The sequence below is a fragment of the Sarcophilus harrisii genome, chromosome 1 (genome assembly GCF_902635505.1).
Source record: "Sarcophilus harrisii chromosome 1, mSarHar1.11, whole genome shotgun sequence".
NCBI lineage: Eukaryota > Metazoa > Chordata > Mammalia > Dasyuromorphia > Dasyuridae > Sarcophilus > Sarcophilus harrisii.
This window is the reverse complement of record NC_045426.1, coordinates 124,655,299-125,232,014: the sequence shown is the minus strand read 5'-3', so window position 1 is coordinate 125,232,014 and position 576,716 is coordinate 124,655,299. Positions and strand designations below refer to the sequence as shown.

General features: G+C 35.9%; 5 protein-coding genes, 1 long non-coding RNA gene and 1 other non-coding gene across 21 annotated transcripts; 5 read left to right on the top strand and 2 right to left on the bottom strand.

The window, feature by feature from the left end:
• Nucleotides 1–72,779: 72,779 nt before the first annotated feature.
• Nucleotides 72,780–77,707, bottom strand: LOC116420743. Its single transcript, XR_004231163.1, has 3 exons — nucleotides 77,601–77,707; nucleotides 74,761–74,837; nucleotides 72,780–73,252 (listed from the first exon to the last, which is right to left on the bottom strand). It is a non-coding gene; the product is annotated as an uncharacterized LOC116420743 (long non-coding RNA).
• A 34,053-nt stretch (nucleotides 77,708–111,760) lies between these two features.
• On the bottom strand, nucleotides 111,761–111,862 carry LOC111719393. The gene has a single exon (XR_002769552.1). It is a non-coding gene; the product is annotated as a U6 spliceosomal RNA (small nuclear RNA).
• An 8,354-nt stretch (nucleotides 111,863–120,216) lies between these two features.
• On the top strand, nucleotides 120,217–147,049 carry C1QTNF3 (C1q and TNF related 3). 2 transcript variants are annotated; one of them, XM_012543296.3, is made up of 6 exons: nucleotides 120,217–120,384; nucleotides 125,405–125,516; nucleotides 132,003–132,157; nucleotides 135,543–135,672; nucleotides 139,447–139,546; nucleotides 142,848–147,049. In XM_012543296.3, exons 1-6 carry the CDS (start codon nucleotides 120,301–120,303, stop codon nucleotides 143,005–143,007), a joined length of 741 nt encoding a protein of 246 aa, XP_012398750.1. In that variant the 5' UTR covers nucleotides 120,217–120,300; the 3' UTR covers nucleotides 143,008–147,049. The 2 variants fall into 2 exon arrangements, with proteins under 2 accessions (XP_012398750.1, XP_003762098.1); XM_003762050.3 differs by having other exon boundaries at nucleotides 120,217–120,591.
• An 8,308-nt stretch (nucleotides 147,050–155,357) lies between these two features.
• AMACR (alpha-methylacyl-CoA racemase) lies at nucleotides 155,358–169,805 on the top strand. Its single transcript, XM_031963897.1, has 6 exons — nucleotides 155,358–155,450; nucleotides 155,900–156,173; nucleotides 157,627–157,770; nucleotides 159,890–160,050; nucleotides 163,361–163,547; nucleotides 168,608–169,805. Exons 1-6 carry the CDS (start codon nucleotides 155,379–155,381, stop codon nucleotides 169,015–169,017), a joined length of 1,248 nt encoding a protein of 415 aa, XP_031819757.1. The 5' UTR covers nucleotides 155,358–155,378; the 3' UTR covers nucleotides 169,018–169,805.
• A 123-nt stretch (nucleotides 169,806–169,928) lies between these two features.
• Nucleotides 169,929–237,768, top strand: SLC45A2 (solute carrier family 45 member 2). The gene is made up of 7 exons (XM_012543295.3): nucleotides 169,929–171,216; nucleotides 172,033–172,212; nucleotides 201,317–201,657; nucleotides 214,463–214,606; nucleotides 225,014–225,137; nucleotides 231,368–231,573; nucleotides 236,820–237,768. The coding sequence occupies exons 1-7, from the start codon at nucleotides 170,832–170,834 to the stop codon at nucleotides 237,039–237,041; spliced, it is 1,602 nt and encodes a 533-aa protein (XP_012398749.1). The 5' UTR covers nucleotides 169,929–170,831; the 3' UTR covers nucleotides 237,042–237,768.
• Nucleotides 237,769–268,155: 30,387 nt separating this feature from the next.
• Nucleotides 268,156–511,551, top strand: LOC100913752 (ATP-binding cassette sub-family A member 3). Of its 13 annotated transcripts, XM_031963806.1 has the most exons (34): nucleotides 268,156–268,420; nucleotides 273,554–273,609; nucleotides 280,757–280,937; nucleotides 283,423–283,503; nucleotides 283,917–284,178; nucleotides 296,753–296,862; nucleotides 298,670–298,832; nucleotides 333,453–333,712; nucleotides 349,344–349,460; nucleotides 359,338–359,458; nucleotides 365,334–365,507; nucleotides 388,508–388,686; nucleotides 405,338–405,394; nucleotides 413,125–413,265; nucleotides 425,564–425,693; nucleotides 433,982–434,136; nucleotides 434,371–434,526; nucleotides 434,993–435,203; nucleotides 442,653–442,803; nucleotides 447,789–447,887; nucleotides 457,929–458,091; nucleotides 459,551–459,854; nucleotides 470,983–471,256; nucleotides 474,090–474,294; nucleotides 474,924–475,143; nucleotides 481,814–481,972; nucleotides 485,032–485,201; nucleotides 488,716–488,844; nucleotides 489,078–489,275; nucleotides 500,827–501,014; nucleotides 509,086–509,256; nucleotides 509,632–509,831; nucleotides 510,248–510,321; nucleotides 511,264–511,551. In XM_031963806.1, exons 4-34 carry the CDS (start codon nucleotides 283,450–283,452, stop codon nucleotides 511,387–511,389), a joined length of 5,121 nt encoding a protein of 1,706 aa, XP_031819666.1. In that variant the 5' UTR covers nucleotides 268,156–268,420; nucleotides 273,554–273,609; nucleotides 280,757–280,937; nucleotides 283,423–283,449; the 3' UTR covers nucleotides 511,390–511,551. The 13 variants fall into 13 exon arrangements, with proteins under 13 accessions (XP_031819666.1, XP_031819676.1, XP_031819659.1 ...); XM_031963816.1 differs by lacking the exon at nucleotides 273,554–273,609 and having other exon boundaries at nucleotides 268,156–268,315; XM_031963799.1 differs by lacking the exon at nucleotides 273,554–273,609.
• A 16,019-nt stretch (nucleotides 511,552–527,570) lies between these two features.
• CCNF (cyclin F) lies at nucleotides 527,571–562,393 on the top strand. 2 transcript variants are annotated; one of them, XM_031963790.1, is made up of 17 exons: nucleotides 527,571–527,663; nucleotides 531,569–531,723; nucleotides 535,555–535,661; nucleotides 537,082–537,149; nucleotides 537,505–537,698; nucleotides 540,191–540,244; nucleotides 541,738–541,842; nucleotides 542,375–542,452; nucleotides 543,515–543,666; nucleotides 544,802–544,966; nucleotides 551,219–551,342; nucleotides 552,475–552,655; nucleotides 554,710–554,797; nucleotides 555,650–555,749; nucleotides 555,952–556,079; nucleotides 558,347–558,513; nucleotides 559,397–562,393. In XM_031963790.1, the coding sequence occupies exons 1-17, from the start codon at nucleotides 527,645–527,647 to the stop codon at nucleotides 559,852–559,854; spliced, it is 2,343 nt and encodes a 780-aa protein (XP_031819650.1). In that variant the 5' UTR covers nucleotides 527,571–527,644; the 3' UTR covers nucleotides 559,855–562,393. The 2 variants fall into 2 exon arrangements, with proteins under 2 accessions (XP_031819650.1, XP_031819641.1); XM_031963781.1 differs by having other exon boundaries at nucleotides 558,344–558,513.
• Nucleotides 562,394–576,716: the final 14,323 nt, after the last annotated feature.

Sequence of the window (576,716 nt, the reverse complement as noted above, 5' to 3'; positions counted from 1 at the left end):
ATACAAGTCTTCTTAACCTGTCTCACAGTGTCTAAGGGATATGGATTTTTAAAAATATCTTTAGAATTAGATTTCAATACAATTAATTTCCTTTAGATTCCTATGTATTTTTTTCTTTTATTCATTTCAAAACATTCTTCTGAGAAGGATCTCTCATTGATGCCAAATTGCCAAATGGGTCTATGACACCAAAAAGTTTAACATCTTCTGATCTAATGGCATGCCTGTGCCTACAGATAATATTTTGCAGATGCCATTGATTAATTCTCTGATAGATATTTGAATGAATGTTATATCAGGAGCTAGGGGACTTGAGTTTAAATTCTCCTTTACATACTATACCTATATAATCTTCAGCAAATCAGTTTATTTCTCTGGGTCTTAGATTGCCCATCTTTAAAATACAAACACATGATAGTCTCAAATCTCCCTTCTACCTCTAAATCTATGGTTCTAGAGTCCTATAAACTGGTTTAAAATATTTTTAAAGCAAAGGATTAAATTTTAGGACTGTACAGTATTCTTTAAACATATTAAGCCTTAAACACATTAAGCAGGTACCTAATTCATTTTTTTGGGAGATGAGTCAATTAAGGTTAAGTGACACACCCAGGGTCACACAGCTAGTAAGTATGCCCTGGGTCATCTGCCTTCCCCTACTTTATAAATTTTTAAACAAATTAAATTGGGGCAAGGCAATTCTTTTTTTACAGGTAGCCATTCTCAATTCTAATAGGGAGGGAAGAGTGTACTTTAAGGGCCCAGTCCAGAAAAGTCAATAAAAGAACTCTTAGTATAACAATTTCCAACTTAATGCTGCACTGGGCCATCACAGACTTTAATTCTTTCTTTCAACAGATGACCATTCTTTTTTTTTTCAGACTTACAAGAAAGCAACATCTTAAAAATCTAAAGTAGTGACTAGAAATGCAACTTCCTTTCTAGAGATTTCTTTGGCAAATATCTATTTTGAGCTCCACATATATGGTTGCTAACACCTGCAATCCTATTTCTCTCCATCCCACTCACAGATGGCTTTCATGGGTGATCCATATGGTAAGAATCAATTTCCCTTGCTTTCCTGAGAAAGTAGGAAATATTTTTAAAAAACAGATAGATAGATAGATGATAGAGAGACAGAGATGGATGGGTAGATAGGTAGCTAAGTGAATCGATAGGTAAATAGGCAGATAGATATGTAGGTAAGTGATTGACATTCAGATAGGTTATGTAGAGAGATAGATATATGGGTGGATAGATAGGCAAATAAATATATGGATAGATAGTCAATTATATAGATAGATACATAGAAAGATAGATGGATAGATATGTAGATAGGTAGGTAGAATGTGAGGCAGGAATTGTCTTTTGTCATTCTTGATATGTGGCACTTAGCATAGTACCTGATACCTAGCAGGTGCTTAATAAATATTCATTGAGTATTGACTTACTGAGAAACATTCCTATTGCCCTTTGGGATAATTAAGCTTCTAATACTTCATTTAATACTTCAATATTACATTCCACAATTTATAGATAGAGAACTTCAATGAGAGAATATTGGTGTTTAAAAAATTGGGTTTCATGAAAAGTTTGTTTACTAATGAAGGTGAAGTAGTCAGAAAAATAATATATACAATGGCTACAAAATATAAATGGAAAAAAGGAGGGTAAGGGGTAACTAAGTGCTGTAAAATTATTATTACTTCTCTCCTTCCTTTGCAAAGATGGGCGAGTATAGGTGTGAAACATTGCATAATTCTACATAATTGATACAACAGTTCATTTGGTTGAAATTATATTTTTCTTTTTCTTTTAATCTTTATTATATTGGATAAATTTCTAAAGAAGGGAGGGAAGAGAATATATTTAGAAATAAAGTTGCTATAATAACAAAATATGTAAATAAAAATAGATTTGGGAGGGTAAGAGTCGGAAGGGTTAGGGTTAGAGTCAGAAGGGTTAGGGTTAGAGTTGGGTTATGGACAATTTAATATCATTGAAAGTACAATGCATTTTCTAAAATTTGAATCAACTATCTTACTACCTCTAATTCAATTTGGGGCCCAATTTATTGTTCTTCTGTTAGAATAAGAGACATTCAATTCAACTATATTAACCACTTACTTTTTGCCAGGCATTGTGTGAGGTGCTGGGATTTCAAAGACAAAAATCAAACAGTCCTTTCCCTTCTGAGAAAACAAAAATTCTACACATAAATCAACACAGAACTATATGAAGTAAACACAAAATAATTTGTGGAGGTGGAGAATAGAACTAAAGCTGGGTAGATGAAAAAAAGAGTCTCATGTAGGAGGTAACAGTTGAAAAGAGCTATAAAGTCTAAGAGGGATAGGTGAGGAGTGAGATTATTTCATGTACATATTCCAATACAAAGTTGGGGAGACACAAAAGGGAATGTCAAGTCTAGGAATGAGCAAGTCTGTATATTAGTGCAGCTAAAACATAGACTAGATGAGAGGGAATAGCTTGCAATAGACCAGGAAAGAGAAACTTGGGTCAGAATATGAAGGCCTTTAAATGTCACACTGAGAAATTTGCATTTTATTACAAAGACAGTAGGGAGAGTCTGGAACTAATTTTTGAGGAGACTGATATGGTTAGATAGTCCCATGCTTTAAGAAGATATATATGGTAGCTAAGTGGTGAATAAACTGCAAAGAAGAAAGACTTGAAGAAGAAAGACTGATGTGGAGACTATTGCTCGTTGCTGAGGGCCTGCACTGGAATGATAGTTGTATGGGTAGAGATAAAAAGATGGATGTGAAAAATGCTGAGGAGGTAGATTTGATAAGATTTTGAACCTCAGTAGATGGTATAGAGGAGACAAAGGAAGACATCAGGATGATTCTGGAGTTGTGAACCTTGGTGAACTGAAAGATGGTGATACCTTTAACAGAAATAGGAAAAGTGGGTTACAGAAGAAAGGTAACGAGTTCTGTCATGGATATATTGAGTTTTTGATGTCTTGGGGACATCCAAGTAGAGAAATCTCTATCAATTAATGATACAAAATTATTGGTTAGGGAAAAAATGAAGGATGGCTGAGTAGAGCTGAGAGTCATTTGCATGGAGCTACATGAGGCAATTAGGTGACATAGTAGATTGAGTGCTGGAGCTGAAGTCAGAAAGACCTGAATTCAAATTCAAATTTTACTGTTTGTGTGATCTTGGACATGTTACTTAACCTCTGACTGCCTCAGTTTCCTCATCTCTAAAATGGGGATGATAATAATCTCTAACCTTTCAAGATTACTATGAGAATACAATGAGAATATTTTTATGATGCTTTTCAAACTTTAAATCTAGATGCTATGAGAATAATTGCTATTGTTTTGAAAATAAAAATAATAATTATTATCATAAATGATAATTGAACTTAATGAGTTGATGAGGTCATTGAGAGTGTGGAGACAGAAGACCCAGGAGAGACATGACTAAATCACTGAACAAACTGTCCTTTCAGTAACCTGTCACAATCTGGGCAGCAAGCATTCTTCACTGATTCGGTTTTTGTATGTGGCTTGCTAGACTGATGATGTAAGTCACTGTGGGTCTTGTTAAATAGGCATTGTAGCATTCTAGAGTTCAAAGTAATCAGCACCAAGTTGCCCACAAACAGAATTATCTGCATAATCTCACCATCTACAGCTAATCCCTCTTTTTCTCTGGTCTCAGCATAGGATATTTTCTGGTCTGGTTAAAACCCTTGACAAACATATCTTCCCTGTGTTTGATAACTAGGTGATAGTGATCAGGGATCCTTAAATAAAATTATCTTTATGATTGTATTTATTGTAGACTTTTTGTAATATACACCTTTCTGGAGAAGAACCTTTTAAGTCTGTGTTTTCCTATTCTACAACAAACAGGTTTGGGGGGCTTTTGTTTTTTGTTTGGCTTTTTTGTGGTTGTTTTTGTTGTGGTTGTTGTTTTCGTAATAAGCAAAAAAAAACAAAAAAAAACATATTAGGTTCTTGTAGGCTTTAAACATAGTTGCCAATTATGTGACTCTGAGTCTCTTTTGAATCATCCACAAGAAAATGCTTGCTCACTTCACATGTCTGAATCAACAACACCTTCAATGAACCCATTTTCTATAAGGACTTCATAGAACTGAGTTTAGTAAAGGTATATAGATTGGTAATTAGTAATGACTTCTTGGTCACTTCCATTCTTTTGGAATCTTAAACTTGGAGACATCTGGAAAATTGATCCTGGACTGCCTTTAAAATGTATTGTTCCTTATTTCTAGGAAGGTAATTGTAGATTCTTCATTTTCAAAGAGGATCAATGTCATCATGGGGCGATATCTTGATTTGCCTGTGAATTGGATTTAAGTGAAGCAGATTTACACAAAGTCAACAGCCTTCCTCTCTTTTTCTAAGTCATAGAAGTTCAGTGGTAGGACAAAAGTCACAACTTTTGCCCGGGGTGTTGTAAATGAAATTGGTGTCTTCAATGTCTGACCAAGCTGTTAAGTGTTCCACAGTACCTGCTTCAGCTGACTTCATGGCTGTTGGAACAAATTGTTCTCATCCACCCATTCCAGCCAAGGAAAGTCATCACATGCTTAGAGTAGATGCTCCCCTAACTCACCAATAGGTTTGAGGTCCATAGAGATATAGATCAGGAGAAACTGTAATTTAAAACTCTAAATCTGAATTCCAGCTCTGTTGCTTATTGTCAACTCTGAGTCTCCAATTTATTTTTCTCTATTTAATAGTATTTTATTTTTTTCAATTACACATAAGGACAGTTTTCAACATTTACTTTTATAAGATTTTAATTTACATTTTTCTCCTTCCTTCTCTTTCTTCCTCCTACTCCAAGATGGCAAACCATCTGATACAGGTTATAAATGTGCAATCATATTAAACATATGTCCACATTAGTTTTGTTGTGAAAAAAGAATCAGAGCAAAAGGGGAAAAGCCACAAGAAAGAAAAAAAAATGAAAACAGTATACTTTAATCTGCATTCAGATTTCATTGTTTTTTCTGGCCATAGGTAGCATTTTCCATCATGAGTCTTTTAGAGTTGCCTTAGATTATTGCTGAGAAGAGCTAAGTCCATTAAAGTTGATCACTGCAGAGTGCTGTGTTCCAATGTTCTTTTGGTTCTGCTCTCTTCACTCAGCATAAGTTCATGTAAGTCTTTCCAGGTTTTTCTGAAATTTGCCTGCTCAGCATTTTTTATAGCACAATAGTATTCCACTACATTCATATACGACAACTTGTTCAGGTGATTCCCCAGTTGATAGTCATTTCCTCAATTTCCAGTTTGTTGCTACCACAAAAAAAGCTACTGGCATTTATGATCATATATAAAATGAAGGTCTTGGATTAGATGATCTCTGTTTCATCTTACATGAAAACTCATCTAATTGTCCCCGTGACAGATGATATTTGTACTTTTATCAAGTTTCCGAACCTTTCCTATGTCAAGATGAAATAGAATCTATGAAGAATTCAGAAAGTTCCTCCAAATTAAATTAGCACAGTTCTTGTTATGTGGTAATCTGAATGTGAAGGTTGGCACAAGGAAGGTGAAAAATTAGGAAAGGTGATCGGACAAAACTAAATGACATTGAGTAGAATCAATAGATCATAAATTTGGAGCTGTAAGGCCCACAGAGACTATCAGATCTGAGACTTTCATAGGTTCAGCTGCCTAATGCCTATTGGAACAAATTCTTCTTATCCACCCATTCTGACCAGGGGAAGACTTCTTATCCTCCATGACAATGGCCAACATCTTTGACCAACATGTACAGAGATAAACATAAAAGAGAAGATAATAAAAATATATGGTATAGATAATAATTGTTATGTGGGAGTGGTCATGAAGGAGAAAGATCTGGGTCATTTGAATCAACAAAGAAAAGGCTCACACTGAAGGTGCTGATAAACCATGGTTTGTATGGAGTTGGATGACTAAGACGCTGAAGTGACACAGGTTGAAAGTGGAAGAGTAAAACACCTGTATACCAAAAGTGTAAAAAACACTCTAATAACATGTATGGCCAGAAAAGGAGAAGCGTTGGTCATCAAATAATCATAGAAGATAACTTATGGATAGTCTGAAAGTATTCATAAGGTAGTAAGTCACCCAGAGGAATGTTTCCAGCATCTTAGGTTGATATTCTAGGAAGAATGTAGTAACTTGTATTGGGGAGGGAAAGGCATTGGGTGATTTCATTGACAGGAGGGACTCTCAGTAAAGAGATTCATTTATAAATAGGTATTCATTAAATGCCTATTATGTGTTGGGCAATATTCTAATCCTCTGGGGATATTTTTTTAAAAGAAAATTATCTCTGTTCTCAAGAAACTGACGACTAGTGGGAGAAACAACATGCAAATAATGCATTACATTCAATATGTATACCATGTAAATGGAAGGCAATCTCAAAGGAGAAGACAATAGCAGCTAGGAGTTACAGAAAGGACTTCCTGTAGAAGGTGGGTTTTAAACTGAATATTCAAAAAAGTGTGGGATATTAAGAGAGGAAAATGAGGGAACAGAAAGTTTTAGGCCTGGGGATAGGACAAATTTTTATAATTTATAGTTTTAAAGAGTCACTTCAGGGCACTGAGAGGTTAAGGAATTTGTCCAGGACCACAAAGTCAATATGCATCAGAAGTGGAACTGGACCAGAGTTCTAATACTCCATATACCCATTCTCATGGAGGATTCATGAATGAGAATCACATAGGAGGAGGAATACAGCCTCCGGTATTCTGAGACAGGAGAGGAAATATTCATAAGCATGTTACTGCAAATCCACCAATATGTTTTACATTGGTCTCTGACAATTTCATATATGTAATTCTTATCTCTCCTATTAGTCTCAGATTTCAATTTCAGTCAAGGATTGTTTTATGTATTTTAAATAAATACTTGTTGAATTGAATTGAGTAAATTTTCCAATCTGATCAGTTAGTATTTTAAAAATGAAAAATAACCCACAACCTAAATTATTATAATCCCTGATTTTTTTTGTTGTTATACCATAGGCTCTTACATGATTTCTGTCTAAAGAGCACCCCCAGGAGTATTTTGGGAAATCCCAAAATTACTGATGCCATATGATTTTTGCTAGTGGCCCCTCTTACATAGTACTGGAATGTTCAGTCAACACACATTCCAGAATTCCGTGCCTACACACTCTGGCTCCATTTCAGAATGGCTGGCGTACTTGAAGATGGGTGTGCTGGTAAATAGCCTCATTTTCAAGTCTTTATATAACCAGCTTATTGTAGGATTTTCTTTTCTCCACCCACCTAAAGCTCACTGCTGTCTCAGTTTCCAGCATGTGCTAACACGAGCTCTGGCTCAATATCTTTGAGAACTTCAGTGTCTTTTGAATCTCTTCTGAATAGTAAATTTGCTGTCTCCCCCAAGGTCTTGGGCCACTTCTGGGGTCCCTGTTTGTTCAGAAATATGACATGTGGTATCATTTCCTTGGCTACAGATGGAGGAAAGCAAAATAAAACCAACTCAGTCATTTTTTACAAGAGCAATACACTGTATTCAATCTACATGCTGTGTGTTTGCATGTGTGTAAAAAGAGGGGGAGAAACTCTAGGTTTCGGGTTTCAGTTCAAATGTGAAATTCAGTTCCAGTTTATCCAAAGGTTTCCTGAGGTTTATAAGTCTGTCCAAGAAATCTGGCCCCAGTTTATTACTTCATACTGAAATCATGCAAAACTCATGATCTCATGAGCTTGGATGTGAAACCAGGTGAAACTTAAATAGCTTAGAGTGCACTTTTCATAGAAGTTGGGGTCATCTAATCTTGACTTGGGGAACATGGAGCAACCAATGTAACTGGTAACCAAACTGAAGATTCTGGGGAAACCTGTGCGCAAGGACTTGCAGAAAAGTGAAATGGCTCATTTTCTCTCCATTTTCTTAATGCTGTGCTTTGAAGAATGCTTTAGGAAGCTCTTGAGGATCTCTCCTTACCTTTTCCTGGCTGAAGCAATTACCAATTAATTTTTTGCAATTGTAGTCATTTACTGAGGTCACCAAACATAAATAAATACTGTTTAAATTAATTTTCCTTGCCTGTGATATTGTACCCAGGTCCTGATCTGTGTTCTTACTGTATTGTCATCAGAAAGTACTCTTGGACATACATTTTTTTTTTTTAAATCTGGTACTGCATGAAAGGACTCTGTTCTTTAGGACAAGGGTACCACGTCAGGAGATCAGGACCTATGGATAGATCCCAAACTATTACCCAGTGGCCATTGTCCCACTCCTTTATTTACTCAGGGACTTTGTTGTCAACTGTCCACTGATCTCAGCCCTGCCATTGTCAGACTTTCAAAATCAAAAACAATTCATCTAACACTCCAACCTCAAACTGTGGCCTCTGGGTCTAATAATTTATAGATAAGTTAGACTAGATTCCACCAGGATTCTTAACTTTTCCTATGTCACAGACCATTTTGATAGTCAAATGAAACCTATGGAGTCTTTCTCAGAATGTTTTTCAAATAAACAAAATAATAGGATTACAAAGGAAACCACTCTTTATCTATCTATCATCTCATTGTGTCTATCTTTTGCTGAGAGTCTCTATGTATCTATCTTTCTATCAAATAAGTTCATTTACCCCAGATTTAACTCCTGGATTGCTTTCTAGGCAACTCCCTACACTGGTCTTGATATGCAAAGGTTAAGGATGAGTAGCTTAAGCCTACTCCCAAGATATAATGTTATCCAGTTTGTGCTTGATAAGAAAGCAGCAGAATCAACAATCCTAATTTCTTTGGCTCTTTGTCTGAGCTTGCTACCCATCCTGTATCTGGTCAAGTATTTGTTTCCTATATCCTTTATCCTGTCCAGCATGGTAATCTCTTATTCTACAATTCAATCCTTCTTTTTCCTAGAAAGCAACCTTTTCTACCAGACATGTCTGTTTGAACTCTAGGACCAAGATGTATACATTTGTTTCTAGCAGATCTAAATGTGTATATGTTAATCTTTATATATAGCTACATCTAGACACATTTCTTCTTCCCTTGTCTCTTCTTTTTAATCATACTCCCCTCCATGAATGTATTCTCTTATTTCTGTTCTTTCTTTCCTCTGTATACATTTCCTCCTTATACCTTTTTATCCATCCTGATTATAAAGAACAATGTAGTTTGCTCAATGCTCATCTTGCTCTGCCAGAGATGTTTCAAATAGACACAGGGAGACCCATATGTGGAAGAAAGGGGGAGCTGAATTTCTGAGTAACCAGGAACCTATTTTCTCTTCTTATCATGAGCAGCTAGCTAAGAGAGCATGAAAAATATCCCCACATTTCACTGAAGAACAGGTTCTAATGAATTCTGAGACGTGTCAGCAGCTACTTTCAACTTTCAACTCTGTTCTTTTGGAATGACCTTATCTTCTCACAGGTCATGAAAGGTAGGCAGAATTATGATGGGAGCAAAGTTCTTGGTTGGTGCTCTCTTCTACTTCTTTGTTTGGTAGTAGCAGTATTCTTTTTAGCATTTCCCATTTCCCTCTCTCTCCCATCTTTCCTTTTTCAGAATTTCTTTTTCTTCAGAACCTCTTCTTAGATAGCCCAATGGCCAGGTCAGTTCCCCACACTTTCAGTTACTTCCTATCCCTCTTCTTGACCCCTTCTCTCACCCTCATAAAAATTACTGGATTTGTTTCCCTCTCCCTTTGAATCCTGCTTTCAACTAGATTGTCAAGGGTACAATTCTCTGCTTTTGTATTATCAAACTAATAGGTCATCCCCTCCTAAGTAAATCAACACCTTAATCTATTTCAAAAGTAAACAGTAGGAATTTCAAAACTGATGGCAAGTCAGTGGGGAAAAATTTTTCTTGTTAAGTTAGTCATTCAAGAACCTCCTATCATACTATCTCTGATTATCTACTGTTCCTACAATGTAATTCTGACTATTCTTCCCTAAACATCTTTTTTCCCCCAAAGATAATGGAGTCTCTAGGTTAGCTGGACGCCAAGAAGTCAGGCTCTTAGAAGGACTACATCATCCATTCATTGTTCACTCCCCAATCTTCGCCACCCACTGGATGCTTGCTTTCCCATTTTCCATTTCCCAGGCCTAGCAAGTTTCACCTGAAACAGGACAATAACTCTTTCAGGCCAACGGGGAATTGAGACACAGCTGCAGATTTCAGATGTTTTCATTATCTGAGGGTCAAGGAAGGAGACTAAAGTCCGAAGAGACTCAAAGCTATTCAGGATTTTTAAAAGGTAAATTGGGGAAAGGACCTGTGAGAGATGGTTGGCTTCCTACAACAAGGTCACCTTGTGTTTATAAAGTACTTCCTCAAGGCTTAAATTGTAACTCCATGTGTTTACTCTTTCTAGAGTTGTTCAAACTGAGGTTCCTAACAAAGAGGATCTGAGTATTTATGTAAGAAGAAATGATTAAAGGAGAAGTCATTTCATCTCTGTGAGCTAACTTAATTTTCTCATTTGAAAAAGGGTATGATAATTTCAACAGCAGAGTTGTTGTGAGGCCCAAGGGGAAAATGTAATTAAATGTCAGTTATTAACAATAATAATAAATAATAGGAAATGGTTTCCTTGTACATACAGAGACTCGCTAAAATGCATCCCCTCAGATAGCAATCGAGCCCAATCTGTGGCTTTTAAAAAAATTTCATCAATTTTTTAATAGCTTCAATAATTTAATTGTTTTTATAATAAAGCAAAAGAAAAGTGATGCTTAAAACTGATTACTTGGCCTATTCTCACCTCCTTTTGGCTTACATCTCTTGACAGGCAGCATCTCTTTGATCGACAGTTGGGTTTAATAAACCTTCTTTTATGATCTTGGTCTTTCCCCTTTAATTGGCTTTGTAGGATGGCTGCTGTCCCTTTGCTTCCCATCACAGGACCTTTTCTCTCAAGTATCCATGAGTTGTTTTTCTTGTTTTACTGAAGCACTTTTCGAGTCTGGTTCTTGCCACTGTATCTTCAGTTGGTTCCACAGATTTGGGGACCATTCTTCCTGTTGGTGGTAGCATTACCAGCAAGAAGAGCCCGGGCTCCTCTTCTGATCAGTCATGTAACAATGTTGATCGATTAAAAGTCACAGTGTTGAACTAGATGTGGAGACTTACAAAGGAAATATTCTCTGTCATCTAGGACATGGAATTCAGTATCTACAACTAGAACAGACTTCTGAGCCATCTAATCCAATCCCCACCACCATTTTACAGTGGAAGAAACTGAGACCTAGAGAGTTAACATGACCTAGAGAGCTCAGGATCAAAGTTCAAAAAGTTAGGATTCAAATCCTGTTCATCCAACATTCCAAACATCCAAATCCAACATTCTCTTTTAAGCCTCCACTGGAGTATGATTCTGTATCATCAGGTGTTGTTGTTGTTGTTTTAAATATCCTAGGCTAGGCATGTTTAAATGAGGACTTCTCCAATCTTTTTATAATAGTATTTTATTTTCTCAAATACATGCAAAGATAGTTCTCAACATTAATCTCTGCAAAATGTTGTGTTCCAGATTTTTCTCCCTTCCTCCCCCCAACTCTTCCCATAGACAGCAACCAATACACTAGAGATTAAACATGTAATTCATGTAATTTGTATTTCCATATTCATCATGTTGCTCAAGAAAAATTGGATTAAAAAGGGAAAATACAAAAAAAAAAAAAAAACCCAAGCAAACAAACAACAGCAACAGCAACAACAAAAATAAAAATGCTCTGTTGTAATGTAGAATTCAGTTTCCATTGTTCTCTCTTTGGATGCAATGGCACTTTCTATTACAAGTCTATTGGAAATGCCTTGAATCACTTCATTGTTGAAAAGAGCCAAGACTTCCCTAACCATAACTCTCAAACCCTTACCTCTTCTGAACTTTCTTTTTACTGTTGAAGGTATTATCATCCACCCAGTCACCCTCAACTCACTATATACATACAACTTTTTGTCAAAAGTGATATAACTTTCAGCTTTCACAATGGGACAGCTAGCTGGTACAACAGATAAAAGGATCTAAAGTCAGAAAGATGTCTTTTCCTGAGTTCAAATATAGTCTCAGACACTACTAGCTGGGCAAGTCATTTTGCTTTGTTGGCCTTCATTTTCTCATTTATAGAATGAGCTGGAGAAGGAAATGACAAACCACTTCAGTATTTCTGCTAAGAAAACCTCAAAGGGGGTCATGAAGAGTCAGAAACTACTGAACAAGAAAAATCTTCATAACGGCTTTCCTATGTGTCCCTTTCTCTCTACTTATATAGCCACCATTTTGGTTCAGGATCTCATCACCTTTTACCTAGGTTATTGGGAAAATCTCCTTACTGGTCTCCCCACCTCAGGCTTCCTATTCCAATGCATTTAAGACATGGCTATTAAAGTAATTTTCCTAAAACGTAGATCTGACCATATCAACCCCTTACTCAGTAAACTCAAGTGGCTTTTTATGACTCCCAGGATTAAAAATAAACTCCTTCATGGCATTTAATACTATTCATAAATTTGTTTCTTTTTACCTTTAAAATCTTTTTACGCTTGACTCCCTCCTACCTCATGATCCAGCTATGTTGGTTGGTCCAATTTTCATTGCTTGCATGCAACCCTCCATCCCTCATCTCTGGGCTTTTGCTCTGTCTCTAATGTCTGGAATGTTCTCCGCTATCCCTCTTTGTTTCCCTGACTTTTCAAAAGTTTCTTCTTAAATTCTACCTCTTGTAGGAAACCTTTTCCCAATTCAAAATATTTATAACTCTGATAGGTGATATTTTCAGAGTACGAAATAAGACCTATTTCTTTTTTGGAAGGGACAAAGCCAAAGTGGGAATTTGGTTTGCTTTACTTTAAATGCTTGTAATAGGGGTTTTGTTTTTCTTTCTTACTCATTTTTGGAGTGGGAGGATGAGAAGATGAACTTAAAAATAAAAATTTAATTTAAAAAGGAATGCACTAATGTACTTGATCACAGGAAATACTATTACCTTTCTTCATATACCCAGAATTTAGTAGCATAGTATCTGGAACATGGTGTTAATAAATATTTTTTTGGAAGATTGATTAAATAATCTCTCACATTTATTCAGTGTTGTTTCACCTATCATATCTCACGGGACATCCAGAAGGAACCTTCAAGATTTGTAGGAAAGGACAGGGATTAGTTTACAGGTGAAGAAACCGAATCTTGATGATCAGCTACAATAGATATGTCAAAAATACAGAATCATAGATGATAACATTAAGATCTGGGATGGAACTAATCTAGAATTCTTATTTTTACAGGAAGACTATGAGATCCAGAGAAGTGATGTTCAAGTAAAATGAAAAGTATATGTGACAGGGAAGTGAGAGATTGTAGTGAGAACAGGCCAGTTCTTGTAGTCAAAATACTCAGATTATTAAACTGTTTTGTACCTCTAGAGAGGCTCCTCTATAGAAAATGTTTTTTCTTTTATGGAAAACACATAAAAATAATTGCACTCAGACACCACTAGGTGGCAGAGCGGATAGAGCCCAGTCCCTGGAGCCAAGAGGACCAAAATTCAAATTTGACCTCAGACAGTTACTGATTGCATGATCCTGGGCAAGTCATTTAAATCTGATTGCCTCCTCCCTAATAATATAATATTATAAAATTATAATTTCATTATAATTATATATAATATGTAACATATTATATATTATTGTATATAATATATAATTATAATTTATTATAATTATATAATAATAATAATTGCATTCCCTTTCTTACAGCAGAGTTCTGAGAAAATTGATTCTTGAATCTGAAAGCCTCCTAGAAATGTGTATTATTATATATAATACAGTGCTTTTTGATCCAGAGCTGGAATTTTCTTCATTAATGCTGATTGACAACTATTTTGCAATTTATAGTCTTAAAAAGTTGCCTAGAGCACTGAACAATTCATAATAATAATAGCTAACATTTATATAGTGCTTACTATGTGTCACAGACGGTGCTAATAGCTTTATAAATATCTTATTTAATAATAATAACAGCTAACATTTACATAGGACTCACTATGTGTCACCGACTGTGCTTAGAGCTTTGCAATTATTTACTCACTTTATTCTCACAAAGTCCTGGGAGACAGGATAATAATATCCCCATTTTACTGGTGAAGAAAAAAGGCAGAGGTTAAATGACTTGACTAGGATCATACAGCTAGGAAATGTCAGAGGTGAGACTTAAAGACCTGCCTCGCTTTCCATTCATGATGCCACTTTGTCTTTCATTGTACAGCTATACATATATAGTATATATGTATAAAGCACATACAAGGCTTAAAAAAAGAAAGAAAAGAAAAGAAGCTTGTTTCTGGCACTGTAACTTAAAAGTCACAAAGGTAATGACAACTTTGACACTTTTGGAAAAAAGTTATTATAAATTACCATAGGAGCTGAAGAAAATAAGAAAAATGTGTTATTTTATGACTCAGAGCAATTAACTATAGAATTCTGGGAAAAGAAAAACTGAAATAAACTTCTAGTATTGATGTCTCTGCTGCTTACTATCTGTGTGAGCTTTGATAAATCACTGAATTTCTCTGAGTCTTAAGGTCCTCCTCATATGTAACCTAGAAGGTCCCTTCCAACTCTCAGTTCATAATTTTGGATTGGTAAACATATAATCTGTCCTCATATTACCAAATTTGAATTGACTACTCATCTGAACATGTTCAGAACTAAAAGAAATGACAGGCAGGATAATACAAGTTATATTTTGTAATAAAATCAAAAGAAGGAAAATGTATATGAGTATGAGTTTTTTGAGAAATTACTGGGTAATGGGTAGAAATTACTGAAAGGCACATTTAGGGTTGTGGTAAGGAAGAACTTCCTAACAATAATCATTATTGTTGGTTTCGGTCATATCTGACTCTGGCACTGACCCAATTTGGGGCTTTCTTGGCAAAGATACTAAAGTGCTTTGCCATTTCCTTTTCCCCATTCATTTTATTTTTTTTTTTATTTTATTTTTTATTTAATAGCCTTTTATTTACAGGATATATACATGGGTAACTTTACAGCATTAACAATTGCCAAACCTCTTGTTCCAATTTTTCACCTCTTACCCCCCCACCCCCTCCCCTAGATGGCAGGATGACCAGTAGATGTTAAATATATTAAAATATAAATTAGATACACAATAAGTATACATGACCAAAACGTTATTTTGCTGTACAAAAAGAATCAGACTCTGAAATATTGTACAATTAGCTTGTGAAGGAAATCAAAAATGCAGGTGTGCATAAATATAGGGATTGGGAATTCAATGTAATGGTTTTTAGTCATCTCCCAGAGTTCTTTTTCTGGGCATAGCTAGTTCAGTTCATTACTGCTCCATTAGAAATGATTTGGTTGATCTCGTTGCTGAGGATGGCCTGGTCCATCAGAACTGGTCATCATATAGTATTGTTGTTGAAGTATATAATGATCTCCTGGTCCTGCTCATTTCACTCAGCATCAGTTCGTGTAAGTCTCTCCAGGCCTTTCTGAAATCATCCTGTTGGTCATTTCTTACAGAACAGTAATATTCCATAATTTTCATATACCACAATTTATTCAGCCATTCTCCAACTGATGGACATCCATTCAGTTTCCAGTTTCTAGCCACTACAAAAAGGGCTGCCACAAACATTCGTGCACATACAGGTCCCTTTCCCTTCTTTATAATCTCTTTGGGATATAATCCCAGTAGTAACACTGCTGGATCAAAGGGTATGCACAGTTTGATAACTTTTTGAGCATAGTTCCAAACTACTCTCCAAAATGGTTGGATTCGTTCACAACTCCACCAACAATGCATCAATGTCCCAGTTTTCCCACATTCCCCTCCAACAATCATCATTATTTTTTCCTGTCATCTTAGCCAATCTGACAGGTGTGTAGTGGTATCTTAGAGTTGTCTTAATTTGCATTTCTCTGATTAATAATGACTTGGAGCATCTTTTCATATGACTAGAAATAGTTTCAATTTCTTCATCTGAGAATTGTCTGTTCATATCCTTTGACCATTTTTCAATTGGAGAATGGCTTGATTTTTTATAAATTAGAGTTAATTCTCTATATATTTTGGAAATGAGGCCTTTATCAGAACCTTTGACTGTAAAAATATTTTCCCAGTTTATTGCTTCCCTTCTAATCTTATCTGCATTAGTTTTGTTTGTACAAAAACTTTTCAGTTTGGTATAATCGAAATTTTCTATTTTGTGATCAGTAATGATCTCTAGTTCTGCTTTGGTCATAAAGACCTTCCCCTTCCACAGGTCTGAGAGGTAAACTATCCTATGTTCCTCTAATTTATTAATAATTTCATTCTTTATGCCTAGGTCATGAACCCATTTTGACCTTATCTTGGTGTATGGTGTTAAGTATGGATCAATGCCTAGTTTCCATTCATTTTAGAGATGAGGAAACTGAGGCAAGGAGGGTTAAGGGATTGTCCAAAATCACATGGTTAGCAAGTACCTGAGTTTGAATTTGAACTCAGGAAAATGAGCCTTCCTGATTCCAGGTCTGGTGCTCTGTGCACTGGGGACTATCCAAAATTGGAAGGCACTGCCTTGAGGAGTAGTTAGTCCCCTTCTCCTCTACCTTTTTAAGATTTTTAAGAAGAACAGGTATGACCAAAGCAGATTCTTGTTCTGATTGAAGTTGAACTCTAGAGACTGCCAAGATCATTTCTATCTCTGACAATCTTGGATTCAATGATGCCCAACACTGCCCTAAATATGATTTTGGGCCAAGTTCTTCCCATCTTTGGGACTTAGTTCCCTTACTTTCTTTCCTATAAAACAAGGGAATTAGTCTCAATAATCCAGTGGACTGAACATTGACACTCGAGTTGGAAGCCCTGGGTTCAAATCTTGTTTCTCTTACTTTGTATTTGATGTTGGGCAAATCAAATTATGGTCTTCAATTTCCTTGCGTATAAAATAAGGAAGCTGAACTAGTTATTTCTGAGGCCCTTTCTATCTCTTGATCTTTTATGATCTTAGGACTTCTAAAATTGCTTTCAGCCCTGAAATAATTATGAGATTATTATTTTTGTTATATATTGTATAATATTATAATGTAATTATATAATATTACATGTTAATATTATATTATGAGTGGCTAGGCAGTACAGTGGATAAATATAGTGCAAGGTCTGGAATCAACTTTTTGAATTCAAATTGGGCCCCAGACATTTATTAACTGTACGACCCTGGGCAAGTCACTTAACTCTGCTTCAGTTTCCTCATCTGTAAAATGAGCTGCAGAAAGAAATGGCAAACCATTCCAGGAGCTTTGCCAAGAAAATCCCAACTGAGGTCACAGAGTCAGAAAAGACTGACCCACAGTAGATGTTATATGCTATATAAAATATATATAAATTTTACATGTTGCATAATATATTATCATGTTATTTTGATCAGAAATGATTATTATCTTTGTTCACAAAGTCCCTTAATAATAATCATCAAATCACAGGATCCTAAACCAGAGGTCATCCTGTCTAACTCCTTCCTTTTACAGATGAGTATATTGAAGCTTTGGGAAGTTAATTGAGTTGCTTTAAGTAAATGCACACCATGCTTCTCTCTTCACTAGGTCTGTGCCAGGGAAGGTTGTCTCAAGAGGCTTTCAACAATTTAGAAACTTGTGAAAGGGTCTAGGGCATGTCATGGCATTTCACTATAATATTTTTTCTTATCGAGTTTAAAGGTTGGGTGTGGGAGAGGTGGAGGCTAGAAGAGGCTGATTCACCCCACTCATATTTCTAATTGCTATGTAAAGTGCTACTTCCCTTGCCTCTCTAGGTTTTAGCCAGGGTGATAAAACTCCTTGTGTGTGAAACACTGACAAATCATTCCAGAAATATGGATGGATGTTTAAAAATTGAATGCAGGCTCCAAGCAAGTTGTGTCCAGTTCCAACTGTCTGTGAGTCTGAAAGTACCCACTCCCCCATTTCTGGCCACAATTTTCATTCTATGTGCAGCCAGCACTGGGCATAATGAGCTTCATAAATACTTAAGCACAAAAACCAGAGCTAGACTTTAATGTTTGTATAATACTTGAGTCCATTCCAAAATGCTTTCACATATGTTCTCTAACTGAGGGCTATGAATGAATCCTCTCCATCAGCCCTAGGGAGGAAGGGAAGTATGTCCCTGATTAGAATCTTCTACCTTTCTCACACTGCCTAAGGTTGCCTTGCCCAGCTTCAAGCTTTGATGAATGATTGGAAGGGCAGAACATAAAGAATTGTTTTAAAGTTCATTGTTAATAAACAAAGAAAACCCCCACTATATTATATTATGAAAAAAGCAATTGCCCAGCTTCAAGTTTTGGTGAATGATTGGAAGGGCAGAACATAAAGCATTGTTTTAAAAGTTCATTGTTAAAAACCTCACTATACTATATGAAAAGTAGTTACCCAGTTTCAAGCTTTGATGAATGATTGGAAGAGCAAAACATAAAGAATTGTTTTAAAGTTCAGTGTTAATAAACAAAGTAAAACCCTACTATATTATATTACATGAAAAGCAATTGCCCAGCTTCAATCTTTGGTGAATGATTGGAAGGGCAGAACATAAAGCATTGTTTTAAAAGTTCATTGTTAAAAAAAAAAAAAAAAGCAGTTATACCAGCTTTGGTGAATGATTGGAAAAGAAAAACATAAAGCATTGTTTTAAAGCTCATTGTGAAAAACAAAGCAAAATCCCGCCATTCTATGTGAAAAGTAGTTGGCCAGCTGGTGTTGGAGTAGACTCTAGACTTCTACCCTCTGGGAGGGAATCTTGGTTAGAAACCCCATTGCCAGAAATTATTGCAGGAGTGACGTTGAGTGTCTAAGGTATTTTAGAGAAATATGTCACAAAGTGTAAATTCCTAGATGCTCTAAGAAAAGCCGAGCACTAATGGCTTGAATCATCATAACTCCTGGGTCGATCCGTGACATGGTTTTTACATTTTCTGTCTGATGGTAATTATTTTGGACAAATTATACCATAGAAGCAGGCCTCCAGGCAAAAATCTGAAACCGGAATGGGAACAGGACCCTGCAGAAGGTACACTCTCCTGCAATGAGGGCTGGTCCATGTGCTTGACAGATGTTTAAGGCTCATCTAGACCCATGATCTCCATCTAGCGGATCATACTAGCTCACGCCTGGACTTGGCTAAAAATAAAGTGACTGCAGCCTGTACCTTTCATTGCTTTTGCTGCTTCTGAGGAGCCCCTTTGTCTTACTCTAGCTGAGTGTGACTGGTTTTCTGTTCCAATTATGTCCTTTAAAAAATTCAGTTGAATACTGCATTTGATATAACTAATCTTATTTTTTCTCATGAATACTTGCGATGGTCTCTCTGTCCTAAAAGGGACAACTTTGGCCACATACAGCAAGTGACCTTTCATCTCCTAAGACCCAGACCTCAAAACCTCCCCATCTCCCAGCCCATTTTTAGAGAGACCTTGCTGTCTAGCTAGAGGCATAATAATCACCAGCTACTCCATGGCTGTGTTTCCAAGGGCAGAATTCCTACTATCTTGGGTCATTTAAAAATCCTCCTCCTCAGACACCAACCTAATAGTGATCTAGGGCCATAGAAGAAAGGTCGATTTCTTCTGTTCCCACCACAGTCAGCACAGAGGTCGTTAATAAATGCTTCATGTTGTAAATGAGAAGTCAAAGCCTTTCCTGGAAGGAAGTTGTATTTTCTTAAAATGTATCCCAACACTTGTTTAAAAAAAAAAAAATCCAGGATTTATTAAAATAAGGTCAGGTGCAAAGTCAGCCTGGAAGAACTTTTGGATTCTTCATGAGGATGACCTGTCTCTAGAGCCATGAGTTTCTAGAGGGTGCCCTACACTCCTCTTTTTGTTTTAGTAATTACCACCAATTTATGGGGAAGTTGGGTAGTATAGCAGATAGAGCACTGGATCCAGAATCAGGAAGGCCTGAATTCAAATCTGATGTGAGATACTTATTATCTGGGCAAGTCACTTTACCTCATTTGTAAAATGATACTAAGTGATACTTAGTAGTACAATGCTAAGTGATACAGTAGATAAATTACCTAGCCTGGAGTCAGGAAGAATCGTCTTCCTGAGTTCATGTCTTACCTCTCTGAGGTACCTAGCTGTGTGAACGTGGGCAAGTCACTTAACCCTGTTTACCTCAGTTTCCTCATCTGTAAAATGATCTGGAGAAAGAAATGGCAAACCAATCTAGTATCTTTGCCAAGAAAAACTCAAATGAAGTCACAAAAAGTTGGACATGACTGAAACTACTCAACAACAACAAAATGGAATAATAATAGCACTTACCTCCCATGAGTTGTTGTGAGGGTAAAATAAGATAATATATGTAAAGTTCTTAGCACAGTGCCTGGCAAATAATAGGTACTATATAAATGTTATTATTGTTATTTTAAAATAATTAGGTGACTTCAGCTTGTACACTTAGTTCAACCTTGATATAAGTGATCTTTAAGTAGTTTCAGAAAGACCTTAAAAATCATTGAGATGATTGTAGATTCTCATTGGGAATCAGTTCTATGTCTTTGAATCTTCACCATAAGGACTTTTTCTAGTTCTGATCTGAAGTAGCTTAATAGATATTTCTTCACTTTCAAGTTCTTTTTTATAACTCCTCTAATTAAACTGGGACATACTTTCTTGAATGATTTTATTTTTTTATGTTGTCTTATCCTCTAATTGGAAAATGGTCATTTTCATTTCCACAGGTATCATGGTGATGTCTTTGAATGCCATGGTTCCAGTGTGACTTTCTAATTGACTTTTCTCAATGAAAATGAACAGAGCTGACCAAGGAGGAGGAACAACAGGAAATACTGGCTCCATGAGGTGGCAAAGATGGAACCTTGTCCAAAGATCCATCACTGTCTTTTCATCAGTCTGCAGAAAGTTTCATAAAACATGACTGGGAAATCAATATGGATAGCACCCTAAAATTGCCTCCATAAGCCAAATCCAGTGATGTGTCTGTATGCTGGAGAGCTTGGGGTACAAGCAAGGCTTTTAGTCCTTCAAGGTTGGAGATAGCAGTGAGACCAAACCCTCAAAAAATAAAAGTACCCATAAGACTTTTTTAAGTTTAATATACAGTACTGTTGTGCCACAGTTCTCTTTTATTGTCCTGACTCAGTTTCCCTAAATTGGTTCTGCCTCAGTTTCCTAATTGTTCTGCCTCAATCCCTTAGTTGCAACCCCCCCCCCTCTGATTCACAAAGACTGATATAATTCAGGGCTATTTGCTCTAAGGTTATAAATTGTCAATGTATAAACTCAAAAAGAGAGAATCTAGACTTTCTGTCTGTAGTCAGACACTTTCTTAACCCCCAGCTTGTTAGAATTTTTGTCCTACCCCCCAACCTGTCAGAGCCAAGTTGATGTTCCTGCCTGGAGATTCCTTCTTACCAAAGTTTGGACTACCCCCCTTCTTCCCCCCCCCACCTCCCCACCCCCAGTCTTTGTTTAGCTATTGTGTATAAATATGTCATTGAGAACTCACATTGGCCGCTGGATACTAGCTGGATGTTGGATGCTGGTTGAATGCTGGCTGGATGCTGGCTGGATGTTGGATTCTTGGACATGATAGTCTTATTCAGCCCTGGGACTAAACCATGGATCCATTTGGTCCCAGTAAATCTCTCCCTTTCAGATAAATTATTAAATACTCTCTAATCTCTATCTTGCCTCAGTTTCTCTGGCATTACAGTATTAACATTTTCTCCCTCACTTTCTCAAGTTTAGAAAATCAACAAGACAATAAATCAAGCCCTGATTTGTAACATTTGCTGATCCTAAGCTATAAAACTAACACTGAAAGTTTAATAATCAGCTCTTAAGAGCTGACTCCATCATGCCCTTAGCTTTCTCTCTGGGTTCTAGGGGAACATTCAACAAGTTGATATGTCTTTGTGTAACACTGTCAGCTCAAGCCTCTATTCCAGTGTGTTCTCCCCCAAATCATTTGCCAATTATTATTTTCTCTCTTATATCATTGATACTGTTGAGGTTGGGAAGGGGGGACCCCAAAAATCCCAGACTGGTGTTACGAAGTGTCTCAAAAGAATTTCCAGGCTTGAACACATTTCTTAGTCAAGGGGTGAAGTTTTATTGAAAGTAATGTACGCCATTACAAAGCAGACTGAATTCTAAGGGAATACAGTAAAGAAACAGAATCAAGGAGAGTCATTTTATCCAGTTTCTACCATAGATATACTAATTCTATGGCTTACGGGCTAGGGAGTCTATCATCGGCATGTTAATTCTACAGTCAAGGGTAGGGCTGGAGAGTAATCTCCAGATGAATTAAGGGTGGTCTCTGAAATTTGATTATCACTGACCAGATCATCAGTCAGCAATGAACTAAGTAGTCTGTTCAAAACTAAGTAGGTGTAGGAGTTTCCTGAGGCAGACTCCAAAACCAAAAGTTTTAGGGTTTCCTATTACATCAATAACTTTGTTGATTATCACTCCAGTATCATTTAACCAATTAACATCAATGAGCTCTTTAAAAGGATATTTACTTAGAAAATATAACCAAAAAAGTAGTATAATTATTTCTCCATACCCAGGACATTATCTCTTATACTATCTCACTCCCTGGGGACACTGGACTCATCCTTAATATGATTGCTACAAGGACATTACCCTGCCAAATTCACTTCTGAATACATCATGAACAAAGGACAGACTCAATTCCTTATTTGTGGGACTCAGCATCATTGGTTTGGGGACTTATCCCCTGCTGGGCGGAGTCCCAGGGCTGTCCTGGCATATTTGGCTTGACTTTCTGAAGATTCTAGCATAGACTCACAGCACTAGATCTCTGGCAGCTTGCTCTGCTAACCTTTTGAAGCTCACAAAGTTGTATCCTGGCCCTTATGTATTCAACATTTGCTCAACTCTCTCAGAAATAGCAGCACTTGACTTAGGCTTCCATGCTTGCTTTGGGCAAAAGAATACCAAAAGATCACCTTACCTGGACATCACAACAGCTTGAGAGACAGAAAAGTCCCTGTAGAAGTCTCCTCTTTGGGTTTTTAGGTCTGACTTAACAGTCAAACAACAGTTATAGTACAACTATACATACTCTGAAGTGGAGAGGAGGGCCCCTCATTGGATGTCATTGTGAATGTCCTTAAGCAGGCTCACCAAGACTTCCCAAGTAGTTCAGCAACGAGCAGAGTATGCTATACACATCCTCTAAGGATAGGGTCTTTATTGCCTAGTGATCTGTTAAAATTATATATAGAGATAAATAAAAATATAGATAGATACACATATATAAATATATGACAAAACAAAAAAACCCTCAAACAGGTTCATGATGAAACAGACAAGGCTGAGAGAGACAACAAACAATGCTGGACTTTGGAGACTTTCTTTTCTAACTGGACCTGTATTTTCATTCCTGTAGATAGGAATCTCTCTGTTAAAAATTCTTTTACCAATATGGATCAATACATTCTCTACAACTCAGAGTCTTAGAAAATTATCTGGTCATCCACTCTAATGGACATGTCTCTCTTCAACATTGAGATGATTCAGACCAGTTCCAATGATCTTGTGATGAAGAGAGCCATCTACACCCAGAGAGAGGGCTATGGGAACTGAGTGTGATTCACAACATAGCATTTTCACTCTTTTTGTTGTTGTTTGCTTGCATTTTGTTTTCTTTTTTCTTTTTTCCTGTTTGATTTGATTTTTCTTGTGCAGCAAGATCATTGTATAAATATGTATTGATATATTGGATTTAACATATTTCTATCATGTTTAACATATATTAGATTACTTGCCATTTAGGGGAGGGGATGGGGGAAGGAGAGGGAAAATTGAAACACAATGTTTTGCAAGGGTTGATGTTGAAAAATTATCCATGCATATGTTTTGAAAATAAAAAAGTTTTAATAAAATAAAAAGAAAGAAAGTTATCTGGGACTCTGAAAGATTAAGTGACCTGTCTAGTCAGGGTCATATAGTCAATATATGTCAAAGATGAGACTTGAATCCAGGCTTTCCTGACTCTGAAACCAACTCTTTATCTATTATATCACAGTTACTACCTCTTCATAAAGACAAAAATGAAACAATCTCTACCTTTAAAGAATTTATAGTCTATTAAATTCAACCAATTTGATTAATGATATTTGATGTCTTTCCCTATCTCTAGGAAGTTCTGTCTCCACACCTCTATTGTGGAATAAGATTTTTTAGTTCTTTTTTGGGGGAGGGGAAGAAGCGAGGCAATGAGGGCTATGACTAGCCCAGAGTCACATAATTAGTGATTGTTTGAGACTGGATTTGAATGCAGGTCCTTCCTGATTCCAGAATGGGCACTCTGTCCACTGTGCCATTTAACTGCCCAAGATTTCCTTAGCTCTAAAGCATTTGGCAATCCTTAGGTAATGTGCCAAGAGCAATACTCCTAAGTGCAACCTGAAACAGATTTTTAAAATGCTGTTGGGAAATATTTAATAAAGTAAATAAAAATACAGTAGAACATAGATAATGTTAAAATGTGGTTTTCTAAATCAATATGTGAACTTGCAGGAATCCTTATATGTGGTTTAGTGATTGTTTCTATTTGAGTTTGGCACTACTGCCCTAAAGCACATATTTTCCCTATTATCACACACAAAAAAAGAGTTCTTTCAACAGCCATACTCAAGGGCACAAGAATTCTTGTTCCTGGCATTGTTTTCATTCTTCAACTTGACCCAAAATATTGTTTCTGGGATGAAATTTCATGATCCCTGTTCAGCCAAGGAATGCATTTTTTCTAAGGAATTTGAAAAACAAACCATCTTATCATTTCTACATTCTTAGAGAGTGGCCCAAAATGGAAGTAGATGCTTTATCATGATGACTGCTGTTTAGTTAGTGTGCATGTCAGTGCCACTTTTTAATCAATACAAGACAAAAAGAAGCACTGCAATCCCTGGCAATCCATTTAGATGCAAAGAAATGCATTTAAAATTAGCTATTAATTTAGTGTTAAAGTCTCCTAGACATGTACACATACACACTACCAACCAAAACGGGACAAATTTTTAAAAGGCAAAATTTTAAATGCCTACATATTATTCTTATTTGCAGATGTAGGGGGCTGTAAGTAAAGAACACTATAATAATGCTCTTGGTTGATATTTTAGTTAGTTTTATTGTATACATACGTAGAGGAAAATAGTTCAATAAAACAAAATATATACATATATAAACATATATACATACACATATATATATATATATATATATACACTATCGTATGAGAGGACCTCTTTTGAGAAGAGGATTTATGTTGAAGAATGAAAATGATAGAACAAAAGACAATAATTAAAAATAAAATGCATGCATGATGTTTGAAAATACTCATAAAACACTATTAATAATAGTATTTATACAAAGAATATTCATATAATAGGCTGGCAAAGCACTTTACATACATTATCTCATTTTATGTATCATAAAATGTTGATGTGGTTTGGCTCCTTAAATGAAGCTATTTCTGCACACTGGGAAACTTGAGAGAAAAATCCCATCATTGTGCATTACAGTGAAGAGACTACTGAACAATCAGAAGACCCGGGTGTGGGACTTGACTCTACCAGTTCACTACCTGCATGATCCCTGACAAATCACTCAAGCAATCTGATCCCCAGTTTCTTCATCTGTAACAGAGCAATAGCTATATTTGTATTATTTATCTCACAAGACTATCGTGAGAAAAGTGCCTTATAAAATTTGCAAGTGTTACAAAAATGAAAACTATTATTAGCAATATCACCATTGTCTATGTTATTGCACATAGAAATATGTTTAACTTGGATATGATTTAAATGTTGCACCAACTTTAATAATTTCTTTGGTCCCCACTAAGGTCAAGCCTTCATTTGCACTTCAAACACCCTGAAGCCCTGGCACAGGGGGCAACAGTAAGTTGTAGTTGCTGGGTAGTAATCTCTAGGAAAGATCAAACAATCAAAAAATACATTCCAGAAAACTTGACCAAACCAGAAACCTCCAGCCTCCTTGAGACAACAGACTCCCTAAGGCTCCCCTTTGATATATTCTGAGCACCCATTAGATTGGTGATCATGCAGATTTCTCTGTTAATCAGCAGTCCCAACCTGGCTTCCCTGACTCCAGTGAGACTGACCCTGAACCCACACAGGTTTGAAAGGCAACCTCAGGTGATTCCTTTTTTTTCCCTGGTTCTATAAGATGATGCTTCTGCAATTCAATAGGCATCAAACCCTCCACACTCTGCTGGATCTGCTGCAAACGAGCCTCAGCAGGAAAATAGCCTCTGCTTTGACTGAGAGATCAGTGAAGGATTTCAGGAGCAAACTGCACATTCATTTCTGAATTTGATCTTCTAGTTTTACATGTTTTTCTACCAATATAGATTGGCCCTGATTCTCCAGCTTATCTTTTTAGAGAACTGCCTGGGGTGTGTAGATGGGAATTGAACGGGCATGAGTCAGATGCATTACTGAATCCAAGGTCAGTCCTTTGAACACATTATGATGCTTCCTTGCAGCCCATTCATGCTGTAAACCAAAGAGTACAGATATTATCCTATTGCCTGAGTTAATGAACATATTTTTTCAAGTGTGTTTGTTTTATATTATTTTATTTTTATCATTATTATAAGAAAGGGAAACAAGAGGCTGGTAGATGGCACAGTAGATAGAACAACTGGCTTTGGAGTTAGGAGGATCCACATTTTAATCTGGCTTTAGATACTATGTGACCTTGGTCAAGTCCCTTAACTCTGCCTCCAAAAAGGAAATGGAAACAAAGAGAACACTACTTGTAAGAAACTTTTTGTAGCATTTGCATGTGGAAATTCTCTTCTATGTAGAAATCTTTTTCTATTTCTAGAATAGAAAAATATTCTATTTTTCTATAGAGCATAAAAGTTCATACACATACAAAGTATGTGTGTGCTTTTTGGACACACAGACACACACATACACAGAGTCTGTGAAGCCTGTGCCATTCACTATGTTGAGCATTGGCTGATCTCTCCAGGGATTCTGGAGAGCTTAGGCCAAGGAGCTGACAAAGGTGAGTTTGAAGTGTTTTTTTGGGCTTTAACTTTTTTCTTTTTTCTTTTTCTTTTTCTTTTTTTTTTTTTTGACGATTGACACCAAACCAGAAACTTACATTTTACTTTTTAGAACAAAGGATAATTTCTGCTTTAATTTAACCAGGTGAGACCTCATGAAAGTAAGTGGTGGCCATTCAACTTGTGAGGAGCCAAATGCACCGTCTCCTTTCTAAGGTTACCTAAAGTGAACAGCTCAGGGTCTGGAAAGAAGGCTCAGTCTAGATGCTCCTGAATAGAGCAACACCTGATCACAGATGAAGCGTTGGAAGAGAATTCAACGGTCTAACCCCTTCGTTTCATTTGACTGTTGTACAGTCATTGTCCAACTCTTCACGACCCCATTTGGGGTTCTCTCAGCAAAGATACTGATGTGAACTATCTTCCCCTGTCAGGAAGAAGCCCATCTGGCTATTATCAGATATAACCAATTCCAGTAACAATATCCTGTTTGAATAGAGTGACTGTGATCTATCCCTCAAACCTCTGCAAGTCTTTAAACAACTTTTGAGATAATGATTAGCATAATTTTAGACAAGACTGGGGGTTGCCAGGGGCATCCATCTAGCTCTTTGACCCTCCCTCTTGAGTTCTTGCCTTTATACCTGGGATACCCTAAGGCAGTGGTTCTCAAACTTTTGTTCTCAGTATGTTCATGTTGTTAAAAAAAAAAAAAAAACTATCAAGGATCTCTTCAAAGAGTTTTTGTTCACATGGGTTATATTTATAGCTATTTACTATATTAGAAATAAAAAATAATTTTGAATTTGTAGACCCTCTGAAAGGGTTTCAGAGACCCCAACAATTCTTTGGACTATACTTTGAGGATCACTGCCCTAAGGCTATATTTCCCCTAGGAAAGATCTGGTTAAGATGAAGATTTTTGATAAATTCTTTTCAGGACTAAGCCCGCTTTCTCTCCCTTCTCATGGTGCCTTATCCTTGCTAGTCTGCCAAACTTCTCTATGGATTTAACCTGCTAGTCAATGGCTTACTCCCACTACATGGGGTATTTCCTTTATCCTGGATAATTGTGAGTTCCCCCAGGGAACTTACTAACTATATGCTCTCCAACTTTATTTTATATTTGCTACTCCTGGTGCCTATTTTACCTTATTTTTGTCTGTAACCTTTTCCCCTAAATAAACCTGCCTTTTGCCAAAGAGAATGGCCACTGTGAATCTGTCACATGGTTATTTCAACCTAAGAATTGCTACCCCAAATCCATCAGATACTGGAATGGTTTCCATACCCTTCTCCAATTATTTTACAAATGAAGAAACTAGACAAACAGGGTTAAGTGACCTGCCCAGGATCACACAGTTAATGCCTGAGGTCATATTTGAATTCAGGTCTTCCTGCCTCCAGATCTGGCACTCTAATTACTGCTTCACATAGCTGCCCTGCTTATTTTATAAATGAAGAAATTTGAGGTACCTGACTTGCTCAAGGTCATATGTGGAATAAATGGGGGGGGGGGGAGAAATGGGATTTTAAACCAGGACCTATTCTTGCAGATCTAGTGCAGGTGCTGGTAGCTCCTTTTCATGGAATCAAAAGCTCTATATTAGTGTCCATTTTAATATTTAGGATCCATATGACCTGTGAGCAAGTCTTTTCTGACCTTCAGTTTCCTTATCTGCAAAGTGGGAATAATAATACTGTATAACCTGTAGATTATAAATGCTTTGTAAACTTTCAAATGCTATTTAAGTGAACAATTATTATCTCAATAATCTGAGCTTAATTAGCTTAAATGCAATTCTGTTTCTCTCCCCCTGCCCCCAGAAAGTAAAATAAAAGGGGGGAAGCAGAGGGATAATTATGTGTCTCTAGGAGAGACATGTGTCCTACAACCTCAGAGTCAGAAGGGAACTCAAGGTTCTAATCCATCCTATTACTTGGACTGGAATCTTCCCAATATGGCCATCAAGGCCCCCTTTGAAGATCTCCTGGAATGAGAAACTCATTGCTTCCAAAAGCCAGTCACTCAACTCTGGGACAATTTTAATTATTAGGAAGCTTCCCCTTACACCTAGTTGAAATTCTGCCCATTGTTTTTAGTTTGGTCTTCTGAACCCAGCAAGCAAATTTAATCTCTCTTCCTTATGTCATATTTTTTAATATTTGAAAATAGATATCTGTCTTTTCTTCTCCAAACTAAACATTCCCAATTCCTTCAACTGATTCCTCTTGGTACAGTTTCTAATCTCCTCATCACCTCGGTAGTCCTGGCCCAGATGTTTTGATCCCCTTTGTTGTTCCCATAATGTGATCGCCAGAATTCAATACAAGATCCCAGAAGTATCCTGTCCTGGAAAGAGGACAACCAGAACACCTTCCTCATTCTGGACATTGGACTCATATTAACATAGTCTTGGAAACTGGGCATTGGAAATAAAGTATAAAACGTAGCCAGAACAACAAGGGCATGGGAAGCTGAGAAGGGATGCTTTGGTTCCCTCAGGAAAAAAAAAATTTGGTTCCAGGGGCCACATCCTTAACCACAGGGACTGCAGTACTTGGAATGAAGAATCAAACAATTTTTAGAATTCCCCTTTTTAATTTGAAGAGAGGAAAAAAAGACAAAAATCTAATCATTTGACTCCCCCCTAAGGTTTCTAAGCTACCACCCTCTTCCAGGAACAGATGGTTCAAATTCGTTTTGGATCAGTAGGGCAGATCCTTCTGCGATGGTCACCAAGACCACAGTGACCTTCTCTGAGCCTTTCCTTCAGCCAAGTTGTATGTTTGTGTATTTATTTGAGTTATGCCAAGAGATAGGGGCTTTCAGGCAACATCTGGTTCCCAAAGAGTTTTTGATTGTTATCCTCAGCTGAATCATTTCAATCATATGTTTGAAATACAAAATAACCTTTCTTACCTTTTACATTTGTTAAAAAACATATATAAAAATACATTCTATTTTTCAAAATTCTTTCATGTACCTGAATGCATCTTAGCTTCACCCCAATACTATAAGGGACATTTTGCAGATCATCATTTTGGAGGATACAAATACTAAATGATTTCCCTAACATCCCATAGATAGAGCTCTAGCTAGGGCAGAGTCACAGGAGTTGGGATCTAAAGCATTAACCTTTTAGAGGATCAGAATTCAAGGAAGTGAGGGAAAAGACAAATGTGAGGTTTTAGGAATGTTGGTTATTGAGGGTTTTTCTATTAGGAAGATGCTTTAGCTTTCTTCAGACATTGATAAGGAACAGTAAAGAAAAAAGTTCAGGTTCCAGAGACTTCTGGAGCCAACAGGTTGCCTCACTCCCTTCTTATTTCACTTTATCCCATAAAGAAATCTCCAATGTCCTGCATCCCTTTCCCTCCCCAAAGCTTTCTTTTCCACAGCCTCTTTCCTACCCTTGTTCCCATGATACATCATAGGATCCCTTGTCTTGAACTATGTCTGGCCGGTGGACTCCAATTACCCTGGAAGAGACTTTCCACAGCTCTGCCTCACTTTAAATCCAATTCACTTGCAAGTCAATACATCATCCAACTGATGTCATTTGTCCTTTTTGTGAATAAAGGAACAAATAACAGATCTGGAGAACAGATTAAACAGAGAAAACATACTTGAAAGTTAGGATCAAAAAAAGAATTTTGACACAATAATACAAGAAATAATTAAAGAAAAATTTCCTGAAGTGATAGAACAAGAAAGGAAAGTAAAAAGAGAAAAAAAAAGCCACCAATCACCATCTCATAGAGATCCTACAGGAGCATTATTACTAAGTTTCAAAACCCCCAGGATCAGCTATGTGGTTCAGGTGCTAGACCCCCTTCCCCAAATTAGCTAATCAGAGACATCTTCAGGTACAAAGAAAAAGCATTTATTTAACTAATCAGAGACATCTTCAAGTACAAAGAGAAAGCATTTATTTAATCCCTGCAGGGAGAGGCCCAAGCACACCTGGGAGCCATCCCAATTCTGCCATGTGCTCCTGAACCTGGCCAGCTTCTGGCTTGTCCAGGACTTAAAAGCAAAAGACCCAAGTCTTCTCATTGGATAGACTAAAAGGATGTAACCATCCTTGACCAATGGTCACCAATGTTGTCTGCTTCCTGTGGGTCATGTCACTTCTTGCAACTTCACTAACTTCCTGCATTCCAGGATTCAAGGTCTGGGAATAGGGATGATGTGACTTCCTGAAACCCAAGGCTCAGCTGGGTATAGGGATCATGTGACTTAGACTTGAGAAATTTCCACCTGGTCCCATTCAAAGAGAAAATTTTACCAGCTGTAAGAATAGCAAATTCAAATATGCTGGAGCTACAATTAGAATTTCACAGAACCTATCAATGGCTACAATAAAAGGCCATGATCCTGGAATACTATATACTGACAATCAAAAGGACTAGGGTTAAGTTGAAAATATATACGGCAAAATTAAGTATAATATTGAATGAAAAATGGACATTCAACACACTGCCAGATTTTCAGGATTTTATCAGAAACTAACCTGAACTCAATAGAAAATTTAATGTAGAGGAGCCACAGTCAAAGACTAATTTTAAGGAACTCAATAAGGAAATTTGAAAACTGTTTTTATTCTATATGTTGAAATGTATTGGGTAGTCCAGAAAAAAGATTGGAGTAGAGCTGAGTATGATGGGACTTTGAAAAGCAAAATCATGCAAGAAAATGGAAAAAAACAATAATCATGAGATTCATTAATAATGAAGTTTATTTTTCAAAACATATGCATGGATAATTCTGCAATATTAGCCCTTGCAAAACCTTGTGCCCAGTTTTTATCCCCCTTCTTCCACTCCTTTCTCCTAGATGGCAAGTAGTCCAATATATGTTAAACATGGTAGAAATATATGTTAAATCCAATATATGTATATATATTTATACTATTATCTTGCTGTACAAGAAAAATCAAATCAAACCAGAAAAGAAAATGATGAAGAACATAAAATGCAAGCAAACGACAACAAAAAGAGTGAGAATGCAATATTGTGAATCACAGTCAGTTCCCACAGTCCTCTCTCTGGGTGTAGATGGGTCTTTCTAGGGTATTAGATTTTATCAAATGCTTTTTCTGCATCTATTGAGATAATCATATGGTTTTTGTTAGTTTGGTTATTGATATAGTCAATTATGCTAATAGTTTTCCTAATATTATACCAGCCCTGCATTCCTGGCATAAATTCCATTTGGTCATGCTATATTATCTTGGGGATGACTTTCTGTAATCTTTTTGCAAATATTTTGTTTAAGATTTTTACATCTATATTCATTAGGGAAATTGGTCTATAATTTTATTTCTCTGTTTTCATCTACCTGGTTTAATTATCAGTACATGTCTATGTCATAAAAGGAATTTGGTAGGAGTCCTTCTTTCCCTATTTTTTCAAATAGTTTGTGTAGTATTGGAGTTAATTGTTCTTTAAATGTTTGATAGAATTCACATGTAAATCCATCTGGTCCTGGAGATTTTTTCTTAGGGAGTTGATTTATTTGTTAGTTTTTTCATAAAATCAACTCAGCTTTATTTATTAATTCAATTTTTTTAATTTTCAATTTTATTAATCTCCCCTTTTATTTCAAGTTTGGTATTTAACTGGGGGGTTTTAAGTTTATTTTTTTTCCCTAGCTTTTTTAGTTGCAAGCCCAATTCATTGATCTTCTCTTTTTCTATTTTATGCAAGTACACATCTAGAGAAACAAAATTTCCCCTAATAACTGCTTTGGCTACATCCCACAAATTCTTGTACGTTGTCTCATTATCGTCATTCTCTTGTATGAAATTATTGTGTCTATGATTTGTTGTTTCACCCATTCATTCTTTAGGAATAGTTTATTTAGTTCCCAATTGATTTTTGGTCTATTTTTTCCTGGACTTTCCTGTATAGGTTCCATATTTTCTCCAAAGATCTATCATACCTAACTTTTCTGGTATTCTATTTACTTTTTTAACTTCTTTCTTATTTATTTTGTGGTTCAATTTACCTAGTTCTGAAATAGCAAAGTTGAGATCCTCCACTATTATAGTTTTGCTATTTATTTCATCTTGCAGCTCTCTTAACTTCTTTCTTAGAAATTTAGATGCTATGCCACTTGGTGCTTATATGTTTAGTATTGATATTTCATTATTTATGGTATCCTTTAGCAAGATAAAGTTTCCTTTCTTATTTCTTTTAATTAGTTCTATTTTTGCTTTTGCTTGATCTGAAATTATGATGGCTACCCCTGCTTTTTCTTATTTTGCCTGAAGCATAATAGATTCTGCTCCAGCTTTTTAGTTTATGCTATATGTATCACTCTGCTTTAAATGTGTTTCTTGTAAACAACATATTGCAGGATTCTGGCTTTTAATCCAGTCTGCTATCTACTTCCATTTTATGGGAGAATTTACCCCATTCACATTCACAAGTTAAAACGACTAATTCTGTATTTCTCACCATCTTATTTACTCCAAATTATGCTTTTCTCTTTCCTTTCTCCCTTTCCTTCCTCCCCAGTATTTTGCTTATGGGCTCCATTTGCCTCAAGGAGTTCTCCCCCTTTATAGTCCCTCCTCCTTTCTTACATCTTTCCCCTACTATTTCTCTTTTCCCTTCTATTAGCCTCCCCCTTTCTTTTTCTTTTCCCCTTCCAATTTCCTTATAAGGTGAGAGAAATTTCTCTGTGAAACCAAATATGTCTGATGAGAATAAATTCACACAATGTTCATTCCCCTCCCTTCTTTCCTTCAGTTACAATAGTTTGTTTTTTTTGTTTTTTTTTTGCCTCTTCGTGAGATCTAATTTCCCTCATTTACCCTTCCTTTCCCCTTTCCACCTCATTTTTTATATTATAATAGTAAAATCAAATTATACATGCACTCTCTATGTATACCCATAACAGAGATATAGTTTTCAAGAGTTCTTTTCTTTTTACCTTTTTGTGTTTCTCTTGAGTTCTATGCTTGGAGGTCAAATATTTTGTTCAGCTCTAGTCTTTTCATTAAAAATATATGAAATTCACCTGTTTCATTAAATGTCCATCTTCTTCCCTGAAAGAAAATTCTCAGTTTAGAGGGGTACTTTATTCTTGGCTGCATTCCAAGTTCCTTTGCCTTTCAGAATATCAGATTCCAGGCCCTTCTATCCTCTAAGGTGGAAGCTGCTAGGTCCTAGATAATCCTTATTGTGGCTCCTTGGCATTTGAATGGTTTCTTTCTGGCTGTTTGTAATATTTTTTCCTTGGTCCAATAGTTCTGAAATTTAGCCACAATATTTCTTGGTTTGAGTTCTCTTTCAGGAGGTTATTGGTGAATTTGATTATTTTACCTTCTGATTCTAAGACATTGGGGCAGTTCTCTTTGATGATTTCCTGTAAGATAATGTCTAGGTTCTTTTTTTCATTATGGTTTTCAGGAAATTCAATACTTAGATTTTCTCTCCTAGATCTATTTTCCAGATCAGTTGTTTTCCCAAATAGATATTTTACATTTCTTCTATTTTTTTTATATTTTTTTGTTTTGTTTGACTGATGCTTGATATCTCATTGAGTCATTCATTTCCATTGTTCAGTTCTGATTTTTAGTGAATTATTTTCTTCATTTGCCTTTTTAAATTCTTTTTGTATTTGGCCAATGAATTTTTAGATAAGTTGTTTTGTTCAATAAATTTTTTCCCCCATTTCACAAATTCTGTTTTTCAGGGAATTTTGTTGTTGTTGTTGTTGTTGTTCCATTTCACAAATTCTGTTTTTCAGGGAATTGTTTTCTCTTTCCATTTCCATTTTCCAATAGTCAAATCTATTTTGTAAGGTGTTATATGGGTTTTTCCCATTTCAATAAATCTATTTTGTAAGGAGTTTTCTTCAGATAATTTCTGTGTTTCCTTTTCCAAACCATCTTGCAAAGTTCTCATTTATTTTCCTCATTTTTCTTCTAGCTGTCTTTTAAGATCCTTTTTAATTTCTTCCAAGAGAGCCTTGTGAGATGAGGACTGATTTATATCACCCTTTGGGGCTTCATTTGGAGACAATTTCCTTTCAGTGACCTCAGAGTTTGAAATCTGTTCTTCTCTTTCACCATAAAAAACTATCTATGGTCAGAGTTCTTTTTTGCTCATTTTTAAAAAATGTTGAAGTCTGCTTTTAGGGCAAAAGAGAGATTGTCTAAGCTTCCTTTACAATTAGCAGTGGCTGCACTGAGTCAGTGCTGACTGACTTCCGGTGCATGGCCAGGATCCATGAAATTCTGGTGTTTTGGAGTTCACTATTTACCCTTTGTGTTTGTGTTGGATGTTTTATAACTTCTCTTCTGATCTACTGCTAGCAACCAGGGCAGAGTAACCAACACTGCTGTAGATTCTTTCCTGTAGATTCTCCAGCATGTGGAGCCCACACCACCCTGGATTATGAGCTGTCTACACTCAGTGTATGTGCTCAGTGTGCTTGCACTTGGTCAGTCTCCCTCCATGCCTGATTGAAACAGACCTTTTCTGGACATCTTCAAAATTATCTTCTTCTGATAATTTGTTACACTCCCCAAATTTGTGGGTTCTGTTAGTCCAGAAGTAATCCAGAGGCTGGATTTGCTAGTTAGTCTGAGTGTCATGAGAAGAGCTTAGAAAAAGACATATGTCCTCTCTACCATCTTGGCCCTGCCTCCGCTAATATCTCTAGTATTGTTTTCTGTATTATTGTGTTAAGATTCACTTTTTAGTCACAACTAGGTTTTTTTTTCCTTTTCTAGGTCTTTAGTAACTGAGGTTTCTGAAGAGAATATAGAGATAATAATACTATGGTCTAGTTCTTTAACTCAGTTTCCTCATTTGTCAAATGATCTGGAGAAGGAAATGGCAGACCATTCCAGTAGTTATGCAAAGGAAACTCCAAATGATGTCAAAAAGAGTTGAACATAACTGAAAATGACTGAACAAAAAAAAGTAATTGGGATAAGAACTCTGTTTAATAAAGATAGTTGGGAAAACTGAAAAGCAGTCTAGCAGAAAACAGGTTTAGATTAGTAACTCATGCCATAGACTAAGGTAAACTCCAAAGAGCTATTTGGCAGCTTTGAAAGGCCATATCATAGACATATTAGAAGAACAAAGAAATATCTTTTACAACTATGGATAGGAAAGAATACATGAACAAAAAAGAAACAGATAACAAATAATAATAGAGGTGATTTTAATAACTCAAATTTAAAACATTTTGTACAAATAAAATCAAGGCAATTAAAATTAGAAGGGAAAAGATTAATTTGAAAAAAATATTTGTGGTAAATTTCTCCCCCAAAGATTTGATATCCAAGATATTTAAATTCATAATAATAAAAATTATTCCCCAATAGATAAATAGTAAAAGAATATGACCAGAAAGCTCTCAAAAGAAGACATACAAATTATCAACAGCCATATGAAAATACTGTCAAATCACAAACAATTAGAGAAATTCAAATTAAAATAATTTTGAGGCTCCCTTTTATTTCTATTAGATTTTTAAAGACTAAAGGAGAGGAAAATGACATTTGCTGGAGATGAGGGAAAACCTGCATACTAATACACTGTTGATAGAGTTGTGAATTTCTTCAATCATTCTGAAAGTTTCTAAATTCACCAAACTGTATATATCCTTTAACTCAGTAAAAATGTTACTATTCCTATGTCCCAAGGAAATCAAAAAGAGAAGAAAGAGACCCATGCTTACAAGAGTATTTGAAATTATTCTTTTTGTTATAGCAAAGGACTGAAGACTAAGAGTTGCCCATCAGTTGGGGTGGGGATGGGGGTGGTGGTGGTGGCTGAATAGGTTTGGAAACGAATGTAAGGAGATAATGGATCTAACTATTGTATTCTAAGAAATAATGAAATGAGTGGGTTTAAAGAAACCTTGAAGAATCTATGTGAGCTACTACAAAGTGAAATGATTAGAGCAAGCATAACAATTTACATAATAAGAACATTTCAAATAAAAACAACTTTGAAAGATTTAAAGAACTATGTTCTATGTAGTGAACAGCCTTGATCCATTCCAAAAGACTGATCCTATAGATTCAAAATGAAAAAATGAAATACATTTTTAGACATGGACAATGTGGGAAGTTTATTTTTCCCAATTTTATATATATATATATATATATATATATATATATATATATATTTAGAGGGTTTTTTTTTTTCAAATTTGGAAGAGGAGTTGAAGGGAGAAGGGTGAGTGATAGTATTGTTTCTTCACCAAAAAGGAGGAAGAAGAAGAAGAGGAGGAGGATGAAGAGGAAGACAAAGAGAAGAAAAAGGAGGAGGGAGAGGAGGAGGAGGAAGAGAAGAAGAAAAAGAAAGAAGAAGAAGAAGAAGAAGAAGAAGAAGAAGAAGAAGAAGAAGAAGAAGAAGAAGAAGAAGAAGAAGAAGAAGAAAGAGAAGAAGAAGAAGAAAGAGAAGAAGAAGAAGAAGAAGAAGAAGAAGAAAGAGAAGAAGAAGAAGAAAGAGAAGAAGAAGAATAAAGAGAAGAAGAAAGAGAAAAAGGGAAAGGTTATCAAAGCACCTTTTCAAAAATGTATAGAACAGAAGGAAGACAGAAGAAAACAGAGAAAGATGATTGTTTTACAAATCACATGTGGAATTTGTATAGATTCTGAAAGAAAACTAAGCTGCTCTTAACACAGATTTGTGGTTTCATAAGCACTTCTTTTGTTTTTGTTCTGGTTTATATATGGAATTGACTGAATGAATGAATGAAAGTACACTTACTAAGGATTTATTACATGCCAAGTACTGTAAGGGTGCTGGGATACAAATAGAAAAAAGCAAGACAGTTTCTGCTCTCAAGGATCTCACTTGTATGTGGTTTTAGCTACAAGTCATGATCCTTAGAATATATTGGCAAAGCAGATGGTAATGATTCTCTTTTAATGTAATTTCCAGTGTCAGATTATATCCATTTTTAAAATAGTTTTTTATTTTTCTAAAATCTGGTTTTCAACATTCACCTTTGCAAAGATAGTTTTCAACATTCACCTTTGCAAAACCTTGAGGTCCGAATTTTTCTTGAATACAAATGAGAATAGAAAGAAAAAAGAAATTACCATATACATAGAAAATCATAAATTTCCATTTCAAGAAAACCTGTATAAAAATACTACACAGTGTTTTCAAAGCTTCTCAGCTTTTCTTTGTTTCCATATTGGTTTTCTTTCATTCTCTGCTGTGCAGTTTTTACTTTATTCCCTCCCCCCAATCCCACTGCCATCCTGAGAAAGGCTATAATTAAAATGGATAAGTAGACATAAATATTGATATTTATAAAAAATACACATATGCATTCATATACATATGTAGAATGGAACTGTGCTGTATTTCCTCCTATCTGTTTCTATGAAGGTAGATAACATCTTCCTTCATAAATTCAAGTCTTTCCATATTTTTCTAAATGAATCAGCTCATTATTTCCTATGCTACAGCAATATCCCAACTCGATCACATTCTATCTGAGAGTTTATCTATGAAAGTTTTCCCCTCAATTTTCTGCATTCCTTCTATTCTTTGGCTATATAGGTTTTATTTATACATATATTTATTTAAAATAATTGAAATTATCCTTTTTACACTTCAATAATGCTCTCACCTTATATTATAAAGTCTGATACTCTTGAATGTATTTCCTTTTTATTTTTCTCCCAGTTTCTTTGACGTTCTTGACCTTTTGTTTTTCCAAATGAACTTTGTTATTATTTTTCCTAACTCAATAAAATAATTTATAACCTGACTTCTTAAAATGCATAGATACTTCTGAGAATTTCATGATTACCCAATAAAAAAGATGTTTTGAACCAAATCACATAGATTTCTTCATCCAAAACAAAAGGAAACAAAACCCAAGCAAGCATTACATATAAGAGGGCAAAAAGATTAAAATGGCTATTTTTTGGTACATATTATAAAAAACTCTCAGAGATTATTTGTCAATAAGAATCCAATGGCTAATCTAAAATTTGAATCTAGCTCCAGAGGCCTTATTCATTTCACAATAAAGTCTCCCTAACTATTTCCTCATATAATTATTTATAAAAACACTTTTTTTCTAGATTGACTACAAGAAGAAGCTTTTTTTTTTACTTTAAAAGAAAACAGGACTTGGGAGCTAGAGAATCTGAGCTTCAGTTTTGTTACTTATTAACTATGTGATCGTGAGCAAATCACTTTACTTCTCTGGTTCTCAATTTCTCATCTGTAAAATAAGGTCATTGAAGGTTTTGAACATGGGAGGCAAAAGGAGTAGTGGGATATAGTTAGAAAAAGCAAAGTTTGAAGAATGAGCTGATTTAGGGAAAAGATAAAGTGATTTGAAACCACATTGAATTTGAGGTGCTAATGAACATCTAGATACAAGTGTCCTGTAGACAGCTGGTAGTAGCTCTGTACCTTAGAATGGTAGGGCCACCTAGGTGGCACAGAAGTTAGAGCATTGAGCTAGGAATCAGTAAGACTTGTCTTCCTGAGTTAAAGATCCTGTATCAGACACAGCTGGATGACCCTGGGCAAGCACTTAACTCTGCCTCAGTTTCCTCATCTGTAAAATGAGCTGGAGAAGGAAATGGTAAACCACTCTAATAAAAATCCCAAATGGGGTCATGAAGAGTTGGCCATGACTGAAATGATTGAACAAAACCAAAATTGATAAAAAATTAGACTAGAAATGAGGGTGGAGACATAGATTTGGTAGTCATTCACTAGAGGTGAGAGGAATTGGGAAAAGGTACTTATCATTCCCAGTGGACTGAGTCAAAAAAGAAAAAGGAGATTAGTCAAGGATTAGAATTTTAGGAAATAGCCATTTCAAGAAATTGGGAAGAATGAGGAGCCAAAGGAAGACACAGAGAAGGGCTATTTGAAAGGCAATAGGATAATTAAGAGAGTATGGTTCCCGTGAAGCTAAAGGACATTTTTTTTGGTTGCCATCTACAAGTAAAATTCATTTGCTTTCATCTATGGGTCAACGGGAAGAGTGCTAAATTTGGAGTCAGAGAACCTGGCTCAGCCACTTACTTCTGTGTTCTTGGCAAGTCATCTTATCTCCTTAGAAATTGGTTTTCACGTTGTAAAATGATAGGATTGGACCAGAAAGAGAAAGTTTCCTTCCAGTTCTAAATATATGATCTTAGCATCTCCTAAATTCCTCATGTGTATAAGCCATCTTTATTGGTAATTTCATTTTTTTGGCATCTTATCTTAGAATAGACATTAATTCAAAGTGTTAATTCTTTATAAACTTAATGATCTGATTCCTTAATCTTATAAGCAAGAAAGTTGAGATTTGAGGAAAATTCAGTAGATGTTCTAAACACAGCAAAAACAATATAGGGTCTCCATAAATGTTAAATAATTGAAATGTTTCCCTTTGGAAATATAATTTTTTTCTATCATACTAAGTTTTTTGATGAAATAGTGCTATGTGAATTACATAGAGAGATAAATATTTTTTCAACATTTCTGTGGAAATGAGATCCCACTGATATAGGCACTCCCTCTGCTGGTAGAGATTACAATCTGTTCACACCTCCTCCCATGTGATTTCTTCTTCAAAGATCTAACAAACATGTTGGCAGGACTGTTCCTTAGATATTTAAATAATTTGTGCATGTGTTGGGCATAGTTTACCCATCTTTGACCTCTTATTCTCCTTTTAAACTCATACATTTCCTGATTTGCCTTATTTGACTCAGTCAGTAAATATTTATTAAACACCTAATATATGCTAGTATATACTAAGTTCTGGAGACACAAAAGAAAGCAAAAAATAGTCCCTGATCTTAAGAAAATAATAGTCTAATGTCAGAGACCATAAGCAAACAAATATATACAAACAAGTTATAGAGATGATAAATTGGAAATAACTAAAAGAGGGAAAGCACTAGAATTAAGAAGGGTTGGATATGGCTTCCTGTAAAGACTCGAGACTTTAGCTGAGACTTTAGGAAGTCAGGGAAGCTAAGAGGAAGAAATGAGTAAAAGTATTCCAGATTTGGGAACAGCCTGAAAAAATGCCTTTGTGCTACTTCTCGCAAATGTGTTGTCATTGGAGATATATAATATACAATTTTCTTTCAAATACACCATTTCCATTGAAATCCACATGCATTTATTGATATCTATCCTGTCTTCCACAACATACTTTATGCATTGGTATATGAAGACAACAATGAAAATTGTCTTGCTTTAAGAGAGTCTACAATTCTTCTGGAGCAAACTAATATATGGATGTATAGAAATATATCTTTGAAACATATTTTTAAAAATAGATTTTAAAATTTACATTTAAAATAGAAAATTCAAAAATGTATTTAAATATATTTTAAAACCAATATATGTATATATAAGTATATCTTTAAATTTATATTTTAAAACATAAAAATTTTAAATTAACATATAAAATATAAATTTATATTTAACATATTTTTAAAAAAACAAATCTATTTGAGCTTGGCCTGGGGAGAATTATAACACCTGGAGTTCAGAAAACGCAAACAGAAACGGCAAAGGAGATGACATACAGGCATTTTGAAGGAAGCTAAGGATCTGAAAGATAGAGGTGAAGAGGAAAAGCATTTCTAATAAGCACACAGTTACAGATATGAGACAGGGAATGCTATGTACAGAGAACAATCAACTGGTCAGTTTGTCTGGAACATAGATTATATGAAGGAGAGTAATGTCCAACAAGCTTGGAAAAGTAGACTGGAGACAGATTATGAAGGGATTTAAATGTCAGGGAGAACAATTTCACTGTAGATAATAGGGAGCGAAGGCAGTCACTTTCAAAATGGATGGTCAGATCTTTGTTTCAAAAAGGTTATTTGGAGGCAGGATATCAATTAGGAATCTGTTGTAATAATCCAGGTGAGAGTTCCTGTACAAGGTTAAGGACGATGATAATAGAGGGAAAGGAAGGCTCTAGAGATCCTTGAAGATGGAATTAAAAGGATTTTAGCAACTAATTGTGCATGGAGTTGGGTGGTAGTGGTACTTTGAGAACAAAAACAACCCAGGATGATTCTCATGTTTCAAAGCTGGAAAGCTAGAGCATTCAATAGAATTAGGGAGGTACATATTGTGGTGGAAGTTATTGAGTTTCTTTTTGGACGTGTTGAATTTAAGATGCCCATAGACATCCAGGAAGAAATTTCTAACAATCAATTGGTACTATAGGACTAGAGCCCAGAAGAGAGAGATGAGGACTGGATCCGGAGGTATGGGAATTATCCGCACAGTAATGAGTGAAGAGAAAGGACCACATATAGAGCCCTGGAATACGGTTCAACAAAGCAATCTGGGACATGCTTATAAACCAGAAAAAGAATGTGAAAAGTAGTAGTCACAAATGAAGAGAGAACCAAAAGAAGCCAGTGCTATAAAAATCAAGAGATTCTCTAGGAGGAGAATATTGGATTGCCAACATTGTCAAAGGCTGAAGAGAGATCAAGAATACTTAGGACTAAGAAAACAATATCATTTTTTCAGAGATTATTGATAATCTTAGAGAGGGCAGTTTCAGCTGAGTGATATGGTTGGAAGCCAGAATGATGTGGGAAAATGGAACTTTTGAAGACAGAAAGATTTTTCCAGGACTTTGATGTCAGGGAACGACTGAATGGAAAAAATAAAATCTTATTGCAATCTTTTATAATATTTATATATACATATAAATAAAATCTTTTGTTTTGACATAGCCTAAATTTCCTCTTGTATCCCTTCCAGAGCTCTATCCCACATAAAAAAATTTTTTTTGAGGGAAAGAAGTTATCAATTCAATTAATAAAATGGAATAAAATCTGACAGTATAAGGAAATAATTACTTGTTAAGTGGCTACTATGTACTGCACCTTGTGCTAAGTGCTAATATTTTAAAAATATTATTTCATTTCATCCTCACAAAACTCTCAGAGTTTTATTATTAATCCCCATTTTACATATTATTATCCCCATTTTACATATGAAGGAACTGAGACAGACAGAGGTTAAGTGAGAAGCATCACATAGCTAGTGTCTGAGGCTATATTTGACCTTCCTGACTCTAAGTCCACTGCTTTATCCACTGTTCAACCTAGCTATCTCTATGTTCTATCTATCTATCTATCTATTATCTATATAATCTGTCTATCTATACACAATCACATATATAATACATACATGCCATTATATATGTACACATATTCGATCATAGGCATATATACACATATATGCATATGTACATTTAATATTCTACACATGTGGACATGCCCACATAAACAACTCTACAATGGAGTGGGGAGAGGTAGCTTCTCATACTCATCTTTGGCACCATGCTATCCCTTTATAGTTTTGTAATCTCCATTATAAAAAAAATTTTTTGGTAGTTTTTTTCATTGTGTAGTTTCATTATATATTTTATATTTTATTTTCCTGAATTCGGCTTTTTTATTTTACATCAGTAATCATTATGATTTTCAGTGTATCACAATATAATAATATTCCACTACATTCAAGTAACACAATTTGTTTAACCATTCCCCAGTTTTTGGACTTCATTTACAATTTTTTGCTACCATAAAAGTACCATCACAAATATTTTGTCATGTAAGAGGCCTTTTTTTTTTTTTTTTTTTTTTTAGTGACCTTCTTAGGATCAAAAGTAGAATCTCTGGGTCAAAGGGCATGATATTTTAGGTACTTTATTTGCATAATTACAAATCATTTTCCAATATTATTGTGCTAATTCACAGCACCAGAATGCATTAGTGTGTCTATCTTTCCATAATTCTTCCAATGTTGACTGTTCCTGCTTTTCTTCCTTTATCTTTGCCAATTCTGGCACAGATGTATATGTCCCCAAACATAACTTTATCTGGGTGTAAGGTAAGATTTCAAGCTTATCTTGCTTTGTATTTCTTATTATTAGCAACTTGGAACATTCTTTCATATGGTAGTTAATAACTGCAGTTTTTAGAGAACTAATTATTCACATCCTTTGACTACTTACTTTCTATTGATCTTAAATATTTCTGTTAGTCATCTACATATCTTGATGTAAAATTCTTTTCAGAGGAATTTGATACAGAAAGAAAAGCATTTATTTACACTTAGTAAATATGAAACATTGAGAATACAGACACAAAACCAGAGATGTCTTTGTCTTCAAGAAGCTTATACTCTAATAGGAAGAAACAAAACATTTTGGGGGAATAGAGGCCAGAGAAGAGAATTTTGGTTTAGGAGGTCACAGAATAGGTAAGTGGAACAAAAGGAGAGTAGATTAACATATATCTTCTGATAATAATTGACAGTGTTGATTTCTAAAGAAAGGGAACATCTAAGATGTTGGGACATGGGTTTTTCTAATAAAGTTTTTAAAATGTAAAATAAATAAAATGTAAGAAAGGAAGGAGGTAATCCTTCCCATGATCCTTCCCAACTCTGCTGCTATTCTATTTTGACTTCTCTCTAACTTAAAAATCTCTGGAGCCCTGATCTTAGCTTAATAAACTGAAACGAGTTATCTCCAGGTTTAGGAAAGCTTCCCTTCCACCCAACAATGCCTGGCTCTGAGGTTTGACTGGAAGACTTGCTTGTAAAGTCCTTCCACATGCTCCACCACCCTTTGAAAGCTGAGCTCTGCTCCCCATGGGGTGCCTGGCCAGCAGCTAAATTAGATTGCCTTTCTGATCATCTCTGAACTGGCTATTGCAAATACCCGTTAGTTCAACGAACCACAAATGAATCTGACATCACAGACCATCTGTGCCACAGGCCTACTTCTCCCATAGACAAAGCATGCCTTTAAATCATTTGAAAAATGCTGCTGAACAGCACCACTGAGACCCCAACCAAATGATTTGTTTTTCTATTGATCTTTAGTCAATTTTGCCTTTTCTCAAAGAATGACCTAGTGAAATCATACTCCACCCCCCCGGATGCTTTCCAGAATCAGAAAACCTTTGCTGCTATCCAAGAAATGTATATGGAACGCCTTCCTGTGCATTAAGAGGTTGGGGGCCAGCAAGCAACAATTAAGAACTAGTTACTGGAACTTCTGAAGATCAGACCTTTCTTTGTTGCCAGACTTTTCTGTTCTTCCTGGTCCCCACACTTAAGGTACTGATGAAGTATTTTCCTATCTGTCCCAACTTATACTGAAAGTTTTTTTTTTTTTTAATTATGTTTCAGGATCACATGGTAGTTTACCAAATTTTCTGCCTAGATAGGAAGTGGCCTGTGAATCCAGAGGACAGTAGTCTGGTGGAAGTTCTTCCCCCTAAAACCATCTTCTGATTTCCCTGTTTCAACCAAGGCTAATCGTACCAGTCAAACTGGTCTTTTCCTTCTGCCTCACACATGGGACACCATCTCTCCTTCTCCTCATAGACCTTTTAGTCAATGACTTCTTACTTACTCTTTTTTACTTACACCCCCTTACTTCCTTCAAGCTCAAGCTCCACTTCCTATATAATGCCATTTTGATCTCTCCAACCACTGGTACCAACCCTGCTTAAATACTATATTGTTAAGGGTCTGGATGTCTCACCATGGATAGAATATTTATGCTAATTGGTTCCACTTAAAAAAGAGTCCTTCTAGATGACCTTACATATTTGATCACACATACATAACATATTTGTTTAAAAACAAAAACTATACCAACATAACATGTGGCTCAAAGGTTATTTGCATAAAACTGTCTTCATTAATAGAGATTGTTTATTGAATGATTCATGTGTGGAGAGGGGGAGAGTTAGTGAGTGTCTGGTCTTCTTGCTTTCAGCTTCTAGAGAGAAGGCATAATGTTCCAGCAAGAAGTCAATATGTAGAGGAGTTGGAATCTTCTCTGAATTGTGCCTTGTTATTAACTTGGATGAATATATTTGTTCACAATTTACTATGTGTGGTCCTTATGGAACTGGCATTTGGAATGTAGGGAGTCAAACTCGAGTTCTCCTTGTTTATTAAAGGATTAAAGGATGAATTTAAAAATAATTTCTCCTAGACTAGTAATATTTAAAGGAGTAAATATAATACTACCCTCTCTGTGAGGAGAGCAAAGTAGACAGTCTCTGGCCACAATCTTCTATTTACTTACCTTTCTGGAATCAAAGTCTCTCTTGGAAAAGCATGGAGGAAGATTCTTTATAGATATCCATTCATTCCTCCTCATAAGCCACATCTAAGTCTCATGTGAACACACGTAATCTACATGGAGAAGAATATAACAAACACACCCTTTACACTATTAAAACCTTTTGGTCCTGTAACCACAGCTTCTGATTTTGTGCAAAGTAAACACAACATTCAAAAAATAAAGAAAAGGGTACAATGTCAAGTAATATAATAAACGAGTACTCAGTGTTCCCATAATTAAATAATATGGCAAAGTGGAAAGACACAAAAAATCAGGATAGAACTGGGCCACACAACATTTATTGTGAATAGATTCACAGTCTATTATGTGAATAGATGCCATCTTTCTCTTCTTATAAAAAGGTAGATTACCTCTGCCAGTATATCAGTATATATGTGGCACGGCACCAACAGTTGCTGTTGGGGATGTATGCTGCACTAGGTAATGAAGAGCACCTGCCAACTTGAGTCTAAATCAATGCTAAATGAGTTGTTGGCATCTTGGGTAGTACGGGTACTGAGATTCTTCCAGTGACCCACACTTGAACTCTTGAAGTAATTTTTGACTCTCCTTTACAAATCTTGGCAATTCTTCTGCCATTTTTCTTGGCTCTTCTCTTTCCTTTCTATTTACAATGCTACTTTCCTAATCTAGGATTATAATGCTTGGCAAATTTTCCTGCCTCTAATCTAGCCTGCTTCTTTGCAGATATAACTTTTAACCTTTAAACAATATAGTTGCCAAATTAATCTTCATATCAATTCTCTGTTCATCATTAATTGCTTGTCCTTCATTCTAAAATGGGATATAACATTAGGAAGATGATGTCATGACTTGCAAATGACATCCCTACTCTCTCTTCTGGAGTCACCTGGATCTGTCCAGTGTCAAGATATAAATGAGGACAACTAGAGATGTAAGATGCAGTGGGAGACCTTGGCCTATTTAAGGTAAGATCTTTCCCAAATTTCAGTTTGTCTTAGTCACTTTATGATGTTAAAGTGACTGAGATTGGATAAGAAATAAAGTAAGGAATGGCCTATTTGATCTAGTCAAAAAAATTTAATCTGGGGGAAGGGAAAACCCTTAGGGTTTCTGGCCCAAACAGAAACAATTGCTATTTACATTCACTCTAAGCCATCAGAGCCCAAACAATTACTAAAAGACTTTTGATGACTCTACCTTATTTACTAAATGAAGTCAAAACTTGTCTGCATGAATTCATGGTTTTATAGAATCATAAAATCTCAGAAGTAAATTGGATTTAGAGATAATTTAACTTAACTATGTACGATTAAAAATCTTCCCTATAATATTCCCAACAAATAGCCATTTAGTCATCAAAGGAAGGTCATTTCAATTTTGATCAGCTCTAAATGTTAGGCAGTTTTTCCTTATATCAATAAGGTTATGTTTGAGGATATGTACAGAGCTGTCCTCATGTTTCTGGCCATGTGTGACTCAATACTTGGGATCACTGAGAATGAGCCCCTTACTAATTTTGACCATATACGAAAAGCTTACTTTTTCAAGAAAGAGTTTAACTTCTCCATTTAGAAGCCAACTCTTCCACTTTGAGGCAGTTCCCTCAGGGCTGAACATGGTCCAAACTTGTGTGGGTCCAGAACTGAGAGATGCCAAATAATAGAGGAGAGGATGAATAGTTCAATGCCTTCTATTCCAGTGGTAATTATATTGTCACAGATGTATCTGTGCTCTAGAATTGAGAGATACATAGTTCTAGTTTCTTCCATATTTCTTTTTCTTCTTATTCCATATTTCTTATGTGTAATGGTCTCATGTATCAACCTCTTACTGAACCATTTGCCATTTCATCTCTCTTGTATCCAGGGGCTTTTCCAGTCTTCTCTCCACAGGGCCTGGTGTCCATTATTTTGAAGTTTTTTAGCTACCAGAAATTTTACTTGACACAACTGGTTGTCTCTCCAGTGGTTCTACCTCTGTCTCATATCAGGGTAAGTAAGACCAACAGATTGATGTCTGGCAGCCAGTTATCCATAGAACTATAGTACTGATGAGGTCCAGTGGCCTCAGGGCCATTATCCCATCATTCCCACCTCAAGCAGTCCAGACCCAAATTCATCTGGGACAAAGGGACGAAGGTCTCATCTTCCGGAGCTGCTTTAAGCTGATAAGGGGTGTAGAGCAGGCTCTGCCTAGTGGGTCCAGACTGAGGAGGGGAGACAAGTGATTTGTAGGTGGTTGCTGAATGTCAGAATCAGGTATCATCAGGTGATTTCAGATTGACCAAGCAGTTGGAATTTCTCAGCTCGGAATCTGGAAGAAACAATTCTTACAAGTAGATCAAAAATTCAAGAGCCAAATATGAGCAAAATAAATAAATGAATGAAGAAAAATGGAATTAGTATGGAGGTTACTAGGGACAGTAACCAGGAACCCACCCAAAAGAAGACTGGGAGGAAGGTTATCATGAATGACTCTCATCCAGACAGCTTTTCCTAGAATAAATACCAAAGAACGTTTCCTCCAAATTCCTGCTTTTGTTTCCTCAAAGGAGATGGGGTGATGGGTGGAACAGTGTGGCCTTAAGTGAGTAGGCTTTCCTTTAGCAAAATGTCTTGAGCTTTTTCAATCTTACAAGGGCAGGCTTTTACCTAATTAGTAAGGCGTCAACAAAAACCAAAAGCAGTTTGAAGCCCCTGCCAGGGAGCAAAATCCATTTGCCAATCCTTCCTTGAGTATGTACCCTCCTCCAGATAGGCCTTTTTAACAGTCCTTTCAGAATATACTTGGGCAAAAACTGAGCAGACCTGACATATCTGTTTAATTGGTTCTCCCAGCTTGTGACCAGGAAAAATAGGTTTCTCAAGGGTTTGGAGTAGCTTGATGTAGGCCAAATAGAAGTTTCCGCTGGTTGGTCTCTAGGATTAGAAGTTGACTTGAATGTGTTTGAAACTATTCAGAAGGAAAAAGGGTGTACCCCTTTTCTTTCCATATAACCCCCTGAGTATGCAAAACATGAAAGGTATATTTGGAGTCAATATGGATATTCATTTTCATTCCTTTCCCCAATTCTAAAGCCCTGGTATAGGCAAAAATGCTTTGAATCTAATGGGGAATTAAAATCTCCAATGACTGACCTAGGATGAACTTAGAGGCTTCCTCAGTTAGAAAGCCTAGGGCAGCCATTGCTCTGGGAAGGAGGGTCACCCCAAAGACATATTTGAGAAATAAGCAAGAAGTCTGGGACTGGGTCCCAGGGACTGAATCAAGACCCCTAGGAACTGGCCCTACCTTTTATTAACACACAAAGTAAAAGGTTTTAGGAGAGGTCAATTTAGTTTGCAAGATCTTAAAAAGCCTTGGTCTGATCAGGATGTGATAAGATTGTCTGCTTCATCTGCAGTAAGCAAAAGGAAGGTGGGAATTAATTCATGATCCAAATACTTAAGGGACTGGTAGGCAAAGTGAGCCTTCAAACAAAGAAACTCTCATCCCAGGAAGCCAGAAAGTTAAGGGTTTTTTTTTATGACGGTAGCCAGAGAAGCCACCATGCTCTAATTACAGAAATTTGCTGTAAGAGGAACAAGCAAGGATATGATTGTAATAGTGTCAAAACTGATTCTTCAAGACCTCAGTCCAAGAGCACATGCATGACAGTAACATCATGTAGTAACAATTCCACCTATAGCCAGACTCAGGAATAATCAGATGGGAAACAAAGAAACAGAACTGGAAAACTAAGTCAGAATGATCTCACCTTAAGCAGAGGTTAAGGTTGTCCTCCCAGCTCTTGCCCAGATAAAACATCCACCTGTAACAGTTCAGGAAGGCATCCCTCTGAGTAACTTAGGGCATTTCTTTCAAATGGTGGGTTACTGACTTAATGATCCATCAAACAATCATATCCAGATTTGAAACTCAAAACAATATTGGTAGTAGTCCCAAAAGATTTCATCTCAATAGCAAATTTTACCATCAGATTTTATATCCTAAACTATCTATCCCATGTGTCGGTAGAGCACAGCCAAAGCTAGATTGTCAGGATGGAATCCTGCTCTAAGTACTTCAAGAAAGCTATAGATAATATTTGTTATCATATTCATTAAACAAGGAGACCATTATGCACTTAAATAAATATTAAATAATTTGTTTAAGACAGATGGAAACCTTGGTAGAAATAATCATTTTCAGAGAATTTGCAGTTCTAACAAACCTCTTAAAAGTTTTTTGCATTGCTAAGCAGTATAATCTAGGATACAGCATCAAAAATGCTTCATGCAAATAACTAGTATGTCATTTTCTTCTTCTGGCAAAAAAAGAAGTTCCTTCCACTAAAGAACTAAATTGTTCTAACAATCTGTTTGTCAATGACCCTAAAGTCCCCTAACCTAAGGAATATTAAAGTCCTAGAAACTTTTCTGACTGCCAGATAACAATCTGTTGGTCAGAGATAATAGGGTTTCTGAGACAAATGGTGAGGTGCATACCAGACTACTCCTCAGTAGCATGTCAGTGATATGAAGAACAGATCTCTCTATCTTTTCTTATAAATTTATCTTCTTGCTCCTGTTCTTTGCTAAGTCCTTTTGGAACTTAATCTGCTTTAAATGATGTTACAATTATAATAAACTTTGTCCCTTGACTTGAAGATAGGTTCAAGCTTTGTGACACTGGTCTGAAACCCAGAGATCTCCTTTTGAACCTCAACACTGGCCTTATTAACAAAATGATTAAATTACTCAGAACCTATACCTTTTTTTGGCTTTTTATTGACAGAACACAAGCATGGATAATTTCTCAACATTGACCCTTGCAAGCACTTTTGATCCAACTTTTCCCTTCCTTCCTTCCACCCCCTCCCCTAGAAATGGCATAGTCCCATAAATGTTAAATGTGTAAAAGGATATCTTAAATTCAATATATGTGTGCATATTTATACAGTTCTCTTGTTGCAGAAAAAAATTGGATTTAGAAAGGTAAAAATAAGCTGGGAAGAAAAACAAAAATGCAAGCAAACAACAACAGAAAGACTGTAAATGCTATGTTGTGCTCCACACTCATTTCTCAGTGTTCTTTCACTGGATATAGCTGATTCTAGAACCTATATCTTTTGAACCTTTTTAATTATCACATTGGTAACATCTCTTCCACTTATATCATTATTCCTAAAAAACTATTACTGTCTCTTCCCACCCTACCCCACACGCTCTTTTTGTTGCCTCATCCTCCACATAGCTTCTCTTTTTAATTAGTGACTTGAAAATGGATTTCTAGCACACTGGCTTGTAATTAAGAATATAGTGGTGTAATTTGGAATTTCCTTATTATTAGGTCAGAGAGTTGTGTAGGACTGACCTTCAAATCAGCTTCAGACAAGGGCAAATTTACTCTTAATCTATGTGTAGGGGCTTACAGATATAGTCATGGAAAAATATTTTAGTCATTGAATCTTTGCATGTAGAAACAAGAGTTTTGAAGATGGCCCTAATGAGCAGAAACCTAGAAGATGGTAAGCAGAGAGTAGTTTTGTGACCAGAAAAGAAATGGAAATGTCCAGTAGACAATGGAGATACAATAGCCAGTAGACTACTAAGTGCTCAGCAATAGATAGAACAATGGAGTCAGAGGAGAATGTCAGTAATTCTGCCTCATCAGAGGTATAAGTTTCTCCAGCTGACCATGCAACCTGGCCACATATGTTCCTGATGTGTATCTTCCATTTGTCTGGATATTTGGCTTCCTGACATATGCTCCTTCATCCAGTTGTCCTGGCCATATTTGATTTACATGTATCAAGCCTCCATGTGTCTTTTCTGGTCTGGTCTTATATGTTCTTTATGTGTCCTTATTCACTAGGTATATGAAAACTTATGGAAGATTACAATCTATGAATATATAAACGGTCTTTTCTTATCACTTTGTTTGATATTATTGTTGATTAAATATATTGTGTAATGTTCTTTGGCTGTGTTCTTTGGCTAATATGCTCTTTGGCTGACTGGTAAAAATAAACATATCAGAGCTTTTGAACTATGTATGGCTGTGATTAAGATTGAAAAGAGGTGGCAAGAATACATAAAAGAACTATACAAGAAAGATCTTAGCATTACTGATAACCAGTGTGTAATTACTGATATAGAGCCAACATCCTAGAGAATGAAGTCATATGGACCATAAAAAGCATTATATTAAAAGCAAAGATAGTGGAAGCAATAAGATTCCAGCTGAGCTATCTAAAATCCTAAAATATGCTGCTGCTAAAGTACTGTGCTCCAATTGCCAAAAAATTTGGAAGACATAACAGTGGTCACTGGTTTGGAAAAGATCCATTTATGTCCCAATCTTATAAAGGGACAATGCCAAATAATTCCAAATTACTGAACAATTGTGCTCATTTTACATGGCAGCAAGGTTATGCTTGATATCCTGCAAGTCTGGCGACAGCATTTTGTGAAATAAAAATTTCCAGGAGAGAGAGAAGGCTGATTTTTTAAGAAGCAGAAGAACTAGAAACCAAATTGCCAGCATTCAACTGGAATATAAAGAAAACAAGGAATATACTCTGCTTAGGAAGTATCACAACCTTATTCACCGCTATCTGTGCCATCACACAAAATGATATCAAAAAAATCTTAGCCTTTTCCACATCCAGCCAACTTGGTCTAATAATGGTAGCACTAGGCCTAACTCTAAATTGGGGAAAAATCTACTTTAGCTTCATTGTCTATGCTAAAGCCTTGAATTATATGGATCCTACAAAATATTGCAAATTGTTAAAGAGATTGCAGTACTGAATAATTTTACCTGTCTTCTGAGGAATTTGTATGTGATCCAAGAAGCATGGAATAATTAATTGGTTTAAGATTAGAAAAGGAGTATAGAGGGATGATTCTGGGAAAATAAAAGAGTAGATTAGAAAATTCCAAGCATTTCAGATTTCTCCCACAAACAAAACAAAATTGCACCTCAGGGCAAACATAGACCAATGAAAAACAAATAAGACTTGGACTAGAATAGGGATTCTACTAGAACAACCAGATTGAAGAAAGATTCCAGGTCTGGGATTTAACCAGTATGAAGTGTAAACACCTCCAAGCTAACTCCACACAAACATTTTTGCTCATGTGGGTCCTCTGCCATCCTTTAAAATTTCTTTGGGATATAAGCCCAGTAGAAACATTGCTGGATCAAAGAGTATGCACAATTTGATAACTCTTTGGGCATAGTTCCAAATTGCTCTCCAGAATGGTTGGATCCATTCACAATTTCACCAACAATGTATTAGTGTCCTAATTTTCCCACATCCTCTCCAACATTCATCATTATCTTTTGCCGTCATCATAGCCAATTGAAGGGGTATGTAGTGGTATCTCAGAGTTGTCTTAATTTGCATTTCTCTGATCAATAACGATTTAAAGCACTTTTTCATATGACTGGAAATGGTTTTAATTTCTTCATCTAGAAGTTGTTCATAACCTTTGACCATTTATCAATTGGAGAATGGCTTGAATTCTTATAAATTTAAGTCAGCTCTCTATATATTTTAGAAATGAAGCCTTTATTAGTACTCTTGAATGAAAAATGTTTTTTCCAGTTTATTGCTTCCCTTGTAATCTTGTTTGCATTAGTTTTGTTTGTACAAAAACTTTTCAACTTAATACAATCAAAATGATCTATTTTGTATTCAATAATGCTCTCCAGTTCTTCTTTGGTCACAAATTCCTTCCTTCTCCACAGATCTGCGAAGTAAGGTATCCTACATTCTTCTAGTTTGCTTATATCACTTCTTATGTCTAAATCATGAACCCATTTTGACCTTGTCTTGGTATATGATGTTAGGGATGGGTCAATTCCTAGTTTCTGCCATACTAGTTTCCAATTTTTCCAGCAGTTTTTGTCAAGTAGTAAGTTCTTATCCCAAAAGCTGGGGTCTTTGGGTTTGTCAAACATTAGTTTACTATAGCCATTGACTTCTTTGTCCTGTGAACCTAACCTACTCCACTGATTGACAACTCTATTTCTTAGCCAATACAAAATAGTTTTGATGACTGCTGCTTCATAATATAGTTTTCAATTTGGTATAGCTAAGCAACCTTCATTAGCATTTTTTCATTAATTTCCTTGAAATTCTTGATCTGTTGTTATTCTAGAAGAATTTTGTTATTTTTTCTAGATCTGTAGAATAATTTCTTGGGAGTTTGATTGTTATGGCACTGAATAGATTATTTTGGGTAGTATTGTCATTTTTATTATATTGTCTTGGCTTACTCAAGAGCACTTGCTATTTTTCCAATTGATTAGATCTGACTTTATTTATATGGAAAGTGTTTTGTAATTGTAATTACAATTTTGTAATTGTATTTGTCATAAAGCTCCTGACTTTGCCTTGGCAGGTAGACTCCCAAATATTTTATATTGTCTATAGTTTTAAAATAACTGTAGATTTCTCTTTGTATCTCTTGTAGCTGGGTTTTTTTTTGGCAATTTATAAAAATGCTGATGATTTATGTGAACTTAATTTGTATCCTAAAACTTTGCTAAACTTGTGAATTGTTTCTAGTAATTTTTTAGTGGATTCTCCAGAATTTTCTAAGCATACTATCATATCTTCTGCAAAAAAAGTGATAATTTGGTTTCCTCATTACCTACTCTATTCCTTTAATCTCTTTTTCTTCTCTTATTGCCAAAGTTAACATTTCTAATGCAATTCTAAATAGTAATGGTGATAGTGGGCAACCTTGTTTCATGCCTGATCTTATTGGTAATGGTTCTTGTTTATCCCCATTACATAATGGTTTTAAATAGATGTTACTGATCATTTTAAGGAAAATTCAATTTATTCCTATACTCTCCAATGTTTTTAATGGGAATGGGTGTTGGATTTTATCAAATGCTCTTTCTGTATCTATTGAGATAATCATGATTTTTCTAAGTTTGCCTATTGATATAGACAATTATGCTAATAATTTTCCTTATATTGAATCAGCCCTGCATTCCTAGTATAAATCCTACTTGGTCATGATATATTATCCTGGGTATAACTTTCTGTAATCTCTTTGCTAATATTTTATTTAAGATTTTTGTATTAATATTCATTAGGAAAATTGGTCTATGATTTTCTTTCTCTGTTTTGACCCTACCTGGTTTCAGTATCAATACCTTATCTTTTCATAATAGGAATTTTGTAGGACTCCTCCTTTCCCTATTTTTCAAAATAGTTTGCATAGTAGTGGAGTTAATTGTTCTTTAAATGTTTGGTACAATTCACATTAAATCCATCTGGCCCTGGAGATTTTTTTTAGGGAGTTATTTAATAGCTTGTTCCATTTCTTTTTCTAAAATGGAACTGTTTAAGTAATTTATTTCCTCTTCTGTTAATCTGGGCAATCTATATTTTTGTAAGTATTACTCCTTTTCACATAGATTATCAGATTTATTGCCATATAGGTAAGCAAAATAATTGCTCATTATTGCTCTAATTCTCTCTTCATTGGTGGAAAGTCCCTTTTCATTTTTGATACCAACAATCTGATTTTCCTTTTTCCTTTTTCCTAATCAAATTAACTAAAGGTTTATCTATTTTGTTGGTTTTTTCATAAAACCAACTCCTACTTTTGTTTATTAATTCAATAGTTTTCTTACTTTCAATTTTATTAATTTCTCTTTTTATTTTCAGAATTAAAAATCTGGTATATAATTGGGGGGCTTTTAATTTTTTTTCTAGCTTTTTTAGTTGCATGCTCAATTCATTGATCTTTTTTTCCCTATCTTATGCAAGTAAGCATCTAGAAATACTAAACTTCCCCTAAGAACATCTTTGGGTACATGCTATAAATTTTGGTATGTTGTCTCATTGTTGTCATTTTCTTGGATGAAATTATCAATTGTGTCCATGATTTATTGTTTCACCCACTCATTATTTAGGATCAGATTATGTAGTTTCCAATTAATTTTTGTTTTATTTTCCCCTGGGCTTTTATTGCAAGTAATTTTTATTGCATCATGATTTGGAAAAAAAAATGCATTTACTATTTCTCCTTTGCCACATTTGATTTTCAGGTTTTTATCCCCTAATACATAGTCAATTTTTTTATAGGTTCCATGTAGTGCTGATAAAAATAAATTATTCCTGCCTGTCTTCATTCAATTTTCTCCAAAGGTCTATCATACCTAACTTTTCTAGAATTCTAGTTACCTCCTTAGCTTCTTATTTCTTTTGTGGTTCAATTATCTAGTTCTGAGAGAGCAAGATTGAGATCCCCCATTATTATAATTTTGCTAATTCTTCTTGTAGCTCTCTTAATTTCTTCTCTAAGAATTGGATGCTATACCATTTGATGCATATATGTTTAGTATTGATTTTACTTCATTATCTATGGTACCCTTTAGCAAGATGCAGCTTCCTTCCTTATATTTTTAATTAGATCTAATTTTTGCTTTTGTTTGATATGAAATCAGGATTGCTGAATTTCAACTGAAACATAATAGATTCTGTTCCAGCCTTTTACCTTTACTCTGAATGTATCATTGTGCTTTAAATGTGTTTCTTGTAAACAACATATTGTAGGATTCTGGCTTTTAATCCAGTTTTCTATCCATTTCCATTCATCCCATTCACATTCACAGTTAAAATAACTAATTCTGTATTTCCTGCCACCTTATTTTTTTTCAAGTTATACTTTTCTTTTTCTTTTCCCCCTTTCCTTCCTTCCTAGTATTTTGCTTCTGACCAGCACTTCCCTCAAACAGCCCTTATCTTTTACAGCTCCTCCCCCTTTCTTATACTATTTTTGTTTTCCCTTCTATTAGCTTCCTCCTTTCCTTTCCTCTTTCCCCTCTTACTTCCCCATAAGGGGAGAGAAATTTCTCTATGAAGCTAAGTATGTCTAATATTTTCTCTTTGAGCCAAATTTGATGAGAGTAAGATTCATTCAATGTTCATCCCCTTCCCTTCTTTCCCTCATTTATAATAAGTCTTTTTTGCTTCTTCATAAGATGTAATTTATCTCATTTTACCTCCATTTTCCTCTTCTTCCAGTGTAATCCCCTTTTCACCTTTAGTTTCTTTTTTTATCGCCACAATAAAATCAAATTATACCTGCACCCTCTAAGTATATCCATAACAGAGATACAGTTCTCAAGAGTTTTTTCCTTTTTACCTTTCCTATGCTTCTCCTGAGTTCTGTATTTGGACATCAAATTTTCTGTTCAACTCTGGTCTTTTCATAAGAATTAAATGAAATTCACCTGTATCATTGAATGTCTATCTTCTTCCCTGAAATATAATACTCAATTTTGCTGGATAGTTGATTGTTGTCTGCAATCCAAGTTCCTTTGTGTTTTGGAATATCATCTTCCAGGCCCTTTCATCCTTTAAAGTGGATGATAAATGCTAGGTCCTGGGTAATCCTGATTGTGGTTCCTCGATATTTGAATTGTTTCTTTTTGGCTGCTTGCAGCATTTTCTCCTTGATTTGATAATTCTGAAATTTAGCTATGAGATTCCTTGGTGTTTTCATTTTGGGATCTCTTTCAGGAGGTAGTCAGTGAATTCTTTTAATGGCTATTTTACTCTCTGTTTCCAAGACATCAGGGTACTTTTCCTTGATGATTTCTGGAAAGATGATGTCTAGGCTCTTTTTTTCATCATGGTTTTCAATAATTAATAGATTATCTCTCCTAGATCTATTTTCCAGGTCAGTTGTTTTTCCAGTGAGGTATTTTACATTTTCTTCTATTTTTTCTTTTTTTTTTTGTTTTGTTTGACTGATTCTTGAAGTCTCATTATGTCATTCACTTCCATTTGTTCAATTCTGATTTTTACTGAATTATTTTCTTCAGTTACCTTATTTATTTCCTTTTGCATTTGGCCAATTGAACTTGTAATTGAGATGTTTTGTTCATTGGGTTTTTTTTCCTTTTAACAAATTGTGTTTTTCAAGGAGTTTTCTTTTTCCATTTCATTAAATCTATTTTGTAAGGAGTTATATACTTTTCTATTTCCTCAAATCTGTTTTGTAAGATGTTATATGATTTTTCCATTTTACTAAATTTATTTTTAAGGAGTTTTCTTTAGATAATTTCTATCTTTCTTTTTTCAAACTCTCTTGCATAGTTCTCATTTCCTTTCCCTATTTTTCTTCTAACTCTCTTTTAACATTCTTTTTGAATTCTTCAAAGAGAGCCTTGTGAGATGGGGACCAATTCATGTCACCCTTTGGGGCTTCATTGAGAGATGATTTTCTGTTAAGATCCTCAGAGTTTGAGGTATGTTTTTCTCCTTCTCCATAAAAACAACCTATGGTCCAAGTTCTTTTTGATTTTTTGCTCATTTTTTTAAAGGTTAAGGTTTGATATTAGGGCAAAGGGGAAATTGTCCCAATTTTCCTTTATAGGCTACAGCTATGTTAAGCTGGGCCAGTGCTGACTGACGTCTGGTGCTGGAGGGGTGTGGCCTGGTTCTGTGTTATTCTGGGGTTCTGAGGCTCACTATTTTCCTTTTGTATTTGTGTTGGATGTTTCACAGCTAATCTGCTGATCCCCTGGCTTGTAACCAGGACAGAATATCCGATGCTGCTGTATTTTGACTAAGAGCCTCTGAATGAATTCCTCAGACCATGGATATTACATCACCCTGGCTCCTTGCACTGGCCTTGTGCTAGGCTGCCTCCCCACGTGCCTGATTTTAATAGACCTTTTCTGAAGTTCTTCCAAAGTATCTTCTGCTGGAAATTTGTTGTACTCCAAATATTTATAGGTTCGGTCACTCCAAAACCAGTTCAGAAGCTTGATCTATTGTTGATCTGAGGGATGCCAGAAAGAGCCCAGATAAAGACCTGTGTAGTCTCCGCCATCTTGACTCCATCCCCTTGAGTTACAGAGTCTTAAAGAAAATAATTCTTTGAAAATTAAAATTGGTCCCTTTCCCTTCTTTATAATCTCTTTGGGATATAATCCCAGTAGTAACACTGCTGGATCAAAGGGTATGCACAGTTTGATAACTTTTTGAGCATAGTTCCAAACTACTCTCCAAAATGGTTGGATTCTTTCACAACTCCACCAACAATGCATCAATGTCCCAGTTTTCCCGCATCCCCTCCAACAATCATCATTATTTTTTCCTGTCATCTTAGCCAATCTGACAGGTGTGTAGTGGTATCTTAGAGTTGTCTTAATTTGCATTTCTCGATTAATAATGACTTGGAGCATCTTTTCATATGACTAGAAATAGTTTCAATTTCTTCATCTGAGAATTGTCTGTTCATATGCTTTGACCATTTTTCAATTGGAGAATGGCTTGATTTTTTATAAATTAGAGTTAATTCTCTATATGTATGTGCACGAATGTTTGTGGCAGCCCTTTTTGTAGTGGCTAAAAACTGAAAACTGAATGGATGTCCATCAGTTGGAGAATGGCTGAATAAATTGTGGTATATGAATATTATGGAATATTACTGTTCTGTAAGAAATGACCAACAGGATGATTTCAGAAAGGCCTGGAGAGACTTACATGAACTGATGCTGAGTGAAATGAGCAGGACCAGGAGATCATTATATACTTCAACAACAATACTATATGATGACCAGTTCTGATGGACCAGGACATCCTCAGCAACGAGATCAACCAAATCATTTCCAATGGAGCAGTAATGAACTGAACCAGCTATGCCCAGAAAAAGAACTCTGGGAGATGACTAAAAACCACTACATTGAATTCCCAATCCCTATATTTATGCACACCTGCATTTTTGATTTCCTTCAGAAGCTAATTGTACAATATTTCAGAGTCTGATTCTTTTTGTACAGCAAAATAACATTTTGGTCATGTATACTTATTGTGTATCTAATTTATATTTTAATATATTTAATATCTACTGATCATCCTGCCATCTAGGGGAGGGGGGGGGGTAAGAGGTAAAAAATTGGAACAAGAGGTTTGGCAATTGTTAATGCTGTAAAGTTACCCATGCATATATCCTGTAAATAAAAGGCTATTAAATAAAAAAAAATAAAGAAAAAAAAAAAGAAAATTAAAATTGGTCAAGGAGAAATCAGTAAAGCAATAAGAGACCAAGAAATAACAAAACAAAATATAAAGATTGTAAAACTAGAAGAGAATGTGAAATATCTTATAAGAAAAATATCAGACCTGGAGAACAGATTAAGAAGAGGAAACATAAGAATAATTGGACTACCTGAAAGCTGTGACCAAAAAAAAAAAAAAGAACCTTGATACTGTAATAGAAGAAATAATAAAAGAAAAATGTCTTGAAGTAATAAAACAAAAGAGGAAAAGAAAAAAAAGAAAAAATCCACCAATTACCACCTCAAAGAAATCTTACAAGGAAAATGTATAAGAATATTACTGCTAAATTTCAAAAAGCCCAGATCAAAGAGAAAATTCTATAAGAAGCAAATAAAAAAAATTCAAATATGCTGAAGCTACAATTAGAATTGTACAGGATTTATCATTAGCTATAATAAAAATAACTTCAGGTCTTGGAAGAATATATATATATATATATATATATATATATATATATGTATATATATAAAATCTAAAAAACTAAACCTACAACCCAGACTATCATATTCAGCAAACTAACCATAATATTGAATAACAAAAAATGGACATTCAGCAAACTTGCAGATTTAACTTCATTAAACTTGAACTATAGAAAATTTAACATATAAGAGCCAACATAAAATATTAATTTCAAGGGACTCAAAAAGGACAAACTGTATTTTTACATGGAAATGTAAACCATATGTTTAAGATTGGCATCAGTAATTGGGTAGTTCAAAAGAAAGATTGGGACAGAGCTGAATATGATCTGACTCTAAAAAGCAACACTTTCTGGGAAAAGATAAAATAGTAGTTGTTATACAAATGAAATGCAGAGGAAAAAATCAACACAGAAGCATTAGAGAGGGAAGTAGTTATGAAAATGGAACAATATATATATATATATATATACATACACATATATGCCCCCCATACAAATATATTATATACATACACACACATCAGATACATGTACATATATAGATATAGATATATACCATAAAGAATATAGCATCCTCCAAAATCTATAAAGAAATTAGCATGGGAGAAATAAAAAAGGTGGGATATAGGGAGGTGTGCAGGATTTATGACAGTGGAACAAGATGTATAGATTAATGGGAAAGAAATAAAGAGGGAGGGAAAGGGTAACATGGATTAAAGTAGAGTATAGAAGGGTGTTTAAATTAATGGAATGGGGAAAATGTGTAGATGAATAGGAATGGGATAAAGAAAGAGGGAAAAGTTGGAGGAGAAGATAAGGGAGGGATCCATAGGTGAAGTTATAACAAGGCAAATTAAAGAGTAGAATTAAAGTAGAAGAGTTAGAAGGGATAGGAAATAAGAGATGTACACAAACAATATAACAAGAATCAGGACTATATTTTATTAAAAAAGAAGAGTGTGGCTAGTAATTATTGCTCTTAGACAAAGTCAAACTTTAAGATTCAATCAAGAGAGAAATCTACATTATATATCAGCCATTTTAATATCATTTTAGATGCATGTCTACATGTGTATAAACATGTGTGCATATGTGTGTATGCCTGTAAATGTGCACATGTGTGTATATAGTTATAAATTATATGAGTGTGAATATATATCCATATATACATGTGGGGGGAGTGGTCCATCCTTGGAAAAGGTAGGGGGGATGAAAGGGGAGAAAATAAAATTAAAAAGTGCACAGCAGAGAAGAAAACTACAAGGAAGCAAAGAAAGGATGGACAGACAAGAATATATTTTCTCCTATTATTATATATGTTTTCTTGAAATGGAAATTTATTATTACATATTTTTAATCTTCCTTAATATTCTTCTGGGCACATGACAATGTTTTGTTTTGTATTATTATTTTCCTTTTCTGTCTTTCTTTTTCTATTTTGTTTTTTCTTATTTGGTATTTAGTTTTATATAAATATTAAAAAAAAAAAGGAAAAGGAGTGTGAAAATAATGTATATTATAATTTTATTTATTTAACTTATATGCAGAATACATCATACAAAATGTCAAGCTGGATGAATCAAAACCCAGAATTAAGGTTGTCAGAAGACGCAACATGCAGATATTACTCTGAAGGTAGAAAGTGAAGAAGAATTAGCAAGCTTCTTGATGAGAGTGAAAAGGGGGAGTATAAAAACTGACTTGAAGCTCTCTCTCTGTCTCTACACACACACACACACACACACACACACACACACACACGAATAAAACAAAACTGAAATGTTGGCAACTGGTTCCATCACTTCCTGGTAAATAGAGAGAGAAGAAATGGAAAGTGTGTCACATTTTATATTCTGGAACTCAAAGATCACTGCAGTTGGCAGCTACAGCCATGAAATTAAAAGATATTTGTTCACTGGAAGGAGAGTTATGGCAAATCTGGATAGCATACTAAAAAACAGAGATATCACTGAAAAAGGTTCATATAGTCAAAGCTATGTTTTCTCCATTAGTAATGTATGGTTGTAAGAACTATAAGGAAAGTTGATCTCCACAGAATTGAATTATGGTTCTGAAGAAGATTTTTGAGAGATCCTTGGACAACAAGGAGATCAAATCAGTTAATACATGGTAAAATTAATTCAGATTAATCACTGAAAGGTCAACTATTCAGGCTGAAGTTATAATACTTCGGCTACATAATGAAAGGATGAGACTGATGCTGGGAAAAATTGAATACAAAAAAGAAGAACAATAGCATGAAATAGATAGGTAGTGTCATAGAAGCAACAAACTTGAGCTTGTTCAGACTTTAGAGACAGTGGAGGTAGAAGGGGCTGGGGAGCTATGTGCATGGAGTCATGAATAGTCAGGAATGACTGAATGAATGAACAACAAACAGCAAAATTGTTTTAAATGGGATAATTTTTCTGAGAATTGAGAGGCAGGAGCTGTATTAACAGCTAGACAAATGATTGAGATATTAACAACTACTGACATATATCTATTTGGTCATTTTTATGAGAATAATTTATACTTGTGAAAGGTATCCTTGATGACATTGATGAAACAATAAAATGGAATGAGACATTCTTTTTCATTATTTTACTTTTCTATGTGTATCCTCAGCTCTTAGCATAGTGCTTTTCACATAGCAAATTCTTAATATGTACTTTTCCTCTTATTAATTCACTTACTCATCCTTTTACTCTCATATCCTTTTACTAATCTCACAGAGGCTATCCTGAGCAAGATCTAAATGAAATAAGAATACCAAATAGTGAGGTCCTTTAGTTTCTCCTTTTTTGCAATTGATATAATTATTCCATCAAGCCCCAAAAGATTACACTCTTCCTTGAAATTTGTTATTATTTAAAAGGGATTAGCCTAATGATCCATATAAAGAAATCCTAAAAACCATATGAAGATGTCCACTGGTCACACAATGCTATACAATTGGCAGTCCAGTACACTGAATTAGCACATCAGTATATAGAGAATATATCAGGGATAGACATTACATAGGAACATTATTGAATAGGAAGAGGAAAGTTGGGTGAATTGTATTTTAGAAATTGCATTTGTATTTATATATGTACATGTATATTTATATATACACACATAATATATATACACATGTAAACATATTTATGGATATGCATGTATATATATACACACACACATGGTTTTGTGCTAGGGAACAATTTAGTATTGTTAAAAATACTGTGATCTTCTATATTATATTCATGTATATATTCTTTATATAGATATTGGTCTCGAGTTTTGTGCTATGGAACACAGTATAGGGTTTTTTATATTTGCAGATCTTAAAACAGTACAGTTTCTGAACAATCACTGTTTCATGTGATCCAAAATATGACAGAGAGGTGCATGGCAGGTGCAAATTTGCTGCAACATATTTTCAATGAGAAACTGAAAGAAGTAAAGTAAAGCATAAGTAAAGTGGCCCAATCATGGAGTAAAAGTAAAAAGAGGCCCTAGATAAACAATTCTAGTACTGCATTCCTCAAGAAAGGTGGAAAAACCTAGAAAAGCTCTAGCACTTAGGGAAGATCCTCTCTGAAGGATCTATGTAGAGCTTGGACAAGAATTGCATAGACCTTAAAGTCTGGGATGGGTTATGATTTTTGCCAGTTGAGGAAATGTCTATATTGTTGAGATCATTCATCTATTGGACTATTGAAATATAGCTAAATTCAAATTGACCAATCTATTATGCTGGAGACTATTGAAAAGATCCAGGAGACTTGGTTTACTCTCATGGCTGTCTTAAGAGAAGTATATATGGGATTCTATCAATCAATATTAGTGCTAGTGTTAGACAAAAAATTCTAATGTAGGTATATTTCATGGCTCAAGGCCCTCCCTTTCCCCATGGACTTTGTATGAGTTTTTGGCCCCAGATATTTTTTGGAAAATGTTTTTGTGACTTTCTGTACCATATCAGCAGATATTTTTGCTAAAATATAGTCTGATTTTTTGTTAGTGGGAAGTACATCCCTGGGACTGACATTAAAAACTATGGGTTACCCATAGTATCCTAAAAGTAACAGTCTGCTATTGCATAGTCTGTTAGTGGATAAAAAGTCCCAGAGAGAGAGCCACAATTAGAAGGAGAAGCATATAAGGTAGGAGAATATCCATGAGCTGAGGAAGGATTGTTGATGTAGCAAAAAATGGGATTCTGCCTTTTACTACTTGTCTTGAACTTCAGCAAATTATCTCACCTCTCAAGTCTTATTTCAGTTATCTGTAAAAATGAAGTTGTCTTAAAAGATCTTTTAAATTCCCCTTAAAATCATCCCGATAATTTAATCCTCCTGATACTGAGGGGAAAAGATGCTAACCAAATTATATATAATTCATTATCCTTTACCACAAGATGGCAGTATTTTAAAACACTCAAGTGGTTTCCAAACTTTCCCCTTCGGAGACAATCCATCTTAACCAGTTGAATTCAGATCTCCTTTTAGAGCGCATTCTTGGGTTTCTACTATAGAGACATTTCTTAGTTCCTCTTAGTCAATAAAAAAGATTCATATCATGTACAAATCCCTATGCCAGTTGTTCGGGGACCTCCTATAATTTATAGTCTAATTAAGGAGATAAGCTAGAGTCATAATAACATAATCAACAATTTTTTTTACATAAATTACAGAACATAAATATATTAAATTTATTCTTCATTGCTACTAAGACCAGTACCTGATTCACAATTTTTTGTTTTAGAGTTGCCTGAAGCCACTGAGAGCTTAAGTGATTTGCCTAGGTCAAATAACCAGGATGTGTCAGGGGCAAGAGTTGAACCCATTTTCTCTTAATTTCCTTTTGGAGCTATTAGACTATGTGAGTATGGTACTGGAGAAAATGGGAAGAAGGAAAAAGTAAGAAGACAGAGGCAGATGAGAGTAAACTTTTCTTTGTAGGATTCCTCAGCATCTGACTCATCTTCTGATTAGATTAGAAACTGGCACTGGGGCCCCATTGGGGCGAAGGGAAGGAGACATTGCTTTTTGGTGATTTTTTTGTTGGTTGGTTTTTTGGTTTTCCAGAAGTCACAGTGGAGAAAGTCAGGTCTAGTTTTGGCTAATGATCTTTTTTTTTTGAATCTGTAATTGTGAAGGAATAAAAAGAGGCAGGAACTATTCCATGACATCCAGAACTATGACACTATGAGTTAGCCATATAACCTTGGGCTAATCACTGTCTTCAACTCAGTGTCTTCAGCTGTAAAATAGATCCTTATTTTAAGAAATCAAAAGATAATTAGAATAACAGTCAAGTTTGACCTTGTAATACAGAAGGAAGCGGGGCAGACTCTAATGGAGTTTTATCAAGATAATTCACTGGTTATGGCAAACACTCTTTTTCAACAATCTAAGAGATGATTCTATTGTTGTTTAGTCATTTCAGTCATGTTCAACTCTTCATGACCCCATATGGCATTTTCTTGGCAAACATGCTAGAGTGCTTTGCCATTTCCTTCTCCAGCTCATTTTACATATGATGAAACTGAGGCGAACAGGATTAAGTGGGCTCAGGGTCCAACAGGGTCTGGAAAGAATACTAAAAAGCAGAGACATCACTTTGCTGACAAAGATCCATCCAGTCAAAGCAATGGTTTTTCTAATAGTAACATTTTCCTGTGAGAATTGGACTATATGGAAAGCTGAGTGCCCCAGAATCAAGGCTTTAGAATTATAGTGCTGGAGAATTATGGATTTTTGACAGTCCCTTGGACAGCAAGGTGATTAAAGACTAAAGCTAGAACAAGTATTTTAACTACATAATAAGAATACAGGACTTGTTGGAAAAGACTGATGCTGGGAAATATTGAAGATAATAAGAAAAGGGAATGACAGAGGATGAAATGATTAGATAATGTCATGGAAGCAACAAACATGAATTTGAACAGACTTTGAGAGATAGTGGAAAATAGAAGGGCTTGCTATACTATGGGTCACAAAGAGTCATACAAGACTGAATGAACGAACAACACCTGTAGCCATAGCTGTGTAGATGACACTGGGAAAATTCCCTGACCTTCCAGAATTTCTACCTTCTGCCTCCCAGATTACTTTATGGCTATGGCAGAAATCTCTCCCTCCCTCCCCCCCCGCCCCCCGCCCCATTAAGCATGATCTATGCTCCATTGCAGAAAATAATGAGCAAGACCTCTCCTTTTCCTCCCCTCACCTTTTTGCTTTGGGAGAGTCAGATGAACAGACATGGATACGTTATGATTATTATATTATCTTTCCCTGCAAACCCATCCTTCTTCCAAACCTCTCTCCTACTGTTGAGGGAAATGCCAAGTTTTTTGTCATCTAGGTTTCAAAACCATAGGGTTGCCTCTGAGTCCTTACTCCATCACCCAACACATTCAATCATTTTCCAAATCTTATTTTTCTAACTAATACCACATCTGTCAATCAGTTCCCTTCTTTTTACTTATGTAGCCACTAGTATAATTCATGCTTTCATGATATGATTGGATTATTGAAATCTTATTAATTAAGTCTCCCTGATTCAAGTGACTTCCACTCCAATTCTTTTAGCTTCCAAAGTGTAGGTCCAATCACATAATTTCCTTGCAGAGTGAACTTTAGTAACTCCCTCCCTATCAATTCTATGATTATATATTCTCTCATCTTTATCTCTTCCGTCTTTAATTTATATTCTTACATATCTAACATATGTAACTATTAACATAATAGTAAATGTAAATTATTTATCAATAAATACAGACACATATTTAGTGTGTGCTAATTATTTTTTCCAATAGGAGTGCATGATCAAAAAGGTTTGGAGGCCACTATATATCTTGTTCCCCAAGGTATAATTCTTTGAATGCAAGTCAAAAGCCACAAAACTGCATGACTGAAAACAAATATAAAATTCCCTTTCATTCCATTTAAGGGAATGCATTGTACTTGACAAAAATGACATGACTGTGCCATGTGCAGTGGGACATACACTTTGATTCATCTTTGTACTGAGCTGACCTCACTCTTTTGCCAGCTTTGTGGGTTAAGAAGCTATAATTTGAAGCTCTGGAAGTTCATTGACCTGTACCAGGACTCCAGGGCCCCAGGTCCTATTGGCAAATACTTTCAGCTTCAGCATTGCCATCTATTTTGCCCCCATTAAATCAAGAGCAAGCAGAGATTCTCCAAGTGGAAATAGATACTCCAGTACAATAAAAGCTATTTTCCTTTGCTCACTTAAGAAAGAAATGGGGAAAGTCAATTTTGAAATCAAAGAGGAAGTTTAGCTGAACTTTCATGTGTTATGGAGTGAATGGTTCTGCACAGGATCAGAGTTGTGGGGGTGTAGGGCAAGCCCTGACCCCTAAGGTACTCCTTCTGGTGCATCATTGTGCTCTGGGACAGAATGCCATTCCTAGAGAGTGATCAGAACAACACGCTTTGTTCCTATGGGCAGATTTTGTGTTTTGCTTATTGTGTGGGCCCTAAATGCTTGCTGATCAATGGGCCACTGTCTGGCAACTACTAGTTGACCAGAAAGGACCTGGGCAAAGTTGGCCTGAGAAAACAAGGTTTTGCTAAGAACATGAAAGTGAGCTTCCCTTTCGGAATGTGGACCAGCCTGTTCTCAGGCATGTCTGAAGAATCCAGTATTCTGCTTGGCCAAACAAACAATTGTTGGAGGCTTTCTTCTTTCTGATCTAATTCCTCTATTTACCCCACCACCCCAACCCCATTGATCTCTCCAAAAAGCAATGGAAATGAGAGAGTAGGTAGACTGCTCTCAAATTACTGATCTGTAGACCTTGACTATATATACAAAGTGCCCAGAAGAGAGGGAACAAAAGTAATCAGGATAGTCTGGAAAAGAGCTATACTTTTTTTGATTTTCAACCTTAAATACAAATTGTCCCCTTAATAGCACCAACATAAGAGATGGTAGTGAATCAAGGAAATAGAAAGAGCATAGGTAAGCTTAAAGCACCACCCCAGCATGCTTTGGAGGCATTTAAAAAGTAGCAAGAAGTAAGTTAGATCCTCAGCATTCTCTCACCCTGATTATGCCTTCACTCCAAAAGTCCTGAGTCTCTACCATCTCATGAAATACCAGATTCCTTCACTCCTGGCTTCATTTTTCATTTTCTGGATGTCTTTATTTCCTCCTTCTCCATTCTCCATTCAGTGCCCTTTTTTTGTACAATCTTCCCCTATTAAAATGGAGATTCTCTGAGGAAAGGGACTGTTTTTTGGTTTATATTTTTATTCCCAGTGCTAAGTCATATCTCTCTCTCTCTCTCTCTCTCTCTCTCTCTCTCTCTCTCTCTCTCGTCTCAGAAGTTATAATAGGGCATCTGATATATCATTTTCTTTCCTCCCAGTATCAGCTAGACTTAGCAGTCACAAACTGCTTCTCAGCTTAGACTGTGTCTGGAGAGGAAGCCTGGGGGGAAAAGGAACTTTTTAAATTAAAATGTCAGCTTCAGTAATTCTTTTCTTCTACAAAGTGTACAATGTAGATCAGTACAAATCTCAAAGTCAGTTGATTGTGCATCTTGAATAATTATGACTTCCATTTGAACCAGTCAATTCAACAAACATTTGTTAAGAACATAACATTTGTAGGGCAATGAGAATATGAATATCAAGATGAAATAATCTTTATCCTCAAGGAACTTATCTTCTACTGAAGAGATACAGAGTTTGCAAAAATAAACACAGGACAAAAATTGAGGAGGTAAAGAGCTCTTATACCTGGAGTGACCAGAGTAGTCTTTCCAAAGGACTCTCAATAAGCTATGTCTTGATTCTGAGTGATGCTGACAAAAAGAAAGCACATTTCAGGTATGAGAAAATTGCTTGTGAAAATACTTGGATATGGGATTAGAAGTAAGTTCAAGGAAGAGCTTAATAGTTTGGCTGGAATGTAGAGATCATGAAAGGAAGAAGGAATCAAGTTTAGAAAGATAGATAGAAGCCAGACTATGAAAGGTCTGATATGCCAACTTGAGAAGTTTGCATTTTATATTAGTGGATGTAGCTTTTGAGTGAAGAGTAACAAATCCAGATCTGTACATTAGGAAGATTACCTCAGCAGCTGTATAGAATGTAGACTGGAAAGGGCAGAGGCTGGAGGCGTGAAATCCAATGATGAAGCTATTGCAATGTTCCAGGCAAACAGTGATGAGAGCCTAAACTATTGCAATATATGTGACAGAATCGGGTACATCCAAGAGATGCAGAAATGGGATCAGCAAGACAAAAACTGATTGGTTAAATAAAGCAGTGTTACAAAACTTCTTCTGAAAATATACAGCATTTTTTAGGCTAAGAAAATAATGTAAATGATGATGGCTATCCATGAGAATTGGCAGGGTATAGAGGTAAGACAAAGGAATGGGCCGCTGAAGGTGGATGACAATTGAATTTCTTCATTTTAGGGTCAAGAAATTAAAGGGGGAAAGTGAGATCAACCAATCAGTCCTGAAGGAAAGAAAGCATACAATGACTAGAAGTTGTGGTGCTGACAAAGATAGCTTTGGGAATAGTGGAGCAGAAACAGAAATTGAGGGGAGGAAATTGAGATCAAAGAAGGTAATTTCAAAATTCAAAATTCTGGAGGCAACAGTTATGAATGATGATGAGAGCTAAATGATGACTAGCCCTACCAATGATTGAAGTAGAATAAAGTTTTAGGTCATGGAAATTAAGGAAGTTGATGAATTGAGAGGTTGTCTTGTTTAAGAGAAATCCCAGAGTATGAAAGCAAGTTTTGAATTGGGCAGAAAGTCTATGAGTCAACCCCTGAACTTCTTTGGAAAAGAGAGAGACAAACTTAGAAGTTGTCAGGTGTATCATCTGTAACAAGTATCTGGAACAGGTGGTATGCATGGGTGAGTGAAATTCAAAGGAGAAGAGATTGCTAAATGATGGTGGCAAATGTGGCACTGGGGAGCAAGAGACAGTCAATTCATCCTGGTCCTGTGTAGGTGCTCAGCATGACAAGCTAAACTGAAGATAGCCAATGATGTACCATCTTCAGGAGAGAGACAAGATTCTGTGAGTAAAGAAAGATAAAAGAGTATGAAAAGTAGAGGATAAGAATAAAGGAAATATCCTAAGGATTGAGTAGGCTTTTTGAAATGACACTGGAAAGGAAGAGTCCAGGATGAAAGGAGTAGAGAAAAATTGTTTTGAGGTAGATGGAAATGAGAATATGAAGAGAGGGAGCAAGGGAAGATATTCCTCTTCCGAGGTAATTCTTTTTTTTTAAAGCTTTTTATTTTCAAAACACATGCATAGTTTTCACCATTCACCCTTGCAAAACCTTGTGTTCCAAATTTTTTTCTCCTTCCCTTTCTCCTACCCTCTCCCTTAGGTGCCAAGTAATCTAATATATGTTAAATATGTGCAATACTTCTATACATATTTACATAATGATCATGCTGAACAAAAAAATCAGATCAAAAAGGGGAAAAATGAGAAAGAAAATAAAATGCAAGCAAACAGCAAAAATAGTGAAAATACTATGTTGTGATCCAAACTCAGTCCCCACAGTCCTCTCTCTAGGTGCAGATGGCTCTCTCCATCACAAAATCATTGGAAATGGCCCAAATAACCTCACTGTTGAAAAGAGCCATGTCCATAAGAACTAATCGTCATATTATCTTGTTGTTGCTGTATACAAGGTTCACTTAACTTAGCATCAGTTTGTGCAAGTCTCTCAAGTCCTTTCTGAATCCATCTTGCTGATTATTTCTTATAGAACAATAATGCTCCATAATATTCATATACCAGGTAAAGTGCCAGGTAGTTGGGGCTTCTACCTCCCAAGGTTTTGTGATGATGATGGATGGCATTAGTATGGAGTTCCATCTCTAAACACTGGGGAACCAGCATTGGCAATGGTGGAGAGTTTAGTAGATTGTCTTAGTTTCTTAAGGGCTACACTAAACTCACACATGGTATGAGCTCAGTAATTACAGCTCAAGATGACTGGTTATAAGATACATCCATATGACATCCCATTTGTCTAACACACAATTAGCTCTGTGTGAGGTCCAACATCCAAAGATCCCTGATCTTGATTATCTCTGCAATCAAGACTGCAATCATTATAGTCTGAGACTCTAAATCAAGTGGTATAAGACCTTCGAGACCTCACAGAATTGAATTGTGGTACTGGAGAAGACTTTTGATCGACCCTGGACAGCAAGGAGATCAGTCAATACTTGGTGAAATTAATACTTTGGCCACATAATGAGATTATGAGACTCACTGGAAAAGCCCCAATGTTGAATGTAAAAAGAAAAGGAGACACCAAAGGATGAGATGGATAAATAGTATCATGGAAACAAATGAACTTGGACAGACTTAGTAGAGGATAGAAGATCTTGAGGGCTATGGTCCATGGGGTCATGAAGAGTTGGACATAACTGAACAACAACAAATTTACTGACTATATAGAGCAAGGACAAAAGTTCCACAAACTAAGGACAGTAGTCCCCTGTATATGTGAGGGAAGTAGAAGACCCTTACCCAAAATGACGACTCAGAGATCACTCAGTAAAAAGCAGAAAGGTTGTTTATTAAAACCTCCAGAGGATGAGCCGTCCCATCTTATCTCATGATAAGAAAGAGAAAACTCGTGGTAGGAGGGCTAAAGACGTAGTAAAGATACATAGCTTTTATACAAGAAATTACATCACAAGTAAGAGAGCATTGAGAAGGGGAGAGGAAGGCATCTAATTGGGTGTTGCTATTTGGAGAGATTGGAATGGAAGGTTTCTGTTTCCCCAAAATCACCTGATTTCTAGGAAGCAGAAAATCAGGCCTTCAGGCTTAGTCAAGCAGATAGTGGTCAAACTAATAGAGTACATATTGATAAATGTCAAATACTGATAAATGTCATCAGCTCAGGTTAAATAAATATGTTTATAGCTGGCCAATGCTCAAGTAAATATGGGCCTGCACATATTATGCAAGTCATAGGGGAAACACAGAAATAATGAAAATAAAATACAGAAAAAGAATTCATACATTTCTGTAAGTTCTTCACCTTATCTCTCTATTCCACATATATAGATACTTGATACCTAGAGATAATGGTTTCAGACATTACACACATCCTAAACTTGGGTAGTGCTCTCTCCTTCACTCACCCTTGAGGCAGAAAATATTGAAACATACATTTGGGGAATATAGTTTACTGAAGCATAACTCTTGCCAATGGGAATCCTTTTCTGCCTTTGCAAAGTACTCATCAAGTTCACTCTGTGCCAACTGGGCATAGCATAGCTGATGGACAAGTTTCTCCCAACAATAGCTTAGCTGCCAGGATGATTCACAATGGGCTGAATCAAGGAGATTCCTCCTCATGAATTCAGCTACTACTGCCATTCAGTTAGGGGACCTTTGATGGCATTTCCAACATTCTGAAGCTCATGAAACCAAATCCACTTCATCTTTGATACTTATTCACCTATTATCAGGAAAGAATAAACACAAAGAAATAAAAGAAACAGAAATGTCAGATATTCATAATCACAGCAATGGCCAAGGGAGGAGTTCTTCCACCTGGAAGCTCACTGCCAACAGTTCTATTCACTTGAAGACAGCCAGAGAGAGATTATAAACTCAAACCATTTATATACATATTCATTTCTGATTCAGCAACAAATTAAAAGACTTTATCAACACTTTATATATTGTCTTCCTTCCAGCTTTATCTATATTTTATTTTTGAAGTGATTTGGTTTAGTTGCATCTCACACCCAGCATTTTTGAAGATTCGTTTTCCATTTTCTCCTTCACTGCTTTTTGTTATTTATGAAGCTTTACTATATTCCTACTGGGCTTTTTTGGTGGGATGCTTCTCTGAGTATGTACAAGCTTCTAGTTGCCTTTTTTGTTAAGGTGTTTACAAGAGATTCTATTTGGATTCCTTTATCATCACTCATGTGAGAGCTGGGCTCCTAAGCAACCATTCACAGGGTTGTCTTAACAAGAAGTGCTACTTTTTAAAAAATATTCTGTTTATACTATTACTCCCCTGCACATACCAAACACTCCAGATACACTGAATTACTTGTGACTCTACTTCTGTGCCTTGGATCAAGTTATATCCTATATGTAGAAAGTGTATCTTCCCTTTGTTCACTCTTTGAATTCCTGCTGTTTTTCAGTCATGTCAGGCTCTTCTGTTCACCACTATCATCCAAAAAGAAAACTGAGGCAGAGTGAGTTTAAATGACTGACTCAGAGTTACAGAGCTAGAAAATATTTGAAGGTAGATTTGAACTCGGATCATCCAGTGCTCTATCCATTGTTCAATAATAAGAAATGACATTAAAGTAAATTGTCTCTGTGATCCCTTCCAATTCAGGGTCTGTTATACTGTGACTAGATGTTCTCTAACAACTTTTATTGCTCTAATATTTGGTGACTCTCTACAATTTTGTGATTTATGGATATAAGAGTAGCTTTTATCCCTTCAGCAGTCTTAAAATGTCTCAAGCAAGGAGACAGATATGCCTGAAATATTTCATGTTCTCTATCCATCAAGGAAGAACAGATGTTCTTGGACTTGACACAAAGGGTGAGGAATCATTTGGAAAATATGAAATATTTACCCAATAGATCATTAATATTCTTGATCTTCAATTCTAAATACAGGCTTAACTCATTCTATTGGGAGTTTATCCAACAGCAGAACTGCATATTGGAGTCAAGGATTTTATTGAATAAAATATTTGCCAATATACCATTAATATTCTTGATTTTCAGTTCTAAATGCAGGCTTAACTCATTCTATTGGGAGTTTGTCCAATAGCAGAACTGCATATTGGAGTCAAGGATTTTATTCAATAAAAAGAAAATTTGTGCAAATAGATTGTACAGTAATCATGGAAACAACTTCATTTTCTAAGATTCAATGAACTCACTTATCACGAGCTACTATGTAGATTATAGGAAAGATAATTCTCTCACCGCATGTCATTGTCAGACTTGATTGATGTGAGCACTGGTTTTGCTGAATTGCTTCCTCCTTCCCCCTTTTTAAAAATCTTTATTCCAAGTAAAAGAAGTAGAGGACAATGAATACATTTGTAAATGAAGGTGATCCAACAACAAAAAGGTAATAACAAATTATATTTTTTATTTTTATTTTTTTTATTTTTTTTATTTTTTTATTTTTACCAATTTATTTTCACAAATTTATTGTCACCAATAAGAGTTTCTGTAAATTTTTTTTATACATATAGATATTTTATTAATTAATTAATTAATTTTTATCTCTTTGGGTAGAGACCTAGTAGTGATATTGCTAGGTACAAGAGTATATGTGTGGTTTCGTAGCCTTTTGGGTAGAATTCCAAATTACTTTTCAGAATGTTTGAATCCCGTTTCCAACTTCAACAATAAGGCATATTGTCACCAATATTTTCATCAAAAGTGCTTGAAACGTCTCAATTTCATTGAATAGTCACTTTTCCTCCTCAAGGTTTATACTCAGTTTTACTGAATAGCTTATTTTTGATTGTAATATGACCTCCTTTATTCTTCATAATACTTTCAAAGCTTTGCAGTCTTTTACGGTAGAAAATTCTAAGTCTTGTCCTATCCTGATTATGACTCCACAATTCTTTTTTTTTTTTTTTTAAATTTAATAGCCTTTTATTTACAGGATATATACATGGGTAACTTTACAGCATTAACAACTGCCAAACCTCTTGTTCCAATTTTTCACCTCTTACCCCCACCCTCTCCCTAAATGGCAGGATGACAGTAGATGTTAAATATATTAAATATAACTTAGATACATAATAAGTATACATGACCAAAACATTATTTTGCTGTACAAAAAGAATCAGACTCTGAATTATTGTACAATTAGCTTGTGAAGGAAATCAAAAATGCAGGTGTGCATAAATATAGGGATTGGGAATTCAATGTAATGGTTTTTAGTCATCTCCCAGAGTTCTTTTTCTGGGTATAGCTAGTTCAGTTCATTACTGCTCCATTAGAAATGATTTGGTTGATCTCGTTGCTGAGGATGGCCTGATCCATCAGAACTGGTCATCATCTAGTATTGTTGTTGAAGTATATAATGATCTCCTGGTCCTGCTCATTTCACTCAGCATCAGTTCGTGTAAGTCTCTCCAGGCCTTTCTGAAATCGTCCTATTGGTCATTTCTTACAGAACAGTAATATTCCATAATTTTCATATACCACAATTTATTCAGCCATTCTCCAACTGATGGACATCCATTCAGTTTCCAGTTTCTAGCCACTACAAAAAGGGCTGCCACAAACATTTGTGCACTTACAGGTCCCTTTCCCTTCTTTATAATCTCTTTGGGATATAATCCCAGTAGTAACACTGCTGGATCAAAGGGTATGCACAGTTGATAACTTTTGAGCATAGTTCCAAACTACTCTCCAAAATGGTTGGATTCGTTCACAACTCCACCAACAATGAATCAATGTCCCAGTTTTCCCACATCCCTCCAACAATCATCATTATTTTTCCTGTCACCTTAGCCAATCTGACAGGTGTAGTGGTATCTTAGAGTTGTCTTAATTTGCATTTCTCTGATTAATAATGACTTGGAGCATCTTTTCATATGACTAGAAATAGTTTCAATTTCTTCATCTGAGAATTGTCTGTTCATATCCTTTGACCATTTTTCAATTGGAGAATGGCTTGATTTTTTATAAATTAGAGTTAATTTCTATATATTTTGGAAATGAGGCCTTTATCAGAACCTTTGACTGTAAAAATATTTTCCCAGTTTATTGCTTCCTTCTAATCTTGTCTGCATTAGTTTTGTTTGTACAAAACTTTTCAGTTTGGTATAATCGAAATTTTCTATTTTGTGATCAGTAATGATCTCTAGTTCTGCTTTGGTCATAAAGACCTTCCCTTCCACAGGTCTGAGAGGTAAACTATCCTATGTTCTCTAATTTATTAATAATTTCATTCTTTATGCCTAGGTCATAAACCCATTTTGACCTTATCTTGGTGTACGGCGTTAGTATGGATCAATGCCTAGTTCTGCCATATTAGTTTCCAATTTTCCCAGCAATTTTTATCAAACAGTAAGTTCTTATCCAAAAGCTGGGATCTTTTGGGTTTGTCAAAGACTAGGTTGCTATATTTGTTGACTGTTTTATCCCTTTGAACCCAATCTATTCCACTGATCAACTAATCTATTCTTAGCAATACAAATAGTTTTGGTAACTGCTGCTCTATAATATAATTTTAGATCTGGTACAGCTAAGCCACCATCATTTGATTTTTTTTCATTAATTCCTTGAAATTTTGACCTTTTTGTTTTTCCATATGAACTTTGTTGTTATTTTTTCTAGGTCATTAAAATAGTTTTTTGGGAGTCTGATTGGTATAGTGCTAAATAAATAGATTAGTTTAGGTAATATTGTCATCTTTATTATATTTGCTCGCCCTATCCAAGAGCATTTGATTTAGGTCTACTGTAAAGAAAACCAGGTCCAGCGTAGGGTGGGTCTGCTTTTGATGGAAGAGAGAAGTTATTAAATAGAAACCTCCAAGTGGATGTCCACTTATCTGGAATTTTACAGAGGCATTATTTTCATTTATGACTCAGGTTCCACAGCCTCTGCAGTCCGATCTCATGCTCAGATTTTGTGATTCTGAACTACTCCTAACCATGTCAAGCCCAAGATGTAATCAAAGTAGGGGGCTTCCTGAAAGAGTGTACCATTAGCCTCATGTAATCTAAAATATCCCCTGCATTTGACAAGTCAAATCCGAAAGCAGATGGATAGAAGCTAATTATAGGACTGACCTTAAGGGAAATTGTAGATCAGGTGAAATTTGTCTTCAGCATCCCCTCCATCGAAGCAACTTCCATTTGAGAAGCTATTAGGGAATTAGGGAGATTCATCTTCATGAGTTCAAAGTCAATGTCAAGTACTTACTATCTGTATGACTCTGGCAAAGTCACTTTACCCTGCTTGCCTCAGTTTCTCATCTGTAAAAATGAGCTGGAGAAGGAAATAGCACACCATTTTTGTATATTAGCCAAGAAAATCTCAAAACTGGGTCAGAAAGACATGACTGAACAACAACAATCTCATAGAGTTGCTATAAAGAGAAAATAAGATACATGTTAAGTTTAAAGCTGATCTAGAGGAACAGAAAAAAAAAAGAGAAAACTGATGCTGGTTTTAAATAGAAGCACCAGAGGGCACTCTCACCATTCTGAAAGAGCAGAAGTCTTTGTAATACCTAAAAATATTTGCATTTTGGAGATTGTTTTATCTTGATTTTTTTTAAATCTAGACATATTTTTAAACTATCTTAAAAAAAAACTATTCTTTAGTTTTTTTTAAAGTATCCATCTTTTTGAGCTCTCCTAGTTTAGCTTTTTGACCAGCTGAGATGCAGATGTTTGTTTAGGAGCAGACTCTAGTTGAGCATGTACTATATAAATGTGCTAATTCCACATCTTGGCTGATCATACTGAATCCAACAGGGCTTGATTATTTGTTGCTGCAGACAATACATGTGGTTCCTATTTCCAGCAGACTAAATCTGTAAGCTTATAGAAAGATGAAAGAGAAAAATGTGTATGGAACTGGGGGGTTGAAAAATAGAAGAGAGAAGGGGGGAGAGGAGTGGTTAAGTAAAAACTATCTCCATTGGGTTAACAGCTATAATCCCTACTACCTGGAAGCTGAGTTTGACAAATCTCTTGAGTTTGGGAAGTCTTGAGACAAACAGACATATGCACTAAGTTTAGAATTGATAAAATGAGCTGCTGATAGCCTGTAGCCATGGAGCTACTTAACAGGACACAAACCTGTTTAGGTCAAAAGTAGAATAAGTAGGTAAAGCTTTCCTGCATGTGTGGGACACTGACCTTTACCCAAATTAAAATCAGAGACCCTCAAGTTAAAAACAAAACATATTTATTAGAATCTCTATCCCGACAAGGTGTCCTCAGTAGAGCAGAGCAAAACACAAGGTGCAAACACAGGATTATATAGACCCTAACCCAGAAGCCCTCATATCCCTTTCTGACTTTTCTCCCATTGATTGAGGAGTTCAGGTTTACATCCTAATGGGGAAATATACCTAGATACTAAAAATCTACCCCAAAAACAAATACTAGCCAATGGCATGATCTTTATCATAATAGGAATTTAATGCTAATGAAAAGGTCAGTTTTTAGCTATAGTTCAAATTGTTATTGCAAAATCTCAAATCACAATTAGGGTATATTCTTATGAGAGGTCTCCACTCAGTTTATCCCATTCATGCTGATCAATATTGGGGCTGAGTCTGTGAAGGTGACTTCCATAGATAGGGAGATCTAGTCTCAAAAACAAAAACAATTTTACTGAGCCAATTCTTTTCCCCAGCCCGTTTTCTTTCCCCTTTCCACACTAAATAAGCCTGAAGGGGAATTTAGAAATGACTTACTGAAATGGTGTCTTCTAAATTCCCCAAAAATGAATTGAAAAGGAGAATATATCTCAGAGTCATTTTTTTATCTTAAAAATTTCCATTTACATAGCACTGAGTCTCCAGTATGATGGACATCGAATGAACTAATTCATTGTGTAGGCAGTGTGAAACTCAATGTTGATCAAAGTTTCCACTTTCACCTCAATTCTATACAATCCCCTCATTTTTCCTCCTCAGTTAAAATTCCTTTTACATGTATCCCTAGACACAAGCCTCATTGCAACTATAGCCAAAACCAATGTTTTCATTCCAACTTTAGATAAAAAGGCTTATACTGAGGCAGTGAAACTTTTCCCTTTGGTCTTTGAATTGCTGCATTAGAGTCTAAATTAATTTACCTTCTTCTCTCATCCCCAGGGTGTATCTAACCATAGAGTAAGGAGCCTATAGTGGTAAGATTAAGAATTTCTAAAAAGGTTTCCTCTCTCTTGAATATATTTTCCCAAACCTGTCTAAATTTTTTTATTTCTCTTTTTTAGAAATTTAAACCTTTACCAATTTGGAATTCACAAATATCCCCTTTTAAAATGTAAACAAAATTTCAGGGAACTAAGGATGATCAGTTATCTGCATCTAAGTCTAAATTAGTTTAATCAGTTGAGGGAGTTGGAGTTTGAGAAAATCAATGAGTAGGAAGGGAAAGGAAGCAATTTTGAATCATTAGACTTTGGGGATTAGAGAACAGGTGGAGGGACTCAGTGGTTAGCTTTGAACAACCAAATGGCTGATTAAAGGCATTGAGTACCTGGAAGATGAAAGTGAAAGGTAACAGAAAGGAAATGAGAAAGGTTTGAAGAAAAAATAACAAAAACCATAAACAAAAACATGTGAAATGTAACATTAACTGCTTGGAATTGTATTTCTAAATGACCTTTAGAAAGCCCTTCACCCTCCCTACACCCCACCTTTTAAAAATTTAACATTTTATTTTCCCTTCAATTACAGATAAAAATTTTAACATTTGTTTAAAAAAAATTTGAGTTCCAAAGTGTCCCCCTTATTCATTGAGAAGGCAAGCAATTTGATGTAGTTCTTATATATGTGCAGTCATGCAAAATATAATTCTGAGGAGACTATTTCTAAGAGACTATTTCTAAGAACCAAGTTGGTAGAGTAAGCAGTGAATTGCTGTAAATCTCCTATGTTTACTTTCAGGCAGCCAAAAAATAATGTCCCAAGATAGTCCTGGAACAGCAGAACCAGCAAGAAGATGATATAAAACAATGTTAGCCCAAGAAACTTTGGAGATCAAGAATGAGGGCTTTGTCTCACTTTGGTAAAGGGGAGGATAAAATCCAGGACAGGAAGCTTCCCAGTGAACCAGCAACAAGCCCCACCACAACAAACAGGAAATACTGAGTTTCACTAGTGTGAGAAGGCTTACACTAATACCAGATTCTCCCATGTGCCTTAGCATAGCCAGGGAGTCAGTGAACTCCAGCTCTGGAAATCAATACATGCTTCTGTGTATTCTAGAGCAAACAGGGAATCTCCAGAGGCCAGGAAGGCACATGCTTCATTGTAGTGCCCCTATTCTAACAAGGGGAAATGCAGAAATGCCCACCAGGTCTCAGACATGCCAGATATGACCACTAGGACCCAAATTCAGTACCAAGTAAGCTGCCAGATATCCCTACAGCCTCCAGCAGCTCCAACTACCTCCTCACACCCTCAGCTCAACACCAGACCTGAGTGTCTCTCATGAGTCTTAGGACCACATCAGTTCAGCACCAAGTAAACAGCCAGGTTCTGCAGCCATTGGCACAAGAACCCTGAAACAGTCCTCCTTCCCTGGGAGCAGAGCTCAAATTTTAAATAAAGGGAAAGGGGGAAAAAAGGGGAGAAGATGAGCAGAAAACATGAAAAAAAAAAAAAAGAAAAGAATGTGATCATAGAAAGTTATTACGGTGACAGAGAAGATCAAGACACAAACTCAGAAGATAACCATGTCAAAGAACCTATGGACAAAACCCTAAAGAGAAATTGGAAGTGGACTCAACCACAAAAAGAACTCATGGAAGAGTTCAAAAAAGGAGCTTAAATCATATAAAGAGAAGTAGAAGACAAATTAGAAAGAGAGAATTATGAGAAAAAAAAAAGAGTTAGTGGCTTGGAAAGCTGCTTAAAAAATAGACTTGGCCAAATGGAAAAAGAGATATGAAAATCCATTGAAGAAAACAATTCTTTAAAAGTTAGAATTGGGCACGTGAGAGCTAATAATTCTATAAGGCAACAAGAATTAATCAAATTCAAAAGAATGAAAAAATTGAAGAAAATGTAAAATGCCTCATGGGAAAAACAACTGATGAGGAGAGATAGTATCAGAATCATTGGACAATCTAAAAGTCAAAATCAAAAGAATGACCTGTACAACTTCTTTAAAGAAATTATCAGGGAAAATTGTCCTGAGGTCCTAGAACCAGAAGGGGAAATAGACATTGAAACATTAAAGGAATGGAGTCATGGAACATGATATTCTGAAAGGCAAAGGAGCTAGAACTACAACAACACTAATCATTTGCCTAACCAAATTTAGCATAATACTTTAAGAGAAAAAAATGGGCATTTGTTGAAATAGAAGGATTTCAAGAATACATAAGGAGAAGACAAGAACTAAACCAAAAAATTTGACCTCCAATATCAAAGACCCAAGAGAAACAAAAACTGGTAAAAAGGGGACAATCAATAAGGGATTCAATAGAGTTAAACTGTTTATAGCTCTACCATACTTGCAGTTCTTAAAAATTATGTCACTAATAGTTCAGTTAGAAGGAATATACATAGATATAGGGTACTTTTTTTTTTTTTTACAGCAAATGTCTCTGATAAAAATGTCATTTCTCAAATCTCTAAAAGCCTGAGTCAAATTTATAATACAAGATATCCACCAATTGATAAATAGCCAAATGATATGAACAGGCAGTTTTGAGATGCAGAAATCAAATGTATAGCCATATGAAGAAGTGTTCTAAATCCTAGTTTCTTAAACTATGGTTTGTGACCTCCATATGGGGTCTCATAATGGAATGTGAGGGCTGTAAAATTGTGGTGTATTATCAGTAAATGTTTGATTTGTATACCTATTTTATATACCTATATCCAGGTTCACATAAAAATTTCTTGGGCAAAAAGTAAGAGTGGAAAAAATTTAAGAAGTCCTGCTCTCAATCACTTTTGATTAAAGAAATGCAAATTAAAACAACTATGGGATAGCACTTCATACATCTCAGATTGGCTAATATGATAAAAAGAAGCGTGATCAATGCTGGAGGGATGTGAGAAAATTGGGATACTAATGAATTACTGGTGGCGTTGTGAACTGATCTAACCATTCTGGATACCAATTTGAGACTATGCCTAAAGAGCATATCTTTTGATCCTGCAATACTATTAGGTCTGTATCCCAAAGAGATCATAAAAAAGGGAAAAGGACCTATATGGGCAAAAATATTTATAGCAGCCATTTTCATGGTAGACAAATATTAGAAACAGAGAGGATGCCTATAAATTGGAGAATGGAGTCACAACTGTGACTAATATGAAAATCGGTTTTTTACATGATAGCATATATAATATATTAAACTGTTTACCATTTTCAAAAGAAAGAAGGGAAGAAAGAGAGGAAGAAAAATTTGGAATTCAAAATCTTGTAAAAATTAATGCTAAATTTTCTTGACAAATAATTGGGAAAAAATAAAATACTAATAAGAAGTAAACACACACATATTTCCATATTAGTCATGCTGTGAAAGAAAACAAAATACAAAAATAAACCAAAAAATAATAATAATAAGCATAAAGAAAAAGTATGCTTTGATCTACATTGAGACTCCATTTGTTCTTTCTCTGGAAAGAAAAATGTTGGAGATGGATAGAATTTTCATCACAAGTCCTTCAAAATTGTTTTAGCTCATCATATTGCTGAGAATAGTTAAGTACTTCACAGTTGATCCTCATACAATATTGCTTTTACTATATACAGTGTTCTCCTGATTCTGCTCATTTCACTTTGCATTAGTTCATGTAAGTTAAAGTCCTTTCTTCATAACAACCAATGAGGTGCAAGAACTATTATTCCCATTTTATAGATAAAATTTGCCCAGTTTAAATTTAAACAACAACAAAAACTTTAGCTACTTTACAAAATGCCCTGTGTCAGCCTGGGCTGTGGTGGTGAATGCCTAAAATTCCTGCTACCAGGGAGGCTGCAGCTGCATGATCTTTTGAGTTCTGGAGTTCTGAGCTACAGATGACTGACCAGATAGGATATCTGCAATGGGGGCTGGCATCAATGTGATAAGCTCCCAGATCAAGCTGACCATAAGACTGCTTACAGAAGAGGTACATTGTTCCACGTCAAAAGCAGAAGAGGCCAAATGTCTGATGCAGATCAGTAGTAGGATCAGTTTGTGAGTAGAAACTGTACTTCCAAAGTAAGCAAGACAAAGAGATGTAATCTTATAGAAAAAAACACTCTGTGCTCAAGAAAGAAGTCATGAAATTTCTTTCTACCTTGGAGTTCACTCCAGTCCCTACTTCTGTTGCTGTTCCATTCCAGACTTCATTGCTCTAATCCTTCCCACAGCTTCTTGAAATGAATACTTGGACTGTGAGTTCTTACTTTGATTCATTTGACTAATGGTACAAAATGCCAAGCAAACTCAATTTATTGGCTCTCTATCACTAAAGACGCAGCTTTGGCTCTCCAAATCATTCCTCTTCTTAGATACCCTCTTTGAGATTACCACAGCATAAGCATGGAAGTGACCTAAACAGTTAAAAACACAACCTGCTACTGAATGAGGTTAACAGCATCGCAGCCATGGATGATTTGAATGAGCTTTCTTAAATGCAGAAGAAGAGGAAATTAGGGACCAGCTGTTGTGCTTTGTCAGGCTCTCAACTATCAAGAAATATTCTTTGGGTAAATCATACCCATCTCTATTATCAGAAGTATGACAGACTTAAGATTTTGTCATAGGTCCAGACCAAATGAGACTTCAAACGCCATTTAGTTTAACCACTTCACTTTACAGATGAAGAAATTGAAGTCTAGAGAGATGAAATTATTCTCCCAAGATCATGTAGTTATGAGATAACCAAACTGAATTTATATCTGCTGTTTGATTGTCCTATCCAGATAGAGAGTCCCAATAGAGAGTTTTAGATAGAGAAATGGAGGGAGAAAAAAGGCCCCAAGGAAAAGATCCAAAGATTGAAAGTATGACATTATTAAAAGTGATGATAAAAATTTTCCTTCTGTTTAAATTTTAATAAAATAGAGCAATGGGTCAGATGTGTTGCTAGAGTCATTAGCTCTTTGTGTTAAATTTTAGATAAGTTAGTATCAACTAGTATATAACTGGCAGGATATTCCTGCTGGCCACCAAAGGATGGTAGTTCTCCTAATAAGCCCAGATGATGTCATAAAAGGCCTGTAGCTTTGACTAGAGGACATAACAAAAGAAAACTGCATGTGGAGACATGAAAGACAAGAATAAAGAGGAAGAAAATTCTCAGCCCATACTAGAGCAAGGTTCATAGTTCATAGTCTAGTTCTGTGCATTCAGAAGTGACCTGGGGGCAGGTTGATGAACCATGAAGTGCCCAGAGTGGGAGAAAGCTGAGATGCTTTGAGAGCTAGCACCCAAGAAAAACACAAAGAAGAAAGAGTCAGAAAGTGAATGATAAAGAAAAAAGTGGGGGTATTTTAGGAAGAAGAAAACTCAAAGACCTTGAAAATAAGCTGATAAGTCAACAGGAAAAAAACAGAAAGAAATAAGGGCTCCATATCTAATAAACAAGTTCAAGCCTTTATGAATGCATACAGCAAAACAAAGAAAAATGACCCCACACTTGAGCAAACAGAGGGCCCTGTGGGATGTGAGACACGGAACCACAACAAACTTTCCTGAGTGTTTTAAAAGAGAAATGAAAATTGTGAGAGCAGAATTTATGTCTTGCCCAATGAAAATAATGACAGAATAGAATAACAAAATCTCAAGAGTAAGTCTCACCAAAACATGTAAACACCTTGGGACTTCCTTCTATTAGTATCCCTGGTGCTTAGCACAGAGTAAGTACTTAATAAACACTTGTTCCATTTTTACATTCAAAGGTTCTGATAAAGGCCTCTTTTCTAAAATATATAGAAAATCGACTCAAATTTATAAGAATTCAAGCCACTCTCCAATTGATAAATGTCAAAGGATATGAACAATTTTTAGATGAAGAAATTAAAACCATTAAGTGCCCCAAATCATTATTGATCAGAGAAATACAAATTAAGACAATTCTGAGATACCACTACACACCTCTCAGATTGGCAAAGATGAGAGGAAAAGATAATGACAAATGTTGAAGGGGATGCTGGAAAATTGGACACTGATACATTGTTGGAGTTGTGAAGTGATCCAACCATTCTGGAAAGCAATTTGGATCTATGCCCAAAGGACTATAAAACTGTGCATACCCTTTGATCCAGCAGTGTTTCTACTGGGCCTATATCCCAAAGAAATCTTAAAGAAGGGAAAAGGACCCACATGTGCAAGAATATTTGTGGCAGCCCTTTCTGTAGTGGCCAGAAACTGGAAACCAAATGGATGCCCATTAGTTGAAGAATGGCTGAATAAGTGATGGTATATGAATGTTATGGAATATTATTGTTCTGTAAGAAATGATCAGCAGGATGATTTCAGAGAGACCTGGAGAGATTTACATGAACTGATGCTGAGTGAAATGAGCAGAACCAGGAGATCATTATACATAGCAACAAGACCATACAATGATCAATTTGGATAGATGTGACCTTTTTCAATAATGAGATGATTGATGGCAGTTCCAATGGTCTTGTGATGAAGAGATACATCTGCACCCAGAGAGAGGACTGTGGGAACTGAGTATGAACCACAACATAGCATCTTTACTCTTTTTGTTGTTGTTTGCTTACATTTTGTTTTCTTTCTCATTTGTTTCCTTTTTGGTTTGATTTTTCTTGTGTAGTAAGATAATTGCTCAATATATATATGCATATAGAGGCAGCTAGGTGGTGCAGTGGATAGAGCACCAGCCCTGAAGTCAGGAGGACCTGAGTTCAAATCTCACCTCAGATACTTAACACTTCCTAGCTGTGTGAACCTGGGAAAGTCACTTAATCCCAATTGCCTGAACAACAACAACAAAATATATATATGCATATATTAGATTTAACATATATTTTAACATGTTTAACATATTGGATTACTTGCCATCTAGGGGAGAGAGTGAGGGGAAGGGAGAAAAATTGGAAGAAAAGGTTTTGTAAGGATTAATACTGAAAAATTATCCATGCATATGTTTTGAAAATTAAGAACCTTTAATAAAATAAATAAGTAAATGCTTGTTCTTTTCCTTTCTCCTTCCATATAAGAATTTTTCTCTCTTTGCCTCTAAACTAGATCATTGCAACAGTTTCTGAGATAGTATTCCTGCCTTAAGCCTCTTCTCTTCCTATATATTGCTTACCAGAAAGATTTTCCTTCAACATAGATATGACGTATGTCAGGGTATGTCTATGAGAGTATGTCTACCCTCAATCAATTTCAAAGCCTCTCTATTGCTTGAAAGATAAAATACAATTTTACTTTTTGCCTTTACCTTTCACAACCTGGCACTAAGGAACTTTGTTGATAGTTGCTGAATATGTGCCACTCTTTGATTTTCTTTCTTTTTTTACAAGTTTCTTTGATATATCATATAATGCTTGCAAGTATAGTATTGACTCTAGTATGCTAAGCTATCCAATTAATTTTTCCAGGTTTCTGGGTGGGGGCTTAAGCTAGGAGTATGTACAAAGACACACTCCTTCCACCCCTCTTAAGTGGACTTTTTAAACTTTTCCCACTCACTATCCCTTTTTGCCCAAGAAATTTTCATGCAACCCCACGTATATAGGTATAAAAAATAGGCACATATACAAATCAAACATTTACTAATAATGAATCATAATTTCACAACCCCCACATTCAGTTACACAATCCCATATGGGGTCACAACCTACAGTTTATGAAACTGCTCTGCAAAATATAACATAATGTTCTCCTATCAGAATCTCTGACATTACCAAGTTTTTGAATAAGGAAGTCTCTTGATGTAGCACCTGTTCAGATAGAGTCAGCTGGTAATGAGGTTCAGTTCAGATTGAAAAGGGAAGAGAAGGGAGACATGGAGAAGAATATTAGAAGTTCCTGTGGTCAATGAAGTCCTAGTCTAGGATAATGACAATAAAGCTGGAAAAGAAAGGGTAAATAGGCAGCACATTTTAAAGAACAAATCTAGGTATCTCTTTCCTACATTTAATACTGCAGCATGCAAACAAATAATGAAAGAAGGTCAGGTATAGGAAGTTAATCTATGGATTTCAGAAATGTCCTAAGGTTCTCAGACTTTCCTAACCTAGCGGTAGTGTGCATAGTAGACAGAGCACTTGGCTTGTAGTCAGGCAGAAGGAAGGAATGCCAAATCTGCTGTCAGACACTATCTTTGTAGCTCTGGGAAAATCACTTAACTTCTCCAGATCTCAGTTTCCTCATCTGTTAAAATAAAGGAGTTGGACTTGCCCTCTAAGGCTTATTTTAGTTATAAATATATGCTCCTTTGGGAACACCTGTTAGCCTTCTAGGAAAGGTAGTTTATTTACTCAGAATGACAGCTTGTTGACCATCATTCTTCCAAGACCCATCTGTGCTTGTTATTCAATATCCCTTTCCAGTAAAACATGTTGTTTTGTTAAAAATTAATAGAAAAAATTGGCTATCGGTCCTTATCCTAGAGTGGGCAGATGGTGCTGATCAAACTATCTCTACCCGGAGCCATTCCAGACTGAGCTTCTCAGCTGATGGGAGCAGCTGTGTGATGTGCTACAGCTGGAACATTTCTTTTTCTGTATGCGAAGGAAGGGTCTTGTCCCCAGGACAAGGCAGATATGGGAGCCAAGTGGTTTTTATGGAATCTTAGGGATCATATACGGTCACAGATGGTGCCCTGGAACTTAGTAAAGACTCTCCCAAAGGTCTATATTTCTCTTTTCCCTTTCCCATCCAGGGAAAGATTCTAAATTCTCGATGGCTCCCCTAAGATGGTGAGAATTTCCAATTCCTAGGAAAAGGACAAATTGAGGAAGAATGAATAGTAGTATGTATGAGTGTTATTTGAAAGTCTGCCTTCTATTTATTACAAAGCAAATAGATCACTGCTAAGAAAAGAAGGGAAGAAGGAGGGAAGTTATCTGCAATTCAAGAACTAATTGCACATATATGTACACATATAAATGCATACACACTTATACACAAATATGTCACATATATGTATATGTATATCTATTTGTTCATACACACATACACACATCTGGGTAGGAAAAAATCAGACAAGATAAATAGTTGTTTATCCTTTTCTTGGAAAGGGATAAGAGTAGACTTATATACCCTTCTTTAATTACTTGGAAAAGGGGTTTGTATCCCTGTCAGCTCAAAATCCTTCCTGATGTTCAATTGCTATCTTCTTTAATTTCAGTTCATTTCCTCTTGCCCAGTCTTCCATGGACAATTCTTCATCAACATCCTCATAAAAACTTTTCCTGACATAGGGACAGGAAGTAGACAGTCTGTTTGGTTATTTGAAAATCAGTTTCCTATTGCTAGTGGATCCAGCTGCAAAATGATTTGTCTTACATTAGCAAGTAGAAGCCAACTCCCTCACCCAATGGAAAGTCTCAAATTTCTAGCAAGTAACCCAGTATGCTGCATATTTGCCCTTTATGTGTGCAAGGCAAAATGATTTTTCCAGATGCTTCTGCAAAAGCTGGAGTCGTCTCAAAGCAAGTGGTTCTCTGAAATGGACAACAGAGTTTTTAGGTACTGAAAACTCACATGCTAATTAGCTATGATCAATCACTCAACAAACATTTAGTAAGTACCTACTATGTGCTAGGCACTGAGCTAGGTTCTCGAGGATTCAAAGACAAAGAAAAAAATTCAATCCCTACCTTCAAGGAGCTATGAGGGAGCCTGAGGGAATAGCTAGGTATAAGTAGAGATGCCCCAAAATTAAACTCAGAAAAATCATACTTCTGGCTATAATTCAAGAGTTTTGGCCATTAGCATGTCACCTTAATTCAACTGAATAAAAAGAGTTTAATTCCATTGAATTCCCACATGGCTGGGACCTAGAACCATATTGTGGCTCATTCAGAAAATCATATTTTATAATTCCACTGAGCAAATGTTATATACGGCATAGTGCTTGGAGTGGGTGTACAAAGAAAAAAAATAAAAACATGGTCCCCACCTTCAAGGAAAGCTCCTGTAGGAGTTTATATGTAATTGAAGAATATAGTATGTATACAAATAAGTAGGCTACAAGGCAAATTGAAGCAGTAATGAGTAGGTGGGGGGCAAAGGCATGATAATAAAAAACTGAGATGAGAGAGGAGTCTTTTTTTTTTTGAGGCAATCAGGAACTTGTGCATGTTTGAACAAATACCTGAGGTCACATTTGAACTCAGTCCTCTTGACTTCAGAGCACTACTTAGCTGACTTGAGAAAGGAATAAATTTTCAGGCAGAGGTGATGCCTTTGGGGAAGGCATAGAGGCAGGGAATTTATGGAGCCAGAGACTTGAAGCTAGAATGGCAAAGCTATAAAGAGGAATAGTACAAAAAAAGCTGGAAAGATAGGTGGGCCAGATTGTAACTAGTTCATTGTAGTCTTTGATCTTAGCATTTTTATTTTTTACAAAAAATTTACAACCTTACTGATTTCACTGTCTACCATCCATCCTGAGTCACAGAATTACCTACTGGGAACACAGAATCTCTTACTGAGAATAACCATGAAATGGACTATGACTCTTGACACCTATTTTAATATTTTTTCTTATCCTTTAGGAATTTTTTGAATGACCTAGATTATAAGCACCATCTCTTATATGTGGTACTAAAAGATGGATTGGCTTTGTCAAACAATCCTTTTATAAGATTCCTAACACATATATCTAGAGCTTAAAGATGAATGAACAAGAATTTATTAAGGGTGTACTATGCACTAGAAACTGTGATAAGTGTTAGAAGAGTCACTCTAATCTTATTTCTTCATTTTTTAAAGCTTAAGAAACTGACCCAAAGAGATTGAATGGAATGGAAAAATCAAGTATATGGTATCAAAAGCAGAATTTTAAATTAGACCTCTAATTCCAGATCCATTGTTCTTTCTATTGTGTAGCACGGCCTTACTATACAATAATTTGAAGTTGCATGAAAATTCCATTCCTAAAGAATAAAATGGATGCATTAGGTCAAGACCTGCATCTGAATAGCTAGATACAATGATCACTAATCCTATGGAGTACCAGTAAACTGCAGAGACAGTTTAGACAATTCCTACCAACTGTTCAGATCCACTAAATAGATTGCCTTATTATAGCATGTCTTTAGCTAAAACAGCTTAGACAATTCCCACCAACTGCTCAGATCCACTGAATAGATTGCCTTGTTATATCAGGTCTTTGGCTGGGAAAAAACCCTTAATCATCAATTCCTACCCTTTCTTCATCCATCCCATGGTAGTGTCTGAAATATTTCAGTTGCAGTAAATTATCCCATGTGTGTGAACAACTGCAAGGACAAGAAACAGCTGGAAGCAGCAATGATAAATCTTTATGTTTGAATTATTCGATTTGAGAAGCTCTGTGTTTCTCAGGAATTAAATCATAAACCTGTATAGCATCCCACAGCCTTTGTCAATAAAATGCCAAACCAAACCACAAAACCCATTAGGTTGACTTAAAACAACCAACAACTAGAGCAATTCAACAACAATAATGAAATCAGGTAATCTTGCTAAGTATTGTAATGATATAATATGTAATTGCTTAACTCCATTTCTTATTTCTCAATGTAGTATCATTTATTATCTCAGAGACTATAGGATCACAGATTTAAAATTGGAAAGAGGACCAGAAAGGCTATATAATTCAACCCTTTCATTTTATAAGTGAGTAAACTGAAGCCCTTGACCAAGTACAAAGGTAATAGATGGCAGTCAGGATTTACACCCAAATCCCCTGATTTCAAATACAATGCTCTTTTTATTATACTATGAAGTGTTTTTTTTTTTTTTTTTTACATAAAAGTAGTATACAATAGATGTGCAGGTATGGTTCACACTCACACTGATAAGAGGGTTAGGTCTTTGTTATCTATTCACCCAGGAGGTCAGGTCTTCAATACATATGAAGGGTACAGGCTGTCGTTTCCCTATCCCAATTTTTTATTGTTACCAGAGTCCATACTGTTGAGGATGGGAGACAAATAGGAGACCTTGCTCCTCTCATAGTTTCAAAGAGACATTGTCATGTGGTGAAAAGAGAGAGGGTTTTTGAGTCAGAAATCTGAGGATAGAGTAAAGAATCTTGCCTCTTTATCAGATGGTGACTTTTTAAACGTTAATTCACTTCTCTGGGACTATTTCCTCATTCTTAAAATGGTGGAGTTGGACTAATGTCTTCAAAGGTCTTTTCCAGCTGTAAATTTATCATCCTATGACTCCTGTGGAGCAATAGAAACCACAGCAAACTGGAAATCAAAAGATCCAAATTCTTGCCTTAGTGGATCACAGTTGGAATGGATCTCAAATGTCATCCCTTCCAACCTATGCCTGAAATGGAAAAAAAAAACAATTTTTTAAATAGCTGAGCAAAACAAATTCATCATAACTATCACATCTGTCAGGATATTCAGCATTTCACATCCATAATCCCTTACCACTGCAATAGAAAATGTAATTTTAGAAACCTTTTAAAAATAAAGATTATTAAGTATATTTTTAAAATTCTGGGAGAATGTTGGTTAAACAGATGTCTCAGATAAATCATGAGAATTGTGATTGTAAAGGATTCTTCTTAATCTCCTAAGTACAATTTTGATTACTTTGATTTGGGTAGACAAACTTAAGTGACAACCTTGATAAGGAGAAGACTTAAGAAAAACATGAAGGCAGGAAGAAGTTTACTAGTTTTGCAAAATGAGGATCAATAAGTGAAAGTTGCTGAAAAATTTCTATTTAGTGGAAATTTGTTAATGATTTGTGCTATCCAAAAAAATGGAATGATCTACCCTGAGAGGTCATAGGGTTTTCAAAATTGAACAGATTGAAAGATGGAGAAAAATTGAAGATGGAAAAAACAAACAAAAATACAGGAGCAAAAGCCACCTTTTATATAATACCACCACCTCCAAATCTGGCAGGATACACAATATTCTGCATCTATAATCCTTCTGCTTCTGCAATGCAAAGTACAGTTTTTTAAAGCCTCTTAACAATACAGATTACCTCATTTTTCTATTTTAAAATATTATTCAATATTTTATTTTTCCAAATTACATGTAAAAATAAATTTTAACATTCATTTTTAAAATTTGAGTTCCAAGTTCTATTCCTTCCTTTCTCCCCTCCCACTTAATTGAGAAAGCAAGCAATTTGACATAGGTTATGCATGTGCAATCTTACAAAACATTTCCATATTACTCATGTTATGAAAGAAAACAAAAAACAAGAAAAATAAATTTTTTTAAAAAGTATTTTCTTTGCTATTTACTTTTTTGTGTTTTTCTTGAGTCTTGTATTTGGAAATCAAATTTTCTATTCAACTCTGGTCTTTTTATCAAGAATGCTTGAAAGTTTCTCTTTCATTGAATATCTATTTTTTCCTCTGAAAGATTACACTCAGCTGTGCTGGATAGGTAATTCTAGATTATAATCCTAAACTCTTTGCCCTCCATAAACATATGCAAAGCCCTTTGATTGTTTAATGAAGAAGCTATTAAATCTTTTGCTATCCTGACTATGAATCCCATGATATATGGATTGTTTCTTTCTGGCTATTTTACATTTCTAGTAGCTCTGGAATTTGGCTATAATATTCTTTGGAATTTTTACTTGGGAATCTCTTTTACGAGGTGATGAGTAGATTTTTAAAATTTCTATTTTACCCTCTTGTTCTAGATTATCAGGGCAGTTTTCCATGATAATTTCTTGAAAGATAATGTCTAGTTCTTTTTTTCTTTAATCATGCCTTCCAGGTCATCTAATAATTTTTAAATTACCTTTCCTGGCTCTATTTTCCAGATCAATTGTTTTTCCAGTGAGATATTTTACATTTTCTTCTATGATTTTCATTCTTTTGATCTGATTTGATTGCTTTTCAATATTTTACAGAATCATTAGCTTCCACTCACCCAGTTCTAATTTTTTTAATTTTAGTTTCTTTATTTTTCTTGCTTTTTTGTTTTCTTTTACAATATTACTAATAAGGAAATGTATTTTCTTTTTAATTTTTTTATTATAACTTTTTATTGACAGAACATATGCATGGGTAATTTTTTACAACATTATCCCTTGCACTCACTTCTATTCCAACTTTTCCCCTCCCTCCCTCCACCACCTCCCCCAGATGGCAGGCAGTCTTATACATGTTAAATATGTCACAGTATATCCTAGACACAATATTTGTGTGGAGAACCGTACAGTTCTCTTGTTGCACAGGAAGACTTGGATTCAGAAGGTAAAAATAACCTGGAAAGAAAAACAAAAATGCAAACAATTTACTCATTTCCCAGTATTCCTTCTCTGGGTGTATCTGATTCTGTCCATCATTGATCAATTGGAACTGAGTTAAATCTTCTCTTTGTGGAAGATATCCACTTCCATCAGAATACATCCTCATACAGTATTGTTGTTGAAGTATATAATGATCTCCTGGTTCTGCTCATTTCACTTAGCATCAGTTTATGTAAGTCTCTCCAGGCCTTTCTAAAATCATCCTGCTGGTCATTTCTTAGAACAATAATATTCCATAATATTCATATACCACAATTTACCCAACCATCCTCCAATTAATGGGCATCATTCATTTTCCAGTTTCTGGCCACTACAATAAGGGCTGCCACAAACATTTTGGCACATATAGGTCCCTTTCCCTTCTTATCTCGGGATATAAGCCCAGTAGTGACTTTGCTGGATATCAAAGGGAATGCACAGTGTGATACCAGTTCTAATTTTTAAAGAATATTTATTAATTAAGCTTTTATACCTCCTTTTCCATTTGACCAATTCTACTTTTTAAGGAATTTTTTTCTTCACTAAGCTTTTATGCCTTTTTCCATCTAGCCAATTCTTCTTAGTGAGTTCTCTTCATTGGACTTTTGTAACTCTACCATTTTATCTGTTCTGTTTTTTAGCATTTTTTCTCTGTTTTCTTTATTTTTTTAAGCTTTTTTAACCTCCTTTACCAAGCTGTTGACTTTTTTCCCCACTGACTTCCTTGCCTCACTGTCTTTTTTTCCCCAATTTTTTCCTCCACTTCCTTCCTTTGATTTTTTAAAATCCTTTTTGAGCCCTTCCAGGACCTGAAATTATTTTACATTTTTCTTTGGAGTTTTGGATATAACAGTTTTGAGTTTGTTGTCTTCTGAGTTTGTGTATTGATCTTCCCTGTCACCACAGTAACTTTTTTTTTTTGTTACTGTTGCTAATTTTCCCACTCTATTTCTTGATTTTAACTTTATGTTAAGGTTTGGCTCTGTTTCTGAGGGAAGGGGGCACTGTCCCAAACTTAAAGGATTTTTTTTTGTGAAGCTGTTTTCAGAGCTAGTTCTGAGAGTGTGTAAGCTTTCAGTTCTCCAGAATAGTGTAATCTAAAAAGAGATGTGTTTATTACTATCCTGGCCTATGTTCTAGTCTGTGAGTAACCACAAGCTCTCTTTATCATCCTGAAACTGTAATTAGGATCCCTGCTCCCTTAAAGCCACAAGCTCTGATGTATTAATGCTCTTTCTTGCATTGGGATTATAACCCAGGACTGTTTCCCTAATCTGAGTATAGATAATACAGCAGGGTTCTGTACCCAGTGCCAGGAAAAAACACACACACACACACAAAAAAAAACCCTTCTGAGCATTTCTCTATCCACTTTACTATCTGTGGGATGAAATCTCCAGGAGCAGTTACTGTCCCAGCCACCACCGATCCACTTGTCCCCAAGGCCCACTGCTGTTTCATGGCCAGTACTGGACCATTCCTGGTCAGGAATCAATTCCAGTGAGTCCTTTACAAGAATTTTCAGCATCAGGTTTAATATTCTCTCTGACAAAAGTCACATCTGTTAAGATGTGCAGCATGCATCGCAGGGCTGTCCCTCCCAACCTCATTTGAGTTAGAGCTGAGTTACATTAAAATCATGAAAGATTTCACAACCTGTAATAGAGTATGCTCCACTTTCACCCCCGTGCAACAGACCTTTTCTGCTGATCTTTAATTATCTTGGGATGGAAAACTTTTTCATTCTGTCCTTTTATGGATTCTTTCACTCCAGAATTTGTTTTGAGGCATTGTTTAAAGTCGTTTGGGGGGGATTTTGGAGTCCTTGTTTTTCTCCACCATCTTGTCTCTGTCCCTAAAGATTATCTTATTAACTGCATTTTCAAAACTCTGGAAACATATTGATGTCAAAGTGTGTATTCTATAACAACAAACAGCTTGAGGTCATTAAAAGAATTACCCTATTTCTCAAATTCTAAGTAGATTACTTTCTACTTCCAATTCAGTTCCTATTCAGCCCACTGTCCAACTGCAGTGCTAGTCCATGTATATAGTTACTGATGACCTAATTCATGGGCTCTCAGTTTAACTACATGTCACAATCATGTGGTGGGTTTTCTGTATCCACTGTCCCACCCACCCTGTGTTTGAAAAAAAAAATTTGGTGGCCTTAGAGTTAAATTAAGAAGGTCCTATTGTTTTCTGAAGCTTGAAAAAATCAACACTATGATTTCTAAACAGGGGGAATCTGTTGAAACTCACTCAGTGCTGATGCTTTCTTATATTTGACCTCTGTCTAGGACAACCTCCATGATACTGACAAGTACCTTTTGTGAGCTTATATCTCCTTATTTTATGCTTAATGTTGATGCTCATTGGGCCATTTAAGAAAGTTATTTCTGGGGTCCCATTGGTGGTGAAATCTTTCATGATTTTAGTGTAACTCAGCTCTGACTGAAGTGAGGTCGGGGAGGGACAGCACTACGATGTATGCTGCACATATTAATGGATGTGACTTTTGTCAGAGAGCATATTTAACCTGATGCTGTAAACTCTTGTAAGGGACTCACTAGAATTGATTCCTGACACATTGAAATAAACACATGAAAAAAGGGCTTTAGGAAGTGATATAGAGAAAAGAAAACTTTAAATGACAGTTACACGTGGGAAGGCCAATTCCATTTTGTCCTTGGATTTGCTTGAAAAATCTCTGAGGAAGATTATTTTCTCTCTCCTTGGTTGAGCTGGAGTCTTATTCCACTTCTTGTTAACTCATTATTCTGTTTTTTAATTTGTAGAACACTTTTTTGCTTGCTATTTTGCTTTGATAAATGAATTCGCTGACTAATTATTGTTTGTGATGGTCTTTTGTGTAACCAACATTAGGTAAATCCACCTCTTCTTCCCCTTGAATAAAGTAAAAATCCTTTAGGAAAGATGGGAATTCATTTTTGCCCTGGATCTGATTGTTCCATTGATGAGGCACTGGTTCAAGTTTATAGCCAAATTACATGCTTGAGTTATGTCCTTGAACTTGTCCATCACAAAAAGAATTTGGATGGAGAGGAAAGTAGCTGGAAATGAGAGGGAAAGGAAGGAGACAAGGGGAAGGATAAGCAAAGGGATGGGGAGAGGAAGAACTTGTTTCCCTGGATAGAGAAGACTGTGTCTCTACCATAGTCATTATGGAGGATTGTTATATATCAAGAAACTGATGCTGGATGAAGACATTCCCTAAGTCCTGGAAGACAGGTACTATTATTGTCTCTAATTTATATATGAGGAAATTCAAGATGGTTTCCCAGCACTGCACAACTACTGTCTGAAATAAGATTCAATTTCTCTCCCACTTTCTCTTTCTTTGAAAGTTTTAATTCTCTTTCTGTGTATTTCTTATATCATATTGCTTCTGTACTTTATATTTTGTTAGCCTAAATGCTTGCCTGGTAGCTAAGGGCTATTTTATATATTGGGTTTTTTGTTTATATATTGGGTTTTGTGAGGCAATTGGGGTTAACTGACTTGCCCCAAGCCACACAGCTAGGAAGTGTTAATGTCAATTCCTCCTGATTCTGGGGTCAGTGCTCAATACACAGCATCATCTAGCTACATATTCTTCTTTAAAAAAATATGAACTATATCCTAATATTCTCAAAGGAGAACACAAGTGGGGGCCTGCTTGAAACATGGGTTACACTGAAATGACTCCCGCAGCAATAACCAGCAATGTTTCTTAGGAAAAAGCAAAAGTTTTTATGTTATTGAATAACTTCCAGTTTACTAAATTTTTTTTCCTGAAGCAATTGAGGTTTAGTGACTTGCCCCGGGCCACACAGTTAGGAAGTGTTAAGTGTCTGAGGCCAAAATTGAACTCAGGTCCTCCTGACTTCAGAGCTGGTGCTCTACCCCCTGCACCACCTAGCTGCCCCCCCAAGCTTACTTCTTTACAACCACATTCATGACATGAAATAGTGAGGAACTGAGATTTCTGAAGTTTTCAATCTTCAGTCTCTCACTTCTTGATTCTGAAGCACATTTTTCCATACAGTTTTAAATCCCATTGATTCTTTTCCTACCTCTATACACATGTGCATGCATATACATACACAGATAAACACATAGAAATACACAGAGAGACATCAACATCCACATTGAAGATATTATTGATTAATGAAAGAGATAAAAATTAAAAATAAAATATATTGTTATAGAATGCCCTTAAGTTGAATAATGTCTTAAGAAAAATTTAATATATATCATTCCGCCACTAAAAGGTGGCCACTATTTTTATGCCCAAGACTGAAGCATTCATTCCTAGACCCCTTTCTCTGACCCAAATGTTGTGGTTGTGGTAGAATTAGAAACAACTGAATGTGCAGAGTAGAGTAGGCTAATAGAGCTAGCTATCTGAAGCAAAGCCAAATAATAAATATCTGCCAAAGTCCCCATTATTAAGCGCTACAGGGTCCCTCTGCAAAAAAAGGAGTGGTGACCTTGTTCTCAGCCATATAAAAGATTTGTCAACATATTATCTTTGTGAGCTCTTTTGCTGAGGAAATAGACCCTAAATCCCTTCTACTTTTTTTTTAAATAGTGTAGCCAGTCAGGCAATGAAAATTTAGTCTTCTAGACAGTTGTCTTGTACACATTTTTATGTCTCTCCTTTAATTTCCTGGCAGAAAAAGAATTGAGAACAGTGCTTGGCTGGAAGGGTGTGTCTAATATGGAGACTGTGAGCTACAGAAAGGCAGAGCGCATGCTGTGGTTGCTGTGGTTTCTTCAGTGGGTTATGAAAGTTTGTACTTTCTAAAGTTAAACTCACTCTCTCAGACTTTAAGTTGGACCAATATAATGGGGGGTTTGGGGAGGTGGGCCAGGAAGTCAGCTTGCTTGCCAGGTGAGATTTCCAGCTTCTCACTGCTCTAGTATGCATTTATGACCAGTCAAGCCTCATTGCCTCTCCTCATCCCTTTCATTTTGTAGACTTTTTTCTTAAGTTGTAATGTACTAAATTCTACCAAAAATGTTATTTGAGTTCCATTTGGGGTTTGGAAATTTACTTAGGGTAGGCTGTAAAGACAAGATGGGCCATAAAGACTTGGCCTTAGCCCCTTATGGAATAAAATGGGTAGATGTTTCTCTCCTTCCCCTCCTCTCTAATAGTAATGTCCAAAATTGACAGATTCCAAGTACAGAGAGCAACAAGATCTTACAATGTTTCTGAGAAGAGGAATGATGGACTTAAAATTAAGAGGGAAAACAACAAATGTTGAGCTGAAGGAAACACCAAACAGTGTCTAACAGGGAAAGTAATATTATGGGAAACAAAAATCAGAGGCAATCCAGAGTAAAACATAGACAACACTTTCTCTGTGCTCTAATAGCAGGCCTAACTGCACAAGGTTCTACATTCAAGAAAACTGGACACATGCATAGAACAGTCCAAGTCACTCAAATTCAGCTTCATATCTGGCTCAGATTCAGTGCTTGCAGGCCAGAACAGAAGGTGAGAACAGGAAGCTTAAAGAGAGGTAGGAGGAGGGAAGATTACTGGAGTCTTTTCACAGAAGCAGCTAATGCTTTTGCCCAAAGAACCTTAAACTAAAAGCCACCATCAACACTGTCTTGTGTGGAAAGAGAAGGACTATTCTGGTTGTAGTTAGGTAAGTGGGGAAATCCCCATGGGCAGCAGGCACTACTTGCCCCTAATGAGCCAGTTTCCTAAGGACAGTGATAGCTTGGTGTCTGGTAGTTCCTAAACTGAACAGTGATACTTGCCTTGCTAAGTGTTATAATCTGTTGATAAACCTCCCACCCCCTGCTAAAAAACATCTTCAATTCTTCTGAACAAAATTTTTTAAAATAATATTTTATTTCTTCCCAAATATATGTAAAGATAATTTTAAATGTTCTTTTTTTTTAATTTTGAGTTCCAAATTTTCTCACTCTCTCCTTCATGTTTATTTTCCCTAAAATGATAGCAATTTGATATAGGTTATAGACATGTGCAATCATATAAAACATATTTCCAAATTAGTCATAGTTGAACAAAACTTTTCTAGAAAATTATTGTTCTTTAAAGAAAATCATTTTTGCCATCAGGATACCACTTTGTGAACTGATTTACTGAGCAAGTCAAGTCTTTTTTAGGAGGATGTGTAGATACAATCTTGAATTCACTACTGTTGCTAAACTTTTATGATTTTATCTCTTTCTTCCCCCCCCCCAAATTTTATTTTTTCTTCAGATAATTAGAAGACCTTTTTCCAGAATAGTCATATCATTCCCCTCATAGGTCACCTCCAGTCTGAGAATCAATAACATTCTTTTTATGAGCTCTGCTTTTTTGCTTTGCTCCATAAAAGATGAGACACAATTACATCTTGAGAGGTTGGAACCAAGAACCCTGTTCATTCTAATCCTGATTCCTCTACCCTCTATCCATTTTTGAGGAGACGGTGTGTGAGGTACCAAGAAGAAACGCACATAAGAATGATAATCAAGCACTTTCTTATTCATAAACATACAAGTGTGCAGCTTGCTGTCCCGTCAGTTCTACAGGAAACGACAGGGCAGTGGTAGTGGTGCTGGCATATGGTGAGATATGTGTTTGATAGAAATGACAGAGCTTTGAGTTTTTGTCCATTGTTGTTACTTGGTATTTTCACAAAGACTTAGGAGGAGGCAGTCAATAATTGGGTGGTCTGGGCTGCAAACTTACCAATCACAAGAACAATATGATTTAGAAAGTTTGCTAATGTTGCATCCATGAGATGAAGTTTACTAAACTAATTATAACCAGGAGGTCCTGATTTGAATTCCTTGCCTAAATAAAGTTGACTAAACCATTTATGGAATACATAGGAACTTTTTGTTCAACTTTGTTATACAGAGGCAGGTCAATCAGTGCTCAAATATGGACTCACTTCTGTCAGCTAGGAAGTAGAAATAAGTTAATCTTTATATTATTCCTGTTGTGCAATCTTTCTGGCATTTCATAATCAATTTCCTTTAAATAGCTTTTAATAAGTCAGTGTTATTGTTAAGGAACAGAGAAAAGAATTGGATGAAGAAGACCCTTCTTCCCTGATAATTTCTAGGTTTCAAAGAACCCTAAGAAAGAAAAAAGTAGCAAGAGTAAGTATCAGTAAACCATGCCCTGGCCTGCTTGGTAGAAAAACAATGGTGTCATGAGATGAACTGACTAAAACCACAGGTATTACTTATTAATAATATCAATTGACAAAAATTTATTATGTACTTATTCTTTACCAGACATTGTAAAAATGAAGTCAAAAATGAAGTAATTTCTGAACATAAAAAATTTATATTCTAAATACTACTTCAAATCTTCAAAAGATCAGTGATGTCATTTACATGGGCATTTCTTCCACCAATGCAGATTGTCATTGCCTTGTTTTAGTAAACTGTCTCATGAACTTCAGTGGCCAAAAAGTCATCTGGTGACCAACCTCCTTATGATGAGTTTCTCCAGACATTGTCAGTCTGGTCCTTGTGGAATAGGCATGAATCTGTCTATGGGTATGTCTATGTCATTCTTGCTATGACATCCCTAGTTCAGTTCCCTCCCTGGTTGGAGCTGTTGAGCTATTTGTATAATTTAAATTTGTGTGTGTGTATGTGTGTGTGTGTGTGTGTGTGTGTGTGTGTGTGTCTGTCTGTCTGTCTATGGATCCTGTTGAGTCATGTCTATCTTCTACTTCATGGAGTTGCATAAAGTTTTGTACTTGCTATACTAGTCCTTTGAGTGTCTGTATGGGAAGCAGAGAACCTCCTCTTCCTTCTCCCACTTTTTACTCACATCTGAGAAATCTTAAACTCTCTACATATATGCTAGATGAGTTTCCTAGAGAAGTTTCAGATGGGTTTACAAGTCAAAAACAAAAGCTGATCCTCTTAGTCTGTCCTCATGATTGAATCCTATATAGCCCTGAATCTTTGGGGAGGAGGTAAATTGAGCCACTGGTTACATTTATGGCGTGCAAAGTACTGTACTAGGTACTGGAGGAGATACAAAGATAAATATGATCTCCTGTAGAGCAAAAAAAAAATATGAAACTTGACAGATGAACCTTCAAAGTCAATAAATGAGTTAATTTTCAAAATACTTTCTCCATTTACCCACACAATAGCATCATGAAAAGGATAGATATTACTAACCTTAGTTATTACATTATAAAACTCAGAAACAAAGGGGTTGATTATCGAAAGCCATACAGATAATTAATAATAGACCAAGGATTACAACTCAGACCTCTTGCCACCTAAATTAGTTTTCTTGCTGGGAAATAATATACCTTACTGAAAATGGAGTGAAAGGGAAAAAGCATATTGGGCCCCTTTTGATTTTTTTCAGTTGTAGCTGGATGCCAATAAAATACTTTTCAATTCTTATGGTATTCTGAAAATTTTAAAAGAAAAAACTTCTTAAATTCTCATGACCATAATGATTGGGCCATGATGATTACACCATGGTCTAGGAACTACCCCACTATTGTCAGAGGAAGAAGGAATGATAAGTATGGTCCTGGTTGTTCATGGAGCAGTGCACATAACCATCAGGGCTTTGCAGCTGTTGTCCAGCTGCTATGGTTCAGGGGTGAGAAAATATTTATGTAGTGTTGACTTCATAAGTGATTACACTTGGGAAATATGAGATTTTTGTGGAGATTATTGCCAGGGAGCTACATCTGCAATAGGAGCTTCCTAGCTCAGGCTATCTATCATAGTAGAGGTGTGGGTTACTATCAAAGGATTAAGAAATAGTTCTAAGCCCTTTCATACGAGATTGAGAGTCCTTTCCCAGTCAAGGAACATGAAAGAAAGAGGGAAAGAAGGAAAGAAAGAAGGAAGGAAGGAGGAAGAAAGGGAGGGAAGAAAGTAAGGAAGAAAGAAGGAGGGAAGTAGAGAGGGAGAAAAAGAGGAAGGAGGGAGGGAGAGAAGGAGGAGGAAGATAAGGCGAAAGGAGGGAAGAAAGAAAATAAGGAAAGAAAGAAGGAAAAAAGAAAGGAAGAAGAGAGGGAGGGAGAGAGGAAAGGATGGAGGGAGGGAAGGAAGGAGGAGAGAAAGAAGGAAGAACAAAAGAGGGAGGGAGGGAGGAAGGAAGTTATGAGCACTGGAGGGAAGGCTTGAGAGATGGGCAAAATCTTCATTCAGGAAATATAACAGAGAATAGCCCATTTAGAGTGAATCCCTTGCCAATCAATTAAACAATAACTTAACACTATTTGTAGAGCACTGTTAGGTATTAGTGATACAAAGATGGTGTAGAGTAATTTGATTCTAATCACACATATATAATAAAGATGTGGATAGGGGCAACTAAGTGGTGCAGTGAATAGAGCACCAGCCTTGAAGTCAGGAGGACCTGAGGTCAAATCTGGCCTCAGACACTTAACCCTTCCTAGCTATGTGACCCTGGGGAAGTCACTTAACCCCTATTGCCTCAGGTGGGGGAAAAGATGTGGCTAAGCAAGTAGAAGATAATGACCTTATTTCTTGGATTTAGCATTTATTTCTGTGTTTTTTCCTTTCATCTTCATTTGCATTGGAAACCTGAAGATATTGGGAGGTGAAAAAATTGTGGGAATCCAGAACCAGAGAATTCTTAGCAGTTATTGAAAAAAACATATTCGAAACTACTACTTAATAGATACACTTGATGTGAAACTAAGCAAGGACCCCAAGAAATTTTTAATCCTTAATCAAAGGCAAGTTTCTGGCAGACACCAAGACTTAGTGAGCAAGAAGAGATTAGAAAAATGTTTAAGCCTGTCGGCACTAGCTACCTAGCAGAGTTTTAGATGCCAAAGAATTTTGCACCCAAAGATTTCATTTTGGAAAGGAAATGCCTTTTTTCAGACAAGGTTCTGAAAGGCAGGCTTTCTTTGGCGACTGATGTGAACAACTGTTAAGTGTCAGCACCATACTATGTGCTTTCATCTTCTCTAATTTGAACCTCACAACAATCCTGTGTGGCAAGTATTGTTATTATTATTATTCCCATTTTATAGCTGAGGAAACTGAGGCAAAGATCATATTAACAAACAAATCAATTAACATTTGTTAAGCAACACTATGTGCCAGGATAAATTGGCTAAATTTTTTTTAACAAATTATCTCATTTGATCCTCATAACAATTGTGGGAGATATTACTTGCATTTTCCATTTGGAGAAATTGAAGCAAACAGAAATTAAGTCAATTAACCAATAAACATTTATCAAGCAATTACTATGTCCTAAGCATTGTGCTAATTTGATTCTCACAACAAACCTGTGAGGTAGGTGCTATCATCAGTTCCATTTTACAGTTGAGAAAACTGAAGCAGACAGAGATTAAGGGATTTGTCCAGCACCACACAGCTAGGAAATGTTCAAGCCTAGATTTGAGTTCACATCTTCTTCATTCCATGTTATGGACCAGAACTCTGTACATGAAACAAGGATTCTTACAAGGTGCTAACTCAGTGGAACTGATAAGACAATGGTTATCTAATTTAGCCTGGTGATTAATAGTGCTCTAGTTCAATATGATTGATTTAATCTTATCACAAATAATGGTTCTCTAGTGATATAATGATTGGTTTATACTCAGTATATTGTAAATATCTAATTATAATAGAGCATATAAACTGGGACAAACTCAGCCAGGGTCAGACTCAGAGAGACAGAGGAGTGGAGGTGAGAGTTCAAGCTCTCAGAGCCAAGGAGAAAGATTCATTCCATCTCACACCACCTGGTGACTGGCCTGTCCTGCATTTCCTCCACTGAGACCAAGCTAGCCAGCCTCAGGCAAGAAGACAATAAAGTATTTGGACTTTATCCCTTGCTATTCTCATGGTGATTATTCTACTGAAAAGAAGGTTGGTCCAGAGACCTCCAGAAAACCAACTGGAACATTACAATTCCAGGCCTAGAACTCTATCTACAATGCCACCTAGATGCTTCAAAGCTGACTATAGCTAATCTGTAGGTTTTAAGCCAAAAGAGAAATAGCAAATTCCATTCTTCTGGGTAAAATGTGGGACTTCCACTGATGTGTGAGCTCTTCTACATATGTATTCTCTTCACACATACTTCCTTTATGTATTCTCTATTTCCAATCATAGTATAGGAATTTCTGGAAGAATATGGTCCAAGTTTAAGAGGGAAGATATTTTACTACAGGGTGATGCCATAGTGCATAGAGTGCCAGGGCTAGAGATAGGAAGACTCATTTTCCTGAGTTCAAATCTAACCTCAGACATTTACTAGCTGTGTGACTCTGGGCAATTCACTTCATCTTATCTGCCTCAGTTTCCTCAACTGTAAAATGAGCTTAAGGAATTGGCAAACCATTCCAATATCTTTGCCAAGAAAATCTCAAATAGAGTCATGAAGACTTGGACATGACTGAACAATTTTATTGATACTTTTCCAATTATAGTATTTAATTCAATGATTACTGTGAATTAATGAGAAAAAAATAAACCCATCAGTGGAAGCTTATGAACTGTTGTTTTGAGAGGCTACAGATATACAGAATGAACACCCCTACAAGTGTAAATGTAAGTAAAAGCAAAGTCTTTGAGCACAAGGTCTATCTCCCTTTGAATTTGCATCCCCACTCTTTAGCATATTGACTGACACATAGTAAATACTCAGTAATGGTGACTGGTTGGAGTACCCCAAGTGCTAGAACCAAAAATCAAGTCTCGGCCCCCAGGGTTACTCCATTCATCCATTTAGAACTTGGACCCAGTCTTAAGTCCTGACTGTCTCTTCTTACCCTTCTGACTATGAACTCTCTGAGGCTTACTTTTCTTATCTTTAAAATGGGCTTAGTACCATTCATTGTATCTCCCTAATGAGTTTGTTGGGAAGAGGGCACTCTGCCATTCTTAAAGCACACCAGAGCTGAAAGTTATTAATTCGTCTTTCCTCCGACATTCTCTGGCTGTGTAACCTTGAGCAAGTCACTCAAATTGTCAATTCCCTAGGGAACCCTTAAAGACTACAAGAAAAGATGAATTGCTAATCAGCATTGATGAGGAAGAGATCACATCCAGGAGCTCTCCATAGTGATGAAATTATTTAAAAGGGCCCCTGGGGCAGCTAGGTGGTACAGTGGATAGCATACCAGCTCCAAAGTTAGGAGGACCTGAGTTCAAATGTGGTTTCAGACACTTAACACTTCCTAGCTGGGCAAGTCATCTAATCCCAATTGCCTCAGCAAAAGAACAAAAAAGAAAGAAAAAAAGAAAGGCCCGTGATTACTTCTCCTTCCCAGTTTCTTTCACAAGATAATGGATGTTGGTTAATTGTTTATAATTCTTTTAAGCATAATACAATTTCCCTTTTGACATTGGGAATTTCTAATTTTGCTTTGTTCTTTAACATGATTGTAATTCTTGTGTTTTTTTTTTTCAGATTCACTTGATGCAAAGTAAATTTCTAGCCTCTGATTTTCCATCAGTCATTAAGTTTTTCAATCATGTCTGACTTTTCATAATCTCGTTTAGGATTTTCTTGGCAAAGACACTGGAGTAGTTTGTCATTACCTTCTTCAGCCTAAAGAGGAGGCTTCTGAAACAAAAAGGATTAAATGACTTGCACAGGATCACACAGCTTGTTAAGTGTTTGAGCCCAGATGTGAATTCAGAAAGATGAGTCTTTCTGACTCCAGGTCACCACCTAGCTGCACCTTTCTTTCTGTATGTATTTTTTAGAAGCACTGCATATTGACGGTTCATAATTTAGGGGAAAGGTTACTAGTCTTTGAGTTAAGAAATCTGGGTTCTAAAATGTCAAGAATTTCAAGGGAATTAATGAAAAAAAAAAAAAAAGCAAATGAAGATAGCCTAGCTGTACCAAATCTAAAACCATATTATAAAGCAGTGGTCATTAAAACCATTTGATACCGGGTAAGAAATAGATTAGTTGATTGTAGTATTTTCTTCTCTAAATTATAATGTTCTCTATGAGTAGGTTTCTTGGGGGGCTTCTGGGAGCAGCCTTTATTTCAGTTCAGCATAATAATCACCTCAAATGCAGCCAGGAATTAAAGTCCAGATCCTTTATTTTCTCTTTCAAAATATCCCGGTTAGCTTTCTTAGAGGCCTATCTCTCTCCTTGGTTCCGATAGCTCTTGCTGCTAGTCCTTTGGCTCTTCCAGCTTCAGCCTCTAGCTCCCTCAGAATCCAAAGCCTCTAGCCAGCACAAAGGTGGAAAATGGAATAAATTGACTCTGCCTTCAAGAGAGTGGGCTTGTGGGCTTCTGATGTGTGAATCTCCTGAAGTCAATCCTAGTTGAGGCTCCTAGCTTATATATGCTCTCTAAAGGTGTGAACTCTAGTGTGTGAACTAATGTGTGAACTCCCTTAAAAGTGTGAACTAAGTACATAAGCATTGTCTCTATCGATTCCAGTGACTTAGCACCTTATTTCAAGTTCTGGCCCATAACAGTTGATCAGTGGAATAGGTTAGGTTCACAGGGCAAAATAATCAATGACTACAGTAATCTAGTGTTTGACAAACCCAAAGACCCCAGTTTTGGGGATAGGAATTCACTATTTAACAAAAACTGCTGGGAAAATTGGAAACTAGTATGGCAGAAACTAGGCATTGACTCACACCTAACACTATACACCAAGATAAGGTAGAAATAGGTTCATGATTTAAACATAATGATATTATAAACAAATTAGAAGAACATAGGATAGTTTACCTCTCAGATTTGTGGAAGAGGAAGGAATTTGTGACCAAAGAAGAACTAGAGATTGTTATTGATCACAAAAGAGATATTTTTGATTATATTAAGTTAAAAAGTTTTTGTACAAACAAAACTAATGCAGACAAGTTTAGAAGGGAAGCAAAAAACTAGGAAAACATTTTTTACATTCAAAGGTTCTGATAAAGACCTCTTTTCTAAAATATATAGAGAATTGACTCAAATTTATAAGAATTCAAGTCATTCTCCAATTGATACATGATCAAAGAATATGAACAGAAAATTTTAAGATGAAGAAATTGAAACTATTTGTAGTCATATGAAAAGGTGCTCCAAATCACTAATGATCATAGAAATGCAAATTAAGACAGCTCTGAGATACCACTACACACCTCTCAAATTAGCTAAGATGATAGGAAAAGATAATGATCAATATTGGAGGGGATATGGGGAAACTGGGACACTGATACATTATTGATGGAACTGTGAACAAATCCAACCATTCTGGAGAGCAATTTGGAACTATGTTCAAAAAGTTATGAAATGGGCATTCCCTTTGACCCAGCAGTGTTTCTACTGGGATTATATCCCAAAGAGATCTTAAAGAAGGGAAAGGAACCCATATGTGTAAAAATGTTTATGGCAGCCCTTTTTGTATTGGCAAGAAACTGGAAACTGAGTGGATGCCCATCAATTGGAGAATGGCTGAATAAATTATGGTATATGACTGTTATGGAATAGTATTGTTCTGTAAGAAGTGATCAGCAGGGTGATTTCAAAGATGCCTGGAGAGACTTACATGAACTGATACTAGGGGAAATGATCAGAACCAGAAGATCATTATACATGACAACAACAAGACCATACAATGATACAATGATCAATTCTGATGGATGTGGCTCTCTTCAACAATGAGATGATTCAAACCAATTCCAATTGTTCAGTGATGAAGAGAGCTATCCTCACCCAGAGAAAGAACTGTGGGAACTGAATGTGGCTCTTTTCTTCTTCTTCTTTCTTCTTTTTTTCTTCTTCCTTCTTCTTCTTCTTTTTCTGTTTCTTTTTCTTCCTTCTTCTTCTTCTTTTTACTGGTTTGATTTGATTTTTCTTGTGCAGCACAATTGTATAAATATATATGCATATATTGGATTTAACATATTTCTACCATTTTTAACATATATTGGACTACTTGCCATCTAGGGGAGAGAGTGGGAGGAAAGGAGAGAAAATTGGAACACAAAGTTTTGCAAGGGCTAATGTTAAAGATTTGTCCATGCATATGTTTTGAAAAATAAAAAGCTTTAATAAAAAAAAAAGAAATCTCAGTTCTAAGACGAGCTCTGCTGTGTGCTCTAGAGCAACTCACTTAAACTCATGTGACTTCAGTCTTGTCATCTTTCAAATGAAAGGTATTGTGGGCAAGGGTAGTAGTAGCACTGGAATAGTCACCAACTCTCCCCATCAATTAAACACACACACACACACACATACACTTTTATACCACCAGCCAAAACTATTGTGAGAAATCATAGTGCAGACCTACGGTAGGTTAAGTTAACTTTGTTACTACTTATATTAGTCTAGGTCTTAGCACTGTCCTTTGAGCAAAAAGAGACTTTGGTAGGGAGCTCCTGAAACTCTATCTGACCTCCATAGGAGCTTTTATCATCCTTGTCAGGGGACATTTGTTTTTTAGTTTTTTTTTTTTAACTATTTTGAGAATTTCTTCTACCTGAGGGTACCAAAATAAAACAATCTATTTAAACCAGGGATTCTTATCTTGGGGTCAATGGCTAGATTTCAGTGGTTCCAGGAGCTTAGATAAGAAAAAAAATTTTTTGGACCCACACTTAACACCGTATACCAAGATAAAATCAAAATGGGTCCATGATTTAGGCATAAAGAACGAGATTGTAAATAAATTAGAAAAACATAGGACAGTTTATCTCTCAGACCTGTGGAGGAGGAAGAAATTTGTTGCCAAAGATGAACTAGTGACCATTATTGATCACAAAATAGAACATTTTGATTACATTAAATTAAAAAGCCTTTATACAAACAAAACTAATGCAAACAAGATTAGAAGGGAAGCAACAAACTGGGAAAACATCTTCACAGTTAAAGGTTCTGATAAAGGCCTCATTTCTAAAATATATAGAGAATTGACTCTAATTTATAAGAAATCGAGCCATTCTCGAATTGATAAATGGTCAAAGGATATGAACAGACAATTTTCAGATGATAAAATTGAAACTATTACCACCCATATGAAAGAGTGTTCCAAATCATTCTTAATCAGAGAAATGCAAATTAAGACAACTCTGAGATACCACTACACACCTGTCAGATTGGCTAAGATGACAGGAAAAAATAATGATGAATGTTGGAGGGGATGCGGGAAAACTGGGACATTGATGCATTGTTGGTGGAGTTGGGAATGAATCCAACCATTCTGGAGAGCAATCTGGAATTATGCCCAAAAAGTTATCAAACTGTGCATACCCTTTGACCTAGCAGTGCTACTATTGGGCTTATACCCCAAAGAGATACTAAAGAAGGGAAAGGGACCTGTATGTGCCAAAATGTTTGTGGCAGCCCTGTTTGTAGTGGCTAGAAACTGGAAAATGAATGGATGCCCATCAATTGGAGAATGGTTGGGTAAATTGTGGTATATGAATGTTATGGAATATTATTGTTCTATAAGAAATGACCAGCAGGATGAATACAGAGAGGCTTGACGAGACTTACATGAACTGATACTGAGTGAAATGAGCAGAACCAGGAGATCATTATATACTTCAACAACGATACTGTATGAAGATGTATTCTGATGGAAATGGATTTCTTTGACAAAGAGACCTAACTTAGTTTCAATTGATCAGTGATGGACAGAAGCAGCTACACCCAAAGAAAGAACACTGGGAAATGAATGTAAACTGTTTGCATTTTTGTTCTTCTTTCCAGGTTATTTTTATCTTCTGAATCCAATTCTTCCTGTGCAACAAGAGAACTGTTTGGTTCTGCACACATATATTGTATCTAGGATATACTGTGACATATTTAACATATATAGGACTGCTTGCCATCTAGGGGAGGAGGTGGAGGGAGAGAGGGGAAAAATCGGAACAGAAGTGAGTGCAAGGGATAATGTTGTAAAAAAATTATGCTGGCATGGGTTCTGTCAATAAAAAGTTATTATAATAAAAAAAATTTTCACTAACCTCTAAATGAAAGTTAGCATTTTATCAATTATGAGTTTTTAAAAATTATTCTGTGAAGAAGTTCATAGTTCTCACCAGATTGTCACAAAACATAAAAAGCTTAAAAACTCCTGGTTTCAATCTTCAAGGTTTGAGAGATGGATTGAATCAGATGAGAGTAAGACAAGGGGATTGAAGGAAATGATTACATGTTCCCTTCCAGCTTTGATATTCTATGATTTTACAAAGGAAGTGTCTTCCCTCTCTTCATAAATCCCTATTCAGTTCCTAGAATTTCTGGGAAATTTTCTTTCCCAGAATGGAAGCATTTTATCCTAATGATTCCTGGTGTGGCTCTTCCCCTTAGACTTCTTTGATCCATGATTGTTATACTTAGAAGTTGTCCTTGCTTAGAGCAGATGATGCTTCCACCATACACCATTTCAAACAGACAAATCAACCAATAGAATCCCAGTGGAATAAACTGAAGAAGGGCATGAAGAATCCTTCCTAAACTGAACTGCCATGGAATACAGTGCCTTATTTTCCTTGCTTTGAAGTTCCAAAATGAATACTTTTCTTTTGAGAATTAGCTTTAAACTTTATGAAAAAAGGTTGAGTGGGGAGCAACCCCCTTCCCACTCTGCCCTCCTTGTGTGGTTTTGGGCAAGGAGCCCTGAATCAGCATTACTCATGTGGAAACATTTTGTTCCTTAAGTTTTCAAGCACCCCCTGGAACAGACTGTGGCAAACCATGAAAGCAGGCATGGAAGCTGGAAAGGTCAAGTCTGTCCTCCAATTTGCTGAATCAAATGGTTAAGTTGCATGAGGGATAGTTTTTCAAGGAGCCACTCCTAAGCTTAAAGACTCCAACAGCTCCAAGATGTTCTTCTGGGGTTTTTTCTTTTTTGAAAAAAAAATATATATCACTTCAAAAATCTTCATGCCATGCTAGCAGAGGCCATGCTCATTTCTGTGATGTTCTCATTTTAGTATTTATGCTTCTGAAATAAGCACAAGCTGCTTTGATATCAGGGCACTTTATCTCTGATATTAAAAAACATTATGAGACAACAATAATATATAAAAGTTGAAGGAAAGAAAAGGATGGAAATAGCACATTTTCTCACTGACTCATGTAGAGGGAGAAAAGTTGTTTTTCATTCACTTGGAAACGATATATTGAAAATATCTACTACTAATTTTGTACAATAATTAATGGCAAGGAATGTGGGAGATTTTGGGGTAACCAGTTATTCTCTTCCATCTCAGGAAGCTTTGGGGGACAAGGAGAAAAGTAAAAAAGAATTAAACACTTTTTTGGCACAGTGAATAAGATGCCAGACTTAGAGTCAGATAGAATAAAATCCAAATCCTGCCTCAGCTATTTACTAACCATATAATCTTAATTTACCTTGATCTCCTTTTCCTCATCTGCAAAATGAAGGAATTGAACTCAATGGCCTCTCATTTCTGTAACTTCAACTCTAAATCTGTAATTCTAAGATTGTCATCCCTTTGGAGCAGCCAGGTAGTGCAGTGGATGGAATGCCAGGCCTGGAGTCAAGAAAACTCCGCTTTCTGAGTTCAAATCCAGACTCAAATACTCATCAGTTGTGTGATTCCAGAAGTCACTTAACCCTGTTTATCTCAGTTTCCTTATCTGTAAAATGAGCTGGAGAAGGGAATAGCAAACCACCTCAGTATCTTTGCCAAGAAAACCTCAAACAAGTGTCACAGAGTTGCACATGATTGAAAAACAACTAAATGATCCCTTTCTCCTCTCTCCTTCCTCTTGTCTTCTGGTATCAGTCTCATTGAGCTCAGGCTAGAATCATTCAATGATCAAAACATCTATTCATTCACCCAAAGAATGATTGACTGATTGACCAAGTGTCACTGACCACTTTTCAAGTAATTTACACCTTCAAGTAACTGTACTAAATCAATGGAGTATACAAAGCGGTATAACATAGCACTTGTCCCCAAGGAGTTAACAATCTAGTATGATGGTGTGGTTGCCAGTTTAGGGGATTTTAAACAACAAAATCAAAGTTTCACATTATGTTCATCTAATTGCAGGTTTTGTGGAGAGCATATAAACAGATTTAATAGACATACTTACCATACAAAAAAAAGATAAAAGATATGTATATCCTTCACCTATTTGACAACCTTTGCATGGGAGGGGGTATGAAGATGTAGAGAGTTTGCTGGTTTAATCTTTTAAAACCAGCTTGGTCCAGGCAACCAAGTAGTTCTGATCCTCAAGTATTAGAGCTATGAAGTTTTATATTGGGTAACCAAAGAAAGATAGATCCTCTAATGTCTGGTGAGAAAATTCTAGCTGGCTTTGAATGTTTTAAATCCTGAATAGGTCAGATTAACCTTAGAGAAAGAGTGAGTAAAATTCCCCTGGAGTAGGAGTTTTTGCTTTTGTGGACATTACTTAATCATCCCAGTTATTTTTGTTCTTTAGGTAAAAAGGATGATCTAATGGATTCATCGGGCAGGTTGGATTTGTACATATGAAAAGTAATGATATGATTAAGTAGACCATGCCAAGTATCAAAAAGGAAACTTAAGTATCAAGAAGTGCCCTAGGGGAGCTAGGTAGTGCAGTAGATAGAGTACCAGCCCTGAACTCAGGAGGACCTGAGTTCAAATGAGACCTCAGACACTTAACACTTCTTGGGTGTGTGACCCTGGGAAAGTCACTTAACCCCAATTGCCTCAGGAAAAAAAAAAGTGCCCCAGGGGTTCAGAAGAAAATGTGATTACTTAATCCTGTAATGATCTGATAAGGAAGGCTTGTGAAACAGGAAGTAGGTAGGTGTTTATTTCAACGTGTCAAATCTGAAGTATTTATATCACTGACAAACAGTACCACATAGGTAATACAATTTTCAATGGAGGGAGAAATATAATTTTCAAACCTTTCCTAAAGGGGAAAGTCTTGTGTGGTTTCTGCACCAAAATTCTCTGTTATATAGTAGTAGAGATCATTTGATATCCTCATGTAAAATAATTTTTCTATATTAACTTTATGAACACCATTTTATTAAAACAGGTGTCAGAATCTGCATGCTCAAACTAAGACATTAATTATAGTCCTAATGCTATTTGATTGATTCCTGTTATATCTCTGCAAAATTCCTTTTATCAATTTTAGTCCTGATGTTTGTTGATCAGTTTAGTAGTTTGCCTGATACAGATCTTTCTCTATTCTGTCGGTCCTTTGATATAGAAATCTTTATTTTCCCATTTTCTATTCTGTTAAAATTCCAATTGTATCTACCTGCCTTATTCTATGTAAGGTTTTTGAAAATGTTACTTGTTGCCTATTTGGTTTTTGTGTATCATATTCCAAGCACATAATAAACTGGTTATTATAATGTCTTTGTATGTTGATAAATATGATTGGTAGCTGTACTATCAATCTTGTCTTTGAATATTTTATATTATTTTTTACTTTTCAGTTTTGCCACTTGAAAAAAATGGGAATGAGCATAACTGGTCCACTACTGAACTACAAATTCCTTTTTAAATTCCTCTGTTGTCCTCCTTATCCCCCCAAATCACTTATTAGACTCATATTCCCATTCTCCTTTCTTCCTTGCAAAATTTGCTTGACTCAGGAACCAAGAAGTTTACTTTCAGGATAAATTCTCTCTGCTTTAGTTTCCTTATTGGAAAACTAAGAAGTGCACTAGATAACCCCTTCAATAAACATTTTAAGAGGCTGTGACCTTCACAACAAACTTTAGTCAGAGGATTTAGTTTAGAATCCTCCCTTCTGATGCTTACTATTTGTATAACATTGGGAAATTCATTTTATTTTCCTAAGCCTCAGTTTCCTCACCTGTAGAATGAGGGGATTGGACTCATTGACCCAGAGATCCCTTCTTTTTTTTTTTTTTTTTTTTTTAATACATGACCAAAACATTATTTTGCTGTACAAAAAGAATCAGACTCTGAATTATTGTACAATTAGCTTGTGAAGGAAATCAAAGATGCAGGTGTGCATAAATATAGGGACTGGGAATTCAATGTAATGGTTTTAGTCATCTCCCAGAGTTCTTTTTCTGGGTATAGCTAGTTCAGTTCATTACTGCTCCATTAGAAATGATTTGGTTGATCTCGTTGCTGAGGATGGCCTGATCCATCAGGACTGGTCATCATCTAGTATTGTTGTTGAAGTATATAATGATCTCCTGGTCCTGCTCATTTCACTCAGCATCAGTTCGTGTAAGTCTCTCCAGGCCTTTCTGAAATCATCCTGTTGGTCATTTCTTACAGAACAGTAATATTCCATAATTTTCATATACCACAATTTATTCAGCCATTCTCCAACTGATGGACAGCCATTCAGTTTCCAGTTTCTAGCCACTACAAAAAGGGCTGCCACAAACATTCGTGCACATACAGGTCCCTTTCCCTTCTTTATAATCTCTTTGGGATATAATCCCAGTAGTAACACTGCTGGATCAAAGGGTATGCACAGTTTGATAACTTTTTGAGCATAGTTCCAAACTACTCTCCAAAATGGTTGGATTCGTTCACAACTCCACCAACAATGAATCAATGTCCCAGTTTTCCCACATCCCCTCCAACAATCATCATTATTTTTTCCTGTCATCTTAGCCAATCTGACAGGTGTGTAGTGATATCTTAGAGTTGTCTTAATTTGCATTTCCCAGAGATCCCTTCTAAACTGAGATCTATGATCTTATAATTAATCTAGAGTCAAGTAGGGAGAGTGATAGATATGGAGTCAAAAAGATCCAAATTCAAATACAGTCTCAAATATTTAGCTGTGTAATGCTAGTGTACAAGTGAATTTATGATAGAGTTACCCAAGTATTTGGATAACCAAGAAGAACTGACTATATTAACTAAGATGGGGCTTGATATACCAATAATCCTTTGAGGTGACTGAGAGTAAACCCTTCTAGAAAATCAACAACTCTGAAGCCAATTAAGCTTATACCAGCCTTGATGGTTTATGAACCTTCAAGAGACATCTTTACTTCAGAACTGCCCTTAACTTGGGTTATAGGGCTCTCTGACATATCCCTCTTTTATGATTTTTGAAGATATCCCCTTATCTTATTGTTTGTACTCAAGGCTTGAACTGCCAGATCTGTTTATCAACAGGAATACCTTCTGATTTATGTATCAAAAGATCACAGCTCTAACACCTGGAATTCCTCCCTTCTGGGAATTCCCACTTTTATATATATATGTATACATACACACACACACATATATACACATACACACATATGTATATATACATACACACACACACACACACACACACACACACATTTTTCCCCCATATACTCCAGATCCATTACTGGGGTAGGCTGCTTAACATAGGCTGTCAGATCCCATGCACATGTTCTACTTCCCTGTTTGATAAAAATCTTCTTTAATTTCACAGTATTATCTTCCTCTGGTTTTCTTCCTTTTGGGGAAAAAAGGGCATTTAGATCTTGAGAATTGCCCTTTGCATTATTCAGGTATCTTCCTCCTCTGAGAAAAAAAGAGATCTAAATTCCCTAAAGAGAGCTTATGCCTCAGTTTACACTGGGCTAGTCATTTAACTTCTATCTACCTCAGTTGGATCATAATATCTACTTGCCAGGATTGCTCTGAGGATTAAATGAAATAATATTTGTAAAGTACTTAGCATAATGCCTGACATATAGTAGATGCTTAATAAATATTTATTTCTTTTCTCAGATGCTACAGATCTGCCAATGTCTTCTGGTGATATTATTCATTTCTCCAAGTGAATTATCTGTCAGATTCTTGCCCCGTGTGTACATTATTTCCACTGGACACTGCTGCTGAAGTTTTTTCTGGCTGCTGTGGATATGTGATAGTGGAACTCTTCCTTATTTTCAGCTTCAATCACAGTTCTTATCTATAGTATTATATTGTGAGAACAGTGAGTTTTATCCATCTTTTTCATTTTAAAGTTCTGAGCATTTTAGAAAAAACAGCAATCTCTGCATTCAGCCAAAAGATTAGAAAATTCCTCTCTAGACAACAGGATGGGTCTTGCCTTAGAGCTGATTTATTGACTGTTTTCTAAAGGGCTTGATGTCTAAGACAAAGAATTTGTTGGAGAAAAAAAAGCCTCTCCTAGTGAGTTTCTGAAAAAAAAAAAAAAAAAAGACTATTTTAGGGGTAAAGAGAGTTGGAGGGAGAAAGCCAGGAAAGTTTTCTTCAAACCAGTCATATATTGGCTTTTGAAGGGGAAAAAAAAAATGTATGGTATAGAGAAGATTTTTTTTCTCCAGTATGGGCTGGAGTAGGTAGCTTCTAAGGTTAATTTTACAGAATAAAAGAATGAAGAACTGAAAAGAAGGAGACATCTAGTTCAACCCATCCTCATCCCAAAGGAATCCTCGCTGTAAGATACTAGACCAGTTGTCATCCATCCTCTGCTTGCGAATCTATGAGGGAAGGGACTCCACTCCCTTCCCACCATGCTTTGCAACTTCCCCATTAGTCCTGATTCTGCTTTCTGGAACTAACAAGAATAAGTCTAATCCTTTCTTCATAGGAGAGTTCTTCAAATTCTTAAAGAATAGTTATCATTTCTCCCCCTGAGTCTTATATTCTTCAAGCTAAACATACCCTATTCCTTCAAACAATCCTTATATGACCACTCAATTCGAACATTATTTTTAAAAACTATTTTTAAAGATTAGGTTTCTCTAAATGAAGTGCCAGGTCTGCCTGATTCCAAATTTGGTCTCTACTACTTACTAGTTGTGTGATCCTGGGCAAGTCCCTTAACCCTGCTTGCCTCAGTTTCCTCATCCATAAAAAGAACTGGAGAAAGAAATGGCAAACCACTTGGGTATCTTTGCCAAGAAAACCCCAAATGAGAGCATGGAGAGTCAGACATGACTGAAAAAAATGACTGAATTGAATCCTCTGTCTTCTTACCCAGACTGGGAAATACAGTGGTCACTTTGCTCCCTTTCTGACCTGAGCTGATTTTTTTTATTCTCACAAAACCTGGTGTCTCCCTTCTTCTAGAGGCTCATCATATTCATTCCAATCAGCTTAGCTCATAAGTCAAGTCTCCTCAGTAACAGGAATTATAGGCATGTACTACCACACACAATTGAATAAGCATTAAGCATCTACTTTGTGTGGCACTTACTAGGCAATGGGAAATCAAAGACAAAACTGAAATCATCTGGGTACTCGAGGAATTTCCATTTTCCTGAAAGAGCTTGCCTCATTTGGTAATCTCAATAGCTCCCATAATGATTTTCATATCTATATATCCACCCTAACTTGTTTCCTCATCTTTATGGTCCAGAACCAATAACTGCCTTTTGGTCCATTCCAACTGGTATCTCATAGGCATCTCAAATTTAATGTGTCCATAACAGAATGCACTATTTTAAAAACCTCGCCTTTTAAACCTCTCCCCGTGCTAACTGCAGTGTTATTGTCATAGTGTTATCGCCATTCTCCCAGTTACCCAGGTTGACAACTTTGGTATCATTCTGGACTCTACCCTTTTACTCATCCCACATATCCAACCCATTGTCAAATGTTTTCATTTCTATCTTTATACCTCTCATATATATATTGCCTTTTCCTCATGCAGGTAGCCACAATTTACTTGTCCCTCTTCTCCATTTATCTGGATTATTAAAATAACCTTCTAAGTAAGTGATCTCTCTTATAATACACTCAATTCACCACTCAATACATGTGCCAAAATGATTTTTTCTACCTTTGTTGTTAAGTTGCATTTCAGTCATGTCTTACTCTTTGTGACTCCATTTGGGGTTTTCTTGGCAGAGATACTGGTATAGTCTATCATTTCCTTCTCCAATCCAATTTATAAATGAGGAACTGAGGCAGACAGAGCTAAGTGACTGATCTAGGATCATACAGATAGTAAGTATCTGAAGCCAGATTTAAACTCAAAAGATGATCCTTTCTGACCTTTAGGCCCAATCAATGCTCTACTCACTGTACCATCTATTGGCCCCTTTCCTACATTTATTTAGAGCTATGTCACTTTCCTGCTTAATGAATTTGAATAGTTTTCTATTACTTTTATTATAAAAACATAAGACTCCTATATGATTTTTAGAGCTCTTCATAGTCGGCTCCTTCCCTACTTTTACTGTCTTCTTGAACAGTTCACTCCCCTCCAGAAAATCTATGAACCAGCAATGTTGACTTATTTTCAATTCATTCTGATTCTCTTAGCTGAAGTGCTTTGTTCCCTCCCTGGTTTTGCTTAAGATTTAACTCAAATCTTAGCTTTTACAGAAGGCTTTTTCCCAGTCCTCCCAGGTATGAATACTTTTCCTTCTCAGATTCTTTCAATTCTGTAGATATCTTGATTATTTAGATGTTATCCCCCATCATTAGAACGCGAGCCCTTGAAAACTGGAGCTATTTTTTACCTTTCTTTACATCCCAGCATTTAGTATAACACCTGGCACATGGTAAAAACACTTAGCAAACACTGGTTTACTGATTCAGTACGGGATTCTACGCCAGGAACACCTTCTGAGCAAAAAGAGCTCTCTTTTCATCTTTTCCCCTGATTTCTGTTAAACATATTTAACAGGTTAAGAAGGCAGATTTTTTTCAGAAAGCAGCATGGCTCTGTGCCTTCATTTGGCAGTTAGAGAGTGTCAGTTTGGGCTTGGCCTAGAAATCTGGAAATCTGTGAGGGAAAGAGAAAAAAACCAGACTGTGTCTGTCATAGAAAAACTGACACTGAACACAGAGGCTCAGCCCGAGTCTGAATTCGTCAGTGTTTAGCTCCTGCCTGCCATTGCTGGGGTCTAGAGAAGGAAGATGAAATTCTCACAAAGGGTGGAAAGTGTAATAGAACTTGAGGTGGAGTCAGGACTCTGCCCAGGCCAAAGCTTCCTTAGATTTCTGTTACTGGATTGCTCTTGGTGCAATCCCCTTCTTTCTGATTGAATCGACACAGTTGTGTCTGATTTTCCTGGCAAGGAACTGGGTGGCTTTTTCCAAAAGATGTTTCAGACAGTTAATTCTCAGACTCTCCGTGTCTAATCAAGGAAAGCAATCCATTAGATACGTATTCTCCATTTCCAGCCTGGCTCTGTGTGTGTACGTGTGTGTTTTCACACTTACATTGAACCACATACTCAAGAATGAGAGCTGTATGTACAAATCCCTTCTGCCAGCCTGTGTGGGAAAGTAATGAATGGGGGCCGTTCTGTGTCAGGAGGCATGACCGATGCTGGAGGAAGGATGCTGTCACTCTGGCATCCTCGCAGCTTTATTTACGATACGCCAAAGTATAAAACCACAGGGCTGGCTGGAGCCTGGCTCTCCAGCCTAGGATCGCTTGCAGGGACCACGCAAACTGAAACCTCCAGAGAGGTCGTCTTCTCAAGAGTGCTTGGGCTCTAATTTTGAGAACTATGACAGGGAAAGACCTCCTCCATTGGCACCTGCTGGCTTTATTTCTCCTCCCTTTTTGCCTGGGTCAAGATGAATACATGGAGGTGAGCGGAAGAGCTAATAAAGCGGTGGCAAGAATAGTGCAAAGCCACCACCAGACTGGCAGGAGGGAAAAAGTGAGAGAGCGGAGCCATCCTATAGCGGGGACTGTGGATAATAACACGTCTCCAGATCCAAAGTCCCTGAGGCCAGAGGTTCTGTCGCACCCCGAGTTAAATGACCTGGCCCAGATCACCTCATACAGGGTCCAGGTACTCTGAATTCCTCTTCTAAAGCCTAACTTTGAAGCTTAATGAGGTTAATAATTTTATGTTAATAACTTTAATATCTTTTTTAAAAATATGTATTATTTTAGCAGAGGCTGCTAGGTATTCTAATTTTAAAAGTGTTTTCTAAACTGCTTATGGGGACTCAGTGGGGAGGCGGGCATCTATTAGAGCACCAGCAAGGTGATAATGATGTGGTTTGATAAGAAGGGGACAAATGGATTATTCACTGGGATGGGAAGAATTTAATACAGAAGAGCCTCCTTTAGTAGAAAGTGTCCAGCTCTTAATTCTGTAGTTTCTGTTTATCTATCTATCTATCTATCTATTTATCTACCTTTGCCTAGCTAATCTCTCTGTCCCTCTGTCTCTATCTGTGTCTCTCTGTGTCTCTATCTGTCTGTCTCTGTTTCTGTCTGTCTGTCTCTCTCTCTCTCTCTCTCTTTCCACCTTCCCCCCCCCCACTTTCTCTCTCTCTTCTCCCATCAGTCCTGTATCTGATCTGGTTGTTTGTGTAGGAAAGGGGTGTTGTCAATACCTGCAAATAGATAAAATATTCAAGATAATTCTAAGAAAGTAATGAGGGAAAACTCTCCTCTTTGAGTTTATTAAAAAATGAGGGCATGTAATACCATGGATCTCATAGTGACTATTTTTCTAGGTAACTTGATATGTATGCAGATCACTAAAACCTCAGTGCTTGTTTGGAAAGCACCAAATTTAAAATGAGGGCTAGTAATGTCCATGTCCCAAGTACAGCCTTAGAGATCTGAGGTGGTATCTGACTCAGTCTTTTAATTAAGGAGGACTTCTCTTTTTTAGAATCCCTGCCCCTCAGAAAACTGCATGTTGCCTCTCTGTTTGGGGATAGAACTTCAGTAGATGGGACCAGGTGACACTGCCAATGTAATTTAGAACCTAGATGACAGGAATAACGATTTTTGAATTAACTGGGAAATGTATTATTTTCATTAAAGAAAAACTAGTCATTGCCTCTTTTTATATTCTCAGTGCTTAGCTAGTGTTTTTTGTTTGGTTTTTGTTTTTAGTGTCTGACACATAGTAGGTATTTTTAAGAGCATTTTTTATTGATTTATTACAGGTAGTAGGTTATGGTATGAGGGCTGAGGATTAAAGGTCAAGAGTAAGTATTCCCATTTATGAGACATTTTAAACAAAACAGCTAGCTAACTTTACTAGAAAAATGTCCTGTTTCTATTCATTTAATAGCATCAGATAGGAAGAAAATACAAATTTATTAAGCACCTGCTATGTACCAGGCATTATATTAAGAGCTTTACACATTTCTCATTTGATCTTCATCACAAAGTAGGGAGGATAGAGGAGAGGATTATAGTTATTTTTGGTCTTTAAATTCAGGGATAAGAGAGACTACTGCTTACTAACCTGTCTCCAGTTATGAAATTAGCTATGTATGCTCCAGATCTCCAGGATTATATAGTACAGTAAAACAGAACTGGATTTGAGATTTTATCAACCTAACTTGTTGCAGTTTGTTATATAGTAATTAGAGTTGTCAACCCACATCTGCCTCACTCTGTCTCTGGAAGCTCATGTATTGTTGACAAACCAGAACTAATAGAGAGGACCCTGTCACCTCAAGGGCAAAGTCTGCATCAAGTCACTGAGAAAGGGGGAAGTGGATTAGGCAATAATTAAAAAAATAGAACTAGCAGATGTTAAATGTCAGAGATAAAATTTTAGTTCTCTGTATTCTTGGCAGATTATATATAACACAGAAAGCTCTGGGTTTGAAAGTCATGAGATTATACAAATAGAGTTGAGAGGAAAGCTTAGAGGGCTTTCTAGTTCAACCCTTTGACTCATCAAATGAGGAAATTCAGGTTTGGCTGGGTTAAATGACTATGTCACATAGGTAGTAAGTATCAGAAGATATTATATTTTGACTCCCAAACCAATAATCTTTCAATTACTGGGAGAATCTAGATTTGATTACCACTTTTTACAATTGGGGTGGTTTAGGCATGTGGCTTCATTTGGGACTCCATTTTCCTCACTTGTAAAATGAAAGGGTAGAACTAGATGATCTTTGAGATTTCTTCAAATCCCATTATTCATGTGGCTAAGCTATTGTAGTTAATTAGCAGGAAAATCCCGTATTTTCCTGAATGATCCAAAAAAGTAGCCAGAAAAGACTTAAAAATAAGTGTAGTGATTGAAAATGTGAATTTCTGGTTCTTCCCTCTCTAGGTTCTAGGAATAAAGTTGTTACTATTTATTTTACATTTATTTTTAAAATTTTGAGTTCCATATTCCCATGTGGGAATTTAATCTTAAAGGGTTGATTTGTAATTCTGGACATATAATCCATACTTCTCTGCCTGAAGCAGTTAGACTGAAGCCTACTGGAAAGTCCATGCTTAGACCAGCTAGATCTCCTGAAATTCCATTTAGCTCTATGGGTCATTCAAAAGTCCCTTAAAGGCTTTTGTAATTAGCCAGAATCTTGAAAGAAAAGACTACCAAGAAGAAAGCTTTTGCATGCGAATGGCATAAGATCATAGGTTTAAAGCTGAAGGAGAGAGTAGAGCAATTGAGTCCAACCTCCTCATTTTACAGATGAGGAGACTGAGGGCTATTTAAGACCTAGATACAACGTCACACAAATATTAAGTGTCAGGGGAAAAATTTGAACACAACTCCTCTTATCCTAAATCCAGTATTTCTTCCTTGAGTCATTCCCACAAGGTTGTGTTTCAAAACTATAACAAAACTATGTTGACCTGCTTAGCCTGTTTTCTCAGTATAATGCTGTTCCCATTACTCCTGCTTTGTGGGACAACTCTTGTCATTCCTGGGTCTGGGTACATTTAAAATGCCTCCAGTTTATTACCTGAGGCTCATTTAAAACTTTTGTACATGTATCTCTCTCTTCCTCTACAATTTATTTTTGACACAAACCTGAATTACTGATGGCTAAGAAAGCTGGTAAAATCCCACCAGGGAAATCTGGATAATAACTTTTCAAATTACAGTAAGCTTTGTCCTCACATGTGGGATGACTTAGTTGACATCTTTGGCTCCCTAAGCTGCCCAAAATCTCCCTACTGCTCCTTAACCAATCGAGTGGGGCTAATTCTTTTCCCACTGACTTGACAACTGGGGCCTGGCAGGTGGCCACCTCTACACAGGGTTGATGCTGGCTGGAATAGTAGAAATTTTCTCTGGCTGCTGCAGGGCCTGGAAATAATGTTCTATTCTCTCTTGGGGCAGCTTAATAACAATCTTTAAAGCAACAGGGGGAAAAAGATGAAGGAGATAGGAAAAGTTTATCTCCATTTCTGAATAAAGGCATGATGAAATTAAAGACACTAAATGGCCTTCACTTTTATTTCTAGCTCAGAATGCTTTTCTGAAGCATCTTTAGCTATCATAAGGAAAAAGGCTATGAGAAATTTTGAGCTCAATCTCAATGGAAAGATGACTTTCTTTTTGTTATTCTTGATAAGAAATCCCTTAGCAACAAACATTATTTTAGAGAAACCATTGTATTATTAAAACACATGTAGGAAGTTTTTCATATAGAGTTGATATGGATTTGGGGAGCCTTCCTAATGATTTGGCAAGGAGCACTAAGCCTCCAGCTGTTCAAATGTCTTCTTGGATTCACTCTACTCATTTGTAAATCAAAATAGAGAGATGGAAAGGATCACAGGGTGGTCAGCCCTTCAAGATCATCTGTCTCATCCAGTCCATTTATTACTACTAGAAAAAAACTGAACCTCAGAGAGGGAAGAGTCTCTTCCAAAGAGAATATCCCAGCTCATTGGATTAAGACTGACATTTATAAGAAAAATTACCAAACAAAATTAGAAAGCCAAAGTGGTCTCAATGTGAAATTAAAATTGTTTTAGAATTTTTATTTTATTCATTTTTATTTTCTTCCCTTGGAGAAATAAATGCTATTTATTTAGTGTGGGACAGCTGTTACAAAACAGGTATTTTTGTTATCATTGGGCAGTTTATTCCAAATAGCTAAGATGTAACCAAGGAGGTGTTTCTATAACTGAATGATATTTTGATAAGCTCTGTTGATATTAATGGCTCTTTCATCCAGGAGAGTCATTTTTTCAGGTTGGTTGACCTTTGGGGAAGGGAAGATCCTAGGAGTCTAGACGTAAGTATGGAAAGGACAGCTAGTTCAAACCCCCCTCCCACTTCATTTTAGAGATGAGGAAAATGAAACTCAACCAGAGAGATTGTCACTTGCCAAGATCACGTATTTAGCAAGCAACAAGGCTAAAATTTGAATTCAGGTCTTCTGCTTCAAATTCAATGCTCTTAAGGATCTCATCAGACTTTAACTATGCAAAATTATTTCCTGTTATTGCTGATATCAATAGCAAAAGGAATACTTTTTCCTGGAGTGTATTCCCAGCTACTTTTTTATGGGTTCCTTTATAGGATCACAGGATGTAGAGCTAGAAGAGACCTAAAAGGTTATCATATAGATAAGGCAGAGAATATGACTTGCAAACCACACCCTCCCCCCAAAAAAACCTAAACTAGTAAATAACCAAGTTGGAATTCAGTCTCAGATCTCTGACTTAAAATCCAGTTCTCTTTCCTCTACGTATTGGTTATCTTGTTCACTTTTGTCTTCTTGGGGCCACAGAGTCACTAAAATTGCTGCCTCCTTCCCATTTGCTTTATTAACCTAGAATTAGACTTCAAAACATTTAGATGCCAAGGCCAGATAGAAATCAAGAATGAATAAGCAACTTCAACTGAAGTTCTGTTCTGTGTCTTTTTAAAGACATCTCAAACTGGAGCACTCCCACCTGACTGCAGCAAGTGTTGTCATGGAGATTTTGGTTACCGAGGCTATCAAGGCCCTCCTGGACCACCTGGCCCCCCTGGAATCCCAGGTAAGGATAAAAAATGGAAAGCACTGTGTTTTATGAGTCTCATCACTGCCAGAGATAGAGGCTGAAACCTACCCTTTGTTCTAAGAGGTGTAGAAGTTAAAAAGTACAGTAGAAAATAGGTTGGGCAGAAGGAATTGCATTTAAAGTGGAGAAAACTGCAGCCCCTACTATTATTACTATCCCTGTGCCACTTATAATAATTTTTTTTGACTAATCGTATATGTGGGTTATTTCCTCACTTACATGAGATGATTTTAGAAGAGACCACATCTTATGTTCATTTTTTCTTCTAGAATTTTTAGCAATATGCCTTCTGTATAGCAGATGCCGAATGAATAGATTAATTTTTTTTATTTTTAAAATAATTTTTATTGACATTTTATTTTTATATAACATTTTGCTCTATCACTCATTTATACTTAGTCCAGAGAGCCATGCCTTGTGACAAAAATTAAAAAGAAAAAAAAAGCAGTTCTATAAAATCAAGCTTTACAACTTCTGTGCCTAATAAGAGTAGCCAGCATTTATAAAGCACTTTACAAATATAATCTCATTTTATCCTCACAATAATCCTGGAAAATAGGTGCTATTAGTGTTCCCCTTTTACAGATAAGGAAACTAAGGCAGATAGTGCTTAATATGGGTCTAGTGGTTCTCAGAGGTCTTTCAGACTCAGTCGAGTGTTCTATTCACTGTGCCACCTTGTTGCCTCTAATAGCTGCCTTCTAGTAAGTTTCATATCCAGAGTCCTTAGCACATTGACTTCTCATTTCTTGCCAGCTTCTACATACTATTTGTGTGATCTTGTACAAGTCATCTCCTCCCCTCTCGATCTGAGTTTCCTCATTTGAAATGAAGAGTGGACTAGATAATCTCTTAGGTCTTTCTATCTCCAACATTTTCCATCTCCATCCTGGGTTTAAAATTAACCCACTCATCCTTTTTTTAAAATTTTTTTATTTTCAAAATATATGCATAGTTAATTTTCAACATTCACCCTTGCACAACCTTGTATTTCAAATTTTTCTCCTTCCCTTACTCTTCCCTCCTGCCCTAGACAGCAAGTAATCTAATATATGTTAAATATGTGCAATTGTTTTATACATATTTCCACAATTATTATGATGCACAAGAAAAATCAGATTAAAAAGGAGTTGTGATCCACATTCAGTCCCCATAGCTCTCTTTCTGAATGCAGATGGCTCTCCATCACAAGTCTATTGCAACCGGCCTGAATTACCTCATTGTTGAAGAGAGCCACATCCATCAGAATTGATCATCATTTAATCTTGTTGTTGTTGTGTACTCACCTCACTTAGTATCAGTTCATTTAAGTCTCTCCAGGCCTCCCTGAAATCATCCTGCTGATCATTTCTATAATGTCCAGGCTATCTCTCTGGAGGGCCTCAGGATCAGTCAGAGTCAGGATCAGTGAAAGTCTTTGGTCTTTAGGAGGAGAAGTGAAGGAGGCAGGCAAGCTGCCACGTGGCTCATTAAAGATGAATCCTGGAGTCTGGAGTCTAGAGCCTGAAGTCTTCCCTCCTCAGTGTGGTGGGGTAGAGAGACTCTGACCCTCTCCCTGAGCCCTCCAAAACTTGCCTCTGATTACCTCACCACACCACATTCAGCAAGCCAATTATGAGGAGAGCCATTACATCACCATATCATCTAAATATATGCTTATAGAACCATTATCTCGAATTGAATAGGTACTTAGCCTTAAATACTCTGCTGTCTCAGATTCAAATACACCTTTTCAGAGTTCCACCCCTCTACAGTTTCTTATAGAACAATAATATTCCATAACATTCATATATCACAGTTTATTCAGCTATTCTCCAATTGATGGGCATCCACTCAATTTCCAGTTTCTGGACACTACAAAAAGGGCTGCCACAAATATTTTTGCACATGTGGGTCCTGTTCCCTTTTAATGATCTCTTTGGCATACAAGCCCAGTAGAGACACTGTTGGATCAAAAGGCACACACAGTTTGATAGCCCTTTGGACATAGATCCCAACTGTTCTCCAGAATGGTTGGATCAGTTCACAACTCCACCAACAATGTATTAGGGTCCCAGTTTTCCCACATTCCCTCCAACATTTATCATTATATTTCTTCCTGTCATCTTAGTTAATCTGAGAGGTGTATAGTTAACCCACTTGTCCCAATCATGCAGGAGAGTATCACCACTTAGGACATCAAAGCTACAAGACAGTGACTCATTCGAAAGCTGAAGCACCATCTAGATCTGTGATTACCTTACATGCACACTGTGCTCAGAATGGAATAATTTAAGTGTGTCAATAATATCTAATCAATATTTATTAAGTGCTTAGCATATTCCAAGGACTGCGCTAAACACTGGGAATGCAATTAATAAAAAAGAAAGAAAGTCTCTGCCCATGAGGAGCTTTCAATCTAGTGGGGGAGTGAACATACAAAGAGTTAGGAAAGGAAATGGTTAAATGAGATAAGAACTCCAGGACAATATCTTTTTGTTTTTTTTAGAGCTAAAACCAGGCTGGGCAGCAGATACCGAGAAGAGTGGTACTATTTAAAGGATTGCATTTCCTTAACATTTGAGAATACTCTTTTAGTGTATGTTCTTGTCTAGACACTGGTTATCTGGAGATTTCAGTCTATTGCATGAGCTACATAGGTTCTGTGCTACCTTGGATATTTAATGTATTACTTACTGTTAGATCCCTGTGCTTTTAAATGTTTCTCCCACCAAAGGGAAAGAGGGTTGAAATTTCTTAATCAAAAAGACATTGGGGGTAGGGGTGGAAGTTGGGAGGCTTTTTTCAAGAGGCTGCCATTAAAAGAGATAGCCCTTGAGAGGTCAGATATCATCAACCAACACTTTGTAGGCTTTGAGAACTGCAAGATTTTTGAGCTGAAAAAGACCTTAGAAGTCATTTTAGTCCAGCTCCATTACTCAGCTAGGTTAGGATAAGAGCATGGGTCTTAGAATCAGGAAGATCTGAATTCAAATCCAGTCTCACACAATTAACTAGCTGTGTGATTCCAGACAAGTCTTTAACCACTCTCATCTTTGTTTTACTCATCTGTAAAATGGGGATAATGATATACCTACCTCTCAGGTTGTAAACCTTAAAATACTATATAAATGTTGATTGTAATTATCATTATTATTATATCTACATAAAATACACATAATGCAGGTTTTCTGATGCCAGTTTCAGTAACCAGTCTACTATAACAAATATCCCAAGTTGTTTAATTGGGTCTGACTCTTCATGACCCCATTTGGATTTTCTTGGCAAAGAATATGGGAAGAGTTTTCAAATTATTCAGGGAACAGATTAATTAGAAGAAAATAGAGGCAAAAGAAGCCTGAATATATAATGTATACTGAAGATATACTTTAGTGTGTCATGGGCAAGATTCAACTCAGCTCCTCCAGAGCTATACCATATTGACTTCTCTAGGCCTTTTCCAGCTTTAACATTCTATGTTTCTATGATGTACCAAGAATGGGATATTCAAAGATTATAAACAGTATAGTCCCTACAGAGAGTTTACAATCCAATAGACAATAAGCATGCTACAAATAGCTAAACTTAGGCAGAATGGGAGTAATATTTAAGAAAAGTTCAAAATGTCTTAATACTTGAGAAGAGAAAGAAATCATTGAGAGCTGAAAATAATATTCACATTTCCATTACATTTTAAGAGTCCTAAAGTGCTTTCCTCTTAACAATTATTCAATGAAATAGGTCTTACAAGAATTCTTATTCTATTTCAGTGCCTATCACAATGTTTGGCACAGTTACTAAGTTACTTAAAGCAGTTACTAAGTATTTGATTGACACCCACTTTACAGATAAGGAAACTGAGGCTCAAATAGATTAAATGATCTGCCCAGAGTCCCACAATGAATAAATGTTAAAGACATATCTTCTGACTCCAAATATAGAACTTTTGACTAAAATAAAATTCTTTTTTTCTCTAGGTATATGTAAAATAATTTTAACATTCATTTTTAAAACTTTAAGTTCAAATTCTTTCCCTTCCTCCCTCCCTACCCCACGTCTGAGAATGCAAGGAATTCAATATAGATTATACACTTATAGTCATGCAAAACATTTTCATAATAGTCATGTGTGAAAACAAACTAAAAAAAAACCCTTCACCAAAAATAAAGAATATAAATACAAAAAATATGGATAGCATTTTTCATCATAAATCTTTCAAAGTTGTATTAGATCATTATATTGCTGAGAATAGTTATATCTTTTATACCTGATCATCTTACAATATTACTGCTACTTTGTACATAGTACATTTTCCTTTGCATAAGCTCATAGAAGTCTTTCCAGGTTTTCCCAAGAGCATCCTGCTCATCATTTCTTATTGCACAGTAGTATTCCATCACAATTACATATCACACATTGTTGGTGGAATTGTGAATACATCCAGCCATTCTGGAGAGCAATTTGGAACTATGCTCAAAAAGTTATCGAACTGTGCATACCCTTTGATCCAGCAGTGTTACTACTGGGCTTATATCCCAAAGAGATCTTAAAGATGGGAAAGGGACCCGGATGTGCAAGAATGTTTGTGGCAGCCCTCTTTTATAGTGGCCAGAAACTGGAAACTGAGTGGATGCCTCTCAATTGGAGAATGGCTGAATAAATTGTGGTATATGAATATTATGGAATATTATTGTTCTGTAAGAAATGACCAACAGGATGAATACAGAGAGGCTTGGAGAGAATTACATGAACTGATGCTAAGTGAAATGAGCAGGACCAGGAGATCATTATACACTTCAACAACAATACTATATGATGACCAATTCTGATGGACCTGGCCATCCTCAGCAATGAGATGAACCAAATCAGTTCCAATGGAGCAGTAATGAACTGAACCAGCTACATCCAGGGAAAGAACTCTGGGAGATAACTATGAAGCACTACATAGAATTCCCAATCCCTCTATTTTTGTCCGCCTGCATTTTTGATTTCCTTCACAGGCTAATAGTACACTATTTCAAAGTCCAACTCTTTTTATATAGCAAAATAACTGTTTGGACATGTATACATATATTGTATTTAACTTATACCTTAACATATTTAACATATATTAGTCAACCTCCCATCTGGGGGAAGGGGTGGGAAGAAGGAGGGAAGAAGTTGGAACAAAAGGATTTGCAACTGTCAATGCTGAAAAATTACCTATGCATATATCTTGTAAATAAAAAGGTATAATAAAAAATAAATTAAAAAAATTACATATCACAACATATTTGGCCATTTCTCAGTTGACGGACATCCCCTCAATTTTCAATTCTTTACCCTCATAAATATAAATATGCTTGGTGATATAGATCCTTTTCCTTTTTGTTTTATCTCTTTGGGGGTACATAGAGATCCAGAAGCGGTTTTTCTATGTCAAAAATGTATGAATAGTTTTATAGTCCTTTGAGCACAACTCCAGATTACTCTATAGAATGGCTGAATCAGTTCATAACTCCAACAAAAGTACATTAATATCTTATTTTTCCCACATCTCCTCCAACATTTGTCATTTTCCTTTTTCTGTCCTATTAGCCAATTTAATAGGTATCTAGTAGTACTTTTGATTTCTTTTAATTTGCATTTCTCCAATTAAAAATAAGTTAGAGAATTTTTTCATATGGCTATAGATAGCTATGATTACTTCATCTGAAAACTATTCTTATCTTTTAATCATTTATCAATTAGGAAATGACTTTTTTTTTTTTTTACAAATTTGACTCAATTCTCTTTATGTTTGAGAAATGAGGCCTTTCTCAGAGAAACTTACTTCAACCCTTTTTCCCCCAGTTATTCTTGCTGGCTATATTTTCCCCTGTTCATTCTATTCTCTCTCTCCTTTTACCTTATACCTCCTCAAAAGTGTTTTGCTTCTGAGTACCTCTTCCCTCAATCTGCCTTCCCTTCCATCACATACTTCCCACCTCATTTATCCCTTCCCCTCCTATTATCCTGTAGGGTAAGATATATTTCTATACCAAATTAAAACAAAATTCTTAGTATAGAAAATACAATCCATATTAAATTGTTACTGTGTCTCTAAGTGGAATGAAGCAGAGATCACAAGCAATTTTATAAACTTGTTTTTAGAGATTGTGTGAACTCTTGGATGACTGTTCATAGTGTTTGATTTTTTTTCCTCAACAGTAAACTCAATTCTTAGCCCCGATGGCTTTTAAACATTTTAGTACTTGGTGAGGTCTAGGCAACACAGAATTGAAGGGGAACAACATTTGTAATAGGAAGATCTATTTTAAGATATTAGCATGATCTTCATAGAGATGTTTTGATTATCTCTTGGTAGTTTCAATTTCTGACATTTTGGTGAAAAAGTTTCACCTTGCCTGTTGGTTTCAGTAAGGAAAGAAAACTCGGGAGCCTGAAAATGAGTGCCAACTTGGCAAGTACAAATGTTCTCAAAAGCCTTCTGGTTATTTTAAGGAAATCATGGAAACAATGGCAACAATGGAGCCACTGGGCATGATGGAGCCAAAGGTGAGAAAGGAGACAAGGGAGATCTAGGCCCCCGAGGAGAGAGAGGACAGCATGGTCCTAAAGGAGAGAAGGGGTATCCTGGCATTCCTCCTGAACTGCAGGTAGGTGGCTTGTAAGAACTATTCAGTCTAGGGGAAGAATACTAGAGGAGACTCTCTCATTTGGTCTACCCTATTTTTCAGGAAGCTGGGTACATGGGACTTTTCTTCTTCAAGGGTCAAAACTTTTCTGAGATTCTGCTTCATATGTCTATAGTGTGCACTTAATAAATGCTTGTTGATTGAGTTATTAATGTAATATGGCTCCCAGGACAAAATACTCAAAATGTGCTTCCCCTTTTTAATGCAAATTATTACATAAGTTTTTTATTATTATTGTGTCTCACTCTTAATTCATATTGAGTTTGTGATGCATTATAAACTGAGGCTAGATGACAAGTCAAAGAAGATAATATTTTATGGGAATACAGGCAAAATCAAGCACAACTTTGAAAACTCATCTGGTCGGGTAGAGGATAGAGAAGATATGGAAATATGTTAACCAGCTGGTAAAGCTGGATGAGAATTAACAATGCCCTTCTTGAGTTCTGGATTCTGCTGAGGAGTCCATGGTGGGAAATGATTTAGAACCCATTTAGAAGCATGCTAAGTTGGTAATTTTCAACTCATCTTATTAGCCAACGAGCCAGGGGTGGAGTTGGAGGGAAAAGTTGAGGGAAGAAAGGAAGACACCACTGGGGGTGACAGAGTAGGGGACATGGAGCAGAAACAGCTGTGGAAACCTGGCTGGGAGTGGGGGGGAGGGTGGGGTGGGGCAGGCACAGCTGTGTAGAATGGAGCTGATGTGGCACTGTTGAGTAGCCCAAGACACTGTTTTCTCTTTCCAGGCTATGGGGAAAGAAAGGTAGTCAAAATGAGGGGAAAGGCTAAAGAGGTAATGGCAAAGCCAGCAATTTGTAATCTCCCCAGCAGCTCGGTGCCAATTGTATTCTTTCTACACATGTTTATTCTGCTGTAAATTGTGCTATGGAACTAGTTTTACTTCTTGAACTTCTAGAGAAATCCAGACATGTGTATTTCCTTATTTCCATTAGTGTGTTGCGTGTGTGTTCAGGGGACAGATCTGGAAACAACAAGGAAAGTCATAACTTTTCCTAGTACAGGGCTGAGATCCCAAATTTTGTTAGATCCAAGCCAGTCTTTTGTTAGAGAATTTCTTCTAACTAGGAGCATAATTAGGAACCACATTTGCTTCATGGCTATAGTCCCAAGGACAGAATATGAACCCAGACCTTTAAAGGACTCCATAGTGACAATTAGCATTAGAGTTGCATTAAGAAAGGCAACATTTTTAGAACGTAGGTGGTGACAGTCCTGCTCTACTCTCCATCGCATTCTATACCTCTGGTTAATAGATTATTGCTTATAAGTCTATATAGATAGAGTTATTATCATAAGCACAAATACAGTATACAATCTGCAATTCACTATACAGTTCATTCTTCCTCCTTCCCTCCCTTCCTTCTTTCCCCCCTCCCTTCCTCCCTTCTTCCCTTCTTTCCTTGTGATGGATACTTTAGAATCAGCTAGAGTCAGGATAAGCAAAAGTCCTTGATCTTTATTCTTTGTGGATGTGAATGGAATGGCAATATGAAGTGAGAGCAATCGCCACACGGATCCTTCCAGGAGTGACTCTGCTTTCTCACTCCACCCCCTCACTCGTCTAACCCCACCCAATCTCCTATACAACAGATCAAGCTTGCACAACGTAGTGGGCAGGGCCATTACAAACAAAAACTGATATGTTATTCTATGATTTGCATTGGTAGGAGTGACCACTGATGAAATCAGTGCTAAGGGTTGGAGACACAAAGATAAAAAAGACACATCCTACATCAAGGAGCTTCTAATTCTTTTTATGTTTGTATAAAGTTTTAAAATTTTCAAGGGGCTTTCTTATATATTATTACATTTGGCTCTTAAAACAACCCCCTGCTATAGAAAGGGTAGATATTATTCACATTTTATATATGGAAAAACTGAGATTGAGCAAGAATAACTTGTCTATAATCACACAGCTAGCTAGTGTTGGAGTCAGGTTTTGAAACTAGTTCTCTTGCATCCAAAGTTAGGGTTCTTTTCATAATACCATACTCAGAAGATCTTGAATATCTTTCTTACCTGCCATCCCTTCTCTCTTCCCATTGCTACCACTCTAGCAAAAGAAGTCATCATGATCTACTTATATTCCCTCAATGGTTTTCTAACAGTTCTTTACACAGATTGTCTCCTTGCTCCCATCTATCATTCCTATTGTTAACATACCAATTTTTATGCACAGATCTGATTACATTATTCCACTGCTCAAAAATCATCATTGGCTCCCTGTCACCCCAGACAGCTCTCTAATATTATTTGGGACATAGTTGCCAAACTATGTCCTGGGAAGAGAGTTATTATTTGTCTGTTAAATTCCGTGTTGTTGTTTTTCAGCTGTGTCTAACTTTTGCATCCCATTTGGGGTTTTCTTGGGTAAGGTACCAAAGTGATTTGCCATTTCCTTCTCCAGCTCATTTTACAGATGAGAACACTGAGATAGAGTAAAGTGACTTGCCCAGCCTCTTGAGCTACACAACTATTGAATATCTGAGGCCAGATTTGAATTTAGGAATTTCTCACTCTAGGCCTACCACGCTATGTATTCTGGCACTATCTAGTAGTCCTGTTAAATTCCTACCCATCTTTTAAATCCCAACTCTGATCTTGATTTCCCTTTGTGAAGTTTCCTTATTTTTCCTCCCCTGCCCTAGTGGTAACCTCTCAGACCTCATGCAATGTTTTGTTCCTTTCTGATGTACTACTAATCATGCATTATTTCACATCAAAGTTATCATGATGTTGGTATTATAGCTCTTGATAAACCCTGATCTCCCTGAAAGAAATTGTTTCTAAATTTTGTATTTCCCCCAGAGTCAAGCCTGGCTTCTAACTAGACTATATATAAAGAGAAGGCATTAGTAATTGGTAAGAAAAAAAAATACTGAATTTTCCTCTTAAACTTGGAATCACTGAAACTGGGTTCAATTTCAGACCATATCATTCACTTCTTATATAATCTTAGATAAATTGTGTAACTTCTCTGGGCTCCAATCTTCTCATTTGTCAGATGAGGGCATTAGACTCGAGGCAGCATGGGCTATAGAATATAATGTTCAAAATGGAATAAAAAGCCCTAGTTTTAAATTCTATATAAGCACTTCATTAGCTATGTCTGTCCCTGGGCAAGATACTTAATTGCTCTGTGCCTCAGTTGCTTCTTCTGTACAATTCAGAGATTTGGAATCCAAGGTCTCTAAGTTCTCCTGATTCTAAATATATGACCTTCTTAACTGAATAGAAGAAGAGAAGAATTGAGATAAGGTTGGGCACCCAGGCTTCTTTTCATGTTCCTCCTTTACCCTTTCTTTGACTAAGGCTATTTTCACAGATTGCCTTCATGGCATCCATGGCTACTCACTTCAGCAACCAAAACAGTGGAATAATCTTCAGCAGTGTGGAAACCAACATTGGAAACTTCTTTGATGTCATGACTGGGAGATTTGGGGCCCCAGTGACAGGTGAGTAGATTCTGTTTGTTTTTTAAGGAAAGAATTCTTTGTCTCAAACTTACAAAAAAGAAAAAAAGAGCGGTTTATTAATGACTTTTTGATGGGTCTCAACATAGAGGAATTTGAAGCTGACATTAAATCACAGAATCAATCACAGAATGAGTGGGGAAAAAGAACATTTAAGGGGACATATAAGCCAACCTATGACCAAAAAGAATATCCTATACTATAGCAGAGGTGTATATATACACCTAGCACTCCTGAGCCTGGTAGAATCAGATTAAATTGTAATTGAGAAATAGTAACAAAATAAATAAAAATACAATAGAACATAGATAATATTAATAAATGGTTTAAGTCAATATGCGGCTTTCAGAGGTCCCTATACAGTTTAGCAGCCCTGATTCTATTTGAGTTTGATACAGTAGTCTAGTCCAGAGATTTTTCCACTCACAAATCCTTTTCACCCAAGAAATTTTTATGTAACCCCAGGTATATAAGTATATAAAATAGGTATAAAAGTCAAACATTTACTGATAATAAATTTTAATTTCATGACCATCACATTCAATTACAAGACACTAGATGGAGTTGCTACCCACAGTTTAAGAAGCTGGGATCTAGTCTATAGCATCTCTGACAAGTAAATGGCTATCCAGTCTCTGCTTTAAATCCTCTAATGAGGGGGAATCTGTTATCTCCCGAGGAGGTCCATTATAAAGATATCCAGTCCTCATCTTTTCTCATAAAGAGAAGTCCTCCTTCCACCAAAGAGATGAGAAGCCAGTGATAGGCAGCCTTTAATTTCCTCCAAACCTATCACATTTTTTTTTCTCTCTCCCTTTAAACTACCCTCACTTGCCCATATTTTTTTCCTTCCAGAGAATGAAGTTTTGCTTTTCTATTTAAAAACTTTCTTTTTTTTTCTATTTAAAAACTTTCAACAATTCCTCATCATCTGCTTAATTAATCCTAAAATCCCTAGCTTACCTTACTTTATACCTTTAGATCTCTGTTAGCTCATTTGGAAAATGAAAGGGATATATGGATGATCCCTGGGATACTTTACAGTTCTAACATTGTCTATCTTTCTTGATCTGCCACTTAATATGTGATATTGGGTCCAATTTGTTCCTTGTTAAATAGCATACAAATACCTACATCCCCTTTCTCATGGAGTTATGACAAACAGAAGTGTAACCAGACAAAGATAGGAGCTTTATTCCCAGGACAGAAAATTGAAAAGCTAGCATAAAGTACCATCCCAGAAAATGTTTAACGGGTTTGGTGCAGTAGACAGAGTAGTAGGCCTAGAATTAAAAATGATCTTGGACTTTTGCTATCTGAGTGATCCTGGGCAAGTTACTTAATCTCTGCCTGTCTTAATTTTCCCATCTATAAAATGGATGTAATAGCACCTACTCCTCCTCCCTAATTATTGTGAAGATAAATGCTAGTTATTATCCTCTTCTTCCCCTGCTTCTGGAGTGACTGTGGAAGCCTTAATTTAGGGTACACATCCTTCCTGAAGCAAATTTCCATTTCTCACCCAAGGTAAGCTTAATATTCCTGTCTATCCATTTTTCCTTTTGTCCCAGACACAAAAAATATCTACGAATGGCAGAAATCAGGAGAAATTCAATTAAATTACACTAAAGAAACATTACTAAATGTCATTATCAAATCATATAGCCACCATCACTCTTTCACTTTTATTCAATCCTTTAAAAAGCCTGTGAAACTATCCACCACCTTTTCAGATGTGTGCTTACCCTCTTACAAAGCCATCCAATACACTCCAGTCTGCTAATGTGACATTGGTAATCTTGGACTGTGGCTGATTCAAAAATGCTTCTCTCTTTTCCTTACCCCACCCCAGCCCATGCATTGATTTACATAAGATTTTCTCCTTAACCTCAAAGCTATGCTGTTATTTTCTTCTTCTTCTTAGTTCACTGGAAGGATTTTATTGTCCAGCTCTTAAAATTTTTCTGTTCATTTTTAATGACATGGAATTAAAGATAGCCCTAGACTTTTTGAAGAAAAATCAGTCCTTTGGTACATTTTTAGCCCTTTTTGAAAAGACATTAATCTAGTTTTGAAACTGTTTTTAGTTAAGTTGTGTCTTAACTCTTTATGACCCCATTTGAGGTTTTCTTGGCAGAGATACTAAAGTGGGTTTGCCCCTTCTTTCTCATTTTATAGATGAGAGAACTAAAGCAAACAGGGTTTAGTAACTTGCCCAGGATCACATGGCTAGAAAGTGTGTGAGACAAGATTTGAACTCAGGAAGGTGAGTTTTTCTGACTTCAAGTCTATCACTGTGTCATTCAATTATCCAGATTTTAAGTAATAAGAATTCCTATGGTTGGATGTACTGTGAGTACTTCATTGATGGTATATAGTTTCATGCCTTTCCAAAACAGAACAAAATAATTACCAAAAATCTTTCTTGTAAGATGTTTATAAATTGTTTGGACTAAAGGGGATTTTAGAACCTATATGGTACAACCTCCTCATTTTCCAAATGAAGAAACTTAGGTCCAAGATGATGATTTGCCTACATATTTCATTGTATCAGAACTATAACAGCTCCTTTTCCAGTCTAAGACTTATAGAGCCTTAATTCAACCAGTCCTTAATTATCAAGCAATTTCTAGCTGCTTGTCAGACAATAAGGCTTCTATTGCCAAGCTTAAGCCAGTTCACTTTGCTCACCTTAAGAAAGACTCAGTTCGTGCCCAAAGGGCTAGAAAACTGTGCATACTCTTTGATCCAGCAGTGTTTCTACTGGGCTTACATCCCAACAAGATCTTAAAAGTAGGAAAAGGGACTCACATGTACAAAAATGTTCATGGCAACCCTTTTTATAATGGCAAGAACTGGAAACTGAATGGATGCCCATCACTTGGAGAATGGCTAAATAAGTTATGGTATATGAATGTTATGGAATATTATTGTTCTATAAGAAACAATCAGCAGGATGGTTTCAGAGAGGCTTGGAAAGACTTACATAAACTGATGCTGAGTGAAATGAGCAGAACCAGGAAATCATTGTATACAGCAAGAACAAGATTATCCAAAGATCAATTCTGATGGACAAGGCTCTCGTCAACAATGAGATGAAGAGGCAAGTTCCAAAGATCTTGTGACGAAGAGAGCCATCTACACTCAGAGAGAGGACTGTGGGAACTGAATATGAATCACAACAGAGCATTTTCACTTTTTTTGTTATTGTTCATATTCATTTTGTTTTCTCTTTTTTTCCTTTTTCATCTGATTTTTCTTGGGCAGCAAGGTAATTGTACAAATATGTATTCATATATTGGATTTAACATATATTTTAACATGTTTAGCATATTGGATTACTTGACACCTAGGGAAGGGGATGAAGGGAAAGGGGGGAAAATTTAGAACACAAGGTATTGTAAGGGTCAATATTGAAAAATTATTCATGCATTAAAAAAAAGAAAGAGTTCATAAGAAACATCAGTTCTGCAAAAGATGCTAGGGTAGGAGTTTGTCTGTGAATGCAAACATTTAACTTGTAATGAGTATAGCAGCATAATAAAGAAAATGCCATGGTCACTATGGTCCACTAGACTGCGAAGAGGCAAACATAACCAAACAATATTATATTTAACAAGATAGTAATAAAATCGCCCTATTTGTCTCCCCTTTTGAACTTTTTGTTTTCTTCTGTGTATTTTTTTTAAATCTTTGATTGTTTTTTCTTTCTTTTTTTTTAATCATCTCAATCATTTTCTGTGCCACCTTCTCCAGGGGTCTATTTCTTTACCTTTAGCATGATGAAACATGAAGATGTGGAAGAAGTGTATGTGTATCTGATGCACAACGGCAATACAGTCTTCAGCATGTACAGGTACTCTGGCTTTTCTATTAAAGTTCTCGAATGTATTCCTTTTTGAGGGCTTCTGAAGAGTTTGTCTTGTCAAGATCTGGTTTCTCTTTTCCCAGAACTTCTGCTTCATAGACTTATGTAGATACTCCTATGTTTATAGAGACTTAAACCTTTTGAGAATTGCCCCATTTAAAATCATAAGCAGCTTGAACTGCTCACAAGAATCAGTTAAATTTTCAATGTAAGGACTTATTCCTTGGAAACCAACAAACATTGCAAATCAAGGTTTGATTTGTTTTGTTGATTGTCCAAATTTAAAAAAAATCATGGAAAATGTGTAAATAATACAGATTAAAATCTAAAGTGTAATCATTGGACATTTCTCCACCCCCACTCGACCCTGCTGATTGTTAAATGTTACCAGCATATTCCTGGTTTTGAGGTAAAGAATCCATTGAACTTAAGCAGATTTTGGCAGCCACTACTAATGGCACCATGACTAATTGGCAGATGGAGATTTACTAGTTAATGGTGACACATTCTGTCATTAAAAATATTGCATTTAAAAAGAGATAATGAGAAACTGGTTGCAAGTCCCAACCTTGTCACATGTGAGCAGTGTGACTGTGGACAAGTTATTTCATCTCTATCTGCCTTTGTTCCTCTCTCTATTAGAGTTAATACTATTAAAATTATTTGATAATCCACTTGCAAAAAAAAAAAGACAAGCATAAATGTTAGATAAATTAATTATTGCAATTTTTTACTTTATGTACCTTTCTCAGTCTTCACTTTCTCTTCTTTCACTTTCTTGTTCCCTTTATCTATTGAAAAACATTTGTTCATTTTCCTTCCTCCATTTCTTTTCCTTATCCCTTGGCCAAATCATAGCATTTTCAGTCTGCACCCCACCACACTCTTGGTTGACACCCAAAGGTAAAGTGGTTTCTGGGTCCAGAATTGGAAGGTGATGGGTTTCAAAATTAGGTCCCCTCCATGACAGCTCCACTGTTGTAATGGGCAATGTAGTAACAGGCTCTCAGAGGGACCTACAAGTCTCAGAATAAACTGGGTGCCACGTGATAAGGACCAACAACTTGGTCCAGGATGATTGCCTTAATCCTCCTAACCTGGTTCTAGAGAAATTCCAGGTTTCCAAGAAAATTGATAAGTGTTTTCTTTGAAGTTAAATCTAGGAAACATTTATTGAAGTCTACTATATGCCAAGTACAATATTAAGCAATTGAGGCACAAATGCCAAAAGCGAAACACCAACGTTGCCTTCCTTAATGGAATCTCACATTCAACTGATATAAGACATATGTAGTAAAGCATAACTCAAGGTAATTTGAGGAGGGAAGGAGGGATAGAAGAGATGAATGGGGAAAGGGATTCAGGAATGCTGTAGCCCCTAAGCAAAGGCTAACAGGAACATAAAGATTCTGAAAGGTAGAGAGAGGGGGAGGTCCAAGTGTTCAGGGCTGAAATGTTCCATTCAGTGAAGGCATACTTAAGACTACTTAAAATGGACCAAGTTTCCTAGACAGGTATTTTGCTTCTGTTTCCTAGGTATGCATGGGCTTTCTTGTAGCATCTAGGTGACACACAGTGAATAGAGTACTGGGTCTGGAGTTAGGAAGATCCAAATTCAAATTTGAATTCAGATATTAGCTCTGTTACTTTGGAAAAATCATTTGACCTCTGTATGTCTCAATTTCACCAACTATAAAATGATAGTTCCTCCTTACAGAACTGTTGTGAGGATGAACTAAGGTAATTTTTGCAAAATGCTTAATAAGTGGTTATTTCCCTTCCTTCTTGAAATAAAGCATACATTTTCAGGGCCAGATTTTAAGAAAATCTGCTTCCGAGGATTCCTTTATTACCTTCATCCCATCCATAAAATTAGATGTTAAGTCTTGTCAATTTTATCTCCATAGCATTTCTCACATTCATCCCCTTCTTCTCCTCACATATCTTCTATTCCAGTTAAGAGCTGAATCACCTTTCAATCTTACTTTTAATAGCTCCCAACTGGTTTTCCTATTTCAAATCTCTACCGTCTCTAATATTTTATCTGTATAGCTTTCAGATTGATTTTCCTAAAGTAGAGATCTGTCCATGTCACTTCACTGTTCAATAAATTCTGGTGACTTCCTGTTATCTCCAGTATTCAGTACAAATTCCTCTGACATTTAAAACTCTTTACTCCAAACTACACATCTAGATTTATTTTATAGTATTTATTCTCCTTAACACACTCTTTGGTACATTCAGCTTAGCCTTCTAGGCTGTTCGTCTCCCATCTCCATACCTCTGCATAGGCTGTCTCGCTATCTAGAATGCCCTTTCTTTTTATCTCCAGCCCTCAGAATTCTTAATTTTTTTCAAAGTATGGCTAATTTTTTTCCCTCTTAACTATTTGCTAATCTCTCCCTTGCTAAGGAACCTCTCCCCAATTACTTTGTATTTATTTCACATATATTTTGCACATATTATTTTTAAATGTGCACATTCTTCCTCCCTCTTTAGGTTGTAAGTGTATTGCAGGAAAGGGCTTTTTCATTATGTCATTGTTTCATCTGTTTCTCACAGTAGATACTTATAATTAATATATGTTTTCTTATTTTTTTTATTATTGGTATAGGACGGGGCATTTTAAACTTTTTCCACTCACAACCCCTTTTCATACAAGAAACTTTTACATAACTCTGAGTATATAGATACATAAAATAAATATACAGATCAAACATTTATTGATAATAAAATTTCCTAACTCCTACATTCAATTGTAAGACCCCATATGGAATCACAACCCACAGTTTAAGAAGCTGGGCTACTCTGAGCCTCTGGCACTTCTTTAGACACTAAGACTACTCCTTTGTTAGCATCTTTGTGTTACTGCATTAGCAGGGGATACATGTCTAAGAGGGAGCACTGAGATTTTGATGTTTCTATGCAAATTCCCCTCAAAATATATCTTAAACAAGCCAGTGCCAAGTATTATTCATTCTTTTCTCTGTCAAAGAATAAAACAAATTAATACACACTTATGCTTTCTCCTATTAAAAAAACATTCCAATTATTTCTGATACAAAATCGAAATAACTATATTCCTACAATTCAGAAGCCCAAACTCTTTCTGTAAATTCAAGGACTAAAAAGTTATAGCATAGGACAATTTTCTGACTATATTTTGTATTTTGCCCCCCACTTCAACTGATATCTTAAGAAAACTGACAGGTTTTTCTTCTAAATTGGTCTAAATGGGTTACTTTTTGAAATGTCAATTGACAGTAAGATCTTACCTTTTTCTCTGTAGCTATGAATCAAAAGGAAAATCAGATACATCAAGCAATACTGCAGTGCTGAAACTGGCCAAGGGGGATGAGGTTTGGCTACGGATGGGGAATGGGGCACTACATGGAGATCACCAGCGCTTCTCTACATTTGCAGGCTTCCTGCTCTTTGAAACTAAGTAAAAAAAAAAAGAAGAAGAAGAAGAAGAAGAAACAGAAGAAGAAGAAGAAGAAAAAGAAAAAGAAAAAAAAGCATCTGCATTGGGGGGTGGGGAAGTTTCATTTTCCATGGGTGATAATTCTTATGATATTTCTTATGGTCTAAGGAAGATTTGAGAATTGTGGAATAACATGTCAGGATCAACAGAACTAGTTCTGATGCTTTACACAGACAAGCATCGTCACAGGCAGGCAACCCTTTGGGGGGCCATTATAGATTTAGAGACTCAGGATGATAAAGCCTGCCTATAAAAGTCACCAAAGACTTTAGCCTAGGCTAAAATGCTCAGTATCTTAAATCATATTCCACCAAACACCTGAAAGGGAATTCATTTTGGCCAGGGATGAGGGGTGGGGGGCAGAGAGGACTGTTTAAAAGTTTTTTGGCAAGAGTTTTAAGGATCATTCCATATCATCTGAGGCCTTCACACTGATCATTTCAATATAAGCCAATGCTTGCCACAGCCATATACAGATACTTGCCTAGACAAACTGGTCCTAAGTAAGCTCCTGGTGAAAGGACAGAGAAATCAGAAAGTCCCTAAGGATTAGCTCCTTGGAAGATTCAACATCAAGGTATAAGTTGCTCTTGTGAGAGCCCATACAGACTGTGAATTCAGCTTGAAATCATTTCAGAGCACAGCAGGTTTCTCTTAAGAATTAATCAATCAATAACCATACTATGTGCCAGGCATTGTGCTCAGTGATACAAAGAAAAAATGAAGCAATTATGGAAAAATGAATTTAAATGTAAATTAAGGAAGAAATGGCAAGAGCTTTAGGGTTCTGTTGAAGATGGGGCCCAGCTCTTCAAAGGTCCAGGTCCTGGCACATGGAAGCTCAACCATCCATTCTCATGAAACAATAGCATAGTCTAACACTGAAGAGAGAAATCTTTATGATCTAGCATTTATACAAGAGTTGGGGGTACAAGTGCTGAGGAAGAGATTTGTCATGTTCCAGTGACTTCTAGAAACAGAGTCCAGGAAGTTGTTTGAGTTACTGAAAGTCTAGATTCCATATCATCCCTTGACTTTTTTAAAGGTCTAAGGTGAGATAGAAGATGGCAACAACGGAAATGAAACTGTGTGAGAACAAACGATTCAATTGTAGAAGAAAGAGCAGGAGCTTGGTATTGATGGGGGTTGGAGCTAAATAGGAAGCACCAAGGTTCTCAGGACCTACATGCCAGGCCATTTGGCAGATTCAGGGAAGGTCCATCAGGAAGTGACTTTCTGATCTTGTGGACTGCAAATCAATGAATATAGCACAGTTGTTTAAGAGTCTTAAACTTTTTTAACCTTACATTCTTCATTTGTAACACAAGGGGATTGAAATGGATGGCATTTGGAATCCCTTCTAGCCCTATAGCTACAATTCTAAGAAGATAATTTAAGGTAGCTTTTATTGGACTCTTAATGTAGCAATATTCTTCTAAAATATTCTCAAGGCCTCATAATTATTCAATTTCTATCTTGTCTTTAAATATGTTTTTCTTTACATTTTTATTGATATCTTTTGTTTTAACTTCCTTTATTTCCAACTAGATATCTCCCTCTTCTTCCACACATTGAGCCAAATTTTATAACAAAAAAAGAGAAAAAGTTGATCAAAACTAACCCAATTTCCCTTTAAAAATTAAAAAAGTACAAAGAACATTTTCTAGGCCAAAATTATGCTTCTCTATTGGGTTGTAATTTTTAAAAAGGATCTTTACATGATCCAAACTTAGGTCCATCATATAATATTTCTGATGTTTGATTCTTTAGTCTTAGTGCTGGGGTTTGGAATCCTTCCAAAGAAATTTTTTGAGGGTTAAGAATAGACACTAGGTGATTCTAGTCTAAGGAGTCACATGAAAGAAGCAAGATTCCAAACATCCAATCTCTAGATACCGTAGGTAACAAATAATACTCAAATTTTTTTTTTCTTCTTACAAAATCACTCTGATAACCACTGCCAATTTATATCCCTTCCAAACAATTATTCCAGGGTCTTTAAGCACATAAAATGAAACTAAACAAGTTAGCCTAATAAAACCTAATTTCAATTGCATTTTAGATGAAAAGGAAAATGAAATATGACTGTAAGATAGAGAAACAATTAAAGAACAAAACAAAACAAAGACCTCACTTTACCAGAACCATAAATGTATGGAATGCTTTGGGGAGACCTTCTACTGATTACAACAATGCCTCCAGAGATCACATAATTTCTGTATCTTCTTTGTAGAACTTGTTTTAAGAGAGAGTTTATGAGAAATCAATTAACCTTCCCATTTTATAATCAAGGCTAGATTTCTTTTTAACCTTAGAAGGATATTCCCTACCTTTCTATTACCCAGCTTGATTCCCTATTTCTTTTCATTAAATTGGACACCAAATGGCTTTTGTATTCTGGAAATCATACATCTACAATGAAAGTATTTCTATCTGCTTTCAAGAGTATTCAAGAAATTGTCACAGATTTTAAAAGCAATGTCTAAGAGATTCTCTGATGATCTGAGGAAGAGCAGCATAGAACTGGGTTTAAAAGGGACTATTTTGAAAGGAGTAATTGTTATTTACATTTACAAGTTCTGGTTTTTTTAAGTCAATCACATAAAGTAGCAGTCATAACTTGTGCTGTGAATGCTTTAAAACAACTAATGGGCTGGGCATAATGATGTATCCCTGATGCTAGGGAGGCAGAGGCTTCTTCATCGCTTGAACTCAGGAATTCTGAGTTACAGTGGGCTAAGCCAATAAGATGTCTAAATTAAATTTCATACCAATATGGTGAGTCTCCAGGCTACCAAAGGAATGGTAAACAAGTCAAGGTAAAAAAAAATAGGTCAAAGCTCTTAGGTCATCAAGATTGGTACTGGGATTTGAGTGGCCACAACACTTCTAGCCTTGATTATATATGGAGATTTAGCCTAACAAATAATAATAATGAGGAAAAAAATTTTTAGGGATCAGAAGGAAGGAATGGATAGATGAGTACTACGGAAATACAGCATCACAGAATTTGAGTTGGAAGGGGCCTTAGCAGCCACCTAGTTGAATCTGTACCAGAAAGGGAATCCTCCCACTACAGTAACCAAGATAAAACCTGGAAGGATGGTTTGAAAACTGTCCTCTAGTAAACACACACATATTTGAGTTACCTCATAATTATTCTTCAGGCTTGGTCATAGTATACAATTGCTACCCCACTGAGCTCATTCCAAGAATTGTCAACAAAGAGAATAATAGCAATTCTCCTCTTGTTCCTCATTTCACTTGATATATATATTCTTGAAAATCTCCACATAAATGAGTTGTCAAATTGAATAGAAATTTAAATTCATTAGAAATCTTAGGAGTCATTGAGTGAATGAATTTCTTTTTAAAGTGAAAAACCAGAACTGGATTTTTTTTTTTTAAATCAGAATGTGCTTTTATTCCCTACTGGGAGGAACCAAAGTTGGATTTCCCAAGATGTGGCTTTGAAACCAATAGCTCCATGAACATGCTATCTAGGACCAGAGGACCACATCAAGACTATCCTAGTAAACTTCCTAATATCATTTTCTATGTTATGCCCTTTGAGTTTCCAGATAGACTTACTAAAATGCTTTTTAAATCTTTCCTTTGACGCATAAAAATGTGCATGCTCTTTTTTCATCTATATATGGTGATTTTAAAAGTGAAGCCATACTAGCCATAATATACTTGACATAATATTTTTGTGAATTTTTCTATACCAATATTATAGAAAAATTTCTTGTGAATTTATTGTCAATGAGTAGTGAGAAGCTCTACAGAGCTCCAACGAAATTTCACAGCCACAAAGTATATTGCATTATGAATAAAATGTCTTACTGGCATTTCAAGTTGCCTCCAAAAAAACCTCTGAAGCACATTCATGATAAATTTGGGCTACAAATGTTATGAGTCAATAATATATAGCAATGCATGTCAAGTAAATATGTATCACTGTTTCATTTTTGTTAAATGTACTATTTCTTGATATTCTAAATAAATATGCAGTTATAAAACTTGGTGACTATAGCACTGTTTTCTTTACATTAAAATAACCTAAGTATAAGACATAGCCAAGTATCATAGAATGTACCTACATAAGTATACAAACAGGTCTTAGGAATTGGGTTCCTAACCCAAACTATCAACAGATCACTATATTGTTTTAGCACATAGTTGAAACCTAATAAATGTTGTTGTTTTTAAAAAATGTAACTTCATTCTTGCATTTGTAAGTTTATTGACTTTTAAGAAGGAATAAAGTCAATCCTCAACTTTTGAGGGGATGATGTTCCTAGAAAACTATGCAAAAGTAAAAAATGCAAATGTTGATCCATTGAGTCTATGAGGAATAGGAAGTTAGGTTCCTGCAACTACCAAAAACTGTTATTTTTCACTAGAGATTTCAGAAAATACACCTTTCTGCCTATAATTCTTTATAATAAAATATTTTGACAATATTTACTTTTCCCTCACAGTAATCATGAAATAATCTATAAAATGTAGTACAGAAAATTTTCTTACAATTCCCTAGAATTGTATTCCCTAGAATTCCCTAGAATTTTATGACCTTTTGTGCTAACATTTCAATAAAAAATAATGTTCTCAAACAATATTTACTTTTCATAACATACGAAATCTATAATAATCATAAATAATGTATAGAAAATAAAACTATTTTTTCACCACATCAGATGAGGATACGAAGACTATATATCATAGTGTTGTAAATGCCCTTCAAAAACTTAGGAAGAGATTGCTGGGTCTTAGTTGCTATTGTTAGAAGACACTTGAGACTGATGAGGTCTTAACATCACCTCCTACACTCTGTCCTTTATGGCATTTGTGAAGGATGCACAACCTTGATCAGATCAACAGAGGCATAACTGCAAAATAAAACTTAAGTTTGAAAGGCAAATATTCAACAAACATAAGAGTTCTTTGTTATATAATGGTAAGGTGAACAAGACCAGTCAGTGAAGTCTTTAGGAACATACAAACTACTTCAAAAACTTGAGTAAATTGTGGCTTTAATTTCCCCTCCACTTCTCTGTGCATAGCTATGGATGTGTGCAATTAATTGCCCATGCAAAAATGAAAATGAAGTTACTAATAAAATCACACATATCCTTGAAATCAAAAAAGTTAAAACATGTGAACATTGAGGATTGAATGTACTTATATCAACATGGAATGTGGGGAAATGAGAGACACTATTGAGAAGAGTGAATCCTTGTTAGAAGAGAAGAAAGGAATAGGATGGGGTGGTGGCTTTGGAAAAAGAGGAGGAGGTGTTGAAAAGGAGAAGAAAGGTTATTGATCACAGGCTTAACTTTCTATGTTTAACAATTTTTCATGGGGTCAGCCTGTTCAATCAGCAAGCAATTTTAAAGCATCTATTATGTGCCAAGCACTGAGTTTGGTGCTGGTGATACTAAGCAAGTCTGCCTTAATGAAGTTTACATGACAAAGTTTAGAGATCCTAGATCTGGAAAAAAAATACTAATTAATTGTATAATAACTCTAGGTATGTTTCTGCTTCAATGTAATTTTCTCCTGATGCAATATCATAGACATTCACCTTTTGCGACAGCATTAAACATTGTAATAGGAATGTCCTATATGGAAGGAAGGCCCAAAGTTTTTTGTTTTTGCTTTTTTTTTTTTAAACTAGGTTCTAGGAGAATTCTCCCCACCTTCCAAACCAACTAATCAGAGAGCTAGGTTGAAAAATAAAATGCACCACCATACTGCCACCTAGTGCAAATTTCATTAAGAAGTTGAGAAAGGGGCAAGAGCAACCTTTTTGAACAAACTTTTTGTTGAATTCCAAATGTGGATCACAGTTGCTAACTGTACAGGCTGACCAGTACAATGCTTGGACTTTATCAAATTGGGGGCGGGGGGTTTGGCAAATATGGGCCAGGGGAGGGGATAATTGAAAGTTGTTACCAAGACACCGTTTTTCCAAATATCTACCCTCAACAAAAATCATAATAATTTTACTTATATTTATATTATATATATATATATATGTATATATACATATATATATATACTACATGTGTACATATATACACATATGTACACACATGCAGTATGTATTTATTCTAAGTGGCACAGTGGCTATATATTTGTGTGTGTGTGTGTGTGTATATATATATATATATATATACACATCTAGACATGCACACATCATAAGAAAATATAAGTATAATATAAATTTTCAGATGATGAATTTAAAGCCATTTCTAATTATATGAAAAAATACTCTAAATCACTATTGATTAGAGATATGAAATTTAAGATAACTCTGAGGTACTACTTCACACCTCTCAGATTGGCTAAGATGACTGGAAAGGATAATGATAAATGTTGGAGGAGATGTGGGAAAACTGGGCCGCTAATGCGTTGTTAGTGGAGTTGTGAAATAATCCAACCACTCTGAAGAACAATCTGGGAACTATGCCCAAAGGGTTATAAAACTGTGCATACCCTTTGACCCAGCAGTGCCATTACTGGGTCTGTATCTCAAGGAGGGAAAAGGACCCACATGTGCAAAAATATTTGTAGCAGCTCTTTTTGTGACGACAAAGAATTGGAAAGGAAATAAATGCTCATCATTTGGGGAATGGCTGAACAAGTTGTGGTATATAAAGGTTATGGAATATTATTGTTCTATAAAAAATTATGAACAAGCTAATTTTAGAAAGACCTGAAAAGATTTACATGAACTGATGTTGGCGAAACAAGCACTGTCACACAATAACAGCAAGAATGTGTGATGATCAATTAAGAAAGCCATGGTTCTTCTCAGTGGTTCGGTGATCCAAAGCAATCCCAATAGACTTTGGACAGAAAATGCCATCTGTAACCAGAGAAAGAACTAAGGAGACTGAATGTAAATCAACATGCACTATGTTCACTTCTTTTTTCTATTTTTATCTCTTCCATAGTTTTTCCCTTTTGCTCTGATTTTTCTCTCCCAATATAATTCATAAAATAATGTGTATTAAAAATAAACTTTAAAAAATGGGGTCCAGTCAGGATAAGTGACTTGACCAAAGTGACACAGACAGTGTCAAAGGCAGGATCATTCATTCATTTACTAACAACATTCATTTCTGAAATTTTGAGTTCCAAATTATCTCTCTACAGACTTTCTCTATTCCTTGAGAAGGCAAAAAATATATCTATTATACAAGTGAAGTCATGTAAAACATTTCAATATTAGCCATGATGGAAAAAACAAAAACAAGGAAAACAAAGAAAATGGGGTAAAAGTACAGGTATACCTTAACAATATTGCAGGTTTAGTTCTAGAATACTGCAATAAAGTGAGTATCACAATAAAGTGAGACCCACAAATTTTTTTCCAATACATATAAAAGTATATGTTTACACTATCCTATAGTCTATTAAAGTATACAATAACATTATATCTAAACAAATGTATATACAATTTAATTTAAAATATTTTATTGATAAAAATGCTAATCATCATCTGATCTTTCAGTGAATCAATCTTTTTACAGGTGCTTCAACATTAATGCCTGCTTATGAATAGGGTGATGGCTGTTAAAGGTTGGGATGGCTTTGGCAATTTATTAAAATAATATAACAATGAAGTCTGCTGCAATGATTGACTTTTCCTTTTTCCTGAATATGGAAGCAGTTGTAATATTTTAATTGGCCTAATTTCAATTGTTGCCTCTCAGAGAAGTCCAGAAGACAGAAAAAGAGACTAGGAACATTAGGTTCCCATTACCCTTTCTGTGGAGCAGTGTCAGAACATAGACAACATTTATCTATTAAGTTCACCGTCTTATATGGGCACAGTTTGTAGTTAATATCAAGGATCATTGATCCCAGATCACCATAACAGATATAATAATAATGAAAAAGTTTGAAACATTGAGAGAATTACCAGCATATGACACAGAGACCGAATGTGAACACATGTTGCAAAAAAACTCGTTTGATGTAGGATTGTCACAAACCTTCAATTTGTAAAAAAACCCAAAACTATCTTTGAAGCATAATAAAATGAAGTGCAATAAAATGAAATGTGTCCCTATGTTTTAGTCTGCACTTAGAGACCATCAGTTATAGCTCCCTGGAGGTGGACAACATTTTTCATCACCCCATGATGAAACTGTCTTGTATCATTTTGGAATTGTCTTGTATCATTTTATTGATTAGAATAGCTAAAGCTTGCCCAGTCTATCATCATTATGATACTGCTATTATTGTATACAATGAAGTTCTGGTTCTTTCTGCTTTACTTTGTATCAATTCAAGTAAGTCTTCTCAGGTTTTTTTCTGAAACCATCCCCTTCATTTTTTATAGCACAACAGTATTCTATCACAATCACCTACCACACCTTGTTTACTATTCTTTCCATTTCTTTGCAAAGGGAGGGTTACATTTTACTTTCTGTTTCACTAATTTTTGGATTTAACATTTACCCATTTCATGTCTATATGTAGGCATGAAATCTTCCAACTACACTGTAAATTTCTTTGAAGGGCAATATCTCTGAATTAAACCCATGCATTCCAGAGCATGTCTAGCACAGTGCCAGTACACAGTTAGTTCTTAAGTCCTGCTATGGTCCCAAAGAAAGAGAAGCAGGTGAAGAGTCTGAGGTTCCTGATCCACTTATTACCATCATGGCCTAGAACAAATCACTCCATCTCTCCAGGCCATTATTTCCATTTCCATAAAATGAGGGAGTTATGCTAACTGGCTTTTAAGGTCCTTTCCTGCTTTGAATTCAGGTTCTTATGAATTATGCCAACAACCTATGTTCCCCCTCTGCCAATAAACCAGCTGTGACTTAGTCTCAATAAGCCTCAGTAACTACATAAGATGAAAGTATTTATTAGATGATCCCTGGAATGTCTACCATGAAATCTTACATCTTTCCTCCTATGATTTAGTGGAAAGAGTTCTGGATCTGGAGTTATAGGCCTGGGTTCAAATCCCTCCTATGATAATACCTGAGTGACCTTTAGTAAAGAACTTTATATCCCAGGGTCTGTTTCCTTAAAAATGAAACAGGGAAGGATAGACTCTGAGATCCTTTTTAGCTCTAGATAAGTAATAGTTCTATTTTTTTAGCCTCTTTCCTACACCCTCCTTGTAGGATCAGATAGAAGTTGATTTAAAATTTTGTCTAATCTTAGCTCTTATGTCACATAACCATTTTATATATCTAGAATGGTAAAATAAAGGAGTATCTTGCACAGTCTTGATTGTGGTTTTGCTTATATAATTCTGAGAACAAACTTAGTCAGGGAGGTCTATTTTGTTGGCAGTTTAAAAAAAAAAAAGTGAAACCTGAACCTTTTGACTTTAAGATTAAAGTCCCTGAGAGTAGTTATAAAGGGGCCGTGTACTTGGGGAGGAGCCACTAATGCTTCTGCACAAAGCAACTGAATTCCAGCATAAATTTTGGATCACAACTGCTATGAGGACTCAATCATCTTCTCTTGGAAGAAAAAGATCTCTTTGGGCTTGTATCTGCTGAAGATAACTTAAGAGGTAACAAGGTAATGCTAATTGGGCCTAGGTCATATTTGTTGTTAAATAAAATCTTTTTTAACTTCCAAAATAATAGTATAAGGGTCAAGAGGGATTCTCACAAATTAACCTGCAGATTTTACATGTCTTGTTAGACTTGAATGCAAGGGGAAAAAAACTAACTCTGATGAGAAGCTTTTCTAAAATTAATACTTTAAGAAATTTATATGACATATGGGAATGTATTCCTTAATCCTTTGCACAGTTAGATCATAGATGTGGAATGTTGTTATTTGTTGCCATGTACCATTGATAATTTGGTTTCACTGAGTTGCTTTTATTCTCTTTTTAAATTTTGTGACAAGGGAGGACTCTGAATAGAAGGAAGAGGTATATATTCAGAAATTAGTGATACAATAACAAAGATAACCTCTATCAGATTGTTTACTATCTTGGAGAGGAGGGAGATGATAGAGGAAAGAAAAATTTGGAACACAAAATCTTATAAAAATGAGTGCTGAAAACTATCTTTACATGTATTTGAAAAAAACAAAAACTATTAAGGGAAAAAAGAAAAAATTGACAAGGTCAGTGAGAGGGTATGTGTTTTTGGTCTTAGAATCAATAAATATGGGGTCATGATATCAATATAAAAAAAAGAGAGACAAGAAGGAGAGAGAAAGACACATACAAAGACAGACACAGAGCCAACAACAGAGAAAGATAGAGAGGTAAGACAGACAGAAAATGTATTAAACATTTACTATATGCCAGGCACTGTCCTAAGTACTGAGGATACCAAAAGAATACAATTCTTAGAAAAAGAATACAATACTATTCTCCAGGAATTTACATTATGGAGACAACACACATAAGGAGAAGATGGGAAGGACTGGGAAGAAGGAGCAGAAAAGGGAGAAGGAGGTGAGGTGAAAAGGGAAAACAAACTTCTCAAGATATAGTAAGCCCAGACAGGGGATATTAGTCAGTGAGTAGGCCCCAGGGCAGAATTGTTTCATTCAATAATCGTTTACAAAAATAAATAGCACTTCCTTCTAGGAGCTTCCTTACTATCTAATGGAAACTGCAAGTATGACATACACTGGTTTTACCAGTTCAAGCAAGGAATGTGTTTGTAGTCTCAAGAGCAGTAAAATCAGAGGTATAACGTGTATGAATAATAAACAAGCAAAAGCAACCGGGATAGAGCGGGGGATGAAAGGCAGAGGGAGAGGCAGAAACAGAGACAAAGTTTGGAACTTGTCCTTTCTGATCAAATATTTAACCTCTCTGCACTGTGCCTTGATATCTGACATTTGGGTTATTATGCTGTCTTTTGCTCTGATTTCATAGGATTTCACAAACCAATCTATAAGAAAATTTGGGAAAGCCAATGGTTCTTCCTATAGGAAGAGGCTTAGTTCTAGAGTCAGAGCACCTGGGTTTATATTCCTGTTCTTAGTAGAATCAATATTTAAGATGTGACCTTGAACAAATAATTTAATTCTTCTAAGCCTTAGTTCCCCAACATATAAAATGATCTCTATATAAAACATGCATAATATATAAAACCATCTAATTTGGATTAGATGAACTCTAAGGTCCCATCTACCTACCAACATGCTAAAAATATTTAAGTCTATGAAAAAATCACATATATAACTATGACACACTTTTAAGTATTATGTGCATTAACATTTTTCAACGTTCCTAAATCTAGACAATCCACAAAACAATAACTCAATTAGTAGCCTTTGTGGTTTTTCTGAGATGCAAATGCTCATCTGGAAAATTCAACAATCAAGACCATATTAGCTAACTCCAACATAGCTATACTTCCACCTCCACCATAAATCCTCTACCTGCATTCACAAACTGCTATAGAAATAGGGATTTTCATCTCTATTTTGGGGAAAACATGAGAGTTGGGGAAGACATCTGAGTAAAATGGATCACAGAGTAGATCTCTTTGAATTTTCTTCCCATTTCCCTAAATTCTCCCTTGCCAACTTCCAAATATTTCCAAGTAATTTGTTATTTGCTATCTGCCAATTAAGAGATCCAGTCGAGGTGTTATTTATCTATGGTAAAAAGAACTTGCACTGACTATAAAGTCAAAAGAACCGAGATCCAACCTTACTCTGAAGCTTTCCTATCTTTGTGACCTTAGCAAGTCATTAAACCTCTGTCACTGATAAAATGAAAGGGAAAAATATCTAAGGATCTTTCTAGCTCTCAAACTCTATGAGATTCTGTCCCAGTCCTATTCTTATGCTCCACTGAGTTGGAGTATCTATGATTTATCTGTGCTCTGGCAAGTCCTGCCAATCTGAAGGCCCAGAGGCTTGGGACCATGACGTAACTGTGCTAATAAGGATGCTGAAACTCACATTTTTTTTTTTTTAATTTTAATTTTTGCCCATAGCCTTATGACTCATGAAGCCTTGTTGAGGTTTTGTGTTGAAGTTTGTTTAGCACATCCAAATAAAATCGGCGATCTTTTGGAGGGTAGGCTGCTGGGCAATAGAGTACAAAGTGGTCTCCTGGATTTGGGTTCTTGCCTCCGACATATGTGACCCGGAGCAGTTTACTCAACCTTTCGCCCTCAGTTTTCTCACCTGTACAATGAGGACAGTCAAAGCATTTACTCCACAGAGATGAATGAGATCTTTTGTTTATGCAAACCTTAATGTTCTGTATAAATGATTATAGTTCCCGATAGGGACGGACCTGTGATCTCATCGGTACCTGGAGCTTCGGGTGACGCAGATTGGCACCTCCTCTGCCACTAGAAAGCTGTTTAGATGGAGGGGAGTGGAAGGGAGGAGAAGGGGCGGAGAAGAAGAGGCGGGGAAGAGGAAAAAAGGAAAAGAGAGGTGAGTGGAAGGCGGAGAGGTGGAGGAAGGAAAGGAGGGGGGGGGGTAAGGGAAAAGGGAGGGATGAGAAAGGAGGAAGAGAAGGGAAGGTGAAAAGGGGGAGCACAGGGAGGAGAAGGAAGGAGAGACGGGGAGGGGGTGAAGAGGGAGGAGGAGCAGACGAAGAGAGGAAGAGAGGGAGGAAGGGAGAGGTGAAGAAGGCAAGGGAAAGGAAGGGAGGGGAGGGGTTAAAGAATAATCCTACTCCATCTCTACAGAACTGCACCTCGCTCTATTTAAGGACGTTAGACTTCACTTTGGCCACTGCGCAGGCGCTCCCCCCAACCCCGCGCAGGCGCCCCCCCCACCCCGCTCAGGCGCCCCCCCCAACCCCGCGCAGGCGCACTAAGGGAACAGCTTTGGCTCCATGCCTCTCTCAGGGGTTATTTAATGGCTGTCCCTCCCGTCAGGAGGCGCCCTCAGACCTGGAAAGGTCAACTATGGCTCTCCAAGGGGTCCGCGTGCTGGAGTTGGCCGGCCTGGCCCCAGGCCCCCACTGCGGCATGATCCTGGCCGATTTCGGGGCTCAGGTGATACGTCTCGACCGGCTGGGCCACCAGGGCAAGACATGGATGGCCCGAGGCAAGCGGTCCTTGGCCTTGGACTTGAAGCGGCCCGAGGGGGTGTCCGTAATGCGTCGGCTCTGCAAGCGGATGGACGTGGTGATGGAGCCCTTCCGACCCGGTGAGCGCGAGAGCCGTCCACGCCCTGATCCGCCCTCCTTCCCCTCCCCCCCCGCCAGGCTCGCCCCCTCCCCCAGCTTTTCTCCTGCCGAGGGCGCCTCCCTGCGCCCTGGCGCACTCCCTCCCCACTTCCCCCTTTCTGCCGTCCTCTGGGTCCCCTCCTCCCCCTCTCCCCAGCGTCCTCCTTCCGCCCGGCCCCTCTGCTCTTCTCCTCGTGCCCATTCCTTCCCCTTCTCCCTCCGCCCCGCTCCCTCGCCTCTCCCCAACCTCTCTGTCCCCCCCTCCCTCCCCCCTGCCCCTCCCCACTTCCTTTGCCCGAGGGTGGGTCGGCTTTGTCCGACAGCCGACAAAGGACCCCCACCCTCCTTATCTGAACCCCATGAAGTGCTGGAAAGAGCCTTAAAAAGATCAGCTAGTCCACTTGGCTTGGGGAAGCTTAGGGACGGACCTCAACTTTCCCCCTTTCTCTAAATGACTAGAGATTAGAGAATGTTTCATTTACGGCTTTGTACCCCCAACACCCTGTATATCCAGCGGGGGGCGCTGTACTTGTCAAAAGATTCTTTGTGAGAGGCAGGGGTCTTAGGAGTCAGAAAGACTGATTTAAATAGGTGAAACTCCCAATATATATATTTTGTGAGGGATAGAAATCCTATCCGAAAATGACTACTCAGAGACCTCTCGAAGTAAAAAGCAGAGAAGTTGTTTATTTAATTAATTCTCGTGAGAATGAGCGATTCCACCGCGAGGAGGGAAAGAGAGCGAGCTCACGGTAGAAGGGCTGAAGAAGGAGATGCAGTTTTTATAGGTTTTAGTTACAAAGGATTAAGATTACATCATGAGTTGGAGAACATTAAGAAATAGGTGCCCCGCTCGCCTCCAATAATTGGGTGTTATTTGTGCCCAAAACAGCAGATTCCTACTTCCAGGAGGAACCATACATCAGGCAACTAATTGTCCAGATGTCGGTAACTTGAACAGCGATAAAGGTCATCATTCGAGTTTAAAAACAAATGTCTAAAATCTAAGTATATATTGGTTACCGCTCAACATACTTACGCAGGTCACAGAGACCTAGAGAAACTGCAAATACAGAGGAGGAAGTTAAACGTCCTTGGAAGTTAAGCTGCTGGAAGTTCTTCACCTTATCTCTACTATACATACACAGTATCATATATAATTGGAAAAAATATAACTTTTCAGATTTCTACTCTTTGAACCCATCTAGATATGCTGACATTAAAATGCATTTCTCTCTCTAAGCAAAATATATTGCTAGTCAGGTTTCGCAACTACCTCTTTGAAAAGACAATGATTTTTTTAGTTCCTAGGACTGTTCAAGCCAAACTTGAGTAAACATAAATAATCGTGTTTTTTTTTTCATAGCTTCTTAATGTAGTTAAACAAAAAAAAAAAAAAAAAAATGTGATTTGAAATGTTTTTATTCTACTTAGGTGTCATGGAGAAATTTGGACTTGGTCCAGAAATTCTGCTAAAGGATAATCCAAGACTTATCTATGCCAGATTGAGTGGATTTGGTCAGTTGGGAAGATTGTCTAAAGTAGCAGGTCATGATATCAATTTTTTGGCCTTGTCAGGTATGTTGGGGAATATAATTCAGTTTTGATTTTTACATTTTATTTACACCCACCCAAGGTCAAAGGTTTAATTCAGTTCAACAAGAAATTAGAAATATGATGATCAAGTATTTAATCTTCAACAGTCTTAGAGAAATATTTGTTCAACAAGGGACCAGTACAGAAAGACCCAGAAATTATAAACCGGCATTTTGTCTCTTTGTTGATCAAAGAGAAATGACTACTCAGTGGCAACATGATTTTAGAGTATGTTACTTTTTTTTTTTTTTAACATTTTTTTCCCCTTAGTTAAATGTAAAAACAATTTTTAACATTTGGGGTTTTGTTTTTAGTTTTGTTTTTTTTGCTTTTTAGTTCCAAATCCTATCTTTCCTTTCCTTCCCCTCTCCCTTCCCTAAGACAGTAACCAATCTGATATAGATTATAATCATGTACATTTCCACGTAAATCATTTTGTGCAAGAAGATTGAACAAAAAAAAAAAAAGGTGAAAAAAAATGCTTCAGTCTGTATTCAGATAACATCAATTCTTTCTCTGGAGGCAAATATTTTTCATCATGAGCCCTTTGGGATTGTCTTGGACCAGTTTTTCATTATATAATATTGTTACTCTATACAGCATTCTCCAGATTCTGCTCAATTCATCGTATCACTTCATGTCTTTCCAGATTTTTTTGAAATTGTCCTGCTTATTATTTCTTGTATTACAATAATATTACATTACAATCTCATACCATAACTTGTTTAGCAATTTCTTGATCCAAGTTTATACCACAAAAAGAGCTGCTGTAAATATTTTTGTATAGATAAGTTCTTCTCCTCATTGTCTCTGTCTCCTTTCTTTTATGTTCTCTCATTTATATAGCACTGGTATTTTTGAATTAAAGGTTATGCACTATTTTATAACCCTTTGGGCATAGTTTCAACTTGATCTCCAGAATGGTTGAACCAGTTCACCAGTCCACCAACAGTGTTTTAATGTCTCAGTTTTCCCACATCCCCTCCAACATTTATCTTTTTTTTTGCCATACATAATATTACTTTTGAACATCTGGGAGAAGATATTGGAAAACTTCAAGCAGTCTTGATTGCTTCATAAAAGCTGTTGAAGATACAATCATTTTTCTATGAATTCAACATAGGATTCAGCTAAACCAATCTTCCAATATTTCAAGGATGTATAATTTCATTGATGTAGTATCTACTAATGGATACTGAATTTTTTTCACAAAATCTTTCTTTGATTTAATGGACAGTCTTTGAGTTGCCATTGCTTAAAAATTCATCACTTTGTTTTGCCATGTGATTATAGCATATTGCCAAATGATGAAAAGTAGAATAAAAAACTTGATTGAAGTTATAGATGATTAAAAAGGGAAGTGGACCTATTTAAGATTGAGGGATCACAGTGGGACACCTTGAGTGCCTCCCAGGTGTCCATGATGTATTAAATGAATCAAAAGAAGTCTGAAAGTACTTTGTCTCAGTCCTCTGAAGGGGGAAAGGGAAGGTACAAACATTAAGTGTCTAGTCTACTACATGCCCATTACTATTCCAAGCGATTCATATCTTATTTGATTCTCAGAACAACTCTGTGAGATAGCTGCTATTTTTTACCCATTTTACAATTGAGGAAATGGAAGCATATGGAGGCTGCATTGCAAAAATTGAATAGGAGAAGTAGAATTGTGGAAAGAGTCCCTGAACCTGTAAAATTGTCAAGTTTAATTACATTTGATCTTACCCCAGATGAGCCAATCAGATAAAGTAATGCTTTATATGAGAAATTTTTTTTTTACTGTAATATGGAATAATAATGTTTATTAATGTCCTGAACTCTGTTAGTAAAAATATAAAAGATGGTACCACAAGCAACTGGATTAGGATTTGAGAAAACACAGGTTGATTTATAAGAAATATTGAGAAAACTGTCCTTTATTTATTTGTCTTTACAAATGAAAGAGAAGGCTGTCTTCTAGATTTAAAAAAAAAAACACTTATTTTTGAAAGGCTAAAATACTTTTGATTTTGAAAAGCTCAGATTTTGATTTGAAATAGGCTTAAATTCACAGGGTAATTTATCTCAGTTGCCTGACTTAACTTTCTTTTTAAATGTATAGGTGTGCTGTCGAAATTAGGGAGGAGTAATGAGACTCCTTATGCACCCTTAAATCTTCTGGCTGACTTTGGTGGTGGTAGTTTGACATGTGCATTGGGTATTGTGCTGGCTCTTTATGAACGTACACAGTCTGACAAAGGTCAGGTCATTGATGCAAATATGGTAAGTTTCCATGTATTTGATGTAAATTAGGTATCATAACTACTAGCTTCAAATGGAAAATAGCAATGGCTTAAGCAAACTATTTTTTTTCTAATTAGTGGAAAAAATAATCATGGATGTTATATTGGTACATTAGGATTCTGAGACCATCTAGTCCAACAGTCTCATCAATTGCTTGCTCTTATTCTACCATTTCTTTTTGCTTTGTCATAAGATGATTGGGATGCAAAAGGTAAAGAGAGATCATCATGGAAGTTTCCTAGTTAATAAGAAATGTCATCAAGGCTGAGTAAGTTTGTTCTACTTATTAGCTAACAGGCAGTTAAAGATCTTATAGAGAAAGCTCAAAGGCTGATGGGAGCATTTTTTTTTCCTGAGGCAATTGGGGTTAAGTGACTTGCCCAGAGTCACACAGCTAGAAAATGTTAAGTATCTTGAGGTCACATTTGAACTCAGGTTCTCCTAACTTCAGGACTGGTGCTTTATCCATTCTGCCACCTAGCTAGATACCCCAGAAGCATTTCTTTAAAAAAAAAAAAAAATTAGTTTTGAAACTGAAAAGCTTATCTAGACCATAGATAAAACTCTAGAACTCTTCAAGTTATATCACAGATATTTCCTAATATATATGACTCTTCCCAACCAAAGAGCCCTTCCTTGTAACAGCAAAAAAAACCCAAAAACCAAAAAACACAAAGTTGCCTGAACTATGGTGTCTATCGATATATGCAACATTATACACACCTTGACCACCACTTCTCCATAGAAAGGGAGGTGCATTTTGTTATTCTCTATATCAAAGACTCACCATTACAATTATTTAATTCCTTTCCTTGTAATACTCTTATTACTGTATCCTGTTTTATGGGAGCAATCTATGAAACGTGAATACAAAATTTGACTCAATTCCTTTTCTGCTTCTATAAGTGAAAAGTGGATGAATTCTGAGAATTCTAAAGTTTTTAGATTTCCTAGAAATTTTAATCTAACTATTGATATTCATGATATAATAGGAAATGTGTTGTATTTGACTTCAGAGGACCTTTGTTTGAATTCTAGCTCTACCTTGTGCTATGTATATAATGTCTAGTCATTCACTTCCCTTTTCTAGCCCATGTGTTATGGGCCAGAACTCTGAACTTAAAACGATTCTTACAAGGTGTTAAGCCAGTGGAATTGACCCATTGGCCCATAATGCCCATGTTTTCCTCATCTATCAAGTGAAGTAGTTGGACCTGACATCTCTAAATCCATGATCTTAGAAGATGATTACATGACTCTTTTGAAGGAAATGATAAAGCCAAAATAGAGAATACTGAGAGCAGAGCCTTGGAGAATGCCTACATTCATGCCAGGGAAGAGTTTAAAAAAAAATCAGTAGAGATAAAAAAGAAAAATTAAAAACAGGTTGGAGAAGGATGAGAGTCCAAAGGAGTAGAAATTCTCAACAATAACAACTCATATTTCTCTAACACTCTAAGGACAACAAAACATTTTTAAAATACGTTGTTTCATTTAATTCTTACAACACTAGGAAGTCGGCACTATGAACAACTCTCCTCATTTTATATATCAGTTATTTGTCCAAAGTCACAAAGCCTAGTGAATGTCTGAAACTGAATTAGAACTCTAGTGTTCTTAACTCCATTATGCCACAAAAGAAATAGGGAGACAAAGTGGAGCAAAGACTTGGAAAAGACTATTTAATTTGGTAGTTGGTAATCTTTGAGACAGTAGTTTTGAGAGAATGTCAGGGACTGAAACCAGATTGCAAGAATTTGAGTGAGTAGGTGATGAAGGTAGTAGAAGCAATATATATATATATTCTTTGTCAAGAAATTTAGCCAACAGCAAAAAAGGAGGAGATGGTAGTTGGAGAGTATAGTAGGGCTTAGAAATAATTTTGGGGGACAGCTAAGTGGCGCAGTGGATGGAGTACCAGCCCTGAAATCAGGAGGACCCAAATTCAAATCTGCCTTCAGACACTTAACACTTCCTAGCTGTGTGACTCTGGACAAGTCACTTAACCCCAATTGCCTCTGCAAAAAAAAAAAAAAGAAAAAAGAACTCATTTCTGCTTTTTAGAGTAGGAGCAAGCAGAGGAAGAGAAGATGACAGAGAGGGTTCGATCAATAGAACAAGGCTCCATGGAAAAAGAGATGGAATATAATCATTGGCACAGATAGAGATGTTAACCTTTGCAAGGAGAAATACGTCCTCTGAGAGATGAATGAAAGCATGGAAAAGTTTGGAGGTGTTGAAGGACATTGAAAAAATGCCTTTTGGATGGTCTTGAATAAAATAAGAGGCAAATTATCTGCTGAGAATATGAAGGCCAGAAGTTATCCATTGTTTGCATAAAGCTTCCTAGAGTGACTATTGTAGAAAAACTTGTAGAAAAACAGAATTTTACTATACAATTTATGGGAAATTTAGATACTGAAGTCATAACAACCAAAAACAAAGAAATGGTTAGGTCATGTGTAGACAGCCTTTAGGGCATGGAGCATGGAATGAAATAATTCCCTGCTGGACTAATCACAGCTTCCTGATTCAATAAGGAGGAGATCCTGCTGGGTAGATAGCATGGGGAAATGAGTAGGCACGTGGCCAAGATTTGAAGCACACTTTGGACTCATCCTAGCTATGAGATCTTGAGCAAGTCACTTAATGTTTCTCAACCTTAATTTCTTCATTTGTAATATAAGGGAATTAGGCTTGATGACCTTTTAGGCCCCTTCTAGCTCAGAATATATTTAAATTCCCTTAAAAACAAGTCCTGTTCAGAAGCAACTACACCCAAAGAAAGAGCACTGGGAAATGAATGTAAACTGTTCGCATTTTTGTTTTTCTTCCTGGATTATTTCTATCTTCTGAATCCAATTCTCCCTGTGCAACAAGAGAACTGATAGGTTCTGTACACATATGTTGTATCTAGGATATATTGCAACATATTTAACATATATAGGACTGCTTGCCATCTAGGGGAGAGGGTGGAGGGAAAGAGGGGAAAAATCGGAACAGAAGTGAGTGCAAGGGATAATGTTGTAAAAAATTACCCTGGCATGGGTACTGTCAATAAAAAGTCATTATAATTAAAAATAAATAAATAAATAAATTTGGATCAAGGGGGAAAAAAAGTCCTGTTTTTCTAATGTGGAAAATATTTCCCTACCAATTCTTAGAGGAGCTCCCCTTCTGTCCCTCAAACAACCCAATCTAATGAAGCTAATTGTGTTTTTCACAATGTGAACAATCTATATCATCTATTTCATTTAGAAACAAAATGACACATATTCTTTTTTTCTAGGTGGAAGGAACAGCATATCTAAGTTCTTTTCTGTGGCATTCAAAAAATTTAGTATTCTGGAACCAGCCTCGGGGAAAGAATATATTAGATAGTGGAGCACCTTTCTATGAAACTTATAGGACTTCAGATGGGAAATTCATGGCTGTTGGTGCCATAGAACCTCAATTCTATGCATTGCTGATTAAAGGTAATGAGTTTTGGGAAATCCTTGCTTGTTTGTTTGTTTTATGTAAAAGTATATTGGCAATGTAGCTGAGAGCTTCTTTTGAGTCTTACATTATTTTGAAATTTGCATTTAAACTGTTGGTTTCCTGTGAGTTTATATTCTGAATAACCAACATATATTATAATTTACTTTAAAATTTAATTTTAAAGCTCATATTTTTCCCAATTTAAATTTACTCTTACTTCTTGAATTTTGAAGAATATCTGAGTTACTATTAAAGACCCTTTTAGGTACTTAAAATATCTTTCATTTAATTCAACATATATTTATTTATTACTGTACTAATGCTGCAGGATAAAAATACAACCTTGTTGTAGTGACTTCTTATACCCAATAGAAGCCCTTACTCTTGCTTTATAACTCACTCACTTCTTCAAATACTTTTAAACAAATCCTGATTTTATTTCGGTAAATACTCTCTCTACCAACACGTATCCAAACTCTTCTTCCATGCCTTAGTGAATCATAACTGTAACCAAAAAGAAAAATCATCACCTAGTGAGCAAACTTTTGGTGGTCAAACTATCTGAATTTAGCTAGATTGCTACTCAGATAATGGGCACACAGCTTGTCATTTCATGCTAGTACTTGCCAGAAATTGTACTCTGCTGACATTGGAATAGTATTTAAAAGATGAAGTCATCTACTCATCCTGTTCTTTTATAGACCCCAGAACTATTTATAAGTTGGGTGATTCATCAATTTATAATCCATATAGAATCACAGCAACAATGATTCCCCCAAGCTGTTCCCTACAACTGGAATATATCTTTTTAATGCTGATATTCTGTAGCAGCTGATCCTGGAACACCACAGTCTCAGAAGAATAATAATCACAGATGATCCACAGGACAATGGGAAATATAAGTGGTCAGGAGTGTAAAAGAAAGAAAAATGTTTCTTTATTTTAATATAAAAGATTCTTAAATTAATAACTTTTATTTTTATTAAATAAAAATAAATAAATAAAAAATTAATAATGGTATATGTCATTGTACTATTCTTAATACATTTCCCATATCCTCACATTAGTAAGCCTGCTCTTCAAATTTTGCTCACTAACTGAATAATTGTGCTAAAGGTTATTTCATTCATCTATGTTAGAATCTTTCTAAGTTAAATCTTCTTTCAGAGATAAATCAATTAAGATGTGTTTAAAAGAACTAATATTATACAGTATAAATAAGGTAAGCTCTTTTTAGCATAATATATTTGTCTATTTTAAATGTATGACCTTAATGTTACCTTATATTGGTACAGCTAGATGGCACATTGTATAGATTGCAGGCTTGGAGTCAGAAAGAGTTGAATTTCAAATCCAGCCTCAGAAGCTAAATAGTTGTGTGACACTGGGCAAATCATTTAATCCTGTTTGCCTCATTTTCCTCATCTGTAAAATGAGCAATAACAACATTGCATTAAATAGTTTTAATCAAAGCTATTAGCTTATAATATGAGGTATGCTTATTTGCCAAGGATCATAAAAAAATCTTTAAAATAGTTGGTATTGATACTAATTTGACCAACTTCTAAGTGAGAAATGCAAAAAGAAATATAGTGATTGATCTAAACAGTCTAAGTTCTCTTTCTTTCTTTCTTTTTTTGCTGAGGCAATTGGGGTTGTGACTTGCCCAGGGTCACACAGCTAGGAAGTATAAGTCCCTTTCCATATCACTAACATGGAAGCCAAAAAAGCTAATATGATAGCAGGGGTAAGTGTGTGTGACTGCGTTAGAACCATACTCCCACAGTTCTCTGATTTGGTGACACTGTAGTTGATGTGCATTGTGTTCTAAGTGCCACATTTTAGGAAGGACACCTGTAGGCTGGGATAGTGTCCACAGGAGGGTGATCAGACCTTAAGGATCATGCCATACAAAGACCTGAATAGGTTTGGCTTTAAGAAGAGAAGACTGAGGTTGGGGAAGGAAAGTATCTTCAAGGATGTGAAAGATTGTGATGTGAAAGAGGACAGATCTGTTTAGTCTGGCCTCAGAGAGCAGAATTAGGATAGTATATAGAAGCTGCAAAGAGATTTGAACTCACTGTTCAAATCTGATGTCAGTGTTGTAAGGGCTACCTCAGAAAGTGGTATGGGCCCTTCTCATTCACTAAAGGTTTTCAATAAATGGTTAGAGTGGAAGGGATTCTTATTCAGATATAGGTTGAACTAGATGGACTCTGAGGTCCCATCCCATGCTATGTTTTTTGAGTCTAGAATTTGTAAGCATGTAAATGAAATAGATGACCAAACAAAACAGTTTTGCTGGTAGTATTTTATATGCTGAAGCAATTCGTGCATTTGCTATAATCAATATTTTGGGTATCTAACCAATACCTTAATCTTTTTTTTTTGAAGAATAATTGATTGGAAGGATGAGTAATAGATTAATTTATATTACCGTTTCCTGAACAATGTGTCTAAAAGCTATCCATTTTGAAATAATCCCTAGTGCATTGTTATAATATATTGAGTTTCTTTGTGCTTATTTTGAGGCAGTTTTTTTTAACCTAAATATAGCAATTTTGATAAATAGGATTAGAGAAATAAGGAGAGATAGATATGTAGGTGTATATTTATATATGTGAATATTGTATGTGTGACATGCTTATGAAATAATGGAAAAAAATTGTAACACATATCAGAATTAAACCAAATGAATTTTGTAGCTTTCATATTAGAATGCCACTTAATATCATTGAACCTGTCTTTGATCAAAATATTTTGGAACTCTTCAAAGCTGTCTTTTCAGAATCTCTTGAGTATTCTCAGTTGTGGCAAATCTTTGTCCTTTAAGGATGTCCTCATTTTATAGATTAGAAAATTTAGACCCACTGAGATTATTTGTCTAAAATCACATGGGAGTAATAATACTTACATTAGTTTCACCTCGGATTCTTTGTATAAAGATCAGTTATGGTAACATAGGTCAAAGTGTTCTGAATCTGCAAATACATTTGAAAGTAAGGTAAATACTTACTATCAAATTACTCTTTGCATATTCTCCCATAGTCATCCTATCATAGCTCTCATGTTTATTTAAATAAAATCTTTCAAATGAATGAGAGAAAAGCAAAATGGTTTACCACAAATGGGAGATTCTTACTCTGCCTAGTGCTGCTAAGATAATTTGGATGGCTTTGTAGGTCTAAAAAATCTTCCTATTCCCAGATATGGGCAATGCAAAATTAAATTTCTGGGTTTTTTTCCAAAATTAAATTTCTCTGAAATTCTGCAGATAATTTATTTTCTTATAGTTACATGATTGTATTTTATCCATGAATATGGTGATTCTACTTTGAAACCATTATGTGTATACTTTTATTCCTTTAAAACTAAGATTGTTAGGGATAAAGTTGTCTGTCATATATTTTACAAGATTTATTCTAATTTTAAAGAAAATACTGTCATTAAAAAAATAGTTTATATATATGTACATACATCTATATCATCAAAATTACTCTTCAACTCCCTTCCCAGAGAGCCATCTCTTAAAACAAAGAAGTTTAGAAAAAATCAAAAAAAAAAAAAAAAAAAGAGAGAGAATAAGAAAAAAAAAACCTTACAATATATGCACATTTCACACCTGCGGATATAACCACCCTTCCCATACATATTCCACCCTCCCCCCTGCAAAAAAGAGCAAGGTGAGGATGCAGGCAGGTGGTATCTACTCACATGTTTTCTTTGGAGCAAGTTTTTTCTTTGTAATTTTCCAGCTTTTTTTTTTTTTTTTTTTTTTTTTTTTTTTTTTTTTTTTTTTTTTTTTTTTTTTTTTTTTTGCTAAGGCAATTGGGGTTAAGTGACTTACCCACAGTCACAGAGCTAGGAAGTGTTAAGTGTCTGACATCAAATTTGAACTCAGATCCTCCTGACTTCAGGGCTGGTAGTCTAATCCACTGCGCCACCTAGCTGCCCCCAGCATTTATTTTTGATAATTTTATGGTGATTCTTTTTATTTACATTATTATCATTGGGTATATTATTTTCTTGTCTCTTCTTCAGTTTCCATCACATCATACTTTTTTCCCTATGTTTTTCAGTTTTGGCAATATCCATCTTTTTTTATAAATTATATTTTATTTTCCCCAGTTATAATTTTTTTACATTTGCTTTTAAAACTTTGAGTTCCAGTTTTTTTCTTCCTCTCTTATATAAAACATTTCCATAAAAGCCATATTGCAAAAGAAAACTTAAATTCCGCCCCCCCCAAAAAAAAACCCTCAAGAAAAATAAACTAAAAAAAGAAGTATGCTTCAGTCTGTATTCAGATACAATCATTTCTTTCTCTGATTATGGATAGTATTTTTTACCATAAGTCTTTCAGAGTAGTCTTGGATCATTGTATTGCTGAAAATAGCAAAGTCATTCACAGCTGATCATTCCATGTTTCTATTATTTTTCTGAAAGCATTTTGGTCATCAATTCTTATAGAACTGTAGTATTCACATAATTTCACATACCCCAATTTATTCCGCCATTCCTCAATTGATGAGCATCCCCTTAATTTCCAATTCTTTTCCCCAAGAAAAGAGCTGCTATAATTATTTTTGTGGATAAAGGTCCTTTTCCTTTATTTTTTTTTTTTTTTTAGTCTCTTGGGATACATAGTTAGTAGATGTATTGTTAGATCAATGGATATGCATGTAAATCATATAGTTTTAATTATAAATATCAAATTATAAGTATTGTAACTTTAGAGAATTATAATCATAGAGAATTGTCCTGTTATGAACAATTTTTAAAAAATTAACATTTAGGATAACATTGTACTTCTGCAAACAAAGAGAAAACTAAACTCAGATTGGCTGTAGACTATTTTTTTTAAACAAGACATAATCATATAATATATGCAGTTGGCCCTCTTGTCGTGTAGTACGCACCTAACACAATATACATATATATTGAATCTTTTTTGGGTTGGTGACAGTCAACTTACAGCTCATTATAATTAATGGTATGGCTTAATCAGTACCAAAGCACGGTCAGTAAATAAGATTGTCATATTTTTTCTCATCAGGACTGGGATTAAATTGTGATGAACTTCCAAATCAGTTGAGTATTTCTGATTGGGAAGAAACAAAGAAGAAATTTGCAGATGCTTTTGCAAAGAAGACACAGGCAGAATGGTGTAACATCTTTGATGGTACAGATGCTTGTGTGACTCCCATTCTGAGTTTGGAAGAAGCTGCTCTTAATGAACATAACCAAGAACGAGGCACTTTTTTCACTGACGAACATCATAATGTGAGCCCCAGACCTGCTCCTTTGCTCTCAAGAACACCAGCTATTCCTTCTACCAAAAGGGATCCAATGGAAGGAGAACACACCAAAGAGATACTTCAAGAATTTGGGTTTAGCGAGGATGAGATTAATCAGCTTGATTCAGATAAAATTATTGAAACAAGTACACCAAAAGCTAATCTGTAAACTCATAATTATAAAGCTTAGTAGATTTGAAGAATGAACTTCTGATGCAAGGTGATAATTAAAACTTTATACATGGAAATAGGAAATTATGATATTATATTTGTTGTTATAGTCTAATCAGAATAACTAATAACTGAAAAATTATTTGAGTTGTACAATTATGCTAAAATTCATTACAGATTTTTCCATAGGAACTTTTGGCTTAAGACTGTTGTATTTTTAGGGTAATGCTCACACCAGATGCTTGGATATAAAAGATGTTTTTTAACTCATTTTTTGAATGTTTTTGCTAATGTTGAGAACATGGAAGTGCCTTTAATGTTTTCAAATGAATTAAAAGTCATTTTGTAAAACATAAAAATCTTATTTAATAAGGTTCAGTGATGCCTTAAGACAAAAATAGGAAAAATCCAGTGGTCTTCATCAAGTCTAATTTGTACCTGGAGCACCTTCCCTCTTTGAGAAGCAACTGAACAACAACAAAAAAAAAACCTACTTCATAAATATGCAAAAAAGAATTTAAAGGTTTTCCTTAGCACCCTCCACCATAATCTACCTAACTGCGTATTATAGAGACATTTCCCTAACACCCTCAGGTGTTCTCCACTACTTCCATTGATTCTTTCAAAAGCAATGAAAATCCTCCCCTCTGCTTGTTTCCTTGTGTTTCTGACTAGTGAATCACTTTCCTTCATGTCTTCCTGCCCCCATCTACTTTTGCTTTTTTTAGACTGCTCTTCCAACTTCCCCACTGATCTCTACTCAATAAAGGTTGAAAACACAATTGAGCCATATGCCATCCTTCTATCTTGAACTGGAAAAAGCCTTGAGCTAAAGACTGATGGTGTTCATTGCCATGAGAAAAACTTTTGGAGAAAGCACTTCACCAAACACAAAAATTTAGTTCTCCAGCCATAATTCAGTGGTTGTCATGGAGATTATGGAAGAAGGTGATGGATTTTAGGGAATACCATCTACTTTATTTTTATTGTTAGTTATCTCTGCTGACCTTTGTTATTAGGAAGTACCTATTTTCTAATGTTTCCCCAACATTTAGTCAATTTACCATAACCATAACTTTGAAGCCAGTTGGGGTAAACAGAAACCCTACATCTTGATACTGGGCATCATGATGCTGCTGAATATGACATTGTACCTCAGCAGAGATGTTGTTGTTTCAGGTAAGTGAACTTCATGATCTAGCCAGGCAAAAATAACTTTGTGAAATGGTAATAATTTGTTTTATCCTTTAAATGGGTTTTGATCGAAACAGATCACATCTCCCAGGCTATGAGAAAGCTGGTATTTGGGAGTGACAAGTTCTAGAACTTTGATAGTTCTTAATAATGTTTAATATATTAGGAAACTCTGAAGTTAGGAAAACTAATCCACTGTTTTTTTTTTAGGGTCTCTTTAGCATAAAGATAGCTTTAGAAAAAATCTTTTTTTAGTTGGGGGGAGGTTTCTGCATTTTGAGCAATGTTTTTTTTTTCTTTTTAAATTGAGAAATGACTAGGAAAATTAAAGAAAACCTTTCTCAGACTGTTCAAACATTCCAAGGGGGGGGTGGGGGAGAGGGAGAACTCATTGCTGCTAATCTCCGTCATGCTTTCCCACTCTCCCTCCCTTCTTCCTTGATCATAACTTGTGATCTTGGAGGCATGAAAGAATTTGAGCCCTTCCCCCCTCCTGAGCATCTCCTCCTCCTACTTCCTAGCCAGCCAGGACCCATGTCAAAAAGGGTCTGTTGTGCAAAACTTTGAGCTACTCCCAAGAGGTGGTGGTATTGTAGTGAGGAACTTTACTTTCCAGGCATGAGTGACAGCAATGGTCAGACTAGGATTCAAAAGTACACATCCCTAGCTAAATTTGGCGTCTTTAACTACACTGAACTCCCTAGAAGATCTACAGGCAGACTTATCATGCATAGCATGGCTATGTTTGGCAGGGAATTTTGCTATGCTGTAGAAGCTGCTTATGTGACCCCAGTGCTGCTCAGTGTGGGCCTGCCCAAAAGTCTGTATAGTATGGTTTGGCTCATTAGTCCCATCTTAGGCTTCATGCTGCAACCAGTAGTGGGATCAGTCAGTGACCACTCTAAATCCAGTTGGGGCAAACGGAGGCCCTACATCTTGACACTGGGCATCATGATGCTGTTGGGCATGGCATTGTACCTCAACGGGGATGCTGTCATTTCAGGTAAGTGAACTTTATGATCTAATTAGGTAAAAATAAGTTTGTATCTTATTGTGAAATGGTAATAATTTGTTTTATCCTTTAAATGGGTTTTGTTCAGAACAGATCACATCTCCCAGGCTATGAAAAAACTTGTTTAGGATGACAAGTTCTAGAACTTTGAAAGTTCTTGATAGTGTTAAATGCATCAGGAAATTTCCATTTAGAAAATTATGTGGATAAATCCTAAATAGAATTATAAATTGAGTTTTCCTTTGAACTTAAATACCCATCTAAATAATTGAATCAAATACGTATTTTCAACCAACCATTATAAACACAAAATTAATAACCACTGTCATTTAAATTAGAGACAATTTGACAAAGCTGGCAAAGTATCAAAATGTCAATCCAAGGAGGAATTTTTACAAAGTCAAACTTCTACAATAGGTCTATTTCCTTTGCCCTAATCATTAAGATGCAGTTTGAAATGTATTTTGTTAAATGTTTCATACAATGTTAAAAATGAAAGGAACCTTACAGGTCTAGTCCACCCCCTCACTTTAAAGGGAAATAGTTGGAGATTAGAGTAGTACAAGTCCAAGACCACACACTAGCAGAACTGAGATTCAATAGTGGATAAAAAATTTCATAAAGAAAGGATTGAAAGATGATAAAACAGGATATATCACTGCAGCTACTATTCTCTTCAGCTAGATGACAGGTTGCCTCAGTAGATATTTTAAATGAAAATAAGACCATGGCAATCCTGGATGGATTGTGTAAAATATCCTTTGCTGAAACTAAATGGTTGGAGAGATATTTTTGTTTCTTTTTCAGCTATGATTTCAAAGCCAAGCAAAAAACTGACCAACTGGGCCATAACCATCACCATGCTGGGTGTAGTGCTCTTTGACTTTGCAGCTGACTTTATTGATGGCCCCATCAAAGCTTATTTGTTTGATGTTTGCTCCCATCAGGATAAAGAGAAGGGTCTCCATTACCACGCACTTTTCACAGGTATGGCATAAAAGTGCTTTCCTTTTTTTTTTTCTTTTATTCTTCCATAAAGGGGAGGAGTTTTGTGGGAGAAGAAAATAAAGTGTGGTTGCAGTTTTCTTTCTTGGCTTTGTTCATCTTTTTGAATGAATAGATCAGTTGATCTGGTGCCACTATCACGAGGGCCTTGTTTTTAGATCCATTTTTCTGGAGAAGGTCAACTTGTGACTGGGGCTGTCAGATTTTCCGGAAGGAGAATGATATAAGGAAATCCATAAATCATATTTTTGATGAAATGAACAAAAACCTTCAGCTTTTTATATATGTTGCATACAAGTATAATGTTTTCAGATTTCTATTTGGATAAACAGTATGCAAAACTTCCATACTCTAAGAAGAACATGGGCATATAACCTGCTTATTTGAAATCTAGAACTGTTCTTCCTTCTGGGAGATGGATAGTATCTTTGCTCTCCTCTTTTCCTCAGTTCTGGGTCATGGAAAATAGAAAACTTTATGTAAAATATTCTGGTCACATCACTCATCTCAGTTATACTTCTTTTGTACTAGACAGTAATGAAAGGTTGAGAAATAATCATTTTGTAAGGAAGACATGTTCAGTTTTGTCTTTAGGTTTAATGACCTGAAAAGTTGTAAAAACATTGACAAAGATTCCAATATATATTAATTGTATGCCATTATTTTTTACCAGCCTCTGCTGATCAGGAAAAATGTACCAATGGTAATAATAATCAAGAAGCATTTATTAAAGAGCTTGTTGTATGAGGTTGAGGTAGAGATAGTAATAGGGAGCAGATATAGAGGAACCCGGGCAGAAATATAAGATAGTCCATGCCTGCAAGGAATTTATAGTCTAGTTAAGGAGATTAAATTCAATTAAACAAGCTTTTATGAAATGATTACTTTGTTCTAGGCACTGCTGATTTATGACATTCATACATGACATAGTTAAATCACACTATTTTGTCCTTTTCTGTTGTGTCCAAGTATTCATGAACCCATTTGGGGTTTTCTTGGCAAAGATACTGGGGTGGTTTGCCATTTCCTTCTTCAGATAATTTTACATATGAGGAAACTGAGGCAGTCAAGGTTAAATGACTTGCCCAGAATCATATAGCTAGTAAGTGTCTGTGGTCATATTTGAATTCAAGAACATGGGTCTTCTCAACTCCAAACAGAACATTCTGTTTTTGAATTAACTAAAAATTTAATGTCCTGGTGGTTAATCTAGTAATCAAAGAGTCAAAACTAATTCAGAGCTTTGCTTGAGGGATTGAGGAAGGAACGAAGCTGGAAAAACGGCTGGAGTTGGTATACTGGGCCTAGCTTCCAGGTCATTTTGATCTACAAAGAGATAATAATTAAGTCCTTTCCAGCAAAGAGAAATTACAGAAAGAAAACAGAAGAGGGTTCAAGGCAGAATTCTGATAAGTCCATGTTTAGAAGCCAGAAAGAAAAGGATGACTCAGAATGGAGACTAAGAATATAAAAATGGGGAGAAAGACAGTTTCTAGAAGGAGGGACTGGTCAGCAAAGTCAAATACTGAAGAAAGCTCAATAGGATGAGAACTGAGAAAAAGGTCATTGGACTTAGCAGTGAGGAAAGATTTCCCTGATAACCTTAGCTAGAACAGTTTCAATCTGAAGCCAGATTATAAGGATTTAAGAAGAAAGAAGAAGAAAAAACAATGAATTCAATGTTTTTTTTTCTTTTTCATTTAATTTTTTTCAATTAACATTTATTTTATCATCTTCCTTTTTCTCTATCCCAATTGGGCAAAAACAAAACAATAAACAACCCTTATAACAAATATGTATAGACAAGCAAATTCCCACATTGGACATGCACACAAATGTATGTCTCAATCTGCATCTTAAATCTCTCATCTTTCTGTCAGGAGGTAGATAATCTGTTCAGCCTTAAAGATTAGAAAATTTGGGTAGGGAAGGAACAAATTGTTAAAGAAGCAACTTCTTCAGAGGAAATGGGATGTAATAAGTCAAAAGCACAAGTAAAATAGTTGACTTTGGTCAGAAGGATTCTTCTGAAACTGAAAGAAGAAGAGAAAATGTGGGACAACATTCAAGAAATTCAAATTATAGAATTATGAAAAAGGGAATTTATGATGATTCATCGCAACTTTCTCTGTTCTCTATAAAGTGAGGTCCTCCGAGATTAGAGTGGGAAAGAAGATGGTAGTATTGCTTTGGGAACAGAAGAGGTATGGAACAGAAACTGAACGAAGTGTGACAAATAGTCTATCAGGAAAGTGTAAAATCAGTTGGTTTGCATCAGTGAGGGCCAAGTTGAGATAATAAACATTTTTAATGGACTAGGCATGGGAGTTTCCTCCAGCATCAGGAGAATAAGAATAAAAAGATGGCCAATGGGAATAATCCAAGGTTGAAATTTTTAAGGGAATGACTAGTGATGGGATAGGGGGGCAAAGGATTTGAAAGTCAATAACACCGTAAAATTGAAGTATATGATTATAGCATCAAAATAGAAGAGAAAGGAAAGTGAGATCAAACAGGGAAGGATATTAATTGAAGATTGTGATGAGGATGAAAAATAGGTTTGGAAGAGATAAATTGCAGCACAGATGGAATAATAGGAGATTATGGTTAGAGAAATTTGTGAGTTCTGGATTTTTTGAGACTAAAAATTTGGTGATGATGAAGTCAAATGTATTCTCATATATATATGCCCATGGCTCTAGTCACAGTGATCAGATTAGTGGTAGTAATGAGGAGGTATGAGAATTGGGGTGGGAAATTCCCTCTGGTCAGATCTGGGCTCAGATCCTATGCAAAAGAATTCAAACCTGAAATCTGTGTGGCAAAAAAGGATTCATTGGCACTGAGAAGCCAGCGTACTGGGAAGACAGACTTAGTGGGCAAAAGATCATGTCTTTTGTCCTGTTAGGAAGATAACAAATGTTAAAACTAAAAAGAGAATATCTTTACCAGTGGGCAAAGTTAAGACATCTGTTAAGATGTCTGCAAAGATATCTGGGCATGTAGCCCTAGATATATTGGGGCTTACTTTGATCTTTGGCCTGGAGATGGGGGCCAACTCCTGAGAAATTCATTTTCAATTCAATTTAAAATTGAATGAGTTCACTTAACTGAGGTTGTTGTTTGTGGCAATTCAATGGAGGATGATTGACTAAGATCTCCAATTGAATGAAACCACTTAACTGGCAGTTTGCAGGCTTCTGGGCCCCCCAGAAGATCTCAGTTTATGTCATCCCCCCAAGCAGCCCCCCAATTCATTTGGGGTAATGGGATGAAAGTCTCATTTTCTGAAATTGCTTCAAGCTGGACAAGGGGTGTAGAGTTGTCCCTAAGTTCACTGGAGGTTCAAACCAGGAGGGAAGTGCAAGATCTGAAGACAGCAGCAGTTAAGAGGTGTTGTGTGTCCCAGTCAGTCATCCCATGAGCTCCGGGCTGAAGGAATAGTTAGAAGTTCATAGCTTGAAGCCTAGAAGAAACAAATCTCAGGAGCAGATTAAAAGTGGAGTGTTATCCAGGGTAGAGATGGTGATATTTGGGAATGGGGCTTTTGCCAAAAAAAAAAAAAAAATGCATCAGGTCCCATCTGTGGGCCACCTGGAGGATGCTGATGGTCCAACCAACAATTCTGAAGCCCCCACTGCCACAAAGCTCCCTAGCTGAAAGGCTAAGAAGGTGTTAAATACTAGCAGGGACATCTAGAAAAGCTAGAAAAGAGAAAATGCTAGGAGTAAAGTTCTCATCATTGGAGTGAGAAAAAAGATAGAAGAGTGAGAGAAAGAAGGATGCAGACAATTTCACCCTCTTTCTCTAGTGTGTTCTGAGAAGTAAAAACTGGACTATTTGTTGCTCTATAAGGAGCTAGGTAGGCCAAAATGAGGTATGATTTCTTTTAGCAAGCACTTTGATACCTCCTGAGCCTTCTCAGTTCTACTGGGAAAAGCTTCTACCTAGTTAGTAAAGGTGTTAACAAATCCAAAAGCCTATTTGCATAAAGGCTATTTGCCCATCTTTCCTTGGGTATGTGCTTCTTATCTGAACAGGCTTCAGGAGAGGGAGAGGTTTAACAGCTTCTTCAGTATTTACTTGGGCACAAATTGGGCAGACCTGCCTATTTCTCCCAGCTTGTGACCAGTGAAAATGTGTTTCAACTAGGCATTGAAGAGTATTTCTTCCCAGGTGTGTAGCCTGATGAAGACCAAAGATCAGTTTCCACTAACTTGCCTCTGGGATTAAGAGTTGGTTTGAGGGTGTTTGAAACCAGCCAGAAAGAGAAAGTAGAGTATATTCCCTTTCTTCTGCAAGGGTTTTTTTCCTATGAACTATAGGAGGGGTATAAAAAGCAGGGATCTGGGAAATTAAAGGTGCTATAGTCAGGGGTAACTGGGCAGCAATTTTAGCAGCTGAATCTGCAAACCTATTCCCCTTGGCCTGAAGCGAATCTCCCTTCTGGTGTTCTTTACGAAATATGACTGAAACCTCTCTGGGTTTGTAGACAGCTTGCATTAGCTGTAGGATTTCTCCTGCATATTTAATGGGAGAATTTTTTGATGTCAAAAGACCCCTCTCTCTCCATCTTAGCCCTGTAAGCATGCAAAAGAGGAAAAGCATATTTGGAGTCAGTATAGATGTTCACTCTCATTCCTTTCCCCAGTTCCAAAGCCTTGCTTAGGGCAATGAGTTCAGCCTTCTGGGCAGAAGTCCCAGGAAGCAATAGCTTAGGTTCTAGGGTGCCATTGAGAGACACCACAGAATATCCTGCCTTTCCCCATTTTCAAGAAAGCTCGCTCCATTTGTAAATCATTCACTGTCTTGGTTGTCAAGAGGAATGTCCCTCAAGTCAAGTCGACTGGAGTAGACAGCATCTAAAACTTCCTCACAATTATGAATGATGTCCCCCCACCGGGTGGTATCAGGGAGCAAAGTGGCAGGATTAAGAGTATGGCACACCTAGAGAGTCAGATCAGGGGTGTCCAGCAGGAGAGCCTGATAGCTATTAAGCCCCCCACCAGCAAGCCACTGATGCCCTTTGGCTTCTAAAATGCTCTGAACCTGGTGTGTATGGGATTAAAACCTCTAATGGCTGTCCTAGGGTGAGTTTTGAGGCTTCTTCAATTAGAAGGTCCATAGCAGCCACTGCTCTGAAATAGGAGGGCCATTCTAGGGAAACCAAGTCCAGTTTCTTTAAGAAGTAAGTGATGGGTCTGGGGTCAGGTCCCAGAGCCTGAGTTAAGACACCTAAAGTCTGACCTTGCCTTTCATCCACATACAGAATGAAAGACTTCTAAATTGGGTAGGGTCAAGGCAGGGGCGGAGGTCAGTTTGGCTTTCAGGGTTTTAAAAGCCTTGGCTTGATCAGGTCTCCATTCAAGGGGAAGATTATCAGGGCCTTGAATAGAATCATAGAGAGGCTTGGCAATAATCCCAAAATTAGGAATCCAGATCCTGCAGAAACCAGCCATGCCCAGGAAAATGTGTAGCTGCTTCTTTGAGGCAGGGTCTGGAAGGGATAAAATGGTCTGTTTTCTCTTCTTAGTCAGAGAGCGAGAGGAGATTGTGGCCCAAATATTTGACAGACTGGTGGACAATGTGGGCTTTGGGTAAGGAGACCCTGTAGCCTCTCAAGGCTAGAAAATTTAGGGTTTTCATGGCAGCACTTAGGGACTCCTCTTTGGTGGAATTGCAGATGAAAATATCCACATATTGGATGAAACTGCTGCTAAGCAGCTCCAATTCCATTAAATCTTTAGCTAGTGCCTGATGTGTGAGCCATCTTGGAAACCTTGGGGCAAAACTCCAAATTAGTTGGTGGGGAAATTCTCCTGGCTTAGTCCATTTAAAAGCAAAGAGGAATTGTGAGCCTTTATGCAAATGAAAGCATCTTTAAGGTCTAGGGTGCAGAACCATTTTGTGTCCCCTGAAATCTGAGTAAGGATTGTATAAGGATTAGGCACTATGGAGTGAATTGGAATGGTAGCTTCATTAATTGCTCTGAGGTCCTGTACCACGCAAAACTCTCCATTAGATTTTCTAAGAGAAAGAATTCAAATATTGCAGGGAGACTCACAGGGAACTAGAAGCTTATACTTAAGAAATTTCTCAATCAGAGGTTAAAATTCCTCCCTAGTCTCTGGCTTTATTGGCTATTGACATTTATGGGGAAATACATTGTAGTCCTACAGCTTAATTAAGGCTGGGGTGATGTGCGTGGCCTTCCCAGGAATTCCCTGATCCCAGACAGAAGAGTCTATTTTCTCCCAGATTTTAGAGGAAATATAGGAGAGTTTGGGGAGCAGCACAAAAAGGTCACCTGGAGATCTGAGAAGAGAAAATTGGGTGCCCAATTTCACCACTAAATCACGACCCAATAAGGGAGCAGGATAGGAGGGAATAATAAGAACCAAGCGTTTAAATGATAGGTCACCAAGCTGGCAAGGCAGAGGAGAGGAATTAAGACAGTTCTTAAATTCCCCTGCAATCCTCTCTTTTTTGGGGGGAGGGGTAAAAGAGACCAGAGTTCCAAATCGAGAATAAAGAAGCCCCCTTCATAGCAAAAAAGAAATGCAATTGCCATTCCAGCCATATTTGGGGATAGCCAGGGTTCCGATATTGTGGTGGAGCGAGGGGGAGCTTGACCAAGCCCCAAACTCCTGCTGGACAGCAGAGCATTGGTGGGGCAGCTTGTCTCCTATAAGCAGTTCCTCCTCCAGTGCCCCTCCTGCTGGAATTCAGGACAAGGACTGGGGAGTTTCCTCGGACAGTTTCCATGATACTTAGAGCACAAAATCTCTATGGTTCCTGGAAATGTCAGCAGCCAAGAGTAGGGACTTTTCTCCAAATCTCGCTTTAAATCTGTTGTCTCTCTCCTCGGCTGCAGTGTGATCCCTATCATTAAAGACTCCAGCAGCTGTTTGTAACAGCAGAGGTGGAGAAGTTTGAGGGCCCATATCTGGCTTCTGCAGCTTCTTCCGTATATCTGGGACAGATTGTTTAATATTAATATCTCCCCAGGACAGATCAAGGCCTTGGACTCCTCAAAAAGTTGGGTGGGGTCTGGGAGAGATTTGACATTGAAAGAGGCACCTCTACTCTGACTGTCTCTCCCTGAGAGTCTGCTGCTTCTCCCAGGGGGCAGAGGTTAAAATCAGTATCCTGAGGAGGAGAAAAAAGGCTGGGTCTCAGGATCTGGTTCAGTGAGGGAGATAGAGTTAAAAAGATATTATTAGACATAAGGTCCTGTTCTGGAAAGGATTCAGAAGCCTCCTGATAAGGATTGCATAGGGGTCTTAGAGGAGTAGGAAGGAGGGAGTTTGAGTTCTATCTAGCAAATTTAAGCAAAATTAAATCCTGCAATGCTGTTTTAATTTTTTAGTTTTGAGATATTTCAAACTGAATTTGTCTCTGTTTTTTAAAGAAGGATCCTTAGAAACAGAGGTGTTCTGTCCCACTTTGTCACAAGACTTAGTTTCCCTTATTCTAGAGCTCCTTGTCCTTCTTTAGGTGCCCCTAGAGATGGAGAGATGACAAAGTGCTCCCTAATTAAGGGGACTTTTGTCAGAGAATGCAGGAATTCATTTCAGGCATCCCTGAAAGAGTTCTGCTTGAGCTTGGAGCTCTAACAACTCAAATCTTCCCAGGTATTTGAGTGTCCTAGCTATAGAATAGACAGCAAAAAAAGGCTTTATCACTTCCAGATTCTCTGGGATTTCTGGTCAGGAAACCAAAATGATGATGTTAGTGGTAGTAGTGAGGAGGTGCAAGAATTGAGGAGGGAAATTCCCTCTAGTCGGAGGCGCAGGTCCAATGTGAAAGAATTTGAAAACCCAAAATCTGTGGCAAAAAAGGATTTATTGGCACTGAGAAGCCAGCTTGCTAGGAAGACAGACTTAGTGGACAAAAGGTCCTGTTAGGAAGATAGCAAAGGTTAACACTGAGAAGAGAATATTTTCACCAGTGGAAAAAAGTCTGTTAAGCCATCTGCAAAGATATCTGGGCATGTAGTCCTAGATATATTGGGGCTTGCTTTGATCTTTGGCCTGGAGATGGGGGCCTGCTCCTGAGAGACTGATTTTCAATTTAACTTAAAATTGAATGAGATCACTTAATTGGGATTTTGAGCCACTGAGAGTTGTTTGTGGCAATTCAATGGAGGGTGATTGACCAAGATCTCCAATTGAATGAAACCACTTAATTGGGAGTTTCCCTTAACTATTCACTCCTCTGGGCTGCCTTCCATATTATCAATTTGCTGAGGTATGAGAAATGAAGTGAGAGATTCCCAGACTGGTGGGAATTTTTGCTAAAGGTTTTTTTTGCTAAAGAATTTGCAGTCCTGGTCTGCAGACAAGGTTTGTGGCAAAATGTAAATGTTCTCTTCTGGGGTTTTCTTGGGGTCTCTGGGAGCAGCCTTCAGTTCAGTTCAGTAATCACCACACAAGTAGCCAGAGGTTAAAGTTCAAACCCTTTATTATCTCTTTCAAGGTCTTGTCTCCTTTCCTGAGGCCATTTAGCTTTCTTAGAAGCCTATCTCTCTCCTTGGTTCTGAGAACTTGAGCTCCAGCCTGTCTTCTCTGCCCTCTGAATCTCTCCGAATGAATCCTGGCTGAGGCTCCTAATTTATATGCTCTACACTGAGTATAAATCAATCATTATATCACTAGGAAATCATTATATGTTGTAGGATTAAATCAATGCTAAACTAGATTTAACCATTGTCTCCTCAATTCTGTTTAGTATCTTGTAAGCATCCTTTGTTTCAAGTTCAGAGTTCTGACCCATAACAGCAAAAAATGGGTTTATTACACTGAGAAACAACTTCTCAGGTGGGCTCTTCCAAAAGGAATTTATCAAAGGTAGTTTTTAGCAAAGATGGGTTTACAGTGAGAAATAACTTCCTCAGTGGGCTAAATCCTGAAAGGAATTTTAGCCAAGGTTTGGGATTCACTCATTTTTTATTAGCCTTCTATAGTTTGAGGCTAGGGAGATTAAGGGCTAATTTTCAAATCAATAAAGGATGGTGATTGTTTCCCAGACCAAAGTGATTATCAGATCAATTGGGAGTGGGAGATTCCTATGGGAACCAGATAACTTTCCCAAGGGAGATTCTGGTAGGTAGGGTTCATTTTTAGGAATTTCCCCAGGCCAGGTGGCCCACCCTCACAAAGATTGGGGAGACACAGAGTCCTTATTACATCAAGTTGATATGTGTTCAGAAGATACAGATTTGTTTTAATATCAAATTAGGCCAACAGAATAAGAAAGCTCTGTTATAATCTTATGAGTTCCGTCCAAAATCACTCTTTTTACCTTGCAGGTTTGTTGAGGGGATCAAATGAGGTGTAAGGTATGAGAAAATGTTTTGAAAACTGTAAAATGCTATATAAATGTAAGATTTTAATATTAGCAAAATTTATATCTATATCTATATATACATACATATATAATAGGTTTTTTACATGCAAAGATAGTTTTCATCATTCATCCTTGCAAAATCTTGTGTTCCAAATTTTTCTCTCTGCCTCCTCACCTCCCCTTTTCCCTAGAAAGCAAGTAATCCAACATAGATTAAACATGTGCAATTCTTCTAAATGTATTTCCGCATTTACCTCATGTTAGCAGTAGTTTCTAAGAATAAAAGCCTCAGGAAAAATGCTTTAGCAACTGCTCTAAACTGCTTTACATTAGTAAATCTCAGTTACATTAGTAAATTCTCAAATCTTGAGGTTAGCACTATATAGAAGAGTTCTCACAGATCATAGTTACAAATTTTTCTTTGGACTTCATAGCAGCTCTCTGTGCATCACTGCCTGGATGAAATTGTTGTCGAGTCATTTGAACTGCATCCTACCCTTCATGACCCCATTTGTGGTTTTTCTTGGTAAAGATACTGGAGTGTTTCACCACTTCCTTCATCAGCTCATTTTACTATTGGAATCCTTACAAAGTGTAAAGTCATTAGCTTTGATAGAGACAATAATTATCTAATTTAACATGGTTCAGTACGATTGATTTGATCTTAAATTTTACAGATGGGGAAACTGAGGCAACAGGATTAAGTGACTTGTCCACCATCACATACCTAGTCTGTGTCTAAGGCCAGATTTAAATTTGGGAAGATGAGTTCTTCTGAGTCCATCCCTAGAGCTCTGTGCACTATGGCGCCACCCAGCTTCCCTGGGATGAAATTAAACAGAAATTATTACATAATTCAGTGGACCATGGGAACATTGAGTTCAAACCTTAGCTTCAATTTAATTCACCCTTCCTCCCATTTTATAGATGAGGAAAGTGAGATCCAGGGAGGTGAGGTAACTTTCTAAAAGTCACAGAGGTAGTATAGTGTCAGAGCTGGGATTCAAATCCACATATTCAATCCAATGCTTTTTTCACTGTATCATGTTGTCTCCTACTAAATCTTGAACTGATCTTTCCTTCTCTGGTATATTCTTCCTCAACAAATTTATTCAAGGCAAATGAATATCAATCTTGTTTTTGAGAACTTTTAGGGAAAGAAAAGGCAGCTGGGTGGCACAGTGGGTAGAATGTTGGGCAGGGAGACAGGAAGATTCATTTTCCCAAATTCAGATCTGGTTTTAGATACTTAGTAGTTGTACAACACTGGACAAGCATCCTGTTTACCTCAGTTTCCTCAGTTAAGAAAACTCCAAATGAGGTCACAAAGAATTGGACAAGTTTGAAATACCGAACAACAAAAAGGAAAGAGATCCCTTTACTCCCTTTGGTAAGCCATGGATTGTATTGAATTAAATCTTGTCTGTTCCATCTTTGTATGCCATGTCTCTTGTACAACTGCTCATTAGTAAAACATTGCAACCTATTCACATTCATCTCTTTGTTGCCCTTTAGTTAACCCATAATATAATTTTTCAGAGGCAAGTATTCCATGAATCAATGATATCACATCTTTGGAAGACTGTGTTAAAAACTGGAACTTTCAAGGAAGAACTTGAGATAATTAAAAGCATTGTAAAATTTCCCAAAGAAAATCCAGCCTCTTTCTTCCTTTTGTTCTATTCTAAGTCTAACTTATGCATCATAATGTTTGCCAAAGATACATGTACTTAATGAGGAGCTCTATGCATTGTCCATCTAACCACATACCATAGCTTGGAAAATAGTATTTCTTCATCCACATGGTTTTTTCTGTGTAGATAGACTGAATTCTTATGAATGACTGTGGATTTTATATAGAGGATTTTACAATGTTCTGGAACTTGAAGCAGATCATATAACATGCAAACACAAACATGTAAAAGGCTCGACTATTTGTAATATGTGGACTCTATACTCTACTTCTTCTAAAAATGTAGTGAAGACATTTGGTGAGTATATGATGAATTCAATGCTTGCTATTATTAATTTTTTATTTTCATTATTATTAATTATATTATACAATTATAATTAATAATTAATTAATGATAATATTTATTATTTAATTATTATTAATCATTAAAGTTAACTTGGAGTTTCTTCTTTCAAAGAACCTTGTATGTTTTTATCTATGTAAAGGAGACATTTTATTTTATTTATAAAGCTTTTTTTTATTTTTAAAAAAATATATAAAGATAGTTTTCAACATTCACCCTTGCAAAGTCTTGTGTTCTAAATTTTTCTCCCTTCCCTCCCCCCATCCCTCTCCTAGACAGCAAATAATCCAATTTAGGTTAAATATTTGCAATTCTTCTATACATATTTTCACATTTATCATGCTGCACAAGAAAAATAGGATCAAAAAAGAAAAAATGGAAAAAAAAAGGTGAAAATATTATGTTGTGAACTACACTCAATCCCCATACTCCTCACTCTGGGTGCAGATGGTTCTCTCCATCATAAGTGTATTGGAATTGTCCTGAATCACCTTAATGTTGAAAAGAGCCATGTGTATCAGAGGTGATCATCAAATAATCTTATTGTTGCTTTGTACAATGTTCTCTTGGTTCTACTTACTTCACTTAGTATCACTTCATGCAAGTCTCTCCAGACCTCCTACTGACCATTTCTTACAGAATATTTCATTATATTCATATGTCATAACTTATTCTCCAACTGATTGGCATCCACTTAGTTTCCAGTTCCTTGTCACTACAAAAAGGGTTACTATAAATATTTTTGCACATATGGGTCCTTTTCCATCTTTTATGATCACTTTGGGATACAGGCCCAGTAAAGACACTGCTGAATCAAAGGGTATAGTTTGGGCATAGTTCCAAATTGCTCTCCAGAATGGTTGGATCAATTCACAACTCCACCAATAACGTATTAGTGTGTCCCAGTTTTCTCACATCCCCTCCAATATTTATCATTATCTTGTCCTGTAATTTTATTCAGTCTGAGAGATGTGTAATGGTACCTCATTTCTCTAATCAATAGTGATTTAAAGTATTTTTCCATATGACCACAAATGGTTTAAATTTCTTTATCTAAAAATTGTTCACATCCTTTGATGATTTATAATTGGAGAATGGTTGTATTCTTATAAATTTGTATCAATTCTCTATATGTTTTAGAAATGAGGCCTTTATCAGAACCCTTACATGTAAATTTTTTACCCCAGTTTTCTGCTAGAGAGACATTTTATTGAAGAAGAGAGCTTGTCCCACAATCATTTTCCCAGAGTACTATATTGACACATGTTCTGAATGTCAATGAATGTTAGAAGCAGAATAATTTTAGATTTGAAGGGGAAATAGACAAAAATCCTTTTTTGTTGTTGTTTTTACAACACATCTCCAGGTTATTTATGTTTTTTTTTTGGTTTTTTAAAGAAGAACACTTAACATTTGGGAGTCTCAGTTTCCTCAGATGAAAAATGGGGATAATAATAGTATATACCTCACGAGTTGTTCTGAGGCTCACATGAGATAATGTATGCAAAGCTCTTTGCAAATCTTAAAACACTATATAAATAATCCTAGTAGTAGTAGTAGTAGTAGGGGTGGTGATAGCAGTGGTAGTGATGGTGGTGGTGGTGGTAAAAGTAGAAGTAGTAGTAGTAGTAGTAGTAGTAGTAGTAGTAATGAAAGAGATATAAAGAAAAGGATAAAGAAAAGGGAAACAGCATGAGGGTGTGTATGTTGTGGGGGGAAGGATTGAATTTTAATTCTCTGATGGTCCAGGCTGATCTATAATTACTCATATTGATTAACCAGAAAAAACTTTAACACATTTGGTCCAAATGACAAAATCCATATTATCTCCCCAGAAACTCTTTAATTTGCTAACTTAGATTCAGGTCTGCTTTTCTGTTATCTCAGTTTTAACTCCCTATCCCAGTTCAGTACCTCCTCACATTGAATGGAAATATTCCAGCTCTTATTTTCTAGTGTGGAGGTTCAAAAATAGACCCCAAAAGATTGGGGTCACAGACCAGGTCAAGAAGTATCTCAAAAGAATTTGCACACTTGAACCCCTCTCCAAGTCAAGGGGCAAAGTTTATTGTAAATGTAATGCCAATTGAAGCAGGCTAAGTTCCACAAGAATTTAGCAAAGAACAAGGAGCAAGAAGAAAAATTTATAAGAAAAGACAGAGATCTGGTTCTTCATGTCACAATATGCTAATTTTATGGCTTAAAGGTAGAACTGAGGAGTGGTCTATTATGCATCTCAATATTGAATTTTATGGTTTAGAGGTGGGATGGAAGAGTTGTCTGGTATGCATGTCGTCATTTGTCTCAGAAACCCTGTTATCATTGACCAACAGATTGTTATCTGGCAGTAAGCAATATTTCTGAGACTATGTTGTAGTATTCTTAGAGCCAGAAGACTTTAGGATCATTGATAAACAGATTGTTAGAACAATAGCACTCCAAAGGTCTGGGGGCCTCAGAATCATTGCTTCTAGAAGCTGCACCCCATCTCTAGCATCATAAACTAGTTGTTGGCTTTTTTTAACTTGAAAGTTAAATTGTTAACAAGTAACAATGCAACTTGTGTGCATTGACACAAGTGCAATTTTGTGTCAGTCATGGTTTTCACTAATAATCCATGGATTTCATTATTTCTTGATTATTGCCTGCATTCCTGAGACCAGGTTACTTCTCTGTTATCAATTCAATTTAATAAGCATTCATTAAGTGCTTATGATAAGCAAGGTAATGTGATTAGTGTTGAGTACAAAGAGATTAAAAATGTCAAAGAGTTTATGACTTGATAAATGCATTCTGGTATTGATATTGTATAGGACAGTATTAACTACAAAAACAATCAGAGATTCTCAGAGTAAGAAAAAGCAAAAAGGGATTTATTATGATCTTTCAAGAAAGGTCATGTCCCATCTGAAAAAAAACCAAAAACCTGTCAGTAAAAGGAGCTCAATGTAAAAACTGTAGAACATAAGATTAAATACCCTAAATGCAGAACCCCCTCACCCCACCTGGCCTTTGCTCATTGTTTGGGGGAGTCCAGACTTACATTCTAATCACAGAAATCTAACCCAGAAATAAAAGAATAAGTTGCCTTTAAAAGAGGTACTTAAATGCTAATTAAGAGGTGGTGGGAAACAGGAAAGAACAAACACCTGCAACTTTTTAGCTATAGCTCTATTTGCTATTATAAAGTATCAAGTTACAATTAAGATATAGTTTAAGGCTATATTCCCATGAGTGTCATCATTTAGTTAATTTTACACAGTATTATTGCATCTGGTGTTATGGCAAGCCATACACCCCTTTTGCTAAGTCATTTAACCTCTTGGACTCTGTTTTCCAATTTTTAAAATGAGTAGATTGGACTAGATAAACTTTGAAGTTCTTTTAAATTCTAACATTTATATATTTGTATTTTTGCAAGCAAGTATTAAGAATATAATAAAAATTTTAACTAAGAAATAAATAAGAACTTAAAAGAAGAGCCTTAAATCTGAGGTCTAGAGATTGATTGCTTTGACCAGTAAATGAAAAAGAGACTATTGAATCCTTAGGTATCTTAAGTCAGTTAAATAATTCTTTACGCTTTGTGGATACTTTCATTTTATAATCTTAATCTCTTTCAGGTTTTTGCGGAGAATATTACTTTTTATTTTCCCTACTCTGAAGCACTTCTAAGAGGATGTGGGTAGAAAAGAAACCCCCCCCCCAAAAAAAAAAGGAAGGAAAAGAAAAAAGGAAAGACTTGCTTCCTTTCTGACTGACCCTAGGCATTATGCTTAATTTCTTCAAGGCTTCATTCTTTTCTTACTCAAATGACTCCCTTATAGAACTTTGGAGCTCCTCAGAGATCAATCATCTAGTCTGCTGTTCATTTTATAAATTGGAAAACTAAGACCCACAGAGATTTGCCTAAAACCAAGCAGTAAGTTTATAAGAGAACCAGTCAAATGTTAGATTGCAAAGTCGTTTTTCATATTGATATCCTCATTACCCAAGATAATAGCTTTATACATGGGGACTAGTCCTTTGATTTCACTAGTATAAGGAACTCTGAGTAACAAATTGTTTTATAATTTAGAGTCATAGAGAATTGCTTGCCAGTATTGAACGTTAACTGACTTTCCCAGGTCATATAGCAAGTATCAGAGACAGGTCTTGAAAACAGGTCTTCTTGATTCTAAAGGCAGCCTCTATCTCCTAATGCCATATTACCTCCTTGCAAACTAGAGCAAGATGTAGGAGGCAGGTTTTATTTTTATTGCAAAGTGGTTACCTAGACAGAAAGCAAGTACTTGAAAACTGATTCCTGGTTTGATGTTCTTTCTTCTATAACACCTTGCTTTTCATGTTCCCAGGGACATCATGAGCGTTAAAAGTTTTTTGTTTTTTTTTCATTCATGATGATAAGCATTTTCAGCTCTTGATGAAATGTGAGGCTCCAATGCAAAACAAAAGTTTCTATTAATCCTATTTACTAGAAGGGAATTAAATCATAGGCAATCACATACTATCCTGGAAACAAATCTAAACAAAACTAATAAGAAAAGGAAGCTCACTTTCCTTCTTCTATTCCCTCTTCCTCTTCTTCCTCTGACTTCTCTTCCTCTTCTTTCTCTTCCTCTTTTTCTCTTCTTTCTCTTCCTCTTTTTCCTCTTCTTTCTCCTCCCCTTTCTCTTCTTATTCTTCCTCCTCCTCCTCCTCTTCTTTTTTTCTCTCTTTCTGGCTGGCTCGCTCTCTCTCCCTCTCTCTCTCTTTTTCCCTCCCTCCCTTTTAGCAAGTATTCAAATATCTTTTATTTGGTTCTTATTTATTTGATACAATATATGAAGAGGATTCTGGGAAGATGATGGAGTTGGTCAGAAAATTCCAAGCTCTCTAGATTTTCCCTACAAAGGACACGAAATACCCCTTCAAGGTGAATGTAGACTGCTTAAAAATAAACAAGAATTGGAACAGAACAGTAATCTTCCTGGCACAATAGAAGATGATCCTAAGAAAGATACCAGGGCAAGGTTTGGCTCAAGTGAAGAGTAAACCACTCCAAGTAGCCCCTCTGAAACAGCAAGCAGGTTGCTCTGGGGCAAACTGGGTTGGGGAGTAGCTTCGCTCAGCCACAGGAATTTTTGCCTCCTGGACAGCAGATAATATGTCGAATCCAGGGTATATATCCAGGAAGATTGGGAACCTGTGCTGATAAGAGACACCAGGCCCAGCTGTGCTGCCAAGATGAGGTCTTCGACAAAAAGGAACCAGTACATGCCCAATGAGGAAAGAATTCTTGCTTTTGATTGTACGCCAGAGAGGAAAACCGAAAAAGGACCATCCCCCACACCCCAGAACTAGAGGTGATTATACTAATAAGCTCCTATAAATAAAATTTTTTAAATGAGCAGATAAGAAAGAAAGAACTCAACCACAGAAAGTTTCTGTGGGAATAGAAAAGGCCAGTGTTCATCTTCAGAGGAAGATATAAAGTTTTTAAAAAAAGCCCTTCCTACCCCAAAGAGTAATGTCAAATGGTCATCTATTTGTGAGGAATGTAGAAGACCCTTACCCAAAATGACTACTCAGAGATCATTCAGTAGAAGGCAGAAAAATTGTTTATTGAAAACCTCTAGGGGATGAGCTGTCCAATCTCAAGATAAGAAGGAGAAAGCTGGAGGTAGGAGGGCTAAAGAAGTAGTAAAGATACATAGCTTTTATACAAAAAATTACATCACAAGTAAGAGCATTGAGAAGGGGAAGGGGAAGCATCTAATTGGTTCTTGCTATTTGGAGAGATTGGAATGGAAGGTTTCTGTTTCCCTGAAATCTCCTGATTTCTGGCAAACAGAAAATCAGGCCTTCAAACTTAATCAAACAGACAGTGGTTCAGCTAATAGACTAAATATTGATAAATGTCATCAGCTGAGGTTAAGTAAATATGTTTCTAATTGGCCAAGGCTCAAGTAGATATGAGCCTGCACATATTATACAGGTCATAGGGGAAACACAAAATAATGAAAATAAAATACAGAAAAAGAATTCATACATTCCTGTAAGTTCTTCACCTTATCTCTCTCTATTCCATACATATCCAAAAAGAATTCATTGAAGAACTAAAAAAAAAGAGTTTAAAAAGTCAAATGAGAAAGAAGAAGAAAAAGTTTAAAAAAAAAAAAAAAAGAGCATTAGGAACAGAAAGTTTACCAATTAGGAAAAAAGATCCAGAATCTAAAGGAAAAAAATAACTCCTTGAAAACTAGAATTGGAAAAGGGAAAGCCAGGGAATTTTAAGAAACCAACAAGTAATAAAAAAAATATATAAAGAATGATGTGTGGGACAGTAGTGACCACAAAAACAATCAGAGACTCTGGAGTTCAGAAAAAACAAAAAGGGATTTATTACAATCTTGTGAGAAAGGGCAGCTTCTAATAGACAAGGTATTGTCAGTGAAGGAGTGCAAAGTACAAACTGCAAAACAACAAGATTAAATAGACCAAAAGTCCCCACCCACACTCACTCTTCCCACCTCTCCCACTGCCATCCTTTTCTCCCATTGACTGGGGGAGTCCAGGCTTACTCTCTAACACTGAAGTCTATCCCAGAAATAAAAGAATATTAGTAAAGAGCAAACTCTTAATTCAAATTTCCTTAGAGAACTGCTATAACAAACAGATATTCTTGAATGAAAGATATCAGTTACCTGAACTCCCAAAGCCCTCATCACCTTTAAAAGAAGTACTTAAATGCTAATGAAGAAGTGGTGGGAAACAGGAGGGGAAATATTCCTCCAAGACAATTGAACACCAGCAGCTTTTTTAAAGATATATCTCAACTTGTTATTGTAAAGTCTCAAGGTCATATTCTCATGAAGTTGTTCACTCAGTTTATCCCATACAATAACAAATAGAAAAGAATGTGAAATATCTCATAAAAAAAACAACCAATCTGAAGAACAGATCAAGATGAGAAAACATTAAAAAAAAAAGAATCTTGAGACAATACTATTAGAAATAATAAAAGAAAATTGTCCTGAAATATTAGAACAAGAGGGAAAAGTAGAAATAGAAAAAATTCCCTGATCGCTACCTGAAAGAGGAAAACCCACAGGAACATCATAGCCAAATTTCATAACCCCTAGGTCAAGGAAAATTTTTTTATGAGCAATAAGAAAAAAAAATTAAATATGGTAGAGTCACAATTAGGATCACATGAGGACTAGCAACTACGTGTATATTTTGAAACACTGTATATTGAAGAGCAAAAGAACTGGCACTACTGCCAAAAATATCATACAAAGCAAAGTTAAGCATAATCCTGAATGGAAAAAAAAGGATATTCAATGAATTGCCAGGCTTTCAGAATTTTCTTGCAAAAAGACCTGAACTTTATAGAATATTTTATATATAAGGTGCAAGAAAAATATGAGGTAAACCTCAAAGACTAATTATAAGGGACTCAATAAGGGCATTTTATGTTTTATACGTGGAAATGTAAAGTGTGTTTAAGATTATCATTAGTAATTGGATAGTTCAAAAGCAAGATTGAAGGATGGCTGAGTGTGATGTGATTCTAAAAGGTAACAGGGATTTGTTGGGGAAGAAGGGAATGGTAGTTCTGGAACCCTACTCTTATTGGGAATGAGTTAAAAAGGGAACAATATATATATATATATATATATTTTGAAGGGTATAAAAGTCTTCTAAATTCAAAAAGTAATAAGAGAATAAGAGAGTAGGGAGGTGGAGAGGACAAGAGAGGGATTTTTTAGAGGGGGTTAACTCTGCTCAAATCAGATTGGGGTTAAAGAGAATAACACATCCAGAAGGGAATAAAAGTTTTCTGATTTCATAAAGAAATAAGAATGTAGGGGAATAAGATGGGGGAGGTATAGAAGGGTGTGGAGATTAACAGGAATGGAATGAGGTATATAGGTTAATGGGAATGGAATAAGGGTGAGAATGTTGAAGTTTGAGAAATGAGGAGTAAAGAATACCCAAGCAGCAATGGGGTCCCCAGGCTAGTGTCACAGGGTTTTTTTTTGCGAAAGAATTCACAGTCCCGAACTGCAGGCAAGGTTTTTTGGGGGGAAAAAGGGGGTTTATTACACTGAAAAACAAGTTCTCAGTGGGCCAGATACAGAAAGGAATTAGTAAAGGTTTGGGGTACAGATTTTGATTATATTGGGTTTTTATGGCCCAGGGTTAGGGAGTGATTTCCAGATGAATTTGAGGGACTAATTTCCTTTTCTATTTTTTTTTTTTAATTATAGCTTTTTATTTACAAGACATATGCATGGGTAATTTTTCAGCATTGACCCTTGCAAAATCTTCTGTTCCAACTTTTCCCTTCCTTCCTCCCACCCCCTCCCCTAAGTGGCAGGTAGACCAATACATGTTAAATATGTTAAAGTATATGTTAAATGCAATATATGTATACATATTAATAAAGTTATCTTGCTGCACAGGAAAAATTGGATTTAGAAATAAGGTAAAAATAACCCAAGAAGGAAAACAAAAATGCAAGCGGACAATAACAGAAGGAGTGAAAATGCTTTGTTGTGGTCCACACTCATTTCCCATAGTTCTTTTGCTGGTTCTCTTCATTACTGAACAATTGGAACTGATTTGGTTCATCTCATTGTTGAAGAGAGCCCCATCCATCAGAGTTGATCATCATATAGTATTGTTGTTGAAGTGTATAATGATCTTCTGGCCCTGCTCATTTCACTCAGCATCAGTTCATGTAAGTCTCTCCAGGCCTTTCTGAAATCATCCTGCTGGCCATTTCTTACCGAACAATAATATTCCATAACATTCATATACCACAATTTATTCAGCTGTTCTCCAATTCATGGGCATCCATTCATCTTCCAGTTTCTAGCCACCACAAACAGGGCTGCCACAAACATTCTTGCACATACAGGTCCCTTTCCCTCCTTTAAGATCTCTTTGGGATATAAGCCCATAGAAACACTGCTGGGACAAAGGGTATGCACAGTTTGATAACTTTTTAGCATAGTTCCAAATTGCTCTTCAGAATGGTTGGATGCATTCACAACTCCACCAAAATTTATCAGTGTGAGGAACTAATTTTCTATTCAGTAAAGGGTAGTGATTGTTTCCCAGACCAAAGTGATTATCAGAGCAATTGGGAATGGAAGATTCTGATGGGAACTAGATAGCTTTCCTAAGGGAGATTCATTTTTAGACATTTTCCCAGGCCAGGTAGTCTACCCCTCACAAAGATCTGGGAGACACAGAGTCCTTATTATATCAAGGAGACAGGATGAAAGAGGGATCCTGGGGTGGGGGGTAATTTAAGCAATAGGAGGACAATGTAGTGGGTAGAAGTAAAAAAGAGGAGTCAGAAGGGATAGGGAAAAAATCACACATAGTATAATAATAAAGATCAGGAATAAAATTTATTAGGTTAAAAAAGCAAGGTCAGGAATTATGATTTCAAGCAAAGTTAAAGGTAAAATAAATTTAATCTAAAGAGAAAAAATAGGAACTATATGTCAGCCATATTAATCAATATTGTTCATCCACATTAATCAATATTGACTTAGATGATTTAAAATAACTAGACAATATAAGTTTGGAATATTGCTATGATATAAAAAATGATGAGCTGGTGGATTTAGACAAATATGAAAAGACTTGGACTTATGAGAGAAGGTGCTATCCACCAGCAGAGAAATAGGACAAATAAGCATAGTACAGTCATACAGAGATGTATATGAATATGAATATATATGTATGATTATAGATAACTATATATATGTATGAGTATATATGGATATATGTATTATATACATGTGTCTATGTAGAAATATATATGTATATATGTCTATATATATATATCCATGCTTAATTGTCGTGTGAGACAGCGGAGAGAAGAATAAAGCAAAAAGTGCACAACAGAGAACAAAAAAAAACCTACAGGGAAGCAAAGAAAATTTGGATAGCACTGAACACAATGTGTACTACTGATGTGGGCTGTGGTCCCTTTAAGAAACTAGATTGATTTATTCCTTTCTGATTCCCAACCCCATAATATCAATTCAGGAAGCTAGGACCTTTGATTCACAAATCCTGGTCAAAATCATCCTTTGAATCCCAATAGAAGATCTGGGCCTGTCCCAGCCTCCACCCGGATCTGAGCCAACTTGGGCTGTCCCAGGCCCCATTCTAATGATCTGCTCAGGTTTCCCAACCCCCACCAAGCAAATTCTAGCCCTCAGGAAATCCAGTTGCTCCAGTGAGGAGCCAATTTGGGACTCCACCCACGGTCCCCTTTAGCTAAATCTCTCATTATAAAAGAGTCAAGCTGGAGCCCTCTCCTTGCAGAGGGTCGAAACATGTCAGCACCCTGGCTGGCACTAAGGACCCTCTGTCCGCTGGAATCCTATTTCTGGTGTCCTCTTATCTCTTTATCCTCACCTATTTCCTTAACTAGACTTTAACCTTTCTTTCTTTTTCTTTTTTTTAATTAGGTTCTTTTTTTTTTAATAGCCTTTTATTTACAGGTTATATGTATGGGTAACTTTACAGCATTAACAATTGCCAAACCTCTTGTTCCAATTTTTCCCCTCCTTCTCCTCACCTTCTCCCCCAGATGGCAGGATGACCAGTAGATGTTAAATATATTAAAATATAAATTAGATACACAATAAGTATACGTGTCCAAACTGTTATTTTGCTGTACAAAAAGAATCAGACTCTGAAATATTGTACAATTAGCCTGTGAAGGAAATAAAAAATGCAGGTGGGCATAAATATAGGGATTGGGAATTCAATGTAATGGTTCTTAGTCATCTCCCAGAGTTCTTTCTCTGGGTGTAGCTGGTTCAGTTCATTACTGCTCCATTGGAACTGATTTGGTTGATCTTATTGCTGAGGATGGCCAGGTCCATCAGAACTGGTCATCATATAATATTGTTGTTGAAGTATATAATGATCTCCTGGTCCTGCTCATTTCACTCAGCATCAGTTCGTGTAAGTCTCTCCAGGCCTTTCTGAAATCATCCTGTTGGTCATTTCTTACAGAACAATAATATTCCATAACATTTATATACCACAGTTTATTCAGCCATTCTCCAATTGATGGGCATCCACTCAGTTTCCAGTTTCTGGCCACTACAAAGAGGGCTGCTACAAACATTCTTGCACATACAGGCCCCTTTCCCTTCTTTATAATCTCTTTGGGATATAAGCCCAGTAGTAACACTGCTGGATCAAAGGGTATGCACAGTTTGATAACTTTTTGAGCATAGTTCCAAATTGCTCTCCAGAATGGTTGCATGTATTCACAATTCCACCAACAATATATTAGTGTCCCTGTTTTCCCACATCCCCTCCAACATTCCGCATTATCTTTCCCTGTCATTCTAGCCAATCTAACAGGTGTTTAGTGGTATCTCAGAGTTGTCTTAATTTGCATTTCTCTGATTAATAATGACTTGGAGCATCTTTTCATATGGCTAGGAATAGTTTCAATTTCTTCATCTAAGAATTGTCTGTTCATATCCTTTGACCATTTATCAATTGGAGAATGGCATGATTTCTTATAAATTAGAATCAATTCTCTATATATTTTGGAAATGAGGCCTTTATCAGAACCTTTGACTGTAAAAATATTTTCCCAGTTTATTGCTTCCCTTCTAATCTTGTCTGCATTAGTTTTGTTTATACAAAAACTTTTCAGTTTGGTATAGTCAAAATTTTCTATTTTGTGATCAGTAATGATCTTTAGTTCTTCTTTGGTCATAAATTCCTTCCTCTTCTACAGGTCTGAGAGGTAAACTATCCTGTGTTCCTCTGATTTATTTATAATCTCATTCTTTATGCCTAGGTCATGAACCCATTTTGACCTTATCTTGGTTTACGGTGTTAAGTGTGGATCAATGCCTAGTTTCTGCCATATTAGTTTCCAATTTTCCCAGAAATTTTTGTCAAACAGTAAGTTCTTATCCCAAAAGCTGGGGTCTTTGGGTTTGTCAAACACTACTTTAACCTTACTTTCAAACACCATAATAAACCTCTTTTATCAATCTAGGTTTTCGGATCTGTAAATTCCTTTACATGCGACTCTTGCGCCACTACCAGACTTCATTTAACTCTCTACCCTTGCGCCGAATCCAAAGGGATTGCAGGGGAGCTCTATTTGACTCCCTGTACCCCAAACCAGTCACTAGACTTCAATTAAACCCTAATGTCATTTAGGTACCCTATATCTAGACCTCATCAGTATTTATTATGCAGGGTTTCTTAAAAGAGAAATTTATTGTGTTATATTTTGAATCATCTCTCATGTGTAGCTGCTGTACACATGGAAATTTTTTTTTCTTTTTCTATTGTGTATTTAAGTTTTAAATAAATTAATTTTTAAGAAGAAAAGGGAAAAAAGGTATAGGAAAGGACTTTATGAGTTTTATAAAACATCAAATATAAATAATCTGTAACTGTAACAATATACAAGAACTTTCTGATGCTGACATATCAGATAGTAAAAACTGAAAAATTAAGTAAATTAATATTATTCACAGTAATGTACATAATACCAGTTGATATTTTAAAGTGAATTTCAACCCATTCAAGCATCTTTAAATCCATCTCAGTTTAGTTGAAGATGTGAAAAATAATTAAATCTGAACTAAAATATTTTTCTTACCCAGAAAGCCTCATTTACCTTCAAAAAGCATATCAGTTTAGGGTAGTAAAAACCCCGAAGTTCAACTAAGAATAGCATTTATTATTAATGCAATTATTATTTAATTTAATAATTAATTAATAATTATTAATTATTTAATATTTATGCAAATACTTTAATTAGAAAAATGACTTCTGGGGAAAAGCACAGGATCTATGAGAAGAACACATGCAATGTACTCCTTGGCACTATTTATTGCATTAGGCAGATCAGACGAGCCCCTATTATATCCAATTCAGTTCAAGCATTTATTAAGCACCTATTGTATGTCCAAGACACTTTGCCCAGAATATGAGGATAAAAGTAAGGGGAGTCTTGACCATCAAAGTGTCTTGCATTGTCCTGGGGTGTTAAACAACAGGTACACATATAAATAAATAGAAATGCATGCAAAGTAATTTTGACATGGGCAATGAGAAGAAGAATAATTAAAGGGATCAGGAAAGGTTTCATATAAGAAATGCTACTAAGCTGAGACTTGAATGAAAGTAGGGATTTCAAGAGGCAGAAGTGAAATAGAGGTGAGAAAGAAGATGGGGAGAGAAAGGAGAGAAGGAGACAGAGACAGAGGGGAGGGGAGAGAGAGAGGAAGGAAGAGGAGAGGAAAGGGGAAGACAGAGAGAGAGACAAAGACAGACAGAAAATATTTCCATATTCATCATGCTGTGCAAGAAAAATCAGATCAAAAGGGAAAAAAAAACCATGAGAAAGAAAAAAAAAAAAACCCAAATAAACAAACAACAACAAAGTGAAAATACTATACTTTGACCCACATTCAATCTCTCTCTTTTTTTTTTTTTTTTTAATTTAATAGCCTTTTATTTACAGGATATATACATGGGTAACTTTACAGCATTAACAATTGCCAAACCTCTTGTTCCAATTTTTCACCTCTTACCCCCCCACCCCCTCCCCTAGATGGCAGGATGACCAGTAGATGTTAAATATATTAAAATATAAATTAGATACACAATAAGTATACATGACCAAAACGTTATTTTGCTGTACAAAAAGAATCAGACTCTGAAATATTGTACAATTAGCTTGTGAAGGAAATCAAAAATGCAGGTGTGCATAAATATAGGGATTGGGAATTCAATGTAATGGTTTTTAGTCATCTCCCAGAGTTCTTTTTCTGGGTATAGCTAGTTCAGTTCATTACTGCTCCATTAGAAATGATTTGGTTGATCTCGTTGCTGAGGATGGCCTGATCCATCAGAACTGGTCATCATCTAGTATTGTTGTTGAAGTATATAATGATCTCCTGGTCCTGCTCATTTCACTCAGCATCAGTTCGTGTAAGTCTCTCCAGGCCTTTCTGAAATCATCCTGTTGGTCATTTCTTACAGAACAGTAATATTCCATAATTTTCATATACCACAATTTATTCAGCCATTCTCCAACTGATGGACATCCATTCAGTTTCCAGTTTCTAGCCACTACAAAAAGGGCTGCCACAAACATTCGTGCACATACAGGTCCCTTTCCCTTCTTTATAATCTCTTTGGGATATAATCCCAGTAGTAACACTGCTGGATCAAAGGGTATGCACAGTTTGATAACTTTTTGAGCATAGTTCCAAACTACTCTCCAAAATGGTTGGATTCGTTCACAACTCCACCAACAATGAATCAATGTCCCAGTTTTCCCACATCCCCTCCAACAATCATCATTATTTTTTCCTGTCATCTTAGCCAATCTGACAGGTGTGTAGGACCCACATTCAATCTCAATAGTTCTTTCCCTGGAGGCAGATGGCTCTTTCTATCACAAGTCTATTGGAATTTGCCTTAAATCTCCTCATTGTTGAGCAAGTCAATCACAATTGATCATCACATAATCTTGTTGCTGTATACAATGTTATCTTGGTTCTGCTCACTTCCCTTAGCATCCTTTTTGAAATCGGCCTGCTCATCATTTCTTATGGAACAATAATATTCCATGACATTCATATACCATAGCTTATTCAGTCATTTCCCAACTAATGGGCATCTACTCAATTTCTAATTCTTTACCACTACAAAAAAGGCTGCTACAAACATTTTTGCATATGTGGATCCTTTTCCCTCTTTTATGATCTCTTTGGAATACAGACCCCGGAAAGACACTACTAGATCAAAGGGTATAGTTTGAGCATAGTTCTAAATTGCTCTTCAGAATTGTTGAATCATTTCACAACTCCTCCAAAATGCTTTAGTGCCCCAGTTTTCTCACATCCTCTCCAATATTTATTATTATCTTTTCCTGTCATTTTAGCCAATCTCAGAGGTGTGAAGTGGTACCTCAGGGTTGTCTTAAATTTCACCTCTCTAATCAATAGTGTGATTTAGAGCATTTTTTTCATATGACTAGAAATGGCTTTAAGTTCTTTATCTGAATATTGTCTATTCAGATCCTTTTACCATTTACCATGACCATTGGATAATGACTTGCAGTCTTATAAATTTGAGTTAATTCTTTATATATTTTAGGAATGAGGCTTTTATTAGAAATACTGGCTGTTAAAAAAATTTTTCCCACTTTTCTGCTTCTCTTTTAATCTTGGATGCATTGGTTTTGTTTGTGCAAAACTTTTAAAATTTGATCATATAGCTTCTTAGTGCTGAAGCCTGGACTATGATATGGCTCATCTCTCAATTTTCAGTCCAATATTCTTTCTGTTCTTTCAGAGTGAACAACAACAAAAAAAAGTTATCACAGACTTAAGGCTAGATTATACTATGAACTCAGTATAGATAGGTATAGATAGATAGTTTTTTATGTTCAGGAAGCATTTATTCAGTGTGTGCTATGTGGTAGGCACTGGGAATGCAAAAACCAAAAATGAAACAATCTCTCCCTTTAAAGAGCTTTCATTCTGTCATGAACACATACAACTATATTAAAAATACATGCAGAATAAATAGATATAGAAAAGATCCCATTCCTTCCAATTTAGGAAAATGGAAGTACTTCTTAAAGATTTTTGAACCAGATTCTGACTACCAATGACAATTTCAACACAGAACAATTAGAGTATCATGGAGGCCATTACACCTGGATCCAAGAAAAAGGAAAACTGAACTGCTGGTCTGCTTTACTCCATGAATAGTGGTTCTCAGCTCTACAGCTAATGTTTTTAGCGTGCTTAGACTGATATTCACAGCTGATTCCATCAGCCATAAAGGAACCACTGATGTTAGTAGAGGAAATAAAGATTGTTTAGGTGCAGAGAAAAGAAAAGGAAAAGCTGTTAACTGGTGGATTGTGGCCAGGACAATAGCCATTCTCTAAGGAAATCTGTGCTTTGTTAAAGGGTTACAAAGAAAAGATCTCTGTGAACTTGAGTCTGTAACATGGAGCACCTAGAAATGTGCCACAAAAGGGTTGGTTGAGAAAAATCAAAGTTTGGGAAGGTTAATTATTTCTTGTGTATAAATGGGTTGTAAACAGGGCTACAAATTCTTACAGTAGGATCTCAGAGGATCAATAATGAGGAATGAATTAGCTAAGCAAATTAAATAAGATAATTAGTTAATAAATTGAGATGGTGAAACACTAATAACTATAAAAAACATGTGGCTGTAAGTTACTATTGATTTCAATTCCAAGTAATAGTACTATCTAAGAGACTGAATTAGTTTGACAGTCAATAATCCTAAATTCTGTTTTTGGCCCTATCAGTGAGCTGCTTCAGCTGCTATATTCAAACAGTGGCTGTTATCACATACTCACTCTATACTATGGAGAATTATTGTGAGATTCACGACTTTAGAAGTAAATATGAATATGCTTTTTAAAATGAAACAGTTCTTCTCTTTTGGGAAGGGTTCTTCCAAAAAATAATAAATTAATACTTTGTTGACTTAAATTAATACTCTTGAGCCTGGAAAAATATTAAATTTTCAGTGTAAGCATTTATACTAGAGAAATCAGCAAATGGTATAAATTGAGCCCTGACTCATTGTTTTACTATTTAGTCTTAAGAAAGTGATAAAGAAAATGTTAATAATCAAGATTTGGAGCAAATGTTAATAATTTAGATTAAACATAAAAATGTGTGTTCTGTATATATCTTTTCACAGAGAGCCAGTTGTTAAATCAATACAACCCTGCCTATAAACCACCGCCTTTCTATCAATAGGATACAATGCTCAAGGAATGAGCTTGGAGCACGTAATACTTGATCATAGTTATTTAGACTATAATGGTTAGTCTTGTATTGATCTTCCACTTGTTTTGTGCTTGCTCTTTTGATTTTGCTCCAGAGTATCTGCATCTTGAAGGAGATTCAGAAACAATTTTAGATAGATAGATAAAAAAGATAGGCAAGTAGTGTATTTATTATGCATTTAATATATGTTAGGTCCTATACTAATTGCAGGGTATATCACTATAAACTCAGAGAGCTTAAATTCTGATAGAGAGAAGACAATGCAGAAAAAGATACTAGAAATGTTTGAGAGGAATCTATCCATAAGAGAATGGTAAGGAGTCAGTACAAGTTTGAGGTAGGGTAGAAATGGCTAAAAAATAGGAGTTATGGTGAAAAGATTGTTTTCTTTTAGCATATTTACTGGGCATATATTTGGTCCTCAATAAATATTTGCTAGAATTGAATTAATGCTAAGCAATCGATATAATCACTAAAATCAGAACTTGAGTTGATCTTGCAGGTTGTCTTATCACAATTTGTGATAAGATTCTTGTCTTATCACACAGAATCCTAGGCAGGAAATGAACTTGAGAATTGATCTGGTACCTCTCCCACATTTTACAAATTAGGAAATGAAGGCTCAGGAATGGACAGTGCCTTGCTCAAGGTCACAAAGCTACTTAATGAGAGAGTTGTTATTAGAACTCAAGACTTGGGGCTCCCCACTACAATTCTTTACATGTTTAAACCACTATTAATTACTACTCTAAATGAATGTTAATATAATGGAGGGATGAATAAAGTATAATGGAAAATGAATACAGATGTATTATTAATATCATCATGATATGTCTTCTTTTTCTTCTCCAGGTTTTGGAGGTGCTCTTGGTTACCTTTTGGGTGCTATAGACTGGAGTAATTTGGAACTGGGAAGATTACTGGGCACAGAATTTCAGGTCATGTTCTTCTTCTCGGCTCTGGTGTTTACCACTTGTCTCATCATACACTTGTGTAGCATCCCTGAAGCACCACTCTGTGATAACCAAGAAGTCAACACGCTACAGGACAACCCACAGGATCCTCTGCTGATGCAGAATGGAAGCTGTCCTTATGGTTCTCTAGAAAAAGTCAGAAATGCTTATATGAAAACAGAGCAAACTGAACTAGCCACAGTAAAACTGGAAGAAGCCAGGGAAAATAATGAAGAGCAGGTGAGGATGGAAGTCCTTTTGTTTTTGTTTTGCTCTAAACTGTTTTTCCCCCTTCTGGCCTTTCTATCTTTTCTCTCTAAATGTTAAAAAAGCTTATAAAGTCAAATGGGAACCTACAACTTCTTGTTATTTATCATGAAATACCAGCTAAAACTAGTCTTCTCCTGAGTGCTAGATTAAAAATTCCTCAATTAAGCAAAAATAATGGCAATTTCTCAGTGGCCATCATATTTCTTTCCTGCTTTAACACTATTAGAACACTATGATTTTGGGGGCAACAAAAAAGATGATAACTTTGAATGGCCAGATCAGGATGTTGTCTGCATGGCTTATAAGAGAGAAAGAAGAGGACAAGTTTATATTAAGTGTCTATCTCATTTGATACTTAAACAATCTTGGGAGATGGGTACCATTGTTATCTCTATTTTGCAGTTGAAGAAACTGAAACAGAGAAAATAACAGACAAGATCTAATAAGTGTTTGAGAACAGCTTTGAACTCGTAACTTTATGACTTCAGGTCTAGTGTTTTTTGTTCTAAGTGTCTAAAAATAAATACAAGATAGTTTGAAAAGGGAACTAGAGTTGTACCCTGAAAAGAATAGAGGAACTAAACTATATTCTAGCCTTTGTCATCTCTTGCTTGAACTATTGCAGTAACCTAATGGAGTTCTAAGAATACATCCTCTATAATGTATGGAATACTACATGGTTCCCAAATCTAGTCACAGATTTGGTGATTTCACCCTCCTGCTCAAGGAATGTTAGTGGCCATCTGATGCTTCTAAGATAAAACACTAACTCCTCTGCCAGTTCAAATTTGGCTTCAGACACTTACTAACTGTGGGACCCTGAGCAAGTCACTTAACTGCTCTCTGCCCCAGTTTCCTCATCTGTCAAATAAGGATAAATAAAAAAAAAATAGCTACTATCTCCTAGGATTATTGTGAGGAAAAAAACAAAATAATACTTTTAAAATGTTTTGTTCTCCTCAATCTGGTTCCAGTCTTTCTCAGATGATTACTCATTATTTCATATTATTTACTCTTTCTTTTAAAAAAGAAATAAATAACTATTGAATTTTTAAAAAAATAAACAACAATCACGAATTTCTCAAGCCATGAAGAACTGATAATATCATACGAGAAAAGAATTTTAACTTCACCTGTTAGAATCCTAGTGATAACTCAATGGAGTTGATAGAAACAATGCTTAAGTTAACATCTTTGAGAGTTCACACATTAGCTCACACATTAGTTCACACGTTTGGGAGATTTCAGGGTTCAGTTTGAGATATCCAAATTCACACCTCCCATAATCCCACTCTCAGAGGAGGAGTCAACCTTTGAGTTTACACCTCTAAAAGAGCATAAAAACATCTGAGCTCAGTCAGAAGAGTTCAGTTGAAAAGATTGAGAGGGGAACGTCAGTTGGAGATTGAGAAGCCACGAGTTGGAGTTGAGTTAGAGGCAGAAGCTGGAAGAACTAAAAGACAAGCTGCAAGAGCTCTTGGAACCAAGGAGGGAGATAGGCCTCTAAGAAAGCAAACTGAGCCCAAGGAAAGAGACAAGACTTGGAAGGAGAAAATAAACATTTGGATTTTAACAGCTGGCTGCATTTGAGGTGATTATTACTTTGAACTGAAATTAAGGCTGCCTCCAGAAAACCTCCCCAAGAAACCTGCTCTTCCAGAGAGAACGATCATATAAAAAAGAAGAGAATGCCACATTCACCATATGCCATACTTTGTTTAAATATGTTAGTGTGTATATATATGTAGCGAGATATTTATATCTTTTTTTTTTTTTGAGCTCAATGATTTTATTTATTTATTTATTTTAAATAGCCTTTTATTTACAGGTTATATGTATGGGCAACTTTACAGCATTGACAATTGCCAAACCTCTTGTTCCAATTTTTCCCTTCCTTCCCCCCATCCTCTCCCCCAGATGGCAGGATGACCAGTAGACGTTAAATATATTAAAATGTAAATTAGATACACAATAAGTATACATGGCCAAACTGTTATTTTGCTGTACAAAAAGAATCAGACTCTGAAATATTATAAAATTAGCCTGTGAAGGAAATCAAAAATGCAGGTGGGCAAAAATATAGGGATTGGGAATTCAATGTAATGGTTTTTAGTCATCTCCCAGAGTTCTTTCTCTGGGCATAGCTGGTTCAGTTCATTACTGCTCCATTGGAACAGATTTGGTTGATCTCATTGCTGAGGATGGCCAGGTCCATCAGAACTGGTCATCATATAATATTGTTGTTGAAGTATATAATGATCTCCTGGCCCTGCTCGTTTCACTCGGCATCAGTTAGTGTAAGTCTCTCCAGGCCTTTCTGAAATCATCCTGTTGGTCATTTCTTACAGAACAATAATATTCCATAATATTCATATACCACAATTTATTCAGCCATTCTCCAATTGATGGGCATCCACTCAGTTTCCAGTTTCTGGCCACTACAAACAGGGCTGCCACAAACAGTCTTGCACATACAGGTCCCTTTCCCTTCTTTATGATCTCTTTGGGATATAAGCCCAGTAGTAACACTGCTGGATCAAAGGGTATGCACATATGTTTATCTTTATATATATACACACATACCCATACACATAAATAAATATACATATACATACATGCATATACATTATCTGGGGATAAGATATTGCTCTATTTTTAATCCCTCACTTGAGTAGTGCAGGGACTATGGGCCTGGCGTCAGGAAAACCTGAATTCAAATTTGGCCTCAGACACTTACTTGCTGTGGTCTGTGCAAGTGACTTAATCCTGTATGCTTCCGTTTCCTTTTGTACAAAATGGGGATAATAATAGTACCTACCTCAAAGAATTATTGTGAGAATGAAAAGAGATAATTTTTTTATTATTAAAGCTTTTTATTTTCAAAATATATGCATAGATAATTTTCAGTATTCACCCCTGCAAAAACCTTGTGTTCCAAATATTTTCCCTCCCCTCCTTTCACTCCCTCTCCTAGATGGCAAGCAATCCAATTTTTTATAAACATGGGCAATTCTTCCATACATATTTCTGTATTTATTATGCTGCACAACAAAAACCAGATCAAAAAGGAAAAAAAAAATGAGAAAGAAAACAAAATGCAAAAAAACAACAACAAAAAGAGAGAAAATACTCTGTTGTGGCCCACATTCAGTCCCCACAGTACTCTCTGGGTGTAGATGGCCTCCCTCATCACAAAACCATTGGAATTGGCCTGAATCATCCAAATGAGATAATATTTATAAAGCACTTAACTAAATGGTACATAACAAGCACTATATAAATGTTTATCCCCTTCTTTTCCTTTTTTTCTTCCTTTATATATAGCATTCATAAACAATTCCACACTCCTGTCTCCCCAAGTAGAATTAAAAATATATACAGTTAGCAGCTAGGTAGCAAAATGAATAGATTACAGGACCTGGAGTCAGGAAAAACAAATTCAAATAGAACTTTAGACATTTACTAGCTGTGGAATTTTAGGCAAATCACTTATCTGCTTTCTATCTCGGTTTCTTCATCTGTAAAATGGAGATATGATAGCAAGTACCTTCCAAGATTGTTTTAAGGTTAAAATGAGATCATACTTTGAAAAATTCTCCAAAAATTGTAAAGTATACTATAAATGCTAGCTATTATTAGCAAGGGCAGCTAGGTCGCATGGTAACTAAAGTGCTGGGTCTGGAGTCAGTCAGGTATGAATTCAAATTTGGCTTCAAACACTTACTGGATGTGTGACCATAGGCAAGTCATTTAACCCTATTTGCCTTATTTCTTCATCAGTAAAATGGGGACATAATAGAAGTAGAAATGACAAAACATTCCAGCATCTTTGCCAAAAAGATTAAAACAACAATGACAATTATCATTATTGCTGTTATTATTAGCCAAATAAATCGAGATCAGTCATCATGTAGGAAGATGCATCTTGATACTATACCTCTAGCCCATCACCTCTCAATCAAAAGCACATATTCTCTACTTTTCAGAAGAGCTGACATTCATAAAGAAAAAAGAAAAAAAAGAATCTTCAGTGGGTCTATACTGCTTCTGTAATCAAATATAAGTCTTCAGCTTAGCCTCAAAGGCCCTTTACAATGTTGTGCCAGCCTTGTTTATCAGATTTATTTCCCAATACTACCCTTTATATATCCATGTTCCAACCAAATTGGCTTCCTTGGTATTTACTAATAACAATGATGTCAAACTCAAAAAGAAACCTGAACCACTAATCTATACATTAGAATCACTGCAGGCAGCATATTGATTTAATTTTAAACTATGATGTCATCTATATTCCATTGTATTTTATTTATTTTTGTTAAATATTTCTCATTTGTATTCTTATTAGGCCAGGCCACATTTGGTAGTGTTGTGGTAGTGTCTTGGATGGCTCGGTTATATGCGCCTTGCCATTCCTTGGCTCCATGCTTTTAAAGAGACCATTTCCCATGCTTGGAACATTCTCCACTTCTACCGTTGGAACCCTTATCAACCTTCAAAGCTCAGTATATGTGGCAGTCCAGATTCTCCTGGTTGCTAGCACTCTGTACATAAGGATCCCTATGTGTTCTGTTTTATATCTATTTTGTTAAAATTTCCTTATTTATATGGAAACTGGGCCCAGGCTCACTCCCTCCCCCATTACTTTGCAGTTCTTTTGTATATCTTGTGTGCTTATCTATATATATGTTGTTTGTATCCTCTGCAGTAATACAAGAGCACAACTCCATTGGGTTGGCCACATTGTTCAAATGTCAAAATGTGCGCTTGCCAAAAAGATTATTTTATGGAGGGATCACACAGGACAAGTGCTCAGAAGCCGTCAAAAAAAGTGATATAGGATACTCTCAAGGTCCCTTTTAAGAACTTGTTATATGACATGGGAGACACAGGCACAGGACCGCCCAGCATGGAGTGCCCTCATCAGAAAAGGTTCTGTGCTCTATGAGCAAAGCAGCAGTGAATTAGCTCAGAAGAAATGTGAGCTGTGCAAAGTTAGACAATCCACCCCAAATGTTCACAGGGACTATTTGTGTCTGACCTGTGGCAGAGCACTCTGAGCTCATATTGATCTGATCAGCCATAGTCTGACACACTGTAACTTGACTCTTACATGGTGATGCCATTTTGATCTTCAAGAACAAAGAACAACAACCAGTCGATTGATAGCCTTGGATCAAATCCACCAACAATGTATTAGTGTCCCAGTTTTCCCACATCCCCGCCAACATTTATCATTATATTTTCTTGTCATCTTAGCCAAGGTGTGTTCCACTGAAGATTCTTGAGAAGGAATGTGAAATGATAAGACCTGTGAATTCCAAGAAAAGTATTTGAACAGGTGTTGAGAAGATACTTTGGAGAGGAGAGAGCCTGGAAACAGACCAAATAAAGTGTTCATTGAGAAGTTATAGGTGCCCTGACTAAGGTAGTGACTATGTATATAGGGGAAAAAGCTGTCTGTTGAGGGAGGAATTAGCAGATGATTAGATGCATGATGTAAAGAAGAGAAAAGATAGGTGAGTGACTCTAAGACAGTGAACTTCTACAAGAACCAGTAAGTTTGAAGGAAGGAGTGGGCTTGGTCTGAGGAGATCATGGATATATTGAATTTGAGGTGGTCAATATCCAGGTGGCCATTTGCAGGCAGTTAGTAATTCAGGACCAGAATTTAAGAGATAGACTAGAGTTAGATATATTATATTTTATGAATAACAACAGCATTTATAAGCATTTGAAAAATTTTGTTGTTGTTCAATCTCAGTCCAATTCTTTGTGACCCAATTTATGTTTTCTTGGCAAAGATACTGGAATGGTTTGTCATTTCCTTCTCCAGTGGATTAAAGCAAAGATTAAGTTGACTTGCCCAGAATCACATAGATAATGTGTGTCTGAGACCACATTTGAACTCAGATCTTCCTGGCTCCAGGCCCAATGCTCTATCTATCCACTGAGCAAACTAGCTATCCATACAGCCTACCCAAGGTGTATTTGCCTTTTTTTTTTATTGTGCTATGCCAAAGTATACATTTTGTTAGAGCTAAATGAGGCTTAAAAAGACAATGTTGATGTTCAAAGAATTTGGGGACTCTAGCATTCCAAGCCTGTCCCAGTGAACAGAGAAAGAACTACCACTAGTCTAACACACTGGAGTTTTGGTAATGAAACAGTTATGTGGTATTATATAGATCAGTCTTCATATATTGACATCATATATTAACTAACTTTTTTCAAGACTAAATGCCAAAAAAAATATAAAAATTAAGTTAAGATACAAGAAGATCAGAGAGAAGAGAACAGAGATATCACTGGGAAATATGTGGCTTTGAAGCAAATACAATGAGGAAAAAAAACCTCATAAAGGTGTGAGCTGGAGGAAGGGAAGTTTGTGCTGAATTAGTGAAGAGAATGAATTACAAGATATATTGCTTCACTAAATGTGGTGTCATTGCTGCTACTACTAGTGACAGAAACAAAAAGGACAGCATTTCTGAGTACAGGTTCTGCTGTGACAAGCTTTGATCATTGTAATAGGGCCATAAGATTGTAGGTGTAAAGTTGGTAATGGATCTTAGAGATAATTTAATAAAACCCTCTCTTTTGTCAAGATGACCTTGAAGCCCAAACTTGTCGGAGGTCACAAGGCAGGAGATAGCATAAAGTCAGGATTTCAACTCGGGTCTGATGATTTCAAATCAAGTGCTCTTTCTGATACTATCCCCCTTAGTTTAAGCTTTCTCCTACCAGAATAAACCTGCCCAAGTCCTTTAATCAAATTGTCATCTGGATACTATAGGCAGGTCTATAATCCTGTTTGCCTCAGTTTCCTTATCTGTGAAATGAGCCTGACATGGAAATAGCAAACTGCTCTGGCATTTTTTGTCAAGAAAATCCCAAAAGGGGAAGGGAGAACATGTAGAGTCTGAAAAGACCTGGCTCCTGAGATGCTAGAGTCCCCAAATTCTTTGAACACAAACATTGTCTTTTAAAGCCTCATTTAGCTCTAACAAAATGTATACTCTGGCATAGTACAATAAAACAAACAAACAGACAATGTCTGTCCTAAACTGTTGTGGCCAGACACAGGGACTCAGATGTGCTCTGACTGGAGCAGTCTTGTTCAGTCTTTTCATACTCTTCATGCTCTCCCTTCCCCTTTTGGGATTTTCTTGACAAAAATGCCAGCGAAGTTTGTTATTTCCATCTCCAGCTCATTTTACAGATAAGGAAATTGAGGCAAACAGTGTTATAGACCTGTCTAGAGTTATACAGCTAGTAAACGTCTGAGGGCAGATTTGAACTCAGAAAGATAAGTCTTGCTGGCTCCAAGCCCTACACTATACATCTTTATTCCTTCTTTATCCCTAGAAGATTCTTTGACTGCATTAGCTTTGTTGCTTGTTACATTGTCTCACATTAAGATGGCAGGCCATTAACCATCTTTTTTATTTGTTCTCATTAAAACACTTTTATTGGTGGGAAAAAGTATTTTTTATACAACCAAAGTAGACTGTTCTGAATAGCTTGAATATACTGCATTTCTTTAAGATGCACTCTTGTAGGAAAATGGGCATTTCTCTTTGAAAATGGGCTTTTCTCTTTGGCATCTATTAAGGTTTTTGGCCAGACTATTAATCACTAATGCCATCCTCTCTCTCCCTACCCCAGCTGTCACATCTTTTTGAATAAATTGTTGTGCATCGATGCCTCTTCCATATTACACTAGGGAAATTGTGTTTTTAAATCTAAATGTAACATTTCATACATTGTAGCATAGTAGATAGAGCACTAAACTTGAAATCAAGAAGACCTGAATTCAAATTCTACCTTACACATGTACAAACTCTATGATCCTAAGCAAATCTATTAACTTCTCTCAGCCTCTATTTCCTCATCTGTAACATGGTGATAATAATAGCACCTTCCACATAGGGTTATGAAGATCAAATGGGATCACACAGGTAACATGCTTTTCAATTCTTAAAGTATTCTTTAAATGCTGCCTATTCTTATTTATTTCCATTGAATTTCATCTTTATCATTAGAATCCAATGTTCTGTAGCCTTTCAGGATCATTTTGAATCCTTTCTTTGTCATCTAATAATTTTTGTTCTCCACTTTGCATTATCTACAAATTTGATAAACATGTCATCCATGCCTTTACCCAAATTAAGGCTAAAAATGTTTTTTGTTGTTGTTGTTGTTGTTTGTTGTTGTTTTTTTTTTCTTTTTGCTGAGGCATTTGGGGTTAAGTGACTTGCCCAGTGTCACACAGCTAGGAAGTGTTGAATGTCTGAGACCAGACTTGAACTCTGCTCCTCCTGAGTTTAGGACTAGTGCTTTATCCACTATATCAACTAGCTGCCCCTAAAAATGTTAAACAGCATAGATTCAAGTTTGGATTCCTCAGGCTTTCCTTCCAACAGACATAGAACCTTACATGACTATTCCTTGTATCTAGTCATTTATTTAAATCTCCATTTGTCTGAATTTCACCTAATGGTACCATTGTCTACCACACATTTTCCTATCTCTTCTACAAAACTGTAAAGAAAACAAAACAAACCCTACCAAATACTTTGATAACATCTGAGTAAATTATATCTGCCTAATTTCTCAATGTAGTAACCTGTCAAAAAAAAAAAAAAAACAAAAAGCAATTTCCTCCTAGATGCAGCTAGATTGGACAGTGGATAGAGTACCAGGCTTGAAGCCAGGATTCATCCTCCTGAGTTCAAATCCAGCCTCAAACACTTACTAGTTCTGTGGCCTCAGTTTCCTCATTTGTAAAGTGAGCTAGAGAAGGAAATGGCATACTATTCCAGATATTTTTGCCAAGAAAATCCCAAATGAGCCATGGACTCAAGAGCAACTATTTTTAAAGCAGTAATTTTTTCACAATGAAAATGTCTGTGTCATTTGAAAATCAGTCATGATCCCTTGCATTATAATGGAGCTCTGAATTTTTGAAGGTTTATGTTGGATACGATTAAACCTCATCTTCAATCCTCAATATCCTTATCTAGCCCAGCCATTTCAGTGGGTATAAGTATGTGATTGTGTGTGCTACTTTTCCTTTTACTCTTGATTACCCTGATTACTTAATGTAGCCATTGCATCCTTCATCAAACAGTGATTAGCGGACTCTGTGAGACTTTACGATGCACTGGAAACCATTGTAAAATCTCTTGTGACTTTATCAGGGAAATTAGGGAACTAGGGAGAAAAGGGTAATTTAATTTTCATTTTCATTTTTAAAACCCAAGGTAAAGCTGAGAATTTTCATGCCTGACTCTTAGTAAAATAACAAGTCTAATCTGAAAGCTCATGTGGATTTAAAAACAAAAGCAGAAATGGGTTTGAGAGAAAGCAAGGAAATGAGCTGAATAAGATGCAGGAAGCAGAGACCCAAATTAATGAGTTAAGCAAAGGGGAACATCTATTTTCCAGTTTTAATTTTTAAAGTGTGCATTAATTGAGGAAAAGAGCTGGTTGCCTCTCATTTCCTCTGCTTGATTCTTATGCATCTTCTAAAGTTCTACTCAGATATCATCTCCTTCACGGGCCTTTTTGGATCTATCCCCTTAATAATGAACTTCACCCTTAAATCTCAGATAGCACTTTACATTGCACTTCTTTAATGTGCTTAATCATGTGATATTTTCCTTTTATTACCCATTTTTTTTCATTTCCCCATACTACACCATTAATTCCATGAAGGCAGAAAGTATCTTATCCAAATCTTGTATTTCCTCATAGGGTTACTAGCATTGTAGTCTGCTCAAAGTAAGCTCAGGATACAAGCTAGATGAAGGAGTTTATGAGTAGAGAAGGATTAATTGGAAGCTTAGTGTCCAGGCTTTTCTTTCTCAGTCTGAGAGCCTCTTTGAACTTCAGTTTTCTTTTTTATAAAATGAACCAAGATAATTTCTGAGTTTCCAGCTCTCGCATTTTGTGATTGATTATTATCTATTATTATCTATTTTTATTTTCCCTTCTCTTTTTCCACTGAATATGGATTTATTCTGCAGCTTATAAATATAAATATGTTAATGTGTGGAACAACTTGATAGTAGCCAGAAAGATAATTATAACTTTTCATTAACATACTGACTCAAGATCTTCTCTAGCATGCAAAAGTCTGACGGGAGGGTCCCAGTAGGGCAGGGTACAATCTGGTTCTTGAAACTAAAAAATTAAGAATGCCTATAGATGATACTTGTGGGCTACTAGTTATGTGAACTGGAACTTAATTAAATTTCTGAGGATTAGTTCAATCATCTAAAAATAGAGATTAAAATAATGTACTACCAATCTTACAGTGTTGTCAGAATATGGAAAAATGTTTTATAAACTTTAAAGAGTAATATCATCAGGCTTCTAGGTAGTACTGTATATATAATGCTGAGCTTGAAGTCAGGAAATTTTATCTTCCTGAGTTCAAATCTAGTCCCAGACACTAGCTGTGTGACCCTGAACAAGTTACTTAACCCTGTTTAACCTAGTTTCCTTAACTGTAAAATCAACTGAAGAAAGAAATGGCAAATCACTCCAGTATCTTTGCCACGAAAACTGAAAATGGAAGTTATAAAGAGTTGGACATGACTGAAAAGGACTGAATAACAAATTGACATCATCATCACCATCATCAGTCAGGGTTAGGAAGAGTTGGTGTGATATGCTGGCCAGATACACTGACAACCAACAGATTCATGTACTGAAAGGAGTTTACATACTTTTCAAACATTTATGGCACCTTTAAAAAATTAAATTGTGTTGGGATAAAAACTTTACCAAAAGTTCAGAAAGTCAGAAATATTTAATATACCATAATGTTCTGATCACAGGACAATAAAAATATGTTCAGTGAAGGATCTTTGAAGAAGGAGTTATAAATCCATTGGAGACTAAATAACTTAGGCCCCCAAAATAAAAAGAATAATAAAAAATTCTATTAGAGAAAACGACAATAGTAAGACAATATACTCAAACTTATGGGATTCAGCTAAAGCAGTCTTTATGGAGAAATACATATATCTAAAATGATTTCATTAACAAAAGAGAAAAAGAATCAATAATTGGGCATAGAACAAAAAAACTCTCCAAATTATGTGTTCCCCTGCAATACCAACAATACTAGTAGAAGTGCTTACAGGGACCTGCTACAAAATAGGTGATATGAAGTCACTTTTGTATTCATTGTTATTATGTTTTCATAATAACAATATATAACATTTTATAGGGCTTTAAGATTTGTACAAAGTATTTTTCAGACATTATCTTATTTGAGCCTAACAACAATTCTGCAAGATATATACTACCAACTTAATTATCTATATTTTGAGGATTAGCTGCTAAGGCACAAAGTGTATGGGAGAAACAGGCATGAAAAGTACAGAGACAAGACACAGAAAAAAATTATAGTAGCAAATGATGTTGGGACAGGAGATGGTGTGGTGATGGAAAGCAGGCAGAATAGAAAAGGAAGAAGAAAATGGGAAGGGAATGAATTGATAGCCTGATGGTGGATTAGAGTTCATAGAACTGAAGCAGCATGGACCCTTGGTAGATGGAAAAGTGCTCAGAGGATAAGAGTTTGAGGTCTCATTTTATAGATTTTTCAGGAGTAACACACTAATGCTTATCTGTGTGATCTGAAGCTTCATTAACATATTCAAATCATCTCATATTCATTGGTAAGACTAAAGTTAACAGCCATCTCATCTCTGAGTTGTCAGCATCATTTGATATTCTGCTGGTCTTATTTCAGGTATCTGAAACTTATGTGAGATTTTCATATCATGGAACCAAAGTCCTTGACAGCAGAACCTAGGTGGCTTCCCCTGATTCAGAACATGTTATCAGGATGTGATTTTTAGTTAATATAGGATATAATTTGTAAATTATGCTCCTTTGATCTTTGGGATGGTTTGTCCATGACTTAGAGATTCTTCTTTGCAATCTTACTCCCTAATATTGCTCCTTTTATACTGGCTATTTATAAATTTACTTATTATGCCAATTGAAGGTGGCATAAGGTAGTCAAGGGAACCAAATCAAGATATAATTTTACCACAAGACAATGAGGAAACTGAGGTTCAGAAACTGATCTCTGATCATATCACTAGTAAAAACCAGAGGTGGGATCTCAACCTGTGTCTAAGTTCAGTGTTTTGCTCACTATCTTATCTTGTCTCTCCTAACACTTGTGTGTAGGAAGGAGTCTTAGTCATCTTATGTAAAACTTCAGCTCTAACTTTTGGGATTTAAGGAGGCTTTTTTTTGGAGGGGATAGGTTCATTTTATAAATGATTAAACTAAGGTTTAAAGAAATTAAGTGACTTGTCCAGAATCATACAGCTAATGTCTCAAAAAGGATTTGAAACTTCCCGACTTCAAACCCAGCATACGATATCCATTATGCCATGTATCCTTTTAAGGAAATTTCATAGATATAATAAGTTAATTAGGTGATGATTAATGGCCAGGTGAAATACCTCTCATTAGAGTTATTACTAGTACTTTCAATATACAGTATCTAAGCCCTGAGTACATAGGATTTCTAAGGAACAATGTAGCACAGTGGAATGAGTTCTCAATTTGAACTCACTCACATAACTTGGTTTGAATAACTCTCTGTGTGAACTTGCATCTCAGTTTTCTCATATGTGGAATGATGGGATTGGCTATGTAATCCTTAAGATCCCTTTCAGTTTAAAATTGATGATGCTATGATCTTATAAAGACCTTACCTTTGCTTCTTGTTTTGTCCTAGACTCAGAGCAAGATGACCATGAAGTCTTTGCTGAAGGCTATTTTGAGTATGCCTTCTCACTACCACTATCTCTATATCAGCCACCTCATTGGATGGACAGCTTTCCTTTCCAATATGCTCTTCTTCACGGATTTCATGGGACAGGTAACACTGATATCCACTCACATAAACCAATCAATCAGCAAGTAATTGTTGAATTCTTACAATGCTATATTTTATTGTGGATATAAAACAACAACAAGGCATAAGTCTTCAAACAAATCAGGAACACTCTATGGTACAGTAAACATTAAATTCAGTTTGAGATTAGGTGTAAAGTTCAAATAACTTTATGTAACCAGGAATGCATCCAGGATGTAGAGCATCCAGCAATGAGCTTGAATTAATGAAAGAATAAATGAATGGAAAAGCATGTATTAAGTACTTGCAATGTTCCATATACTGTATGAAGTGTTGAGTACACAAAAACAAGCTATTAGGACAGTTTGTGCCCTCAAGGAGCTTAAATTCTAATGGGGAAAAGACAATATATATTGGTGGCTGAGGCGCAATATTTTGAACAGGAATATCACAAAAAATGATGCTTTCAGTCATAGGATAATTGATTGACATACCTTTCAGGTATGATAGTATTCAAATTCTGTCTCAGAACTAAAGTTAAAAAATTAAGGGAAAGGCAGGAGAGAAGGGTACATGTTTATCATCATTGCATGATGGATACGTGGTGGTTCTAAATCTGAGACAGGTATGATGAACACTTACCAATTAGAAATTAAGAGGATGGAAGCTCGACTTCTAGGTCAGAGGTGGAGGTTGGAGCACAGGAATATGGTAGGTTGAAAATGTCTAAGAAATAGCCAAAGTATCTATGTGCAATTCATCACATTCTATGTGCTCAGTGTGCCTGGGCCCTCTATGTGTTTTTTCTACCTCCTTGTTTTCCCAAATTAGTTTCAGGGGCTGACAGATCCCAGTCTCTTCCAGATTTTCCTACATGCAAAGCAGCTAAATATGAATGACGATCCCCATTTGTCTCCACAGGGTCTTTCTTAGGTTTTTGTAATGGGCTGAGGCTTGAGTATCTGATGCACTGAGGTCCCAAGCATGTGAGGCTAAATAGTAATTGGACTATACTCTATTAATATATGCTTGGAGAAAGAATGGTCCCCACCCACTCTCTGTGCAAGTCCTGATGTGTTGTATAGGAAATGACGATTTTGGTGGGTGGAGGCACAGGGGCAGGAAGAGAGACGGGAGAGATTGCTGGCTGGGTTTGGTTCTGATGGCTGCTGGTCTCGTGGCTTCTGGTCTGGCTAGCTTCTTGACTCAGCTGCTGACATTGCTATTGCCAATTCCCTTCTACCTCCCATCTTTCTTCATCTCTGCTAAGAATAAAGATTGACGATTTTCCCCTAACCTGAATTCCTGACTCCGGCTGATTTTAAAATACGCGGTCATCACAGGTTTTGTAGAGCAGCAACAGGGAAAACTCCCCACCAACTACATAGTGTAAATAAACATGGTGATTGAGTTGCCAGATTTTCTTATCTGAGAAATATCCTTCCCAGTAAGTATTAGAGATAGCCCCAATGCCTTTATGAGTTTGAAATTTCTTTGATCAATGTGGGTATGCTCACTAATGACTTTTTAAGAAGACAAAGATAAATCCTAATTTCTTTTAAGAAATTATAGCCATCCTGAAAGTGATCAACATTTGGGCACTTAGTAGGCTGGATTCTGCTTAGAGGTAGCACATCTATATGTGAAAATAAGGCTGCTTTTGATGCGGGAAAGATTCCAATCTTTGATTCCCAACCCCCCCTAGTTAATGTAAATTACCCTTTGACTCACAAATCCTGGTCCCTTTGAATTCCAATAGAAGATCGGGACCTGTCCCAGCCCCACCCGGATCTGAGCCAACTTTGGGGCTACACCCAAAAGCCCCTCGAGCTAAGTCTCCTACTATAAAAGGGCCACGCTGGGAACCCCTCTTTGCAGAGATTCCAAACAAGGTAGCCATGTGAAGACCCTCTGTCCACTGGACCCTCTGTCCAGTGCCCTCCTTGTCTCTACCTTCACCTATCTCCTAATAAACCTCTTATCAATCTAGCTCTCCCGCTAATAAATGCTTTTTCACGCAGCTACTAGACTTCATTTACCGCCGTATCCTTGCGCCGAATCCAAGGGGGTTGCAGAGGAGCTTGACTCCCTGTACTCCAAACCTGCCACTAAACCTTAACTAAACCCTAATTTCATTTAGGTACCCCAAATCTAGACCTCAACATTTGGTCCAACACCTCAACACTTTTACCTTCTGATCCTTTCCCTTGTGTCTTCTTTCTTGTTTACAGTTAAAGGTAGAAAAAGGACTTCTTTCTCCTTCATTCACCAATTACCCCAGAGGTAGTAAATGATGACTTGAGAAAGAATTTGCAGATGGTGAAGGTATGGAGCTCCTACAGGAGGAGACATGCTTGTCTACTAACCAGAAAGAGGGAATTCTTAGATAATGTTCTCATATACCAAACTCTTAGGTGGTAGATAGGGAATGTTCATTTCCTAGGCTACTTTATGTCAGAATCTAACCTTCTGTCCAGAGAAATGAGATTTCCAAAATGACTTCAACCTCATAAGTAACACCAAAACTTAAGGGGTCAACGTCCTGATTTTCTAGAAAGAAGTAAAGCCACGAAAAGCATTCCCCTTGGAGAAAGAAAAAGGATTGCCCATGTGTCCTTTGTAGTGAGAAGATCAGGAAAGGTTAAAAACATATTGGAAGGAAGGGAAGAGAGAGCAATCAATCAACAAGCATATATTAACTACCTATTAGTGCCAGGCACTGGAAATACAAAGACAGAAATGAAATAGTTTGTGCCCTCATCTACTTACAATCTAGTAAGAAATTTCTGTAGTAAATCAAGATCTTGCCATTCCTCATTTAAACGGAGTAGTTTAGATGATTAGTGCAGGCCTGCTGGGAAAAATTTCCTTTCTAACAGTTCCACAGTATGTTTCTCTTCTGGGAGAACCAAAGCTTTAAAAATTGCATTATAATACTAAATTTTTGTTTAGGTCTCTGGAGAAATAACAAGGAAACTCTCTGGAATGTTGGGGTGTTGACTATTTAACTGTCCTAAAGTGTGATTGCCTTTGAGGGATCTGAACCACAGTATGAATCAAGGAGGGATTTTTAGGACTCCCCAGGAAAGTAGGACTTAGCAGAATGGCAATGTTAAGTTTAGTTCTTTTCTTAGAGGAAGCTTGTGGGCTACTTGTACATTTTATGTTTTCTCATGCTGTTCATGGGTTCCTGTTAATCCATTGTAACTTCTACATTTTCTCTGGAGCAAAATAAAGGCTTTTCTCTACCCATATACACTTGTTTCCTTTAGTATTTATATGGGAGTGTTTTTACCCATATTTGTGGTGGGAAACAAACATAAATTTATTTAGAGCTCTTCTTGGAGGAAATTCTGGGTGAAGACAAGAAGTAGAAAAGATAAAATGAAACTTTTGGATAAACTAAATGATCATATCTAATCCTCAGGAACCCAGAATTCTGGAAATAGAAGTTATGACCTAAGTCATAAATTATGTCTGTGACCTTCATCAGGTTTGATTATTCTCATTTTCTCATCTTATTCAGGATATGTCAGAAAGACCTGAGTTCAAATGTACCTCAAATACTTACTAGTTATATGACCATGGATAAATCATTTAACCTTTTTTCTACCTCAGTTTTCTCATCTATAAAAGAGACATAATAATACCCATCTTCCCAGAGTTTTTGAAAGGTTAAAACAAGGTAATATTTGTAAAGTACTTATCATAGTACCTGGAACATAGTAGGAGCTTAATAAATGCTTGTTTCTTTCCTTCCAGCTAATGATTTTGGTTCCTTGGAAATTGTAGCTATAATTTGTAGCCATAAAGTATCACCAGTAAAACATTGTTTTCATAAAAATGAGCTTTTGTGCCCAGAAGAATCTTGGGCTCACTGAAAATGCTGGACATTACCAGCTGTAATCCAGCTCACTGATCTTCTCCTGTGCAATTTTATTGCCATTTGTTATATTTATTCAAGCTACATTGTAGTATAGAAGAATTCAAAGAGCAACTTTCTTGCCACTTACAAGGGTAACAGCTGTTAGCAGGCATAGTTTCAGTATTAGTAGTTCATGATGGAAGTGAGTAGCACATAGGGAATATTGTAAAGGGAATCCATGTTCCAGTCAAAGGCCTAAAGCCCCTCAGGAATCAATCTAATATATCATTTGAGACAAAGAGATAGTATGATACCAATGAGAGACAATTCTGTTGTTTATAAGACCAGTGAAAAGACAGTATTTTCTAAATTACCAAAAAATTAGATTGTAAGCTCCTTGAGGGTAAAGACTGCCTTTTGCTTCTTTTTGTATCTTCAGTGCTTAGCACAGTGTCTGATACATGATAAGTACCTAATAAATGCTTATTGACTGAAATAAGAAGGAAAGAATTCACAGCAGGGAAATATGAATGAAGAGCGGAGAAATAGGAAAATTAACCCTAACAGTACCAAAAAGTTAAAATAGGAATAATTAGTTAAATGATTTTTTACATATTTAGAAGAGCTCGTAGGCTATTTCATATTATAATCTGGAAACCAGATTTTCTTCATCTAGTCATTTTTCCTCCTAAGTAAACTGTTAGGTCAGTCTATTTTTTTTTTAATGACTGCAGATCTTATTATGAAAGCCTGAAATGTTCCAGCTTGCAGCAATCCACATGGTACTAACTATAAATGAGAGCATCTGGAGAAGATCACTATTTTTTAATAATATCCCTCTTCCTTTTGAACACTGTATGGGATATCTTTCATGATAGCCTGAGCCATTTTGGAAAGCATATGTCTCCCTGTTTTATGTCTCATTTGTTATTACTAAACTTAGGATCACCAAACCAAGGAATTTCTGTATTTTCTTTTTATTAGAGCATCTTGTATGAATTTAATAAAGACAAGAAAGAATATGGGAGAAACCCCAGTGGAGTAGAGCCTATAAGTCTACTTCGTTATATTACTGGGTTACATGTTTTCATGATCAACAAACACAGGGAGAATATTCTGTTCTCTATATCGCGCAGTCATTTGTGAGATCATGATGATGTTGTTAACTATGGGGAATTACCTATGAAAATGCCCTCCCTTCAGATATTTTCAGAAAGGATTCCTTCAATGCTTACATAGATCATGCTTGTGGAATTTTCTAGGAACAAGAGTATAGATATACAGAAACATTGAAGAGAAACTGGGCATGTAGTTTGGTAGTTGTAGATGTTTTCTCAGTAATCTGTTTTAATAAATAATATCATGTAGACCTTTTGAGAGGACTTGAAAATACATTAAAAAAAAAAAGAAATAAAATATCTCTTAATGTTTTTAAGTGTGTCACCTCCAGTATGTATTTTTTGTAAGTGTATTTGAAGGTCCAGCTATTTTTTCCTCTTCATTTTCTCAAGTATCATTGTGGCTGGGTAGCATAGTGCAGATAGCAGTGAATTTGTTATCAGAAAGACCTGAACTCAAATCCTGTCTTAAACACTTCTTAGCTATTTAGGCCTAGTAACTGCTTTCTGCCTCAGGTTTTCCATCTGTAAAATGGGGGCAATGTAGTCCCACTTCCCAAAGCTGTGAGGATGAAATGAAATAATATTTGTAAAAAAACCTTTGCAAAATATCAGTGTTATATAAAACTTTGTGGTCATTATTATTATTTAATTTTTATTTTATATTGCATATTGAATGTTTAATCATTACAGTCTAAATGTGTTGTTGAAAATATGTTGCTATAGAAATCCTAGCAAATCTATTTGAGTTTGTATCTCCTTATTGCCTTCTTTCCAATTTCATGAATAAATTATCTTGGCATGATTTGGCTAAGTAAGTTTGAGTCTCTTTCTAAGTTTTCTTCAGGATCATTTTTTCTTTCACTATTTTTTGCAGTTTTATAGAGTATATTGCTTATAATACTCTGTTATCCTCGGAAAATAAGCTTCAGTTCAGTGCTGTTGTATAGGAGAGAATAATAGGATTTAAGAATTCATTGATATAGGGAATTATCAGGCATGGACACTATCAATGAAAGTCGGCATAGTCTGTCAAAGAAATAGTCTTAGAGAATCTTACTGACACTGTAATCTTTGATAGTTGCTTAGAGCACTAAGAGACTGTGTCTATCCCCGTGGTTCCACAATCAATATGTCAAACATGAGACTTAGGTCTTTTATTTCCAAGGTCATTTCACTTTGTTGTGTTAGCAATAGTCCAGATCTAAGGGTGGCCCATATCTGTATCTGTGTGTGTGTGTGTGTGTGTGTGTGTGTGAGAGAGAGAGAGAGAGAGAGAGAGAGAGAGAGAGAGATAAATAACAGAGAATTTTAGTGTAGATGTTTTCTACCGTGTTAACATTTAGCTAGGTCTATGTACATGCTTGTTTCTAATAGATCAAATCCAAGAAATATATCTGAGATGGGTTCACCATGAAATTTTCCAGTTGTACTAGTTAGCATCTGAGTGGTCAGGTGGGAGGGCTATATTCCAGTTTCCATACAAGGGAGGCATGAGCTTATTGGCTGCCATGATAAAAAATGCTTTATTGAAATTCTGAATCAGCTAAAGAAGATTGCACACTGGGTTTATTTCTAAAACTATTGGATACACTTCAGGTTCTTGTAATTAGCTTGGCTATCATAGAATGCCAAAATTTCCCCAAGATATTAGACTAAACCTCAAATACCATCTTAATGGTTTACAACTACTTCTCCTAAATGTTATGTTTTTGACCTGCTCTGGAGAGTTTTCATGAGAAATATAGATAAGATTGGGATGGGGAGGAAGTAGAGAGAAAGAGCAGGAGAGTTAGATGCTGACTTGTGATGGGATGGCTTCCATTGTCATGTCTCATGTTGTGATGTTTAAAAAATTCAAGAGACATAATTTGTGGATAATTAATCATTTTAAAAATAATACTAGCAACTTATTAATAAGAGAAGTCATGGCACTTTTGAATGGCAAAGATTCCTCAGCTTACAATTTATATGCCTTTAGAAGAATGAGTGTAACTGAGGGTAGCAAAAAAATTCTGATTAGCAGTTAATGAGAGAATGAATACTACAATGAGAAGTGGATTCATTTTAATAAGGGGCTGAGAGATTTTCTTATTCTTTACCCAAGTATACTAACTGGGAAAAGGAGTGAAGGAAGAGAGTCAATCCTTCAGACAAAGCTGCTTCTTTGGCTATCTGCAAGCTTCTTTGTGGTTTCTTTGTTTGTTTTTAATTATGTTACATCTTTTTAACATTGCTTCATTTTAATAAACCATATGGTTACTAAAAAACAAAAACAAACAAACAAAAACCTGTAAATGAGCTTGGTCAAAAAGAACTGGAGATTTCCCAAATTCAGGATGGGACCTCAAAAGCAAAGATCAAATTTCTTACTCTAGTAATTTTAGTGAATATTCTATTTTTGTTTAAATGTCTACAGAACCTGGGCAATTACTGGGCACCAGGAGCAGTGTAACCTTGGGTAAAGAGTAATTAAAGAGTATGTAAAATGAATGCCCTCTCAAGAGAAAAGGTAATACTTCAACCTTTGGGACCATGACTTTTGAAACCTTATGGGGCATATAAGTCAGTCTTTCACAAAAGATAGTCCATGATAGACCACATCTTTGCACAAATAAAAGGTGTGGAAAAAGCAAAAATAAAAAGTATAGTAGATTTTAAAAAGGAAAACAAAAAGAACAGAACAAAACAAAACAAAATAATGTTTGTGTCAGTTGAGCAAAACACCATCTTGAAGGCTTTTCTCCAAGAAGTCTCTTGTATGTATCAAAATTATATAAGCTTCTTTATAAGGCTTAACAATTAAGATACATTTTGTTTGGATCTTCTGGTTGTTAATGTTGGCTGAGATATACAACTAGAAAACATTTATTCATCAGGGATGTTTGCCAGTATCAGGAAGGTCTAGTGCCAAAGAAGGATCTCATATGAATGGTGAGATCTTCAAGGTGCTGTTATTTTTAGATGACAATATTAATTGTATCCGTTTCTGGAACATCACAGAGCCTCCTAAAGAGCTTTTGTAATCACTCAAATTTGGCCTAACTGTGTAGACAGGGAAGGCCATATAAAAGAATACCTACCATCTAAGCTATGAATTACAGTTGAATTGATAACTTACAGAGTTCATTCATATCTTAAAGGGATACTGCAAAGTGACAATGATCTGGACTTAGAATTTAACAGGCAGGTTGGATTGCCTTTGAGAAAATGTAAAATTAGTGTCTCCAAGCTTATCTTTAAGACAAAAATTCATATTTTTTAACATAAATATTTTTTCTGGTGATGTTGTATGACCAGAATCATGGACATTCTATAATGTCATGGAAGACTACATTCCGCAAACAATTAAAGCTAATAGTCAGCCAAAGGGCAATGGAGAGAAGGCTGTGACATATTACAAACAAAAAATTAAACAGGAGTAGTGCCAATAATGCTATTAAAAAAAGAAATTAAAGAAAGTTAAAGAAACGCTGTTAAAGAAATTAAGGCATACCCAGTGGAAAGTCTGTGTGCTCTGTTGGCATCTTTGAGAAATCAACACAGTGTAAGGAAGGCCTCCAGGACAAGGTGGATTTCCTGTGATGAAATTATGGAAGGACATGGACAAAAGGTGTACAAGACCAGATGGCCGTGATGAGTTACATTCTTTACCAATGGTTGGAATTCCCACACTGATGAAATCACAGAAATATCAGACATTGGAGAAGCAAGAAACAGGAGGAGTACTTGGTTACCAAAACAGAAAATATGAAATAGAGAAAAAAGGGATTCAATTCCAAGAGGCAATTCTGGGACCCAGAAGAGAACCTCAGCAAAGAGGTACCCATAAGATCCATGGGACGAGCTGAGACCAGGCTAGTATTTAAGAGTACCACATATTTGTCTGACAAGACCTGAGTTTGAACAAAGTATATATGTATAATGTATTACATTCAGCAAGATGAGCATACCTTTTTCCTCTTAAACTTTAGAGCATGATGCTAACTCTGCCCTCCTTTCTTTAAATGAACCACAATGTGGACAGTACTTAGCCACTGCCACCATTTCCTGTATGAGGAACAGCCATGCTTGAGAAATGATGGTAGACATATATTCAGTCTAATATTGGGGCTGGTTCTATCAATAGGCAAAGTTTGACTTCTTGTTCCAATTAGTGCCTTGGTTTATTCTAAACAACAGGGCTATTGGTTATTACCTGTGGAATGCAGCTGTTCAATAGAGGGTAAGCTTCTTGAGGGATACAGCTGTCTTATTTTCATTTTAGCACTCCTGGTTGCTAGATTATTGATACTTAAACTTGCCAAAGGCACCTTTGTGTGTCTGCTAAAGAGTATTTTTGCTTGCCTTAAATAGAATGAGCAATTAATGTTTGTTGATTGATTATAAGATCTGGAAGTGATATTTTTTGTTGTTCAGTCTTTAAGTTATGTCTGATGCTCCATAACCCTACGGAGCACATAGCATGCCAGACCCTTCCATTATCCTCCCTCTCCTCCATTATCTCCTGACTCTAAGTTCATGTTTGTTGTTCTGTGAGACTATCTATCCATCTCATCCTCTTCCATCCCTTTCTCCATTTGCCTTCAGTCTTTTCCAACATCAGGGGCTTTTCCCAATAAGTCTTGTCTTCTCATCATGTGACCAAAGTATTTAAGCTTTAATTTCAGTATAAAACCTTCCAACCTTAAAGATCATCTAATCTACTCCCCTTATTTTATACATAAGACAACAGACCTAAAAATATGAAATAAAAAAACAAATAAAAAAATATGAAGTGACTGGCCCAAAACCATACCTTGGGCAAGGTCACTCAAAATAAGTGCCAGAGCCAGTTTTCAAAAGCAAGTCTTCAGATCCCAAGTCACACCCTCACTCCTTTAAGAGTGTATCCTTCCTAGAATTATTTCTTTCAGATACATTTTAAATGTAATATAATAAAGACAATTTCTACTAAGAGGAATAAAAGGTTCCTTTCATCACATACCAGTCTGCCTGCAAAGGAAGGTATATATTGAAGAATGATGGGATAGAAGGATGAACAGTAAGATGGGTGGACAGATTATAATAGATCTTCCTTGAAAGGTAGAAAAAGGCATTTGAATTTGCTAGAGTAGCCCTTAGGGAGCTACTGATAGTTTTGCAAGAGGGTGATAGAGCTAATATTTTAAGAAGACTAATCTGACAGCAGAATAGATTAGGTAGGGGCTACCATAAAAGCAAGAAGGACAGTGAAGACTCCAAGAATAACTTCTTTTCCCAAATGGCTCATAGGCTTTATTTCACAGTGGAACAACCTTTCCTCCCCTATTCCCATGCCCTTTGGGTGGTAAACAAAAACATTAGAGTAAGATTTTCCAGTGTTCTTGGCTATATGATATTCTGGTATCATATAAATATACTAATAAACATGCTTTACTCAACAGTTCAACTGACTCTCTTTTTCAGATTGTGTACCATGGGGATCCTTATGCTCCGCACAATTCTACGAGTTTTCGCACCTATGAAAGAGGAGTGGAAGTTGGATGCTGGGGCTTGTGCATCAATTCAGTATTTTCCTCATTGTATTCTTGTAAGATAATCCTTCTCTTCCTCCAGCCTTCCCCATCCCTTAATGCCAGACAGATACAGCCTGGTTAAGGAGTATTTTTGCTTGCTGCTTTTATCATTCTGAAAATTGATATGAGATATTTAAGTCATCTAGGTAAGGGGGGGGGGGGAAACCAGTTTCAGAGCTGTATAACTAAAAGATTTTTTCCCCTCATATCCTATAAAAATTTTAATGTTTTGAGCATTTTTATTTTAATATTACTTTTATTTTCTGATATATCCTTCTGTGTTCCTTTATCTAGAAAGTCATCCATCTCAGGGCTAGGAACTGAGATTTCATCAATATAAGAATATTACCTCCTGTGTAAGACAACTTCCTTTCCCAATGCAAATCAGCTGCTTCTCTGCAATTTTTAGTCTTCATGAGTTATTTGGTGCCCTAAATCAAATCCAGGGTCATACAGCCAATATATATTGGTAATTGGACTTGAACACAGGTTTCTCTGCGTCTAAAGATGGTATACCTCATAAAGTAGAATTCTAAAACTCAGCAAAACAAAGCAACATATAAACTAAATCTAATAGTAAATACAATATTTTATATCTATAGTCTTCTCCACCCCTGTTCTATTCATTTGCAAAGAAATCACTTTCTTTTTTTGTATTAATTACTGGATCTCAAAAATAAGGCCACAGTCTTCTGATCAGTGAGGAATCTGTCCTTTTGACCAAAGTTATCACAGTCAGTGTTAATCTCATAAAAGAGATTCCACTTACTTATAAAATGGGAACATATGATCCAGATAGCAGCTCTATTAGGAATATTCATATCAGACTATAGATTAATGACTCTATGTGAATTTGGATGGAGATCATTAGTAGATTTTGCTTCCTGGTCCTAGATTGTTCACTATTTTAAACAATAAATTAAATGAAGCCATAACATGCATAACACATTTATAGATGACACAGATCTGGAGTGCTTACTGATACCATAGACCCAAGAAAGATCATGGTGGACTGTTAAAGAACACAGGATTGTAATGTTGAAAGCACGAGCCTTATTCTAGGCTTGGATGTGCATTCATTAGCTGCATATCCATGGAAAGTCCCTGGAGAATCAAAATGCTAAAACTGGAATGAGCTTCATTAACTATTGAATACAAACCATACCAGAAAAAGAATGATCTCTATAATAGATAGTAGAAGTGGCGCATTCAGACATTGTTTGCAGATCTAAGGTACACTTTTGAACCTTTCTCATTATTAGAAAACTTTCCCTTACTAATTTTCCCCACTGTAATGCTTACCTGCTACTCCTAATTCTTCCCTCTGAGGGTAAATAGAACAAGTCTAATCTCTTTTTCAGGGCAGCTCGTTAAATACTGAAGACAACTTCTTTTCCCCTTCCCTGCAACTTCAACCCAAGTCTTTTCTTCTCCAGGCAAAACATCCCAAGTTGGTCCTTTTATGACATAAGCTCATTCTATCATTCTATTAACCACCTTCTGAATGCTTTCATTTGGTTTTTATTTCATTTTTATTGATTTGAAATGTTTAAGCTAAAGTTATATTTGCTTTTACTTAACATTTTTTTTTTTACCATAAAGAATGTGAATTCACAAGATTTTCAGGAATGGAAGAGGGCAGGGATAAATATGTAAAATTCTTGAGAAAACAGACTATAAACATTCTCATATATTTGGAAGTCCTTTTCTGTTTCAAGTATGGATTGAACTAGATGACTTAAGATGACTCTGAAATTTTGTGATTCTGATTCAATGAAATATTTGAAGGGCTCTCAAATACATAGAATAGGAATTAGACTTATTCTGCTTGACTCCAGAGGTCAGAACTAAAGAAAATAGTTAAGTTTCAGATAAGCAAGTTTAAGTTTATTATATAAGAAGAATTTTCCTAATGATTAGAACCAACCAAAACTGGAATGGGCTGCCTCATGTGACAGTAAGTCACAAGTTCTCTTTCATAGTAGGTCATAGATTCTTGGATTTGGAAGTGGAGGTAATGGAGTTTAATGCTCTCATTTTCCAGATGAGAAATCTGAGGCCCAGCCAGATTAAGTGATTTTCCCAGACTCCTAATAAGTGTCTGAGTTAAGATTCCAATGTATGTTTTCCAAACTTCAGGTCCAATCCATCATCCATTATACCTCACTCTGACTCTTAAAAAGGAGTTAGGATGACTATTTGTCTGGAATGTTGTAGAGAAGTCTCCTATATTGTCAGGAGTTGAACTAGATGACCTTGCCAATAACCTTCCACTTCCATGATTTGGACACCTTGACTGCCATCCAAAGACTACGATTATTTTAGTATCTCCATTTATATATGATGGTTGTCACATTTATTTTAAATTCTTTTATGAGAAATAAAGCTTCACTAATCTAATTCTAGTTACTATGCAAAATAATATTATTTCATATTTTAATAGCCCTTTAAGTTCCACAAAGTACTTTTCTAACAATCCCCCTTTGAAGTAGTGAATCTCTTTTCTTGTATATGAGATATAATAAGCCCTGAGAGATGATATGGCTTGTCCAACACACAGCAAGGAAGGGCCATAGCTGGGATTCAATGTGAATTATCTGGTTCTAAGTCCAGTGCTCTTTCTCTTCCACTGAACCTGAAGATATCATGGGCTCATCAATTTAATACATTCCAACTCAGATCTATCTCATTGCAATGCTCAGTATGGTTACTATTTTGATCATCTTTCATGGCTATTGTATTTGATGACCTGCCACTTGGGCATTTCTATCCCATTATCAAGAGTCGGAGTGTTTCTTTTGTTTCTTTTTAAAATATTATGTAAAGACAATTTTTAGCATTCCTTTTTTTTGTGAGGCAATTGAGGTTAACTGATTTGTTACCCAGATAATAAGTGTCAAGTGTCTGAGGTTGTATTTGAATTCAGATCCTTCTGATTCTAGAGCCAATGATCTATCCACTACATCATCTAGATGCCCTTAGCATTCATTATTTACATGATTTTGAGTTTCAAGTTTTTCTTTCTTCCTCTCCTTCCCTCTTAGAGAGTTTTTCATTTTTGAGATCTTTATATAGCCCTTTTGCTCATCAACCCAGAAAATACAGCCTCCTCCTAGAGCCACTGAGGCAGAAAAAGAATATGTAATTAAAAGAGGGTCTTATGGCACATCAATGGCCAAGTGAGAATTAGAATTAAGAATTAAATATTCCTCTGACAAATGCTGAGTGGTTTTGTCTAAACTGTCATTGCAACTGTGGTTTTTAACAGAATGTCTTTATATCTCCAAAATTCACTTTGCTTTCATTGGTGTTCTCTTTTCCTGGCCTCTTTGCCTATATAAATACATTTCATTGGTCAAAAAGAGACCCCCAGATCCTAAAAGTTTGTCATTAAATAATGATGTGCATATATCTAATCTGACAAGAATCAGCAGTAGTAGCACAGCAACAAAAACTTAATTAGCTTCATTTTGTTCTTCTGACCCTGGGGTAACAGCTTTATACATGCTATATGAAATTAATGGAAGAAACACATTGCCAGTTTGTCATTTCCTAAGCTCTGGCTTCCATCAAAATGATCTGAAGCACTGTGACTCCAACAGAAGGTGAAACTAAGTATCTGACCTACTAGGGGAAGAGGAGCTAAGTGGTTAGTTGGAGAGATGTAGAAAATTCCATTCTAAAACAGAAGGGGAGCTGTTGAAGTTTCTTCATTATTCATTTTGTGTGTGTGAGACAGAGACAGACATGCAGACACAGAGAGGCAGAGAGATAAATAGATAGAGAAAAGCATAGAAGATGTGTAAGAGACAGAAAGAAAGAGACAAAGCAGAAAGTAAGAAGAAAACAGAAAGGAGATACAAAGAGAGAGAAGGGAGAGGCAGAATAAGAAGGAATAAAAGAGCCCAAGTTAGAGAAAGAATGAGAGAGAGACAGAGACAAAGACAAAAGGAAAATGAGAGAGACAGACAGAAACAGAGAGCAGAGGGAGGAGAGACAGATAAATAGAAAGGGGAGAGGGTCTTTGAAGTGAAAGGAGAAATTAATTAGGAAGACTAAACGTAAAGACTTGAATCTAGGAAAAATCAGTCTCTTCAGGCTGACAAGACAAAGACTGTCAAAATACATCCCTACAGGATACTCTCTTGAGTTCAAAAGTAATGACTTTATGACCAATTTTTTTTAAGTAGTATTTTTATTAGAGGAGCAGCAGAGTACAGTAGGTAGAGGCCTAGACCTCAAGTCTGAAAACATAGTTCACCCTATTTTAGGGATCCAGGTTTGTGACTTAGTCACAATTGGCAATTAACTTTCCCCTCTAAATGTCTACTTCTCTTGATAGAGATAATAAAGATACATGATGTACATTTCTCCTTTTTTGTTGTTTTTTTAAATTTTTTAAAAGGGCAATCAGGGTTTCCCAGGGTCACATAGCTTTGCCAAGTGTCTCAGGCTAGACATACTCTACATTTCTTACAGGACTTTTGTGAGGATATTGCTTTGTAAACCTAAAAACATAGAAATGTAAGCTTTTGTGGAGATGCAGCCTTCAGCAGTGGATAGAAAGCTGTCTCTGAATTTCCGTTTCTTCATCTAACTAATTAGCATTTATACAGTGACTTTAGATTCGTGAGTACAAATCTTATCTCATTTGATCCACAAAACAACTCTGGCAGGTAGGTGTTATTATATTCTCATTTTATAAATGAGAAAGCTGAGACTGACAGAAGTTAATTGACCTGCTCACAGGTTGTTAAAGTTAATTGATTGCTCACACAGTATGTGACTAAGGAAAGATTTGAATTCAGGTTTACCTGATTCCAAAGTCCAGATCTCCATCTTCTCTCCTAGGGAGGCAGAAAACAAGATAGTTCAGGGACCTGTCTCCTCCATTCCAACCTTCCTTTTCCTTAAGGGAAAAGGAAAGTTTTGTGAATCAAATGATCTAATTCAAATTCACATTCAAGTGCAAGTTCAACAAACATGTAATAAGCACTTATCATTACAGAGTACCATGCCAGATCTAACTAAAATATAAAATTTAAATAGGATATAATTCTCATTCTCATGGGCTTTATAGTTTAGTCTGAGGATATGACAAATATTCATATAATATAATGCAGAATTTTTGTTGTTCTGCTGTTTCAGTCATGTCCAATTCTTTGTGACCCTATTTCATAGCAGAGATGTTGGAGTAGTTTGTCATTCCCTTCTCTCACTAATTTTGCAGATGAGAAAACTGAAACAAATTTAAGTGGCTTGGCCAGAGTCACTACTAGTAAATATCTGAGGTCACATTTGAACTCGGGTCTTCTTGACTCCAAGCCTGGTGCTCTAACCAATGAATCATTTGGATGCCATAGAATAGGAAATAATAACTTGTAATTTCATAAGGGAATTTGTTACAAGTTTGTGTGTGTGTGTGTGTGTGTGTGTGTGTGTGTGTGTGTGTGTTTAATTGGGAGGCCAAAAGGGAAAAAGCTAGCAATAGTGATAAGAAAAAAATTATTCAAACATTTTTAAAATTCACAGAAAAGAAGAAGAGATTCTGGAGGAAGCACAGATAATCAGGATAATTTTGAAAATAACAATAAAACAATAAGATCTATGAATTAAAAGTTGAAGACAACATAAAAAAGATAAAAATGAAAAAAGAAAGTAATATGAGGAATTCTGTACTTTTTCAAAAAAAACAATTAAATTCAGTATTAAAAAACTTAAACTTAAAAAGAAGCATTAAGAAGTCCAAGAAGAACCACTACCCATTTTTCAACCCAATTAAATAATCATCAAATCTTCCCTTCATTTTGCACTAAGCACAGTCTATGAAAATTTGATGAATTGTCCCAATCCTTGAAGCTGGTGCAGTCTTCCATACCTCATCTACAAGACAGAGTTACTACTGAAAACACTGGTCCAATTCCACCAGGAATATGAGGTTCAAGCTTTTGCTCCAATTCCCCTGGTCTCCCCTCCTGCCAGATTTCAGTGTCCCTGTCTTCCTGTTTGCTTTTAAATGACTTGAAAACTTGTATGTGGTCCTTCTTTTGAAAGATAGATACAGAAAAGTGATTTTCCAAGTTGTGTCTTTCAAGCCAAGATAAAGCTAAACTTTGATTCCTGACCACTTATCAAAGAGACCATTTATCCTCCTAACATGAATCGCAAAGCAAAAGACTACTTAAAATCATTTCCTTTTTGAAGGCCAGGCTACCTATAATTTTTTTCCTTCTTCTTTCCACAGATTTTCAGAAAGTTCTGTTATCCTACGTGGGATTGAAAGGTCTTTATATTATGGGATATCTGCTCTTTGGCCTAGGGACTGGATTTATTGGACTTTTTCCCAATGTCTATTCCACTCTGGTCCTGTGTGGCCTCTTTGGAGTGATGTCGAGCACTCTGTACACCGTACCCTTCCACCTTATTGCTGAATACCATCGGGAGGAAGAGGTGAGTCTCTGAATCTTAGCTCCTGGAAGATGGTTTTGAGGAGTCCTAGGAAAGGAAGCTGTTTTATAAGCCCTGGAAGATGGGGCTATTTGAAAAGGTCAGAGGAGTAGCAGAAATCCCACCTGGCAAGTTTCAAACCATAGTGGCTCAGGTTCCTCTCCCAGATATCCAGCCATATTAAGAATGATCATAACACCTTAAAATGCCTTGTTCACATGAGCAGCAGTCCATATTTGTACAGCACTTTCTAGTTTGCAAAAAAATTGTATATTAATGCAATTGTATTTGCACTTCAAAACAGTCCTGTAAGTTAGATGCTACCTGCATTTTTCCTATCTGAAAGATGAATAAACAGAGACTCAGAGATCATGAAATCACAGAATCATAAGAGATGGCAGAAGTCAGCTACACCAAACTCTAACTAAAAAAGAATTTTCACTACAAATTTTTAAGAAATAGTCAGCCAGGATTTCCCTAAAGACTTTCAATGAAAAAGGAATCTTTATGACTTTGGAAGTTTGGATAACGCTAATGTTAAGAAGTTTTCATTACATTAAACCTTACTTTGATTTGAAAGGCATGAAGGATAGAGAAGGAAGCTGACTGAAGAGATCATGTTCACCTACCCTATTTATTCACTGATTAGTTCAACCTGCCTCTCCCATCTTCAATATACTCATAGAAGCACTGTGGAGTAGCTGCCATAAACTTGGCCTTCCAAATAGAAACACTCGCATTTAAAACTGTAGGCAAATCACTTAATCTCAGTGCCCCACCTCCATTCAATGTTTAAGACCATAAGTTGTAGAATAGTTGTCAGTCTGCATGTGGAGTAAGTTTCCTTAGCAGCGTAATTCTTAGACAGATGAAATAAAAAAATTTAGAAAAGAAAAATTCAAATTTACATATAGATAGGTAGAGAGATAGATCATTTATTTTAAGATCTTACTGTGCTAAGTAAGTAAGATACAAATACAACCAAGCAAAACAGTCCCTACCTGTAAGGGGCTTACATGCTAATGAGGGAAGGCAGCATAAAGCAGGAGAGCAACCAGGTGGTTTAGTGGACTATTGGGTCTGGAGCCAGGAGAACCTGAGTTCAAATCCAGCCCCAGATACTTACTAGCTGGCAAGTTACTTAACTCTGTTTGCCTCAGTTTCCTCATCTGTAAAATGAGTTAGAGAAGGAAATTCAAAGCACCTCATTATCTCTGCCAAGAAAACCTCACAGATGAGTTAGACATGACTGAACAATAACCAACACAAAGAGGAGTATAATATGGTATGTGGATAGCCAGGAAGTAGAATGGAGGCCTGGCTCCAGGCAAGGCAAGGCAAGGCAAAAACCTTACCAGTTAGAGATACCTTGGTGCCAAGGGAGCAGGATCTAAGATTCTTATTAGCAGAGAATAAGGATGAGGAATGTCAACCTTCTGGACATGTGCCAATCCACTTTCTTTCCTTCTGCACCATGGTTCACTTCTACCTCCACTTTCTTGTCCAAGATCAACATTTGGTGAAATTCAAAGAAGAAATCCAGGCATCATTTCTGTGACATATCCAAGGAACTTGGCACTTTTTTTAGGAACAGTGTCACCTTGGAAAGTCATCCCATCATTATAGTCCAATTGTCAGATATCAATAAAAATTAAAATACTTGGGGCCGCTTGAAATTCAAGTGTAAGAAAGATTTACTGGACCCAAAGAATGTGAATGAACAAGAGAGGAAAAGATCTGATCTGATTCATTGCCTTCTTTTCTGTGATCAGAATTCAATCATGTTTAAAAGTCTGCTGCTTACCTCATTAAAGGGATTGTCTCTTCTACTTGATTTGGCTCATTTTGACACTAACAAAATGAACTAAACTTTTCATACTAAGTGTACTCTAGGGCAGAATAATGAGGTAGCTGCATCCAGCTGGTCACATCTGGTGAAATCCTCCAGTACAATACTCCACCACAAATCCATCATGTCAAGTATTATATTCCAAAAATAGAGTGACTTCTGTAGAACTAATCATTCAGAACTTAGAAGTATCAACTTACTCGGCAAAAGAGTAAACTGTTGAAGGCCAAATTCCTAAAGGAAAATTTTCTCTCATCCAAATGTTAATATTACTTCATCTATATTTTTGTTTAAAATTGTAACTACCCTTGCCTTCCAGTATTTGCAAAATGGTTTCAGAGACAGTTTAAAGAACAAAGTATCATTCATTTCCCCCATTTGTGAGGTAGAAATACACAGATTCTTCTCATCTTCCCCTCTTCCCATTCTCTTCCTTCTTAACAAGTTGAGGTTAACTGCTCTGAGAGCTTGATCACATAGATCCTGTTTATAGAAAATAAGAGTCCTTAACTACTCCCTTTACTTAGTCAACTGCTCTGCTTTTATTAAACCATCACAAAAAAAGGTATATTGTAACCAGATGCAATGGTTATGTGAGTTCATCTTTATTTGGAAATAATTTATATATTATTGCATAAATATTTGATATATTTTTCTTTCTCCTATTTTTAATAGAAATGGAGAAATAATTTGAGTATGAATGCTCAACTTAATATTAATAATGATTGAATTTGGAACTCAACACTTTAAAATGAATATTAAAAATTGTTTTTACATGTACTTGAGGAAAAATAAGGTAATATTAAAGTAAAAAAAATTAATAATGATCATTCTATACCTTCTACTAAAGACCAAAATTCAGAAATCTTCGAATAGTTTGGAGAGACTAAAATTCATAACACATAAAATATGTTGTTATTCATAATATTCATGAATAACAACTGAAAGAAGCCTGAATGTAAGGATGCTTGCTTCTTCCAATGGTATTTTTATAGACAAAGTCAAAACATGGAGGAACTGCAAATGTCATTCTTAAATAAGAAATAAATCAGCCAAGCCTGAGTAAATACCTCCTCACCAGTGACTCTCCCTCTTATCTAACCTCCTGGGCCAATTCTTCTGTTGTTTAATCAACTACTGAGAGAAACAGACAAACAGGGGTCTTGATTCAAGATGCCTGTACCCCAGGAAAAAACATCAAAAGAAGACTTCTGGCATCTGGATTTAGAATGACAAATTCTACAGAAATGACATGACTTCCTATAAATAAATAGAAAATAAAGGGGTACTAATACTACCAATACAGAGGTTGAGAGTTTGAATAGCTTCTTAAGTAAAAGAAGCACCTTTTATTTCCCAAAGGGTATGTTATAACTCTTCAACAATAATTTATTTCTGGAGAATAGAGACAAGTAAGAGCATCAGGGTGATGCAGTAAATAAAGTGCCAGGTCTGAAGTTAGGAGGACTCATCTTGCAATTCAAATCCAACCTCATACACTTATTAGCTGTTTGACTATGAGCAAGTCACTTAACCCTGTTTGCCTCAGTTTCCTCATCTGTAAAGTGAGTGACAAACTACTCCAGTAATTACCAAGAGAACCTCAAATGGGATCATGTCTGAAATGATTGAACAAGAACCTAATGATTAAGTTAAATCCAATCACAAGCCCTAAGTCTGTTTTAATTGCCTTTTAGTAAAGGATGGGGGAAAAAATGAGTTATGAACTAATTTAGAATTATTGTCACTCTGTGTTCACTCCTATCTCCTTAGTTCGTTTGCATTTGGTACTACCATTCTGGGTAGATCCTCTGTGTATTACTGTGTGATGGAAAGATGGGAGAAACAATTATATAGCACCTATTTGTGTCAGGCACTGTGCTAAGCATTGTTTTCAAATATTATCTCATTTGATCCTCACAATAACCTATGGATTAAATGCTATAATTATACCCATTATACATTTGAAGAAACTGAAGCAAACAGAGATTATGTGACTTGCCTACAGCCGTACAACTAGTAAGTGTCTGAGGTTAGATTTGAACTCTAGATTTGAACCCTGATGACAGGACTTCCTGTCTCTAGATATGGTACTCTAATGATTAGAATTGAATCCACTGTACCAGCTGTCTCTGAGTAGGATTTATTTGGAGAATTAACTACTACATATGTAATGGCACTTAATTATATAAGAAAAAGAATTATTCATTGTGTGACTTTGGGAAAATCTTTAAGATTCTCTAACTCCCAACATTGTCAACTGTAATATGGAGACAATCTTCTCTATCTACCTTATGGGTTTTTTGTGAGGATAAAATAATACATATGAATAGTGTTTTTAAATGGAAAGTACTATACAAATGTAAGAGATTATTCTTATTGTTATAATTACTGTCACCATGATTAAATAGTTCCCTGTGAAGAACTTGAAGCTGAGGATGGTTTTGTTTTGGGGATGAAAAATGTTGGCTTGGAAAAAGACCAAACTGAGTTTCAAGCTAACTTAAGGACTAAATTGACTTGATTCCTCAGTCAGACCCAACAATTTTATGGAAACTAGTTATTAAAGAAAATAATAACAACAAAAAAGGTTTATTTAGTGGTCTCTTTCATTGAATGTTAAAGATCAGAACTTCAGAGTTATGCGATATGCGGGCTTTGAGGTCAGGGCCTCTGAATTTGAATCTTGACTCTGCTACCTACATCTGGGTGACATCCGACAAATCACTTCTTTTGTCTGGGCTTTACCTGCCAAAGCGGGTGGGGGGAGTCCAAATAGATAGTTTATAAAATCTCTTCCACCTCTAGATCTGTGATCTTACTGTTCTTTGAATCTCTAGTTTTAAAACTAGACACTATGTGACTCCTGATTTGTTAAATCATTCAAATGGCTTCTATATCAACTACCCCTACTCAGTTGACACAGGTAAATTTTTACCTTTTTAATTTTGTTTTGTCCATGAATGATTTATTTCCGAGTTGGTATTTGGAGTGGACAGGAGAAAGGAAACTATAAAAAAAAAGTTTTTCTACATCTACTTGTGGTAAAGTGTGACCTCTCCTGGGAATATTAATATTTTTAAAGACCCAGTACTTTAATACTATGAAATGAATGGTACAAGTGAAAATGAATTAATATGGTGAAATATCAGGAGGGTGAGAAGCTGGCAGAAGAGGATATTTTTAATCAGGGAGATTGTTCTCAAAGTCCTCAAATAGTACCATGCTGCAATCAATCGTTTTTCTCTCTCTCTCTCATTCATTCTCTCTCTCTCTCTCTCTCTCTCTCTCTCTCTCTCTGTATGTGTGTGTCTCTGTCTCTATCTCTGTCTCTTTCTCCCTCTGTCTCCTACACATATCCCTTATGTGATGGACTCTTGTTCTTGTGCTCTTGTTACAGGGGCAACAAGACACAGGTTTGGTCTCCAGTAGTGGCAGAGGGAAGGGAATCGACTGTGCTGCCCTGACCTGCATGGTACAGCTGGCTCAGATCCTGATTGGAGTAGTCCTGGGGTTCTTAGTCATCTCTGCTGGCAGTGTGATTGTGGTGGTGATTGTGGCTTCAACTGTGGCCTTATTTGGCTGCTGTTTTGTGGCTTTCTTTGTTAGATACGTGGAATAAAACAATAAACAGTGGAATTGTATCAATTCAACAAGCAATCTCATCCCTCTGGTTCTTTATGATTTGCCAATCAGCAGAAGGCTTGTATTTTCTTCAGGGGAATAAAAAGAAAAGAAGACACAGTCCTTATACTTTAAGAGATTACCGTCTAAAAGGGAAGGTAAGAAAGGCAATAAATGACCTGTTCATGCATCAATTTCCAGCAGGTCTCAGAAAAATAATCACTATTAACTCAGACATCACTTGCTCAAAAGATAGCATGAAAAGGCCATCTTTTGGTGGAAAAGGTAACTGCAGCGTTTTTTACCTTTATAGCTGTGAAACCATGACCATGCTAAGAAGCATTCTCATACTGGGTTGTTATGTACCAGATGTGCCTAAATGTCTCCCAAAATGGACATTTTTCATTTCTGGTTTTAGGTTTATATTTTAAAGCAGAGGTTAGTTGTTAATTTTTTCAAATTAAGTTTGCTCATGTTTTAGTTTCTTTAGTTAGATGAATAAAAATAATATGCTTAATCGTTAAATACTGAACACATATTCACTTTAAAAAATTAAAATTCCATGTGCTCTCAGTGAAATGTGCTATGTATGCATATCTCCCCATAGGTTTTTCTGTAGCTCTGTCTACCTGTCAGACGTGATTCTTATAGAACCTAAAACTCCAGGTGTGGTGGGAACTAATTGTCTTTATTCTTTCCCCTCAATTCGTCTAGAAATATTTCACCATTGTCTTAATCTTTTAATAGAATATTTAACTTCCTAGACACTTAAAGAAATTAAATGAAATCTGTTCATTGAGAAAACTGGTCCATTCCCTTGTGAATTCTTTTCTAAGGAGATACTGCTTCTTGCACCTTGGATAAACACTGCATGCTGGTATTTAAAGTCTTGATATTTATTTGAGATTTTTATGCTAATTCATTACATAAACAAATTAAATAGCCATTAATAGAAAATTATAGAATCCTATGAGTTTGGGGTATAGTGGTTAAGAGAGCAGTCTATAGGAAGTGGGACGCACTGAGTTAAGGAGATATTTTTATTTTTAGATATTTTTATCATATTTTAGAATAGGCCTTCTAGATTTCCTTTGAACTAGGAGGCAACTTGATCAAGCCTGACCAAGAGTACTACAGCAGTGAGGAATGGGAAAGCATTCACAGGTATCTAGAGTGTCATCTGGGGACCAAACAGTATGCTATGCCCTTTTAAAATGACTAAGTAATCTTAAACACAAGAAGTAAGTAATCACATAATAATCATGCAATCTCTCTGACAGTAGAGAACAAAGAAGAAGCCAGGGTGGTCATTAAATACTCTTAACTGCACTTTTTAGCTCTGAGGTCAGCATTCGCCAGGGACATCCCAGTCACATCAGTAAATACAAAATGTAGACAAAAGTCTGTTGACTTTTGTTGTTGAGGCTTTTTCTTTGATGATTAAAAAAAAAAGAAGAAGAAGAATTTTGCCTTAACAGAGAAGGAGGGCTCTCTAAAATAAAAACTATAGGAAGCAAATTAATCACCTGCAAATGTTGGGCCTGAACCAGATAAAATTGTAATTGGAAATTGTATAACAAAATAAATAAAAATACAATAAATCGTGTATAGTATTAACTTGTGGTTTTCTAAGTTACTATTCAGCCCACAGGAATCTTTATGTATGGTTTAGTGACCCTTGTTAATACTTGAACTTGACCCCTTGTTCTGCAGTATCCATTGCATTGCACTTCATTGTTAATACCCATTAACATATGCCTCTCTCAAAGAATTGTTGTAAGAAAATAGTTCTGTAAACAAAAAGCTCCAAATGTGAGCCATCATGAATATTCCCACTTCTTATTTATTTCCTTTAATGGTGTGAATTCCTTCAGGTCTAAGACCATTACACTTTTATATAATTTTGTTTCCTTCCTGTGCCAAGAAGAGTGACATATATAATAGGTACTCAATAAACATCTGAATTACATATAAAATTATCTAGGCATTGTTCTTAGTAAAGTTCCCATTCTCTTAGAGGCAGAAGATTGAAAGTATGAGGTAATCAAAGGAAAGAGCAAGGGCAACAGGAGAGGGATGAACTTGGAAGAAAAGCAGACTACAAGGTTAAATAGAGAGGACTCTGCCTTGGGAGTCAAGAGATACGGATTCTAGTCCCAGCTGTCACAAACCCTGCCAACAAACTGTCCCAAGCATAACTTGAGTAAATCACTAGTCTCTCTGGGTTTCAATTTCCTAGTGTATAAAATGAGCAGAAACCTAAAGTTCTTTCTAGCCCCAACATTCTTTTATTATTATTATTATAGCTTTTTATTTACAAGATATATGTATGGGTATTTTTTCAGCATTGACAATTGCAAATCCTTTTGTTCCAACTTTTTCCCTCCTCCCCCTATCCCTCCCCCAGATGGCAGGACCAATACATGTTAAATATGTTAAAGTATAAGTTAAATACTATATATATATATATATATATATATATATATACATGTCCAAAGAGTTATTTTGCTGCACAAAAAGAGTTGGACTTTGAAATATTGTACAATTAGCCTGTGAAGAAAATAAAAAATGTAGGTGGACAAAAATAGAGGGATTGGGAGTTCTATGTAGTGGTTCATAGTCATCTCCCAGAGTTCTTTCGCTGAATGTAGCTGGTTCAGTTCATTACTGCTCTATTGGAACTGATTTAATTCATCTCATTGTTGAAGAGGGCCACATCCATCAGAATTGATCATCATATAGTTGAAGTATATAATGATCTCCTGGTCCTGCTCATTTCACTTTGCATCAGTTCATGTTAAGTCTCTCCAGGCCTTTCTGAAATCATCCTGCTGGTCATTTCTTACAGAACAATAATATTCCATAACATTCATATGCCACAATTTATTCAGCCATTCTCCAATTGATGGGCACCCACTCAGTTTCCAGTTTCTGGCCACAACAAAGAAGGCTGCCACAAACATTCTTGCACATATAGGTCCCTTTCCCTTCTTTAAGATCTCTTTGGGATATAAGCCCAATAGTAACACTGCTGGATCAAAGGGTATGCACAGTCTGATAACTTTTTGACCATAGTTCCAAATCGTTCTCCAGAATGGCTGAATGTATTCACAATTCCACCAACAATGGATCAGTGTCCCTGTTTTCCCACATCCCCTCCAACATTCCGCATTATTTTTCCCTATCATTCTAGCCAATCTGACAGGTGTGTAGTGGTATCTCAGAGTTGTCTTAATTTGCATTTATCTGATTAATAATGACTTGGAGCATCTTTTCATATGGCTAGAAATAGTTTCAATTTCTTCATCTGAGAATTGTCTGTTCATATCCTTTGACCATTTATCAATTGGAGAATTAGCCCCAACATTCTTTTAAATAAAAGTAATTAGGATGGAAGGCAAGAATGAAAGAGCTCAAATACCAGGGCATTCAAATACCAGGGCTCAGATGAGCAATGAACAAATCCTGAAAAGCAGATGATTTACCTATCTGGGATATTAATTCTAAGAATTAATACAAATAATACAAATAACTCAGTATCTTCTTTTAACCCTTTACTAAAGGGAGATTATGTTAGGTGTCTAGTCCTTTTGTTGAATTGACAATTAAATCTCTAAGATTTCCACAGTTTTAAATTCTGCTCACTAGAGCTAAACATAAGGACTCAAATATCTCTTCCAGACATAACCTCCATGCAGACATTTTAAGACAGTTCTCATAACCCCACTTCTTATATGTGGGCTGAATATATCCATTTCCTTAACTGAGTCTTGCATCTAATAGTTTCCAATTCTTTTACTGTCCTGGTCATCCCTCTATGTTCACAATAGGGCAGGTATGGTCAGAGCCAGGCATTAGATTCAGTGATCTCTTTCATTTCAGAATAGTCAAATATCAGTTTCTAAAATTTTAATGGAGGCTATTCTCAGGAACACCTGAATTCAAATATCCTTCTATCCCAATCCCACATACTGTCTGTGAGACCCCCCCCTCAAAAAAGGTCATTTCACTTCTCTCTAAGATCAGTAGGCAATGAATGATCTGGATTGGTAGAGGAATTTCCTCCCCAGAAAAGTAAAAATGGTAACTTTGCACAGCTCTCCCTCAAAATCAATTCACTTCCATGTCATGGTGTCATCTCCCTGATGTTATGTTTGTCTTAGAGAATGAAGGACAAACAACAACAACATCAATCCTTCCTGGAAAGTTTCCTGCAGAGATAAAATCATAGGTTGGGTAAAATTATATTGAAACAACTGCCAGAGCAAGAGGTTGCATCTGCCCAATGTCTTGTCCCAACTCACCAATCAGTGGGAGGATTCTGGAGGGAGTAAAAATGAAGACTATTTGATTCTAATTTATATGCTTTGTTCTTCAGAAATTCTTCAGAATTTAGGCAAGATAAAGATTTGAAGTTAAATGATCAGTAGCAGTTCTTCAAGTGGATGATTTCTAATTCCTTAAATACCTGTAACCTGACATGGACTTTTACATATGCACAATAACATTATCTCAAATCAAGGTTAAAAAAAAAAGTGTTCAAAGTGGTTTAAAGTTTTTCGAAAGCAAGGGGACAGACACAAGATAGCAAAATATTTGACAATTCTATGATTACAATTATCTTCAGTATTTCACTTGTCTGAGAGAAACTATCTCAATTTGGCTGGGAGAGGGCTGGTCCTCGGAGTAATGTTTGAGTTGTAATACCAGCTTTATTTACTTCTTAGACAATCCGGGTGAAGTTACTTGAATTTCACCTTAAAGTTCACATCCTTTAAAATGAGGGCAATATGTGCGATACCTATCACAAAATATCAATTTCTTTAACTGAGCCTTGCCATTTAATAGTTTCCATTTCTTTTACCATCCTGGTCACCCTTCTATGTCCACAATAGGACAGATACGGTGAAAATCAGGTATTAAAATTCAGTGATCTCCTTCATTTCAGGGTAATCATATACCAGTTTCTAAAATTTGAATGGAGAGCTGTCCTGACTCCTGAGTGAAGGTGCCCTTTCTTGAACCCCCATATACTGTCTTGTGACCCCCCCCCCAGCCAAAGTCATTTCACTTCTTTCTAAGACGATGCAAGCTGAAGACCAGGAATGACACACACATTACCTACTACAGGGAGATTATGATGACTACTACTCTGGAAAAATCTTGTTTTTGATGCTGCTCTCCCCCTCCCCGGCAGCCATTCGAGCCCTTTCTCCTCTTCCCATCCTATCCTCAACTTCAATTAGAGTTCTTCCAGAGAGAACTTTTCTCCTATCACAAAATAAAGGCACACTAGCCTTTTCCCTTCTGCTTCCCCACCTGGAAATAATCCAGATAACATTTTATTTAAAAACACATAAAAACAACTCCTCTTCCACCAAACAAAATCAATCTCATTTTTGGGTATGTCTTCTGTCTTTTAAGAGGACCTTCACTGTTGACAAGCAATGGACAGGTAAATGGAGATCTTAATAAGACGTCAAAATTGGGGCTCCCTGTTGAATTCAAGTGCAGAATGGAAGTTCTGGCCCTTTTCCTCTCTTTAGAGATAGATAGTAAAAATATGATTGGCCCTCTTTAGCGATGAAGGCAGTGAAGCTTAATTAAGGCAAGCTCCTGTTACAGTGGAAAGAGTTCTGGTTTTAGAATCAAAACATTTGGATTCAAATCGTATTTCTCTTACTTTTGACTGATGTAGCTATGCTGTAGTGAATAAGGGGAAGAAAGTAGAAAGTAGTAGAAGTAAAAATTATTAATTTTGAAAAGGAAGAAACTGAGTAAAGGTTTAAAATAAACACATTTAAAAGCAACCTTATATTTGACATCTGAAACATAAAGTAGAAAAAAAAATAGGTTTGCAAAGAAAAGAAAATGGAAAATGGAAAATCATGAGGTGAGAATGCATTTGTTAATCGGAGAATACATTGACCAATACAGAGTTCTAACGTTTCAAGGGGGAAATTAAATCCTGACAGATTCTATCTGACAGAGCAGAGTTGAATACCAACCTGCAGAGTTGGCCTGGATGCTTTGGTCCCAGTAAACCTCATTTTCCACTTAAGAGATTAATTTTTATCTGATTTCTTAGTTCAGGTGTCCTGAGGGATTATCTGGTTAGTACTTCTTTACTTTCTTAGAAAATTTGGGGTTTTCCTGGAAAATTCTCTTCGCCTTTCCCATTTTAAGCTTCAGGTTTATTATGCTAACAACTAAACTTTACCTCTCATTCCTTCTCTTCCTTTCAGTGTCATTTGACCTTAAGTCTTTGGTCCATGCTTGATCATTACATTGTCTTGATGGAATGAGGAAACTGCATTCCTTTCTATCTTTGTTTCAGAAGCAACCGAATCAGCTTAATAACTCTTCTCATATTGTGAGGGACATACAAAATCACTAACTTCTTTCTTTTGCTCAATAAGAATGCATTTGTTAATAATATAAGCAGAAAATAACCAGAAAGTATGCACCCAAATGGGGTCTATATTATTCATGGTATTTGAGAGTAATGGATCTTTAGCTTCACATAGCTCCAGCACTGGAGCTCTCAAGAATCTGGGAAGACTTTTAGATTTATATTGTCTGGGGGTGGGTTAAAGGGAGACTGGAAGGAAGAATAGAACACTCATACCATCATATAATCAGAAGAAACCTTTGTGCAAATTTAATTCAATTTTTACATTTTACAGATGAAGAACCTTAGGCTTTTGGAAAAAGCAAAAGACTTATCCAAAGTCACATATTTATGTCATTTTTTCCATTGATATGCCACTTTTATGGTGAAAGTAAAGGAAAAAGAGGCTTCCAAAGCTAAATGGAAAATTAATAATAGCTGAAGACAGAAGTCAGATTCCCAGGTTACTATCTATGTTCTATAAAACTGTGTACCTAAAACAGTTTGTGGCTAGTTATGTCAGGGCACTGAATCAATAAAGTTAAGGTCATGGATCTGATCCTCATGTGGGTCAACTCCTTTTCTTCTATTCAGTAACCACATACTATTGCCAGGTTTTGCTGACATCTGAATAGAGATTCCTGACATTAAGGAAGACAATTAATGTGGATTGATCCATGCAAAACATCACCACTGTTGAAAAATCCTTTAGTTAAGAAGGCACTGAAGGTAGCAAATCATTTCATTTACTAGCTGCCACTTGATGATCTGATTTTAGCACCGTGGTTCATTAATGCAATTCAAAATTTTGATGAGAATGTGTAAGTCCTATCATGCTGTCCCTCACCAAATCTACTATTCTGCAGAATAGCCAATAAGGCTAAGCAGCTGTTTGCTACTACTAAATTTTTGTCAGGTGACTAAATGAGCACATTTCTTCAAAGAGTTGGGCTTATGCATTGTCCTTCAGACTTGGGAGAGAGGTCTTGACAGCTTGAACTTTTGCAATACTTGTTGATTAGAGGCCTTAAGCCTGAATGTGCAACAGGCAAGTGGAGCCTTCATGCCTACCTCCCTTATCATTAGCTGGGATTGTCCTCCAATCTCAGATACCTATCTTGTTTTTACCTAACAAATAAAGATAACATAAAGATAACAATCAAAGCATGATATGTCTTGTCCCAGGTGCCTTTTCATTTTAACTAGAGATTTATGAAGAACGAAAGGAAAGTAGTAGAATGGACTTAATCAAGAGATCTGTGTCCTAATCTTGGCTTTACTATTAATTTACTATAAACCTCTCCAGTGTTCAGTTTCTTTACCTTTAAAATGAAGAAGTTATTTTGAGTGATCTAGATCCCTTTAAGTTCTAAGAATCATAAATCTAATAAAAAAATTAACACCTAAAAGAATGAAATCTTAATGATCAATCATCAAATTCCATGACAGAAATCTATGAAATATTTTCAGTCCTCTTATAGGAAACTGACTTTATTGCATATTTATAGGGTAGACATGCTTAGGACTCATCCTAAGATATGTTAAGAAAGAATTAAATGACAAGATCCCTAACTTCTATGGTGGAAATAGAAAGGTGAAGGGTTAAACTGTAAGAGAATATGCAAGGATATTTATTCTGTATTTTACAAAAAATAGAAGTTGTATGATCTTGAGAAAATCATAACTTTTCTGAGCCTCAGGTTCATATGTGTGTGTGTGTGTGTGTGTGTGTATACACAAGTGTGTGAATATATAAACACTATGTATATATAAACACAGAGATACACAAATATGTATATGTACATGTATGTGTATATATGTCATATATAATATGCATAGTTACCTCATATATTTACAATTAGCCCATATATGGCTGATCTGGAATCTAGCCCAGCCTGTCTTCAAAGGAGCATATGGTACAAGAGAAACATCATGGCTGGGTACTTACATCTTAACTTTTCTATCTTCAGAAAGGGCATTGAGCTAGAATTATATTTTATCTACTGATATTTCTTCCAGGAGGTCAGAATAAAAGTCACTTTCCCAAGTTATTCTAAAAGGAAAGGCAATAATTGACTCTCATCAGCTTAGTTCTCTCCCACCAAAAGACTGGTACATAAAAGCAATCTTAGGTAGTAAGCAAATTGATTTGTCAATGCAAACAGTAAATCAAAATTGGGAAAGTTATTCAGATTAAATAAAAGAGTACATGAGAGTAAAGGAGTTCTGTAGAAGAAAGATAAAATCCCAGCTCAAACAAAGACAACAATTTCACCAAGGGAGTCTGTTCTTAATCTATAGGGAATAGGGAATAAGGAATGAAGTGACATATTGAGGATGGGAGATATGCGACTTTCCTACATGTTTGTAGCTTTGGGAAGACCTCTCATGTACCATCTCATCCATTCAAAGTTCTGAGTCTTGCCTTTTCCCTTTCTATTGAATGCCTCTCTATCACTTCTCTCTCCAAAATTACCCCCACAGCTATACACTTTTGATGGCTCACAAATCTCTTAAACAGCCAGGAATGACATTTCTTTCGAGATATGAATCACTTTGCGTCATAAGACTGTCCTTCAGACAATAATGGCAGGCTTGTCATGGGAGTGGGGTTACAATTGAAATGAGCATAACATTTTCTTTTAAAAAATGTTTTATATTCTCTCCCTTCCTTCACTGAAAAATGAAACAATATGATACTTGTTAAACATGTAATGTTATGTAAAATATATTTCTATGTTAACTATGTTGCAAAAAAAATAAAGAAAATGAAAAACATTATGCTTCATTTTATACTCAGAGATCATCACCTGTCTGGAAGTAGATAGTATTTTTCTTTTTCTTTCTTTCTTTGACTTTTTTGACTGATTTTGTTAAATATGTCCCAATTTCATGTGAAATAATTTTAGCATTAAAAAATGTGAGTTCCAAATTATTTTCCTCTTTTTCATCCCTCCCTTCTCCTTAAAAAAGGAAGCATTTTGATTTCTATTATAAACAAGAAGTCAAATAAAACATTTCCACGTTAACCATGTTGCAAAAGAGAATACTATAAAAAGAAAATAATAAAAAAGAAGGAAATTTTTTAAAGTATGCTTCAATCTTTATTCAAAGTTTATCAATTGTTTTTCTGAAGGTAAATAGCATTTTTAAAATCATGGATTCTTTGGAATTATCTTGAATCATTATTTTGATCAGATCTGTGAAAGATCAAGTTTTTCATAGTTAATCATTCTTATAATTCTTATAATATTGCTGTTAGTAGGCACAGTGTTGCTCTGGTAATGGTCACTTTACTTTCAATCAATTTATGTAATTTTCCCCAGGTTTTTCTGTAAGTATTCTGCTCATCGTTTCTTATATAATACAATATTCCATCATAATCATATACCATAGCTTGTTCATCAAATTCTTTGACATCACAAAAAGAGCTACTATAAAAATGTTTGTACAAATAGGTCTTTCCTTTTTCTGCTTTTAATCTCTCTGTAATTTGGACATAGTAATGGTGTTACTGGATCAAATGATAGACACTGCTTTATAGTCCTTTGGGCAAAAGTCAAATATAAAAGTCTAAGACAACTTTTAACAGGAGATCAAATATAATTTATCTTACAAAGGAATATTTTTGAAGAGATTTTTTATCATAAAACATTTAAAATAATTACTTATTGCCTTGTTTTTTGTTTTTTTTTTTTGTTGTTGTTGCACTACTGGTAAATTATATATCCAGATTTAAGCCTAGGATAGTAAAATAAAATAGTAAAAGAAGGATAAGGAAAGAGAAGGAAGAAGAAGGAGGGAAGGAAAGAGAGGGAGAGAGGAAGAGAAAAACAGATACAGAAAGAGGGAGGAAGAAGAAAGGAGGGAGGAAGGGAGAGAGGGAAAGAAGGGGGGAAAAAGAGAGAGAGAGAAAGAGAGAGAGAGAGAGAGAAAGAGAGAGATTATCAAAAGTTTATTGGGAAAAAATGTTCATAATAGATCATCATACTCCAGACTCTTATTTTTATCTGTGTGAATATATTTCAAGTTTATTCCTTTATAAAAATGTATTTTGTATTTCTACTTTCTAATCCATTCTGCTCATCTTTTCCATTTTATCAATGAGTTTATCCTGTTATGGGAGCCACTCATTAGTGGCTTTGGGGATCTAATTCTAACCAGCAGAATAGATTATGTCATGTGAGAGGACGATAATGATACAAGGAGACTGAGAGGGAGTTACAGTGAAAACCTCTGAACTTCTAATTTATCCCACCCTTATACAGGATATTTTCTAAGCATAACAAGGTTATTATTATTTAAAGAAAAGCATACATTTTTTTGCAAGCAACATCTGCATCAGTAAATATGTTTTATGACCTTCAAGCAGATATCTATGACTCCCAGGGTCATGTGTTCCTTGAGTCACTCAGTTCTGCTCAGAGAATAAGATAAAGATTATTAAAATCAAAACATTCCTTTAGTTTCTCAAGTGTGCTGTAATTTACAGTTGTCAGGGCTGGAGAACTGACCCGCCCCTTTTTTGTGCAGTTCCCTTTAACCCTTTATAAGCTTTCTGGGTTCCACACTTATATGTCCTAGTCAAATTCATGGACATGATTGTTGATTATATATTTCTTATCATCCTATCCTCTCACACACACACTTCTTCTCTTCTCTACTCCTGTCTTTACTAAGAATATAGTAGTGCTAAGAAATCACAATGCTAATAATCTATTAATCTATACTTGATGCGTTCTGCTTCTCTCTCTCTCTCTCTCTCTCTCTCTCTCTCTCTCTCTGCATGTGTATCTCTCTTGTGTCTCTGTGTGTCTGTCTCTCTTTTGCTCTCTTTCTGTCTTTCTCTTGCTCTGTCTTTCTACTCCCTCTATCTCTCTTGCTCTGTCTCTCTCTATGCATCTCTCTGTGTCTCTCTCTGGCTTGGCTTGACTTTGATCACTTTAGCCGTCTTTCTTTTTTCTTTTTTTTTTTTTTTTTTTTTAATGCTTTCAAAATCCACTTCTAAGATTTGAGTTTGTTTTGCTTATTTAGTAATCTTTCCTTTAAGGATTTCTTCCTGTCTCCCCCTTGTCTGGTTTCTCCTGTTTCCTTACTGAGTTTCTGTGAGACAGTAGTGATCACAAAAATGGAGACTCTCAAAGTAAGAAAAAGCAAAAAGGGGTTTATTACAATCTCACAAGAAAGGATATCTCCCATCAGACAAGGTGTCAGTAAAAAGAGTACAAAACATAAACTGTAAAACATATAAGATTAAATAGAACAAAAGTCTCCCCACCCTTGACCTTTACTCCTATTGTTTAGAGGAGTCCAGGCTTACACTCTAAACCTGGAAATTTATCCCAGAAACAAAAGAATACAAGTCAATAATAATAAACTCTTAATTTAAATTTCCCTAGAAAACTGCTATTCAAGCAGATATTCTCTGATGAGAGAATTCAAAGCCATCAACACTTTTAAAAAGTAATGCTAATCATTTAATACTTAAATGCTAAGTAAGAGGTGGTGGGAAACAGGAGAAGAATGTTCATTCAAGACAATCAAATACCTGCAGCTTTTTAGCTATAGCTCAACTTGCTATTATAAAATCTCAAATCATAATTAGGTTATATTCCCATGAGAGGATCTTCACTCAGTCAATCCCACACAATCCCTCCTTTTTATTTATTATCCTTTGAAGACCTCTCACACCATTCTCACACCTACATTTCCTCAACCATTTTGTTTTTAGTCTCCAATCCCTCTGGACCTGGTTTGTCCTTTTTTCTCTACTGGGTCCATCCTTGGCTAATGGACTTTCCTTTCCAGGATGCTCAATCTTTCTTCACTGGACATCTCAGTCCCTAACTAATTTTTTCCTCTAAAACCTACTTGTGGGCCATCCCATCCCATGGCCACTACCTAATTTTGGGTCAGCCCACCACAACATTCTGCCTTGTAGTGTCTTTTCCCTTCCCCCATACCTCATGGTATCCCTCTAACCCCACTATGCTTTCCAGCCACTTCTTCTCCCTACAGCTAACTAATTCTTTTAGGGTGCTAAGTCCTTTTCAGGATTTAGACTGTCGACTAAGGGCATGCCCCAACTTCACAGGGTATTCCCTCTCTACTGGGAAATTGTGAATTACACCAAGGAACTTTAAAAAGCCCTTCCTTGCTAACTATATGCTCTCTCAAATCAATAACAAATCCAGTGCCTTTATCTTCTGGTTAGTAATTATTTCCACCAGGGCCTGGAATCTAATGAGCTTATTCAGCATACAAATTGGAGTTATGTACCCCCAATTCCCATCTGGGGGCATCTATCACTCAACCATGTGTCCCCAGTAATTAGAGTAGGAAACTTTTCACAAATAAAAATGCCTGTCAGCAACAACAAAAATACTAAAAGAAACAGATATATATTTCTAGCAACAGACACTCACTTACTTATTTAGGATATAGTGATCACATATTTTCAGATAGGAAACTGCAATAATTAAAAAAAAAAAAAAAAAAAAAAAACCTGATCCTTCAGGCCTCAGCCTGAGAGCACATACATACATAAAAGGATAAAGCATCCTTAGCTCAGTTTAACCATTCCACCTTATAGCCAGACTCAGGAATAATCAGGTGGGTTCTTATTCAAAAGAACAACACTGGGAAACTGAGTCTGAAGGATCCCACCTTAAGCAGAAGCCAAGATTGTCCTCCCAACTCTTGCCGAGATACTAACCTCCACCTGTAACAATTCAGGATCACATGAACAGACAATTCTCAGACGAAGAAATTGAAACTATTTCTAGCCATATGAAAAGATGCTCCAAGTCATTATTTATCAGAGAAATGCAAATTAAGACAACTCTGAACTACCACTACACACCTGTCAGATTGGCTAGAATGACAGGGAAAGATAATGCGGAATGTTGGAGGGGATGTGGGAAAACTGGGACACTGATACATTGTTGGTGGAATTGTGAACACATCTAGCCATTCTGGAGAGCAATTTGGAACTATGCTCAAAAAGTTATCAAATTGTACATACCCTTTGGTCCAACAGTGTTACTACTGGGCTTATACCCCAAAGAGATACTAAAGAAGGGAAAGGGACCTGTATGTGCCAAAATGTTTGTGGCAGCCCTGTTTGTAGTGGCCAGAAACTGGAAAATGAATGGATGCCCATCAATTGGAGATTGGTTGGGTAAATTGTGGTATATGAATATTATGGAATATTATTGTTCTGTAAGAAATGACCAACAGGATGAATACAGAGAGAATTGGCAAGACTTACATGAACTGATGCTGAGTGAAATGAACAGGACCAGGAGATCATTATATACTTCAACAACAATACTATATGATGATCAATTTGGATGGATGAGGCCCTCTTCAACAATGAAGATGAACCAAATCTGTTTCAATGGAGCAGTAATGAACTGAACCAGCTACACCCAACGAAAGAACTCTGGGAAATGACTATGAACCACTACATAAAATTCCCAATCCCTCTATTTTTGTCAGCCTGCATTTTTCATTTCCTCCACAGGCTAATTGTACACTAATCGTTTTTGTACAGCAAAATAACTATATGGACATGTATGCATATATTGTATTTAACTTATACTTTAACATATTTAATATGTATTGGTCAACCTGCCATCTTGGGGAGGGGATGGGGGGAAGGACGGAAAAAAATGCAACAAAAGGTTTTGCTATTGTCAATGCTGAAAAATTACCCATGCATATATCTTGTAAATAAAAAGCTATAATAACAAAAAAAAAAAAAAAAAAAAAAAAGAAAAGGAAAAAGAGAAAAAAAGGGGGGAAAAGAAGATAATGTCTTAGGTAGTATTGAATTACAAAATTATCACTGGTTAGAGTGGCAAATTCTATAATAAATTCATTCTAAAATTTAAAAAAATTTCAGGATCACATTCCTCTGAATAACTTGTGGCATATTACTTTCAGATGGTGGATTACTGGCTTAATGATCCAACAGACAATCATATCTGAATTCAAAACTCTAAATAGTATCAGCTACAGTTCTAAGAGATTTTATCTCAAATAACATCTTATTAATCAAAACTTCAGATGAATTTAGCTGTCAAGGATCATAGATTCTAAATAAGTATTAACTATAACTATTTACATTGATAATTGTAAGAGATTCATCCTAGAAAATTCACAGTTTATCTTCATATCTAAGTAGATAGGTTTTAAATTCAACATTACCTAAATCATTTTACTTTAAGATGCTCAACCTATATCAAATCATGTTCAGGTATTAATCATGTTCAAAGGGACAAAAACATAGACTTACTGCTCTCAGAATCTCCTTAAACTGGGGAAAACTTTAAAATGACTCATTACAACCAATTAAAACTTACACAGAATATAGAATATTCTAATTTTACATTAAAGAACCCTATCCAAATTAATATAAATAATTTATTCATCCTAAAAAATGTTAATTCAACTTCATCCAATCGAGAAATCCCTATAAACTCTTCTGGAAATATAAATAACAGGTACAGCACCAATATTGTTAAAAATTTTCTCTAAACATAATTAATCTCCTTTCCCACCAAGACATTCCTAAATGCAAAGTCAATTTTAGAGGTCATAAATTGTCCTTAATAGTCCATTCTTAAGATTCCTCTATATGTCTTTTAAGCCAGGTATTCTCAGTCTCCAGACTACAGTCTCATCATCATACAGTCTGGTAAGGTCCTTCCACTCTGCTTCCTCCAGGACTTAGTAAACACCCACTCTCCTACAAACTGCAAACTCCAAAGATGTTGTCTGGATCAGCAATCCTCATTTTCTAAGGACTAAAAAGGGATGAGGACATGGCCAGTATATAATTTCTTTAAAACTTATCCTTTGTTTCAAAATAGGGTATTCTGCCTGCTTTTTTCCCAAATGAAAGTAAACCAAACAGTATCTCATATGAGGAAAGTCCCAAATCACTTCTAATTCTTTAACAGAAGAATAGGCACACATTTGGTCCAAAGGAATTTAGTTCCTAACATCAATTTAGAATCTGATTCATTCTTTCAACTTTCCCTGATGAGGGCAGATGCCCAGGTGTATGGAATTGCCACTTTGCAATCCTTCCCTATTATTTCTTATAAGACCTTAGTAATAAAGTATGTTCCAGTATTAGAATCTATAGTCTCTACCAATCCATATTTAGATTAAATTTGTTCCAATGATATTCCATTAACTCCTTTTAAAGCAGCAGAGTTGAGGGGAAAGCTTCCGTGCATCCCCTAAATTTCAGTTTCCCCACTGTGTCATTTCATCAAAACCTAACCTAAATATTTTGGAGCTAGCAGGGTCACAAAGAGTCAGCCATGACCGACTCAACTGAATAATAACAAACTTATTAAAAGCTTTCCAAACATTATCTTATTTTATCCTCCTAACAACCCTACAGAGTAGTGATGAGGTACAATTTCTAAAGGAAATGTAGAAACCCAAAGGTCCCCTGGCCTTTGGAATGCTGTAGTTCCACAAACATTGCTGGCTGTCAGATAACAATCTGTTGGTTAGTGATAACAAAGTCTCTGAGATAATAATGAATTGCATACCAGATCATTCCTAAAATCCACCTCTAAGCCATAAAATTAGCATATCAGTGCCACCAAGGACCTGGTTTCTCTTACTTTTTCCTATAAATTTATCTTCTTGCTCCTGGTTCTTTACTAAATTCTTCTGGAACTTAGCTCGCTTTAATTGGCATTACAATTATAATAATCTTTGCCCCTTGACTTGGAGATGGGTCTGAGCCAGCAAATTCTTTTGAGACACCTCATGATACCAATCTGGAATCCCAACCTTTTGGGGTCTCCTTTGAAACCCTACATTAGGTGCTATTGTTATTCCCTTATTACAGATGAGGAAATTGAGGCAAACAGAAATTAAGTGACTTACCAAGTTAACACAACTAATAAGCATCTAACAAGATGATATTTGAATTCAGGTTTTCCTGATTTTAGACCTAGCACTCCATTCACTAAACACCACACACACACACACACACACACACACGAAACAAAAAACAAAAACAAGTGAATTCTAATATTTGCCATGTCCAAAAATGTATATCTCTTCTGCCTCCTTCTCATCATGTCTTATATAGTATACCATCACAATCATATACCACAACTTGTTCATCCAATTCTTAACTACCACAAAAAAGAGCTGCTATAAATATTTTTGTACAAATAGGTCTTTTTCCATTTTTTAGATATCTTTGGGATATACATCTAATATGGGCATTGCTATATCAAAGGGTATGCATAGTTTTACAGCCCTTTGGACAAAATTCCAAACTCCTTTCAAAATGGTTGGATCAGTTATTTTATATAGGTTATACATGGGTAGTTATGCAAAACACATTTCTATGTAAGTCATTCTGTAAAAGAAGATACAGACAAAACATAAGAAAAAATAAAGAAAAAGTATTTTTGATCTGCTCAGATTCTACCAGTTCTTTCTCTGGAAATGAACAGCACCTTTTGTCATAAGTTCTACAAAATTATCTTGGATTATTATGTTGTTGAGAATAGCTAAGTTATTAAAGTTAGATCATCATACAATATTGCACAATTACATTGTTCTGGTTCTGCTTATTTTACTTTTCATCAGTTCATGTTTTTCTGTCTTTTTCTGAAAGCATCCAGCTCATCATTTCTTAAAGCACAATAGTATTCCATCATAAACTTATTCAGCCATTACCCAACTGATGAACATTCCCTTAATTTCGATTTCTTTACCACCACTAAAAGAGCTGCCATAAATATTTGTGTACACATAGGTCCTTTTTCCCTTTTTGTTTTCTGTTTCTTTGGGACACAAACCTAGTGCTAATGTTTGGTCAAGGTATATGTAAGCATGATTTTACAATCCTTTGGGCAATGTTCTCTTTGTTCTACTCACTTCATGTGGCATCAGTTCATGTAAATCTTTCCAGGTTTTTCTGAAATCAGTCTGCTTATTATTTCTTATAGAACAATAATGTTCCATTATATTCATATATTGTAACCCATTCACCCATTCCCCAACTGATGGACATTTACTCAATTTCCAATTCTTTGCACTATAAAATAGTTGCTACTGCTATTTTTGTACACCTAAGTCCTTTTCCCTCTTTTATGACCTCTTTAGGATACAGACCTAGTAGTGAGACTGCTGGATCAAAAGATGTACATAGTTTGATAGCCCTTTGAAGAGAGTTCTAAATCGCTCTTCAAAATGTTTGGATCAGTTCACAACTTCACCAACAATGCATTAGTGTCCCAGTTTTCCCACATTCCCTCCAGCATTTATCATTATCTTTTCATGTCCTCCTAGCCAATATCTGATACCTCAGAGTTTTAATTTTCAGAGAAATTAAATATTTTTAAATTTATCTTTATCAAAGAAACTCACTCTAAAATTTTTTTCACAGTAATGATTTCCAATTATGTATTTCCTTCCATCCTATTTTCCCGGATTTATCCTGACCTTTCTCAAAAATGTTTTGCTTTTCAGTAGTCACCAAAACCATTTGGTACTGGCTAAGAAATAGACTAGTTGATCAGTGGAATAGGTTAGGTTCACAGGACAAAATAGTCAATAACTATAGTAATCTAGTATTTGACAAACCCAAAGATCCCAACTTTTGGGATAAGAATCTGCTGTTTGACAAAAACTGCTGAGAAAACTGGAAATTAGCATGGCAAAAACTAGGCATGAACCCACACTTAACATTGTACATCAAGACAAGATCAAAATGGGTTCATGATTTAGGTATAAAGAACAAGCTTATAAATATATTAGAGGAACATAGGATAGTTTATCTCTCAGACTTGTGGAGGAGAAGGGAATTTGTGACCAAAGAAGAACTAGAGATCATTATTGATCGCAAAATAGAAAATTTTGATTATATTAAATTAAAAAGCTTTTGTACAAACAAAACTAGTGCAAACAAGATTAGAAGGGAAGCAACAAACTGGGAAAACATTTTTATAGTTAAAGATTCTGATAAAGGCCTCATTTCCAAAATATATAGAGAACTGACTCTAATTTATAAAAAATCAAGCTATTCTCCAATTGATAAATGGTCAAAGGATATGAACAGACAATTTTCAGATGATGAAAATGAAACTATTTCCACTCATATGAGTGTTCCAAATCACTATTGATCAGAGAAATGCAAATTAAGACAACTCTGAGATACCACTACACACCTGTCAGACTGGCTAAGATGACAGGAAAAAAATAATGATAAATGTTGGAGGGGATGCGGGAAAACTGGGACATTGATGCATTACTGGTGGAGTTGTGAATGGGATCCAGCCATTCTAGAGAGAAATGTGGAATTATGCCCCAAAAGTTATCAAACCGTGCATACCCTTTGAGCAATGTTACTACTGGGCTTATATCTCAAAGAGATACTGAAGAAGGGAAAGGGACCTGTATGTGCCAAAATATTTGTGGCAGCCCTGTTTGTAGTGGCTAGAACTTGAAATTGAATGGATGACCATCAAGTGGAGAATGGTTGGGTAAATTGTGGTATATGAATGTTAAGGAATATTATTATTCTGTAAGAAATGACCAGCAGGATGAATACAGAGAGGCTTAGAGAGACTTACATGAACTGATGCTGAATGAAATGAGCAGAACCAGGAGATCATTATATACTTCAACAATAATACTGTATGAGAATGTATTCTGATGGAAGTGGATATCTTCGATAAAAAGAAGATCTAACTCAGTTCCAATTGATCAATAATGGACAGAATCAGCCACACCCAGAGAAGGAACACTGGGAAATGAGTGTGGACTATTTGCATTTTTGTTTTTCTTCCTAGGTTATTTTTACCTTCTGAATCCAATTTTTCATGTGCAACAAGAGAACTGTATGGATCAGCACAAATATATTGTATCTAAGATATACTTTAATATGTTTAACATATATGAGACTGCCTGCCATCTAGGGGAGGGGGTGGAGGGAGGGAAGGGAAAAGTTGGAACAGAAGTGAGTGGCAAGGAACAATGTTGTAAAAAAAAGAAAATTACCCATGCATATGTTCTGTCAATAAAAAGCTATAATAAAAAAAAAGTTTTGCTTTTGACTTTTATCTAACCCAAATTATGCTTCCTTCTATCAGTTCTCTTCCCTTTCCCCCTTTTTTATCCTCTTTCCATACTTTTCCTGTATAGGAAAATAGATTTCTACATCCAAATGAATGTGTATATTATTCCTACTTCAAATCAATTTCAATGAAAGTAAGGTTAATGCGCTCCTCTTCCCTTATTTCTCCCTCCATTGTAAAATCTCCTTTAGGCTTTTTTATGTCAGATTAATTTATCCCATTCTATCTCTCCCTTTCCCCTTCTCCTAGTGCATTCTCAAACCTTAACTTTATTTTTTAAGATAATGATATCAATACATTCAACTCACATTTCTCCTTTCTGTTTCTGTATACTCCTAACTGTTCTAACAATAAGCAAGGTTTTTAGGAATTGTAAATATCATTTTCCCATATAGAAATATAAACAGCTTAAACTTATTGAATCCCTTTTGATTTCTCTTTCATGTTTACTTTTTTATGCATCTTTTGTATCTTGTATTTGAAAGCCAATTTTTAAATTCAGCTCTGCTCTGTTCATCAGAAATGCTTGAAAGTCCTGTTGTTAAATATTCATTTCCCTCCTGAAGGATTATATTCAGTTTTTCTGGATAGAGGATTCTATGTTGTAATCCTAAATCTTTTGTTCTCCATCATATCTCAATCTTTTAATGTAGAAACTGCTAAATCTTGTTTTATTCAGATTATGGCTCCATGATATTTGAATTGTTACTTTTTGGTTGCTTGCAGTATTTTCTCCTTGAATTGGGAGGTCTGAAATTTGACTGTAATATTCCTGGGAGTTTTCATTTTGGGCTCTCTTTCAGTGGGTTCTTTAAATTTCTATTTAATCTCCTGGTTCTAGAATATCAGGGCAATTTTATGTGATAATTTCTTTTTTTTAAATTTATTTATTTATTTATTTTATTATAGTAACTTCTTATTGACAGAATCCATGCCAGGGCAATTTTTTTTTACAACATTATCCCTTGCACTCACTTCTGTTCCGATTTTTCCCTCCCACCCTCCGCCCCCTCCCCTAGATGGCAAGCGGTCCTATATATGTTGAATATGTCCTAGTATATCCTAGATACAATGTATGTGTGCAGATCCAAACAGTTTTCTTGTTGCACAGGGAGAATTGGATTCAGAAGGTAGAAATAACCGGGAAGAAAAACAAAAATGCAAACAGTTTACATACATTTCCCAGTGTTTTTTCTTTGGGTGTAGCTGCTTCTGTCCATCATTGATCAATTGAAACTGAATTAGGTCTCTTTGTCAAAGAAATCCACTTCCATCAGATTACATCTTCATACAGTATCATTGTTGACATATATAATGATCTCTTGGTTCTGCTCATTTCATAGCATCAGTTCATGTAATTCTCTCAAGCTTCTCTGTATTCATCTTGCTGGTCATTTCTTACAGAACAATAATAATTCATATACCACAATTTACCCAACCATTCTCCAATTGATGGGCATCCACCCAGTTTCCAGCTTCTAGCCACTACAAACAGAGCTGCCACAAACAATTTGGCACATACTGGTTCCTTTCCCTTCTTTAGTATCTCCTTGGGGATAAGCCCAGTAGAAACACTGCTGGATCAAGGGTATGCACAGTTTGATAACTTTTTGGGCATAATTCAGATTGCTCTCAGAATGGTTGGATTCGTTCACAACTCCACCAACAATGTATCAGTGTCCCAGTTTTTCCCACATCCCTCCATCACTCATCATTACTTTTCCTGTCATCTTAGCCAATCACAGGTGTGCAGTGAGTATCTCAGGTTGTCTTAATTTGCATTTCTCTGATTAATAATGATTTGGAACACTCTTTCATATGAGTGGTAATGATTTCAATTTCATCATCTGAAAATTGTCTGTTCATATCCTGACCATTTATCAATTGGAAATGGCTTGGTTTCTTAAAATTAAGTCAGCTCTCTCTATATTTTGGAAATGAGGCCTTTATCAGAACCTTTAACTGTGAAGATGTTTTCCCAGTTTGTTGCTTCCCTTCTAATCTTGTTTACATTTGTTTTGTTTGTACAGAAGCTTTTTAATTTGATGTAATCAAAATTTTCTATTTTGTGATCAATAATGGTCTCTAGTTCGTCTTTAGTCATAAATTTCTTCCTCTTTCACAAGTCTGAGAGATAAACTATCCTATGTTCCTCCAATTTGTTTATAATCTTGTTCTTTATGTCTAAATCATGGACCCATTTTGATCTTATCTTGGTATACGGTATTAAGTGTTGGGTCCATGCCTAATTTCTGCCATACTAATTTCCAGTTATCCAGCAGTTTTGTCAAATAATGAATTCTTATCCCAAAAGTGAGGGATCTTTGGGTTTGTTAAACACTAAATTGCTATAGTTGACTATTCTTGCTTGTGAACCTAACCTGTTCCACTGATCAACTAATCTATTTCTTAGCCAATACCAAATGGTTTTGGTGACTGCTGCTTTATAATATAGTTTTAGATCAGATACAGCTAGGCCACCTTCATTTGATTTTTTTTTTCATTAATTCTTTTGAGATTCTTGACCTTTTTATTATTCCATATGAATTTTGTTGTTATTTTTTCTAGATCATTAAAATATTTTCTTGGAAGTCTGATTGGTATAGCACTAAATAAATAGATTAGTTTAGGGAGTATTGTCATCTTTATTATATTAACTCAACCTATCCAGGGTACTTGGTATTTTTCAATTGTTTAAGTCTGACTTTATTTGTGTGGAGAAGTTTTTTGTAATTTAGCTCATATAATTCCTGACTTTCCTTTGGTAGATAGATTCCCAAATATTTTATGCTGTTGACAGTTATTCTGATGGAATTTCTCTTTGTATCTCTTGCTGTTGGATTTTGTTGGTGATGTATAAAATGCTGAGGATTTATGGGTTATTTTATAACTGCAACTTTGCTAAAGTTATGGATTATTTCTAATAGCTTTTTCGTAGAATCTCTAGGGTTCTCTAAGTATACCATCATATCATCTGCAAAGGTGATAGTTTGGTTCCTCACTGCCTATTCTGATTCCTTTAATCTCTTTCTCAACTCTTATTGCTGAGGGCTAGTGTTTCTAATACAATATTGAATAATAATGGTGACAGTGGCAACCTTGTTCACTCTAGATCTTACTGGGAAAGATTCCAGTTTTCCCCATTGCATATGATACTTACTGATGGTTTTAAATATATGCTCCTGACTATTTTAAGAAAAAGTTCATTTATTCCTATACTTTCAAGTGTTTTTATTAGGAATGGATGTTGGATTTTATCAAATGCTTTTTCTGCATCTATTGAGATGATCATATGGTTTTTGTTAGTTTGCTTATTGATATAGTCAATTATGCTAATAGTTTTCCTAATATTGAACCAGCCCTGCATTCCTGGTATAAATCCTACTTGATCATAGTGTATTATCCTGTGGGTGATTTTCTGTAATCTTTTTGCTAATATTTTATTTAAGATTTTAGCACCAATATTCATTAGAGAGATTGGTCTATAATTTTCTTTCTCTGTTTTCAGCCTACCTGGTTTAGGTATCAGTACCATGTCTGTGTCGTAAAAGGAGTTTGGTAGGACTCCTTCAGTCCCTATTTTTTCAAATAGTTTATATAGCATTGGGTTAATTGTTCTTTAAATGTTTGGTAGAATTCACATGTAAATCCATCTGGTCCTGAGGGATTTTTCTTAGGGAGTTAGTTAATAAACATTTCTATTTCTTTTTCTAAGATGGGACTGTTTAGGATATTTACTTCTTCCTCTGTTAATCTGGGCAAGCTATATTTTGAAGGTATTCTTCCATTTTCATTTAAGTTGTCAGATTTATTGCCATAAAGTTGGGCAAAGTAATTCCTAATTATTGCTCTAATTTCCTCTTCATTAGTCAGAGTTCTCCCTTTTCATTTTAAGACTAACAATTTGATTTTCCTCTTTCCTTTTTAATCAGATTTACTAAGGGTTTGTCTATTTTGTTGGTTTTCGTGAGACCAACTCTTAGTTTTTAATTAATTCAATAGTTTTTTACTTTCAATTTATTGATCTCTCATTTTATTTTTAGAATTTCAAGTTTAGTGTTTGACTGGGGGTTTTTAATTTGTTCCTTTTCTAGCATTTTTAGTTGCAGGCCCAATTCGTTGACCTTCTCTTTCTCTACTTTATGCAAGTAAGCCTCTAGAGATATGAAATTTCCCCTATTACTGCTTTGGCTGCATCCCACACATTTTGGTATGATGTCTCATTATTGTCATTTTCTTGGGTGAAGTTATTAATTATGTCTATGATTTGCTGTTTCACCCAATCATTCTTTAGTATGAGATTTAGTTTCCAATTATTTTTTGGTCTACTTTCCCCTGGCTTTTTGTTGAGTGTAATTTTTATTGCATCGTGGTCTGAAAAGGATGCATTCACTATTTCTGCCTTACTGCATTTGAGTTTGAGGTTTTTATGTCCTAATATATGGTCTATTTTTGTATAGGTTCCATGAACTGCTGAAAAGAAAGTGTACTCCTTTCTGTCTCCATTTCGTTTTCTCCAGAGGTCTATCATATCTAACTTTCTAGTATTCTATTTACCTCTTTGACTTCTTTCTTATTTATTTTGTGATTTGATTTATCTAATTCTGAGAGAAGTGCAAGGTTGAGATCTCCCACTATTATAGTTTTGCTATCTATTTCTTCTTGCAGCTCTCTTAATTTCTCTTTTAAGAATTTAGATGCTACACCACTTGGTGCATATATGTTTAATATTGATATTGCTTCATTATTTATGCTACCCTTTAGCAAGATATAGTGCCCTTCCTTATCTCTTTTAATTAGATCAATTTTTGTTTTTGCTTGATCTGAGATCAGGATGGCTACCCTTTTTTTACTTCACCTGAAGCACAGTAGATTTTGCTCCATCCTTTTACCTTTATTCTGCATGTATCTCCCTGCTTCAGGTGTGTTTCCTGTAAACAACATATTGTAGGATTCTGGCTTTTAATCCATTCTGCTAATCGCTTCCTCTTTATGGGGGAGTTTACCCCGTTCACATTTATGGTTAAAATTACCAATTCTGTATTACTTGCCATCTTGTTAACCCCTATTTATGCTTTTTCTCCCTTCTTTCCCCTTCCCAGTATTAAACTTGTGAGCACCACTTGCTTCTCACAGCCCTCCCTTTTTAGTATCCCTCCTCCCCACCTTAGAGTTCCTCCCCCTATCTTACTCCTTTTCCTCTCAGTTTCGGTATTCCCTTCTGCTTAGCTTATTCCTTCCCTTTTCACTTTTCCCTTCTCACTTTTCAATGAGATGGGAGAAGTTTCACCATATATTGAATATGTCTAACATTTTTTCTCTTAAAGTCAATTCTTATGGCAGTAAAATACCCACTATATTCATCCCCCTCCATTCTTTCTCTCAGATATAATAGGTTTCCTTTGCCTCTTTGTGAGATAGTACCCCCACTTTACCCTTTTTCTGATACAATGTCCTTTCCACCTCTAATTTCTAGAACAAGGTATACATGTATTTTTTATACATCTTTACAGCAGAAATATAGTTCCCAAGATTTCTTTTTACCTTTTTAGGTTTTCTTGAGTTCTATATTTGCATATCAAACTTCTTGTTAAGTTCTGGTTTTTTCACCAAAAATAGGTGAAATTCACTTATTTCATTGAATCACCATCTTCTTCCCTGGAAAAAGATGCTCATTCTGGCTGGGTAAGTTATTTTTGGTTGCATACCGAGTTCTTTAGCCTTCGGATATCTATTCAGGCCCTTGATCTTTTAATGTGGATGCTGCTAGATCTTGGGTGATCCTTATTGTGGCTCCTCTATATTTGAATTGAGTTTTTCTAGCCGCTTGGAGTATTTTTTCCTTTGTTTGTTCCTTTGTTTGGCCACTATATTTATTGGTGTTTTGATTTTAGGATCCCTTTCAGTGGTTGATCAATGAATCCTTTCAATGTCTATTTTACCCTCTGTTTCTATGACTTCTGGGCAGTTCTTTTTGATAATTTCCTGGAAAATAGTGTCCAGGCTCTTTTTCATCGTATTTTCTGGGGTCAATGATTCTCAGTTGTCTCTCCTAGACCTGTTTTCCAGGTCTGTTTTTCCCAGAAGGTATTTCACATTTTCTCCATTGTTTGGTTTTGGTCTTGCTTGACTATTTTCTCTTGTCTCCTCAGATCATTCAATTCCATTTGTTCTATTCTTATTTTCAATGAAGTGTTTTCTTCACTCACTTTTTATATCTTTTTCTAATTGTCCAATTTGTTCTATGGAATGTTTTCCATTTCTCAATTTATTCTTTAGAGAGCTATTTTCTGTTTCCAGTTCACTAATCCTGTTTTTCAAGGATTTGTTTTCTTTATCCACTCTGTCTTTCAATGAGTGGAATGACTTTTCCAGTCTCTCTTGCCAAACCTCCCTCTCCTTTTCCCATTTTTCTTCTAGCTCTCTTGTGAGAGCCTTTTTAATTTCTTCTATGAGATTCATCTGTGCTGAGGAACAGATGATCTCCTCCTGTGGGGATTCACCTGAAGATAATCTGTTTTTAGTCTCCTCAGGGTTTAGAGTCTGTTCTGGGTCTGTATAAAAGCTGTCAATCGTTAAAGTCCTTTTTAACTTTTTGCTCATTTTGTCAGAGAAGAATCAGAGACAAACTAGCAAAAAAAAAAAAAAAAAAAAGGAAAAAAAAACCCAAATGGAATCTGCCTTTTTGGGAGAGGGGCTGGGTGGCGTTACCGAGCTTCCTCTACAGACTGCGGGGGCAGCAGTGAGGCACTAGCAGGACTGTGTTGCACCTGCACTCTGAGACTGAGAGTGTGCTGAGACGCTGTGGGGGAGGGGTGGCCGGTCTCAAGAAACTCCAGCTGTTTGGGGTTGTATTCTTCACCCCCAGTGTTTTTAGCTTGTCTGCTGGGTTACTGACTTGCTGCCAGAGCAAAGTATCCAATCCTGTAGTGAAGCTCTCCCCGCAGAGACAGCTGAAATCACACCCCAACCCCCTCCAGTCTGCTCGGCTGTGAACTGCCTGCCGAGCTCCCGCTGCCGCTGCCTGCCCTCAGCCTGTGCCCAATCTAAAACTGTCCCACCCTTGAGCAAAAACAGACCTTTCCTGGTGAATCTCCAGGATGTCTTCTCTTGGTAGCTGTTTGTGGGTTGTTTTTTTTTCAGTCAGGCATTAATTCAGAGGCTTGTAATGAGATGGATTCTGAGAGAAAATGCGGAGCTTACACAGCTGTGTGCCTCCTCTCCGCCATCTTCTATTTGATAATTTCTTGAAAAATAATAAGTAGACTCTGTTTTTGATCACAACTTTCAGGTAGTCTGGTAATTCTTAAATTATCTATCCTGGACTTCTTTTCCATTTCAATTGTTTTTTTCCAATAAGATATTTCAAATTTTCTTCTATTTTTTTCATTCTTTTAATTTTGTTTGATTGTTTCTTGATGGCTCATAAAGTCATTAGCTTTAACTTGCATATACTGAAAAAACAACTACCTTCAGGTGAAATTTTATAATTTTTTCAAGACACAATTAAGTGGATAATAAATACAATAGTATTTATTAAGAAATTAACAAATGATCACAAGATGAAAGAATAAGGAACTAAGTGTAATGAAGAAATGCTCAGATAAGTACTCTATATTCCACCTAAATCTAGCTACTCATTGTCATCTGAATTTTATATTCCATGTGAAATGAGTGTAATTGTTCAATCATTTGAACATTCCTTGGCATTATCCTTCTTTAGGATTGGGATGTAAACTGATCTTTACTAATCCAGTTACTTATTATTTTGTTTTCCAAATTTTCTGGTCTATAAATTACAGCACTTTATCAGCACCCTCTTTTGGAATTTTAGATAATTCAGCTAGAATTCCATCACCTAAATAGCCTTATAATTAGCAATGCTTCCTAAGGTCCAATTGATTTCATTCTTTAGGATATCTTATGTAGTTCTTTGGTGTATTTTTAATACCTCTTCTTAAACTCTTCTGCATCTGTTAAATCTTTATCATTTTTGTCTTTTATTATGCCCATTTTTGTATGAATCATTTACCTGATGTATCTATTTTTCTTGAAGAGATCTCTTTTCTTTCTCATTCTATTGTTTTCTTCTACTTCTTATCATTGCTCATTTAAGAAAAGCTTCTTTTCTTTCCTTGCTATTTCCTAAAACTTTACATTCAGTTGGATATGTCTCCTTCTTTCTTTTTCCCTTCTGCTTTCCTTCTTTCCTCAGCTATTTGTAAAGTCTCAAACAAAAGTAATTTTGTTTTCTTGCTGTTCTTTTCCCCTTTGAAAAGTCTGTTATTATTGCTTTCTGTACTCTATTGTGAATCTCTGTCCATAGTTTTTCAGGCACTCTATCTACTAGGTCTAATCACTTAAATCTATTCATCACTTCTACTTCATATTCATAAAGGAACTTATTTAGGTCATACCTACATGGTGAGATGATTTTCTCTACTTTATTCAATTTAAGAATATATTTTTCAGTAAGAAACTTATGGTCTGAGCCACAGAGATTGCCAAGTCTTGTTTTAATTAACTGGATAGTGCTTCTCCACTTTGACTGGAAATTGGCTCAACAAATGCAACCATTTCACATGGAATATAAAATTCAGTGACTCAAATTTATAAGAAGACAAGCCATTCTCCAATTGATAAACGGTCAAATTTCAGATAAAGAAATTAATTAAACCACTATTGATTAGAGAAATGGAAATTAAGACAGCTCTGAGGTACCTCTACACACCTCTCAGTTTGACTAAGATAACAGGAAAAAGATAATGACAAATATTGGAGGAAATGTGGGACACTAATACATTATTGATGAAGCTGTGAACTGATCCAACCAAAATTTGGAGCAATTTGGAACTATGCCCAAACTCTGCATACCCTTTGATCCAGCAGTGTCTTTAATGGTCTGTACTTCAAAGAGAACATAAAAAAGGGAAAGAACCCACATGTGAAAAATGTTTCTAGCAGCCCTTTTTGTAGTGGCAATGAACTGGAAACTCAATGGATGCTCATCTGTTGGAGAATTGAATAAGTTAATAGTATGTGAATTTAATGGAGTATTATTGTTCTGTAAGAAACGACCAACAGGATGATTTCAGAAAGATCTGGAGAGACTTACATGAAATGATGCTAAATGAAATGAGTAGAACCAAGAGAACACTTTTCACAGCAACAAGAAGATTATGTGATGATCAACTCTGATGGATAAGGATCTTTTCAACAATGAGTTGATTCAGGCCAATTCCAATAGGCTTGTGATGGAGAGAGCCATCTACATCCAGAGAGAAGACTTTGGAGATTGAGTATGGATTACAAGATAGAATTTTCATCTTTTTTGTTGTTATTTACTTGCTTTTTTTCCCTTTCTCATTTTTTCCCTTTTTGATCTGATTTTTCTTGTGCAGCATGATAATTGTGGAAATGTATAGTATTGAACATGTTTAACATACATTGGATTACTTGCTATCTAGGAGAGGGGTCGAGGGAAAGGAAGAAGAAAAATTTGAAATACAAAGTTTTGCAAGGCTGAATATTAAAAACTGTCATATTTTGAAAATAAAAAGCTGTTATTTAAAAAATAAAAAATTCCAAATAAAAAAAAGGAATATAAAATTTAGGGGCCAGTGAATAGCTAAATTTAGCTGGAACTTGTAAGATTCTTATCCTAGGATTTCTTCATTACACCGAGTTCCTTATCACTATCTGGTGATGTCCACATGTAAAGTCACCTTTTGGTTGTTGAAAAAAAGTGTTTGCTATGACCTATAGATTAGCTTGACAAAACTCTTCTCAGTTTAGGCCTTCCTTAATTAAGTACTCTCAGGATAAACTTAGCTTTTATTCCAGTTATACTTTGGTTTCTTCCTTTAGCATTTCAATCTCCTATGATGAATATGGCTTTTTTGGTGTTATTTCTAAAAGATGTTGTAGCTTTTTCATAGAATGTATCAACTTTGGCCTCTTCAGCATTAGTATTTATTAGGACATAGACCTGTATCACTGTGATGCCTTGTATTCTAACAGATCTTGTCATTTTTTAGATTATACCCCAATACTACTTTTCTCATCCTTTTATTGAGTATAAAGGCCTCTCTATTAATACATCTACTCCACAGAAGTATATGTAATGATGACTATAATTAAATTCACCCTTCCCATCCATTTAAGTTAACTGACATCCGAGATATCAATGTTTAAATTTTCCATCTTCTGTTTGACCGCATCCAGGTTACCTTGGTTCATAGATCTTATATTTCAGATTTCTACGCAATATTGATCTTTACAGCTTTGGACATAACTGCAGCTGATCTTCCTTTTGTCTTTGGATCAGTCTCTTCATTCTTCCTGAAATCACTTAGAGTTGTCCTCCACTTCTCACTGATAGTGCATTGGACACCTTCTGAGCTCCTGAGTCTTATCTTTTGTCATTTTAATATTGTCCATGGGTTTTTCTTGAGAAAATACTAGAGTGGTTTGTCATTTCCTTCTCCAGTGGATCACCTTGTGTTGAGGTGGGGGCGGGATGATTGAGAGAGTGGGAGGGGATTGGAAAAGCTTTCTGAAGGGAAGTAGCTATTTGACCTATGCTCTGACGCTAGGGAGGCAGTGCATCCAACCTGTACTGGGAATATCTAGCAATCCAGTTTAATTAAAACACATACAAGTCCCTCCCTCAAAAAAATTAATTAGAACACAAGGTGAAGGGGAATAATAATATGTAATAGATTTAGAAAGACAAGCGAGAAATTTATTATTCTGGGTGTTTAAACCTGTTCCTGTTGATCCAGAAGAGGCATTGTAAAATTTGCCAAACTTTGTGTGAGCATTTACACTAGGCATACTACCAATTAGGGACTGGTTTATTGTTTTGTTGCTTCTCTGGACTTGAGAAAATAATAATGTTTGTAATGCAGGTTAAACTTAAAAATGTGCCAGAGAGGAAGCTGTTAAAACACAGCTCTGATTTACAGCCTAGAAATAATCTGAGGGCAATGGCAACAATATAGGGATGGGGAGCGGGGAGGGACGCGACAGATATTTCTGTTAAAACAACAGCATTTGATGGGGCCGCTAGGTGGCGCAGCGGATAGAGCATCAGCCCTGAAGTCAGAAGGACCCGAGTCCAAATGTGGTCTCAGACACTTAATGCGTCCTAGCTGTGTGATGCTGGGCAAGTCACTTAACCCCAACTGCCTCAGCCAAAAACAAACAACTTCTGTGGAGTTTGGTTTGTAGAGCAGAGGCCAATCCAATTAGTTAGTGAGAAGTGCCGGTTGTGTGAGTGCAGCAGAAAAGTATTGGGGAGATGGAACTGACTTAAAACCTTCGGACTGGAGGTGAAAAGTGAGGGAAACAGAAAGAATGAAGATGAAGGCAAAGTTGCAGAACTTGGGTGACATCTTATTGAAAATCCTGCCTTTGAGGGAGGATGGTCCCTACCCAAACTCAATTTCGCCCTAGAAGAATAGCCCAGAATCCTTTACTGCCCGAGATGTAAATAACGTTGACTGTATAGTTTACCACGCATGCGCAGGCACACTCGCCTAAGAAGTGGGAGGGGGGAGCGTGCTCCCCGGAGTTGGAATCCTTTATTGGATTACCACACATGCGCGCTGGGGCCCGGGTCACATGACGACAGCGGAGGCCGTTGGGCCGCCTGAGTGTCAGGTGGCGGGTGCTTGCTCACCTTGGTCCCTGTTGTACGATTTGGGCCGCTCTGCCTTGGTTTTGAGGATCCGTAGCCACTGACTGGCTCTAGAGGTATCAGGAGAGCTGGGGGCGGAACTGGAGGAACCGTGGCCCTGCAGGCCTAGCCTTGTCCGTCGCCCCCAGTTTTCCTCATCTGGGCTAGCCTGGATTATCAAGGTTAGGGAACAGCCTCCCCTCACTCCCCAGCCTCCCCCACCCTTTACCGCGCTCCTGGGGACTCGGCTTCTACCCTAGCAGCGTGGGCCCTCCGGGTTCGCGCAGGCGCATGCGCAGATCCCTCCGGCTTGTAGCCACCCCGGACGCACGCTGCTTGTGAATTTTGCCTTCCTTTTTGTGATGTTTGAGAAGGGCTATTCAGTTATGCCGCAAAGAAGAGGGATTTGCGTTTTATAAGTGGCAGACGTTACCAGCATCCTTGTCCAAGTCAGGGACGCCCGTGGAGGGAATGGTGGTGTTAATTCCACCTGCAGAGCTTTTATCAAAGGTGTTTGATGTACATTATTTTGATGGGGTTAATTTTTAGAACGGGATGGAATCAGGAGACTGAATTCAGTAGGTTTGTGGAAGAAACATAAAATATTTTTTCACTAAAGATGTTTCAATGTGACATTGACAAAAACTTAGTTCTAGAAGATTGTGTCATTGGAACAAAACCTGGCAGGACACAGGATCACATTTAAAGCTGCAAGGGATCTTAGAGGTCATATATTCAAACCCAATTAAATTTTATTTAAAATATTGAGACTGAGAGAAGTTAACCCTACAATTAATCATAAATATCTCTAAACATACACATATGCACTCATACATATGCATATGACTATATTATGTTTATTTCTACTTGTCATTTGTTTCTCTGAAGGTGGAGAGCATCTTTTTTTAATAAGTCCAGGTCTTTCCAGTTTTTCTAAATCAACCAGCTCATGATTTCCTACACCACAGTAATATTCTAATCCAGTCAACATTCTATCAGAGAAAATGTCTATGAAAGTTTTTTCCCCAAATTTTCTTCATTCCTTCTGTTCTTAGCTGCATAAGTTTTATTTATACAAGAGAATTAAATTTAAAATAATCAAAATTAAATCCATTTTATACTTCAACAACACTCTAACCTTTTAATGTTTTAAGGTTTGATAATAGTGTCTCCTTTGCAAATATCACCTTCTCCCAGCCCCCCTTTGAAGTTCCTGACTGTTCTTCTATTATTACTATTTTTTCTAACTCAATAAGATAATTTTTAAATAAATGAGATGGTTTCACCATTTTTTTTAATAGTCATTGAAAACCTAGATTTCTTATTTTGAGTACTTACTACCTGTTCATATCCTCTGATCACTTATCAATTAGAGAATCAGTTTCCTATACATCTTGGATATCAGATCTTTATTAGAGGAATTTACTGCAAATATTTTTTCCCAGTTAACTTATTCTAAAATTATCTTATAATTTTAATTGTACTAATTTTATTTGTATAGAAGCTTTTTTGCTTTTTAAAAATGTTGTTGTAGAGATTCTGGACCTTAACCTTGGGCATTAGACTAGTTTATGAAAATTACTATCATAAACTTTTAAAAAAATCATTAATATAAAATATATTTAGATTTACTGGGCTCACAGAAAGAACATTTTACCCAGTACACTATTCCTTAAACCTAGGTAACTGAGTTGCTGTTTTGACTGTTTTTAATAGATGGTGTGGCTATGCTATGGTCTGAAAAAGATTGTTTTTAGCAGCCTTATTATTACTAACGTGGCTTAGAGCCAAAATTATGGTAGAAAAGTGTTCTTCCCTCTGACCCTAATTGCCAGTTAGTTACACCTACCCACTTTGACAAATAGTTTTGACTTAAAAGAGAATCCTGTGTGAATATTCTCATTATAACTCCAAACCAAATTGCTCTTCTGCAACATTATTGTTTTTTGTTTTTCTGTTGGATTGATCATTGTTTTCATGTTTTTGCATTCCCAGTTACTCTCTCTTTTGTGTCTTTGGTGAAATGTCACTGTGAATTAAAAAACAAAAAAACCTTCTGTCAATTATCTCTGAGGTTTAGTCCATAAATTCTGCTTTCTCAAATTTCTCTTTTAAACCATTCAGGAACATCCTGTTTTGCTTCCATGTTCCTTTGAGAATACACAGAGTCCTCTTTTTTTTTTTTTTTTTTTGACTAACTGATTTGATTAAATTGATTAATTTTTCTTTGCAGTATATATTCATAGATGCTTTTCTTTTTCTTTTCCCTGCCCTAGTGACCATTTCCTATTCTTATTAATATCTCCTCTATTGCTCTATCTTTTTATGATCACAGTCTTTAATTGGGCTTTTTTTTAACCTGAGATTTTTTGGGTAATTTCAGTCTTTTTATTTTGTTTTTCTTATTTTCCCTCACTGCTCACTTTCCGATTACTTTCCCTTTAATGATTCCATGGAAGATAGATTTCAAAGCTGCCTCAGTGTCTTCGCACGCTGAACAGGTTATGGTTTCCCAGTGTAGGTCATTGCCTCAGGATTTTTGAGGAAATAGAACTGGTCAAGTGGGATGCTGGGCTCTTCTCTCAAATTTCATATTGTGTCACATAACTCTCCTCCTCTACCCCTTTGTTTATCCCATTTCCCTTTTTTTCCTATGTTCTCTGAATGAGTTTTTGAGTGCTATTGTTTCTTGCTGCTATCATGTTGCTCATTGTCAAAATTGAGCAGATTTCTGCTGGATCTTGAAGTATTTTGAGAAGAGTGGGAATTGACACATATAGTTATAAGCCATGGGCCAGCTTCTGCAGTCCTGCTGTTGGTAGAATGAAGGCTGGTGGTGGAATAGTGTTGAGTGTGTTTAGGAATTAGAAATTAGCTTTTTCTCTTGTAAATTCATTGAGTTTTAACCCTTTTGGTTCTTGATGGCCTGGATTGCCCAGACAGCTGAAATTGCTTTTTTCCTGGAGCATAATTCCTATTTTGGAGAGGGTTTTTTTAGATAGTGAGGATTTGGTGGAAATATCTAATCCCCCATCATAATTACTCAGTTTCTGTTGTGATACTCTGTCTCTTGTTGGATTAAGAATTCTTTCCCTAATCATAGTTATAAAAGGGATCTTCTTTCCTGCTTTTCTAGTTTATGATGTGACTTTACACGTAAGTCGTGAAGTCATTTTGTCTTGCAGATGGGATCCCAGGTCTCAAGCTCCTTCTCATCCTGAATTTCCGAGTCATTCAAGTGGGTTCTTTTCCCCTTGGGAACCTCCTTGGCCATTGGAACAAGTTCAGAAAGGCTGAGCTCAAACAAGTGTCTGACTTCACTATACCTTGAAGGATCATGAGGGACTTATCAAGCATTTTAATTGCATTAGTCTTGTCATTTTGTCTATCCATGCTTCTGCATTTGCAGAATGTCATGCTTGTGCTGTGAGCAAGATTTTGTTAGCTTGAAAGATTTTAAATAGAAAGAAAAAAACTTCTAAGGGGTGCAGTTAGGAAGAACACAGGGAAAGATTTATTAACATTCCCAACTCCCACCTTAAAAAGGGAAAAATCCTGACTTTTCTTGTGGATTCAACACTGACCAGGTTGGATCTACAGAAATAAAATGAGATGATTAATGTTGCAGAACTGCTAAAAACCATTTTAGCAGATTTTGTAAATTTTGAGATTAATCATTAAGTTTGGCACTTAATCTAAGGGTACCACTCTGTAGAATTTATTGTAAGGGAAAAAACTGAATCTTATAAAAAGTTTAAAAAGACTTAAAAAGCAAATGACAAGAATGGTTAGTTGGAAAAGCAATTGGTAAGATTCCTTACTGAAAAAATGGGTGAATGAGATAGAGAGAGAAAGAAAATATATTCATTGCAGTGAAGATGGTAAAAGCAGGTAGAAGAGAGTTGGATCAGAACAAGAGAGAAAAATAGAAAGGAAACAGCGTGAGTAGGGAATCTGAGAGTTTGGAAACTGCTGGAAGCAGAAAAGGCCGTTTCTTGTCACTAAAAACTCTAGTAGCAAACCAACCTGCATTTGAATGATTCAGGAGACCATTTTGAGGGTCAATTAAACTTTCAAAGTGAAAGCCTGCACTTTGAAATAAAAACTGGCACTTAATCCTTTACTGGCTCACATAAAGAAAAAAGGTTAATGTTGTAATCAGAAGAAACAGGAAGTTCAGAAGCCCAAGCTCTCCTCCTAAGCTGCAATAGCTGGGAAAAAGAAAATCCTACACCAGTCGTGTCTATGAAACTCAGTAATTATTAATTGATAGGTAATGGGTTCTCTCTGACTGTAGAGCTGAGATTTGTCTTGTAACTATGTTTCAACTGTTTAAAACCACCTAAAACTGATAATTATTGTGTATGGAATGATGAGATTTAGATGAAAACCTTATCTGGATTGGTTTTGTATTGTAGAACAATTCTCCTTGAGATCTAAAGATTTACTGCTCTCATCCGCTCTACATAATGTGAGCGGAAATGTCAAAGAATAAAGCCCATAAAAATAGCTGGACAGAGAAGGCAGAGTAGCCCCTTCTCAAGAGTCCCCGTAGATTCTCTTTAATTTGTAAGCTTTCCAGGTTTCTTAAAACCATTTTAGAAGCAGAATCACTAGCCCCAGGAAAGGAGCTCATACGGGTTATATAGTTCCCATAGGTTATATAGTTGCCAAACAAGCCATGGTTTTACTGATAATCTATAAATTTGTTAAGTAGAAATGATTTCTAATGGTTGGTTTTTACATCAAGATCCGTTTAAAAGAAGGAAAAAGGGAAAAACAATTGAAAGATATTAAGTGAAATCTTTTAGCTATGTGAGGCCTGGTAAACTTTATTATGTGTGATAAGGCTAATTGGTTATATTAAAGTCACTTTAAAGATGTGGTTTAATAACAGAAATGTTTTATGTTTCATAACAATTATTTTATTTTGCATTTCTTAACACTTATTATTTCTACATCCCATTAGATTGCTGGCTGTTGAGCATCGTAAAGCAAAATCATTTGTGTAATTTGTTGTAATTTTTTAACTGTATGCTTAGATATCAAGATAAGTTGTGAATTTCTTGTGATGAATCTTTTACTATTACCAATGCCGTACTTATTATTTAGGATATATGATCCTTGAGAGCTGAATCTAAAGCTGTTATTACTTGCTAATTATGAAACTTGCTATTTGAGATGAAATTTCTTGGGATTGTAAGTGTTGTTTTGAGTTTTGAATTCAAGTATGTATATTTCAGAGCATTAATCAGTAATCCACCATTCCAGAGAAATGCTACAACTCAGATGGATGTGGTCTTGAATGGTTACAGGTGGAGGTCTGTATCTGGGCAAAAACTGTGGAAGACAGCTGTAAGCTTTTCTTAGGGTAAGCTACATCTGGCTCAGTTTCCCAATTATGTTCCTTAGTACAGGTATGTTCTACACCTAATTATTCCTGAGTCTGGATATGGGATGGAATTGTAACTGCATATTTGGTTGTCATTTGTGATTTATACCTGAAGTCAAACAGAACTAAAGATGCTTTCTGTCATAATCATATTCCTACTTTTTCCTCATATAGCAAATTTCTATAGTCAGAGCAAGTGGTCAGTAAAAGCCATGACTACATTGCAAATATGTGAGTTCTAGCTGTTTCCAATATGAAAATGTATAGTCATTTGGTAGATGAGTATTTGGCCCTGTCACCTATCTATTACTAAAGATATATACCAATATGAAACAAAATCTTTAGAGGTTTCAAAATGATGTAAGAACGATTGATAAAACTGTCTCTGGGACCTATTGATTTTTGATTATTATTATTGATTACTGAAACTAAATCTGAAACATTGTCAGTATAGTTTGGAGAAGAAAATTTTAGTGTAACCAGTTTTCTTTTTTTAAAAAAAATTAAAAAAAACAAACAAACAGAAAAACAAAACAGGACAAAACAGAGCAGTGTCATATGCCCAGCAGAACATCAGGGAGAATTCAAAGTATATAACAATAAATTACCAGTATAAGAAAGGATATATAATAGCAAATGAAATTATATTCATGAGTATCCATCTTTACTTTACTTTCCTGTAGGCTGTTCCTTTGTTCTCTGCTGTGTACTTTTTTTACTTTATTCTTTTTTATTATTTACATCAATCCTTCCCCATTGCTTCCCCCAAAAAGGCTATAGTTAAGTAAGGATATATTTATGTATAGATATATACATACACACATACACATACACACAAATCTTTCTTATCCCTGCTAACTCTTTCCTTTAATTGTGCTTCTGAACTTGCATTGTTATTACTTAACCTCACCTCCACCCATGGATCCTTCCCTTGTCGTCTTGTCTCACCCTTTGCTTACCCTGCTGAACATCCCTCCCCCTTATTTCTTTATATATTTTGGAGAGTGCTATATCCTTCATGTTATATATGTAGTGTTGCCTATTCTTAATCCATTTTTGATGTGAATAGGTTTTCAGAACTACAAATCCTCCTCTCCCCCTAATGAACCTCTGTGTCTATTCTTCTGTACCTCATTTATATAACATAATTACTATTTTTACCTTAACTCTGCCCCAAACATTCTTTTGAGCTACCCAAAGCTGATGTCAATCTTATGGTACACATTTCCATGTAAAAAACAAATAATTTTTCAGGTTAAGTTTCTTGAAATTGATCTTTGATTTTGGCTGTCATATGTTAAATTTTCTATTGAGTTTGGGTTTGGTTGAAAGAAAGTCTTGAAAATCTGTCCTTGAATGTCCTTTTTTTCATTCAATATTATAGATAATTTTGCTGGATGTGATGTTTTTTGGCCACAGGCCTAGTTCTTTTGATTGTTAGTAGATATGATTCCAGGATCTCTGGTTTTTATTGTGGCTGCGGATAAGTCCTGTTTGATTTTAATTGTAACTCCAGTGTTATTTAAATTGTTTTTTTTTTCATATTTCTTGCAAAATGTTCTCTGATCTGGGGATTTTGAAATATGGCAATAATATTCCTTTGTGTTTTCCACAAAGAGATCTCTTTGAGATAATGATGATCAGTGGATTTCTTTCTGTTTCTGTTTCCCCACATGTTCTATCACTCCAGGACTATTTTCTTCAATCATTTCTTGCATTAAGGTTCTTTTTTTGGTTACAGCTTTCAGGGAGTCCAAATATTTTTATATTTTCTCTTCTTGACATTTTCTTCAGATCTATTGTTTTTCTTATAAGATGTTTCACATTCTGTTTTATTTTTTTCATTCTTTATATACTGTTTTGTTATTTCTTGTCTCTTAAAACTTCATCAGCTTCCTTTTGCCCAATTCTAATTTTCAAAGAGTTTTGTCTTTAGACCCTGTATCTCCTTTCCTAGTTGGTTAACTTTTTTTTCATAATCTTTTTTTTTCTTAGATGGTTTTCACTTTTATTTTTTAGTTTTTCCTCAATATCTCTCATTTGACTTTTACATTCTTTTTTTGAATTCTTCCATAAATTCTGTCTGTGCAGGAGCCATTTAAAATTACTCTTTTGGGGTAGAAGCTTTTTTTTTAACTTCAGTGTCCTTTGAAGATGAACTCTGTTGAGTTCTTTCTTTTTTTGCTGGTTCATTTTTTTTTTTTAAATAAGAGTTATTAATGTATCTTTAATCCTGGGGTAGAGGGATGGTGCCTCTAGCTTCACTTCAGCTCTCCTCTGACCTGGAACCCCAAATGAAAAGCTCCACCATTCTGCAGGTGCCAGAGGCCAGCAGCATCCTGCCCCACTGCTTCTGCACTCACCAAGTGTGCTTATTCCTTCTCCCTCAGGGTCCAGTCTCTGCAGTATATCTAGGCTTGGCATTCCTGATCAGCTGAGGTTTAATCAGGCTTCCCAAAGTCAGATCCCGGACTCCACACACAGTCCAGCAGGTGAAAATTTCTGTGGTTCCTACTGAAGCTCCAGCCAAATCTAATTACCCCCAGGGCTCCTCACTTGGTGTTTCTGCAAAGCTAGCTGGAGGTGTTTGCAGTTCACACTGATTAATCCCTGATCTGGGGTCTTTTTTTTTTTCAGATTTTCTTGGGTTGTCTCCGGAGGACCCTTTCTCTGCCACAAGTCTTGATTTTTCAGCAGTCTATGTTTGCCCTGAGGCATAAATTGGTTGTTTGTGGAGGAAATGTGGAGAAATTCCCAGTAGGTTTTCTTGGAGGGATGTAATTTATGGAATATTTTGTTAGATCAATTGGAAAATCAATTTCATTTAAATTTATTCTTAATGTGGGAATAACATCTCTTTGTTCTGTGTATCCTGTTGCACAAACATGTTTTTTTAATAAATAATTTATTTGATGTGCACAGAATCAAGTCATAGGAAATTGGCTTGTTGTTGCAGCCACAAAAGAGGCTGCTGACCAATCTATTACATTGACCTTCATACTCCAATTCTTATATTCTGTTCCCCAATTTGTACATTCTGTCCTATAACAGGCCATTGCAAAAGAGAGGGGATATTCTCTTTCACCCTTGGATGGTTTTAAACACCTTTAGGCCTGCTTCTAATCCCAGAGACAAGACTGTGGAAATGTCTAAACCTATGTCAAGCTACAGTCCTTTGTCAAATCTATACTGATCACAAGCTAAGACAGTGGTTCTCAAAGTAAAGTCCAGAGATTCTCTGGTGGTCTCTGAAACTCTTTCAGAAGGTCTGCAATTTCAAATTATTTTTTTTCTAATATATCTATCACTATAACTCACATAAACAAAAATTCTTCAGACAGATCCTCAATAGTTTTTTAAATAGTATAAAGATAGTGAAAACAAAAGTTTGAGAACCACTGAGCTAAGAGAACCTGCTGGTCAGAATTATCAGACCTATCCAATATATGATATTTTGTGCCTTAGTGAGGATACTTGTCTAGGAAAAAACTAGCAGCTAGACACATATAACTCATATAGGTATTTGAGCTAATATTTCTATCTCACTCTCCTGCTTTTTTCAGGGGATTATTCTGTTAGAATCCTTACAAAGTGATAAGTCAGTTGCCTAAATTAGCATGGTACTTAGCAAATTCTCTAGCTCACTAATGCACTTAAGTACTCATTGGAGTTCACACTTTTGGGAGATTCACAAGTCAGTATTCAGTATGAGATTTACAAGACAGAAACCCACAATCCCACTCTCGGAGGAGGAGGAGTCAAGTTTTTACACCAAGCATAAAAAGAGCTTCAGTGAATTGCAGTCAGAGTCAGTTCAGAAAAAGCCAGGAGTTGGAACTGAGCTAGAGCCAGATATCACTTTGGAAGATTGACAGAGTGAGAGTCAGTTCACAAGAAGCCCACTCTCGGAGGCAGAACCAGATTCATTCATTCACTTCATCTCACACCACCATGGTGACTGGCTTCCTGCACTTCCCCCACTGAGACCAAGGCTGGTCTGAAAGGCTCTCCAGAAAGCTGCCCAGCCCCAGGCAAGGAGACAAGACTCAGAAGGAGAATATAAACATTTGGATTTTATCAGCTGGCTGTATTTGAGATGATTATTACTCTGAACTGAAACTAAGGCTACCTCCAGAAAACCTCCCCAAGAAACCTGCCCAGAGAGAATCATCATATATTATACAAAAGAAAAAGAACACCACATTATTCCAAGATTCCTATTAGGAAAGGATTGAGTGCCTCAGTTAGTCTAGTAGAATCTCCCTTTCTGAAAATTATTTTTGAATTAAATGTAACCTCAAAGCATTCTTCTTCATGGGGTTCTTGGCTACTCTCTTTACTTGGTTCTTATACTTCTAATCTTAAGTAGGCCTTTTGTTCAATGGACTTTTGATTATAGCCCCATCCCAGGTGGAGATATCCAGAAACCCCACCTTCACTGTATCCCATCAGAAAGCCAACTTATGATATCAGTCACTCATTATATTTCTCAGAGAATGTCATAGCTCCTGAATTAAGCCTGTTTCTACTACAGATACAGAGAAAATTCCTCAGGAGAAAGAATCAGGCTAGCACAAGAAAAGCAAAGCCTCTATTAAAAGAGATGATGCCTCATTTTGGCATACCCAGCTCTTTACAAAATAACTATGGCCAAGCATTCATATAACAAACAACCCAAACTCTGGCTGAGGCACTTAAAATTATCATCTGCACTCTGCCTGGCATCCTCAATCTTTAGGGAAGGTAGAGAAAACTGACCATACTCTCTGCAGGTCAGTTGCTTTCTTCCATATTTCTTAAACCTTTTTTTTCTGTTCGTTTAACCATATATCTCAAATTGAGGGCTCTGCTGTCAGTGCTGCTTTCCAGCTTTCCCTGACTTAACATGTGGGCTCATTGATCAGATTATGACAAACCCTGACTTCGGGCACTATCTGTGCCCCTGAGGTAAACACTTTTATATTTCTGAAGGCTCTACCAAAAGAAATGTCTTCAATTGGAGATCCCCCTCAATCTGTCATATCCGCTACCCAATGTCTAACTCTTTTTGGCAGCTGTACCTTTGGCCACCCAAGAAATCCCATTTACAGTTTGCAATGCTATGATCCCTAACCTCCTATTTGTTAGATTTATTTCCTCTAGACTCTAGTCAATTTACCTTCAAATGATGGTCAATACCACAATACCCATTGAATGCTGCTTCAACCAGCATCAGACCTGCTTCTGAGCTCATCACCCCTTTGAGTGGGACCTTCCCTGTAAGAATCAGCTCTTTATCCCCTTCCATCTTGAAGCAACCATGGCTCCTACAGAAAAATGAAACCTCTGGTTCTTGACCTTAGAATTTGCTCTCCCCAAAGATAGAAAGGAGAGATAGTGGGTCCCCGGCCCCAAAAGACAGAAAGTGGGAGATGATGGGTCAGAGTCCAGGGTCTCCTCAAAATCTAAAATCCTTTTTAACCATTGTAGAGCATTAAACACTGTGACCAGCTCTTCTTTTTCATACTACCTTATGGGCTTTTTATCCCTCTCTGATGGTTCCTCTCCTACTGATCTTCTTTCATGTCCCACTAGACATATCCATCTAAGGAATGTGAAGCAATAAAATCTAAAAGACAAGGAGCCAGGATTCCTTCCTTATCTCTTTTACAATATGTAGCTTTGTAGGCTGTTAGCTGGCAGACAGAAGCCCCAGATTTTCATTATAAAAAACTCTCCCAAATTTTCTCTTAATTGCTAGACTCTTTTAGAGACTAGTCTGTCAACTAAAACTCTTTTGTGACTATAAAAGGATCTTTAAGTTCTTTCAAACTATGAACTATGACACTCACATACTTCAATGATACTGATTGATTAATTTTAAGCAATATTGTTTCTCATTATATTGGCATGATCTAAGCATTAGAATATAATATTTTTCTAATTATTTTTTGTCTTTTGTGAAGAGTATTTTATAATTCTATTTATACAATTACTACTACAAGTACCTTGGTAGATAGACTCCCAAATATTTCATATATCCTGTACTTAATTTAAATGGAATTTCTGTTTTCCTTTTGGGTTTTGTTGGTTTTATACAGAAAAAAGTGATAATTTATGTGGGTTTCCTTCCTTGCTGCTTTGATGAAGTTATTTCAGTTTTTAGGTTCTCCAAATCTTATTTGCAGGAAGGATTTTGTTTCCTATTTGTTCTTATTCCCTCAATTTCTTTTTCTTGTCTTATGGCTATAGATAGAATTTCTAGCTGTATGTCAAATAATAGTAGTGATTGAAGACATTCTTGCTTTCCCTTGATGTTTTAAAAGCTTTAAATACTTCTTTTTTGCATATAAGGTTTATCCTTGTTTTTAGATAGATAATATTTGCAATGTTAAGTAGTATTTATCAACTCTTAAGATCTTTATTCCCAGTTCTCACATAATGAAGTCAGATCACAATTAGTTTAGTTTTCATTTTCCATGTAGATTTTAAAATTTTAATTTTATTATGGTTATCTAATTGTAATTTCATTGCATACATACAGAATGTGTGCAGTTTACCATTTTGAATATATATAGGGATTTCCTATGTCCCAGTATGTGATATATTTTATTATATACCTGAAAAAAAGTCCATTCTTTGCTTTTTCCATTTAGTTCTCTGTATATTGGTATTCTAGATTATAAGGGAAGCCCTTTAAATATCTTTTTTATTGTTAATATTTCGTATCATTTGTCACATTCTGATAGTATTACCAATTTTTAAATATTTGTGATATTGTTATTTATGAATTCAACTCTCAAGTTCTGTGTATGCAAATTATGAATAATTTCATAATTTGTATTTTTCTTGGTCCACATTGGTTCAGTGAATTAAGGTTTAAACCACTAATATAATCATCCAGTTGGTTAAGATATAAAAGCTGATCCCACAGGGTAGTTAGGGCAATTAGAATGAATCAACCACATGTTCTACACATGTGCAAGTCAGCACATTCTTCTTATACAATATGCCTCATAAGTAACTTGGCAGTGGGAACAATAGGAGAGCTATGTACAACTGAACCAATATTGTGTCCATACAGACTATTCTTTCAGTATACTTGTTAAATAAACCCTTTTCACTATGTGTTATCCTTTCATTGTAGTCTTGAGTCTAAACTACTGAACAAACCAGAATTGGAACTAGCTCAGAACATTTGATGTAGTTTGTAGGATTGGTCCAGAATAAGTTGGAGCCAAAGTGGAAAAAGTAAAAAGAAGAGACCCCCAGCATAGAGGGACTTGGAACTCTGTGGCGCATAGGGGAAGTCCTCTCAATGGGATTGGGTAAGTGATTCCACTGACTTGGTGAGATTAATTCTCTGAGTGTCCAAAAAAGTTAATAGAGAGAATAAAAGTACTATTTAGGTTAAAACCCCTGACTTTTGTTGGGAAAGTCCTAAAAAATCTGTAGCACTAGCTTAAAGAAAACAAGTCACTTGTTCTTGTCACCTTGCAATTCTGCCTTCCAACCACATTATTCAGTTAAAACTGCTTTTTCCATTTACCAGTGACCTCTTAACTGATCAATCCAAACATCTTTTCTCATTTTAAATCCTTTTTAACCACTGTAGAGCATTAAACACTGTGACCAGCTCTTATTTTTAATACTACTTTATGGGCTTTTTAATCCCTCTTTGATGGTTCCTCTCCTACTGATGTTTCATGTCCCACACACTAATCATAGGTCCCTCAATTCTATCCTGGACTTTCTTTACTTTTTCCTCCATGTTAATTCATCAGCTCCCAAAGATTTTATTATTTCTATTCAGATAATTTCCAGATCAGTAAATTCAGCCTTAGTAAATCCAGTCCTTAGCTTTAGTCCCATATCACTAGTAGTTTTCTTACTTGATAGATATTTCAAATTGGACTTCCAGGAGACATCTCAAATTTAACATATCAAAAAGAGCTCACTAAACTAGTTTCCTTTTCTGAACTTCTCTATATCTATGAAGTACATCACTGCCTTAGTAGTAGTCACAGATTTGCAATGTAGGAGTTATCATTGATTTACCACAATCTCTTTTCCCTCTCTTCCTCATATCCAAGCTATTGTCAAGGTCTATCTATATTCCTTCTGCAGCCTCTCTTGTAAATACCCTCCTCTCTTCTGATAGTGCTGCCACACTGGTATGAGCCCTTATCCTCGCATATAATGACTATTATTACATTATTAGCCTGCTGGTGATTCTGTCTGCTTCAAGTCTCTTCTTACTCTAATGACCAGGGTAATTTTTTCTAAAACACAGGTCCAATCAAGTCGAATCTTCTACTCAATAAACTCCAATAACTCCCTATTGCCTCTAGGATCAAATTCAAATTCCTCTTTGGTGTTAAAAGCTTTTTGTGATTGAGCCTATGTTAACCTTACCTGTCTTTTTATATGATACTCCACGACAGGTACTCTTTGATCAATGACACTGACTTCTTCCCTGCTCCACAAATAAGATGCTCCATCTCTTGCCTCTATGCATTTTTTCTAGCAGTCCCTCATGCCTTCAATGCTTTCTCTCCTCAACTATGCTTTTGCATGAGGCAGAGAGAAGTGCACCACACATCTAGTATCTGAGACTGAATTTGAACTCAGGTCTTCTTAATTCCAAATTATCTGTCAAATCACCAAGCTGCTTATGTGCACAGCATAATGAAATAGAAATATAAAAGCAAGACAAAGTTTGCCTTTAAGGAGCTTCTTTTATCCTGAAAGGAAGAGGTAATACATGAGGAAATAAGGGTTTGAGAAATGTTTCAATTTGAGAAGTCACAGGGATGGCTAATGGAGTGATAGGGGAGCTGTTGATACACCCTTTCCAGAAGCAATAGTACAAAAGATAGAAAGCAAGGAAGGAAGTATAATCTATATGACAGTAGGTCAATGGCAAGGAGAAGGTTGAAGTGGATAATCAGACAAAATGTAATTCATGGTCTGAGTTTTTTTGTTTGTACAGTGAGCCATATATGTTCTCATTGGCTGACTCGCCAATTAGTACAGTATATGGCCCCAAGGTGATAGTTTCAAAGCTGAATGAATTGTCATCCATGGTGGCTTCTCTAAAAGTTTAGTGGTCAGCAGAGTGGATTATGACCAGATAAAATGTGAAGCATGGTCTGGAACCAGCAAGATTTGGTGGGTTATATGTGTTTATGCTAGCTAGCATTCCAAGCACAATACCAGAACCTTGGGGTGATGTTTCCACATCAGAGTTGAGTAAGTTACCCAGGGTTGGATGTAGCAGGATCATTGTTAAGAGATGGGGAGAGGTGGCTGGTTAGGATGTGAAACATGGTTTGGAGTTTAAATATAAATATAAATTGGCCATCTATATTTGCACCAGGTGACTCATAATCCATGGATTAGGCTCTCCTCATTTTACACTTGGAGAAACTGAATCCTATAGAAGTTAAGTGCTTTGCAGTTATAGAAATAGTAATTTTAATGAAATTTGAACCCAGATCCTTTGATCCAAATAATTTTCCACTATACCACCAGTCACTGCTTATAAAAAGTTCACAAATGGAACAAAAGAACAGTGATATAAACACTTAATTTATTATCTTTTAAAAGCCCTTAAACAGTCTTGTTTTCCTGTTTGTTTTTTTAACTTCAGACTTAGAAATAATCAGAAAAGAGACAGTAAAGAAAAAACATAGGGGGAAAAAAGATATCTATTATATTGATTGCTTCTCCTCCTCACCTCTCTCAGAAAAAAAAGTCTGCATTTATTTTTATTAAATATATAATTTTTTATTTTCCTTTGGCCCAATATAGTGGTGAACTTTTCTTCAAAACAGAAGAATGAGAGTATATAGATTATTTAAGCTTCTTCTCTGGAAAAATTATATCTTAAAGGTAAGTATAAGATGCATCTGTCAAAAAATGTAGGACTGTGAGAGAGACTAAAACATTTTTTAAACAATTTTGAAAAAATTGTTCAGAGAAAACAAAAGCCACCTGATTAGCAAATGTACAATGTTCTACAATGGTTGATATCATCATCTGTATATATTGTGTGTATATATGTATTTATGTATACATATATATGTGTGTTTACATACATAATTATCTAATTTTCAAAGAAAATCTTTTTGATGTGAGTTCAGTTTATTACAAAAAAGATTATTGGAACTCTTCCAAATGACTCATTTCAGTTCTTGCTTTCCTTTTCTGGACACAATGGAATGAAGCTGGAAGAAGAACCCTTCCACATGCCTTTTATTTGGGCCTTATTTTGGTTTAACATGGAATTTTCATTTTTCTTTTAGAAGCGCATGTTTATATCAACCCTCTTAGAAATCTTTTTGCCATTGCTGTCTGCTGGAATTTTGATTGCACTTCGTTTGAGGAGCAAACCAGAAGCTCAGAATTCTATAAGATACCCAACTTTAATAATTGATGATCTACCCAACAACTACGCTCAAACTTTTCCACCAGATTTCTTGGAACTATATTATGTCCCTTCTGAAAGTCAACTTGTGAAGATGCTAGCTAAGAAAGTGGGAAAGTCCTTCGACTTGGGTATATTAGGTGAGACTTTGGGGCAAAAAAGAGCTTTTTTATAAAGTATTTAAAAGTTTTTTTCTAATTTTTAAATGTGATTTATCCTAGACCTGTAATATGATAACAAGGTTCTAATCTCATTGCAACTGTGTGTATGTATACATGAATTACAAAATTGAAAGTACAAAAATAAAATTAAGCTAAAATAACTTTGAAATCTTGAACTCAAAGCAGTGACATATGTGATGAGACTAGTATGCAATTATCAACAAATTATAATCTAGTAGTAACAATTAGAAAATAGTTCTGTTTTATTATTAGTGCTTTACAATGGACTATCATTATAAAATCTTCATATATGTAATTTCCAAGATTGTGAAAGGAAAAACAATTCGGCTACATAAGTTAATTTGCCTATTTATTATTTGGAACATGGAATGCATTTTCCCATGGGGGAAAACCTGCTAAATGTCTAGATTTTTCAGGTTATTTCATAGAATATTAATCCATAATCATTTAAATTTTATTGTCAGTAATAGAAGACTTAATACTAATATAATTATTCACACTTACATTGTACTCACAATATGTGATGAGGTTAGTGGCAGTGCAGAGAGTTATAGGAACCCCTCTTTGGTCAGCACAGGTCCTTTGTGAAAAAATTTACAAACCCAAAGAGTTTTAGGTGGCAAAAAGGAAAATTTATTGTTGGATGAGAAGCCAGCTTTTGCTAGGATAGTGATCTCTTTAGTGCCATGGTCCTAACAGAGAGATAAAGGTCCTAACAGAGAAATCCTGGCAGAGAAATAAACAGGGGTTAACGCTGAGAAGAAAGTTTTCACAGCAGGCAGGGGTCCTAACAGGCAGCTATGCCAAAGAGAAGTCCCTTGGCATGGCATGATTCCTGCTTTTAGGCCTCTGCAAAGAAATGAGCCCCAAAATTTCCCTTTAAATAGGAAGTTTCAATTGAATGCAATGTTGTCACTGCCCCCAGGCCTAGATTTCCAGTAGCAAGAGAGGGTGCAACCAGCTACTCAATAAAAATATCAGGTTCAGATCTCTAACTAAATGAGACCACTTAAGTTCGAGCTAAGTAGGGAGTGGTCCTGGACCAAGCTTAATGAAATCATTTAACTGCCCCAAGGATGGGTCCCTGTCAGGAGAGTTTCAGGGCTCACCCCAAAAGTCAAGAACTGTTTCAGGGTTCCCCCATCATATTCATCATGCTTTCCTCATATTAGACCTTTGAGTTGCAGAATATAAGTACTCTTGGGGCGGACTCTTGTCATCCCTATTCTCTATCAGGAAGAAAACTGGCATCAGTGAAATGAACATATCTAGTAAGTGGTATTATCAGTATCTGAATTCAGGTCTTCTGATTCCAATTATGGGTCTTTTTCTGCTTTGGTAATCATGTTTCACTGAATTGCTATGGGAACATGTTTTTGAGTTCAGATTTATTATGGAGGAAGAAATCTTCATAGCTATGGTAATGGGAGCAGGGAACCACCAAGTGCTTAGAAATATGGGCTGAATGCAGACTTGTAGCTTGTTTTAAAAGTGTTAGATAATGTTTTGATTACAAACTAGATGGAAGACTGCTGGTAGGCTAAGGGAATCTTTCTTTAGACATCTTTTTCTTTGAACATTTTCATAGATTTTTTATTTGTTTTATATCACCAACATGTCCCAATATATTTCTCTTCCACCTACCAAAGGGTCATCTCTTAAAACAACAAAAAAAAAATTAGGAAAAATAAAACAGATCAGCAAATAAACTAAGTTTGACATTATATGTAGTGTTTTACATTATGTGTGGAATGGGTACTAGACCCCCTTTCCCAAATTAACTAATCAGAGACATCTTCAGGTACAAAGAGAAAGCATTTATTTAATCCCTACAGGAGAGGAACAGACATACCTGGGAGCCATCCCAACTGCTGTTATGTGCTCTTGAACTTGAAGTCGGAAAGTAGAACACCTGGTTAAATGGGAAAAGACCCAAACCTTTTCATTGGATAGTTTAAAAGGAAGTAACCATCCTTTACCAATGTCTGCTTCCTGTGAGTCACATCACTTCCTGTGGGTGTGACTTCTTGAAGGTCTGACCTTTAGAGACCTAAAGAGATCTTCAGAGAACCTTGCAACCCAGGGTTCAAGATCTGAGTATAGAGATCATGTGATTTAGACTGAGAAAGTTTCATCATTTATAAATCCTTACCTCACTAGCCTGCCTCCCTTATACCTTTCTAGTCTTTTTAAACTTAATCTTTCCACACACATCCCCAAATATTCTGTGCCACTGGCCTCTTTAGTATTTTTCATACAAGATATTCCATCTGTTGGTTACAGGCATTTTAACTAGTTTTCTTTCCATGTTTGAAATACTTTCCTCTTTAGCTTCCTTCAAATTCCAGCTAAAATCCCACTTTTACCAAAAGCCCATTCAATAATAGTGCCTCCCCTCTGTTTATGATCCAATTTATCCTGTATGTATCTTGTTTGTATAGAAGTGTTTTTATGTTATCTCCCCATTACACTGTGAGCTCCTTCAGACATTGATTTTCTCTTTCTTTATATCCTCAGAGCTTAGTACACAATTTGGCATATAGTAAATCTTTGATTTACTATTAATATTGCTTGATATTATGCTTGATAACTATTGTAGCAGCAGAAGCTCTCAGTACTGTCTATATCTACAAACTGTAGCCCTTCCTTTTGCTCACTACTCTTTCATTTTTACCTTTATCCCAACTTTATTTACTTATTTGCTTAAGGAACATTTATAAAAAAAATTTTTTTTTAATTCTTAATTGCATTTCCCCCCAATACATATATGAAGATAGTTTCCAACATTCATTCTTGTAAGACTTTCTATTCAAAATTTCCCCCCCTCTTACTTTCTCTCTTCCCAAAACAATTAGTAATTTGATATAGATTAAATGTGTGATCCTTTTAAACATATTTATCATGTTGTACAAAAAAAAAAAAATCAGGGGGGAAAAAAGAAAAAAACAAACAAAAAAAGGTATATATACTATGCTTTGGTCCATATTTAGTCTCCATAATTTTCTCTTTATATGCACATGACTTTTTCCATCCCAAATCTATTGGAATTGCCTTGAATCACTTCATTGTTGAAAAAGTCAGTCCATCACATAATCTTGTATTATTGTATACAGTGTCTCCTGGCTCACTTAAGTTATATATATCAGATCATGTAGATCTTTCCAAGCTTTTCTAAAATCAGCCTGTTTATCAATTCTTATAGAACAATGATAGTCCATTACATTTCTTCTATAAAAGAAACTGTACTTCATAAATTTGCTAATTCCTTTAGGGGATTAGCCCCCTGCTAAGCATTCTAATAACTGACACCTATTAGGATCTTAAACTCCTTTTAGGATTAGTGCACACTTTAATGGGTCTCTGCTAAGGAACTTGTCTTCCTCCTTGTTAATTGTTTAAAACCCCTTTTCCTTGCTGAAGACTGCTAGGCATTTAGCATACTCTTAGCAGCACAATAAAATCTTTGCCCCTTGATTTTGGAGGATGTGTCTATCTAAGCCTACAAATTCTTTTGAGATAACCCATGATACAAGCCTGTAACTCCAATATACTTTTTGGATATCACCCTATATATCATCATTTTGGTGGTAGTGGTTTGGGGAGAATTTGACTACATCCTGTAACCTCATCAGTTCATTTAAATCTTTCCAGGCTTTCAACTTTTCACAAAAATACAAATTGCCTATGTTGCTGGAAACATTCATTTTCTTTTTCTTCTTCTTTTTTTTTAAATTACAACTTTTTATTGACAGAATCCATGCCTGGGTAATTTTTTACAACATTATCCCTTGCAATCACTTCTATTTCAACTTTTCCCCTCCCTCTCTCCACCCCCTCCCCCAGATGGAAGCAGTCCTATACATGTTAAATATGTCACAGTATATCCTAGATAAAATATATGTGTGCAGAACCGAACAGTTCTCTTGTTGCACAGGAAGAATTGGATTCAGAAGGTAAAAATAACCCGGGAAGAAAAACAAAAATGCAAACAGTTTACATTCATTTCCCAGTGTTCTTTCTTTGGGTGTAGCTGCTTCTGTCCATCATTGATCAATTGAAACTGAGTTAGATCTTCTCTTTGTCAAAGAAATCCACTTCCATCAGAATACATCCTCATACAGTATCGTTGTTGAAGTGTATAATGATCTCCTGGTTCTGCTCATTTCGCTCAGCATCAGTTCATGTAAGTCTCTCCAAGCCTCTCTGTATTCATCCCTGCCGGTCATTTCTTACAGAACAATAATATTCCATAATATTTATATACCACAATTTACCCAACCATTCTCCAGTTGATGGTCATCCATTCATTTTCCAGTTTCTAGCCACTAAAAAAAGGGCTGCCACAAACATTTTGACACATACAGGTTCCTTTCCCTTCTTTAGTATTTCTTTGGGATAAAAGCCCAATAGTCATCACTGTATTTCTTAGCCAGTAAGAGATGGTTTTTGATGCCTGCTAGTTTATAATAGAGTTTTAAGTCTGGTACAACTAAGCCACCTTTTGTTGTATTTTTTTTCATTAATTCCTTTGATAATCTTGACCTTTTTTTCTAGTTAAATTTTGTAATTATTTTCCCCAGCTCTATAAAGTAATTTTTTTGGCAGTTTGATAGGTATGGCACTGAATAAGTAGACTTATTTAGCTAAAATTGTTATTTTTATTATATTAGCTCAGTCTACCCATAAGCAATTAATATTCTTCCAGTTATTTATTCTGACCTTATTTGTATGAAAACTGTTTTGTAATTGTGTTCATATAGTTCCTGAGTTTGTCTTGGCAGGTATATACCCAAATATTTTATTTTATCTATAGTTATTTCAAGTGGAATTTCTCTTTCTATCTCTTGCTGCTGGGCTTTGTTAGTAACATATAAAAATGCTAATGATTTATGTGGATTTATTTCATATCCTGCAACTTAACTAAAGTTGTTAATTGTTTCAAGTTGGATTCTCTAGGATTCTCTAATTTCATCATATCATCTGCAAAGAGTGATAATTTTATTTCATCATTGCCTAACTCTAATTCCTTCTATTTCTTTTTCTTATTGCTAGAGCTAATATTTCTAGTACGATATTGAATAATAGTGGTGATAATAGGCATCCTTGTTTTAACCATGATCTTAATGGCAATGCAGTTAGCTTTTCCCCATTACATATAGTGCATGCTGTTTTAGACAGATGCTATTTATCATTTTAAGGAAAGCTCCATCTATTTCTGTTCTCTCTTGTGTTTTTAATAGGAATGGGTGCTATATTTTGTCAAAAGCTTTTTCTGCATCCATTGAGATTATCATGTGATTTCTGTTTTGTTATTGATACAGTCAGTTTTGCCAATAGTTTTACTTTTATTGACCTAGCTCTTCATTCTTGATATAAATCCCACTTGGTCATAGCATATTATCCTGCTGCTCAGTTGTTATAATCATTTTGCTAATATTTTGTTCAAATTTTTTGCATCAGTGTTCATTAGGAAAATTGGACTATAGTTTTCTTTCTCTGTTTTGGCTGTTCCTAATTTAGGTATCAGCACCATATTTGTGCCATAAAAAGAATTTGACAGGACTCCTCCTTGGCCTATTTTTCCAAATAGTTTACATATTAATGGAATTAACTGTTCTTTAAATGTTTGGTAGAATTCACTTGTAAATCCATCTGGTCCTAGGGATTTTTTCTTAGGCTTTTTTAATTTCTTTTTCTCAAATGGGGTTAAGTATCTTATTTCCTCTTCTGTTAAGATGGGCAATGTATATTTCTGTAAATATTCATCCACTTCAGTTAGATTGTCAGATTTGTTGGCATACAGGTTAGACAAGTAATTCTTTATTATTGCTTTAATTTCTTCTTCATTGGTGGTAAATTCACCCTTTTCTTTTTCTGAGGCTGGTAATTTGATTTTCTTCTTTTTTTAAATCAAATTAATCAAAGACATCTATTTTGTTTTGTTTTTTTCCCATAAAACTACTCTTACTTTTATTAGTTCATTGTTTTCTTACTTGAAATTGTCCAGTAATTTTAAAATTGTCTCTTCTAAATCTATTTTTCAGGGCAACTGTTTTTCCAATGAGATTATTTTCTTCCATTTTTTCATTCTTTTTAAAAAGCTTGTTTGCTTGATTCATAATATCTCATAGAGTCATTAGCTTTCATTTTCCTGGTTCTAGTTTTTAATGTATGATTTTCTCCAATTAGCTTCTGTATCTTCTTTTCCATTTGATCAATTCTAATTTTAAAGATATTTTCTTCAGTGGATTTTTTTTTTCCTTTTTGCATTTAGTCACAATTTTTAAGGAATTGATTTCTTCACTGGAATTTTTTTTACATTTGACTAATTATATTTTTTAAGGAATTGTTTCCCTTTTCTAAACTGCTAACTCTCTCTTGCATACCTCTCATTTCTTTTCCCAATTTTTCTTCTACCTCTCTTATTTGCCTTTTACAATCCTTTATGGCCTCTTTCAAGAAGGTTTTTGGGACTTGAGACCAATTCATATCCCCCTTTGAGGTTTTGCATGTGGGCATTTTGTCCTCTTCTGAGTTGGTTCTTTTGGTCCTCCCTGTCACTATATAGTAGTTTTATATGGTTTCCTTTTCTTCCTCTCTTTTTCCTATTTCATGACTTTGAAGTTGAATTGTATTCCTGGGGCACAGGGAGCACTATCTCAATCTTTTTGTGTCATTTACAGCCTTGGCTTTGAGCAGAGGGGCCCCTTGTGTTTGGAGCCTTGCTCACAGCACTGGGAGTAACCCAATCTGGTCCTGCCTGTTGCCTGTTTCCTTGGCTCGAAGTTTGTCTTCTGACTTAAGACTAGAGTTTGCCCCACTGATGTACTCTGCTGCTGTTTTCCTGAGCCAGGACTAAGATCTCTGTTAATTGGCTATGATTAAGACCTTCCCAACTGGCTTTCCAGATGCTTTCTGAGATGGCTGTGCACCCCTTTCACTCCAATAAGAATGACCTTTCTTGCTTTGAGCTAGAAAAATGTTTCATACCACCTTTTCATAAACTGTCATTCCAGACTTTGTTCAGAGACTTGGTTTTATGTAGTTTTCAAGGGAAAAAGGGAGAGCTCGAGCAGCTTCCTGACTTCTCTCTGCAATCTTCTCTTGTTTACCTTTTTTCCTTCTCTTCAGTCTTGCATTTGAAAGTCAAGTTGTCTATCCAGCTTTGGTATTTAAATTAGAAATGCCTAAAAGTTCTTTCTTTCATTGAATATCCATTTTTTTACTCCCTGAAAAATTATATTTATTTTGCTAGAGAGTCAAATCTTGGTTATAATTCTAGATCCTTTACTTTCCAGGATATCATATTCTAAGTCTTCCACTTATTTAACATGGAAGGTGCTAAATCTTGTATAATCTTGATTATGACTCCATGATATATGAACTGTTTCTGTCTGCTTGTAATATTTCCTTCTTGATCTGGGTGCTCAAGAATTTGACTATCTTGGGAGTTTTCATTTTGGCATCTCTTTGAGATGATTGGTGGATTTCATTAATTTCTATTTTACTCTTTTATTCTAGAATATCATGGAAGTGTTTTCTTTTATATTTCCTTTAAATATGTTGCTTAGTTTTTGTTGTTGTTGTGGCTGTTGCTGTTTACATCCCTGCATGGGAAGATGATATTTGTAATTCTTGGGAATTGTATTAAGGCAGTTAGAGGGGAGCATAAATAGACGAGAGCATATATAAATTGCTTTTGATGTGATGTCAAAGAAAAAAACATTAAAATGTGGAAAAGGGAGTTACTGAGAGAAGAAGAAAAGGGAGATAAAATAGAGTAAGTCAGATCATGTGAAAAGGCACAAGAAACCTATCACAGCAGTAGAAGGAAGAGGGATTAGCATTGTCTGAAACTCAATCTCATCAGTTTTGGCTCAATGACAGAACAATTTACAAAGAGAAAATACCTCAGTTGGGTATAGAAATGTATCTTACCCTATAGGCAAGTAAGAAGAGAAAGGGGATAGAAAAGGGAAGGACTGGATAAAAGGAAAAGCAAAAACACAAGGAGAAAGGAGTAAGAGAAGAGAGAAGTGATAAAAAGGAGAGCAAGTTGAGGGAGGGATTGGTCATTAACAAAATACTAGTTAGGAAGGATGGGGGAAGAAGGAAAAAAGAATGTACATACTGGATAGAAAATAGGATGGAGGGAAATATGCAGCTAATAATCAAACTGTGAATGTGAATGGGATGAACTCTTCCATAAAGCAGAAGCAGATAGTAGATTAGATTAAAAACCAAAATCCTACAATGTATTGTTTACAAGAAAGATATCTGAAAAAGAGATACAGAGTCAGGGTGTTTCCCTTTTAATGTCCTGACCTAGTTTCCCTAATTGTCCTATTCAGTTACTCTATCTCAGGTTATAACTATTTCCTCTTAATGTTTGATAGGATAAAGATCTTATATGTTAGACCTTAAACTATAATCATTCCCTCTTAATCTTTGATGGGATAAAAATCTTTATCCATTATTAGACATCATTAGAATATCAGGAGCCTCTCAGTTACCTCCTTCCGTTATGTCATCCTAGGTGCCTCCCCTCATTAGGTACCTCCCCCATTATGTCATCATTCTTGTTAACCCTATAAAAGAATCTTGTATCCAACATTCATTGTTGGATTCTTGGAGACCATAGTCTCATTCAGCCCTGGGACCAAACCATGGATCCATTTGGTCGCAGTAAATCTTGCCCTTTCAAATAAATTATTAAAATGTTCTCTAATCTCCATCCTGCCTCAGTTTCTCCAGCATTAGAAAGGCAAAAGGCTTGGAGCAGAATTTATATGGTTCAACTGAAGCAAAAAAAGCAAGAGTAGCAATTTTGATCTCAGACAAAGCAAAATCTAACATAGTTATAATTAAAAGATAAGGATCATGGTTCTCAAGAAATAAAATTATCTCTCTTACACCTATTTTCCAAGTCCTTGTTTTGTTTTTTCAATGAGATATTTCACATTTTCGTGAAAGACTATTTATGATTATAATTGTAGCTCTTTTGCTGTCCAGAACATCCTATTCAAAACATATCACTTCTTTAATGTGGAAATCACCAAATATTCTCTTATACTCACTATGGCTCCATGAATTATTTCTTTCGGCTGCTTAACAATATTTTCTTCTTGACTTGGGCCACTCTGGAATTTGGCTGTAATATTACTAGGAGTTTTCGTTTGGGGTACCTTTGAGAAGGCGATTGGTGAATTCATTCTACTTCTGTTTTTCCTCCTGATTCTAGAATATCAGTCAATTTTCCTTGATAATTTCTTAAAAGATGATGTCTAGGCTCTTTTTTTTCATCATGGCTTTCAGAAAATTCAGTAAATTGTAAATTGTCTCCCCTGCATCTGTTTTCTAGGTCACTTGTTTTTCCATTGAAGTATTTCACATTTTCTTCTATTGTTTTGATTTTGTTTTATTGTTTCTTGATGTCATATAAAGCCTTTAGCTTCCACTTGCCCAGTTCTAATTTTTAAGGAATTATTTTCTTCCGGGAGCTTTTGTCCCTCCTTTTCCATTTGGCCAATTCTACTTTTTTAAGGAATTCCTTTCCTCAGTAAATTTTTGTGCCTCTTTTTCCATTTGGCCTAGTCTGTTTTTAAGATGTTATTTTCTTCAGTATGTTTTTGTGCCTCCTTTACCAAGCTGGTGACTCTTTTTTCATGATTTTCTTGCTATCACTCATTTCTCTTCCCAATTTCTTCTTCTGCCTCTCTTGCTAATTTCTAAGTTGATTTCTAAAATCCTTTTTGAGCTCTTCTATGGCCTCAGATTAATTTATATTTTTCTTTGAGGCTTTGGATATAGGAATTGTGACTTTGCTGTTTCTTCTGAGTATGTTTTGATCTTTCTTATCACCATAGTAACTTTCTATAGTCAGGATTTTTCTCTGTTGTTTGCACATTTTGCAGCCTATTTCTTGTCTTTTAACTCCTTGCTAAAATGGGGCTCTGCTTCTAGCATACTGTTCCAGGCTCTGGAGTTTTGTGCCACTGCTTTTAGAGATACTTCTAGGGATCTGTGTTTCCAGTTTTTGCAAGTGATGTGATCTAAAGAGAGGTTAATTTAGTACTTTCCTAGTCTGTGCTCTGGTCTGTGAGTGACCACAAGCACTCTTCTCTACCCCATCCCCCTCTGGAACTGTGAGGAATGTCCCTATTCTACTGCAACAACAAGTTCTGATGTACTAGTACTACTCTTCACCCCTGGACAGCCACCCAGGACTGCAATTCAGATCTGAATATGAGCAAAGCAACAGAGTCCTTCCCTGCAGTGCCAGGAAGCGATCCCTGCTACCTGCCTTGGACCAGTTGTTTGATTTTCCTTAACATTTGCAGGCTGAGAGTTCTGGATGCAGTAGCTGCTGCTGTTGATTCCATGACTCCCAAGGCCTGTTCCTGTGCTGATACCCGATCTGTGCTGATGCATCTGCACTGGACTCCATTCCTTTCTCACCCTGGTACAACAGACCTTTCATGCTAACCTTCTGAGTTGTCTTGAGCTAGAGATTATTTTACCCCATTCTTTTTTTTTTTTTTTTTTTTTTATTTAATAGCCTTTAATTTACAGGATATATACATGGGTAACTTTACAGCATTAACAATTGCCAAACCTTGTTCCAATTTTTCACCTCTTACCCCCCCACCCCCTCCCCTAGATGGCAGGATGACCAGTAGATGTTAAATATATTAAAATATAAATTAGATACACAATAAGTATACATGACCAAAACGTTATTTTGCTGTACAAAAAGAATCAGACTCTGAAATATTGTACAATTAGCTTGTGAAGGAAATCAAAAATGCAGGTGTGCATAAATATAGGGATTGGGAATTCAATGTAATGGTTTTTAGTCATCTCCCAGAGTTCTTTTTCTGGGTATAGCTAGTTCAGTTCATTACTGCTCCATTAGAAATGATTTGGTTGATCTCGTTGCTGAGGATGGCCTGATCCATCAGAACTGGTCATCATCTAGTATTGTTGTTGAAGTATATAATGATCTCCTGGTCCTGCTCATTTCACTCAGCATCAGTTCGTGTAAGTCTCTCCAGGCCTTTCTGAAATCATCCTGTTGGTCATTTCTTACAGAACAGTAATATTCCATAATTTTCATATACCACAATTTATTCAGCCATTCTCCAACTGATGGACATCCATTCAGTTTCCAGTTTCTAGCCACTACAAAAAGGGCTGCCACAAACATTCGTGCACATACAGGTCCCTTTCCCTTCTTTATAATCTCTTTGGGATATAATCCCAGTAGTAACACTGCTGGATCAAAGGGTATGCACAGTTTGATAACTTTTTGAGCATAGTTCCAAACTACTCTCCAAAATGGTTGGATTCGTTCACAACTCCACCAACAATGAATCAATGTCCCAGTTTTCCCACATCCCCTCCAACAATCATCATTATTTTTTCCTGTCATCTTAGCCAATCTGACAGGTGTGTAGTGGTATCTTAGAGTTGTCTTAATTTGCATTTCTCTGATTAATAATGACTTGGAGCATCTTTTCATATGACTAGAAATAGTTTCAATTTCTTCATCTGAGAATTGTCTGTTCATATCCTTTGACCATTTTTCAATTGGAGAATGGCTTGATTTTTTTATAAATTAGAGTTAATTCTCTATATATTTTGGAAATGAGGCCTTTATCAGAACCTTTGACTGTAAAAATATTTTCCCAGTTTATTGCTTCCCTTCTAATCTTGTCTGCATTAGTTTTCTTACCCCATTCTTTTATGGGTTCTGCCACTCTAGAATTTGTTTTAGGTCATTATTTAGAAGTGTTTGAAAGGATTTTTAAGGAGAGCTTAGGGGGACTCCTGATGCTATTTTTGGAGGAAAGTTGTATTATTCTTTGTTTTGCTGAGTACTTATGATTAGTTACTTACTTTCTGAACTTGAGTACTGTAGTGTATCATTTTCAGTTTTTGTAATTTGTACTGAAAGAAGAAATAACCTTTACTAACCACTATGTAATAATGCAAGTAAACCTCATAGGCACCTCGGTGACACAGTATATAGAGCTCACCAGGCTTAGTATCAGGAAGACATGAGATATTGGATACTTCCTAGCTGTGTAATTCTAGGCAAGTCCTTTAACTGCAGTCTAATTTTCTTCAGCTGTAAAATGAGGGTCATAATAGCATTTATTTATAGGTAGGATCAACACAGAGAAATACCTAGTAAGACACTTAAATGCTTATTCCTTTACCTTCCTTTATTTTTCATCAGTTTACATTTGGGTTAAAGGAAATCAGAATGTTAAGGTGTAGAATTAATTGAAGAAATATCTAATTTGACAATTCTCTCAGGTATGAAATTAGGTTGAAATTGAACAATGCATATCTATTTTGACAGTCATTATTGTAATATATTTTTTCCTTAAGAGAAGAAAAGCTTTTACAGAGCCTTAAGAGTTTTTACCATATGTTGTTTGTAGAATAGGCTGCTACTTTTTTCTCCCATAAGGTAAAAGGAGTAATTAGACATTTTTAATGCATTGCTTGACTTTTTCCATTTCAGTTAAGCCATTTATCAAACAAAGTGAGGAAGATACAAAGAATGGATTGACATTTGCTACAGTTATATTTAGTGATATCATTGGAAACAAAACTGAACGCCTGCCACTTAACGTAAGGAAATTTTTTAATTAAAGCTCCTATTCTGTTTGGGCCTGATGGTTTTAATGTAGTCTTTCCTCTGATTGAGACCTCCCAAGTTATTTAGTTATCTATTTTACCCAATTGACCTTCATTCTTTTCTGTCAATGAACTCTTATCAGATAAGTTTTTATTTTTTATTTTATTTTATTTTTTTTTTTTTATTTTTTATTTTTTTTTTTATTTAATAGCCTTTAATTTACAGGATATATACATGGGTAACTTTACAGCATTAACAATTGCCAAACCTCTTGTTCCAATTTTTCACCTCTTACCCCCCCACCCCCTCCCCTAGATGGCAGGATGACCAGTAGATGTTAAATATATTAAAATATAAATTAGATACACAATAAGTATACATGACCAAAACGTTATTTTGCTGTACAAAAAGAATCAGACTCTGAAATATTGTACAATTAGCTTGTGAAGGAAATCAAAAATGCAGGTGTGCATAAATATAGGGATTGGGAATTCAATGTAATGGTTTTTAGTCATCTCCCAGAGTTCTTTTTCTGGGTATAGCTAGTTCAGTTCATTACTGCTCCATTAGAAATGATTTGGTTGATCTCGTTGCTGAGGATGGCCTGATCCATCAGAACTGGTCATCATCTAGTATTGTTGTTGAAGTATATAATGATCTCCTGGTCCTGCTCATTTCACTCAGCATCAGTTCGTGTAAGTCTCTCCAGGCCTTTCTGAAATCATCCTGTTGGTCATTTCTTACAGAACAGTAATATTCCATAATTTTCATATACCACAATTTATTCAGCCATTCTCCAACTGATGGACATCCATTCAGTTTCCAGTTTCTAGCCACTACAAAAAGGGCTGCCACAAACATTCGTGCACATACAGGTCCCTTTCCCTTCTTTATAATCTCTTTGGGGATATAATCCCAGTAGTAACACTGCTGGATCAAAGGGTATGCACAGTTTGATAACTTTTTGAGCATAGTTCCAAACTACTCTCCAAAATGATTGGATTCGTTCACAACTCCACCAACAATGCATCAATGTCCCAGTTCTCCCGCATCCCCTCCAACAATCATCATTATTTTTTCCTGTCATCTTAGCCAATCATCAGATAAGTTTTTAAAGATTTGAATAGAAGGAGATTTCAGAATGTCCCCTTGCTATCTAATACCCTTCACTAGGAACACTAGTAGGAACAATAAAGATTGGTATAATTTGGAGACTACACTAGTTAATCTCTTACAATCCACTATAACTTTGTAATTCTGTGAAAGACAATGCTGGTCCCCAAATCTTTGCTTTCTTGGTATAAAGTGGCATGTAAATATTAAGTTACTTGATTGGAAGAATGGTTAAGATTTGAGGCTAAGATCAACTCATAATGTTTCAGATTCAGTATCTTTTTGCAAGGAGATAAAAGTATAAGTAGCTGGCACAGTAAGTTTTGAAATGAGTGATCTTCCTTAAGAAGTGTTTAGAGAATTCATCCATTTATTCTGTTTGGTTTATGATTGATGGAACCTACAATGTTCAGTGTGTTATCAAAACTACTTTGAGATATTTGTACATTAAGAGAAAACAGTGAAAACAAATGAACACAATCCATGAAAGAGGCCACTAGTAGGATTTGCTGTATGTCTCAAGGAAAAACTACTCTCTATTCTTTGACATTGACAGTTTTTATTTGTCCACTTGTACATTTATTAGGTTCCCTAGGCACTATTTCTTTTATTAGTTCTTAATGTTTTTCCCCCATGAATTTTAATGTCTTATTAGAATTGAGATTTTTTTCTTTTTGTTCTCTGTAGGTTGACTACCACCTGCGCTTTCCTGTATATCAAAAATTTTTTATTCCATCGATGAAAGGAGATTGGGGAGAATTGTTAGATGGATGGAATACACACTTGCTTTTTCCAGTTTATTCAGGTATAGGACCCAGACAAGCTGCTCATGTGGATGGAGGATTGCCTGGTAAGAGACTCTATACTTTTTAAAAAATAACATAATTGGTTATCTCTAGCTTTTCTGTTAGTGCTTATAGTTTCTTTTACTTTATACTTTTTTAAATATTCATATCTTTTTGCCAAAATATGCTAATATTTTAGGAATTGAATAAGGGAATGACATTTATTAATATAGCATTTAAGTATACTTGGTTGTATTTTTGAAAAAGAAATACCTAGTTATAAATTTTGTTTTTAAGCTTACACAAATTTAATTTGGAAACATATTATAGTGATTATTGTGAGAAATGGTGAATTGTATAATATAGTAATGGGGATAAACGATGGAGAGCATATAGGTCACATGGATCACCAGAAAAGCTTCCAAAGGTTCAAGTTGCTCTGTGGCAGCATCTCATTATCTTCCACTGATATGTTAACTTTTACTAGTCAACTGTAAGCTATCATAATTTAAAGGAAAGGCATTAGATAAAATAGCATTGAAGTAAAAGTAAAAATGTAGCATTCACACAACAAATCTGGGGAATGCTTCTTTGCCATATATGATAGGTGAGTAGATTACTTATATGGTCAGGGCACAATTGATGCAAGCAGTTTATATTTATGATACCAGAGGGACATTGAGATGTCCAGTACTTTCTAATGTTATTCCAGTTATCTCTTTGGAACTGGCTTCTGTTGGTTTTTACTTTTTGCTGGACTTGCACGTAGTCATTGTAGTATATTTTGATGAGATACTATTTCCACCAGCTCACCCCACCTCCTGGTGTCTCTGCTGTTCCTCTCAAACTTCTTTTGTCCCTGCTGGGCACATATTCTTTGTTGTGCATTGTTCCTTGCTACCAACTTCTTCAATTAATTTCTTTAGAGCCATCTCCAAGCTGTCTTAGCCTCCAGCCTGCAAAAATATGGTGGAATATCCCTGATAAGGATAGGTTGACAATTCTTTAGGAAACTACAACCACCTAACAAAAGATTTCTCCAAAGTTAAAAGTTAAATGTTGTCTCCCTAATGTAATGTTCTTCTCTAAAATTTAATGTTCTCTGTGAGCAGGTTTCTTGGGGGGCTTCTGGGGGCAGCCTTAGTTTCAGTTCAATAATCACAAGTACAAACAGGTATTAAAGTCCAAATCCTTTATTTTCTCCTTCAAAGTCCTGTCTCTTTCCTGGGGCCCAGTTAGCTTTCTTAGAGGCCTGTCTCTCTCTTTGGTTCTGAGAGCTCCTGCCGCTAGTTCTTTGCCTCTGCCAGCTTCTGCCTCTAGCTTCCTCTGAGTGAGCTTCTAGTGGGCTTCTGTTCTTTGGCCCTAAGAGCTCCTCCTTATATATGCTCTCTTAAAGGTGTGAATCTTGTGGAATTATAGTAAGTACTAAGTACATGTAAATTAGAGAATCATTAACTCATCAATTCCACTGACTTGACACCTTGTAAGAATCCTAACCCCCTAACTCTTATATTTGGTTATTATAGTACTTTGTCCTAGATAGCTGTCTGACTTAGTGTTGGAAATTTCTAAAATCTGTTTTCACTTGTGTAAATGAGTTTGAGCTAAAATAAAAGACAAAGGCAAAGTCATTGTTCTATTCTTCAGATTATGTGTGTACACATGCTGTATATATGTGTATAATTTTCATATAACATAAATATTTTATATTATTTTGTACTCATACATATAAAAATATATGTGTGTATATATATATAAATTGTATGTGTGAGTTAGGAAAGTAGCTCCAGAGGGTTGAATTAATAAGGTAATTTGAAGACAGAGAACACTTATAACTCACGGAATGTAGAGTGTATTTTAATCAAGGGGAGTCACCTACATGAAGATCAAGATGTTGGAAATAGAACATGGAATTTGGAGAATAGGAAGTCAGAAGTTTACCTGGAATTCGGAGTTTATAATGAGGAATGTGAATATGAAATAAATTTGAAAGGGGGGACTAGAACTAAATTGTTAGCTTCAGTGGCTCCCAGTTGGTTCTGGATTAAAATATAAATTTCCACTTTTGTGTTTGGAATTTTTCCTCCCACAGCAGAATATGAGCTCCTTGAAAGAAGTGACTCTCTACCCAGAGAGAGGACTATGGGAACTGAGGGTGGATCACAACATAGCATTTTCCACTCTTTTTGTTGTTGTTTGCTTGAATTTTGTTTTCTTTCCCATTATTTTTTCCTTTTTGATCTGATTTTTCTTGCGCAGCAAGATTATTGTATAAATATGTTTGCATATATTGGATTTAACATATATTTTAACATGTTTAACATATATTGAATTACTTGCCATCTAGTGGGGGAATTGAGGGAAAATTTGAAACACAAGGTTTTGTAAGGGTCAATATTGAAAAATTATCCATGCATATGTTTTGAAAATGAAAATCTTTAATTGAAAAAAAAAAAGAAATAATTCTTTTCCTTCTTGTTTTTGTGTCCGAGGGCCTGGAATGTAGGAAATGCTTGCTTAATGCCAAGCAGTCCTTGAGAATTAGAATATTCTCCTGGAGTTGTTCCTTCTTCCCCTCCAAGCAGGAAATATTATACTGACGCCAATACTGTTACCTTGACCTTTATTACAGTGTCGATGAATTACACATTTTAATTTATTCCTCCTGGTCATCAGTTTTAGGAAATCCAGATTTATTATAAGAGTTTGGAATAGGACATAGAACCCAATGAGTTCCCAGTCCTTCTAAAAGTTTGCCTGTGTAGTAAAGTACAAGCAAAGGAGGAGGAGAAAACAGGAAAAGGCATGACATGGGGAAAAAGGGGGAAGAAGAGCAAGGCCATGGCACAAGTGGAACTTGGGACCTGCCAGACTAGGAAGCCAGGAAGATCTGCTTTATTTGCAAAGGACTTGGCCTGCGCTCATTTTCCCAGCCTGAGACAGACTGGCTAGTACTTGTCTTGCCTTCCAAGGACATATAGGAAATACATTTTGGGTTGCAAATAGCTAATCATGTCACCTGGTGTGGGAGGAAGAGGAGTACAGAAGTTTCATCTTGACGTGTTCTCTAGGTTCAGTGTTTCTAAAAAATATAGAAACTCCCAAAGACAGTTTGGGAGACCCTTAGCAGTCCTTAACATAACTTTCACTATTAAACCAGGAGCTCTTCTGATATTGCTGAGAGATTGCTGTTGACTTGAATCATTCCATCTTCTCCACTCTACAGCTGCTTCTACTTGTTTTCCAGAGGCCATGCAGCTCCAAAAAAGGCTGCACAATTGCATAGACAGACTTCTCCCTAAGGATCCAGGCCTGAATTGGCTCTATTCACTTTGTATGATCTTTTCAGCTTTCTTAAATTCCTAAGGTGTTTAAACTAAAGTGAACTTGAGTTAGTGCCATAGTAGTGGAGAAATTAAGTTTTATATCCTGGCTGGAGATTTTTTTTCTTTTAATAATTAAATTTATGAATATAAAAAAGATAATAATTTTAACATATTAAAAAAAACTAATAATACAAAAGATGTCCTTTTGTTACATTTATTTGTTTTAATCAGCTTGACACAAATTTATATGTCTCCTTTTAAATTTAGTTTATCTTTTTCAGTGAACAAAAAAAATATATTTTTCTTTTTCCCCTCTCTTCCCTCCCAGTTTGCAAAACAAAACAAAACAAAACAAAACTCTTAAAATAATATGCATAATGAAGCAAAACAAATTCTTACATTGTGATCAATGTCCAGAAAGTGTATGTCTTTGCACCCTCTGTTTGTCATCACTTGGTTAGAAGGTAGATAGCATGATTCATTATTGTCTATGGGATGGGTGCCAGACCCCCTTCTCCAAATTAACTAATCAGAGACATCTTCGGGTACAAAGAGAAAGCATTTATTTTGTCCCTTCAGGGAAAGACCCAAGCACACCTGGCAAGCATCTCAGTTCCCAACATGTGCTCATGGACCTGATAATTTGAAGCAGTAAAGCTGGTTAAATAGCAAACAATCCAAGTTTTTTCATTGGATAGACTAAAAGGAAATAACCATTGCTGAATAGTCACCAGTGTTGTCTGCTTCCTATGGGTCACGTCACTTCATATCACTTCCTGTCACTGACCTAGAGTCTTTGCCTTTAGAGACCCCTAGGCCTAGAGATCATGTGACTTTCTGCAACTTGCGCCCAAGACCTGATCTTCTGGCTCTACAGACCTCTGGGAATAGAAATAATGTGACTTAACCCTAGTCTCATAAACTTCTTTGAGAAAGCAATGAAGAGCGGACCCCCGAACTTGGAAAATCCTTGAAAGAGAAAATCTTCAATTCTGCCTCAATAAGAGACTTTGCCCCAAGTCTTTTTTTTCTTAAATGAATTTAAGTTTCAACTGCTTGAGGGGGGAATGATGCAGGTGTGGTCCCTTTAAGAATTGATTTATTTCTGATTCCCAACCCCTCCTAGTTGATGCATTATCAATCCAGGACCTTTTGATTCACAAATCCTGGTCCCTTTGAATTCCAGTAGAAGATCCAGGCCTGTCCCAGCCCCACCCAGATCTGAGCCAATTTGGGACTCCACCCACAGACCCCTCCAGCTAAATCTCTCCTTATAAAAGAATTAAGCCAGAGCCATCTCTTGGCAGAGGTTCCAAACATACCAGCCTTATACCTGGCATACCAGGACGCTCTGTCCACTGGAACCCTGTTTCCGGTGTCCTTTTATCTTTACCCTCACCTATTTCCTAACTATACTTTAACCTTACTTTCAAACCCCATAATAAACCTCTTTTATCAATCTAGCTTTTTGGGCCAATAAATTCCTTTATTGGGGACTCTCGAGCCACTTCTAGACCTCATTTAACTCCGTATCCTTACGCCAAATCCAAGGGGGTTGCAGGGGAGCTCTGTTTGACTCCCCGTACCCCTAACCTGCCACTAGACCTCAATTAAATCCTAATTTCATTTAGGTACCCTATATCTAGACCTCATCAACTTCACCTATCTCAATTGCACTGATATAATAATTATAAAATGGTTCAATTTTACAGTGTTGATGTTATAGTATAAATTGTTCTCTTAATTCTGTTCACCTTACCTTCCTATCAATTCATTCAAGTCTTTCTATGTTTTTCTACAATCCCATTAATCATTTATTTGGACAGTATAGTATTCTTTTGCATACATATGCCATAATTTAACATTTCCTTAGTTGATTAGCAGCCCCCTTAGCTTCCAGTTATTTGCTATCATAAAAAAAAACTGCTATAAATATTTTTATACACATTTCCTTTTTCACATTCTTTGATCTCTTTGAACTAGTAGTTGTGTTACTGTGGGTCACAGGGTGTGTACAATTTGGTGACTTGTTGGGTGTAGTTCCGAATTGCTCTTGAGAAGGCATAGGCCAATACAAAATTCCACCTACATTGAGTTAATTTTGCCTATTTTCCCATAGCCCCTCTAGTATTTCTCATTTTCCATCTTCTGATTAGCTCTGCTATTCTGATAGAGGTGTGGTAAGAACTCACAATTGCTTTAATTTACATTTCTTTATTAGTAATTTGGAATGTTTCTTTTTCCTCTTGACTAGTGATAATTTGAATTTCTTCCTTAGAAACTTCCTGTTCATATATTCTTTGTCCAATTGTCAGGGAGAGTTCACAGGATTTTGAAACATTCTTTAGTTTTTCATCATAAAATCATGGTTACCATATAGCATGTTAAGTGTGCTGTTATGAGTTTGTTAATCTATTCTTTCTAGCCTTGATTAGTTTTCTCTCTCTCTCTTTTAAAAAAATTATTTGGATCTAATTTTATCTGTGTGAAAAGTGTTTTGCAATTGTGTTCGTATAGTTCCTGAGTTTGTCTTAGTAGATAGACTCCCAAAGTATTTTATATTGTCTGCAGTTATTTTGAATAGAATTTCTCTTTCTATTTGCTGCTGCTGGACTTTGTTGGTCATATATAGATATACTGGTGATCTGGGTTTATTTTAAATCCTGCAAGTTTGCTAAAGTTGTTAAATTATTTCAACTAGTTTTTAGTTGCTTCTCTGGGATTCTCCACATATATCAGCATATCATCTGCAAAAAAAGATAGTTTTGTTTTCTCATCTCCTTTTCTAGTTCCTTCAATTTCTTTTTTCCCTCTTATTATTAAATAGCTAGCATTTCTATTATAATATTGAACAATTGTGGTGATAATGTATATCCTTGCTCACATCTGATGTTATTTGAAAGGCTTCTATGTTGTCTTCATAATAACTGCTATTAGTGAAGGAAAGCTTCCTTCTTATGCTCTCTAGTGTTTTTAATAAGAAAGGGTGTTGTACTTTGTCAAAAACTTGTTTTTTCATCTGTTGAGATAATTTTATGATTTCTGGTAGTTTTGTTATTGAGCATTTCTTCCCAAGTGGGTAGCTTGGTGAAGACCAAAAATAAGTTTCCACTGATTTGCCTCCAGGATTAAAAGTTTGAGGGGGTGTTTGAAACCAGCCAGAAGGAGAAAGAATATATTCCCTTTCTTCTGCAAGGATTTGCTCCTATGAGCTATATGAAGGGGTGTGAGAATCAGGGACCTGGGGGATTAAAGAAGACATAGTCAAAGGTAAGTGGGCAGCAACTCGAGCAGCTGAATCTACAAACCTATTCCCCTTGACCTGAAGTGAATCTCCCTTCTGGTGAAATGTGACTGAAACCTCTCTGGGTCTGTGGACAGCCTGTAGTAGCTGTAGAATTTCTCCTGCATGTTTGATGGGACAATTCTTTGTTTTCAATAGATCCCTCTCTCTCCATCTAGCTCTGTAAGCATGCAAAATAGGAAAAGCATATTTGGAGTCAGTATAGATGTTCACTCTCACTCCTTTCCCCAGTTCCAAAGCTATGCTTAGGCCAATGAGTTCAGCCTTCTGGGCAGAAGTCCCAGGAAGCAGTGGCTTAGCTTCTAGGGTGCCATTGAGAGTTACCACAGAATATCCTGCCTTTTTTCCCCTATTTTCAAGAAGCTCAACCCATCTGTAAATCATTCACCCTCTGTGTTGTCAAGAGGAATGTCTCTTGTCGAGTCAACTAGAGTAGACAGCATCTAAAGCTTCCTTACAATTATGAATGATGTCCCTTCACCAGGTGGTGTCAGGGAGCAGGATGGCAGGATTAAGAGTATGGCATGCCTAGAGAATCAGGTCAGGGGTGTTCAGCAGGAGAGTCTGATATCTATTAAGCCCCCCCACCAGCAAGCCACTGATGCCCTTTGGTTTCTAAAATGCTCTGAATCTGGTATGGGGTTAAAACCTCTAATGGCTAAGATGACAGGAAAAAATAATGATGATTGTTGGAGGGGATGCGGGAAAACCGGGACATTGATGCATTGTTGGTGGAGTTGTGAACGAATCCAACCATTTTTGGAGAGTAGTTTGGAACTATGCTCAAAAAGTTATCAAACTGTGCATACAGCACAGCAGTGTTACTACTGGGATTATATCCCAAAGAGATTATAAAGAAGGGAAAGGGACCTGTATGTGCACGAATGTTTGTGGCAGCCCTTTTTGTAGTAGCTAGAAACTGGAAACTGAATGGATGTCCATCAGTTGGAGAATGGCTGAATAAATTGTGGTATATGAATATTATGGAATATTACTGTTCTGTAAGAAATGATCAACAGGATGATTTCAGAAAGGCCTGGAGAGACTTACACTAACTGATGCTGAATGAAATGAGCAGGACCAGGAGATCATTATATACTTCAACAACAATACTTATATGATGACCAGTTCTGATGGACCTGGCCATCCTCAGCAACGAGATCAACCAAATCATTTCCAATGGAGCAGTAATGAACTGAACCAGCTATGCCCAGAAAAAGAACTCTGGGAGATGACTAAAAACCATTACATTGAATTCCCAATCCCTATATTTATGCCCACCTGCATTTTTTATTTCCTTCACAAGCTAATTGTACAATATTTCAGAGTGTGATTCTTTTTGTACAGCAAAATAACGTTTTGGTCATGTATACTTATTGTGTATCTAATTTATATTTTAATGTACTTAACATCTACTGGTCATCCTGCCATCTGGGGGAGGGGGGTGGGGGGTAAGAGGTGAAAAATTGGAACAAGAGGTTTGGCAATTGTTAATGCTGTAAAGTTACCCATGCATATATCCTGTAAATAAAAGGCTATTAAATTAAAAAAAAAAAAAAAAAACAACACCTCTAATGGCTGTCCTAGGGTGAGTTCTGAGGCTTCTTTAATTAGAAGGTCCATAGCAGCCACTGCTCTGAGGCAGGAGGGCCATTCTAGGGAAACTGAGTCCAGTTTCTTTAAGAAGAAGATAGCTGATCTGGGGTCAGGTCCCAGAGCCCGAGTTAAGACCCCCAGGGCTTGGCCCCATCTTTCATCCACATACAGAGTGAATGGTTTTTTTAATTGGGTAGAGGCAGGGCAGGGGCAGAGGTCAATTTGGCTTTCAGTCTTAAAATCCTTGGCCTGATTGGGGCTCCGTCAAGAGAAAGGTTCTAAGGGCCTTGAATAGACTCATAGAGGGGCTGGGCAATAATACCAAAATTATGAATCCAAATTCTGCAGAAACCAGCCATGCCCAGGAAAGTGTGTAGCTATTTCTTTGAAGCAGGGTCTGGAAGGGATAAAATGGTCTGTTTTCTCACCTCAGTCAGAGAGCTAAAGGTGAGGTTAAGGTTGTGGCCCAAATATTTGACAGACCTGGCGGGCAATGTGGGCTTTGGGTATGGAGACATTATAGCCCCTTAAAGTCAGGAAATTAAGGGTTTTCATGGCTGCATTTAGGGAAGAGTCTCCAGTGGGGTTGGATCAAAATGTCCTCCAATTACTCTTAAATCTTTAGCCAGTTCCTGTCCCAATATGTGTAGGCTACCTCGGAAGCCCTGGGGCAAGACTGTCCATGTTAATTGATGGGATGTTTCCCTGGTTTCACCCATTCAAAAGCAAAAAGAAATCGTGAGTCTTTATGCAAGGGTTTACAGAAGAAGGCATCTTTAAGATCTGGAGTGGAAAACTACTTTGTATCTCCTAGCATCTGGGTAAGGATAGTATAGGGATTAGGCACAATGGGAATCAGAATAACTGCCTCATTAACTGCCCTGAGGTCCTGTACCATACATAGTAAATTCCCCATTTGGTTTTCTAACTGGGACAATTGGAGTATTGCAGGGAGACTACCAGGCAACTAAAAGCTTGTGCTTAAGAAATTTCTCAATCAGGGGTTGCAATCCCTCCCTAGCTTCTGCCTTTATTGGCATTCATGGAGGAATACACTGGAATCCCACAGCCTGATTAAGGCTGGGGTGGCATGAGTGGCTTGCCCAGGGATTCCTTGGTCCCAGGCAGAGGAATCTATTTTCTCCCAGATTTCAGAGGGAATATGGGAGGGCTTTGAAAGAAGCACAAAAAGGTCACCTGGAAGTCTGAGAAGAGAAATAAATTTCTTAGTTTTGAGATCTTTCAGGCCAAATTTTTCTCTTTTTTAAGAGATTGTCTAAGAGAGAATCCTTAGGGATAGAGTCAGAAGTGGATTGTCCCATTTTTGCCACAAACCTTAGATTTTCTGAATTCTATAACACCCCAATCTCTCAGGCATTCCAGAGAGGACCACAGGTAACATAAGTCTCCTGTTTAAGGATATTTCTGCTAAAAAATGCAAGAACTCCGAGTTTAGCCATCCCTTGTCAAGGAAGTCTGCTGAGTGTGGAATTCCCAACAGCCTCAAATCTTCCCATGTATTTGGGTTCTCTCAGCTATAGAATAAAATTTCAGGGATCCTCATAATGGATCATTAAATGTTGAGGGGATGAGATATCCTAACAGCAATAAGGGTCCTCAGACCAACGTCCCAGGTTTTGCGAAAGAATTTGCAGTCCTAATCTCCAAGTGAGGTTTGGCAAAAAATAGGTTCATTTTCATTGAGCAAGTCTTTATCTCACTAGGCCCCTTCCTGATTAGGAAGACAGCAAAGATTGGGTTACAGAGTTTTGCTTTCTATGGTTTAGGACTAGGGATTGATTTGAGGGGCTAATTTCCAAATCAATAAGGATGGTGATGTTTCCCAGGCCAGATCAATTGGAGGTTGGAGTTTCCCGTGGGAACCAGGTAGGAGAGGAGGGGTCTTTTAGGAATTTTCCCAGAGGCAGGAAATATGATGCTGGAGAAACTGAGGCAAGACAGAGATTGGGTTTTTAATATTTTAATAGTGGAGAATTTAGATTAGCTGCAGCCAGCCCGCTAAATGGGACTTTTGTCTCAAAGCATCCAGCATCCAGCACCCAGAAATAATTCCAGAGACTTTTATAAGGCTCCAGCTATCAGGGAAACAAAGGCAAGGGGTGGGCAGAACACTGGTTGAGGGGAAATTCCAGGAAAGGATGATAACTTTTTAATTCTGACAGGTTGGGGGTCAAGAAAGTGGGTGAGCAGGAGACAGGAATCTGGGGCAAAAGATAGTGAGTATTACCTAGGCATTTGAGATAAGCCATCTGGAGTTTTATGACTCAGTGGAATGTGAGAGTGGCCAGAGCTTTGAGGCCCCAATTCTCTCAGTCCTAATGGGGCAAAGAAGGAGGGGGAGGGGTGGCCATGACAATTCCACTCAGGGCCTAATAATTCAGGGAAACTGAGGCAGAACAATTCAGGGAAACTGAGGCAGGAAAACTGAGATATTACAATTCAAGGAAACTACTTTTTGCCAAAGGGAATGGCCATTGTGTATTCCTCACATGTGGGGATTCAACATTTTGATTTCTTTTGTCATCTGGTGCCTACATCAGCCACATCATCAGGATATTTTTAGATTCTCTGTTATCCACTTTGTCAGCTATCCCCTTACAGTTTTATGTTACCTGAAAACTTGATTACATACCACCTTACAGCTCTACTTTTGGGTCATTTCCTTCATGACCTTGTCAACTGCCCTCCTGTCTTCAAAAACTTCAGCCTTGAGGACCCATTTTCTTGATCAGTGATTGTCTCTTTGGACCACTATTTTTGGAAAAGGCCCAGCAATGTTTCATTATTCTCTGATGACTCTCTAGACTGTGTCCTTCATAAATACTACCTTGCCCTCTTGTGGGTATTCTTTTCTTGTTCTAGAGCCATGAACCATGATTAGATCAATGGTTCCTGGATGTGGTTATACCAATCTCCTATGGCTCCACTTACTGTCCTTGTAACTTTCTAGGTTAATATGTCCTTCCCAGTCCACTACCCCATGAATCTTTTGCATTAGAATATAAGGATTTTTAGGACCTTCTTCAGGAAATTTTGTTATTTTTAGTTGGCAATATCTGATTACATGGAGAGGAAGCCTTCAAACCATAGCTGGTTAGAATAGGCTATTAAAATGCTACAGATGAGGCAGTTAATCTGATTTTTTTAAAAAAAATATAGATGCTTAACAAATAACCTCTGGAGTTCTGATGTTGCTTTAATATGCTTTTTAACATATATATATATATATATATATATATATATGCACATATATTTAAAATTTTTAGTTATGCCAAAGGTAGAATGACTTCTTTTACTCTCTCCATAAAGACTGGTACAATGATATGATGTTTCTCCTCTTCCAGTGGGAACCTAAAAAAGCAGGCAGGAGACTTGGCAAGATGGAATGGTATTCTCTCCCCTTACAACAAACACAGAACACTGGAATAATAGAATGACATCTTTTCCCCTTACTTCAAAGACAGAAGACTGATTCACAGTGGAATTATATTCCCCCTCTTCTCATGGGAGGCAAGAGATGTTTACATGATGGCATGGTTTCTCTTCTTTTGGAATCATGATTGATTATTGCATTGATCAGAATTGTTAAGTCTTTCAAACTTATTTTTCTTTACCATATTGTTGCCATTGCATAAATTGTGCTCTTTGTTCTGCTCCCTTTATTCTGTGTCCATTCATACAAATCTTCCCTGGTTTTTCTGAAATTTTCCTCTATCTTTTCTTACAACATAATAGTTAGTTGTTTATATTTATGTAAACCATATTTTTTCTGTGGTTTCCCAACTGATGGGCATCCCCTTGTTTTCCAGTTATCTGCTACCCTTTAAAATAACTTTTATAAATATTTTTATCATATGGGTCCCTCTTTCTGTGAGCTCTTTGGAATATAAATGTAGTAGTGGTAATGCAGCTTAGTTACAAGGTATGCAGTTTAATAACTTTTGGGGCTGAATTCTAAATTGTTTTCCAGAATGACTAATCTAATTCATAGCTCTACTAACAAGGTGATTGCAGTACCTGATTTTTCATAATCACTCCAACAATTGTCATTTCCTAATTTTGTCAGCTTTGCCAATCTGATAAGTATAAGATTATATCTCACATTCATTATTTTTTAACATTTTTTCATATAGCAATTAATGATTTGGATTTCTTTGAATGGAAACTCCCTATTCATACCCTTCAACTGTTTATCACTTGGAAAATGACTGTTATTATTAAAATTTTGATTAGCTATAAATACATTATATTTTGTTAGTTATATTATTAGTATACATTATAGTTAACATGTTATATACTATAATACTATAATCTATATGATAATAGACAACATAATAAATAATATAATATTGTGATATATGATATATAGTATATAATATTAATAATGGTATATGTTATAACTAATATATTGTAATATGAATTATAAATTTAGATTAGTTTTACTGTTGTTATACATTTATATTGTCTTGAAAATGGTTTTTTCAGAGAAACTTGCTACAAAGGTTTTTTTCTAGTTAACCTGCTTTCTTTTAAATATTGCTTATATTAGCTTTGTGCAAAATTTAATTTTATTTATAATCTCAATTGTCCCCTGTGACTCTATCCACTCTTTGGCCATGAACATTTATCTTCCATTCCCATGATTTGAAAGGTATTTTCTTTCTTGACCATCAAATTTGTTTATGATGTTTATTTTTATGTTAGATCCTGCTCTATACCTGGTTTCTGCTAGATATTTTTCAAGTATTCCCAAATATTTTTGAGATCCCAATCAAATAGGTGGGATCTTTTGGTTTATCAAACCCTAGGCTACAGTACTTATTTGTTACTTTTCATTATCTACCCAATCTATTATTATTATAAAGCAACATTTATATAATTTTATTTGTAATGCATTGAACAAGGAAATTAATTTTGATTTTTATTGTATTAGCTTAGTCTGACCATGAACAATTAATTTATCTCTGCTTCTTTACATCTATATTTGCATAAAGAATGTTTGCACTGTTCTTGTGTGCCATGGCAGGTAGTGCTAAGTATGTTCTGTGTTTATTTCTAATAGAATTTCTCTTTCTCTTTTTCTTGCTGGATTTTTTTTTTATTAACATATAGAAGTACTGATGATTTTTGTGGATTCATTTTACATCCTGCAACTTTGTTGAAGTTATTGTTTCAAATACTTTTTAATTTAACTCTTTTGGATTCTCTAAGTCAATAATAATATCTGTAAAAAAGTGATATTTTGTTTCTATTTTGCTTATGCTTATTCCGTCAATTTCTTTTTATTGACATATTGTTAGAGTTAACATTTCTAGCATGATAGTAAAAATAATGGTGATAATGGACATTCTTCTTTTACAACCTGATCTTATTGAAAAGGCTTGTATAGTTTATTATATTCATTAAAGATAACACTAGCTCTTTGTAATTAATGAAAGATCTGTTTATTCCCAGTTTCCTAGTATTTTTAACAGTATACCTTATCCAAAACTTTTTCTATATCTGTTGTAGAATCATGTTTTTTGTTTTTGTTATTAATGTAATTTATTTATGATGAAAGTTTTCTTAATATTGAACTGGCATTGCTTTTGTGCTATAAATCTTTTCTGGTTATAATTATAGACTAAATTTTGTGATATATTAGTCTTCTTGCTAATATTTTGCTTGCCACTATAATAATAATATCATTATTAATTGAAATATTGGTTTATAATTTTCTTTGTTTTGGTATCAAGACCATATTTAAATCCTAGAAGGAATTTGACAGAATCATATCTTTTCATATTTTTTCAGATATGAAAATACAATATTGTATTTACAATATTGGAATTATTTTTAAATGTTTGATAAAATACCTTTGTAAATCAATTGTTCCTATTTATAAAAATTTGGGATTTCACTTGAAGCTTATTTAGTTTCTTTTTCTGAGATTGGATTGTTTAAACCCTCTTGGTTCTTGTTCCCTTAATCTGAGCAGTAAATATTTTTGTAAATATCCATCCATTTCATTTGTGTTATGAGTTTTATTGGCATATAAAAGAACAAAATACTTTGTAATAATTTCCCTTATTTGTTCATTTATTGTGAATTCACCTTTTTCATTTTTTGATACCTGACTATTCTATTTTTCAGAAACTAAATTAACAATTTATTATAATTATAATTATTGGTTTATATTTAGTTTATAAAAGCCAGTAATTAGTTTTCTTGATTAATTTAATGGTTTTTTCTTTAATTTTTGTTAAACAATTGAATTTTAGAATTATTATTTTTTGTTTAATTGAAGTTTTACATAATAAAACATGGGGTATGTTTGTTTTGTAGGGTTTTTTTATTTGCATAACTAATTTGTTGATCTGTTCTTTCTCTCTTTTACTAATGAATAAGGTTAAACATATATATTTTCCTCTAAGAACTACTTTGGTTTCAGTCAGACATTTTGGTATGTTGTCTCATCATTATATTTAATTCAATTTATATTTTGTTGCTGTACTTGCAAAACACACCAAAATATTTGGGATGCAAGCATCCATTTTTTATGATAAACTTAATTAATCAACCAATATATATTGAGTATTAATTATCAATACTTATTAAGCACCTGCTTTATGTGCCCAACATGCTAGTCATTGGGGATAAAAAAAAAGAGAGAGAGAGAGAGAGAAAAGACAGTCTCTGCTCCCAAGGAGTTTACAACCTAATCAGAGAGATGACATGCAAACAATTATATACCAAACAAGCTGGATACAATATAAAGAGGAAATAATTAACTGAGAAGGTATTAGAAGTAAAAGGTGTTTGGGGAAGACTTCCTGTTTTCATCACACACAGCATTTCCTACAGTGAAGTAACCCATCATTACATTCATCTGTAACAATTGTTTAGCCATTCCCAATTGATGAGCATCTACTTTATTTCCAATTCCTTGATATCACAAAAAGTACTGTTATAAATATTTTCAAGGATCTGGAGATTTTCTTAAACTTGATTTTCTTGGACTATAATCCCTGTAATGGAACCTCTGGCAAAAAAAGGGGTGTAGATATTTTAGTTATTTCATTTGCATCCAAATTGCTTTCCAAACTGGTTGTATGATTCCACAATTCCTTCAGCAATGACTATTGCAGTTTTTTGTAATTTTTGCCAATTTGCAGGCAATCTCAGGGTTGTTTTAACTTGCACTTCTCTTCTTATTAGTGTTTGTGAATATGAGTTCTTCTGAAAGCTATATATATTTTTTGACTCTTATCTATTAGGAAATGGATATTATATGCATACATGTGTAAGTATCTATATACATACATATTGTGGGGAGTAAAATTATCCCACCTGTAATAAAAGAAATTCAGGCAGAGCACTGAGCCAATGGTATTTTATTAAAGGGGTCATGTACTCTAATGAAGTGGACCTCACATCTTTCTCATAATCTGAGATGCCTCCTCTTTCCAAGACTTAGGAAAGCCAGTCATTCCAGAATAGCTATATTAAATACAGAATAATTCCATTGGTTGACATGTGATACAGAAGCTAAAATAAGCAAAATAATATATGAGCAGGGTCTCAAGTTGGGTAAAGTAAGGAATATCTCTGTCCAAAATGGATAAGCTCCTTACTATGGGCAGGAGGAAATGATACAAGCGATCACAATCAGTGAATTATGTGATCATAAGATGTCTACTCCTGGACAAAAGATTGGTTCGAAGGTCCAAAAGTATTTTGAGGGACCTTCCATGTCATTGTCACCTCTGTCATGCTGGACTTGGTCACAATGATAAGACAAAAGAAGGATGGAGGAAATTTAGTTAACCTTCTATAGTTAAGCAAGTGAACTTAAAACCTGCAGCTCACAGCTCTGGGGCCTTATATAGAAAACTTTGATATAACTCTATCCAATTAACTAATATTTATTGGAATAGAGTAGGAGTCCAAATAAACCATCTCTCAGAATGCATATGCATACATAAACACACACATATATGTACATCTGTGTGTGTATGTGTAGTTTATGTATCTTAGCTATTAAATTCAGTATCAAAATTTTGATGCGTATATTTTTTCCATTTAATTACTTCTAGTCCTAGTTGCATTAATTTTATCTTTTTAGAAGTTTTTCCATTTCAAATGATCAAACTTATCTATTTTATCTTTTGAAATTGTAACTCTTATTTGATTGAGTACATCTTCTAGATGAAGAAATTGAAACTATTTGTAGTCATATGAAAAAATGTTGCAAAACACTATTGATCAGAGAAATGCAAATTAAGAACTCTGAGATACCACTACATATCTCTCAGATAGGCTAGGATGACAAGAAAAGATAATGACAAATGTTGGAGGGGATGTGAGAAAACTGGGACACTGATGCATTGTTGGTGGAATTGTGAAATGATCCATTCTGGAGAGCAATTTGGAACTATGCTCAAAGAGTTATCAAAAAACTATGCATACATACCCTTGAACCCAGCAGTGTTACTGCTGGGTTTATATCCTAAAGAGATTTTAAAGAAGGGAAAGGGACCTGTATGTGCAAAAATGTTTGTGGCAGCCCTTTGTGTAGTGGCAAGAAACTGGAAACTGAGTGGGTGCCCATCAGTTGGAGAATGGCTGAATAAATGGTGGTATATGAATGCTATGGAATATTATTATTCTATAAGAAATGACCAGAAGGATGATTTCAGAGAGGCCTGGAGAGACTTAAGTGAACTGATGCTGAATGAAATGAGCAAATTCAGGAGATCATTATACACAGCAACAAGAAGACTATATGAAGATTAATTCTGATGGATGTGGCTCTCTTTAACATTGAGAGGATCCAAATCAGTTTCACTTGTGCAGTAATGAAGAGAGACATATACACCCAGAGAGAGAACCATGGGAACAGAGTGTGGAACACAACATAATATTCTCATTCTTTTGTTGTTGTTCGCTTGCATTTTGTTTTCTTACTCATTTACTTTCTTTTTTTGATCTGATTTCTCGTATGCAGCCAGAGAATTATATAATTATGTTTATACATATTGGATTTAACATATATTTCTACCATATTTAACATATATTGGATTGCTTGCTATCTAGGGGAGGGGATGGGGAAAAGAGGACAAAATCTGAAACACAAGGCTATGTCCAAGGGTCACTGTTGAAAAATTATCTGTGCATATGTTTTGAAAATAAAAAGCTTTAAATATTAAAAAAGAGAGAGAGTGAGAGAAGGGAGGACGGGTGATAGGAAATAAGGTAATTATATTCATTGAAAAAAGATTCTAGTGTATTCTCTTTGTGTATAACTGTTTTTTGGTTTTAGATATGTTTTTTAATTTAAAAAGGTTTGTTTATGCCTATGCTTTGTTATATTTTTAGTAAAAAAAAGAATGTTGTACTCTCTCAGATTTTTCCTTCATCTATGGAGATGGTCATTTGGTTTCAAATGATTTTGGTTTTTAATATGACCAATTACATTGCTTGTTTGTCTTTAACACTGAACCATCCTTTTATCCCTGGTATAAGCCTTAAATGGTTATAATGAATGATTTCTTGGATAAATTGTTGTAATCTATTTGATAAGATTTTGTTTAAAATTTTTAAATTGACATTCATTAGTAGTATTGGCCTTAGTTTTCTTTCTGTGTTTTGTCTTTCCTTGATTTAGGTGTTAAGACATATTTATTTCATAAAAAGTGATTCTGGTAGAGTGCTTTCTTTCTCAATTTTTGAGAATAATTTGTGAAGTATAGGTAGTAACTGTTCTTTAAAATTTTGATAGAATTCTCTTTTGAATCTATCAGGAGCAAAAGTTTTTTATGCTTTCTTCAGTAGTTCCTTTACAGCTCAATCTGTTATCTCTTTTAAAAGACTGGATTATTTAAGATTTCTATCCAGTCTTTAACTAGTACGAGCATTTTATGTTTTCTAAGATATTCCTCCTGCATTTCTGTACAAGATATTTAAAAATTAAATAATCTCTCCAGTTAAGGTTTTTATTTCTAAAAATATTTTCATGTTTCCTCTTTATTATTGAAAGTGCATGTTTTTTATGTATAGTTAAACTCAGATTTGTAGAGTAGGAAACCATGGACTTCATCCTGTGTTCCATTGCTTTTTGGAACATAATATTCTCTTCCTTCTTATATTCTTGTGGGTGCACAATAGTTTTACATTATTTGAATTTCCTTTCCTTTATATTTGGAAATATTTCTCTTGTAAACATATTGTTTCTAAATTAAATTTTAAAATTTAATCACTATGAATGTTGGAGTTTACAGCCTTGAGTTTGTTTTTTTTGTTTTTGTCTCCTGATGGTGATTTGCAAGTTCTTTCAACTGATATTTCATTTTCTGTATTCAGAGAAGTTCTGAGTAGTTCTTTTTATTATTTCCTTCATTATGGTGGTAAAGTTATTTATCCTGCCATGTTTTTCTGAGAGATTTATGATCCTCAGCTTTTCTCGGTGCATCCTTCCAGTAATATAGGAGGTAGGAGATGGATGGTGAGTCAACTCTTGGTCAATTGATGCTTTTTAACCTTCTTTTGGATTTTGTGTTCTAGACCATGAAGGACAGCTTAAAGATATCTTTTAATGCATTCTGTTTTGGAGAGTTTGAGAGGTTGACATTGAAAAAAATGTCTAGCCCTTTATCTTCTTATTTACTTGATCTGAAGCATTTTGAATTAATAGTCCTTTATTTAATAAAATTTCATTACATGATGTTCTCTAAAAGCTATGTTTAGTTTTTTCAACATTTTGTTTGTGAGGTTTTTATGTCCTAATAATTTTTGCTAAGATACCATTAACTGGTGAAAAAAGATTTATATTTCATTCTATTTCCTTTAAATAACTGTCAGAGATCTAACTTTTCTAAAATTCCCTTCAGGGCCTTATCTTCTTGTTTCTTTTTTGTAATTGTCTGCAAGGAGTAAATTGATTTCCCTCTTCTGTCATATTTTACTCTCTCCTTCTCCCTGTAAGTATGGAGATCCTTTATGTATGTGGATTCACATTCAGTTCACATTTTTATTAATATTTATTCTCAGCAATTTTAAGCATAACATGGTTTCATTGTTTATTGCTTTTAATTAAGATTGTGTTTACTTGTGCCTTATCTGAAACTATGATTGGGTAGTTCTGCTTTTTTGACTTCAGGTACAGCACAATAGATTTTGCTTCAGCCTTATTTTTTTTTTAAATTCTGTGTGAATCTTTGTGTTTTGAATGTGTACACATGTTTGAATTCTGTTTTCCATTTTGCTATCCTCTTCCTTTTCATGGGTGTTTTATTCCATTCACATTCATAATTAGGATCATTATTTCTCCCTATTCTCTTATGTTTTTCTCTTTATTTCTCCCTCTCCCCCATCCTCTTTTTTATAAAGAATAAGAGGGTAGTGAGGTAATTAAGGAGCTTATTTAGCACCAGTGTTCTTCATTTGATGTTCTTTGTTAATTCTTTTACTTCTTTGCCCCTCTTCTGTTTTTCTCCTCTCAGAGTTCAGTTGTTATTACTCTTTTTAAAAAACCCTTCTTCATTATTCATTATTTTTCCTATGACTAATCTCTTCCTGAATTTATCTTTCCTCTCATTCTTTTCTCTTAACTCTTTTAATTTCTTCTTATTTTTCTTTTCAGTGAAATGTGTTTTTACAGCCAAAGGCACTCATGTCTGATTATGTTTATGTATGTGTGCGTATTGTGTACTATAAAAGTGGGTGTTAAGTATTATTCACTGTGATCACTCCTTTTTCCTTATTTCTGTAGTCTTCTACTTACACACTGAAATCAGGTGAGGTAATTTTCAGTAGTCTGATGATTTTTAAATCATCTCTCCTCAATTTACTTTTTAGGTTAATTATTTTTGCTACTACATACCTTAAATTTTTGTCTATTTCTTTTTTTTTTTTTAATTCCCTGTTGTTTTGTGTAGTCATTAATTTCTGTTTGTTCCAGTCTAATTTTTAAGGCATTGGTTTGAAACTCTTATGTTAAAGTATTAATTCTCTTTTAAAGCCTTTTCTCATAGTTTTTCTTTTTAAATTCTTTCTTCTAATATTTTCATTTCTCCTGTAAAATGATTTTTAACTATCAAAAAGAAAATTCTTCATATCTTCTTTATAATTTAGCTGAACTTTTGTTCGAACTGTGTATTTTTGTTTTTGCTTTTTGAGGTTTTACTTGTAAATGTTGTGTAATCATTTTCTTCTGGGTTTGTGTCTTGAGCTATTCTTTCTCCACAATAACTTTTTTTGGGGGGATTCTTTTGTTGTTATTTTTGTCGGCTTATTCTTCTGAACGATTTCCTATAACTTTAGACTTCATGTCAGGGCTGATCTCTATACAGTTTTGGAGAGAAGATCTGTGCTGGTGCTATTGCTAGGGTTTTTTGTGAACACTGAGCATTGTATTTTTCTAGGAATCTCAAGAGATATCTCAGGCTGGAGTTCAGGGCTTCCAAAGTGATCTTAACCAGGGCAGGGTTGCTATTTCCTTGATCTAGGTTTTGCAGTCATTGACATCAATTTGAATCAAAGCCAGGGCTGAGGAAGGTCCAACCCACGAGTCATATATAAGGCCTGCAAAATCATTTGGTCTGGCCCCTGCCAAGGCAACCACAGTCAAATGATGAGCTGAAAGATAGGTACAACAATCTCTCACTCCAAATAACCCAATGCAGAAAAAAAGGTTCTCCACCCCAGTCTGAGCAATAGCTCTGTGGGCTTGCTGTATTTTTCCAGTATACTGCTGCTGCATTTATCCATTATCAGCCAGCTGATTGGTTCAGTGTTGGAGCTATGAGCTTCCCTTTGTTCTTGGATTCCTTTGATGTTTATTCCTCTGTAGGCTTCAGAATGGACTAAAAACTAGAATTGAGATCCAGTTCTGTTCATGAGTTCCAAGCCATATAACTGCTGCTTGCTTAGTCTGACCTTTGCAAACTCATGAATTGGTTTTTGGTCTAAGAAAAGTATTTGTGGCCTTGCCCTTGGTTGAATTTCAGTAGATTCTGTTGGAATTAACCATCAGCAAATTGGCAAGCTCTGAAGATTCAGAGTGATAGATATAAAGGCTCCCTAGGGAGCTGGATCTGAGGCTCTGTTCTGCTCTAGGAATCAGTCATACTGTTCTTGCTTTATAATATTGTTCTTTTTTTGATTAGTGCACAGCTTTACTATGGATGTTGCTTCTTGACCTAGATATCCGTACTTGCACTGGATCTGTGACCCAACTCTCGAATTTTCTGTAATAGATCTGATAGTTGACATTTGTTTCTGCTTTTCACACTGCATTAGGCACTCCTGTGTTAGATCCTGAGCCTTTTCCTCCCTCAGTGTCTACCTGCAGGGTTTTAGTTCAATCTGTTTTAAGGAAGTTTCAGCATCTGGCTAGACCCTAATTACATTGTTTATAGACCACTGTGATTTATTTTTCCTTGGACTTCCTGGTCAGGACCCAATTTGGTAGTTTTGGATTTTTGTAGAGTGGCTGTGAGGGGGAGTTCATCTTATTATATCCATTTTGGCCAGTTTCCTAAGGTATTTCTAATGCACTTTGAATGAATGAATAAATAAATCAAAAAGCATTCACTAAATGCATACTATGTGTTCTGAGTTAAGAGACAGGTATACAGATATAAAAGTAAAGAAATCTTTGTCTTCAGATTAGAAGGGAAGCAATAAATTGGGAAAACATTTTTACAGTCAAAGGTTCTGATAAAGGCCTCATTTCCAAAATATTTAGAGAATTGATTCTAATTTATAAGAAATCAAGCCATTCTCCAATTGATAAATGGTCAAAGGATATGAACAGACAATTCTCAGATGAAGAAATTGAAACTATTTCTAGCCATATGAAAAGATGTTCCAAGTCATTAATCAGATAAATGCAAATTAAGAGAACTCTGAGATACCACTACACACCTGTCAGATTGGCTAGAATGACAGGGAAAGATAATGCGAAATATTGGAAGAGATGTGTGAAAACTGGGACACTGATAAATTGTTGGTGGAACTGTGAATACATCCAGCCGTTCTGGAGAGCAATTTGGAACTATGCCCAAAAAGTTATCAAACTGTGCATACCCTTTGATCTAGCAGTGTTACTACTGGGCTTATATTCCAAAAAGATTTTAAAGAAGGGAAAGGGATCTATATGTGCAAGAATGTTTGTGGCAGCCCTCTTTGTAATGGCCAGAAATTGGAAACTGAGTGGATGCCCATCAATTGAAGAATGGCTGAATAAATTGTAGTATATGAATGTTATGGAATATTATTGTTTGGTAAGAAATGACCAGGAGGCTGATTTCAGAAAGTCTGGAGAGACTTACATGAACTGATGCAAAGTAAAATGAGCAAGACCAGGAGATCATTATATACTTCAATAACAATACTATATGATGATCAATTCTGATGGACGTGGCCCTCTTCAACAATGAGATGAACCAAATCAGTTCCTTTTTTTTTTTTAATAGCCTTTTATTTACAGGTTATATGCATGGGTAACTTTACAGCGTTAACAATTGCCAAACCTCTTGTTCCAGTTTTTCACCTTTTACTCCCCACCCCCTCCCCTAGATGGCAGAATGACCAGTAGATGTTAAATATTAAATATTAATTATTAAATTATAATTATTATTAATTAAATTATAAAATTAAAATTTTAATTTTAAATTAAAATATAAATTAGATACACAATAAGTATACATGACCAAAACACCAAATCAGTTCTAATAGAGCAGTAATGAATTGAACCAGCTACACCCACAGAAAAAAAACTCTGGGAGATGAATGTGAACCACTACATAGAATTCCCAATCCCTCTATTGTTGTACGCCTGCATTTTTGATTTCCTTCACAGGTTAATTGTACACTATTTCAAAGTCCGGTTCTTTTTGTACAGCAAAATAACTGTATGGACATGTATTGGTCAACCTACCATCTGGGGGAAGGGGTGGGGGGAAGGAGGAACAAAAGGTTTTGCAATTGTCAATGCTGAAAAATTGCCCATGCATATATCTTGTAAATAAAAAGCTATAATAAAAAAAAAAGACATCTTTGTCTTCAAGCTTATGCATTAACAGGAAAACACTTAAAGGACAGTAGTGGCCAGAATGGGGTCTTCTCTTTCCAGTTGCCTCCATGTTGGTATTCCTAGCTGTGGTAAATTGATTAACTCTTCCCAAGCATAAATGAATAAATCAAAAGGCAGTTAAATGTTTTCCTTGCTCCAAGTAAACAAACATAAGACATTGAAGTACCTGACTTTTCATCATGGTACTTAAGTGTTTGCTGTTGTTGGAGAGCCAGTCTAGTGTCACTGAGCACTCAGGATATTTATATTAAATTCCTTATTGTTTGCTACGCATAGATAAGGAAGATTTTTAGCTTTGTGAAAAAATCAGAGAAACTCTTTCTTGAATGTAATATATAATGTGCACAAAGGGTGATTCACATTATTCAGCTTTTGGCTTCAGACCCTTAAGAGGATAAAGTTGCAAAATAACTTTCTGAGATGTTGGATCTCAGGAAGAATATTTCAGAACTGCTAATCAATGGCAAATTATGGAGTCCTGTAGTCTAAATAGAGTCTCATTCATAATAATGATATGAAAAATGACTAGAAATATTAGGATATAAATGGACTGTTGAACTTTGAATAAGAGAATTAAAGTATTTTAGTATAGTATGAAGTTAGTTTAATGGATCTCACTATTGGATCGACTTAGTAGATGCTATTATATTTGAAAATTAAACTGATAAGCAGTGATCCAAGCATGATTAACTTGACAGTTAGCAGAGACCAATACTTTGTGTCAGTGGCTTCTCTGAATGATCAGAGACCCAGCAGTAGGACTCACCAGCCTTAATATAGATTTGGAGAATAAAGAATTGGTTAAGTGAGGAAGACAGTATTATTGATTACAGAGTAGACAGCATCATGATGGTGGAGATACATAATTGGTTATTTTAAAGAAAGGTTAGCACACCCACATGGAACTAGTGAACATACCTCCTTCATAATTAAGGAATATTCAATGGTTTTATAAAACCTGTCAATATATTAAAGAACTTGTTTGTAGACCTCATTTAGCAGACTCCCTAGCACAAGGGTGGGGAACTTTTTTTTCTGTCAAGGGCCATTTGGATATTTAATGTATAGGCTATACAAAATTATCATCTTAAAAACTCAAGCAGTGTGAGGTTGTTGTATGTAGTTTTTTGCTCATTATCATTTGCAGTTGCCTTGGCAGGGCCAAATAAAATGATTTCATGATATGGTTCGTGGGCCAGATGTTCCCCTGCCATAATTCTTATAAAGGTCTACTCTTATGATAGAAATGAAAGGTAATAATTTTGATATTTTTAGTGCTATTAGATTTCAGGGACAAAGGAAGATAAAGAGATGTCACTTTATCCAGTGGGATTCTGCCAATTTGAATGAGTGTTGTAAGGGATTTGGGGTCTCTTATAGCATTTCAGCAGCTCATTTATTCTTAATGATTTGGACTAATTGGAGGTATTGGTATAGCCCATTAATCTCAATATATTTGAGAAAATGTTAGAAAAGCATAAGAGAAGAGGAACCAAGATGCAGAATAAAAGCAGGAACTCTCCCAAATTCTCCCCCAAATCCCTCCAAATACTTAAACAAATTTTAGTGTGTTAGAACACACAAAAGGATGGAGTAAAATAATTTTCCAGTCCAGGACACTTGTGCCAACACAGACCCAGGCCCAGTAAACCAGTCACAGGCCTCGGGGCAATTGAGTCAGTGGCAGCTTCCAAACCTTTCAGTCCACAAACACCCAAGACAACTCAGAAGGTCAGCAGGAAAGGCTTGTTGAATCTGGTTGAGAATGAGCACAGTCTACTGCAGGCTATGCTAGCAGAGCCCCAGCAAATCAGAAACAGGCCTTGGGAGCTAGTGACTCAGCAGCAGCAGTGGAGCTCTCAAACCATAGCCGGTTAGGAGGTTGAATAACTGGTCAAAAGGAGATTGGGGGTGGGGGTGGAGGATCTCTGCTTGCACTGAGGCAGGATTCTATTGCTTTGCCCATACTTGGATCCAGGTCATTATTATAACAGATATGTTTTGCATGTATAACCTATATTGAAATGTTTATATTCTTAGTGGAGAGGTAGGAGAGAAAGGGAAAGAATAGGGAACTCAGAGTTTTAAAAAATAAATGTTTAAAAATTTGTTTTTACATGGAAGTGGGAGAAATTAAATACTAAATAATTTTTTTAAGCACTAAGGGAATCAATTGGGATCAGAGAGCTGCCAATTCAGAAATGCCAGTTTTGCTAAAATTTCTTTCAAAAACATGGGTCATATGTAAACTAGGAGTTTTTACAGTTAGCAAGAGTAAACATGATACAAACAGTTGTTATCTGCTCATCTTTGAAGAATTATCATATGCTAATTATGTTTCTGGGTTTCAGTAGCAATTATTGATATTTGTAGAGAACTGTCTTCATTTTTAAGCCCCTCAATGTTCTTACCCATTGATATATTATAAGAATAATCTTAAACAGGAGGATTAATCTGTATTGTATATACTGACACCTTTTAGAGATTACCAAGAGAAGAGAGAGAAACAGGTTTTTAAGGGTGTTAAGTTTAGCTTCATTATACATCTACCAAAGAGATCCTTTGTGAAAATGGATGTCTTGTTCCTTAGGTTTCCAGTTATCAGAAACCAAATACAATCCTAAAAAAGAGTAAATAGGACCTCTATTCAATTTCTGTCAGCCTTGGTTTTCCTCACCTGTAAAATGAAAGAGTTGGACTAGTTAGCCTCCAAGGTCTTTCCAGCTTTATAGCTATGACCTTATGATAAAGTTATTTGATGAACTGTGACATGATGGAAATAAGGCTTTTTGTTGTTGATGATGATGATTTTTAAAACTTTTATTAAAGCTTTTTATTTACAAAACATATGCATGGATAATTTTTAACAATTACCTTTGCAAAGCCTTTTGTTCCAAATTATCCTCTCCTTCCCTCTAACACCTCCCCTATATGGCAGGTAGTCCAATACAAGTTAAATATGTTAAAATATGTGTTAAATCCAATATATGTATACATGTTTACACAGTTATCTTGCTGCACAAGAAAAATAGGATCAATAAGGAAAAAAATTGGGAAAGAAAGCAAAATGCAAGCAAACAACAGAAACAGTGAGGATGCTATACTATGGTCCACTGTTGGGGTTTTCCTTGGAAGCAGCCTTAGTCTCAGTTGAAATAAATAACTACTCCAAAATCGCAGCCAGCTGGTAAAAATGCAAACATTTATTTCTCCTTCAAAATTAGCCCGGTTAGTTGAGGCCTATCTCTCTGCCTGGCTCCAAGAGATCTTGCAGCTTTGTCCTTGGCTTCTGCCTCTGCTTTCTTCAGCCTCCAGCAGCTCTGACTCATGGCTTCTCAATCTCCAGTCTGCGGCGAGTAGTCTTTTCTTCCAGAGTGTTCTGTCTCAGAGCCCTGTTGATGTTCCAGAGAAATTCTCTTTCACTCCAAGAGCTTCCTCCATATATATCATCTCCCAAAGGTTAACTCCTCCTCCTCGAGGGAGAGGGATTCTGGGTTATCTCCCAGAGTGCTCTCTGATTCTAAGGGAGGTGTGAATTCAGACTAAGCCAGCACTGAATTCTCCTGTGAACTCCATTGAGTACTTAGATACTTGAGCTCTCTAAAGGTGTGAACACAAGCATTGTTCATTCAGTTCCACTTAGTATCTTGTTTCAAGTTCTGGCCCAAAATAACTCTAAGATTAAATTAACTCCAATGTCTTTAATACTTTGTAAAGAAATGTCTTAACACTTTAGTAAAGATTCCAACAGTCCACACTTAGGTCCCACGGTCCTCTCTCTGGGCGTAGATGGTTCTCTTCATCACTGAATAAGTGGAACTGGTTTGAATCCTCTCATTGTTGAAGAAGACCATGTCCATCAGAATTGATCATCATATAGTATTGTTGTTGAAGTATGTAATGATCTCCTGGTCCTGCTCATTTCATTCAGCATCAGTTCATGTAAGTCTCTCCAGGCCTTTCTGAAATTATCCTGTTGGTCATTTCTTACACAACAATAATATTCCATAATATTCATATACCACAATTTATTCAGCCATTCTCACATTGATGGGCATCCATTCAGTTTCCAGTTTCTGGCCACTACAAAGAGGGCTGCCACAAACATTCTTGCACATACAGATCCCTTTCCCTTCTTTAAAATCTCTTTGGGATATAAGCCCAGTAGAAACACTGCTGGATCAAAGGGTATGCACAGTTTGATAACTTTTTGAGTATAGTTCCAAAACTGCTTTCCACCTGTTCACAATTCCACCAACAATGTATCAGTATCCCAGGGAATAGAAACTTTAACACAGGAAAAGTACAATTAAAATTTTATATTTTGCCATATATATCAGAGTGTATATCATTGGTAGGAGTAATTTTTATGGATTAGAGAATCAATCATATGTCCCTTAGCTGAACATAGATTATTGGAGTCAAACTCAGACGTAATCAGTTAGACATTTAATCAGAAAGTATTATGTGCCTGCTATGTGCCAGCCAATGTATTCACTGCTGGAGATACAAAGAGGAAAAATGGTAGTCTCTACAAGGAAACTGATAATCTAATTAGAAGAGAACATGTAGAAAACAATGTGCTCTATCCACTACGCCATCTAGCTGTCCTGTCCCCATTATCTCACATTGCATAGGTCCTTAGCCTTAAGTACTCTGCTGTTTTGGACTCGAGTACACCTTTTCAGAGTTCCAGCCCTCTACACATATACATATATATTAAGATTTTTATTAACATATTAAGATTACATATGTTGGTTGGTTAGTATCTTTGTTCCTGAAGGACCAAAATGATTTTACAATATAGGAGTCAAGGTATAACATGTCTGACTGTCCAATAAGACCAATGAGAGTTCAAAATACTCTACTATGAGTTGAACACACCATAGTCCACATGAACATTTAGAGTGGAGATGTCTCTTAATTTGTGCAGCCCATGTTTAATTTGCTTTATTCATAGAATAGTTCCTTTTTGATGTTAGCACGCAATGCTGGGTGGTCCTGTGCCAATGTCTCCCATATCTCACAATTCCAAAGTTCTTCAGAGAGATCTTTATATGCATCCCCATTCCCACATGTGTGTGTGTGTGTGTGTATGTGTGTGTGTGTGCGCGCATGTGCGCGTATATATATTCTCGGGGTGTGTACATCTATGTGTCTGGGTGTATGTATATGTGATAAATTGGAAATAAAAAAATCAAGACATCAAAATTAAATATGTCTCTCTTTTTCTAAACTCTTGCCAACTCTACCCTTTACATAGCATGACATAGTCATTCTCTCCACTAATGAAAAGTGTTTTTTGTAAATGACACAGGTTTGAGCCCTGAGTTACAAAAATATTTTTAAAAAAGATTCAGGTTCATGAGTTCATGTTAAAAAAAAAAAAAGCTTCTGTCTTTAAGTGGCCTGGGGGCACTGAGGGGTTAAGTAACCTGTTTGTTGTTGCACAGCTAGTATGTACCAGCCTCAGGACTTCAACTAAAGTATTCCCGACTCTCAGCCTGACTTTTTAGCTATTCTACCATATTTTCTGTCTACAAATCAGAATGTTATAAGAGAGATTTCTGTGTGTGTGATTTTCCTTCCTACATACATCATGATAAAGATTAAGATTTTTGTGTTTAAAGAACTTATAAGTCTTAAACTACAAAGAGCACATCATCCTCAGGTTTCTTAAAGGAGATCTACAAATAAAGAGTATTAAGTACCCTATGTTATATATTTGGAGTAGATGACTCAATGGAGTTAGAATCTGATGTTTTTAGGACATGCATATGAAGCCACCCAACAAGATGTCATAGGCTTTGCTTCATGTATGTTGATGTTAGTACGTCAGTTACAGATAACATCTAAATCTTTGGATTCTTTTTAAGGATATAAAGGATCATAATCAATAGTTTACTCTACCAAGATACTAGTAGGGAAGTATTACTTGCTTTATATAAGAAGAGTGTGAAAAAGAGTAAGTACTGGTTTGATGCTTAGGTTTGCTGTCTAGAGCTCTAAAAAGGAAACGTAATCCATGTTTATTATATCATATTGTTATCTTGAAATCATATTGTCTATTGAAAACATAACATGATGAACTATCCAATTCTAATTAATGCCAAGACCAGCTATTCTTCTGGTCTACAAAATTATTTCAGAAAATGGTATGGGTCTGATAAAAGCAATAAATCACTACCATTTATTTGACGATAGGGAGAGCTCATTAGGCAGCCTTTTAAATAGGTGAACAACAACAAAAAAGAGATGAGGAACTGAGCCTCATCAAAGCCCTATATGTTATAAGCCTTTGGACAACTGGGGCCCAAGAACTTCTCATAAAGGGAGGATCTAAGTCAAAATGTAAATGAGGAAGGAGCCAAGTTTGGACATGTTATTTGGGAATTCGAAAAGATGCCAAGGATCTCTCAGTCTGGGGGAGGACTGTGGAAGAGGGGCTAGAGTCTAGAAGCCGTCCCCTTCCTTATCATTATGCAGTTTGGGAAGTATCAAGGGAGCAAAGACAATCTATTGGTGGACCTGGTTTCTTATTGATATCCTTGGATATACCTCCACTTTGTCACTTCACAGTTCCAGAATTGGGATATCAAGCCATTGAACCAAAGATGGAGGCCAGGCCTGGGGGTGAGAAGTGGGAATGTCATCTGAACAGCCGCTTACATTTGCTGAGGTATGATACTGTCTATCGTTTGGAGCGAGATAACTTACAGATAGTAAGAGCATGTATAAAGAGCTCACTAGGTCAGGAGTAAAATTGAACAAAAATCAACAGATTTCTCTGAGCAAGATTAAAGTTTATTAGTAGAGCATGCACCTACCAATAGAGTGGGTGTATAGCTGCCTCAGTTTCTAAGCCAGAGACCTCAAGTAGAAGGACAGCTGTAGAGAGTACAGAATAAAGAACAGAATAGGTAGATAAAAAAAATAGCACAATTGGATATAGGGATATAGCACAAAAGGATATAGGGATGTTATGGGGTAGAAGACAACATGATTGGTTACACAACTGAGGCATGGGGAACAATATGATTAGTTGGAAGTTAAGAAAGAGGGGCTAGCAACAACTCCTTGCTTCCTGTGATTAAGAAACAAAAAATAAGAGTATACCTGCAGGGTCAGAGACAGTAAGTCAGACATCCTTGAAGGATAGCTTAATGATGATAGTAGACCAAAGTCTCTTATGTCTTTGCACATTCCTGAAGGATAGCAGATTTCTTTGATGCAAGAATGGAAAAATGATTAGCAGAAGAACAATATTTCTAAACTTTTAAATGGGAATAGGATCACTAGAAAATGATGGAGAATCAATATAATTTTTTTCACTTGTAAGCTATTATATAATATATACTTGGAGGTAGTATATATGTGCTTGGTGTAATTTGCAAGAACTTATTTTTTTTTTTGAGGTAATTAAGTATCTTGCGCAGGTCACACAGCTAGTGTCTGTGGCTGCATTTGAACTCAGTTCCTCCTGACTCCAAGGCTAGTGTTTTATCTATTGTATTTCCTAATTGCCCCAGGTCTTAAAATTTTTTTAAAGGCTTGGGGGAGGAGTTTTCATTCATTTGTAAAGAATGATCTGTTAAAAGCCCTTCTCCCCTTTTGTATTATTAATTCCTGAAGTACAGTACAATAAAGGAACTGCTTCCATATTAGAAGGATGTCATAGACCTCTGAAGGGGAGACACAAATGGGAATAATCCAGATGTATACAGGAGTTGACACAATGAGGACAGACACTTGAGGATATATGCAGTATTTAATGGCCTTTTGAAGAGAAGGGGTACCATATTTAAATGCTGAATAGGTACCATAGTAACATAATGCCAAAGTGGAGAAAAGAAATTGATGTGTTAGGGAACCATGAAACTTAAGTACTCAAGTAAGGGCTTCAATCTAGGTGCAAGAACATAATGAAGAGCAATCTCAGGCCTTGCTTTTCATTGATACTTGAGTTGTGTAGACCAGGCATGTCCCAGTAGGAAAGTTTGTTTTCTAAAAATCAGTCATGTGGGACAGTGTATATGTCATAAGGGCTATAAGGATTCCTCAAAGTAGCAAAGAAAGTTTTCTAGACTATCTGTGGTCTTGCGTAAGAGCTCTTTCTGTATTTTTGTTGTATAAATAAAACATTTTTTATGATTAATGTCTATAGGAAACCTGAAGAGAGAAACAAAATAAGCTAGATACTTAAGTTCTTAGGTTTCTGTTGTCAGGAGAATGAGTCAGAGAGATTTTATATGACACATCTCCCAAATTGTATCCAGAGCCTTATGTCAGGAAGAATGCTTCAATATCAGGGTTGTGTTTCTAAAAGCAGTTATAGGGGAATAACCTCAATTCTCAAAGCTCCCAGACTCATGTATATCTGTATAGATAGATAGGTGCATTGGAACTATGCTCAAAAAGTTAACAAACTGTGCATACCCTTTGATCCAGCAGTGCTACTACTGGGCTTATATCCCAAAGAGATTATAAAGAAGGGAAAGGGACCTGTATGCCACGAATGTTTGTGGCAGGTCTCTTTGTAGTGGCCAGAAACTGGAAACTGAGTGGATGCCCCTCAATTGGAAAATGGCTGAATAAATTGTGGTATATGAATGTTATGGAATATTATTGTTCTGTAAGAAATGACCAGCAGGATGATTTTAGAGAAGCCTGGAGAGACTTACATGAACTGATGCTGAGTGAAATGAGTAGGACCAGGAGATCATTATATATTTCAACAAGAATATTATATGATGATCAATTCTGATGGACGTGGCCATCTTCAGCAATGAGATGAACCAAAGCAGTTCCAATGGAGTAGTAATGAACTGAACCAGCTACGCCCAGAGAAAGAACTCTGGAAGATGACTGTACCACTACATAGAATTCCCAATCCCTCTATTTTTGTCCGCCTGCATTTTTTATTCCCTTCACAGGCTAATTGTAAGGTGTTTCAAAATTCAATTCTTTTTATACAGCAAAATAACTGTATGTACATGTATACATATATTGTATTTGACTTATACTGTAACATATTTAATATGTATTGGTCAACCTGCCATCTGGGGGAGGGGGTGGGGAGAAGGAGGGGAAAAGTTGGAACAAAAGATTTTGCAATTGTCAATGCTAAAAAAATTACCCATGCATATATCTTGTAAATAAAAATCTATATAAAAAAATTAAATAGATAGGTGCACATATTTGTTTATTTATTATTGTTCAGTCATATCGGTCATGTGCAAAGATATTGACAAAGATACTAGAAGGGTTTGCCATTTTCTTCTCCAGCTCATTTTACAGATGAGGAAACTGAGACAAACAGGGTTAAGCAAGTAGCCCAGCGTTACACAGCTATGGAATATCTGAAGTTAGATTTAAACCCAAGTCTCCAGGCCCAGCACCATATTCACTGTGCTACTTCACTGCTCCATATCAATATATACAAACACATACACATATCCACAGGGAGAGCTGTAAAGATCGTGTATTTTAAAATCAGCCAGAGTCAGGAATTCAGGTTAGGGGGAAATCATCAATCTTTATTCTCAGTGAAGAAAGATCAGAGGTGGAAGGGAATCGGCGATAGCAATGTGTGCAGCTGAGTCAAGAAGCTAGCTCGACCTGCAGCCACACGACCAGCAGCTAGGAGTATGGAACCCAGGCCCAATCTCTCCCAGCTTCTCTTCCTGTCTCTTTCTGCCTCCACCCACCCAAATCGTCATTTCCTATACAACACATCAGGACTTGTACAGAGAGTGGGTGGGGGGGCCATTCTTTATCCAATCATGTATATTAATAGAGTATAGCCCAATTACTATTTAGCCTCACGTACTTGGGACCTCAGTGCATCAACTCAAACCTCAGCCCATTACAGAGAGCAACTAAAGCTGCCATCTTTCAGATGTAGAAGCTTCTTGTCCAAATCTATTTATGCTTTTCTATAAATAGAAAGAGCTCTAGATTTGGAGGCAGGAAGACCTTGGTTCAAGTCCTCCCTACTTATTTGCTAATTGTGCAGTGTGACATTGAAAATCATTTAGTTTTGTCAGTATATTTCTTCATCTGTAAAATGGGGATAATAATAGCATTTCTCTCAAAGTGTTATGAGGTTTGTATGAGACAAAACATGTAATGTGCTTTGCTATATTGTCAAGCACTGTTTACATGTATGAATATATATAGGATATTCTTTCTGCTTTTCTGTCTCCTGATATACATGTACAGATATACTATATGACTTTCTCTGTCTCACATAAAGCTAGCTACCAATATATTAACATTTAATTAGCTCCTGCTAATTTTTTAATGTTTTATTGTCTGGATCTCAGTACTTCTCTTATATTTCAAAGAAGAGGGACCTCAGCATTTCTTCTTCCTCTAATAGAGATAGGTGTAACCATGTTTCAAAATCCTTTGGTGTGGGGGTGTCTCCTCACTGGTAAAGATCAATGGAACCATAGAGAGGAGAGTCTCATCTTCTCTAATAAGATGAGAAAACCATATCAATGGGTTTTACATTGAAAAATGCAGGAACTTAATAAGATAAGCTTACTATTAAGATTAGTTAATGTGATGACTGCACTAGCACCCAGGGCACCCCAGAATCAGCCGGAGTCAGGATAAGCAAAAGTCCTTAATCTTTATTCTTGGTCTTAGACGCAGGGTTGAACAGGATGGAAGCAGAATCTCTGCAACCACCTTCTCCCTCCTCTACCGCCCAAGTATGTCTCTGGCTAGTCTTACTCCACCCCCCTAGTCCCTCCTACAATCCTCTGTATATACTAATCATTGAACCAGCACAGGATAGTGGGAAGCCCATAGAGAATATGCCCATAGAGTATTGTCCAATAAGAAGTTAGCCTCAAGTGCTCGGCTGTCCTGACCTCAGTGCATCGACTCAATAGTTTCAACCCTCTACAAGTTAAGGCCTTGTTTTAGGATCAGGAGCTACATTTATGCCAATTACTTCTGCAGCATCAACAGCATTCATCTTTTTCATGTTGTCTTATTACATTGCCTCATCTTGATTAAGTTCAATTTATAGAGATTCTTTTAGCATCAAATGAAGCTAACATTGTTCCTTTTCATTGACATTTGTCTTTGTGTGCTTACAGACTACATCCAGAGGGGACATTAAATTTGAGAAGACTTTGAAATTAGCAGGGCCTATATGGGGATAAATATTTAAGAGAAGCCCAGTTACACAGCTTTCTGCCATCCATCAGAACTGAGGGAATGTCTTTCATGCCTTAATTCATCTTAATTCTATGAATAGTCAGGTCTAACTTCCCCAAGTCATCAAATGATATATATCCGTAGTATTTCTCAATCTGTTGTGTTTAGTATTCTTTGCTTTCTCGTTTAGGATATTACCGAGAAGGGTTTCTGTCTCTGCAACATGCTGTCAACAGAGAAATCATGCATTACCATATGAATGACACTGTGATTCAGCAATATAAGAAAATCCAAATTGTTATGAAGAGGTTCCCGTTTCCATCATACATGAAGGACCCATTCATTGCAGTCTTAGAGGAACATTTTTCCATCTTGTTAATGCTGAGCTTCCTTTGTACCGCAACCTTCATCATCCGTGTCATTGTTCAGGAAAAAGAAAAAAAACTGAAGGTAACCATCTATCAGATAATCACTGCATCTGTCAGTGGTAATTGGTCATCATACTGAAACATCTGAACCCCAAGGATCTTTAACCATGTATACTCTTTAGACTATTAACAAATTAATTAATTTATTTGTTCACTTATTTTTAGCATTAATTATTTTTAAAATTTTGAGTTCAAAATTTTCTCCTTCCCTCTAATCCCCTCCCATTGCGAAGGCAAGAAATATGTAATCATTCATACATGTGAAGTCATATAAAATATTTCTATATTAGTAATGTTGCAAAAAATTCAAGAAAAATAAAGTAAAAAAAGCATTTGTACTCAATGTTCATCAGTTTTCTCTCTCTGGAGGTGGGTAGTAATTTTCATCATTAATCCTTTGAAACTGCCTTGGTTCATTGTATTGATCAAAGTAGCTAAGTCTTTCACAGTTGATTATCATAATATTGCTGTAATGTGTAGAATGTTTTTCTGGTTCTGTTCACTTCACTTTACATCAGTTCATATAAATCTTCCCAAGTTTCCTGAAGTCATCCTCCTTATCATTTCTTATAACACAATAGTATTCTATCATACCATATACCACAACTTGTCCAACCATTTCTCACTTGGTCTATATTTCCTAAATTGCCAATTTGTTGCAACCAAAAGGAGCTCCTATAAATATTTTTGTACATATAGGTCCTTTCCCTTTTCATGTCTTATTGCTATAGCTAGCATTTCTAATATTGAATAATACTGCTGATAATGGAAACCCTTCCTTCACCCTGATCTTATTATGTAGACTTCACTTTAACCCCATTACACATAATGGTTGCTCTTGCTTTTGCTCTTTATCCTTTTGGTAAAACTTCAATTTTTGGTATTCTAGTTTAGGAGCATTCTAATATTTTTAATAGAATAGGTATTGTATTTTTTTAAAATCTACATCTATTGATATAATCATATGATTTGTTGTTTTTGTTACTGATATAGCCAGTTATGTTTATGGTTTTCCTAATTTTGAACCAGCCCAGAATTCCTGGTATAAAGACTCCCTGCCATTATATGATCTTTGTGTTATATTGTTATAATCTCCTTGATATATTTCATTTAAAATTTTTGCATCAGTATTCATTAAGGAAATTGGTCAATAATTTCTGTTTTCATTTTCCCTGGTTTCCAGGTTTTACCTGGTTCCCATGGTATCAAAACCATGTTTATGTGGAATTTAGTAGGGCTCCTTTTTTGCCTGTTTTTTTTTTTTTCAAATACTTTATATAGTACTGGAATTAATTAGTCTTTAAACGTTTGGTACAACTCACATATAAATCCATCTGGTCCTGGGAATTTTTTTTCTTATTTTTTAATTGTGGTTCTTTTAATCCTCTTCTTTCATGGGCTTATAGTGCATATTATCAAATATGTTCCCTGAATCTTTTTTTGTTCACTTAATAGTATTTTATGTTTCCAATTACATATAAATATAGTTTTCAATTTCTTAATTTTGGTAAGAATTTGAATTCCAAGTATTTTCTCCCTCCCTTCCTTTCCCATCCTCCTCTCCAAGATAGCATGCAATATAAGTTATACATGTACAATCATTTTAAACATATTTCCGTATTAATTCCATATTTCGTGATGTGAAAAAATCAGAACAGAAAGAGAAAAACCATAAAAAAAACAAAAAAGTAAAAATAGTGTGCTTTGCTCTGTAATCAGTCTTCATAACCAATGGTATTCAGTCTTCATAGCCAGCTGCTGGCATTTTCCATCCCAAATCTATTGGAATTGTCTTAGATCACTGTGTTGCTGAGAGTATATCATAACTGATCATCACACAGTCTTGTTGCTCCTATGTACAATATTTTCCTGGTTCTGCTCCCTTCACTCAGCATCAGTTCATGTAAGTTGTTTTATACTTTTCTGAAAATTTCCTATTCATCATTTTTTTATAGAACAATAGTATTCTATTGCATTCATATACCACAACTTATTCAACCATTTTCCAATAGCGTTATAAATAAAATTCTGAATTCCAAAAAGGGTATAGTAAATGAACGACTTCAGGATGAGTGAAACAGTTTAAACTTTTTATATGTTCCTGCAAAAGTGGATATAAAAACTCCATGAGAGTTCACACACTGATACAAAAAGGAGAACAAGCTTACTTATTCTAAGGTTAAGTCTTCTCCTCCCTTCAGAGTTCACAGCCCTTTTTAGTTTAGTCTTTTTTCATTCACCTTTTACATGTTGCCCTTCTCTGATCATACATCCCATATTCAAAAATGGTGACTATCTCCATCCTCAGGGTGTGCCAGATAATACATAAGTAAGTCTACTAAGCAAGCACAATGAAGAAATATATTTTTCCTATCCCTGCTGACTCATTGTTTTAATACTACTCCTAATTTGCCTTGCTACTTAACCTCTTCTTCCCCATGTATTCCTCCTTTATTTTCCTTTCTCACTCTTTGTTTCACCTTCTCCCCATCCCTCTTCCCTTATTTCTTTATAGATTTTGGAGGGTGTTATATCCTTCATGGTATGTATGTAGTGTTACCTATTTAACTCATTCCTCGCATCAGTAGGTTTTCAGAGCTACAAGCCTTTCTTCCCCCTCTAATGTCTGTGTCTCTGTGTCTATTCCTCCTCTGTACCTCATTTATAGAATTACTATTTTTGCCTTAACTCTGTTCCATTCTTTCTTTTGAGTTGCCCTATTGTTGATGACAATCTTAAACATATGGTATTCATTTTCCATTTATAAAAAACATAGACAATTTGTCTTGTTGAGTGCCTTGTAATTGATCTTTAATACTGACTCTTATATGTTAAAATTTCTATTAAAATTGGGTTTAGTAAATAGAAAGTCCTGAAAATTGAATGTCCCATTTTTCTCATTCAATATTAATAGATAATTTTGCTGGATATGATATTTTTGGCCTCAGGCCTAGTTCTTTTGATTGTTGGTAGATATGATTCTAGAATCTATGGTCTTTTATTATGGCTGCTGATAAATCCTGTACAATTTCATTGTAGTTCCAGCATATTTGAATTATTATTTTCTTGTTTCTTGCAAAATTTTCACTTTAATCTGGGGGTTTCAGAATTTGACTATAATACTCCTATGTATTTTACACAAAAGAGCTCGTTGAGGTGATAATCAATGGATTTTTTTTCTATTTCTTTTTTCTCCTCCTCTTCTATCACATCAGGACAATTTTCTTGGATTATTTCTTGCATTATTGTGTCATAGTTCTTTTTCTGGTCATAACTTTCAGGCAGTTCAATCATTCTTATGTTTTCTCTTCATGATCTGTTGTCCAGATCTGTCATTTTTCTTATGTTTCACATTCTGTTCTATTTTTTTCATTTTTTATAATGTTTTGTTATTTCTTGGGCTCTCATAGTTTTCACTGGCTTCTCCTGACCAATTCTAATTTTCAAAGAGTTATTTTCATCTTTGAGACTAGGTATCTCTTTTTCTAGTTGGTTAACTTTTTTTTCATAATAATTTTAGTTTTTCTTGAATGATTTTTTTTTTTTAGTTTTTCCTCAAGGTCTCTCATTTGATTTTTAAATTCTTTTTTGAGTTCTATAAATTCTCTCTGAGTGGGGAGCTATTCCATGTTATTCTTTTGGGTAGAAGCTTTTTTTTAATTTAAGAGTCTTACTGTGAAGAAGAACTTGGTCTTTCCTATTCCCTAGTATGTGTCTGTAATGGGGTTCTTTCTTTCTTCTTTGGTGGGTTTTTTTTAAAAAATAAGAGGTATTATTGTCAGCACCTCTAATCATTAGGTGGGGGGGATGGTGTCTTTGGCTTCACCGCAGCTCTCCCCTCTGACCAGGAACCCCAAACCAAGGGCTCCCCCGTTTTGCAGTCCCCCCAGCCAGCAGCATGCCTGCCCAGCTGCCTCTGCACTCACAGCTGCTGGTTCCTTCTTGCCCAGATCCGTGTCCCTGCCCTACAGTTGGGCCTGGCCTTCCTAATCAGGCACAATTCCCTCAGTCTTCCCAAAGCAGGGAGTTGGGAGATGAAACTTTCTGTGGTTCCTGCTGAGGCTCCAGCCACACAGCTAGCCTCAGAGTTCCCCAGTGATTCTGCAGAGCAGGCCTGGAGGTGTTTGCACTTCACAGGAGCTAATCCTGGCTCCTGGTCTTTCTTCAGATTTTCTCCAGTTGTATCGAGAGGAAATCCTCTCGATACAACTGGAGAAAATCTTTTTTTTTCTTCATTTTTCACCTATGTTCGCCCTGAAGCACAAATTTATTCTGTTTGTAGGGGGAATCTGGAGAGTTTATGATTTACCAACCTACTCTGCCATCTTCCCAGAATCCTCCCATAGCAACTTTTCACAGTAAGTCTTTCTTTTGTTATTTACTCATTTTCCCAGTCTGTTTCTTGATTTTGAACTTTATGTTTAAGTTGAACTTAGCTCACTTCCAGTGTTAGTGGGTTATGTGCCATTCTCCTAAGCTTTGGTATTTTTCATGATGCTGTTTTCACAGCTAGTTTTCAGGGATGTAATCACATCCTTAATCTAAGGATGTGATGATATGACCACTGCTTTATGCTGTGGTCCTTGGTATGGTCAGTTCACTCCTGATCTGAATTTTGGTCCTTACCAAAGCAGGATTCTTGCTCCCTTGCAGCCACAAGCTCTCGCTCTTCTCTCTTTTCTGTAACTGCATATGTAGGTTGGAGTTGCCAAATAGCACCTGATCTTTGCCCATTGTTCAGCACAGACCCCCTATAATCTTCTTTTGACTAATTTTAAATCTTCTTTTAATCAGTTTAGTCCTTTTTAATCGATCTTTGGGCTGAAAGCTTCTAAAGGTATCATTTCTATGGGTGCAGCCACTTCTAATGTTCCAAAATTGTCTGGGTCTCAAAAAATATTTCACCCCAAGCAGTTGTTGTTTCCGTTTTTCCTGCTCCAGAATTCAGTTTAATAAATTATTTTTAAAGTTGTTTGGAGGGGAAGTTGGAAGAATTTGGCTATTATACTTCCTCTACTCTGCCATTTTGGTTCTGCCCCAGGACTGTTATTGCTGATAGTGATATAACCCATATTTCCATTTTAAGAAAAGATCCTATTGACTTCATCTCTATGTTACAAATAAAAGTGAACTTATTTTGAAAGAATCAAGCTTAACTATGGGCCTACTGGCTGTTTTACAATCAATCTGAGGTATTTGGAGTTATTTATCATGAAAAACTGCAAATTTTTATCCATTTCTTTCTCTTCCTTCTAGACAGAAGGAGATCAGGTTATGAAGGACTTTGAATGCTAAACACAGCATTTTGTATTTGTTCTCGGAGACAATAGGAAGTCACTGGAATTTTCTGAGGGGGTTGTGTGACACAGACCTGCACTTGGTTATTTGTCCTTCATTTTTGAAGAGGACTGGTGACATCACAGGTGATGTTTTGACTTGCACATGAATTGGATTTATGTGAGGCTGAGTTGCACAAAGTCTCCAGCTTGTACAAGAGAAGAGATGTATTTGCTACCCCAGAAAGCCAAGATGGTGGAGTAAAGCCAAGAACTTGCCTAAGCTTTCCCCCAAACCCCTTCAAATACTTTTAAATAATGACCCTACACATATTTTAGAATGTCAAAACACATAAAAAGATGAAGTGAAACAATTTTCCACCAAAGACAACTTAGAAGATCAGCAGGAAAGGTCTTTTGCACCAGAGTGGGAGACATGTAATCCCAATGCTGGCTGTCCCCACCCTGGCCCCAGAAAAACAGGAACAAGTCTTAGAGCCTCTGAATCCATGGCAGCACTGACTGGACAGGTTTGTCCAGATCTCTAAGCCCAGAGATGGTCAAGGGGTTCTACACTGGTTTCCTTACTAGCTCTGAGGAAAGACTGTTATTTTAGTACACCAGAACTTGTAACCACAGGGAGGTGGGGATCCTCTTCACAGTTTTAGGACAGAAAAAAGTGCTTGTGGTCAGTCAAACATACTTTTCCTTGGAAGAACTGAAAACTTATAAGTCCCTAGAAGGATCTCTGGAAACAGCTGCACAATACTCCTAAAGCTTGGGCAGTGCATCCTCCATCCTGGAAGCAGAGCCCTACTTCAACAAAGAGATAAAAGCCAAGCAATATGCTGGGGAAATGAGTAAACAACCAAAAAAAAGATTCTGACCACAGAAAATTACTATGGTGACAAGGAAGATCAAAACACATATTCAGAAGAAGATAACAGAGTAAAAGATCCTACATCCAATGTCTCCAAGAAAAATAAGAATTAGTCTCAGGTCATTGAAGAGCTCAAAAGGGATTTTGAAAATCAAGTAAAAGAGATAGAGGAAAAATTGGGAAAAGAAATGAAAGTGATGCAAAAGAAAATAGGAAAAAACTAATGAGAAAAATGCCTTAAAAAGTAAAACTAGCCAAATGTGAGAGGAAGTAAAAAAGTTCACTGAAGAAAATAATTCCTTAAAAATTAGAATTGAGCAAATGGAAGCTAATGATTTTATGAAAAATCAAGAAACAGCAAAACAAAACCAAAAGAATGAAAAATATAGAAGATAATGTGAAATATCTCAGTAGAAAGCCAATTGACCTGAAAAAGAAAGCCAAGAGTGATAACTTGAAAATTATTGGTCTACCTGAAAACTATGATCAAAAAAGAAGCTGAACATCATTTTTCAAGAAATTATATGACTTACTAGAACCAGAGGACAAAATAGAAATTGAAAGAATCCATTGATCACCTCCTGAAAGAGATACCAAGATGAAAATCCCCAGAAATATTATAGCCAAATTCTGAAATTCTCAGGTCAAGGAGAAAATATTGTAAGCATCCAAAAGAAACAATTGAGATATAGGTAGGATAACAGAAGATTTAGCAATTTCTACAATAAAGGATTAGAGAGCTTGGAATATGATATTCTGGAGAGTGAAGGATCTAGGATTACAGACAAGAATCACCTACCCAGCAAAAGTGAGTATAATTCATCAGGGGAAAAGATGGACATTCACCAAAATAAAGGATTTTTCAGTATTCAAGATGAAAAGACCAGAACAGAATAGACAATTTGATTTTCAAATACAGATCTGAAAAAGCATAAGGAGGTAATCAAGGAATTGATATCATAAGGGACTTAATAAGGTTTATCTGTTTATATTCCTACATGGAAGGATGATATTTATAATTCATTAGAACTTTCTCATTATTATAGCAGTTAGAAAGGAGTATAAAAAGAGGGCATGGCTGTGAGTTGAATAAAAGGATCATATCTTTTTTTAATGATTAAATTAAGGAGTAAGAGGAATGTACTGGGGGAAAGGAAGAGGGAAAAGTGGAATGATACAAATTATCTGCCATAAAAAAGAGGCAAGAAAAAAGCTTTTATAGTAGACGGGAAGAGGGGGAACAAAGGGGGAGTGAGTGAACCTTACTCTCATCAGAATAGGCTTAAACAGGAAATAACATACATACTCAATAGGGGTATAGAAATCTATCTTATCCTGCAGGAAAATAGGAGGGGAATGGGATACTGGAAGGGAGGAGGGTGATCAAAGTGAGGGCATATTGAGGGAGGGAATCGTCAATAGCAAAACATTTTGAGGATGGACAGGATGAAAGGAGAGAGAGAATAGAATAAATGAGGGAGAAATATAGTTAGCAATAGTAATTGTAAAAAGAATTTTTAATGCAAATTTCTCTGATGACCCCCTCATTTCTCAAACAGAGAACTGAGTCAATGTAGTAAAAAAATAAGAGCCATGCCCCAAGTTATAAATGATCCAAAGATATGATCTATTCCCAAAGGGCCATAAATTCATGCATATCCTTTATGTAATAATACCAATACTAGGCATGAATTCCAAAAGAGATTTTTTAAAAAGAAAAGATATGTACCAAAAAATATTGCTCTCTCCTGAGAGCAGCTCTCAGGACAAAAAAAAAAAAAATGAATTGAGGAAATGCCCATCAATTGGGGAATGGCTGAATAAATGGTAGTATGTGTTTGTGATGGAATATTATTGTTCTGAGGGAAATGATGAGCAGAATGCTCTCAGAAAAAAAAGGCCTGCAAAGTCCTTCAGGAACTCGAAGTGAAATGTACTGTACCCAAATTTACAGCAATATTTTGGAATGACCAGATATAAATATCTTTGCTGTTCTCAACAGTATAATGATCCATGACTACTCTGAAAGACTTTATGATGAAAAAGACTATCCATACCCAGAGAAAGAACTGATTTTGTATGAATACATATTGAAACATTTTCTCTCTCTCTCTCTCTCTCTCTCTCTCTCTCTCTCTCTCTCTCTCCTCTCTCTCACTCTCTCTACCCCACTCTCTCTCTCTGTCTGTCTTTGTCTCTCTCTCTCTTTTTCTTTCTCTTTCTTTCTCTCTTTCTCTCTCTTCCTCTCTCCCTCCTTACCTCTCTCCATCCCTCCTTTATTTTTCTTCAGATTTTTTTTTCCATTAGTATGGGAGAGACATGAATTAATTGAATTAATGCATGAAAAAGGAATATACTGGGAGAGGTGGAATGATATAATTTATCTGCCATAAGAGGCAAGAAAAGTCTTTTACAAACAGGTGAAAAGAGGAGAGGGAAGGAGAGTGAGTGAATTTTGCTCTGCTCAAAATTGGTTCAAAGAAGAAATAACATACACACCCAATATGATTATAGAAATCTGTTTTATTTTACAGGAGAGGAAAGGGATATGAGAAGGGGGGAGGGTGATAGGAGAGAGGGCATATTGAAGGATGGGTGGTCAAAAAGAAAACATTTTTGAGGAGAGACAGGGTGAAAGAAAATAGAAAATACAGGGGAGGAAAAAAAAACAATAGTAATTGTCAAAAGAATTTTGAAGCAAGTTTCCTTGATGAAGACTTCATTTATCAAATATATAAGAAACTGAGTCAAAATTACTTTAGAAAAAATTTCCCATTTGATAAATGATCAAAAATATAAAGAGCTATAAAATCACATATATCCTTTCACCTAACAATACCGCTTCTAAGCATAAATCTCAAAAAAAGATTTTAAAATGTTAAAAAAAAAAAAAGGAAAAATCTTTATGTACAAAAATATTTTAGTAGCTTTTTCGCAGAGCAAAGAATTAGAAATTAGAGAGAGGCCTACTAATTGGGGAATGACTGAATAAATTGTCCTTTGTGATTATGATGTAAAACTATTGTTCTATGGGAAGTGATGAGCAGGATGCTCTCAGAAAAACCTTAAAAAATCTTACATGAACTCAAGCAAAGTGAAATTTACTGTGTACAAAGTAATAGCAATCTTGTCAGATGATCAGCTGTGAATGACTTGGCTATTTTCAACAATATATTGATCCAAGACTGCTTTGAAGGACTTATGATAAAAAAAATGCTAGCCATACTCAGATAAAGAACTGAATGTATCTGAATACAGATTGAAGCATACTTAAAAAAAAAAAAAGTATTTCTTGAAGGTCTTTTTTTTTTTTGCAGAGGAGGGAGAGATGTTTTCTTTCACAACATGAGGTTTATGGAAATATTTTACATAACATCACAGATGTCTTTTAAATGAGAAAGGGAGAGAAGCTGAAACTCAAAAGTTTTAAAACCAAATGTAAAAAAATTTTTACATGTAACTGGGGAAATTAAAAATATTAAGTAAATTTCCAAAGGACTCTATATTTTATCATGGCATCAGTAGAGAGTTAGTGGAGTTTAGTGGGGTTTGGGAGAATGTGGAATAGGAAGTCATGATGATACTACTGTGCTTTAAGAAAAGTACTTTAGAAGCTATATAGAGCATGAATTGGGAGTAAGGATAAACTTGATATAAGGAGATTTGAATTCAGACCGTATTCACATTTATTCATATATGTAATACTAACCTAGCACTACCTTTCTTATCTTTTAAAGTGGTAATTGTCATTGGTTGGCAGAATTTCAATTGTCTTAGTATGTAACACTGGAGTTAAGTGTAAAAGTAAATGAAATATTGAGCAGATAATAAAATCTATTATTAATAATTAAATCTACTATTTGTATCTGACTCAGAGACTCTTCTTCTTGGGTCTATTCCATTCTCTTGGGTCACTTCTCACATCACTCATGTATTCCTAAATTTAATATGTTTTGATCACATAATTTATTGTGCACAAAATAACCAAATGAAAAGGAAAATAAACACTTCTGATGGAAAAGTTGTCATTATATTTGTCACTTTTCTGTTGCAGTTCTCTTCCAGAATTTTTGGTGTGGATAAGAAGGATCTTAAATGCAAATCCAAGGTTTCTGAAAAAGAAGGAATGGGGTCATTCATTCTCCTTTCTTAGATCAAAAATTAAAGGGAACACTGTAAAGACAAGTGTTTTTCCCAGTTTACCTACCTAAAGTCAGACTGAAATCAGAGTGGCTGTTGTTCTTTGGTTCTGAGTGAGCTAATAGTGCCAACTGTTCCTCCATGCCCCAATAGTTCTCCCATCTTCTTCAAGGTTTCAAGTAATGATTGATACTCAGGTTTTCCTTACTTTATCCCAGCTTCCATTGCCCTCATCTTACTTGCTGGCTCAAGCAGAAGGAAAAGAGGAAAGAAAAAGAGAGAGAGAGAACACAAAAGAAAGGCATCCATTTTATCCTGATTTCTGTTTCTGATATAAAAGAGTATCATTGTGATCCCAGATAGAGAAGTGGCAGCCTTACTCTGTGCCAGAATCCAGAATTGTCCTGCAACAAAGACTTTTGCAAGTTTTTTTTTCTGAATTGTTTCCTCAGCTTAGAGGAAAAAATAATTCAATGAAAAAAAATAGAAAGCAAATTCTCTTCATGCTATAGTGATTACCTATAGGAACTATCAGAGAATGATTTAAAAATCCATGTTCGCCATTTCTGTGAAGGTGTTGTGCCAGTGAGCACTACATTTACAGTAATATGTATTGTGACATTTTATCTCATAATTATAATTACAAAACAAATAAAATTACAACAGCATGTTTCCAGTTTTTCCAGTAAGAAAAATGGCAAAACTTAATTTTGGTTTAGCTTTTTGAGATCATCTATGAAATAAAACTAACAAATCATCAGTATAATTGAAAGTTTTTGAGAACAGGATCTCTTTATTTTTTGTATTTGTATTTCTAACTATTAATACAGTGTTTTGTACATTGTGGTTATTCAGTCATTTTCAGTTGTATCTGACTTTTAGTCACCCCAATGGGGGGTTTCTTGGCAAAGATGCCAGAGTAGTCTGCCACTTCCTTCTCCATCTCATTTTACAGATGAGAAACTGAGAAAAACAGAGTTAGGTGACTTGTACAGGATCACACAGTAAGGAAATACCTTAGGCCAGATTTGAACCCATGAAGATAAGTCTTATTGACTTCTGGCTTACCTTATCTACTATGTAACCCAACTGCCCTAAAAATAATTTTTAACTCAAATCACTTAGAGCTTTGTCAAGAACCCCTACAGGGGATTTAATACACTAAAAAGTTTCTACTGTGGGAGAGATGCCCAAATGTATAAGTGTTATAATCCAGTAGTTTCTGTCATGTCTGTTTCTTTGTGACCCCATTCGGGTTTTCTTGCAGAGATACTGGAGTTGTTTGCTACTTCCCTCTCCAGCTCATTTTACAGATGAGGAAACTGAGGCAAACAGTGTTCACTTAATGTTAACTACCCAGGAAATGGAGAACACTTAATCAACAATGTTGCCCTCCTTGTGACATATCCAGGAAGAAGGTACACACTTCTCTTCTCCACACCATTTTATTTATTCATTAATTCAACAGATCTTAAGGTTCTACTAAGTTTAATGCACTGTGGCAGGCACTAGAGGTTACAAAAATGCACAATTCCTATCTGCCAGGACCTTAACAATCATACAACTAATGTATGTATTCAAGGACATACAATGGCAGAATCGTGTAAATGTTATATTAAGTGTTGTGAGTAGTTATAGAAAGGAGAAATCACAACTGGTGGGAGAGGGGGAGAGCCAAACGTATTTAAGAAGTGAATATGGAGGCGGAGAAAGGAAAGCATAGAAGGCTTAGATGAGGAAATAGGAAAGTCAAGGGAGGTTATTTTTTAGTAGAAAACAGTCTTAATCATGTTTGCAGGCAAAGAAGAAAGTGCCAGTCAAAAGAGGCATGGAATATAGATCAAAAGGAAGTAAGAGAGGATGTGATTAAAGAGCACAAGAGCTCACTAAGAGCATTGGTTGAGAGGTTAAACATGGAAATAAGGAAGGATCCTGTGTTGAGACAGGAAAGCAGAGGAAAAGGATGGGTAAAATTATACCGAAATTTGAGATGGAGAGAATGGAAGCTATAGAACCCAGCTATTTTGTAGTATACTATACTTAAAACGTTTGTAGATCTCAGATTTTTGTCTTGGTACAGTATTTTTCAGTGAAAGACTCCAAATATCAAATCAGTATGTTCTCTAAGCACTAAGGCAGCCAAGTAATTAGTTTGCTCTTCTAAATTATTTATAAAAGAAGGAAATGCCGATTTACAATTTACCATCTTTTTCTTTTTTCTTTTTTTTTTAAAAACTGGTTCTAAAGGAGAGAAAGAGAGGTTTTTCTTTTAAAAAAATAATCTTTTGGAAACTGTCATAAGAATTAATGAGGTTCCTCGGAGGAGATTATTCTTCATGTTCCTATTTCCTTGGAGTCAGCTTTTGCTACGTGTACTAATCTCATAAGGGATAGCAATGGGATAATAAGGCAGAAAATACATTTTTCAACCTTGTAAGAAGAGGCAAATTAGATGTTCAGAGAGGAAGTAAATGCTCATACATTTATGCTCCCCTAATTACTGCAAAGAACTAAGTCCTTAGCACTTCTTTCATTTTATATCCTCAAGAAAAAAATAGTAATACCCATCTAACTATTGATGAAACCAAGAAATCACAGAAGGGTTCCTTCAAGCCCTTAAGTACAATAGTTTTCAGATTTATAAATAATTATTTTTAAATAATTTCAAAATTAATAATAATAATAAAAATAATATTAAACAAGCACAGTCTTTTCACTCACAAAAATTTACTACCTGTAATAATAGCACAAAAATGCTATAAATATAGATTTGAATTTGAAAACAATGAAGACTTATTTAACTAAAGTATGATAGAAAGTGTCAGTTATGGTCATTGCTCTCATTTTACACCCAAGAGCAACATGTAGCTCCTCATGCATTCATACTCAGGTTTACTAATTAATATTTATGAAGTATGGCCAGCATCACTAATTTTCTACTTCCCTTCCTTCAATGGCCCAGTTTCAGATTTGAGGCGCGTACAGGTGTATACATTCCAACATAGCAATCCATTTATTGGCATGATCTATGATTTATCTTGAAGGTATTTCTGTCATCTGGAGACAAAAAGTTTACTTCTGAGTATCTCATTTTTATGGTGATAACTCAAATTTACATTGGAATACGAGTATTTATTGGCATCCAATAAATTTAGCCTTTGCTAAATGTACTTCACTATAGTTCTTTGGACTTTGTCCACTTTATTCAGAGTACCACTTCAGCCTTATAACTTTTACAGAGTTCCTAATGATTCAAATCAAGAAATATTTATTGTGAAATACTAACAAGGGAATAGTTGAGGGAGCAAGTTCTTTGTAGTAATGGGATGATAAATACTATCAAGAGACTAAATAGAAATAAATCATATTTTGTTAAAATGCCAAAGACTTAACTTCTAAAAATGTAATTACAGGACTATAATACATTTCTAAATCTAGGTAGCAAAATAATTATTTTTGTTGTTGTTATTGAGGCAATTAGGGTTAAGTGACTTGCCCAGGGTCACTCAGCAAGGAAGTATTAAGTGTCTGAGGCCAAATTTGAACTCAGGTCCTCCTGATTTTAGGACTAGTGCTCTATCCACTGAGCCACCTATCTGCTCCCCACAATAAGAATTCTTTAGGGATTTGTTTTCTTTTCCTTACTAATTACATTTTGTGTATAGATTTCCTAGCCTGGGGAAATAAAAATGTGTTCTATTTAAAACAGTTGATAGTATAATGCTTCTCCAAGCATTCCAAGTAAATGTTTCTCCATATAGCATATTGTATTCTTGATATTGTTTATTCTGTAACATGTGACTTCAGGTTCATATGCCAAATCCACATGTATTAGTAAGTACCTATGTGGTGTTTTCTGTGCTACTATTTGTTGTGTGTGTATGTGTATGCACGCTACTCTTATCACTTTCTTCTTTAACAAGAAGCCCAATCTGTTTATTTCTCAGGAATATATAGTCATTATATTATAGGAAAAAAAAGATATATTAGATTTGGAATTTTCAAAATCTTTAGTTCAAATATTTGCCATTTACTAGTTTTGGGACTATGTGCAAATCATTTAACCCTTCTTGGGCCTCAGTTAACTCATCCATAAAATGAAGACAAAAGTGGTGTGCGTGCGCGTGTGTGTGTGTGTGTGTGTAGATATCTGAGGGTAGATATCTGAGATCTCTGATATTTTGAAATCCTATGTGCTTAAGAAACACAAACAGCACAATCTCACTTGGCTATTGAAGCATTCCCCTTGTTTTTCATATCTGTTACAATGGATCCTTAGTTCATACTACTTATTTTTGCTACTGATTGTTGGAGCTAAATGATTGGTGTAATGCCCAGGCTAGCTTTCAGGAGGATCTCTGGACCAGCCTTGGTTTCAGCAGAAGAGTCACCACGAGGATGGTCAGGGATAGAGTCTGAAGTCTGGAGTCTGAGTTTGAGCTCACACTCCCTCACACACACTCAAGTCTGCTTATTTCAAGTCCTCTCGGCCCTTAAATACTTTAGTACAATACATCACTACAGCAAGCTGAGCATGTGCCAACTGTAGAACCATTATATCACCATATCACACTGAGTACTAAGTATATGTGAACTAGAGAACCATCAATCACACTGAGTAAACACCCTGCTGTAAGTAACACAGGTGGTCATGTCCTCCTTGACTTATCAGAAAAAGGTATAAACACAAAGGGAAATGGGGAGCCAAACCAGATATTGTCAGCAGGTTTTCTCTGGGCTAAAGGGTCTTATACCTTACCCAGAGTTCCCCCACTATCTGCGGCCCTCTACAGATTGGGAACTTTATTTGCTAGTCAGTCTCAAAGGAAAGATGGTATTTTTTTTAAAAAAATAAACTGCTAAAAAAAAAAAAAAACTTTTCCAGTTGCTTTTGATTGAAATTAACAGATTTCTTCCAGTAACTGAATGCAAATATTAAATTGTACTCAACATTTATCTGAAAGGACTTTTTTAAATGAATACATCTTTCTGATATTTTTTCTTCATTAAAGCTATCTTCTTGCATCTGACCTTTTTGCTGTACCTTACCACCTTTTCAATATAATATGTTTGTAGTATACAAATGTAATACAGATAACATAGATTTTTACTCCCCTTGCTCTAAATACATTCCCAGACCCACACATTACCTTCAAGCGTTTATCAATAGGTCTTTCTTCTCCATGTTGTTCAAGCCTCCCTCCAACCATGCCCTGGCCCTTTAAATAATAGCATTAGAAAAAAAGGACAACTTCATCCCTAACTCTAGGACTTTGGTTATAATTTGCTGCACCAGGACAGCAGCAAGTAAATGCAAAATAATGTAATAAATTTTTTTCTTTTTTGTTCCCCAATAGGAGTATATGCACATCATGGGACTTAGAAACTGGTTTCATTGGAGTTCATGGTTCTTCATGTACATAGTTCTCTTCATTATGATTATCTCAGTTATGACCATACTCTTCTCTTTGAAGGCAAGTGTCTTATTTTCTCTAGTATATTAGAATTCCCCTTTGAGAGTACCTTGATATATAGACTATGGTATAGAAACTCTGAGATTGATCTATAATATTTATTAAATCGCTTAGGAGACAGTTTAATGATAATTACAAAGATAATAAATTATATAATAATAATAAAAGGTAAAATAATCATCAAGAGTAAGTAAAGAATAAATTCCCATAGACTAATTTATACTTCAAACTCTTTATGTTTTGGTTATATTTATAAGTGCTTTAAAAACTATTATAATATATAATTCTTAGAACCTACTCCCCTCCATTACTATAAAAGAAGAATGGCTTGAAGGCTATTTTCATTTTCCTTTGTTTCATGAGTTTCCATGTCCAAATAATTTGTCACCTATTGGCCAGTCTGTTAGTTATGAGAATATTTGTACTTTACCAGATTGTTCCTTAAACAAAAGACTCAGATTGCTTTCAGAACTGTGCTTTTCAGAACTTGCAGTCCTAGAAAGGTTATTATCTATTGGCAAAGCTTTCAAGAACCCAAGACAAGCTCTATGCCACAATAAGGCTTCAGAGTAGGACTTGTTTATTTTACATTTTGATAAAAAAGAAAACTTTCACATGAAATGTTTGAAAGACTTAGTCATTAATAAATTTATTAATTATGACTAATAAATAATTAATACAAAGATGATTATTTGGCTTTCTTTCATAAGCCAGAGACTACCCTTGGAGGCCTCTGAATGCTTAAAAAGCCTTTGGAAAGGGAGGAAGGAAATCAACTTGAAGGTGGAAATCAACTTTGATTGGTTAACAATCAGTGAAGAGTTTGAGCAATCTCATCTATTAACAATGTTCTTCAGATGCTGGCTGAATGGCCTACCAGGGTCTCATTTTCAAATGAGGAAATAGAAAGGGAAAATCTAAATAATTGGTTATTAACTTAGAAAGAAATAATTATTTCTCTGAAAACATTAGACTTACAGAAAGATGATTCAGAGATCAAGAGATCATGTTTAAGTTTTCCTTCCCTTAATCATTTTAAAACACAGAAATGAGACAAAATGAAAAAACAGAATTTTCCTTTTTTTGGCTGAGGCAATTGGAGTTAAGTGATTTGCCCAGGGTTATATAGCCCTATAGGAAGTATTAAGTGTCTGAGATCAGACTTGAACTCAGGTCCTCCTGACTTCAGAGCTGGTGCTCTACCCACTGCACCACCTAGCTGCCCCAAGAACAGAATTTTTCAAAGGCACTAAGGAAAAAAAAAACCCAGCAAAGAGCTTAAATGAATGAATAACTAAAAAAAAAAATCTCCTGATACAATTTTTAAATATACTATGGGATAAAAGAAGGCATTGAGAAATTTATAGGAGAATAATTGCACCTTGAACTCCAGAACAAAGAATGAAATAGAAGACCTCTCTAGAGTAAGTGAAGCTTAATAAAAAGAGTTGGAGGAAGAGATAAGAAATAAAGAAAAATTATCAAATTAGAATAGAATTTTAGAAAACCTAAACAAAGCAATATAATCTGAAGAGAAAAATGAATGAATGAAACAGAACCTAAAATACAAAAAAGAATTGCTAAAGCAAAGTTAAAAAAGACAGAAATGAAAGGATACCTGATATAGCAGTAGCTTCCAGCTAAGCCTGTTTTCGTTTTGCATAAGAGTTTCCTGATTGGTAGAAAGAATGCACCCCTGTATAAGGGGAGAGTGGAAGGGAGGATGGGAGATGCGAAAGGGAGAGGGAGTGAGAGGAAGAAAAGAGGAGGAAGAGAGGGAAAGAGAGAAGGAGGAAGAGAGAAAAAAGATAAAGACATAGACATCACAAATGGCAGAAATATATAGGGAATCAGCTTCTCAGTGTTTGTGATTTCCAGCTTATATCCTTAAAAACTTAAGGGAATTTCCCCTGAGTGAAACTGGAATCTTTCTTTTGGTTAAGAGAACATATCATTTTATTACCATCTAAAAAGCCATTTCATTTTTGTGTATTTTCTCATATATTCTAATGATCCAGGGATCCTCAAACTACTGCCCACGTGCCAGATGCAGCAGCTGAGGACGTTTATCCCCCTCACCCAGGGCTATGAAATTTCTTTTTTTAACAAACTTTTTGTTTTTACTATAGTCCAGCCCTCTAATAGTTTGAGGGACAGTGAACTGGCCCCCTATTTAAAAAGTTTGAGGACCCCTGTAAATCTAATCTGTATAACTTCTCTGATTTTTGTTTGCTATCTCCTTGTATAAATGAGTTTACTCTTTTTGTTATTTGTGATTGTCTTTTGTGTAACTAACATTTGATGATAAAGAATCAAATTGGTGGGTATAAGCTAAAGGCAACACTATTCCTTTAATCTACAGTAGACCAAGAAAGTTGCTACATTCTGAACCTACAAATTCTTAGGTCAATAATATTTAGTGGGGCAGATAGAACTAATACTGATCTAGTATAGTTCTCTCAGAGAGTGGAGTGGATGGCTTTGAGGCTCTTCTTCTGTTCCCTAAGTAGAGAAATAACAATATATTTTAGAGAAGCATGAGCAAAATTCCAGTGCATTTTGTGAGCCACATTTACATAACCCACTCAGACACCTTATCAAAATAAGGAAAATTGATCTAGCAACAGAGCTCAATAAGAAAATACCTAATAATCATTAGCCTGCTAGAGAAATACTGCAATATTTCATGTTACTATGCAAGAAAATTACATTATTAGAACTAGAGGCCAAAGTATAAATCAGTGGAATTCATAGGATACTAGCAAAAAGAAACTATAAAATATAAGCTCCAGTGCTGCCAGGTCAAAGAGAAAATCTTGAAAGTAAAATAGAACTCATGTTCTTAGGAACTATGGTCCTAAGTCATTCAGGACTACTTATTAGCAATGAAAAATTAAACAAAAGTCTGGAATATGATATAATGAAAAGCAAAGGAACACAGTTTGCATATAAAGATAATTATGCTGACAAGAGTCATAAATCTAAGGGGGGAAAGGATAGTGGTAGATGAGAATAGATTTTTCTTAATTATTTCCAAAAAACAGAAATGTGCCAAATTTGTGTAGATAATGGCTTTTGCCACTTATTTCTTCTGTGACTTTTGGCATGTTACTTTCACGCTCAGGGTCTCAGTTTGCTCCTCTGTAAAATGAGGTGAGGACCAAATGTCTTTTATGTTCCCCTCTGGCTCTAATTCTATAATAATTCTGAGAAAACTAAATTTAACATAGCCTTTAAATTGGAAACACAACAGACAAAATAAATTTAACAAAAGTAAAAAGTTTGAATAGTTTCAATAAGTTAGTCATGATAGGTAAGCACTTACATATAATACTCATGTCTTTTGTGATCCACACTCAGTTACCACAGTCCTCTCTTTGGGTGTAGATGGTTCTCTTCATCACTGAACAATTGGAACTGGTTTGAATCCTCTAATTGTTGAAGAGAGCCATGTCCATTAGAATTGATTGTGGTATGTAGTCTTGTTGTTGCCATGTATAATGATCTCCTGGTCCTTCTCATTTTACTCAGCATCAGTTCATGTAAGTCTCTCCAGGCGTCTCTGAAATCATTTCTGGTCATTTCTTACAGAACAATAATATTCCATAACATTCATATACCACCATTTATTCAGCCATTCTCCAGTTGATGGGCATCCACTCAATTTCCAGTTTCTGGTCACTACAAAAAGGGCTGCCACAAACATTTTGGCACATGTGGGTCCCTTTCCCTCCTTTAAGATCTCTTTGGGATACAGACTCAGTAGAAACATTGCTGGATCAAAGGGTATGCAAAATTTGATAGCCCTTTGGGCATAGTTCCATATTGCTCTCTCTAGGCATTATTAAATTTTATTTTATTTTCAATTAAAGTTATACCTTCTCTCCAACCTACCTCTCTACTCTAGTCCAGAGTTTCTTAAACTTTTTCTGCTCACAACCTTTTTCACTCTCAAATTTTTAATGCAACCATAAGTATATAGATATATAAAAGAGATATGCAAATCAAATATTTATTGATAATAAATCATAATTTTGCAATCCCCACATGAAGTTACACAAGCTTTCATGGGATCATGACCTACAGTTTAAGAAGCTTTGTTCTAGCCTATCCTCCTCACTGAGAAAGCAAAAAAAAAAATACAAATATGTGTATTCAAACAAAATATACAGATGATAAACTCCATCCCAAGTTTGCTGGGATTGTTTAGTCACTGTGGTGGTCAGAGTTCACAAGCTTTTCAAAGTGTTTCTCCTTATAGCAGTGTTTTACATAAATTTTTCTCCTTGTTCTGCTAACTTCACTTCACTTCACATATATTAGTATATATAAGCCTTCCTAGGTTTCTCTAAAATTATCTTTCTCATAATATTTTACTTCACAATAATATTCTGTCACATTCATATGCCATAACATGTTCAGTAATTCTTTAATTGATGGACGCCTCTTTAGTTTGCATTCTTACCATCACAAAAAGAACTGTAATATATATGTGTGTGTGTGTTATGTGTATACATATATATATATATGTTTGTTTTTTCATATATGTATCCTTTTTCTCTCCCTAGATATTTTTTTTTGGGGGGGGGCATAGCTCTAATAATGGTATTGCTGGATTAAAAGGCATATACAGTTTAATAGCTATTAGGGCATGAACTAATATATCTTTAAATCAGAATGTCACAGGGTAAAGGTCAATGAATTAAAAAACTTTGAAGGACAGGAAAGAGCATAGCAACCTCTTTTATCAAGGAGTATAAAGTGTACATAAGAGGATATGAATATCCGTTAACTTTGGTGTGATGATGATATAAAAAGGACATTAAAGGAAGAAACGGAAAGAAGAGGTAAAATGGGTTAAATTAAATCACATGGAGAGCACAAAAGACCAGTTACAATAGATGGAAAGAAGGAAGAATGCGTTTCAACCTTAACCTCATCAGATTTGACTTGAAGCCGGAATAACATATACACTCAGTTGGGTATAGATTTTATTTTACCCAATAGAGAAGTAGGAGGAGAAAGAGGAAAGAAAAAAAGAAGGTAGACTGGTAAAAGGGAAGCCAGAATTAGTAGGGCAAAGGGGAAAGAGAAGAGGGGAGGGGTGATAGAAGGAAGGGCAAATTGAGGGAGTCATGGTCAGAAGCAAAAGATTGCTGAGGAAGAACAGGGTAAAAATAGAGTGATAAACAGAAGAGAAAATATCATGGAGAAAGATAAACAACTATTAATCATAACTGTGAATGCAAATGGGATGACCTCTCCTATAAAATGGAAGTGGATAGCAGAATAGATCAAATGTCAAAATCCCACAATACATTGTTTACAAGAAACACAGCTGGAACAGAGATATACACAGAGTAAGGGTAAAAGACTGGAGCAGAGTATATTATGCTTCAACTAAAGGGGGAAAAAAGCAGGGGTAACTTACAAATCCTGCTATCAAACAGAGCAAAAATCAGAAATAAATCTAAATTAAATCTAGTTAAAAGAGATAAGGAAAGAAGCTACATATTGCTAAAAGATAATGAAGCAATATCAATACTACATATATATATATGTATGTATGTATGCGTGTATATATATATATATATATATATATATATATATGCACCAAGTGGCATAGCATCCAGATTCTTAGAGAAGCTGTCAGTTACAGAAATAGTCAGCAAAACTATACTAATGGGGGGGGGTCTTAATATCCCCCTCTCAGAATAAGATAAATCTAACCACAAAATAAACAAGTTAAGAATATGAATATAATCTTAGAAAAGTTAGATATGATAGACATCTGGAGAAAATTGAATGGATAGAAAGGAATATGCCTTTTTCTCCGCAATACATTTGCAAGTATACAAAAACTGACTATGTATTAGGGCATTAAAAACCTCACAATCAAATGTGGAAAGACAGAACTATTAATGTATCCTTTTTAGATCATGATGCAATAAAAATTACATACAATAAAGGGCTATGGAAAAATAGACTAAAAATTAATTGGAAATTAAGCAATCTAATCCTAAAGAATGGTCAAACAACAAATAATAGAAGCAATAATTTCATCAAGAGAGTGACAGTAATGAGACAACATACCAAAATTTATGGGATGCAGCCAAAGCAATTCTTAGAGGAAATTTTATATATCTCAGTGCTTACATGAATAAAATAGAGAAACAGGAGATCAATGAATTGGGCATACAACTAAAAAACTTAGAAAAAGAATGAATTAACCCTCCCAATTAAATAACAAATTAGAAATTCTGAAAATCAAAGGAGAAATTAACAAAAATGAATGTAAGAAAACTATTGAATTAATAAATTAAGGAGCTGACTATATTGGGAAAAATTAGATTTGATTAATAAAAATTACCAGCCTCAGAAATTAAAAGGGTGAATTCATCACCAATGAAAAGGATATTAAGACAATAATTAATAGCTATTTCACACAACTGCATGCCAATAAACCTGACAATCTAATTGAAAGGGATGTATATTTACAAAAATATAATTTGCCTTAACTCCATTTTAGAAAAAGATGGTGGAATAAAGGCAGAAACTCATCCAACCTTTTCCCCCAAACAATGACTTTAAATAATGACTCTAAAAACAATTTTAGAGCATCAGAATAACCAAAGTTTGGAGTAGAATATTTTCCAACTGAAGACAACTTAGAATGTCAGCAGAAAAGGTCTGTGATACCAGAGTGGAAGTCCAACATGCAATTTTAGTGCAGGCCATGTCTGTGCAATTCCAATACCAGGCCCAGTCTCAGCCCCAGGAAAGCACTCTGTTGCTTTAGCATACTAAATTTTATAGCTACTGTGGGAAAGGGACCCTCCTAACAGCTCCAGGACAGAAAAAAGTGTTTAGGGTCAGATCCCTAGAAGGATTTCTGAAAGCAATTGCACAAAACTACTGAAGCTTGGGACAATGCATCCTCCACCCTGGAAACAGAGTCCTACTTTAACAAAGAGTTAAAAGCCAAAAATAAGCAGACTACAAAAAAAGCTTCTGATCATAAAGTTACTATGGTGGCAAGGCGGATCAAAACACACTCAGAAGAACATACAAAGCTCTTACATCCAAAGCCACCAGGAAAATTAAGATTGGTCCCAGGCTATGGAAGGGCTCAAAAGGGATTTTAAAAATCAAGTAAGAGAGAGCAAAAATTAGAAAAAAAAATTAAAGAGTGGTGCAAAAGGCAATACAAAAAGCTAATGTATTTTTTCTAAAACTACCAATTCATCATTTCCTAACCCACAGCAATGCTCCAATATTATAGTATCTTGGTTTTTTAAAATAACATTGATTAAAATGAATGACATCGTATAATTTTCTTAATTTTTTCTCTTTTGATTAAGTGTGTTTTAGCTTTTTGTCTGAAATCATTATTATCCCTGCTTTTTTTCTAATAAATTCTGTTCATAATTTTATCTATCTATAATCTATCTATATGTTTAATTATCTCTTTATAATCTATTCCTGATATGAGTAAGATTTCAGAATTATTAGGCCTTTTCCCTCATCTAATTCCTCTGTTTCAGTTCTTGTTCTCACATCTCATTTGTATAACATAATTACTCTTTTTTACTTTTTCCTACATAGATTTTACTTTTTAGAATCACATCATACTCAGCTCTATCCCAGTCTTTCTTTCAGACGACCCAAATACTAATGATAGTCTTAGGCTTATAATTTACATTTTCATGTATAAAAACATAAACAATTTGTCCTTATTGAGGACCTTGAAATTAGTCTTTGATGTCTTATATTTCCCTTGGATATTATATGTCGATTTTTAAAATTAAATTCAAGTCTTTTGCAGCAAAATCCTAAAGGTCTGGCGTTCATTCACTGTTCATTTTTTTCTTTTCAGAACTAAACTTAATTTTGCTGGGTATGATATTTTTGGCTACAACCCTAGTTCATTTGTTCTTTGATATTGCGTATTCCAAGATCTGCAGTCTTTTAATATAGTTGCTTCTAAGTCTTGTGTGATTCTAATTGTGGCTCCACCATATCTGAATTTTTTTTTCTTGTTGCTTGTCATATTTTCTCCTTGATCTGGGGGTTGCAGAATTTGGCTATGATATTCCCATGGATTTTCCTTGTAGTTTTTTTTTTCCTTTTCTTCTTTTAGGAATAATAGGTGGATTTTTAAAATTTCTACTTTTTCCTCTTTCACTTCAAGAAAAACTTTGGTTATTTCTTGTTTTATTATATCAAGGTTCTATTTTTGGTCATAGCTTTCAGGTAGTCAAATTATTCTTCATGTTTTATCTATTTCATCTGTAATCTAGATCTATTTTTATGAAATGTCCCATGTTTTCTATATTTTTGATTCTTTGTACTTTTTTATTTATTGATCTCTCATAACTTCACTGGGTTCCCTTTGCCCAATTCTGATTTTCAAAGAGTTATTTTTTTCAAGACTCTGAAACTCCTTTTCTGGTTAGTTGACTTTCTTCTCATAATCTTCTTGTTTTTCTTGGATTTTTTTTTTAGTTTTTCCTCAATCTCTCTCCTTTGATTTTTAAAGTCTTTTTTGAGTTTTTCTATAAATTCTTTTTGCACAGGTAACAATTTAATGTTATTCTTTGGGGTAGGGGAGACGTCAATATTCTCTCCTTTGAAGATAAATTCCTAAGTTAGATTATTTCTTTTTTGCCTGCTCTTTTTTTTTTTAAATTGCAATAGATTGTTGGTATAATCCCCTCCCATACCTCTGGGATATGGGAGATGGTGCCTTTGGACTCGGGTTCTCTTTTGATTCTCCACTCCAGCCTGGAACCGCAAACTAAGAACTCTACCCTCCTATAAATGTTGCAGCCAGCGTCGAACTGTCCCACTGCTTCTGTACTCTACCTGCCATGTGCTTGTTTCTTTTTATCCAGGACCCTATCTAGACACAGTTGGGCCTATTATTCCTTATCAGCAGAGCTTCCTAAAACTGAAGCTACTTCCCAACCCAGCTAGCCCCAAGGCTGGTCACTTGCTGTTTCAGCAGTAGCCTAGAATTGTTTACACTTCACATGAGCCAAACCTCTGTTCTAGTATCTTTCTTCAGATCCCCTCTGATTGTCCCAGGAAGACCACTGTTGTACCCCAGCTATTATTATTACTATCACTTTATATTCACCCTCCCACAATGCATTGATATGCTAGGAAGCAGAATTGTTCTGCAATTACAGACATTTCAAATTGGATATCTCCTTGCACCAAGCCATTTGTCAAGAACATACAGAAATGTCTCCAAGAGATCAAGGCAACATGTTTCAATGTTCTGGAAATTCATTTGATTTTAATGCCATTGAAAGCTTAAAAGCTTTGAGAAAACTTCTTCAGAGGTATGTTTAATATCCAATTCAATATATAAATGTAGTTTCATGTGGTTTCATGATGAATTAAATACGTGTCAAAATCTTGGGAACTTAATGCAAAATCATATTCAAGTGATTATAGCAAAAGGAGAATATTAAAGCTTTTTGTTTGTTTTTTAAAAATTCAAGTTTATTTTATTTTTGCTTCTAATTTCTATCCTCTTTTACCCCTTTCTCACACCTGTTCATACCCATTCCATATTTGAAATCATGGTTCAAAATAATTTTAAAGGAAACAGTATGAAATATAATTGAATACTATCAATACTTAAAATTATTTAGGGTTTTTTAGTATATGTTAATTGACTTCCATTTATTTATATTGTCTTCTATATTCATTAGTAAATTTATTTATTTAAATTTCGTTTTAGCCATCTGGAAAAAGAATTTATGTACCTTAATTAATTTAAGGATATTCAATTATTTTATGCTTTTCCTTGTCTTTATGAAATATAATTTATCTGTGTGACTGAATTATTTCAATGATTATTTTGTAGATGAATTATGATGTGTCAGTGCTCACAAACAGTGACCCAGCTTTGGTGTTTTTCTTTCTATTATGTTTTGCCATTGCCACCATTTCCTTCAGCTTTATGATTACTGTGTTCTTCACTAGAGGTGAGTTAAAAGAATGTTATATTGGAATTACTTAATTTTTCACACAGATTCAAAAGGATTTAAGTTCTTTTAAAGCTTTCCTATTGGATATCACTACCATCCTATTACTTTTAAAACTTCTCATAGAGAACAGAGATTCTTAGGCATTATTTAAGCCCTTCAGAGTAAATTGTTTATTCTCATGAGTTGATATTTTAATTTATTTGAGGAGTTAGAGGAAAATAATTTTAAAATCCTTTTGCAGAACCCTTTGAAAATTAATAGTACAGTGTTTTTTAATTGTATTTCTGTATGGCTTCCCTTTTTAATTTCCTTCCAATTCATAATAACAAATTCCAAGCCAAATTTCCTAAAAGACTAATACCCAAGTATAATATAACATAATTACTCACAGCATAATATAATTTTATATAATTGTGTGTATTGTATATATTGTGTATATATTATATGTAATATAATATAATTACCCACAATATAATAATGTAATTACATTCCCCAAAACATAGCTCACAAGCCCCCACAAATGCACCATGCTTTAATATCCAGGCAGATTACACACACTGAAATCAAAAGCAAAGTCATTCACTGAAATTCTTTGCAAGAACCTGTAGCTACAAAGGCTGTACCCCAATTCCCTATGAAAAAATAAGTTATAAAACTGTAGTATCTCTCACAATTGTAGGCATCCACAGGAAACAGAAAACAGCCCAGGTTCCTCAGATCTCTGGTATTACAAGACTCCAGTTTTCTTTCTCTTCTTAAGTCATTATAATGCTTATTCTGGGCACAATATTTCTACTGTCACGTCCCTCTTTGCTGCTAAATATCCCTCAACTCACTTATTTCCTCAGTTCTGCTGCCCTGAATTACTAAGCTTACTGCCCAGGTGTGTCTTCTGACTAGCCAACAGCTTCAAGTTGGTGTGTGTGTGTGTGGGGGGGTGTTCATGTACTCATAATAGTGGGGATAGGAAGGAGAGAGAATTCCCCCATTCCTCATGAAACAAGGATCAATTCCTTCTCAAGAACTTAAATTATTTTTTTATAGCAAACTCTCTTGTTCACTGACAATTTTCACAATTCTTAGAAACATCTTCTGTCTTAAGATCCAAGACAAATTTAACACTTTTTAAAGTGTTAGTACTGATATTTTTCAGCTAGTCCATGACTAGTTGCCCTTTAATTTGATCAAATTCATTTGAGATATTCATATTTCATAAAGGGATAATGAAGTATAAGTATTTCTTTACATACTTTATTTAGCCAACAAACATTTATTTAATCTATGTGCTAGTCACTGTTAGGACTTTTACACTTTTTTTATTTTTAAAATTCCCCTTATATTCTATAATTCATCAGTTGGGTTGAAGGAAAACTATTCATCAATTTCTGATCAGCTTCCCAAAACTATTCTCTCTCACCTGTTAAATATTTGCTGTCCCATAAAATCAGTCGTGGTGGTCTTGTCCATATGTTCAATTCTTCATAGTTCTCTAGTAACTTGGAGATACTCAACATTGACCCTTAGAGCTCCTTTTTTAATGCATTGTACTTAAGAGTCATAGCAAATTTCCTGTGACATAGTTCTTAGCTAAGTCAAAAAGTAACACTCTTCTATCAGAGCCCAGACCTACTTTGGCTGGTAGGCCCAGGATACTCTCTCAAATACACAGTTATACATTTTCAAAGATCATCTGTTACCCCTTGTCCTGGTATTTGTAAAAGTTTGTCTTAACTGCCAAACAGTGAAACAGAAAGTTGAACTTCCCCACTATTTCCATAGAACTCCTCCAAATTTGAATGATGTGGGATTAACTGGAAATCACTCCCTCCCCATCATTTAAGAAACCAAACCACTTGAAATTTTTTTTGGATTCTTGTTGCAGCACGAGATACCTGAAATTTTTCTCATAGATCTCTGCAACACAAAAGGAGTACACATGAAGAAAATAATAAAATGGATAGGAGAGGGAGGCACTAGCATTTCATGATTCTTTTCTCTGAATAAAAAAAAACAACAAATACACAGATTTTAATGTCAAAATAAAATTCAATAAGGAAACAAACAGGAGTACAGAAAGGGCAAATAGGGTTATATAAAGGGAGATCAGATCTAGGGAAGAAATTTTTACTTAGTATATATTTATTAAACCCCTCTCTTTACTGTTGAGACAGAATAAATATCTGTCATCTGATGTAAGAACTCAACGTTTACCATAGGAGAATTATTATAAATAGTTTCTATATTTCTTTTCAATTCAACATACTCTTTAGATAGCATTTTTCATTATATTTCTTTTTAATAATAGCTTTTTATTTTCAAAATATATGCAAAGAGAGTTTCCAACATTCACCCTTGCAAAAACCTTGTGTTCCAAATTTTTCTTGCCCCTTCTCCTCACTCTCTCTCCTAGACAGTAAATGTTCAATTCTACTCTACATATTTCCACACTTATGCTGCACAAGAAAAATCAGATTAAAAAGGAAAAAATGAAAAAGAGAAAAAAAAGCAAGCAAACAACAGCAAAAAAAGATTAAAATACTAAGTTGTGATGCACATTCAGTCCCTACAGTCCTCTCTCTGGGTGTAATCAGCTCTCTCCATCACAAATCAGTTGGAATTGGCCTGAATCACTTCATTATTGAAAAGAGCCACATTCATCAGAGTTGACCATCACATAACCTTCTTGCTGTGTACAATGTTTTCTTGATTCTACTCATTTCACTTAGTATCAGTTCAGGTAAGTCTCTCCAAGTCTTTCTGAAATTATTCTGCTGGTTTCTTATAGAACAATAATGTTCCATAACATTCATATACCATAACTTATTCAGCCATTCTCCACTGATGGGCATCTACTCAGTTTCCAATTCTTTGACACTACAAAAAAGACTGCCACAAACATTTTTGCACATGTGGGTACTTTTTAGGAAAAGAATTATTACAAGCAAAATAAATACAGTTTCAGAGGCAAGAAAGATTAAGAATCATAGATCAGGGTCTGTACTTGGTAAAGGAAGGAGGTTACACTTGATGAAGAAGAAAAAAATAATTAGATCACAAAAAACTAATGTTAGATTTCATTTCTTTCTACATTCCCTTTGTAAAAAATGGTAAGGGGAAAGAGAAAAAGTTGAAAAGTAATGATGAAGGAAAACACAATTAACAGTCATAAATACAAGTGTGAATAGAAGTAACTCAACTCATAAAAGTATATAGTATCAGAATGGATTAGGATGCAAAATTCAGTCATATGTTGTTTGAAATATCAGGATTTACATAGTTAAAATGAGGGGATGGAGCAGAATTTATTATGCTTCAAGTAAATTCATAAAAGCAGGAGTAGGAATAACAATCTCAGAGAAGTTAAAAGTAAAAATGGACCTGGTTAAAAAAGCTAAGTATTATTGTTATTTAGTCCTTTGCATCATGTCCAACTCTTTGGGACCTCATTTTAGGCTTTTCTTGGCAAAGATACTAAAGTGGTTTGGTATTTCCTTCTTTAGCTCATTTTCACAGATCAGGCAAATAGGGTTGTGTCCGGGTCACCCAGCTAATAAGTGTCTGAGGTGGGATTTGTAGATGAGTCTTTCTGATTCCAAGCTAAGTGCTCTATCCATTGTACCATCTAGTTGCCCCAGAAGAGATAAGTAGGGAAACAATATTATGATGAAACATATGCTAATAGATATGATACCAGTACTTTATATACATAACACATACATCCTCTGATTAACACAACCTCTAATTATATAAAGAAAAATATTAATTGAATCATAGAAAGAGACAACAAAGTGATAATGGTAATTTCACCATGTTCCTCCATATCTTTAGAAATAATATTAAAAAACCAGAATATAATTTTAGAAAAGTTATATATGACAGAATTCTTGATATCAATGAATGAAAATAGAAACTGCTTATTTCTCATCTCTGCATGATAACCTTTTCAAAACTGACTTTATGAGAAAATTAATTCATAATCGGTATAACAAAATTATTAAAACAACCTTTAAGATAATAGAATAAATGACTTTTGAAGCAAGAATGCAAATTTAAATGAGACAAAATAATTTTATACTAAATAATTGATCCATTACAGTGTAAGTCATAGAAACAATATATGGTTTGATAAACAACAATGGCTACAGTAGACAGTATCCAAAGTTTGTACCTAAACAGTCTTTAGAGGAAAAATTGCTTTTTAACACTTCCCATTAGAAAAGAGAAAGAAAACATCAAATTTAAAAACTACAAGCAAATACAAAAGTCTAAATTCTCAATATCAAAGAAGATAGAATTTCATATAAACATTTCATTACATTGATAAAATTAAAAGTCAGTTTTTAAAAGATAATGAAACAGAAATTATTTTTCATCTGTTTTTTTAAAAAGTAAGAAAAACAAAATTGCCACTCTAAAAATGAAAAAAGAGACAACAAATAAAGAAAATTAAAATTCATTAAAAAGTATTTTGCCCAGTTATAATAATGATTAACATAAATTTTATATGTATGCATTAAAAGGTAGATTCATAGAACAAGAAATAGATTCTTTTAATTTTTTTTAGTTCTGAATTTTTTACTACTGTCTAGCCCTTCCCTAACCCATTGAGAATATAAGAGATATGATACCTGTTATATATATAAAGTTATATAAAATACAATATCACATTAGCCAAATTGAAAAAGCAAACAAGCAAGAAAATAAAATGAAAAAATATGCTTCAGTTTGCACTCGAATTTATCATTTCTCTTAAGATGGATAGCATTTTCATCATGAAGCTTTTGGAATTGTGGATAATAATATTGATTGTAGTAGCTAAGTCTTTCAGAGTTAATTATCATTACCATAGTACCATATTTATAATCTACTTGAATATCCCAATTATATGTTAATAAGATTTCCTACTGTTCCTCTTCTTTATTCCCTAGTATATTCCTCCCCTCTCCTATTCCTCCCCTCCCCCAATTTTGTTTTACTTTCAAGATCATTAAAAAAAAAAGCCTACTCCCAGACCCCCCTCCTTTGCTTTGATTAACTTCTTGTGCAATTCTTAATGACATGACAATTCTGATGGCCACTTTTATCATCTTCCTACCCTCATTTGGAATGAAAATATAATATAAGAATGGCCATAATATTTCTGGGATTTTTCAGTTTGAGATCTATTTTAATAAATGGTTCACTAAATGATCCTTGGCATTTTCACTTTGCTCTCTTATTCTAATATATCAGAGAAGTTTTCTTTGATGAACTCTTAGAATAAGATATCCAAGCTTTTTTAAATCAAATCTTAAGTTAGTCTAATGATTCTTAAATAAGCTCTCCTTGGTCTGTTTTCTGCATTTTCTTTTTTTAAAAGTCTTTTGACTTTGTTTTTACTATTTCTTATTGACCCAAGAAAACATTAACTTTTTTCTGGTCGGTTCTAACTTTCAAAGAGTGTGTTATACTTGAGTAAGGTTTTATATCTCTTACATTAAGAAGCTAAACTCCTAGGTCTTTCCTACAGAGCTCTCAACTTTTTTTTTTCATTTCAGTGTTTTGTATCATTTTAATCTAGCTATGGCACTTTTAGATCTGTTCCCCAAATAGAATAAAGAAAAACTAAAAGGATCTATGTGTGTAGTCCTACATTCTTTTAATATTACTATTGTAACTTGAATGAAAACATAATTAGTATGCATCTGAGGTTTATGAATGAGAAAAAACTCAGGGATATCTATTAAAACTAGAGAATAGTAATCCAAAAACATTGTGACAGATTGATAATGTGGTAGAAAGATGACTGATAAGGATAAATGTAAAATCTTATAATAGCCTATGTACATTATATATTGCAAATTATTTGACTTCTTCCTTTTGGTTTTTGTAGCTAACATAGCAGTTGCCACAGGAAGTATTATCTATTTCTTCTCCTACCTTCCATTCTTCTATATCAATAAAAACATCTACAATATGACTCATTCTATGAAGATAATTTCCTGTCTCTCTTCAAATGTTGCCATGGCTTTGGGAGTAATGTTCATGATCCAACTTGAAGGAAAAGGTAAGTATGATTTTTCTCAATTATTTCTTGATCATATTGGTAACTAGAGACAATGTTAAAAGTATATAAAAGTGTATATAAAAAGGTATAAAAGTGATATGAATAATGCTAGCCTAATTTTCTTTTTGAAATAGAACCCTTAAAGTACCAAAGCTTTGGCTTTTTTCAGTCAGTGAAAATTTTTTGCATTTGATATATTTAAATGTAACACATTTTAAAACAAATTTGAAGTGTAAGTAGTTCAATAAATTGTTTTTCATCTTTAATTCATTTTAATTCATACAAATCCTGCCATTAAATAAGTATTTACTAAGTGATTACCATCTCTTCCTGACTTCAAGCAGTTTATAGGTTTTTTTAGAAATATACTTGTGAAACACTTGGGATATCCTTAAGAACTAAACTCTTATGGTACCCATTACATATTGTAAGAATTATAGGAGTTCGAAGATGTTAGAGAGTAAGAGCAACTGGAATATTTCCTGGCTTCATTGAGAAGATTGGCCTAAATTGGGCTTTAATTTGTAGGAATCATCTAGGAATAGAAAAGTAGAGAGGGCATTTGAAAGTACAAAGAAGATGTCTTAAGTCATGAGAGTGGTAATGAGAATGTTCCTGAAAAATGAGATTAGATCAATTTGAGTACAAGATATATTCAAGAGATTAATGAAAAATAATAGAATGAATGGGATCTTTTTGGGTTATGGAAGACCTATTAAATTAATCTGAAACATTTGTACTTGATTCAGGAAGCAATACTGAACACTGTATGTTTTTGAAGAAAGGTTTTGATGTAAATTGTCTTAAAAGATTATTAATTTAGAGATTATATTGAGACTTGATTGGGGGGCAGGGAAATCAGAGAGACAATTAGAAAATTGTCTTAGAAAAAGAGATGAAATAATGAGTAGCTGGACCACAGTAGTGCTATTAGAAATCAAGAGGAATGCATTATTTATTAAAAAGTATTTGTTTTTTTCTTCCCTCTGGCTTTGCAGCCAACATAGAAATTGCCATAGCTAGCTAATGTAGTAGGTAAGGGAATCAGAAAAGCCTACATGATGCTAGGAAAGACACTTAACCTCTTAAAACTTAAGTTTCCTTCATTATAAAAGAGGAAAAATAATAGTACCTTTCTCATAGATTTATGAAGATCAAATGAAACATTTACAGCACTTTGCAGAAACTTAAGGAATTATATAAATTCTAATTATTATCATATATAAATACAAGGATGTTCTGTTGATTTTAAAAAGGTTTTTTTGTTTTTGTTATGAACCAGAGAATCATCAACAACTTTAATATTTCTATATACAAAGAACAAAAAAGATTGTATTTTAAGCCATGTATGGTTTAAGTGTATATTAAATTTAACACAATAAAAACAAGGTTGCCTTATTTATGTTTCTTCTGAACTTTTTTCTTTTATGTTAAAATGTTTTTTTTCTTTTTTTAAATATATCACTCACTACCTCCTTATTCACTTTACCCTAAATAGAAACTCTGCCTTGCAACAAAGATACATAATCAAGCAAAAGAGATCAACTAATTTGACATGACTAAAAATGCCTCATGCCTCACTCTAGTCCATTATCTCTGATATGCTTCACATATGTAAAAATTGGTCAGACTTCCATCAGCATTCTCTAGTTTTTTGAAGTTGTTTTCCTTTATATTACTGTGGCCACTGTGTAAATTGTCCCCTAGTTCTGCGCATCTCGTTTCGAATCAGTTTATAAATTCTTCCTAAGTTTTTCTAGATCTACAATTTCTTATGGCCCAATAAATAATATTTTACATCACTTTGTAATTTGTTCAGTCATTCTTCAATTGGTTTCCATTTCTTTTCTACAACAAAAAAGTGCTGCTATATTTTTGTAATTTTAAGTCCTCTGTTTTTTTTTTTTTTTTTTTTACTTCTTTGTTGTAAATGACTAGTAGTGACTTTTTGAAATATAGTTCCAAAATGATTTCCATAATTGTGGGACCTACTCCCAGTTTTACCAATAACACATCAATATGCCTGTTCTTCCATAGTTCCTTCAACAATTGGCATGGTCATATATTGTCATGTTTGCCAATCAAACAAATGTAATGTAGAACTACAGAGTTCTTTTAATGTGCAATTATTTTATTTTTAATGATCTGAAAGCACTTTTTAGTTAGTTAAGAGTCTAAATTTTTTTCACTTGAAAACTGCCTATTCCTATCCTTTGAGCACTTATGTTTTGGGGAATGGCTTTTGTTCCTTCATATTTGTATCAATTCCTTATATGTGTCTGATACTAATCCTTCTAAATACATTGAATCTGCTTATGTGATTAAACTTTTCTATTTAGAGTAGTTCTATTAACATGACCATTGTCTTTTAAGTTCAAAAGTCTCCTTGTAGCCATAAAGCTATATAAGTCTTTCTTTTCTCTTCTTTATTTTTTAAAAGGATGTGTAAATCAAATAACTAGATCATCTCTTAATTTTTAAAATATAATTTAATTTCTCATAAATAAGAATTTATTTTCATCCCACCTCTCTCTAAAAAAGAAGAAAAATTTTGCAACAGATATGCATAGTGAAAAAAAACAAAAATGGATTATTATCCATGTTCAAATGTTTTAGTCTTCATCGTAAATCTTTTAAGAATGTGGATAACAGCTCATCACTGATTCTCAGGAATGTGTTGGCCACTGTACAATCAGAGTTCTTAAAGTCTTTTCAGAGTTGTTTTTCTTAACAATGTTGTTGTTACTACATAAATATTCTTCTGGTTCCACTTATTTCATTTTACATAAGTTCATATAGGTCTTCCCAGCTTTCTCTGGACTACACCCTTATCATTTCTTACAGCTTACTAGTATTCCATTAATGTTTATATAACATAATTTAATCGGCCATGCTACAATTGATAGGTATTTCCCTTAGTTTCCAATTTTTTGTCACTACAAAATGACTGCCCTAAATATTTCTGTACACATAGTTCCTTTTCATGTTTCTTTGATCTCTGTGAGGAAGACTCACTTGGCCAAAGGGTCTGTACAATATCACCTGTCACCCCATTCTCATCTGTGGCTCCAAGAAGCTGTAGCATGTGCAGCAGCCATACACCAGAAAAATCATCTCAGTAGATGGGTTAAACCAGGTTGAGGGTAACTGATGGTCCTCAAACCTATCTGTTAATTGGAGGATGGGAAATGTATAGCCAAGCCTAGGAAGACTTCTTCTGAAGGATTAGGTAGAAAAACAATTTGTTCCAATAGCAGAAGCAGCATTGTGGAGCACTTAGAGTTGGTCAGGTGTCCGAGATGCCAGGTTATGTACCAAGCCATCACTGCATGTCCTAACTTTTGTCTCGTCATTGATGTCAGTGACTCTGGAAGAGATGAGACTGAAAAGTTTGTGCAACTCTGCCTCACTTAAATCCAATTCATTTGCAAGTCAAGATATTACCCTACGATATCACTGGGCCTCTTTGAAGATGAAGGATGAACAATAATTTACTTTTAGGACCAAGTCCCAAGTTGCCTCCCAGAATATTAGGGCCGGGTCATATCTTTCCCTGTAATTCATTAATGAGCTTGTTTTCTCATTGCCTCTCCAACATTTTTCATTTTCCTTTTTTATCATCTTTGACAATCTGATGGCTATGAGAAAGAAAATCAGAATTGCTTTCATTTATATTTCTCTATTTGGAATATATTTTCACATTATTGATAGCTTGAGTTACTTTTCTTTGAAAATTGTCTTTATATCTCTTGGCCACTTAAAATTTGGGGAATGACCTTTATTCTTGACTATTTAAATCAATTCTACATTTAGCTTTATCAAAGAAATTTGTCTCAAAAGAATGTTTTCTACTCAGTTATTTTCTCTGTAATTTTATCTTCCCTGATCCTTTATATTCTTTATTTGGCACTGAACCGTACCTTTATTAATAGATTAAAAAGATAGTTTTATCTTTGTTCCTTTGATTTATTTATGGTATCACCCTTTATGACTAAGTCATTTAATGCTAATATTGATGGGTCTTATGAGGTTCTGATCTAAACCTATATCTTCCATTCTACTTTCTAGTTTTTGTAGCAGAGTAAGTTATTGCCTTATCTTGTCTATTGTGCTAGATTCTTTGCTTCTGTAAGTTGTATACCTAATTTGTTCCACTGATTGATCTCTGTTTTTTAACCAGTAGCAAATTATTTTGATGACCACTGTTTTCAAGTAAAGTTTGAAATCTGGTATTGCTAGGCCTCCTTTCTTCTTACCTTTTTCATTATTTCTCCTGATATTTTTGATCTTTTGGTCCTCCAGGTGAATTATTATTTTTTCAGTTCTATAAAGTTAATCCTTTGGTTGCACTGAATAAATCAATCATTTATTACTATATTGACTCAGTCTCCCTATAAGCATTTCTCTAATATATATGACATAACAAATATTCTCTAACTAGTGATGTTTGTATTTCCATAAAAAGTATTTTGTGATTGCATTCAGAATTATAGATAGTTGCATTGGGTGTGTCTTGGAAGGTAGATGCCCAAATATTTTATATTATCTTTAGTTATTTTGAATAACTCTCTTCCTGTTGGATTTTATTGATAATATTTTTATATATCTATGTACATATAAACGATGATAAGTTATATGGATGTATTTTATATACTGAAATTTCACTAAAGTTACTCATTGACTCAAATTTTAGCTGCTTTGTTAGGGTTCTCTAAACCATCATATTATCTCAAAAATTCACTAATCATGTTTCCTTGGCTAATGCTTAAGTCCTCAATTTGTCTTTTCTTGCTGCATAGCTAATATTTCATGATATCACATGTAATAATGATAATGGATATTTTTGCTTTACCCTTGATTTTATTGGATTTCAGTCATTGTGATGAGGCCAGAAGCCATATTACAAAAGGTTAAGTAGTGAGTGAAAGGAAAGAAAATGAAGACAGTGAGCATAGACAATTTTTTAAAGTTTAGCCATTAAAGGGATAGGAAGTGGTCTGATGTGATGGTAGGGTCTAGTAAGAAAATTTTAATAATGGGAGAATCTTCAGCATCTTGAATGAACTAAGGACAGAACCAGTAGATGGGAAAGATTAAAGATTTGGAAAGGGAGTGATTTAAGGTAAAATCTATTGAAGGAGAGAGGAAATGAAATCAAAGACACATATAGAAAAGCCAGTCAGACAAAGAGAAGGAAACCTTATTGTTGGAGGTTTAGGGGGGAAATTAATTCTAAGGGGGTTTGAGCAGCAGGATTGGAGATTTTTGAGGCAGTTGAATCTTTAGGCTATTAGTCTATGAATTACATTCCTGGTGATCAACAGCATGAACCTCATGCTACATGAAAGAGAATTCTAGGCCAGTATCAGGCTTTAGAGCCACTGTGACTGGTAGTCTTAAAGTGTGGCTCCTTAAAGTTAAGGAGGAAGAAGGACCAGAGAGAGAAAACTAAAGAGTTTGGAAGGGCAGCAGCCTAAATACCTTAATATCCCTTGTTAGAATGACTTCAGTGACCAAAAAACACTCCTGATCCTCCACCCCCCCAAAAAAGCAAAACCAAATTCTATGTTTGGTTGCTATATACTAAAATAATTTTTAATAGGAAACAAAAGCTTTTATTTGATGATTAGAAAATAATAAGTTCTTCAAATTCAAGTACTTGAAAGAATACTTGTTTCTCATTACTCATTACTATGAGTAAGTTTCAGTGTAAATTCCTGTTTTAATAATGGAAAAAGTGAAAAATCAGGAGGGCACTGAGACCTGACTAAAAACAAAGGGAAAGGAAGGTGTAACTGATTTATGAATAAAATTAGGAGGTTGCATTTTGTGTATAAAAGATTGGTCTGCCTAATAGGACTAGAGGAATACATGTCCTCTCTTTATTAGAGAGAACAAAGTGTTTCTTGAAGAAGTAAAACTTTGAGAGAAAACAAAAAAGGAAAATTCAATTCAAGAGACAATTTGGTTCTGCATCAAGATAAAAAAGAATATGACACATATTAGGAAGGAAAGAACCACTGAACCATTTCATCTAGGTAACAATTTTGAAACTCTTTAAAGAAGGTAAGTTTTGAGGAAGAATAAGCATTTATACTCCATAGAATGATCTTGTTGCTCTAAGAGATGCCATTCATTGTTGGCCACCTAAAGAAGAGATGTCTCTTCTGTGTATTGATGACTCCATACTTCAAATTAGCAAAAGTATGTATGGGAAGTATGCTGTCTTCCTGAAGCATAGATATTTGAAAGAACAGTTTCCAAAATTTTTAGAGCAGGGATTTTTAACCTTTTTTCATGTCATAGACTTCTCTGGCAGTCTGGTGAAGCCTGTGGAACCCCTTTCTTAGAATAATTTTTAAATTCATAACACAAAATACATTTGATTACAAAGGAAACAGATGATATTAAAATATTTAAATTAGTTATCAAAATGTCAAAATGTTTTATTCAAAATATTTTTAAAGTAAATTCATAAATCCTAGATTAGAAATAACTAGCTTAGTCTTCTAAAGATAAGTAGAATAATAGATGAAAATTCTGTAAAGAAAGGTAGTCAAAGAAAATGTGAAGCTCACAAGAAAGAAATTTTGAAGGCACTATGAAAAATAATTTTGATGAATTGTAAAAGGGGAAGTTGTCTGAAGAGACTGATGTTCAACGTGGAATTAGATTGCTGTTTTTTCCAAAGTTACCAATTATCTTTTCATTGCCAGATCTGATCTTCTTTTCTTAATCTTCATCTTTCCTGACCTCTCTATAGAAAAATTTCTATATTGTTTAGCTTTCTCATGAATGCTGTTCTTTCTCAGGGTTTTTGTAATACTATTCTCTTTATATGTTTCTTTTCTTAGAATTAGGAAGACCTAACTTCAGATCTGGCTTTAGATACTAGCTGTGTGACTCTAGGCAAGTTATTTGGCCTTGATTTGCCCCATTTCCCTCACCTGTAAAATGAGGTCAAAATATCACTTATTTCCTAGGGTTATTATAAAGATGAATTGAGATATTAATTTTTAAAAACTTATCATTATGCCTAGAACATAGAAAGTGCTGTGTAAATGTTAGCTATTATTTATTGTCATCATAATTTTCTTCCTCTGTGACCTACCTGTCTTACTCTCTTTTGCTGAATATATCATAACTCCTAACAGTGGATATATCTGTGGCTTTATAATAAGCCCTCTTCTCTTTTTTTCTACATTTTAATTTGATAGCCTTATGAACTTCCATGGATTTAATTGCTTCTATGTAGATCTCTATGAAAAGTCTAAAGGAAAAGAAATCATAGTAATGAGAAAAAAATATGGTGTACAATTATGAAAATTAACCCTGAATTTTTTAAACAATTAATAGTAAAATGGAAACTGTACAACAGATATTACATGAATCATAGAAATCACATAAGCATAATAATTTCATTTAGAAGTTAAATCAGCATAAATCAGTTGCTATAAGACTGAGATAACAAACTTTTGGCTTACTTGCCAAATAGAGAAAGGTAGCTGCCAAAGGCAGTAACAGATTAAAATATAAATTTGTTTGTAAAACTTACAAGGAATGATGAAGGCTGATGTGCAATATTGTTTCATAAGGCAAAAAGAATTAGTTAAACTTCCTTGAAGAGAATTGTAATCACTTAAGCTAATTTTGCCTAAAAAAGGAAATAGAGAAGATCAACAGAGATAAAATGGGTAATTTTGATTACAAAAATGTATCTGATTATATCTGAGCCTTTTACTATTACATGATTATCCACATATTCATATTTTTCACTTAATGACTTACCATCACACTTTTCTCAGTGGCTATTCCAAACTGCCTCCTCTCTCCTAAAAATCTCTTAATTCACGTTTTTCTCTCCCTCAACCTCTTAGCTCTTACTAAACTGAGAAAATAAAAGCCATCCATCTACCACTCTTCTCTACCTCAAAACTCTTTTTCCCGAGCTCCCATTATTGTTTTTTTTTTTGTTTCTCTATCTGAAGAAGTGACCTCTTTTCATGTCAAGATCAGCCTATTCAACTCATGTTCTTTTTTTTCATAATTATAACTTTTTATTGACAGAACCCATGCCAGGGTAATTTTTTACAACATTATCCCTTGCACTCACTTCTGTTCCGACTTTTCCCCTCCCTCCCTCCACCCCCTCCCCCAGATGGCAAGCAGTCCTATACATGTTAAATATGTCACAGTATATCCTAGATACAATATATGTGAGCAGAACCAAACAGTTCTCTTGTTGCTCAGGGAGAATTGAATTTAGAAGGTAAAAATAACCTAGGAAGAAAAACCAAAATGCAAACAGTTTACATTCATTTCCTAGTGTTCTTTCTTTGGGTGTAGCTGCTTCTGTCCATCATTGATCAATTGAAACTGAGTTAGATCTTTTCTTTGTCAAAGAAATCCACTTCCATCAGAATACCTCCTCATACAGTATCGTTATTGAGGTATATAATGATCTCCTGGTTCTGCTCATTTCACCCAGCATTAGTTCATATAACTCTTTCCAAGCCTCTCTGTATTGATCCTGCTGGTCATTTCTTACAGAACAATAATATTCCATAACATTCATATACCACAATTTACCCAACCAATCTCCAATTGATGGGCATCCATTCATTTTTCAGCTTCTGGCCACTACAAACAGGGCTGCCACAAACATTTTGGCACATACAGGTCCCTTTCCCTTCTTTAGTATCTCTTTAGGGCATAAGCCCAGTACTAGCACTGCTGGATCAAAGGATATGCACAGTTTGATAACTTTTTGAGCATAGTTCCAAATCACTCTCCAGAATGGCTAGATATGTTCACAATTCCACCAATGTATTAGTGTCCCAGTTTTCCCACATCCCTTCCAACATTCTGCATTATCTTTCCCTGTCATTCCAGCCAATCTGACAGGCGTGTAGTGGTATCTCAGAGTCAACTCATGTTCTTAGACAGTGTCTTCTCTGAAGGTGTAATCCCTTAATCATTCCCTGTTTCTCTTTCTCCCCCAAGGCAATTGAGGTTAAATGACGTGCCCAGGATCACACAGCTTGTGTTAAGTGTCTAAGGGCAGATTGAACTCAGGTCCTCCTGAGTCCAGAGTCAGTGCTCTATCCACTTGCACTGCCTAGCTACTCCACATTCCTTTTTTCTTCACTGGCTTCTTCCCTATTGCTTATACACCTGACTTGGTCTCCTTTAGCCTTTTATAAAGTTCAGTTGACCCTGCCTTTCCTCAAGCAATCATTCTATTTCTTTGCTCTCACAATCATGTTCCACATTATAGATATGTACACTTGGTGCTGTCATTTTCTTTCCTCTTACTCACTTCTAGGATCTTTGCGATCTGCCTTCTGGCCTAATTAGTCAATTGAACCTGTTCTAGAGGCAACAATCTACTGTTTTAGAATTTATATGTGTTTTTGTTGATGTCTTTTTAACGTTACCATAATTTCCACACTATTTCTTCATATCTCTCTCCCAGAGAGACATCCCATATAATAAATAATATTTTAAGGACAAAAAAAAGAAAAACTGGAAATTAATCAGCATAACTAATACATACAAAAAAAGTCTAAAAATATGTGCAAAGTACACTACTTGTTGACTTCCCACTTCTGTAGAGGGATGGGTTGAACATTTCTCATATACCTTCTTTCAAGCCTTGCTTCTTCTTTATATTTTGTAACATTTACTTTTGATATTTTGTAGTTCTTTAGTTGTAGTTACCTCTTCAACAATGACTATTTCCATCTTTTGTCATCTTTGCCAATTTGCCAATTTGAGGTAGAACTCGGGAGTTTTTTTGGATTTGAATTTCTTCTCTTATTAATGAATTAAAGTCTTCTTTCATGATTATGATTCATTTGTAGTTCTTCTTTTAAGAATTGTTTATTCATATCCTATAGCCCTCTATCTTCTAAGAACTGCAACAGTTTCTTACATGGCAAATATAATTCCCAATTCTTATTCTTCTTGAACTCTCTGCAGAGTAATAGTTTTGACCATTTCCCTTTCTGAGATACCTTCTACTCCCTTTACTTCTTTGATTGATTTCTCCTGGTGTATCTCCTATGCACCTCACCTTTATTTTTCATTATCATTCTCTAGTGCCTATTGTGTGGCCATCTCTAGAGCCCATCCTAGGCCTTCTTTTTTCTCTCCACAGTGAGTTCTTCAGCTCTCATGGGTTTGATTACCAGATTACTATTTCTAAACATGTGACTCAAATTCTTATATCCAGCTATAATTTTTCCCTGAATTTTTGTCCTGCATGTCCAGTGTACTGGATATAATTATTTTGCTGTTATAGGCATCTTAAGATCAACATGTTCAAAATCAAAATAATGATATTTCCCAAAAATATATGCTTTCTACATATCTCTTATTTCTATCAAGATATACCGCTCTTCCACTTAGTTGTATTCAGAACCCTAGAATCATCTTTGAATTTTCCTCCTTCTATATCGAATCAGTTCTTAGCTTTGTCAATTTTACCTCCAGAAAATCTCTTATATCTGTCTCCTACTCTCCATACATACAGACTCTGCAATGGTCTAATTTCTTGTCACTACTACTCCAATTTTACCTGGACTACTACAATAATTTCCTCATTGATCTCACTGTTTACAATTTATGATTTCCTTCTGAAATGCACCCTTCTATAACAACTGTCAAATTGAAACATAGGTCTGATTATGTTACTCCCTTATTTAAAATAAAATCATCATTGGCTCTCTGTTTTTTTCTAGGTGAATTAATAGGATAAAATACAAAATCTTTAGCCTATTGAAATTCCTCCCATATCTGACTTTCATTTTCCCTGCTTTATATGCACTTCATGCACTCCTCATTTTAGTTAGACTGGTTTGCCATTTTCCTCCTGTGGGACATGCCATCTTCTTCCTCAGTATCTATGATAGCACAGATGTTGCCAAATGTGTGAAATATCTTTTCATCTCTACTTTGGAAACAAGAAGTGTCAAATGTGCAGGCCAGGAAGAGTGGGGAGCTGTATTAAAAATAAGTTTGGGAAACATTTAAAAAAATAAATTGAAATACAATAAAACAGTATTAATATATAAATTTCTAAGTCAATTTGTAGTACTCAGAGATTCTCATATATGGTTTAGTGACCCCCATTTCTATTTGAGTTTTTCCCCAGTGGTGTCAAAGGAAGTAGTATTAAGACAGGAGAACAATCTGGGCAGGGAATTTATTATAATTACAGGGCCCTTCAAAACTGTCTATTCAGTCAATTCTCTTATTTTATACAATAGAAAACTCCTATTTAAAGTAGCACAAAGTGGATGCTGGTCATTTGGGAAATGACCAAATAAATTATGGTGTATAGTTACAATGAAAAATTATATTACCATGAGAAAGAAAAAAGGGAAGATGTATATAAAACCAATTAGAATAAAGTGAGAATAGTTTATACCTTAACTACATTACAACTAACAATTGTTGAAAGACTTTAAGAACCCTGTTCAAAATACAATGACCCAATCAAGACTTTAAAATACTAATGAAAAAGCCTTCAGCAGTATTCCATTCATGTTTTTTTTAATTGTCTTGGCAGCAGGATTATGGATGAGGCCCAGAATAAGATATAGAATATATCCTAAAAGTCTTAGTACAATTTTATGCTATTAAAATTTAACAACTAAACTTATTGAAACTTAAAACTGGGAGACTTTCAGGTCACATGAAAAACAAGATGGTAGACTAAATATTTTTCTATAATCCCCATAATCTCTCAAACCTCTCTAAAACATTAATTATGCTCAAAAGATAAAGCAGGTTCAGTTATTTCCATAGCCTCGCACATTCAAAATCCAAAAGAAAGTTTAAATAAAAATGAATCAAGGAAGTGATGCTTAATATCTCTGAGTTCACTCAGTACCCTACCCAGAAGCAAAACCCTGCAACCCAGAAGCACCTGAGAGCAATGATTATTTTTCTGTTAATAATAATTTATTAAATTAAGATTAGGTTTTTCCTTTTTATTTCATCATTCAGAGATCAATGTTTGCAGGTCAGTCAGTCTTTGAAGGACATTGCTAATTGCCCAAATCCTCCTGATACATGGTCTGGTCCCAAGATGGAGGGACCCCATCCACCTAGAAGACTTTACAAACAATATCTAATCTAGGTGAATTCTTGCCTCTAGGAATATGCCCTTACAACAACCCCTTTTACCCCACCCCACCCCCACTGAAGGAGAAAACCAATCAGAGTGATCTGAGTAGAGAGAGATTCCTTTTTCCAGATTGTTGGAGGCAGCTGAGTTTAATGATCAAGTCACATTTTCAGCAAGAGGACCTGAAGACTTCTGGCTTATTACCTCCTCATTATGTCATTTCTCTAATTATTCACCAATCTTGGTTAATTGGAATCTCCTTTCCCAAAAGCACTTAAATATTCAGGGATCTCTATGGCTTTGTTTTTATTTCTGAGAGAAACCACTGACCATTGATTTATTAATTATTTGCTAACCTAATTAACAAATTGATTATTAATTTCCCAGAAACTGGGTCTCAAGCTTTTTATTTGTCTCACACCAATGCTGGTAAAGCTCTGAATCACCAATAAAAGGGAAAAAAATCTCTAAACTGTCTTGCCAGGCCATAGAACTGAGCAACAGAGGGAGGGGACAGGTTACCAGGACAGAATACTGAGCACATGAGTAGATTTTGCAGCACTCACTGTATCAAGCCTGAGAGAAAAAGCACAGCACACAGTAACTTCAGCTCTGTTCACCCAAAAGTCATTTGGGGAAGAGACCCAGGCTGATGAATTATGAATTGAGATACTATGAGATCCAGGCAATAACAAAACTACCATCAGAAGGGTGGGGAAGGTTTAGGGATGTGTGATTAGAAAAATGAGGGGGCTAAAGATTGAAAGTACTAAAGACTTCAGGAAGAAAAAATCTCCAAAGATCTTGAATATAAAAAGACAAATCAACAGGAAAAGCAATAACAGAAGCAAGTAAGATCTTCAGATCAGGCAAATTTGTTTCAATAAGGGGAAATGATGCAGCATGAGACAGAGGTAAGATGGAGGACCTTTGGAATTTGAGGAGAATATAGATCGATGATATGCTGTTACTGAATGGCTTAAAGGGAAAATGCTGATTATTAGAGCAAAATGTATGTCCTGCACATCAAAAATAATAATCAGAATAGAAAAATTTTCATCTGTAAAGTCAAACCTTAGCAAAAAAAAAAAAAAAAAAAAAAAAAGAAGTATGGATTGGGAATGCACATGTGCAGAAGGGAAGGACAAGAGAGAAAAGAAGCAAAGTATAAGATGATTAAAAGAAAATATGTTCACTATGCAAGTAAAACATAGTATCTCAAAAATAGGGGAAATTGTAATCCCCCGTAGCAACTGGCACTTGGAAGAATGGAATAAGAGAAAAAAATTAAAGATCAGAGAGCACTGATCTAAAGATCAGTGATGAGGAAGGGCATAGAGCAGTGTCTTCTCTGATATCTGCAATAATTGGCATCGTTTTCAGAGGAAAACATGATGGAAAAGTAAATGGATCGGCCTGCAATGATAAAGAAAGCTTAGCAAATAGAATCTACAATGGATACCTTGGATTTTATATTTTAAAAAAATACAGAGTAAAGAGAGAAATCAGATGATTATAGAGATTCTGAATCAGAGAATTAAGAATCTGGAGTAAATAAAGAAGACATATCAATGAGAATAGGGCCACTTTAAAAATTAACTGAAGGAAGATATTGGGGAGAGAAAGGGAAAGGAGGAAAATCATACCATTAGACCAATTTTAAGGACATATGGAATATGGAATATATATGGAATATAACTGTAACACATACCTTTAAATGTGAATGAAATAATGCAATAAAATAAAGTGACAGATTGAATTAGAAAACAAAATCCTACAATCTGTTACTTATAAGAAACACATTTAAAAGAAAAAAAACTTATACAAAATAACAGAAATGTTTTCCTGCAGAAGATGTTGAAAAGTGGGGAGAGAGTATATTATGGTTCCAGTCTAAATTATGTTCAGTTCAGTAGGTTCAAGGTTTAAAATGCAATAAGCATTTGTGGATTATAAAATATAATTCAAAATCACCTATTTAAGAATTAAAAGAATATACTTTTAAAAAGATAAAGTTAAGATAAAATACAATTCAGCTTCTCCTGCATAGTCATCACTTAAGGAAACCATTACCTGGAAGTAAAGTTTGGATCACATTTCCCCTGAGGCTAAGCCTCTTTTTATATAATTATATAGCCTCTATATATAATTCAAAATACTCATAAGGATCCAGCCTTATTTGTTTGGTGGTAGGGAAGCCAAGGAAGAAAAAGAGAAGTGAGAAACAGAGGATTATAAGGAAAGGAGAAAAAAGATGCATTTATCAGAGCTCACTGGAGAAGCAAAAAACAGTCCCGCCTCAGAAATACATAATGATTCTGGGAGCCAAGAGGCAGAGCAAGCAGTCAATCACTATAACTCTCCCACATTCATCTCCAGGCAACCATAAAATCGTGCTGTAAAAAAAGGTCCTAGAACAGCAGAATCAAGAAAGAGATAGAGAATAACAATATTTTAGCCCAGGAAATTTGGAAGAGAAGCAGGAAATGTCCACCTCATTCAGGTAATGATGGGGCACAGTCCAGGACAGAAAGCTTCCTCACAATCCTTGAACAAGGCTCATGTCAACAAACCAGCAATAGTTCCATGTGGTAGAGCAGGAGAACTCCAACACCAGGCTCTCCCCACATGCCTTAGCAAAGGCGAAGGAATGGGAAGACTCCAGCTCTAGGAATCATCACACACTTCACTGTAGCTCCAGGCAAACAAGCGGCTTCAAGAGACTAGACCATTGCATGTTTCATTATAGACCTGGGGAAATACAGAAGGAACCCCACCAGACTTCAGCACATGCTGGACATCACCACTAGGATCCCATACCAGGTAAGCTGCCAGACCCCTATAACCTTCAGCAGCTGTAGCCATCCCACACCCTAGCCTACTCACCACAGCACCAGACAGAAAGGTACCCCATGGGCCTCAGGGCAACATCAGTGTAGTACCAGGTCAATAATCAGGGCTTATAGCTACTTACATTAGAAGCTTAAGACAGCACTTTGACACAAACCCAGAAGAGGACAACATTGCCAAAACATATATGGGCAAAACCCCAAAGAAATATGGAAATGATCTCAAGCTCAAAAAGAATTCATGGAAGAGCTCAAAAAGAAGCTTAAAAATAGAGAGGTAGAAGAAAAAATGGAAAAAGAAATGAGTATGAAGATAATGGGAAAAAAAGCATCAACAACTTGAAAAATTGCTTAGAAGCTAGAATTGGCCAAATGGAAAAAAGCATATACAAAAGCTCATTAAAGAAAATAACTCCTTAAAGAATACAATTGGCTAAATAAAAAAGAAAGTACAAAAGCTAATTGACAGACACACCACCTTAAATTGAATTGGTGTGTGTCTCAGTTGGGCAAGTGGAAGCTAACAACTCTGACATCAAGAATCAAACAAATGAAATAGAAAAATGAAAGAAATTTAAAATATTTTGTGGGAAAAAAACTGACCTAGAAATTAATCCTGGAGAGGCAGTATCAGAATCAATGGATTTTTTTTATGAAAGCTAAAAATCCTATTTCCTTGAATGACCTTTTTTGTTGTTGTTTTTACCAGTAAGATGATTCTTGGTTTTGGACCTAGCTCAATTGCCTTCCAAAATATCATGTTCCATAACCTTGAATCATTTAATGTTGGAACTGCTAAGTGCTGTGTAATCATGATGGTAGTTCCCTGATATTTAAATTGTTTCTTTCTGACCACTTGCAGTATTTTTCATTGACCTGATAGGTCTGAAATTTGGTATAATGTTCCTTAGAGTTTTTTTTTTGTTTTGGGATCTCTTTCTTGAGGTGATCAGTGGATTCCTTCAATACTTATTTTGCCTTCTGATTCCAGAATATCAGGGCAATTTTCCTTTACAATTTCTTGAAAGATGTTGTCCAGCTCCTCCTTTTGATTCTGTTTCAGGTAGTCTAATGATTCTCATATTGTCTCTTCTAGATCTATTTTCTAGGTCAGTTGTTTTTTTCTGTTTTCTATTTTTTCATTCTTTTTAATATATTTGATTCTTCTTGTTCCACAGTGATATTGGATTCCATTTGCCCAAGTCTATCTTTTAAGGAGTTGTTTTCCACAATTAGCTTTTGTACTTCCTTTTCCAGTTGACCCCTTCTACTCTTTTAACAATTGTTTTCTTTTTCCAAGTAGTTGGCTCTTTTTTTCATAATTTTCTTGATTCACTCTAATTTATCTTATTAATTTTTCTTCTACCTCTCTCAAATGATTTTTCAATGCCTTTTTGAGCTCTCATTTTTCTTTTAGATTTTGCCCATGTCTTTTGGCACTATTGTCCTCTTCTGAGTATGTATTTTGACCTTCCCTGTCACCATAACTTTCTACGGTCATTTTCTTTTTTGTTGTTGGTTTTTGCTCATCTTATTTTAGGCCTTTCTTCCTTCTTTTAAATTTGAGCTCTGCTCTCAGGGCGGAAAGGACACTATCTCAGTCTTCTTTTGCCAGTGGCTGCAGGCCTGGCTGTTTGACTGCTATTGCACTGAGGTTGCCCTGAAACCCAGAGGGTACCTTTGTGTCTGGTGCAGTGCTGAAGGGATGAGGGTGGGAGGTGCTTTGTGCTGCTGGAGGCTGCAGGGATCTGGCAGTATACCTGGTGCTGAGCTGAGGTCTTAATGGAAGTGTCTGGCATATGCTGAGGCCTAGAAGGGTGTTTCTGTGTGACACTGAAGCATGTGGTGGTCTGGCCTCTTGAATCCGCCTGATTTCCCAAAGTCACACTGAAGCACATGGTGGTTCTTGGAGCCGGAGTCTGCCTGTGCCCTTAGCACATGGAGAGGTCCTGGATTGTCGTTTTCCTGATCCACTGCAGAGGGGCTCAGCATCCACTGCTGGTTTGCCAAGATGCTTTTTGTCCTGAACTGTGTTTCTCTTTCACCTAAGTGAGATAGACATTTCTTATCAATCTTCCAAGTTTCTTGAGCTAAAAGATTATTCCACCCTTTCTTTTTGCTGGTTCTACTGTTCCAAAATTTGTCTTGGGGTGCTAATTTATGGCTATTTATTGGAAATGAATATGGAAGAGTTATGACACTGTTTACTCTACCATCTTGGCTACTAGAAGTTCCAATTCAGTCTCCTCCTTCTTATGTGGACTAGAAAAATGGCTATTTTTTTCTTATTAGATTCCTTCATCAAGATTCAGTCTTGTATTCTTAATACATATGTTTGGAGTAGTTGAAGTCATTGTACTTGCTGCTCTTTTTTTCTCCATTTTCCTTGGGATATAGAGAAATCTTATACTAAAAGGTCAGAAACCTTCAGGTCTATGAATGTAAGAAGAAAGGTTAGAAAAGGATCAACTAAAACTATATTGAAAAATAGCCCTTGAATGAGGTAACTCCTCTTTAAAGGTAGGTCCAAGAAACCTCTGAATTGGAGAGTCCTTCTCTTCCTTGGCATAAGACTGATTTACTATGCAATCTCTGATATATGGGATATAGTCTCAGTTATATAGGATGCCCAATCCCAATAATTAGGAGTTTGATGCCAAGGCTATTGTTTTTAAAATATATTACAGCCCATCACAATACTAACTTTATAATTATAGTTTGGGAAATGTAATGTGTAATGTGTCAAGTAAAGAAAATATAAAGTGAAAAGTAAATATGATGGCATTGGACCTAATGTTTGACCTTTATTGCAGTTTTTAAAAAAAGGCAATCTTATATAAGGTACAGTTTGGCTGATAATGGGGAAAGAATATGATCTAAAACTAAAGTACAAATGAAACTTAGATGCAGGATTCTTAGCTCACTAATTTGGCAGATGAAATTCAGTCTTATGTTGATAATAACAAGCCAAATAGCTTTTATGATTCATTGAAGGCTATGAATCAAAGATCTAAGATGCATCTCAGCTATTTGATGCTGACAGAACCACATTGATTAGTGATCAGGACATAATTCTAGAGAGAATGCTTGAATACTTCCAAAGTGTTCTAAACAGACTGTCATTAATCAATGCTGACGCCATTGACCATTTATCTCAGCTTGAAATTAACAACTCCCTAGCTGAAGCTCCAACTAAAGAGGTTTTGAATGCCATTATTTTACTTGTGGCAAAGCACCTGGTGCTGATTCTGTTCCAGCTGAGATTTACAAGGTGGGGGTCCACTGCTCATACAAAAGCTGACTAAAATTTTTCAGATTATATGGCAAGAGGAAGTTATGTGCCAAGAATGAAAAGATGACTCCACTATCCATCTTTTGAGAATAGATTGTCTTGTAACAATCACAGAGTGGGGATGTCTCTTAGTCATTTCTGTCAAGATTCATGCCAGAGTTCTCAATAGACATCCTACACCTGGAGGAAGGTCATCATTTATTTTAAGTTGGGAGGAGTTGTGTTAAGTAAATCAGTCAACTACATACATATGCTGGCTGTGTGAATGGATTTTAAGGATTTCAATATTAGGACTAACATTTTCTCATTCATAAATTTGGATAAACCAGTATGTATATTTGATGTGGGGCTAAAATGTCCCCCAAAGTAGTCAAGATGTGTGTTACATTTCCATATTCCCTTTTTAAGGGAGAAAATGTGAGTTTATGATTTTTGGAATATGATCCACTTAAATGTTTTATTAGCAAATTTAAGATACCAGAGTTACAAGACTAGTTCTCAGAATGTAGGGAGCCTTCTCACTCATATCTTCAATAGAGAAGGAAGACTCATAGGCAGAATCTAAATGATCTTCATAACAGTACTATAAAGCAATATCCAAAGCAATGTTATCAATTAATAGACTTTAGCCTTGAATTGTTCTGGAGTTTCTAGTTAAGTTAAAGAAAATTAATATTAAGTACATTATTATTCATAGCAAAAAAGTAGAGAACAGATCCACATTTTTCTGTCTTGTCACCTTTTTTCCCCAATTAATATTTTTCCAATTACATGTAAAGATAGTTTTCAATATTCATTTTTATGAGATTATAAGTTTTTGTACATAATTGCAGGAAAATATCCAATTTTTCCTAAAACATTTTTCATTCATGAATATTTTTAAGTGTTTTATACTGTGCACATTTCCTAATGCAAATGATACCAGCAGCAAGTGAAAATGAATGCCAAATTTGGTACACATATCTTATGTACCTCAAGGTAACATAAGTATGTGGTAAAACATGTACCACTCATTGTACGTCATAATATCCACTTTTATTTAGCTAGCATCATTATAGTAACTTTTTAATAAGAATCATTCACTGTTTATAAATGTTCTGGTATGCATTCTTTATATTGAACCATTAATACACCACGTCTTTATTTTAGCAAAGCAGTATATTTTCTGCATTTACTTATAGAAAGTTAACTTGGCTTTTTTGACATTTATTTTAAAATAAAGTTTTTTTTTTCCATTTGTCACTGAATGTTGAAAACTATCTTTACATGTAATTGAAAAAATAAAATACTATTAAATTTAAAAAATACATAGCAGTTTTTGAGTGGTTGTTTCTCATGTATCACTGAGAAAAAGATATATTTATTTCTATCCTCATTCATTTTTTTCCAAAGGTCTATCATCTATAACTTTTCTCTTTTTTTAAATTGAATTAAATACAAAATAAGAAAAAGCAGAATAGAAAAAAAAATGGAAAATAAAAAAACAAAACAAAACATGTGTTCAGCAGAACATCACAAAGGATTCAAAATACATAACAATAAATTTATATTTCAAGGAAACATATATAATAATAGAAGAAATTATATTCATTAGGGTCTATTTTTTCTTTGCTTCCTTGTAGGTTATTCTTTTGTTCTCTGCTGCATTCCTTTTACTTTATTCTTTTTTTTCCCTTCTATCTCCCACCTTCCTCAACCAGGCTACTGTTAGATACAGATATATCATACACACACACACACTATCCATGGACCCACACATATGTCTATATACATATACATACACATACATACCCACATACCTATATATCCTCAAACATATACATATGAATATACATAAACATATACATATAAATATTGCATTCACCCTCATGAAAGCATGCATCTAAGACATGTGGATTTTTTACATGTATATAAATCTAATGTAGATTTCTCTCTTGATTGAATCTTTAAGATTGACTTTGTTTAATATCAATCATTATTAGCCCTACTTTTTTAAAATCTAACTTTTCTAAAATTCCATTCACCTCCTTAGTTTCTTCATTGTTTATATTTTAGTTAGATTTATCTAGTTATGAGAGGGGGGTATTGAGGTTCCTCATTGGTATATTTTTGTTGTCCATTCTAAGTTTCTTCTAAGAATTTTTTCCTACCAAGTGGTGCTATAACACTTGATGAATATATTAATATTCATTGTCTGTGGTATCTTTTAGCAAATTGTAGTTTCCTTATCTCTTTTAATTAGATTCTTGCTTTTGTTTTCTCTTGAGATTGATAGCTTTTTTTTTCAACTTCAGATGAAGTATAGTATACTTTGCTCCACACTTTTACTTTTACTCTGTATGTATCTCTGCTTCAGATGTATTTTTTGTAAACAACATATTATAGGATTCTAATTTTTAATTACTCTGCTATGCACTTACCTTTTAAAAAGGAGTTCATTTCCTTCACATTCACAATTATGATTACTAACTATATTTCCTTCAGTCCTGTTTTTTTTTTTCTACTTAAGTTTTTCTTTCTCCTTTTATACTGTCCCTCTTAACCAGTGTTTTGCTTCTGACCACCCTCTCTGTCAATCTTCCCTCCTTTGTATCAGCCCTCCCCTTTTCTTTCCCCTTTTTCCTCCTACATCCTTATTGGGTAAGATAAATTTCTATACCCAACCAAGAATGTATGTTATTCCTCCTTTGAACTAAAGCTGATGAGATTGTTTCCAACAATATTCATATTCTCCCTATTTTTCTTTTCCTGTAATAGGTCTTTTGTATAACTTGCCCTATTCCACCTCTCCCTTTTCTCCCAGTATAATCCTTTTTTTAACCCCTAAATTTTGACATCAGTCAACTTATATTCACACCCTCTATCTCTATCTATCTCTATCTCCCTCCAACTGCCCTAATAGAGATAGTTATGAAGAGTTATAAGTATCATCTTTTAATCTTTTTGAATAACATGTATTTGCCCCCTGTTTACTTTCTTATGCTTTCTTTGAGTCTTGTATTTGAAAAATTATATTTTCTGTTCGACTCTGTGCTTTTCATGAGTAAAGTTTGAAAGTCCCCTGTTTCATTGAATGTCCATCTTTTCCCATAAGGAAAAAATACATTCAGTTTTGCTACATACTTGGTTCTTGATTATAAACCAGTTGCTTTCCAGAATATATTCAAAACCACAATTCTTTTAATGTTGAAGCTGCCAATTCCCATGTAATCCTGATTGTGGATCCTTCATACTAAGGTTGTTTTTTTCTGGCTGCTTGCAGTATTTTCTCGTTGACCTGATAATTCTGGTATTTGATGACACTATTCCTTAGAATTTTCTTTTGGGGATCTTTTTTAGAAGGTGATTGGTGGATTCTTTCAATGACTATTTTAACTTCTGGTTCTAGAACATCAGGGCAATTTTCCTTGTTAATTTCTTGAAAAATGCTGTCCAGATTGTGAAATGATCCAGCCATTCTGGAGAACAATTTGGAACCATGTCCAAAGGACTATAAAACTGTGTATACTCTGATTCAGCACTGTCTTTACTGAGTCCATATCCCAAAGAGATCATAAAAGAAGGAAAAGGACCCACATGTGCATAAATGTTTGTAGGGACATTTTTATTGTGGGAAGGAACTGGAAATTGAATGAATATCAGTTGGGGAATGGCTGAAAAACTTATGCTATATCAATGTTATGGAATATTATTGTTCTATAAGAAATAATGAGCAAGGGGCAGCTCAACTAGGTGCAGTGGATAGAGCACCAACCCTGAAGTCGGGAGAACCTGAACTCAAATTTGACCTCAGACATTTAACACTCCCTAACTGTGTGACCCTGAGCAAGTCACTTAACCCCAACCCCAATTGCCTCAGCAAGAGAAAGAAAAAAAGAAAGGAAAGAAAAAAAGAAAGAGAGGAAGGAAGGAAGGAAGAGATAGAGAGAAAGAAAGAGATAGAAAGAAAAAGAAAAAAAAAGAAATGATGAGCAGGCTGGTTTCAAAAAAGACTTACATGAACTAATGCTAAGTGAAGTGAACAGAACCAAGAGAACATCATACCAGTAACAATAAGGTTATGTGATGATCAACTGTGATTAACATGGCTCTTTTCAGCAGTGAGGCACTATGCCTTCTGCCCTGGAGCTGGAGGCCTCACAGTGGCCTACTGTGCATTAGTCTATGGACCGAGGACTGAGGGGGCTCTGTTACTGATCTGTGCTGTGGCTAATATACCCTCTCACTGGCTAGCTTAAACACCATCTGCCCTGGGATCTCCCCTTTTTTACGAAATGAGACAGATCTCTCCTAAAGTTCTTCTAAGTTATCTTAAGCTGGGAAATTGTTTCACTCCATCTCTTTGTAGGTTCTCTTGCTCCAGAATCCATTTAGAAGCTTGATTTAATATTGGTTCCAAAAGAAACTGGAAAGAACTCCAGCAATTTTGTGTTTTTTCTCTGCCAACTTGGCTCTGCCTCAGTTCTTCATTATTAAATTAGGAACTGTATCAAACTCAAATAAAATGTGTCCCTGTGGACTACATGTTGACTTAGAAAACTTCAAACTAATATCATCCATTTTTTTGTATTTTTATTTATCTTGTTAGGAATTTATCAAGTACATTTAATCTGGATCACTGTAATTCCCATGCAATAGGGCCATGTACTTGATATCTCTGCTGCAGAGTAATTCTTTTTCAGTGTTAAAATAGCAGGCATAATAACTATTTCTTGTTGAATTTTAGGTTCAGGTATTCAATGGAAACATGTGTCAAAGGTATCCATGTTTAAGAAATTCGGCTTTGGGGAGGTGCTGGTAATGCTGCTAACTGACAGTATCTTATATGGCTTAGTGACCTGGTATGTGGAAGCTGTCTTTCCAGGACAATATGGTATACCTCAGCCTTGGTACTTCTTCATTAAGGTGAGTTCTGATGTTGAAACCCTTCAGAATAGCTACAATCCTTTTATTATTCTTACTTCTTCTCATATCTTTAAGTCAACAAAGCAAACATAAGGCAGACAAAAGAAAGTTTTCCCCAAAGGGGTGATTACCTTTCTAGCTAAAGAAAATTTAGGTTCAAGGGCAAAACCAAGTTTTGACCATTGTTCAAATGGAAAGTTCCACATAGGGCACCCAAAAGACAAGAGATATTTCCTTAAGAGAATTTGGGGCAGTAGGATTCTTCTCATGATCTTGATAGGATCTCTAGAATTGCCTTAAGTAAATTTAATAAAGGTAGACTGGGGTACGTACTCTGAACAAAATCCGGTTTGTTTGTTTGTTTGTTTTTAACAGCGATCAGTTTATTAACACTTTATTAACTGTTAACATAACAGGTAAGACTGGCCACCTCAATAAATCCAATGACCCAGTAAAAAGGAGGATACCCTTTTTATTGTCACACAAGAAAGAAGGAGTCTTAGTAGTCATGGTATATTATGATCGGCTATACTGACATTCAAGTGATACTAATTATGACCCTCTTTGATAAATAAGGAATTATAATTATTTTATGGGACTTTTCTTCATCTTTTAATCTTTGCTAGGGGATCAAAACTAATAGGCTTGCTATCTCCTTGGAAGAAATAAATCTCCCCTAATTATACAGGGAAGTTCAGGTGATAATAGATAATACCAGGTTAATTATGAGGCTTGTACATAACAAACAAGTATCCTGGAAGTATCCCAGAGGTAATCCAGTATGAAAGATAACAATTCTTAATTATACCTTTAAACTAACTCATAGAGAAAGCTAAATTCCTGAGCATAACTCAAGGATATAGAAAGATGGCTTTAGGAAAATACAGACTCAGCTTTAAAAATCAATATAGCATAAAATCAATAATATAGAATCAACACAGTAAAAATTTGTCCTATTAATTGAAACTGCATCTTGCAACAAAGAACCCCTAGGAAAGAGTGTATACATTCTACCCTCAACAAGTCTACTCCTAAGGTTGTCCTTTCCTATCTTCTCCAGAAATCAGCATTTGACTTGTTCTCTGAACCCATTTTTCCTTCCTAAAGATAGTCTTTTTCTAAAAAAAAAAAAAATCTAAAGATAGCCTATTATTTTTAAAGGTGAAAATTACATATGTCCTATACTTTTTATCTACTAGTGTTGCAATAAAAATCTACAGTGATGAGAAACAGAGGCACAAAGTTCTGAGTTTAATCAATTTAGTAGCAAAGCTAGAAATGCCAATAAAGTGAGATCCCAAACCCATCAGTGGCCAGGGATGCATTTGAGCATCAAAACAGCTTTTTATACAGTTGGTTGCATAAGGCTCAATGGGGCAAACTAAACTAAGACTGTGATTGGTGAGTGGCAAAGGGTAGGCTATACACTTTTCTTAATCATGTTGACTTGCAAGAGAGGCTCTTCAGAATCTATAACAATGTGAAAATCATAGAGTTGAACAATATCCTCTGGAAAGTTCCATTTCAGATTCCATTTATTACCAGTACTAAGGTGTTTCCTAAGATATGTAAGATAAGGTATCTCCTAAACAGGTTGACTCATTTTTCATCCATCTTCCTTATCACCATCATGAGATAAGACCAGTTTGGGGTGCTTAAAATTAGAGAATCTAAACTCTTTCATAGCATATTCACCATAAAATTCTATATGGGATGATGACTACAATTAAGAAACAAGAACAACATTAAAAGAGACTTGAACTCAAATACATTAGAATGACTGATCTTGGTATTTTCATAAAAAAAATGCTTCCTCCTTCTTAGTAGAGCAATACTGTTGTATTAAGCTGTCAGACACAATACTTTTGTATTTGCTTAGCTATTTTTACTGATACAAGGAAGGATTTGGAGCACAGAGAGGAAGTTAGATTGAGAAATTGGAAAGAGTTCACGTTTTCATTGACTGTTCTGATTTTCCAAGTACTGAAATTGATCCCTGGACACACCAAACATTTTCTGAAATCAGGGAAATATCTTTAATAGGCCTGCTCCCAGAACTACAACTTTAGATTCTCTATGCATCCTCACCAAAAGTCCCTAACATATAAGATAAAGTCAAGCACATGGAATTTTTTTCATGATTATACATTGTAAAAGTTAGCCTAGATTATAGGGCACAAGAAAAGATCAGTACATAAATATGCTTTATGTAATGTAGACTAAAACTAGATACAATCCAAAGACTGACCAGAAGCCATTATAGTTATATGACTGTAGATCAGAGTGAGACACAATAGCAAAGGAGGTCTGGGAAGGATTTGGGGTCAGGTAGGCAAAAACTGTCAACATATATTTTAGTGTGGAGCATGAAAACAGAGCAAGGCCAGACTGGACTGAGTTAAGGATACTTTTTCAAGTGAAATGACCTGAGTATTTTTAGGATAGATAAACAACTGAATTCACATTAAGTTTTAAGGACAAAATGTAATAACTTTAGTTAAATAAAATCCATGTCTCTTTTTGGATATAACTGTTTAAGTTGATATAGACTTTATTTCAAATTGCTAAACTTTTACCTCTGTAGAATTACTATAATATCTAAGTATAGTCACTTAATGTAATTTCTGATGAGTTCCTAGCCAATGACTAATAGATAGCCATTTTCAGAATTTTTTTTGTTGGTAGTACCAATGATGGAAGAACCAAATTAGTCATAGAATTTGTGTGCTTCTGGTTTTTTGCTCTCTTTTCATAAGAATAATAAGAATAAGAATGTCTACCTGATGCAGTGACAGGTGGTTTCATTAGTTCCCTACTTATTGAACATAAGAGTTCATCTGGAATTTCAAAAAGGGGGGATTTCCTCTTTGCTTTTAGCTGTTCATTTCTTAATACTTTGTTTCATAGATTGAGAGTAACATTTTAAGTCATAAGGAAACTTTCTTTTGTAAAATTGAATCATTCTTTGATGTCAATGTTGTGTGAGAACCAGATTTATTCCATTTTGTAAACAATTGCCATTTTGAGATTTATTTCTAAATCATCTAATTACAAGGAATTCTATCTGCTTGCTCATCCCTTTCCAACTCAGAAAGTCCCAAATATATCCTCCAATTAGAAATCAGATTGCCTGATCTTACATCATGTTTTGTATCTTATTTTGTCTTATTTTAATGTATAAAAATCTGTGCAAAACCTGTATTCAGAGTCTTTGTGCCTATTGAGGGAATCTGGGCTTGCTTTGGTTCACAACTACATGCCTTTCAAATAAATCACGCAGCTTAGATTTTGTTTCCTCAGGCATAAATTCACCCATGACAGTTGTTCATCTTGAAAATCCTAACAAGGTCTTTTTTATTTATTTAAAACCTCATTGAAATTTCTCCCTTCTTATAATGTTCCTGTTGGTTTTCTGGAGGTCATTGGAGTAGTCCCTTTTTAGCAGAGTAATTACCATGAGAATAGCCAGGTGTTAAAGTCCAAATTCTTTATTGTCTCCTTCAAAGTCTTGTCTCCTTGCCTGGGGCCTGGACTAATTTGATCTCAGGGAAGGAAATGCAGGAGGACAGCCACCATGGTGGTGTGAGATGGAGTGAATCTCTCTGAGTCTGAGGGCTTATGCTCCCGCCTCCAGTCCTTTGTCTTCTCTGAGTCTGACCCTGGCTGAGTTTGTCCCAGTTTATATGCTCTATTCTAATTACGTTATTATAGGTGTGAATCTTGTGGAACTATATTAAGTACTAACTACATGTACTGAACTAGAGAACTATTAATCACCAGGCTAAACTAGATAACCATTGTCTTATCAGTTCCACTGACTTAACACCTTGTAAGAATCCTTGTTCCAAGTACAGAATTCTGGCTCATAACAGTTTGTAATTTAACTGGTGTATTGAATCAATACATGAAGTGTGCTCCCATTATTAGATTCATATATAATCACAGATTAATCCACAAATCCGAAACTAACACCTGACCATCATAAGAAAAAACATGAGACAGAACTGAAACAGGGTCCACTTACTATACAGTTATACTTCAGTTCAAAATCTAAGGAATCTGTAAATGTAATAACCCAATGTTTGATTTGGCAGTTTAACCATACAGCACCATATTTACCATTAGAAATTGTGAGGAAAAGTTATAATATGTGATTCTGAGATTATGTATATTTTCACTATGTAAGTTCCTCATTTTAGCATACTATTAAGTATCCACATGGTAATCCTCTAACAAAGACGCCTCCATTTAGGAAAAAAGGCACAGATCACCAAGGAACATCTTTAATACTGCCACAACTCAATAACTTGTATCTCTGCATATTCTGTGAAACCCCAATGCCATCCTGTGTCCCTGACACCAAACAAATAGAATCTGACAAATCTTCAATTCTTCAGCAACAAGACCATATCAAGCGGCACAACCTGAAGCACAAGCATTGTAAAGCATTGGATTATGGCACTGTAATGTGCCTGTAAAACTAGAAGAACTCGTGCCCGAACAGTCAACACTATAGCCCCAGGGCTGAAAAATTCTGATCTACCGGGGCAAAACTTTAATAATAGAGGGAGTTTTATAGTTCACCACATATATAGGAACTAAGCCTGAAAGAGAGAGCACAGCATCTAGCTGGGGTCAGTTCTAACCACCCAAAAGTCATTTTTGGCAAAGATGTAAACTGGTGCATTGTGCACTACACAGCATAAAAGGAGGCAGAAAAGCTTTGAAATAAATCTTCAAGGAAACTATCAGATGGGATGGAGTCATAAAATGAATAAGAGAAAATAAGGAGGAAAAAAAAGACTAAAATTTGCAAAGATTTCAGGAAAAAGAAAACCCAAAGATCTTGAACATCAACAGGGAAAACAGTAACAATAGGAACTAAGGCCTCTATATAATTTTTTAAAAAATACAAAACAAGTTCAGGCTTCTATGAATAAATAATGTAAAACAAAGGGGACAGATCAAACTTTTGATGAGACATAGAGGACCTGGAATATGAGGAAAAAAATAGAACCAGAATGGGAAGTTGTGACCTGCAAAGCAAAAATAATGGGCAAACAAATAAGCTGGAATCTGCAGGGTCAAGCCTCACCAAAAAAAACCCAATAGATTGAGAATACAAAATTAAAGAAAGGATAATTGAGGAGAGAAACAAAATCCAGTAACATTAAAAGAAAATACTAACCCTGAAGATATTATGCATAGAGATAATTTAAGGATCATAGATTTCTCAGAAGAACACAATAGGATAAAAAAAAACCCAACACCATAATACAGGAAATAATAGAAGAGAACTGTCTGGGACTATGGAACTCAGAAAATACCAACTGAAAGAATTTCTAAATCACCTCCAGAAGGAAAAAACCTAAGGTTGTATACTCCAAGACATAGTGGGTAAATTTAATAAGTAAATTTAGAAAGAACAGATTCTGCAAATGCTCTTGACAAATACCTTCAAATACAAAGGAAAGGAATTCAAATAACATAAAAGTATTTTACACCCACCAAAAAAATGTGAGGGAATGAAATAATCTATTTCAAAAAGCAGTAAAGCTCAGAATGAAAGGCCAGAATGACCCACCCAAAATATTTGAATTTAAATATTTGAGAAAAAAGATAAATGTTCAATATGAAAATATAATGAAACATTTTCATCAATTTGTTCAATTCCATATTTTCCTTTTTCTTACTTTTAAATTTATCCAAAACTGAAAGCAATGAAAAGTCTTGTTACTATTGTGTTCTTATTTAAAACCAAGAGTCATATGTAATTGAGATAACATTAGAAATTTTTCCAATAAATATAGTTGTAAAGCAAGGATCCTACTCTTTTTGCCATTGTTTGATACAGTGCTGAAGTGCTAAAGACAGCAGTAAAACAAGGGGAAAAAGTACACTTGGAAAATCATAGGGAATCACCATGACATATTAATATATAAAATTAATAGTTTTAGCAAAACTGCAGGCTATAAATTGAAGCCTCAATAATAAGCAGCATTTATATGTAATAATAAAATAATTCAAGTCAGTAATAGAAGAGAAACACTTCCAAGTAACTAAAAATTGCATAAAGCATCTGGAGATCAATATATAAAAGCATACAAAAGATTTGTATAGATTTTAATATCAAGTGAACCTTACAAAAAAATAAAAAGAAACTTAAATACCTGGAGAAATGGCTCCTGACTGGACCATAGGAATGTATTAAATATGACAACTTTTAGCAAAGTTAGTTTACATTTTTAATGTCATACCAATAAAATTATTAAGGGAATACTTTATAAAATAATAACAATTAATTTGGAAAAACAAAAGATTTCATATGTCAAAGGAAATAGCTGAAAGACGTAGGGACTATAGAGGGATAATACTTTCAGTCTTTAAAGTATATCATAAAGCAGCAGTCATCAAGACCATCTAGTATTAATCAAATAGAGAAGTAAGTTGATGTCATGAGCTAGACAAGAGAGAATCAGAAACACTGGAACTCACCCAATGTTCCATATGATAGAAAACATATTAAAGAATGCTTTATTTGATTAAAAAAAAAAAAACGCAAAAACTGAAAAACCATCTAGCGGAAATTAAGCTTGGATCAATACTTTGCAACATATTCTAAATGGATATGTGACCTTAATAATAAATATAATAACTTTTTTTAAAAGTTATACCTCTTGCAATTATGGAAAAGGCATTCTTAACCCTTATGTTAAGGGTTAACAAGGAATAGAAGCAGTTGCAAAAGCTAAAATAAATAACTTATTATATGAAATTGAAAAGTTTCTATACAGAAAAAATGCACATATGATAAGAAGCAGTTGAAAAAATCTGTTTCAGATTTCTCTGATAAGGTAGTCAAAATATATAAATAATTAACTGGTATACAAACATTCATACACACAAATATACTTTTATATATACATATATGTACGTATAAAAACAACCGTTCCCCAATAACTACATAGAAGAAAATTTGCTCAAAGATTGTGAACAAACTGTTCACTGCTGAATTACAGAAGATTGAGAAGGACATAAAAGAATGCTTCACCTCAAGAATAATAAGAAAAATACATCTTAAAACAACCATGAGATTTCAGCTTATACTCTGTAAATCGGCAAAGCTGACAAAAGATGAGAGTAGTAAATGTTGGAGTGATGCAAAGATAGGCACACTAATGCATTGTTGATAGATCTATGCATCAATACAACATCAATATCAATACAATGCTTTTTGGAAAATATTTGAAGTTACACAAATAAAGTGACAAAAATATTCAAACACTTTAAACGAAAGTGTCATAATAGCACTTTTTATGGTAGCCAAGAAGTGGAAACAAAATGGCCATTAGTTGGGAAATGGCTACATTAATTACTTTGCTGGGAAAAAATGATAAATTTGATGAATCCAGAGAAACATGGGAAGATTTATAAGAACGAATATATAATAAAGTAAGGAGAGTTAAGAAAATTATATACACAATGAGTATGATAGTGTAAATGCAATTAGAGTATAACACACACGTAAAAAGTAAAAGTTATAAATTTATAAAGAACAAGCATACCTCAAAAGAAAAGATATGAGAGGATGTTCCTACCTCATTACTGATGTGAGTGGTCCACAGATGTTAAGCAGTACACTTATTTTTGGAGTTTTTCAACAGACTGATAGGTTGTACAGATTTTTGTCCCTCTTTTTCAAAACAATGCTATTGATCATGGAATGGCTGAGTGAGGAAGAGGGAAAGATTCTAAGGAAAACAATGATACTGTTGGAAAAAAGATCTCAATAATTTATTTTCAAAAAAAGGAATAGAATAGGCAGTGGAAAAATAGGCCTGAAACACTACAAACTCCACAATCCCCTTTTATGTGAATCAGTTTGTTGTGTGGGATTAAATCATGGCATGGGAGGCTAACTATTGAAATGGACCAACACGAGATAGATCAGACCAGATTATTTAATTTAAAGCATCATTTATTGGCTGGCTGGCCAGCGACTGACCCCACTAGACAGGGTAGTAGAAATCAGCCGCAAGCCTCCAGTGAGACAGATTTTTAAGCACGTTTGCCACTCCTTGGTACAGCCTTGTGGTTACAAGTTTCCTTGACCCAGTCTCTGGCTTACAATGGGGAAATGACAGGATGCTTGACATTGTTAGGCAAGCATTCTGTTTGAACATAGTTGAGCAAGCGCTTTGTAAAACACTTCCCTTACTTTGGTTTAAGCAACATTTTCCTATAAGCCTGAGGCCCCTTGACCCCAACCCAAGGATAAGGGGGCCAGTCTTTTGTCCATTTCACTCCCCCCTTTTTATGTTCATAGTTGTAACTTATCTGAGGCCAGTGGGGAATAAGTCATCTTGAGGATGAAAAGTTTCAGCGTCTGTATGCAATCCTGAACGTAAAAAATGAGGCACTTTCTTATACTAGGAGCTATGAGGAGGAGGAGAAGGAACAAGAGGACTGGACCTGCGATTAGAATGACTGATCCAGGACATTGAAGCCTTACGACTGGCCTCCTGGCCATCCACCACTTACAGAAGGAGGCAAGCGATTCCCTAATGACCCCCTGTCGACTTGACAACCTCTGCTAGGGAGTCCACTGATTTTTCTAAATGAGTGATGAGACTCTCTAGAGTCTGCATCAACCTGAGAGATAGGAAGGCAAATGTAAGGCTGGAGAAACTGAGGCAAGATAGAGATCAGAGAGCTCCCAACATTCTATTAATTGGAGAGTTTGATTGACTGGACAGGATTCTATTCTCAAAGCATCCAGTAGTGAATGTGAGTTAGACCAAGGCAGGGGCAGGGTCAGAACATTGAGAGTGGGAACAGCAATCTGGTTCTGACAGTGTGGTGGGAGACACTGGACATTATGATAGGAGCCAGGAAGTCTGAACTCCCCCTTATCCCAAGTCTCACATTAACAATTTATAACCTTAGAGCAAGTGGCCTTCAATCTTCAATGAACCGAAGTGGAGTTTTGCAACTAAGGGGATTGAGGCAGAACAGTTAAGGAAACTGGGGCAGAACAATTTAGGGAACCTGAGGCAGAACCAATTAGGGAAACTGAGTCAGGATAATTAAAGAAGATTGTGGCACAACATCCCACACTCTCTTCTAAATCCTATGTGAAGCAAATAAACCAAAATAAAACTAGAAAAGAAAAAATGCAAGGACAAGTCTCTCCTTGATAACCCCAGAGTTAACAGCAATATAAAGGCTCCTCGTTGCAAGCATGTCAGGTCCTCTGCAGTTTGGGCACCATCTCAGCCAGAGAATCCAGTTTGAGATGGACAATTCACTGTGAGTTGGGTCTGTGGTCATTTGCGTACTTAACTCAGTTTCTGCTTACAGAGCAGCAGGGTCAAGGGCTCAAGGCCCATTCAGAGGGGCAACCCTCTCCAGGGGAGAAGGGTGAGGTTTGAAGTATCTTCACCTGTCCCTGCCCCAGGAATAGACAGGGCTGCAGAAAGGATCAGATTGCAGAGCAGATTATGCACAGGTACACCATCAAGGCAGGCAAACCCCAAACTTTTATTAGATACCTGATATCAAAGTACAAGGTCCTTTGAGATTGCTGAAATACTAATTAATGAACTGGGGTTATAGGACTGGAGAAATAGATCAGAGAGACTGCCAGTCCCAAAACAGGTGTCTGATTTCTGGTTGTTTCTTAAAAAATAATCCCAAGAACCAAGTCTGCCAGGGCAATTTTAACAGAATAAGGGATCCCATTCTTTCAGGTATTCTGAGAAAAATATATCAGTTTCCCCAATGTTCTATCTCTTCCTCCCCCTTTTTTTTTTTCACAGAAAGGAATTATCAAATGATCATTCCACATATAAATCCCAAGAGTGAATCAAAATCCCTGTATATAACAGACTAGCACAGTAGTGTTCATAAAAATCCCTCAAACATCACAACAATAGTTACATAGTTTTAACAAATCCCATCCCAAATCTTAAACACACAGTGATAGATGACCCGGGCAAGGTTTAACAGTCATTCATCAACTATTCCCATAGTCTCCCATATCAGTCCATCAGGTGTGAGGGGACAAAGCTTCTCAGTCAAAACTGCATCCTGGAAAAGATGGTTGGTGGCTCTCAGTCCATGCAGAGGGTGGGTGAGCCATGTTGAAAATCAAATCTGATCAAGATCCCAGAAGCAAGTCAATATCCGTGATTTGACATAAATCTTAACAAATAAAGGTTAGCAGAAAAGCCTGGAGAGACTTACATGAACTGATGCTGAGCGAAATGAGCAGGGCCAGGAGATGATTATATACTTCAACAATAATACTATATCATGATCAGTTCTGATGGACGTGGCCATTTCCAGCAATTAGATGAACCAAATCAGTTCCAGTAGAGCAGTAATGAACTGAACCAGTTACACCCAGTGAAAGAACTCTGGGAGATGACTATGAACCACTACATAGAATTCCCAATCCCTCTATTTTTGTCCGACTGCATTTTTGATTTCCTTCACAAGCTAATAGTACATTATGTCAAAGTCCAATTCTTTTTGTACAGCAAAATAACAATTTGGACACATATACTTATATTGTATTTAATTTATACCTTAACATATTTAACATGTATTGGTCAACCTGCCATTGGGGGGAGGGGATGGGGGAAGGAGGGGGAAAATTGAAACAAAAGGTTTGGCAATTGTCAATGCTGTAAAATTACCCATGCATATAACTTGTAAATAAAAAGCTATAATAAAAAACAAACAAACAAATAAAGGTTAGATCAATCTGAGATAAAAAGACTGGTCCACAAGACTGCTGCAAAATGTGAAGAGCCAGCAGCTTCCTATGAGAAGAGATGACTGCTTTACAGGACAGGCACCAGCTGTAGTCTCAACAGCAGTTAGGTCTCACATACCACTGTCAGTTGTCCTCTTATCATTTAGAAAACTTAAAAAAACCCAAAACACTAATACCCAATAACAGACAGATGACCAGGCTAAATACTTATTTGGCTAAGCATTTAGGATACAATGATTACATATAATCAGACTGAAAACAGCAAGGTATGACAATTGAATTGCATTAACAGTTTTATTGACCATTGCTCTGACCATAGAGACCGGTTACGGAAGGAAAAATTGCAAGAACTTAACTATAGCATAACATAAGCAGTCAAAACTCAACCTTTAGCACATACAGGATAAAATAGCTTTAGCCCAGTTTTATTCCAATAAATTGTCCCACTAACTGTCAGAGAGTGGAGCTTTAAAACTCCCATAAAGCATTAACTAATTAGCTATAAGCCCAAGAAATTTTATCTCCAATAACAGGTTACATTAATCAAATTTCTGGTAAATCCTAAACAAATATTTACCATAACCTTATAGTGATAACAGTAAGAAATTTGTCCCAATAAGTTCACAACTTAAAAAATTATGCAAGTAGATGTTTCATAAGTGAACCTTATACATACAAATCAGTTTGCTTTTAAAATACCCAATACATAGAAAAATATCCCAAATTGCATATTGTCCATAACAGAAACATTTTCAAAAGGACAAAGAAAAAAAACTATTATTTTCAGAGGCCCTTTAAATAACCTCAGGATGACCCAATACAATCAATTTAAAATTTATGTAGAATGTCCAAATACCACATAAAAAAATCTGAAAGATTCTTAAAATAGCAATTAAACTTTTAGAAATAATCCTACCAAAGTATGGATCACATTTATGACCATCTTCTTCAAACAAGAAAACCATTATGTATCAAGAAACAAATATTCAGTCAATTAACCTAAAAGTAAACCTGTTCCTTTAAATCACAGTTTGCTGCACTGGCAGTAACTTGATTTAAAAATAAATTAAATTAAATTAAAAAAAAAACAAACAGCTGGAATACACTGAGGGGAGAGGAGGTGAGGAGAAGATTCCATGTGACCACCTTTCCCCAACTTCTGCACTCCTGGACAAAAATTCCCTCAGGTTCCCCACTCAATTTCTTACACAGGAATCCTTCTCAAGATGTAGCCCATCAGTTTATTTACTTCCTCCCAATATCAAGTTTCTTCCCAAGTCTACCAGATTCTCAACTTTTTCCTTCTTTCATGCTACATACTTAAATAATCGCCAACAACTTTTCTAACTAGATGTTTCACTGCTAAAATAGCAGGAAGCAGGGATGGGGGGGGGGGGAGTTGAATCTTTATCTTTGAAGACAAAGGACCCTCTTCCCATTTCTCTCTCCCCCACCTCTTCTTCCTGCTGCCAGAAACCTTTCTCTTAACTTCCTAAAATCATGCAAACCTTTAATTGTTCCTACAAACCAATACTTCATAAATCACTTGTATTCTTCTTTCCAGTTCTCTTCAAAACTTTTAAGATTCACAATATAGTGAATAGCTGGATAACTCCATAAAACATAACTTACAATGTTAACAAATAAATTGAATCAAACCAAACTTCTTTTTTTTTTCTGAGTGTTTGACCACAATTAGCATCTCTCTTATCTTTCCAGGGAGAGCTTGAATTGTATTGTTCTTTCCCTTCCTCTTTAGTAATAAAGGTATCAAAAATCAAACAAATTCCAAGATCTTATACTCAGAATAAACAAATCTGGCATGCAAAAGCAATAGCAAAATTATTTCTCACAATTTTCAGAATCATCCCAAAGTTCCTAATCAAATTTTTTTCTCCTGCCTGAGTTTCAATCAGATAAGGTTTTATTGCCCTTTACTCTAGCAGGCTCTGGAAACTCTTCAGCCCAGTTTTTTTTTTTTTCCTTTTACTTACAAATTAGTATATCAGGTTAAGAAGTTTAGAATTACAAGCAAATGTTCAGATAACCAATTTCCAAATTTCTTAATCATTGTTCTTAAAATGTAACAGAGTTCTTAAATTAACAAAACAGACAAATCACACAGAACATAGAACACATATCACACAATCACACAGACTATAGTTACAACATTAAACAAACATTTAACACAGAGACTAGTTTGCTTCTGAGAGGCTTCCTGCCCTATGATACCAGAGAGAACTAAAGCAAAACACAGATCAATGAGACAGACACACAAAACAAGAGAGATTATGAACCACTGGAGGGAACCAGTCAAGACCGTCCCATGGCATCCCACGAAAGTCAGCAAAGGTGTTAACACTACATCCAGCTTAACCACTTGCTACAGATACAGAAGTACTCACCTGCAAAATAGTCAGGCAGCTGCAGGGGCCCTTCAGGATGCTATTAACCAGATTAGAATTTGGATTTATGTAGAATCAACCTGCACCATTTCAAACATGCCTGGGGCCAGGGAACATCAATCCCAGTGGCCACCCTCTAGGTGGAGAGCGGTGTCAGTGGATCTACATTTTGGGATTGGTCATTCAGCAGTTTGAAATCCATCTAGTCCATGTCCCTTCATCTTTTACACAATAATAACTTGAGAGACTTTATTAAATGTTTTGCTGAGATATAGGTAACCTTTTAAAATAGGAAAAAATATATGTACAATCCTCCTAATTTACCACTTAAGTATCATTGTTAGTTGATCAGCTAGATTCAGTAGATAAAGCATTAAAGTCAAAGAGATCTGCGATCAAATCCAGTCTCAGATACTTAATAGCTGTATGACCCTGGGCAAGTCACTTAACCCTATTTGCCTCAGTTTTCTCATCTGTAAAATTAATTAGAGAAAGAAATGCTAAACCACTCCATTACATTTGTCCAGAAAGCCCCAAAGGAGTCAGACACAACTGAAATAGCTGAACAACAACAACAATGTCATCAAAGGAGAAAATAAACTATTTTCACAATATTCTTGAAGCCATTCTAGCTCTATGATTGTTGATTCTTTTTCTAGATATTCACTTATTCTTTAATGATGTGTTCTAGAATACTGTAAGATTTATTGAGTCAAATTCCATAACTTAAAACTTGCAGGTTCCATTTTAAAAAAAATCAAGTCAACATTTTCCCTTCTCTGGTCTTATAAGAAGGACAAATATCAGTGAAAATAGCAGCAGGTGGAAGAATGAGGCTAATGTGCCCCAGGGAGCAATTCCATCAGTATTTCATTCTTTCTCTGCTGACCCCACTCAGAACCTCATGAAGCAGAACTCTAACAAAGTACATACTAACAACAGTATTGTAAGATGATTGACCAGGAATGATTTAGTTTTTCTGATCGATAAAGTGATGCCTTAAGAAACACATAATAGGCTTACCAAGAACTCCATGAAGCTGCTGATAACTAGGAAGGATTTATCATTTCTCAAGAGTGAGTATCAAAAAAGAAAAAAATAGGCACACCCCTTAGGACAAAGAGTACTTAGAGTCTCTCCCCACCCCCCACCGGTTTTTCACCTACCTGAGTTGTGCACAACTTAACCTGACTGACTTCAAACTTTTCTTAGTTGGCTTATCTCTTGAAACTCGTAATGGGGGGGAAGGAGGGAGACTCTAAGTGGTTAGATCCGTAATAGAACTGCCAATAATTGGTGATCACTGATGTGATCAGTGATGTGGGATTTGTTAATCAAATGATGGCAGGCACCAAAAGTTGGGGTTCGGTCATGTGAAGAATTCACAAGGGTCTTTTTTTGGCAAAAGGTAGATTTATTTGGGGGAATAGGTTACAGACAAAATGAAGGGATGGTAAATATGAAATAAAGTTGGGAGAGCATATGAAGAACAAGTTCCTCAGTGGAATTCACAATTTCCCTAGTAGAAAGGGAGTACTCTGTGAAGTTGAGACATGCCCTTAGCTGGCAGGGTAAGTCCTGAAAGGGACCTGGCACCCTAAAAAGAGTTAGTTAGCTGTAGGGAGGAGAGGTGGGGTTGGCAAACATAGTGGAATTAGGGAGATACCACAAGGCATGGGAGAAGGAGGAAGACATCACAAGGCAGCCATGAGATGGTCCACAAATAGATTTTTTAGGTAAATTTAATCTTAGAGACATGACTGGAATTTCCACAGAGGAAAGACTGAACAACCTGGAGGGAGACATCCAGTTAGACTTGGACCTTTAGAGGGTGGGACCAAGGAATCAAACTGAAAATAGGGTCTTTGGTTCCTGATGAGAATGGACCCCCATACAGAAAAAGGACAAGCCAGATCCAGAGGAATTGGAGACAGAACAAGATGGTTGAGGAAATGTATCAAAAATGGTGTGAGAAGTCTTCAAAGGCAGAGGGAACATGAGGAATTAACTGAGTGAAGACCTCTCATGATAATGTGGCCTTGAACTATGCCCTAAGTGTGACTTTGGAATAATAAATTGAACTATAGCTAAAAAGTTGCAGGTGTACGATTGTCTTGAAGGAACTTTTCCCCTCCTGTTTCCCACCACCTCTTAATTAGCATTTAAGTACTTCTTTTAAAATCAATGATGGCTTTGGGAATTCAGCTAACAATAACAGCTGTCTACTTATATAGCATTTCTCTAGGGAAATTTAAATTAAGATTTTGTTATTTACTAAAATTCTTTTGTTTCTGATATAGACTTCTGTATTTAAAGTGTTGGAGGGGCTGGGTGCTTCTGGTCTATTTAATCTTGAATTTTGCAGTTTGTGCTTTGCACTCCTTTATTGACAATACCTTCTCTGTTGGGAGTTGCCCTTTCCACTGAGAGCATAATAAATCCCTTTTTGCTTTTTTCTTAGCTCAAGAGTTTCTGATTATTTTTGTAGTCATTACTATTCCACACATATGTATATGATCAAATCCTCTATGCTAGTCCTGTAATGTTTCCCAAATTCCTCATCTATTTTTTTCTATCCAGATGATCTTTAGCATATTTCGGTAACCAAATAGTTTCATTCCCACCTCTATTCATCTTCACGCAAATGCTTTCTGTTATTTCCCCCCACTCTAATACCTAACTGCTTCATGTTTTGTTTTCTTCTCGATATAAAATTCTATGTACTTACCCCATTTACCATTTTTTTTCCCTAAACAAGGCCTATACATCCTGATTTATATTCCATTCATAGGTCTTATACTTATGTTTCAGTGACACCTTTGAGATCAAATTTGCCTCTTTGCATTTTCACTTCCAGTTAATCATTCTTATTGTCTGTATTTTTTTTTGCATTTGCATATAAAAATTCATAGTTGATGCTCAAAATCTGGTTCTGAAAATCTGTGAGAGCAGATAATGCTGCTTCAGATATGGAAACCTCAGTGAATTCATGTTTAGCACCCATGATATTAGAGGATGAGGTGGACCCAGAAGCATATGGAACAAATATTCTCTCATGTCCCAGAAAGTACAGATCTTTTTGTATGTTTGGTGTCCTGATGTTAGAGATATCTGCTGATAGAATGTAATCTCATTAAAAGAAATTATTGTTTCATTATATTTATTTCCCTCTTTGGCTAGCACAATGTGAGGTACATGGTAGATATTTTACAAATGCTACTTTATTGACTATCATGCTTAGGATTTCTTGCAGAAGTAAATTCTTTAGATTTGTGATCTCTGTTCCATAGCTACAAAGAATTGCCTCACTCTTCTCTGTTTTGCTTGGATTCAGGAATGCTTTATAGTAGGCAAGGTAGAAAAAACTCCTACAATTATGGATCTTTCCTCTCTCCTCAGATATGTGAGGAATGGAGTTGATGGCAGAACTCAAATATTTAACTTTTCTTTTCCTTTTTGTTTATAGAGCTTAATATCATCCACTTTGGTAATATATCATTATTGGAAGAGGAGATTATTCAATGTAGGTAACTTGTGCTCATATTTTAAAAAGCATTATTATTAGCCATCTTCTAGGACATGAAAATAGTGTTGCTATAGAGAATGCTTCATTGTAATAGTCACTTAATTTTAAAAATTTAAGTGAGTTTTTTATTAATGTATTTGTTTTGTTCTCCCACAATTTTTCCAACTCTCCTTCCAAATCTTCCTTCCAAGGAGTCATCTCATATAACAAATAGTATTTTAAAGACAAAAAAAAAAGAATATTATGGATCAATGTGTAGAAAAAAAAGTGAAAATATGTACAATGTATAACACTTGGGGCTTTCCCACCTCACAAGGAAATGGGGTGAGAGTGTCCTTCCATATCTTTTCTTTTGAGCCATGCTTCTTTTATAATTTTGTAAAATTCACTTTCCAACTCTCTTTCCAAATCTTCCTCCCAAGGAGTCATCTCATATAACAAATAGTATTTTAAAGACAAAGAAAAAGAATATTATGGATCAATGTGTAGGAAAAAAAGTGAAAATATGTACAATGTATAACACTTGGGGCCTTCCCACCTCACAAGGAAATGGGGTGAGAGTGTCCTTTCATATCTTTTCTTTTGAAATGCTCTTTTATAATTTTGTAAAATTCACTTTTAATCTTTTTGTGATTTTTTTATATTATCATCCTCATTAAGTATATTATTTCCTTGGTTCTATGCCACTATCAATTAATGTAGAACTTTCCTTGCTTTTCTGAATTCATCACATTCATTTTTTCTTCTAGCATAGTAATATGCCATTGCATTCATATACTACAGTTTATTTAGGCATTAACTAATCAAAGAGTATCTCCTTTTTTTTTTCTCCAATTCTTGGCTGTCACAAAAATTGCTTTTTGATATTGATTATTCCCATCTTTTGTCATCTTTGCCAGTTTTCATGGTCTAGAAACCTCACGATTGTCTTGATGTTCATTTCTCTCATTATTAATGATGTGAGACATTTTTCCATATGGTTGTTAATTCATATTTCTTCTTTTGGGTACTACTTGTTTACATTTTTGACCACTTATCTATGTATAAGTGGCTTTTGGTTTTATACACACATATATATGCATGCACACACACACATATACACATACATACCTACATACCTGTGTGTAAATATATATGTACACTTAAGTGCAGCTAGGTGGTAAATCTGAAGATTCTTTATAAGTTCATATCCGGCTTCAGACACTAACAGTGTGCTGCTGGGTAAGTCACTTGACGCTGTTTGCCTCAGTTTCCTCAGATGTATAATGAACCAGAGAAGGAAGAAGCAAATCACTCCAGTATCTTTGCCAAGAAATCCCCAAATACAGTCAAGAGTTGAATACCATTGGAAATGAGTGAAAACATACATATAAATATAGTTTATGACAAATATCTTTTTACAAAGACATCTCTGTGTTTCTATAAATGTTTGTGTTTTGATCACATGTAGAGAGCCAGAACTCTGGAGAAGTATACTTGAAACAAGGTGTTAACTCAGTGGAATTGAGACAATGGTTATTTACTTTACATATACTTAGTACTTAGCATGGTGATGTAATAGTTCTACAATTGATGTAATTGTAATAGGGTATTTAAACTGAGGACAAAGTCAGCCACAGACATTCCATCTCCCACCATCCTGGTGGCTCTTCTGCCTTCTGCATTGTTGCACTAAAATAAAGGCTCATCTGAGGGTCCCCCAGAAAGCTAGCCCAGCCCCAGGTGAAGGAGGCAGACTGTGAAGAAGATAATAAAGATTTGGACTTTATTCCTGACTAATCTTGTGGTGATTATTCTGCCGAAACCAAAGCCCACTCAGAGGACCTCCAGAAAAGCTAACCAGAACATTTCATTTAGCGCCCAACATGGGGCAAGGATTTATACTCAGCAATTCAACTGACAGGATCCTGAGTTCAGTGGAGAAGTTCCCCTGACCCGGAAATAGGGTGAGTGTGGGTGTTCTTTTTCCAAAACACAGCCAGGTGATAAAAGAGTTCAGATCTTTTATTGTGTCCTTCAGTATAGCCCGGTTGGCCCAGAGGCCTATCTCTCTGCTTGGCTCTAAGAGCTCTGCCTGAATGTCTCCAAATCCAAAGGTTTGTCCTTCTGACTCCAGCCAGCACCAAGGTAGAAGATACAATGAATCTCTCTTGCCTCGAAGATAGGGCTTGTAGGCTTTCTTCCAGAGTGCTCTTCTCCGACTCCTGGAAATGCTCCCAAGTAACTCTATCAAGTGGCTTACTGGAGCTGTATTTATGCTACTTCTCTGAGAGTGGGATTGTGGGATATCTCCCAGCATGCTCTCTGGCCCTAAGGGAGGTGTGAATTCAGATATCTCTTTCTAAACCCTGAATTCTCCCAAATGTGTGAACTCCATTGAGTACTTAGATACTTATGAGCTCTCTAAAGGTGTGAACACAAGCATCGTTTCTATCAGTTGTACTTAGTACCTTGTTTCAAGTTCTGGCCCAAAATATCTCCTTCTAAGATCAAATTAATCATATTGAACCATGCCAAATTAGATAATTATTGTCTCTATCAACTCTAATGGCTTAACACTTTGTAAAGATTCCAACAGGTGAGTACAAAAATAAGACAAGCAGGAAACTTTGGTAAGGGCTAAAGTAGTGTTTCAGCTGAAATGGGACAAATGTTTAGAAAAGAACCTTCCCCACCCCAAGGGAAGTATGCAGAGTGCATAGTTAAGCTAATAAAAAACCAAGGTTTGATTGTAACTTGGGAACAGATTGGTGGATTCTTAGAAACATTAGAATGCACGTCCCCTTGGTTCTCCAAGGAAGAAGAATTAGAGGCAGATAAATGGAAACTAATGGAAGAGCAACTAATAGAATATTATAATGATAATGGCCCTGATTCAATTCCTAATGAAACAATATATATATATATATATATATATATATATATATATATATATATATAACTTAATATAATTGGCTATCAAGAATTGCATAAATGCTAAAATAAGGGAAAAGGAGAAAGAGCAGGAAGGAGATGATATTGACAAAATAGCTGAAAAGTATGAAGAATTAGACAAGAAAGGAATTAAGTACAGTGCTGATGAAATTAAAAAGAGGGATGGAACTGACAAAATAGCTGAAAAGCATGAAGAATTAGACAAGAAAGGAGTTAAATACAGTGCTGATGAAATTATGGAATGTGTTGCTTCACACCAGGAGCCATCTCATGGCCCTCCCTCCCTCAATTTCCCCTTTGTAGGGGTCAGGGGGGGGAGGGACAGTGACACAATCAGCACCACCTATACAGAAGCTTTGTCCCCTATGACAAGATTACAAAAGGCACTAGTTAAAGCTAAAAATGAAGGACAAGATATATCTGATTTTAAAATAGAAGCATACCCTGTTATTGAAGAGTTTGACTCTTTAGGTCAAGCCAGGAGAAGATACACTCCTTTTGATCTGGAAATTATCAAAGATCTGAAAAAGGCTTGCACTCTTTATGGGGCTACATTGTCTTATGTTAAGATGATATTAGAGAATTTGGCTTATAAAATTTTATCACCTAGTGATTGGAAATCTATAGTAATAACATGGTTGGAATCTGGACAAAATTTGTTGTGGCTTTTGGAGTATAGTAAACTCTATAGAATACAAGACCAATGAAATAGGCAAACTGGAGTTAATATACAAATCACCTTTGATCAACTAGCAGGTATAGATCATTATGCAGAACTTTAGCACAGATTAATTACCCTTTGATAACATATGAACAAATTGCTGCTGCTGCTATCAAAGCATGGGGCACCCTCCCAGGAAGACAAGATAGAGGGGAAGCCTTCACAAAAATAGAGCAAGGTCCAAATGAATCTTTTGCTGATTTTATGGGACGTCTGCAAACAGCTGTCATACGAACTATTGGTGAAAATGCAGCAACAGGAATAATGACAAAACAACTTGCAAGAGAAAATGCTAATGAGGTTTGTATTAGAATTATACTAGGACTACACAAAGGTGTTCCTTTAGAGGAGATCATAAGGTGCTGTGCCACAGTGGGCACAAATGCCTTTTATACCCAGGCTATGATGCAAAACATGGGAAGACAGGGTCCCTTTTGGCAAGGGACTTCCAGAGAGACTCATCAGTGCTTTCAGCGAGGTAAAGTAGGGCATCTGAAAGCTCAATATTGGCATAGAGATAGAGTGAGAAGACAGGGAGGGAGAACAAGACCCCAAACCCTATGTTCCATTGGGCATCAGAATATAGATTGACTCAGGAAAATGAGAGGTGGGACCCACTTCCCGGGTCCCAGGCTAAAAACAGGTGGGGCATGATGGCAGCTGAGGTTACACCCAGAGAAGCTTTAGAAGTTCAGTACTCAGAGATAATCAGTCAGCCAAAAAGCAGTCTGATGGGAGAAAGGGATTGAAATTGGAGAGAATACAGACTTTATAGAAGGGCAATGAACAGTGCAAGCAGCTCCACTATTTTTAGATAATCTCCAGATGATGTGGAGAGACACAGAAAATGGTGAATGGAAGGGAGCAGATAGGTTAACTGCTTCGGGGAGAGGGTTTGCAGATGGAGAAGGAATCAGATGGGTGCCAACAAGTGTATTCACCTTGTCCATCGGAGAGAGATAGAAAAAGAGAAAAACCTTGAAACAAAGGAGAAAACTCAAGAAACATCAGATGGTTCCATCTCTGACTACACATGCCACTGAAAAAACATGACTGTTAACCAATGTGTATGGCAATTGACTCATGAACATCAAAAATTGTTGATGAAACTGTTACAGAACTTCAAAACCAGTAGGAATCACTGGATTTCCTGAGATATGATAAGATTGTTTCAGGACTTGAAAACCATCAGGAATCATTGGATTCCCTAACATATAATAAGACTATTGAAGGACTTCAAAATCTGCAGAAATCATTAGATTCCCTAACATATGATGAGAGTATTTCAGGACTTCAAAACTTGCAGGAATCATTGGATTTCCTGACATGTGACGTAATGGATAATAGATTGGTTTTAGACTATCTCTTGGCTGCTGAAGGAGGTATATGTGTGATTATTATTTATATACCCTCTTTCTAGGACTTAAAGTAATCTTTTACAATACCATGTTGATTCATATTATTTGTTACATCATCATGTTGATTCATGTTGTTTGCTACATCACTACTAGCCTGTGTTATATTACTATGTGCTTGTGTAATACTTCCCATCCATACTGATAGATTTATGTATACCTGTTTCAATTTCAGCCTAGAGGAAACCCACTAACAAAATCTGGTTTTATTCCCCATTTCCCTTTGGTGTTTTCATCTCCCTTCCTGAGACATCAGGGAGGGTGTGATTATCTCCTTTTGGTGTTTTCACCACCCTTTCTGAGAAGTCAGGGAGGGCATGATCACCTGTGTTCTAAAACAAAAGAAAGCGGGAGATGTAGAGGGCCAGAACTCTGGACAAGTATACTTGAAACAAGGTATTAACTCAGCGGAATTAATGAGACAATGGTCATCTAGTTTACATATACTTAGTACTTGGCATGGTGATGTAATAGTTCTACAATTGATGTAATTGTAATAGGGTATTTAAACTGAGGATAAAGTCAGCCACAGACATTCCATCTCCCATCATCCTGGTGGCTCTCCTACCTTCTGCATTCCTCCACTAAGATAAAGGCTCATCTGAAGGTCCCCCAGAAAGCTAGTCCAGCCCCAGGCAAAGGAGACAGACTGTGAAAGAGATAATAAAGACTTTGGATTTTATTCCTGACTATTCTTGTGGTGATTATTCTGCTGAAACCAAGGCCCACTTAGAAAACCTCCAGAAAGCTAACCAGAACATTACAATCACATATATACATATGTGCATATATATGTGGGTGTTGATTATATCTCAGGTGTCAAACCTTCATATCTGAGAAATAGGAAACAACAATTTTCTTCCCTTTCAACACCTTTCCTTCTTTTTCTTTTCTTTTTTTTTGTGGAGGCAATTGGGGTTTAGTGACTTGTTCAGGGTTACACAGCTAGGAGACTTTAAGTGTCTGAGGCTATATTTGAACTCATATCCTCCTGGCTTTAGTACTGGTGCTCTATTTACTATACCAACTAGCTGCCCCCAATTAGGGCAGCTTTCCTTCTTATCCTACATGCATTTATTTGTGCAGAAATATTTTATTTCATGTCATCAAAATTAACTATTTTAACTTTTGTAATTGCTTGTATCTTGTTAGAATTAAAAATGCATCTCCTAATCATTGCTAAAAAAAATATGATCTGTCTCTCATATAATTTTTATGAGATAGTCTTTAATATTAAAGTTATATATCCATTTAAAATGTATTAAAATAGAAGATTGTGAAAGGTATTGGTCTAAGCCTGATTTTTGTCAGACTATTTTCCATTTTCCTAGCAGTTTTTATAAAATAAGGAGTTCATTCCTAAATAATTTATTGTTTCCTCCTTATGAAATACTGTCTTACTGAGCTTCATTTTTTCCTGACTCTCCTTTGTCTAGTCTCTTCCAATGATCTATCTCTATATTTTTTAACCATTAAAAGTTTGATGACTGCAGCTTTATAATATAGTTTAAGGTCTAGAAGTGCTATTCCCCCTTTGTCCCTTTTTGTTATTTCACTGTATATTCTACATGCTTTATTTTTCCATGTAGATTTTGTTCTTCTTTTATCAAATTCTGTAAAGTACCCTTTAATAATTTAGTACAACATTAAAAGTGTAAATTAACTTTGGTGACAGTGTCCTTTTATATGGCATGACTCACCCATGAGCACTTAATTTTCCTCCAAGTACTTATTTATTTAAGTTTCACTTTGTAGTTGAATCTATACTTTTTTTGGTATATTGCCAATTGTTCCCCAGATGCTTATGCATTTTGTAGTTACTTGGAATGGAATTTCCCTTTTTCCTATTGATTCTTGGGTTTTGTTATCATTTTGTTTAAATATTACAGCTTTTGAAGGTTTGTTTTATAGCCTGTAATTTTGTTATTATGACAATTTTTGCAGATTCCTTAGGATTTTCTTAGCAAACCATTATATTTTAAACAAAAAGAGATAGTTTTTATCTCCTCTTGTCTTTATGCCTTTGATTTCTTTTTCTTGTCATATTGCTATACTAGCATTTTGAGAACTATATAAAATTATAGTGGGAACAGTGGACATTCCTGCTTTGCTCTGATAATGAGAAATTTTCCAACTTATTCTTGTTGTATATGATGTTAGTTTTATATAGAGTTTAGTATACTAAAAATAAGTTCCTCTGTTTCTATACTTTGTGGAGTTTTTAGCATAAACAAGTGCTATTCTTTTAGGAAAGCTTTGGGATAACCATGTGGTTTGGGATGTTTTGGGGTTTTTATATGATTATTTATTAGGATTACTTATGTCAGCTTTTCTTTTCCCCAAAGGTTAAACTATTCTTGCATTCCCATATAAATCCAAGTTAGTCATAGTAAACGATTTCTTGAACAAAACACCATAGTATGTTGTGATATTAATTTTTAATATGAGAGAGATTCTTAATTTGTAATTTTTTCATGTTGTTTCCCATTTTTTTTCCTGTGGGAGTACATCTTTAAAATTACAAGGTAAGTCAATGAAAGGACATAGATATAGTTTCTTAAAATATGATTTAAATACCATTACTTCAGAGAAAAAGCATAAAGAGATAAACTGAATATAATTCAAACTTTGTAATTCATCAAAAATTTCCTTCCTAGCCCTCCTATTGGTCTGGAAAGCCAAATAAGACTACAAAGAAAAAAGAGATAAATGATTTTAATACATCTCAAAAAAACCGTTATGTGCAGGATGAACCTACAGACTTGATTGCAGGAGTAAGAATTCATAATCTATGCAAGGTATTGTTTTATATATCTTCTTTCAAAAGTATGAGGAATACTACCGTAGCTTTGAGAAACAGTTCTCAAAAAAATTTTATCTAAGAACCCCTCCTTTTTTATAATTTAATTTCATTTTTCTTGTTGTACATGTATTTAACTTTTTAAATACACATTTCTTAATGAATCATATCGAAAAAGAAAAATCAGAACAAAAGGGTAAAAACCATGGAAGAAGAGAAAAAGACAGAAAAAAAAAAGAAGTAAGCTTAGCATTTGTTGATTTACATTCAATATCCACAGTTCTCTTTCTGGATGTAGATGGCATTTTCTATCCAAAGTTTATTGAAATTCTCTTGGATCATTAAATCACTGAGAACCAAATCTTTCATAGTTGATCATTGTGCAATCTTGCTGTTACTATATAAAATGTATTTCTGGTTCTGCTTGTTTCACTCAGCATCAGTTAATGTAAATCTCTCCAGGCTTTTCTAAAATCAACTTGTTCATCATTTTTCATAGAACAATAAAATTCCATCACTTTCACATACCACATACCAATGGGTATCTACTCATTTTCCAATTCTTTGCTATCACAAAAAGAGCTGCTACAGATAATTTTGCACATGTAAAATCCTTTATTTTCTTAATAATTTTTGAGGACTCCAAAGGGATTTAGTTTACATTGGTTGTAGCTACATGTATGTACTATATTTGAAATTGAAACTAATAAAGTTTTAAAATATTTATTAATCTAATTTTTAAAATAACAAACCTATTACATATTAACATAACATCTTTTAGGAAAAATAACTATTTTCAAAACAAAAAAATTAATGAGAAGAATAGCATTGTTTTATATATTTAGCCAATCTCTTTAATGTCTGACTTAATAGAAGACAGCTAAATTCTCTTGTCTGTTTCCTCATTCAGTCTATTTTGATATATTGTTTTAATTAAAGTATATATATGGCCTCACCTTAATATATATGTATATGTATTTTAAAAGGCATATAATATGTTAGTATTATTATAAAAATAGCTTTGACCTTGAAAACTTCCTGAAGGAGGCTTGGTGACCTTCAGGGATCCTTGGATCACATTTTATGAACTGCAAGATTAGACCAGAAGCCCCAAGAAAAATTTTGTGGAAGATAATTATAATAATTCCCCTCTATTATACAATGTTCAAAAGTTGGTCATATAAACTAAACATTCTTGATTTTCCTTTAATAATATTATGAATCAACATTAATGGACAGCAATTTCAAGTGGATGGTATAGTTGTAATCACTGTTTAAAAAAATACATTCATCAAGAAGGAGTTAGAGGTCACATTAAAACCCTAGACTATTTTCCATGAGCACTTCCTCTTTGTGAATTATAGGAAGTGGCAAGTAGCAGCTCAGAAATTATATATGCCTTTTTGTAGTTTATCTAGATCTAGTCTGCATTTGATTTTGAGGTTTTTATGCCCTAACACATAATCAGTTTTTGTATAGGTGCTATTTGCTGCTGAGAAAACGTATATTCCTATACCTATTTAGTTTTCTTCAGAGATCTATCATACCTAACTTTTCTAAAATTCTATTCATATTCTTATTCCTTTCTATTTTATTTTAGGTTTAGATTATATAGTCCTAAGAGGGAAAATTCCACTAGTGTAGTTTTATTCTCTTTTTCCTCCTGTAACTCATTAACTTTCCTTTAAGAATTTGTATTCTACATTCAATGAAACTGCTGAATTTCATGTATTTTTGATGAAAAGACCAGAGCTAAACAAAAAATTTGATCTCCAAATATAGAACTCAAGAAAAGCACAAAAAGGTAAAAAGAAAAAAAAAACTCTTGAGAACTGTATTTCTGTTATGGGTATACATTGAGAATAGATGTATAATCTGATTTTACTGTTATAATATAAAAAAAAACTAGAGATGGAAAGGGGATTGTAACAGAAAAAAAGGGGAGAAAGTAGAGGTAAAATAAGGGAAATTACATCTCAGGAAGAGGCAAAGAGAACATTATAATTGAGGGAAAGAAGAGAGGGTGATGAATATTGTGTGAATCTTACTCTCATCAGATTTGGCCCAAAGAAAGAATATTAGATATATTTGGTTTCACCGAGAAACATCTCTCATCTTATAGAAAAGTAGGAGGGAAAAGGGGAAAAGGGAAGGGGTAGACTAAATAGAAGGGAAAGAGAAGTAGTAGGGGAAAGGTATAAGAAAGAGGGAGGGTCTCTAAAGGGAGAGGACTGCTTGAAGAATTTGTATGCTATGCCATTTGATGCATACATGTTTAGTATTGTTATTATTTATAGTACATTTTATCAAGATGTAGTTTCCTTGCTTATCTCTTTTAGTAAGATCTGCCTTGTCTAAGTTCATAGTTGCTACCCCTGCTTTTTTTTTTTTTAACTTCAACTGAAACTTAATAAATTCTGCTGTCTCCTTATTTTTACACTGTGCATGTCTCTCAAAGTGTGCTTTTTGGAAGCAATGCATTGTGGGATTCTGGTTTTTAATCCACTTTGCTATCTGCTTCCATTTTATGGGTGAGAGTTCATCCCATTCACATTCATAGTTATAATTACAAACAGTATATTTCCCTCCATCCTACTTTTCTCCTGTTTATCCTTTTCTATGACCTCTTCCAATCTGCCCTTCCTAATATGAGCTCCTTCTTCTCTTATCCCCCTCCCTTCATACTTTACTCTAGGGTAAGCTAGATTTCTATAAGCAACTTTGTATATTATTCCTTCTTTCAGCTAACTCTTTTAATCTTATTTAATATTTTATTTTTCCCAATTATATATGATAATAATTTTAATATTTTTTTCAAATTTGCATTTTTAAATTCTCTTATCTCTTATAGCTCCTCTCCATTGAGAAAGCTAGCAATTTGACATAGGTTATATGTATGTATAACCTAGACAAAACACATTTCCATGTAAGTCATTCTGTGAAAGAAAACAGATTAAAAAAAAACACAAGAAAAAGTATACCAAAAAAAAAAAAAACACACAAGAAAAATAAAGAAAAAGTATCTTCAATCTGCATTCTGGCTCTACCAGTTCTTTCTCTGGAGAGAAACACCTTTCGTCATAAGTGCTACAGAATTGTTTTGAATCATATTGCTGAGAATAGCTAAATTATTAATGATAGATCATCATATAGTTTTGCACAGTTACAATGTTCTCCTGGTTTTGCTCCTTCCAGTTTGCATCAGTTCATGTAAGTTTTTCCATATTTTTCTGGAAGTGTTCTACTTAGCATTTCTTAAAGAACAATAGTATTCCATCACAATCATATACCACAATTTATTCAGCCATTCTTCAATTGATGAATATCCCCTCAATTTCCAAATCTTTGTCATCATTAAAAGAGTTGCTATAAATATTTTTGGACACATAAGTTCTTTTTCTTTTTGTATTCATCTCTTTGAGACACAGACCTAGTAATATTATTACTTTGTCAAGGTAGATGCATGGTTTTAATGCCCTTTAGGCATAATTCCAAGTTGCTTTCCAAAATGGTTGAATACATGTACAACTTAATATATTAATGTTTTAATCTTCTCACATCCTCTCCAACATTTGTCACTTTCCTTTTCTGTCATATTAGATAATCTGACATGTGTGAGGTAGTAGCTCAGATTTGTTTTAATTTGCATTTCTTTCATCAATACTGATTTAGAGCACTTTTTTTCAATATAACTATAGATAGCTTTGATTCCTTTGTCTGAAAACTTCCTGTTTATATCCCTTAAGCATTTATTAATTGAGAGATGGCTCTTATTTCTATAAATTTTATTTTTTCTGTATATTTGACAAATGAAGTGTGTATTAAAGAAATTTACTGTTAAAAAAAAATTTCCCATGGTAAGGATTAGGAACTATGTATTTCCCTCTATCCTACTTTCCCATTTATCCTACTCTCTCTCCTTTTTTGTTGTCCATTCTCAAAAGTGCTTTGCTTCTGACTTTTACCTACCTCAAATTGCCTTCCTCTCTATTAGCTCTTCCAATCTTCTTCCCTTTCTACTTTCCTATATGGTAAGATAGATTTCTACTTCCAACTGGCTGTGTATGTTATTCCTTCTTTGAGCCAATTTCAATAAGAGTAAGATTCAAGTGCTTCTGTCCCATATATCCACCATCTTTTTCTCCACTATAAAAGCTCTTTCTATGTGAGGCAACCTCTTTTATGTAACACAGTTCATCCCTCCTCCACCTCTTCCTATCCCCTTTTCCCAGTGCATTCCTTTCTCTCACCCCTTTATTTTATTTTTGATAATCATCCTATTATATCTGCTATGGATACTCTTAACTGCCCTAATAATAAGTTCTAAGAGTTCTGCTTTTCTCAAGTAGAAATATAAACAACTTACCTTATCAAAATCCTTTATGATATCTTGATCCTTTTCAGTTTTTTATGCTTCTTTTGCATTTTGTATTTGAAAGTCAAATTTTCTGTTCAGGTCTGGTCTTTTCACAGAAATGCTTGAAAGTCCTCTATTTTATTGAATGTCCATTTTCTAAAAGTGAAAGAGAGAAACAAAATTGGAAGCAAAGAAACCTTTAAAAATCTAATAAAATAGAGAGGGAAGCCAATTATTTGTATCAAAAGAGAAAAAAGGAGAATTTACAACGGTGAAGATGAAATAAAGGAAACCATCAGAAATGACTTCACCCAAATGTATGTCAAAAAAACCTGTTAGCCCAGATGAAATGGACAAATACTTACAGAAATATAAAATACTACCTAAGAAGGAACAGATTTGGATGGGAGGAATCAAGATGGCAGAGTAAAAGCAGACACTCCTCCAACCTCTCCCAAATTACCCTCTAAACCCAATCTTAAAATGAACTCTGGAGTGGCAAAATTAACTAAAGGATTGGGCAAAACAGTAACCTAGCCCAGGACAACTTAGAAGATTACTGGGGCAAGAGGGGAGCACAGCTGAATGCATGCCATGCCTGACAAGCCAGGAGTAAGTCCTCGAGCTCTGGGCAAATCAGTTGTGAGGCCTTCTGCTTAGTACTGGGTATAGGCCTCTGATGCATTGACCATACATGGAACCACGTCAGAGTGTTGAGGTGAGAAGGAGCATCTCTACTCCAGCACTCTCACCTCTTCCTAGATTATAGCACCTTGGAAGTCCCAAAATATTACAGGTCCCCAGAACTGTCTCTGAAAACAATTACCTAAAAAATCTAAAGCTTGGGATGGTGCCCCCTTTACATAAGAAACAAAGCCCCATGTTAGCAAAGTCAAGAAATAGGCTGGAAATTTTTCTATTACTCATATTAATGTTCTTTTACCCACCAACTCTTTGTATTTAAATTTAGTCTCCAATGAATTTTTAATTCTTCACTAACCCTTTGTTGAATATAATTGTAACCCTTATCCTAAAGCCCATTGGTATGGTACTCTCTCCTTATTTATGGAGATAAAGTTCCTACCCTGCAAGAAGGATGGAATAGTGTTGGTGAGAGACAGAAGCCAAACTTCCACCAATCCCCTTGATCAACTTTTGAGTCTTCTTTTTGATTCTACAAGTGTTGAGTAACCCCAGATACTCCTATCTTCCAGTTTCTATAGAGAAGATATAGGAGACTGGCTGGAAAAGAGAATTCCAGGCATCAAGAACAATTAGTGAAAATACATTGAGTTGAGGTGTCTTGTATTAGGAACAGCAACAAGGAGAATCACTGGATCACAAAGTACATGAAAAAGAGTAAAGTAATAACAAAAGTAGGCAAAATCCAGATTATAAAAGACTTTGACTGTGAAATAGGATTTGATCCTTCAAGAAATAGAGAGGCAATGAAGGCTGTTGAATAGGAGTATGCTATGGTAATACTTTTGTTTTAGGATGATTACTTTGGTAGCCAGCTAAGTTGAAGGTAATTGAAATAAAGACTTGAGGCAGAAAGACCATACAAAAAGTTATTGCAAGAGAAGAGATCGGAGGTCGTGGTAAGCTTATAAAACGGGGTTAGGAGTTGTAAGAGAGAAATGGAATGGAAATGGATTGTGATCAGATAAAGGAACTTCAGAGTTCATAAATATGAATATAGGACGATTATGGGTAATGGTAATAGAAAAGGTATGACCAATTCAGTGTACCTGAGATGTAGTTGAAGATTATGTTTTGGGAAATGAATAAATTAAAGAAATGGGAGATTAGATTTTTGAGGGAGATTATGTTTGGATATTGAAGTCCCTTAATAAGAGGCCAGAAGTTGGGAAAAGACAAAACTGTGAGTCAGGTACTGAACTCAGTAAGAGTACTGGAGGCCAAGAGACAACAGCTATTAGAATCTTGTTCGGGTGGGTAAGAAATCTTGGCTTCAATCTTCTCAAAAGAGTGACAGTGGATCATCAAAGAGTAACTTCAGACAGGTCATCATTCTGGGTTTCCAAGAAGAGCCTATATGGAGTTGGGGTTTCCATTGCTTTCTTTCCTAGCTCTCTGTTTCTTTTCCAATTGTTTTTCCTGTAGTATTCTCCACTTATTTGTATGTGTATATATATATATATATATATATATATATATATATATATATATATAAAACCTTTTAAAAAATCTTTGCTTAATCACTTCTAGAAATTCTAGATGAATTTATGCCCTCATTGTGTTTTAATTTGGGACTTTGCTCATACATATTTTGGCATCACTTTCTCAGTCCCTGGGTCTGTGCCCTGAAACTAGATGTCAGTCCATAACACTGTGAGTTGACACCTGTTCCTGCACCCTGCGCAAGGATACACTGCTCTATATGGCTCTGGTACCTCATCTAGAACTTGGGCATAGCCCTGAGCTTCATTTAGTAACAATGCTGGAATGATTTTCCTGATGCATCCCTGACTAGATCTGTTTTTCTCTATATGATGATCTTGTCTCAGAAAAAAATTGACTCTCTGTGAATTTTTCTTAGATTGCCCATTTGTATTTCCATCTGGTGCATTTTCTAACTGTTTATAGAGTTTTATAGTGATGGATTACTTGCATTTCTGTCTTGTTACTCTGTCATCTTGACTGTGTCTATTAATTTTTATATATTTTAGATTACAAACCTTTATCTAATAAATTTGATACCAATTTTTCCCCCATTCATCCACTTCCCTTTTGACCTAGGTACATTATTTTTGCTTATGAAGAACAATTTCAGTTTCATCTAATCAATTTTCTATTTTTGTTTTTTATAGTTAAGAATATAATCTCTTATCCATAATTATGACATGTATATGATCTGTTTCAATTCTAATACTTTTATGGCATGACATTTAATAATAAATTAATGTGTTCATTTTTAAAATGTACTATGGAATATGGCATGAAATGTTGGTCTAAGACTAATTTCTGGCAAACTGCTTTCCATTTTCCCCAGCACTTTTCTTTTTCAAATTGTTCTTTTATAATTTATGTTTTCTGATATATTGAACACAAAGGTTATTGGGTTCCATTATTTCTAATTCTCCCTTGTAAAGTCTGTTTCATTGATCTACTTTTCTGTTTTTTAACCAAGACCAAAAAGTTTGATAACTGAGGTTTTATGACATTTGAAGAATGGAAGTATTATTTTCCTTTCATTCATGCTTGTTTTCACTATTTCCTTTGATATTCTAGATCGTTTGGTTTATCAAATAGATTTTGTTATTATTTTATTGAATTCTGTAAAATATCGTTTTGATAATTTCGGTAGCATTATAATTTTTATCATATTGTCATAACTTAGCCATCAACACTGAATATTTTCCAACTATTTAAGTTGCTCTTTAATTCTTTAAAGAACCTTTTGTAATTTAAATTTGTAAATATTTGCATATGTTAGTAGATTTATCTCCAGATACTTTATTCAATCTATAGTTATTTTATTTTTTTAACAGGATTTCTCTTTTTACTATTGATTCTTGAATTTTGTTATCATTACATAGAAATGCTTTTGAATTTTGAGGATTTGTTTTGCAGTCCACAACTTTACTATTAATTGTTGCAGTTATTATCTTTGCTGAATCCTTAGGATTTTCTAAAGAAATCATCAAATAGATTTTTATTTCCTCTTTGCCCAGTTTTATGTATTTTATTTCTCTTGTCTTCTTGCTATTGAGACATTTCCATAATTATATCAAATAATAGCAGAGACAGTGGACATACTGCTTTACTTCCATATTTATTGGAGAAAGTTCCATTGTATCCACATTGCAAGATACCTAGTATAAAAAAATTCTTTATGAGATATTAAAATATTAAAACCAATTCTCTTTGTCTATATTTTGTAGGATTTTCACCCCAAATGAGTGTTGCATTTTTCATGTGATAATAATCATGTGATTTTTTGATGTTTTCATTTTGGATATAATTATACTGATGGTTTTCCTAATATTGAATCATTCTTGTACCCCTTATATAAATACAACTTAGTCATGATAAATGCTTTACTTGGATGAATTTCCATAGTCTGTTTGATAGGCTTTTGCTTAAAATTTTTGATAAGTATTCATTGATGGTATTGGTCTATAATTCTCCTGGGCTTTATTCTTCACTGGAATGGTATTAGGCTCTATTTGCTTCATAAAAGAACTCAGGTAGGTGCTTTCTTTCTCAATTTCTGAGAATAAATTGTGAGGTATGACTACTAACAACAGTTAGTATCATAAGAGTATGATAGAAATCTCATGAATCATCAGAACCAGAAGTTTTTCCTTTGTCAGTTTCTTTTTTTTTTTTTTAATTTAATAGCCTTTTATTTACAGGATATATACATGGGTAACTTTACAGCATTAACAATTGCCAAACCTCTTGTTCCAATTTTTCACCTCTTTGTCAGTTTCTTTACAACCAATTTGATTTCTTCTTTTCTGTCACTGGATTATTTTCAACTAGCACAGTCAGAGGTTCTAACTACTAAACAGTACCAGGCATTACTAGTTATTGCTGCTTGTTTCCAACCTGTGACAAAGGCCTGCCTATTGACTTATCTTGGTTTCATTGTACAACCCTGTTATCAGAAATCTCCATGTTGTTGACCACTCTTTTTTGGCATGTTTAAAAAAAAAACTAATTGCAGACTTTTTTATGTGCCCTACTTCTCTCTGACTTCCACTACTACTTGTGGTTCTCCAAAGTGGCCCCCAAGTTGGGGGTTAGAGGATATGTTTACCCTTATTTCTTCAGACCATTTCTATCTCTATTTTATTACTGTCTGTGATTCAAAGGTCTCGTGTTTTGTTACCATTATTTCATGAATGTACATTACATATGGGCATTTTCAAAGCAGTTCTTACTTCTATTACATGTCTACAGGTGTTTATACAATCCCTGTTATTGTTAAGACACAAAATTTTCTTGGGCATCTGCCTGAGGTGCTGGCAATTGACTTGAACATTATAGAACAGACAAGACCTGCTTGCCCCAGGTAATCCAGGCATGGGCCCTGGTGTGGATGGCTACCTGGAGGTGAAGAGCCTTACCACTAGGGAAAGGCTGCTCTCTGCCTGTTCTTCAGGATCTCATTAGTCTCAACACTTTAAGGCTGCTTTCAACTGGGCTTGGTGAATAGGGAGCCACATTTTATATGTTCTTTTTTATGACCATCAGTAAAAGCAACCACCCAAAATGAATAATGTATCTCTGAGTATTTTATTAGAACCAGACAAGATTAAACTTAAACCTATTACAATTTACCTCTGACCTTTACCCCCCAATGACCAAGGTAGGCAAGGTCACAAATCATAGCTACTCGGGATAAAAGCATCCAATTTTAAATTACTGTAGGCAAAATAAAGTATTTAGGAGTCGACCTTGCCAAGAAAAATCTGTAACTATATGGACACAATTACAAAACAGTTTTCACACAAATAAAGTTAGAACTAAAAAAATTGGAAAAATATCAGTTGCTCATTAGCAATTATATTATCCAAGCTAATATAATTTTAAATGACAATTCTACCTAAATTAATCTGCTTATTTAGGACCATACTAAATCAAACTGTTCCCAAAAATTACTTTATAAAAAATAACAGAATTCATCTTGAAGAACAAAAGGTCAAGAATATCAAGGGAATTAATGAAAAAATTTGCAAAGGAAGGTGGCCTAGCTGTACCAGACCTAAAACCATATTATAAAGTGATGGTCATCAAAACCATTTGGTATTGAGTAAGAAATAGACCAGTGGGTCAATGGAATAGATTAGATTCGCAAGATACAATAGTCAATGAGTATAGAAATGTAGTGTTTGATACATCTAAAGACTTCAGCTTTTGGGATAAGAACTCACTATTTGACAAAAATTGCTGGGAAAATTTAAAAATACTATGACAAATTTGGTCAACATCTAACACATCCTATACCAAGATCAGGTTGAAATGGGTTTGTGATTTAGACATAAAAGATGATACAATAAGCAATGTTAGGAGAACAAGGGATAATCTGCCTCTCAGATCTGTGGAGAAAGGAAGAATTTATGACCAAAGAATTAAAGAACAATATGAAATGCAAAATGGATAATTTTGTTTACATTAAATTTTTAAAAATTGTACAAAAAAAACTAATGCAACCAAGATTAGAAGAGCAGTGGAAAGCTGGGAAACAATTTTTATAGCAAGTATTTCTGATAAAGGCCTCATTTAAAAATTATATAGAGAACTGACTCAAATTTATAAGAATATCAGTCATCGCCCAATTGATAAATTGTCAAAAGACATGAACAGAGAATTTTCAGATGAAGAAATTAAAGTCCTTTCTAGTCATATGAAAAAAAATGCTCTGAATTATTATTGATCAGAGAAATGCACATTAAGACAACTATGAGGTACCACTTCATACTCTCAGATTGGCTAAGATGACAGGAGAAGATAATGATAATTGTTGGAGGAAATGTGGGAAATGGGACACTAATGCATTGTTGGTGGAGTTGTGAAATGATCCAACTATTCTGGAGAGCAATTTGGAATTATGTCCAAATGGCTATCAAACTGTGCATACAAACCAGCAGTGTCTCTACTGGGTCTATAACCCAAAGAGTTCATAAAAGAGGGGAAAGAACCTACATGTGCAAAATTTTTTGAAGCTGCTCTTTTTGTAGAGACAAGAAGCTGGAAACCAAGAGGATGCCCCTCAGGAGGAGAATGGCTGAATAAGTTATGCTATATGAAAGTAATGGAATTGTTCTATAAAAAATGATGAGCAGGCTGATTTCATAAAAGTCTGGTGAGACCCACATGAACTGATTCTAAGTAAAGTGAGCAGAACCAAAAAAACACTGTACACAGCAACATAATGATCAACTATGATGGACTTGGTTCTTTTTAACAATGAGGTGATTCAAGACAATTCCAATAGATTTGGGATGGAAAATGCCATCTACATTCAGAGATAGTTCTTATGGAGAATGTGGATTAAAGCATAGCTTTTTTTCATCTTGTTTGTTTCTCATGGTTTTTCCCTTTTTAATCTGATTTTTCTTGTGCAGCATGACAAATATGGAAATATGTTTAAAAGATTGTTTTTAACAATTTAACTTATTTAACTTATATCAGATTGCTTGATGTCTTAGGGAAGGGGGGAATGTAAGGGGAAAAGGGAGAAAAATTTGGATTCCAAAGTCTTAGAAAAATGAATGTTGAAAATTATGTATTTGGAAAAATAAAATACTATTGAGAAAAAAAAATCATACCTACTTCTACATTTTGGGCTCCAATTTTACCAAGGCAAATACTAGCCGTGGGTCTCTTTTTCCATCCCATCATTCTTGGCATCTTTATGACTCACAGAAAGCTTCATTTGCAGTCCTAAATGTGCTAGTGCCCACTTTGATGCTAATGATTGCTAGGGCCATTGTCCCTGCCATACTGCTGGTATTCATCTTGCTGCTGCCTGTAGGCCCTTTATCCTCTCTGCTTTTTCTAAATCTCATAACCATTACTTCTGAATTCTAGGATTATTCCAATTCATTTTAAAACCAAAATAGATCTGGTCTGGTGCAAATGAACAAATTGGAGTCACAGTGCTCACATTGGATAGCTACTTTTATGACAATAAAAAAGGACATAGTGAGAATAAGATGAAATTGACCTGTTCAGTTGTACAGTGGGATCTACGGGGCAATCCCTGAATGCCACTCAAAAAGATTCCTTCTTCAGGTGGCGTATTTTAGCTTATTTCATACTGAAGTGCCTGCCTTTTTTAGATAGTTCCCTTCATGTTCAAAGATATGGTAGTATCATTCCATTGAAGGGAAATTAATGTAGATTCTTAGTAAGTTTCAGTATTCTTTAAGAGTTATATATGCTCACTTTGTTTCTTACACAGGAATTTAAATCAAAGAATATCATTAAAGTGGGAGTAAAAAACTTGACACTGAACATCTTTGAGGGGCAGATCACTGTGCTTCTTGGACATAATGGAGCAGGGAAGACTACTACCTTGTCCATACTGACAGGTATGTATATACTTCAAAATTGTGCAACAAAAACAAATGATTTACTTCCCTTCCCAGTGTACAAAGGTCTGGTCTAAACTGTTGGAGAGTTATTATTGTTTTTAATTACATTTTATTTTTATTTAATTATAAATTTTATTACTAACTTAATATTCATCAGAAGACATTATAAAATTAGCAAACATTTAAAATATGCAGCATAAGTAGGCTGCAACATATTATCAAAGGGACAGTGGTAACTGTATCATATCATTGAGACTACATCCTAAAGGTTGGACTGCCCTTCTACAATGTTCTGGTAATACAGATGATCAGGAATGAACCTGTATCTGTGAATTTCAATTCCATCCTGTTGTTTTCTAAGATTGGCTCATTATAATGAGGAAAATAATGTAGGCAGAGTTCATGAAGAAACTCTGCATCGGCTCTGATGGTCAAAGGATTTCTTCCTCACATGGCGATGAAATCTGCTTGTTGGCATTTGACACCCAATGCAATGGATTTGTTGACTGCTTGGCCCAAGAAGCTAGTCCCCTGCAGGAAATTTGTTCTCTCTATTGTCATAATGATGTAGTTTTGACAAAAGGAACTCTTCTGATGTTCAACTTTTAAGTTACTTAAGGTGAAGTATTTTCTTTATAGATCTTATTATCATGATTCAAGATCCTGGTTCCTAGAGGTTGGTGAACATCCTAACAGTGACATAGTAGTGTTCAGTCTAGCACTCGATGTTTGATACTGTATCTCTAAATCAGATTCTATGCATTGTCTTTCCTCTTCAGCATTCCTCTGCTCTTCCTGGTCCTATGTCATTGGTCCTGTGCTTATGTTGCACTGTATCTCCTGTCGGGTTTTTCTGAGTGTGACTCTTTGTAGAAATTGGGCAGAATTTTTGGTTGAGGTAGAAGGAAACTGGTCCTAGGACTGAATAAAACATAGAAGTTCAATTATCTTGTCTGTTCATTTGGCCCTTTTAAATTGCCATTATTTCAGCATAAAGACTAGGTAATGAAAATGTTCTCATACATATTAGAATAGATTTTTATCATAATGACCTTTGGAGTTTATTAAAATCACTATACTGGTTTTCACAAAAGAAAAGAAATGCTATTAAAACCAGAAGATGTGGTATTATAAAAGCAGTTGGCATGTCAAAATTATGGGTAGCAGATCAGATAAACAGTCCAATTATTGCACTGTTACCCACAAAATGTAAACAAATTATAGAGGCCTATCATAGAGGCTTCATGAGAGTAAATGGACAAAAAGTGTCAAAAAAGGAGCAGTATGGATGAAAGGAGTCCTCCATTTTTATTAAAAGTATGAAAAGTTGTAATCAGTATGGATGCAGTTCTGATTTTACTGACGTAGGTAGACACCAGGAATTCTGTTATTTGTAACCTTGGCTGCTGTTCAAAAAAGTCTGCTCTATTATTTCTGTGACACTAACTAGCTTATGCACATGGACACTAGTATAGAAAGCTCTTTCTATAGCAACAAGGTGGAAGGAGTATTGTTGTTAACCTTCAACTATGATACTTCAGACTTTGTAACCAATATTTTGGGGTTTTCCATGTGTATTTCCTGTTCTTTGTTCTTTTGTACTTCCCTAAACTATCAGAAAGTTAGTAAGCCTTACCTCATGGTCTTTTGACTGACTAAGGAGCCAAGAGAACCATTTTATTGTTAATTGCTAGACTTAACAAAAAATGAACATGCTCAGAACTTTATGCCTCAGTTTACCTTAATTTCACCCTTCAGAATACTCAGCTGGGATACATTGGTTTTCCAAAAACTAAAGAGTCCAATAAGCTATGGAGATTAATACGCAATCCTGTACTTTTTCCTCCCTCTATATATTCATGCACATTCTCCTTTTCTGGAGTTCCCATTCTACTTATCAAAGTCCTACTTGTACTTCAAGACTTGATAAGTCTCCACTTTCTTTAATAAATCTATGTGGATTTTTTTTTTATTTTATAGATCTATAAAGTAATTTCTTAGCAGTTTGATTGGTATGACATTGAATAAGTAGATTTAAGTAGAATTGTTATTTTTAATTCTATCAGTTGGGCCTACCTATGAGCACTTGATATTCTTTCAGTTGTTTAGATCTTAATTTTATTTCTGTGAAAATTATTGTGTAATTGTGTTCCTGGGTTTTTCTTGGAAGGTAAACTCCAAAATATATTATCTACAGTTATTTTAAATGGAATTTTTCTTTTTATCTCTTGCTGCTGGACTTTGTTGATAACATACAAAAATGCCATTGATTTATTCAGGTTTACATCCTGCAACTTTGCTAACGTTGTTCATTGTTTCTAGTAGTTTTTTAGTTGATTTTCTAGAATTATCTAAATATACCATCATATTATCTGCAAAGAGTGATAGCTTTGTTTCTTCATTACCTATTCTAATTCCTTCAATTTCTTTTTCTTCTCCTATTGCTAAAGCTTACATTTCTAGTACAATTTTGAATAGTAGCAATAAAGAAAAACCTTTTTTCACCCCTGATTTTATTGGGAATCCAGCCTTCATTCTCTATACTAAATATTCCCAACACCTCAATTGATATTATCATTCTGACTGCCTCCTTTTGGATGTGTTGTAACTTGTATTGTATTTAATATACATAAGATGGTTCACCTAGAACTTCAATGATTGTTCAAGAAAGAGTATAATCTTAAAATATTGCAATTGAATTATATATTACATACTTCATACTGTATATTATACTTCTCTAAATGCAATTTGGAATTAATGTTAACTTATTTTGCCTATCATCTCACAGTGTTGACTCATATTGAGTTTACAATCCACCAAAGCCCCAGATCTTTTTCACAGGAACTTCTGCCTAGTCATGTACATTGAAAGGACCTGACTCAGGATCTCCTCTGCTCTACCCTGCATTTTATACTAGAGTTACTCGGCACCCTCTTAGGCTGGCAATTAATGGTTTGTTTACTTTGTGTTTCAGGAGTTACATCCAAAGCTTCCTTTGGCAGAAGGTTCCTTCTACCCACATATTGATTTCTGGGTCTTTTCTCCCATGCCCCAACCTTCTATTCCCACCAATAATATTTTCCCTGGTCTTCTCCAGCACCTATTGAGCTAATCATTCTGCATCAATAGGCACCTCATTGTATTCTAGATCTCACCATATGTCTCCAAAAGAATTGTTTCAACAAGATGTTGTGACTCTGTATCTGACCAGTCACCTTAACTGGGGAAAATAAATGAAACAATGGATACATTGCTGGACCTGGAGTCAGGAAGACTTGACTTCAAATTCAGCCTCGGATACCTACTAGCTGTATGACCCTGGGAAAGTTATTTAAATTCTATTTGCCTTAGTTTCCTCAACTATAAAATGGGAATAATAACAGCACCTGTTTTAGGGTAGTATTGGGGATGAAATAGAAATTGCTTAACACATAGTAAGTGCTATATAAATACTTATTCCCTTCCCTTTTCTCTTCTTCATTCTTTATATTTGTATTGACTTTCCACCACTTCAAACATGTGAGCCATTTTGCCATTTCATTCCACTTATTGAAATACAAATTTTGATGAGCAAGTCAAAAGGTGATTCAAATCTCCTTTTTAGGTTCAACATTGGAATGAAGTGAAACCCTCATAGATTATTTCTTAAAAACGTTAGACCACTTATTTGGATAAATATGACACGCACCTTGCCTCCTTGCCTACATACAAAAATGTATGTCCATGTAAGGTCATCAGGGCAGGATATGGTGATATGCATGGCCTTGAACTATCTGCCAAGTCTAAAGGTTACTGACTCCACAAAGGTGGACTTTTTTATGCCCTTAGATGACTAAAAAAGTCATATTAATGATACTGAATCCAAGCCAGTCAAGTCTTGGAAGCAGTTTCCTTAGCTTTTAGAAACTAGCCTAGGGGAACCCTGGTAGATAGTAATCCTCTCAAATATTTCTTCCTCTATTTGTGTAGTTGATTTTTATAGGACTTTACATTTTTCTTTATTGAATTTAATTCTTTTACATTCAATCCATTGTTTTGGACAACTGATATCATCTTGGTTCCTCATTTTGTTATCCATGTGTTAGCTTCCTTCTCCAGCTTCATTCTATATATAAATTTTACAAGCATGCTTTCTATGACTTCATTCAAGTCATCAGTTAAATACATTTAACATCATAAGGCTCATGGAAGAAAGAAAGAAAGAAGAAAAGAAAGGAAGGAAGGAAGGAAGGAAGGAAGGAAGGAAGGAAGGAAGGAAGGAAGGAAGGAAGGAAAGGAAAGGAAAGGAAAGGAAAAGAAAAAAAGGAAAGGAAAGGGAAAGAGAAAGGAAAGGGAAGGGAAAGGAAAGGAAAGGAAAGGAAAAAGGAAAGGAAAAAGGAAAGGAAAGGAAAGGAAAGAATAATTCAATTTGGACTCAGAGTTCATCAGTTCTCTCTCTGAGGGTGGATAGTATTTATCATCATGAGTCCTTTGGAATTGTCTTGAGTTTTAAGTCCAGTAACTTAAATTTTTCATAGTTGGTCATTGTTACAATATTGCCATTACTGTGTGCAATGATCTCCTGGTACTACTCACTTCATTTTGCATCAGTTCATATAAGATTTCCCAAGCTTTTCTGAAACCATCCTATTTATCATTTTTATAGTACAATAGTATTTCATCACATTCATATACCAGAACTTGTTCACCTATTTCATAATTGGTGAGTATCCATCAACTTTACCACCCAATCAATTCTTTGCTACCACAAACAGTTTCTATATTGTACAAATAGGTTTTTTTCCCCTTTTCTTTGATTTCTTTGATACAGTCCATGTAGTGGTATTGCTAAGTCAAAGAGTAAGTATACTTTTATAGCCTTTTGGGCATAGTTCCAAATTATTTTCCAGAATGGTTAGATCATTTCACAACTACCACCACTGCATTAGTGTCCCAATTTTTCTGAATTCCCCTCCAGCATTTGTGATTTTCTTTTTCTGTCATATTAGCTAATCTAATAAGAGTAAAGTGGTATATGAGTTATTTTAATGTGTATTTCTCTAAACATTAGTGATTTAGATCATTTTTTCATGTGACTATTGATAGCATTTATTTCTTTTTATAAAAACTGCCTTTTTGATAAATCCTTTAAGTATTTACCTATTGAAGAATAGCTCATATTTTTATAAATTTTGATCAGTTTGCTATACATTTGGAAAGACTGGCCTTTTCCAGAGAAATTCGCTATAATTTTTCTCTTAGTTTTCTAGGTTCCTTTTAATTTTAGTTCATTATTTCTGTTTGTGCAAAAAACTTTTAATTTAATTTAATCAAAATTACCCATTTTAATATCCCATGATCCTCTCGCTCTCATTTGTTCATAAACTGTTCCCTTATTCTTACAGATCTGACAAGTAAATTTTTCCATGTTCCTTTAATTTATTTATGATAGACTCCTTTGTGACTAAATCATTTATCCTTTTTAACTTTTTCTTAATATACAGTGTGAGATGTTGATCTGTATAACTTCTTCAAACTGCTTTCCAGTTTTCTGAGCAATTTTTGTCATTTAGTGAGTTCTTATCCCCAAAACTTGGATTTTGGGGTGTACCTATTCTATCCCACTTATACACCATTCTGTTTCTTGACCTATATCAGATTGTTTTCATGATTATCATTTTGTAATACATATGATACAGCTAGACCACCTTTCTTCACATTTTTTACATTGGTTCCTTTGATATTCTTGACTTTTTTGTTCTTCCAAATGAATTTTGTCATTATTTTTTTCTAGCTCCATAAAATAATTTTTGATTGATTGGTATGACAATGAATAAGTTAATTTAAGTAGTATTGTCATTTTTATTATATTGACTATCCTGTTGTTAAGCAATTAATTTTTCTTTAATTGTTTTGTTATTATTGTTTTATTTTGTTGTTTAGATCTGTCTTGTGTACAAAGTATTTTATAATTGTATACATATAATTCTGGGGTTTGTCCTTGTAGATAGACTCCCAAGTATTTTGTATGGTCTGCAGTTATTTAAAATGAAATTTCTCTTTCTATCTCTTCCTGTTGCATTTTGTTGGTAATATATAGAAATAGTAATGATATGTATGGGTTTATTTTATATCCTACAATTTTGCTAAAGTTGTTAATTGTTTCAACTATGTTGTTATTACCACATAAATACTCTCCTAATTCTACTTTCTTCACTTTGTTTAAATTCATATAGGACTCCCCCGCTTTCTTTAAACTCCCCCTTCAGCATTTATTTTAGGTTAATAGCATCCCATTATATTCATAACATAATTTCTTCAGCTATTCCACAATTGGTAGGCATCCCACTTAGTTTCTAATTTTTTGCCTTTACAAAAAGATCTACTATAAGTGTTTCTGTACATAACATGGGTTCTTTTCATCTTTGATCTCTTTAAATACTAGACTACTAGAAGAATCATTTGGCCAAAGAGTATATATAGTATCACCTGTTACCTGTGGCTCCAAGAATATATAACATGCACAGGGCCATAACCTGATTAAAAAAAAAAAAATCTTGTCCTAGACAGTGAACTAGATTGAAAATAACTGACATGCCTCAGACCATTTGGTGAGTTAGGGTGTGTCTGCCCCCAGTGTGGGAAGATCCCTGACAGAATTATTGATGAAAGGAGCTGAAGCAGGTACCATGGAGCATTTAGAACTTGTTCAGTCATGGAAGATGTTAAAGTTGTCCATCGCATCCTGGGCCATCCTTGGTCATCTTGACTTTTGTCTAGCCACTGGATTTTGATGACTCAAAGACAGAGTGAAGCTGATGACTTTGTGCAGTTCTGTCTCACTTTTAAACCCAATTCACAAACAAGTCAAGACATCATACCATGAGGCAATTGGTCCTCTTTAAAAATGGACAATCAACAATTTTTAGTTGATAATATATAAGATAAAATAAGTGGATACACTATCCATCTATTATGTAGGTTACATCTCTCCAATTTGGCCACAGAGATGGCAGGAGAGAATGTAAAATCCTTTGCAAAAATCTAAATATATGAATGTCTATAGCATTCTGCTATTTTACTGGTCTACTTGTCTTATGAGAAATCTTGGGGAGGGAGGAAGACATGAGTTATATAATAATATTTCTATTATGGTTATATGACTTTGTCATATGGTTCTAGACTTTGTCATCTATATTATGTTTTGCAATTAGAATAGATTATGATTAATTAATTTGTAATTAATGATTAGATTGTGAGCTATCTGGGCGCAGAGATTATCCTATTGGTATCTCCAAAGGATAGGAAAAGAAACTAGGGAATAAATGAGTAATCAGGAGAAAAACCAAGAACAATGTCACTAAAACCCAGAGAGTAGAGAGAGTCTAGGAGGCATATCAGTTGTGATAGAGAGGTTAACCAGGAGAAAGATCATGAAGAAGCATTAATATTACATATAGTGTTAGTTTTTTCTCAGTGACACAAATATGTTAGATGGACCTAATATGTTAGGCGATAGATTTTGAGAGATTAAAACAATGAATCAGATCTAGTAAGATAAAATTTAATGTAGCTAAATGTAAAATTTTAACACCTTGAATTCAAAAAAGTCAATCTCACAAATGCAAGATGGGAAGGCTATAACTAAGTGACAATTTTTTTGGAAAAGATTGAGGATTTTATAATACAATATAAAGTAATAGGGTAGTATAGTAGTAAAAAAATTAATTTGAGCTTAATCTAAATTCAAAAAGATATAATGAATTAGTGAAGTGATAGAATCTAGCTCTACTCTATCCTGGTCAGACTACTTTCAAGATAAATAATGTATCCAGATTGTAGAATCCACAGGCTTATGTTGTTGTGGCAGATTGCCTCTTCAAGCAGTCCTACAGCAGAGAAATTCATGGCACCTCAGTTATAAGTGGATTGAACACATCTGACATCTAGACCAAGATGTATATATCCAAGATTCCATATCTTGTTTCCAAGAGCACATTGTTTACTCTCTAGCAGAGACTGATGCCATCTTTCTTTGTACCTCCTTATTCAATCTAACAAGCATTAAGTTCCTACTATGTGCTGACCATTACTAGACAAAAACTGGAATGCAAAACCAAAATGCAATAGCCCCTATCTTCAATTCAAGTAACCTACATTTTTATCAGGAGAAAAAGCTATACATATCTAAAGAAAAGAAAACAATTTCCAAGGGAAGAAGGGCACAGGTTTAATTAATATGAAAAATGATAACAATAGAACAGGGATTCCTGAGGGCAAAATAGGTGTTTTCTGCTTGGTTTTAGGTCTTGTCCCTGCCACAAGTGGAGAAGTATATCTCAGTGGGTATGAGATCTCAAAGGACATAAATCAGATCCGGAAAAGCCTGGGCTTTTGTCCACAACATGACATTTTGTTTGATCTCATGACTGTTGCTGAACACCTTTACTTTTATGTTCAGGTAGGCCCAAGAGAAGGTTTGTTTACTTTTTTTCCATGCCAATATTCTTACCCTCAAAGAATCCGAAAATAAGTTAAAAAACACTCATAGGGGACATCCTTAAATTGATATTCCTGAGTAAGGAAGCAACTAGAGTTGCCTGCAAAGTCTTTCTGAGGCATAAAAAAAATTGTGGATAGGCTAAACTTTCCTTTCACAAAGTATCTACTCTTTGTCTTAACTTTGTTCTCTTAGCTAAAAGAATTAGGTGATAAAAATTGTTTTGAGGAAATCAATTCTGTCTTGAATATTCTTAAACTGGAGAAAAAGCGCAATGTGATTTCAAAGAACCTGAGTGGAGGAATGAAGCGCAAGCTCTCCATTGGCATCGCACTCATAGGAGGATCTAAGGTATAAATTTCCCCATTTCTATGGGTAAACTCGGGTCCCCAATACAACCTAAATAGATAAATCCACTTATAAAGACCTAAGTAAGTTGATATAGCCTTCTCTAAATGAAACTTGCTAATGTATACTTAATATTAAACAAAGGTAGGTTGTCTGAGTATAGGATGGCCACAGAATTTAGGGCACTAAAAGACTGACTCTTCCTTGGCCTACATTTGTTCTCTGTCTTTAGACAAGTGATTCAACTCCACTCTCACCTCAGCTGGAACAATGAATTCAAAGTATATACAATATGGCAGAATAAGTTTTAAATTACAGTAGAATTCAGAGTAAACTCATCATTCTCCCTTGAGTGAACTAGCATATCAATTGGAGAATAGAGACAGGTTCAGGCTTCTCACCAAGTAAGCATTGAAATTTCATTTGAAAACTATCTCGTTAATCTTGAGTCTGTTTTTTTGGTCTGTAGGTAGTGATGCTTGATGAGCCAACATCAGGTATGGATCCAGTTTCACGGCGAGACATTTGGGACCTCCTTCAAAATCAGAAAAGTAACCGCACTATTCTATTGACTACCCACTTTATGGATGAAGCTGACCTTCTGGGAGACCGTATTGCCATCATGGCAAAGGGGGAACTGCAGTGCTGTGGCTCTTCACTTTTCCTCAAACAAAAATATGGTAAGGGGGGGCATGAGAGAAATCAGTCAGGTCTAATATTTATCTTTATTGTAGGGTATGCTTTGAATCTCATGATGACTCTACAATAGTTCCCCTGCACTCTGGAGAAGCAGTGTGTATGTACAGTACAATGAGGGCTGGATTGGGGGTCTAAGGACCTTGGTTCAGACCCTGATAGTTCACTTTTTTCCTGGGTGACCTTAGATAGATAATATATTCTTTCAGTCATCCATATGGATTGATGAGGCCAAAAAGTGGTTCAAGGAATAGAGTATTAATCACGAAAATTTGATTTCAAATCCTGTCTCAGTCACTAATTAGTGACTGTCTCTGGATATGTCTTTGGGTAAGTAAATCACATAACTTGTGTCAACCTCAGTTTCCTTACCTTTTAAAATGGAAATAATAATAGCAATTATCTCCCAGGGTCATTGAAAAGATCAAATGAGATAACATATATAAACCTTAAAATGCTAACTATATTATTAGTTATAATATAATATAATATAATAATAACAATATAATATAATATTTTTATTATTATCTAATGGACCCCCATAAATTTTCTTTTTCTATTAAGGTACTATTTCTTTTCCCTCTTGACGTAGTAATAGAAAAGAAAGCAAAAAGAAACTATACTAATGTAAGAGAATGCACAAAATGCTCCAGCATATGGAATTTTTTTTTCCTATAAAATGTCTTCGTTCTCCACTTTCTGCTGACAAACAGGACGTTAGTCTGGTGATATTTGCTTATGTAGTTGATGATATTTGAGAACTCTTCTTTATAGAGTGCGTTTCTTGATGTCACTGCTCCTTAGTGTCTCCAAACTCCCAAAACTTGATTCAATTTCTGTCTGGCTCCCAAGAACCACTAATTTATGAATAAAAACTTGTGAGTTCCCAAACCTTCTTCCTAGAGCAGTTGTCATTAAGAGACATTTATTCAATCAATAAATTATCAATTACCTAAATAATGCACACTCATCTGATGTATGCCATGCACAGTGCAAGGCAATTGGATGCAAAGACAAAAAAATTCAATGTAAGCTCTTACATTCTAACAGGGAAGAAAATACATAAGTGCTATAGAGAGAGAATAAATGGTTATACAGTCGTGTCTAACTCTTGGTGACCCCGTGGGTCTCTTTCCATGGGGTTTTCTTGACACAGTGTAGTTTGCCATTTTCCTCTCCAATGATAGACAAAGGATAAGTGACTTGCCAGAGGTCACATAATAAGAAATGTTGGAAGACTGGGTCTGAGCACAGGCCTGATGCTAGGCTCAGCTCTCGTTCCACTGAACCCAGACAGCTGCCAGTGCAGCAGAAAATCAAGACAGAGGAAATAAGTACAGGGCAGAGAAGGGGGCATCAGCACATGGGAGGTGATCAAGAAGAAATGTTTCATCTAGGAGGTGGTGCTTGAAGTGCATCGTGAAAGTGAAAGAATCTGAAAAGCTTTGGTGAAGAGGGAAGGGGAACAGCTGCAAAAGCACGGCAGCAGGAGTTGAGACAGAGAATGGCACTTTGAATCAAGGGGTGTAAGAAGAGTAATAGATAATGAAACAAGAAAGATGAGCTAGGGCCATAGTGTTGAAAATTACACAGGAGCTTCTAGCCAAATAAGCAGGCAGTCCAGCACCACATCCCTACTTCAGTAATATCTAAAAACAGCACTAAACTGAGTAATGATCAAGAAATCCAATAGGGAATTACAGTGATTTTATCCACATGGATTTGTGTTCATGGGCTTCTGGTTGCATAAAAGTCTGCCAGAAGCTCATGAGCAGTAGGAAATGGAGCCCACAATAAAAACCAATGCCAACTCAAGAAAAACTGGATGGAAGTCACCTAGCACCGAAGGAGTTAGAGGCTCCAAGCTCTGTATTTAGATGCAGTGAAAGCAGAGGACTTCTAAGAAACATCATCATCATTATCATTAGGATAATGATATTAATATAATGCTCTAAGGGTTGCCAAGCAATTTACATATATTGTTTGTTTATACCAACTCTGAGCAGTGTGCTGTTATCCCCATTTTATAGGTGAAGAAACTATGTCTAAGAGAGGTTAAAGGATTTTCCCAGAATCTCAGAGCTAAATTAACATATGAGACAACATATGAATTCAGGTTTTCTTGACTCCAAGTCCAGCATCCTGTCCACTATGCATTCTAGCTGTCATAACATAGACCTCGTAAATAACAAGTACAATCACAATAATGTTCAGACTTGGCCTGGGGTTTAAATGTGCCTGACACTCTGAGATGCCATAGTGATCCTGCAGGTCAAGCAGTCTGAATATCAAAGATACAAAGGGGCCTAAAATTTACCAGTCCTTTTAGCATAGACACATCCCAGGAGGTAGAAGTCATCATAGGGGACCTGGTGAACCAAAGCCAAGCAGTGGTAATAACTCAACTCAATAGTGCAGTAAGAGGCAGAGCTGCTTGTGCATAAATTGAGGACCTAAACCTTAAGAATTGGATAAAAAGATAGCAATGGCCAAAAGAATTATGGATATGGAGATACCCCCAAAATTAAGCTTAGAAGGAGAAAGTAACACTGTAAAAACTGCAAGGAGAGATTTAAGACAAAAATAAATGTATTTTCCACAATGACTAAATGAATGCAAGAAATTAAAAGATTTAAAATAAAATAAAAGCTCTGGAGAAAAATAAATAGCTTAGCTCCAGAGTGTGGTAAACCTTACCTAAGTAATGCACTTCTATACAATTACTAAACACTTTTCACACAAATAGTCACATGTAAACAATTGGAAAAAAATCAGTTGCTCATAGACAGGCTGAATCAATATGATAAAAATGACAATGCTGTCTAAATTAATTTCTTTATTCAATGCCATACCAATCAAACTACCAAAAATTTATTTTATAGAGCTAAAAAAAAATAACAAAAATCATGTGGAAAAAACCAAAGGTTTATCCAGGGAATTAAAAAAAAGGCAACCATAACAGATCCCAAACTATATTTTAAAGCAATATCCATGAAAACTATCTGGTACTGGCTGAGAAACAAAAATGGAAAATCAGTGGAATCGCTTAGTAATGAATCACTATTGCAGTCTACTATTTGATGAATCCCAAAACTCTAACTCTTGGATTAAGAACACACTATTTGACAAAAACCACTAGGAAAAACTGGAAAATAACAATATGGCAGAAATTAAGTGTAAACCAAACGTCTTATACCACATAGCAAAATAAGGTCAAAATTGGTACGTAATTTAGATATAAATGGTGATACCAAAAGCAAATTAAGAGAGCAAGGAGTAGGTCACCTGTCAGATCTGTGGAGAAGGGAAGAATTTTTGACCAAATAAGATCAAGGCCAGTACAAAATGTAAAATAGATAATTTTGATTATATCAAATTTTTTAAAATTTGCACAAACAAAATTTAGTTCATCCAAAGTAGAAGGAAAACAGGAACCTGGGAAACAATTTTTGTACTAAATACCTCTGATCAAGGCCTCGTTTCTTATATATAGAGAGAATGGAGGCAGAGCCAAGATGACAGAGAGCAGAGTAGACAAGACTACCTCTCAGAATCAATATTAGATTAAGCTTCTGAACAGATTCTGGAACCTACAAAAATTTGGAGTGTAATAATTTTCCATCTTAAGATATCTTGGAAGGATTTCAGGGTAAGTCTGTCTCATTGAGCAGGGGGAAACATAGCCCAATGGAGGCACAGTATGGAAAGGCCTGGCTCAGGGAGGCCCTGTGCAGGAAGGCCTGACATGGGAAATATAGCAGGAGAATCTTAACTGAAATACAGCAGCGTTGGCTGCTCTATCCTTGCTCAGAAGGCCAGAGGATCAGCAGACCAACTGTGAGATCTCCACCCCAACTATAGGAGGCAAATTGTGAGGCCTGAACCCAGCATCACAGTTGGGACTTGGGCAGGCTCACCCAGCACAGTGGAAAAGCCTGCATCACCATCAGCCCCAGCCCTCCAGTCAGTGAGAGGTCCCTATCCCCCTGCATTTCCCCTGTACCTTAGGAGCAGAGTTCAGCTTTTAAAAATGATCAAAGAAGCAAAAAGAGTTCTAACTATAGAAAGCTACTATGGACTCAGGGAAGATCAGAACACAAACCTAGAAGAGGACAGTAAAGGCATAATGCTGCTGAGAGTTCAAAGGGCAATATGAACTGGTCTCCAAATCTAAAGGAAACATGGAAATCGACTAAAGAAAATAACTCCTTAAAAATTAAATTTGTCAAAATGGAAAATATATATATATATATATATATGCTGAAGAAAACAACTTTTTAAATAATAAATTTGGTAAAATGGAAAAAGAAAATGATTCCTTGAAAAATAGAATTAGCAAGAATGGAAGGGAGGTGGAAAATCCACTGAACAAAACAAGTATAATTGGCCAAATGCAAAGGAGGTTTAAAAAATTCACTAAAGAAAATAATTCACTAAAAATTAGAATTGATTCAATGAAAGTTAATGACTTAATGAGACATCAGTCAAGAATCAGTCAAACAAAACTAAAAACATGAAAATATAGATAATGTAAAATACCTCATTGGAAAAACAACTGACCTGGAAAATAGATTCAGGAGAGACACGTGAAAGCCATGATGGGAAAAAAAAAAAAAAGCTTAGACAGCATCTTTCAAGAAATCATCAAGGAAAAAAATTGCTCTGGTATCATAGAACCAGAGGGTAAAATTATCATTGAGAGAATCCACCAATCAACTCCTGAAAGATTCCAAAGAATATTGTAGCTAAATTTCATAATTACCCAATCAAGGAGAAAATACTACAAGCAGTCAAAAAGAAATAATTGAAATATTGAGTAGCCACAATCAGGATTACCTAGGATCTAGTCACTTTCACTTTAAAAGATTGAAGGGCCTGAAATATGATATTCCTGAAGGCAAAGGAGCTTGGACTACAACCAAGAATTAAATTCAACAAAGCTAAGTATTAACTTTCAGGGGAAAAGATGAACATTCAGGGAAATAGAGAATTTTCAATCATTTTTTATGAAAAGACTATGGTTGAACAGAAAATTTGATCTTCAAATACAAGACCAAGATCAAGAGAAGCATTATGAGGTTAAAAAAAAACTATTTTTCAAAGGAATACTGAGTCAAATTTATAAGAATACAATACAAGTAATTCTCCAGTTGATAAATGGTCAAAGAATATGAACAGGCAGTTTTCACATGAAGAAATCAAAGCTACTTATAGTCATATAAAAAATGCTCTAAATCTCTATTGGTAAGAGTGATGAAAATTAAGACAAATCTAAGTACCACCACCTAATCTAACAAATTGGCTAATATGACAGAAAAGGAAAACGATAAATAATGGGGGGAATGTGAAAAAATTGGGACACTCATGAATTGTTATTGGAATTGTGAAATAATTTACCCATAATGGAGTGCAAATTGAAACTAGGCCCAAAGAACTATAAAACTCTGCATACTTTGTGACCCAGCAATACCACTAGTACATCTGCAGATTTTTAGAAAAGAGAAAGGATCTACACGTAAAAAAAAGGAAAATATATATATATATATATATATATATATATATATATATATATATATATATATAAATTCATTTAGGAGACAAAGAACTGGAAATGGAGAACAAACTTAACAGTTGGGGAACAGCTAGAATAAGTTGTAGTATATGATTGTAATAGAATAGGAAGGACTGTGCTATAAGAAATGACAAACAGGATGATTTCAGAAAACCTGAGACTTATATGAACTGATTGATACAAAGTGAAATGAATAAAACCAGGAGAATACATAGTAACATTAATATTGTATATTAATCAAGACTATGAAGTTACTTAGCTATTCCCAGCAAACAAATGATCCAAGACAATTCCAAAGGTTTCATGTGGAAAAATGCTATTCATATCATATTCAAGTGAGGGCATCAGATATCAAATGATCCTCTTATCTGAAACAGATGAGTAGTTGTATACACACATACACACAATTGTACGCACACGTACACACAAATAATGTGTTGTAGAAGTTTATCAAACTAAACAAAAAGGGAAGAAAGAGAGCTAGTTAAGAGGGAGAATAATACCAAGGATAGAATAGTTGCAGATAATAGGCTTACTGATATGAATGTGTGATTAAGAGAGGAAAAAGGAAAAAGTTCTAAAATCTAAGGCTATACCCATCATTTGGGGGATGTCTTCATCAAATCTTCAAGTCAACAAACATTTATTAAGCTTCTATATATTAGGCAATGTGCTAAGCATTAGAGATATAAGGAAAGGCCAAAACAACAACAACAAAAACCATTGTCAAGGAGCTCATAATCTAAAGAACAAATTATGGCATATTAGTGTTAAGAAATACTACATCATTAAAATATGACCAAAAAAGATGACTTCAGAGAATCTTAGAAAATATGTATTCATATGGAATATTGTAAGAAAAATCAGAAAACAACTCAAAAAGAAAAAAATAGTGTGACTAAAAACTCAGGAAAGATTATCCAGGAGGAGATATAATTTTTTAAATTAAAATAGAAAGCATTGTAACATCAAGAAGAATCTAAAAACAAATAATATGCAGTCCAGCAACCATTTTCACATCAAATCCCTTTTTACATTTCCTCACTGGTGCCTCGTCATTAATCTTTCTGTCATCCAACCTTTTCAGGAGAGGGTTATTTACAGTGGATTTACAGTGGATAATAGAAAACCTTTTTGGGCAATTCTTGAGTTGTGTTGGCCTCAGACTGTCACAGGAGTCTTAATTGTCTCTCAGGATTGGCTCTGTGCACAGCTCTGTTTACTCCCAGTCAATTCATCTTAATTTACCACTTCTACTAGAAGGAAAGGATTTGGATTTGACGGACTACTCTAGGTAAATACTTCACTGTCTGCCACCTGTTAGCAGAAGTGGAAGTGAGGGGAGAAGACCTCCATCTTCTATGTTCCCAAAGGCCCTTTTTTCTTTAGTCTTTTCCTTTATTTGGCTGCATTTTTTTTTCTTCATTCCCCATGCAAACATATTATACATAACACACACACACACACACACACACACACACGCACACACACACCAGAATCATATTCAGGGCCCTCTCCTGAAAAAACATGTTCTTTTTTGCCCTTAAAACCTTTTTGGACGTGTAGTCCATCCTTGCCTACCTGGATACAAAATCATCCTAAAACATTATGAAGAATATAGATCCCTTGTTTTTATTATGCCTCTTCCCCTCAAATGCCTCTTATCCTGTAATCCAGCTGAGTAATAGGAGACAAGAGTGAGAAGTAAGATCAAGAAGCACCAGAGATAAACAGCTTATGATTACAATCAAATTGCACCTCCTAGAGACACAACTTAATTAAAATAACTGAAGTCCAAGAATGATGTAAGGAAGGGAATTGTCAAAATAGTTTATTTAATTTTTCATATATTTTCTTTCAGGTGCAGGATATCATATTATCATGGTGAAGGGCAGTCATTGTAACATAAATGGTATTGAAAATCTGATTTATACACATATACCAAATGCTTCTTTGGAGAGCAATATGGGAGCTGAGTTATCATTTATCCTGCCTAAAGAAAATGTAAACAGGTATGAAGGATCCAGTAAGAACAATGCTAATGGTTTTTAGTTGCTCAGTGTTCAAAGCTGATTTTCTATTAAAGCTTATACTCTGGAGCTTTTCTCCCTGAATCCATTAAGTTGCATCTTCAGTGCTCAGATGGTTAATTCTTATCCCCCTATAAACTTAGGGAAAGCCCTGAGGAGTAGAAAAGAGATATAGTTCCATTGCTATATCATATGTAGATATCTACATATATACATACATGTATCACATTACCATGCTTCCTCCCCATTATTATTAGAAGATATCAATGAATCAGCCAGGATTAATTTTAGAAGGAAATACATAGTGATACATTTGGTATGAAACAAACCCCCAAAAATCTAACATACTCTTCCCACAAATATATAAGGAACCTAGGGAAAAGTGGAATTAAGCTTAGAAAGCACCTGTGACAAAGGGATAATTCATAGATTGTAGAAGTCCTTGTGCTAGGATTTTCAAAATGACCTCCTTAGATTTTGTATAACTTTTCTCCTGGGCTCAATATAGGTCCTTGAATTTGCCTTTCTTCATTGCATCCAGTCTTGGATCCCAGTGCAGACTGTAGCCAAAGTCCTCTTCCAGCCTTGCTGATGATGGATTTGGGGAAAGGGGACCAAAGACCTAGGCTAAAGGACATTTCTTTCTCTCCTACTACAAGAATTGCTCTCAAGGCTTGACTAGACGTTTCTACCACTCAGATGCTATTAGATACTTAAAATTTTGACGTGTTCTTTTGTATGACCAAATTTTCTCAACCAGTTTAAACATATTTCCTTTATAAAATTACTTCAGTTCATCCAGTGGCATTAAAAAATTAAGAACTTTTTTGTGCCATGTCTAAAGCCTATTAATTAGATTCAATCAAAAAATGTTCCCAGTTTACAGTGTCAGAACATGGCATCTTAAGACTTTAAGGTGGGTTGAATAATTTGATTGAGTCAATCAATCTCTTCCTCCCGGGTTATTTTTACCTTCTGAATCCAATTCTCCCTGTGCAACAAGAAAACTGTTTGGTTCTGCATACATACATTGTATCTAGGATATACTACGACATATTCAACATATATAGGACTGCTTGCCATCTAGGGGAGGGGGTGGAGAGTGGGAGGGAAAAATCGGAAAAGAAGTGAGTGCAAGGGATGATGTTGTAAAAAATTACCTGGCATGGGTTCTGTCAATAAAAAGTTATAAAAAAAATAATCAATCTCTTCCTAGCTTTATGCTTTCCTCAGGTCAGAGTTTGGAGCCTCTACGTTCCTGTCACTGCCCCTTGTAACTTGGTCCTATTCCCTTGGCTTGTGCAATATTCGTGGGAAAGTGAATCCCTGTAACCTGATAATCACTCAGAGTGTTGGCTCATATGGATAGTCATAATAGATGAAATAAAGTCAAGGGGTTTGAATTAGCCTCTAGGTGTCACTCTACTCCATTTGTTTACTTAGTTCATAGTCACTAACAATTAAATCCAAAGATCTCTCCTTACCCCAAACATTACATCTTACAAAATTCTATATTTTCACCTAGCTCTTAGATTTAATTCCACTCTGGGAGATTAAATATTGATGAAATATTAAAAGATGAAACTTAACTATTTATAACTTTTGGTTCATTGCTCCTCACCCCTTAAGGATATTATACTGTCTGGTATATCTCTCCCCTCAAGATTTATATATTCAGACTTTTAGAATGTTTGGGTCACATAGCTTTAATAACAAAATTAAAATGCAAAATACAATATAAACTCACCCTCCCCCAAAAAAATCCACTCCCAGGAATTGGGTATTGAAAAAAATATTTCCTAAACATATTTTCATGAAAAATGGAAAGAAAAAATGGGGAGGGACATTTTTCTCCTTTTCAGTTCTTAGATTAAAGCAAACCTAGGTAACTAAATTCTCTGCAATTTAGCAGCCAAAGACTCCAAACCCTCAGTTGATTCTAAGTAGCACTGGCTGTTTTTCATTGCTCATACTGCTATTATTGGTCTCTGCATCCCTAGAACTGCCATTGTCCTCCAGAAGTTTGGATCAGAAAGAAAAGAATTACTATATGTATGCATGAATGAAAAAACATTAATTAGATGTTTACTGATGAAGCACTAGGTTCTGATTGGTTTGGAATATGAAAAACAAAAGCATCCTCATAGCCACAAAGATTATTTCTTCAAAAAACACAGGATTATCAAAGTGATCTATGTGAGGTTTTTGAAAGAAAAGACATTTCTGAGGGTGGGAGGGCAAGGGAAAGCTAAGGCAAGGTTTGGCAGAATTAGGGAGGAGTTAAAAGAGTCCTAATTGAGAAAGAACTCATATGTACATTATGTCTACTTCAAACTGCATGACTGGAATACAAAACCTGGGATATGATAATGCAATAAATCAAAGTGCTTTTCTCACAAAGGTTACTTGGGCAAGTAGTGTGTGCCTATTCAGGAGAATAAAAAGTCCCTTATCTGCAGGTTTCTTAGTGATTCCTGGATGCTTGGGCAAATGTTGGTCATGTTGAAAAGAGAGCAGTCCCAGGAACGTGGCCTTCTTTTGTGGGAGAGAAGGTTGACAATGGGAACAGGGTGGGCTCCATAGAGCTCATATCACGTACCATGTCAGAAAATTAGGTTTATTTTTGTTCAGTCCTGTCTAATTCTTCATGACCCACCCTATTTAGAGTTTTCTTGGCACAAACACTGGGATCTGCCATTTTCTTCTCCCATTCATTTTACAGATGAGGAAACTGAGACAAAGAGGGTGAAGTGACTTGAGCATTGTCACACAGCTAGTAAGTGTGTGAGACCAGATTTGAACACAGGAAGATGAGACTTTCTGATTCTGGTTCGGTCACTCCATCTGCTGATGGGATTGGCATTGCCCTTACCTTGCACTTTACTCTTTGGAAAACTTGTCCATCAACAAGAGAAATTTTGCCCAGCAACAAAGGCTGTGGGTTTTTTCTTTTTTTAAGACTTGGGGCATACATGATACTGTTTACAATTGTTTACAACCAGAGATCTTGGAAATATGTAGCATAATCCAGGCCATCTGCATCTGGCTAGGTGGGCAAACGCATCCTGTTTTTCTGTTCCTTGTGTTTAACTGCTCACATAAAGAACTAACTCTGTGACACCTGGTCCAGAAATTAGTATAAATATGGGATCTCTTGGTTTGTTTGCTACTGATCCCTTACAAACTAGGTCTATCTCACTGTTTTGCCTTAAAATCTGTCTTGACCAAGAGCCAACTTGGTCCCTAAAATTCTTTTCCTGAACAATCTTGATTGATCCTGACCCTAACAAATCCTGACCAATCCTCTTCATCTCCTGCACTACCTAGCTGCCCCCCAAAAAATGATGATGTGTTCATTCAAAAACAAAAGAAAGACAGTTCCTGTCTTATATTGTAATAAGAGACAATACATAGAGGAGAATAGTGGTCAGAAACAGTCATTTGGTTTGGAAAGTCACAGGAATTTTGAGAAGAGCCACAAGAAAGTAATTTGGTTTGCCTCCACTAGTAGCAATAATATTGATTTGGAAAGAAAAAAAAGCAAAAAAAAAATAGAGAAAGTGCAAAACACAGATAATATCCTTTTGTCCTAACATGTTCATATTTTGCTGCTGTCACAAAACATCATTCCAGACAGGAAATGAGTAATATTTTCACTTTCTGGAGTCTGACAACTTGTTGTGATAGTCAGTGTCTGTTTCACTCTCATTCTCCCTGCTTCCTCTCCACTTCCTCCTCCTTCCTCTCTCTCTTTCTTTCTCTTTCCTCCCCTTTCCTCCTCAAAAGATCAAGAAGCAAAAGATATATTCCTTGAATTACATCACCAAGTGAATAGGAGTATTTGCAATTAGAAAATTAACTCATTGAAAATTACTTTTACTAAATCAGAAATTTCCCTGGGGAAAATGGAGAAAGGTAATTATTTTTACACAGAGAAAAACAGAACAGGCTAATTATTTCATGAAGTAGTATCAAGCAACTGGTCAACAAACATGTATTAAATACTTACAAGGAATGTACATTCTAATGAAGGAGACAACATGCAAAGTAACTATGTACATATAAGATATATAAAGTAGAAATGAAAAATTATTTCAGAGGGAAGACATTAGCAGGGAGGATGTGGGGTATGAGAGCAACCTAAAATGACTTCCAAAAGGTAGAATTTTAATTAACTCTCTTAAGAAATCCAGGGAAGACAGGAAGTAAGGAGAGAGAGCATTTCAGGTAGTAGGGTAGCAGTGAAAATGCACTGAATTGGGAGCAGAGTGAGAATAGCAAGAAGGCTTGTGATGCTGGACTAAAGATTTTTTGGAATAAAATGTAAGAAGACTGGAGAGGTAAGAAGGTTCAGGCTGTAGAAGGCTTTAAATGCCAGAAAGCATCTCAAATTGACTCTGAAGATAATAGAAATTCAGTATATTGTGGTGTAGGCGTGAGGATGGGGGTCATTCAGTGGGGATGGAGCAGCGGGGTGAGATCTTTGCTTTAGACAGCTGAATGGAAAGTAGGTTGAAAGAATACCTACGAGAAAGTTTTGCTATAAAATCTAGCCGCCATTCATTCAGGCTATATTATTGATTTATCTGAGGCATGAATTTTCCTCAGAGAAACTATTTCACCCCTTTGGGATGAGCTCTGCTGGCTTTCATCAGCTTGTACAGTTGCTGTTGAACTAGAATATAAGAATAATCTATTGAATATAGAATTTTTTTTCATTCCAGAAAATAGTATCATTGTACTTTGCCTCAAACTGACATCCCTTTCCTATATCAGAAATTCCCCAAATGGGTTATGCTTGTGTTCTTGTCACTTCTTTATATTTCTTAAAATAGCCATACAAATTCCTTATAAAGTGATTGCTTCCCATCCTAGAATAAAAATATTTGAGGCCCCAAAATATTAAAATACTACCTTTTAAAAAGGCTCTTTTTAGTTTTCTCCCTTTTTTAAATCTCTTCTTCCAGATTTCAAGCTTTGTTTGAAGAATTGGAAGAGAGACAAGCAGAGCTGGGCATCTCTAGTTTTGGGGCTTCTGTCACCACTATGGAAGAAGTCTTCCTTAGGTGAGTAAAGCGGTAATTCTGGGCACTTTTTGCATTAATAAGGTGGAAGTGGTGGAATGATGTAAAGCTTCAGAAGTGGGAATTACAATTGGCTCCCAAACTCTAGAATTCTCTACAAGAGATTCTAAAGGCAATAATGAGAAAGTATTTAAACACTACAAAATTAATAAACTAGTGGAAGAATTAATAAATGCAATTGATAATAACTGTACCCAAGGAGAAAAAATGAAATAAGTCATAGACCTGTTGAGTTAGGTTATCAGGAAGATTTCTTCTATCAAATCATTTGAATGGCAGGTCAGCATCCTAATTTTGTTCCTTTTGTATAAAATATCCATAATGTAAGTGCTCAGTAAATGTTGATATGAATCCTTTCATGTTTTTTCTTGGGCTTTCACTAAGATACAGCAAACCTTTCTCAGTCTTCCAATGGACTTTTTTATTTCTTTTATTATTCTTTTAAATTTTATTCTAATGTTTGCATTTTCTTGCATGTTCAGAAACTGAACATGATGAATTTGGGGGAAACTCCTTGCTCAATGAAAATGATAAATTTTAATGTATTGTGTCTCTATTAAACATTATTTTACTATAGGTGACAAAAGGTTTTCTTCTTCCTCCACAATTTAACAGGACATGGAAAAGGATAATGGAACACTTCTTCTTATTCTCCCCCTTTCAGATAAATGGTTTTAAAAATGTAATTGCTGTCATTTATGATTGAAGACAAAGCCTCCAAGTGGCATTATGACTTAGATAATTATGACTCAAAGAACTTTATTCTTTAAAATCACTTTAACATCTGCATAAGATTGGAGCACCAACACATAGAGGGATTTTTTTGCTTCATAAAACACGTAACAAACTTAAAGATTTCATCACTATTTTATGTTGTGATTTGTCTTTCATTTTTCAAAGAAGACTAATGACATTTTAACTTGTTTTTAACTTGTGCATTAGCTAGATTTTAGTGAAGTACAATTGCACAGTCTTCAGCTTCACTTTCTCTTCCTGAGTCATCTAAGTCCAGTGGCAAGACAAAAGTAAAGATGACTGGAGATAATTCAGGATGCCATGGATGACCTTGGCATCTTCAAATATCTGACCAAGCTTCAAAATTTCCAGAGTGCCTATGTCAACCACCTTCATGGCCTTTGGAACAAATTGTTCTCATGTGCCCATTCCACTTAGAAAAGTCTCCACATGCTTGGGGTAAACACTCTCTATCTCAAACCAACAGATTTGAGGCCCATTGGTTACCCTCAACTTGATATAACCCATCAGCCAAAATAGTTTAGTGGGGTATGGCTACCAAATATGCTTCTTGAAACCATGGGTGATAGTTGAGTGCCAGGCAGATACTAAAGCATTATTTTCTTACTGATTGTTGTTTGGTAGTATCCTCTCAGAATTCCATGGACCCGGTTTCTTAACATGTTGTATGTCAACTAAAATGTTACAAAAAGTGCATTTCTCTTTCTAAATATTAAAAAATAATATTATTACAAAGAAGAAGGCAGTTCTTTGGGAGAGCTTGTTTTCCTTCATACTAATCTGCCATATAAAGCTATGTCCCCGAGCATCAAACTGACAGAGCTAGATGGACCTCAGTGAACTTCAGACAATGCTTGTTAAGTAATTACATCTTGACAAATTACACCCGGATTCAACCAGTATGTTTTCTCATCTTGTAGCATGGCTTTGATGGCTTTGATTTTATTGGTTTCTAAAAAATCTGAAGACTACAAGCAACAAAGGTACAAGAACTAATTAAATATAGAAGCCTACTGGTACTCCTTTTTGAAGGAGAAGGGCTCCTCAACAGTCAAGGTTATCCAGGATATGTTGCTGTCACAGGGTGATTTGCTGAGTATATTGCTGAGTATATCTTCCCTTTAATTAGATGACTTTGAACTGTTCTGTCTCCTCTCAGCTTCTTCCATCCTAAACAAGATGTTGGTTACAATTACAATGGTCTGGCCTAATTCCTCTTCAGATTACCCATAGAACAAGTAATGAGAGCTGATTAAATTGTACCTATCCATGGACAATTCTTAATAATTTCTTTTTTTGAGAAGCTCTTATCTTCTGTGTGTGCAGATAAAGAAACAGGGCTGACTGAAGTGAGTAAGTTCATCCTTAAAAAGTTGATCTCCTCTTGAAGGCTTACAGATTCCACTTAAATAAAAGGTGGTGCAATATGCAATTTAAAAAAAAACCTTACAATTATTAGTAAAAACTTCTATTATTAAAAAATATCAAATGCACAGGAGAATTCTTTGAAATTGAAAAGACAGTTAATGTGCTTTTGAAAACAAAAGACAGTTTCCCTTTCTAGTTTTAAATGGTCATATGGGAAAGCACAGTTCAATAATCCCTTTATCATAAAAATGTTAAATACCAGCCAACTCAAGGTATGACCAAGAACAACACAGCTTACTTCTTGTCCTGATGAATACCCAATTCTAAAAACATTATTTGAAAGGGCATTAATATTAGGAGGTCTTCCATCCAACCCCAAAGTAGCTTAAAAAAGACCCAGCTAATCTCTGCAGACTGAAGAAAATAAAACTTAGAATTATCTGCTCTCTATGAATCATTTTCTCTAGACTATCCTATAAATTGATTGCCCATTTCAAATAATGCTGTTCCTCCTTCTCCTCCTTCCCCTCGTTTTATTTAATGACATCAAGTCAATTAATTCTTGCTTCTTATTACTTTTCCTGACCAGCTGTAAGCACATCATTAAGTTGAGGAGAATAAGGCTTGGAACAAGCAAGTAGACCACTTGACTCCAAATCCAGCTGTCCATTCACATTGGTTGTATAAAGGTTGTCTACTAAACTCTGGAAAACATAATAAAGCTCATATCTTATTGTTATTGTTATCAATAAATTTTGTCACAGCAGGTATTTACTGACAAATATTTCAACTCCTTAAAAAGTATATCCCCAAAGAAAACTTAAGCAAAGTGCCCAATAGTGTGTATTCTTACTATTTAATAAAAAGGATGAATGCATATTTTAATTTTTATAATTTGGTAACATTTGTGTTTGAGCTGAATTTTGTTGTCTTTGCTTAGATTTTTTGGAATCACTGTGCATATTATTCTTTTGCCTCTACTTTTCTTCACTCTGCATCGTTTCATACAAGTTTTCCTGCAAGTCTTATTTCTCTGAATTCTTTATATTCATTGTTTCTTACAATATAGTCATATTTCATTGCATTAATATCCCACAATTTATCAGTCATTTCTGAATTTAGGAGTATATAGTTTATTTCCAGAATTTACTGTTATATATTTGTGTTTTATGAATATTTTTATACTTTCTTACTATCACTGACCTTCTTGTATCTTAAACCTGGTAGTGAAAGCTCTGAATCAAAAGCTATGGATTCAGGAGAGTCTAGGAGTGAATACAAAGAGATGGTGAGAAAGGTTAAAAAAAAAAAAAAAAAAAGAAACCTTTTGCTAGATTCTTCTTTATGGGCCTCTGAACTCTCTGGTTCAATAGTAGAATTTGAAAGACTGAAAACCCCATTTGGACTTAGAGCTACCAGCCAAAACTGGAATCAAATCAGCCATCTGAGTGGTGGGGGAACTGGTTACCCCAAGAAAAAAATTTCAAGCCGTGACAAACTTAGTTCAAGAAAGCCCTAGAAGCAAAATGTGCAAGGTTTCAATGATGATACTTCTAGATTGGAGAGCATGGATATCACTGTAATCTATTCCTGGGAAGCCTTTAACCACTTGGAGTTGCATGAGTTGATCCAGTATGGCAGCATCTAACTGACGCTTCATTTAATAGGCCTATGAAGACAGTCTCATTTTCCTATACTTGGGAAAAATTCTTGAATAATTTTCCATGGGAATTTCTCTCCCCTGCCTCCCATTTCTTATCATTTTCTTGAAGTTCTGTTCTGGAGTTAGGTCATGGGAAGAATTCCTCCTCCCATAGTTCCTAGGTCTTGTTTCTATGTCAGCAATCCTGATCATTTACTGTAGGATATTTACTCTAGAGCTGCCAGAGATACAAACACCTCCTAGATACCAGCTAGACATTTTAGTTACAGTTATACTTTGCCCAATCACCTTACCTTTTCTATCTTTATTGTCTTCTCAACTGGTTGTTCTCATGTCCTGTTTAATATAGAAGAGAGACATAAGTAAACACTGGTGGTTTCAGAAAAATATGGCAAGATCTTTGTGAACTGATGCAAAGTGAAGGGAGAACATTGTGCATAGTAACAGCAATATTATAATGATGATCAACTGTTAAAAGATTTGACTACTTTGATCAATACAATGAACCAAGACATTTTCAAAGGACTCATGATGAAAAAATGAAATCTAATTCCAGAGAGTGAACTGATGAACTATGAATATAAATTGAAGTATAATTTTCTCAACTTTTTTTTGCTTCTTTGTGATATGGAAATTATTTTGCATGATTTCACATGAATAATTGATAGCATGTTGTTTACCTTCTCAAAGGAGGGAGGAAGATAATCAGGAATTCAAAATTAATTTTAAAAAAAGAATGTTAAAAAATGAATTAAGGGGGAAAGCCATTCTGAAAGCAACATAATTAGAAAGTATTAAGGGATAATTTTATTAGATAACCCAAGAAAGAGGAAATGCCAAAAGAATGGAGAAAATTAGAGGTAATAATATCAGTAAAGATATGATTGATTACACTAATAACTACCAATCTATGTGTCTTTCTAATTTTTATATATGTATTCAGGGTATCTTTGATGATTCTCTATAGTAGGCCATATCTTTTTAATCACAAAAATGAGCAAAAAATACAGCAAACATGTATATACATGAGTATGTACACATCATAATAGATTTGATAGAGCAAAAAGGCAGCCTTCAAGGCTCTCCTCCAAGAGAGCCTGGCATCATGCTTGGCATATAATAAATGCTTATTGATTGAGCAATGTGTATTGCAATCAATATAATTACAATTGATCAATATGCATTCAATAAAGTTTTAATAAATGCAATCACAGAAGTAATTGTTCAACAATCCTCTGGTTATCCTTGTCAAACTAGGCAAAGAAGTGGAAAATATATGCGTGTCAGAGTTGTTCACCACTGTCATTGAAGGTATACTATATAATGTAGAAAGTGTTCTGCCTCTCTGATGTAAATAGCCTCCCACGGCCTGTGCACCCATGCTCAATTGTGCTTTGTACTAATACTAGTAGCTAATACATAGCTAATAAATTTACCGTCATCTTAGATCCCTTTTTTCTTTTATGCTTTCCATTTATGGAGCTCACAAAACCTTGCCATATTGGAAAACACATCTCTGTCACTATTGAGAACTGTTCTTTTCTTAATCTCTTAACATAGCAGGCCATTAAGAGTAGGTATGTTCTGTATGAGACTGCCTGTCATCTAGGGGAGAGGGTGGAGGGAAGGAGGGGAAAAGTTGAAACAGAAGGTTTTACAAGAATCAATGTTGAAAAATTACCCATGCATATGTTTTGTCAATAACAAGCTATAATTTAAAAAAAGTTATGCAGTAATCTAGGCAGCATCTAAAAAAAAGAGTTGAGGAAACTACCACTTTTGAAAAGCATAATGAAAAAGGTGCTAAACTTAGAATCAGGAAAGCCTGTGTTCAAATCCTTCCTCCATTAATAATGGCAATAATAATGACAGCTACTACCAGTAAGTACTGCCATTACTACCCCCACCCCCACTACTATTACTACCAGCACTCAGCAGCTTCTTTAAGGTTCACTCCACCTATCTATATCATCCTAATTCTCCCTGCAATATCCTATCTTTCTTTTTCAAGGTCTTTTACTAGTTTATAACCTTTCTTTCTACCCTTACCCTTGTCAACATGATGATGAAGTATTCTAATTGTTGTCCCCTCAGAAACACTGGAATCCCAGTTTACTGACTTCCCCAATTGTCATGATCTATATCTTCATTCCATTTCAATTAAGAGATGGTCACTCTTTTCTCATTGCTATTATTGTTACATTATGTTGTTGATATAGTATACTATCTCAAATCATAACTACTACCTTCTCATATAAAATCATCATTTTCATTTCTTTTGTTCACCCTTTGTAAAATCAAGTCAATGTGCATTACTAAGCCCTTGGTATTGTGCTAAATGTGGAAAATACATACACAATTATATATTGGAAAAACTGAGAATTCAAAGAAAATTATCATTGACCAAAAAATACATAAAATAACCAACCTAACGAAGCAAGATCTTTAATTACTCAATCTCAAAAAAAGAAATGTAGCAGGCCAAATATGAATTTCCAAAAGGGAAAAACAACAAGCCAAATGGATTTTTGCCTATGAATTCTAATGTTTAAAGAGTAATTAATACATATATTACAAACACTGTTCTCAAAAAGAGAAAGAATGTATTCTACCAAATTCATTTTTTTGAGAAAAATATGATCCTAATATCTAAACTATGGTAAAGACATAGAACTATAGCCTAATCTCATTCATGAATATTAATATAAAAATTTAGATAAAATCCTCACAAGAAGACATGAAAAAGATATGAAAAAAAAACCTTATGATCAAATTGGATTCATGCCAGAGATGTAAGAATGGTTTAATCTTTTTTGTTGTTGCTGCTGCTGAGGCAAGTTAAGTGACTTGCCCAGGGTCATACGCTAGGCAGTGTTAAGTTTCTACTACCAGATTTGAACTCAGGTCCTCCTGACTTCAGGGCTGCACTACCTAGCTGCCCCAGATTTAATCTTAAGAAAACAATTAGCGTAATGATTTACATCAGAAAGAGAGCATTCAATATTTCTCTTAGCTGTCTGACAACTTCTTAGTTTCCATTGCTATATCACCATTCATCTCTCACCTCCTAAGATTAGATGTCCCCAAGTCACTGTTCCAGCCTCTCCATATATATATAATATGTGTATATGTGTATATGTGTGTGTGTGTGTGTATGCCCTCTAAAGATTAATCTATTTCCATGGAATCCATGAATCTATGTATCTATTCTCAGGCTCCAAGTCTGTATTTACCAATCACCTATTGGCATTTTCACCTTAACATCATCTTATTCCAAATTCAGTATATTCAAAATGAAACTAGTCTTTGTCCCTAAACTTTTCCTCTCTAAAGTTCCCTAATTCTATTGAAGTCACCACCCACTTTCTAGTCACCTTACAAACTTACTTTTCTCTCACTACCCCAATACTGAGTTTTTAATTGTATATTAAATTTAACACAATAGGGAAAATGCCTATTTGTACCCCTTCCTGAACTTCCTTCTGCTCTCTTCATTTTTTGATGTTTCATTGACGCCTTTTTTGGTATCATTTTCATTCATCCTTCATTCTATCCAGCAAATCATATAGATAGATAGAAAATGTAATAGTTATATTTGTATTCAGATATTTATATATATATGTTCATATATATATATATATATATATATATATATATATATATGTCATTTTGTACCTCTAATCTTATCATTCCTCTGCCAAGACATGGGAATTAAGCTTCATCAGTGTTTTGGAATCATATCAGTGATTGCATTGATTAGAAATTTAAGCCTTTAAAAATTGCTTTTCTTCACAGTATTGTTATGGTCACTATATAAATTCTTCTGGTTCTTCTTGCTTCAACTCAGCATCAACTTTTACAAGTTTTCCTAGATTTCCCTGAATCTGTCCCTTTTGAAATTTGTTATGACACAACAATATTTCATTGCATTCATATACCATCATTTTTTCAGCTGTTCACCAACTGATAGGTATCCACATCACTTCCAGTTCTTTGCTACAACAAAAATACTAATAAATATTTTTGGATTCTTCTTTTGTCCATGATTTCTTTGAGGATATATGTGATTTAGAATCTTTTTGAGTATAGTTCCAAGTTGTTTTCCACAATATCTGGGCCAAGTCATAGCTCTACCAATAGTGCAATAGTATTTATCTACCTATATCCCCTCTAACAATTGTCATTTTGCTTTTTTGCCATCTTAGATCTGGCGGGAATAGGAGGAACTTCAGTGTGAGTTTTAATTTGAATTTCTCTTATTATTAGTGACTTGGAACATTTTTATATGACAGTGAATGGCTTGCATTTCTTCTTCTGAAAACTGCTTGTTTTGCTGACCATTTTATAGGGAAATGGCACTTGTTATATATTAATCAATTTCCATGTATCTAGCATATCAGACTCTTATCAGAGAAATTTGCTGCAAAACCTTTTTCCCAATTAAGTTTTCCCCTTCGACTTCTAACTGATCTTCATTCAACAGCACAAGGTAGATGCAAAGGCAATGAATTGTGAGAGTAATCCCAGACTGAAGCTTGGTGGGGCAAGATTAGTAATAGGATAAGAGGGGACTTGAGAAAGGAGGACAATGTAAAGTTGAACTGGCACATCAAAGAGTCAGGATGGGGAAAGGAAGAGAATATATCTAGTATGAGGGAATGATTTGATAAAGAACTAAGGGGTCAGTTGGAGGTAATAATGAAGATGAAGAACACAGTTTGGAGTTGCAAGGCAGAAGGGAAAATGGAATAAACAGTTTGTGATAAGGGAATTTCATATTTCATGGATTTGGAAGTAGTGTATTTTAGAAAGATAACCATCTTTATGTATAGTTGAGGTGGAGTGGGAAGGTATATAATAGCTACTAGAATTGTAATTTAGTGGAAGATAAGGATTAAATGAAGAGAGGATGATGGAAGAGGGAGAGCCTAGAAGGAGCAGTGGAAAGGGAAAAATATTTCTATCTCCCCTTTGCCCTTGACCAGTGAGGGAAACAATGAGTGACAATGCACCCAGTGTTGGAATGGATGACTGGGGGGTGGGGGGGAGATTGTCATAAGAAGGGAGTCAGGTCTCAGTGAGAACTACAAGACTAAAGGAAGGACTGAGAAAGAAAAATACTGAAGATAAAGCAAGTTTGGTTGCCTATAGGAATAGATATACAAAAAAAGTACCTTAAAAAGCCAAAAGTACAAAAAGACAACCAAAGAGGAAAAAAAGGAGCTGTTAGAAAAGTAGGTAGGAAAGCCAGGCAGAACATACTGTAACACTGTAAGAGAATGTGTCTCTACATTTCTTGTCTTGTTTTTGTTGCTGAGAAATCCTGGATTTCTCTATTTCTTTGAGTATCCCTTTTCAGGTTCATTAACAATGTTATTTTCTACTGAAATGCTTGTTTCTTTTAGGTTTAAGGAAGATAATGCAGTCTTGATACTTCAAGAATTTGGAAAATGATTCATACATTCCAAAAGTATTTATTTACAACTTAGATGTTATTACGTTGTCCTAGGTACCATCTAATTCTGTACATATTCCCCTACTTTAGTGACAGTGCTAAGTAGTCTTAACATTTGATAGTTTTTGCATTACCTTGAATCACATTCTCTGAATTTAAGTGAAATTTGGCTATAGATTATAGGGAAATGTATTTGTTTTTATGTCAATCTATTGATAAAGGCTAGGCATGAAAGTTGAAAAGCAAAGCAAGAGTCTTTGAATAACTTCTCAGCAAAGATCCATTTGTTCTAGCTGATAAATAATGGAGAGCCCTTTCACAAATTCTGTCTCCACATCATTTGCATTTGCCTCTTTGGATCTATAATGTATATCAGGCCTTCTTATTTTCTTTTACTTTCAACCTCTTTTCACCCAAGAAATTTTTATGTGATCCTGTGTATATAAATATATAAAGTAGTATACAAACCAAATATTTACTGATAATAGATCATAATTTCACAATCTCCACATTCAGTTACATGATCCTATATGGGATGACTCACAGTTTAAGGACTTTTGATGTATATCATTGTGAATTCATCTTTAGATATTGTTATCTGTCCCCATTAGCCCATCTTTGAACATGTAGGCCCAATCTTTGTCCATCATGTCCTTCCTGGATTAGAGTCATGTTTTCAGAGGCTGTATTGAAACTCAGCTTGATAAGAAACAGAGGAAGAAAAATAGACATCTCCCTATGCAAATAAATAAAATTAATTCCTTATGGTTTCTTAATTTAGGGTTAGCAAAGAAGTCGATTCCAGCATGGATCTCCAGTCCATCCATTTTCCTTCTATACCAGGCCTGCCCACTCTCAAATCGAAGAAGCACACAGATCTCCCTACAGCCTTCAAGAACACCACCTTAAAAAAGTCACACAGCTGGGACTACAGAATCTCACAGGTTTGAGAAGCACTTGCATTTTTATACCATTCTGTGATTACAAATTGTTTTAAGCCCATTTCTCACAGCCATTAGAGGTAAATAGTTTCAGCAAAATCAAGTGAAGGAGATAATGGGAAAATGAATTTGAAGTCATGTAGTCTATTTACTTTCTTTGTGCCTTTGATCACCTTGATTCTAAATTTCTTCATATGTAAAATGGGTATGATAATGCAGGAACTTTTGGGAAATTTGAAGGTACTGTATTCAGTGTGAATGAGCTACTATTAACATGGTAGCAAAGATCATAATCATGGCTCTAACCAGCCAGCGGGTGGAGTTGAAAGGATTAGAAGTAAGGCAAAAGTGTCAATTTTCCTTTTCTTTCCCAAGAAGAGCTGGCATTTCTGTGGCCCTTTTTGTACAGAATCTCACTTTATCCTCACAACAACACATGAGAAATATGTACAAGTATTTTTATCCTGACTTTATAGAACAGTCAGCTGAAAAGGTATTTGAATTGACAGCAATAAGAAATAGAGCCAGGACTCAAACTCTTTGAAGTTTGATCTCGTGCTATCCATAAAAGTGAGAATTGGGTTTTTATAAACATATAGAAATGTTTATCTGTGAGAGACAGCAATCAGTGTTCTTTGCATTCTGGAATGCCGGGAAAGACAAGATGCATCTTATAAGTAAGAGTAATTTGATTTGTGAGCAGCAGAGACAGAGAATATAGGGAGCGCTGTAAAATTCTCTTTTATCTTTTTGGAGATTATTCTTCTTGTGAGAAGATCTCAGCTGGTAAGTTCAGACTATTTGCTATTCATGAAATGGAGGTTGAACAGTAACTATTCATGGAGGAAGTAGAAGAAATCTTTGGTAAGTGGGCTACAACCTAAGGTCTCTGTCAGCCCGCTGTCCATCCTGCATATAGCTCATTTAGACATAATTACATGAAATTCCTATTAGAAAGTGAATTCCATGAGATGAGGGACTATCTTTTTGCCTTTCTTTCCATCCGCAGTTCAGTGCCTGACACATAGTAGTGCTTAGCAAAGTTTATTTAATGACTGATTGAAAAATTGTATGGTCTTGAGTAAGTCACAGCCTCTGAGATTCAATTTCTTCATCTATAAAATGGTTACCTATCTTATAGAAGTATTGTGCTATTTGCTGAGGTAAAATGTGTAAAGTATTTTACAGACCTTTATTTGAAAATTTTTAAAGTACTATATAAATAGGAATTGTCATTTTATGAAACATTTTGTTCCAGGATGAATAGAATGCTTGTGTTGTGACTTATCTGTTTACCTTTTGAAAATTATTCCTTTTTGATTATCATTCATCCTTTATATCCCATATATTATCTTTCTACCATTAAGCTGCCACAGATCCATAAATTGCAAATAATTTGGAGTTGCTTCACATGTTTAGATCTGTAACCATTGTAATTCCTAGTCTCTCCTCTGTCTTATAGTTGAAGCTTCATTGCCAGAAATTCTACGCCATGTTTATTAAGAAGGCACTATTCACTTGGCGCAACAAGAAGATGATGTTAGCACAGGCATTGGTTCCTCTGATTTGCGTCATATTAACTATACAGCTTTTAAAAATGAGTAGACAGACATCGAAAAGACCCATGTTACGTTTGACTTTGAACCAGTATGGCCATACAATTGTGCCTTTCTTCATCCCTGCAACTTCGAAGCTACATCCCAAACTCTCAGATCATATTGCAACTGTTATTCAAGCTGAGGGACATATGCCAATGGAAAGTGTAGGTAAGAATCACATAAAAAGGGCCTAGTGGTATGTGAATATTTATGGCATCACACGTTTAGAGTTGCAAGGATCCTTAGAAATTAACAATTCCCTCATTTCACAGATGAGAAGAAAGACCTTGGCTTAGACAGGTAAAAGGACTGGCTCATAGTCATGCTAGGATTATATGGTAGAGCTGAGATTAACACCAAGGTTTCCTGATTCTGGATTCAAACCCCTGCCATTCCACCACACTATTACTTGAATCACTTCCAAGGGAACAATCACCCTGGATAAATCCTTTGATCTTTCAGTGGCCCCAAGCAATTTTCTAATGCATGACTAATTTCCAGGACTCATCTATTACCAAATAGATGTCAGTCTTTATTGAGACAGGAAATTTCCTATAGACATGAAATCAGAGATATTCTGGAGCCCCCCCAAAAAAGTAATAATAGCACTATTGTACCACAGTCATACACAGAAACATTTTTCAGAATAACAAACTCTAGAAAAACAAAGTTGACAGCGAAGAGCATTGGAATGTTTTCTCCATATATCCTAGTCTGAGGGTTTTAGGACCTAATGGAATCAGGAAAAATTATATATAACTGTCCCATTTCTACAATTTATTAACAAATACTTACCAACTGGACAATTTTGTTAAATCAGTGACAGTACTGGAAAAATTCAAGACATCCCAGACATAAAAAATATATACATCTGAAGCCAAAGGATCTTGCCATCACATGTGACTGGGCCAGAGGTGGTGAAACTAACAATAGGACTTCTGGTTCTCTTAGTGATTCTCTCTGAAGGACAAATCTCCTAAATCTCTGGAACTCCTAAATCTCACCCAATCCTACTCAGACTTCATTAAGCATAACAGAAGGGCCATGTTCAAAGGTTATTGACAAAATGACCTTATACTTTTCCTCTTATATTCAGTAAACATTCCTTTATTTTAAAAAAAGATTAGAAAATAATATACAGTTCATTAAGATCACTTAATATATTCACCATATATTGAAGAATCAGTGATTGTACAGTAAGCATGTTAATCTCTCTGGTTCTAATTGCTTCACTTTGCATTAGTTTCCCATATTTTCCAAGGTTTACTTTTACAAAAGATAGTTATACTATTCATGTGTATGTATAGACTTTCATATGTTAATTTTCCCTCAAATACTCTAGCCTACCAGTTCCTAACTTTCATATTTCCACTCCACTTCAGCGCCATATAGGGGTTGACTTTGTCATTATAAAGAGGTGTTCTATTTCCATCAAGAAATTCCTTTAACTATAATGTATCATTCCATCTCTCCTTGTGCCCCATTTTGAAGCTATTGCAAATCCTCTCTATGTCTCTAGACCTCTAGTCTCTCTTTTCCTAAGTATTAGCCTAAGCCACTAGTGATTTTACTCTCTGATTTTACTTTCCTCTCTTTTTTAATTTTCATCCTATAATTAACCAGTTTAGTATTACATTATTCCCTATTCTCTAATCACCCCTCTTTTCCTATTCAGCCCATGCCTTTTCATATTCTACCAAAGCATTGCTCCTACCTTCTACCTCGTGCTCCTGAGCAGATCTAGAAGTTATACAATCATACTGATTTTGGGAATCCTGCACAAAAATTTTATAATCTAATCTCAACTGAGATGTAATCGAATCTAAATTCAATGTGAGTTCCATAATATCTCTATGACCAGCAGTTTAGCTCCTTCATCCCTCTTGACACTCCCACTGCTGCTTCTGTTGTCACAGCCTCGGGTCCCACAGTTAGTACTTCTTCCTGGCTACTATCTTCCATCCCAGTATTCACACATAGATCTTTCTTTAAAAGGTTTTCTCAAATTGCCCTGGAATGAAAAAAAAATGAGATACTGTCACTCACTTGTTTTATTATCCCACTCAGAATTTGACTGGAGGCATTTTGAAAAAGTTGTTTAGAGTTTTGTTTGGGAGAGCTAAAGTAGAAATGTTCAATTTTCTCCACCCTCTTGGCAGTATCTTCTTTTGCTTACTCATAAGTCCATCTTCAATTTTACTTTTAGGTCTTTGTGCAATAGCCAGACTCCACATCACCCCTACCCCTGCCTCCACCACCATCACTCTTGGATACTATGGTTGGGACCTGATTGTTCCTGACTAGAATTTTCCAGGATCCTAGCTCTGATTTCCATCTCTCTTGGCATGTCTACACTTGGAACATTGAGCAATTTGAGCTCCACTATCTATCTTTCTACTGTATTTTTATAAAACTCAAAGTGCTATAGACGCTGGATGATTCCAAGCGGAGTGCTGCAGATTTCAAGCCCTCATCACTATCCCTGGCCATTCCAAGAACAGTGTCATTCTTGATCAAACAAGAGATAGAGAGCATTAGAAAAATGCAAAACAGATAATTTTTATTAAATTAAATTTTAAAAGCTTTTGTACAAATACATGTGGCTGCAAGATCCTTTGGTTTCAGATATGTATATTTTTTATGTCTGGGATGTCTTGAATTTTTCTAGTACTGCCATCAAGATTGAAAGAAAAGCAGAAAGCTGAGAAAAAAAAAATCTCTACAGCAAGTGTCTCTTCTAAAGGCCTTGTTTCTCAAGTATGTAGAGAATTGAATCGCATTTATAAGAATACAAGCCATTCCCCAATAGATAAATGCCCAAAACATATGAATAGGCAGTTTTCAAATGAAGAAATTAAAGCTATCTATAAGCATATTTTGCTTTTTATTAGAGAAATGCAAATTTAAAAACTTTGAGATCCCACCTCATACCTATAGATTCACCAATATGACCCAAAAAAAAAAGGAAAATGATAAAGTGTTGGAAAGGATGTGGAAAAATGGGATATTAATGCACTATTGGTAGAGTTGTGAACTGATCCATCCATTCTGGAGAGCATTTGGAACTATGCCCAAAGGACAATCAAACTACACATACTCTTTGATCTATCAATACTACCACTAGGTCTGCATCTGAAAGAGATAATAAAAAAGGAGAAATTACCTACATGGGCAAAAATATATATAGCAGATCTTTTGATAGTGACAAAATGCAGAGGAACACAGATAGTGGGAGAAGTCTGGGTAAGGTATAAGATCCTTTAGCCCAGAGGGAACCTGCTGAGAATGTCTGGTTTGGCTCCCCATTTCCCTTTGGTGCCCACCTCCCTTCCTGAGCTATCAAGGAGGGTGTAAACCACCTGTGTTCTACTTGAAGCAAGGGATACTTATAGCAGGATGCTTATAGTTACCACATACTAAGTGTGATTGATGAGATAATGGTTCTCTAGTTGGCACATACTTAGTATGTTGTGATGATGTAATCATACTGAGTTAGTTAAGGGCTGAGAGGACTGGAAAAGACACACAGAGACACAGACACTCCATCTCTGACCATCCTGGTGGCTCTCCTGCCTCCTTCGTCTCCTCCACTAAGATCAAGGCTGGTCCCGAGATCCTCCAGAGAGCTAGCCTGGACATTATAGCAAAATATTAGAAATTGAAGGGATACCCATCAATTGGGGAATGGCTGATTAAGCTGTGATATATGAATTTAATGGAATACTATTGTGCTATAAGAAATGATGAGCAGGCAGATTTCGGAAAACCCTGAAAAGACTTATAGGAATTGATGCAAAGTGAAATGATTAGAACCAGTAAAATATCATACACAGTATCAGCAACATTGTGTGATGATCAGCTATGATTAACTCAGCTCTTCTCAACAACACAATGATCCAAGACAAATATAAAAGACCCATGAAGGAAACTACTATTCATAAACAAAGAACTGATAGACTCAATGCAGATCAAAGCGTGTTTTTTTTTCGCTTTTTTCTTTCTTATTGTTCTTTTTTCCTTTTTTATCTGTTTCTTTTTTCACAACTATGACTAATATAGAAATATGTTTTACCTAAATAGCACATGTATAAACTAGATCAAACTACCTCCATTCTTCAGAAGATGAAAAAGATGGGAGGGAAGAAAGGAAGGATAAAACTTTGGAACTCAAAATCTTATAAAAATGAATGCTAAAAATCTTCATGCCTTGTATCTGGGGGGAGAGAAATAAAATATTATTATTTTTAATAAGTGGTGTCAGTTGAATAATCATAAAACAGACTTGCAGAGTGAGTTAAGAAGAGAATGATAGAAAAAGAATTGGAAACATGGCTTCAGTTGTTTGTTTGTTTTTTTTTTCAATAAAATTTGAGGTAAGGTTCTCAGCCAAGAGAAGAAAAAGTGCTTAGGGAGACTCAAAGAGGGGTGAAAAGGTTCAGAATAGCTGCATTAGTGAGAAGGATAGTGAATTGAGCAAGGAAGTATAAAAATCTTGCCTCCTGCAATAAGGGCTCAGTTGAGATTATGGAACATAAATATGTAGTGGATTTTGTTAAATAGTTAACACTTTTTCATTACTTTCTCCAGCTCTGTTAAGCAATATGTGGAAAACAAAGATAGTGGAAAGGTTGGGGTTTGGCAAGGCATAATCAGTAACAGGTTGAGGGAAAAGGGACTCCTTAGTTTTCAGAATTTCTATTTTTAAAATTTTATTTGGACCTTTTGCTTTTCTATTACTTTGTCATTTTTTAGAGCATGACTAGACTTAGTCCTTCACTGGTCTCTTTTATTAATGAATGGTTTTGCAGATACAGATTTTTCCATCATGGTTTGGCTGTATTCTGTGTTTTTTGGCATATTGTCTCATCATGATTAATTTTTTCTGATAATATTGTTTACTGATTTTAAGATTTGTTCTTTTACATATCTATAGTTTAGTATTAAAAGTGCTCATAAATTCATTCCTAAGATTAAAAAGAATAATTGGGAGAGGGGGAATCCCATGAATGTTGACATAAAAGTATATGAAAAAAGGGGCCTTCTTTATCATATCTGTAAAATCTTTATGAAAGTAATCTATTCATACACTGAAGGCATATACAATGAAAGCATGATAAAGAAATAAGTAGAATTTTTGTTGTTTTTAACATTCATTTAAAATTTGTAAGTTCCAAATTTCTCCCTCCTTTCAGCTTCCTCCCATCCATTGAGAAGACAAGCAATATAATATCCATAATACACTTGAAGTGTTATGCCAAATATATTTCCATAATAAAAATATATTACAAAAAATAAAGCAAGAAAAATAAAGTCAAAAAATATGCTTCAATTTGCATTCAGAGCTCATCATTTTTCTCTTTGGAAATGGATACCATTTTTCATCATGAGTCCTTTGGGATTGTCATGGATCACTGTCTTGATCAGAGTAGCAAAGTCATTCACAGTTAATTGTTATTGCAATATTATTGTTACTGTATATAGTGTTCTCTTGATTCTGTGCACTTCACTCTGTATCAGTTTCTTATAGGTCTTCCTAGATTTTTCTGAACCTATTTCTCTCATCAGATCTTACATCACAATATATTCTATTTTGTTTGGCCATTTTGAAATACTTTGTATTCCATTGTTTAGCCATTCCCCAACTGGTTGGCATCTGTTTTGTGACATTCTTCTGGTATAAGGGAGTCCCTTCTGGGAGGACATAGGGTTCTGTTCCCCCAGTGTAAGTACAGCTACTACGAGGTTAAGTCATTATCGGGGCTCTCATTTTATGTATAAGGAGAGGTCCGTGGACCAGCCAGAGATATCAGGGAAGACAATCTCTTAGTGAATTGGGATGCTGAAAATAACATGCAAAACAATAGGAATCAGTTCAATGCCAAGAATAATTGTGAGCATTGGAGAAGAGGGAGTCGGGAGAGAGAAAATGGAACCCAGTATACAACTAAGGCAAACATATTAATATAAGCATAACTGAGGTAAGAGCAGTGCAGCACTGGGGAGTAGAGACCTGATTCTATTCAGCAGGAAGTACTCTTTGAAAACGGGTAGCCTCTTTGGAGCTGGCTGATTTGTATATCAAGAGTCAGGACACAGGACACACAAGGGATTTAGAGTGGTTGACAAAATATCATCTTGGGGAGTTTTTATCAGGAAAATAAGCTGGTGGTTGACAGCATATTATTTTGGGGCTCAGAATTGTCCTAATCTTAGAAAAATATCACTATTTTGCCATAAATATGTTCTATAGGGAGAATATTAATTAAGAAGCCTCCTGATGAAGGTGAAAGAAAAGAGCATAAAAACAGACTTGAAACTTAACATCAAAAAAATTAAGATCATGACAACTGTCCCCATCATTCCTGGCAAATGGAGAAGGAACAGATGCAGTGTCAGTTTTTATATTCTTGGCCTAAAAGATCACTGCAGACAGCAACTGCAATCATGAAATTAAAAGGCACCTACTCCTTGGAAGAAAAGCTATGGCAAATCTGAACAGCATAGTAAAAAGCAGAGACATTGTCTTGCCAACAAAAGTCCATATAGTCAAAGCAACAGTTTTTCCAGTAGCAGTGTATGGCTGTGTATAGCTGTTTATAGCTGTGAGAGCTGGACAGTAAGAAAAGCTGAGTGCAATAAAACTGATGCTTTCAAATTGTGATACTACAGAAGACTTTTGAGAGTCCCTTGGGCAGTAAGAAAATCATGTCATTTAATACTTGAAGAAATTAATTCAGACTAGCCACTGGAAGGTCAAATACTGAAGCTAAAGCTTAAATACTGTGGCCACATAATGAGAAGATCAGACTCATTGAAAAAGACCCTAATGTTGAGAAAGATTGAAGACAAAAGGAAAAGGAGACCGAAGAGGATAAGATGGATAGATTTTGTCTTTTATAAAATGAACATAAACTTGGACAGTCTTCAAGAGTGAAGGATCGAAGAACCTGGCATCCTATAATTCATGATCAGACATAAGTGAACAACTAAAACAACTCTCTGAAAAGGAAACCTGATGCATGATGGTCTCAGGACTCTCAGACTTAATCACATGGCAGCAGCCCATTAATTTTCTATTGCTATAAATATTTTTGTACGGATAGGTCCTTTCCCTTTTTCTTTGATCCCTTTGGGATACAAACTTGGTAGTAGTAGTATTGAGTCAAATGACATGTATACTTTATATCCCTTAGAGTATAGTTCCAAATAGTTTTCCAGTGTGGTTGAACCAGTTCACAAGTCCACCAACAATATATTAGTGTCCCTATTTTTCTACATCTCCTCCAGGATTTCTTATTTTCCTTTTCTGTCATTTTAACTAATCTAATTGGTATATGATGGTACCTTAAAGCTGTTTTAATTTACATTTCTCTAATTATTAACAATTTAGAGCATTTTATATGACTATTGATAGCTTTAATTTCTTCTTCTGAAAATTGCCTATTCCTATACTGTGACAATTTGTCAATTGAGGAAGAATGACTCTTTTAAATAAAAAAAAAATTGACTCAGTTCCACATATATTTGAGAAATTAGGCTTTTATCATAGAAACTTGCTGTCAAAACCTTTTCATATTTTCCTGCTTTCCTTCTCATTTTAAAAAGCTACATTAATTTTGTTTGTTTAACAACTTTTTCATGTAATCAAAAATAGCGTTATTTCCCATTATCCTTTCTAACTCTTGTTTGATCATAACAACTTTCCTTTATCTATAGATGTGGCAGATGATTTTTTTCTATGCTCATGTACCCATTTTGTCCTCATTACAGTGTGACATGTTGTTCTGTGCTTAGTTTCTACCAGAATGCTTTCCAGGAGATTTTATCAGATAGTGAATTCTTGCCCCAAAAGTTTGACTCCTTGAGATTATCAAACACAAAGATATAATATGGTCACTTACTTCTTTATATTATATACCTAATCTATTCCACTGATTCTCTACTCGTTCTTAGTCAATATCAGATTGTTTTAGTGATTACCAGGTTGTAATACAGTTTGAGATCTAGTATTACTAGGCCACCTTTCTTTATGGGGTTTTTTAATTGATTCCTTTGATATTCTTGATTTTTTTGCTCTCCCAAATAATTTTTTATGATTTTTTCTAGTTCTATAAATATATTTTGGTATTCTTCTAGGACACTGAATAAGGTAGAATTGTTATTTTTATTATATTGGTCACCTTACTTGTGAGCAATTAATATTTCTCCACTTGTTCAGATCTGACTTTATTTGTGTGAAAAGCATTTTGTAATTTTGTTCATATAGTTCCTGGGTTTGTCTTGGCAGGTAGACAATCAAGTATTTTTTATTGTCTTCAGTTATTTTAAATGGAATTTCTCTTTCTATCTTTTCTTACTGGACTTTGTTGGTAATACATAGAAATTTGATGAATAATGGGATTTTATTTTGTATGCAACTTTGCTAAAGTTGCTCAATTAATTTTTTTTTAGTTCAGTTTCTAGGATTATATAAAACACCATCATATCATCTGCAAAAAGTGTTTCTAATTTCTTCAGTTTCTTTTTATTGTCTTATTGTTATAGCTAACTTTCCTAGTATAATATTAAATAATAATGGTAATAATAGATATCTTTGCTTTACCCTGATCTTGTTGAGAGGGCTTCTAATTTATATCCATTACAGATAATATTTGCTAATGAATTCAATTAATTATTTTAAGAAAAGTTCCATGTATTTCTATGCTTTCTAATGTTTTTAATACGAAATGGATCAATTTTAATTGTTTTTGTTTGGTTGGTTGTTTTTTTTGGTTTTGGTTTTGTTTTATTTTGTTTTTGCTGAGGCAGTTGGGGTCAAGTGACCTGCCCAGGGTCACACAGCTAGGAAGTGTTAAGTGTCTGAGGTCACATTTGAACTAAGGTCCTCCTGACTTCAGGGCTGACCACCTAGCTGCCCCTCAATTTTAATTGTTAAGGAATTATTTTCCCCAATAAGATTTTGTGTCTCTTTTTTCCATTTGACTGAGTTTGCTTTTTAAGAAGTTATTTTCTTCAGTATTCCTCTTTTACCAAACTCTTCATTCTCTTTTTATTATTTTCATGTAACACTTTCATTCCTTTTCCCAGTTTTCCACTACTGCTCTTATTTGATTTCAAAAATAACTTTGTGTTCTTTTTCTATGTCTTTTAGGAATTCTTATATTCTTCTAGGAATTGTGTAGCTTCCAAGTCCCCAAGTAATATTGTTGTTGCATATATTCCAGGCCATCTCCCACCACTTGTCAAAGATCTCTCCCTCTTTTGGGGCTAGAAAAATGTCTCAGCCCAACTTTTTTTTGGCTATGTTTATGCTTATTGGATATTCAAACTTAATTCATCATGAATATGGTAAGGACTCACAGGATTTAGGAGACCAAGTAGGATGAGGTAAAGAGGATCAGGTTGCTTAAGGAAAAATGAACTAGCCCAGGTTGGAAACCGAATAAATCAGAATTCCTGTACTAATCAGTCAGGACTGGGATCATACCCTTGTAGTCTGGGCAAGATATAGAAACCTGGTATTTAAAACACACATATGCACATACACACACAGAGCAAAATTTTATAAGTACATGAATAGAGAAGTTGAGAGAAGATATCAAAAAGGTACACGGGGGAATAAGCTGTTAAAATATTTATTTTTTTCTTTAACAAAAAAATAAGTAGAATATAAGAAATAGAGAAGAAAGACCATACAACCAAAAAGAAATAATTAGACCTAACACAGACATCTATATTTTGCAAATTTGAGTGACAGCAAGGATAGTGTGCTATCCAAAATTCTTTAAAATATCTGTAGATTATTATGCTGTTGGTTACTAAGAAATACTGTAGGTTATTGATCCATCTGTGTAACCCTGTATGTAGAGGGCTGAAACTTTTGAGTCGATGCACTGAGGTCAGGACAGCCGAGCACTTGAGGCTAACTTCTGATTGGACAATATTCTATGGGCATATGCTTGGAAAATGGCCCTTCCCACTATCCTGTGCTGGCTCAATGATTAGTATATACAGAGGATTGTAGGAGGGACTAGGAGGGTGGAGTAAGACTGGCCAGAGACATACTTGGGCAGTAGACTAGAGAGGAGGCAGTTGCGGAGATTCTGCTTCCATCCTGTTCAATCCTGCATCTAAGACCAAGGATAAAGATTAAGGACTTTTGCTTATCCTGACTCCGGCTGATGCTGAGGTAACCAGGGTGCAAGCGCAGTCATCACACCCGTATGCTAATTCACATACGTTTTGTATATGGTTTGTGATTTTTAGTTACCAGATCATGATGGAACAGTGGGCTGGAAGTCAGGAAAATATTATTCTGACTCTATCTCTAACTTGCTATGTGACCTTGGACAAAGACTTTTCCTGACTAGACTTCAGTTTACTCATCTGATTATGTGACAGGATTAGGCTAGGCCATTTCTATGGCTGGATCCTTTCTTCCAAGTCTAGCATTCATAATCAGAAGTAGAGCAGAGTGACTGGAGCCCTGCCTCAGGATACCACTAATTGGGAGCCATCCTTTCTCCTGTTAGAGGCCTTCCTCCTTATATTCTTATATCCCATTGCCTTCTTATCCCATTGCCTTGCCTAGCTCCAAGGCCAGCATCCTCATGTTTCAGGAGTTCTGTTATTGCCCTTTCTTCCCCTGTGCCACTGTGGCCGCCACTGCCCATCCCTAATGCCACCTCCATCCCTCATGTGCTTTCTAGGTTTGGGGATTAGAGAGTCATTCATGAGCTGCCCTAGATGTGTAGGCCAAACTCCTCAGAGATGAATCTCTCCCTCTCCCCATGTGACTGCACCCAGCCAGGGGAATCCTGATCCTCTGTGCCATTTCTTTCATGGAGAATGCCTTTGACATTTCTCCTACTCACAGAGATGAAGCCTGGGGTCTCAATGTTTCCTGACATGGAGCCACATCTCTACTTCCATAGAGTCTTATAGTCTGAAGTATATCTTTTTGGCCCAAGGTCTCCCCCATCCCTCTATCCCCTTAGTGTCATTATTCCTAATTACTACCCTCTTAATGTTCTGTGACTTATGATCCCAGATGTTATCTTCAGACTAAACAGATAGCAGTTGTATGATCCTGAAAAATTAATGTTCTCTTTATAAAACTCAATGTCATATGACAGTTTTAGATTAAAATACATTTGACAGTATAAGATTCTCTGACTTGTGTGTTCAATTTTGTTTATATTGTCCTCACATCATGAGGTTTGGTTTAGTGCTAAGAACACAAAAGATGTTAATCACTGCCAGTTGACTGACATTCTAATATTGTTTCCAATCCCAGATCCTATAGAAGATTTCCTGATATTCATGGCAACAGAGCAAGCTGATACCTTCGATGAAGACTATCTTGTGGCAATGTCCTTTCATGATGAGGGAGAACGAACAGTCATCACTGCTCTGTTCAATAATCAGGCTTACCATTCTGCTCCCATGGCCTTGTCAGTGGCGGATAATATTGTCTACAAGTTGTTTTTTGGCTCCAGAGCTTCCATTACAGTCACCAATGACCCTGAACCTCCACGTGTTTCACATACTAATTTTGAAAAATTATTTCAGTATGTGTAACTTCCCTTTTTATGAAGTTAAAACTAGATCTCTGTAATATTTCTCTACCTGTTTATTCAGTTTAGATGTTATACTCTTGAAGGCAATCTAACTTAGTGGATAAAGTGATGGAATTGGAGTTAACAAAACAGGGTTCAAATCTTACCTTTAATACTTACTTTATTAAGAGCTTATTATGTGCCAGGCATTATGCTAAGCACTAGCCATATAAAGAAAGGCAAAAGATGGTGCCTGACCTCAAGGAGCTTAAAGTCTAGTGGAGAAGACAACATACAAACAAGTATGGACAGAGAAGTTCTAGACTGAATAAATTTGAGATAACCAGTAGAGGGAAAAGGCACTGCAATTAAAGGGAATTGCATAAAATTTCAATAGAAGGTGAGATTTTAGTTGGAATATAAAGGAAATCAGGGAAGCCAGGAAGCAGAGATGAGGAAGGGGATGGAGTATGAGGGAAAACACCACCACCAGGGTTACTGCTTGACAGAGTACATGGAGAGGAGTCATTTATTAAAAAAAAATTTTTTTAACTAGAAAGATTGGGGAGGAGATAATGAAGAATTTTGAATGCCAAACGGAGGATTTCATATTTGATCCCTGAAGTGATACACAGTCATTAGAGTTTATGGAGTAGGAAGCTGACATGGTCAGACTTGCACTTGAGGAAAATGAATATGCAGAATCAGCAATATTGTTTTAAGAACAACTTTGAGTAAATAAGTAATTTTGCTTGTTATAAATAACCAAATTAACTACAAAGGACATTTGAAGATATTACCTGCATCCAGAAAATTAGAAATATTTATAGAATGATTTTACATAGACATGTATAATATATACATATACATATGTCTAGGGGGAAAGGGAGAAGGAGAGAGGAAAAAAGAAAAAAAGAAATTCATAAGATAACTTTTATATATTTAATTTTATATATTAATATTATATTTATATTTATAATTATTTGTATATATTTATGTTTATAAATATATATTTATATTATATGTATTTGTTTATATTTATTATATATGTCATATATTATATAAATATATATTTTATTATTATATATTATATTATATATTTAAAAGGAATAGCAAGTTGTTCATAATAGATTAGTTTCATGCATAAGCATCTTATTTTATTATGCTATGTTATGAAAATACTTGTTTTATTCCATAAAATAAAAACTAAATCAATAGAATTGACAGCTGGAGTGAAGAATGGACTGAAATGGGAAAAGATTTGTGACAGGGAGATCAACCAGACAGCTATTGCAGTAGTCCAGGTGTGAGGTGTTGAAGGCTTTCACCAAGATGACTATGGAATCTAAGGAGATGAAGTGGGGTAAGGAAGCATAAAAGAGTGATGTTACAAAAGTAGAATTGACAGAACTTGGAAACAGATTGGATAATGGGAATAAGAGATAGTGAGGAGTGGAGGATGACAAATAGATTATAAACCTGAGTAAAAAGGAAGATGGTGGTACCCTCAACAATAACAGGAAAATTAGGAAGGACTTGGGCAGGGGAATAATATAAATATTATGATTTATAATTAGCATTTATATATAATGCTATAGGTTTGTGAAACACTTTCCAAATATTTCTCATTTTATTTATCCCAAACAACCGTTGAGTTAGGTACTATTTTTATCCCTATTTTATAGGAGAGAAAATTGAAGCAGACAAAGGCTAAATGAATTGCCCAGCTAGGATCTGAAACTGAATTTAGGTTCAGATCTTCCTGATTCCAGGTCCATCATATTATCCATTGCACCATCTAGTTTGGGGCCAGTTTGAGATGGCAAATTTGCAACTGGAGATGCAAATCTGAAGTTTAGGAAAGGGGTTATGTAGATTTGATAAGTAGATTTGAGAGTCATCAACAAAAGGATATAATAATTGAATCCATGGGAATTAATGAGATCACCAAACATATAGAAAAAAAAATCATATAAAAGGAGAAGAAAAGAAGGTACAGGACAGAGCCCTGGGAGTCACTCAAAATCACTGAGAGTGACCTGGATGAAGATTCAGCCAAGGAGACTGAGAAAGACCAGGCAGATAGTTGGGAGGACAAGGAGAGAAGCAGCTCCATGAAAATCTGAAGAGAATGCTTGACCTGGATCAAGTCTGGCCTCAGTTAATTACAAACTTTTGGACCCTGGGCAAGTTATTTAACTTGTTTGCCTCAGTTTCCTCAATAGTAACACCTCTCTTGAAGGATTGTGAGGATCAAATGAGGTGATGTTTGTATACCATTTAGTAAGTGCTTGATAAGTGCTTATTCCCTTCATCCTTTCCTTACCAAAGGCTTCAGAAAGGTCAAGAAGAATTAGGATCGAGGAAAAGGCTTTCCAAGAGATAGTTTCTCTTTCAAAGTTGGGTAACTTTGAATAACAGTTAAGTGATGATGTCAGAAACCAGACTAGAGAATTGAGAAGAGAATGAAAGAAAAAGAAGTGGAGGTATCAATTGTTGACTGCCTTTTCAAGGAGTTTAAAAACAAGACATATGAGATGAAATCTAGTGAAGATGGATGGATAAAGTAAGGGTTTTTTGAAGATGGGGGATGTTCGTGTTTGTAGCAACCATTAGATGGGGACAGTTTGAAAATAAGTGAGAGGGAAGATGATCAAAGGGACAGTCTGCCAGAGAAGATGAGATGGCATGGGATTCAGGACCATAAACAAATTACTTAAACTGTCTTGAACCTTTGACAATTCTCTAAGACTTACCTACTAATCACAGAAGGCATATAGGGGGCTTCCACACATTCAAAATCCCAGTACCCTGAATCTTTTTTCTCATATCCTGTCTCTCATAGGGGTCCTAAGGGACATTTTCTTTCCATTGCCTTGATTTTTGGAGTGTCATTCATAATCAGTTCATTTGCTATTTTGGCAATCAGTGAGAGAATCATAAGGTCAAAACATATCCAGTTTCTCAGTGGAACCTCTGTAGCTCATTACTGGTTCTCTTTCCTGTTGTGGGATTTAATCACCATCTTCTTTAATGCTTTGCTATTATTGGTAAGTATTGGATAGTGTATATATTAAGGTTCATTCTATTGCACATTAGAGAAACTTCCCATTACCCAGCACCTGAATCTAGCCCAAAAGTCAAGTTGACTACTTTGACTCCTGCCAAGTGGGAAACACAACTTAAAAGTTTCTAGATCCCCAGCCCTTGGTCTAAGAATGTTAATTTTCCTGGATCTATAGAAAAATGGCCTTCTTTAGGCTGAGCTCCCTATATATTTGTTCCCTAAAATCTTACCCTAAATATTTGGAGACAATGTCATTGGGGATATCCACATTGATTAAGGCATCCCTTCTGTTCTCTCTTATCTTACCAATTAGAAGGGGAAACTATTCCAGCTAGAAAAATAAACAAATACTAAAATTTTCCAAGCAAGAGAATGCTATCCATTAAGGACTCCTTTGCTACTGAGGAAATGAGGATATCTCTTAGCTTCATTATGAAGTACCAAAATTTTTACAAAGGGCTCAATTGAATTAATTGAAAGAGAGTTGCAAAACTTGTTTTTAGAGTAGATAGTAGTGTATTCCTCTCTGATATTCAGAACTGATTTCATAATACTTTCATTAATTTTTTCTTTCTTTTCTTCCTTCCTTTTGAAACTGTGTCCATGCCTAAGATAATCCTAAAAATCATGGATGAAAAGGCTTACATCGATACCGAACAAACTGAAGCTACCCTTTTGATGTTAATGCTGCATGGCTGGTGTGCCATCCCTAGCATGTACCTGATGAGCTTCCTCTTTTCTGGTCCTACTTCTGGGTGTGCCAAGCTCATACTTGTGAACATTGTTTCAGGCATTATTCCATTCATCTTTATCTCTATCACAGAGGTTAAAGGTAAAGGATATTCACTAGTTGATTTATTTCTCCTTGACACTAAATATAAAAGGTCATTTGCCTATTTAAATGCCCAAATCATCTATCAGTCAGTCAATATTAAGTGCCTACTATGTGTCAGACACTTTAATAAGAACTGGAGATATAAGAAAAGCAAAAGATAGTCTCTGCCCTCAGAGAATTTGCAATTTAATGGGAGAGACAGCATGCAAACAGTTACTTACAAGTTAGGTCGGGATAAAATGACAGAGTGGGCGAGCGGAAGCTCACTACTGGGGCTCTTCCCTGTTGTGGAATTTCATCACCATCTTCAAGGCCTCAAGGGAGAGGAGAGGGCCACACTGGCCCTCCTGCCCATGGAACCTGCTTCCTTCCTTCTCCCCGTCTCATAATCTGCTCCAGCCTCTGAGGGTCCACTCTTGCCTCTCAACGGTCACTCCCCAGCTGCCTCTCTAGCATTGACCTTCCCTCAGGAGTCCATGCTCATCAGCCAGCCACAAAGCATTTGATAAGAGTTTTCTACATGCTGAACATGAGGGAGTCACAGAGCAGCACAAACATGGAGTCAGAAAGAACTGCTGTAGGACCTTGGGCAGCTCATCTTGGCTCTCTCTGCCTTAGTTTTCTCAGCTATAAAATGGGTATCATAATAGCATCTACCTCCCAGTGTGGCAAAATGAAATAACATTTGTAAAGCACTTAGCAGAATGCCTGGCATGTACTACATGCCAAAAAAAATGCTAACCATCATTGTATTTTGATGATGATGTCCATACAAGGCAATCATTGAGTATTATTAAGACATATACACAGGAAAAAAATAATTTCTGAATATTAGTACAAACAATAATAACTGTCAGAGTCCAGAGGAAAGCAAATGAACTTGAATCAGCATGGGCTGCCTGGGATGTGGGGAGATGTGTTCTGGTACTCAAAGAATAAATAGAATTCTGATAGGCAGTAAGAAGACAGAAAATATTACCTGGTAGCATCCAGGAATAGGGAGTAATGGGGAAGATCTGTTCTGCCCTAATTATGCCACTTGTAGAATAGCATATCCTCCAAGAGAATATGGAGTTACTAAAGAAAAAGGGATCCATTCCAACTTGGCTATTAATAGTTTAGGCTTATTAAGGTTTATTGGGGGAACTTACTCATAAGATGCTAGAGTGCACCAAAACAACAAGATAAATACCCATGCCAACCCCAGGCCAGATATTATATAGAAATAGAACAAAGAAGGCATAATGTCAGGGGTAGCCCAGAGCCATGCACAAGTTCTCCCATGGAATAGTTGGAGCTTCCTTTGTTGCTTACATTTACTCAAGGTAGTTTACATTTTTTGTGGAGTCATAGGCCATGTTCCTAGGCATTGGCTACTACCATACATAAGGATGATTCAAAACAGACCTGGGTGTTGGATTTTAATTAGCATGAACAAGTTGTTGGTGTGATGATTTGATGATTATTTGATGCAGAGAATGTTGGAGGAATGTTATCATTTGTGTCTTCAATGATCTACTTGTCAATGTATTGTTACCATAGAATTTAAATCAATGTAGAAGAAAGAGAGCTAGTGGGTGTGTGAAAATGGATTCACCATGTTGTCAGCATCTTTGTCAGTATGATAATCTCAGGATTTGTATCAAAGAGAGACAGTGTGGTCAATAGAGAACCTAGAGAGTTGCAAGTTCTGGATTTGGAATATTTACTGGACAAGAAACTGAGAATATGACCACAGGATGATCCCTGAATAATTTTTATTTATTTATTTATTTATTTAATTTTTCACTCAGTTAAATTCAAAACTATTTTTTTACATTTCTTTTTAAGATTTTTTAGTTCTAGGTTCTCTCCCTTATTCCCACCCACAATTGAGAAACCACATGTGAAGTTATGCAAAACATTTCCATAAAAGTCAAGTTGTAAAAGAAAGCATGTATCTCCCACTCTAATGAAAATAAAAACCCTCAAAAAAATAATTTAAAAATAAAAAGAAAGATAAAGAAATGCCTTGATCTGCATTCAGACTCAATCAATTCCTTCTCTGGCTATGGACAGGATTTTTCAACATAATCTCTTCAGGGTAGTTGTGGATGATTATACTACTGAGAATAACAAAGCCATTTACAGCTGGTCATCCCAGAATATTGCTATTACTTTTTATACAGTATATTTCATTTTGTTCATGGAGGATTTTCCAGGTTTGTTTTTTTTATCCTGAATGCCTGCTGCTCACCATTTCCCAGAGAACAATAATATTCCATTCATTGCTTTGAAATTTTTTTCACATTTACTATTGTCAATTGTGTTTATTTATTCTATTTCTCCTTTTACCCTGTCCTCTTTCAAGTAGCTGTTTTGCTACTAACCATTCCCCCCCTCAATATGCCCTTTCTTTTATCACCCTCCCCCCTTCCTATATCCCATTCTCCTATTTTCCTACAGGGTAAGATAGATTTCTATATCCCTATTGAGTATGTATGTTATTTCCTATTTAAGGAATGAGAGCAAGGTTCACTCACTCACCCTGTCCTCCTCACCTTCCCCTCCACTATAAAAGCTTTATTCTAGCCTTTTTTATGGTAAATGATTTGCGCATTGTACTTCTCCCTTTTTCTTTTCCCCAATACATTCCTCTCTCACCCCTTAATTTCATCATTTAAATGAATGAATGGATCCCCATCAATTGGAGAATGATTGGGTAAATTGTGGTATATGAATGTTGTGGAATATTATTGTTCTGCAAGAAATGACCAGCAGGATGAATACAGAGAGGATTGGCGATACTTACATGAACTGATGCTGAGTGAAATGAGCAGAACCAGGAGATTATTATATGCTTCAACAACGATACTGTATGAAGATGTATTCTGATGGAAGTGGATTTCTTCAACAAAGAGAAGATCTAATTCAGTTCCAATTGATTAATGATGGACAGAATCAGCTACACCCAGAGAAGGAACATTGGGAAATGAGTATAAACTGTTTGCATTTTTGTTTTTCTTCCCGAGTTATTTTTACCTTCTGAATCCAATTCTTCCTGTGCAACAAGAGAACTGGTTCGGTTCTGCACACATATATTGTATCTAGGATATACTGTGACATATTTAACATGTATAGGACTGCTTGCCATTTAGGGGAGGGGGGGAGGGAGGGAGGGAAAAAATCGGAACAGAAGTGAGTGCAAGGGATAATGTTGTAAAAAATTACCCTGGCATGGGTTCTGTCAATAAAAAATTATATTTATTTTTTTTTAAATTTCATCATTTAAAAAAAAAGATATTATCCCTTCATATTCAACTCACATCCCTGCCCTCTCTATTTATCTACATGCCTTCTAACTGCCATAATAGAGAACATTCTTATAAACTACAAGTATCATTCTCCTGTGCAGGAATGTAAACAGATCACTTTTCCTGGTTACCTCCTTATGCTTCTCCAGAGTCTTGTATTTGAAAATCACATTTTCCATTCAGCTCTGGTCTTTTCATCATGAAAGCTTGAAAATCCTCTGTTTCATTGAATGACAACCTTTTCCTCTGAAGGATTATAACTGGGTTTTGCTGAGCAGGTGATTCTTGGTTACAATTCTAGCTCCTTTGATCTCCAGAATATCATATTCCAAGCCCTCCAGTCTTTTAATGTAGAAGCTGCAAAATCTTGTGTAATCCTTACTATGGCTCCATTGTACTTGAATTGTTTCTTTCTGGATGCTTGCAATATTTTCTCCTTAACCTGGGAACTCTGAAATTTAGCTATAATATTCCTGGGAGTTTTTATTTTGGGATCACTTTTAGAAGGTGATAGGTGGATTCTTTTAATTTACATTTTACCCTCTGGTTCTAGAATATCAGGATAGTTATCCCTGATAATTTCTTGAAAAGGGATGAACAGGTTCTTTTGATCATGACTTTCAGGTAAATCAATAATTTTTAAATTATCTTTCCTGGATCTGTTTTTCAGGTCAGTTGTTTGTCCAATGAGATATTTCACTTTTTTTTCTTTTTTTTTGTTTTGCTTTATTGTATCTTGATTTCTCATAAAGTCATTAGCTTTCATTTGCTCAATTCTGTTTTTTAAACAATTATTTTCCTCAGTGAGCTTTTGTACTTCCTTTCCCATTTGACCAATTTTGCTTTTTAAGGCATTCTTTTCCTCATTTTCTTTTCATATTTCCTTTTGCAACTCTCTCAATTCTTTTCCTATTTTTTCCTCTACTCTCTTATTTTATTTTCAAAGTCCTTTTTGAGCTTTTATATGACCTGAACCCAATTCTTATTTTTCTTGGAGACTTTGGTTGCAGGAGCTTCAACTTTGTTATCATCTTCTAAGTGTGTGTTTTGATCCTCCTTGTCACCATAATAACTTTCAATGGTCAGAAACTTTTTTTTGTTTTATGCTCACTTTTCTAGACTATAACTTGGCTTTTAATTCTTTGTTAAAGTAGGGCTCTTTTTCCCAGGTGGAGGGTGCATTGTTCCAAACTTCAGGGGTATTTGTGCAGCTGTTTTCAGAAACCTAGGAATCTGACCACAAGCCCTCTTTTCTGGCCTGGAGTTGTTAGGACTGTCCAGGCCTCACAGTAGCTGTAAGATCTAGTGTGCTGGTAGGGGACTGGGGCTCTTCTGATTGGGACTACACTGGGACTGTGTGCCAGACTCCCATCCCATTGCCACAGACTCTCTCCATTGACTTTCTGAGTCTTCTCTGATGTCTCTGGGCTGAGAAGTCCAGGAGCCTCCAACACCGCTGCTGATTCAGAGGTCCTGCCTCACTGCTGCTGAGGTCCAGGCCAGAGTTAAGGCCAGGGTTGAGTCTATGCTGAGATTACAAGCTAGATTCCCACCTGGGTTCCACAGCCTTTTTCTGCTGATCTACCAGCTCCTCCTTGGTGTCTCTGGACTGAGAGGTCTGGAAGCCACCAGCACTGCTGCTGATTTCAGAGGTAGGCCTGGGTTAGGGCAGGACTGCACCAGGACTGAACGCTGTATTTCTACCCTGGTGTCACAAACCTTTTCTGCTGACCTTCCAAACCATCTTCAACTGAAAAATGTTGTACTCCATTTTCTGGGGTGTTCTTATGCTCTAAAATTTGCCTCTTCATTATTTAAAAGAAAAGAAAATATAAGAATAATTGGACTGTCTGAAAATTGTTTTTAGAAAAAAGGACCCTGGCACAATAATGCAAGAAAAGTGTCCTAGAGTGATAGAATATGAGGAAAAAGTAGAAATAGAAAAATCCACCTATCACCACCTCAAAGAGATCCTGTGTGGATAACACATAAGGTCATTATTGCCAAATTTCAAAAACCTGTGATCAAAGAAAACATTTTGCAAGAAACAAGGAAAAAGTAATTTAAATATGCTGGAACTACATTAGAATTGTACAAAGACTTATCAGCAGCTACAATGAAAGACCACAGGTCCTGGATTATATCTACCAAAAATCAAAATAACTAGGCCTGCAGCCAAAAATATCATATCTAGCAAAATTATCTATAATATTGAGCAAGAAAAAAATGAACATTCCATGAACTTGCAGATTTTCAGGACTTTCTATTAACCAAACCTGAATTTTATAATAAATTTAACATATAAGAGCCAATATCAAAGATTAATTTCAAGGAACTCAGCATAGATAAATTGCTTATTTTTTATATGGAATATTTATAACATGTTAAAGATTGACATCAATAATATGACAGCTCAAAAGAAAGACTGGGGAAGAGTTAAATTAAAAATAGTAACTTTGTCATACAAATGAAGTACAGAGGAAGAATAAACAGAGGCATCAGAATGGGGAGAGGAGGGCTTGTAATTCTGAAAACTTAGTCAAATCAGGAATGGTTTAATAGGCTACACTACATATATGCCATGAAAGGTATAGCACCCTCCAAAATCTATTAAAAAATGAGGAGGAGAGATGGGTGGGAAGCAAAAGGCAGAGGAAGAAGACAAAAGAGGATCCATGAATGGGGGGGGGGAGAGAGGTTAAGTAATAGCAAGACAAATTAGGGAGCAGAATTAAAGTAAAAGGTCAGAAGGGATAGGAAAGATATGTGTGTGTCTGGGGGGGGCAGGATTTGTATGTGTATGTATATATTTACATATGTATATATAAATATATATATTTTCTTAACCATAGCCAACTTGGGGGTGGGGGAATAAAAGGGGAGAAAAAAAGAATAAAGTAAAAAAGACGTGCAGCAGAGAACAAAAGAGCAATTTATAAGAAAAGGTGTACACTCATAAATAATTTTTTATTCTACAATATATACTTTCTTGAACTGGGTGTGATGGAAGTAATGTTTTAATCCTAGAGATTAATTGACAGTGTGGTGTGACCTTCAGAATGCATTCAGAAAGGCTTCAGATATGAGGTAATGAGGGAACTTTGAGGGATTGGTTAAAGATTCTAAAGGATAGAAAGGAAGGCAAGGAAATTAGAGTAGCTGCACATGAAAAATTTAAATGAACTTATACAAAGCTGGAAAAGAAGATGGAGGGGAAGGAGATAGGGAATCAAAGATGACTCAAAGGTTTTCCTCTTGACTCTGGAAAGATAAGAGTATCATGGAAAGAAAAAGGGAAGTCACAATAGGAGGCTAGCTTGGGAACTAAATGAGGAATAAACATTATTGATTAATCTTTTTCTTTCTCATTACAGAGCTTGGCCTTCTAAATTTGAACAAAAAAATGGATAATGTATTCCAGATACTACCAAATTATAACCTAGCAAAGTCTTTCTCCAATTTGTATTATAACTATCAAATCAAAATGTTGTGTAAATTTTTGGAAACTGCAGGGCAGAAGTGCCTAAAATTGAGTGAGTATCTACCTCCCACCTCACCTTCAGTCCCTGTAAACAATCCTTTCTCTGTTTTTCCATCATTGGCAATAGAGGATACAAGGGTAGTTGGATGAATGGTACTTTTCTCTGCCCCAAAGGAAAAGAACTTGAATGTCATCAGGGGTTATTGTCATTTCCTAAATCATACCCTACAACAGAGGAGAACTAGGAAGTTCTTGGAGAAAATTCAAGGTAAAAATGCAGAGCAACTAAATGACAGATGGCTTGTGGATTCAGACTTTTAAGAAGTAAGGATCCTTTCTAAAAGGATCCCATTGATCCTTAGAATATTATGAAGTACTCTGGAGTAGTAATGTTCTCATCAGTGTCCTCAGAGCCTGAAAAAGTTAATCCTGCTCTGAACATCTTAGAAGATGGAAGGGGAAAGGATGGGAGTATTTTTTGGCCCTTGCTCTTGGGGATGCCTGGGCAATAATACTACATGGTGAGTTGAGCCTAGTCCTTTGCAATATCCCTACTTTGCAATATCTGCAAGTTCTTGTATTAAGTATTGTATTAAGGTCCCATTATGTAGTATGGAAACTGTACAGCTCCAGTTTAGAGCTTTAAGACTCCTACAAACAGTAAAGCAGAAGATCATGAAGGCAATGATGTGAAATGTTGGCTAAAGCAGACTAGAAACTTAATCTGTCTCTTCCCTGTACCCCCCCATATGGATGATCACATTGAATCTACCATACAACAAGCATTTACAAGGCAGGTATAGAGGTGGATTAGCCTTTCTTGGAAGAGAAAGAATCAGCCTGCTTAGGTCATTAAATATTCAATTTGATCTTCTAGAGACATTGGGGAAATGTAAGGAGTGAATACATAAATCATTACAACAAAGTCTATGAAATATCCAGATTTCATTGTGGCATAATTCTGTTATAATTAGTATGATGCTAAATATTATTTTCCCACCCTATCAGAGCTGGACAACAAATCTAGCTGATGTCTGACTCCTATTTTATAAATTAGAAAGTGAAAAGCAGGTATTTGCACTTGTTTGCACACATAGTGATTAATCAAATTAATTCTGCCTCAGAAGTTAGTGAAAAATATTACACCCTCACACTTTAAACAGGTAAGAACAGGCTTCAATTAATCACAGGCTTTTGATTAAATGAGATCCTCAATCAAATGGAATTACAGGGGAAAAGTCTGAGGGTACTTGGCAATAGTTATTGAAATCTGTATAAAATAGGCAGCTAGATGAAGCAGTAGATAGAGCACCAGCCCTGAAGTCAGGAGGACCCGAGTTCAAATCTGATCTCAGACACTTAACACATCCTAGCTGTGTGACCCTGGGCAAGTCACTTAATCCCAAATTGCTTCAGGAATCACCTACAGACAAGGGACTCCCTGGAAAAATTTCAGAGATCTCTGGAGAAAATCTGAATTGTCCTATGTTGTTGCAGAAATGTAGAAGAATTTTACAGCATTAAACCTACTCAAGTTTCAGTCCAGAGCAGGATGTGAAGATGTCTTAGCAAAAAAAGGAAATGGTGAATTGCCCAAGTACTCCCAGAACATAGAACCTTTTTGTAAGCACTAAGCCACATGGGCTTGGTTTCTCAATCTGAGAATAAGGGGCAACTTCTAGTCATCTCCAGGACCCAGGACCCTAACTCTGTGGGGAAAGGCTTACAGGTTCTGGATATCTGTAGGGACTAAGTTTTTCTTCTGAGATAGGAAAAGTGATTGTCTTTTCTTTTTTAAATAGGTCAGTAATTAAATCTAGCCTGTGTAAGGGAGAGGGGATCCAGAGTAGAGGGATCCTTTAGGTAGGAATTCCAACCCTCCACCCTCGTCCAGTGGACCAGGGTTACTACACAAACACCAAATCACACTGGTTTGGTTTCTCACCTAAAGAGTGAAGAGGTAAACTTCCAGCTGACTCTTTATCCCTTAATCCCTGTGAGAAGAGCCCCCAAGGAACTTGGTCTTCCCTCTGAGAAAGTAAACTTGTTCTCTTTGTCCTTTTCCCTAACCTTTTTTTTTGTTTGTTTTGGGTTGGGGAAGACGTTTACAAGCAACAAGATAGGTATTAACTTTGTAAAATGGTATTTGTTTGTTAAGTTATAGCATCATATATTTGGAAGTATGGGAAAATGTCATTGACTAGATTTGATTAGGAACTGCCATAGAGACTTTAGTGTGAGGCATTCAGCATTCAGATAGGATATGTTCTTGAAGAATTAAGTCTAATTATGTCACTAATAACATTCAGGTTGATTTACTAAGTAAGGCAAATATAATATTAAAACTTTAGAAGACAGAATGTAAAAGTCAGGATTGGCTGATGGAATCCCTTGAGTCACTCCACCCCACTCCATTTAAAGTAAGTAATAAAATGCTAGGCCCTGATACCTTAACTAGATGAGGATTTTCAATTATCAATTGTTCATTCATGGACTTTAGACTGAGTGAAAGTCCTTGAATTAGAGTGACATTGCATAGGAAGAATGTTTGGATTGGCAGAGAAAACTTGGTTATGATCTATAGGGTCTAACTTAAAATGAATTCAGAATGCAAGGAAAACCAGATCATCCATAGAAGTTAGAGTTGATATAGTTGCCTCAGACCATAGTTATTTGCTATATGTGGTTTAAGAATTTAAATGGGTGAGGAACATTTTTCTGGAGTAATTTGTATGTATAATTGGAGAAGGAAGACAAAGGATAATTGCTTGATTAAAAGCACAACAACAACAATAAAGTTTGAAAGCCCTGCAGTTTATTATCCCCACATTCAAGGATATAGAAGTACTTTGAGTGTAGAATATAATTGTTATATGGAAAGACCAGAGAAAGGCTTTTGTTGAACTTGAATATTTTCCAGATATTTTCTATAGAGGGAATTTGTTTCAACTAAATCAATACTGACAGAATAATCATCTGCCAAGATATGGAAATAACACTTTAAAATGTGTTTCTTTTTAATGATATATGCTAAGGTGAAATTTTACCTGAATACATGAAATTAATAAAATGGTAAAACCAAGGTTTCAATGACATATCAATGTCTCACAGATACTGTACCTGAAAATATCTACTCATGGAAGCAATTTGGGATTGGAAAATATTTGACCTCCATGGTTATATCTGGCTTTATTTTTTTTCTGCTCCTTTTCTTCATTGAGACCAACTTCTTCTGGAAACTGAAAATCTCTCTCTATAAGATCTTTGAGAGAGAGAAATTGGTGAGTGGCTTATTATGAAACTTAAATCAACCATATGAAGTTCTTATCTTAGCTTTTGACCAGCTAAATGGCCTGATTTCACATTTCCTTTCATTAAAGGAATGAAATCTACTCTGGCACCACTCCATTTTGAGTGAACCCCACTTGAGGTATATACCCACCATAAATTGGTCTCTATCCTCTTGCACAAGTTTTCTTTCACATTCCTGAAACACACACCTCCCCTTCAAGACTCAATTCAGGTGTTGTTTCCTCCATGATTCCTTTCCTAATGCTCTCCACAACTCCATTATTAGAGCTCTCTCCTCCCTCGAATTATCTCATATTTTGAGTGTGTGCATTAATATTCCCCACAGAAAATGTAAGGTTCTTGAAAACTGTTTCATTTTTGCCTTTATCTCCAGCTCTAAGGACTTGTTTGCTGATCCCTAGTCTTCTCCTGCCTGCTAAGTAAGAATGTGATCCAAGACTCTGCCCTAAACACTGTTGTTTTCCAGGTTTTCACCTCCTCTCCTGACTCCAAATATCACCTCTTTGTGAGTGATATCCCTGCCCATATCTGTATCTCTAGCTCTGACTTCTATCTTAGGCTGCAGTCTCATAGTTCTAGTTGCCCACCAAACATCTCCACCAGATGAGCTGGCAGTACCTCAAATTCAAAACGGCCAAAACAAAGCACGCCATCTTCTCCCACTAAACCTACCCCAATTTATGCTTATGAGACTCCCATTCTTGCTGTTACCCAAGTTTGTACCTCAAAAGTTATATTTGACTTGTCCTTCTTCCTCAGTACACTCAATTTGTCACTATGCCCTATTGTTTCATTATGTGATCCATACATCAGCTGAACCCCAGCTGCTGGCATTATTGAAGGGAGAGGTCATCCCAAAATCTCTGTTTCTCATTGACTCACCCACCAAGGAAACACTTTGGGAAAATCGCTCTGGCTTATGGTCCCATCCAGGAAAACCCTGGGAGAATGATTATCTGGCTCATTTTGCTCTCCTGGAAAATATCCTAAAACCCTCTACAGTACTCACGCTAACAAGACAGACAACTAAAAAAAATTGGAGAATGGCTTACATTCTAACCTATAATAGACAAGAAAACTCCTACAGGGACATATATAGTCTTGGTTAGTTATCTTGATAGGGAGTCAATCAATTCTTCCCTCTCAGTAGGCTCTGTCTTCCAATCGGGAAAGAACTCAGGGTAGCTAGAGATTTTACCCTTTCCCTCAGACCTTCACAATGTACAGAATTCACGGTACTAGTAAACCTCTCTTTCCATCTAACTCACCAATGACTTCTGAGTCTGCATGATATCTTTCTCTCCTTTTGTTTCACTGTCACCAGCAGCTCAGGACACATAGTCCCCCATGGATGGCATGTGGATCCCTACAGGTTGGCATCTCTATCTCCTTTCATTATTGTCCTCCAATTCCCTCTTAAATTTGGAAGTCGATCCCTTGTAGCCCATGAGCCTCAAGGATCACCCATAGATTAGGAGGAGGGAAATAACTCCATGCTCACTGCATGCTCACCTATCTTTATGGTACTTTACAGTTTATAAAGTGATCTCCTTACAACAACCAATGTTATTAATAGCATCTCGCATTTAAAAAACTGAGACTAAGAGAAATTCGGCAGCTTGTCCATAGTTACAGGAATAGTAAGTGATCAGAGCTAGTAACCAGCCACAGAGCTTATAATTCCTATTCTGTAAGAAAGACTCCAAAACACAATTTCTCCCTCTCCTGCCAATCTCCTGGCACGGGAAGCCAAGCTTGGGCTCTTACTCAGTCTTTCCCCTTCTTCTCTTAACTTCCCACTGTTGCCAAACACAAATTGGCCTTGCCCCTGGAGCCCTCTGCAACCTCTCCCTAGCGAATTCTTTCCCTTCCTCCAAGAGCTACCTCCTTTGTGATGATCGTGCTGCCCGCAGCCTACACTGATCCCTCTTTCTTCAAATCTTGCCTAATGCTCAGTCTGAACTCCCAATCATAGCATCATTTCTATTCTGGTAAATGCTCAGCTAAATCTTCCAGGACCGGGACTCTGCGGCTGTCGGTCTTTGTGTCCTCGGGCCCAGCACAAGGCTTTGCCCCATGGGAGGCACTGAACAAGTATCTGCTACTGCGGTTGGGATCCCGGTGAGGGTGCATGGGGCGAGGTGCTAGAACCCCAGAGGCATCTCCAGATACAAGCAGAAAGCATTGTGGAGTCCTTGCTAGCAGAGGCCCAGGCACATCACCTGGACGGTCCAGCCTGGTGTGCGGCCCTGGGCCAGAACCAGGATGGATTATGTAGCAGGAAAGAGGCGATATCCCCCCCCCCCCTTCCTGTTGATTATTAAATTCTTTGGATGGACTGAAAAGGAAGAAACAATTGACCAATGGTCAGCAATGTTCTCTATTTCTTGAGGGTCACGTGACTTCCTGAAATTTAGGCCTAAGATCTGACCTACTCCTCCTCAGAGACTTTGTGTAAAATCTTCACTGGTCCTATGCAACGTCATTCCTCATGGCAATATCTGAAAAAGGAGCTATAGTCTCACAGTCTGCGGAGTAGGACAGAAGTCTCAATCTCTCAGCATGTGCTCAACAAGAAAAGTCATGTGATTCTGGAATATCAGTGGCATGGGGCTTTGTGGAAGCTCAAGTCACTGGCAAGAGGGAAAGGAAATCAGAAAACCTGCTACCCTGTTTCTCCTGGGAGCTCTTACAAGTGTATAGACTCTGGCATTTTCTCTATCTCTCTGTCTCTGCTCCCTCTCTCTGTATCTCTCTGTCTCTCTGTCTCTGTGTCTCTGTCTCTCTCTGTACCTTTCTGTCTCTCTGTCTCTATCTCTGTGTGTCTCTGTCTATCTCTCTCTGTGTCTCTCTCTGTCTCCATCTCTGTCTCTGTTTCTCTCTGTCTCTGTCTCTGTCTCTGTCTCTCTCACACACTGAATGTTCACATCATGAGTGGTGGGATAACACTGGGTTTCACAAAAATCATGCTACCTATATAAATCCATTACTTCCTGTTGTCATGCACAATACAGGCAGGACAGGAATTTGTTCTTTTGGTTGTAAATATGTGTGTCCTCCTGAGGGCAAATTCCCCAAGAGAATAGTTAAGAAAATTATACCCTTCTATGTCCTGCTGCTTGATACTTTGAGACCTCATATAAGCTTTCTTTTCCTAAAAGTGTACTACTGTATTCTTGATGTAAAAATGCATCAGGCTACATGGAATGCCAATTAAAGTTTCTATTTCCAGAATTTCCTGATCACATTTGAGCTAATTTTCCAATGTTTTGATTGTCCTTGGGAAATCTGGAGTCAGCTTAATGAAGAGGTGAAAAATTTTCCAAAAGTAGCCAAGAGCTACTTACTTGACATCTCCCAAGACTCAATTACATCTGTTTTGCCTTCTCATCCCCAGCCTTTTAGCCACCTCTCCCATCTATCCCTCAAGATAATCAAATGCCTGAAAGGCATTCATGTCTCTGTTACCTCTCTCTGAAATAGTCACAGGTGCAAACTGAGACATCTTTGATTTTCAAAGACCCAGATGTGGAAAATGAAAGAGAAAGAATCCTGGACTCACTTCAACAGTTGCTGCAGGCCACCCCTTTAATCGCTAAAGAACTCACAAAGGTAAAGTCAAATGAGCAGGGTTCTCCTGGACCTTGGTCATTGGAGGCATATCAGATATGTAACTGATGACTAGTCCCTGGGTTCCATAAGGCTGGGGAGAAGTAGCTTGAGCTAAGGGGGAGAATGCTTCTACTGCCCCAGGAGGTATGGTCATGGTCATTGCATAAGGATTGATAGTCCTGTTTTTCATGATTCATAGGAAATATGTGGATTTTCTTCTTGGTGTTTCTTAGGTATATAGCCAAAGGCTGAAATCTGTCCTTGCTGTGAACAAAATCTCTTTCACAGTCCAGAGAGGAGAGTGTTTTGGGTTGCTAGGCTTCAATGGAGCTGGGAAAAGCTCCATTTTCAAAATGCTGACTGGGGAAATCATCATCACATCTGGAGATGCCTTTATCAACGGAAAGAGCATCCACAGTAACCTCAATGTGGTAAGATCCTCCCCAGGGCCAGGGAAACACACTTCCTTGAAGGATAGAAAGGATGACAATCAATGAAGAATTACAATGGAAACTGTAATGAGGAGAATGGATCCTCAAAAGATGAAAGACACAAATACTACTGCTAAGCTAGTGATGGAAGTCTAGGAAGAGTTGATAGAAAATTAAAACAGTTTTTCCCTGAAAGTGTGAATGCGGGGTGTTTCCTATAGCTTTCTGGAGTGTGAAAGCAAGTGTCAGAATCAGAGTGCCCCAAGATGGGTTCTGTTCAAAAGGTTTAGCCTAACTAAAATAGTTAATCTGGTTCTAATTTTGGGGGGGCTGGGATGGAGGAGCCTCACAGTTGTCTATAGGACTTCCTTTCACATTCAATTGTTGTATTCCCAAGCCCATTGTTTGTCCAAACTAGAATCCAATTAGATTTGGTCCCCCTTGGGTGTTGAAGAGAGATGGACAGATCAACTTGTATTAATATTAACAGTGTCTAAGAATTCCATTCTGCTTGGGAAAAATTACATGCCTAGCACAAGTGAATAAATTAAAGAATAAAATATTTTATTGAATGCTTACTATGTGCAAAGCACTGGGGATACAAAGAGAAAAACAAGATAGTCCCTGCTCTCAAGGAACTCCTGTTCTAATTGGGATTGACAACAACACATATGGAAAGTTTTAGCTACAAATCAGAAGGAAAGGTCCAATAGTCCCATGGACCTAAGGAGTACAGTTGCAAAGCACTTTCAAAGTACAGTATAATAAAAAAAGATTTACACAAATAGCAATATCATTTGGCAAAGGAGAGGTCCAAAGCAGTGAGAGATTCCAAGGATCACTTCCAACTAAAAGGCTCAGGAACAAGTCTTGGAAATACTCCCTGATGTAAGCCTTGAGGGAAGAGAAGGGATGAAAGTAAGTAAGGATGAGAGGGATAGCCATTCTAGACTTAGAGGAACAACATGAGCAAAGTCACAAAGATGGAGAAAGAAAGGGACAAGAAAGATCTACTTTGGCTGAAAAAATAGTGTGTAGAAGAAAATAGTGTGAGATAAGAGTGGAAAGATAAATTGGAGCTAGTTATAGACTCCTTCAATGAAAAGACTTAAGAAGTTTATACCTTACTCAGTAGATAATGAAGAATCCTTGAATATTTTTGTGAAAGAATTTTATATCCTTGGAATGATGCATTAAAAAGATTCCTTTGGCTGCAGCACAGGAAGTGAGAATAGACTGGATACATAGAAAGTAATTGGGAAACTGCTGCCACACTCTGGACAAGAGGCAACAGTGATCACAATTATTATAGCAGTGGGAAAAAAAGGAAGAGCTGAATTCCTCTTATATGATTCTATATGAATATGATACTTTTCAAAGATATCCCATTATAGACAGAGCAATAGACTGAGAGTTGAAAGACCTACATGTTAGTCCAAGCATTGCCATTAAAGAACTGTGTCACTTTGAATAAATCATATCACTGCTGTGGCTGTCAGTTTTCTGAAGGAGTTCAATTAAATGAGTTCTAAGATCTCTTAAAATTTTAAAATTAAATCATTCTTTAGGCAAAGCATTACAGTATCTTTATCAAGAAAATCCTAAATGAGAGTCAAACATGACTGAACAACAAGTGAGCCAAAATGTTACATACCCAATTCTTTTCTAACTTTCCTTGTTTGACTGTCTAAATATGCTGGTTAAATTCATGGTTCCTAGTACTTCACATATGGATGCAAGTTAGAAGGAACTTACAAGAATGTGCAAACGAGTCAGTAAACACTTATTAGACACTACATGACAGGCACTATGCTAAGCACTGGTGATACAAAGGGTGAAAAACAATCTCTGCTTTCAAGAAGCGCATAGTTTAATGGGAGATACAACATGCAAACAACTGCCGATGGACAAGCTGTATGCAGGAAAATTTGGAGATTAGCAGAAAAAATGCACTGGAATGAAAGGGTTATTGGATCACAGAATCCATGGGGGTGAGATAGGAGTGTAAGGTAGAAAACTGGAAAAGAAGGGAGAGAGTATAAAGGGCAAATGACAAGCAGGCTTTTTTTATTTGATACTGGAGATGATAGGGATCCACTGGAATTTATTGAGTAGAGGAATGACATGGTCAGATCCATACTTTAGGAGGGAAGGATGGACTTGAGTAAAGAAAGGAAGACCAACGAGAAAGCTATTGCAGTAGTCCATGTAGGGTGATAACTGTCTCCACTAAGGTGAGTAGCAATGTCAGAGGATAGCAGGGGTCCTCTGAGAGATGTTAGAAGCATAAAATCAACAGGAGGCAGTAATAGGCTGGATATGAGCTGCTGAGAGAGAATGAAGAGTTGGAAATGACACCTGTGTTTCAAGCCTGAATGGTAAGATTTGGGTATCCTTGATATTAACAGAAATTAGAAAAAGAAGACGGTTTAGGCGGAAAGAAAGTTAATTTGGTTTCGGATGCATCAAGCTTAAAATGTTTACAGGACCTCAAGTTTGAGACATCCAGTGGAGAGATGGAAATGTAAAACTAGAGGTCCGCAAGGAGGTTAAGGCCAGAAAAGCAGATGTGAAAATAATTGAATCTTTGAGAGCTAATGAGATCACAGAGTGAAGTAGTATAGAGGAAGAGGAGAAGATGATCCAAGAGATAGCCCTTGAGGGACACCCATAGTTAGCATACATGACCTAGATGGAGACCCAGCAAAGGAGATTGGAAAGTAGTAATCAGGTACCGGGAGAACTAGGAGAAAAATAGTGTGATTAAAACCCAAAGAGAAGGAAGTATGAAGGAGAAGAGGTTAATCAGCAGTGTCAAAGACAGCAGAGAAGTCAAGAGTATAAAGACTGAGAAAGACCATTAATTAGATTTGGTAACTAAGAGATCATTAGTAACTTAGGAGAGAGCAGTTTCAGTTGACCAATGAAGCCAGGAGCCAAGGACAGCAATTGGAGGCACCTACTGTAGGCTGCCTTCTCAAGGAATTTAGCCACAAAATGAAGGAGGCATATGGAACAATAGCAATCAGAGGTGGAAGAATCAGGTGACCCAATTTTTTGAGGATGGGGAAGATATGGGAAGGAAGATATGTAGCAATAAGGAAGCAACCTACATAACCCACAACATATAAAGCAACCCCATACACAGCTTTTCTAAGATATACACTATTACTTATCCCTTTTTTGCATATGGAGCCATCATTTTCTGGCTTCCCCTTCCTTTTCTACTGTAGGCAGGATAAAGTGAGATGAGAGATAGAGTGAATGAATACTAAACAAAATTTTAAAGTGAAGTTTGTTTTTTTTCACCTGCCCACATCTCTTTTTTCTCTTCTTGCCTTCTAGCATCACTCTTCCCCAATTCACAGGACTATAATATATACATGCCACCTAGTCACTCTGATCCAGACCTGCCCTTTCCCAAAGTGTTTCAGGCATCAAAATTATCTCTTTTCCTTGTCCTTTTCCTCCATCAATATTTTTATTCCCTTACTCCTACACATTAGAAAAATTCTGACTAAAGTAACCCATAAGAATATATACTATCAGAGAGCTAATTTGGAGATTAGCAGAAAAAATGCACTGGAAGCTTTTTAACCTTCTCAGAAATATTTGTTCTTTAACCTTGTACTGGTGGAGTTTCAGGCAGAAAGAATATGTTGGAGCAGGAGTGACTTTTCTGTATATCACATCATTTAACTGGTTTTGCCCACCTGTGGAGGAAGACTTTTAAGTCCCTAGATTTCCACCCATCCCCATTCCCTTTCTTCTCCTCTTCTGTTCTCCTCCCTTCCCCCTTGTCTTTCTCCTTTTCCTTCTTCATCTCCTGGAGAAGGGAAACCAGGAAAGCACCTGGTCATATTTGGAATATTGTGCTCTGTCCTGGGGAACTCATTTGAGGAAGGACATTAACTTGGGAAGAGGCCATCCAGGATGTTATATCACAGTCAGCTGAAGAAATTGGTGATATGTAGCCTATTAAGAAAAGTCCTAGAGAGAACATAATAGCTGTCTTCAAGTATTTTAAGGATTTTCATGTGGAAGAAAAAGTAGACCTAGCCTCAGAAAACAGAATTAGGAGGAATGGAAATATTATATGCCTGCCACCTACTAAGAATTTAATAAATGCTTTATCTCTAGTTCTCTATCTGTGTGAGCCTTCTCAAGTCACTTAACCTTATTTGCCTCAATTTCCTCATCCATAAAATGAGCTGAAGAAGAAAATGGCAAACCATTCCAGTATCTACACCAAGAAAATCCTAAATGGGGCCATGAAGAATTGGACATGACTGAAATGAATGAACAAGATCTATCTCTTCTTTAGTCATAAATTCTTATTCATAGATATGACAGGTAAAATTTTCCACCCTTCCCTAATTTACTTAGGAAAGTTACTTCCCTAATTTATTTAGGTATAGTAAATTTACTAATTTACTTATGATATCACTAATCATTTGCTCATTTTAGATGTTGGTCTTTGCCTAATTTCTTCCAAAGTACTTTCTAGTTTTCCCACCAGTTCCCAAAGCTTGAATTTTTAAGTTTATCAAACACTGGATTACTATAGTAGTTGTATATACTTCTGTATATTGTATACTTAATATAGTCCATGGATTAGCCACACTATTTCTTATTTAGTAGCAGATTATTTTGATGATTTCCATTTTATAATATAGTTTGAAAATAGGTATTGCTAGTCCATCTTCTTTCCCCTTTTTTCCATTGATTCTCTAGATATTCTTGATTTTTTTTCTCCCAGATGAATCTTGTTATGATTTTTCTAGTTCTATAAAATAATTCTTTGATTGTTTGATTGGCATAGCACTAAATATGTAAATTAACTTAAAATTTTTAGTTTTATTTTATTGACTCAGCTTATCCATGAGTAATTAATATTTCTCTAGTTGTTTAGATCTGTCTTTATTCATGTAAAAAATGTTTTGTAATTGCATTCATATAGTTCTTGGGTTTGATTTGTCTGGTACACTTTCAAATATTTTATGTTGTCCATAATTATTTTAAATAGACTTTCTCTTTCTACATTTTCCTGTTTAATTTTATTGAAAATATATAGAAATTCTGATATTTATGTGAGTTTATTTTACATTCTGAAATTTTGTTTCAAGTTATTTGTTGTTTCAACTACTTTTTTTAGTTAATTCTCTAGAGTTTTTTTAAGTATACCATCATATTATCTGCAAAGACTCATAGTTTTGCTTCTTCGATGCCTATTTTATTCCTTCAATTTTTCTTTCTTGTCATATTAGTATGGCTAGCACTTCTAGTACAATAATAAAAAATAATGGTCACAAACATTCTTGTATCACTCCTGATCTTATTGGGAAGGCTCCTAGTTTAACCCTCTTACAGATAATACTTGCTCTTGGCTTTCAATATAAATTCCTTATCATTTTTAGAAAACCTCCATTTGTTTCTATGCTTTCTAGTGTTTTTAATGGGACTGGATATTGTATTTTGTCAAAAGCTTTTTCTGCATCTAATGATATTATCATAAGGGTTTTGTTGTTTTTGTTAATGATATGGTTGGTCATGTTTAAGGTTTTCCTAATGTTGAATCAACCCTGGATTTGTGGTATAAATCCCACCCAATTCTCATGAATGATCTTTATGATATATTGCTATAATCTCTTTGCTAATATTTATTTAAGATTTTTACACTGATATTCATTAGGGAAATTGGTCTGTATTTTTCTTTCTCATTTTTACTTTCCCGGGTTTAGGTATCAAAAACATTTTTTGTATGTCAGAGAAGGAATTTGATAGGACTCCTTTTTTTTTTCCAAATATTTTTATAATATTAGAATTAATTTCTTTTTAAATGTTTGGTCACACTTGTAAATCCATCTGGTCTGGAATTTTTTTCTAGGGAGCTCATTTATGACTTGTTCAATTTCTTTTTTTATCATTTTGTTGTTGCTGTCACTATTGTTTTCATAAAATTGGCTTCTACTTTTATTAGTTCAATGGTTGTGGGGCTTTTTTACTTTCATTTTTATTAATCTCTCCTTTGATTTCAGGATTTTTATTTTGGCATTTAATTGGGGATGTATAACTTTTACTTTTGTTTGTTTTTTTTAAATTGTATACTGAGCTCCTTGATCTGTTCTTTCTCTTTTTATTGATATAAACATTTAGAGATAAATTTTCTCCTAAGCACTGCTTTGGCTGCATCCCACAAATTTTGGTATGTAGTCTTAATTGTTGTCATTATCTTTAATGAAATTACTGATTATTTCTATGATTTGTTCTTTGACCCACTTATTCTTTAGAATTAGATTTTTTGGTTTGCAAATAATTTTAAATCTATGCTTCCAAGACTCTTTATTGAATGTATTTTTAATTTCATTAATTTGCTTTTAATTTTTCTGCATTGTATATTAGGGTTTTTGTTTGTTTGTTTTGCCGAAATACATGGGCATTTTTTGTGAAGATGCTATAAGCAGTTGAGGGGAAAAAAAGATGTATTCTTTTTCTTCCTATTCAGTTGTCTCCAGAGATCTATCATATTTAATTTTCCTATAATTCCATTCATCTCTTTAACTTCTTTCTAATTTATGGTTAGATTTATCTAGTTCTAAGAAGGGAAATTTGAGGTCCTTCACTAGTATGATTTTTATTGTCTACTTCTTCCTATAATTCATTTAATTTATCCTTTAAGAATTTGGATATTCTGCCATTTGATGCATATTATATATATATATATATATACATATATATATATATTTGATATTGATATTACTTCATTGTCTATGATGCTTTTTAGAAAAATGTAGTTGCCCTGACTGTCTTTTTTTTCCTTCAAAAAAAAGTGTGGCTAATCAATGGACTTACATTATGCCTATTTTTGCTTTTGCTTTATCTGAAATCATACCTTTTATACCTCAGCTGAAACAATAGATTGTGCTTAGCCCCATATTTTAATTCTGTTTTTGTCTTTCTATTTCAAGCATAAACAACATATTATTGAATTCCGATTTCTAATCTGCTATTCACTTGGATGAGCGAGTTCATCTCGGTCATATTCACAACTATGATTGCTGTGTATTTCTCTCCATCCTGTTTTCTTCTGTTTATCCTTCTTTCTCTTTTTATTCTGTCCCTCCTCAAAAGTCTATTTTGCTTCTCATTACTGCCGCCCTTAATTCACCCTCCATTTTATTATATACCTTTCCTTTTTTTAACTCTTTCCTCTCCTAGTTCCTTGTTAGGTAAATTAGATTTCAACATCCAGCTGAGTATATAAATATAGATATATAGATATATTTTCCCCTCTTGGAATCAATCCAATCAGAGTTAAGTTCAAGCATTGCTCCTCCATCTCCATTTTCCCCTCTAGTGTCAAAGGTCTTCCTTGCATACCTTTTTTATGTGAAATATTTTCCCCATTCTTTCTCTCCCTTCCCTTTCTCTCAATACATACCTCAATCTCACCTCTTAATTTTTTTTTCAGATCATCCCAATATGATTGACTCACACCCATGCTCTCTGTCAATGTAAACTTCTAACTGCTGTACAAAAGATAAAGTTCCTAGGAGTTATATGTATCATCTTTCCACAAACAAATATAAATAATTTAACTTTATTAAATTTCTCATGATTTCTTTTTGATGTTAGATTTTCTATTCAGCTCTGTTCTACTCTCAAGAATGCTCGAAAGTCCTCTATTTTATTAAATATTCATTTTTCCTGTGAAGTATGATACTCAGTCTTACTTGATTATGCTTGGTTGTAATAGTAGTTCCTTTATCTTCTAGTATATCATATTCCAAGCCCTCTTTTTCTTTAGTGTAGAAGCTACTAAATCTTGTGTGATCCTGATTCTGAATTATTTCTTTCTAATTGCTTGTAGTATTTTCTCCTTGACTTGGGAGCTCTGGAATTTGGCTATGATATTCCTGGGAGTTTTCATTTCATTCATATCTCTTTCAAGAAATGACAGATCAGTGGATTCTTTCCATTCTTGTTTATTCTCTGGTTCTAACAGGCCAATTTTCCTTGACAGGTTCTTAAAATGTGATGTTAAAAAATACAGTCTTTTTTTGATCATGGCTTTCAGGGAGTCTAATAATTCTTAAATTATCTCTCTTCAATCTGTTTTCCAGGTCAGGTTTTTTGTTTGTTTGTTTGTTTTTTGTTTTTGGTGAGATACTTCACATTTTCTTTTATTTTTTCATTCTTTTTATTTTGTTTGATGGTTTCTTGAAGTCTCACCAGTTCTAATTTTTAAGGAATCATTTTCTTCAGAAAGGTTTTGTGTACTTTTACCTTTTGGCCATTTCTATTTTGAAAGGTATTGTTTTCATCAGTATTTTTTATGCTTCTTTTACCAAACTATTAACTTTCTTTTCATAATTTTCTTGCATCACTCATTTTCCCCTCAATTTTTCCTCAACCATTCTTATTTCTTTAAGGAATTTTACTTGGGAATGTGTTCAGTTTGCATTTTTCTCTGAGACTTGGTTTGTAGCTAATTTCACATCATTTTCATCTTTTGAATTTATTCTTAATCTTCCTGTCACCATAACAGCTAAATATCTCTTTTATGATGGAGGTTTCCTCTGTGTGTGTGTGTGTGTGTGTGTGTGTGTTTTGGTTTGATCATTTTTCTAGTGTATTTTCTTCACTTTGAATTTTATGTTAAAATTAGGCTGAGCTCACCTGGGGATGAGGAGGCACTGTCCCGACCTTCGGGGATTTTTTGCACTGCTATTTTCACAGCTATTTGGGGGCAGGGGGATCTGTTAGTTTGCAATGTTTCCAACATCATATTGTCCTGGGAGAAGAATAATTACTGCTCTCCTAGTCTACACTCTGTCTTTGTCCAGGAAGAGCCCCTGTTCCTCTGCAACCACAAATGCTAGTGTTCCTCTCTATCCTGAACCTACAACCAGGGTCCCTATTCACTTGTGACCCAAGACAAACACTCGTCTCTGCCTTGGGACTGTGACCCAGAAGTGTGTATGGGCAATGGGGCTGACAAACAGTATCTGGTCCTGTACCCAGTGCCGACTCAGAGTTCCCTATAATCTCCTTCTGGACAGTTGTCCAATCCCTTTACCATCTCTGGGCTAAGAGAAAGCTGTTGCTGTTGCTGTTGCTTTTGCAGAAACTGCTGCTACTACTGATAACCGAGGAGACCTGCCACTAGTGTTGTTGCAACACTTGCTGCAGTCCCTTCCCCAGCATCACAGACCCCCTCCTATCAATCTCCTAAGTATTCTTGGGCTGAAAAATGTCTCATCCTAACAAAATGCCTCACTCTGACTTTTTGTTGGCTGTACTTCTCTAGAATTTGATTTGAGACCTTATTTTAAAGTTGTTTGAAGGGGAATGTTGGAAGAATATGTGTGGATTGCTGCCTTTACTCCTCCTTCTTGGCTCCCGCACTTCCTTCCTTGCCATTTCCCAAGACACATCCCATGAAATGTTTGTGATACTTGTAATGTTGTATTTCCCTCTGAATAAGGCCATGAATAATATTGTTTCCAACTTACTTTCCTGAGTGATACTGGGCATTTCCTCCTATGTGGTCTATCAGCCCAAAGTAGCCTTTAGCCTATGGTTGGCCAGAGCTTGGCAAAGTAGGCTAGAAACAGTAAAATCAGGGATCAAATGGAAGTTTAGTTGATTTCAAAGTAAGGAAAATACTTGCAAGCAGAAGACTCCTAAGGAGAGTTTAATATGCTGGGGCAAAGGCAGTGCTTCATATACAGAAAAGTGGGCTGGACCATTACATAAACATTCTTATATTTTGAGTAGCAATTCTCACAACAGATTCATGCGTGGACAATACAGGTATTTCTGGGTCCTGTCTCCCTATGGATTGTCTCAGAGCAGGGTAACAGAACGAGAGTTATAGCATGATGGGAATAGGAATGCAGTACTTGGTTCCATTCTCTTAGCTGTTGCAATAAACATATTGTGAGGAAGTAAAAAAAATGTGATGGATCACCTGCTTTTGGCTCTCAGATCCCTGGGAAATAGGAGAGTTTCCTCAGTGAACACCTGGCAAAAAGGGATCATGAATGGGATAATACTTTGCCAAAGAGTGAGATTATCCAAAGCACAAAGAAATCATGAGAAATGTTGTTATCTAAGCCTTTGGGCACACTTTCCTTGCTGAACTTTACCTCTGGGAAACAAGTTGTCTCCAAAATATTTTGACAGGTATTTACTTCCAGATTATTCCTATTATAGTTTTTGGTTTTACAGTTTTATCTGATCATTTTTCTCCCTTACATTTAGTTCCTTATTGGAATAAAAATGTTTGATCCCTTACATTCAGTTCCTTATTGGAATAAAAATGTTTGATAATGCTGGTCAAGACAAGTCAAGTCAGCAAGTTTTCATGGAATATCTATTATGTGTCCTGGCACTGTGCTAAGGGCTAATTAATAATTGACATAGTACTAGAAAGAAGCAGAGAGAGGGCAAGAGTGACTCTTTCCAGTCATAGGAGAAAATGTGAGTAAAAATATAGATATGGTAACAGTACAAGAACAAACAGGACAGAAAGTCTTATCAGACCATAGCTAGGAAAGTATAGGAGAGGCATATTATGGAGCGATTAAAATGAGAAGATCAATTGTCTATTTTATTTGGTATTTGGGTGACCATTTTTTAAGCAAATGGGTGATATTATCTTAATGCTTCAATAGAAAGGTTACCCAGGCAGCTATATATAGATAGATATAGATGGGAATAGATATATTTCCTTATATCTATATGATAGATATAGTTGGGATAGATAGATGGGAAAGGCAGCAGAAGAGAGCAGGAATAACAGGGAACTGGCATAATAATCTAGGTGAGAAGGAAACAGGACCTAAAAATCTTTTGTGGATCCTCCTAGAAAAGACTCATATACACTGATATAAAGCTGCCCCATCACCACCTTGTCTCCAAAACTCATGAAAAGCCTCAGTTAAATGTCCTTGGTCCCCTTAGTCTTAAAAAAGCCATTAATCTTAATATTCTCTTATGAGAACTTAGTGCTAGCAAAATACTAAATATCTTCTTCAAAACACACACACACACACACACACACACACACACACACCTTGAAAGCACCATTGTACAATAAACACACCTCTCCTCTTACCGTTGGCCATGACTGCCCCCTTTGGCAAAACTTTTTTAAAGTGAGTTGTAAGCCCCTATGGAGTCATGTAACTGAATGTGAGGGTCACAAAATTATGATTTATTATCAGCAAATGTTCGATTTGTATACCTATTTCATATGTCCAAAGTCGAGGAAAAAATTTCTCAGGCAAAAAGGGGTTGTGAGTAGAAAAAATTTAAGAAGCCCATGGGGCCCCAGTAGGCTCCCAATACAAAGTGTTGGCAGCTTTGGCAGCAGCAGAAAGCCCTGGCAGGAACACTAAAAAAACTGCTACCTTCAGCTAGAACGTGGACCAAAATGCCTGACTCCCTTTGCCTTGTTGGGTTTTGGAACATGTGTGATTCAAATAAGGTTTTAATTTAGTAGCCAGCCTGCGTTGCTCACCTGAGGGCTCTTCTCTCCTTGCAGCTGCAGGGAGAAGTCAGCTACTGTCCTCAGTTAGACGCCCTGCTGCACCACATGACAGGACGGGAAATTCTCACCATGTATGCCCGGATATGGGGCATTCCCATGAGCCAAATCAAGTGGCACGTGGAAAACGTGATGCAGAAGCTTCTGCTGATGAACCAGGCGGACAAACTCATCAAAAACTACAGGTGAGACAACTAGGCGTTGGCAGCCTCTTCCCTTCCTGTAAGCCTTACGTTACAGTAACTCAGAGAGCCTTTTTTAGCCGTAACTCGGACAAAGGGCCTCTGCCCGCTAGCTATGCAGTCCTGACTTCAGACAGAAAGGAGGAGGAACAGGAGAGCTGCAAGGAACTGGTTGGCTCTTTTTGTGACCATGCCCGGGGCTGTGGAGGAGGGTTCAGCAGCATTGCCCAGACTGGTGGGAGGGCCCAGGGGCCCTCCTGATCTGCAGTTTCCTCTTTCATGAGTGATAGAAGGGTGATTGAGCAACTAGCTTGGGGCTTAGAAGGCAGCAGTGTTAGAGGTATAAGCAGTCAGCAGGGCGTTGATGTACAGAGCATAGGTTACCGAATCTTAGAACTGGAAGGAACCTTCTTCCAGATTCCACATCTATTCTAGAACTCTGCCCCAAAAAAACAAATTGTCATTCAATCTTCACTTGGAAACCTCCACTGGACTCTCAGAAGTCCCAGATATTTTTCACTTTTTCTTCTGGTTGCCCTTCCCTGATCTTGTCCCTATAAAGCTGATTATTTGAACTTTAGTGTAGAATTCAGAGAATTTTTATTCCACACTGAGACAGAACTGTGACACTCCAGCCTTCCGGGGCACAAGAATGGAATACGCAAAGTAGACCCTTAAGTCCTCAGATGGTAGGATTATAGAGGCGGCCAGTGATGCAGCAGAGAGAGAGCTGGGCCTGGAAGCCCTGAACTCAAATCCAGCCTCAGACATTTACCATCTATGTGACCCTGAGCAAGTGTGTGGCCTTCTTTTTGCCTTAGTTTCCTCAACTGTTGAATGTAGATAACAGCAACTACCTCCCAGGGCTGTTGTGAGGATCAAACAGGATAATATTTGTAAAGCAGTGAGCACAGTCCTGGGCATGTTGTAGGTGTTCTGCAAATGCTTGCTCTCTTCTCTTTCCCTTATGTATTCAGAGCTGGAGGAAGATTGATTGTCTGAGATCTCACAGATCTCAAATAGCAGAAATGTAATTTGAACCCAGATCTTTGAACTCCAAATCCAGTATACTTCATATTATTATAAGAGATAATAATTACAAAGTATTTGGCCTAGCGTCTAGCTAGAATAAGTGCTATACAAATGATGTAATTATTATACCACTTTGCCTCTTATGTAGACTAAAATGACTATGATCTAATTGTAAAGGTAAACCAAACATCCTGAATTCAGCACAAATTATAGTACCAAAACAAGGTAAGATAGACTATCTCAGGTTTGATAGAACCAGGACAGTTGCAAGCAAGCAAGGAAAGTTGAATTGGGGCAATGTTAGTCTTTAAACATTTATTAAATACCTAAATATATGCCAAGTACTAAGCTAAGTGTTAAGGATACAAAAAAAGGCAAAAGGCAGTCCCTACCCTTAAGACCTAGAATTCTTCAGTAGCTCAGAATTACCATGTCTAGCCAATTGTTAATGCCCTGGCCAAGAAGACAGTCACCAGCCAACAACAGGTTCACATACTAACCACCACCTCTTCTATGGTATGATAGATCTCTTCCTGACCTAGGCTAAGCAATGCTTTTACACAGCTCACTTACTCCTGAGATTTGGATTTAAACATCTGTACTATTCTATGTTGTATTATAATGTACCATATATTGGAGGTCCCACTTTATTTTCCCTTTCTTGATTCCAACAAACCTCCTTAATGTGTGTTAATGCAACGGAAAAGGAAACTACTGTGGTCTGAATCAGAGTAAATCAGGAGAGCAAAGTGAGGCCCAAGCGAGCAAGCAATATAAAATACTTGATTTAAACATAAACTCCCCTATTCTTTACAGTAACACTGAGGGGCCATTAGTTGGTATGCCATAATTGAACTACTGCGTGGCTTCCCAACATATCCAAATGCATTACATGGAAAAGAAACACAAAGCATTCAGTTCTGGCCCCTACTCAGCCACAAGCCACTTCCTACTCCCAGTACCAAGACAGAGTGGTTTTAGAGCATCTGGGTGTACAATTCATACACATACACACACACACACACACACACACACACATACCCTGTCCAATTCCAGCCAGCCAGATCTTCTTGAGGAGTCTTGAAACTATAGTTCTCAGGAACTCTCAAGTGGTAGAGTCTCACGTGAGCCTGGGAAGATCACTTAGCTTGTATCAGCTTCAGTTTCATAATCTATAAAATTAGAATAATAATGTTTGGAAGTATATACTATTAAGTGATGTGAGGATCATAATATGTGAAACACATATACAAACTTGAAAGATCTATAAACGTTAAAAGTTCTTTAAACTTTAGTTGGTTAGTTATTAGTAGCTCTTTTTTGCTCACACTCCCAACTCCCATTTACACTGGCAGCTCTATAATGTGCTCTGAGGATCACTCCTTTCTGATGTCAATAGTCCATCCTCCATCACCAGGAGTCAGAATGTTTAAAGCCACTATCATTTTCATATGACTGTCCATATTCATCTGTAGACATTTTCTCTGTTGTTGACCACTGCTACCACCTCTGGGGGATTCTGTTGCCAATTTGGGCTGCTGCTAGGACCTTTGGTAGTTATTCTGATTCTTTAGTTCATTCACAATGTTGTGACTTGGTCAGTTCTATCACTGGATACTTAGTTGGCTTAAGATCAGGGAAGAAGAAACAGAAACACTGTGTTCACAAACAGATGAATAGTAACCAGATGAGAGACAGATGAAATTTCCCCCTACCTGACACCTCAAAACATTCTTGCCTTATTTACCAATAAAAAAGAAAAGACTGAAAGATCAGCCAGTCATTTCTTTTGTGAATGAACTCAGTTCTGATTCAGCCTCTCCAAAGGTTATTTGGCTTTATAAACAATTATAAGACATTACAACATCACATCATAACCACATCATCGCATTTCCCTGCAAATAACAATAGATACCACCAGTAGCACCCTCTGCTTTTACAAATAGGAAAGTTCTACAAGTCATATTTATTATTTATTTTTATTTATTATACTTAACAAAGCAAACTATAGTAGATATACTTGCTCAAAAGCAATAATAGAGATTGATGGTTTTCCCATTAAGTGTCTTCTCATATTTTGCATAAGAAAATGCCTCTTTTCATTTTTTGTTAAGTTAAAAAAATTCATATTTTTTTTTCTTAAAGAATTGAAGGGATCTAGAAAAAATAACAACAGAGTTCATCTGGAAGAACAAAAGGTCAAGAATTTCAGGGAAATTAAGGGGAAAAAAAGTTAATGAAAGTGGCCTAGATGTACCAGACCTAAAATTATATTATAAAGCAGGAGACATCAAAACCATTTGATACTGGCTAAGAAATAGAATAGTCGATCAATGGAATAGGTTAGGTTCACAGAACAAAATAATCTAGTGTTTGACAAACCCAAAGACCCCAGCTTTGGGGATGAGAACTCATTATTTGACAAAAGCTGCTGGGAAAATTGGAAACTAGGGTAGAAGACCCACACCTAACACCACATACCAAGATAAGATCTAAATGGGTTCATGATTTAGACATAAAGAGTGATATTATAAGCAAATTAGAAGAACATAGGATAGTTTACCTCTCAGATCTGTGGAGGAGGAAGGAATTTGTGTCCAAAGAAGAACTAGAACTCATAATTGAATACCAGATAGATAATTTTGATTATTTTTAGTTAAAAAGGTTTTGTACAAACAAAACTAATGCAAACAAGATCAGAAGAGAAGCAATAAATTGGAAAATCATTCTTACGTTTAAGGGTTCTGATAAAGGCCTCATTTCTAAAATATATAGAAAATTTATAAGAACTCAAGCCATTTTTCGATTGATAAATGGTGAAAGGATATAAACAATTTTCAGATGAAGAAATTAAAACCATTTCTAATCATATGAAAAGGTGCTCTAACTCATTATTGATCAGGGAAATGCAAATTAAGACAACTCTGAGATACCACTATACACCTCTCAAATTGGCTAAGATGACAGGAAAAGATAATGCCGAGTGTTGGAGGGTATGTGGGAAAACTGGGACATTGATACATTGTTGGTGGAGTTGTGAATAGATCCAGCCATTCTGGAGAGCAATTTGGAACTATGCTCAAAAAGTTATCAAACTGTACATACCCTTTGATCCAGCAGTGTTTCTACTGGGCTTATACATAACCCAAAGAGATACTAAAGAAGGGAAAGGGACCCACATGTGCAAAAATGTTTGTGGCAGCCCTTTTTGTAGTGGCCAGAAACTGAAAACTGAGTGAATACCCAACAGTTAGAGAATGGCTGAATAAATTATTATATATGGATGTTATGGAACATTATTGTTCTGTAAGAAATGATAGCAGGATGATTTCGGAGAGGCCTGAAGAGACTTACATGAACTGATGCTGAGTGAAATGAACAGAACCAGGAATCATTGTACATGACAAAAATATTATGTGATGATCAATTCTGATGGGCGTGGCTCTTTCCAACAATGAGATGATTAATGCCAATTCTAATGATCTTGTGATGAAGAGAGCCATCTCCACCGAGAGATAGGACTGTGGGAACTGAGTGTGGACCAGAACGTAACATTCTCACTCTTTTTGTTTTATTAACTTGCATTTTGTTTTCTTACTCATTTATTTTCTTTTTTTGATCTGATTTTTCTTGTGCAACAAGAGAATTATATAAATACATTTATACATATTGGATTTAACATATATTTAATATGTTTAACATATATTGGATTGCTTGCCATCTAGGGAGGGGGTGAGGGAAGGAGGAGAAAATCTGAAACACAAGGCTATGCAAGGGTCAATGTTGAAAAATTATCTGTGCATATGTTTTGAAAATAAAAAGCTTTAAAAAAATTTTTTAAAGGATTAAAAGGTACAGCTCTGTTACAACTATAGGGCCCTCAGTAGTATCATAGATCAGAACCTCTGATCCCTAACATTTATATTAACACAAGAGGCAATAAGATGTTCCCAAAGTGTATGTTTTCTGAATATGTATATATTCAGATGAATATATATGAATATGTAGTGTGGTGACCTGTGAGGGAGTATACTCCATTTTTGCATGGGGATATTCTTTCTGATCCATTGATGTTCTATGCTGTCCAATTGAATGTGTTTTGTTTCAAATTAATGTGTCTTCTGACTGATAAGTGACAATGAACATATCAGTGGGGGCCTTTGAGCTCTGGTTTAAGTGGGTGCTGACACAATGCTTCAAACAGCTGCTACTTATCTATACAACTTCTCTAGGAGTACTTGTCTTGCCCTCTGGACTATGAAATACTTTTTGTCTTTGATTTTAGAATGACATTTTGCTTATACTTTTAAATCACAATTTGGATAATTGTCCTCTTCCCTCCTAGACATGTTCTTTCCCTCCAGGCTTAATAGTTGCCTCTCAACAATGGCATTTTGTTGTTGTTCAGTTGTTTCAGTTGTATCTGACTCTGTGTGACCCCCTTGGGGACTACCTTGACAGAGATAATGGAATGGTTTGGCCATGTTCTTCTCCAGTCCGTTACACAGAAGAGGAACCACGTGGCTTGCCCAGGCTCACTCAGCTGGTGAGGTTGAATTGGAGCTCAGATAGGGGAGTCTTCTTCGCCCAGCATTCTGTGCACTATGGTACTCCCTAGTTGGTCTCTTTAATGGCATACATTGGTGCTATCCTAAAGGGAAGCCATGATAGGATTTAAAAAAATATTCTTAACAAGTTTTGTGCCTATGAAGGGGTATTAAAATAATCTGGGGAGATTTGTGCCTCAACCAAGCCTTAAGTTTCCTATATGTAAAGTTAGATTCTTGTTATGACAGAAAGCTAGATGTCACAGTGGATAAGAGTGCTGTGAGGGTCAAATGAGTTAATATAGATAAGCTATATAAATGCTAGCTTTTCTTAATGGAATGGTGATGATGTTGAAGCAAGAAGGTACATGCTAGTTCATCACTAAAATGATACACCATAAGCCATGCCTCATTTGACAAAAATATCCGAAAGTTATGAATGAGAAGTTCTCAAAGGAAAAAAAAAATCTACGCTAATTATAGGAATATGAAAGAAAAGTTCCAAATAACTAATAATTAGGAGAATTCAAATTAACCCTTAAATTACTCCTCATACCCAACAGACTAGCAAATAAACAAAAAGAAGAAATGACAAATGCTGTAGAGATTATCAATAGTGCAAAAAAAAATTGTTGTTTTTTTTTAATTGAGTATTCCAACCAATCTGGAAAGCAAGTTAGAATTATACCCCAAAGTTTCTAACCTATACATACTATCAATGGGACTCTACCCCCAAAGAATTCCAAGAAAGGGAAAAAGGTTCTATGTGAACAAAAATGTCAATACTAGCTTTGTCATAGCAAAGAACCAGAAACTTGCAGGATAGGAATAGGGAAGGAGTAGAACTCATCAACTGGAGAATGACTAGACAAATAATGGTACATGAATGTAAGGCTGTAAGAAATGATAAAAGAGACTGTTCCAGAGAAGCCTAGAGAAACTTGTTTGTGAATTGATACAAAGTGAGGTGAGCAGAACTATTTATACTATGATAAGAAGATTGTAAAAAACAATTCTGAAACACTTAAGAATAACCCTTAACCATGCCATAACTTAGAGATTCTAGAGAATCCAGAGGTGATAAAGCATGCTACCCACCTCCTGACAGATGATGAATTCAAGATGCAGAATGAGAAATATTTTTGGACACAGTCAACATAGGAATTTGTTTTGCTTGACTTTGCACATCTGTAACAAAAGCTTTGTTTTTCTTTTTTTTCTTTTTCACTGAAGAAATGGAAGACAAAGGATGAAAAAGTAAATGCTTATTAAAAATTCAATCAAATACCTGGAGCATATATTTTAAATTGTCATTTCTTTGACTACCCAAACTCTTGTGACCAAACTACTCTGACACTTTTGACCTCAACTTAATTCTTTGACTCCTGGGTAGCCACCCAACCCTATCCCACCTCCACCTCAACTGAAAGTCTTCCTAATCCTGTGGACCATATTGTCCATAGGGTTTTCTTGACAAATATCCTGGAATAGTTTGCCATTTTCTTAAGACAGAGGTTAACTGGCTTTTCAAGAATCATATAGCTAGTGAGTATCTGAGATCAGATTTGATTCCCGACTCCACCAAGCCATCTAGCTGCCAAACACTGGACATATCTGGCCATTATTTCTTGTTCCTGTTCTCCTTTATATTCTGCCCTGAAGCCTTGGAAATACAGTATTCATCTGCTTCAAAATTCATAGGATTTGATATATTTGACACATTTTGATGACAAAAAAAAATGCTTCAGCCCTTGGTGCTTGCTTGGCACTTCCACACTTGATTGTTGTCTTGGTTGGGCAGTAGAGATGTAAGGTTATCCAGGAGCATTGCCCGACCCCACTGCCTTTGCCATTTGTCCCTCTTGTCGTGAGCAGCTCCTCCTCAAGGAAGGTTGTAGTGCGAAGGACTGTCTTGTTGGAGCCCATAATACTAAGGTGGTGCATATTAATGGGCAGGTCCCAGGACAGTTCCTACAGATGATGTGGCCGCAGTGTATAGTCTCCTGGCTCCCAAAACAGTAGGACTAGAAGGAGCATGGAATGGCCAGTGTGCTCAGCAGAAGGAAAAGCAGCAAGAGCTGGAACAGCAGTGAGAGCCCAGGTGGAGACTGGTGGCAGAGGACCCAAGACTCTTGGCAATCTCAACCCCTGAGACCCCTGAGCAGCAGAGGATGGGGAATCATAGCTTCCATTTCCACATCCAGATTCCACCCTCACCCCCAAGGGAGGTAGGACAGCATGGGGCAAGGGGAGATAAGAAATGTGATGGTTCCTAGATCAAGAAGGAGAAGCCCAGCAGGGCCAAGCTGAGCTGGCTTGTTTCTCCTCAGATGTCCCTTTGAGGAAGTGAGATAAGGAGGGATGGCTTCAGACTGGAGACATTTGGGACTCAACTGTAGTATCATGGATTCCCCGCATCTGGAACCAATGAACAATGAGTACTGAGGTATCTGCATACTATTATTTGTCCCTATTCTGCCCTCTTTTCCTCACAGTGGTGGCAACAAGCGTAAGCTGAGCACTGGAATTGCCCTTCTCGGGGATCCTTTGATTGTCTTCCTGGATGAGCCATCCACTGGGATGGACCCTGTGGCTCGGCGGATGCTCTGGAACTCAGTGATGGAGATATGTAAGACTGGCAAGGCCGTCATCATTACCTCCCACAGGTAGGCGCTGCCCTTTGCCTGGCATAGAAAGGCGTCAGAAGGAGATTGGGCACAACTCCGTGACCTTTTCTGTGGCCTCTTGGTGCTAAGGATAGGGGGTAAGGGTAAGATCCCCCTGATGAGGGAACCTTGAGTTCCTCTGGTACTAGTCTTGATAAGTTCTAAGAAATAATGTCCTATCATGAGATGAGAAGGGGGAGATTCCCACTCCAAATCTGAGCGCCTCCTCCTCCCCCTTTATGCCAAGCCTTTTTACCACGCTAAGGTGGCTCTCTCTCAGCCCTGCCCCCGGCCACCCCTCTACAGAAATGGAACCGGCCAATTCAGTTCTGTCAAGTCTGGTTACACCAACCCCCTCCCCTCTTGTTTCCCCAGCATGGAGGAATGTGAAGCATTATGCACCAAGCTGTCCATCATGGTGAATGGAGAGTTCAGATGTCTGGGCAGCCCACAGCACCTTAAGAGCAAGTACGGGAGTGGCTACACCCTACTGGCCAAGATTAAAGACTTCACTCCTGAAGAAAAAAAGATAGCAATCGAGACATTCAAAACATTTGTGAGAGACACCTTTCCAGGTACTGGAGCTCAGGCCCTCCAGGGCCGAAGTCTGTCTGTATGTTCTCTGGCCAGACAGATTTTTCCAGTGAATTCCTCTGACAATAAGAAATTAGTCTCCACCTGAGGACTAGCCAAAGTCCTTGCTGGTATCTAAAGCTTATCACAGCTTCTGCTTCTCAAGGAACAAAAATCCTTTCTATTAATGGTGGAAGTTAACCAGCATGGGAGACAAAGCAGCTCTAAGGAAAAAGCAGCTTCAAAGCATCTTTCAAAACCAGTTTGGATTATCTGCTCTTCTGTATTCTCCCCACCCCAAACAGTCCCCTTTAAAAATATGTCTCCAGCAGTTACATTAGATTGAAAACTAATCCTGCCAAGAAATATCATTTCCCACCCCCTGTTCCTCGTGAGAATGTCTCTTTCTCTTTGCCAGGCAGTATCCTGAAGGATGAGCACCAAGGAATGGTCAACTACCACTTGCCTAAAGAGAACCTCAAATGGTCAAAGGTGAGTGTGGGAAGCAGATTTCATTAAGCTATCAGAAAGCTAATGAGATGATTCAAACCAGTTCCAATTGTTCAGGGATGAAGAAAGCCATATACACACACACAGAGAACCATGGGAACTGAGTGTGGACCACAACATAGCATTTCCACTCTTTTTGTTGTTTTCTTTTTATTTTGCTTCTCTTTTTTTCTTATGCAGCACAATAATTGTATAAATATGTGTACATATATTAGATTTAACATATATTTCTACCATGTTTAACATACAATGGACTACTTGCCATGTAGGGGAGGGCATGGGGGAAGGGGAGGAAACTGGAAGACAGGGTTTTGCAAGAGATAATGTTGAAAAATTGTCCACATGTATGTTTTAAAAAATAAAAACCTTTAATTATTTTTTTAAAAACTATCAGAATGCTACCTAATGGCACTTTCCATGAGGAGGAGCATACAAGAGGCATTGAACTCTCTCGAGAGCCTCAGGATGTGGATATGGCACTCAGACATCTAGGAATATAAGAAACTCAGCTTTGGGAAGAGAGGAATTCCTCTGCCCTTCCCTTTTTTGGGGGGTAGTGATCTTTCCATCCTGTTACAGTTTCACATCTGCGATTTACTATGACAATGTGGGACAAAATTTCTTAGCGTTTAATTTTCTTAACTTGATTTGAGTTCTATATATAAATAGCTGAATACTGTGATAAATAGGTGTGTGTCCTAGAAATGTTGCTCATCTGAAAAAGGAAAAGTATTTCTTGGGGACTTATCACTCAACTTCTTTCTCAAAGAACACTGGGATTTAATGACTTTATGGCAATATTTGTCTATTGATGGATTTAAGGAATTTCACCAGCCCCTAACTTTTGCCTCCTGACACATTTAGGAGGCACTGCTTATATTCCTATAACAAGGTTCTTAACTATGACTATCTGCTATCCCACAGGTGTTTGGCATCTTGGAAGAAGTCAAAACTCAATATAAATTGGATGACTATTCCATAAGTCAAGTCTCACTGGAACAAATCTTCTTGAGCTTTGCCCATTTACAAAATGCTGGGAAAGATGTTTGAAACAAAGAGCAGCCTATGGTACTTTTATTTCTTTCCCACTGCCTTCCCTATCTCATTGTATGTCACCATTTTATATAGACATAGCAATTGACACTGTATATGTGCATTCCTGCATATAAAAATGAAACCATGAACTCCCTCGAGGAGGGACTTTACTTTTCATTTTGAGTACAGATGTACTTTGAGGAAAAAAATATACAAGAAGTAGGTGAGTATAAAGTCAGAAAAGTAGAATTCTTGGAGCCTGAGACCATTCAGTGTCCTTCCTGATACACTCAAAAGCTCTATAGGGATGCAATGGCAGTGGGCCCCTTTTGCATTTAATATAGAAAATACTACATCAGCCCCAGTAGCCTCCAAGTCTCCTAGGCAGCCAGTTCCTGGATGGAAGAAATGGAACAGAGTGAATTTAGAGGGAAAATTTATAGGTGGTAACCATGAATGAGTCAAGTCATTTTTTAAAAACTCATTAGGCAGGAGGCAAAACTCATTAGCTAGGTGACACAGTGTAATTAGACCCCAGAGTCAGGAAGACCCAAGATCAACACAAATAGCTAACTAGCTGTGTGACCCTGAGCAAGTCACAACCCTGATTACATCACAGTAATAACAACCAAAAAACAACAATACTAATTGGATAGTTTGTGGCCTAATCATTTCAATAGTAGGATATTATTCTAGCATTTAGTGGTCTCTGTCCATCAGACTTGAAAAGTGTATCTTTACTCAAAGATTCTCTAGAAACATGAGATGAACTGAACACATCAAAAAAAAAAAAAAGAAGAAGAAGAAGAAGAAGAAATCTGAGAGAAAACTCTGGAACAAGAAAATTTTATTTACAGCAGTTGGTTGGTTGGTCTTAGCTGTGTCTAGCATAGGGAGGGAAAGTTGTCATCTTGGCCAGGCTGATTACTACCTTGAGACAAGAGCAAGACCATGTTGGAATATGAACATCAATAATCAGAAAAAGAAAGTGAATCTATAGGTTTTACAGAGAGCCCGCTGGCTAGCTCCTTGGGTTCTTAACCCAAGCACATATATCATATGCCTAGATATACCAAGCCAGCATTATGTCACTCAAACCAAAAATCAGAGGGGTCTGTGTATGAGGTATGAAAAAAGCAAATCAATCCCCTCCCCCCACCCAGTGAACTAACATCAATAATTCATGGAAGAGATAGAACATATTCCTTCCACTTCATTCTGATGGATACAAGTTAAATAAAATGATGCAGGAGTCCATCTGAGACCAGTCCTCCCTTGGATACAGGTATTGTGCCCACTTGGAGAAAAGACAATTAGGTCTGAGTTTAGTGTTCCATACCTGCAATGACAAATCAAATATCTCTAGTTCAGAGATTGTGATTGTAAAATATATTGTCTCTTGAGAGAATCTTTCAGGCAATTTAGGATGCCTTGTTCTGCTTAACCTTAGAAAACAAAGTAAAATAAGCATAATCACAAAAGGATAAATTTAGGCTTGATGTCGGGAAAAACAATTATCTCAAATGAAAACAAATTCATTCTTGGACACTTCTAGAAGGCAGCAGGTTTCCACTTACTAGAGATCTTTAATTAAAGCCTAGCTTACCGTTGAGTTTCAGAACAGGAGTTCTGGACCCCAGATTAAGGAAGGCCTTGAATTTCAGGATAAGGAATTAGACTTTTGCTTGGGAAATGTCTTTTGACTCATGCAGAGCTGCCAGAGTCATTGGAGTCCAGTGGCAAGACCAAAGTGAAGACCATTAGTGATGGCCCAGGATACTGTGGATGATGCTGGCATCTTTTTTGTCAGAAAAAGCTCCACAGCACCTGCTTCAGCCACCTTCATGGCTTTTGGAACAAATTGTTCTCATCTGCCCACTGGGCAAAGGTAGTCTTTACAGGCTTGGGGGACACCCTAACTCATCAGTAGAAGTGAGACCTGTAGATTACCCTTAGCCTGGTTTACCCCATCTGCCAAAAGGATTTACCAGAGTGCGGTTGCTGTGCATGCTACAACTTCTTTGAGTCACAGGTGAGAGGGGTGAGCCTTCTTTGAGCCACCAAAAATGGATGAACAGGCTTGAAAAGAGCTCAGAAGCCCCTCACACCAGAGGTGTTAGTCCTCTCTGAACACCAGGTGTAATGGATAGAGTCCCAAGTCTGGAGTGAGAAGAACCCAAATTCAAAACTAGCCTCAGATACTTCCTAGCTGAAAGACCCTAGGCAAGTCATTTAACCCTGTTTGCCTCAGTTTCCTCATCTGTAAAATGAGCTGGAGAAAGAAATGGCAAACTGTTCCAGCATCTTTGTCAAGAAAACCCCTAATAGAGTCATGAAGAGTCAAATAACAGAACAAATCTGCTGAAAATGCTGAAGACATTAACTACTTAAGAAAGCAAACTACATATGTGCTCATGGACCGAGTATGTTTTGTTGTTCAGAGACTACTGCAATAGTCTAGGCAAGTAAGTAATAAGGCTATAGTTGTGATGAGAGAAAAGAGAACTATGAGAGGTATTGCAGGAATAAAATGGAAAGGATTTAGTATGAATAAGATATGAGAGCAATCAAGATGACTCTTAGTTGACAAATCTGAGTTATGAAGAAATATGGCCATAAATAGAAAGCATGAAGTCAGAAGGAAGGGAAGGTTTAGGGGGAAGCTTTGTCCATCTTCAACCTGATCATTAACTTCTTTGGATTGTCATCCTTTTTCTTCTTAATGTGGGCATTCCCCAAACCCTCTTCTTTTACTTCTATTTGTCCTTGACATTTTCAACTCCCATAAGTTCCCTTAATGTAGCTTGATTTTCTGGATTATGGGTCCAGATTGAGATGGATGCCTATCAATTATTTCACCAATATAGTGACATAGAATCCCTGGATACTTGCTCTCTCTGGGTCAGATCTAATTGTAAATTCTTCAGGGGTCTACAAAGCCAAACAAGATTCCTAATACACTCTGAACTCATGAGTCAGGCATGTTATACGTTGGCATGTTAAAAGACATAGCAATATTGTAAAGACAACTCTGAAAGACTTAAGGACTTGGATCAACACAATAACCACAATTTCAGAGAGTTTGAGAAAACATGCTACCCACTTCCTGAAGTAATAAACTCATACAGGCCAATGTGAGAATTTGTTTTGCTTGATCTACATGTTTGAAACAAAGGTTTTGTTTTCCTTTTTTATGGAGGGCTGCAGTTATGGGAAGGAAATAATGCCGATCTGAAAAAAAAAATGATTAAAAAATATAAGAGTATAGGGACAAGAAATTAAAAGTGATCAAGCTAGGAATAAAAGGAGAGGAGGTGTCACTGCCCCCAAGTGACAGCCAGTCCAATCCACTGGTGGTGGCTTCCTACTTGAATAGAATTAAAACATGCCCAGGAGATTTGAACTAGATATGGTACCTCTTTAGGTACACTGACTTTCCCTCTCTCCCATCATGTGAAATTGATGGGAGGTCCTACCATAATTGTCATGAAGACTAAAGCTGGAACTTGTAAGTAAATTAATTGGTAGTCTGGCTCTCCTAATTTATGGTACTGACCAGCCTCACCCTGCCTTGCCAAATGTTCAGCCTTGGGTCCTCTAGTCAAATCTGTCTTATTGACATCAAGGGCTAGGTCATCTTGAGAACTGATGTATACTATCAGGAATTTTCAAATGATATAGGGAGCAAGGTATTGGGCCTATATTGGAGAAGATGATTATTTGTAACACTCAGGTGACAATTAATTACATTGTAAATAGCCCTAAAAGTGCTTAAAACTCGTGTTTGCAGAATATAGATCCAGACTTACAAAAGCTAAAACCAAAATTTTTTTGAGTTAATGCCAGTTTGTCTTTCAGAGTCATAACTGCATAGATTCCCTAGGATTTTGCTCCAGTGTGGGAAATGTAAGCATTAAATACTATGTACTGGGCACTGGACTAAGCCTTGGGAATACAAAGAAATAGTCTCTGCTGTTCACAGTATAATGGAGACAACATGCAAAAAAGCTGTGAAAAAAATCTTTTTATACAGAATAAATTGAAAATAACCACCAGAAGGAATTACCTCTTCTAAGAGGGATGCGAACTAAAAGGGGTTGGGAAAGACCTATAAAAATTAAGACTTGCTGGAACTTCAGGAAATTCAGGAAAACCAGACAGTGAAGATGAGGAAGAACATCCTAGGTATGGAGGATAGTCGAAAATGCTCAGAGTTGGGAAATGAAATATCTTGAGAAGAATTTCAGAATATCTGGTTCTAAGTAAAATGGAAAGCAAAGATGGGAAAGGTAGCAGAGTCAGTTGTTTTTTTTTTTTAGATCTTTAAATGCCAGGATAAATGAGTTTCTTTGCTTTTTATTATGCATGTTCATTGTGAAACTGGTGTTTGGTGGTAAAGCGATCAAGTTTTAGCACTTAAGGTTCTCCTTCCCTTCAATAATAGTGACAGTTCAGAAGTTAGGTTGAATCCATGCATAACCCCTAAATTAACATCAAATAGTATTTTAGGGAGCAGATATAAATGTCAGCATTCTCTTTGAGGAAGATAGGCTCTGGTCCCAACTTCCTTCTCTCTCTTGGAGAAGGATAAAGGAGAAGAGGTTAATGTCTATTCTATTCTGCCTCCTTGGAGACACACAATGACAACCTTCAACATAAGTGGGCCTCTTTACAGTAGTAATAAGAGACTTTAAATATCTAGACATGTTTATAGCTCTCTGGCAAAAGCATAGTAGCTAATCAATTATTGATGTGCCTGAATTATAATTTCATTTTTTAGAAACTATAGTAGAAGTGATTTAGGAAATTCTTATCCTGAACCTGATTCTAAACAATGAAAAAAAATTGGTTTGAAGGAGGATAAACATAGGGACTTTGAGAGGTAAAAATTCCTTAGAAAATAATGACAGAAAAGCCCAGTTTGGTCTGTGTCATAAATTTTATTCACCATCCACCCCAGAATCTCACCATCTGCCCTTTTGTTAACTCCCCTTTTCTCTACCTACAACACTCTCCCAACCAAACCTTCAGTCAATGCCCTTCCTTTCCTTATCCCAACCACAACTGATTCCTCTCCCCCACCCTCTTCCCCCTCCACTCCCCCCACCCCCGTTTAATCCACTCAATTTTGTATCTCTATCCTGAGATATAAATTGGTGAGCAAACTCACTTAAACACTTTTCTACATTAATCTACACTGGGCATCTTACCATTCAATCTATGTCCTCCCTCTCCCCACACCCACCCACTCATTCATTTGTCAGTAATAATGAGAAAAAGAAAGCAAAACTACCAGACTTTTATTGCTGTTTTCTCTTCCAAACAAATATATTTCTGGGCTGGAAAAACACGAATTAAAATATTTGTTAGTTTACTGAAACACAAGAATGAATCTAGTTTCCTTCAATGAATCCAATTCATCTGGCTCTGATAAACTGAAATGCAAAAAAAGAAAGGAAAAAAACATAAGCAGAACTTTAAAATACACAGAAGAAAACAAAATGAAATTTAAAAGGGTTATATTAAATATCAGGAGAATGTATCTGTAGGGAATTCCCAGCTAAGAAAATCCCTTCTACGAAGGCAGATGAGCATTTATATATATATATATATATATATATATATATATATATATATATTCCAGAAAGAAATATAATATGATCTAATGTTGAAATCATGAATCACCTTGAACTAATGAGTTGGAATAATGATGGTTATACTTACATTTTAGGAATACCATCTCAGAGAGTTACCTAGACACAGCAACGCTTCTTAAACTGTGGGTTGCAACCCATATAGGATCACATAATTTAAATAAGTATTTGATTTGTATAATTATTTCATATACTAAGGTAGCTGGGGTCACATAAAAATTTCTTGGACAAAAAGGGACATCATGACTGGAAGCTAATTGTGCTAATTATATACAACAGTAAATCAACTGGTGGTCTTGGCCATCCTGTTTTATACAAGGTAGCCTCAGGAATTGATGTCTACAGCTTAACTTTAAGATTGTATTAGGCTGTGTCAGTACAGGATAGCTCTGTCTGTACAAGATAACTCTACAAGGTTAACTATCTCCTCCCTCAGATTTGCCACCAAGGACATGGTCTTTTGCTAGAGTCCATTCATTCAATCAGTTATTTAGGGCTTCATGACTTGTTGGGTCTCATCACTATTAATACCTTTCTTCACTTTGCAAATCTAATTTTTAATTAAAGCTTTATTCTTGCAGATGTTTTCAGCCATTTTTTTTTCCTTTGATGCATAGGTTATTGTTTTTAGGACCTGAGGATCCTAGTTCTTTTCCAATTTCTGCCATTTTGACATGTACCTGAATTTACCTCTTGGCTCAGTTACTCCTTAGCTTATGAGCCAGCCACATAACCTTCTCTCCAGAGCACCTAAGTACCATCCTTGTTGTGCCAGATCAAAGTCAACCTTCATTTGTAAATGTTCAATAACTCACAATAATTTCATCCCAAAATGAACCTAAGCCAGAGGGTTCTGGCTTTAGTATCACATTTTTGACAATGGAGAAGACTGGTAAAGAAAGTAAATCATAGGAAAGCAGTATAGTAACCTAACTCTTTCCTACAGTCTTTCAACAAAGATTTAAGAAAGACAGGATGGTCATCAGAAATTCAACAAGAAAACCACAGTATTTCCTGCTCAGGTCAACACAGGGATTTAGGCCAAAAATTATGAGACCCAGGAAGACAGTTCAGCAAAACAGACCAAAACAAAGCCTTCTGACATCTTGACCGGTGGGACCTTCAGTATGAACCAGGGTAAAGATTGGGAACAAGGCTGAACCCACTACTCTATTGCTCTGACCCAAGAAGTGGGTAGGGTACTGGGGTAGGGCCCTACTACTTCCAGCTGCTCACAGCACAGAAAGGTAAGCCAGCACCTCATAGAGATGAGCCTGCAGCTAGGAAATGCTCTAACCCACAAGGAAGAAATTCAACTTACAAAAGAGGATGGAGCCCTGACTTTTGAGTTAGCAGGGTTGGGAGCTTATACCAAAGTGAACCTGCAGTTCTGTCATTCTGCCAAGTGTTCCAGCTAGGTGACAGGAGTTTGGGTCAGCAATTGTGTTCTGGAGTTTTTAATAAGGGTTTAATAAGGCACCTAGAGCCTGACCTGTAGCTCCAGAGCCTAGAAAACTCAATATCCAAGCTAAATCAGATGGGTGAGGGAACAGTTTGCATTTTCCTGGACTGAACCACACCTGAGTTTCTTAAAGAACATAATACCTAAACCCAGAGTAAGCAATGTCAGAACCCAAAATAATAAAGATCAGAACCTAAAATTCCCCCAAAAAATGCACAGAACCTGACCCTAACACAAAACCCCTTTTTAGGAAGCAAGATTGAAAGAATAGGCCAAAAAAAAAAAAAAAACACCATAAATATTATGAAACTAGGGATGCTCTGGATGCAAATCTATTAGAGAATAACAGACAGACAGACAGACACATACACACACATACACATACACACACATCTATTAACAAGAACTCAAAAATATTAATTAAAAATTCAACTAGAATTCCTGTGGGAAATGAAACGAGTTTAAAAGTTCAAAGTAATGAATAGTATTAGAAGACTCAAAATAATGAATAATTTAATACAAGGGGCACCTGAATAAAAGACTCCTTCAACACTGGAATAGACCAGACAAGAGACAACAAGAATTATTAAAAAGAAGAAAAAAGAATAGCTTATATAAAAATAACCAAAGTAAAAAACAGAAGAAAAAAATTGGGATCAATAGAGTACCTGAAAGCTATGACAAAAAAAAAAAAATTTTAAGAGAGCCAGATAACATATTTTAAGAAATCATGAAGATTATTCAGATCTACAAGAGCCAGAGAAAAAAAGAAAATAGAAAGAATCCAGCAGGATCTTCTGAAAGAAATCTTTAAATGAAAATTTTCAAGAATATCATCACTAAAATCCAGAGTTCCTAACTAAAGAGCCACAGTCAGGAAAAGGTTCTACTTTAAATGAAAGTATATTTGGGAATATATTACACTGTAATGTTCAGGCTCGCTTTCTGGAGGTCCTACGGAAGGGCCTTGGTCTCAGCATGATAGATACCACAAGAATGGTCAAGAATAGAGTCCAAAGTCTTTATTGTTTCTTATACAGTCTGTGTCTGTCATAGTCTGACCCAGCCTCAGTCTGACCCAGTCTCCTCCAGCAGTCTGACAGTCTCAACTAGTCTCCCCCCTTAGTCTGATTTGTCCCCAGTTTAAATACCCTATTATAATTACATCATTACAGTATACTGAATATGTGTGAACTAGAGAACCATTATCAATTCCACTGAGTTAACACCTTGTTTCCAGTATACTTCTCCAGAGTTCCAGTTCTCTACACTACACCAAAAGGCAAAAGAGATAGTCAATCAAAAAAAATTTACCTAGAAAAATCTCCTTTAGAGGAGTCATAGATCTTTAATTAAATTAATCAAAAAGGCTTGCAAGAACTCCTGATGAAAAGTCCAGAACTGATTAGAAATGTTAAGATGTTAATGAAGGAGTCAAGAAACATAAAAGGTTAAATATGTTCGAGCAACTGGAGGAGCTAAACAAGGATGAAATATGTGTTACAATAAGGTAAAAAAAAAAATCAAGAACCCCATAAATAAGAACTGTAAGTCAATAATCATAAAAGAAGTTAAAACAGAAAGGTAGGGAGTATGTTGTGGTTTTTATTTTTAAAGAAAAAAAAGAAAAGGGAGGGGAAATGTACTGTGAAAGAAAGTGGAAGAAAAGGAACGATTGCTACCTCACATAATCAGATTCCAGCTTTCTTTTATGTTTTGACTTCCCCCATTATAAAGTAAACTCCTGAAAAATAGACACTTTTTTGTTTTTGTATTGCCAGTACTTAGTAGTGACTGGCTGGTACTTGGTAAACTTTTAATAAATACTTTTTGTTTCTTGTCTGGGTCCACAAAAAGACTATCCAAATTATGTGGAAGGGGTGGAGGAAGCAGGTAACACTTGAACATCACTTTCATATGAACTGGTCAAGGGAGGATAGGAGTGAGAGAGCTTGGTGTAGAAATATAGTCAACTCTTTGAATTGGATGAACTTATATTTAAAAAAAAAAAAAAAAGGAAAGAGAAGATAGCAGAATGGATTTAAATATATTGTTTTTAAGAAATATATTTGAAATGAAGATTCACTCAAATAGCAGCACCAAAATCTATTCTGTTTAAATCTGAATTCATAATTACCAAGCATTAACACCCTTACCTCAATAATGAAAAGACATTGTGGTCAATCTACTGACTAATCAAAGTGTAAAAAAGGAATATAGACATTTGTAAGGGGGAAAAAAAGTAATATCCAAACTGACCTTGCAAACATAACCTCCCTCCCCCAATCCAATCTGAATATTCAATTGGAGTGGGGGCGGGAGAGGAAGACTGCTAAAAAAAAAAAAACAAAAAAAAAAAAAAACACCTTCCTAATAGAACTATTTGGATAGGAATGGACTGCTTCAAGTAGAGATATATTCAAGTGAAGTCTCTAGTACTACTCACATGAGACCTTGCAAAGAGAATTCTTCCAGGTACCTGATGGGTTAAAGGATCTTACAGGTCTCTTTTGACTCTTGAAATTCTTGAATTCTTAGTTGTCCTCCATTAGACATGCTTAAACTTGCTACCAATGTCTCTCTTTAAATGTGGTGCTCTGAATATAAGAACAATACTTCAGTTGTATGTTAGTCTGGTAGCATGATAACAGAAAATAGCACACTATCACTTCCCTTGTTCTGAACATTATATTTCTGTTAATGTAACCTAAGATTTTTATTATGACTGCCATGTTGTATTGTTTAACTCTATCAAACAAGACATTCATTAACTCCTCCAGATCTTTTCCATTTTATTCCTTTATCCTATTCTTGAACAGTTTTTTAAACTCAAATTTAAATAGTTATCCACATTAAACTTCATTTTATGCAATTGGCACATTTTAATGTAGTGAGGTATTTTTGAAATGTAATTTTTACGGTTCAATGTATTAGCTATCCCTAATAAAATTTGATATGCATGTCATGTACACCTTCATCCAAACCACTAATATGTTGAACACGAAAGCCAATGAGAAGCCTGAGGAACACCTTGAAAGAGTTCTTCCATCTATTTGACAACAATCCATTTATCACTACTATTTTTGTCTAGCTATTCAACCAATTTTGAGCCTACCTGACTACTTTCCAACATCTCCATTTCGTCCATTGAGGGATCATAAGAAAATTGCTTAATATTTTACTGAAAGAAAATATTCTTTATGTGTGTCATTTCCCTAATCAACTGTTCTGTCAACAAAAAAAGGAAATGTATTAATCTGGCATGATTTATTCTTGATGAACTCATGATAATGATCACTACTTCCCTTTCTAAGTGCTCAGAAAAGAAAAAAAATCCTTTATACTCTTGCTATTCTTCCCCTCTTTAAAAGTCAGAACAACATATGCTGGTCCATAGTATCACAAAAATCTATTTGCTATGATTTTTCAAACAATAACAGTGGCCCAGGTAACACATTCAGTATTGTGCCATATATTTTGTTCTGGTCTTGAACTCAATGAAAAAAATATGAGTATATCATCTCCTTTACTTTAGTTTCAAATCCATGTTTTCATTCCTTATTCTCCCATTTGTAGATATTCTCCTTGCTAGAGAACACACTAGCAATGAGAGTTCTGCCTTCTCTTTATGATCGTCTTCATATCCTTTGTATTATCCCAACAAAATTCCCAAAGCCTTTGGTGTTCCCATTCCCATGAGTCTCTTCTCATTCTTGGCTTTTGCATTCCTGATTCCTTAGATTCCTGATTCCTGATTCCTTAGAACCCCAGGAAACTCTTTTATATTATTCATCAGTTGTCACCTCTTTGCTAAATTATTTGATATATTCTAAAAGTATCCACATCAATCTCTTTAGACAACTTCCCATTTTCTTTCTTGCCAGAAATGTTTCTGTTATCAGTTTTCTACTAGAGAATAACCTTTAAGCCAAATTCCCCTATAAAATTTTATAGATACAAATTCTGAAATGTCAGAGTCACTTCAAGCCAAGCTTTCCATCATTTCTACTTTAGTACCTAGCTCCTCCAGTAATTACTGGTTAGAACTAGATCCCATTTATCATTTTTTTTCAAGTTTTTGAAGGATGAAATTTTCATTAAGGCAGATGACCTCCAAATTTGGGAAAGTCAAAATTGTGAAGAAGCATAAATTTTATTTTTAACTTTTAACAAAGAGGGAATACAAGCACAGGTCCAGATAGATGGCATTTCCTTTTGACACAGTATGATATCTCTTTCCAGAACTTGTCATTTTTATTTCTTTTGTTTCCCTCCCCCCCTCCCACCCCCCCACCCCAACCACCTACTCAGTGGTGGCCAGGTTTTCCCAATTCAGTTCTTGGATTTCCTCACATAAGTATATTTTCCGAGTATCCAAAATTCTAACCAGATGTCCTCCTTCCAGTTCTTGGATTTTTTCATATTTTCTCAATATCCAAAGCTACTCCACTAGATTTTTTAATATGCTCAATAGTAGTTATGAGTCTAGTCTTAAATCATATTCTACCAAATCATATCTTTGAGATCTTTTGAGATCTCAAATAGCTTTGGGCATATGAGATCAGATTGCTCCAACAGCCATGCAGGCAGCTGAAGCAAGCTCTATGGAATTCTTAGAGCTTGATCAGCATGGGAGATGCTGAAGCCATCCACTATATCCCAGGCCATCACCAGTTGTCTTTACTATTGTTTTGTCACTGGGCTCTGATGAGTCTGGAAGACAATCAGGCTGATGGTTTTGTGCAACTCGGCTTCATTTAAATTCAATTCACACATGAGTTAAAATATCACTGTGATGTCATTGTTCCTCTTCTGAAATGAAGGATGAACAAAAAATAACTTTATTCTCTATATTCTATGCATTTGTGTACGTGTGTCTGAGACTTTCAATATTATTAATTGCTCTCTTCTTGAATATCTTCTATTTATGTGGCCCCGATAGCTTATTCACTGGAGAATCCCACACTCAAACTGGCAGTTTACAAATATTCTGCAGAAATTCTGAGTACTGTGGTATGGTTACCAGAGAATCCAAGACCTTCTATCCCTCAACTTTTATACAGTAGGAACCACCTATAGTGTAAGGGTCCATGGATCTACCCAATCAGAATGAGTTCTAAGATCTTGCCTCCTTTTGAATGTCCTGAATTTCAATGGATACTAGTCATATGACCTTAGTATATATAATGGAGCTGGTGCCCCACTGGATACACACAAGTTTGAATGCTTTATAAAGTGCATTTATTCTTGGCATAGATTCAATAAGTAAATTAACAATACTTAATAACAAGGAGACTGCATAATAATGAACATCTATTAAGTTCATTAAGCTCACTTCTCTCCAAGATCTGGGAAGTCCCTGGACCTAGTAATCTACCTAGTTGTAGATTATGTTAAATCCTTCAATAAAACAGGACTAGGCGTACAACAATACAACTCCCTCAAGATGTTTGACTCACACTTTCCTTAGGACAAGTCATTAGGTGAACATGCAAAAATTCTAGAATCCAGGACTTGGCTCACTCAAAGCATGAAATGTAGAATTTAGGAAGATTTGAATTTTCCTGTTTCTGCTGTCTTGTCACTAGCCAAGAACCTCTGCTCTGGTTTGACCACAGCTAACCCATCACAGAGTGAATAGAATGGGCAACCATCCCCAGTATCTCCCTTTCATAACTTTCTCTGCTACTTTTGTAAGATTTCACTTCCTTACTATTCCAGCTAGATCTTGAAGCAAGAGATGTGGCAGTTACAGAGTGAGATGTCATATGTGAATTACTGATCCTCTCCACTGTCTTTTTCCTATGTCATATTAGCCACTTTCTACATTTTCTTTCTCCCTCTTCATTTCTAATTTCGTTTTCCATCAAACCTGCAAGTCCCTAGGCAAGCTTCTTATGCACTCCATCACTAGCCAAAACCTCTCATAACAAGACCTAAAGTCATGATCCAGAAATCCAAATTTTGTTTTCTGACAAGATAATTTTTTCTGTTTCAAAATTTTCACTTGTTATTCTGAAATTGACAAACTCTTGACAGGAACATTTCTACATGCAAAGATTAAAATAAAACTATAAATCTGTCATGTACAGTTTTGTTAAAAGTGCACAATAAATGCATTAGTTTTAAAATTGTTCTCCCTACAGCACCATCTTACTACTTATTTAATAATTCCCAATCTCTCCCTCTTTCTTTTGAAACCTTTAACTTTGGTTCAACAGTAATGAAAACACCATCTGTTCATGGAAGGAACTTAAATTCTTTATCTAGGATTTTGTTAATCCCTAATGTTTTCTATCTTTTCACATGAATCAATCATCCAAAGTATGCAGTAATTCTGCAATGTGACAATGTTTAAAGGAGGCTTTTCATGGTGTTCCATATAGACACCATAAGAAGTCAACATATCTTCTGATTATTCATGTCAGGTTGACTTAACTACAATCACCTATTAGCAGGGAGTTTCATGACTCTCTTCTTCTGGGGTTAAGCCAAGAAGGTCTTGTCTCCTGATGGGTCTAGTAGTTCTTCCTCATTATTCTTTAGAGCTGAAGAAGCTGCTTCTGAAGAAGCTTAGACAATGCATGATTCAAGGTTCAGTGATCCTCCTTCCCTTTCTTCAATGTTACCTTCTACCCTCCAACCTCCTGATACAAGTTTGAATTCCCTTGGAATTCCTTTATTTTCTTTTAGAAGCACTTCTTTCCTTTCCACGATACTTGTTCTAATGGTAATTCATCAGTACTACTCTAGTACTATGGAGGAGTTTTTTGACACCTACTATACATAGCGCTTAAAGTTGATGGAATCAAACCAAATACTTCCCCATGAGGTCTTCCCTCATCTGCTAAGTTAGAAAGAAACTTTTTCACCTCTACAAATGCTTATTACTTTGTATCTCTTCTACTCTTGCTCTGCTCACTTTTTATATAAAAGTATGTCTTATATCCTTGAGCCAGTTAGGTGGCTAATGTTGGAATCAGAAAGAGCTGAGATTTAAATCTTGCCTCAGACACTTATAAGCTATGTGATCTTGGGCAAGTCATTTGATCTCTCTCAGCCTCAATCGTCTTATCTGTAAAATGGGGATAGCATCTGTCTCCCAAAATCATTATGAGGTTCCAATAAGGTAACTCATGTATGTTCTACCAGGCTAAAAACTTCTTGGGATAGGGATTCTGTTCCATTTGTCTTTCTCTTTCATATTAGCTCATCAAAAATCCTCAAAGTTAAAGGTTTAATGAGATGAGTGACTTCATGTCCAGCATGCCTATGTGTTGGAATCTTTACAAACTGTTAAGCCATTGGAGTTGATTTGATCTTAGAAAGAGATATTTTGGGCCAGAACTTGAAACAAGGTATTAAGTGGAACTGTTCACACCTTTAGAGAGCTCATAAGTATCTAAGTACTCAATGGAGTTCACACTCAGGGTTTAGAAAGAAACATTGAATTCACACCTCCCTTAGGGCCAGAGAGCACTCTGGGAGATAACCCAGAATCCCTCTTCCCTCCAGTTTACATTTTGCTGGGAGATTACATTGAAACCAATCCAAGTCTATTGTGATGTAACAACTTTTAGCAATTGTTTCTTTATCAACTAAAGCTTACCCATCTGTTGCAATTTCCCATTATAGTGTGGAATCTGGAAAACTCCATGAGATCCTTCAGCTCCAAATTGACTAGAGATTTTTAGGGCACCGTCAGTAAAGGGACATTTTTCATGTCCCTCGGAAGACTGGTAATACTTGGTAATATTCCTTGATAGCCCCTCTGGGATTTCCAGGAAATACTGTCTCCTAATACCATTGCCAGGTCAATCGTTAGCATGCATGATATAGATGATAGAAAGGAAAATTGGGATCCGAATAGAATCCTAAAAGTCATCTGATCCGTGCGATGGCCGTTAAGGACGAAGAGGTCCAACGCAATCTCAAAAGACTTTGGGTAGAAAATGCCATCTACATCCAGAAAAATAACTATGGAGTTTGACTGTTAATCAACACGTGCTAAATTCACTTTTTTTTTTTCCGATTTTTCCCCCTTTCCCATGGTTTTTCCCTTTTGTTCTGATTTTTCTCTCATGATTCACAAAGCAATGTGTATTAAAAATAAACAAATTTAAATTTAAAAAAAAAAAAAAAAGGGTGAGGAGGAGGATCTGATAATTTGGCAGCTGGGGTCCCCAACCCGTCCACAGTCATTGCTGGACTCTGGGCCTTCTCCGCAGGTGACTGAGGTGCAAGATTGTGCGCTTAAGTAAGCAAGGGGAAGGACGATCCCCTGAGACAGCGTTCATTCCAGTTAAGGAGGAAGAACCCAAATCCGGGGAAAGCTAGGACCGCGAGGCCAAGCGAGGGGGGGCAGCGCGACAACATGGAAGGCTCAAGGCCAGGCAGTCGCGAGGACTCAGAGAAACGCCCCTGGCTTGGCTGCAGGAGGTCATGCGCAACCCTTTTCAGCAGGCGCGCAGGGATGAGATTAAAGATGAAGCGAGAGGCAGCTAAAATAGACCGATCTTTTAGGAGCCGGGCGGGCGCTTAGGGATTTGGGGGAGGCCGGCTCCGAGTCTGGAATCGGAGGAGGGAAGATCGGAGGGAAAGGCTTGGCAACGGGGGGGGTCAGTGTGGTCAAGGACCGGACCCTGTCAGGCGCCGCGGGCGAGGACTCAGCCAAGAGCACCGCCTTCGGCCCCGGGCTGCTCCTCCTCCCGAGCGTTTAGCCCCGAGGCTGCGCGAGCGCTGAAAGCGGCCCCTCCTCCCCCGGCCCGCCCCGCCCCCGCGCCCATGCTCCGCCCCCCCGCTCCTTCCGGAGCCCTCGGCTGCAGCTGTGCAGACAGGCCAGCGCTCCCAGCCAGTCAACCGCCCCTATTCGAATTCGCGTCTTCACGCGCCCAATCAGAAGGCCGGGCGCCGTGGGGACGCCCTCGCGAGCCGCTTCTGCCCAGTGCCAAAGCCTACCGCCTGCGCCCCGAGCCAGCCAATGAGGACGCCTGCTGTGTTTGAAAAAAAGGGCGCGAGGCGGGGGGCGGGGTCCGGGGGTTAGAGAGGGCGGCACGTACGGCTCTTACAGGACCCGACGAGCGGAGGGCGCTTGGAGGCGGCGGCGGCAGCGGCGGCGGCGGCGGCGGCGACAACAGCAACAGCGGCGGTCGCTATGAGGGTCCGCGGCGGGGGTGAGTGACCGAGCCAACCTTTGGGACTCCTAGCTGGGAGAAGGACGCTTCGCCCCGGGGGTCTCCCCTCGTCCCTGGGTCCGCGGTCGCCTCCTTCTGCTAAGCCTGAGTGGGCTTCGCCCCGACCCCCTGACTCTGTGCGTTCCCCCAACGAGGCTCCCGAATAATGAGCGCAGGGGGTCCCTGGGGTCCCGGGACTGACGGCGGGGCGCCAGCACGCCCGTAACCCTAGAGCGTCACCCGAAGCGGCCCGGCCCAGCTCTGGCGCCTATGCCGGGGGAAACGGGGACGCAGAGGCGTGAATGGCCCTCCCGGGGCCCCCGCCGGGAGTCCGGGGCCCGGGCGCCTCACCTCTTTAAAGGGCTGCTACCTCTGCCCAGGTAACGCCTGACACGGGCGTCATCTCGCGGTGCCCTTTCGGGGGAGCCCTTTAAATGAGGAGAATGGGCGTTGAGGGCAGAGCCCCAGCGAAGGGAGGGGGGAGGGATTGTCTCCCCAAAGTTTCCCAAGTAATTAAGGAGTAACCGAGCTAACGGGCGGAGCGGTGGGTCCCCGGGAGCCCCTGCTGCCTGTGCCTCTAGTCGGGGCGGAAGGACAGGTTTGACTTATCTAACGACTCAGGGGTTCTTTATAAAGCGAGCGATTCCGAGCATCGTCGCTTTAGAACTGAGAAGGCTCTCGGGGGCTCATTTGGTCCCGCTCCCCCCAACAGCTGAGAAAAGGCACTAAGTAACTGCTCAGGGCCGCCGTTTTGCTATGGTAAGCCAGCAGCTTGCTGGTAGGGTTAAGAGCGGCCGGGAAGAAAGGGAAGGGGAGAGGAAGAGGCTTTGAGGAAGGAAAGAGGAATCCCTGAAAAAGCCCAGAGGATGCGTGGCTTTTAACAGCAAAACCTTTTTGGGTGGATGGAAATCTCTAATAGAGAAAGGCACATTGGCGCTCCTTCTGCAATATATGGTCTTAAGGGAGTTTCCTTAAAAATGTTGGCAGTAACGCTTACTTCGGGCTGACACATCCAAGATACAAGACTGAAAGCTAAATCTTCTGCTCTTGACGCTGGCTCTCTATCCACCATCCCACACTGCCTCTACTTTTTTTCTTCAGTTCAGTCAATAGGCACTTAATAAATGCTTACTATGTGCTAAGCATTAGAGGTGCAAAGAAAGACTAAAGCCCTCAAAGAGCCAACAAAGAACAAGCACCATATACTTTATGTACAAAGAGGCCAGATGCAGGGTGAGTAGAGAATAATTTTAGCAAAGAATTAACTAGAATTAAAAGGTTTTAAGAAAGGCATCCTGTAGAAAAAGATGAGGTTTTCTCTTGAACTTGAAGGGAGTCGGGAGGCCAAGGTGAGGAAGGAGAACATTCCAAGGGTGGAAGGCAACCAAAGAAAATGCTTGGCACTGTCATGTTTGTGGAATACCAAGAAGATCAACATCACTGCATCAGTGTGAAGAAATGTAGGAAGACGAGAAAGGAGGTGGCAGCCGGGAGCTAGGTTATAAAGGGTTTTGAACACTAAATAAAATGTTGTATTTGATCCTGGGGATGTCATAAATGATAAAGCTTCTGGAGTCTTTTGATAGTAAGGGAGTCACAATCAGACTATTGGTTAGAAAAAATCAGTTTGGCAGTTGAATAGATGCAGGACCTGAATGGGGAGAGACTTGGAACAGGCAGCCCCACCAAGCAGCCAGTCTATTGTAGCGTAGTGTAGGCAAGTGATAATGAGGACTTGCACAGAGGTGATGGCAGAGCTGTTAGGGATGAGAAATTGGCATGCTTTGTTAACAGATTGAATGCAGAAGTTCTAGTGAGTGAGGGGCTGAGAATAACATCTAGAGAATGGTGGTACCCACAACAACAATGGGAAAGTTTGAAAGTCTGGAGGATGTAGTGGGGCAAGATAAGGAGTTCAGTTTCAGACATGTGGAGTTTAAGATGTCTGCTGAATTGCACTTGGAGACATATGAAAGGCAGCTGGAGATTTAAGACTGAATGTCAACAAAGAAGTTAGATTTGAAAAATCATCAGCATCAAGATGATAATTAAATCCTGATGAGAACCCCCCCAAATGAATGAGTAAAAAGAAGGCCCAGGATAGGATCCTGGGACACTCACAGTTTGTGGACGGGACCTGGACAAGGATCCAGCAAAGGAGCCCGAGGAAGAATAGTCAAAATAGATAAGAAAAGAGCTAGGAGAAAGGTTTGTCAGGAAAAGCTAGAGAAGAGGTGATCAACAATGTCAACAACTGCAGACAAGTAAAGAAGACTGGGGATTGAGAAGTGACCATTGGTTTTAGCAATTAGGAGATCTTTAATTAAAAAAAAAAAAGCAGTTTCAGTGGAATAATGCTTTTGGGAGCCTGATTGTAAACCAGATGAAGAAGTGAGAAAAGAGGAAATGGAAATGGTAATTGAGATAGCTTTGTCAAGGGATTTAGCCACAAAGTGCAGAAGAGCTGTAGGATAGTAGTGGGATGGAAAGATCAAGCGTTTTTGTTTTTGTTTTTTGAGAGTGGAGGAATCATGATTGTGTTTGTAGGCAATAGGGAAGAAACCAGTAGACAAGAAGAGATTGAACATAAGAGAGAGTAAGATGATGTGCTGGAGAAGGGATGAAATGGGATCCCTTATGCAGGTAGAAATGTTAGCCTTGTCAAAAGGAAGCAATATATCTCTTTGTAGGAGAGAGAGGAGGAGAAGACGTTGCAAAAGAAATCTGAGTGATATAAGAGGGAACCCTCAGGAGGGACCTCAATATTTTCTGTAAAATGTGAGACAAGAACTAGAAGAGGAACCAGGGGATGTTTAAGGAGGGATGAAAAGGTTTAGAAGAACCACTGGAGAGTGAGATAGATAATAAAGAAGACATTGAAGGATTACTTATCAGCAGTGAGTGTCCAGAAGAAGTGATGTAATATAGATTTATAAGCAACCTAGTCAGAACAGTTGCATGATTTTCTCCATCTTTATTCAGCAGCACATGGCATAGGAACAAAGACAATAGGAGATAGTAAGAGGATACAATTGGCAGTATGATGAAAGGGGCCAGTGTAGAAGTGAACTGTTTTACCAGAATCCAGATGGGGGGAAAAGGAGATACTGACTAATGGAGGGAAGGTTGACTGGAAGAGAAATGAGCAGCCAAGGGATTGGAAGTCAGTGTTACTAAAGAACAGGGTTTACTATGGAAAGGCAAAGAGAGAGATAGCTTAAATAAGGTTATGGTCTTACAAGAGAATTTCTTGACTTTGAATAATCACCTACTATATTAAGATGTAGTGAGAATAATGGGGATTTTTTTTCCCCATGTGACAAGATTTTATGTATTTTTAGTTTGTCAGCTTTTTCTCTAGTTTGTATTATCATTGTGCTAATCTTTGGCAACCCACAGAATTTTCTGATCTCTGATTTTGTTAATTCAAGTTGTTAATTGTGTCTGACAACTTGGATAGAGCACCAGGCCTAGAATCAGGAAGACCTGAGTTCAAATCCAGCCTCAGGCACTTTAGCTAGGTAATGCTGGACAAATCACTTAACCTTATGGTTTTCTCATTTGTAAAATGATCTGGAAAAGAAAATGGAAACAGCTCCAAGATCTTTGCCCCCCAAATGGAGACACAAAGAATTGTGTCTGAAGAGTAAATAGGCCCAGTTGGCACCCAAGAATCTTTCATACGAGTTAGATATGTGGATTTTTAGTTTCCATTTTGATAGTTCAGAGGCATTTTTGCAAACTTGTTCTCAGCTATATTTTAGAGAGACAAAAGTTTCTGATAGATGAGGTATTACTGTTCTTTTCTTACTGAGACTGAGATTTCAATTTTTCCCTAAAAATATGTTTAATTGGGGCTTGTTTTTCACTTTCCACTCACTGTATTTTGTTATTGTTGTTTTCAGTGATTCATTGTAGATGCTCCAAGTGTTTTTGTCTTCCTTCAAAACGAAGAATAAAAAAGAGGCCCCGAGTCTTAACTTTATTGAGTCTTCCTGAAGATGTCCTCTTCCATATACTGAAATGGCTTCCTGCAGAGGATATCCTAGCCATCCGAGCTGTAAGTTAAACTCATCAATTAGTGATCAGAGTATCTTACTGCTGAGTATCTGCTTAAAAATAAACTTTTTTTAAGAAGACATAGATATTACCACTTAGAAAAGTCAAGAAAATTCTACCCCTTAGTAAAATGGATACTGCTGAATTTCACATCAATGTTTTCCTAATTTATTATTACAAGAAAAGAGTTAATGTAACAAACCTTAAAGATTCTTTTATGTTGAATTGCATATTTGCAAAGCTGGGAAGGATTCCTAACCTCAAGGACAAAAGGCTACTTTCACACTAGAACACTGGGCCAGAACTAATGAGATGACATGTAATAAGAGTAAATATAAAGTGTTGTGCTTGAATACAAAAAACATTTTTTTTACTAGTACTTCATTTTTCCCAATTACATGTAAAAGACAATTTTTAACATAAATTTTAAAAAACTTTTGATTTCCAGATTTTCTCCTTACTATTTCCTTAAAAGGATAAGCAATTTGATATAGGCAATATATGTGCAATCATGTAGATAATATTTTTTTATTAATCATGTGAGAAAAAGTCAGCAGGGGGGGGGAATAAAGAAAATTAGTCTGCATTCAGACTCTATCAGTTCTTAACCTGGATGTAGGTAGCATTTTCTAAAATGAATCCTTTGGAATTGTCTTATATCATTATATTGCTGAAGAGGAGAGCTAAGTTATTCATAGTTGGGTTTTGCATAATTGTATATTGTGTATATATATTGTTATGTACAATATTCTCCTGGTTCTGTTCACTTCATTTTGTATCAGTCCAAGTAAGTCTCAGTGTGATAGCAGGTCCAATGAGCCATCTGTGTATAAGGTGCCAATGCAATGCCATAGAAAGAAGGTTTGATTTGAAGAGAACCAAGGTTCAAGCCCTAGTTCTGCCACTTATTACTTGTGTGATTGTGAAGAAGTTGATTGATTGCTCTGGCTGTCAGTTTTCCTCCTTTGTAAAATTGGAATGACCTCTAAAGTCTCTCCTGGGTCTAAAACTATGATGTAGTAATAACAATAATAATAGTGTCTAGAATAAGAGAAGTAAAATGATTCTTCTGACCTCTGCCCCGTTCAGAACATTTGAGTTATTGTGTTAAGTTTGGGGTGCCACATTTTAAGATTGACATTGACAAAGGAGACGGGATGGTCAGAAGAAGTTTTGATTTGTTTAGTCATACAGAGCACATTTAGAAGCAGCTGTTAAATGTTTGAGGCAGATTTTGGCTTCAAGTAAGGATAATGCAAAATACAAATTACAAATTAGGAAGGAAGTTAGTTAAAGCACTTTTTACAGAAATAGAATAGAAACTAAGGTCCATTGAGGTTATAAAGCTTTCCATAGAGCATGATTCAAACTGATATCTCATGACTTCTAATGCAATATTCTTTGACTTCTACCTTCCTAGTCCCTCTTAAAGGTTCTGGAGAATCAGAACTTTCCAAAATTACACTGAATCGTTTCTGAGTTTTGTGGTGTATTCCCTATCACTAATTCTTCAGACTGAAGCTGATTGATCATTTGTGGGGAATATTATAGATGAAATTTCTGAACAGGTTTGGTTAAACTAAAAGACCTTTAAAGTACTTTCAAATAAGTTTCTCTATTTATGTGACTGTGATTGGGGGAGAGGGGTGGACTTAATAAATAGTATATTTTTTTCCAATTACTTATAAAGATAGTTTTTAACATTCATTTTTATAAGATTTTGAGTTCCAAATTTTTCTCTTCTCTCCCCTCCCCAAGACAGCAAGCAATCTGATATGTTATACATGACAGTATATTAGTCATATGGTGAAGAGAATAATAGGAACAAAAGGGGAAAATCATGAGAAAGAAAACAAAAGAAAAAAATTTTTTAATGAAAATAGTATGCTTTGATATGCATTTAGACTCCATAGTTCTTTGGGTATGGATTCCATTTTTCATCACAAGTATTTTGGAATTGTGTGAATGTGTTTTTGAAGCTATCTAAAATATAGAGACTGATGAACCAAATCTGGTTCACCCAGCCTTCTAAGTAGTTCGTTGTAAAATGTGGTTGCCCTGGTGGTCAAGAAGTTTCTATTTGTGTTTAGTTGAACCTCAGTGTTAGTCAAGCCTTCATCTCTTGGTGCTCTGCTTCCCTTAGTAAATAGAAATACTGTTAAATCTCTAAAAATATATTCTCAAGCACAAATGCTACTCTTGACATTCAGTGCTTAGAGGAACTTTAACCCTTCATTTAACAGATGAGGAGAGTGAGAAGCATTGACAAATGAATTATCTGTAATAAAAGCAAATTAGTGATAAAACTGGGACCAGATAGACTTGAGATCTCCCAACTCCCAAGGAAGAATCTTTTTGCTGTAGCTCATAATCACCTCTTCTTATCCCATAAATACTTGAAGACCTTGTTGAATTTTAAAAACTTCACATATTAAGTTAAAATTGATGTGTGCACTATCCATCAAGGCAAATCACAGTCCCTCCAAGTTCTTATGAGTTACAGTAATTTAAAAAATTTCTCACTTTGTGCCGTTTTCTGATGATGTGTAATGTCTTTGAATTTAGTTGGGCTTGTCCTTAAGTTACCAATTTATAATCCATCAGTGAACTGATGCTCCAAGATCCATGTATTGTGAATTTATAAGAACTTGCACTAATATTTAACTTTATAATTGTTAGATTTGATTTTTTTTTTATTTTTTTTATTTTTTTTTTTTTTTTGGCCATTCTTTTAAGTTGTCTGTAGGAATAGAAACTTGCCTGTTTTTCTACTTTTACAACTCAACTCAAAAATATATTCACAAGCCATGAATATTATTCTTAACCTTCAGAACTGGAAGGAAACATAATTATCTAATCTAATCTCAATATTTAATAAAATTTGATACTAAACACAATTCCAATATTTTGTGCTATAAAATCTGTAATTGTTTTTGACTCAACCTCTTCCCTGTCTTTTTTTGGTTCAAACATCCTTTTAATTATATCCTTATATTTATTTTTTGCCTGCGTATCATCTTTTTTTTTTTCTTTTCAAGTCCAAATATTTAGTAATTTAACTAATATTATACTGAATATTTTTGTTTCTCACTGTAGAGGCTCTTAGATTAAAATTTCAGCTTTGATTAACTATCATGGGATTTACAATTGGAACCTTAGAAGCCATCTAGTTCAATCTCCTTATTTTATAGATGAGAAAACTGAATCCCAAAGAGGGTAAGCCAGGCAAATAGTTTCTGAAAGGATGTGTGTACTTTTAGTCTTTGCCACTCTTCCCCTACTAACTTTGTCCACATCACTCTCTTGAATAGCCATTTGCTCTTCCCTGCTCATATAGCCACTTTTTAAAAATTTACCACCTCTTCCATGAAGCTTTTCCTGATAATCTCCTGTTTTCTAGTCACAAATGAACTTTTCTTTGCTCTGATCTCACATAGTATTTTATATTTATATTCCTGACATGTTTCTTATACACTATGATTTTTGTGAGAGTATGAGTGTATGCCTGTATACACATTTTCATACACACACACACACACACACACACACATTTTAAGTTCCTTGGTGGCAAAGGTAATTTCTTTTCTTTTTTTTTTTTTTTCAATATTTGTTTCTTCAATGGCTTACACTTTGTAGACAATAAATATTAATTGAGTTTAAAAGGACCAGGTTTTCTTTCTATTTGTATACCTCCATTATTTTGCATATGCTAAATTTCAATCACTTACTCTTGAATTAATTAAGAGTAAATTTATACTTTGTCTAAAAGAATCCTTAGGAAGATATGTTTATGATATCCTTTTGATTTATAACCCTTTCTGTCTTTTTGTAGGTACATCCGCATCTTAAGTATCTTGTAGATAATCATGCCAGTGTTTGGGCATGTGCAAGCTTTCGGGAGATGTGGCCTTCTCCAGATAATCTAAAGCTTTTTGAAAGGTAACCTTTGTTGTGTCATTTTAAATCACTGATCCTTCAGATTCAATGGTCAAATTCAGCAATGGCCATTTGTTTTGGTCAGCTATAGAAATCAAATTTTAGATCATAAAAGGCCTTAGAGAGATCTTCTGGTCTAAATCCTTTATTTTATATCTGGGGAGATGCACATTCCCAATTGCTTTCTTGATGTCTCCACCTAGACGTTACTTTGGCATCTCCAACTCTGTCCCAAACAAAACTCATTATCCTACTCTTTAACTACACTCTTAACACCATCATTTTTCTACTGCAATTCAAGAGTTTTCCTTGACTCTTTCTTCTCTTAACTTCCATATTTATTCATTTGCTGGGTCTTAATAATTTTATCTCTACTAGGCTCTCATCATTTTCTCCTATTGGCCTCTACCTTTTCTTTCCAGACTGGTTATATTTTAGTTTAGTTTATATACTTTTTCCTTCAGTCAAACTTTTTGTCTCCCATACATAATATTCCATCTCCTACCTCTGTGCTTTTATAACCAGGCTAGTTCCCCATTCCTGTAAATCTTTCTTATCTCTCCCTCTTAGAATCCTACCCTATTTGAAGGCTCACTTTAAGGGCCACTGTCTTCAGGAATTTTTTTCCTCCCAAGTCTAGAAAGATAGATATGATCCAGATTGTAGAAAGTTTTCATCTTAAGAGTTAGAATGGACCTTGGAAACCACTTAGACTAGTATATCTGATTAAGACTTGTTCTACAACATACCTGATATTTGGTTACTTAAAAACTTTCCATGAGGGAAAAATTATGAAGAAGATAATTTGTAAACCTTAAAGTACAATTATAATGTTTGCTGTTATCCAATTAAATAAGTATCCATAGATCCTTTAATGAAAATATTTCCCTCTAATAAGGCACTGGAAGTACTTAAAAGTAACAAAACTATGTGTGTTTTTAAAAATAATATGCAAATATTAACTTATTCAAATTAGTCTCTATGAATCTAAACTGGTGCACTGTTACTTAAACCTTTGGAAATTAAGTCTTCTCTAAATCAATCTCCTACTTTATCATTCCTTTGCTGTGACCATAGTATGTTACCATCCATTGTTTATATCTTTGTAATTTTCCCTTAGTTACTCCTCATCTCTCCAGATTGTCCCCAATAAACTTTTAGCCTATGGTCAGAAGGGGCTATGCCTTTTACTTTTGTATTGCCCAAATGTACTACTCCAGCTTTAATCATCCTTATAAGCATTATTGGGTAAATGAATAAAGAAATGTTCATTCTTATCTTTCGGGCACACATGTTGAGGTCAGAGCCACTTCAACTTGAACTGCACCAATGGTGGAAGTAAATTAGCTGATTTTAAATGCCTCTACAACACTAAACTTTGAAGAAATAAGATCTTTAACTAGCCTTTGGTGTTCTTTTTTAGGGCTGCTGAAAGCGGTAATTTTGAAGCTGCTGTGAAGCTAGGGATTGCCTACCTCTACAATGAAGGCTGTAAGTGTTCAATTGAGCAGGGCCAGGATCTCTAACAAAGTTATGTGACTTGTTATAAATAGATATGACTCATTTTTAACTTCTTGAAATGTTTTCAATCTTTGTAGACCAACTTTTTTTTAAATTAATGTTGTTAATAATTGTGCTCAGGAATATATGCCTTTTTATTGATGTTTCTTTATGGCTTTCGCTAGATGTTTTCACTTTTTATTGAAATGCTGTTAAAAATTTTGACTATCTGATAAATCAGATTTTTTCCATATTTTTATATCAAGCCAGGTTAGAATCACAAGCCTTATTAAGCATTTATTGGGTATTTATTTTTTTTTTTTTTTATTTTGGGCTGCCATTTTAGTGTCTATTTCTGATGAGGGTCGGGCAGAAGTGAATGGATTAAAGGCATCACGTTTCTTCAGCTTAACGGAACGCCTGAATGTTAATGCTGCTCCATTTATCTGGCTATTTATTCGCCCTCCGTGGTCTGTGTCTGGAAGCTGCTGTAAAGCTGTAGTCTTTGAAAGCCTCAAAGCAGAATGTCAATTTCAAAAAGTAAGTTATAAAGATCTGCACTTATGTTATTCTTTTCATCACCTTAAGCTTTTAAAATCTAAAATAATACTTTGCATGTAGTGAATATTGGATAAATGTTTATTTTTAATGCTTCAGAATACCTCAGTTTTAGCTGGCAAAGTCATAATCCTGAGGAATATGAATATAAGCTTGAAAAATGTAGTCAATACATGTTTGAATATCTGAAGTGTATTCCAACATGTAAGGGTTAAAAGTCTACTTCCTGATGTGGAGAACTTATAAGCTAGGAAGATAAAACACAAATACATAAAAAAGAAAGATTTAAGGCATTCAAAATAACTTATAAGATGACTCGAGCATATGATTAAACAATGAAACATAGGCAATAATTACTAAAGATCTTTAGAGGAAAAATATTAATTCCCTTTTGGCTTATCAGGAAAGAAAGTTGTAGAGGACAGAATATTTGAGTGCATCTTGAAGAGGTGGCAGAATTTGTATATATTAACAGAACAAGGATGATGTGAGCACAAGAATAGAAATGGGAAATCAAAAGGGATGCTCTTGGGATAATGAGGAGACTCAATTGAGGAAAAAGGCTCTTGTAGGGAATGACAAAAGTTAAGGTTCCTTACACACATGTAGTCAGTGTTTATTGAAGTGAATTTAAAAAGCAGATTGAGCTTAAATTGAATTGTTTCTTGAATGCCAAATAAGTTGCTACCTGATCATATGGCTAGTGGGGAGCAGTTGAAAAGTTTTTGGACATAGAAATGATAACATCAAAGTGGTGTTTTAAAGATTAATTAGACATCAATGTGGAGAAAAGGATGTTTGAATAGTGTAATAATTGTAATGATGTTCAGGTATGAATGAAATAAGACCCTAGAATAGGATTCTGGCACTAGAAAGGAATCTTCAGGACACTTTTGTACACAGTAGGCATTTAATGGTTATCCTTTTTTTTTTTTTTTTTTTTTTTTTTTTTTTTTTTTTTTTTAAGAAGCAGTTATGGTTAAGATACTTGGCCTAAGGTCAAACAGTAAGTGTTGAGTGTCTGAGGTCCAATTTGAACTCATGTTCTTCTCACTTCAGAACTGGTGCTCTATTTACCACACCACCTAGTTTCCCCCCCACCCCCCAAACACACACACTTAATATTTATGGAATTAAAAGGAAAGAAACCTTGTAAAGGGAGAATGGTTACAACTAAGAGATCCATGGGTTTGGGAGAACAGAGAGAATGAGAAGTCAGAGATGACACTGAACTTTTAAATGGAGAATCTTTTTAAATGATGATGCCCTTAACCATAATAGAGAAGCAGCTGATTTTGTTGGAGAGGAAGTAAGTTCCTTTTGGGATGCGTTGACTTAGAAGTTACAGCAGTATACTAAATGTAACTAAAGCTGGCACTTAGATCAGTGCATCAGGGTTTGTGAAAGATTGAAAATGGGGCATTTCTGCCAAGAAGTGACAGTGTAAGCTAGCAAGACTGAGAGCATGAGGAGGAAGAAAGTAAGACTCAAACTATGGGAAACGCCATCCCTGGGAATGAGAAGGAAAAAGTCCAGAATAGAAAGGGAGAGAGAAGCAAGCAGATGAGTTTTTAAAAAAAAAAAAAAAAAACTGCCTGAGGATGGTCTCAGAAGCTGAGGCAGGACCAGAAGTGTACAAAAAAAAAAACTTGACTCACCAGAACCAGATTAAAATGGACTTGGGAAATTTTTAACAAAATAAGTAAAAATACAGTAAAATACAGATAGCATTTCATTTTAAAATTAAATCAATATGTGCCCTTTAAGGAACCTTATGTCTGAATTTGTAGTTTCCATTTCTATGATTTTTGGCACCACATTAAGATTAAAAAGGATGAGGTTTGAAAGGAGGCCAGTGGATTCAGTGATTGGGGTCCATTGGTGACCCTGAAGAGAAAAAAACTGGAGTACGGATAGAGAAGCGTGATTACAAGCTTGGATAGAGACCAGGCGGGGAGAATATGCACACAGTAACTGTGAGATAGTCCCCTGAGAATTGAGGTAGAACAAAAGCATTAGCCAGAGGATAGGCAAGGGGATGAACCACTTTGTCTATCTTTATAATGGCCTGTGGTTTACAATGGCCCTGTGGAGTTGTGGTCTGCCAAGCTTCACTTGTACCCCATCCCTGCCTCTCTGTTACTTTCTTCAATTGGGGTTTGGGAGGGAAATTTATCAAGATTTGAGCAGTGACCTTTTGAAGTAACTGCCTTAATCCCAATAAACTTTTCTCTCCAGAAAGAACTATGGAGACTGAATGTAAATCAGCACACTATGCTCACTTTTTTTTTTCCTTCTGTGGTTTTTCCTTTTGCTCTGAATTTTCTCTCCCAACATGATTCATAAAGAGATATTGGGGGGGGAGAATAAAAATACATGTATAACCCAAAAAAAAAAAGTTATTTTTATGCATAACTGGGGAAAATAGTTTTTGTTTTTTTTAAATAAGTAACTGCCTTTTGTTTTCTTTTAAGGTTCATAAAGGATCTATATTATATTGTTTGGGTAAAGTTTTAAGCCTTTTTGAGGTAAGTTAACCTATTATATATAAATTTGAAATTCTTAAAAATATGTTCAGAGTATAATTTTCTCTTGGTGACATATAGTCTAGGTTATGATACAAGGTAAGAGTAAGAGTCTAGTAGCAGCTCTTTTTTTATACAGGAATCATATTTTTGGTGATCTTACTTCTTGAAAGGAGTAGGTCATCTGGAAGCAGGATGGCCCTCAGTGCTTCAAACTTGGCTAACTGGCCTTCAGCCCATAGAAGGCTAAAAGGGGGCAAAGGATAAGTTTAGAAATTAGAGACAGGTTCACTGGAAGCAACAAGTGTCCATCCAAGCTGATAGGAAGGAAGAAGATGAAAATCATAAACTTAGCACAGGACTACAGAGAAAAGAGCAATTTGTGTAGTATAAGAAAATTATGGAATATTATTGTTCGGTAAGAAATGACCAGCAGGATGATTTCAGAAAGGCTTGGAGAGACTTACATGAACTGATGCTGAGTGAAATGAGCAGAACCAGGAGATCATTATATACTTCAATAACAATACTCTGTGATGATCAAGTCTGATGACCATGGTCCTCTTCAATGAGATGAACCAAATCAATTCTAATAGAGCAGTAATGAATTAACCAGCTACACCCAGCCAAAGAACTCTGGGAGATGACTATGTACCATTACATAGAATTCCCAATCCCTCCATTTTTGTCTGCCTTCATTTTTGATTTCCTTCACAGGCTAATTGTACACTATTTCAAAGTTCAATTCTTTTTGTACAGCAAAATAACTGTATGGACATGTATACATATATTTAACTTATACTTTAATATATTTAACATGTGGTCAATCTGCCATCTGGGGGAGGGGGTAGGGGGAAGGAGGGGAAAAGTTGGAACAAAAAGTCTTGCAATTGTCAATGTTGAAAAATTACCCATGCATATATCTTGTAAATAAAAAGCTATAATAAAAAAAAAAAAAAAAAGAGCAATTTGGAGGTACTTTGATGGAGGATAAACAGTCTTCTATTCATTTCTTTAAAGATTCTGTGGGCACCATCAATTACATCAATTACATCCCAGTCAGTTGTTACTACATAGTAGAACTCTCTGGGATATTGATAATTCAGCATTATATTACCTGAAAGCCTTTTCAAATACCAATTTGTGTTGATATTTGATCACACTGAGAATTACATCTTTTATTGTGCTTGATTTTTTAAAGATGGACTTCTGAGGGGAAAAATCATGGTGACATTTCTATATTTTTAAGATTTACAGAGTACTATATATGTATTATCTTATTTGTCAGTAATCTTGGGTTTTAAATATTAACATTTCTATAAAACAAGATATTGCTATTTAAGAGCTAGAATGCTGACCCTTAAGGATGAATATCTATGATTGCTTATTAGGATAGTATATATGTAATATTCATGTTGATGTAAATATACATGGCAATAAAAGTTAATATTTAGCTGGTTTTAAGTAAAAGAATTTGTACTTTGACTTATTTCTAGGATGAAGAGAAAAAAAAAGAAGCACTTGAAATGTTTGAGGCTTCATCGAATCAGGGATGTTTAAATAGTTCTTACCTCCTTTGGGAAAATAGTCAGAGGACTGCTGTAAGTAACTTTGAATATTCTTTCCTTAAACCCCTCCAACTGCTAGTGTTCTCTACAGTCCTTATTTTATGTAGTTTTTTTTTACCTATATGTAGATTTCTTCTAATATCGTGTGAGATCTGTGAAGACAGGGGTTGTTAAATTTTTGGTTTTGTGTTAACATCATCCAGTGTTCTGTCTATATAGTAGACATTTAATAAATGCTTATTGATTGATTAAAAGTAAAAAATTGTATGTTCTCAAAGTGGACCTTTTTGATATGACAAAAGTCATACCAATAGGGCAAACTCTTCAATCACCTATCCTAGATTCTTCCAAAGTTTAATATCTCTAATATAGTGTAGAGAACTCTGAATGGTTTTTTCTTTTACTGGAAGCGCTTTCCACAATTTGAAAGGTTATAAGTAGTGATAGGAATGATGATGGGCACTATTAAGGAGATGTAGAATAGGAAAAGGTATGATACACCTGAGTTCTACAAAAGAAAAAAAATAATAATAATAAATTCATTGTGATGTTCTTCCATTGACAGATGTCAGATCCTGGAAGATATCTCCAGAGCCTCCGAAAACTCAGGGACTATGCAACCAAGGGCTGCTGGGAAGCACAGGTAAAATAAAATTTTCTGAAACTAAAACATTACTATTTATTTACTTATTGCCAGCTTATATTCCTTAAATGTATTTTATTTTATTTAATAACATATAATATTTTATTCTCTTATCTCACAAAATCCTGTGAGTAAATATTTTCCACATTTTACAGAGAAAGAAAAGTTCAGAAAGGTAAAAAGTAGCCCTTCTCAGCTTCAAAAATAGAAGCACAGCATTTCATAGCTAGGAGAAACTTAAAAGATCATCTTGGGCAGCTGATAACTGAAAAAGGATTCCTTTATAATATCCCCAACAAAAAAAAATCCAGTCTGAGCTTTAAAACCTTGAAGGAGGGGTATTTCACTACCAACAAAGGCAGCCCATTCCACTCTAAATAGTTGTAATTATTTGAATTTTTTTTCCTTCAACCAAGCCTACATTTTTCTTTTTGCTACTTCCAGTGCTTCTGGTTTATAGCCTCTGGGGCCAAGCAGAGATCAAGTCTGATCTCTCTTGTACATGACTTCTCATGTAGTGTTCTTTCTTTCCTTACATTACTTAAAGATAAAAGAGGACTTTTTTCCCCTTCATCAGTCCAAATCTTAAACCTCTCTCAAAGATCTATTAAGTACCAGCATCTTTAAATCTTTTCTGATGCCCCCTTCTAATAATAATCCCCATTCCACCTGGAATAATCTCCTCAGCTACTAAGGAATTCTGAGGCTGGATGTAGAAGTGGCTGTTCTTGCCTTTGGCCATTGACAGCATGGCACCACCAGCTGAACTGAGTATCTTGTTCAGGCCCACACCTGAGATGAGGACCTAGGTCCTCTGATTATAAACCCAGAGCTCTGTCCACTGCCCCACACTGCAAGAAAGCCTATGAGGGACCTGAGAAACCAGCTAGTCTAGCCCCAAATTTTGATAAATATGGAATGACTTGGCCTTGTCTTGTACTAAACATCTGAGCCCAAGAGTGAGCTCAAGCCCCTGACTCCAAGTCTATCCCTTCTGCTACTATGAATTTCCTACACGTATGTGATGCAGGCTTATTTTTGGTTTTGTGTTTTCTTTTCAAGATATCTTTAGCTAAAGCTTGTGGAAATGGAAACCAGCTTGGGTTAGAAGCAAAATCTTCCAATGAAGTGGTGCTACAGCTCTTTCAGGCCTCTCACCCTGTCAGTAAAGAGAGTATCTTCACCGTGCAGAAAGGAATGAATGATACAATGAGGTAAGTACTTAGCTACAAATGGCCAACACATTCTGTATGGTGGCAGGAAAGATAGAATTGCTCCCTTTGAATTCTTTACTGTGCATTGTTTGCTTGTCCAGAATTATTTGAAATTAATGAGTATACATAAATCAATTTTTCAACTTAACTGAAAAACCCTAAAGATTTTCAATTTAAAATTTTTTAGCCATTTTAATGTTTCCTACTTTATGCTACTTAAAATTAACTTTTATGGGGTGCATACTTAGGTGTGGCCAACAATTATTAAACCATTATAATTGTTATGCCTTCATATTCTTTTTTAGGTACATAAGTGACTTCCATATAAATGGGATATCATTGCTTTCTCTGTATTTCCTTAAATGTCTCCCTAGTGAACTTCTTTCTCACCTTAACTTTTTTTCCCCTTGAGGCAATTGGGGTTAAGTAACTTGCCCAGGGTCACACAGCTAAAGTGTTAAGTGTCTGAGGCCAGATTTGAACTCGGGTTCTCCTGACTTCAGAACTGCTGCTCTATCCACTGTGCCACCCAGCTGCCCCTTACTTTACCTTAACTTTAATTTTGACACAATCATCTTGAAATGTAAAGTTTCAAGACTGAATAGCCAACTCTAGTGGCAGTTTTGTTAGTGTTGTATAAAAGTAGAATACGATCCCTTAGCCTTTAAAGAATTAACCAATGCATAGCTTTGAAGCTAATAGCCAGTTAATAGGAATTTAGGCATACTTGACTGAGCAGTCTTCTTGTAGGTATAATGGAAGATAAAAAGACATGTCTGACAGTCCAAGAGACATTGGGTATTAGGTTCACCTTGTAACTGATTCAGGTTTGTGATCTCTTTTATAAAGAGATTTGTGAAAATCTATCATTTCATTGAAATGAAATCAATCATTTCACCCAATTTAATCATTTAGCATCTCCATGCATCATGAAAAGTCACCTCAACATTGCTTATTTGTACAAATTAATTCAGCTGTGGTCAGTTGGGTTTAGGGCATGCTTGTTTTATTTATAAAGTTCCCTCCTACAGAGGGAAATTTTTTATATTGGATATTTGTGGGCTTTATTAAATATGACTTTTCTTTTAATGCTTTTATTAATACAGACTATGGGGGGTGGGTGTTGTTTTCATAGGTACATCTTGATTGACTGGCTAGTGGAAGTTGCCACCATGAAGGATTTTACAAGTCTGTGCCTTCACATGACAGTGGAATGTGTGGATCGTTACCTGAAGCTGAGAGTGGTACCTCGAGCCAAGCTACAGCTTCTGGGAATTGCTTGCATGGTTATCTGTACCCGGTAAGATACTTATTTATCTGTTCACAGATCCTGCAGTGCTAGCTAAACGTTCATAGGAGAGGATGCTAATGATTTGGGTGTTTTGTTTATTGACTGCTACTTTTCTAAAGCTATGTGGACCTTGGGATGGTCTCTGTGACCGAGTACTCTCTAGAAATTCAAAAGCAGGTTGTAGAAACATTAAATGTAGGATTTAGGCAGGCATCTTCACCTTTTGATTCTGAAACTGTTTATACTTTATTCCAACATGTAACCCAATGTAGCTGCTGTGTTCCTCTGGATTTTATGGGATAGATACTTAAGATTTGGGAAAGCTGCCAGCTTTCTATGCCCTTATTTTCTAAGGTCTAAAATATACCTTTCATTACCTGACTTCTCAAATTTATTCCATTTTTACTTTTAGAATCTTAGGATATATTTTATTCTTTAGAATCTTGAAGTCTTAGCCTAACTCAACTTATTACAAGCTAAACATCCTAATATTAGAAACTAATCTATACAATATTCTTGACAAATACCCCATGCTTACTCTTTGAGATGAGATTTCATTTCATAAGATGACTAGTTCTATGTTGCACATAATTTTGACCAATAGCATGTAGTTCTGCTTTTTAGAAAATCATAAATCTAATCCCCTTTCAAGTATCTGAAGGACCATCAATGTAAAATAACAGTTATCATGTGCCTAAGCCTGCTTCAGGCTAAATATGCCCAATTTCTTAAATCATTTTTATATGACATGGTTTCAAAGCACATCATCAACTGAGATATTAATTTTCAGATTTTCTCCATTTTTGTCAATGTGCCCCTAGAATTGAACATAATACTCCAAATGTTATTTGACTGGTGGAGAATAGAACATGACTGTTACCTAGATGGCATGCTTTGGTTAATGGCAGTCTATTATAGTATTGAAAATGTTAGTAGCCATTTCATTGTTAATTTACAGCCATATAAAACCTCTCCAGGTCTTCCCCTCCCCCAAAACAAAATAACAGTTTTAATAAGTGCAAGAGGAATAAGGAATAAAGCCCCAAACAAAATTTTGTACAATTTGTAAATTCTCTCACTTTAAAAAAAAAAATCTTTATCTGCTAATAATTTACTTAATTCTATTGATCTTGTTAAAAATCACCTCTTGGTTTTATTATTTCTATTGTTCCCTGGCTGTCTATCTTACTAATTACTGTCATGACCTTACTAATCTTATAATTTCTCTTATTTGACATATTACTTTATTCTTTTTCTTTAAATGTACACTCAACTCAGGTTTTTTCTCTTAATATAGGCAGTAATCAGTACTATCAATTTGCCTCTAAGTACCTCTTTGACTGCATCTCATTGATAAAATACCAGTGTTATCTATGAGGTGATCTTTTATTGTTTTTATCATTTCTTTTACGTAGGGCCTGAAAATCATTATTAAACTCCCTTGTGAAGCTAAATGTGTTTGCTTCTAGTTTAATTTCTTTATTGTTATGTCATGCTGTGGAGAATGGCCAACATGTACCAATGATTAGACAAAGATTGAACAAGGAGCATCAAAGTTCATTAAAGAGCCAAGCCAAACATGACCCCAAAGATCAGGGTGGGCTGGTCTCAAGAGTTTTTTAGGACCACTGAAAATGATAAGCAGGAACTCAATTGCATTAGGGGAGGCTGAGTGTGGAAATGGGACATTCTGTACAGAGCAAAGAAGATAAATATGGTCCCAAAACTTGCTCCTAGGTCTTTGGAATAATTCTGTGACATGGGATGCTGTTTCATATTTCAGTAATGGATACCAAAAGTCATGCAGAGGTTATATCTAGAAACATAGTTAATGAAGTTGAACTTCTTTAGAAATCATTCCTGGCAGTATGAAGTGTCTCTAATGCAGGTAATGATGATTATACCACACAATGTTGAGATGGTGCTTCTGTGTTTCAATTAAGGCTTTGGGTACCACTCCTCCCAAGTTCTTTTCTGCCTTGGTGAGCAGTGGGAGAAATACATGCAGAATTGAGTTATAGGGGTAGTGTATCCTATGAGAAGGCAACCCCTCTGGTTTGCTGTATCATTCTCCATGATGAACTGTTTCTGCAAATTTGAATAGTATTTTTGGGCCAATAAAGTGTACGTTTCACTTCTGTTGTCCTGGAAGAAAATCTTGGGATGCTTCATTAGATTAGTGAGAGGAGCTTTTAAAGCAGAAAATCCAAGGATAAAAGAGCAGTAGAATCTGATGAAGCCAAAGCACAGGCTTGTTGTGAGGGAAATGCTTTGTATGTCTTACATTGCTATATAACTTAGAGCTGTCATTAGTTTTTCATGGAGGTAAACTTTCTCCACTGCCATATGAATTCCTTTCCAGTCTGTTGCTGTTTATATGGCTCCTTACCGCATATCATTTTGATAACATAATTAAGTACCATAGTATTTGGTATTATCCTGATTTTTCAGATGAGATATCTTAAATCTGTGTAAAGCTAAACTGGCTTTTTGTTGGTCTTCCAGTATGTATCAGAGGCAGTATTTGAATTCTTTCCATTATAACATGCTGCTTCCATTCTATGTTTTGTTATTTTGTCAGAAGCAATACAAACTCAACTTTGCCTTTTCTGTAACTCAAACTTAACAATAAACAGTGTCTTTTTGAGTTATTCTGTTAATATCTAAAATATTTCCTCCAATCTTTTTATTTCTCCTTACATTTCTTTTTGGGGGGGTAGTCATTTTTTCCTTTTTCAAGTACAACTATATCATTTAGTATTTCAGTCAATATTATACTTTATTATATGTTTTTATTAGATTGTAGACGGTCTGTCTTGAGATTTCAACTGTAATTAACTATCTAGTATCAGAATTTAGAGGCATAACTTTGAGATCATTTAGTCCAACTCTGCCTGGTTGTTTTGGTTTGGTTTTTTCTGTATTTTGTTAGTCAGTCAGAGTTCACACAACTAATAAGTGTCAAGTATTTGAAGTCAGATTTGAACTCTAGTCCTCCTGACTCCAAGGCCAATGCTGTTCCTCCTCATTTTAACATATGGGAAAATTATAACCCAGAGAGGCTAAATCAAAACCAGGTCCTTAAAGGATCTTTTCAAATGTAGCTTTTCTCTCAATTTTTTGAAGTCTTTTGGGATCCTAAATAACTTTTATTTTAAATTTTCAAATGAAAAGGTTAGATTTACTAAAAAAAATTTTTTTTTTTTTTTCATTTATATAACTGCTCCAACTTCTATTATCACTTCTTTCCCCACCCTCCCCAAATCTGGTGAGATAGTGATTGATTAGAAAGAAAGGAAGAAGGGAAGGGAGTTTCTGGTACTTTGGAATTTTTCTCTCCAGTTTTGTCATTTAGTAAGGATATACTGGAAGAATTGAATTTGTAATTTATCCATGTTGGATTGATGCTAGATATTTCTATTCAGAGAGTCATCATAATATTTTGAGTAATTTTTTTCAATAATTACTCAAAATATTGGGATCGGTTGTTTTTTTTTTTTTTTTTTTCTTTTTTCATTATTTCCCCAAGACAACTGATACTTCTGAGGTTTCCTCTCCTAGATCTGTTCTCTAAATTTAGTTTCTCCTCTACTGCTTTCAAATCTTTTATCTAATTTTCTATGTTTTTCTACTCCAACTGCTTTATTTGCTTTTTTTATTCCACTTCATGAATTCTGCTTTGGTTATGTCTTTTGAAATATTTGATTTTTCTCTTCTGTGTTCCTTATTATTTCCTTATTTCTGTTACCTCTTCTTGAGATTTATGTTTTATGTGCAATTATTCTTGAAATTTTCCTCTTTTTAAAAAGCCATACATTTTTCTAGAAAATTAAATCTGAATTATTCTTTGGTTTATCCATTGTCTCTTCAGTGAGTTTATTTATAACATCTTTTAGTAATTTTGCTCCTCTAGGACATTTTAATTCCTGTTTTTGAGAGGGAATATGAGTCTACCTCCTTTTTGTTAATTTCTCATCAGACTGTCTTAAGAGAAATATACCATATGGACTTTTTATTTAATAGCCTTTTATTTACAGGTTATATGTATGGGTAACTTTACAGCATTAACAATTGCCAAACCTCTTGTTCCAATTTTTCACCTCTTACCCCCCACCCCCTCCCCTAGATGGCAGGATGACCAGTAGATGTTAAATACATTAAAATATAAATTAGATACACAATAAGTATACATGACCAAAACATTATTTTGCTGTATAAAAAGAGTCAGACTCTGAAATATTGTACAATTAGCTTGTGAAGGAAATCAAAAATGCAGGTGGGCATAAATATAGGGATTGGGAATTCAATGTAATGGTTTTTAGTCATCTCCCAGAGTTCTTTCTCTGGGCGTAGCTGGTTCAGTTCATTACTGCTCCATTGGAAATGATTTGGTTGATCTCGTTCCTGAGGATGGCCAGGTCCATCAGAACTGGTCATCATATAGTATTGTTGTTGAAGTATATAATGATCTCCTGGTCCTGCTCATTTCACTCAGCATCAGTCCTAAGTCTCTCCAGGCCTTTCTGAAATCATCCTGTTGGTCATTTCTTACAGAACAGTAATATTCCATAATATTCATATACCACAATTTATTCAGCCATTCTCCAACTGATGGGCATCCACTCAGTTTCCAGTTTCTAGCCACTACAAAGAGGGCGACCACAAACATTCGTGCACATACCCATATGGACTTTTTAAAGAGCAAAATTAGGGGGGAAAAACAGGTCCTCACATTATTCCTTTCAACCTGTTTGTTCTAGCCTTTCAGACTCATTTTAAATGCTGACTATCCACTACTATATTAAAACCATTGTTCTTACACTCTTCAGTTTAGTAGTTGCTAAATCTGCCTGTACTTGGGTATAACATGGTCAAATGCTTTAAGAAATTTTTTACCTTTCTCCAGCTAAAGGATAGATGTAATGAAATTGCATTGAGGGGAAAATTACTTAAGCATTAGAGTCAGTGAATGTGTCCAGTTTTGGTTATGGTACTAATTTCCTGAACTATTTTTCACTGAGTTGCCAAACTTTGATTTTTGTCTTGCTCTTGATTCATATTACATTCAAAAGGAACAAGATTTTTGTTCAACAAAACAACCATGAATGGTTGATTATGTTGTATTAATCATACTGTATACCTGGCTTTCTGTATATGTTAACCTCTTAAATGTAATTATTCTTCTGTTTTATAGTGACTGTGAGACAGACATACAATGCAAGTATATAATTATTTTTCATTAAAAAAATCGTTTTAGCTGCTGTGTGAAGGTTAGATTGGAAAAGATAAGACTAGTGTCAGAGAGACAATTTAGGAGGCTCTTACAGTAGATTAGGTGAAGGGATAAGGGTCTGAATCACTTGGGGTGATTTTGTGAGTAGAGCAAAAGGGATTACTGTGAGAGATGATTTGGAGGTTAGAATCGGTCAGATTTGACAAGTTGCGGGGGGGGGGGATAAGAGGAGTGATGGGAGGTAAAAAGAATGAAGGAAAATGAAGAATGACTTCAAGGTTTTAAACCTTAAGTAACTAAAAGATGGGGGTGCTCTCCCAACAAGAATAGGGGAATTAGAAAGGAGGTAAGGCTTGGATGAGAAAGATGATGAGTTCTGTTTTGGATATGATGAATTGAAAGTGGTGTGGAGAAATTCAGTTGCAGATGTCCAGTAGGCAGCTACTAATGCAAAAATGGAGCTCAAGAAAAAGCATTTTTATTCAGAAGATATATGATGAATTTTTCATTCTGTTGCCTTCGAGTCACTTCATATGAACATCAGTTACAGTTTACTACTTTAGGCCATCCAATACCCATATAAAGCAAACAGTTGTATGGAGAGAAGGAGGATCTTTGACTTTAAGCTAATTTTTAAAATCTCTAATCCAGGCCTATACTATTCTTTCCATATAAATTCTAAGGTTCTCAAGGATAGGTTAGTGGAGGAAGCAAAAATGGTGTGGATAGTATGATCATTCACCACCAGACAACTAGCTTTCTTTTTCTTTTTAACTTCTCCTAACTTCCTTCTTTCATGGACCTGTAATTTTTTTCCCTTTTATTCCTCTATCCTTTTTTTTTTTTTTTTTTTTTTTTTTTTGGTCCGTCCATGTATATTGTTAACTTCCCCAGTGGCACTGAGTGCTAAAGGAACTCTACCTTTTCCCTTCACTCAACAGAACTTTCCATAAAGTTCTAGTCATTGTCAAACCCTACAAGCTTTCAACATTTAATTAAAATATGGTATATATCTCTTCATGTTTCAGTTTCATTAGCAAAGAGATCTTGACAATTCGTGAAGCAGTTTGGCTAACAGATAATACTTATAAATATGAAGATCTAGTAAGAATGATGGGAGAAATCATTTCTGCTCTGGAAGGAAAGATTCGAGTAAGTTAAAATTGTACTTTCTGTCCCTATTGAATGATTATGTCATTGGCTGGAAGGGGTTGGGGGTGCAGGGAAGTTCAGGGGAGCAGGAAGTAATCACTGGTACCGATTAGTCTAGTATCACAACACCTTCCCTCAAGTAGGGAGGATTAAGGCCGAATCAACAATTAGGTGGGTTCCCGCAGCAATAGTGCCAATGTGTTTTGATAGGGGAAAGAGGTGTTGTGAACTGAGCAGGAGCTTACAGTATCTAGAAATTGGAGTTTCTCCTATAATGTTACCTGTGCAAAGTATTTACCTGTGTGCAGCAATGGTACCTTTAGACTTAGTTTTGCAGGACATTACCAAGGAAGGAGGTGACTCAACATATTTTTCTTTGGGACAATTCTTTGCAAAGAAGTGTCCAGAATACAATGAAGCGAAAAATGAACATGGCATTATGGGTAGGACACAGTGAGGTCTGTGTTCATATCGTACCTGAGGCACTCATTTTCCTCATCTTTACAGTGAAGGAATTAGGCTTGATGACCTTTAAGGTCCCTTCTAGCTCTAAATCTGTGATCTATGAATTTTCCTTTTTTCATAGACATAATTGACTAAGAATAGGAATTTAAATTTTAAATTGATTGAATCATTTAAATTTAATTTAATTTTATTATGGCACACAAATGATTCAAGACGCTAAAAGAGTGCCAGCAAAGGACAAATTATAGAAGGATCTATCTGGAAAATCTGGGCCAGGGCCAGCAGTAGCCCATGTGTCTTCCAAGAACCAAGCTAGCTTTATGCAGAAAGACTCGGGATTGGCCAAAGCAGTAATGAAAACCATCAGCTCAGATAGAGAAAGAGTTAAAGCTCTGCATCAGCCCTGGGAGTGGCCCCTGCACCTCCCCTCCATGAAAGCAGAACTCCTTTCAGTGTACAACTGAATAACAAGACTTTTTAAGGATCCATGTAGCAAAACTTGTGTTTGTGCTTCTAAAATAAATCAAGTATTTTGAAGATAGGTTTTTCATCTTAGAGACTGACTTCCCCTTATTATATAGTAGGCTACTGTGGTTACACAGAGTAGTGTGCTATTTAGATCTGAAAGCTTAAATTTAATAAATTGGAGTGTTCTCTCTTTTATTAGATTCCTACTCTTGTAGATTACAAAGAAGTGCTAATGAATGTAGTCCCAACAGAGAGAAGAACTCTTCACCTGTACAGCTTTATCTGTGAACTTTCTTTGTTGTATACAAGCCTCTCTGTGTACTCCCCAGCCCATCTGGCTGCTGCAGCCTTGTTGCTGGCCAAGTTAATGCACCGGCAAGGTAAGAACCACCGATAGTAATAATAGCCAACATCTGTCTACAATTTACAAAGTTCTTTGTATACATTACCTGATTTAATCCTTACAAGTAACCCTGTGAGGTAAGTAGTATAAGTACTGTTTTCCTCATTTCAGATAGGGAAATAGGTTTTATCAAGGTCTTTTGTAACTCACCCCAGTCACACAGCTGGTCTGTGCACTTCTCCATCACACCTGAAATGCAGTCTCGTTATAAGATTGGTGTAGAATTTGACAATGGTAATATTTCATAGTTCATGAGATATTTTTATCTCTATAAAACTTGTTTGTATTTACTTCTGGGGGAAAGAGAAAAATCAAGATTTACAGGATAACCTACGGATTCTCTTGCATCCAGGGTGGGACTAGAAGCTCAAGGCATAGCCCAAGCTGTGTGAAATCTCAGAAGGGGTTACAAAGGATGGGATACAGCCAGCAATTGTGGTTTTACAGCAGTGATCCAGAGTGAAGTTGTCTGTATGTACATCTTCCTCTGAGCATTCCGGGTAGGAGACTTTTTATTTATAACTAGTTAAGAAGATGAGTCCATGAATGGACATATAGCTAGTCCTTATTGTACATATTTAATCTTTCATCACTATTGTTGGGAAGCAGGGAGAAGAAGATCATTATTTCCTTTTGACCTTGAGAGTGGGAGTGACTTCACAGGTTCTAGCAGAACCAGGAAAAAATAGTGAACAGATGATACAGTTATACCAATTTGGGAATTTCTTGGATCTGTTTCCAGAGGCAACTCCTGACTCTCTCCAAAGATTTTTTCAGCTCTATAGGCTCATCTTCTTAGATTTCTTTCTCCCATTTCTCACTCTTTCACCCATCCCCATCACAAAACTACAAATACAACCCTTGCTCCAGCCAATACAGGAAGAATGAAAAACCTCTTGGCTTTTTCACATTGATAATGAGACTCTGCCCCCATCTTCTCACTCCTAGGGAAGTAGCACTTCTTTTCCCCATCACATTCTTGGCATTGTATTCACATCATCCATCCTTGACATGATGGAATTCTGAGGGGAGCTTAGGTGGTCTGCCATATGTGGCTTGGTGTCCTTTTGGTGCAGAGAGTAACTGGTGAAATATCCTGGGTACTGAATTGGGCTGGAATGGTGGTCTTGGAAGTCATTTCCCGTTCCCAATGACAGATAGTAAAAAGGTAAAATAAGCAAAGCATTACTGGGTTTTCATCTAGCCAAGATAGCAATCACCTGAATGGGATGCTAAGAGCTGTCATAATGATGTTATCACTAATTTCTCCCCTGCTGTTTTTCTCCCCTCTTTTATCCCTCCAAAAGTATAAAGTGTTCTCTCATTGACAATTTGTCTTAATTGTTTGCAGTTCTTTCAACAGTTAGCTAGTAGGTGAGCAGGGCATTGGATTGTGGTCCAAAAAAGTGCTTCATCTCTCTATGATCTCTCTTTGGCTTCATTTAATGAGAGGTTGTCATTCTGTAATAATGACAGTAACTATTCCATGTTAAATTCCATGTAAAGACCCCACAACTCTAAAGAATTGAAGTCCCTTTTCTGATTCCTTATTTGGCTTTATAAGTTTCTGTTTATGCCATCAGAGCCAGGGGAGAAAGGCTCTGTTAAGGCCTGTGTACACTGATTAGATTACTGTACCATTGTTGCTGATAAGAATTTTTAAGAGTCTGATTGTATTTGTACAGCAAAATAACGATTTGGTCATAAATACTTATTGTGTATCTAATTTATATTTTAATATATTTAACATCTACTGGTCATCCTGCCATCTGGGGGAGGGGGTGGGGGGTAAGAGGGGGAAAAATTGGAACAAGAGGTTTGGCAATTGTCAATGCTGTAAAGTTATCCATGCATATAACCTGTAAATAAAAGGCTATTAAATAGAGAAAGAGAGAGAGAGAAATATACCAGATAAGTTCTACTTAATCTGATTTAACAAACTACAATCATTAAAAAAAAGAGAGAGAGAGAAATAAGTGTTGTGATGGTATAGCCCTAGTACTTTGTCTAATTCTGACCCTTCTTTCCCAGCACATCCCTGGACAAGTCAATTGTGGGAATGCACTGGATTCTTCTATGAAGACCTGATACCCTGCGTTTTGAGCCTTCACAAAAAATGGTAACTTAGTTGAAAAGTTTACAATAATTTAAAGGGAAAGGAATTATATGCAGTTATTTATTCAACTAATGAGCAACACTATAGTCTAAAACATTTTTTCCAAATGAGCTGAAGACTTGTGCAGTACCAGATCTCCTTTGAGATTAGACAGGTTGTTGTACTACACATGTTTGTATTGGTACTAAGCTATAATACCCAGCATTTAAAGTTTGATTTTTCTTTATTCCAGTGGCACTGATGAATTACAGGAAGTTTAAATGAACAGGCAGGAGAAAATAATAATAATAACCAAGCCCTTAACAAAGATGGCTTCTAGGAAGTTTTTTGGGGTTTTTTGTTTTGTTTTGTTTTGTTTTTGTAACACAAAGTTTTATTCTGTCAAGATCAGTATCATAGACTTTGGAGCTATGGTTCTTTTAGCCTCTTCACTAAGACTCTTTGATGGCTAGATTGTAACATAGTAAATCTTTTCAGTGATCAAATGGGAAACTTCCATAAGAATAGGAACTGTTTTTGAAAAAAGTACAAATGTTGGCCTTTCTTTGTCTCTGGCTACCAATCTCCTTCTCCCTGCAGAATAATTTAAAAGAGTGATGGAGTTAGATAGGGCCTTCTTGGGGGAGCAGTTTGACTTCTCTCAGTCAGTTCATGTTCCACGGGGCCTTAAATAATTCTCAAGGATCTAGTACCAATCTTAACAGATGTGTTTTCTGAAACATATCTTACATTTTTCTTTCTAGTTTAAAATTGACTTTTAAGCCTTCATTGTCACTGAAATGGAAATTGGACAGTCACTTCTCTGCATTTGACTGCTATCATTTCTTTTCTTCCTCCTTTATTTTGTTTTCTTAGCTTCCATGATGATGCCCCAAAGGATTATAGACAAGTTTCCTTGACAGCTGTGAAACAACGTTTTGAGGATAAACGTTATGAAGGAATAGGTCAAGAAAAGGTATTTCTTTGTCTTTGACCAGTTATCTAAAAAAGTTTGGTTTAAGAATGTTCAGATGTGGGAGAAGTGTGTATAACTTGAACTTACCTGCCCACCTGTTCAAAAACTTTTTATCATTCATGTTTTGGTATTGGAGAGAATGAAAAAGAAATGAAGTAGTACTATTACATTTTATCCTTCTCTCTTTCACCCTCCCCTCCAGGTAATGGGTTATGGTCAATTGTGTAAGTTATTAGGAGTGAAGCAAGAGGATACAGAACCTTCTTCTTCCCTCAGTGTGGCTGAAATTCAAACTTTCCTCAACTCACCCTCTGGGAAGAGAACCAAAAGGTAAATGGGACTCATGTCCACATTGAGAGGCCTTTTTACAAAGGCTTAAATTATGCCTCTAATTTATTTTATGCTCAATATTTTCAATGTGTTATATCAGGAAAAAATTACTATTTTTCTCTAGCTATAAAGAACTACCAAAGGAAAAAACTCCTAATCCTGATGGATTCATAAGAAAATTCTGTCAAACTTTTAAAGACGGTACACAAATTACATATTATTCTTAAAAATTGAGAAAGAAAGCACCTTACAAAAATCTTTTTTATGAGATAATTTTAGTCATAGTACCTAAACCAGGGAAAGATAAAACAGAAAGAAAATTATTAATTTTTTTTATTATTACTTTTTTAGTATTATTAATAAACATTGATTCAGAAAAGACCTTAGAAAATACAGGCATAAAGCTTATTTTCATATTATAAAAAGCATCTATCAACCTAAAAGCAAACATTATATACAAGGGAGATTCAGTAGAACTTTTCCCAGTAAATTCAAAAATGATTCAAAGAGGCCCATTCCTACTATTATTTTATATAATTCTTCAAATGCTAGCAAAAAGACAAGAAAAAGAAATTAAAGGCATAAAAATAAAGATGTGATATGATTATCCCTTTTGCTTATAATGTGATGGTTTACTTGAAAAATCCTAGGGAATCACAAGAGATGCTAATTGAGACAGTAGGTTCAGCAAAGTTGCTGCAGCCTATCAAATCCTTAAAAATCAATATCGATTCTATGTAATGTCAAAGCACAAAAAGCAGTAATACAAAAGGGAAATCCCATTCTAAATAACCACAAAATATATACACTATCTGAACATCTACCTACTAAATTAGCACTCAGAAGACTGTTAAAAGATACTCTTTTCAGAAATAACTACTTACATAGCTGGGAGGACATTCAGTATTTATGGCTAGGCCATACCAATATTGAAAAAACATAATACTGCCAGAACTAATTTATGTTTTTAGTGTTGCATCAACCAATTTACCAGGGGTGATACTCTACAGAACTCAATAAAGTAATCAAATTCATTTGGAAAAAACATATCAAGAGAAACAATAAAAAGAAATAGAGATGGAGAAATAGCACTTCCAGACCTCAGACATTATAGAACAGTAGTCATCAAAATTATATCGTATTGGTTAAAAAATAGAAATATAGATCAGTGCAACAGACTAGGCAAGGGAGAATCAAAAATAGAATTCAATAACCAAGTGTTGAATAAAGTGAAAAATATAAATTACCTAGAATTATCTTATTTGATTAAAAACAATTGTGAAAAATGTAAAGCCGTCTGGCAGAAATTCGAATAATGCATTTCACCATATTTCACAGTCTATTCTAAATGGTTACCCAACCCTAATAAGAAGAAAAATAAATCATATACTACTATTAGCTGTAGATAGATATGTTTTTAATTGAATGAGATAAAGGTATTTACCAAAGATAAAATAGATAATTGATTATTTTTAACCAAAAAGCTTCTGCACAGAAAAAATTAATGCACCTAGGATTAGAAGAGAAATGGGTCAAATGGGAAAAAATCTTTTGGTCAAATGTGTTTGATAGTGTTTGCTATCCAAAATATATAAAATAAAAGTATGGAAAACTGCTCTAAATCATAAATAAAAAGAAAAATGCAAGTCAACAATCCTGAGATTTCACCCCATATCCTACAAATTGGCAAAAAATGACCCCCAAAATGGCAATAGGATAATGGTGGGAAGGTGTGTCTGAGACTGGGGCTGAAGGGAAAAAAATAAAGAGAATAGAAGAGTGGAGGAGAAGGTGATTTGAGGGCCTCTTAGTAAAGAAGAAATTGTCTTTTTTTTTTTTTTTTCATTAAGTAGGAAAATAAGTATCTTTTGAGAGAGGAGCAAAGGCAATAGGATATGGCACATAGTAGGTTAGAGAAGAGAAGACTAGAAACAGCCACAAAAAGAGCACATCAGGCAGGAATAAAAGGACCTCCGTGCAAAGTATAAAGGGCCATCTGAGATTAACCTATTTGTAGTGGGCCTAGTAGCAAGGCTGTCTGTCTTCTGACTCCAATAAGAGCAGGAAAAAGCCAGCAGGGAGGGGTCATTTCACAAACACTTAAGGCTATTTGCTTAGAGGAACAAGGGGATTAAGTGACTGGGTAAAGATCTCACAGAGAGTCAGGCCCAGGCTCCTGTTTTATTTGGGGCTCTCTTGGGGAGCTTCCCCAGTGCCACTTTTCCTGCCTTATATTTAATTTAGATTGTGTTCTCTTTCCTCAGAAGAAGGGAAAACAGCCTTCAGGAAGATAGAGGCAGTTTTGTGACAACACCTACTGCCGAGTTATCCAGCCAAGAGGAAACTCTCCTGGGCAACTTCCTGGACTGGAGCTTGGACTACTGCTCTGGCTATGAGGGAGACCAGGAAAGTGAAGGGGAGAAAGAGGGAGATGGTAAGTGTCAGGTCACACAGCAGCACTTCTCCAAATTGAGTGCAGAACATGCCTCTTTTGTTAAGATGTGGTTGCTATGACAAGCATACCTGTGTGCCCTCAAGGCTGAGCGATCATGAATCGTGACTTTTGTTTAAAGGTGTTAGACTATTAAAACATATGGCTGGTGATGGCTTTCTCAGCTTTTTGTGTCATGCCGAGAAGAATAGGTGAATTGCTTAAGTTTCATTATTCTAGCAATACTGGAGAAAAGCACAAATTGTCTTTTTTTTTTTTTTTTGCTGAGAATTGTGCCTCTGCCGCTGTTGGTCAGTCAGGCCTCTGTCATCTGTATAACCTCAGGTGGATGTATATTTATGCAGAAACATCTCACCAGTGCTGGGAGAGAATTCTAAAAATCAATATTTTAATGTAAGACCTGAATAGCATAAAAGAAATATATAAGTAACTAATCAGTGTATAAGATTAATATTCATCTCCCAAGGGATAAATAGTTAAATGATGTGAACAAATATAATCTTACATGTTACTAGGTTGCATGTTTATCATTTTCAAGGCCAGAATGGAGACTGCTGCCTCTCCTATCCTGAAGGTTAGTCTTCCAAAAATAGAGAGGGTTGAATTCATTGTGAGATTCTTATGATCAATGAAAATGATATGGATGCTGCCTCCTGAATTTTGAATGACCTGTAAGGTGGTCATTCATTCATTGGGTGCCTCCCACAAGAGGTCTCTTAGCACTCTCTTGTCAGAGACTGTCCCGGGCAAGACATCCGTGAGGTTGGCTCAGGTGGTGACCCATCTGATGCTCTCATCTACAGTGAGCTTGGTTCCACAGGTAGGCGTTGGTTGGTTCTCCAAGACTTGTGTTCTGTTCTTACAGTCACGTCTCCCAGCGGGGTCCTCGATGTAACTGTGGTGTATCTGGATCCAGAACAGCACTGCTGTCAGGAGTCCAGTGATGAAGACAGTCGACTGGAGGACCAGTCTAAGCAGAACGTGCCGCCGCCATCAGACCACACGCACGCTGAGAAACAATGGCTCCTTTTTCAGGACAGGAGGGAGACCAGAACAGAAGTGACCTCGGGCTACTCCTCAGTCAACAGCGCCAGCCCCACCTCCTCTTCCGTGGAGAAAAACTTTGGAGCGTTTGTCAAAACTACCTCAACACTGTCCCCAGGCAGGGACCCGAACACTCACCCGTGTACAGCCACCTTAGAATCATGTTTACAGTCTCTTCACACCAGTCCCGCAGAGAATGGCCTGCACCGGAGACAGGTGAAGAGGAAAAATGTGGCTGAGCATAGTGACAAGAAGAACTTGGGATTCTGGAGTCTGTGATTGTGCGGTGTTTTGTCGCTTTCAATGTTTACTAAAAGAATTTCTGTAATGCCTTCTAAGGGTTGTGGGGGGAGGCCATAAATGTGTACTTTATAAACTCCAAAGGTAACAGACGTACAACCTGCTGGGGTCTGCGGACTGGTAACTCCAATACGTGGAAGATGGAGAAAAATCACTGTTGGCGCCAAATGGAACTTTCTTCCATTTAGTCCTATGCAAAACAGAAAGTGCACAGTTGAATTCTCCAACCAAAAGAAAAGTACCAAATCCTTCTTTTAGGCAATGCAAGCCCAAAGCAATCATGCCTTATTGTGTTAAGTCTGTTTTCTGTTTTCTTCACCTTTTTTTTTTCTGTGGTATATGCTCTCCTGGGAAAGCAGAGGTTGAACCCCCTTCTCACTGTTTAAAAGGGCCTCTTCCCAGTAGAATTTTTTACTGAGTAAAATCTGTTGTCCAGGCCCAATCCAATGTCAGTATTCCAGGCTTCAAGTAACATTGAATTCAAAGGTACGTTCCTGGGAAAAGCTTTATTGATGTTACAGTGACTCTACTTACAGGGTTTTGGCTGTGTCCCGGGGAACTAGAGCTCTCATTCAGAAGGGATTCTGTCCTCATGGAGCCTAGAAATGTGTCCAGTGGTGACAGAGGCTATTACTTTTAAGAGCTAAAAACTATGGCATATTTTAGCTTTGAACTCCCTCTCACTAACCAGGTTGTCTGAAGCCTTCACTGCCAAGTGCCTTCCCCACCGACTTTTAGCTCTTTACAAAGAGTTGGTCTTTACAATAGAAAAGTCAAATGCCTTTTTTTTTTTTTTTTTTTTTTTTTAATAACCTTATTGCTGTTGCATCTTTACTGTCTCCATGTCCAGTGTTGGTGCTAAGAACTGCTCTTTATACAGTGGGGTTTAGGACCACTCTTAGTTTATTACCATTGCACTGCCCTCACTTAAAAATTCATCCTTTAAGATGAAAATTAACTCAATTGCAAGGGGAATGGGATTTTTTTTTAATTCCAAGCCCTATTTCCAAGTGGCATCATGACAAACATATGCTGAAAGCATTTTTCCTCAAGATGTGATTTCTTCAACTTGCTTCCTGCCTGGGAATGGCCAAATAGATTAAGTGGGGGAAAGAAACACCAATGCAGTTTGGATTTTAATGGTTTCATCATTGTAAATTGTCTGAAATGGAATAACACTGAAACTGTAAAGTAATTGTTTACTTTTATTAATTACTGTGGGTAAAATGCCAGTTGTTTTTTTTTTTTGTTTTGTTTTGTTGTTTTGTTTTTAAGTGTCCCTTTAACTATGCAACATTGAGGAAATAATGTGTGATCCAATGGCTTCTCATTCTATATTTTCCCCTGGAATTAGTGCAACAGACAGGATTTCTATAGAAACATGTCTCTTGAGGATGTGGTTGTTTTGAAGCTTCAACTTGGAAACTCAAGAGCTAAGGGAAATCTCAATTGCTTTTAAATTAAAATGAAAGCACATAGATTACAAGGATAATGTTAGAAGGATATTATAGATACTTAAGAAGTTTAAGGTCCAAGTCACTGGCTTCATTGGAAATTCCCCTAACAATTGAAAATTGTAGGGTGCTATGGGAGAAGTTTTTCCCGTCCTCTTCATACCCACTCCCAACCCCTGCAGCTTGCTAAAGGGGTCTCAGCTTAATCCCAGATTTCTAGTTTTACTAAATTGGGTAATGACGATGAAAAGGAAATACCTTTATAGTCCCATTATTCCCGATTGAGCTTTTTTTCATATTGTATTTTAAAAAAGACATCTCCACATTGGTCCTGCTTTTAGCAAAATTATCGATATAGCTTAATAAAAATCAAACTTCAGCTACAGGAAAAAATTACCTGTTTCTGAACTTATCTACCAACAAACTTCAGGCCTATGAAGTTGGCTGGGCTTGAGAGACTGGAAATGGATTCAGAAACATCTATCATGAGCAAAAGAGGCAACTATACTTTTTTCTTTCCCCCTTCCCCCTCCACCCCATAGTTCTGAGCCAGTCCTCTCGATGGAGCAAAAGAGCAGAAAATAGCATTGCCCAGCTCTCCCAGAATCCTGTATTTCAGCATATTGTAGATGTAAGAAAATATTGGATAGCAGTAATTGGACCTTCCACTCAGTTTCATTAACATGATAGGATTCAAAGACTTCACTAATATATTCAGTCAGCCTCTTACTATAGAGAGCTATATCTGGGGAAATAGTTAATCTGAAGTGTATCCAAATGTTTGATTAACTACACCCTGGCCAAATTATGCTTCTGAGAAACCATTGTGTCACTGAATTCTTGGTATTTTCTCCCATCTTTAGCAAATGGGTTGTCAAATTCTGAGAGATTGAGGTCTAAAATAGTTTTTAAACCGATTTCCAAATGCATCTTACTATATAGCCCCAAGAAGCTAGCACTGCCCTTCAAGCCAAAACATGGGACAGCAAGGGAAGCTTGTTTGCAGAATTGTCTCTGGCCATTCATTGATCCAATGAGAATAAATGTGAACAATAAAAATTAGTGTTCTAATTTCTTCCTGTCATTAGCATTTGTCTAGGGACCAAAGTCCTCTTTCCTCATGTTCTAGGGGAGAATGGAGAAGCTGGGAACTTGGGGTGACTGAATAGAGCCTTAAACTCTAACCTAGTACAGATTCCCGTGTTGTCTCCAGACTTTCCCCTCCCTGGTCTACTCCTGTGCTTGTGCTTCCTGCTCAGAGGATCCTTTATCTAATTGTTTAAGAAGCTCAAGAGCCCTGGCAATCCCTTAGTATATACCAAGTTGGAAAAAGGAGATTGGGGGGGAGGGGGAAGGAAAGGGCTGTGGATGGCCAATGCAGCATCTTAAATAAGCTAAAAGTGGAATTTAATGCTAGAAAGGACTCAATTTATTCCAACCTCATTTTACAGATGGAAAATGGGGCTTGAGAGAGAGCATGACTAAAGTCACGATAGCACCATAGATAGGTGCCAATTGATACCTTACTAAAACATTAGCAGTCTTAGTCCAGTACCTGGATTGGTTTTCCCAGCCCGATTCCTGCCCTCATATCAAAGGACTTCAACAAATATACTGGTGCCCCCTCAAAGACCTGACCTCTTCCGTTCCCGTGATCTGCCCCTATTCTCCGCTTCTGCCACGGGGCGCACCTCTGGCGTGAGGGCTTGCCAGGCCCTTTTCAAGGACACCTGTAGTGTCTGCCTGCCTCAGCTCCCGGCCACCCCCCCGGTCAACAGGCTGAACCAGGTTGAGGGTAGCCAGGTAAGGAGATACCTCCCCAAGTATGTGTGGACTTCTCCAAACAGAATGAGCGAGTCACCATCTCTTCCCTTCAGTTCCTCATGTGAAAAATGTGGACACGTTGGAGAAGGAAATGGCAGGCAAAGTACTCCAGTACCTTTGCCAAGAAAATCCCATAAACGTCGGGGTCCCTAGAATTGGACACAACAAAGTCCTCCTTGGCATCAGGCTTAACTTGGTCCATTTGTAATTCCCACCCACTACTGGCTCCCCCCAAAAATAAGCCTAATCCCTCCTCCACCCAACAGCCCTTCAGATACCTGAGCACAGATATCATGTATATCCTGAACCTTGTCTTTTACAGGCTAAACTTGTCTAAGTCCTTCACCTAGTTCTCAAATGCCACGAACTCAAGGCCCTTAACCATCCCGACTGCTCTCCCCAAGCCTTGCCCAGCTTATCAACTTTAAGTTATGGTGCCCAGAAATAAGCATAATGTTCCATTAGGTCTGACAAGGGCGGGGTGCAGTACTTGGTGATTTTCTCCTGCTGTACTCACACTGGACTAGCTGCTGCATCACGCTGCCAACTCATGCTGCCCACCAGTTAGGTTCTTGGTCTCAGGAGATTAAGGAGGCCCTGAATTTTAGAATTTCAGACTTGGAAAGGAACTCGGCAATCATCTATAATCTAAATCACATCAGAAAAAGAATCCCTCTTACAATATACCAAACAAGTGGTCATCCAGCTCCCAATTTGGTGAAACCCTTGCTTCTCGGCCTGATTCCACTTTTAAATAGCTTTAAATTTGTTTAAATGAATAAAGATTTATTGGGAAGTTTTTCCAAGATAAGTATGAAAGATGTTAGGAACAGCATCAGTATGGTGTCTCTAGAATACTGTTGCCTAGCACTTTTATCTGAAGCATATTGTGGGAACACATCCATTTTGGGTTTTTTTTGTTTTAAGCAAATATAGACTTTTTTAATTTATGGAATAAAACAAGCATTTCCATAACAATATAACTAAAAAGATTATTGTATATGAAACTGTAAATCTACTGTGCTAGACCTTTAAAATATTTAACAAAATTATCATGTAAATTTTTCCCTTCCCTCTCACCCCTGGTTATCTTTAGATGCAGATAGGTATGTAAATGTAAAATTATACATCTATCCGTTCTTTCTCTGGATTCAAATAGCAACTTTCTTTATATGTCCTTTAGAGTTAATTTGGGTATTTATAACAGACCAAATAACTTATTCAAATTAGTTCTTAAAATAATAATAATACTTGACATGAAACTGAACAATTTGTCTTGAGGTGCATATAAACTACCACAGGATAAAATTTGCCTAATGACCTAGAAATGGAATAATTTACCCTAAATGATTAATTCTTTTGAGGGGAGTCCCACATGTCTTTAAAGAACTTTCTGATCATTTCATGTTTTAACCTAGCTTACCTGATTGAGTGAGGGGAAATTTGGACTACCATTCAGATTTATTGTTTAGTCGATTAATCTTCATGACCCCATTTGAGGTTTTCTTGACAAAGATACTGGAGCGATTTCCCATTTTCTTCTCCAACTCATTTTATAGATGAGATTAAGTGACTTGCTCAGCCTTACAGAGCTAATATAGTGTCTGAGAACATATTTGAACTCGAGTCCTCCTGACTCCAGGGCCAGTATTCTCTATCCACTGCTTCTACCTACAGTCCATTCAGATTACCCTATGTGTTAAAGGAAATTTTTATTTGGACCCCAACTGAAATGCAATATGAGGATCCCTGGGAGTGACTAATATATTGCTGGAACTTTGAGGAATTTTCAATTGAGGGAACTTAGTTTCTCACCTGAAGCCAAGGGAGTGATTTTCATTCAACTCTAGGATTCCCCCATCACTGCTGGAAACTCCTTTGAGACCAAACTTTGCTTTTAAGGGAGAAAGTTTGATTTTTTTTTAATCTGCTTTATTATCTTTGTTTTGGGGCAGGCTTCTACTAGCAGCATTCATTCAAATTGTAACCTATAAGAATTTTTCAAAATATTTAAGGGAGAATGTGATTTCCAGGCCTATTAGGTTTGATAAACACAGACCCTCATGCAAGAATGTTAATATCTGTATGGTTGTAAAAAATATGCTGCATGGATTTTAAGAGAGCTGTCCAGAACTAGGAATATATACTTTGCCATAAATCACAATGGTTAATCTGTTGGGGAAAGCAAACATTTAATTGGGGGGAGATTGTAAAGGCAATCTTTACAAGTAATTGGAAAAAAATAAAATACTATTTAAAAAAAAAAGAGTTGAGCTGCAGAGAAGAGTTTGACTCCTGATGGTCATATAATTTAATAAGGGCTATAGAGCCCCACTGAGTAACCAATCCAGCAGAGACACTGAGCCGAGAGTATCACAGAAAGAGAAAAGATATGGGAGCCCTGCAGTACTACAGCCATATGTTGCTTTGTCATTGTGTCACCTTGTTACTAGTGTATTCTAACTTTGTGCCCACTCTTCCAAGAGAGTCTGTGTATTTGTGGAGAAGTGAACCTTGGTTTATGGAAGGGTGTACCATCTTAGTAAATGCCTTTTCTTTGAGTTAATTGTGTTCATTGGCTAACAGTGGTAAACTCAACAGTGATAATAATCCTTGAATTATAATTTTAGGAATAGGGAACCACAAAAATACCCTAGAACCCTCAGCCACTTAAAACCCATACACTGGACAGAACTCCCAACTGCAACTCCAGGGGCACTTCAGGACATCTGTCTTGAGATATTTTTTTTACCTGTTCTGCTTGGCTCCAGAGGAAGACCCAACAGAAGCAGACTGAAGGAGCAAAGGATTAAATTTTGACTTCATGCCAGGAGAGACTGCTAACATCTCCAAGAGTGGAATGAGTTGATTGGGTTCCTCCTCCTCCAAGCAAACACTATTTGTCAGGTACGCTAAAGCCAAGGACCCCTTTCTAGCACTAGAAGGCCACAGGGGTCCTTGTCAAATCTGAAATTCTGTTTTCCTGCCCTTTTCTCATGGGTGAATTCCCCTTCAGTATTCTACGGCCCTCCACTCAAGGTAGCTCGCCACCCTCCTTGTGGTTCCTAGTAGCCGCCGGCAGATGGTGACATTGCCATAACCATTGGTTCTTGACATGGCTCCCATGAACTGAACTGAGATCTTGCTCTTCCAAAATTCCCAGCTGCCTGGTTTCCCACCAATCTCCCCCCAGAGACAGGCAGGTGAAACCGAACGCAGTTCTGGACGGTTCCCGCAATATCCAATTTAGAGAGAGGAGCAAAATGGAACCATCCAAAATTAAGAACGATAAGCAGAATGGAACCAAAGGCTCACATATTGCTACCCATTCAAAGGAAGGGCTGGGGCAGAGCAGGGAAAGCTGGTCAAAACATGCAGCACTGTGATGGAAGGAAATTTTTCATAAAGAAGAATCAAAGTGAGAAGGGAACAAGATCCATCTATTTCATATCTTTACATAAGGCTCTCTCTATTCCTGCCCCTCCTCCTAGACATTAGAAAATGATTACTAATTTATTGGCTGGCAATATTTTCATTCCATTATACACCCTTGCCATAATGTCCCAAAGTCTCAGTGTAGTTTCAAGCCTTTATAGCCCTTTTAAGTTACTAAAATTCAAAGATGAAAAATTATCTTTGTGACATTCTTTATTACTAATTCCTTTTTTTCCCCTCATTCTTTTTTGGATGATTTTTTAGAAAAATTATTTAATATTTGTTTTCCCCTCAATTACATGTAAAAAAACAATTTCCAATGCTTTAAAAAAAAAAAAGCCTTTTGAGTCTTTTTGAGTTCTTTTGATTCTGATCACTTCACTTTGTATCAATTCATATAAGTCATTCATGATTTTGCTGAAACTATCCCCCTCATTTCTTATGCACAATAATATCCATCACAATGAAATACCACAACATGTTAGGCATTCCCCACTTGAGGGGCATCCCTTCAGTTATTTGTCATCACTAAAAAAGCTGCTACAAATATTTGTGTATAGGGAGCTCCTTTTTCTTTTTGTTTTGTTTTTTAATTTCTTTGGGATACAGACCTCGTAGGACTATTGCTAGGTCAAAGAGCAGAGTTTTATAACCCTTTGGGTATAGTTCCAAATTGTTCTACATAATAGTTGAATCAGTTCATAATTCCACCTATAGTGCATTAGTGTCACAATTTTCCTACCTCCCCTCCAACATTTTGTCATTTTCCTTTTCTGTTGTATTAGTCAGTCTGATTGGTATAAGGTATTGGTGAAAGCACCTCAAAGTTGTTTTAATTTGCATTTCTCTAGTGAATAGTGATTTAGAGCATTTTTTTCAGCTTTTTTTTTTTTATCTGAAAACTGTCTGTTCGAATCCTTTGACCATTTCAAGTATCATTTTCCCAAGTAGGAATGTAAACAATTTAACCTTATTGAATCCCTTATAATTTCTCTTTCTTGTTGATCTTTTGGGGCTTCTCTAGATTATTTTTTTTTTAATTGAATCTCCTATTCAATCAACTTTGGCCTTTTCATCTGGAATGTTTAAAAGTCTTCTATTTCATTCAATATCCATTTTCCTTCCTGAACGCTTATTACTAAGTTTTGCTGAGTAAATGATTCTTGATTGTAATCCTAGTTCTTTTACCCTCCAGAATATCATATTATATGATCTCCTCTGATCCTTTAATATATAAGCTGCTAAAACTTGTGTAATCAGATGGCTCCATGATATTTTGGCTGTTTCTCTCTGGCTACTTGCAAAATTTTCTCCATGAATTGAATTTGGGATTTGGCTATAATATTCCTGGGAATTTTTCTTTGGAGGATCTCTTTCAGGAGGTGATCAGTGTGGATTCTTTTTCTATTCAATTTTTATGTTGATTTTTTTTATAGCTTTCTTGCATCAGTCATTTCCCCCTCCAATTTTTCTTATACTGCTTTTATTTGATTTTTAAAATCCTTTCTTAGTTCTTCCACGAATTCATTTTGGCCTAAGATCAATTCACAGTATTCTTTGAGGCTATGGATGGAGCAATTTTGATTTTGATGTTTTCAGAGTTTGTATTTTGAACTTCCCCATCACCGTAGTAACTTTCTATGGTTAGGATTTTTTTCTGTTCATTTTTCTAACCTATTTCTTGACTTTTAACTTTATGTTAAAAATGGGCTCTACTCCAGGACTGGAGAGAACACTGTCCCAAGCTTCAGGGGTTTTTTGCATCCGTTCTCAGAACTAGTTCTGAGGGTCTGTATGTTATGATCTAAAGAGAGTCGTGTTTACTACTTTCCTGGACTATGGTTTGGTCTGTGAGTAACCCCAAGCACTCTTTTCTCTCCTGGAACTGTGACCAAGGTGCCCAGTCCCCTATAGCCACAAGCTCAGGTGTTCTAATGCTCCTTTTCATCTCAGGACTACAATCCACATCTAAATATTGGCCATACAGCAAGAGTCCTGCCCCCAATGCCAGCAAGGGTTCTGCAATCCCCTTCTGACAAACTGCCTGACTCCCTTTTCATCTGAGAACTCTGAATGTCACCCCACACACACACACACATCATCATCAGTTGCTCATAAGGCTTGCTGCTGGTTTGCTGCATGGACTAGATTTCACTCCACTCTCATCTTAGTACAACAAAACTTTCCTGCTGACTTTCTAAGTTGTCTTGGGCTAGAGATTGTTTAACCCTTCCTTTTATGGGTTCTGCTAGTCCATAATTTGTTTGGGGGCATTATATAAAGTTATTTGGCAGGGAATTTAGGAGAGCTCATATATGAGTCCCTGTGTTTTCTCTGCCATCTTGACTCTACCCCACTTTAGACTTTGGGATGAAAAATTCTAACATTGTTTGGATGGAAAAGATATCTCTTGAAGTCCAGTGACTGATGAATAACTGATGTCACTCAAAACACCTGTGTATCCTTACTTCTCTGTCTCTATTGAATGATTCAGCACTTGTGATGAATGTGCTGAATTTCCCCAGATATAAAAAAAAAACCTAATCACCTGATACAGATCTAAAAATGGATTTGCAAAGAACAGGAAGCCTATTTATTTGTTGTTGTCTCCATTTAAATATGTGTATTCCTTTTTCCTCTGTTAATAAAGCTGAGAAAGCACATTTTATGATCCAAAATATGTAAACACCAGGGTATAAAGAGAAGGGAGAAATACTTAGATCAGGGTACTCAGTTACAGTAGGAGTAGAAGGAAATATATTAGCAAGAATCAACTACAATAGATCCCTTAAACGATAGAGCCAAAAGAAGTACAGAGACCTTGAAGTTCCAGTAGTAACAGTAACTCCCATTATATGCTGCTTTAAGAACTACAAAGGGTTTTATATATAAGATGTTCCAAAAGTCTAAAACTATAAAGATAAATATGAAATAGTCCTTGCCTGCTCTTAAGAAGCTTCCATGACTACTCTGACCAAAGCAGCAGTTCATGGGGAGATACATGAGGATGTACTTCATGCCTCTGAATGAACTCCACTGGATCATAGGATTTCAGCTATGGACAACTGCTGGTCACCATTGGCATTTTCTGAATAAGATATGTCTGTATCTAAGCAAAGTGGACATAGCTTTTTTGACTCACATTTGAAGTGATATGAGGAAGAGAGGTTTTTCCCAAGGTAATCTTAAGTAAAAGAAGAATAAGAAAATGGTGAAAAGACTACGTAACTTTATAAAGAGATTGCCTGAAATGGAATTTGGTATGAATGGTGAAAGATAAGGAAAAGAGACATGGGACACAGACTGTAGTGATACAATTAATTCCCTTTGAAAAAGGAAGAGCCAATCAGTTAAATGGTTCTCAACCTTGGCCATTAGAGGGCAATGTTGGCTTAAGATAACTTCCAATAATCCTTTGAGTAGTCATGGTCAATTAATCAACAAGAATTTTATTAATCGCCTACATGTGACAGGAGTGCTGGGGATACAAAGAAAGGCAAGAACACCGATCCTGCCTCAAGGAGGCGACAGTAAGAAAACCAGATTGTAGTAGATACAGTAGATACATTGTAAGATATATACATTGTAAACGAAAGGTAGTTTCAGAGGGAAATCACCAACAGTAGAGGAGACTGTTATAGCAAAACGGGGACAGATGTACAGAACATTGAGTTAGGTTCTGGAAGAGACTTTTCCTGCCTTCATAGAGCTTATATTCTAGAAACCGTAGGGGAAACACTCACATAATACACACATTAACGATGTATAAAATATCATAATGTTATGTGATGTCTGAGGTCATTACGGAGAGGCTCAAGGAAGGACTCACAAAGGGGAATTTGAGTTGAACATTCAAAGATGAATTGAAACCAAAAGAGAAGCTAAATTCTAAAAACACATGTGGCAATCATCCCAATGAGGAGGGAAAAAAACTAAAATCAATGGAAATGCACCAGTAACATCCCCCAACTTTGATTTGCCATTGTGATCTAAGGTAACCCAGTTTATGAAGGAGAAAAACAGCTTTTAGTCTTGCTTCCTTATTATTTATCCATCCCCTTATTAAATGTTTACCAGTCAGGTTTGATTTTTTTTACCTGTCATCTTTTCCAAAAGCATTTAAGCTTTCAGGATCTCCATGTCTTTGATTACTGAGAGAAACTACTAACAATTTATTGAGTATTAATTAATTTATTAATAAATAAATTATTAGGAAGGAAAGAAGAGAGGGAGAGAGCAGGAGAGAGGAAGGAAGGAAGGAAGGAAGGAAGGAAGGAAGGAAGGAAGGAAGGAAGGAAGGAAGGAAGGAAGGAAGGAAACTTCTACAACTGGCCAGTTGGGTCCCCAATGGGGCAGCTACTACTATTTAAAAATTGCTTGTCCTTCATTCTCAAAAAGTACCATGACATCTGGAAGGAGATGTCAGATCTTGTAAGTGAATCAGATTTAAGAGAGGGTTGTGCAAAGTCACCAGCCTCTTTCTTTCCTCCAGAACCATCTAGGCCCAATGACAAAATATAGATCAGGATGCTTGGAGTTGCCCCCAGTCAATACATAGTGGAATGAATAAAATAGCATTTAGATAAACAAACCAAAAAGTTCTTAGAGAGAGTTCGCACACTCTAATTGGAGGAGACAATAAATAAAAAAGTTCAGCTACAATGTAGTTGGAAAAACTCAGGAGTCCCAATAGTTCAACAGGAAAACAGATTACAAAGCCCAAAGACCCTTAAAGCGCTTCAGCAGGGGAGACAGAAGGTCTGGAAGTCCTAGATATTCATGACATGGCGATAGGAGATGAGGCTTTTGTGAATAATAAGTAACAGACAGAATGTGTGACCTAGGACAGGTTCTGTTTTATTGATGATCAATATTAAGTTTATAATCAGTTATTTAAAAAAAAAATACAGGTAGAAGAATTGTACTTGTTTAACATATATTGGATTATTTGCTGTCTGTGGCAGGGTGGGGGAAAGGGAGGGAGAAAAATTTGGAACAGATTTTGCAACAGTGAATGTTGAAAACTATCTTTGTATGTATTTTAAAAATAAAAAACTATTGTTTTAAAAAAAAAAAATACAGGGATAGGAATTGCATAGGCAGAAACAAGGAAAACACTCTAGCCAAAAGAAATTATTGTGGTCTATTCAGAGGATAGTAGAAGACAAATTTAGCCAGGATTACAGAATACTCCAGAAAGAATAGAAAGGAGGACAATCCCCTTCCATCAACCTTTTAGGAGAACTAATAGTAATTATAACCACATTCTCTTGATCTAATTTCTCACTCATCCTTCTAGGTGTCAATACAGTAATTACTGCCCTTTATTCACTCCCATTGAGGTAAATTTACCCACCATATATACCCTATTAAACCAACTTTCACCGAGAACATATGTTAATAGGACTATACCTCCTACCCCTCCTTATTGGTATAGGATCCTAGTATAGGATGAATAAATGTTTTGAAGTGTGTGAAAGGTCATAAAAAGACAGGAGGCAGATCATGGAAGACCTTGAATGTCAAATTGTAAAGTTTGTATTTTTTTCAGCAGGAAAAAAGGAATCTGTAATTAGTGAGAGTTCCACTAGAAGTATATAAGGAGTATATAAGGTATATAAGGAGAATGGATGGACATTGGAAAATGACATCAGTAGATATTTTTTATTATCAATAACTTTTTTTTAAGAAAAGAGGAATTACTAAAGGGGCCCACAAGCTCAGAAACTATGTGCCAACAAGATTAATCTGTGTCCAGTAAATTGGAGGTGGGGAATCATTGGATTCAAGCAGAGAGGTCAATTAGGAAGCTATGATAGTAGTTGAGGTGAAATATGAGGGTCAGAAAGGAATACAATGATGAAAGGGGGATCTCAGAAAAGAAAAATCAATGGGATTTGTGAATCAGGTCTGATAGTCTATTCACTCCATTTTTATGTTCTCAGGAATGATGTCCACAACATCTCATGCTACTGTTCTTTTGCTTTTCCAGATCAAAGGTCCAGTTGTCATCCTCTCCAAATTGGAATCATCTCCCAACATATCTTGCTTTTCTTCCATTCATACTATTTATATTTCTTCACGGGTTCCTTCCTTCCTTCCTTCCTTTCCCTCTTAGAATCCCACTTCTTTCATTAAGGCTTCTTAATCTAATCTAAACATGAAAGGGTTAAGGCCCTCTCCCTCTTTATAATCCTATTGTCAATATTGACTTTTCCCTGATGATCTTATAAATATGTCCACCCATCTTTAGTATTTATTATTTCTAGATTATAGATTCTGGAAGGGCAAGGTCCTTATTTAGGCTTAGCTACAACCTACCACCAACCCCCTATCCTTAGCCATTAAAGGGATTTCAGACACCATTTTATCCAACCCTTCGTTTTTTACAGAAGAATAATCTGAAGTTTAAAGAAGTCCATCTGGTTGACCAACTGACTGCTTCCTCCTCCTCTTCTATGAGACCATTCTTTTTTTTTTTTTTTTTTGAAATTTCACAGTAATTTTTATTTCTACAATTTATCATTTCTTTTTATTTCCTCCAGTTACATGCAAAAAACAATTTTTTTAAATTATAGCTTTTTATTTACAAGTTATATGCATGGGTAATTTTACAGCATTGACAATTGCCAAACCTTTTGTTCCAATTTTTCCCCTTCTTCCTCCCATCCCTTCCCCCAGATGGCAGGTAGACCAATACATGTTAAATATGTTAAAGTATAAATTAAATTATGTGACCATTCTTTTTCCATCCTATTGATTTGATTTATCTTCCATTTCCTGCTCTCTCACACCAAAATATAAGATTCCCTCAAGGTTTTTTGAACCCTCTTTTTTTGTCTCAGTCTCTCCCTTGTTGATCTCATCAGCATTATCTCTATGTAGACTTTTCCTAAATATACACATCCACCTCTAACTTCTCTCCAGAGCTTCAGTCCCCGGATTCCAATGTTACATAAACTGTTTGGAAAAAAAAAAAAAAAAGTAAGAGTCCTACCAAATTCCTTCCTGATACAAACATGGACTTGATTTCTAAACTGGGATGAGTCAAAACAGAGAAAGAAAACTACAGACAAATTTCCCTAATGAATAGTAATGCAAAAATTTTAAATAAAATACAAGCAGAAGATTAACAAAAAAAAAAATCACAAAGATATACATACTATGACAAGGCTTAACTTATACCAAGAATGCTGGACTGGTTCAGTAATTGGAAAACTCTAAACATAATTGACTATCTTAATAACAAAAGAACAAAAATCATATGATTGTTACAATAGATGCAGAAAAATATCTTGACAAAATAAAATGCTCATTTCTGTTAAAAACACTAAAAAGTACAAGAATGAACCTTTAAAATGATGAATAGTTATCTAAAACTACTTGGATATTCCATTAGTATCTCAAATTGTCCAAAGCAGAACTCACTATCTTTCCCCCTAAAAATGCCTTTTCTCCTAAGTTCCGTATTACAGTTAAGGAAACCAATCACCCAGATTCTCAGCCTCTGAATCATCCCTGGTTTTTCTCACTCCTTCAATTTCCCATAATCAAACTATTGACCACTCTTATTGGTTGTAGTTTCCCATATCTCAATCTGTTTTCATCTTTCCATTTACACAGGTACCACTTAGTTTAGGCCCTTGTGGCCTTTTGTCTTCACCATTATACCATTTTTCTAACTGGCATCTCCGCTCCCAAATTCTCCCCTCCAGCAAATCCTCCCCACAGCTGCCAAAATAATCTTAAAATCTGACCTTCTCTTAAGAGCCTAAATGTAAGGAAGACATTCAGCACATTAGACAGTGTCCTTGTGGTAAACTCTGAGAATTCAGAGGAGCGTCACAATGGAAAAGTATTCGATTAATTTGGGTAATGTTTGATTCTTCTCAGAAACCTTCAGTGGTTTCACTTTCATTACTTAGCATTAATTGCTACTTGGCGGTTTCCTCAATTGTAAAATGTATATAATAATAGCATCTCTCTCCCAAGGTTGTTGTGAGAATTTGTTGTGAGAATCAAATGAGATAATCTGCTAGTAAAGCAGGAGCACAGGGTCTGATACAAAGCAAGCTCTTATTCATGTTTGTTCCTTTTCCCTTCCCAGGGATTTGTGCCCACAAAATTCCGGCTAAGCTGGACTAGGAGCTGTTTTTTGACCTCAGCATTCCACACCATCCATTCACTTTCTTTTCAGCTCCGACTCTAAATCCGTCTTCATTCAAGGCTCAGGCTCCTCCATGAGGCCTTCTCTGAAGTCAACAGTAAGGGATCAAATTATCTAATGTGTACTTGTGTGTCTGTGGTCACTAAAATAGAATTTAAGCCCTTGAGGACATGGATTATTTTTTTCATTTTTGCTTCTGTATCTCTAATGCTCTGAGCATGTATAGACACTTGACAAATGTTCATTAAATTGAATAATATACAATAACACTTAAGTGCTTAGGAAAAGAGATCTTTGTGACTGACTGAAGGGAAATCAGGGAAGGTTGGTGCCGTTTGACTTGGGATTCAAAGAGAGGTCAGAATTCTTCAAAGAGGGGGAGAGAGGACATTTCAGGTATCATGGGCAAGGTCTGCAGAGCCTTTTCCCTCAGAACCTGGAAACCATGGAGTACATTTGGGAACAGAGTTTGGTGAGAACACGAGGAACTTGGAGGGAGTAATGGGAAATGAGGATCTTCAATGCCTGAATTTTCTGTGGGAAACTGAATTCCAGAATGAGCAAATGCCTTATCCGAAGTCTTCATCCTAATAACAATTAGCATTTTGATCTCCTTAAAACAACTCTGTGAGAGAAGTAATAAAGATAACCCCATTTAATAGATAAGGTAACTGAGGCTCAGAAAGCTTATGTGATTTACCCAGAGCCAAACAGCTAGCAAGTAGCAGAGATGGCATTTGAAACCTGCCCCTCAGTCTGGGGCTCTTTCCACTCTTCCACACCAAACCTTTTTGTTTTGGGCACTTCTGTGTGGCCTTGTTTCAGGAACTCTTTGACCTTGACTAGTCTTTCTTCTTTACTTCAATGGTAGATACATAAGCTGCTTTCTTTTTTGATTGTCATCCATTATTTTAAGGGAAAAAATCTACTAAATATATCATTTTAACTATATACATTTAAATTTAATTTTCATATGCAATAATCAACTTAGTAAAAATTAGTTAATAAATAATAATTATACAATTAATTGAATTTACACAGAAATTATTTCATGCAAGATATTGTTCTAGACATTAGTAATACAAAAAATATACTAAAATGACTCCTGCCCACAATATATATGTGAGATTAAATATTAAAAATTTGAGGATTTTTAAAATCTAGATGTAATTATAGCCTGCTTACTACTCAGTTAGAGAAGCAAATAAAAAGTACATGCAAAATAGTTCTAAAGATCATTAACAACTGAGGATTGTTCTCCCCTTTCTCCCACCTTTTCCATTTTCCCCATTCTCCCTTTCTCCCCCCTCTTTTCTGGCTCTGTTCATGCGTCTGCAATAGACTCCTTTTCCCTCGTTTTCTTTCCGTTCCTTTTTTCCTCTCTGTTTTTCTCTCCCATCTTGGTCCTTCCATTTCCCTCTCCCACTCCCAGATGTCTGCAGCTCTGGAGGCTGAGTCCAGTCTCCTTGGAGGGGGAGGACAAGGACCATTGCCAAGGACATCTCCTGCATTCCTCAGAGTGCTAATGCTAGATCCTGCACATAATAGGTGCTCAATAAATGCTAACCTATGAAGATAAACATAACTCCAGTGTGGGGTCTGCGCTGGACCCTGAGGGTGAAACATCCTGGGTCCCACTGACCAGTCCGAATGAGCTCTCCACCGATCTGGCCTGTGGTCACTCCCTGAACCGTCAAGGCATGGAGGAGCTCCTCTAAGGCCTCTATGGTTTCCCTTCTGCACCAGAATAACTTGACAGTCATATCACATCCAGCCCACTGTCTAATCAGTAAATAATTAACACCCCCTCCCCCATGTGATGGATCTGAAATATAGTCATAAACAGGTTACCACACAATGATATACGGTATCATCATACGCTTACTGACTTGACTCGACTTACCCATCCTGTACTCTGGCTGCACTCCCCAACCCCTCTCCCATTTCTAGGCATTTGACCA

What these genes read in the sequence shown, in the direction of transcription:
- C1QTNF3 (XM_003762050.3), top strand. Translation starts at nt 120,301, where the DNA reads ATGACAGGGAAAGACCTCCTCCATTGGCACCTGCTGGCTTTATTTCTC. An exon ending in GCATTCCTCCTGAACTGCAG is followed by an intron (nt 132,158 to 135,542) that starts GTAGGTGGCTTG and finishes CTATTTTCACAG; the next exon opens with ATTGCCTTCATGGCATCCAT. An exon ending in ACAGTCTTCAGCATGTACAG is followed by an intron (nt 139,547 to 142,847) that starts GTACTCTGGCTT and finishes TTTTCTCTGTAG; the next exon opens with CTATGAATCAAAAGGAAAAT.
- AMACR (XM_031963897.1), top strand. Translation starts at nt 155,379, where the DNA reads ATGGAGGGGAGTGGAAGGGAGGAGAAGGGGCGGAGAAGAAGAGGCGGG. An exon ending in GATGGAGCCCTTCCGACCCG is followed by an intron (nt 156,174 to 157,626) that starts GTGAGCGCGAGA and finishes TATTCTACTTAG; the next exon opens with GTGTCATGGAGAAATTTGGA. An exon ending in CTATGCATTGCTGATTAAAG is followed by an intron (nt 163,548 to 168,607) that starts GTAATGAGTTTT and finishes TTTTCTCATCAG; the next exon opens with GACTGGGATTAAATTGTGAT.
- SLC45A2 (XM_012543295.3), top strand. Translation starts at nt 170,832, where the DNA reads ATGAGTGACAGCAATGGTCAGACTAGGATTCAAAAGTACACATCCCTA. An exon ending in CGGGGATGCTGTCATTTCAG is followed by an intron (nt 171,217 to 172,032) that starts GTAAGTGAACTT and finishes TTTCTTTTTCAG; the next exon opens with CTATGATTTCAAAGCCAAGC. An exon ending in ATTTTCCTCATTGTATTCTT is followed by an intron (nt 225,138 to 231,367) that starts GTAAGATAATCC and finishes TTCTTTCCACAG; the next exon opens with ATTTTCAGAAAGTTCTGTTA.
- LOC100913752 (XM_031963816.1), top strand. Translation starts at nt 283,450, where the DNA reads ATGAGAGTATATAGATTATTTAAGCTTCTTCTCTGGAAAAATTATATC. An exon ending in ACCTTTACTTTTATGTTCAG is followed by an intron (nt 434,137 to 434,370) that starts GTAGGCCCAAGA and finishes TTGTTCTCTTAG; the next exon opens with CTAAAAGAATTAGGTGATAA. An exon ending in ATGGAAGAAGTCTTCCTTAG is followed by an intron (nt 447,888 to 457,928) that starts GTGAGTAAAGCG and finishes TTCTTAATTTAG; the next exon opens with GGTTAGCAAAGAAGTCGATT.
- CCNF (XM_031963781.1), top strand. An exon ending in TGCATGGTTATCTGTACCCG is followed by an intron (nt 544,967 to 551,218) that starts GTAAGATACTTA and finishes TTCATGTTTCAG; the next exon opens with TTTCATTAGCAAAGAGATCT. An exon ending in CAAGTTAATGCACCGGCAAG is followed by an intron (nt 552,656 to 554,709) that starts GTAAGAACCACC and finishes CTTCTTTCCCAG; the next exon opens with CACATCCCTGGACAAGTCAA.